This window comes from Ovis aries, chromosome 8 (assembly GCF_016772045.2).
Source record: "Ovis aries strain OAR_USU_Benz2616 breed Rambouillet chromosome 8, ARS-UI_Ramb_v3.0, whole genome shotgun sequence".
Classification (NCBI taxonomy): domain Eukaryota; kingdom Metazoa; phylum Chordata; class Mammalia; order Artiodactyla; family Bovidae; genus Ovis; species Ovis aries.
In genome coordinates this window covers 56,821,588-57,335,975 of record NC_056061.1, presented here as the reverse complement: position 1 = coordinate 57,335,975, position 514,388 = coordinate 56,821,588, and the positions used below count along the sequence as shown (strand labels likewise).

The 514,388-nt window shown below is 39.4% G+C and overlaps 4 protein-coding genes and 1 long non-coding RNA gene across 9 annotated transcripts; 2 read left to right on the top strand and 3 right to left on the bottom strand.

Annotated features, from left to right (window-relative positions):
* Positions 1–38,598: 38,598 nt before the first annotated feature.
* ENPP1 (ectonucleotide pyrophosphatase/phosphodiesterase 1) lies at positions 38,599–112,825 on the bottom strand. The gene is made up of 25 exons (XM_004011326.6): positions 112,569–112,825; positions 77,643–77,715; positions 74,952–75,068; positions 73,748–73,873; positions 72,802–72,862; positions 71,666–71,763; positions 69,742–69,821; positions 68,765–68,884; positions 67,558–67,667; positions 65,183–65,248; positions 64,805–64,877; positions 62,554–62,662; positions 61,215–61,346; positions 59,684–59,715; positions 58,786–58,913; positions 57,747–57,816; positions 56,739–56,826; positions 53,132–53,301; positions 52,267–52,318; positions 50,859–51,010; positions 48,910–49,039; positions 47,800–47,880; positions 46,834–46,966; positions 44,466–44,628; positions 38,599–42,235 (listed from the first exon to the last, which is right to left on the bottom strand). The coding sequence occupies exons 1-25, from the start codon at positions 112,806–112,808 to the stop codon at positions 42,065–42,067; spliced, it is 2,775 nt and encodes a 924-aa protein (XP_004011375.4). The 5' UTR covers positions 112,809–112,825; the 3' UTR covers positions 38,599–42,064.
* A 58,301-nt stretch (positions 112,826–171,126) lies between these two features.
* On the bottom strand, positions 171,127–260,886 carry ENPP3 (ectonucleotide pyrophosphatase/phosphodiesterase 3). The gene is made up of 25 exons (XM_004011325.6): positions 260,724–260,886; positions 254,778–254,853; positions 242,842–242,964; positions 233,192–233,317; positions 229,637–229,697; positions 222,797–222,894; positions 217,007–217,086; positions 215,100–215,219; positions 214,450–214,559; positions 212,921–212,986; positions 212,206–212,278; positions 204,852–204,960; positions 203,392–203,520; positions 202,996–203,027; positions 201,789–201,916; positions 196,812–196,878; positions 195,352–195,439; positions 193,320–193,498; positions 191,633–191,684; positions 189,766–189,920; positions 182,705–182,840; positions 180,706–180,783; positions 179,893–180,025; positions 178,091–178,247; positions 171,127–171,393 (listed from the first exon to the last, which is right to left on the bottom strand). The coding sequence occupies exons 1-25, from the start codon at positions 260,883–260,885 to the stop codon at positions 171,223–171,225; spliced, it is 2,709 nt and encodes a 902-aa protein (XP_004011374.4). The 5' UTR covers position 260,886; the 3' UTR covers positions 171,127–171,222.
* A 23,885-nt stretch (positions 260,887–284,771) lies between these two features.
* On the top strand, positions 284,772–327,226 carry MED23 (mediator complex subunit 23). Of its 5 annotated transcripts, XM_004011322.6 has the most exons (30): positions 284,772–284,988; positions 285,345–285,376; positions 285,535–285,622; positions 287,718–287,842; positions 289,909–290,020; positions 291,442–291,540; positions 292,321–292,422; positions 292,875–292,944; positions 294,110–294,222; positions 295,590–295,685; positions 296,226–296,243; positions 301,441–301,641; positions 303,349–303,492; positions 304,678–304,823; positions 305,883–306,128; positions 308,296–308,438; positions 309,757–309,931; positions 310,572–310,735; positions 312,813–312,937; positions 313,984–314,189; positions 314,278–314,458; positions 315,745–315,915; positions 316,375–316,591; positions 318,276–318,512; positions 319,443–319,608; positions 320,170–320,242; positions 322,743–322,957; positions 323,619–323,739; positions 324,469–324,600; positions 326,162–327,226. In XM_004011322.6, the coding sequence occupies exons 1-30, from the start codon at positions 284,950–284,952 to the stop codon at positions 326,327–326,329; spliced, it is 4,125 nt and encodes a 1,374-aa protein (XP_004011371.1). In that variant the 5' UTR covers positions 284,772–284,949; the 3' UTR covers positions 326,330–327,226. The 5 variants fall into 5 exon arrangements, with proteins under 5 accessions (XP_004011371.1, XP_012038297.1, XP_012038298.1 ...); XM_012182907.5 differs by lacking the exon at positions 296,226–296,243; XM_012182908.4 differs by lacking the exons at positions 323,619–323,739; positions 324,469–324,600; positions 326,162–327,226 and having other exon boundaries at positions 322,723–322,852.
* A 497-nt stretch (positions 327,227–327,723) lies between these two features.
* Positions 327,724–343,042, bottom strand: ARG1 (arginase 1). Its single transcript, XM_027972472.3, has 8 exons — positions 342,920–343,042; positions 337,786–337,858; positions 336,467–336,641; positions 334,237–334,396; positions 332,392–332,486; positions 330,462–330,566; positions 330,108–330,244; positions 327,724–329,877 (listed from the first exon to the last, which is right to left on the bottom strand). The coding sequence occupies exons 1-8, from the start codon at positions 342,974–342,976 to the stop codon at positions 329,711–329,713; spliced, it is 969 nt and encodes a 322-aa protein (XP_027828273.1). The 5' UTR covers positions 342,977–343,042; the 3' UTR covers positions 327,724–329,710.
* Positions 341,971–431,284, top strand: LOC105610729 (uncharacterized). The gene is made up of 4 exons (XR_001435036.4): positions 341,971–342,074; positions 406,572–406,681; positions 409,281–409,398; positions 428,141–431,284. It is a non-coding gene; the product is annotated as an uncharacterized LOC105610729 (long non-coding RNA).
* Positions 431,285–514,388: the final 83,104 nt, after the last annotated feature.

Here is a 514,388-nt window from a genome sequence, read left to right as displayed (position 1 = left end):
GAAAGTCAGCCACTGTTTCCCCACCTATTTGCCATGAAATGATGGGACTAGATGCCATGATCTTAGTTTCCTGAATGTTGGGCTTTAAGCCAACTTTTTCACTCTCCTATTTCACTCTGCCATAAAGGTGATGTCATCTACATATCTGAGGTTATTGATATTTCTCCTGGCAACCTTGATTCCAGCTTGTGTTTCTTCCAGCCCAGCATTTCTCATGATGTACTCTGCATAGAAGTCATATAAGCAGGGTGACAATGTACAGCCTTGACGTACTCCTTTTCCTTTTTGGAACCAGTCTGTTGTTCCATGTCCAGTTCTAACTGTTGCTTCCTGACCTGCATATAGGTTTCTCAAGAGGCAGGTCAGGTGGTCTGGGATTCCCATCTCTTGAAGAATTTTCCACGCTTTATTGTGATCCATACAGTCAAGGTTTTGGCATAGTCAATAAAGCAGAAATAGATGTTTCTCTGGGTCATATCTTTAAAATAAACTAATCAGGTCTAATGTTTATCTGTAGATAATTTTTAAAAATTAAATATCTTTTTAAAGAGTTGATTTTGCATTTAAATCCCAAAGCTACAATGCAAAACAAATCAACCATGAAATGTGCAAATAGCTTATGGAATGGATTGAATTCAGAAGAACGCACTTAAGATTTAGTTTAATTTCTCACCCATCCTCCAACCCCTAGCCATTAGACATTTTTGGAAGGTATCTTTTATCCTATTTCTTTACATTTTGGGTAGATCCCAGAGCTTTGGGGTTATTTTTGTCTATGAGTGATAGTCTCTCAGTCGTTTCTAGTTCTTTGTGATCCCATGGACTGTAGGTCGCCAGGCTCCTCTGTCCATGGAATTCTCCGGACAAGAGTACAGGAGTGGGGAGCCATTCCTTTCTCCACAGGATCATCCCAACCCAGGGATTGAACGTGGGTCTCCTGCATTGCAGGAAGTTTCTTTACCACAGAGCCACCAGGAAAGCATTTTTGTGCGTAACACTATTTTTATACTTAGTATTTTAAAAGTTTACTCCAAAAAATCTTAGTAGTTGCTACTGTTAGGTAGTTAGAATAAGAAAAAGGAGTCTAAAATGGTGGTGGCTAAAAGACAAAGAAGGGAAAAGCCCGGGAAGATGGAACAAAGGAGTGAGGACCTCAGGGTAAACAAACAGCCCTCCTGGCTAGCCCAGTTTACGTAGGGTAGGCTCAGGGGGAGGAGAAAAAAAACAAATAAAAAGAGGAGCCAAAATTGAGTCCGGGGAGGAGGAAGGAGGCATCTCTTCTCTTCACGTCTTTTGGGTCCAGCCAGCCTCATGCCTAGAGGGTGAATTTTTCTTTTCTAAGTAAAACTGAGCTGTAACACTGAGCTGTAACAATGTTCAGTTCAGTCGCTCAGTCGTGTCTGACTCTTTGTGACCCCATGGACTGCAGCACACCAAGCCTCCCTGACCATCATCAATTCCTGGAGTTGACTCAAACTCATGTCCATTGAGATGGTGATGCATCCATCACTTCAAATTTTTGCTGTGGCGAAACAGAACTGAAGAAATTACACACTCCCCCAACACTGCTTTAATTAATGAAAGGTTACGTTCTTCTGAGTCAAGGTACTTTTATTTATCTAGAACTCACAGAAGAAACAACAGATTCACACTACAAAGGAAAAAGTAGTGTGCTATATTAAGCACTTAGGAAATGAGTGGATTTAATTAATGCTGATTTTCTAAGTACAGAAAGAACCTTGCGAAGTATTCCTAACACTAACAAAATTGGCAAGAAAGAATAGTTCACACTTATAACTGAAAAATGTAAAATGCCTACGTCAGTAAATCCCAGAAGATGTCATTAGGGATAACTAAGTAACTTCACTGGTGTTCAAGTATCTCTGTGACTCCACTCCCAAACTCCTCATGTGGACCGTGTGGTGTGCGACATGGGTGGTGCAGGAATTATACCCTTAATGCTAATGTACTAATTCTGTTAAAGTGCTAATTACCATAAGTATGCACAGCATTGTTCTGGGAAGAGTGGAACCTGCTGGCTTTCTTTACTGCTGGTCAATGCAAAAGTCATCTTTTTCAAATTAGATCCATAAAAGATCAAGGAGGACAATGCTCTCACTTGGGGGTGTCTATCTCCTAAATTCCTATATTAATCAGCTTTCCTGTGGTGACAAACAAGTCCCAAATCTCGGTGACTTGTAACAACAAATGTGTATTTCTCCCACAGTCCCATGTTAGCAGCTCCACCGTGGCTGTGGGCTGCGGCTTTGCTCCATGTGCTTTCTCATACCAGGACCCAATCAAGAACAGCAGCCCTTCTCCCGGACACTACAGCATTATTGTGGACAAGGGAAAAGGCTAAAAGGCAGAACCATATCATTCCACTGCCCTTAAAGCTATTATCTGCAAGTGGCATTTGCACTGCATTGGCTGCAACAAGCCACGTGACCAAGCTGACCCGGTGGCCAAGGGTCTTCAGCCTCTAGGGTAGCTCAACAAGTCCCATGACAATGGGTGAGAATGCATAATTATCCTACAGGGAAGGGAATGAGTCACGGGAACAATGATGCAATGACCACAAGAGCCACTTAGCACTATTATCTTAAGTCTCTCTCAAGACTTAAAGCAATGCTGAATTTTGTAAGGTTTGCAGTTATGAAGCCTGTAGTTTTTAACTCCTAAGTTAAGTCCTTGTTCCCGAGTTCAATTTTATCCCACTGTTTCTGTTTGCCTGTAGGACACAGGGATTTAATCCATCTTTTCTCTTTCTAGACTGTCCTACTGACCTACTAGATACTGAGCCCAACTGTCATTTTATGTAATTCTCCCAGAAATCTCTGAATATTCACATAAATGGAAGGTCTGAGAGGCTAAAGAAGTTGTCAGCTTTCTCACTGCTAGAAATTGATGTGTCCAGGATGTGAATTTCACAGACTTTCTGACATGTCATCAGTCAGTTCATTCGCTCAGTCACATCCGACTCTTTGCGACCCGGTGAACACATCATACTACCTGCTATATGGATTTGCCTTATCCAGGAACAGGAAAGGCCAGGAATGGACTGGATGGAGAGGAATTCACAAGATCATTTTAAGGCCTTGATAGATACTGAATTCTTTCACTCCGCATCATATAAAACATATCAAAACAAACCACCATCCCACATCAAATACAATTTTCAGGCAAACAGTTTTTGAAAGGATGCTTATAATTTTACCTTTGAAACCATTTTGCTACAGATAGCACTTGATTTGTAGTTGACTATGGTCTGTCAGGAGACTGGAATGCAAAAGTAGGAAGTCAAGAAACACCTGGGGTAACAGGTAAATTTGGCCTTGGAATGCGGAATGAAGCAGGGCAAAGGCTAATCGAGTTTTGCAAAGAGAACGCACTGGTCATAGCAAACACCCTCTTCCAACAACACAAGAGAAGACTCTACACACGGACATCAACAGGTGGTCAACACCGAAATCAGATTGATTATATTCTTTGCAGCCAAAGATGGAGAAGCTCTATACAGTCAGCAAAAACAAGACCAGGAGCTGACTGCGGCTCAGATCATGAACTCCTTATTACCAAATTCAGACTTAAATTGAAGAAAGTAAGGGAAACCACTAGACCATTCAGGTATGACTTAAATCAAATCCCTTATGATTATACAGTGGAAGTGAGAAATAGATTTCACGGACTAGATATCATAGACAGAGTACCTGATGAACTATGGATGGAGATTCATGACATTGTACAGGAGACAGGGATCAAGACCATCCCCAAGGAAAGAAATGCAGAAAAGCAAAATGGCTGTCTGGGGAGGCCTTATAAATAGCTGTGAAAAGAAGAGAAGTGAAAAACAAAGGAGAAAAGGAAAGATATAAGCATCTGAATGCAGAGTTCCAAAGAATAGCAAGAAGAGATAACAAAGCCTTCCTCAGTGATCAATGCAAAGGAATAGAGGAAAACAACAGAATGGGAAAGACTAGAGATCTCTTCAAGAAAATTAGAGATACCAAGGGAACATTTCATGCAAAGATAGGCTTGATAAAGGACAGAAATGGTTTGGACCTAACAGAAGCAGAAGATATTAAGAAGAGGTGGCAAGAATACACAGAAGAACTGTACAAAAAAGATCTTCATGACCAAGTTAATCACTATGATGTGATCATTCAACTAGAGCCGGACATCCTGGAATGTGAAGTCAAGTGGGCCTTAGAAAGCATCACTATGAACAAAGCTAGTGGAGGTGATGGAATTCTAGTTGAGCTATTTCAAATCCTGGAAGATGATGCTGTGAAAGTGCTGCACTCAATATGCCAGCAAATTTGATAAACTCAGCAGTGGCCACAGGACTGGAAAAGGTCAGTTTTCATTCCAATCCCAAAGAAAGGCAATGCCAAAGAATGCTCAAACTACCGCACAATTGCACTCATCTCACACACTAATAAAGTAATGCTCAAAATTCTCCAAGCAGTACATGAACCATGAACTTCCAGATGTTCAAGCTGGTTTAGAAAAAACAGAGGAAGCCAAGACCAAATTGCCAACTTTACCTGAATCATCGAAAAAGCAAGAGAGTTCCAAAAAAACCCATCTATTTCTGCTTTATTGACTATGCCAAAGCCTTTGACTATATGGATCACAATAAACTGTGGAAAATTCTTCAAGAGATGGGAATCCCAGACCACCTGACCTGCCTCTTGAGAAACCTATATGCAGGTCAGGAAGCAACAGTTAGAACTGGACATGGAACAACAGACTGGTTCCAAATAGGAAAAGGAGTATGTCGAGACTGTATATTGTCACCCTGCTTATTTAACTTCTATGCAGAGTACATCATGAGAAATGCTGGGCTGGAAGAAGCACAAGCTGGAATCAAGATTGCCAGGAGAAATATCAATAGCCTCAGATATGCAGATGACACCACCTTTATGGCAGAAAATGAAGAGGAACTAAAAAGCCTCTTTATAAAAGTGAAAGAGGAGAGTGAAAAAGTTGGCTTAAAGCTCACCATTCAGAAAACTAAGATCATGGCATCTAGTCCCAACACTTCATGGGAAATAGATGGGGAAACAGTGGAAACAGTGTCAGACTTTCTTTTGAGGGGCTCCAAAATCACTGCAGATGGTGACTGCAGCCATGAAATTAAAAGATGCTTACTCCTTGGAAGGAAAGTTATGACCAACCTAGGCAGCATATTAAAAATCAGAGTCATTACTTTGCCAACAAAGGTCTGTCTAGTCAAGGGTATGGTTTTTCCAGTGGTCATGTATGGATGTGAGAGTTGGACTGTGAAGATAGCTGAGCGCCGAAGAATTGGTGCTTTTGAACTGTGGTGTTGGAGAAGATTCTTGAGAGTCCGTTGGACTGCAAAGAGATCCAGCCAGTCCATTGTAAAGGAGATCAGTCCTGGGTGTTCATTGGAAGGACTGATGCTGAAGCTGAAACTCCAGTACTTTGGCCACCTCATGTGAAGAGTTGACTCATTGGAAAATACTCTGATGCTGGGAGGGATTGGGGGCAGGAGGAGAAGGGGACGACAGAGGATGAGGTGGCTGGATGCCATTACCAACTCGATGGACATGAGTTTGAGTAAACTCTGGGAGTTGGTGTTGGACAGGGAGGCCTGGCGTGCTGCGATTCATAGGGTCGCAAAGAGTTGGACACGGCTGAGTGACTGAACTGAACTGATGGTCTGGCAAATATCACCGTGTATACTTAGAGAATATTTTAAAGTAAGAAATTCCAACTTACAAAATTATATTCAAAGGTAGTGGAATTGGTATAAATACTGTATATGAAAATACAACTGATATAGTGTTACATTTGTATTATTTTTAAAATTTATTTATTTCATTGAAATATAACTTCTTTACAATATTGTGTTAATTTCTCTCGTACAAGAATGTAAAGCAGTTATATATATATATACACATATATCTCCTCCCTGTTGGGCCTCCCTCCCATCCTCCATCCCCATCCACCTTCCCTATCCACTCTTCTAGGTCATCACAGAGCACTGAGCTGAGCTCCCTGCACACTTAATACTTTCAATTTTCCAGTCTTCTTATATTATTCGGAGCCATAAGTATTTTTTCCAGGACTAAAACATTTTGCCAGGGTAGGGGGCAGGTAATCTCTAAAATGCTCATAGATTCCAAGATTTGTGCATATGCTACCCAGTGGGTTAAATGCTTTATCCTAAAACTATTCTGGATGAGGAAAAACACAACCTCAGAACGTGGAGTCCAGAGACAGTTTTGAGAAGAAATTAAAAGTCAGATAAGGTCGAAAGATCAAAGAAGAGAATCTATGTGTAAGACAGCAGGACAAAAGCAAGAGCCTTGAGATTAAGCCTGAGGAATAGGACTGAGTGGGAGAAGCATGGAGAGAAATGCCTTCACAGTTTGATGGCTGCAGACACTGGCCTCTGGGGAGATGGGAGCTGCTGAAAAGCTGGCTTTTAAGTTTAGCACATTTTTGTGGTTGACCCAGGGCAAAAATGTGCCTTCAACTTTCCGGCCCCAAATGACTGCCCCCTCCCAGATCCAGAACTCCTGAACTGACACCATTCTCACCCTCTCTGTTTTTCCAAAAGATCTGCAGTTCCCTTTCTGGGCTCCTTTCGAGACCCATTCCCTTCCCTGAATGGTCCCCAGGGTTCCTCCCTTGGGCATTTGGCTGTCCTGTACTTTCAGTGAAGGGTCACTGATTCTTATCCCTGAAAATCCTATTTCCTCTTCTTGATTTAACTTGTCTTGATTCCTCTCGATTTACTTGTCTAATGGAAACTGTCTGTTCAGTTGTTGAGGCAATTTCCTTCAGGGGTAAAGCTGCACTTCTGCTCTCAAGATTCAGTGATTTCCATATCTTACTCTCATTGTATTACTCTGCAACATAAATTCTATTACTCTTAGAGTCATGTGACCTCAATGATGAATGGATTTCTCTGGGACTTTGATGGAGCATCTCAGCCCTCTGATATATTTTATTTCCCACTGAATTCATGTTTCCAGTCTGAAGAAGATATCACTAGGTTTCCACTTGATTTCTTAAGCAAAAATAATTAGTATACAATTAGTAAAATTGTTTCCATGGTTTCTCCTTAATGATAAATCAGGTGATTCTTCCCCTAATTCCAGCAAGAAAACTTCTGGAATCTAGCCACCCCTTCATATATTTATAAAAATGTTTTTTCACCTTCAGTACATTGGTTGATGAGGACCGAGATTATGAGTTTGACTCCCAGGTCTAATCTCATCTCTTCTTCATTATGAAACATAAGGGCAGCCTCAACTGTCCTGGGTTTCAGAACAGGAAGATCATCTTCTGAGTCGGGAAGTGATCATGCAATTTGAGACTTCATGAGAAAACATCACAACCATACCAGCCACTAGCTACATGAGGCCACTGAGCACTTGAAATGAGTCTAGTATAACAGAGGAACTACTTCCTGAACTTTATTTTAATTTTAATAATTTAAGTTTAAAATTGACGTTCACAATTCACTTATTGGAAAACTTTTGTGTATGACTTGTTATATGGACTAATTCGGTATATGAACCTATTTTTAGCTATAAAGTATATGAAATCAAAACACATCAAATATTTCCCCACCCCAAATTTAGTGTCCAAACTGAGATGGGTTGAAAGAGTAAAATAGCAGACTTCAAAGACTATGAAAAAAATGTAAAATCTCTCTACCAATATATAATTTTATATTGATTTCACATGTGTATTTTATTGGTTAAATAAATATATCATCATTACTATATTTTGTTATATAGATTAACATATTGTTAAAATATATTAATGTGTTAAATTAATATATTTAAATATACATTTACTAGATGTTTATATGTGTATATAAAATATATAATTACATAAATATATACATGTACAATGAATATATTTTAGAACAGTTAAAATGTCATTAAATTGGAGAAGGCAATGGCACCCCACTCCAGTACTCTTGCCTGGAAAATCCCATGGACGGAGGAGCCTGGTGAGCTGCAGTCCATGAGGTCGCTAAGAGTCAGACACGACTGAGCGACGTCACTTTCACTTTTCACTTTCATGCATTGGAGAAGGAAATGGCAACCCACTCCAGTGTTCTTGCCTGGAGAATCCCGGGGACGGGGGAGCCTGGTGGGCTGCCATCTATGGGGTTGCACACAGTCTAACACAACTGAAGCGACTTAGCAGCAGCAGCAACAATTCATTTTAGTTTTTTTTACTTTTAAAATGTGATTCTAGAAAATTTTAAATTACAAATGTGACTCATGTTTCTATTGAACAGTGCTTCTCTACTACATATTTATGTGAATCCTTAGATCAAAGGTCCCCAACCATTCGGCATCCAGGTCCAGTTTCATAGAAGACAACTTTTCCATGGACCAGGGTTGCAGGGTTCAGGGGTGGGGTGGCTTCCAGATGAGTCAAGCACTTTACATTCATTGTGTACTTTATTTCTATTATTATTACACAAGCCCCACCTCAGATCATAAGGCATTAGATTCCAGAGGCTAGGGACCCCTGCTCTGGATTGATGAATAAACATAATTTTTAACGATCAAATATTATGTAAACTTTTTAATAATGTTTTTTCCACTTCTCAATGTCAAGAACATTTTGTCATACGAATAGATGTTCATCTGCAATTTCATTGGGACTAAAATAAATGAGATCCTTATTTGCTGGGTGAGCTTATTGCTGAGCAAATTATATGAATTGAATCTCCATTCCTTAATTAGACTTCTTTCTTGAACTATTGATGACAGAGAGCTAGCAGGTGGGGAAGCTCTGAACATTCAATGAGATATGTTTTTTAGGAACCAGAGTAGAGACTTGGATGAAAGGAGTGTTTGTGAGCTAAGCCTTTCATATTATACTTGCCTTGGTCCCAGTAAGAATAACACCATATTGTCTGTCCATTATAGCTATGAGCTATTCTCTTACAACCTTAAAACCAAGCAATAGTACTATTTTTAGGAGATGACTCTGTAGAGCTGACAAATCATGATGTAGCCACAGACTGCCTCTAAGCAACCAATACAAAACAGATTGATGGAACTTGCTGTGTTTAAAGTCTTATAAGAGAATGGGGAGTAATAAAGTCTCAAAATAGACTTTATTATAACAAACTTTCCCCCTAAATGTCGACTTTTAAAGTTCAATTCAAATATAGCAAATATGGACTTCTCGTAAACAATAATTATCTTGTACATATGCCTACATACACTGGCATAGAAAGGCTTAGTTACTTCACAAATTTTCAGATCCTGAAGCAATAATAAATGGCACCCAATGGCACCCCACTCCAGTACTCTTGCTTGGAAAATCCTATGGACGGAGGAGCCTGGAAGGCTGCAGTCCGTGAGGCCGCTAAGAGTCGGACACAACTGAGCAAATTCACTTTCACCTTTCACTTTCATGCATTGGAGAAGGCAATGGCAACCCAGTCCAGTGTTCTTGCCTGGAGAACCCCAGGGACAAGGATGCCTGGTGGGCTGCCATCTATGGGGTCGCACAGAGTCGGACACGACTGAAGTGACTTAGCAGTAGCAGCATATGTCTTGTATAGTAAAAATTGTCCAGAGTTGATATTCACTATTAACACTACTCCTCAGAGAGGTAGCATGCTAGGTGGAAAAATCGTGAGTGTCTAGTGTCTCAAAGATATTTAAATCCTGGATCCACATTTATGGTTGTGCAGCCTTAGAACATAATTTAAACTTCCTATCCAACCAGTCCATCCTAAAGGAGATCAGTCCTGGGTGTTCTTTGGAAGGAATGATGCTAAAGCTGAAACTCCAGTACTGTGGCCACCTCATGCAAAGAGTTGACTCATTGGAAAAGACTCTGAAGCTGGCAGGGATTGGGGACAGGAGGAGAAGGGGACAACAGAGGATGAGATGGTTGAATGGCATCACCGATTCAATGGACATGAGTCTGAGTGAACTCCAGGAGTTGGTGATGGACAGGGAGGCCTGGCGTGCTATGATTCATGGGGTCCCAAAGAGTCGGACATGACTGAGTGACTGAACCAAACTGAAACTTCAGATTTCCCATCTGTTAAAAAGAAACAATAGTCAATGCCATCTTCTTTAATGTGAATACTGAATTTAGTATTGCATTCAGTGAATTCTCCCAATCATTTGTTATGAATGGCACCCCACTCCAGATCTCTTGCCTGGAAAATCCCATGGGCAGAGGAGCCTGGTCGGCTGCAGTCCATGGGGTCGCTAAGAGTCGGACACAACTGAGAGACTTCACTTTCACTTTTCCTTGCATTGGAGAAGAAAATGGCAACCCACTCCAGTGTTCTTGCCTGGAGAATCCCAGGGACGGGGGAGCCTGGTGGGCTGCCGTCTATGGGATCGCACAGAGTCGGACATGACTGAAGTGACTTAGCAGCAGCAGCAGCAGCAGGCACGTAGTAGTTGATATATGGGCTTCCCCCATGGCTCAGTGGTAAAGAAACCACCTACAATGTAGGAGATACAGGAGATGCAGGTTCCATCCCAGGGTTGAAAAGATCCCCCGGAGGCAGAAATGGCAACCCACTCCAGTACTCTTGCCTAGGAAATCCCATGGACAGGGGAGCCTGGTGGGCTATAGTCCATGAGGTTGCAGAGTTGGACATGACTGAGCACGCATGCAACAAAAGCTGATATATGGTAAGCAATCAATAAATATTCCTTTTTTTCCACCTCATGTTACTTAAACATCTCATATCATACATTAGAGAATATACAGGTAAAAGAGCAGAGAGAAGAAGAAAATAGAAATCAAGCATGATACCCTCCCACAACAAACTTTTAGGGCTATATAGTTTGGGTTTTTCTTTTTTTTCTCATTTCATTTGTCTGCAATAATTTAAGAAGCCATTTCAGTGGGAGTTCACTGCAGCATAGTAATTTTATCTTTCCTTTAATTATACCAATATTTGTGGTCATCTGAACATATGTCTGGAAATTGACGATGTCCCTCCTGCATACGTAATGTTCGTCTACAAAGATGCCATATGTGAAATTGAATCTCTACATTCAAGAATTAAACAACAAAACAAGACCAAAGTATGCACCTATTTTGAAGATACACATATATTAAAAGGCACCTACATTCCTAATTAAACATATAAGTAGTTTTAAGAATTCAGGTTTAGTTGACTGACATACTGTTTTGTGTTGTAGATAGTGACCTATTTGTTAATTTTGATTTACAGTTGGGTATTTTCTTTCTGTGACTTGGAGATTAAGCTTAGTTTTTCAAATTGCAAACATTTTTTAAGACCTTCAAAATCTTAGGTGCCTAGTCAAGTGCTGTATCAGTATCTAACAGATAAAAGACTATATGTGTTGTATGACAGGGTTTCCTTTAAGGTAGTGAAAACAGACTGTTGGTCCCCACACCCAGAGTTTTTGACTCAGCATGTCTGGGTGAGATCTCGGAATCTGTTTTTCTGACAAGTACCCTGGTGATGTTGATCCTATTAGTCTAAGGACTGCACTTTGAGAAACATTAGTGTTACGGCTTCCCTTGTGGCTCAGCTGGTAAAGAATCCACCTGCAATGCAGGAGACCTGGGTTCAGTCCCTGGGTTGGGAAGATGCCCTGCAGAAGAGAAAGACTACCCACTCCAGTATTCTGGCCTAGACAGTTTCATGGACTGTATAGGTCACGGGGTCATAGAGAGTCGGACACAACTGAGTGACCTTCACTTTCACTTTGCAACTCCTGCACTAATGGCAATTAAGGACAGTTAGTGAAGGGAACTACACAAGCAGGGCTTCACTGGTAGCTCAGCAGTAAAGAATCCACCTGCAGTGCAGGAGAGGCGGAAGACACGGTTTTGATCCCTGGGTTGAGAAGACTCCCTGGAGGAGGGTGTGGCAACCCACTGCAGTATTCTTGCCTGGAGAATCCCACGGACTGAGGAGCCTGGTGGGCTACAGTCCATAGAGTCAGAGTCTGACATGACTGAAGCGACTTAGCATGCATACTTAAATAAGAAAAGATTTCTGAAGATATACAGGAGTTGCTTGATTTTTACCTCAAACTGCTTACTGTGCAGCAAGAGTTAGTGTCTGAAAGATATGCTATTTGTACAGAGAACAGTGGTGCTCCAGTTTTTCCATTAATTGGTAGAATTCTCTTGGGAAAGTCACGTGTTTTTTTTTTCTCCTGGGTCTCAGTATTACCTATATAAGGTGAGTTTTGAATATTAGTAAATTATGAAATTGTAAATCACCATACTAATAAAATTTGTTTTTTTGTTTTGTTTTGTTTTTGTTTTGTTTTGTTTTTGTTTTTTTTTTTTTAGTATAAGGGAGAAGTGAAAAGAATGGGAACTTAATCACTGTCCTTGAGAAAAATATATACAGTATAAGCACTTACAAAACAGGAGGGCAACAATGAGTGAGATGAGCCATTGGGCACAGCAGTTGGCTGAGGCTCAGGCCCAGCTACTCAGTCACAACTTTAGAAAACAGTTGCTGAAAATCTGGGAATGAACTAAAAGAGTTGTACTGTAACCATGCTGTCCAAATGAGGGTACCAGCAAGGAAGAAACTAGCAGTAAGCAACCGACCCTGGACACAGCAGGAGTCCTGCTCATCAGCGCCACCATGTGTCAAAGACTGACAATAGCTGCGCTGAGGGACTGGGTAGTTCTCTGGCTGGGTCTTAAAGAGGACTGACTCCCTTTGTAGTGAATAATCCCTGCTGCTGCTGCTAAATCGCTTCAGTCGTGTCCGACTCTGTGCGACCCCATAGATGGCAGCCCACCGGGCTCCTCCATCCCTGGGATTCTCCAGGCAAGAACACTGGGATGGGTTGCCATTTCCTTCTCCAATGCACGGAAGTGAAAAGTGAAAGTGATGTCGCTCAGTCCTGTCCGACTCTTAGCGACCCCATGGACTGCAGCCCACCAGGCTCCTCCATCCATGGGATTTTCCAGGCAAGAGTACTGGAGTGGGGTGCCATTGCCTTCTGCGGAATAATCCCTAGGAGTTTTTGAATAATATTCTGAAGAGAGTGAAGCCTTAACAGAGAAACATTAGACTCTTTTCAGAAAAGGCAGTTGGATTTAAAGTTATTCTATAAAAAATAAAGAAATGTGACCGTATTTGTACACTAAAACTTGACTCGATTCATGCCTGAACTATTAATATATTATTTGTTTCTGCCGTAAGGAGTAGAAGACAGGACACAGCCTTCTATATCTAGAACCTGTAGAGGCCAAAATAATCAGACATTGTCACAGGCCCTCCTCTGTCTTCATGTGTGTCTTTGGAGGCTAAGGGTGGCTTGAATGATGTTAGGCATTAAGTGTTTGCTGGATAGTTTCTCTTTCTGGGCAGTAAACAACTTGAACATTCTCTTACCGTATCTAAACCTAGAAATTCTGGGTAACATGTTACCAAAAATCTTAAAAATGCATGGTTGAGCTCTCAAGGTGGTGGTGGGGGGGGATGGAATTCTATAGTGTCTTCAGATAATAAGATATTAAAAACTAAAGCTATAAATACAAAATAACACTGAGGGAGGAGGGTTTCTAGTCCCAGTAACCATAAGTCTGGGGTCTTAGCATCCATGTGAACACAGTGTGAAGCTCTGATACCGAGAGATAGAAATGAAAATAAGATCACCACCCTAAGCTCCCCACCCAGTAAAGCAAGAACACTTGAAAGAATGGTCTAGAAAAAAAAAATCAAGCTACTAGCAAGGATAAATGGTTTTGTCTACCTGGATAGGAAAAAACCTCTCTTTTGACTTTGAAAGTTGTGGGTCTTTCCATAAGTAGTTCGAGGTTTGAAACAGGTTGGAAATTATTTAGTCTGGGAACCCTCAATCTAGGAGATTAACACAAAAGTTAGTCCCAAAATGCTAATATCTTCAGTGTGCCTGACTAAAGCAAACTGGAAAACTTTTTGGAATGGCACATTCCCAAGCCAGGCTGTGGAGAATTTCCATGGATGAAGATAAGTTCACAATTTAAAATTACAAAACCTGAAATAATCTTTCATCAGGGAATGTTAGGGCACAAAAACAGGAATTTTAGACCCATAAGAATTAAAGGAATGGAGGAGCAGAACATCATTTCGGGAGGCAGGCCGAAGTGAAAAGTAGGTCTGTCCCATGCAAATGGCAATGGCTATGAATGGCTTCCCTGGGCTGGTGTGTTGAGAGGACTCTTGAGGCTCAGTGGAAGAGCCAAATTGTCACAGGTAGTGTTCTCTTCCTACTGGAAAATTTTGTCTAACTTAACTCTCTGGATCAGCGATGCCAGGACCTAGCAAGTAGTTTGTGATGAAAAAGCATATGACTGAAAGAGAGAAAAAATAGCAGCAAACTGTTCTAAGTCCTCCATAATGCCTCCTTCAACTTTTTCTTACATGTCTCCGTTGCCCTTTGTACCTCCATTAATTATAACTTATCTAGGGATAATACTAGAAGTTTATGAATCTGCCTCCAGTACTAGGCAGTGAGCTTCTTAAAGAAAAAATAGATGATATTTTATTCAAATATATATTCCTTGGGCCCATCAAAGTATTTAGCACAGGGTATGGGTTTGCTAAAAGTGTACTAAATTGAAATGAAGAAGAGGAGTGAGCTCTAAGAGTCAACAGTCACAAGGTAGGCACTTCCCTGGTGGTCCAATGGGTAAGACTCCATCCTCCCAGTGCAGGGGGCATGAGTTCAATCCCTGGCTTGGGAACTAAGATCCCATATGCCTCACGGTGAGGCCAGAAAAAAAAATCACTAGGTAGAATCATTTTTCAGAGAAGGCAATGGCACCCCACTCCAGTACTCTTGCCTGGAAAATCCCATGGACGGAGGAGCCTGGTGGGCTGCAGTCCATGGAGTCGCGAAGAGTCAGACACAACTAAGCGACTTCACTTTCACTTTTCACTTTCATGCATTGGAGAAGGAAATGGCAACCCACTCCAGTGTTCTTGCCTGGAGAATCCCAGGGATAGTGGAGCCTGGTGGGCTGCCGTCTATGGAGTTGCACAGAGTCCGGCACAACTGAAGTGATTTAGCAGCAGCAGCAGCAGAATCATTTTTAGCATAAGCAACTACTTTATTCTTTATATTGTCTTCCCAGATGAAAACAATTCACTTTATCCAAAGCCCCAAAGGGGAGAAAACAAAACAAAACAAAACAAAATTTGAATCACATGTTTATTTTTGTATCTCTCCTCCTAGCACCTGTCACTGTTCTTGGCAGATACTCTTAGCAGATACTCTTGACAGATACTTGGTATCTGTTCTTAGCAGATACCCAACAAATGCTTGATAAATGATTGGTAAATCAGCTTTTTCAAAACAAAACTTCTTTAACTCTTTGCTAAGCTACCTGTCTTCCTGCAATGTCAGAATCCATGGCCAAAGTAGTGATACCAGCTGGTTAGAAGCACTGAAGACAGCAATCAGCCTTCAGAGGACAGTCCCAGTGGGGCACAGAAAGTCAACTAATGAGAGGATTAGCAGCCCAACTGCCTCATATGCCACCTAAAAGCTACTATTTTTACTCCTCACGAGATATTTTCCACTTCAAAATTGTTGCCTTTTCCCCCTTGATATATCTCTTACTTCCCAATTAAGTTTCAGGCTTGCTTTCTTCCAGTTTCAACCCCAAATTCCCTCCCCAGAGATATCTCTCCAAACATGGTTTTATGAGGAAGGCTAACAGACCTAGCCCGGAGGGTGTTAACAGTCCCTTTGATATGGATGAGAGCACAGATGGTCTTCTCCCCTCCAGGGAGGGCTGCCAAACGGGCAGCCTCTTTAAATAGACAGAACTCAAGTCCTGCCAGCCTTGCCCTCCTCCCCTTCATTATACCCCACATCCGAAATCTCTATCCATCACTCACACTCCTGTTTGGTCTGGACAAGGGAATGACTTTGGCAAGACTCTCAGAATATCCTTCATGAACTCTGGCATTCCCCTGTGCGGTCCAGTCAACCACAGTGGATTAGTTCAGTTTCCCCTTTTCACGGAATTTTAGGAATTAGTGGGCAAATTTGGAGACATGCTGTGGAGAGATCAGATTACTTAGAGTGGCAGAATGGAAAGAATAAGGAGAGAAAAAAGCGCCACAGAAGAAAGGGCATCTGAGTAAAACCTTGAGGGAGATGGGTAAAGACATTCCAGGGGGACAGGGCAGAGCGCACACAAAGATGGGGATGGTGGGAGGTGCCCATGGGGTGCATCATGGGTCCTGGTTTGAGTAAAATGTAACAAATATAATAGGGTGAATGAAGATGAGAAATAAAAAGTGATGTTAATAATTTGGTTGGGGTCAAACGATCAGTGTAAAAGAACTGCCAACTTAATCTGTGGCAATAACCAAAGCCACAGCCATTTGAGTATATACTATGTGCCAAGTTCGACCATAGCCACTGAGGTAACCATGATGTCTCAGACACAAGCTCAAAGTCCCCACCAGAAACCCACAGTGTAATATCTACTCGCTAGACTCCTGAGAAACATATATTATAAAATAAGGGTATTTTACCCTGCAGCATAAACCAAATTAGAATCTTCCAGAGGCTTGGGGTTATGGGGTGCAAAAGCAAGCTCAGTGTCATTGCCGGAGGAGGTGAGTCCTTTTTTTCTGTTTTTAGCTTTTGATCCTATTCACCTATTTCCCCTAGTTCCTAACTCTGGCAACCATCAATCTGTTCTCTTTCTGTAAGTTCAGTTTTTTTTTTTTCTTTTTTAATTCAATATATTAGTGAGATCATGCAGTGTTTGTCTTTTTCTGTCTGAAGTACTTCACTTAACATAATGCCCTCAATGTTCTTCCATGTTGTTTCAAGTGGTACGATTTCCTCCTTTTTTGTGGTCAAATAACAGCAAAGGTCCGTCTAGTCAAGGCTATGGTTTTTCCAGTAGTCATGTATGGATGTGAGAGTTGGACTGTGAAGAAAGCTGAACGCTGAAGAATTGATGCTTTTGAACTGTGGTGTTGGAGAAGACTCTTGAGAGTCCCTTGGACTGCAAGGAGATCCAACCAGTCCATTCTGAAGGAGATCAGTCCTGGGTGTTCTTTGAAAGGAATGATGCTAAAGCTGAAACTCCAATACTTTGGCCACCTCATGCGAAAAGCTGACCCATTGGAAAAGGCTCTGATGCTGGGAAGGATTGGGGGCAGGAGGAAAAGGGGAGGACTGCCAGGGTCCAGCCCTGATGGATCCAGCGTAATTCGAAGCAGGGACAGAGTCGGTGTCTAGAGGAAAATTGTTTAATTAAAGATATGGAGAGAGATTAGAAAAGAATACTGTAGTAGGAAAATTAGTGGAGAAAAGAGGCTGAATAAATTGGTTTATGTGAAGAACCAATAAAACCCCTAGACAAGGGGTTTGCACCATCTACGTAGGCCGCTGGCGCCCACTTGAGTAGCAGAGGGTACCCTGCCTTGGGCTCCCTCTCACGTGGGTCTTAGAAGCCAGGGCAAATAAGTAGACACGGAGAGCCTCCACACTCCAGATGGGAATTCAGTCAGAAAATAAGAGAACGAGAAAAGACCACATGGGGGAAACCAGTCTTTCCAGGAACTGGTCCATTTCTTTATTTTCCAGGTCCACTTTTTTACTTTTTGGTATACATAGAGATAAATGGAAAATACAAAGTCACACGGGGTCAGCAGTCCTGACCCTTACTGAAACCATGCTTTCTTTCTGCATTCCTTCCGATATACAAAGTTCTCAGGTGATTTACATCTTCTTCTGGCCAAGAGGCCTGCTAACATTTTATGACCCTTTCTGATGATGATTAGTCAACCAAAACACTTATTTTCTCCAAAGGTGATTTTTCTTAAGTCAGGCACCACCCTCCGAAGGCACCAGATAAAGTTGCATTCCTACATGGCAAAGGTGCAGTGGGCTATAATCAAGAAAAGAATTTACTTAGCCTAAGGTCTAATGTGATTAATATCAAGGTTAATACTTATTTCTCCTATATGCTAGTTATATCAATTAGTGTATATAAGGGGCAAGGGATATGGAGGCTTAGCAGGAAATATTGGCTCAACAATGAAACCTTCCACCGGTATAATTTCTAACTCGCTAATACTATACTAATAATTTTCTAACTTCTCAAAAGAATCTGTATTTAGAGAGTTTAAAGCATCTCGAGCCTCTCACAGTTGGGAGGCTGTGAACAATCACATGTGGCCAGATAAACCTGTCAGGCAGGCTAGAGAGCCATCAGAGGAGTTTTGGACTGAAACACTCTTGTCACAACCAGGAGATTTATTAACTTGAGCTCTAAGTTAGCTCCTTTTCAGAGAGAGGTGGTGGGGGATAGCCCCCCATAATTTCAGAAGTGTAGGTGAAAGCATAATGCAGTAAGGTAGGCAGACTCTGGTTTTGGGGGTAGATGCTTGAGAATGTCCAGGGGGACCCCTGAGGCCTGATCCCACCTTTGCGTATTGTCAGGCCTCCTTCCTCATGACCTTTGCCATGGGCAGGATTCCTCACGCTGGCTCCCGGCAGACGACAGAGGATGAGATGCCTGGATGGCATCACCGACTCGATGGAAGTGAGTATAAGTGAACTCCGGGAGTTGGTGATGGACAGGGAGGCCTGGCGTGCTGCAATTCATGGGGTCGCAAAGAGTCGGACACAACTGAGCAACTGAATTGAACTGAACATTCTATTGTACATTTACACCACATTATCCATCAATCCACTGGAAAGGCTGTTTCAGTGCTTTGACTATGGTAGATAATGCTGTAACAATCATGAGGATGCAGATAACTCTTCCAGACCGTTGTTTCATTTCGTTTCATACATACCCAGAAGCATGATATCCGAATCATGTGGTAGTTCTATTTTGAGAACTTCCATACTGTTTTCTATAGTGGCTGTACATCATCAACACTTGTTATCTCTTGCCTCTTTCATGATAGCCTTGCTAATTGTGTTTTTGACTTGCATTTCCCTGATAATTAGTGATATTGAGCACCTTCTCATGTACCTGTTGATCATTCAGTTCAGTTCAGTTCAGTTGCTCAGTCGTGTCCGACTCTTTGCAACCCCATGAATTGCAGCATGCCAGGCCTCCCTGTCCATCACCAACTCCCAGAGTTCACTCAGACTCACGCCCATCGAGTCAGTGATGCCATCCAGCCATCTCATCCTCTGTTGTCCCTTCTTCTCCTGCCCCCAATCCCTCCCAGCATCAGAGTCTTTCCCAATGAGTCAACTCTTTGCATGAGGTGGCCAAAGTACTGGAGTTTCAGCTTTAGCATCATTCCTTCCAAAGAAATCCCAGGGCTGATCTTTAGAATGGACTGGTTGGATCTCCTTGCAGTCCAAGGGACTCTCATGAGTCTTCTCCAACACCACAGTTCAAAAGCATCAGTTCCTAAGCACTCAGCCTTCTTCCCAGTCCAACTCTCACATCCATACATGACTACTGGAAAAATCATAGCCTTGACTAGACAGACCTTAGTCGGTAAAGTAATGTCTCTGCTTTTGAATATGCTATCTAGGTTGGTCATAATTTTCCTTCCAAGGAGTAAGCATCTTTTAATTTCATGGCTGCAGTCACCATCTGCAATGATTTTGGAGCCCCTCAAAATAAAGTCTGCCACTGTTTCCACTGTTTGCCCATCTATTTCCCATGAAGTGATGAGACCGGATGCCATGATCTTAGTTTTCTGAATGTTGAGCTTTAAGCCAACTTTTTCACTCTCCTCTTTCACTTTCATCAAGAGGCTTTTTTGTTCCTCTTCACTTTCTGCCATAAGGGTGGTTTCATCTGCATATCTGAGGTGATTGATATTTCTCCCGGCAATCTTGATTCCAGCTTGTGTTTCTTCCAGTCCAGCGTTTCTCATGATGTACTCCGGTTCTCATGATGTACTCTGCATAGAAGTTAAATAATCAGGGTGACAATATACAGCCTTGACATACTCCTTTTCCTATTTGGAACCAGCCTGTTTGTTCCATGTCCAGTTCTAACTGTTGCTTCCTGACCTGCATATGGATTTCTCAAGAGGCAGGTCAGGTGGTGTAGTATTCCCATCTCTTTCAGAATTTTCCACAGTTTATTGTAATCCACACAGTGAAAGTCTTTGGCATAGTCAATAAAGCAGAAATAGATGTTTTTCTGGAACTCTCTTGCTTTTTCCATGATCCAGCAGATGTTGGCAATTGATCTCTGGTCCCTCTGCCTTTTCTAAAACCAGCTTGAACATCAGGGAGTTCATGGTTCATGTATTGCTGAAGCCTGGCTTGGAGAATTTTAAGCGTTACTTTACTAGCATGTGAGATGAGTGTAATTGTGCAGTAGTTCAAGCATTCTTTGGCACTGCCTTTCTTTGGAATTGGAATGAAAACTGACCTTTTCCAGTCCTGTGGCCACTGCTGAGTTTTCCAAATTTGCTGGCATATTGAGTGCTGCCCTTTCATAGCATCATCTTTCAGGATTTGAAATAGTTCAACTGGAATGCCATCACTTCCACTAGCTTTGTTCATAGTGATGCTTTCTAAGGCCCACTTGACTTCACATTCCAGGATGTCTGGCTCTAAATGAGTAATCATACCATCGTGATTATCCAGGTCATGAAGATCTTTTTTGTACAGTTCTTCAGTGTATTCTTGCCACCTCTTTTTAATATCTTCTGCTTCTGTTAGGTCCATACCATTTCTGTCCTTTATCAAGCCCACCTTTGCATGAAATGTTCCCTTGGTATCTCTAATTTTCTTGAAGAGATCTCTGTCTTTCCCATTCTGTTCTTTTCCTCTATTTCTTTGCACTGATCACTGAGGAAGGCTTTCTTATCTCTTCTTGCTGTTCTTTGGAACTCTGCATTCAGATGCTTGTATCTTTCCTTTTCTCTTTTGCTTTTCACAGCTATTTGTAAGGCCTCCTCAGACAGCCATTTTGCTTTTTTGCATTTCTTTTCCATGGGGATGGTCTTGATCCCTGTCTCCTGTACAATGTCACGAACCTCCGTCCATAGTTCATCAGGCACTCTATCTATCAGATCTAGTCCCTTAAATCTATTTCTCACTTCCACTGTATAATCATAAGGGATTTGATTTGGGTCATACCTGAATGGTCTAGTGGTTTTCCCTACTTTCTTCAATTTAAGTCTGAATTTGGCAATAAGGAGTTCATGATCTGAGCCACAGTCCATACACAAAAATAAACTCAAAATAGATTAAAGATCTAAACGTAAGACCAGAAACTATAAAACTCCTAGGACAACATAGGCAAAACACTCTCAGACATAAATCACAGCAGGATCCTCTATAACCCACCTCACAGAATATTGGAAACAAAAGCAAAAATTAAAAAAATGGGACCTAATTAAAATTAAAAGCTTCTGCAAAACAAAGGAAACTATAAGCAAGGTGAAAAGACAGCCTTCAGAATGTGAGGAAATAATAGCACATGAAGCAATCGACAAAGAATTAATCTCAAAAATATACAAGCAACTCCTGCAGCTCAATTCCAGAAAAATAAAGAACCCAATCAAAAAATGGCCCAAAGAACTAAATAGACATTTCTCCAAAGAAGACATACAGATAGGTAACAAACACATGAAAAGATGCTCAACATCACTCATTATCAGAGAAATGCTAATCAAAATCACAATGAGGTACCATTTCAGGCCAGTCAGAATGGCTACGATCCAGAAGTCTACAAGCAATAAATGCTGGAGAGGGTGTGGAGAAAAGGGAACCCTCTTACACTGTTGGTGGGAATGCAAACTAACACAGCCACTATGGAGAATAGTGTGGAGATTCCTTAAAAAACTGGAAATAGAACTGCCTTATGATCCAGCAATCACACTTCTGGGCATACACACTGAGGAAACCAGAATTGAAAGAGACACATGTACCCCAGTGTTCATTACAGCACTGCTTATAATAGCCAGGACATGGAAGCAACCTAGATGTCCATCAGCGGATGAATGGAAAAGAAAGCTGTGGTACATATACACAATGGAGTATTACTCAGCCGTTGAAAAGAATACATTTGAATCAGTTCTAATGAGATGGATGAAACTGGAGCCTATTATACAGAGTGAAGTAAACCAGAAAGAAAAACACCAATACAGTATACTAATGCATATATATATATGGAATTTAGAAAGATGGTAATGATAACCCTGTATGTGAGATAGCAAAAGAGACACAGATGTATAGAAGAGTCTTTTGGACTCTGCGGGAGAGGGAGAGGGTGGGATGATTTGGGAGAATGGCATTGAAACATGTATATTATCATATGTGAAACGAATTGCCCGTCCACTTTTGATGCATGAGACAGGATGCTCGGGGCTGGTGTCCTGGGGTGACCCAGAGGGATGATATGGGGAGGGGGGTAAGAGGGGGGTTCACGATGGAGAACGCATGTACACCCGTGCAGATTCATGTCAATGTATGGCAAAACCAGTACAATATTGTAAAGTAATTACCCTCCAATTAAAATAAACAAATTTATACTAAGAAAAAAGAAAAAAAGAATACAGAAGTGGGTTGCCATTTCCTTCTCCAGGGTATCTTCCCAACCCAGGAATCGAACCTGGATCTCCTACCTTGGCAGGCAGATTCTTTACTACTGAGCCACCAGGATATCAAATTATCACACTGGGTACTTTAAATATATTACAATTTTATTTGGCAATCATACCTCAATAAATCTGAAAAAAACTAAAAAAAAAAAAAAGAATTACTGGTCAGTTGTTCCAATGAGAAACTGAGCCAAAGCAGGGTCTTTGAAGCCCCAAATTCTGCTGTATCTAGGGGAGAGTGGCTTCATGCCCCTCTTCAACTACAGTAGCTCAGCTGAAAATCTGCTTTATGCTTTGAAAGTACAACTTCACTAGTTTAGAGGCACCAAATAAAAATATTTCAGGAGATATTAAAATTAAAAGATAACTTCAGAAAAGCACGATGTCCAATACATCCTTAGAATTACTTTTCCAAACAGCCTAAGGCAAACGTCTAGGTTCTTCAGGGCGATTATAGTATTTCTCATAATCACTTACCGCCACCTGCTGGATGAAGAGAAGCATTGCTGGTGGGCAAATTGTATTTCAAGAACCAAATAAATTTTATGTGGCTATCGTTTCTGGGCTTTGTCCTCTGTTTATCACTGTTGTTGTTAAAGCAAACGCCAGTAGAGAAAAAAAAATACTAGAAACCCGTTCAGAGAAATGTGCCAGTGGAATCCGCAGCCATCCCTGGACGTTCCGAGAGCTTCCACTTGCCTGGGGAAGGTCTCCACTGATTGATCGAGACTTCAGTGACTCTTGTGATACTGGAGAAGGCACGTCTTTAGGATACTCTTGCAAGCAGCTCCTGTGAGAATTGGGAACAAGGTAAGGATACCCATTCACCACTGCTATTCAACATAATACTGTAAGTCCTAGTCAGAGAAATAAAGCAAGAAAGGAAATTTAAAGGAATGTAGGTTGGAAAGGAAGAAATATAACTATTCTCATTTATAGATGGTATGATTATCTACATAAAAATTCTAAGAAATCTATCTGAAAATATCCTAGAACTAGTCAAAGAGTTCAGAAAAACTGCATGATACAAGATCAATATATAAAAATGAATTGTATTTCTATACATTAGCAATGAACATTTGTAGATCAAAATCTTAAATACAATACTATTTACAGATGGTAGAAAAAAAATCTGAGTGTAAATCTAATAAGTAAGTAAGTGTTAGTCACTCAGTTGTGCCCAACTCTTTGCGACCCCATGGATTGCAGCCTACCAGGCTCCTCTGTTCATGAGATTTTCCAGGCAAGGATACTGAAGTGGGTTGCCATTCCCTTCTCCCGGGGATCTTCCCAACCCAGGGATTGAACTGAGGTCTTCAGCACTGCAGGCAGATTCTTTATCAAATGAGCTACAAGGGACATGACGAAAATGAAAATATAAGTAAAAAACAAACAAACAAACAAAAAACAAAAAAACAGAAGATGTAAATAAATGAAGAGGCATATTGTGGTCATGGATTGGAAAATATGTCAATTCTCTCCAAATTGATTTGTGTGTGTGTGTGTGTGTGTGTGTGTGTGTGTGTGTGTGTATGTTCAGTCACCTCCTACTCTTTGTAACCCCATAGACTATAACCCACCAGGCTCCTCTGTCTATAGAATTTTCCAGCCAAGAATGTTGGAGCAGGTGGCCATCTCCTACTCCAGAGGATTGTCCTGACCCAGGAATCGAACCCCCATCTCTTATGTCTCCTGCAGTGGCAGACAGGTTCTTTAACACTAACCCTAACAACCCTAACCCTAATCCTAAAACCCTAACCCCATACGTTCATTGCAATTTCTGTAAAAGTTCCAGAAGATATTTTATTGGTAAGGTCAAGGTTATTTTAAAATTATTTGGAAAAGTAAAGTAATTAGGAGAGTTAAAACAATTTTGAAGAAAAAATATAATCACATGGGGGGACTCACCTTACCTGATTTTAAGTCTTACTGTATAGGTACAGTAAACAGGCTGTGCTGTGTTGATGGAGAGATAGACACCTAGATCAATGGAAGAGAACAGAGAACCCAGAAATAGAGCCATAAAGATCCACCGGATTGGTTTTTGACAAAGGTATGAAGGGAATGCAATGGAAGAAGGATATATTGTTCAACATATAATGCTGGAGCAACTGAATACTTGTAGGCAAAAATAGTAACCCTAACCTAAACTCACATTTTGTACAAAAATTAATTCAAAGTTTTGGATCATAGGTTTATATGTAAAACATGAAATGGTAATGCTTTTTCAAAGAAATTACAGGAGAAAATCTTCACGACCTAAATGTTTAGTGAAGGGGTCTTAGACTTGACACGAAAAGCATGATTCATTAAAAAAAAAAAGTGGGATAAATCAGACTTCATTGAAATTAAAAGCATTTTAATTTTGCTAAGTAAATGCATCAAAATTTCTTAACAAATCCCTGTTAAGAAGTGGGAAAGACAATCTACAGACTGAGAGAAAATATTTCCAAGCCTACATATCTGATGAAGAATTCATATCCAGAATGTTAAAAGAATTCTCAAAAAACAATAGTAAAAAAATAATTAATAAACCATTCAATCAAAAAATAAACAAAAGACATGAAGGATATTGCACTAGAGGACTTACAGGTGGCAAATAAAGACATTAAAACATATTAAACATATTAGCAAATAAGGAAATGCATTGCACATCTGTCAAAACAGGACAAATGAAATAGTAACACCCAGATTGTTGGCAAGGATGAAGGAAAACTGGATCTTTCATACACCGCAGGTGGCAATGTAAAATGGTATGGCCACCCTGGAAAATAGTTTGGCAATTTCTCAAAACAAACAAAAAACCTCTAAACATACACTTACAATATAACTCAATAATTGTCTTCCTGGACATTTATCCCAGAGAAATCAAAACTTATGTCTAAACAAAAACCCACGCATGATTCTTCATAGCAGTTTTACATGTACTAACTAAAAATTGGAAATAACTAAATGTCCTATAATAGATGAGTAATTAGACTCTTGAACATTCATAATAAGAACACCAGTTAACAATTAAAAAGGACAAACTAGTGATTTATGCAGCAACTTGAACAACTTGGATGGACCTCAAGGATATTGTACTGCGTGGGGAGAAAAGTTAACATCAAAAAATTAAGTACTATATGAATTCATTCATAACATTCTTGAAATGACAAAATACCTTAGTATATTTCCTTCATTTGATTTCCATGATTTCCATGTCTGTGTCTTGCTATTAGACATTATGTAGGGGACAGTGCCATCTTTTACAGATTAACAATATCAGGTGTTAGGGATGCGGGAGGAGGTGGGAGTGACTCTCTGAGAATATACTGCACTGGGAGGTCTGTGGTGATGGAATACTTCCTATCTTGATTGCCATGAAATGAAGTCGCTCAGTCATGTTCAACTCTGAAACCCCATGGACTGTAGCCTACCAGGCTCCTCCATCCGTGGGCTTTTCCAGGCAATAGTACTGGAATGGGTTGCCATTTCCTTCTCCAGTGGTGCTTACCAAATCTAAACATATGATAAACTGACACAGAACTACACACACACTTTTTATCATTATCAGCTTTCTGTTGGAGCCACAATCACTGGGAAAACTGGGTGTCAGAGGCAGGGGACTAGCTATACTACTTATGCAACTTCCTGTGATTCTGTAATTATTCTAAATAAAAAATTGTTCTTAAAAAATTGATGTGTGGCAGAACCAATACAATATTTTAAAGTAATTAGCCTCCAATTGAAATAAATAAATTTAAATTTTAAAAATTCAACTAGAGAAAAAATGCAGAATATATTAAAATATATAACTAATGTATCTGTACGATCATATCCCCTCATCTTAGAGAATTCTAAGGATAGGAATCCAATTTACTAATTACACTTCTGCTGAACCTCTTTACTGCCTTCTTTATGTCCTCATTCTTATTCGCTAGTACACAGACCACTTCCATCACATTGATAACACTTTACTGATGCAAACTAAACTGCTTTTTGATGTAAACTTTAACTGTTCTTTAGTGCTGGAATCTAACAAGCGTAGTGGCTGCAGTTTTCTAGGCTCAATGAACATTAAATTTCATTGAATAATTTACACGTCTGTGTTACTCTGCTGCTGCTGCTGCTAAGTCACTTCAGTCGTGTCCGACTCTGTGTGACCCCATAGATGGCAGCCCACCAGGCTCCCCTGTCCCTGGGATTCTCCAGGCAAGAACACTGGAGTGGGTTGCCATTTCCTTCTCCAATGCATGAAAGTGAAAAGTGAAAGTGAAGTCGCTCAGTCGTGTCCGACTCTTTGCAACCCCCTGGACTGCAGCCTACCAGGCTCCTCCATCCATGGGATTTTCAAGGCAACAGTACTGGAGTGGGTGCCATTGCCTTCCCCATATGTTACTCTGTTAGATGCCAAACTTAGATCCGCACCAATGTCATCTTTGAAAACCGTTTAGCACAGCTCCTGGCACCTGTTAGGGTTAAATAAAAGTTGGAGGATGAGTGAGCTATACCCAAATGAACTGTACATTCACTTTAAGAAATGGAAAAATGATAAGTGAATAATTATAGATAATGGCTCTAGGAGTTTAGTGTCTCCGTAGAAAATATTTTGGTAAATAAAAGCACTTAATCTTACATGGAGCTTTCCTGGTGGCTCAGCAGTAAAGAATCCGCCTGCAGTTCAGGAGAAATAAATTCAATCCCTGGGTGGGGAAGATTCCCTGGAAGAGGAAATGGCAATTCACTCCAGTATTCTTGCTGGGAAATCTCATGAACAGAGTAGCCTGGTGGGCTACAGTCCATAGGGTCACAAAAGAGTCAGACCAACTGAACAACAAAACTTACATGCGATGGGTTTATTCCATGACCAGCTTATAGCATGTGCAGCTTATTCCATGACACTACTTTGCCAACAAAGGTCCGTCTAGTCAAAGCTATGGTTTTTCCAGTAGTCCTGGTGAGAGTTGGACTATAAAGCAAGCTGAGAGCCAAAGAATGGATGCTTGTGAACTGTGGTGTTGGAGAAGGCTCCTGAGAGTCCGTTGGACTGCAAGGAGATCCAACCAGTCAATTCTAAAGGAATCAGTCCTGAATATTCATTGGAAGGACTGATGCTAAAGGTGAAACTCCAATATTTGGCCACCTGATGCCAAGAACTGACTCATTTGAAAAGACCCTGATGCTGGGAAAGATTGAAGAGAGAAGAAGGGAGACGTGGACAGCAGAGGATGAGATGTTTGGATGAAATCATCTGCTCAATGGACATGAGTTTGAGCAAACTCTGGAAGATGGTGAAAGACAGGGAAACCTGATGTGCTGCAGACCATGGGGTCGCAGAGAGTCAGACACGACTGCGAGACTGAACCGAACTGAACAGTTCTAATATGGCCAGCAGGGGGCGAACTGCTCTTCAGTTTAGTGTTGGAATCTAAATTGCAGGGGCTGCAGTTTTCTAGGTTCCATTTTATACTATCTAGGTTTGTCATAGCTTTCCTTCCAAGGAGCAAGCGTCTTTTAATTTCTTGGCTGCAGTTACTATCTGCAGTGATTTCGAAACCCAAGAATATAAAATCTGTCACTGCTTCCACTTTCCCCCCTTCTATTTGCCGTTAAGTGATGGGACTGGATGCCAGGATCTTAGTTTTTGAATGTTGAGTTTTAAGTCAGCTTTCTCACTTTCGTCTTTCACCGTCATCAAGAGACTCTTTAGTTCTTCTTCACTTTTTGTCATTAGAGTGGTATTATCGTCTACCTATCTGAGATTATTTCTATTTCTCCCAGCAGTGTTTATTCCAGCTGTGATTCATTCAGCCTGGCATTTCACAACATGCTTCCCTGATAACTCAGTTGGTAAAGAATCTGCCTGCAATGCAGAAGACCCTAGTTCGATTCGTGAGTTGGGAGGATCCCCTGAAGAAGGGATAGGCTACCCACTCCAGTATTCCTGGGCTTCCCTTGTGGCTCAGTTGGTAAAGAATCCACCTAAAATGCAGGAGATCAGGATTCGATCCCTGAGTTGGGAAGATCTCCTGAAGAAGGGAAAGGCTACCCACTCCAGTATTCTGGCCTAGAGAATTCCATGGACTGTATAGTCCATGGGGTCGCAAAGAGCTGGATACTACTGAGCAATTTTCACACACTGCATATAAGTTAAATAAATAGGGAGACAATATACAGCCTTGTCGGTCTCCTTGCCCAATTTTGAACCAGTCAATTGTTCTATGTCTGGTTCTAACTGTTGCTTCTTGAACCACATACAGCTTTCTCTGGAGACAGGTGAGGTGGTCTGGTATTCCCATCTTTTTAAGAATTTCCACAGATGGCTGTGATCCACACGAAGGCTTTAGCATAGTCAATGAAGCCCAAGTAGATGTTTTTCTGGAATTCCCTTTCTTTCTCCAAGATCCAACGAATGTTGGCAACTTAATATCTGGTTCTTCTGCTTTGAAATCCAGCTTGAACATCTGAAAGTTCTTGGTTCACATAGTGCTGAATCCTAGCTTGAAGGATTTTGAGCATAACCTTGCTAGCATGTGAAATGAGTGCAATTGTACCATAGTTTTAACATTCTTGATTGCCCTTCTTTGGTATTGAATGAAAACACGTTTTCCAGTCAGGTGGCCACTGCTGAGTTTTCCAATGATACATTTTTGCATAAAAACCTAAGACATAGTAGCTTAAAATAATGATTTAATATTTCTCATTACTCCTTGGGTGTGCTCAGCTGGATGTTTGTTTGTGTTTGTTGTTGGTTTTGTTTTTTTTTCTTTTTTTTTTTTTTGGATAGTCTCCTTTGGGGCTGTTCATACAGCTGCAGTTATCTGGCAGCTCCACTGGAGTTAGACCACCAGATGGCCTCACATTCTTGTTTGAGCCCTTAGAACAAGGCTGTGAGTTGAGCCTCTCTCCTACGTAGTCTTTCATCACTCAATAGTTAAGCATCGACCTCCTTACACGGTGGCAGGAGCATTTTCAGAGCTGAAACCTTAAGCCGCATGGTGACCACATCAGTGGACAACCTCATTAGTGGAAAAAAGTCACTTCTGCCACATTTGGTTGGTCAAAATAAGTCACAAGTCTAGGATTGAGCAGCAAAGTCATATTGAAAAGAGGTAACCAGAGTGGCAAAAACCAACAATCTACTCCAATGGTTAAATAAGGACACAATAGGAGGAAAACCAGTGAAACAGAGAAAGAAAATTCAGTTGACAGATATATGAAATCTCCCTGGTCTGCACTAAATTGGAGAAATAAGTCAAAGTCCAAAATTATCCAACATAGGATTTTTTAACCAAAGATTAAGTGTACAGTTCTCTGAGACCCAATCTCTGAAGAAGGAAAGATCCCAAATATCATAGAAAGTCTAAGACAACCTCATTCCATCCCTACCCTGCCCTTGAGCTTCAGACAATTGAATAGGATACAAAATTATTCCTCCCTGACACAGTAGTTTAAAGGAAAACACAAACAATTCTCAGATGCAACTAGATGACTGCTTCATCTCAGAATAATATACAATGAGTAATATAAAAAGAAATGGCACTAAACTCAGCAAATTACTGCAGGATGAAAAAGGAGGAAGGATGAATGTGGGGGAGGGGTGGTTAGGGGTAGGAAGGAAGGACTGTAGAAAGGGAGGAAGGGAGGGTTCGTTTCATCTATTTCATCTAGAAGAAAAACACATAGGTCAAAAGAGTGGGAAGAAATGTTTCACATTACAGGACAGGCTAATAGAAATATGAATCCAGAAAATAAAATAAACTTAAGGAAGACATGGTAGAACAATAGAAGGATTTTTAAAACAGGGGATAACAGGTTCAAAGCAGTAATAATATAGAAAAAATAAATTACAAATAAAGAAGAAAAATATTGCTGAAAAAAATGGAATCAGGATCATATAAAGATGCTGGAAATACTCATAATGTTTGAAAATACAAAACAAAAGGATTAACGCAACGATCAAGAAGTTAATAAACTAGAAAGAATGTTATCACTGGGAGCCTGCATCGATGAGTGCTATTTTCCTCTTTATATTTTACAATATATTTTTAAATTTCCAAAATTAAAATAAAATCTATCAATTAGGAAAATTTATTTAAAATTTTTTCGATATGGACTATTTTAAAATTCTTTATTGAATTTGTTACAATATTGCTTCTGTTTCATGTTTTGGTTTTTTGGCCATGACATAGGAGGCATCTTAACTCCCCCACCAGGGACTGAACCCACACCCCCTGCATTGGACCACCAGTGAGTCCCAGGAATTATTACATTTTTAAGAGAGGTTATAAGAAGTAGGGAAGTTTGGGGAGGTGATCTGAAACCGGAGTTTCAAACAAAGGAGAGAGATTGGTGAAGAAATAAGGTCAGGAAATAAAAACCAGTTACTTTTTTGTTCTCTCCCATAGTGAGAGAAGATTGTGAGGGTGTCAGAGGGGGCAAACCCAGCAGGGTTAATACTTTAGTCAAATAGAAGGACACACACATAGTCAAAGCAGAGACATGGGATCATTCAGAGGTAGGAATCAGAGATGTGTGTGAGAAAGAAGGGTTAATCATTAAGAAAACAAAGTCCTCCAGGCAGTGAGGAGTCAGGTCTGGGGAAGAAAAGAGCCACACTTCCTCTCTGATACATTAGAAGGAAGTTGGCTCAGGTGTGTGTGCATGCAGAAAATGGAAAGGAAGTTGATCAAAGACAAATGTCTTGTGCAGTATGGCAGAATTCAAGTCAGAATGTGCCTTTTGGAATTATGTTAGCATTCCCATGGCAACCAGCAGGGTAATGAGTGAATGGCATATATAAACTGTTAATCTGTATCTAGTCAATATCCCTCGGTATTGGGTACTTTCTGCTCTTTGGACTTTTTACCACCTATATAGATATGGGGAAAGACACTTCAGGTACTTTATGAATTTTTAAAATATCTTTTGCCTAACTGAATTTTACTGTTTCTTTTCAGATTATGAAATTAATGCATTATAGAAGAATAAGAAAGTGAAGATCATTCCAAATGCCGCCACTCAGATATAATTACTGTTAATGTTTTAAGGTGTTTACTTCCTGTGGGAACAATAGAGAGAAGGAAAAAGAGGGGAAAGAGGAAGAAAAGGGATTTTCTTTTCCCTTTCACCAAAATGGATACATTATCACATGCCATTTTAGAAGCTGTCATTTTCAATTCCTATTGAAATTGAAAGTGAAGTTTTCTACTTTAATAAATTTAGATAAGCATCACATTTTAAGAGTGTATTATATTATATGAATATACTATATCATTACTGTTTCTCTAATAATAGCCAACCATTTAGATCGAATATTACTTTGTATCTTCTGACAGTTGGATAATGGCTTCTTTAGAACAAATCTGAAGAACTGAAAGTTCTTCAAACTGAAGACTGAAGTGTTTATGGACAATTTTTAGATTTCAGAACACAATCATCAGATCACTGTCAGAGATGTCAGAGTATCTTGCCTTGTGATGCCCTTCTCAAGGTCTCACTGCCTATTAACTTTGAAACAGTGGAAATTTGCATCTTTTTAATCTTTTCCCCATATGGTAAGCACAAAAATGTTAATTCACAAAGAAAAACATTTGTATGCACTTAGATTTGCTCTTTGCATTTTTTTCTTACAAATGCCTTAATCCAAACTGTTGCCCATTCTTCAACAGAGGGTTTATGTATCTTGGTTATGTTTTTAAAAGGCTTTTTGAAAAATTGGTGAGATGTCCTACTATTAATATTTACACTATTAATAAATGTATTTCAAGAACTGTTTTAGAGTTCAGTTACTGATGAAGTAGAACTTGATGACTTGAACATTTTCCAGGTGTTTATGAAGAAGGCAACGTGATATACTCCTTAAACATATGAACTTTTCCAGGATCTGAGTTCAAGTCCCTGCCAGGGATAACCCACTAGTCACAGTTAGATGGTTATTTTCATATTACAGGATTGTTTAGAAAATATATATAAACCATCTAGCGCAATGTCTGGAACAAGATAAGCATCCAGTAATGGGTAGTTATTATAATTATCGTCATATTTGATATCATCTCAAAGACTTTTGTTGTTATAATAATATTATTGATGCACTGGTTATTAAGTTTAGTCATTTGTCAACCTTCCATCAGAGAGGGATGGGGTGACTTAACCCATCTCTAACACTTCTTAGTTTGCTACCATCATAGGCAATGCTAGATTCCATTGCCCTAAATTTCAAAAATAGGAGGAAGAGTTAGGAAAGAGGAAAATCTCTCTTCTTTAGTAAAGGGAAGTCACCTGAAATCTATTTGTTCCAGGTGCTCCAGGGTGGTTGTTACCACCTACTTATTTCCTTCCAGGCTGATCTGTTTCCCCCCCCCCCCCTGCAGAACGTGTTACTGGAGTTGATGAACATGAGAACTAGATCAGATGTGAGGGCCCCTCTTGGGGCCCTACGTGAACTGAACTCCCTTCACTTCCATTCCCATCCTGAGCTTAGTCAGGAGGTTCATTCTCGCTCAGGTTTGCACTGCCAATAATGAAACAGTTTGGAGCAAGCAAGATAGACTTATACTAAGCCAGAGAATAGAGAAGAGGCGCTTGAGCACCAAAAGCGACAGTTCCCCAGAGGAAGGGAGTAAGGGAATTTTAAAGATCGAGAGGCAGACAGGTCAGCAGGGCTCCAGGAAAGGGGTGGGGATTTCAAGGGGCAGCCCAGGAACGTGCAGTCTTCCAAGCTCCTTTGCACACAGCATAGTGCCAAGCATAGTGCCAGTCAGTTCAGTTCAGTCGCTCAATCATGTCTGACTCTTCGCGACCGCATGATAGTGCAAATCCCTCCTTGTGGGGAGATCTTAGCCTGGTGATAAAGCAGAGGTAACTCTACACTCCCCCAGGTTTCATCTGTGCAAGCATGTTCTGTGGTCAAGTAAGAGCCCAGTTGGGGGCAGCTGATTGCTGTGTCTCTCTCAAAGTATGCGTCCCTCTCAGTACAGCTGCAAAGCATCTCTGCTCAACACCAGGTACTTTTGAAACAAACACAGAAATGAGTCAGGGCCAGCGTCCGTCAGCTTTGAGCGGTTGGTATGGAAACAGAGAGAAATCAAGACACGGAAAGCAGTGACCTTTAGCTTTCTTTGTCCACCGTCTTGGATTAAATCAGTTCAGTTTGATTTTGCCCACGCCTTTGTGGTATCCTGTTGGTAAAACACAAGTAGCTTGTATGGTTAAAAAAGAGAAGAGAAAGTTTTTGCTCCTGGAGTGTGGGCTACAAAGCGTGGTCGACACTGCCATGCATCTGCACCTTTGCCAGCGAATATTTATGACAACTTGTTACTGGAGAAACACTAAGTGCTTTGTGGAGGGGTTTTCACTTGACATGTCAAAACTGGAAAATTCCCTCTTGTGCTTTCACTTCATCAGGCATCATACTTTCCACAGGATATATAGTCAATGAAACAACTGTGAATGGCCCTTCAAAGGCATTCTGGATCTCTTATTATTTAGAAATATATCTATAAATGAACGCTTTAAAAAATATTCTATTGAAATTCCATCTGGAAATTAAAAATAGGGATGCAAAGAATTATTCATTTCAGTGTGATTGTCCTTCAGCTGCATTTCTGTAACCTGTGACGTCTTGGCAATCTTAAATGGATGTTTTGCTAGGATCATCTCACTGGTTTGTATTCGCTTGGTCATTTTTCAAATTGAAAAGCTACTACATGCAAGTGCTGTGCTAGAAACAGAGAATCTAAAGATAATTTCTGTTCTCAGTGAGAAATAACTTTGGAGACAAGACAATAAATACGTGAAAATCATCTATCAATTTAAGAAATACATGCTGAATACCAAATGAGAGTTATGTAAAATGAAATTCATATTTATGGCAAGATAAGAAAATTGTAAACATGAAAGTTCTTCTTTGGCCTCCCCTCTCCCTGCACCTTGCAGTGTGTAGCTGCATTATGAACTGACCCAGCTTCCCCCATCAGCAGGAATACCTATTCAACCATAAACAGCAACATTCTCCTAGTACCAACAGAATAACTCCTTAGAAGATAATATTGCTGATTTTGTAAAGGATCACATGACCCACCATCATGGTACTGAAATCTGGTTTATATAATCAATAATGCATCATTTAACATATAGCCTTCTGCCTCAAGGGCTTCTCTTGTGGTTCAGCTGGTAAAGAATCCAGCTGCAATGCAGGAGACCTGGGTTTGACCCCTGGGTTGGGAAGATCCCCTGGAGAAGGGGAAGGCTACCCACTCCAGTATTCTGACCTGGAGAATTCCATGGACTGTATAGTCTGTGGGGTGGCAAGGAGTCAGACACAACTGAGCGACTTGCACTCTGCCTCAAAAAACTTACATAAACAGTGCCTTGACTTCTAATGGGCGGAACAGTTCTTAGAGCTTTCTGAGATGCTCTTCCTGGATTATAATCCTCGGATTTGACTCGGTTAAAATTTCCCAATCCTTTCTTTGATTAACTAATTTTTTGTTGACAATTCAAACCACAGGGGCAGGGAGGCGGGGAGAGGGGGTAATATCCCACAGTATCGAGTTGTACTCCTGGTGAAACAGTGAATTCAATTTCACTCAACACACATCTTATCAAAATTACAGTATTCTGGAATAAGCTCAAAGGATACAGTCAGCAAAGTTAACAGATGATCACAAGCTGAGAGACATATAGACAACGCAGCTTCTTGGGACTTCTCATTTTCCTTACACAGCTTATGGTAATGTTTTCTCTTTAGGAGACGATCCTGCCAGGTCTTTCCCTAGAAAACCCAGACGGAAGCTAAAAATCCTCTTATACCTATAACCACATTACCCTGAAACTACTTTATTATCTTTTATGGTTGCAGCCTGCCTTTTGCAAGCATGTACTTAGATCTAGCATGGGGGTGGGTTAAGGAGTTTGGGGACAATCTCTTAGGTCTCAATGCCATCTAGCAACATTGTGCCCAGGTCATGGATCACAGGCAGTTGGGACAACTACACAAGAATGTCTAGTCTTGAGGGGAGGTGCTGTCTATACTCTCCAAGGTCTAGGAGGGTATGATCACAAGATCAATCCCTTATGGGAATAGAGAAAAGGACTCATAAGGACATCTGCCTTGGAAGTGAAGTGTTAGTAGCTCAGTCGTGTCTGACTCTTTGTGACCCCATGGATTGTAGCCTCTGTCCATGGAATTATCCAGGCAAGGATACCAGGCATGTGGCTAGCTATTCCTTTCTCCAGGGGATCTTCCTGCCCTAGGGATCGAACCCAGGTCTCCTGCATTACAGAACCACCAGGGAAGCCCCAACATGCCTTGGGCTAGAACTTAAAATAAGTAAGTACCAAGGAAGGGGAAAGGCATCCCATCTGCCCTGTTCCCCAGTTTATCCCTAAAGCCTAATTCCTTAACCGAGTAAGCACAGCTTTGAAACTTATTGTCAGTTTTGCTCTAACTGAGTCTAATCTAGTTGCAGGCTTAAAGTGTGCTACTGAGATAATCAGTGGTGTTACCTTAAGAACAAGATGGTACACAAATAAAAGCCCCATAGATTTACCAGCTTGTTTCTGTTTGGACCTTAACAAAACTGAGTAACTCAAGACAGTGAGATTGTGTCAAGGTATTAGATTTCGTTTGCATTACAGTTTTTAGGATGCTTTTGGAAATAGTGTGACTACTGCATTTTGCAGCATGAATGGTAGTAAATGGTCTTAAGTTCTTAACAACAAATGGGTTTCTCTAAAGAGACCAAAATGGTGACTTATCAGTTTTTCTTATGCCCCTTAAAAAGCGGCTCTGCTTTACCAGATACTTGCCAGTTTTTAACTTATCCATGACTTCTCACCCTACCCCACTCCCATATACCTCCTAACATCAGCTGTCTTGTTTCATCACTTCTTTGGGGTTCAGTGTGCAGTGAGCAATTTTTGTGTCAGAAATCTCCTGTCGTAACAAATAGATTTAACAAACTCAACTTACGTAAAGCTACCTGTGTTCTCTTCATACATCTGTAAAAAGATGTCCCTAATTGATTATGTAGTGTAAGAATAGTTGAAGATAGACCAGAAAGACCATCCGTGAATTAATTATCCTGCCTATGTAGAACAGTAATCACTGAAGAAAACTGATTAGTTGTTACTAGCCAGTTTAACTTATTCAAAGCCTCTGTTATTTTATTGCATACTAAACTAGTGAATTAGTTGGAGAAGGCAATGGCACCCCACTCCAATACTCTTGCCTGGAAAATCCCATGGACGGAGGAGCCTGGTAGGCTTCAGTCCATCGGGTCACTAAGAGTCAGACACGACTGAGTGACGTCACTTTCACTTTTCACTTTCATGCATTGGAGAAGGAAATGGCAACCCACTCCAGTATTCTTGCCTAGAGAATCCCAGGGATGGGGGAGCCTGGTGGGCTGCCGTCTATGGGGTCGCACAGAGTCGGACACAACAGAAGCGACTTAGCAATAGCAGCAGCAGCATAGAATCGTTTATGACAGAGAACTCAAAATTGTAGGTTTTATCTGAGATTTTAATTGTGAAAATTGGAGCAATAAGATCTATTTATTGGACTGAGAATATTTTGTTCTCATTTATTTAAAATCATTTCAAGCTTTCATTAGCTTATAAACTTTCCATTGAGACCCGTTTTTCTTCCTTTATTTAAACCCCAAACTACTGCATTTAAGTGTAGGCAGAAATGATCTTTGATAGTGAAAAATACCTGGACATCATTGGACAAAATTATCAAAAGATGTAAAAATCTCATTTCCTGTATATTTATTAAATTGTATTCTGAGTTTTGAATTTCTAATATATAGTGAAATTGGATATGAGTTTTAAAAATAATGTTAGATATTTTTATAAAAATCCTCAAATCGTTCCTTGAATTGAGTGCTTGGGGGCAAGTATGAAGTTAAATTTAAAACAGTTGCATTGGGGTAGGATTATATTGCTTCCTTTTACCATCCCATAGGTGTAATACCCATTCCTAATAGACTAAATGTATTTTATACATCTATTGTTCCTGGTATAGATATGATTTCTTTTCTCCAGTCACTATATATTATGGAGAAGATAAGTAAGAAAATTTCATGTTGAAAAAATTTATATGTTACAAGTTGGAGTCTTTCCTTCCGGTTTCAGATCATTTTAAATACTGGAAAGATATTTCTATATGCCTTGCATTTATATGTTACTTGTTTTTACTTTGAAGTATAGCTAAATGTAATTAAAATACCAAAAAACAAGAATAATCAGTCACATGTCAGAAATGGCTGTTCACTTTGTGAACCTGAAATGAACTTTGGATCTTGTCTTTCCTTTGGACAACACAGCTGTGGTTAATTGTCTACAACCCTTGTACTCAGTAGCAGTCCCTAGAGACATAGCTCCACCCATTCCCTGCCCCTACACTCCATCCACACACCCACATCCACACAGGAAAGCAGCCAGTCTTCTGGATACACACCTTTTATTTGTAAATCCACATCTCTTAGCTTAGAGACACTTATTCTACAGAATTTTTTTCTATCTTACAATATTTAAACTGGCCAAAAATCAGGGAAAATGTCCTTGAACTATAGACATAAACAAATTTAATTTGTTGCTTATGGAAGCACCTACATACCAAATTCCTGTGCTAGGATTCAGTAGGAAGTGTGATCACATTTAGTTTCAAAGTTCAACAGTTTTAATTATAGATAAACACGTACCCACGGATCCGGGCAGGACAGTTATTGCAGCTAACGGCAGAAAAGAGTCTAGAGGAGGTCAGAGCCTCCTGCAGGACTTGGTGGTTCAGCTCTCTCCCAGTCTGGTCTGTCTTATCTCCTTAAATAGGACCAATCAGGCCAACTGACCTATGGCTCTCCTTATCCCGCTGGAACCTGAACATTCACCTTATTCTCCTTAAGGCTTGACCTCTTTTCTCTGATTCCTGGAAATGTTTTTACCTGATTTTTTGTTCTGCCATCACTAGACTAACCTAGTAGAAAATTTTGCATGAGAGTTACTTACCTCATTTAAGAAGTACTGACTAGAGACAGGGCAGTAAAATTAGGGATAAATAAAAGTTTTGCTGTTCATTTGAAAGAAAAGAATGGCCTTTATTGAGAAAAGTAAATAAAAACATTTCCATACATGATCATGTGAATTTAGCATTCAAACTGGAGACTAATCGTATGTTTCAAGTTTATTAGAGTAAAAGAAAGGGTCTCTTTCAAGAGGGAAAAAAAAAGAATGCTGTATAAGAGCAACTGAAAACTAAGTAGGAACAGATGTGCATGCCTTTCCCTTTAAAGTCAGCACAGAATTTATATTCTGACATTTCCTTTAAGAACAGGAGGTCAACAAAAGAAAAATGAAATAGTTGCATATTGTAAACTGGTCACAGTGACGCTTGTAGAAAATATCAGAAGTAGCAGTAAATGGAAAAATGCCCAAAATGTATGCATCCAAGGGAGGCTAAAATGCCCTTTCCTCACCTATTCACCTAAAGAGCTCAAATTCATCCTTCAGCTTCTAGCCCAGTCATCACCACTCCTGGCAAATCACCTCTCACTGCCAAGCAGCACCCACTGCCTCCTTCGTGCTCCCTGGCACTCCGCCCATGGCTCCATTATAACATTTGCCACACTTTTGGGGATCATTTACACTTCTTCTGTCTCCTCCCTTTCTTCAAGACTAAAAAGACTGTAACTTGCTTTTTCTGTTATTCCTGGTGTCTGGCAAAGGGGAAAGGCGTCTATGCACTTAATTAAGATCTGCTACGATGTTCTATGTAGAGGCAACTGTGTCTGTATGTGTTTTGAAGAACATATAAAAATCAGTAAGATACTTCTATAAAGAAAGAGATATCCTTCTGCAAAGTACAGATAAAAGCTTTGTTATTATACATAAAAGAAACATAAGAAGATTCTAAAAGGTGGAGAGGAGAAGACAGACAGGCTAGGGACCTCAAGACCCAAGGAGCAACACTGCAGTGAGTTTCCCTGGGTTTTCTTTTAGTTCATATATCCCATACTTGTTGCTGAAAAAGTCAGCAACCTGGAAATTCCAACAAGTAAGGACAAAAAGAAGCCCCAAGAAAGGCCTGCTATCTCTCTAGCCAGAGGACCAGAGGAGGAGTGGCCTAGCAGGAAAGAAAACAATAACCACTCCACTCCAGCTAAACATCACCACGTTGGGAAAGACAGGGGCTTGCCAGACTGTGAAGAGTTGCCCCGAGTTCTCTGCCAGAATAGCATCAGAGAAGGCTGAGTAGGAAACTGATAATTTTATTCCCACTAGTGATAAAAAAACAAAACACTTTCCTTGCCTCCCCTGTCCACAGCATCAATGAAGACGACATGCGGGCACTAATGAGGATCCCAGCACATCCAATGGCGCCCACTCCAGTGCTCTTGCCTGGAGAATCCCAGGGACGGGGGAGCCTGGTGGGCTGCAGTCCATGGGGTTGCAAAGAGTCAGACACAACTGAGCGACTTCACTTTCAGTTTTCACTTTCATGCATTGGAGAAGGAAATGGCAACCCACTCCAGTGTTCTTACCTGGAGAATCCCAGGGACAGGGGAGCCTGGTGGGCTGCAGTCCATGGGGTCACACAGGGTCGGACACGACTGAAGTGACTTAGCAGCAGCAGCACATCCCAGACAGGGAGGCAGCAATGGAGATAGAGTAGGATATTGAATTCCCACTCTGTCCAGCAACAAGGATTTCCCCTCACTCCAAGTGTCAATAGAGGGTAAAAAAACCTGGACTCTAACACAACTGGCATTAATAGGATAGTGCCCCCCATTCCCCTGCTAAAGTCAGCTAAAGCAGAAAGTGTAAATGAGATCCACAGTCTCAAACATAACCCCTAGAAATCCAGGTTTTAGCTGAAAATCATTTATTACAAGGGCCAGAAAAAATATTTTTGAATGAAAAAAGATAACAGATGCCAACATAAAGACAACACATGTAGGAATTATCTGACAAGGATTTTAGAACATCCATCATAATGCTTCAATAAGCAATTATGAACATGTTTGAAACAAATGCAAAACTGGAAAGTCTCAGCAAAGAGATAAACATTCTCAGCAAGGAAATAAAAGCTACAAAGAAGAATCAAATGGAAATTTTAGAAACAAAAAATCCACAATAACTGAAATATAAAAATCAATGAATAGGCTCAACAGCAAAATGAAATTAGAGGAAAGAATCTGTGAAGTTGAAGACAGAACAATAGAAACTACCCAATCTGAATAGCAGAGAAAAAAGAAACTGGGGGGGAAAGAAAAAATGTATAGAACTTCAGGGATCTGTGGGACTAAACTAAAATCAATGAAACTTTCTAAATAAGTAAATAATTTACAGATGCAACCTGTATTATTGAAAGGTTTTGGGGCCCCTATGTTATTGAAGAACAAGTGGAATGTGAAGGACAAATACAGACCTTTGGTGTTATTAATAATATAACACTTAAATCAGACTCAAGTAGCCTAAAAAATGGATGTAGCTTTTGAACATTCACAGGTTGGTACTGAAGGGTATATATAGTCTATGAAGTGAAGAAAATCAAGTTCATTTATCATGAGTATTAAGAAGATATAAAATGATGGTAATACATTCTCTTCAAATCAATGGAACTTCAAAATGAACATCTCAGAACAGTACAACTCTGTTGCTAGTAGAATGATTTCTGTGTATAGAAGAAAACATTTCTATTATTTGGATGAAAATGCTATTTTGCATGAGTTGACAAGCCCCATGAAGTTTCACTAAGACACACTTTTAATGTGTAAATAACCATTTACATATGTAATGTGTAAAATAACCATTACTGGAGTTATTTTCAACCTATATTATCAGTGATCAGATTGGGAATATTTTTCTTTTTTGGTACAAATGTAGAATAAAATTTTATAAAGAGTAGATACACTTAGTACAGATGGCCCCTCAAAGTTTAACCTGAAAGAATCATTAAATCTGAAGAAACCCAATTACAACTTAAAAATAGTTAGCTTTTGAGGGGGTGTACAGAAGAGATAAAAATAGGGCTTCAAATATTTCTGCTCCCATTAACTTTTCTGATTAAAATGAAAATAAATGAATATCCAAGTTAAAAAGAATCCAGAATCACTTTTAAATTCCTGTGAATAAACTAATGAAATACGGTCTAGTCCAATCCTATTCATTAGCCTAGTGTTTGTCAGCATCATAGAAATTTATTAATGATAATATGATTCAAACATCTGGTGTCCAGAGAACGTTCACAGCTCCTTCTGCCCTTAAGAGAAGTAGAAGAGCAGTTTTAGGTATGATCTGTCTTTATTCCCAAATCTGAACAATTCTTACACATTCAAACATGTGTGAGACTCAGTAGGAACACTTTCCTACTGTTACACGGAGGCCACAAGTTTCCCTGAGAAGGTCGTGTATCACAGAGGATTCCCAGTTCTAACTCTGGTTGACAGTCTCCAAACAATGCAACAGTGTAAATAGAGGATGTATAAAACAGAAGGCTCTTTCACAAAGATTTACTGCCGTGTTTTTGGAATAAAAAAAGTATCAGTCTTCTTGGTTGAAGGTTGGCAAATGTGTTTTCAACTTTAAAATGTCTGAAATTGGCTCTTTTCTTTCTTGATAGAAGCTGAGTCCGGTGATGTGTTCAACATCTGTGATTCGAGCTCTGTGTAGCTTCAACAATTCTTCAACCCATAAGGATTCACGCTTCCCGTGCTATGAGGGTGGGAAAGGAAGACAAGTCACTGGACAACAGTCAATCCACCTTCCCTAGACTCTCTGCATCTCCCTCATTGTAATCAGTCATGACACCCTGTCTCTTAAATGGCAGATGCCATGAGAATTGTTAGGCATAATCCCTGCTCTTGAGTAGTTCACCATCCAATACATACCATTCACGTTTGTTTAGTAGATGTATCAAATCTGAGGAAAAGTATATGTGGAACAGATGTACCTACATTGCCTTGGTGCAAGAAACACCAAAGTATGGGGTTAAAAATGTTGGAAAACAGAAGTAACATGCCATGGTAGAAAGAATATGGGAATTAGCAGAAAGGAACTTGGAATGATGCCAAAGAACTGATGCCTTCAAACAATGGTGCTGGAAAAGACTCCTAAGAGCCCCTTGGACAGCAAGATCAAACTAGCCAATCTTGAGGGAAATCAACCCTGAATACTGATTGGAAGCACTGATGCTGAAGTTGAAACTCCAGTATTTTGGTCATCTGTTGCGAACAGCACTCATTGGAAAAGTCCCTGATGCTGGGAAAGACTGAGGGCAGAAAAAGAAGAGGGCATCAGAGGATGAGATGGCTGGATGGCATCACTGATGCAGTGGACATGAACTTGGGTAAACTTTGGGAGATGGTGATGGACAGAGAGGCCTGGCATCCTGCAGTCCATGGTGCTGCAAAGAGTCAGAATGACTGGGTGACTGAACAACAACTTGGATTCAAGTTCTACTTCTACCATTATCCTACCAGGGAAACTGAGGGAAGTTATTTAATATCTGAATACTAATTCTCTTACCTGTGCCCTCCTCACAGTGTTGCTCTAAAGATCAAACACAATGATGTGTGCAAATGAGCTATACAAATGCTAGTTCTTATCAGAATCAGTTATCTACACAGTTGCAATGAAGAAAGGGTTAGGGGAAGTGGAAAAACACACTTTCACTTCTGGTGAAGTAGTGAAGTTCTAGCTAATATGAGATCAAAAAAGAATTAAAAGGCTTATGCTCTGGCACATGGAAGCAGAGATGGAAATCATACATCCATATGTTGGTGTAAATTTTTCTGAAAATGACAACTGGAGAAAGTCAGATGAAGAACATATCCACTGGCTGGTGTGCTGTGATTATGCTTTAAAGACATACTTCAATAAAGGTTCATGTGCCCTGATGATATTATTAGTTGCAAAAAATAAATACAGACTTTTCACATAAAAGGGAACAGATCAATAATTTCCATTTTCCATTAGCTTCCAATCATCCACCACCCAGTACTGCTATTATACTCAGTCTCCTCCATTCCAGCAACCCTCACTCTGGCTTTCAAGGGAAGAGCCTGAGTCAGTAGGCTACTTGGTCAGTAGATACTGGCCATCTGTTCCAGCATTTACATGAATAAATAAAAGACATCTGTTCTCTCAGGCCAAAATCCAGCTAATCCTTAGTCACTGTTTCAGACACGACACAGAAGGGGTCAGTAAGTATATGTGCTATGTGCTTAGTGGGTCAGTCATGTCCAACTCTTTGTGACCCCATGGACTGTAGCCCACCAGGCTCCTCTGTCCATGGGGATTCTCTAGGCAAGAATACAGGAGTGGGTTGCCATGCCCTTCTCCAGGGGATCTTCCCAACCCAGGGACCGAACCCAGGTCTCTCTCATTGAAGGTGGATTTGTTACCATCTGAGCCACCAGGGAGGACCAAGTATATCTGATACACCTTCAAATGATTCACTTTCTGGTTCAAGTCCAATATTAAGTGTCTTCTGGTTACACTGCCATTATAGAATTTGTTAAATGCTTACATTTAAAAAAGCTATTATTATCAGTATAATAGCTCTTGGAATGGTACAGATGGAAAAGGAACTTAACACCTAATTCAAGGCACTTAACATCATTTTGGTTAGTGAAATGTAAGCATAAATCTATTGTAGCCCTTTTTTTTCCCCAGGGAGGGCCCAGAATTTATACATGGATTTAGTGGCTAAGCCATATGACGTCAACTAAGTTTTTATGTTTTGATCTTACTGTTAGTGCTTTTAACAGACAAGAATAATCTTCTTTGAATAAACTAAGAGGATCAAGTTTAAAACCATTCTATAATCTCAAACATGTATGTTCTAGTTACGTCTTCTTTTCCCACAGTAATGTCAGACGTAAGACCTGCACAAATATATTTATCTATCAATGCTCAAAGATAAGTTAACGAGGCCACTTACCGCACAGCTTTCACTATTATCAGTCCTGTGAGGCAAAATGAAAGCCATGGTATCTAAATGTTCACACTGTAAGGGAGTCTGGGATGTGTTTTTACAACTTGTTAGCACAATGAAGAAATGAGTTGGAATCAGAACTTCCTGATTACGGATGATTCTGCTGTTTCTGTAAAATATGGTAATACTCACTTTAAGAAAAAAATAACTATTCCCTTTAATGACTATTTCACTAAAGTATATTTTTAATATAATACATCCCCAAATAAAGTTCAGTCAAATAATTAAATATATTGTAAGAAGTTAGTCATCATAATACCTCAACATTTTCTGCCAGATGGAGAAGAAGAAGAATTAGAAGACATAGAAACACAATCCAAATAATGTTACTTTTTATAGAAATTTATTAAAACTTTGTATTTTTTGGTAATTCCACTTTAACAGATTGGAATTGAGACACTAAGGGGAAAAATCATCAATTTTGAATATGTACAACCAAGACTCTAAAGCATTACTGAGAATCTTTTATACTCCAGGCAGTTATGAACAGAGTGAAAGAAATAAAACTGGTTTGAGATTTTTTTCATTCTGGCTCCTTCAGAGAAGGTGTTGTTTTAATTGGATCTTCTTTCCTATTCTATAACTTTTGTTTTTACTTTTTTTTTTTAATTAAAGCATATTCTCAAAGATGTCCCAAGTAACACCTTTACCTCATCTTAATTCTATTTCCTTAGGTCTCAAGATTAGATTTGTTTGGGGAAAAAAAAAAAAAAAAAGTAGATTCATTTGGTTTTTTAGTTATCTTCCAAAATTTAAGGTAGTGGTGGTATCATTAAAAAAAAGAAACCACAATCTTATGTAAAACCACGATACATAAAGCAGATTAAAATGTGTTCCAGTTGAAGCTGTGAATGGGAAAAGTATAAGTTCTCTTCTTTACCCATTCTCCTGCTGCCACCTCTGAGGCATTTACATAGGATCCTTATGCCTTAAAGACTATAATAAAAATATAATTTTACAAATGATGTGGTCACAGGTGTACATGTGTAAACAGTAATCTCTAAGTCAGCCTGAGGGAGTGGTTCTCAGAAAGGGGCTGAATCCCAGTAGATGTTTCTCTCCACTTTTCTCATAGACTGAAGAACCAAAGTTGCTTCCAAAAATTTTGCAACTGTTTTCATAAAGATCAACCGATCTCTAAAATGTTCTTCCTCTTTCCTTTATGAAAGCACCACTGGTGGTTTCTCAAGAAGGTCACTGTATCAGTCTGAGACCAGAAGGGGGCAGGGCACAACCTTTAAAAACATAACATAGCCCAAGGATATGACATAGTCCAAGGACAGGACACAGCCCAAGGACAGGACACAGCCCAAGGACAGGACACAGCCCAAGGACAGGACATAGCCCAAGGACAGGACATAAATTGGTTACAACTAACTAGGTCCAAGGTAGCAGACGATTCAAATTCCACTAGACCTTGGGGGTCAGTATACACTTAAAATAACACATTAGCGTCCTAAATGACACGCTCACAGGCACCATGACAGTTCCAAGGCTGACCATAAAGATCAGAAAGTCGGCAATGCCCAATTTCTGGAAATACCCACCCCTTCCTCAAAAGAGCTGGAATACCCCTCCCACTCATTCGTCTGTGAAATTACCCACCCCTATAAAAACTGACACTCCATACCCTGGTGCCTCTTGCCTTCTGAGATGGCCCACATTCTATCTATGGAGTGTGTAGCTCCCTGAATAAACCTTCTTTCTCTTTACTATGGCTCGCTCTTGAAGGCTTTCCTGTGCAGAGCCAGCAACCCACATTTGGTGGCCATCTCAGGGACTCAGAAGTGATCTGGGACATGGCCATCCTCGTCCACCGTCCTTTCATTCCTGCAACAAATTCCCCTTGCAGCAGAGTTGGATAAAACTGAAAGCTGTGACATTCAACCTACAGCAACACTGCGGCACTATGGCTTTATGTCTTCTTCTTCTTTGACTCAGGATGCCTCCAGCCACACTGTATCATTCTTTATCTTGAAACTGGCAGTTTGCTAGTTAAACAGCATCTTCACAATAGCCACAGAAAGAGATTTTAAACACTGTTGTTATCTTCTTAACAAAAGGCAGAGTTCAGTATTTAATATGAGCTATAGAATTATTAATCTAAGCTGAGTGGGAGATAAACACTACTTTCATCTAAAAAAATATTTTACTGAACATCAAAATTAATCAGCTATTTCAAGGGGCTTCCTGCATAATCAGAAATGTCAGCTACACAAATATGAATAGTTAGATAGAAGAGGTTCTGCTGACTCAACCAGATGGTAGTCCCATTTGAGAGCTGTATTTAAGAGTAAATGAAATATGTTCTTACTGCTTCAGAGTCTCCAAGGAATCATAACGTCCGTCATAATCAGAATCAAACACAGGACCGCTGACAACATTGAGACCATTTCTTTCTTCAGCATACCTCTGCAGTAAGGTGCCATGCAAGTATTGCCATATAACTGAAACAAGAAGGAAGACGTTACAGTGTCAAAAGAACAAGATGACATAAATCAACTATGAATCAAATTATGAATCAAAATTAGCATTTGTCATAATTAGGGATAAAGTGAAGTCTGGACAAAAATCCATTGTTCAGCTTTTGCTCTTGGAAAGACTACCCAACAAATGCTGACTTCAATTCTACTTCAAGCATCCCTAAATATATGTATTATCATGAAGCTGAGATCACATATTATCGTTAAGCATAAAAAAATATAACAACACAAACAAAGGCAAGCTATTCAAATTTATTAACATCTGTATTTTTTCTGAAATATTCTAGAGAATTTTGAACTATTCAAAAGCATTCTAGAGGTAAACTACAATAAAATTTTCCTTGTATGCTCTGTAAGTTACTTAAAGAATAAATGTGTATTTATTCTTAAAAAAGCCAATAGTTGCAATAATTAATAATGATGTAAAATCTATTCATTTTAAATTAAAAACAATTGTCAAGAACTTCCAAATAGTTAAATAAGGCAACAGACTGAAATTTAATATCTATTAGTAGATTACATTAGCTAGATAAGTTAGGAGGAACATTACATTCTTTTCCCTCCAAAAGTGTTTGTAGACACTTAAATATAAAGCATATAATAAATATGGGACTATATCATAATTCAATACTTATAGGATTTTTTTGTGTACTGGTATTTTTTAAGTTAAACAAACTTATAAGAACATATTTGATGTTTAGTCATTTAATTTGGAGGATCAGTCATTACATATAAATCATACCTATAATTTTGGGAAATTCATTTGAAATTATGATATATAAGATTAAAAATTTTACCTTGAAAACTCTGGTACATGGGCACTATATTAGTAGTAAGCAATGCTTCAGAATATACTTGACTTGAACCTTTATGTAATTCTACAAAGACAATAACAAGAACAACTATTTCATTCTTCACAAATCACAGTAAGAATTATACTTTCTCACGGGGGTATTTAAAAAATGGGCTATCATCTTAAACTCCTAACACTTTCCCAGGTACTAGATCAAGGGGGGAAATGCAATGTGATCAGGTCCCTTAAAAAAAAATTGGATCTTTTCTTCAAGATGAAGAAACAAAATCTTTAATACGAAGGGCCTAAATTAAACATATTCAAATTTTACCTCATTTGCCTTATTTTCAACTAAAGTATATTGTGTCAACAATCTTTCCTTGAACTCTTTCACGGAGAAAAGTAAAAATGAGAACATCTGGCTTCAGAACACCTACTAACCAGAAAAAACATCACAAGGGATGTCTGCCTTGAAATGTACAAGGCTTCTTTGTATGGACTTCTGGCTTGGACCTATTTTTATAATGCAAAAGCCAAGTTCTGACTTCAGAAACTTGCTCTGGGGACTGGACTGGATATTGAGCGTATTGACTGGAGTCTTCTGACTTTTTCCTTTTTAGGCTGGCCTCAAAATGTCTTCTCATTAACATACAGATCTGCCACTTGAAAAAAATAGAACACGATTTAAAAAAAAAAGCCATTCCCCAGGGCTCTGTATCAGTGAAAGAGCAAGCAAACTCAGGCTCTTCCTTTACCTCATTCTTTGACAAATCAGAGCTTTCTTTTTAAACAACAAAATGGTATCTCCTTCCTAAGAACCCTGATGCATCCTTTTGACCTGAGTTTCTCAAATTCTGTTTAAAACAAATGTAGAAAAGTGAAGAATGTTCTATCTACAGTGGTTACCCTAAATCCATCACTCTCCAAACAAAAGTAAACAGGTTTCTAAAAATCAACTTTTAGATACTTGAAAAATTTCCCTAATAGTTCTATTTCCCATTCACAGTTTTCACCAATAAGTAAACAAGATGTACACATCCCCATAAGAAAGAAAAGGAAATGGAAGAAAGAAAGAACATAAGGGAAAGGGAACATCAGTGAGGAAGAGACTTACGTGGTGGGGAGAGGAACCCATAGCTCAGTTTAGCGTTATTTTTATAAAATGAACATTTGTGGACAGGACTAAGAGGAATTCGGAGATCCTGGTAAAGACAGTTGGAAAAGTCTTCTGTAAAGAAACTGTCCTGAAGAACAAAATGGAAAGGACAATCAGGGATGAGGCATACAGAACAAAACACTAGAGCTTCATAAATAATTAAAGGTGAACCGCGTCATAAAATCATGCATTTCTGGTTGTCTGTTCATGCCCTGCACCACTTTCCATTTTTCTATTAGTGTATTCATCTTGTTTCTAACCAACGTGCAAAAACTCTTTATAATATTAAAGATATTAATCACTCGTCATATATGTGCCATTTTTTCCTACCATGTTGTGCTACTTTTGTTTATGATATTTTTGTCTGTTCAGTTTCAAACTATCATACAGTAAATTGCTGATTTTTAGATATCAGACTCTTTCATATTACAACACAGCCAAAAGTGGTGGGGGGCAGTAGGGGGAAAGCCATGGAACAGCGATTCATTATGAAAACCTCATGAGTAGTGATGACTCAATTTTTACAGCTTTCATTATATAAGAAAACTGAAAATTCAAACAGAGTCCTAGGACTTTATAATTAAGGTATTAAACTATAATAAATAGGATGGGGACCAACAAAACACTGGGTAAACTGCTATATACTGAGTTGTCCAAAAAGTTCGTTTGGGTTTTTTGAAGATGTTACGGAAAAACACAAGTCAAGTTTTTGGCGAACTCAATACTACAAAGTCAATTAAAAAGTGTTTGAAATGTTTGAAGATGTTCTTCAAAAATTAAAAATCAAATTAAGGTAGAAACTTTATGCACATATGTGAATGTGTGTGTATATTCTCTCTACATACAGATACAAAAATTACATATATATGAACAATCTTAGTGAGTAGTAACAATAACTCTGTTTTTAAAATCTAACTGCTATAGTCAACTAAGCTCTCTCAAATCCCCTTTCTATCCTTTAAGAACATCCTATATCTTACCAGACATTTTCAATTTCTGAAAATCTAGTCAGTCTAGTTTAGACCCTGATGCTGGGAAAGAATGAGGGCAGGAGGAGAAGAGGGCGACAGAGGATGAGATGGTTGATGGCCATCACTGACTCAATGGACATGAGTTTGAATAAACTCCAAGAGATAGTGAAGGACAGGGAAGCCTGGTGTGCCACAGTCCATGGGGTCACAAAGAGTCGGACATGACTTAGGGACTGAACAACTAGTTTAAAACTTTATTTCCAGATAAGATCTATTATCTCATCTCCTGCCCCCATTCTCTTTCTCAAGCTCTATTTCTTTCCTCATTTGTCTTGCTACTACAGCATCCAGGGGGTGAGGGTGAAGGAGAATGGTGGTCTTATTCTGGAATATCTTCCCCTACTCCTTTCAAGGCTGAACTCCTCTAGTCTGGGTGGTGGACAGGACCCCAGGTCTCTCCCTGGTTTGGTCTGGGAGGTCTCCCTATAGGTGGTATATGCAGTGAGGTTACTGAGCTTCAGTGTCCTCCTCCATCCCTGAGGGCCCACGATTTGGGCAGCTGAGGTAAATCCTTGTACTTACACAGCTGTGTATTTAGAAATAATAACTGTAATTAATTGTAAAAGTGATTTCATGAAATTAGAAATTAGCATCATCAAATATTAAAACCAAGGAAAAAAAAAAAACAAAGCATAGGAGATACCTTCACTGCATACCTTCATTTCACAAAGGTTTGCTGTGAATGTCAAAGTCACATAGCTCTAGTCAGTGGCCAAGCTAGAAGTGGGACCTAATTTTTCTGATTTTCGGTTCAGTGATCTAATTTGGGAGCTGGTTACAGAGCCGAGATTGACAGTGAGAAATGATGCTGACAAAGTTTTGCTTAGTAATAGTATAAAATAACCACGCAGAGGTAAAGAGGTGGCAAATACTTGCATTTCTGTCGATGGTGTAGGATGTCCAAAGGGGCATCAGGATATCATGGCTGAAACCACTCACAAACTGGTGCTGGTAAAGCAGACAGACAGTGCTGTTCTGGAGAACTCTGGGTCTTCCATAGGGTAGAGTGCCACGCCTAATGGTCTTCTCTTGGGTCATAGGGGGAAAGTGAAACCACCATTCAAACACACTTAGTGTGCTTTGTATGTTAAGACATAATGATACACACTCACTGATTCTTTTCTCTACTTAATCCTATTGAAAAATTATTTGTAACTGCAAAATAAAACTACTTACAAAGAACAGAACCATAAATAATTTTTTAAAAAAGGGTTCACAACAGTGTGTGCCTATGTAGATTCTGAAATATCAATGTGATATTAAGATATCACAAGAAGATACTACATGAGATTGCAGGACTTATATTACTAAAATTCTTTAATATTATCTTTATTACTTATTTTCCAAGACATAATATCAAAAGAAAGTTTTCTGGATGATGTGTATACTCAGAAAGCAAAAATTTAAAACTGAAATTATGAGACTACCCCAAATGGAATAATAGTACATATACCATTTATTGCCCTTTTCTCAAGCATCAGATGCTTTATAGAATTCTCCATATATACCACTGAATTTAATTCATAATGGACCCCTATAAATTGAGGCTATATACTTATTTTACAAATGAGAGAATAGCAACTTACAGGGAACAAATACTTTGTCCATGGACATACGGTTTCTAAGCTCATATTCGAACCCATATCTACTCAGTTCCAAAGGTGTCATTTTTCACCATGACACTTTGCCACCTTGGGGTCATCTAAAATTTCTCTAATCTGCACATTTATAGAGATTTTATAGAAATAAGTCCAAGTCAAGAGCATGCAGAATTCACTTTTTTATTTCAGCAAGAAAAAACTGTTAGCCAAATAACTTAAGGATCTGAGACTGTGTCAAGGAACATCAAAGGGATACTAACTATCCACACTTTGTCAGTTGTCTGCATATGCTTAATTTTCGTTCAAGAGTTATGAAGAAGTAACTTTAGATAAATCAATTTATACTACCTTATAATTAAGAACTAAGTGAAACAGAAATTTAGGTATTTTAAATGGAATCTGAGGATCTATTATTATAATATAAACCTATAAATATCTTCAAAATCTCAAAATACTCCACTGAGTCCATAAAGAGTGATTCAGCTTCCACTAATTACATTACATACTGCTTCCACTGTAAACACCCCTTCCTTCCTTATGACTAACAGTTTAGACTGTCAAGCCTAAAAGTTTACCCAGCTCATCAGGTGGTCCTCCACTACTACTTTATTTTATTGGATATTCTTAAACAACGACCCCAAACTAATTCTGAGCTTCACATTGTCGAGAAAAAGCCTGCTTACCTTCTGCCATGGTCAGATTCAACTGTGTCTGAAAATCCACAACTGGCAAAATCTAAAAGATTAATGATACAGTTTTTGAGGATTGAAAAATGTGCTTTAATTTTGCAACAAATGACTTTTATAGCTTAAGTATTCCACCATAGAACGAAGATAAAATTATAACCATTCTATACAAGTGAAATCATTTTTTTGAAGAAGAGGATAAAAACATAGGGATAATTGTTGCAAAAAGACAAAATTATTAGTACAGCAGAACACAAGTCATTTAAAATAAGAATATACTACTGTTTATATCTCTACCCTTATGGTCTTTTACAAGTATAAATTAAGCCTAAAACAAAACATAGAGCATAAGATGAGCTACTCAAATGTCTGCTTTTATCAATTTTGTTTATAATTTATCATATATTTTCATCTCCTTACAACAATTACATATTAAGATAGGAGTAAAAATGAAGTGTGATAAATTCCTTTCATCCCTCAAAATATTTCCTTCTTAATTTAAAATAGGTTGGCATATATTTTAGAGAGGGAATACTGAGATTGGTTCATAAAAGACCTCTCTGCTAGGAGGGCAGCCCAGATTCTGAGATTCAGTATATTTCAGAATTCAGCTAGACTTCTCACAGCCTGAAGCCAAATCAAGTCTCAACACAAGGGGATTAAAAATACAGCGAGAGTGTAAAAGCTAAGAGGGGGAAAAATTAAAAATAAAAAGGTTGGCATATGTCACTAGAGTTGAAAATATGTACATTTGCTTCCACTCACAAATTCTAATTTAATCATCATGTATTTCTGCAGCGTATACTATGCAGAAGGTGCTATGAAATCATAGCACTGGGCTATATATCTTCCGAATACTTACTGAGGGATCACACGAGCAGTCGAGGCTCTCCCTGGGGGCTCTTGTGAAGGGGCACTGGACCAGGGAGCGGACTTCTTTGGGATGCTTTGGAGTGTAAACAGGATTGTTTAGAAGGTGATTAAGGCTTCCATGAGTCCCATTATTAGGAGCTGGTGTCAAATTCAGTAAATCTGTATAATTCCAAGAATGGTAAATAAAGATTTACTTAAGAAATGTTTAAAACTAAATAGTAGTTTTACACTGTGAATTTTATTTTTTAAATCCAAATCTATATGAGTCCTTAACTCTTTACCTAAAATAAAACTAAAAATCTTTCTCAGGTTGTAGAATATTTATGATCAGGCTATTCTTGATGGAAATATTGATATGCACATTGTACTTCTCTATAAAAATTTCTAAATTTTAATGTAAACAATAACTACAGTTCAGTTCAGTTCAGTCGCTCAGTCGTGTCCGACTCTGCAACCCCATGAACTGCAGCACGCCAGGCCTCCCTGTCCATCACCAACTCCCGGAGTTCACTCAGACTCACGTCCATCGAGTCACTGATGCCATCCAGCCATCTCATCCTCTGTCGTCCCCTTCTGCTCCTGCCCCCAATCCCTCCCAGCATCAGAGTCTTTTCCAATGAGTTAACTCTTCGCATGAGGTGGCCAAAGTACTGGAGTTTCAGCTTTAGCATCATTCCCTCCAAAGAAATCCCAGGGCTGATCTCCTTCAGAATGGACTGGCTGGATCTCCTTGCAGTCCAAGGGACTCTCAAGATTGAGTCTTCTCCAACACCACAGTTCAAAAGCATCAATTCTTCGGCACTTAGCCTTCTTCACAGACCAACTCTCACATCCATACATGACTACTGGAAATACCATAGCCTTGACTAGACAGACCTTAGTTGGCAAAGTAATGTCTCTGCTTTTCAATATGCTATTTAGGTTGGTCATAACTTTTCTTCCAAGGAGTAAGTATCTTTTAATTTCATGGCTGCAGTCACCATCTGCAGTGATTTTGGAGCCCCCAAAAATAAAGTCTGACACTGTTTCCACTGTTTCCCCATCTATTTCCCATGAAGTGATGGGACCGGATGCCATGATCTTCGTTTTCTGAATGTTGAGCTTTAAGCCAACTTTTTCACTCTCCTCTTTCACTTTCATCAAGAGGCTTTTTAGTTCCTCTTCATTTTCTGCCATAAGTATGGTGTCATCTGCATATCTGAGGTTATTGATATTTCTCCTGGCAGTCTTGATTCCAGCTTGTGTTTCTTCCAGTCCAGCGTTTCTCATGATGTACTCTGCATAGAAGTTAAATAATCAGGGTGACAATATACAGCCTTGACATACTCCTTTTCCTATTTGGAACCAGTCTGTTGTTCCAGGTCTAGTTCTAACTGTTGCTTCCATACAGATTTCTCAAGAGGCAGGTCAAGTAGTCTGGTATTCCCATCTCTCTCAGAATTTTCTGCAATTTATTGTGATCCACACAGTCAAAGGCTTTGGCATAGTCAATAAAGCAGAAATAGATGTTTTTCTGGAACTCTCTTGCTTTTTCCATGATCCAGCAGATATTGGCAATTTGATCTCTGGTTCCTCTGCCTTTTCAAAAACCAGCTTGAACATCTGGAAGTTCATGGTTCACGTATTGCTGAATCCTGGCTTGGAGAATTTTGAGCATTACTTTACTAGCATGTGAGACGAGTGCAATTGTGCAGTTATCCCCTATTCAATACTTATTATATGCCAATCGTGCTAAATATATTTAAGTTGTCAATATTTGGTAGATGAATACAGACAGGTATCATTTCATTGTTATTCAGTCATTAAGTCATGTCTGACTCTTCACAACCCCATGGACTGCAGCACGCCAGGCTTCCCTACCCTTCACTGTCTCCCAGAGTTTGCTCAAATTCATGGCCATTGAGTCGATGGTGCCATCCAACCATTTCATCCTGTCATCCCTTCTCCTTTTGCCCTCAATCTTTCCCAGCATCAGGGTCTTGTCCAGTGAGTTGGCTCTTTGCATCAGGTGGCCAAAGTATTGGAGCTTTAGCATCAGTCCTTCCAGTGAGTATTCAGGGTTGATTTCCTTTAGGATTGATTAGTTTGATCTGCTTGCTGTCCAAGGGACTCTCAAGAGTCTTCTCCAGCACCATAGTTCGAAAGAATCAATTCTTCAGCACTCAACCTTCTTTATGGTCCAACTCTCACATCTGTACATGACTACTGGAAAAACCATAGCTTTCACTTGACGAAACTTTGTTGCCAAAGTGATGTCTCTGCTTTTCAATATGCTGTCTAGATTTGCCATAGCTTTTCTTCCACGGAGTAAGAAAAAAAGTACTTCATTTTATTACACGCCAGAGATTTTTTTTACAGTTGAAGGTCTCTGACAGTCCCACATTGTGAGATGATGCTTAGCATGTTTTAGCGATAAAGTACTTTTTAAAGCATGTACATTTTTCTAAACATAAGCTATTGCACACTTAAACCACAGTATAGTGTAAAAATAGCTTTTATATGCACTGAAAATTAAAAAAATTCATGTACTTGCTTTTTAGAGTATTCACTTTATTGCAATGGTCTAGAACTGAATTTCAATTTCTCCAAGGTGGGCTTCCCAGGTGGCGCTAGTGGTAAAGAACCTACCTGCCAATGCAGGATAATTAGGAGATGTGGGTTCGATCTCTGGGTTGGGAAGATCCCCTGGAGGAGGAAATGGCAACCCACTCCAGTATTCTTGCCTGGAGAATCCCATGGACAGAGGGGCCTGTTGGACTACAGTCCGCAGTGTCTCAAAGAGTTGGACTTGACTGAAGCGACTTGGTACACATGCACGCCTGAAATCAGCATGCTTACTTAGCTCAGTGTCTCAAGCTACTAATATAGTAGACTTAGGATTCAAAATCAGCTCAGTCCAAGTCTAAGACTCATGCAGTTAATAATAACAAGAGCAAACACTTACACAGTGAAGCACTTATTATATGCCAGGCACTGTTTAGATGCTTCAGGATATATTAACTCATTTAAGTATTCAGGCTCCCACTAAAAGAATTATGTCAATATTTAGGACACATTTAAAGTTTTATAAATTCCAGTACTGTTATCAGAAAAAGGAAGCAATATTTAAAATGCAATATTCAACCATAAAAGCTCTAATTTAGAAGGTATGGAGTAAACTAAGAATATAGCCAGTGTGTTCTCTTCCATTTCTGTAACCTGGACATTGCCGTCTGTTCAACTATTATTGCTACTAGAGGATCCACCTGTTTTTTCTACCTTTCACAGCCTCCAAACTCTTTTCTCTGGCTTCCACCCTGATCTGGTTCAGCTGTCATCCCATTAATTCTAGGGCCTAGCAAAGTACCAGGCACTTGGAATTTATAGACCGTCTGCTCTGACTGTTACATTTTACCAATGTGCAGCCTAGTGGAAACATCAGATAGCTATGTTTTGCATATTTTTTCAATGACTCTGGATCAGGAAGAAGAAAGGTGGAAATATGAGGATCTTGCCTTATCATCATTTCCTAAAAGGTGCCCGATATGTGACCTACTTTTGATAATCTATTCCAGCTCTGTGTTCAGAAGGGAGAAGAGCTACCTGTTCACACTTACCACACATTAAGTTATAGACTTCAATATTTTCAAAGGAGTCGACTTCAGTGCTGTGCTTGAATCCAGGTCCGTAGCCAATAAAGAGGGCCTATGTTGGCCAGAAAAGAAACTGGTCACTAAAGAGTTGGTCACTAAAAAGGTATTTTATATCTTTGCCCATTGTACATATACAAACTGGTTATATTAAGATAAGTGGAAAAATACTGTGCCCAGTGGACCTTCTAGAATATTATTTTAATCCCTGTTGCACATTTAATCTAAAGACATCTAGGATATCTTTCTTAACTTTATTACGATTCCTAACCTGACAATCCGAACAAAACGATGATGAAATCTTTTTTAAACTGTGAAACAGGATCTACATCTTACTCTGCCCACCGTATACCATGCTGTAGGGATCAAATTAGATAATGATACCAGTGTATTTTGAAATTTTTACAGTGCTAGGCAAATGGAAGGGATTATCTTTATTTAGAACGTAAGTATATTATCTTTCCACCTATTAATTACTGCCTTTTGTTTACTGTGAATCAACATTCTCAATGAAGTACAAATAGATGAAAAAATAATTATTAGAAATACAGTATGAAATCTGGGCTTCCCAGGTGGCTCAGTGGGAAAGAATCTGCCTGCCAATGCAGCAGACACAGGTTTGATCCCTGGGTTGGGAAGATCTGGAGGAGGAGATGGCAGCCCATTCCAGAGTTCTTGCCTGGAAAATCCCATGGAAAGAGGAGCCTAGTGGGCTACAGTCCATAGCGTCACAAAGAGTTGGACACAACTGAGTGCGCGCGCGCACACACACACACAAAGTATAAGTCAAACATTCATGAAACATAAATTTTTTAAAATTCTATTAATGTTCAAAGTAAAACAGCTATATGAAAGTATGTGCCTCATTAATTCTTTTTAAAGACTCATAAGGACAGTCTATGTCTTTAAGTCTAAAACTTTATATATCAGTTTTTTCTTTAGATATAATTTTTAAAGTAGAATAGGTTTACTCACTTGCATATTCAAAAACGCATTATCAGAGCCATGGAATCCACTTCCACAATATTTCCTTTCTGAAGGATTCCTAATTGTCACATAATACGAATTATTAATGCCAAGTCCACTCATAAAGCAAAACCGACACTCATGACATTATTTCCATTAATAAAGAGTAACTATTTTTTGATATTTAACAATTTATTTGTAAAAATTTTACCATTTAGCCTAAAGAAATGCTCGGAACATAGTAGATGTTCACTAAATATTAGTTCTCTCATGAGGATAAGGACCTTCTCTTTCATATTCTTTTTTCTAAACACTGAAAACACAGTTCTCTAATAAGGGAGAGACTGCAATTCTGTTGACTGAATTCTGGTTTACTGCTTAGGTTTTGCTGGACAGAGGTATGTATTTATCATCTCTGGCTTCCTGGCTTCCAAAAGTTAATGATCAAGTTTGACACATTAACAATATGCACAATCCAAATAATTTGCTGAACATACCAATAAACTGAGGTTTTAGTTTAAAACTAAACTGATGGATTTAGTATAACAAGTATGAAAAAAAAACAGCTCTGTCTAATGAAGACGGTAATTGCTCATTATTATAAAGTAAAGAGCTTTTGCCAATCATTTGTTAGACTTTGAAGGTATTATTAGGCATAACTATAACATGTAGAAGAGACACAATGGCAAGTGGAACATAAGAAATAATCAAGATGGATGCGAGGGGGCAGAGCAGTGGTTCTTAGCTGGAGGTGGCCCCCTCTCCCCAGGGAATTGCAGCAATGCCTGCAGATATTTTTTGTCACCACTAGAGACAGTACTTTTTTATCTAGTGAATAGAAGCCAGGGATGTTTTCAAATATCCCACAACACACAAGCCAGCTCCCCAACACAAAGAATTATCTGATCCCAAATGTCAATAGTCCAAGGCTGAGAGAAATTGGGAAAAAGAGAACCATACTTGAAGTCTTCATATTACATCATCATTGGAAAGGACCCAGTGGTTACCTTGAATGACTAGGTTTACCTGGGAGACTGTCAGAACTTACAATGCAAGTTGCCACTGAGGATCCAAATAGAATGTCAAGGGCTCAATTCTGTCATTTTTGGCAAAATGCAAACGCTTGGGTAAGAAATGTTTCAGGTAAGGTCTGAAGTGCTGGTTTGGTTCCTGGCACTGAAATTGTAAGAGGCAAAGAAAAAGCATTATTTCCACATTTTCTTAAGTGTAAACTGCTCTTAAAATTGCTTCCTAAGTCCACATGAAATTTTTTCTCCCAAACATTTAATCAGTATGCCCAATAAGTCATAGATGCAAAAATAAGTGAGTTTTCACTACTTATATAATGTACAAGTTGCATATTCTCAACTATTGTATATTCTTATTTTATAGGAAATCATAATTATTGCATAAGAGTCCTAGTCCTCAATTTAGTCCTTAGATTGAGTCACTATTTTATATTTGTGCTACTACTGATAATCTATTTTCAAATACTCTTATAATAACTTTAAGAACTTTCTTTAAAATTGTAAGAATTTTCATCAAGTATAAAAATAGGTAAATCAGCACTAGGACAAAAGTTTAAGAAATCAATACCAGAAAAACTGGTAGGAAATATATTATAATGCTAAGTGTTTATGGTAGTATGGCTACAGGCTTTCCCCTCCTACTGTTTTCAATTATTTCTTGTACTGTCATATAAATTTAATAATGCCAATAAATAAATTATTAAAAATTTTAAAACCTACATTATTAAGATATGTCCTTAAAGACCTTTAAAAACTACAGGGCATTTAAATGTTGGCCCAGATACTCAAAAAAAAAAAAGAAAATAGATTAGGTTAAAATCCTACAGCCTCCCAATCAAATACTAAAACTTTCTTCTAAATATATTTTATACAAAACTAGCAACAAAACGGTAATAGGGAAAAAAAAAAGATACTCACAGAAAGGTTTTTGGCAATGCCTTCATAATCAACTGAAGAGAGGAAAAGATAAGAATAGTTGAATGGTATACTACCATTAAAAATAATACACAAATATAGCACGTCAGACACAAATCCATTTAAAACAATCACATACTACTTTAATAATTTTTCTTAAGTACTAATTAAAACTTGTTATTGTACAAGTTAGAGTCTATGCTTTGGGTTACTATCTCAATATATGTGTATAACAATTTTCTTGGAGAGAAATCTACTTCTCCTCATGAATATTCAACCATATCTATTGAAACATATAACACTGCATATACCCAAACCTAATCCAACCCTGATGACTGTCAGAAAAATCTCTTTTCTCTTTCCATTTCAAAGGTAATTATAACAGAATAATAAACAAAACTGCTGTTAGTATTTTAGAATTACCAAGGATGGTAATCGAAAAGAAGGGTATAACAATCAGTTCTTAACCAGACTTGATTTTCAAAAGAATGAATATTTAAAATTTCCTGGCAGTTTGGGTATGACATGTGGTCAAGAGAGAACGGTAAATTTCTTCTTCTCTGCTCACAAAACACATTCTCGTTGTTTTTTGGAATAGTTTAAGAAAGTCATTTCTGAGAACAGAAATTAGTTGCTTATAGAATTAATTATCTCAGCCAGCATTCCTCCTCATAATGGAATATTATCCTATAACATCTATAAGTTATTTTAATGAAATAATATTAATTACAGTTGAATAAATGTGGTTGAAAATTTGAGCTTTTTTCCCTATAAGTAATCTTGAATCCAACACAAGCAAAATATGAAAGCGAAAGTGTTACTCGCTCAGTCGTGTCTTTGAGACTCTTTGCGATGCCATAGACTTTAACCTGCCAGGCTCCTCTGTCCATGGAATTCTCCAGGCAAGAATACTGGAATGGGTTGCCATTCCCTTCTCCAGGAGATCTTCCCAACCCAGGAATCGAACCGAGGTTTCCTGCATTGCAGGCAGATGCTTTACCATCTGAGCCACCAGGGAAGCCCAAGAAAAATATACATGATAACATAAAACTGTACCAAGCTCATCAACTAATATTCTTGGTCATGAATAACAGGTAAGTGGTTAGACTTGTGCCCTCACATCCATCCCCATAAAATCCCTTTGGGTGCAGAAGGCCAGCCCTGGATATTTAATCATGAAAAAGAAATTAATTGATCATCTTTAATTTAAAGATATGATTCAGAGGAATGTATTGTAAATATAGAGCTTTCCCAGGTGGTGCAGTGGTAAAGAATTCACCTGCCAATGCAGGAGACTCAAGAGATGCAGGTTCGATCCCTGGGTCAGGGATCCCCTACTGGGGATCCCCTGCAGGAAGATCCCCTACAGTAGGAAATGGCAACCCACTCCAGTATTCCTTCCTGAAGAATCCTATGGACAGAGGAGCCTGGCAGGCTACAGTCCATGGGGTTACAAAGAGTCAGACACGATTGAGCATGCACACACTAACTGTAAATATAATCATATTCAAAATTAGCACAGAGATATACTTACATGAATAGTATTTATCTGGAACATCAGAGGGTCTCAGTCGAGCTGCAGGTCCATATACAACTTTAACGTCTTTAGTATCTCCCAAGTATTTATTCAGATACACATATTTCTTACAACTGCCTTGTTCCATCCCTAGGAGAAAAAAAAAAATCCCCAAACATGTTGAAACCTTAATAAAAAACTTTTAACATGTAGGACAGAACTTCTTTCACTCTCAGAATTAAAGTCAATAAACATGAGGTCAGCACTCATGATGGGCTTTCCTAGGTGGCGCCAGTGGTAACGAACCTGCCTGCCAGTGCAGAATACTTAAAAGATGTGGGTTCAATCCCTGGGTCAGGAAGATTCCCTGGAGGAGGGCATGGCAACTCGCTCTAGTATTCCTGCTTGGAGAATCCCATGGACAGAGGAGCCTGGTGGGCTACAAGTCCACGGGGTCACAAAGAGTCGGACACGACTGAAGTGACTTGGCACACATCCAACTATCACACTTGTGACAGCTGAACATCTAACAGGTGAGGCTTAGAGTTTCACATACATCTACCGCTTCACTTAAAGCAAATATTTTCCCTTCTCTTCATCCAAAATTAGTTCAGTGTTTCTTATCTATGTATTACAATATTTGTATGTGAATGAGGAAGAATATCAGAGTTTTAGCCTGAATATGAAAGCACAGTTATTTCTCAGAATCAACTAGTATATTAACTAGGAGTATAAAACACTCGTCTCATTTTCAGACTGGAGGCTTCTTCAGAATACATCTTCTTAGGACTGTTTCTAGAAATAGTTTTCAATAATTATTTCTGAAGCAAACAATAATAACAACAAGAACGAACAAAAAAAAGAAGCTTTTTCTGATTTTCCTGTATACACATTGCTTTTACAGTCCCAAGTCTGCATACAAACATGTTCTAAAGGTCACACTAAGAGTTAGATCAAAATACTGCCAAAATTAACATATACTCCCCTTAAAAGTCAGATTTATCATTCTAGAGAAAATAGAAGCAGCACATAATAATCTGTTCAAAGTATGCCAAAAATGTTTAGAGTAGATTTACCAAAATTTAATATTGAAAAAAAAATTGTTTTAATTCTCCAAGTTCCTGATGTAAGTCTTCCCCAAATCAGGAGATAAGCGCATTGTGGTTAATAAGCTCTTGGGTGTCTATGAGTTCTGTGTTTCACTTGTATGTCATATTTAATGCAGTGTTTTCTAAAGGTTCTCCACAAGAAATAATTAGCTATAAAAGTCAGAGGAAATAATAAAACATTAATCAATCAAGTCAACTTCTGGAAGCTCCATTTAACCTGAAGGATAAATGATATAAACCCAGGTTACCATGATCTGAAATAAGGATGAGGTTCAAGCATCTATGCAAGTTCAGCTCCTTCAGACCATCCATCAGCATGCCAACCATGTTGTCAACTCTCTGCAAAGCTCTGATGACCTAAGAAAGGGAAACAATCTCATGTCATGCAGTTAAAAGTATTCACGGAATGCTTCTTAGAGTTCTGCGTACTTAATTTTTTAAAACTAGAACTTCTAGGAAAAAAACTCATTATTTCCAAACAAACTGCATTATTTTCCATACGAATGTCACAAGGACACAGAATGGCATATGGTTTTGGCAAACTGCCTTTGGTATTTCTCTCCTCCTCTCTCCCAGCAAAATCACCCAAGGGAAATTCTTCTGCAGCTTTGCCTATAGCAAACCAGTCTAATCTTTACTTGTAGTCCGTGTATTTTACTTTATTACGAAACACGCTCTTTTGACATGATCTCACATTGACTGAAAGATATCCAAGTAACATGGACTGGAATTTTTAAGTATTAAGATAAAGTAGGTTTTTTAATGAGCCAATAATACTAGCATTTAACCAAATTTAAAAATTAATGAATATGATTTGAAATGCAATGGACTGGACCCTGAATGAAGATGAATCAGAAAAGCAGTTATGTTGGTAAATCTTTCAATTCAGTTCAGTTCAGCTGCTCAGTCGTGTCCAACTCCTTGAGACCCCATGAACCGCAGCATGCCAGGCCTCCCTGTCCATCACCAACTCCCGCAGTTCATCCAAACTCATGTCCATTGAGTCAGTGATGCCATCCAACCATCTCATCCTCTGTCGTCCCCTTCTCCTCCTGCCCTCAATCTTTCCCGGCATCAGGGTCTTTTCAAATGAGTCAGCTCTTTGCATAAGGTGACCAAAATATTGGAGTTTCAGCTTCAACATCAGTCCTTCCAATGAACACCCGGGACTGATCTCCTTTAGGATGGACTGGTTGGATATCCTTGCAGTCCAAGGGACTCTCAAGAGTCTTCTCCAACACAACAGTTCAAAAGCATTAATCCTTCTGTGCTCAGCTTTCTTTATTGTCCAACTCTCACATCCATACATGACCACAGGAAAAACCATAGCCTTGACTAGACAGACCTTGGTTGGCAAAGTAATGTCTCTGCTTTTGAGTATGCTATCTCGGTTGGTCATAACTTTCCTTCCAAGGAGCAAGTGTCTTTTAATTTCATGGCTGCAATCACCATCTGCAGTGATTTTGGAGCCCAGAAAAATAAAGTCAGCCACCGTTTCCACTGTTTCCCCATCTATTTGCCATGAAGTGATGGGACCAGATGCCATAATCTTCGTTTTCTGAATGTTGAGCTTTAAGCCAACCTTTTCACTCTCCTCTTTCACTTTCATCAAGAGGCTTTTTAGTTCCTCTTCGCTTTCTGCCATAAGTGTGGTGTCATCTGCATATCTGAGGTGATTGATAATTCTCCCGGCAATCTTGATTCCAGCTTGTGCTTCTTCCAGCACAGCGTTTCTCATGATGTACTCTGCATATAAGTTAAATAAGCAGGGTGACAATATGCAGACTTGACATATTCCTTTTCCTATTTCAGACCAGTCTGTTGTTCCATGTCCAGTTCTAACTGTTGCTTCCTTACTGGCATACAGGTTTCTCAAGAGGGAAATCTTTAGTGAACAGAAAGGTAATATTGGTCTTAAAATTTATATGATCTGATAATCCATTACAAAATGATCCTTAGAGTTACTTGTAGCCAAACTGTCCTAGAGATGGATCTTGAGTGAAAGAATAAAAATTATATTAGCATCTGGCCAATTGTTTAGACTAACATAAGAGGTACAGGAAACTTTCCTCAGTCTACTGATGACAGGACCACACTGTCAGCCATGCATCTCCCACCTCTAAGAAAGAGCATCTCTGCTGAGCTGATGGACAGAATCAAAGCAAGGCACACAGGGTTGTTAACTACCCTGAAGTCACTGGAGATAGGTTTTGCTGGAAAGAGTACAAAGGGTGGAGTGTGACAGGTCTCATTTGAAATTAAAAATACAGAATTTATCTCATCATTTGTTCAATTCAGCACCGTAGATAGTGTAAAATCAAACAATGCTCCCAGTTCCTTTTGATTAAAGTGCATCTTTTTGGTTTAATAGAAATGTCCTTAATACTCTTTCCAGAAATCATGGATTCTTATAGAAAGATCAAGAAATCTGCTTCAAAGCAAGGTTCAGTTAGATGCTACCAGGTTTAATGGAAAAACCACTAATAAAAATGTACTTACTTCACTGCTGACTGGTCCGTAAGAGTGACCCGAAGAATCTGGTTCTTCTAAATACAGAGTGTAAAAGTGTGGTCTAAATCAAACAGTATCAAAATGTAATATTTTACGAACACATTGTAAAACAGAATAGAAAGAATAATTCAACAAATGATAGTGAATAAAAGTTATTCAGCACTGGGGTAACATTTCTAAAAGTGCTGAGAAATAATTTACATGTTTAGAATTCTTCAAAACGCGGCTGTAATAGTCACTAAAAAGTTCATTTGGATACAAAACCATCATAGCCAACAGCAAAGTTTTCTGTCATCTATTTAAAATATTCAGACATTTGAATAAAACAAATGAGTATTTTATGGTGGAAATTAATCATCTACATACCTTTCATCTTTAGGAAGCTGTAGCCACTTAAGAACGGCTAAAATTCTTTCTTCAAATGGTATTGAACTAAAATGAAAGATAAAATGAAATAAATATGTGACAAGTGTTAGGGTTTAAAATATCAATGTGTGTCTTACTGAAAACTGCATTCAGAGAGATTAAAACAATTCAAGAGATCAAATGTGTTTGAAGCAATATAAGAGTTTCATCTGAAAACTTAAAATTCTTTTCCTGACCTAGCAACAAACATTAAGTTTTTACACATATGAAAGTTGTTGTTGTTGATTATTGTTCAATTACCCAGTCATGTCTGACTCTGCAACACCACAGACTACAGCACACCAAGCCTCCCTGCCCCTCACCATCTCCCAAAGTTTGCCCAAGTTCATGTCTACTGCAACGGTGATGCCATCCAGCCACCTCATCCTCTGATGTCCTCTTTTCCTTCTGCCCTCAATCTTTCCCAGCATCAAGGACGTCAGTGAGTCAGCTATTCACATCAGATGACCAAAATACTGGAGCTTCAGCTTCAGCATCAATCCTTCCAACGAGTATTCAGGATTGATTTCCCTTAAGATTTACTGGTTTGATCTCCTTGCTGTTCAAGGGACTTTCAGGAGTCTTCTCCAGGACCACAGTTTGAAGGCATCAATTCGTTGGCATTCTGCCTTCTTTACAGTCTTGCAATCATACATGACCACTGGGAAGACCATAGCCTTGACTATATTGGACCTTCTTTCGGCAGAGTGATGTCTCTGCTTTTCAACACACTGTCTAGGTTTGTCACAGCTTTCCTGCCAAGAAGCAATCATCTTCTGATTTCATGGCTGCAGTTACCATCTGCAGTGATTTTTAGAGCCCAAGAAGAGGAAATCTGTCACTATTTCCACCACCCTCCTTCTATTTGCCATGAAGTAATGGGGCTAGATGTCATGATCTTAGTGGTTTTTTTTTTTTTTTAATATTTAGTTTTAAGCTGGCTCTTTCACTCTTCTCCTTCACCCTCATCAAGAGGCTCTTTAGTTCCTGTTCACTTTCTGCCACTGGAGTGGTATCATCTGCATATTTGATGTTGTTGTTTTTCCCGTGTATCTTGATTCCAGCTTGTAACTCATCTAGCCCAGCACTTCTCATGATATGCTCAGAGTATAGGTTAAACAAACAGAAAGTTTGTTAAAAAAAAAAAAACAAAAAAACGAAAGTTGTAGTCAGGTCTAAAAATTTGCTTCCCATTTTCTACCTGAGGATTTTATTCTTGTACCTCAGAATAGGAACTGCCATGTCATGAATAACCCACATGTCAATATACTCTTTAAAGGGGACCTCATGAAGATGAACTCACTCACTGATGACTCTCAGTAAAACTGGGAAACGGACATTTGTTGGGCAGACAGTTCTCCAGGCAACAGTTTCTGGGCAGAATGAATGATATCTTCCTCTGGGCACAGAATTTTGTTTACAGGTCTCCATCAGAGTGCTTGCCCATCCCCAAGTACACTAGGTTGTTCCTTGAGAAGGTCTCTATCAGAACTTGAGAGGCCAGAGAATGTGTATCACTACTCTGCAGAATTCTCCAGGTCTAAGACAGTGCCTGGTGCATAGAATCTCAATTACCATCCATGGAATGAAATTAATGGCAAATAACAAGGTGCTCACACGAACCACAAAGAATTAACGGTGGCCTAAGGTTACCAAAGAAAATACGCATTTCCTGTTTGGAATTTATGAACTTTCCCTTTCGTCCCTCAAATACACTACTGTATTGGTTTTATGACATAAATTCCCCAAGTATAAGCAAATTATTTTGCTACTCTCACTAAAATAATCCAAAGGGAGTCTTCCAGAAAAAAGTTGTGGTTTTTTTTTCCCCACAATACCTCATGGATTTTGAATATCACAGGGAGATTACTCTAATCAGTTCCACTATAGATGGAATGTTTAAAAAAGTAATTTGAAAATGCAAATCTAGAGGTGCCATTAATATCTTCTTTCAAATGGTATTTTTGGACACCAAAGGGTCACTCCTACCCATGTCCTTTTAATACTTTCAGCTCCTTCTCCTAGTTCTTTCTTCCTGGAATGAAAATGTTCAGGACCCCTACTTTCACCAGGACTTCAATTCTTATTCCTATCCAAAGATCTGAATGTAAACTCCAACATGTTACCACCAGTGCTCTCTAGAAAACCTCCAGAAAAAAAAAAAAAAAAAAAAAACTCATCCAGTTTTACTGTCTATCTACTATCCATTTAAAACTCTTTGAAATAGAGTTCTCATTTTTCAGATAACATATCATTCAAATGCTAGAACTCAGGCTGTGATAAGAAAATAAACTGTTCTATGCTATAGGTCCCAGAAAAAGTACAGTTATACATACACATTATAGATTTTATAGATGTCTGGGAAAATTCCTTTAATTTTCACATCTGATCCTGGCCAAAAAAATGTGCCTGTCTTCAGGCCTTGATTTTTAGCTGTGAGCCAAATCTGGAGAAGACAGAGAAGGAAAATTAGGAAATTAGGTAAGTACTGATTTCTTAGGAAACTGTGTTCATGCAACTGCCAATGCTTTCCTCTCCCCTCAAATGCTAGAAAGTTTTGATGTCAATAAGCTCTAGCAGTTAGACTACAAAACAACCATGTAATGTGACTTTGAACAGCAGCAAAAAGAAATTAAATAATCAGAAATTAAATTAACTTAAAGAATATAAACAATTGGTAACTCCTGCAACTTTTATAGACTTGCTTCTACTTAATAAGCTTTTGTTAAAAGAAAAAAAATCACGAAAAAAGAAAAATTCACAAATATACATATCTTTAACTTATTGACATATTTTGCTTATGTAACTTAACATTTATTGAGCACTTATTATTGCCAGTTACAGTTCTAAATGGTACTCCTATAAGCAACTTAGATTATTAATTTAAATACTGATCACAATAACTCTATGAGGTGGTTAACAGAATTATTTACAGTACAGAAAACTGAGGCACAGAAAGAATACTTTGCCCAAAAATCACAGTTTTAAATGTCAGAGCTAAAAATCTGAAATTATAACTTGCAAATTAACATCATGCTCTTTTCCTTCTAAGAGGGATATCAAGACTATTCAAATAGACCTTATAGAATTGTTGTGGCAATTTTAAAAAATTAAAAAGGAGAACACATCTAAATCACAATCAGAGAGAATCTTCTAAGTCAGCAAATGCAAACAATGTCATAGTTTACTCCTGAAGAAACAATTAGCTTTGTGTAGATCAAAGTATTACCCCCAGATTACTGCTCTTTGCTACTAGGACAAAAAGGTATTATTAAGCAGAAAAGAAAACTGGCTCAGAATAACCTGAACCCTACTCTGGAATAAAACATACAAAGATATAAGCTAAAAAAAAAAAAAAAAAAAAAACAAAGATATAAGCTATATTAAGAGTTATCTGCATTTACCTCTATTTGCATAAGGATTGCACAAACACAGTAGATTAAATAGGTTCTTAAAAACTCCAGAGGATCTGTCATTTTACTCTGATAGAAACAGATGAAAATAATAAAAAATAATTTTAATAGCTAAATTAAATAAACTCACTGGTTCTCCTTTGTACCACTCTGGGTTAAATTTCTCTTTGCTTTTAAGTGCAAAGTAAGCGTTCATTTGGGGATCATACATTTTATTGTCAATGATGCCATGGGATTCTGGATAAAGTCCCTAAAAAATATAAAATACAAGTTTTATGTAAGTTGTGAGTTTTTAATGTTAAGGTTACAGAGAGAAATATACAGCTGAAGCTACAAGGAACTTAACCTAGCTTAAGGAGAGAAGAACAAAACACTGCCTATTATCAAAATACAACCACTGCTTAAGGTTTTATGTAGTACTGGTGTTTTAATCTATGTAACAGGAGAAAATAAATTAGGAATGGTAGCAGCCTCTTAAGTTTGAAAAAAGTACTGAGCTGTCCTTTTGGATTGCTCAGTGAAAAATTTCTGCATAACAAAATCCTTTTTGATTGGGTCCAATAATAGCTTGTACCAATATAAGTCAAAGTATTAATTCTCTGGCTTCAACCTTGAGGCCTAATGAATTCTACATCTTTTTTTTTCTGGATCCAAATTAAATCTGAAAGTGAAACAAAAAGAGAGCTGTAATCACATCTAGAGTCAGGCAAAGTGGTTTGCTTAGCCTCATACATTGAAATGATTGGAAAGACGGCTGAGGACCCATGAGTGCAGACAATCTGGTGCTCAAATAAAGTAAGCTAAAAACTAATCAGAAAGAACAGAACCTAAGAATCTTAAACTGAAAGGGAATTAAGAAATCATTTCTTGGGGTCTTCAATCACCTCTTTTCACATATGGGAAATGGAGACCCAGAAGGTGAAGTGACTTTCCCAAAGTCACAACAGGTTAGTAGAAGAATAAGAACCAGAACCTCAGTTTTCCTGCTTAACTACACAATGAAAAAGAAGTTATTTTTTTCTGATCTGAAATCTGATTATTCTCTTGAAAAATGTTATATTTACATCTCACTTTTGTGAACATAAAAAATTGAAATGCAGAGCTTACTGTGACAATGCTGTAGTGATTGGGGAAAGTTTTTGTTGGATATACTGGTCTCATGTTTTTAGTATATGTCCCACAGGTTTCTACAAGAGGAAAAAAAGATTGTTATTAAATACAACTGACAATCTGTTTCCTTCACATAGCGTTGGTACCACAGACTTCTGAGTAGTACTAAAACATGAATCCAGAAGGGATTTATAACTATATAAAAATTCAGGGTGAATTACAAAGCAACATTGTGGATTCAAACTCAATTCTGAGAGCCAGTTTTTCTTCTTAGTTAAAAAAAAATTAAAATAATTAAGCCAATGGAATCTTTATCCCATACTTACTAATAACATTAAGTTCCAGATGGACCATAATGATGCTTGCTAGATCTTTGCTATTACTTGGTGGTAACATATCTAAATACAAGATGTAGTTTAAAAAAAAAAAAAGAAACAGCCAAAACAAAACTACAAACATCCCTAGTAGCTAACTCAGCAAAATGAAAACAAGAATGAAGCAGTAGCTAGGAGGACAGTGTCCCACCCCAGAGTCCAAACCAGTTAACTCTAGACAAATTCAACACTGCTTTAATGACTAAAGGCATCTTCTGGCTTCAGGTATTAATTCAAGAAGGACAGAAGTCAAACTGTTCCTGATTTAGCCCTAGTGTCACATTCCTCTTCTGCCTCTACCACTGAAGGAACATATAACTAATGATTCTAGCATTTCGATATCTCATACCTGAAAATATTCCTCAGGCTGGTACATGTCTATCTATCTCACTGCATTCCAAACAGTTCCGAATTACAGGCTACACTTCCTAATTACCCAAAGCAAGGACTTAAGTTAACTATGTATTGAGTTCCTTTCAGCTTCACATATAGGTACCTAAGGCTCCTTAATTCTGAACTCAGGATATTGTATTTGATGCTATGGAAACAAACTTTCCTCCTGATGATAACAAAGAGCCAGATGCAAGCTTCAAAGCCCGTGAGCCTGGCTGATAAAAAAGTCTTTCTTGTCCATGTAAGCTCTTTCCTAGAGACTTTTATGTCAAATGATTATTTATAAACACTACTTTCTTCCAAGTAGAAATTGAAAACTGAAATTTTTAGAATTTCTCCAAATAACATTTTCTTACAAAAGAAGTATAATAAATGTACCTATGTGATTATGGAGAGTAATTTTGACATTTAAATATCCAAGTCCAGTAAATAATGTCTCAGAACTCCAGAAGAACACCAAAATAATGAATTTACTTATTTCCATTTCAGTCCAGTATTACACTGTGGCTATTTATATATTGATCACTGATAACAAGTAATGTTCTTCAGCTTTTATACCCATATTTAATTTTTTATTTTTTCAATAACAATGATACAAGTGGTACCCATATTACTGGTGGTTAATGTGATTTAAAACTTTTGCATTCATACTAAGAAAAGACTATTCTACTACTGCATTATTAACTTATAAAATAATCATTTAATTAAGGCTTTAATTGAGATAAAGAAATTGAAAGGATGCCTCATGATACCAAAGGATAAATAACAAGTAAATATTCTATGTCTGCACTACTAGATTCATATAAGAAATAGCTTCAGTTTTTGAAATTCTACTTTAAGATATAGTCATATTAGATAAATAAGTATTTAATAGTTTGTCCACAAAATGAATCCAAAAGTCTAGGAAAAAAAAAAAGTATGCCTTATCCTTAACATTTGTAACCAAGGAATAAAAATCCCAAGATAATCATTATTATCTTAGGGTTATTTAAAAGGCAGTTTTAGAACAATTATAATATTAAAGACTAGGGTTTAACTCTTTTACAACAGAAAAGTTTGGTAAAACAGATTCTGCCATATTTTTCCAGAAAGAGACTGCCTCCTCAGTCTACTGACACTGTGGCACTCCAATAGTATACTCTGAAGTTACTCACTCAGCTTGCTAATAACAGGAAGAAGTCCACCCCAAGTGTGCAAATATTCTGCCCTGAAACCATCCAAAGAAAATAAGAGGGTAGGAGGTGTTTCGAACCTGGGTAATGAGAAAGAAAGAAAAAAATGTGTAAAGAAGGAAGACACAGATCCGGTGAACATTTTCCACTGAGGTAAGGATGTAATCTAGGGTAAACTAACAAGCTCAACAAGCATCTTTATAAAGAATATTTTAGAAGTGTCTATATTCATATATATGAATTTGTATGTCATCATATACATTATCAAATAGTACTGACTGAGCACTCACACCATTTTGAGGCACCATACAGAGACCATCATTTATGGTCCCTGCTAGTCCAAAAGCTAGATGAAATGCAACCAAAATGCAATAATATTTCTCCAATTTGCAAGAGAATAAATATTAACAAACAGCATATTCTAAATTGTGTTCTTGTTTCTACTAGGACAGCTTTATAATGTTTAACAGTTTGGAAAAATCATTATTTTAAACACATATTTCTGAAGATTAATAATTCAAATTATATAGATCTCAAGTGGAACAAAGATAAACATGTCTAACACTGTCATCAATTTTCCACTTTTCGAATTCTACACAAACCTTTCCTGATGACCTTATAAACATAAGGTATTGTATAAAATACTTTAGACAAAAAGTAGAAAGTACAAATTATAAAAATTATGTAACATCTTCTCATAGACATGTTATCCTGAAAATGTATAAGTGAAACAAAAAAATTATTTTTTAAGTTATAAAATAATTTGTTATTAAGTTCAACTTGAAAAACTTCAAATGAAAGTAAAATCATTTTTTCCTAAGAAGGAAAACACAAATTCTTCCACCCAACACTCATGAACATTAAATATTCATAACCTCTCTTTTTTTTTTCCAGTTTCTAGACCAGGAGTGGGAAGTCGGGGGTGAAAGCTGGGGGGTCAGGGGAGAGGGTCATGCCATAATTACTTCTATACCACCAACGCCAAAAGAAGGCCTAACTAAAAATAATATTTATTGAACCAATGAATAATTATTACTATTTTTATCTTTTCAATTTGGAAAGAGAAAGAATGATACTCCTATAAAAGAAAACATCAGTATCTCAGAGTATAATCTTACCCTGCTGGGCACTGTGGTTCATCAATGCTGTCACATTCTTCTTCTGCCCAACTTTTCTCCCCTAAAATATTTTCAAGAAGTACAGTGAGTTGAACACATTCAACAGAAACAATGGTCATGATGTTTGTGAAACACATTAGGACAGGTTCAAAAAAAAAAAAAAAAACAAAGTTAACAGATACATAGATCATGTGGGGTGTGATTCTCAGGGAATAGAACAAATAGAGAGTTTATCTACTTCAAAATAAGAGTCAGTTGATATCAAGAATTAAAGAATGAATTTATAATTGCAAGACTAAAACATACTGCTGTATTTGTGAAAACTTGAAGGTACATTTTCCATTTTCAAATTGTCATTAATAATATTTTCAGCCAAAATTTATAACCCTACTTCTATCCACCCAACAGAATCTTCTGCCTTAGTTCCTCTCATATAGTCAAGTTCTGCCAAAGAATTTCAAGGAACCCTGCAACACCTAGGCAAGACATCATAGTAACACCAGCTTACACAGAATCTTAGGCACTAACTTCTCTCAAAGTCAGGCAGACACTGTCCTTGTTTACTATGAGAGAACCTGCTACATAGTCAGCCAAGACTGTGAAGTGATTGTTCCACAAATACAGCATTAAATATGCAGCTAATATCAAAATAACATGAGGGTGTAGTAGCAGCAGAGTGTATGACTATAGATAAAAAAGACTAGCCGTGCATAGACAATCATGATTATTAGGCTGGGTGATACAAGCTTTATTACATAGTCTCTCTATTCAGGTGTATATGTTTGAAACTTTCTTTAATAGAATGCTTTTAAAATATTTTTTCAGCCAATATGGCTTGTCAATAACTATGACTTCTACTGTAAAATATACACCCATGCTAACCCCCTCTGAGACCCAGGAAGATGTCAGCCTATGTCTGAACCTGGTGAGGGCACAACCTCCTGACCTCGGCACACAGATCCGTGGTTGATACAACAGTCTCCCTTGTCCTTGCAGTCATCTGAACAGGAGCAAAGGCTTCGGGACAACCTTTTCTCACCACACCTGAATTTGCTGCAAGTCCATATCCGTTCTAGAAACAAATGTCAACATAACACATTTTATGGTTTAAATTCAACATGTCCAAAATGAACACAGAATTGTCTTCTAGAATGTGATCTATGAGGATGATGGACCATTTCCTAACCCTCAGTGACTCATAGAACTTTCCACCACAGTGGTCAATGTGAACTAACAGAAAATATGCAGGCAACAATTATTATTTCACTACAAATCCAGAGTCTCATCATTTTAAAATGTAAACACTGAATGAGAAGCAAGTCCAAAAGAGAGGGACTATATGTATTAATATACATATGGTTGATCATTTTGCTGTAAGGTAGAAACTAACAAAACACTGTAAAGCAACTATACTCTAATAAAAATTAATTAAGAAAATAAAAAATAAAACGTAAACAGACATAACTTTTATTATACAATTCCCATGGCAATCTTGGCTTATTCCACCAGTCATTGCCAGAGTTCTCCAAATTTATCTAAATCCGGTTCACTCTCATTTAAATGTTATTATTGCATGGGCTTCCCTGTTGGTTCAGACGGTGAAGAATCTGCCTGCAATGCAGGAAACCTGGATTCAATCCCTGGGTCAGGAAGATCCCCTGGAGAAGGGAATGGCAACCCACTCCAGTATTCTTGCCTGGAAAATTCCATGGACCGAGAAGCCTGGCAGGTTAAAGTCCAAAGTGTTGGATACGACTGAGTAACAAACACTTTCACTTTCATAGGTAAAGAATATTAAATCAAACTTTTCACAGTCTGGTAGTTTTATTTTAAAGTTTAAGTGGACATCTTAAGAACTCTTGCTTTAATAAGCCCATAACAGAAAGAGTCATATATTTTTAATCAGCCTTTTTGAACTTAGGTGAAATGCAAATTAGACTATATAGGTTGTCAGTAAACACTGAAAACCAGCACAGTGCTGCCATCCATAAAATTTTTAACAAAGGCAAGATATGTAAATTTTGTCTGTGTCAGGAAATATAAAGGACAAATTTTTAAAAATCTCAAATGGGTTTGGTATATCACATACCTAAAAGATGCAGAACTTTCCTTTGCTCTTTTACCCCATCTTTTCACCTGCATATTTTTACCTGGTTCTATACACGTCTCCTGGTAATCTAGACAGCAGTTTCCAAGGTCAACACAAGCAACATCACATCGGCAGTTTCCAAATGTTCTCTCAAAACAGCGACCTTTGCAACTTTTAACTGAAAATATCGAATGAGTTAGATGTTTCTAATCATTATATAATTACAAAGCAAACATCAACTAATATACCCTAAGTTTGGTATTGGGTAGGTTGAAATATTCTTTTAGAAAGCACAGATGGGATGGGCAAAAAGTTAACCAACAATCTTTTCACAAATACCTGTAGAAAGTGATGCAAACAGAAGGCAGTAACCTTATGTATCGAGTTTGCAATTTTATCTGTTGCCATAGAAACAAAAGATAATTTTTTTCTTTTATATAGTATAAACCCTACAGGGGCTAATGAAACTTACATACATATAGAATACTAAATAAAGGAAAAATAAGAATAGCTTGTTCTGAATATTTTATGTGGGGTTCTCTGAAAACTGATAATCTCTGAAAACTTCATGAAGAAAAAGAATACCTGACTTAGGTCACCCTCAGTCTGGTGTAAAGAAGTAATGTGTTTGTGCAGAACATGTTCTGCAAGACTCATCTCCCACCACAGCTGATTTGTCCATTGAACCTTCAGCCTGGCTCCCTCTGAGAAGCTTTCCCAAACTCCCCAGTCTAGATGCTTTTTCCATTTTTTAAAGTTTACATGAAACCTTATCCTCCCTTTCAGTCACTTAATTTCATTTGTAACTAGATCATCTGGTTAATAACCCAGTCTCAACCTGGACCACAAACTTCTTAGGAACACAGGCCACACCTGGATGCTGCCCAGCACACTGTACCCCGGGTATCCAGCAAGAGCCTTGACTACAGTTGGTACTAATAAGTTTTGTTAAATGGACAAATGTCAGACGTGGAAGGAAAACACTTTGCACTAAAAACAACTTTACAAGACAAGGAGAATGAACGTATGGACACCAAGACGGGGAGGAGGGGTGAGATGAATTGGGAGATTAGGACTGACACACACTATTAACTATGAATGAAATAGATAACTAATGAGAACCTACTGTATAGCTCAGGGAACTCTACTGAGTCTGTGGTGACCTAAATGGAAAGGAAACCCAAAAAAGAAGGGGTATATGTGTAGCTGACTTACTTTGCTGTACAGCAGAAACTAACACGACGCTGCAAAGCAACTATACGCCAATAAAAATTAATTTTAAAAATTTACACTGTAACTCTTTACCAGCTATCAAGAACAATCTAGATTTCATAAAAAATTAATCAGGATGGTAAGAAAAACAATCTACTTGTAGAATAATGGAAGTCCAAAAGAAAAAAAAAAAAAAGGAATAATCCTTGCTCTTGGTTGTAATGGTCCTCTGACCCAAGAAGACACTGTCACAGAATTTAACTCATTTGATACCAGGAAAGGAAGCAATTTTCAAAACATGAAATGACAATAATAATTTCTAGGGTCAAAAACACGAACTTTCCTGATGCCAGGAGGGAAAACTATTATAGCAATAGCTATTACTTGCAGATCATTAGTATGCTTCCATTAACTTAAAAAAGAAAATGTATTTCACCTTGAGTTTAGATTAAAATTGCTGTTTTCAAACACTCAGTTTTCTTTTTATGTGCCAAACTAAACTCAAGGTGAATTACTTACTGCTTAAAGGCTTCATAGGTGAACACTAAAATATGTAGCTCCTTAATTTTACTAAACGCCGATATACTTGCTCTGAATTGTTGCTGACTAAATACATAAAATTACTACATTTCATTCATTTTAAAAATAAATGACAGCCTAACAATCACTAAATTTTATCAAAAAATGACTAATCATATAATTATAGAATAGTTGAATAGAAGGATCTGTTCAGTTTTCAAAACTGAATTCCTTAGGAATTCACCAGTGATTTAAAGGGAAGACCATCAATGATTTAAAAGGAGCAAAAATAAAAAACTACTTCAAATCCAAAATATGACTGCTACAATGCATTATGGTTGAAAGTTTTATTATTTATAGTGTTCTTTCCATGCTGGCGAGACTTCTGAACTTCATAAAATGAAAAGTGTAAGTAACAGCTTAAAAATATCACTATTGCTTTGAAATGACTGCACTTCTAAAAGACTTACAAGCATATAAGGATGTTTCCAGCTGCCTAGGCATGCTGTTTACCTAGTAACATCAGGGCTGCTCCAGCACCTAATTCCTTAGGGAGAAAAAGTAGGAGTCCCTGGATGAAGTCAGGGAGAGAGGCTCGCAGAGCCCAGCACAAGACCCTGTCATCCACATCTGCTTGTTTGTATCTTTGTTCTTTTTTGATGTTTTGAGGTTTTTCACTGTTTGGGTTTTTTTTTTGGTCATACCCCCTCTTTGTTGTTTTGGGATGAAGTTTTGCAAGTAGATAGTATACAGCATTCAAGAAGAATGCTCAAACTGGCATCAAATTTGCAATATCTATGGAGTACTCACCTCTAGAAGTAGAAATGGCAACCCACTCCAGCATTCTTGCCAGGAAAATCCCATGGACAGAGGAGCTTGGTGAGCTACAGTCCATGGGATCACCAAAGAGTTGGACACAACATAACTATTGTCTCAATCACATTCTTAAGAAGGCTATTACCCCCACCCGTGCAGGGCACATACATACACTCATGCACACATGAATTAGTATACTACTTACTTTCTTTGGCACAGCTTGGTTTCAACCCAAATATGCAACCAAGGATTGTTGTTAACACACAGACTGACAATACCTGTCAGGAGAAAAAAGAAAATGATGTAGTTTCAAAGTGCTTTTATTTCTTCAAATGTTTCATTTCTTTAAATGCTTCTTGACTGTGTGGATCACAATAAACTGTGGAAAATTCTGAAAGAGATGGGAATACCAGACCACCTGACCTGCCTCTTGAGAAATCTGTATGCAGGTCAGGAAGCAACAGTTAGAACTGGACATGGAACAACAGACTGGTCCGATTAGGAAAAGGAGTACGTCAAGGCTGTATATTGTCACCCTGCTTATTTAACTTATATGCAGAGTACATCATGAGAAACGCTGGATTGGAGAAGCACAAGCTGGAATCAAGATTTCCAGGAGAAATATCAATAACCTCAGATATGCAGATGATACCACCCTTATGGCAGAAAGTGAAGAGGAACTAAAAGGCCTCTTGATGAAAGTGAAAGAGGAGAGTGAAAAAGTTGGCTTAAAGCTCAACATTCAGAAAACGAAGATCATGGCATCCAGTCCTATCACTTCATGGGAAATAGATGGGGAAACAGTGGAAACAGTATCAGACCTTTTTTTTTTGGGGGGGGGGGACTCCCAAATCACTGCAGATGGTGATTGCAGCCATGAAATTAAAAGACACTTACTCCTTGGAAGGAAAGTTATGACCAACCTAGATAGCATATTGAAAAGCAGAGACATTACTTTGCCAACAAAGGTCCATCTAGTCAAGGCTATGGTTTTTCCAGTGGTCATGTATGGATGTGAGAGTTGGACTGCGAAGAAAGCTGAGCACCGAAGAATTGATGCTTTTGAACTGTGGTGTTGGAGAAGACTCTTGAGAGTCCCGTGGACTGCAAGGAGATCCAACCAGTCCATTCTGAAGGAGATCAGCCCTGGGACTTCTTTGGAAGGAATGATGCTAAAGCTGAAGCTCCAGTACTTTGGCCACCTCATGCAAAGAGTTGACTCATTGGAAAAGACTCTGATGCTGGGAGGGATTGGGGGGCAGGAGGAGAAGGGGGCGACAGAGGATGAGATGGCTGGATGGCATCACTGACTCGATGGGCATGAGTCTGAGTGAACTCCGGGAGTTAGTGATGGACAGGGAGGCCTGGCGTGCTGTGATTCATGGCATCGCAAAGAGTCAGACACGACTGAGCGACTGAACTGAAACATGTCGGTGTTGCCATGTTTCCTGATCTGGGTGTTGGTCACACGACGTGTACACTTTGTAAAAACTGAAACTGCATGTTTACACTTCATGTACTTTTCTGTATGTATGTTCTACTTCAACCAGAAGTTTACTTAAAGATTAGCAAACAAATCAATGCCCTCCTAGGTTAATGTAGTCAGAAATTTCCCAGTTGATGCAAGTGAATCCAGTCCAAAAACTTATAATTAAAGAAGAGGAAAGGAAAACCTAATAAGAGATTCAATTTTCTACTTTTTAATCCATAAAAGGTAATATGATAATATCAGATGCCTCTTTTAACAGTTTTGTTACACAAACCTAAACAGTCCTCACGTGCACTGTGACAGCTTGTGAGAATGAGCAACAGACAGGGTTGAAAGATTACATCCAAGACCCAAATGTTACCATAAACTAACTATGTATAGATTGGGCCAGGTCACTTTAACATTCCAGACACCAATTTATTCACTTATAAAATTAAAGGGCTGGACTCCCTGGATCCCTAAAAATCTTTCCAGTTCTAATATTTCACCACCTTCTCATTCTCCAATACTCTGGACTTTGACATCTTAATATAAATGGCTACACCATATAACTCCCAAGAACAATGACAGAAGTTTGTGACTTAGGAAAAAAAAGGGAGAAAAATCTACAAAATTCTCTTCAATATTTCTAGACAATCCAACAAAATATGCACTGAGCGCCAACTGCATGTAAAGATTATGTTATGCATTGAAAAAAAACAGTAAGAGATACCCCAGGGAGCTTCTGCTTTTTGGGAAAAAGCAAAATCACAAATGGCTCGTATTTGGTTGCAGAATTCTATAGTGTTTAAAGAAGAAAGGCTAAGGTGTTTAGTGAGAAGGAGATCAGAAAAGGTTTCACCAAAGAAGCCTCTCAGCTGGGCTCTGCAAGGGGGAAATGGTGTGTTACTGCCAGGCAGAGCTGATGGAAGGAAAGAGAGGACAGAGCAGAGGAACCCAGCATAAACCAAGGCCTCCAGGATGGAAGGTATATGGGAGGCAGCCGATGAATAATGAGTAGCCTGCTTTTGCAGGAACAAGAATATGAAAAGGGGAAGAGATGTAGTATAGAAAGGTGGTGTGGCATTTCCCAAAAACCAAAATGAAGAGCTAACAGAGCCAGGAGGAATGGGTGAATGGTGCAGGGTGGATGGTGGGTAAAGGCTTTTATGTTTTCTGAACTCATTCCCTCAAATAAAATATACTGTGTATTGACCATATGCTGGTCTGTAGACTAAGTACTGGGTACTTAGAAAAAGGAGACATGACCTCTGTCCTCAGGATGCCTGCTGTCAAGGGCCTGCAGAACTAAAGAGAAATGGAGTGGCAAGAAAACTAAGGAAGCAGGTGTAACTCATTTCAAAAGAAAACGAGGGTGAAGGAAAGAAGAGTAAAAGCACAGTAGGCCTAAAATGCAACAGGGTTTAGGTCAGTTTCCTTTTCGGGAAATCAAAAAGCTAAATGTATATATGTCCATTAAAAGAAACAGCCATCAGAAGAAGAGCCTGAACAAACAAGTAAAGAACAGCAAACAGAACAAGGTATCAACAGAGAATGCTAGTAAGTTTTCTTAAGCCTTGATGCTATAAAGTGACACAAACTTATGGAAGGGTGATTCTAAAGGATCTATCAAAAACAACAAAAACTCTCTTACTGTCAACATTAAATATACAGGGAAATGAAAAAATAGTCAAACTAATCTATATTTAGCATCCTGTAATAAAATCCCACGGACAGAAGAGCCTGGAGGGCTGTAGTTCATGGGGTTGCAAAAGAGTCAGACATAACAACTAAACAATAACAACTTAAACCATGAAAATTGAAGTTGTATTTCTTTGTAATAAACCTATCAAAAATGGTTTAAACAATGCCGTATCTACATTTTATGTTAAAAATCATGAAGCTTGGAGACATATAAGAAAAGTTGTTGGAATGTTTTACCTCTATGTTAGAAGAATATTCATTTGGAGTTTCCTGCTTGTTTAGAGGATCTGAATTATTTCTTGGATATTTATTGAACCAAGATAGGTTCAAAGAAATCAATCCATCTTTTTTTTGTTCTCACCAATCTCAAATACAGTGGTATTAACATAATACATATTATTCTCTTTATCAAGTGCTCATCTAAATATGTGGCTACAGGGTGAAATCCTTTTGCTAAAGGCCAGAGATGCAAATGAAAGCAATTCCTATCCTGCCAGAGAAACAAAGCATGTGCACATTAAAATGAATGATTACAATACAACTGGACGAGAGCTACAGTAGAAATATGTTTAAAAAAAAAAAAAGAAAGAAAGCAAGCTGTGGTACATATACAGAATGGAGTATTACTCAGCCATTAAAAAGAATACATTTGAATCCATTCTAATGAGGTGGATGAAACTGGAGCATATTATACAGAGTGAAGTAAACCAGAAAGAAGAATACCAATACAGTATACTAATGCATATATATGGAATTTAGAAAGATGGTAATGATAACCCTGTATGCAAGATAGCAAAAGAGACACAGATGTACAGAACAGTCTTTTGGACTCTGTGGGAGAGGAAGAGGGTGGGATGATAAGGGAGAATGGCATTGAAACATGTATGATTTCATATGTGAAAGGAATCACCAGTCCAGGTTTGATGCAGGATACAGGATGCTCAGGGCTGGTGCATTGGGATGACCTAGAGGGATGGTATGAGGAGGGAGGTGGAAGGGGGGTTCAGGATGGGGAACACGTGTACACCCATGGCGGATTCATGTTGATGTATGGCAAAACCAATACAATATTGTAAAGTAATTAGCCTCTAATTAAAATAAATAAATTTATATTAAAAAATGTTAACATGCTAACAGTACAGTGGAGAGAACTGTTATAAAAAGACATCACAAAGAGAAAGCGGGACAAAAAAGGATTTCCCCTTCAATCAATAAACAATGTCTGAGTGCCTGAAATATGCATTGGATTTCAAGTCTGTGGAGAAGTACAAAATTAAAACAAAAAAGAATTTGTGGTAAAATCTCTAATCTGAGTTGATAATCTACTCAGGGCAACAACTCTAAAATTTGTTGATGATAAAGACATGAGATAGTGAAAGGCAACCTAAGAATTAATGTACATAGCGACAATGTGTCACCCATGCAAAGGTGCAGAAACTATTTTTTAACTGTACAGGCTAGTTGTGGTTTAGCAACATGATGCCACAAAGCCCTGCAGCAAAACTAGACTGAACCAGCCAACTCCAAGTTGGCAGATAAAGTAGGATAAATGTCACCACTTTCCATGCCTTGATTAATCTGTGTTTCCATACCCTTGAGAGCTGGACACTGGCCTTGACTCATCTCTGTGTTTCAAAAGCACCCGGTGTTGGGCAGATGTTTTGAAGTTTTACTGAGAGAGATATGTGCTTTGAGAGACACACAGTGGTCAACCGCTCTGAACTGGCCCTGACTTGACCACAGGATCTCGACTGTGCAGATGAAACCTGGAGATGTCCAAGAGTTACCTTTGCTTCATCACCATGCTTCATCTCTATGTGGGGGGAAGAGGGGAATTTGTACTCTGCTAGAAAACAAAGATCATGGCATCCAGTCCCATCACTTCATGGGAAATAGATGGGAAAACAGTGTCAGACTTTATTTTAGGGGGCTCCAAAATCACTGCAGATGGTGACTGCAAGCCATGAAATTAAAAGACGCTTATTCCTTGGAAGAAAAGTTATGACCAACCTGGATAGCATATTCAAAAGCAGAGACATTACTTTGCCAACAAAGGTCTGTCTAGTCAAGGCTATGGTTTCTCCAGTGGTCATGTATGGATGTGAGAGTTGGACTGTGAAGAAAGCTGAGCACCAAAGAATTGATGCTTTTGAACTGTGGTGTTGGAGAAGACTCTTAAGAGTCCCTTGGACTGCAGGGAGATCCAACCAGTCCATTCTGAAGGAGATCAGCCCTGGGATTTCTTTGGAAGGAATGATGCTAAAGCTGAAACTCCAGTACTTTGGCCACCTCATGCAAAGAGTTGACTCATTGGAAAAGACTCTGATGCTGGGAGGGATTGGGGGCAGGAGGAGAAGGGGACGACAGAGGATGAGATGGCTGGATGGCATCACGGACTCGATGGACGTGAGTCTGAGTGAACTCCGGGAGTTGGTGATGGACAGGGAGGCCTGGCGTGCTGCAATTCATGGGGTCACAAAGAGTCAGACATGACTGAGCAACTGAACTGACTGACTGACTGAGGCACAATTGGTGCCGTGTGCAAAGGAATATGGAAAACTGTGTATGCCCCTGCTGCCCCAGAAGTCTCCACCCTTTTCCTAGAGCCCTGATGTCCTGTCTGCCTCCTGACCCTTAAAATTCCCTTACTCCCCTCCCTTCGGGGAGAACATACCTTTAGAGCATGAACACCCTTTCTCAATTCTCTGGTCATTGAGTAAAAGCCTATTTTGCCTGCATCAAACTCAGTCTCATTATTAGAAGCACACACCTGAGTGGGAAAGAGCTCCTTGAGCAATCGGGGTATGGGGAGAGCTTTGGTTCAGCTAGGGCCCCAACAGAGAGGCCTGGTGTCTAATTTGGTAACAGATCTGTGCAATGGTGCTTTGTGCGATGCCAGGGAAGGAAATCATACCGGTCTGGGAAAGTGGAAACAATAATGGCAGTAAGCGCCATCACTTGTACAGAGCAGCAGTAATCATCCCTTCTGTGGTACTTACTACGTGCTAGGCGCTATTCTAAGAGTTTTGTATCAAATCATTTAATCCTGACAGTAACACTGAGACACAAATGATTGTGTTTACTGAGTTTAAAGAAATAGCTGCAGAGAGGTTAGCAACTTGCCAAGGATCACAGCTCATAAGTGACAGGAGCAAGATTCGAACTTAAGCAGTCAGGTTGTAAAGGAGTGGGCAGTTGGCGGTGAGGGGAGGGCCAACGGAGTGGCTGAAAGGTGGTCTTTGGGGCAGTGAGAAGCTGTTGAGGCATTCGAACATGGAAGTAACATGACTGGATTTATAAATTCTAGAAAGATCTTCTGGCGACACTGTGGAAGTCTGTGCTGTAAGTCACTCATCAGCCTGCTTTCTCTCAGGAGATGCTCTGTCCTCCTCCGGTCCCTTCCTCACTCCCAGTTACTGCAACCTGACCATGCTCTGAGAGATCTGTTTATCTGTCTGCCTCTCACTGGACTGTGAGATCCAGGAAGGCATGGATTTATTTACTCATCTTGGTATTTTCCAGGCCTAGCACAGGGCCTAACACACAGACGTTCAATAACTGCTGACCTTAAAAATCAGCAAACTAATTAAACACAACTTGGAGGAAAACTATAAACCTCCCCACTTTTCTTCATGTGAGTTGACAAAGTCAGTCAGTTTGTTAAGTGCCTTTGTGTCTGCTTTATATACAGGGCGCCTATAATGAATAAAGGCAAAAAGCAATTTTTTAAGGAGATGGAAGATGGCTGGATTTGGTATTCAAATGTGACAGACCTCCCCCCTCAACTTGAAGATGAATTAATTATCTGACCACATTGCCTATCAGTCTTCTCACCTCTGACCAAAGCTGCATACTTCTGGAAAACACACTGAAAGAACTCCGACTAAGACACTGCTGGAGTCTTCAGGGGATTTCCTTTCCTAGAGGATGAGGATTAGATCCTAATGCAAAAAATCTGGTGCCAAGAAACACCCACTGGAGACTCAAAGATATGAGAGGCTCAAAGATAACGTCTTGTTCTTGAAGAACTTTCCTGTGTTCAGTTCAGTTCAGTCACTCAGTCGTGCCCAACTCTTTGGGACCCCATGAATCACAGCATGCCAGGCCTCCCTGTCCATCACAAACTCCCAGAGTTCACTCAGACTCACGTCCATTGAGTCAGTGATGCCATCCAGCCATCTCATCCTCTGTCGTCCCCTTCTCCTGCCCCCAATCCCTCCCAGCATCAGAGTCTTTTCCAATGAGTCAACTCTTCGCATGAGGTGGCCAAAGTACTGGAGTTTCAGCTTTAGCATCATTCCTTCCAAAGAAATCCCAGGGCTGATCTCCTTCAGAATGGACTGGTTGGATCTCCTTGCAGTCCAAGGGACTCTCAAGAGTCTTCTCCGACACCACAGTTCAAAAGCATCAATTCTTCAGTGCTCAGCCTTCTTCGCAGTCCAACTCTCACATCCATACATGACTACTGGAAAAACCACAGCCTTGACTAGATGGACCTTAGTTGTTACAAAGTTCAATACAAAAGTTAGAACTGCTTGAGTGGATGGAGGAGCTTTCTAAAGACAAAGTTCTAACTTTGGTATAGCCTCTTACACACAGCATCATTTTAGTTACCTTTGACCTCAATGAAGATTCCCCCAGATGGCAGTGAGATCTTATATAACCGGTCAAATGAAAATGGGGAAAGAAGACTTAACTAAGGCCGGGCAAGCACATCACTTAGGGGCAAACCTCATACCCAACCACTCAGTGAAACCTATAACTCTGAAGAAGCTGACATCTGCCTGGCAGAAAGGGGTTCAGTTTCAAAATGGCAAGGGCTCAAAGATTCCACAACAAACCCATATACGTTTAGGATCAGTATACTGGAGAACCCAGAAGCTAGCATGGATATTAGCGATCCAGAGTAAAGTTTACCTCCTGGCATTTTAGGGATCTTCAGCATAACAGGAAGCTCCTCCCTGCCGATTTACTCTAAGCAAGCTCTAATCAACAAATTCTGCCTCCATTCAACCTACCTAATCCCTCAATCCTAAACATCAATGAACCACCATGATTCACCCATCATTTGAGGTAAACTTACAATATAAAATGAACAAAAAGAAAAGACCTAAGATAGACAACAAAGGAAAAAAAAGGAAGAAGAGGAAAAAAATATTTAAAACAAACCCATCTAAATAGTATTGTTAATGGCATTTAAGAAGATATGAACAAATCTTGACATCAAAAGGTCCTAATATCAAGCATCCATAATAATAAATCAAAGGCTCGTACTTAATCACATCACTGTAAAATACCAGGACACTAACAACAGAAAGATCTTAAAGTAAAAGGCCACGCCAACTTCATAAAGTAAGCAGTAAAGATGTGTAAGATCTGAGTTAGTTCTTCCTTGGAGGATAGATCTAATGGGGAGGTCTGGACCTAGAAACATCTGGGTAAACTTGTTGATTTCCAGTTCAGTCTCTTCATGGGTTACAGAATTATTTAGATTTTCTAATTTTTCTTGACTCAGTTTTGATAAAGTGCCTTTTCTTGGAATTTTTCATTTTATCTACATTTTTGAATATATTGATATAAATGATTTACAATAACAAATTGTTATCTTTTCAGTATCTGTAGCATTGAATTTGTGTTCCTTTTTTTCATTCCTGATATAATTTGTGCTTTCTCTTTTTTTGCTTAAGCAGGTTCACTAGGGGTAATATTACTTTTTCAAAGAAACTGTCTTTTACTTTGTCAGTCTCTTTAATATGTTTATTTATTTTACTGATTTCTGGTCTTATTCTTATTTTTTTTCTTCCATATCCCAGGTCTAATTTTCTGGGTTTTCCTTTTTTATATATTAGTGGGTTTTCTTTTACTAAGTTGTTGATATGGATGTTTAGGTTATAGCTTTGTAGACTTCCTTCTCTTTTAATATTACTTTTATTCTAACTTTTAAACCCCTATTGCTGCTGCTAAGTCACTTCAGTCATGTCCAACTCTGTGCGACCCCATAGACGGCAGCCCACCAGGCTCCCCAGTCCCTGGGATCCTCCAGGCAAGAACACTGGAGTGGGTTGCCATTTCCTTCTCCAATGCGTGAAAGTGAAGTCGCTCAGTCGGGCCCGACTCCTCGAGACCCCATGGACTGCAGCCCACCAGGCTCCTCTGTCCATGGGATTCTCTAGGCAAGAGTACTGGAGTGGGGTGCCATCACCATAACCCCTAAGACCTTGTTATTTTATAAGTTTATTCAGGCATACCCAAATATTTACAACTTTATGCATTTTAATGCATTTTTTTTCCTTTACACCTTTCATCTGGGGAATCAGTTACCTTCTGCTTAAAAAAATCTTCTAAAATTTTCCTGATGGCAGAGTCTGTCAGTAATTTTTGCATAAACATGTCTTTATTTTGTTCTGATTCTTGAAAGATATTTTTGCAGGGATACACAATTCTAGCCTGGCAACTATTTTCTTTTGGCACAGTGAAGATCTCATCTCTTTATACTATTTCATGTTTTTCATCGTTGCTATTGAGAGTTCAGTTGTTGTCACACTGAAAAAAATCTGATATTTTTCTTCTATACCTTCAATGATTTTAATTTTGACCTTTATATTCTGCCATGTTATTCTGTTTGTTTTTTGGTGTATAGTTCTCTTAAGGATTAGGTCTTTCATTGGTTTGAGAAAATTATCGTTTCTTCAGATAGTGCCCCAAATGAAAGGAAAATGGCTAATGTTATCAGAAATCAATAAACCTACAAAGTTTTTTTTTAAAGAACCAAATAAAATTTCTAGGAATAATATGAAAAACAAAGTGAACAAAATTAAGGGGTTAGGCTTCGCATTAGAAGAGAGGCAGAGTAGTGGTGGGCTGCTGTCTATGGGGTCGCACAGAGTCGGACACGACTGAAGCGACTTAGCAGCAGCAGCAGAGTAGTGGAAGACAGAATTTGTGAGCTGAAAGGTAGTTCAGAAGACATTAACTAGTATGTATCACAAAGAGAGATCACAAGAAACTCTAATTCAATTCCCTATTATTTCTCCCATATTTTCTTTAAAAGATGGTCAAGAATTTTATCATCTGAGTCTGATAATACCATCATCTGAAGTTGTTGCTTGTCGTCTTCTGCTGTGTGATGTTTCTGCGGGGTTTTGCTGTCGGTGTGTGCTTGATTGTTCCTAAATGTATTCTGTTCACTTATGTTAAAAATTTCCAGGATTCTTTGAAGCCTAGGATGAAGGTGTTTTCCTCAAGAAAGCATTTATGTTTGCTTCTGCCAAAAACATCGGAGAAATATCAAGTTTGACATCATCTTCACAACTTAAAGTGGATAAAGTGAGATTAAGTGAAGTGAAAGTGAAAGTCACTCAGTCATGTTCAACTCTTTGTGACCCCATGGACTATACAGTCCATGGAATTCAGGCCAGAATACTGGAGTGGGTAGCTATTCCCTTCTCAAGGGGATCTTCCCAACCCAGGGATCGAACCCAGGTCACCCTCATTGCAGGCGGATTCTTCACCAGAGAAGCCCAAGTGAGATTAACTTGTATGTATCTTTACATATGGGAAATACACCACAAATTATACAATAGCTATGGTCCTTCAGAGGATGTTCTAACTTTAATACAACATAATATAATGTATTTATAATATAATACACAGCATATAAGATATATAAGCAGGCAGAATTTCTTTATAAAATTAAGTTTATGACTTCAAAATTGTATTTCAATTTCTGATAGCTTCCCAAAACATATATTTTATATCTCTGTCTCTCTGACCCATGTTCAATCTAATCAAAATCAATTTAAGAAATATTAGCATCTGCCAGTACTATACAAGGGAACATCTCATATATTAAACTGAATGTCCTTTACCCTCACCATTATGCCAGCTTTGGCAATTATGGAGACAATGACAGTATTTATTCTCTCATTGACATGTCTCAATTAGAAGTCATAGAACTCATTATTACGATATCTATCAGCTTATGACTAGCATAGGCTGAAGATTACGATGACAGAGAAGAGGTGCTAAAATAAAAGCATAATGGAGAATTATTTTATGAAGTTCCAAGCAATAACTTGTAATTTCTTAAACTATACTACACACACACACACACACACACACAAAGACAGCAAAACCCCAAACATATCTTGGAGATCAAGGCCACCAAACCACTGCTTATAAGAATAACCAGAAGGACAAATCAGAAGGCTAATGAGAGTGTAACAGAAAGGAACACCATGGTAGGCTCCTTTGACTCTGCACAGATCCTTGCATGTGGGGTAACCACCTGCTCACACCCAGAATGTGGATAGGATATGTCATTACCTCTACAAACCCAGCTGCTAAAGCATGTCTAAGACCTCTGTATGAGTTACAAGCAATCTAAGATCACCAGCCATAGCAGTTCCCTCAGAGAGACTCTTACTTTTATGGATGGAAAGAATCTCTACTCGGTGGATACCAGTAATTACCACAAACATAGAAGGGAAAATATTGCCTTTAAAATGAGAGATGCTAAGATAGGAGTTCACAAAAACAAGCTTCAGTGACACATCACAGAGATTTTTGGTTGACTGTCCAAGAATCTACCATCAATGCATTTTTTTTTTTTACAATAAGGATTAATAGAATTGCTGGATGTATACCATGATTCCCAACAGCACTCACTTCTAATTTATTCAGAAATATTACTATGAAATCTGGTACATTTCTTAAAATACTATTTTTCTTCTTTTTTTAAAATTATTTTTCATATTTAGTGAATAAGGGAAATCAGTAGCACGCTGAGTACAACCGATTTTTACCAAAGTCAATTCTAGTCATGAGTAAAGAAATAATATTTACATCAAAAAGCTACACACTCTTCTTTGGGATTCTTCTTTCTCATACCCCTTTAAAAAAGAATAAAGGAAAAATAAAGTCAGAAGGTGATAGATATTTAATTAAATATTAGATATTTGTTTAATTAAATATTAGAGTTATTAATTAAATATTAAATTAATATTTAAATATTTATGTAATATTTATATTATTATGAAATACTGACTTTTAATGGCTCCCCCTCCATGTTTACTCTGAGCTTTTAACTGTTTTCCTAAGTGAGAAAGAAAGACAACAGCAGACAGATATGTTTTAACATTCAGATATGACCCTATATACATGAGAGAGAAGATGATACCCACAGTCTGTTAAGAGTTACTGATAATAGGAAGCACACTTCAAAGCAATTATTTTTGAATAAGCACAGTACTCACTTGGTTTCGTTAGTCTCTTGGGCAGATAAAAATGTGAGAGTCTTGTCTAAACTAGAATAGTCTAAAAAAGGATTTTACAATCCTTTGATATTTAAGCAAATAGTTATTTAATCATTTTCCTAATTTTCAACGAATTATGCCTGTAAAATAAGCATTTGAAGAAACATTTCAAGGAAAGTTCAAATCAGTAGCTTACAAGAGCTCATAATGATGACTGAAAAATATTTTTTTTAGGAGAACATGTTAAGATGAAATATCAAATGAGAATCCTAGCTTAAGAAAACAGAAACAAGGTTAGAATGGTACCATACCATAAAATATAGGGAAATTATTTTTAAAACTGTATCCATTTTCAGTTAAACACGTAACAAAACTGCAGCCTTTGGGAGTTTTTCGACATTGAGAAAATCATGTCATCTACAGTCCCTTTATTGGTTTGCATTGTATATTTTCTATGCTCCCTAATAAATATATAATATCTATGAGTCTACTTTCCTTTGGCATTTGATCGTATCTTTATTTGGATTACCCCAACCCCATATCCTATACCGTCCTCTCTTATGGACTACTACTCCAAATCCATACATATATTAAGATTTCTTCCTGAATGCAGGCCATTGGGATAAACTCCTAGGCCTGTCATGAGAAGTACCTGAAACAGTATCCCTGAAGCCTTACTTCCCCAGATGAAGCAGAAGAGGAGTCAGACACTCACCTGAGCCGTATTCTTCATATTGGAAATTTTTCCTGGGACCCTGCAAGGTTTCCAGAGAACTGATTTATCTAGGCTGGTAATTCTCCTTTCCTATCATGTTCACTGATTTCTTTCCCCAGTTTTATTAAAAAATAACTGACATACATCACTATGTATGTTTCAGGCATACAGTACGATGGTTTGATTTGCATACGTGGTGAAATGATTACAATAGGCTCACCTAACATCCATCCTATCACATAGATACAATAAAAAGAAAAACATGATCATTTATTTTAGTTTCTAAAAGTAGCAAGCATTTTCAAGGGAAAATAATATCCCCCTACTTTTTAAACTTCTGCCTGAGTGAGAAAATCACTTCTCCCAGATTTCAGGGATAGCTTTCATAGACTATTTCCCTCTGAAGTTAAAGGTCAAAGCATAAAATGTCCATCTGGTGTATAAAGTAATGGTCTCAGCCGAGATTCAGCTTTGATGGCCACCTTTGCTCCATGACTGCTATACCCTCACTGAATCTTGAGATGTAAGCACCTAATCAACAAGATTAGTAACAGGAAACACCTCAAAACAAAGCAGGATCCTCTTAAACACCTGGCAGGTAACCAGAGTTTCTATTTACATCCAAGAGTGGGTAATGCCCACATGGAATCACAAAATTATTAAATATCAACACTGATTTTGGTCTATGGCTTATTTAACTGTCTTCTGCTTTCAGTGTTGAAAAATACACTTTTGTGGCCTCTCTTTAGTCTTCAGAATTACTGCAGCTTCTTAAGAAAAGTGGCTTTCCTGATAGCTCACTTGGTAAAGAATCTGCTTGCAATGCAGGAGACCCCAGTTCGATTCCTGGGTCGGGAAGATCTGCTGGAGAAGGGATAGGCTACCCACTCCAGTATTCTTGGGCTTCCCTTGTGGTTCAGCTGATAAAGAATCCACCTACAACGTAGGAGTCCTGGGTTCGATCCCTGGGTTGGGAAGAACCCCGGGAGAAGGAAAAGGCTACCCACTCCGATATTCTGGCCTGGAGAATTCCATGAACTATACAGTCCATGGTGTCACAAAGAGTCAGACACCACTGAATGACTGAACTGACTGACTGACTCTTACAATTTCAAATCTCTTAATTTATCTGACAGAATGGTTCACATTAGCAGATAAGGATTTGCATAGGTATTTGTTTACCATAGCATTATTTGTAACAGCAAAGATATGCAAATAACATAAATTTCTGTTAATAAACAATTGAGTTAATATAATACATTAGCTGAAATGCCAATACTTTGGCTACCTGATGCAAAGAACTGACTCATTTGAAAAGACCCTGATGTTGGGTAAGATTGAAGGTGGGAGGAGAAGGGGATGACAGGGGATGAGATGGGTGGATGGCATCACTGACTTGATGGACAGAAGTTTGAGCAAGCTCTGGGAGTTGGTGATAGACAGGGAAGCCTGGCGTGCTACAGTCGGGGGGTCACAAAGAGTTGGACGTGACTGAGTAACTGAACTGAACTGAACTGAAACCCAAATAATATAAAACACTATCTAATTACCTTAAAATTATGTAAATCTATCTCTGAAATACTTACTCTTAAAGCCATCAGCCCCAGTGCAAGCATTATACTCCGAGATTATCCGGCTGTAAGCCCAGACTATCTCAGCACAGAGACCAGTTGGGAGGTTCTGAGATTACCTGAAGTGGGAGACAGATGCCTGGCCAACATCAAGGTACTCCATTCCTTACTGTTGAAACTGACTGCAAATAGGTGGCTATGAGCCACACCTGCCGAGCCAGGCCTTTCCTGAATCCTTGACCCATCAAAAACCATGAGGTGCTTTTGAGTCTATAGAGCTGGTGGCCAGATGCTGACCAGAGATGAATTTATCAAAGTTGGTGAAAGTGAACTCGCTCAGTCGTGTCCAACTCTGTGTGACCCCATAAATAGCAGCCCACCAGGCTCCCTCGTCCCTGGGATTCTCCAGGCAAGAACCCTGGAGTGGATTGCCATAACCAATATGGTTTCCTGACCATCTGAGGGAACATGCTTGCTTTTCTTTCCCCCAGATTTTATGCCTAAATTCCCACAATAAAATGGTCAGTGAAGGAATCTAAGAGCTGACTCTGCCAAAAGTACACAACTAGCCAGCTTCATTCAGAAGTAATGACCTGGGTCTTCACCACTTCGCAGAGGAAGAGAAATGTCTACAAACTACTCCACAGAGTGATATGGAGATGTGAGTGGTGTGATGTGTACTTTTCTTCCTTTGGTAAATGCACAGAGAGCTCAGGTATACACAGTTACACAAGTCCACTTTTAATTTTCAGGTGAAGAAGAGGGTTATATTCATGAGTTTTAGAATATCAAGAGATTAGTAAACATTTAGGGGAAAAAAATAGGACAAGAGGAGACTAAAACTCAGACTCTTGTACCAGAAGTAAGGGAAGGCTACACACACACACACACATATACAATCATTGGATATGACAAAAGGTATAAACTTCCATTTCTAAAATAAGTAATAAGTGCTGGAAAAGTACAGTATCATGACCATAACTGATAATACTAAAATGTATATTTGAAAGTTGCTAAGAGAGTCAGTCTTGAAAATTCTCATCACAAGAAAAAAACTGTAACTATGTGTGATCAAGTTTCAGACTTTTAGACTCATCTTTTAGCACCAGAAAGAAAGGGAGTACTAAAAACACACACACATAACCATGTGTGTGTGTCAAAGGGACATGGAAGCCAACTCTCAAAGGCCAAAGCTGGAACAATTTGAGCAAAAATATAAACACTGTATTATTAGGTTATCATACAAAGTATAAAATAAATATTAATGAGTTCATACTTATACAGATAAATGATTGAATAGATAAATATGTGGGGAAGAATAAACAAATCTCCAGTATAGAAGAATTCCAAACAATTTATGCAGATACTCCACCCTGAGAGTGAAATCTAACTCTCTTACTCTTTAAGTGTGGGCTGGGCATAGTGACTTCCTTCCAAAGAGTACAGAATGGAAAGGCACAAGAGAGTATTTGTGAGGTGGCAAACTCTCATAAACACTACCTCAGTCGGGTAATTAAAGTTAACATCATCAACGATGAAGTCATATTAATAGCATAGAATCTTGATATGATGTGTTCAGAACGACACTTCACCTCTGTGGTCTGCCTCCCAAAAGCACATAATCCCAATCTCATCATGAGAAAAACATCAGACATTCCACAAAATACATGACCAGTTCTCCTTGAAACTGTCCAGGTCATCAAAAACAAAGAAAGTCTGAGAATGTCTGAGAAACCTCGCCAAAAGGAACCTAACTAGACATAACATCGAAACATAACCTGGTATTCCTGGATAGGACACCGGAACAGCAAACAAGGACATCACAGAAAAGCTAAGGAAATATGAACAAAGTTTGTACTTTAGTTAATAGGGCCACATCCACGTTAGTTCAGTAGTTGTGACAAATGTACTATACTAATATAAGATGTTAAAGACAGGGAAACTGGTGTGTGACATACGAAAACTCTGTACTAGCTTTGCAACTGTTCAGTAAATCCAAAACTATTCTAAAAATAAAAAGTTTATTGAAAAAAGAAATAGGCAAGAATCCATATTATTCCACTACAAAATTTCCACTACTTAAAAACATTGGTCTATTTTCCTTTACTTTTTAAAAAATGCACTTATATATGCATATATATATGCATTTTTACACATGCATATATATATGCATATATTATATATATGCACACACAAATGTATATATTTATATACTTGAGAAATTATTCTATATTTTTTTCAATTGAAAAGTCACTTTATATATAATTTTGTTTCTTTTCACATGTAATACTATTTGATAAGCATTTCTTATTTTATCAATAAATCTTTAAAGTATATTTTTTTAATAGAGTGATAGGTTGGGACATGGAAATATTTAAACAGTATATGATATTGTTAAGTGAGAAAGCTGTACTTCCACTTCACACATTTCAGTACCATATGATTTTAAAAGATAAACAATGTGCAAACACGGTTTCATATCTGCCCCTGTCAGTAGCAGAGACTGTGATAAGCTGCCTGGATTCCCCTTCAAATAAGAAGAAATTACTTCTCTGGGTGCTGGGGATACCACGGGAAAAGAACTGACTCAGCTAAAGAGAGCATTTACCCAAGGCCACACCCCTCCCCCAGGAGAGACTGCTCCCTCTTCAATGGCTCTAAGGGTTCAGGCCACAAAGAACTGCCTCCATGGAGAGACCCCATCACAGCTCACCTCACCTTCCCCACAGTCCCTTCCCTTCCCCAGAAGCTGATCTCAAGAGCAAACCCGATGGAACCCCTGGTGTGCAGCCTCCATCTCTTTCCTGAGAAACCCAAACTCCGACACTGCCTTTTTTCTGTGCTTCTACCTCAGAGGAAGGACCTCTTAACTGATTCTATTATCTGGGCTCCCTAACTCCAGCATCACACCAGGGAAACCGACAGAAGTTGTGGGGTGCAGGGGAGAGGGGTGGTTGGAAATACAGTCAGAATACATCTTCCCTGTTCTCCTTGCCTCAGACAGGACCCCTCGGCAGAGGCTTCATGTCTCCAGGATTCCAGCTTCTCTCCTGGATGCCAGTTCCATGTTTCATCAGCTTTTCCCTTTGTCTTTCCAATCTTCAAGGTAGTATAATCTTCCTTGTGTTACTCTCCCGTGGGTTGCCTCATTGCCATACCATCCTGCTCGGCTTTCAGCTCTTCCAACACCTCTGTAACTGGTTTCTTATACTAAATTCTCTAGATTCAATTACCAAGTATGGATTTTATTTTTCTAATTGGACCCTAGCTGCATAGCAAATAATTAGACATCAGATACACACATACACACACCCCAAGGCATAAAAAAAGTTACATTTAATACAGGAAAAGAACTTTCCATTTTGAGAGTTCACTTGTTTTTCTCAGTTTCCTAGATGCAGGACAGATTTTAATTAGATCTTGCTTCAGCTGGATTCAAGGAGGCAGGGGGAGAAAAGCATTGTCAAAATAATCCTGAAAATGATTTGTTTCTTTAGAACTTACAATCAAGAAAGACATGACTCACTAAATAAAAGTAGTATTAAGTGATTTTAGTGTTGTTAAGTTCATGAGACAGAAAAGAGAACAAACTAGCTTATTAATGGTACAGGACAGCCCCTCCCACCCTTAGGCAGAGGATGAAACAGATGGACTAAGAGATAAAGTGCTGTGCTGCTGCTGCTGCTGAGTCGCTGCAGTCGTGTCCAACCCTGTGCGACCCTATAGACGGCAGCCCACCAGGCTCTCCCATCCCTGGGATTCTCCAGGCAAGAACACTGGAGTGGGTTGCCATTTCCTTCTCCAATGCATGAAAGTGAAAAGTGAAAGTGAAGTCGCTTAGTCGTGTCGGACTCTTCACGACCCCATGATACTGCAGCCCGCCAGGCTCCTTCATCCATGGGATTTTCCAGGCAAGAGTACTGGAGTTGGGTGCCATCGCCTAGGAAGGAACCTGCCTATTCAAGTGGTGGGTCAGAGATGAAATAAAATAGACAGAACATCATGTTCAGTTTATGTGATTTATTTCTAGTTTTTTTAGGAACTATTTTTTGGAACAACTAGCATTCCCTACATTTATTCTTGAAAAATGAGCAGTGGAAACAGATAACAAAAAGATAACTTCCAGAAGATTTTTGGTCATTCCTCCTGAGGACAGAGAATGCGATTAACAGGGAGCTTAAAAATGACCCCTTACTTTCTGTAAAGACCCAGTGGTACTCAATCACAATAACACTCTATCACAATTACACTCAATCACAATTACAGTGACAAATTAAAGACAGAACTTAAAATCTGGTAATGGATACATGGGTTTATAATTTAGGAGGCAACCATAATTTCAGAGAGGTCACCTTTTAATATGTATATCCTGGCTTAAGTCAACTCAATTACATGCATTCATTGGATAAGGAGTCTTAAAATTATACTTGTAAGAACATTCACAACTTACCCCTCTTAAGCAATTAACTTTGTTCTAACAAACATTTCTTCAGCAAAGAACATTTGTTCTATGTATATTACTTCCTGGGAAAAGACCATAAAAGTGAAAAAAAAAAAATCACCTATGCTATCACAATCGTCAGCATTATGCAATACAATTTTTTAAGATGATAAAGTGTTCCCTTTGTTTGTGCTGACCTTCAGGGTGGTGCCCGCACATCACTGCTAGCACTTGAAAAGTGGCCAGTGTGATGAGGAATTGAATTATTTTTTATGCTATTTAACTTTAATTTGTGCAAATTTTAATTTGCATAGCCACATGTAAAACTTAAAAATCCAGTAGGAAAGAGAAAGTAAATAGATATGAAATAGCCAAGTAAAAAAAGAAGATAGTGCCCTTTCTACATGCAACATATTCACTTTAATTTGTTCCTGCCACTAAAGCTAAAATGACCTTTCCAAAACATAAATGAGACTTTGTTACTATGAGCAAAAATAGAAACAAAACCAAACAGAAAAAAACATTTTGGTGATTCCCAATTGCTCTTAAAAGCAAAACTCCAAAGCCCTGAGATGGTTTGCAAGGCCCTGCCTAGACCTGGCCCCTGACTACCCTTCCTGTCTCTTTACCCACCACCTATCTTTCTGTCTACCAGCAACCTGGTCAGCTCCCAATTCTGGGTCACACCACATCCTTGCTACTCCAGGCCCTTTGTACATGCTGCCACTGTCCCTCAGAATCCTTTGCTGTTTGCCCATCACTTCCTCCTGGACACCTTACATCTCTCTGACTAAACCAACTCCCTCTCACCATCTCTTCTCACAGGCCTGCATATCCTAGGCAGCACCAGTCATAGGTGCAGTGAGAAACAATCCTGGAAGATTCTTTGATAAACATCCAGTCCTATGGGGATGGACCCTGAGAACAAGGAGTATGTCTCTCCTCTCCCCTCACTACCAATTAGCTCCTAGCCTCTTAACCATTACTGCTCACACAATAGGAACTCTAAATATTTGTTGAATAAGTTACTAGCTATCATCATCATCATCATAATAATCCCTAATCTAGCATCTACTATCTTTCAGGCACTTTTCTAACTAGTTTACATAGGCTAATTCACTTAATCCTCAAAACAAATCTTCAAGGTAACTACAATTACTATTTCCAATTTACAGGTGAGGTGACTAAAGCACAGAGAAGTTAAGGGACTGTGCCCAAGGATGCGTGTGTCTGTGCTAAGTCATTTCAATCATGTCTGACTCTTTGCAACCCTATGGGCTGTACCCTGCCAGGCTCCTCTAACCATGGGATTCTCCAGGCAAGAATACTGAAGTGGGTTGCCATTTCCTCCTCCAGGGGATCTTCCCAACCCAGAGACTGAACCCGTGTTTCTTACGTTTCTTGCACTAGCAGGCAGATTCTTTACCACTAGCGCCATATGGGAAGCCCTATGCCGAAGGATACACAGCAGTTATGGACAGAGAAATGATTCAACTCCAGCAGTCTGGGCCTTAACCACTAAGCTCTATGGCCCTCTGAACGATTAAGTGGAAATTGAGTCATTCAGGGACAAGGGACACAGGCCAAAGAGCAGTAAAGGAGTGTTTCCTTTGGGAAGATGAGTTGGATTCCAGGGGGTGCCTGGTGTTGGATGAGAAAAAAGCGGGTGAAAGGCCACTCCTGGGGTGAAAAACAGAAATGATCTCTACAAAGTGTATCTGGAGAACAGTACAAGTCTGAGCTGTAATGTAGGTTTCTGGGTTTGTGTTTTTTTCAACAGAGCTGGACATTTATAAAATAGGCATCTTGAGGCCCTTTATGACTCTTTAAAATTGGTAAAATACCACCAGAGCAGAAGCTGAAAAATAACCTGAATCCTTTGAACCTCTAAATCCAAGCTATGCATATAAGAATGTGCGAGTCCCCTATAACGTATGGGACACAGAGTCCCTTGAGATGTGAGTCCCAGACTAGGCTTGCTCACCAGTCAACACATTTGCTCCCTCCTGCCTTACACAACTACGCCAAGTAAGGAGACAAAGGGCTTAACCTAGGGTTGGAGAAAGAGTAAACTCAGTAAAGTCAAGCAGGAATTCAACAAACACATACCACTTACCATGTGATGAGTCTGATCTGCACACTTGACAAACGTTGACTGGTAAATGGCTACATACATTTGTCCCAGGTCTGTACAGGACTGCTCTGAATGCATGAAGGTATAAGTGCTAACCCTTGAGTGGTAACACTGTTACTGGAGTAATGAAAAATAAGGCTAAAAAGACCACCACGCATTTAGGAGCACACATTTTCCCACCTGTGCTGTGGCAGTACCTGGGAAATTCAGAGTGGAAATACAGTTCAGGGGAGTCATTATTTTCAGAAAACTAATAATCAGACCATAAGAAGAAACAAAGAAAATGGAGATGGATTTGAGGGATGAATTAAACAAAAACTGTGTTCTCGTGTACCCCAATGTTCACTGCAGCACTGTTTATAAGAGCTAGGACGTGAAAGCAACCTAGATGTCCACTGACAGAGGAATGGATAAGAAACTTGTAGTACATATACACAATGGAATATTATTCAGCTATTAAAAAGAATGCATTTGAATCCGTTCGAATGAGGTGGATGAAACTGGAGCCTATTTTACAGAGTGAAGTAAGTCAGAAAGAAAAACACCAATGCAGTATATTAATGCATATATATGGAATTTAGAAAGATGGTAATAATGACCCAATATGCAAGACAGCAAAAGAGACACAGATATAACGAACAGACTTTTGGACTTTGTGGGAGAAGGCAAGGGTGGGATGATTTGAGAGAATAGCATTGAAACATGTATATTACCATATGTGAAACAGATGACCAGTCCAAGTTCAATGCATGAAACAGGGCACTCAAAGCCAGCACACTGGGACAACCCAGAGGGATGGGATGGGGAGGGAGAGGAGAAGGGGGTTCAGGATGGGGGACACGTGTGCACCCATGGCTGATTCATGTCAAAGTATGGCAAAACCCACTACAATATTATAAAGTAATTAGCCTCCAACTAAATAAAATTGATTAAAAAGAAAAAAACTGTGTCCTAAAAAATATTTAAATTCTTGCAGAATGATTATGTCTGAGGTATGAGCAGAGATACTTTCAAAGATTACCCCATGAACTAAAGTTGATAAAATTCTCAAAATTCCACTCATGAAAGGTACAGTAAAAAGCTGTCTAGCAATGGGAAAATCTCATAAGGGAAATACAAGCTTAGAACACATATAGGACAGTCTATGCAGTAGCATGATTCCATTTTTGTTTAAAAAAAATTATACATACACAGAAAAGTTCTGAGGGAACAAAATATTTAACAGCACATACACAATTTTTATTTTCTCCTTTATACTTTTTTGTACTTTCTGAACTTTCTGCAATATGTAGTATCCTTACAACAAAAGGAAAATATTATAAGTTGTCCATATAAAGATTTTTAAACCTAGAAGAAACCCACCTAATCCAAAACACTCAGGCTATGGTCAGAGAGAGCAAAACAACTGCTCAAAGGTCACACAGCAAATTATTCTTGTGACTCCAAGTCTAGGACTCTTTACATGACGCCTGTCTCTCGAGATCTTTGACTGTCTTCCCAGAAAAATCAATGTTCTCTTTTTCTTTGAAAGTTTCCCCAAAATGACACAGGCATAATTACACTTTCCTCTGTCAACATTCTTCACATTTATTTCCTGTGAGCTGATCAGTAAGGTATTTAAATAAATACTGTACAAACAGAGTTGTTCTGTACTTATTTCTGTAGTTAATCCAAAAACAGATAAGATCAACACAGTCTATTTACAATGCTCTTAATCCACACCCTTTCCACCTTCCCACCTGAATATACTTCATTCACCTGTTTCTCCTGGTCTCCAAAAGATTCTAATCTAAATGGTGTTGGGTGGCATTTTATAAAAAGCATATGTGTTTGAAAGATGAAGTATTATGGAATAAACTCTGTGCCAAGGATGCTGAACCTGATTCAACACCACCTGAAAAAGCCCTGATCTAAGATTCCTTTGTTTTGGTATTGTGTCAAGTATATTGTGGACTGTTGAGAAGGCACTGCAGTGGAAACTTTGAATTGAAGAGTTCTATTCATGGAGCAACGTAGAGTGAAATCTACTTGATATTCTGATAGATGAAGGGCTGAACTGGAAAGAACATGGGCATGTTATCAGATCACAGCAAAGCCAGAAGACTGGTAGCTTAGAGAATTAAAGCACAATTAAAGGACAAGCCCAGGGTACAGTAAGGAAACACAATTAAAGAAACCAAGAGGTAGACTCCTAGGAGAGAGAAAACACGCACAGGAAGGAGAGCAGAGATCATGCATGCAGTGTTCTGTACACGTGACAAGCAACAGGACAACTTTAATCAATGTGCCTCTTAACTTCAAAAAAGGAAAGGAACAAATGTCACCAGCAGCAACACCACTTCCACCCAAAGCCAACACAGTTGAGGTCATGAAAGAACATTTAGTTGTTTTCTAATCAGAACATTATGTGTGAAGTCAATGGCAGGACAAGGGTTGATTGGAACCCCCAGCTAAAGAAATTCAGGTTGGTATACCTATGGAGTGCAGCCCCTCAAACTTCAACGTGCAGAGAGACCCCTGGGGGTTGTGAAAATGCAGATTCTAGTATGGCAAGTCTAGGGTGGGGCCCAAGATTCTGCATTTTGTCCAAGTTCCAAGGAGATGACTCTGATATGCTAGTCTGCAGACCACACTTGCAAAGATGTAAGTATCTTCTGAGTAAGAAAAAAAAAAAAAGTAATACTGCAGCTTTCAATAATAACATGAAAAATGACTATTTATTCAAGTCACACTATGTGCCACTTTGTAAACTGTTTCTAACTTAATTCTCCTAACACCTAACGGAGTTTTATGAAGTCTACCTAATGACTATGGAAGCTGATATTCAGGAAATTTAACTTATTTCCATACCTTCAAACAGCTAATAACAATACTTTAAATCCAATTTTGTCTAACTTCATTTGTCAATAAGATACAGCAATGAGATTAACAGAATTATTAGTTTTGTGATCTTGGAAAGCTCCCCAGACTTTCTCTAAGTATGATCTTTTTCATCTCTAACATGAAGATAATGACATAGCTGTGGTTTGGACCAAACTAGGTAGTAGATGAAAAAGTATCAATATTTTGAAATCAATAAAGGACCTTACCTAAATAAAGATAAAATTATTGTAAATAGCTGATTCTTTTTATATGTCTTAATTTCCTTTCCCTCTTTCCCTAGTTCTTAAAATAGTACTGAACATACACCTTTCCTTAAAGTAAATATTCTCAAAACTTTTGATCTCAGAATCACTTTATATTCTTACAAATTACTGAGGACCCTAAAAAGCCTTCTCAGATAAATTGTACACATCCTTCTTTAAAAGGGCACCAAAATTTTATGGGCTGTAATTTCTTGTTTTTGAATATATTTGTTTTTATTGGAGGATAATTGCTTTACAATATTGTGTTTCTTTCTGCCACACATCAACACGAATCAGCCACAGGCATACATACGTCCCCTCCCTCCTGAATTCCTTTCCCATCTAGGCTGTCACAGAGCACTGAGTTGAGCTCCCTGGGTCACAAGCAAATTCCCACCTCCTATCTATTTTGCATGTGGCAATGTATATTTCCATGCTATTCTCTCAATTCATCTCACCCCCTCCTACTCGTCTGTGTCCACAGTCTATTCTCCATGTTTGCGTCTCCACTACTGCCCTACAAACAGCTTCATCAGTACCATCTTTCTAGATTCTAGAGTCCATATGCATGTATTAATATACAATATCTGTCATTCTCTTTCTGACTTACTACACTCTGTATAATAGGCTCTAGGTTGATCTACCTAATTAGGACTGACTCAAATGTGTTCTTTTTTATAGCTGAGTAATATTCCATTTTACATATGTACCACAATTTCTGTATCCATTCATCTATTGAAAGGCTGTAATTTCTTAAAGGAAAAATGCAACATCAAACTTGAATCAATATTGTTACATTAAAACCCATTATTCTATCTTGTGCTTTGATTAGAACTTATACCCATACATGTTTTTGTAAATCATCCATTGGTCCTTTGGAAAATATTGGTCCACTGAGCTATATATTCTTCCAAACATTGACACATATCATTATAGTCTATGAAAAAAGTCATATCCCTTACTATCTCCATCGATTTCATCAGAAAAAGTCTTTAAGGATTGAGATGCTGTCAGACTTAAAATGGCAGAACCAAATTCCCCAAAATTTCAATTGTTACCTAAAAGGTTGGATTTTATTACAGGTAGCAGGTACCTTACTTTGTTTCCCTGGAAGTGACAAGCTGACACTATTCGTTTTTGAGAAAATGTGGGCCAAATACCCAAGTCTGAATAACCAGTTTGTCAGTTGCTCTTTCAAATAAAAATGGTATTTCCCTCTCGTCAAAAAAGGCAGCTGGTTCAGCTCACAACTCAAATAACAACAAGACTGCTTTTCCTGCAGAAACGACAGTACTTCAGCCTGCAGCAGACGTGCTAATGGCAGACTTCCAATTGCGTCAAACAGAATACTAACAAGGCAGGTAATTTAGGTTGATATAATGAACCTGCTCTATCAAGGACATTTTTACTGCTTCATTATATGAAACTGGCTTTTCTGGTTTTAGTTGCAAATGCAGGAGGACATGTACAATTGGTGCCACTGCCCCCATTCCCACTTGAGGTGCAAGCAGTTTTCACGCAGTGTAAACGGCAGCACAGTGCAAAGGGCAAATAATGTCTGCACTTAGTCGCTCAGTCGTGTCCGACTCTGCAACCCCATGGACAGGCTCCTCTGTCCATGGGAATTCTCCAGGCAATAGTACTTGGGTGGCCAAGCCCTCCTCTGGGGATCTTCCCGACCCAGGGATTAAACCCAGGTCTCCTATATCGCAGGCAGATTCTTTACCATTTGAGCCACCAGGGAAGCCCAAATAATGTCCATCATTGTTCAAATGGTTTAGACACACAGGCCCTTTGAAAGACTCTCAGGGGCCCCTCAGAGATCTACAGACCACACTTTGAGAACTGCTGCTTGAAATATTTTGGCTGAAACTGTTCTACCTGTGTGGCCTTTTTCCTCGAAATTTTATCCAAAATCACTGACAGATAATCTGGAATAATATGAAACTATTTGGGAAAAAAAGTCTCATAATGATGGTTAAATTTATTTTATTATATCACAGCGTCATTTACAAAGCTGTTGAGTTTTTCAGCTCTCCCTCTATCTATCAGAAGGCTCCAGATGTTTGTTAATGCCAAAAAGTGTATCAGAGGAAGATACCGGCTCTGAGAACAAGCTACTTTCTCAGGACTACTTCCTGAAAACCAAGATAGAATGATCTCTAAAGGACTCAAACCACAGCGGTAGGATATTTGTACCTAAATTTGTGTCAAGTCCTAAGAAATGGTGAGAAAATGATTGACCCACAAATGAGATATGCTAGCGATAATTCACTCACTCCAAAATGACTACCATGACTCTGTTTTCCTGTTCTAGCACATCTAAAGATGAATTAAGAAGGAAATTCAAGTTAAGAAGAGGAAAGTCTCTTTCCCCAAAATCGGTATCCATTGGAAGCTCACAATAACATGATCATTGACTTCCCACTGATAAAAGGAAAATGAATGGAGGAGAGGGGGTGTGGCATTAGTCCAGCATAAAAATCTGCAGTTAAACATCCTTTCAGTTACCATAGCCCTCTACTCACAAATGATGTGACTTTTGCCTGTAAATTTAACCCACTGACTGTTTCTATAAGTGGAGTAAATGAACCAACTACATCCGAATAACTTGAGGTACTTGTCTAAAAGATTTTTTGAGTCCCTTGCTATCTTAATCTGCTCAAATTGCTAAAATAAAGTGCCGCAGGTTGGGTGCCTTAAATAACAGAAATGCACGTCTCACAGCTGTAGAGGCTCAGAAGTCCAAGATTAAGGAACTGAGAGATTCGTTTCCTGGTGGGGCTATTTTCCCGGCTTGCGGATGGTTGCCTTCTCACTGGGTCTTCACACGGTCTTTCCTCTATGGATGGGCATGTTTGCTCAGATCTCCTCTCTCTCTCTCCCTTTTAACAAGGCCACCAATCCCATCATCAGAGTTTCATCCTCATGACCTCATAAAAATCTAATTCCCTCTAAAAGGCCCCACTTCCATAAACATACATGGCTGGGTGGGCACTTCAACATACGAATTTGGATGAGACAAAAGCCTCCAATCCACAACAATTTCATATCTTCTAAATCACAATGTCTGGGACTGCAGCCCAGGAGTCTGTGGTCCTAACACCTCCCGGCCGGAAGCCATGCACCCTAATGAAGAATTCATTCACTTCTGCGAGCCTCAGTTTCCTTATTTGTAATCATACTTTCCTATTTCAGAGTGGCTGATACGACAAGGGTCAATTAAAAAGAAACGAGAAAATGCTTCTGAAAGTGCAAGGTGCTATGTGAACATAATCATCCGAACTTTCACCACCTACTCTTCCACCAAACATTACGCCCAAAGTGGGAGGATAAAATGAAAAGTACTATTGATGTTATCTTAATTCTTGTCACAGAATCTGAAATAACTAAAATACCCAGGAAACAGAACGTTCTAGCTAAAATTTATCAGAGCATTCTGGTCATTCTTTTGAAAAGCTCTTTTAAATATATTATTATAAAAGATGGAAAAGCTCTATACAGTCAGCAAAAACAAGACTGGGAGCTGACTGTGACTCAGATCAGGAACTCATTATTGCCAAATTCAGACTTAAATTGAAGAAAATAGGGAAAACCACTAGACTATTCAGGTATGACCTAAATCAAATCCCTTAGGATTATACAGTGGAAGTGAGAAATAGAATCAAGAGATTAGATCTGATAGACAGAGTGTCTGAAGAACTATGGACAGAGGTTCATGACATTGTACAGGAGGCAGGGATCAAGACTATCCCCAAGAAAAAAAAAGGCAAAAAAGAAAAATGGCTGTCTGAGGAGGGCTTGCAAAAGCCGTGAGGAGAAAAGAAGCAAAAGGCAAAGGAGAAAAGGAAAGATATATCCATCTGAATGCAGAGTTCCAAAGAAAAGCAAGGAGAAATAAGAGAGCCTTCCTCAGTGATCAGTGCAAAGAAATAGAGGAAAACAATAGAATGAGAAAGACTAGAGATCTCTTCAAGAAAATTAGAGATACCAAGGAACATTTCATGCAAAGACGGGCTCAATAAAGGACAGAAATGGTCTGGACCTAACAGAAGCAGAAGATATTAAGAAGAGGTGGCAAGAATACATGGAAGAACTGTACAAAAAAGATCTTCACGACCAGGATAATCACGATGGTGTGATTACTCACCTAGAGCCAGACATCCTGGAATGCAAAGAGAAGTGGGCCTTAGGAGGCATCACAATGAACAAAGCTAGTGGAGGTGATGGAATTACAGTTGAGCTATTTCAAATCCTAAAAGATGATGCTGTGAAAATGCTGCACTCAACATGCCAGCAAATTGGAAAACTCAGCAGTGGTGACAGGACTGCAAAAGGTCAGTTTTCATTCCAATCCCAAAGAAAGGCAATGCCAAAGAACGCTCAAACTACCGCACAATTGCACTCATCTCACACGCTAGTAAAGTAATGCTCAAAATTCTCCAAGCCAGGCTTCAATAGTACATGAACTGTGAACGTCCCAATGTTCAAGCTGGATTTAGAAAAGGCAGAGGAACCAGAGATCAAATCGCCAACATCTGCTGGATCATGGAAAAAGCAAAAGAGTTCCAGAAAAACATCCATTTCTGCTTTATTGACTATGCCAAAGCCTTTGACTGTGAGGATCACAATAAACTCTGGAAAATTCTTCAAGAGATGGGAATACCAGACCACTTGACCTGCCTCTTGAGAAACCTATATGCAGGTCAGGAAGCAAGTTGTAACTAGACAGGGAACAACAGACAGGTTCCAAACAGGAAAAGGAGTACATCAAGGCTGTATATTGTCACCTTGCTTATTTAACTTAAATGCAGAGTACATCATGAGAAACATTGGGCTGGATGAAGCAAAAGCTGGAATCAAGATTGCCGGGAGAAATTTCAATAACCTCAGATATGCAGATGACACCACCCTTATTACAGAAAGTGAAGAGGAGCTAAAAAGCCTCTTGATGAAAGTGAAAGAGGAGAGTGAAAAAGTTGGCTTAAAACTCAACATTCAGAAAACGAAGATTATGGCATCTGGTCCCATCACTTCATGGCAAATAGATGGGGAAACAGTGGAAACAGTGACAGACTTACTTTTTTGGACTCCAAAATAACTGCAGATGGTGATGCAGCTATGAAATTAAAAGATGCTTACTCCTTGGAAGAAAAGTTATGACCAACCTAGACAACATTTTAAAAAGCAGAGATATTACTTTGCCAACAAAGATCCATCTAGTGAAAGCTATGGTTTTTCCAGTAGTCATATATGGATGTGAGAGCTGGACTATAAAGAAAGCTGAGCACCAAAGAATTGATGCTTTTGAACTGTGGTGTTGGAGAAGACAATTGAGAGTCCCTTGCACTCCAAGGAGATTCATTGGAAGCTGGATGTTGAAGCTGAAACTCCAATACTTTGGCCATCTGATGTTAAGAACCTACTCAGAAAGATTGAAGGCGGGTGGATAAGGGGACGACAGAGGATGAGATAGCTGGATGGCATCACCAACTCAATGGACATGAGTTTGAGTAAACCCCAGGAGTTGGTGATGGACAGGGAGGACTGGGGTGCTGCAGTCCATTGGGTTGCAGAGAGTCAGATCCAACTGAGCAATTGAACTGAACTGATGCTTTCTTTCCTTGGTAAATACATAACTTACCTCTTGTTTGATGTCAAAGGGTTTTCATATTGGGTCAGCCTTCTGAATATCAGTTCTTGTTGCACAGAGCTTAGACTAACAAGGGTAATCTATGTTCTGCTTGGTCTCATTTGCTAAAAGGTTTCTTGTTTATTTTTTGTTGTTTGGGGTATAGTTCATGGTTGATGGAGGCATGTTTATCTTAACCACAGGCAGATCTCTAATTACAAGCTGTATTTCAAAAGGTTTTTCTTCCTAACTTGTTTGAAAGTTGAAGTGGCTTTCCCCCTTCCCTCCACTCCAAAAAGCCATGAATCATGAATAAGTTCTTTGGCTTCTCCATAATGTCCCTTATATAGCTGAAATACATTTTCTGTGTCTTAACAGTGACACAGATAGTTGGCAATGAAATTTATCAGACTCAAAAACAAAGCTGAATTTAAAACTACTTTCATTTGCCTTTAATACTTAAATCTGAGAAGAAGAAAAAAGAATTACCTGGAGGAAGATAAGAAGCTGATAAAAAAAATCTGTAAATATTCTAAAAAGGTTATTGGTTCCCAGTTCTTTATTATAGAAAATGCATGAGGTTTCTCAATATGGTTCCAGAGATTCTCTTCAGAGTCATGATTAGGATGTGATGCAGCAGGAGATGGCAAAACTGAGAGCCTAGAGGTAACAAAAGAGTGGAGGGAATAGATTGGAAAAACACAAAAAGGTTGGAAGGGCACCTGTGTATTCCTAAGAGGACACATGAAGTAGAAACAGCTGAAATATAAATGGTGAGAGAGAGTAAGACTAGAATCTGACTCAAATCAGAAGGAAAGGAAGTCATAGAAAGCAATGCTGAAGATAACAGATCCCTAAAAGAACCACACAAAAATAGACTTTGGGATGTGACAGCAAAGTCACAGAAGAGGCCTTGGTATAAGCAAAGGAGATTCATTTGTACCTGAAGGATGACCTTACTTGTGCTTGTGGAGCACCACACCTGGGCTGTTTCTTTCTAAGGGCATGGCCAGTGGCTAGATCTTGATTCTGAATCCAAGTTATCATGAAGGCCCTCTGGCCTCTTAGGTATGCTGACTTTAGTTGGGAACTTTTGTTTGGGGTTCATTCACTGCCTCTTCCATCTTGCTATGTGCTAAATAAATGACATTCCCATTTTGACACTATCCCTGAATTGATACAAGTTTCATCTCTATTGCGTGCTTATTGCATGCTTAGTCACTCAGTCTGGACAAGGCAATGGCACCCCACTCCAGTACTCTTGCCTGGAAAATCGCATGGACGGAGGAGCCTGGTAGGCTGCAGTCCATAGGGTCGCTAAGAGTCAGACACGACTGAGCAACTTCACTTTCACTTTTCACTTTCATGCTTTGGAGAAGGAAATGGCAACCCACTCCAGTGTTCTTGCCTGGAGAATCCCAGGGACAGGGGAGCCTGGTGGGCTGCACAGAGTCAGACACAACTGAAGCCACTTAGCAGCAGCAGTCACTTAGTCATGTCCGATTCTTTGTAACCCCACAGATGGCAGCCCGCCAGGCTCCTCTGTCCATGACATTCTCTAGGCAAGAATACTGGACTGGGTAGTTATTTCCTTCTCCAGGGGATGTTCCTAACCCAGAGATCAAACCCAGGTCTCCTGTATTGCAGGCAGACTGTATACCATCTGAGCCACCATGGAAGCCCAATTAGTGCATTTATATTTGGATTCCTGACTTTCAATTGACTATATGAGTACATAGTTGTGTGTTCAGTCTTCCTAGCTTACTCTCTTCCAAGTCAAAGTGTTACTCAGTCTAAGTAAAAACGTACTGCATTCATTCAACCAAAAGCTGACACTGACAGTGAGGTACCGTAGGCCCAGGAGTAAACACAACTGTCTTGCTGAGTTCCTAGAAACCTTGAGTACATTTTATTAGAACATGTGAGACAAAACACCATAAAGGGAAAACAGGAGACATTTCTAGACCCTAAGATGTGCTGGTCATTTTTGAAATAAAATGCTCAACTATGGCTGGGCAGATATAAAATTTTACAAACCAAAAAGCAATGTCAATTTCAAGTTGGATTAACAGCAGAGCTCTTCTCCAGGTGGTAGTCTGGAAATAAGATGATGTGTTACAAGAAGGGAGAGAGAAGCTAACAGAATTAATAACTTTCACACTCAAATTTCTGATAAACAAGGGAAACTTCGGCCACTTACAAAGAACTCTTTCATCGAAAGGTGAAAGCTGTCTTCACTCACCACCACCCACACACAAGGCCACCTACGAACACACACAGGTATATGTATTCATAAGGACAGCAAAAGGTCACAAACACAAAATGATGCTGTGGAAGAGCTAACTGAAGAATAGAGAAGTGTATTGCAATGTGGTTTAAAACCCTGCCAGGAAAAGGAAAGCTATTTCAAATTAATGTCCAGGAACAACCTTAGTGGAAGCAGACATTTCAGTTCAGAACTTAATGTGGAACCTGGAAAAGCATTCAGGTCTAACGTATCTACTGAAGCATATATTTGTTTGACCTCCTGGAGTTTCCCACAGCCTGGCTCAGTGCCTGGGCATGAGGACATCCACAGACCAGGGCCAGCGTCTCCAGAGCAGAGCCTGTGGTCTGCCTAGGGATCATATGGGGAGAAGCCACTGTGCCTTCTGCATTCACTCCCACTTCCCTCCAGTATTTAAGTGTATCTGAAGCACTTTCAGAAAAAACGCGACAGTCCTGTGGCCCCTGTTTATCTCTCCGGAAGGTAACTCTTATGTTAATCCTGCTAGATGAAAACCGAAGACCCCTTCAGCCGTTGGGCTTTGGTAATCCCAACCTCAGATGCAATTGGTCAACCCATTTCTTCAGCTTTATGAAAAGTGTGCAGATGTTCCACTTGATAGAATTGCAGCTTCTCTCTAGAAGACGTGCCCCAGAGCTCTTTGGTGACAGCTGTCAAGCTCCTTTTGGAGATTTTTCCCTTTAGAAGTGCATCATTTGGGAAAGTCTAGAGGAAGAAGAATATGGAAGTAGGGGAGGGAAAGAATGGATGCATGCGGTGTGTATGCCAAGTCACTTCAGTCGTGTCTGACTCTTTGCGACCCTACGGACTGGAGCCCTCCAGGCTCTTCCGTCTGTGGGATTTCCTAGGCAAGAATACTGGAGTGCGTTGCCATATGCCCTCCTCCAGGGGATCCTCCCAACCCAGGAATCAAACACCCGCCTCCTGCACTGGCAGGTGGATTCTTTACCACTGAGCCACCTGGGTTTCATTTTCACCTGAAACTATTAATTAAGAGTTTCAAAAACACATCAGTGAGTTTGGGTATATATTAATGGCCCATTGTATTTCACCAAAAGACATGAAGTAGGAATTCCTTTCAATTCAACATGTGTTACAACAAAAGACTCCACCTAATGGTATTAAAAATTCTCATGATTGTCCTACTTGTAGCAATATTAAAGACATTTCCACGTCAAAGCCCAGAGTTGTATCAACAGAGTAAAATGAAATGCTGTTTCACAAGCTGATTGCAGGTGTCAAAGACTGAAATTCATGTTCCAAAGGTAGACGTCTGCTGATACCTACTGTGGATTTATAGGTAAATGAATAGGAAAGATTCTAAAACTGAATTTAGCAACTGACAAATTTAGTAAACTTTTAAGACTGCAGATAGGCACATAGAAGTAATTTCACATGGGAGTTACATATAGATTCAATGTACAATTATTGAATGCCTGAGCCAAACTGAAAAATATTAAGTAACAGTGTTGCAAAAGCTAAGGTTTCCCTCTGACAAAAACAAAAATGGTGACTCAAAAGACTAAGCTCTCCTAAGTATTAGGTGTTCTTAAATAGATATGATGCAAAATATATCTTGAGATACAAACATTATGTGGTTTGGACACTTACTCTTTGAATCTTAGACTTATTTTTAGGTACTAATTATATGACAGCATATCTTTAGGAAAGTTGGTTCCTCAAAGCACTGTATCATCTCCATGACACCCAAAACACAGTGAAAAAGGAAAGTTTATGAAAGGTAAGATTTCAAATATCAGAAAAGATGTCCTCCACACTGCATTGTCCAATCATTAAACGTTAAGTGACAATATAGTTTAAGGCACACTCTACATGGAATGTCACTTCCACATAATACAATAAAACCACTACATCTCCTTGTGGTTTTCAAATTTACTTCCTCACATACATTGTTCCACCTGACCTTCACAATAACCCTATGTGATGCACATGGAGATGATGTCCTCATTTTAACACTGAAGAAACTGAGGTTTGGGGAAAGTTATAGGAGGCCCCAGCAATTAATAAAGGCCATGAAAGCAAGAACCCAGAATTCTGGGTCCAGTACTTCCTGCCATAGATGTAGAAGGGAAAACCACCCCCACATTTCCTGAAATTGATTGTGGATCCTGCAACTGTACCAGCAAAGTGGCAGAGGACGAGTGGGTACTTTTGTAACAATAAAAAATGTGGTTGGAAGAATGGACGACGAATCATAAACACTTCTTCACATTCACATAACATGAATATTGATGGGGTTTCTGAACAGCTGCAAAGAAATTCCTAAGCAAAGCCAAGAGAAAAAGTACTTTCTAAAGTTCCTGATACAACTTTAAGAGCTCTGTTACATCTTTCAAGTGGAATCGGTTAATACAAGGAAAGGATCTCCCTAAAGAGGTAAAAAAATTAAACTGAAATTTTAAATTAAAACAAACACCTTGTCGATCATCCTAAAACCAACAACTTTCAGGTTGGTCATTTTTCCCCACGAACGACCTTGTACTCTCTGGGGGAAAGCGGTGGGATTTCCAAAGATCACGATTTTTAACAGCATGGTTTCATAAACAGGTTCCTTTGGAGCATCAGTAATAACAGCGAGAGTGAGCTATTTCCCCGAGAGGAAGAGAAGGCTCGGTGGTGATGAGCACAGATAAAAACCCGCAGAGGAGAGCCAAAAGGCAGCGAAGCGCGGCACACAACTTGTCTCTCTCCGGGCCCCGGGTGCTGACCGCACGCTCGCAGCGCAGGAGCGGGCGCCGCCCTCCCCACCCTCCCGCGCGCTGGGCCAGCGGGGACCTACCAGCGAGAGCACTTTATAGGTGTTGGGGTCCTTGGCCGGGCGGGCGCGCGCTGCCTTCTCCAGCGGCTCCTCCCCCAGGTCCATGGGGGCCAGCAGCGACGCGGCCGCCTGCGGCTCCCCGGACGCTTCGGCGGCGCGGCCCGGACCCGGGTCTCGGCCGTTCCCCGCCAGGCCCTCTCGGGGGCTGCGCCCGCCCTCGCCGCTGCGGCTCCCGCCCCCAGCGCAACCGTCCCGCTCCATCGTGGCCCCGGGCGCTCGGGCCCCGCCGCCCCGCCGCGCCTTTAATAGGCTCCGCGCCGGCCCCGCCCCATCCCGCCCGCCGCCGCACCCGCCCCTCGCCGCCAGACCCTTGGCTGGGCGCCTGCCCAGCGCTGCGAGTGAGGGGAAAGCAACTCAACGCCCCGGATTATTTGGCTTCCTGTCTGATTTCGGGCACTCAGCGTGTCGGTTATTTTGGGTCCTTTACGTGGGCGTGTCTTTAACCTCCCCCTCCAAGCCTTGCCTACCTCGCGCCTCAGGCAGCGTCCGAACACTTGCAGGAATCGCCTCGCGTAGCCTCGCGGCGCGGGCTGGTCTGGAATTGCAGAGTGTGGTCTGCAGAGGGCATGAGATCATGGGGCCCCAAAATAGAGCGGGTGGACAGAGAGGATGCGGCCCGCCTGTGCGGCTTCTCAAAGGCGGGAGAGTGGAGTCGGGACTGACCTCTGTGTTTCTGGATGGACAACAAGCAGAGAGACTATAGGGTACAGCGCGGGGGGTGGGAAGCGACACTTCTACGTAGAAACACTCAAGAATTCCCTGAATACTTAACGCTGCTCAGGACTATCCAACCTGAAAACACCTGATTTTACAAATGCAACAACATATAAGAGATTTAATTTTCTGGGATTTTGGGTGTTGGGGGTGGGGCTGCTGCTCTTGTGAAATATTTATTAGTAACTTTCTACATCGAAAGCTTTAAAGTGTCGGCGCTGCGCTATCCTGAGGTTGCTGGTGCTACCAAAAAAGTTAACATCTGAAATACTTTGATACTTTGTTTCAAACTAGGACACGAGCAGTAGGCTATAACTCTTGGTGGATTTTTATTCACCTTTGATTCTACAGTTTTTACACTTCCTTGCTCATCAGTTAGGGAAACCACAAGTGTGCAGTCACGGGAGTTTTGCTTGTCAAGTGGAAAACAGTGACTTTCAATACCGGAGCTGACGTTAGTGAACAAGGAAAGTCATACAATCCAATATCAACTAATTTTTCAATTCATTTTGATTTCAGGAATATATGCGAATATATTTTTAAATAAGAATGGATGCTACGTTATAAACTGTTTCTTGTCCCCTTTAAAATAATTATCTTGGGATGCTTTCCATTCAGGTCCTTTGATTCATTCATTCATTCAATAATGAATCCTTCAGTTCAGTCTCTTGGCTTTCAACAGTGCCAATGGCCTCCAAGATCAAAGATGAACAAAAGTATATCTTTCCCAAGTGGCTCCCAGTCTGATCCAAGAGGCTGCTGCTGCAGCTGCTAAGTGGCTTCAGTCATGTCTGATTCTGTGCGACCCAATAGATGGCAGCTCACCAGGCTCCCCTGTCCCTGGGATTCTCAAGGTAAGAACACTGGAGTGGGTTGCCATTTCCTTCTCCAATGCATGAAAGCAAAAAGTGAAAGTGAAGTTGCTCAGTCATATCCAACTCTTTGCAACCCCATGGACTGCAGCCTACAAGGCTCCTCCGACCATGGGATTTTCCAGGCAAGAGTACTGGAGTGGGGTGCCATTGCCTTCTCTGGATCCAAGAGGAGAGGGCAGTAAACAAAAAACTAAAACCCGAATCATAGATGCATAATAGGAACACACATAGGATATTATGACAGCTCAGTGGAAAGGGTAACGGACATCTGGAAGAAGTAAAGGCCTCAAAGCATGATTGAGCTCTTTTTTTCCCTTAATTACCTTTGAGTCAGCTTACAAACCAAACCACCCAAGAGAAACAGGTTTCACTATTACATGGTCGCACATATTTTTCACCCCAAACTTGGCTCTAAATTTTCCTTTGACTGCTCCCAAAAGTCAGATTCAAGGTCAAAGATTTACTCCATGGAGACTGGTCAAATGAGTCTCAGAGCTTCTAAAAGCACCACAACAGAAACATTCCCAATAGCTTTGAACTTAGGAAAACAAATGCAGTAGGTGTATTGTCTGCATCCCAAGTCAACAAATTATCTTAAAGACTCAGCCCATTGGTGGAGGGGACTGTATGGTCATGGACTCAAACATCCAGGACCAGCAGGAACATAAAAGAGTGAGGCAGCCCCCTGAATGTGAGTTTGTACCCTGTCAAAGGTGGTGGCATTTACTCAGCAGGCTAGTGTGCCCACTGTGGCCAGATAGTCAGATTTTTCAGGAGAAACAGGAAATTTAGATGTTTATGTGAATTCTCCAGATTGCAAAATTTTGTCTATGAAATTCAGAAAAACAATTTCTTTAAACCACTTTCAAGGCCAAACAAAATGTAAAAACACATCTGCAGGGTGGGCCTGGCACACAGGCCACCAGGATGTGGCCTTTGCCTTATGCTTAGGCCTCGCCTAATGCCAACTGGGACTTTTATGGGTAACTATAAAAAATCCAATTGAAACTCTAAAATCAGAATAAAACTGGATTGAGCAGGCCACTCATGTTGTTTAGCCACAAACTGAGTGATAGACAAGTCTTGCCTCCATCTTGCTTATATGCAACATGATATGAGGGATAGCCTCAGACACCAAAGTGCAATAAGGTCAAGAGACATAAAACTGCAACAAAACGCCTCCAGTTAGTGTAAAAGTGAACTAGCAATATGTCATCCTTAGTCCTAAACTCTAATCTAGGATGGCAGTAAGGATGAGAGGATAAAATATGATGATTCCTCAGGTTGTACTATACAAAAATATGTGAACACTCCGCACGCCCGAAGTACAATAAGGTCAAGAGACAAAACTGTAACAAAACTTCTCAGTTAGTGTAAAGGTGGGCAATCAATGTGTCGTCCTTAGTCCTAAACCATTCTGCCTTGAATGACTGAGGATTCTAGTCTATGATGACAGTAAAGATGAGAGGGTAAGATTTGATGATTCCTTAGGTTGTATTGTACAAAAATATGTGAACACTCCCCTGGGTGCCTGGAACTCTGGGGTGTAAATAAGACCAGAACACCTAGCGCAGCCAACTTGTTATCTGTGTTTGGAACTAAGGCCTCTCGAAATTGAGAAACAACTTTTCTCAGTTTTTAAAAATGAAATATATGATAGGGTAATTATTTTAGCAGCTGCTCCAAAGCTTCTCCAGCTGAAATCCCTCCAGTTCTCCAGTGAAACACGGAAGACATCTAGGCCAGTCGAAAATGAAAAAAACCACAAGTCTCTTTCATCTTTATGAGATGTTGAAAAAAATTTTTTCCATGACATTAATTCATTTTTAAAGCTTTGTATGACATCCTGGTTTCTCTTCCTTTTTTGTAAACGTGAAAATATTCCCCCTGGAAGAAGCCTGTATAACAATATGACTTTGTACAGAGTACAAGAACTCTCTATGCCTTGGTTTCCTCACTTATAAACTGGAGTTACAAATAATACATAAAATCACACTATCTCTAAATGTCAATAAAATAGTTTACATTTCTCTAACTTTACATAAAAATTTAAATGGATCCTTTCCATATTTAAATCACCCAATCCCTACCCCTGTAAAAGAGAGAATTAAATGCTTTAATTTTACATAAATTATCCATGATTAAAATACTTAAATATGATTTAACTACAAATGATTTAAATATAATCTAAGCATAATTTCTGGGAAGATTTGAGAGCCCCTACTGGATATGCATCTATGAAGGGAGAACCCAGGTTATCAGGAACAGATACTGACTCCTCTGGGATGGAGGAAAAACACCTCATTGTCAGTCAGGTAACAAAATCAGAAAGTGAATGCAATTAAGTCATAGAAACTGTGGGAAAATGGCAAGTGCAGACCCCATCTAAAAGGAACTGCAGTACAGTCTTCACTTTCTTGTTGTCTATGGTCTCTGCTACCCCTGTTCCCCACTCCATTGTCTCTTTTGTACCTCATTTTGAACAAAACCTGGGGTTGCCAAATAATCTGAATTCAAGTCTGCCACTCCAGTGTTCTTGCCTGGAGAATCCCAGGGACGGCGGAGCCTGGTGGGCTGCCATCTATGGGGTCACATAGAGTCGGACACGACTGAAGCGACTTAACAGCAGCAGCAGTCTGCTACTTGTTTTCTCTATGCCCGATATCATTTTTGTCTTTCTGTTTCTTCTTCACTTCTTTAAACTTCTGTTTGAAATGTGCTTTATTATACCATGGTAATTCTTCTGTTGAATTTTATCTTTTCTAAAGTTATTTTCTTGGTAGTTGCCCTAGGGGGGCCTGCCAGGTGGCTCAGTGGGTAAAGAATCTGCCTGCAATGCAGGAGATGCAGGTTCGATCTCTGAGTCAGGAAGATCCCCTGAAGGAGGGCGTGGCAACCCACTCCAGTATTCTTGCCTGGGAAATCCCATGGACAGAGGAGCCTGGTGGGCTACAGTCCACGGGGTCACAAAGAGTCGGACATGACTGACGGAAGCAACTGAGCAGGCACGCAGTTGCTCTAGTGGTTATAATAGACTGCGGCTTTAGAGTGCGGTTGGTAAATGCCTGACTCATCTTCTTGCTCCAACAAGGCTCAGGAGACCTTCAGAGTTGATAAATTCCACCTCAACTCATGGTAGGGCTGCAACCACTTCTGAGTACAGCCACATCTTCCATCTAAACATGGTGTAAACAGTTGGCTCTCTGAGCTGGGGTCATCTTATCTCTGACTAGGGCTTCCCAGGTGGCTCAGTGGTAATTAATCCACCTGCCAACACAGGAGACACAGCTTCAATCCCTGGGTCGGAAAGGTCCCCTAGAGAAGAAAATGGCAACCCACTCCAGTATTCTTGCCTGAAAAATCTCATGATCAGAGGAGCCTGGTGGACCACAGTCCATGGGGTCGCAAAGAGTCAGATACAACTGAACGAGTGAGCAGTAGTGACAAGTAAGTATCCTTGACTGTAACACCCACTGGATAACTCTACCGGCTCTCAACTGAGGTAACTTCGGCATCCCCAGAAGGCAATGAGACGTCCACTATTGCTCCTTTCCTACAGGAGAGCCAGTGAAGGCTCAGAGTGCTACCTCAGATTCTGACTGGCCACGATGTTTTTCATTTGGAAGAAGCCCTTTCCACGTGGATGAGGGGAACATTCTGCCAACAGAGGCCCAATCAGAAAGTAGGGCGGAAGCATTTCTGCTTCAGGCATTCTGCTCAGCCTACCTAATGTTTATCTTCCCATCCAGGATTTCAGCTCACAAAAGGTCAAAATGTCATAAAGGTGTCTACCAGGGCACTTCCCTCTCCCACTTCTGTTTCCACACTTCACAGAATCCGAGTCAACTTTGTCTCACTGCAGTGTAGCAGGGACTTTTTATGCATCATCTGCTGAGTTCTATATTCCCCTGGTTTACAGTACACTGAACTTTCAATTCTTTCAGGCCTCATTCTTAATTTGTTTGTGGGAACTTAAATTTAGAAATTGTTTTCTCTCTTAACAATATCTGTCTTTAAAATAGGTTTTACAATATATATCTTTGAAGTAGGTGTTATAACTATATTTTTGCAATTGAAAACTGATAAATCCTTTATCTTTGTATATTATTTGTATAAAATATGTATATATTTGTATATTAAGGCATAATAAAGCCAAGGCTGCCTGGCTTGGCTTTATCTTCCTCTCCCATCTCTGAGGCAGGTGGAGAACTTTAGTGGCCAGGTATCCAATCCTTCAGAGAAGAAAAAAAAATCATTTAATTCATCATTCTTTTGACAGTTATTATCCATTTTTACACCTACAAGTCATATAATCACATATAACATGTATGTAGGAAAGATACTGACTTTTTTTTATTCATTAATATAGGGTATCTCATTTTTTCTGTTGATGTGGTCAGCAAAGCTGCTTATTTAAGTGTGATCGTGGAAAACAGAGGACCAAGTCTGAGACAAAGACTTGGCCTTCCTTCTCTTTCATCTGAGAGAACATTTGCTACAAATATACAACTGTTGCAGGATAGGCTAAAATCTGGGAGACAGGAGGAATGTTGTAGCTGTGGACCCCAAAGAATAAGAATGTCCTCTTCCTCACTGTGCTGGTGGCATCAACGAGTTTGTCAGATGCATAGGTCTGGACCAGTGTAGGAAAGATCTGTTAACTCTGTCTCACTCTTGTGATTGAGACAGAGAGAGAGAAAAGCTTTTCCTCCTTATACCTTAAGATAACTGAAACAAAATATTTTTAAAAACTGTATAAAAAGAGAGCATTTTATTTCATCCCAATATAAACTTCTAAAAGATAAAAATGTAAACATACACGCATGTATCAGTTCAGTTCAGTTCATTTCAGTCACTCAGTCATGTCTGACTCTTTGCAACCCAATGAATCGCAGCACGCCAGGCCTCCCTGTCCATCACCATCTCCCGGAGTTCACTCAGACTCATGTCCATCGAGTCAGTGATGCCATCCAGCCATCTCATGCTCTGTCGTCCCCTTTTCCTCCTGCCCCCAATCCCTCCCAGCATCAGAGTCTTTTACAATGAGTCAACTCTTCTCATGAGGTGGCCAAGGTACTGGAGTTTCAGCTTTAGCATCATTCCTTCCAAAGAATACCCAGGGCTGATGTCCTTTAGAATGGACTGGTTGGATCTCCTTGCAGTTCAAGGGACTCTCAAGAGTCTTCTACAACACCACAGTTCAAAAGCATCAATTCTTCAGCGCTCAGCTTTCTTCACAGTCCAACTCTCACATCCATACATGACCACTGGAAAAACCATAGCCTTGACTAGATGGACCTTTGTTGGCAAAATAATGTCTCTGCTTTTGAATATGTTATCTAGGTTGATCATAACTTTCCTTCCAAGGAGTAAGTGTCTTTTAATTTCATGGCTGCAATTACCATCTGCAGTGATTTTGGAGCCCCCAAAAATAAAGTCTGACACTGTTTCCCATCTATTTCCCATGAAGTGATGGGACCAGATGCCATGATCTTCGTTTTCTGAATGTTGAGCTTTAAGCCAACTTTTTCACTCTCCTCTTTCACTCTCATTAAGAGGCTTTTCAGTTCCTCTTCACTTTCTGCCATAATGGTGGCGTCATCTGCATATCTGAGGTTATTGATATTTCTCCCGGCAGTCTTGATTCCAGCTTGTGCTTCTTCCAGTCCAGCTTTTCTCACAATGTACTCTGCATAGAAGTTAAATAAGCAGGGTGACAATATACAGCCTTGATGTACTCCTTTTCCTATTTGGAACCAGTCTGTTGTTCCATGTCCAGTTCAAACTGTTACTTTCTGACCTGCATATAGGTTTCTCAAGAGGCATGTCAGGTGGTCTGGTATTTCCATCTCTTTCAGAATTCTCCACAGTGTATTGTGATCCACACAGTCAAAGGCTTTGGCATAGTCAATAAAGCAGAAATAGATGTTTTTCTGGAACTCTCTTGCTTTTTCGATGATCCAGCAAAAACCCTCATAAATACATATGAAAAAATATAGGTGATTGTAAGAAATTACCTCATAGCTCCTGGTCATTCAAACAAACATTTTTTAGAAGATTGAATAAATGAGAGATAAAGTATCATCTTTCTTAATTTGTAAGAAACTTTATAATCATTTAAAGTTAATGATATTTTGAAAATTGCAGACAATTAAAAAATGACAACTCAATTCTTTCTATTAAAAAAAAAAAGTTACCAGCTACTTACCAGAGATGAAAAACCATATTACCAAGAAAACATTCAAAGCAATGTCCTAACTAATAACAGGAGAACTGGCAATCAAAGGAATCTTATATTACCAATATAATAAAATTAGACAAAACATATTAAAAGTGTTTCTTCATCATATTAATAACAGGCAGCTGAGGACTGTTATAAGTAAGAGAAACAAAGTGAAGAATAAAAATTAATGAAATCAAAAACAGAAATAAATGAAGAATTTCAATGATACCAGAAGATATCTCTTTGAAAAGCTTAATAAAATTGATAAGCCTCTAGTTAGACTTATCAGAAAGAAAAAGAGAAAAGTCACAAATTCCCAATATTGTGAAGCAGATGACACAAATACTACAGATTCTACAAGTATCAAAATGATAAGAGAATATTATAAACAGTTTTATGGAAATTCTAGAAGGGCTAAACTGTAGTGACAGAAAGCAGGTCTGTGTCTGCCAGGATCAGGATGGGAGGAGGAAACTGACCCTAACCAGGCACACAGGGACTCTCTGAAGTGATAGAAGTGCTCTGCATCATGATTTTTGTGCTTATATGACTGCAAATATCTATCAAAACTCCTTGAATAACAGACCTAATATCAAAGCATTCTACTGTATGAACTGTCCCTCAATAAAGCTGATATCTAAAATTTTTTTTAAAAAAAGAAATAATGCAAACAGGGATATCTGGAAAAAGATGACAGGTCAAACATACACATTTACTTCCACTTTTCTCCTGAAACTACACTAAGCCAAAAGAGCATTTTTTGTTTGTTTGTTTTTTAAGGCATAAATCCTCAGGGACAAAAAAAATTTGGCAAGACATGACTAGAATTAAACAATAATTGGATGGAAACACAGATGGACACTTGATAAATGCTTTAGCAGACCAAAGAAAATTTAAACCAGAAGTAAAGAAAACCAAGATGTAACCAGACTTATACATAAAATTGGCTACACCAGGTACTTCTGATAGAGGACGTGAAGGGAGGACTGAAAAAATGGACGAATTGGTTCAAAGTCTGTCTGAGAAATAGTTAGAGGGCCAGATCCTCTCCCCAGTTCAGGCAATGGTGACTATCTCTTTCCACTTTGTCAGCATAAAACCGGAGGTTTATTCTGTGGAGAAAATAAAACATAGCCTTTGGACTCTAGGACTCCAGAACAAAAAGGCATGAAATTACCATATTAACATATTTGGTTAATTACTAATCACAAAAAAATATATTTAGTATGAAAAATAGATCGCCACTGTGCACTGTTGTTGCTGCTCACTTGCTTCAGTTCAGTTCAGTTCAGTTTAGTTCAGTTGCTCAGTCGGGTCCGACTCTTTGCAACCCCGTGAATCGCAGCACACCAGGCCTCCCTGTCCATCACCAGCTCCCAGAGTCCACCCAAACCCATGTCCATCGAGTTGGTGATGCCATCCAGCCATCTCATCCTCTGTCGTCCCCTTCTCCTCCTGCCCCCAATCCCTCCCAGCATCAGAGTCTTTTCCAATGAGTCAACTCTTCGCATGAGGTGGCCAAAGTACTGGAGTTTCAGCTTTAGCATCATTCCTTCCAATGAACACCAGGACTGATCTCCTTTAGAATGGACTGGTTGGATCTCCTTGCAGTCCAAGGGACTCGCAAGAGTCTTCTCCAACACCACAGTTCAAAAGCATCAATTCTTCGGTGCTCAGCTTCCTTCACAGTCCAGCTCTCACATCCATACGTGACTGCTGGAAAAACCATAGCCTTGACTAGTTGTGTCCAGCTCTTCATGACCCCATGGAATGCAGCATCCCAGGCCTCCGTATCCTTCACTATCTCCCAGAGTTTGCTCAAACTCATGTTCATTGAGTCAGTTGATGCCATCCAACCATTTCATCCTCTGTTGTCTCCTTCTCCTCCTGTTTTCAATCTTTCCCAGCATCAGGGTCTTTTCCAATAAGTCAGCTGTTCCCATCAGGTGGCCAAAGTACTGGAGCAACTGTGCATACTGAATGCTAATCCATCAACCCCCTGGAACACACGTTTATTGATTACTTACTGTATACTAAGGACTGTACTAGAAGCATTGGATAAAGAAGAAAAACAAGAATGGTCCATCCTCATGAGAAGCTCCTAGCCAAGTGTGGAAGCCAGAAGTATTCACTAACTGTAACTGTAATATAGTATGTTGAGAGCTACCAAAGGGTGGCATAATGTGCTGGGAGCCCATAGAAAGGTGCCAATCCCAAATTGGAGGGTTATAGTCCTACTGATTATTATTGCTTATACATCCTGTAGTCCACTTTAGAAAACCTGTTCACCTGAAAGCCACTAGAAAGTACAGCCCCACACAGCCTGGAAGATGGCCCGGCTCTTGCGGTCACAACTGATTTGACCAGATGCCTCACAGAAATCCAGCCTGTCCATTCACCCTGCTGCGACTGGGGTTTTCTCCATCTTGAGCGCTGAGGTTTGTTATCACTTGAGAATTTTGCAATCAGAGCTGAAAAGTCATCATGCTGAAAGAGCAGCTGACAGCAACCACACTGAACACTGGGCAAGGTGAGTCAGCAGAGGACTGTGGTAGAGACAGAGAGGGAAGCATGGAGTGGGCACTTGGAAAGAAGCAGAGTCAGGAGAACCATGAAGTGACTTCCTTATTTTCGGCACCTCCTCCCACGACCTCTGTGACCCTGCTTTACTTTACATATTGTCTTTGGATCTTACCTGTGGCTCTGTTCTCAAGAATGCCCCTGATTTGGGCCATAATCTGATTTTAGTGGGTTCTTCTACTTTCATACGTAAAGGCTAGAACAGGGATCATGGAAACTTCTTTTATTAGTCTATAACATCCAAGGAAAGAGTTAGTCAGACAAAGAATGAGAAGGATGATATTTCAGAATTAAGGAGCCGTTCGCATGAAACCCACAGGCACAATGCAATGCAAGCTCTGGAGTATGTACTGAAGCCCATGGCAGTGAAAGAGAAAGAGACCAGGGATGTGCAGCTGGCTTCTAGGAACTGAATAAACAAAGTGATGGGGTGAAATAAAAGTCCAACCATATCTTCAAATTGTATTTCTGCAACTCAAAGAAAGCTAAATAAGTTTACTGGAAAGTTTAACAAGCCAATTAAAAGACAGAATGAGCTGTGACATTATGGTTCCAATAGAAAAATTTATAAAAGTATTGCTGTGTGTAAATATTCTGTTTAGAAAATTATTTCAATGGGGAAAAGGTGCTTTCAAAATCTTCATTGTCTAAATTCATTTTAAGAAATTAAATGTAACAATGGAATGGTATTCGATCACAAATCTCAAACTTTCTATGTGGATCTAATATCAAGTAATTCTGAGTCCTTGCTGTTACCAAATTGAGAATCAAAATGGAAATCAACTTTACTCTAGCAGAAAAATAATTATCAGAGATCCCCATATTATAGAGAGTATCATACTTTATTCTAAAGAAAAACAAAAGTCTTGAACTTGTCATTTCTATTAAAGTGTTCAAATTAAAAAGAACAAAATCAAACTTTTCCCAAAAAATGTATGAATAATTAACTTTGCTTACTTCTATTCATATATTCTTGATTTTGGAAATCCTGATAAGAATTGGTAAAATTTATACTAAAATTTTATTAATAAAATGAAATCAAACTGAATATATGCTTAATATGCATGATTACTAACTAGAAAGATTCTTCACATATTTTTGCATCTGAAAATGTGTTGATTTATTCTTTATTGATACACATTCACATGTCCACATACAGACATGTATCTTTATATCTCTGCATATTTGTATATTGTACTACTATAGGCAAGAATTCAACTATAAGAAGGAACATATTTGAAGGAGTGCATAACTTTTAGTTTCTGAAGTCACAATCAAGTTTGCAACAAACTGGAAATAATCAGCAAATAGATCTGCTCTGGAATGGAAACCAGCAATAATAATATTAACTATCATTTTATTAAATGCCGTCATATACTGGTCACAGTTCTGGGGACTTTAGTCGTTCATTCACTTTTTTACCTATTTATGCATTTACCCACAGAATATTTGTTGAATCTCTCTGAGCCAAGAGTTATTCTAGGGCTCAGGATATATGGGGAAGAGTCTATCAGTCTCTAGACTCAAAGAATTTGAGTCTAGAGAAGGGAGACAGATATTAATCAAGTTAGTGCTGAGAACTGGAAGAAAAAAATGATAATGAACACTATGGTAAAATAGAATAGTATAAGAGGCCAGAATATATGACTGGAATGTCTGACTCAGTCTGTAGGAGGAGTGGATCAATCTGTAGCAGCAAGTGGTCAGCAAAGGATTCCCTGAGGAAGAAATGCTTGCACCAAGGTTTGAAAGATAAGGAAGAGGTATTAATAGAAAGCAGACCACAGATCCAGATGACTTTGAAACATGGCTTTTGTTGGTTGTGTAAGATCTGTGTATAGGAAAAAATGAGATAGATTGACTATGAGTCATAAACTGGAAACTATTTGGACATCAGTTCCTAATCCACCAGTTTTGTGGATTCACTTCTATACATGAGAATAAGCCAAGATCCCCCAATATTGCCAGAAACCTTTTGGAAAGCACTGGAACTGACAAGGTTAAAAAAAAAAAAAAAAAGCTTAAAAGGGATAAAAACAATCAGGTATGTACATTTTGAACATAAGAAATGGTAAACTAGGAAATAGATTCAAATGTATTTTTTGAAAATAAGGGACATCCCAGTATATATGAAGGAATACATCTGAAAGGAGAGCCAAGAAGAAAGCAAATCACAGAATGATGCTGAGGAAGGATATTTTTTGTTTTAAGTTCTGAGACACTGTAAATAGCAAGTGATCTATAATAGGTTATGAATGTCATGTCTTTTCTCCTCAGTCATATACAGTTACACTTGGAAAGACATTTCGTCAGAATGCAAGTTGACAAAATGAAAACATACTGCATAAATGTTCATCCAATTTCTTCAGAGTAGAGATATTTGAGCCTTTTAAGTCACAAATTATAAAATGTATCATAATTTTATGTCTGTAAATGTTATGTCTTTCAAGACAGGGTACGAGGACTCTGTGGGTCATAAGTTTAGCCTTGGTCTGTCTGTCCACAGGGAAGCTTGGAGCAGAGGCTGCCATGTGAGCAGAATGGATGGCCCTGCGCTCTAGCAGGTGCTGTCCTGGAAACATGGGATAGTACTCGCGAGCAGAGATGAAAAGAACTTTAAGGATTCACTCAAGCATGCTCTCCCGCTCCCTGGCTGTAAGCCATGACTGGGACTGGCTGGGAAACAGCTGCTGGTAACAGACCTGTCCGGCAAACAGTTGAGAGATGCTTTTTTTGAGCAAAAGCTTCAAGCCACTGATATCTCTAATAGACATTGATACAAGTCCAGTTTTATTTGCTCAGTTGTGTCCAACTCTTTGTGATCTCATGGACTGTAGCCCACCAGGTTCCTCTGTCCATGGAATTCTCTGGGCAAGAATACCAGAGTGGGTAGCCATTCCCTTCTCCAGGGGATTTTCCCAACCCAGGGATCAGACCCAGGTCTCCTGCATTGCAGGTAGATTCTTTACCATCTGGTACACCAGGGAAGCTCTTTAGTTTCTAAAGATCCTGGCAAACGGCCTTTTACCTGGAGTAAATGAATTTGCTCTGACTTAAGCAGTGCATAAGTGTTCCAGTTCCCAACCCTAACCTCTCAATTTAACAGTAATAATAGCCTACTATAATTCTAGACACTGTTACAAATGGCTTACATACATTAAATCACTTAATCCTCACAAACCATAAGTGATAAGTATGATTGTTATCATCACCATTTTATAGATAAGGAAACTGAAGCAGGCAAAAATTGACAAATTTGCCCAAGGTCAGTCAGTCAGCTTTGATTTCCAGGACCCATACTTTTAATTCCCACATTTCATGATTCAGGTTTTCTTATGCCTGTCTGTTGGGTGAAAAGGGGTACCTCATTGTAGTGTTTGTTTGCATTTCTCAGATAATGAGTAAGATTGACATTCTTTATATAAGAGTTTTCAGTTCTTCTTTTCTGCAAATTGGCTATTCTTTTCATTAGTCCCCTTTTCTACTGGGTTGTTGATCTTTTCCTTACTGACCCATCATATAGTCAAGATCGTTTGACTTTACTTATGACTCTTGATTGTGATTTTTTCCCAAGCAACATATTATTTTATGTAGTCATATTTATTGATCTTTCATAATTTCAGAATTTTATATCACACTTCAACAAATCTTCCTTCTAAGCTTTCTTTTTTTTAATTCTCCAGGGGTATCCTAGTAAGGTTTTCATTTAAGTTTTTGCATTTCGCTTTTTGACCCATCTGAAATTTATTTTGGTATGAGATATGGATTCTACTTTTCAAATGTCTACCTACTTTTTTCCAGAACCATTTATTGAATACTCTGTTTTCCCCCTATCTATTCTAGGTACCATTGCTGCTTAATAAACCACCCCTAAATTAGTAGTGTAACTAAAAAGCTGCTATATTGTGCTCACAGATTCTTTGGGTTAAGAAATGTCAGAGCAAGAAAGGCTAATCTTTGCTCCATAATGTTTGAGGCCTCAGCTGGAAGGATGCGAGGGCTGGGGTGACTAGACAGCTGGGGCCTGGAATCATCTGAAAGTACTCTCACACATCAGTTATTAGCTGGCCATTAGCTGGGACATCAGCTGAGCTACTGGCCAAAATGCCTGTTTGTACTCTCTCCACGTGGGGACCTGGGCTTCTTCAGAATATTGTGGCTGAGTTCTGAGAACAAACTTCCTGGAAAAGCCAACTGGCAGTTACTGAATTTTATGACCTGGCTTCTAAATCATGTAATGTCACTTCCACATTAGGCACAAAGCCTACTCCATGTACTGCCTGAGAAGTTAATACAAAGTTGCCCCTCTGTCTAATACAAAAGGTGTATTCCTAGAGGAAATAACCCCCAAATGAAACAGGGAGTGGCAAAAACAGACCTTTGTAAAACTATCAGTGTTCAAAAGCAGAATGAATGAAATCTAATGGATAATTTAAAAAAAAAAATAGGTTCAAGGAACAGAAACACAGACTTCACCTCAGAAGTAAGGTGTCAATCACATTACACACACACACACACACACACACACACGTCTGCTCCTAGTGCCTAGTGATAAGAGCACTAAGAGTATCTCTTGTTGTTTTAATACTTGGTCTTTGATCCTGGGCCAGAGACAAGGTTCCCAAAACCCTAGTAAATTCCAAAGGGATAAGAATACTAGGAGCGTCTTTTGTTCTAAACAGTTAACTCTGAGTAAGCTCCTGGATGGGGGCTTATCATCAGAAAGACCAAGCTGTGATTAGAAGCTTGAAATTTTCAGCCCTCCCCTCCTCACTTCTTCAGAAGGGAGAAGAGCTAGAAATGAAGTTAATAATTGATCATGGCTAATGTGAGGAAGCTGCCATAAAAATCCCAACAGTACAAAGTTTAGGGAGCTTCTAGGTTAGTGAACTTATCCATTTTTCAGATGGCACCCCACCTCTATGGGGACAGAAATGCTCAGGATCCTCTCAGACCTCACCTTATGTATCGCTTCATCTGGTTGGCCATCTGTATCTTTTATCCTATTTTTGACTAACCGGAAAACCTAAGTAAATGTTTTCCCAAGTTCTGTGAATTGATGTAGCAAATTAATCTAACCCGAGGAGGGGGCCATGGAATCTCCAGTTCATAGCTAAGTCAGACAGAGTTTGTGGATAACCTGGGGACCAATTACTTGCAACTGACATCAAAAGTTGGGTGGATTGAGTCTTGTGGGACTGAGTCCTTTCCCTGTGGGACCTGACACAGTCTCCAAATAGATAATGTCAAAAGTTAGCTAAATTGTAAGAGACCCAGCTGGTGTCACAGAATTGTATGATACAAGAAAAGCCCATATACAACTGGTGTCATAAGTCTTGTAAGTGCAGTAGTAGTGTGAATGTAGAGGAAAAACCTAGAAGGAGAAAGTGAAAGTGAAAGCGCTCAGTCGTGTCCGACTCTTTGCCACCAGGCTCCTCCGTCCATGGGATTCTCCAGGCAAGAATACTGGAGTGGGTTGCCATTTCCTTCTCCAGGGGAATCTTCCCAACCCAATGATCGAACCTGGGTCTCCCGCATTGCAGGCAGACGCTTTAACCTCTGAGCTACCAGGGAAGCCCAACCTAGGAGGGTGAGTGTAGGCTTTTCCTACATGAATGTACAGCAGAGAAGAAGACACAGAGGGGAGACCATCATGAAAAGATGGAGGTTGGGGTTACACAACTGGAAGCCAGGGGACACCAACGATTGCCAGGAGCCACCAGAAGCTTGGAAGAGGCAAGGGGCATTCTCCTCTAGAGCTTTCAAAGAGAGCATAGCGCTACTGACACTGATTGCAGACTTCTAGACTCCCAGAACCGCAAGAGAGCACATTCTTATTGTTTTACATGCCAAGTAGCTTCAGTAGTCATGTCCAACTCTTTGAAACCCCGTGGACTATAACCTGTCAGGCCCCTCTGTCCACTGGATTCTCCAGGCAAAGAATACTGGAGTGGGTTACCATTCCCTTCTCCAGATCTTCCAACCCAGGGATTGATCCCACATCTCTTATGTCTCCTGCATTGGCAGGTGGTATTCTTTACCACTAGCACCACCTGGGAAGTCTCCCAAGCCGTCTAGTTTATGGAACTTTGTTACAGCAGCCCAGGAAACAAACACAGCAGTTTAGACCCTCTATCTAGGTTTCTGAGCATTAAAGCTCACAACATCAGAGAAAAGATACAATCATTCACCCACCACCTTCAACTTTAGCTGGATCCTTAACATCAGTCAATGTATTTGAAGACATCTCTGGTGTATCAACTCCCTGCAGACCTCCTAAAGCAGCCCTCACTGTTCACTACCACATATAAACAGCAGCTGCAGTTGCAGTTATATAGTTATGAATTGGTGATGTTTGCAGTTGCCCAACGTCATCTGCCAGGCTCTTTCTGGCTTATGTAGGGGCCATCCTTTTAATTGGTCAGTAAATTAAATGTAGGCATGATAGAGACCACTACCTAGGAATCCTGCATGTCTTTAAGGGTCACACAAATTTCTGCCATTTCTCCAGCGATGTGAAGTTTAAAGTTCACTGTTTTGGCCAGCAGAGGCACTTTTAGAGGCTTGGACTTAGCGTTCCCACTATGCAATAGCTCTTACCAACCAGCCAAGGAATCCAAAGGAGCATTCAGACAAATGCCAAATCTGTCCACTCCAATTATACTTTCAGGGCCTGAGGAGCTAAGCACTTTGTCAATCCAGAGGCCCCACACGAGACAGGCATGAGCCAGAACTCTGTTTACTGCTGGGCCAACACGTGCCCCTAATTTAACTAGAGAGATCAGCATGAGGCCTCAGGTCTTTGACTTCAATATCAAGTCAGGTATTAGATTCAACAGTTCTCAGAATGTCTGGGTGTATCCTTTTTCCCAGAGTATAATTACCTAGTAAATGGCTATAGACCCCTTTTGGAAAAGAACTGGAAAGAATCATCAATGCCTCTACCTGCTGTGGTATGGCAGTGGTCCATCCTCATGAGGACACAGCCTGCCCTTGACTGAGTACAGGTCTGAAAACCAGCTCAGTTCTAGAAACTAGGCTAAGGATTGTGACATTTTACTTGGCTGTTGGCCCTCACCCTCCTAATTATCTATCCTGATTTTTTTTTGTAGGTTATGTCGGACAATGCCCTTGTTGTCTGCCCAGCTATCTTCCCCTAGGAACATCATGCTCCATTAACCTTCTTCATAGCTCTTGATGGATCAGGCTCTTCTACTTGCTACTCCTACAGTGCTCTTCATTATGATAATCACATCTCCTTCGCTTCAGAAGGTTAAATTCCATCACCTGGCTTCTGTTCTCTCCACGACTTTCAGGGAGTCTAGTTCTGTAGAGCTACTCCTAACCTCTAGCCCCGGCCTTCAGAAGACAACATCATGGAACCCCACAAAAACACTGGTGCCCCCTCATCTGTGCACCTATTGTGGGCTTGGTAAACTGCATTCTTTTGGGCTCTCCCACGGCTGGTAGGCTTTCTGGCCTTATATAGCATATCCATTCTGGCACGCCCTCTTCTGTGAGCCTCTTGACCCCCTGCTCAACCATTTACCAGGGAGTTTTGGAATTTCTGCTTCAATAAGAGTGAGCCATTATTTCCCCAAGTTTCTGAAGTCAATCCAGCAATATATTAGCATCATCTTCAGTGGACCCTCCATTCAGTTCCGTTCAGTTCAGTCGCTCAGTCGTGTCCGACTTTTTGTGACCCCATGAATCGCAGTACGCCAGGCCTCCCTGTCCATCACCAACTCCCGGAGTTCACTCAGACTCATGTCCATCGAGTCTGTGATGCCATCCAGCCATCTCATCCTTGTCGTCCCCTTTTCCTCCTGCCACCAATCCCTCCCAGCATCAGAGTCTTTTCCAATGAGTCAACTCTTTGCATGAGGTGGCCAAAATACTGGAATTTCAGCTTTAGCATCAGTCCTTCCAAAGAACACCCAGGACTGATCTCCCTTAGGATGGACTGGTTGGATCTCCTTGCAGTGCAAGGGACTCTCAAGAGTCTTCTCCAACACCACAGTTCAAAAGCATCAATTCTTTGGGGCTCAGCTTTCTTCACAGTCCAACTCTCACATCCATACATGACCACTGGAAAAATCATAGCCTTGTCTAGACGGACCTTTGTTGGCAAAGTCATGTCTCTGCTTTTGAATATGCTATTTAGGTTGGTCATAACTTTCCTTCCAAGAAGTAAGTGTCTTTTAATTTCATGGCTGCAATCACCATCTGCAGTGATTTTGGACCAGCGTTAAATCCTGTGTCAAGAGAGGGGGATCTCTGTATTGATAAACATATTTTATTATACCAAATATCATGCATTATATTCCATTTCACTTGATCTGGCACACTCCCAACAGTTCTCTCTTAGAGACTGCCTGCATGCATTGACTAGATTCTATATCTCATCTGTTCAGTCCCTGTCCTTCCCTAGTGGGTCCAGCACCACCCCAGCTGGATATCATGTCCCCAGGTTATGACTAGTTATTGGTCTCGCAGGCAGATAGCAGAGGAAGTGACTTCCTGGGGTGGACTTGTGTTTTCTCTCAAGGCCCTGATCAGCATCATCCTCAAGGTGGGAGTACTAGCCTTTAAAAAGAAAGAGTAAGGCGAATGTGATAGGGAGTTTGGGAAGGTCATGTGCACACTGCTATATTTTAAATGGATAACTAACAAGGACCTACTGGATAGCACATGGGACTCTACTCAATGTTATGTGCCAGCCTGGATGGATGTAAGGTTTGGGGGATAATGGATTCATGTATATGTATGGCCAAGTCACTTCCCTGTTCACCTGAAACTATCACATTGTTAACTGGCTATACCCCAATACAAAATAAAAAGTCCAAGGTTTGCAAAAAAAAAAAAAAAAAAGGAAGAGTGAGATCATTCTGTAGTCCTGTTTTCCATCAGAGAACAAGTAGTTTTGAAAGGTAGAAAGATAAATTCTTTTGGAGTGGCAGGCATGGACCCAAAGCAGAATGTAGACATATCATGTCAAAAAATTGTTATTTAATCATTCTGATTATCTCTGGGAAGAGCATGAAGCTACAGTTATCACATTTTGAAGAAACAGAAGGAAAAGTCATTGCTGAGTCAGGATGCTTGTACTGTTGTCTAATTGCTAAGTCCCCTTAGCTGTTGTCTGACTTTTTCAACCCCATGGACAGCCCAGCAGGCTCCTCTGTCTATGGAATTTTCCAAGCAAGAATACTGGAGTGGGTTGCCATTTCCTTCTCCAGTGGATCTTCCTGATCTTCCTGAACACTGGTCTCCTGCTTTGGCTTTACCACTGAGTCACCAGGAAAGCCCAGGCCTGTATTCCTGCTTCAGTATTGCACATAGTTCTTCATGATACCATTTCTACAATGTGCTAAAGACATGCTAAGTACTTAGATGTCCATCTGTTTATGTGGAGCCCAGAGTAGTCACACAAGCTATTAAAAATAGTTGTTTCTCAGGATTTAACCTGTTTGGAAAATCTGCTTCCAAGATATATTTACTCATACAACTTCCTCTGTTAGTTGCAGATATCTTATTAGAAGATTTTTGTCTAGAGAAAGGGAAGGGGACATGTATGATTAGATTGTGCCCAATATCCATGGATCCCAAGCAGACTGCACTCAAATATGATTGTTTTGAAGGGTCTGCAGCTGTTTTTAAAGGTGGTTCACATCATTTCGTGGTGAGAAAAGGCTTTGGAATCAGAATACCTTTGTTGAAGTCCTCATTTCTCTAGTTAATGACTGGATGACCCTAGCGAAGTTATTTAACTTCTATCTGTTCTGGCTTCCACATTTTAAGAATAAGGGTAATAATACTATCTGATAATCTCAAAAAATGCTGTTTGAAATATTAATTAACATTCTGAACCTGAAACACTTTGTAAATTTTTAAATATAAATTTATTTATTTTATTTGGAGGTTAATTACTTTACAATATTGTATTGGTTTTGCCATATATCAACATGAATCCACCACAGGTATACATGTGTTCCCCATCCTGAGCCTCCAACACTTTGTAAGTTTTAACGGACCTCTAGGGCTGGTGATACTGTTCCTGTTGTAATTACTATGGAGTAGTTACAAACCAAAGGTGAACTGTTTACTCCTAAAGGGTGAATTTGTCTCTTTAGGGTTGGCAGTTTGTATCCTCTAAAATTCCTAGGATTTTACTTTTTTAGTTTCAAACTAAATAAGTACTGGCAAACATAACTTGTAAATATTGTATGTTTTAAATCAATGTTCATTTCTAATTTCATACCATGACTGTTTGAAAACAGGCTTTTTTACTCTGAAAAAATATCTACGGGTTATAACCCCAGAGAAGGCAAACTGGTTTTTCTTAATTGTTTCAAAGGACATTCTATCCAGAGGTGATAAAGTGTAAATTTGTAGACATGTTTGAGGATCCAAAGTAAATTTCTAAATATATAGAACTGTATGCAAAAAAAATATGTCCTTTTATTTCAAAGTAAAATTTGAGTTTAAATGTAAAAGTCACTGTGATTTAAAAAAAAATAAGGTCTGTGGTGAGATAAATAGACATGCCTTTCCTCTGCCCTCCCCCAACTATGAAGAAGTTCGCTTCTAAAGAAATCTCATAAGACTTGTTTGCTGCTTAATATTACTTCTTTTTGACCCATCGTGGACTATTCTTACTCCCTTGAGTCTGTAATTCCAAGATGACATCAGTTTTCAGGTAATAAGCAACATGCAAATATCCTTTCACAAGGAAAATTATGGATATTCCCTGATCCTCTTTTCCCTAACTTGATATCCCCTATTGCCTTCTTTCCAAGGATGTTTTGTTATTTTGTGATATATACATATATATAATTAGACATAATAATACAAAGATATTATTATCATGAATACCTAAAGATTTTGCTGACTTTCAGCTATTCTTTGGCTGAAAGAAGTAGTAGAAAGAAGTCTCTGAAAGCTATCATCCTGTTAAAGAAACAGCATTTTGAAATGATTCTTCTACATGTATAATCAGCTTACAATGGGAAATAAGCTCATTAAAAAATAATCACCTGGCTTGCAAAGCTTTCTGTGTTTCTAAATTTTCCACCAGTATTAGAACCGATCTATGCACAAGCTTCAAACTTGGAAACCATCCACTTTATTCCATAAATAGCAGGCAAACTAGAATGGAAGAAAGAAAATATGCTTATCAAATGGAATTATTCCAGTTGACTGTTCCCCTTAATCAAGTCACTGGGATAACTGCCAAATTCATTCCCTTGGATGGATCCCACACACTCCTAGTAGAACCAAAATGTCAGGAGGTTTTATAAAGTTGAACCCTCTGTAGAGAAGGAAAGTGGGCAATTCCAGTAAGTCTCTACCTGCCAATCCCCACCTCCAAGCCTCAAGATAACCCCTGGCAAAATCACCCATACTTCAGACCAGAAATCTTCCATGGATTATATAAGACTACTTAGATATAATTTTACACTTGGAAAATCAAATAAAAATGATTATTCTGAAATTTTAAGTTATGTTTTATTCATTGGAAGGACTGATGCTGAAGCTGAAGCTCCAGTACTTTGGCCGCCTGATGTGAACAAATTCATTGGAAAAGACCCTGATGCTAGGAAAGATTGAAGGCAGAAGGAGAAGGGAATGACAGAGGATGAGCTGGTTGGATGGCATCACCGACTCAATGGACATGAATTTGAGCAAACTCCGGGAGATGGTGATGGACAGGGAAGCCTGGTGTGCTGTAGTCCATGGGGTCTCAAAGAGTCAGACACGACTAAGTGACTGAACAACAACAATTGTTTACTTAAGGGTTTCCCTGGTGTCTCAGTGGTAAAGTATCTGCCTGCCAATAAATGCAAGAGATGCATGTTCGATCCCTGGAGAAGGAAATGGCAATGCACTCCAGTATACTTGACTTGGAAATTCCATGGATGGAGAAGCCTGGCAGGCTACAGTCCATGGAGTCACATAAGAGTCAGACCACTTAGCAACTAAACAACAACAACTTTGTTCATTTGTTTTTCAAGAGGGACACAAATTTTAAAATGTTGAAACACTGTCCAGACTTTTTCCTCTTTTCTGCTGTTTGTGAAGATTTGCATGACTCTCATGCCAGAGCCAAGATTTGTACTGACAGTAGGTGTCAAGGTGACCACTAGCTTCCCAGAGGGCAAGAAAGAGAAATCCAGCCTCTATCACTGCCCTAGCCCCAGGCACAAATGCCTGTGTCTGTCCCCAGCCTTCCCTTCCCCAGTCAGCCTTCCTGTAGAAACTGCAAACCCAATCACACATGAAGCTTGAGTCGTGTGCCTGGAGAGTGAGCTGATGGAGCTCTGCGTGAGAGTTTGAACACAAGGAAGGTTGCTATCCCAGGTAGAGCAATTTTCTCTACACCAGTCTCCTGGGAGAGAAGTAGGATAGAAGAGGAGGAGGGGAAGCCTGCCCCACATTTATCAATATAGGCTTGCTTATTGCTTTTTGCTAAGTAACCAAAGAAACCAGACTTCATTACTACAACTGGAAAGTATTTTTCATGATTAATGCTTGTTAGTCTCCAACTCTTGGAATACAGCTCTGCTGGTGAGAGTGCACTAATAGTTCTCAGAAAAGCCATGAGCAAATTTGAAATCACATGTGCTGGAACAATCAAGAAATGTTAACATATACAAGTTGTGATGCTGACCTTTTCTTATGGAGAAATGAAGGTGAAAGTCAGTTTACCACACAGAGTAACCAGTGGGAACAGGCCCCCAAAATGATGAATTGGCTAGCTTTCTATACCTAAGATTTACTGAATATTTACATTTCTTCTTGATCAGTGGTGATTCTAGAAGAGTGGAATCTCAAGATTTTATGATCTCTATAGTCTCTAATTAAAAGTGAAATACCTACTCTACATGGATCAATCTTTCCAGGACCCTGAAGGTCCTCAGCCTTAGGAAGCAAAGACCCGGAGGTGTAAGCAAGGCTGACTGCATCTCATCTTTGCGTTCATTGACGAAGACTCTGATTTCAGAAATCAAAGCCTCCAGGTGCCAGTATCCACTACCAACCAGAAATGCTGAAATTACATATTGTGTTAGGAATGCCTTTGATTGGCTTTTATTTACCTATGTGTGTGCATGCATACATGCATAGTCGCTTCAGCCATATCCAACTCTTTGCGACACTATGAACTGTACCCTGTCAGGCTCCTCTGTCCATGGAATTTTCCAAGCAAGAATACTGGGATGTGTTGCCATGCCCTCCTCCAGGGGATCTTACCAACCCAGGGATCAAACTTGAACCTCCCGTGTCTCCTATATTCCAGTTCAGCTCAGTTCAGTTCAGTTGCTCAGTCATGTCCGACTCTGCGACCCCATGAACCAGGAAGTCCTTATTTACCTATATCTGTACTTTATTTATCAAAATGAAAATATGATTGAGAAGGATAACAGAATATGTTTTATTAACTTTTATATATTAATGGAGAAAGATTTATGACACTTCAGGAACTGGTTCTGATAGAAAAGGAAGCAAAAGAAGATGAGAGCTGCTGCCGCTAAGTCGCTTCAGTCGTGTCTGACTGTGCGACCCCATGGACTGCAGCCTACCAGGCTCCTCTGTCCATGGGCTTTTCCAGGCAAGAGTACTGGAGTGGGGTGCCATTGCGTTCTCCAAGATGAGGGCACTGAGTGTCTAAAATGACTGTGGCAAATGAGGGTGCATGCAGAGGACACTATGGACTCTGAAATCAGCTTGTGTATTTATTTGCAAGCCTCATTCTATTGAACCTATCCTTGCCAGCATTCTCCCTTCAGGATAGCATTATCCTAGATTTCCAGATATTATCTGGATAAAAAAAAGACAGAGATTAGTGAGTTAGATAAACCAAATTCCTGCATCTGATGAGGCAAGTGGAACAATTTCAAACATCCCTTGGTCAACAGGAACAAAAACCTCCAGTGTAAGTAGCCAGGCACACCTGGAAAAGGTGTTATGGAATGCACACGTGGAAAAGCTCTAGGAACACACACAGCCTTGGCTTAAAATGATGATTATAGTACCAAAGTATGCAGGTTGCCCTGGTTTCTGCTGCCTTTTAGTGTTCTCTTTGCTCTCCATAGGGCTTCCCTGGTGGCTCAGACGGTAAAGCATCTGTCCGCAGTGCAGGAGACCCGGGTTCGATCCCTGGGTTGGGAAGATCCCCTGGAGAAGGAAATGGCACCCCACTCCAGTATTCTTGCCTGGAAAATCTCACGGATGGCACAGCTTGGTAGACTACTGTCCATGGGGTCGCAAAGAGTTGGACACGACTGAACAACTTCACTTCACTTCTGCTCTCCTACCATCCTAGGTTATCATGTCCACACTCTGACAGCCTGTCATATCCTCCAACTCCATGACCCTTGGGTTCTTGCATTGTTTTCAGGGTTCTGTTTGCAAAAAACTGTTCTCTTACTCAATATCAGTGACAAATTAGCCCAGGAGCTGTCACTAGACATCTAATCTACTTCTAATGTAGAATTAGGAGGTCAGAAATGTATTTAATCTCACCAGGCCCATCAGACCATCTCAGTCCCTTATTCTTCCCACCTCATGGTCAATCTTCCCACTTTGCTACCTATTTGAATCTCTCTGAATCTCTACTTTTACCATCACCACCACCATCAAGATCCTTACACTTTTTTATGGACACCCATCCATGTATTCCCTGGTGGCTCAGAGGCTAAAGCATCTGCCTGCAATGCAGGAGACCTGGGTTCGATCCCTGGGTTGGGAAGATCCCCTGGAGAAGGAAATGGCAGCCCACTCCAGTATTCTTGCCTGGAGAATCCCATGGATGGAGGAGCCTAGTGGGCTACAGTCCATGGGGTTGCAAACAGTCGGACACAACTGAGTGACTTCACTTTCACTACCCATGTATCAGACAAAGAGATATTGGGGGCTTGCTACATGGCTGGCACTGGGAATGCAGCAGTGACTGAAAGTGAGACAAATCCCTGCCTTCCTGTCACTCACAGTTTCATGGGGGGAGGCAGGCAGCACAGAAAATAAACACAATATCTAGTATATTAGTAAGTGGTCAAAACTATAGATTAAAATAAGCAAGGAGAGAGATGTGGCTGCAGTTTTAACCATAGTGGCCAGGAAAGTCCTCACAGAGAAGGTGACAATTCAGTAAAGACTGGAAGGAGGAGAGGAAGAATTCTTGAGAATGATTGTTGCAGGAAGTAACACGGCTACAGAAGTTGGTGGGGATTTGTTTGCTGTGGAGTTTTTAGTCAATTAATTCAAGATCAAAGGAAGTATACTGGAGGGCTCACAATCAGAGGCAGAGGCATTTTTCAGCCGTGTCACTAAGAATATTGAGGGGAGATAATGACCCACAGAATATGGGAAAGGCAATGATGAATTCTAAAAGGACACAACTGGCTCACATCCACTGCTAGGTGTCCCCAGTGTCTAAATCACATCTCAATAATATTGCATACAATTTCTCTGTACTAAAAGCAACTATTTAGAGTACTTATTCTTTATGAGATGCTGTGACAAGTATATGTTCCTTATATGTATTACTCCATAAACATTTCTGATATAATCTAGTGTTATGCCATTTTGTAGATGAAAAAATTGATGCTTAGAAAGTTTCACTGTGTTGCTATGTGTCACTGCCAAAGGCACAGAGTTTTACTCACTCTGCAGAGGAAAGCATGGAGAACTAGTAAAATATACTCAAATCTTAGGAAGCAACATGTAGACTAGTGTCATGAGATCTATCTGTGATATTTAATCTAGTTTAGTCCCTGATAGATATCTCTGATAGATGAGGGATATACTCCTTTAAGAGCTGGGTGTAGGTCAGGGAAACTGTAGGAAATCTTGGCCTGTTCAGATTTTACAGCCCCACCAATTGGCCTGAAACCCTTGTAAAAATAGATACAGACAGGCTATCTCACTTTTTCCATATTTGAGTCCAGTTTCAACCAAGAATGTCAAAATGGTGTGCTCCAGGAAAAATCATGGAAATAAGCTAAATGAACTGGGATACTCCCAGGTACCCCCATTGTCCTGCCGGAGCTCACGCAGCCCTGCTCTTCTGGGATTTAACTTCATCTTCCTCATCTCAGGATGAGAAATTCAGAAAGGTCTCCAAGAGATGGGGCAACAAGGAGAAATTCCTTTCTGCAGCCTCATCAGAAAGAAGAGTGGCTCTGAGACTCCAGAAAAACCTCCCCTGAGGATACTGGTGAATCCAAGGACACGTTGTTTACTTTCCTCATGGCTGGGTCCCTCAGGAGCACACAGAGTGCCAAGTATCCAAACTCCTATGGGTTTTGCATAAAGATTCTCCACCTATTTCTCCCCCACTGTTTCCCTATTCTCTTATTTCACTGCCAACTACTTGAATCCATCACATTTAAATAAAGTAAATCTTTACAAGCTTGTACAACCTAGAATAGTTCTGATTTACTTATTTGCAATTTCTATGAATCTTATTAATGTTTTTTGCTTGGATACACTGTCATTTCAGACATGTCATCTCGCTTGAAGAGAACAACTTGATCATATACATGTATTTTTTAAATTATATACTTAGATATGCAAGCATTTAATATTCATGTATTATTGTATAAGCTATACTAATAGCCACATAGCCTGATGCCTCAAGCTGTTTGAAATCTCACATTTAAGACAAATACAGTTTCAGATAAGATTATTTTTTTAAACTTGAATGAAAGTTGTGGATACAGTTGGTAAAATAGCACAGTAGTAAGATTTGAAAAATTTTTAAAAATGTCTTTTCTTTTATTTCCAAATATTTGCAGATCAAAATCTCTCTTCTAAATTCATTCTTTTAACAAATATCAATTCATTCAGCAAATACTTACCAGGTGGTTAAAATTTGCCTTGAAACCTATCACCTGCTGGGCACTAGGCTAAGCTATGGAAATAGCATGACCAAATGAGCACCAACAAAGGTGATACCTGTCCTCCTGGAGTTTAGAGTCTAATGAAGGTGCTAATCAATTAATCACACCAATGGCATAAGTAACAGCACATAAAGATTATGAGGGAAAGATATCCAGAGTTCACCAACAATTCAAATCATTTATATGGTAAATAACTTTTATCAATGAACTGTGCTATGATGTATATAAAGTGACTGAGAAGTACCCAAAGGGTTACTCGACTACTGGCTTTAGCTGTCTAATTAACATCTGAAACTCAAGGTCAAAACTAAGCTCCTTGTCTTCTCCCTAACCTTTTCTGTTTTAGAATGTCAACTTTATCCTTTCAGTTGCTTGGGACAAATACTTTGGTGTCATCTTGACTTTTCTTTCTACTTCAATCCTTGTATCTAACCCTTTAGCAGATCTGTGCCTCTATTTTCAGAATATTAATACACGCAGAATCTAACCACATATTCCCTCAACTGATCCCACTGACATCCAGACTGTCAGAATACAAGTGATAGTAAATCAAGCAATACCTCCTAAATGGCCTGCCTTCTACATTTTCCCCATAAACAGTCTATTCTCAATATGGATGATGTAATGACCCTGATCAAAGTTAAGGCAGAATGTACCCTGCTTCTGCTTAAAACATTCAAGTGCCTCCTACACTCGCCCATTAAATTCACAGCCCTACATGGATCCTTGTCTCCCCTCTGACCTAACCTCCTGTGCCTCTGCTCCTCACTCCCTACACTTGAACATCCTGACCTCCTCGCCAGTCCTCAGATGACCAGACACATCCCTCTTCTCTCACTGCTCCCCCTGCTTGGATATCCTCTCCTTGGAGATTTGCATGGCTCCCTCATCCCTCAGCTTCCAATCTTGGCTCAGATGCCACATTTCCAGTGAGATTCACTCTCTATTCACTCTCTGTTTTACCTGGCAGCCTGCCCTGGCCCACAATGCCTGTAATTCCTGATTCCTCTGAATCTGCCTCCTTTTTTGCATCCCAGAACTTAGCACTTGTTAACATGGATATAACTTTATTTGAAATTATACTGTTTCTTTTGTCTGTCTTTCCCATTGGAATCTAAAACTCAAAAGGGAAGGAAGTTTTGTCTTTATTCACTGATATATCCTGAGTGGGGCTTCCCAGGTAAGCTCAGTGGTAAAGAAAGAAACCTCTAATGCACAAGACTTGAGAGACATGGGTTCAATCCTGGGTCAGGAAGATCCCCTGGAGGAGGGCATGGCAACTCGCTCCAGTATTCTTGCCTGGAGAATCCCATGGACGGAGGAGCCTGGAAGGCTACAGTCCCTAGGGTCGCAAAAGTTGAATGCGACTGAGTGACTGAGCATACACATATCCTAAGTATTTAGAACTGTGCCTGGCATCCGGTACATACACTCAATAAATATTTTTCAAATAGATAAATGGAAGTCAGTAGGCAGGGTCATGTAGTTGAAGAGTGGAGGCACTGAGGAAGCAAATCTGAGTTCTAATGCTGACTGCATTTTCTGATTAAATGAGTTACTACTTACTCTGAAGTTTCGGTTCCTCTTACTATAATAATGTAAAAATAGTGTCAATATAAAAATTATGCATGAAGCACTCAGTGTGGCCTGGGTTTTATAGGTGTAGTAATGACCCAGATGTTCAAGCTGGATTTAGAAAAGGCAGAGGAACCAGAGATCAAATTGCCAACATCTGTTGGATCTTTGAAAAAGCAAGAGAGTTCTAGAAAAATATCTACTTCTGCTTTATTGACTAAGCCAAAGCCTTTGACTGTGTGGATCACAACAAACTGTGGAAAATTGTTAAAGAGATGAGAATATAGATCACCTGACCTGTCTCTTGAGAAATCTGTATGCAGGTCAGGAAGCAACAGTTAGAACTGGACATGGAACAACAGAATGTTCAACACTCTGTTCAACAGACAACAGGTTCCAAACAACAACATGTTCCAAACAGGGAAAGGAGTACATCAAGGCTGTATATTGTCACCCTGCTTATTTAACTTATATGCAGAGAACATCATGAGAACGCTGGGCTGGATGAAGCACAAACTGGAATCAAGATTGCTGGGAGAAATATCAATAACCTCAGACATGCAGATGACACCACCCTTACAGCAGAAAGTGAAGAACTAGAGAGCCTCTTAATGAAAGAGGAGAGTGAAAAAGTTGGCGTAACTCAACATTCAGAAAACTAAGATCATGGCATCTGGCCCCATCCCTTTATGGCAAATAGATGGGGAAACAGTGGAAACAGTGTCAGACTTTATTTTGGGGAGCTTCAAAATCACTGCAGATGGTGACTGCTGCCATGAAATTAAAAGACACTTACTCCTTGGAAGAAAAGTTATGACCAACCTAGATAATACATTAAAAAGCAGAGACATTACTTTGCCAACAAAGGTCCATCTAGTCAAAGCTATGGTTTTCCTAGTAGTCATATATGGATGTGAGAGTTGGACTATAAAGAAAGCAGAGCACCAAAAAATGGATGCTTTTGAACTGTGGTGTTGGAGAAGACTCTTGAGAGTCCCTTGCACTGCAAGGAGATCCAACCAGTCCATCCTAAAGGAAATCAGTCCTGAATATTCACTGGAAAGACTGATGTTGAAGCTGAAACTCCAATACTTTGGCCACCTCATGCGAAGAGCTGACTAATTTGCAAAGACCCTGATGCTGGGAAAAATTGAAGGCAGGAGGGGAAGGTGATGCCAGAGGATGAGATGGTTGGATGGCATCACTGACTCGATGGACATGAGTTTAAGTAAACTCTGGGAGTTGGTGATGCACAGGGAGGCCCGGGGTGCTGCAGTCCATGAGGCAGCAAAGAGTTGGACACAACTGAGTGACTGAACTGACTGAATGAATGAATGACTGATTACAATATTTTTATTTGAAAACAATCAAGGCCCAAAAGACTTAGGAAAAAACTCTGACTTTCCCCAAACTGCCTAATGTTGCCAGAGGACCTATTCCAGGAAGGGGGTTGTCACCATACCATACTGTAGTCTGAACCAGATGTGGCAGACAGGGAAGATGTAGCAAAGCCTGTTTGTTAAATCTCTGTGGCTCACTGTCTCTGTAGGCCCTGCAAACATTTGTTTACCAAACATTTACTTCTCTATCTGCATGTGAATTCTCTTCTTCCCCTTTAAGGCCCCAAAACACTATCCCAGTATCCTCTTTTGTCCTTAGCTGAAGGCTTTCCTGGTGGCTCAGATGGTAAAGAATCTACCTATAATGCAGAAGACCTGAGTTCAATGCCTGGGTTGGGAAGATCTCTTGGAGAAGGAAGTGGCAACCCACTCCAGTATTCTTACCTGGAGAATTCCATGGACAGAGGAGCCTGATGGGTTACAGTCCATGGGGTCACAAAGAGTTGGACACAACTGAGCAACTAACACACACACATTTATTACAGGGCTCTACCATTCTGGCAAACAAATTTGGTGGGGTTTTTTTTTTTTTTTTTGGTCTGTCTCTCCCAATATGCGTTATTAAACTTTTGTTTGATTTTCTCCTGTTAATCTGTCTCATATCAATTTAATTCTTAGAACAGCCAGAAGAAATTAGAAGAGTAAAGTTTTTTCTATCCCAACCTAGGTAACAATAGCAGAAAGACACACAGCGTTTCTTAAGCCATAGACACCTAAGGACAATATAAGAGTCTCATGAATAGTATTCAAAGTTAAAAAACTAGAGAAAACACACCTGTTTCTCATGGCACATAGTGAAATGTTAACGAATTATAGAGAGAAAGCAGGAACAAAAATTTGTTTGATTTTGTTTTTTGGCCTTTTTTTTTTTAGGAAAGAATGAACTTCAGACCAAATTGTGGAACAGTGAGAAGACATAGACGCCTAAGACATGTGAGATTGTGAAATAAAAAGGAATGGTTCCCTGAGCCAGTTTATCCCCAAAGTAAAGTTTCTCTAGGGAAACTGCTTTCAAGATTTCTGAGCCACTTCAAACAAGTTGAAACATATTTTCTGAGAGACAGAAGAGGACAGTAAAGCTGCTTTAGTTGTGTGTGTGCTCAGTTGCTCTGTTGTGTCTGAATTTGTAACCCCTTGGCCTATAGCCTGCCGGGCTCCTCCGTCCATGGGATTCTCCAGGCAAGAATACTGGAGTGGGTTGCCATTTCCTTCTCCAGGGGATCTTCCCAATCCAGGAATTAAACCCGTGTCTCCTGCACTGGCAGGCAAATTCTTTACCACTGTGCCACCTGGGAGTAAATCGCGTAAGTAAAATTATATAAGTTTGACTTGAAAACATATATGTTAAAAATCAGTCTGAAGGAGTAACATAAGCCAAAATAATTCATGAACTACAAATTCATTCATTCATTCACTCTAAAGTCACTTACTGAGTGTTTACCATGGTCTGGGCACTCAATAAATGTCTTTTCAATGAAAAAAGGAAAAATCCCCACCCTCATAATAAAACAACACTATTCTTTTTTGGAAGCTGCTGAATAAAGGCAATGCCATAATCAGAGCACAGCTAGATCTCCAAAAAGCATTTGACAGAGTCTTCCATAGGACACTAACAGTGGACTGAGGGTGGAGTGTGTAGGGAGCCTCTGGGACATGATGCAGTTCAGTGGCGCACTGAGTGAGCCGGGAAACTGACTTTGATCTGTCTTGTGAGAGAAATCGTGCTCAGAAGGCATAAAAAGGCCACCTCCTGTGGCAGTCACCTCAGCTGGGTACTGAGTTCATTTTCAGCCACCACAACTGAAATGGAAGGAAATTCTTAATCCAAGGAAACTACAAAGATACTGAGGTGGGGGTATGTGTGCTGTGCTTAGTCACTCAGTCACGTTCAACTCTTTGAGACCCCATGGACTATAGCCTGCCAGGCTCCTTTGTCCATGCGGATTCTCCAAGCAAGAATACTGGAGTGGATTACCACGCCCTCCTCCAGGGGATCTTCCCAAGCCAGGGATCTAACCCAGGTTTCCTGCATTTCAGGCAGATTCTTTACTGTCTGAGCCACCAGGAAAGCCCCAAAATACTGGAGTGCGTAGCCTGTCCCTTCTCCAGGGGAACTTCCTGACCCAGGAATTCAACCGGGGCCTCCTGCTTTGCAGGTGGATTCTTTACCAGCTGAGCAACCAGAGCACAACAACTGATATCTATAGGAGCAACTGAAAAGAAAATTTCAGGTGTTTGCCCTGAGAGAAAAGAGTATTCAGGCACACATAATAGCTGCTTCTGTCTTAGAGAGGGTGCTGCAGGGTGAATGGAATTGGAGGGGAAAGCAGAACATTTGTAGCCCATCTCTGAGTCAGGCATTTCCCCAGGGCCTTATTCACTTAATCTTCATATTTAGCATGAAAGTGCCTGATCCCTGAGGCACACACTCAACTAGCATCTCTTCCCAAGCATGTTGGGAACACGGAAAGTCATCACTTCTGTACATCCAGTCTCATCTTCCAGGGCTTTGAGTTACTGCTTTTGTAGTAACAGATTCTCTTCGTCTGTGAAAGTTCCAAGCAGCTAAAGTCAGTGAAGATTCTAAACAGGGAACAATAAAAAAAGTAAGCAAAAATAGCATTTTAGCCTGAAGGGCAAATGCTTAACCGAGAAGAACTTCCCTGGTGGCTCAGTGGTAAAGAATCTGCTTGCCATTGCAGGAGACCTAGGTGTGATCCCCAGGTGGGGCAGATCCCCTGGAGTAGGTAACAGCAACCCACTCCAGTATTTTTGCCTGGGAAATCCCATGGACAGAGGAGCTTAGTGGGCTACAGTCCATGGGGTAGCAAAGAATTGGACATGACTGAGCTATTAAACAAAACCAGCAAAGGTAGAGAAACCACTCTAGCCATCAGAAGCGACTTTAGAATCTGAAAGGACAGAGGTTTTGTGTGCAGCTTAAAACATAATGGTAGCAGCCCAATCTCACAGAAAACTATAGACAGGTAGCCATGAGCATGTGTCCAGGGAACTGTTGGCAGATTTCCTAAATGGGACTTTAAAATATGGAATCTGATTTGAAAATGAGCAAAATCAGTATGCCTGGATGGGAAAATCAGCTGAATTTCTCCCCCGTTCAATAAACATTTTTCTGAATCAGGCTTCTATTCCTTTAAAAACCTTGCTTACCTTCAAATTCATTTTTGTTTATAGAAACCCTCCTAAATAGCAATGTTCACAGAGAAAGGAATCCTTTCAGGGAAAGCTCAGAAAATATATGAAAAGGTTCTTTGAAAGCTATCATATTTTGAAACTGACTTGCAATGAACTGCTGCCAGCTGCAGCGATCAGGTTAAGTAAATTCAATGCTTTTTTTTCATTTTTAGTATTTAATAGTTCATTTTCCCCTGCTATCTCAAATAACCTAAATATTCTGAGCTCTCTGGTATTCCCTTTACCAGGAAACTGACAGCATTAGAAGAAATATTCTTTTTCCCTGGTAATGTTCCCAGCAGATTTCTGCACCTCTGAAGTTCTGTGGTTAAAGAACATAGATTTATAAGCATAAATTTTAAGAACTACTCAAGAAAACAGACATCCAAAACATCACCTTCAGGCAACAGTAGTGCTGTTTGAAAGAGGATGGTTTGGGGTTTGGGAATAGAAAGAAGTACTTTTACCTGAAGAAATAACTGCCTAGAAGGCTCCACTGGAGGAGGTGGGATGGTCACGTTCCCCAGCGAGAAGGATTCTGGTCATAAACTCACTCCAGTCTGACCTTCTATCACCTCTCAAACCAGAATCAGGACAATCCTGAACTCCCTCACAACTGCTCTTTGCTAATGCTGAGTTTATTAAATCCTCATATGCCAGGCATTTAAGGACACAATTGAATTTAACCCTCTTGTTCTTCCCTGGTGGCTCAGATGGTAAAGAATCTGTCTGCTTTGCAGGGGACCCTGAATTCCTGGATCAGGAAGATCCCCTGAAGAAGGGATAGTCTACCCACTCCAGTATTCTTGGGCTTCCCTGGTGGTTCAGATGGTAAAGAATTTGCCTGCAATGTGGAAGACTTGGGTTCGATCCCTGGGTTGGGAAGATCCCCTGGAGAAGGGCATGGCAACTCACTCCAGTATTCTTGCCTGGAGAATCCCCGTGGACAGAGGAGCCTGGAGGGTTCGACAGTACATGGGGTCAGAAAGAGTCAGACACAACTGAGTGACTAAGTACAGCACAGTTACCTCTTGAAATAAGTTTTGTTTTTACTCCCATTTCAGAGAATGAGGCTTAGAAACTTTGCTTAAACAACTGGCTGATCAGTGGTTAACAGGCTCAGAACCCTAGTCCTTGACTGTTACCCTAAAATGCCTCTCTCTGACTAGTTTCTTCCATGTACGCTGGGTCTTTAGATGCCTGAATCTAATCAGCAGTGTTCTAATGAAAAGGAAAATCCCAGCCAGACAGTGAGTTAGTGGAGCCTAGAATCTCAGGCCATTAGAATCAAAAAGAACCCCTTGGCAAGAGTACCAGAGAATATCACATGTATGATCAGTTATTCCAGTGGGTTCACCCCCAGCCTTGGCTTGGGAGAAGAGTTCCAGGATGGCTGCCTAAGGCCGGAGAAAAAGAATCAAGTCTTCTTCTGTTCATTTTTATTTTTACTTTTTTAGGTTTCTAGGCTTTGGGAATCTGCCAGAAAAAGCCTGTGAACAGCCTTAGGAGACCTGTTTGTAGCCCCCCTGGGAGTTGTTAGCCAAGTTTCCAAATCTGCTCCTCATCAGTGAGACCTGTCCATTGGGAGTAGCTCAAAGATACTCTTTCAACCAAGATAATTAGCTTAGCAAAAGGGAGGCATTGTGGCTTGGAAAGCTCACCATTGATTACAGGTTGAGATAAAGATTGTTCTCTCCTTTTTCCCCCCTGAGACCTTGGATGGTAAAGCACTTTTGACCTTGTGCAATAGAAATCATCTTTCCCATTGAGAATACTGTGGGGAGGAATGAGAGGGAGGTAGGGAGAAGTATGTGTCCATTGTACCACTTCTTGGCTCTCCTGTTTTCCCCATCAGCCTTCACATAACCCACAGGCATGTGGCCCTCAACAGTCTCATCAGGGGAAAAATATGGCCTTCCTAAGGCCAATGACGACCCTGAAGGGGTTCAGAATATGCCACCTCAAGGCATGCCTCTTTGACAGACTGATGATTTTGAGTCAAAAGTACTTGAGAAGCAGCAGGTACAGATGAGGCCCTCTGATCTTCTCTTTCTGTCTAAAAGTACAGCATAAAATTTCCCGTGATGGAGGTGCCCACCCTGCACCAGGAAGAGAACAGGCTCATCATCAGAGACTGGTATATCAACCAAACCTACTGAATTACCCTTTAGCTTCCATTCGCTCCCCCATATATTTTCTATTACAGGCTTCCTTGGTGGCTCAGACAGCAAAGAACCTGCCTGCAGTACAGGAGACCCAGGTATGACGTCTGGGTCAGGAAGATCCCCTGGAGGAGGAAATGGCGACTTTACTCCAGTAGTATTGCCTGGAGAATCCCATGGACAGAAGAGCCTAGTGGGCTACAGTCCATAGGGTCACAAAGAGTCAGGCACAACTGTGCGAATAACCCTTTCACTTCCATATTTTCTAGCAGTCTCACAATTTAATGCCCTCCCTCAAATCCCTTTGTCTTATCCCATTCCCACAATTTATCATTATTTATTTATTTATTTGGCCACACCCCAAAGCATGAAACATTTTTCTTCCCTGATCAGGGATTAAACCTGCATCTCCTGCTGTAGAAGTGCAGAGTCTTAACTGCTGGACTGCCGGGGAAGTCCCTGACATTTTCCTTTTGAAGACACTCATGAACACATAAAAATACTAAATAAAAATTTTCTGCTTTTCTCCTGTGACTCTGTCTGTTATCAGTTTCAGTCCACAGACCCTAGGATGATAGAATAAAGCTTTTCTTCCCCTATAGCCCCCATGGAATGCATGGAAACGTTTTCCCCCAAATAATTTGATGATATAAGCTAATCAAAGTGATAAAATGCCTCTTTGAAGTATTTTTTATCCTTTTCTGCCTTTATGCATTCTATTCATGATCACTGAAGAAAGTTTAGATATATAGGTCAACAAAAAGAAAATAAGTAAAGTCACTCAAAATACCACTATCCAGAGATAATTATCATTAATAATTTTGTGCTGATTCTTCCAAGTCTTTTCTATTCAATATAGACATATACGTTAACTTTTTAAGAAAAATGAGTCAAATTCTGCACATGATTTTGTAACTTGCTTTTAATTTAGCAACAGATCATTTCATATAAAAACTAAAATTTATCTCATTTTACCATCCTCCATGTAGTTGAATAGACTTCCCAGGTGGCTCAGTGGTAAAGAATCCACCTGCCAGTGCAAGAGACTCAGGAGACACAGGTTTGATCCCTGAGTTGGGAAGAACCCCTGGAGGAGGAAATACTCCAGTATTCTTGCCTGGAGAATCCCATGGACAGAGGAACCTGGTGGGCTACAGTCCATGGAGTCGCAAAGAGTCAGATGTGACTAAGCGACTAACACTTTCACACTTCACAGTCCCAAGACAACCGCTTAGGAAGGTGCTGAGGCTTAGGAAGGCTAAGTGGCTTTTTGTGGGTACTCAGCCAGATAAACAGCAGGGGCAGGGCATAGTGCGTGGCTTCTGCTTTCCTCCTCCACCCTAGCCACGTGCCCCCAGACACTGGCAGCAGACTCTGAGTCTAAGGAAGATGTAAGGGAGTGTGCTGCTATGTTAAAAGTTACAGATTGCTGTATAGATAGATAAACATTTAGACCCACACAAACACAGGCTCATACCACGATATTTAATGTATTTTGAATTCAACCGTCTGATGAACTCAGCTTTGAAACTCAAAACCTGCCTCCCTATGTGTCTATCTATCCATTTATTTGGTCTCTACCACTCAGATCTATTTCTTAAATTTCACTGCATCACAAATCTTCTGGCTTCTTTTCTCTCTGTAGTCGACAGCGAAAGCTAAGGCCACCTTTCATTCATTTGTATGTATATTCGCCTATGTAAGTGAACCCGCTTCATGCCTTCTGCATGACTGACCAGAACACCCTCAGTCTCAGCAGAAACACGCACACACATAGGAGCACATGTGCATACACACACACCCCTGCACTCTGAGATCTTTTTCATTTCCTCTGGCTTCTCCAGCTTACAGATGATATCTCACTTTTTTCACTTATTCACTAACACATTATATTAAGACATTTCAAGCATACACCAGGCCCCATATCCTAACCACCTAGCGTTGACAAATCTTAACAACTTTTCCTTATTTTTTTTCACTTTATTAAAGAAGACAACACTAAAAATATCATGGAAGCTCTCACGTATCTCTCCTTGACCCTTTCTCTCTCCTTCACTAGAAGTAACCAATAACATGGACTACATTAAATGTGGATTACTGCTTTTATTACTTATATCAATGCTCTTTAATCTTTTGTATGCTTAAATTTCCTTTAAATGGAATTCTGGAGTATTATTCTGAAGCATTCTTTGTTCTTTCAACATTGCTTTTGAGATTTTTCTATGCTGATCCGTGTAGTCATACCTCACTGTAACTGCATTTTAGTAGGATACTGTTGTATTATACACATGTTACTATTTGTTTATACTTGCCTTTTTATGAATATCTATGTCATTCAAAAAAATTTTAATTATAAGATCTCATCTCCTGCTCCTTCAGGAAAGCTGAGCCCCTTACCCTAAGATGGGTAAACACCCCCAGGGCTGCTGCAGCACCAGCTCACACCCTCACCACTCAGGTGTTGAGTTGTCTCTTATGTTTGGGCCCTGGGGATACATCTCTTAATTTTTGCAAGTTTGGCTACATACTTAAAGCATGTTTAGGGAATTTCCTGGCAATCCAGTGGCTAGGATTCCATGCTTTCACTGCTGAGAGCCAAGGTCTAAAACAAAGCATGTTTGTTGTAACTTATTCAACACATATAGGTGTTAGTTAGCAATGATATTGTCTGGTTAGCTTGTCCTTCTTATTGCCTAAAAGGAGAAGTCACATCTTTTCTCTCCAAAGTTCCCTTTTCTTTGATTCTCCACATTCTATTGCCTGTCTTCCTCTCTGCTCCTCTTCCCCTTAAACATTCTGACCCCTTTATCACTCTAATGCATGATCATTTCCACAGATAAAACTGAAAACAATGGGCTGATGACTCAGAAATCAGGAACCCAAAGTTCTCTTCTTGAGTTCCAGATCTTTCTATCCATTTTGGCTCTGTTCACTCACTCAGTCGTGTCCAACTCTTTGCAACCCCATGGACTGCAGCACGCCAAGCTTCCCTATCCATGGAATTCCGTGTCTCATGTACATTTTGTAAAGAAACGCTTCAAGTACGGTTGTGTGTGTTAGTTGCTCAGTCATGTCTGATTCTGTTTGCCACCCCATAGACTGTAGCCCACCAGGCTTCTCTGTCCATGGAATTCTCCAGGCCATAATACTGGAGTGGAGTGAGTAGTCATTCCCTTCTTCTGTAGGGGATCTTCCTGACGCAGGGATCAAATTCATTCCTGCATTGCAGGCAGATTCTTAACTGTCTGAGAGACCAGGGAAGCCCTTCAGGTATGGTTAAGTGGTTTTAAACAGTGCTTCTTAAAGGCAAACTTCCAGGCACTTGAAAAAAAAAATTAGCTACATAAAAAGATTCAGCCCCCCAGTGATCCCATTGCTTTTTGATAACCTCCATCTCAAAGTAAATCACCACAGATCATAGAGCAGAAATAAAAAAAAGCAAAAGATTTTAAAAAGTGGGTGAAAATACCAAGAATATATATTCAGAGGAGAAACCCATATGTGTAAAATAAGACCCATTCTACTCTTTAACTATTATTCTTGCTCTTAGCTTCTCTTCTTTGCCGCCCACCTTCTAGAATATCTGCTTGAAGATTCACATCCTGGAAGAGTGAATCACCACATGCACAGAAACCCAGGATTGTCAGTTTCTTGGAAGTCTGGCAGGTGACTCATATTTCATAGACTTTGCTTTAACAATTTCATTTGGAAAAAAGTTTTCATGTTTCCCCAATGTACAGACTGTTATGAAATTTAAACATAGGAAAAGAATGCATTGCTTGCTAAAGCTAAAAAGTGTCATATACTTTTTGTAGCATGAGATATTTTCCCATCATCATGTTGTCTTTATATTCATCATCAAGTTGTCACTATATTCATTTCTTAACGGTAACTACCTCAGCCATAACGATTGCATTGATTATGGCAATGCTGTTTTAACAAATATCTCAAAACATATACAAGGTTCAAACACACCCACCTGAGTGTTTGGGATGGCTAAGCTCCTCCTTTGGAAATTCTAACACTTTCATATTTGGAAATGAATCAAGTATGAAGCAAGGAGAGATAAGAAAGCCTTTCTCAGTGATCAGTGCAAAGAAATAGAGGAAAACAACAGAATGGAAAAGACTAGAGATCTCTTCAAGAAAATTAGAGATACCAAGGGAACATTTCATGCAAAGATGGACTCAATAAAGGACAGAAATGGTAGGGACCTAACAGAAGCAGGAGATATTAAGAAGAGGTGGCAAGAATACACAGAAGAACTGCATGAAAAAGATCTTCACAACCCAGATAATCATGATGGGGTGATCACTCACCTAGAGCCAGACATCCTGGAATATGAAATCAAGTGGGTCTTAGGAAGCATCACTACAAAAAACCTAGTGGAGGTGATGGAATTCCAGTTGATCTATTTCAAATACTCAAAGATGATGCTGTGAAAGTGCTGCACTCAATATGCCAGCAAGTTTGGAAAACTCAGCAGTGGCCACAGGAATGGAAAAGGTCAGTTTTCATTCCAATCCCAAAGAAAGGCAATGCCAAAGAATGCTCAAACTACCGCACAATTGCACTCATTTCACACGCTAGCAAAGTAATGCTCAAAATTCTCCAAGCCAGGCTTCAGCAATATGTAAACCGTGAACTTTCAGATGTTCAAGCTGGTTTTAGAAAAGGCAGAGGATCCAGAGATCAAATGGCCAACATTCACTGGATCATCAAAAAATCAAGAGAGTTCCAGAAAAACATCTATTTCTGCTTTATTGACTATGCCAAAGCCTTTGACTGTGTGGATCACGATAAACTGGAAAATTCTGAGAGAGATGGGAATACCAGACCACCTGACCTGCCTCTTGAGAAATCTGTATGCAAGTCAAGAAGCAATAGTTAGAACTGGACATGGAACAACAGACTTGTTCCAAATAGGAAAAGGAGTACATCAAGGCTGTATATTGTCACCCTGCTTATTTAACTTCTATGCAGAGTACATCATGAGAAATGCTGGGGTGGAGGGAGCACAAGCTGGAATCAAGATTGCCGAGAGAAATATCAATAACCTCAGATATGCAGATGACACCACCCTCATGGCAGAAAGTGAAGAAGAACTACAGAGCCTCTTGATGAAAGTGAAAGAGGAGAGTGAAAAAGTTGGCTTAAAACTCAACATTCAGAAAACAAAGATCATGGCATCTGGTCCCATCATTTCATGGGAAATAGATGGGGAAACAGTGGAAACAGTATCACTTTTTTTTTTTTTTTTTGGCTCCAAAATCACTGCAGATGGTGATTGCAGCCATGAAATTAAAAGACACTTACTCCTTGGAAGGAAAGCTATGACCAACCTAAACAGCATATTGAAAGGCAGAGACATTACTTTGCCAGCAAAGGTCCATCTAGTCAAGGCTATGGTTTTTCCAGTGGTCATGTATGGATGTGAGAGTTGGACTATAAAGAAAGCTGAGCACTGAGGAATTGATGTTTTTGAACTGTGGTGTTGGAGAAGACTCTTGAGAGTCCCTTGGACTGCAGGGAGATCCAACCAGTCCATCCTAAAGGAAATCAGTCCTGGGTGTTCATTGGTAAGACTGATGTTGAAGCTGAAACTCCAATATTTTGGCCACCTGATGTGAAGAGTAGACTCATTTGAAAAGACCCTGATGCTGGGAAAGATTGAGAGCAGGAGGAGAAGGAGATGACAGAGGATGAGATGGTTAGATGGCATCACCGAGTCAATGGCCATGGGTTTGGGTGGACTCTGGGAGTTGGTGATGGGCAGGGAGGCCTGGCATGCTACAGTTCATGGGGTCACAAAGAGTTGGACACAATTGAGCGACTGAACTGAATGAAGATATTATTATATATTACAGTCCCAATTAACAAAGAGAGAATTCTTTGTATGTTGAATACTCCTGAATTCTCAGTGAATTAGGAGGTTTGGTTTTGTCTGAATTTCTGTGTATTCCTGATGTCTCCTAGTAGAATTCTTTGACTTAGGCCGTTTTCTGGGCGGTGAGGATATGGTGAGCACTACAACACAGTGACAAGTAAGCTTACCTGTTTAATGTGCCAGAGGCCATAAACAATTAGACTGCTCTTGGAAAACTTCCAAAGGGGTTGCTTTCTACCCCTTAGAAGAGTCAAATGTTTCCACTTGTGTAAAATCATGTTTATTTCATAGTATAGAAAGAGAAGTAATAAAACATTGTATGTAGAGCACTCAGCTCACATACAATAGGAGACAAATAATAATCAATACACAGAATAGAGCCTAATACAAGCAGCACTAGAAGGATAGGCAACCAGATATTAGCAGCCGTTTGCTCTGCTTGGTAAAATTGCATGTATTATCTCTTCTACCTTACTTATTTCGTATTGGAATATAGCTGATTGACAATGTTGTGATAGTTTCGGGTGAACAGCAAAAGGACTCAGCCATACATATACGTGGATCCATTCTCCCCCAAACTTCCCTCCCATCCAAGCTGCCACATAACACTGAGCAGAGTTCCCTGTGCTATACGTAGGTTCTTGTTGGTTGTCTTTTCTAAATGGAGCAGTATCGTGCATTATTTCTTTTGCTTGTCTGTATTTCTTTGTTTACAGTAAGCATTTATAGATTTATAACAAGTAAAATTGAAGTCATTTTTAGTTTTTAAGATAATATTTTAAACTCAGTGAAAGTGTTTATTAATTCATCTCTCTTTACACCTGGGGTCACACAGAGTCGGACACAACTGAAATGACGTAGCAGCAGTAGCTTTACACCTGAAGTTTTCCCTGTTAACTGGATGGTCCAAAATACCCATTTGCAAAATGGCTTCTAATTCTCCACTCAGAGTTTAACAAGTGTTTAAATTTTTATTAGTGACATGCAGATAGATTCATAAAGCATATATGAAAGAATATACTTTCTCACCTAAGAAAGTAGTCCTTCTTTGCTTCAACATTCTAAGTTGAAGGAAAAGTATTAATAGCAGATAACCTAATAGTCATAATAACATTTTCAATTAAGGGATGAATCACTGCCTGAAAGTCTAAGTAACCCAGATATGCCTCAAATTCTGTGGGGGCTTCTGTTCTCACCCTGGGCCTACTCTGAAACTAACTCAACTCTTTACTGCATTCCCCCAAAAATGCAACACTAAATTTCAATCATAAGTAATGTTAATTTTACTGAAGGTTTCTAGGGGAAATGAAGAAAGGAAATTACATTCACATATCATTAAAAAAAATCTTCACTGTTTGCCCCCAACACTCCCTTTGGTTGTTGGTCAATCAAAAAAATCCACTCTACTGTCTTAAATCCAGCTTTTGGGTTGTTCCAAACAATACCCTCCACCAACAATAGCCCTTCGCGCTGCAATAAAAAAAAACAGAGCAATAATTACTTAGCACCAGTTAAGTCCAGTTTGTGAGTGTTTTATGTTCCATTTTAGGCAGTTTATCAAAATATTCACCCAATAAACAGGTACGAGTGCATATGAGAACTGGTGAAATCTGAGTAAGGAATGCATGTCTAGTGGTGGTGAAGGCAGTGAAATTTTGTAGCTAAGAGAATATTTCTACCAGATGGATAAATATACAAAATCTTCATATATTCATAAGCATAATGAATAAATATACAATATGAAAGTCAATTCTGCTCTCAGCCTGTCCTTGTCCCAGGCTTTGGTTTCTGACAAGAAAGAGCCAGCCAACCCTGGAGCCCTTGGTGACAGGACAGGGGCCCCTTGACTTAAGTTCCCTCTACGTGGGAGCCTTCTGTGTACCCTCTCAGAAAGCACATTTCAGTGGTTTCTGAGAACACATGGAGTCTCCCAATGTGAAGTGTTTTGTAAGAAAACTTTTTTAGAAACCTAAAAAAGTTTTTTGTCTACACTTGTATAACACACTTGGCTAATCAAGATGCATTTTTAATTGGAAACACACAGCACACTTTGACTTTCCTTTGACATTCACGTATCCTATTAGTGTATAAGCTATATAGAACATGAAGTTAGGCCGACATACCTTGATAGCTGTCATAAATCCAAATTCAAACTTTTTCCAACTATTTACACCATCACTCAGCAACCATTTAGTAATCGCCCGGTGACTGTTTCCAAGTATGTGGGCTCTGGCTTATAAAGTCAGAGTGGGGAAAGAGGAAAACGCAGCCTACGAAGTTTCCATCAAAGAAGTCTAAACTCCAGACACGTCTTGAGTCACTCTGACTCTACTTGGTTAATGAAATTCTATGGAAACTTTTTCTACTCGCTGGCAATACTAAAACCTCCAGACCACTGGTTTCCAGCCTTATGGTATGCTATGCTGTTTTTCCCTAATTGCTTTTTGAAACATTAGCTTATAATTCTTCCACTTACATCCTGCTGTTTTGGGTGGTTTCAAGTTTTATGCTCACATATTATGTAAGTTATTCTTATTTTCAAATAAAAACAATTACAATTTTAGGTTTTAATAGCTGACTTTATCATTTGCTGCTGAGTCTCAAAATCTGTGTTACCCACCCTGTCTGTGGTGGCCACAGCCCATGGTCACTCCAGTCATACCTAATGAATACAGCTTTCCTGTAACATATCTATGAAGGAGGAGAGCATCTTAGCCCTGGATAGCCCCCAACTCCCCCTTTGCTTGTCCTCCCCCGCATCCCTGTTATCATCAGCATCTTATCCTCCAAACTTTAACCACATCTCAATCATCTATCATTTCTTGAGATACTAGAAAAAAATTTTAAAATGAGTGAGCTAATCTCCTAGGAATACAAACAATTCAAAAGGGGCACAAAGATTTCAGGTGAATTTAGCAAATCTCTGATTGGACTAGTTCAGATTCCAGAAGGAAAACATTTCTGGGCAGGGCCCTTAAAACCAGTTGGTTTCATCCTGTTGGCTACCATATGCTCTTCCGAGGGGACATCACACTGGACTGAGGGCAGCACTCTAAATTCTCTGAACCTCACTTGCTTCATCTGTACCTTCTTTCAGGGTTAAATAGAAGAATAGGATTGTGTAAATATAAATAAGTAATGTTTTATGAGTGCATGTGAGAACTGGTGAAATCTGAATAAGATCAGTGGGCTAGTTAACAGTATCATACAGTGGCATTTCCTGGTTTTGATATTTCACCCTAGTTGTATAAGATGTTACCACTGGGGGAAGCTGGGTAAAGAATATACTGGACTCCTGTACTATCTTTTGAACTTCTTGTGAGTCTATAATTATTTCAAAATTAGAGTTTTTTTGTGTGAAAAAAGTGAGAAAGGATTTTAAAGTCTTCCTAGAAAGGTACAATATATTCAAGGAATATTTAACTTTTCCTTGTCTCATTTCTAGTATCTTTTATGTCCCTAAGTGCTGTGTGCATCATTTTAAAGTAGTAAGTACCTCCCCCATAAAACTCATTTAGCAAGAAATGTCTTTAATTCCCGCCCCCAATTTTTTTTTAACAAGCATTAATGTGATTTTTCTCTTTTGCTTATTCTGAGCACAAGCCATGATCTTGATTTGCCCAAATGTGGATACAGATGAAGTGGAGAAATTAATGTTTTGCATTCTTTTATCAAATACCAAAAGAAAGACTGGCATTTTGATGTTCAAATATAGGACTTTGCACAAAGACAACTAGACTTTTACCACAGGTTATTATTTGAGGAAACAATTACCTAAATTCCTTGATCTCCCCTTTAACATATTCAGGGATTGGCTTGACTGCCAAAACATAGAGTTTTCACCGGGGAAGTTTTAAAAGGAGAGAAGATGCTCCTTCTTGGTCTCAGTGGAATGCAGAAAGGAGGAGAAAAAGAGTAGAAAGAGCAGATGTATCAGTTTTTATATCTCTGGCAGCGCAAAACATATTAGGTTCATGAGGAAATAACATGGGGTAAAGGCATGGTCTTGCGTTTTGAACTTGGGGAGGAAACTTTCCTGAGCCAATGTAGGGCTCAGTATAGACACTGAGCAGAGTGGTAGGCAGATGGAACCCCTGAAGTTAGCTTTTCGGAACTACTCAGTTTCCCTGTGGCCTGAATCCTGAGCTCAGGGCTAACCATGTGGGAGAGGAGATCCCACAATGGCGTAGAAGATGATTTCAAGGCCAGCCAGATAGAAGGAGGGTGTGGTGAGAGACTCAGAGGCTGAGGTGTCTAAGCCAAATTAATGGACCTTGAGTTCACCACTGATAGATTCCCAGTTTGGAGACCAATAGGTCAGTTTCATGAAAGGCAGAAAGGAATTTACTGCCAAAGCCAGAAGTTGCCAGCCAGCACACTCTTACAGAAATAGGAGGTCAGGGATCTCTTCCCACAAGGTCACAAACTCCACTTCTTCTTTTAAACCTGGACATCAACCAAGAGAGAAAAAGAGAGAAGATGCTGTATGAGAGCTAAATATTTTCATCCTAAAGTGTCTGAACCCTGGGTTTCCCAGGTGGGCCTAGTGGTGAAGAATCTGCCTGCCAATGCAGGAGACACAAGGGTCATAGTTTCGATCTCTGGGTAGGAAGATCCCTTGGAGTAGGAAAAGGCTACCTACTCCAGTATTTTTGTCTGGAAATTTTCATGGACAGAGGAGCCTGGCAGATTCCAGTCCATGGGACTGCAAAGAGCTGGACTCTACTGAGCACACAGGCTTTAAGCAGGATTAGACTTTGGGTTAATTATTTTTTCCCTATCAGCCAGCATATGATGACTCATCTGCACACCTGAATATAATATAGTTAGTTGTGAATTAAATTTTTGTAGTCTACTGTCCTTGTGTCTTGTAAACTATAGACACTTTACAGGGTACCTGGGAAGCTAGAGAAAAGAAGAAAGATTAAAAGTGAGCAGAATTTGTTCTCTCTCAGATTCAAATATATGGCAGGACAAATCATATTACTATACCCTTACTTCTAAAGTCTAAGCGTAGTTTAGTGTAGCCAAAGCTCTTAGTATTTTTCTAGCACAAGTTTAAAAGGGCCAGAGAAGTTTAACTTAGCATTGATTGAGCCCTTATCAATCAAACACGTTGGTTGTTACTGGTACAAAGATGAGTAAGATTCATTTTCTTAAATTGCTAACAAGCATATAAGTAAATCATTGTGATAAATATATACACTAAAATTGCTTTAAAGACGATGCCAACAGAAGTTTTGAAGTTAAGATCTATCAGAACAGAGCAAAGATCCTTTAGTCAGTCTTTCACCAACACTCTAGTTGACAATGTAACTGAATCTTAATAATGTGTTTAATACTACTATCTATAGTGGTTAAAAGAATTATGTTTTCAAACTTGCCATTGTTTTTCATGGTCATTAAAATGCATTTTTTCCTACAGTCTCATTTTTAAGACTAAATTCTTTCACATTGGGATCCATAGGCTTGCTATAATTTTCAGAGCAAATGTCAACCTATAAAATAATCACTTTTCTAAGCATATTTCATGTGTTATATCATTTAATCCTTACAACAGGCATTAAATTATCCCATGCTATCAATAAAAATGAAGCACACAGAGTTCTCACAATATGATACAAGAGTCCACCTTTAATGACTTTTTCTTCCCTGTTCTTTTCCTAAAGCACTTGGCAGGTGTTTCCATGTAGTACCAGTTAATACTAATTGTCTTTGTTGTTCCACATTTACCAAAGCATGTTCTTTAAAACACTAGAACTATGTGCATAGGCTGCTGGTACTTTTTATTTTAATTACAGTTAAAGTTTCTGTTTTAAATAAGACAAATCCTTGGAGCTTTGGTGTACTAATGTGAACTGTATATATTTCCAATGGACATAGCAGCGTTTAGTGCTTTCTAAACATACAAACCATGTTATAATGGAACTTCCCAGGTCTATTAGTTTTCTCTAGAGAAATAGAACTAATGAGATATAAAAATATCTATAATATATTTGAAACATATATAATAAGGTTTATTGATTTTAAGGAATCGGGTCACACAATTACAGAGGCTGGCAAGTCTAAAATCTGCAGAATGAGCCAACACCTGTGGAAGAACCAATATACAGTTCAAGTCTGAAGAGCTGATATTGTGGATGAAGTCTTAAGGCAGCTTCTAAACTCCCTCTTGCTTGAGGACATTTTGTACTATTCAGTCCATCAACTGATTGGATGAGGCCCACCACATTATGAAGAGTAGTCTGCTGTTCTCAAAGTCCATTGATTTAAATGAGTCAAAAACACCTTTACAGAAATACCCAGAATAGACTCAGGAATGCTAATGCATAAAACTAACTGTCACCCTTGCAGATTAGGATTCCACAGAAGTCACTTTAGAAAACATTGTCCTGGCTGGATTATCAACTCCTTAAAGGTGAGACGTGGGTCTTTAAATTTTTATATCTTTCAATTTCTTAATTAATTGATAGCAAAAGATTGTAACAATGGTAAACAGAATGAACACTGTGCTTAGAATCAAAAAACACGGAGTCCAGTCTGGCTCAGCATTCTAGTAACTGTGGTCTGGAGGAAACAATTCAACTTCTGCTCCCATCAGGCTTGTTATATGTGAACTGGGAGTAAGCATAACTGTTTAAAATTACATGAGAAGATATGTGAAAGTGTTTGGAACATATACTTATGAATTTTAAAATGTTTCATAAATTAAACAATTAAAACTCCATGACAAATGATAACTACATGACAATATCAAGTTATATCTCTGAAAATCAATATACTTCATGGGTTTTTTGTTATTAATATTTATTCATCTTTCTTTTTAGCCAAAAATTAAACACTTCATGTTATTTTAGTGTTACCAAAAGGGGTGTGGGTTAAAACATATAAAATTGTCAATGTTTAGCAGTTTTTGAGTAAAAGAATGGCAATTTCCTTTGGCTTTTTCTAGTACTCAGGTGGGCTTCCCAGGTGGCGCTAGTGGTAAAGAACTGCCTGCCAGTGTAGGAGACATACATCTTCCTGGGTTGGGAAGATCCCCTGGAAGAGGAAATGGCAATCCACTGCAGTATTCTTGCCTGGAAGAATTTCATGCACAAAGGAGCCTGGTGGGCTACTGTCCATGGGGTCGCAGTGAGTTGGACACCACTGAGCAACTCAGTGTAGCACAGCACAATACTGTAATATGAATAGGTGGTAAAATGCAGGTTATATGTGAGGTTTTGGCTCACAGACTTGTTACTGCTAACTGGAACTTGATAGACCCCATTCATTATTGTCTCTGCTTGCAAGGTTTTGTTCTGAGGCAGAATGACTCAGATTATCAAAAAGAACCACAAGAAAAAAATTTTGATCACGTTTTTGAATTGGCTGCAACTTTTAAAAAAATCTCCTTTATCTAGTTTTTTATTCTTTTGTGTATCTCAGAAAACAGTTTGAGAGGCCTGAGGGGACAAGATATTTTTTTTAATAGTCATGCTGGCTCCCCATTGTTAATTGAAAAAAAAAAATTATTGGAGTATAGTTGCTTTATAATGTTGTGTTACCTACTGCTCCTTGAACACACCAGGCACATGACTTCACAGCTTCCCCCATCTATCTGCCTGCCTAATACCTCATCTCCCCCAAGTCTCTATCAGACCTCACTTTCTCAAGGAGGCTTACCCTTTCCACCCTATTTATTACTTTTAGCAAACTATCCTCCACATTTTCCAACACATTGTCCTGGTCCTTTTTTATTCTGCTTTATTTTTTTCTTATCTATAGCATTTATCTAACATATAATTTAATTTTCTTATTTGTTGTATCTATTTTTTTATTGTTTTTCTTTCTCTCTATAAGCTTCTCAAGAGTAGGAATTTGTCGATTTTGTTCACTGATTATCCAAAGCCATAGAACAATGTCTGGAACCTAGCAGGAGCTCAATAAACATTAGTTAAATAAGTAGGTTTCATGAGAAGACCCGAAATAGGCAAGACGTGGTTTAATGACTAGGAAAAAGGAGTTGTTTCCAGAATCAAGGGACAACAAGAGAGGCAGACATTTAGTATCAAAGTCATTGAATAAAGATTTGATTCTAAATTTCTGTTCTTAATTTCTGGAAAACTCTTACATGCTATAAGAGCATGAAGTCACAATCTGAGGGGATAATTGATGATGAAATCATCAGAATAAGCCCATTTTCTGAGATGAGATCCAGACAGATCAGGAGGTAATATATGAATCTATTGCCAAAGTCAGGTGACTGGAGTCACTGTGGACAATATTTCCGGCTTTTTCTGTACCCTAGAGTAACAGGATTAACCGTGCCATCTTCCTTTTCTTTTGCCCTTAAATTGCTAATGTGGCCATAACTTATAAAAATATTCTTGGACCTAACCAGTGAATAAGGACTGTAATAGAGGCAGACCAAATTTAAAGATCAGGGCAACCACAAACCATGATAGAGATGCTATGAATGTGACTAACTCATTCTGGCAGAAAATATGAGAGTCAGCCCTCCAAATCACAGGATAAAGGTCAACCTGGACACCAATTCAAAAAATTTGAGTCATTGAAATTGTACCCAAGCCTAGGTGAAGCAGAAGCAATTGCCTGGTTCATTCAAAAAGAGTGTTTTCTGTACAATTGAGAGAAGGTGATGCTACCATGATACAGCCTCTGTTGCACGTATTCTAAATATGGAAAGATATTAAACCCCTACAATGGCTATGAGGTAGGTACTAAAAACTCCCTTTTTACAGAAGAGAAAACTAAGACAGCTTTTCTTGGTTTAAGAAAGTTGTAGGTTTAAGAAAGCTGCTCCAGGTCACACAGCTGGGAAACCAAAATTTAAATTTTGATGTCTGTAAATTAGGAATGCATAGTCTGTTATCAACTTGATACCACCTCATAACACAACAGAGAAGAGATTATTCCTTGGAAGACTATTATAAACAAACTTTGTAATAACACATTAAATAGACAAGACACTGCAAACCATTAGGCAAAATATCTTAATTTTAGAACTAGGAAAAGTGGTTTAAGGTCTTTGTTTATTCCTTAGAGATACAGAACATTACTTTTTATTGGGTCCCTGGTGGTTCAGACAGTAAGGAATCTGCCTGCAACGCAGGAGACTCAGGTTCAATCCCTGGAGAAGGGAATGGCTACCCACTCCAGTATTCTTGCCTGGAGAACCCCATGGACAGAGGAGCCTGGTGGGCTAAAGTCCATGGGGTCACAAAAAGTCAGACATGACTAGCAAAGCACACACATTCTTGAGTGGAGTGAGCCATGTAAGATGGACTAGCTGGCCTCTTTAGATTTCTTCTACACCTATAACATCTTTAATTTTACACACTGAGAAACATAGTATCTTAGAATAACTGAACCAGCCTAAGTCTGGTGTGGTAATTTACTAGTTGTTATTCAGCTGTGTTTATAATGTGGATTTGGGACAATTCAGAATTACACAAATCTGTCATTGGAAGGCTGAGGTTTGTTCCTGTCTGGAAGTTTGTACGAGCGTGAGTCCACTGATTGAGGGAGTGATTGTGGTCTGCCAAGAGTCCTGTGTAAAAAGGAAGTAGTTTCTTCTAACAGCCTTGTTTGTGTTTTTGAAAACTGTTTCAGTTTATGTCCTGTCTCCATTCCCAGGCCCAGCCCTCTCAAAGTAAACAGATGACAAGCCGTGGTGGTAGAGTCGTGGTGATGCAGGGGTGGGGATGGAGGTGGAGGAAGGAAAGAGATTTCCCTAGGGCAAGAAGATTTTAAAGGAACCCATATATAGTTGGGAAATAACCTCAAGTGCCAAAACCAGACGGGATTTATAAAATCAAGATCAGTCAAATCTATAAGTGTAAATATAGGCTGCTAGAAACTTCATGTATTTATTCTAAATGATCAAACACTGGATATTCTTATACTAAACTCTAGCTAAATTAATGGCTAAAGATGAATTCTTGGCACATACATAGGTGCACCACCTCATCCTGTTTATCTCCACCCCTCTGTTTCTACTTGCCCAGAAAACTCACTTGTTTCTGATGCTTTATGGAAGAATAGACCCTGAGCTCCTTTAATTCAAACTGTGTCACTAAAAACCCTGAGAGGTTACAAAGAAGGAAAGAAAGAGAGAGGAAGGGAGAAGGAAAGAAAGAAAAATTAGGAGGAAGAGAGAAAAGCATTGAGAAAATAAATGTCCAGAATCCTAACTAAATCTGGAAAATAAGCCAAACTTTAAAATTTCCCTTCTTTCCAAGTCTGCTCCCAAGACCTTAGCTGACCCCACTTGAGTTAGAATGTTCTCTTCTGCAAACAAGAATTAATTGCAATACTTGATTCAGTAACATTGGAACTCACAAAAAGGTCCCTCTTATATGCCTGTCTACCAAAATACATATAATTTAAAATAGCAGCAATATGAGGTTCCTCTATTTAAAAGCAAGCAATTCTGTAGTATTAAGGTATCAATTATATACAAAGGACTTGTCAAAAATTGAGTTGTTCACGTTTCCATGTCAGTAGAATAAAAAGGAAAGACAATTGCATCACCTGGGAGATGATATAGCTCTATTGTGCAAAAGTCAAAAAATAACTGGAAGACTTGGGGTGATGATTGGTCATGAATACTAACATGGATCATGACTATACCCACCTCCTGCTGCTGCTGCTAAGTTGCCTCAGTCATGTCCGACTCTGTGCAACCCCATAGACGGCAGCCCACCAGGCTTTCACATCCCTGGGATTCTCCAGGCAAGAACACTGGAATGGGTTGCCATTCCCTTCTCCAGTGCATGAAAGTGAAAAGTGAAAGTGAAGTCGTTCAGTCGTGTCCAACTCTTAGCGACCCTGTGCACTGCAGCCTACCAGGTTCCTCTGTCCGTGGATTTTCCAGGCAAGAGTACTGTAATGGGGTGCCATTGCTTTCTCCACCTAAGGTTCCATTAATTCTCAGCTACACATTGTGGGTATCAATTTGTAAAATGTCAAGAGATTTATTGAAATACGAAGTAGCCATTTCCTGACTTACTCCAATAAGTTAAACTTTCTGTAGAAAGTTTTAAAATCCTTAAAACATAAGTATTTACCTGAAAGCTTTGAAATTCCCCTGAGAAAAAAAATCTGATTCTGAACCAAAGTAATGTGGATTGACATTTCCCCAAATGCCATGTTCAAATACTACAAAGGAAAGCTATCTCCAGGTGTCATGAATTAATAGAATTTGTTATAATCATTTGTTGATGTGACTATGTGTGATTTTAATATATTTATAATATAGTTTATATGTAAAATAGTTATATATGTAGTTAAATAGATGGGGAAACAGTGGAAACAGAGTCAGATTTTATTTTTGGGGCTCCAAAATCACTGCAGATGGTGATTACAGCCATGAAATTAAAAGATGCTTACTCCTTGGAAGAAAACTTATGAGCAACCTAGGTAGCATATTGAAAAGCAGAGACATTACTCTGCCGACTGAGGTCTGTCTAGTCAAGGCTATGGTTTTTCCAGTGGTCACGTATGGATGTGAGACTTGGACTGTGAAGAAAGCTGAGTGCCAAAGAATTGATGCTTTTGAACTGTGGTGTTGGAGAAGACTCTTGAGAGACCCTTGGACTGCAAGGAGATCCAACCAGTCCATTCTGAAGGAGATCAACCCTGGGATTTCTTTGGAAGGAATGATGCTAAAGCTGAAACTCCAGTACTTTGGCCACCTCTTGTGAAGAGTTGACTCATTGGAGATTACTTTGATGCTGGGAGGGATTGTGGTCAGGAGAAGAAGGGGACGACCGAGGATGAGATGGCTGGATGGCATCACTGACTTGATGGACACGACTCTGAGTAAACTCTGGGAGTTGGTGATGGACAGAGAGGCCTGGCGTGCTACGATTCATGGGGTCGCAAAGAGTCAGACACGACTGAGTGACTGAAATGAACTGAACTGAACTGAACTGAAATAGTATACATATGTGCATGTAGTTTGGATAGTGCTACAATGAGTATGTACTTTTTATGATTTAGAAAAAATAAATCTTTGCTTTTCTGATGGAGGAAAACTACATCTCTAAGTTCAGATTTTGATTACCAATTTAGAAATTAAAGTTGTGGCAATATAGTACTTCTATTTAAAAAAAAAAAAAAGCTGCCATATATATGCTTACCAACTTCTAGAAATTTTTACAGAAGATACACTTTGAACAAAATTACACGTGGATTCCCTGATGGCTCCCCTGGTGGCTCAGGTGGTTAAGAACCTGCCTGCCATGCAAGAGACCCAGATTCAATCCCTGGGTCCATAAGATCCCCTGGAGAATGGAATGGCAACCCACTCCAGTATTCTTGCCTAGAGAATCCCATGGACAGAGGAGCCTGGCAGGCCACAGTCCAGAGGGTCGCAAACAGTCAGACACTAACATATAACACATAACACATATACATGTGGATTAAGTTATTCACCGCAGTATATTTGTAACTACAAAATATTGGAAACAATTAAAGGCTCTCACATAGGGGATTGACTTAATTAACTATTGGTAGTCAACTGATCTTTGACAAAGGAGAGAAGGCAATACAATGGAGCAAAGGTAGTCTTTTCAACAAATGGTGCTAGAACAAGTGGACATCCAAGTGCAAAGAAAAAAACAATTAATCTAGACAGAGACCTTACATCTTTCACAAAATCAGCTCCAAATAGATCATAGACATAAATGTAAAATACAAAATTATAAACTCCTAGCACAGAGCATAGCAGAAAACCTAGATGACCTTGGGTGTGGTGTTCAGATACAACACCGAAGGCACGATCCGTGAAAGAATAATGTATCTATACTGAAGGGGGAAAAATTAATCTGAGTCATTTTGGGACACAGAATCTGATTATAAATTCTAAGTCTAGAGACACAAAGAACCGAAAACATTTCTTAATTCTACTTGGTAGATTTTTTTCTCTCAATGGTATTGTTTAGCAATTCCTTCATTCCTTGTATTGTAAGATTGAGCAATGAATAAAAATATTGATAATGTTGGGAGACAAGTTTCTCACTATTGGAGAAGGAAGATACTATTACGAAATGAGGAGTTAGAAAGGACCATAACCTTACTGAATGGTCACTGAACTCATTGCATTTTATATGTGTAATTATAAACATAAATGGAGAGACACAGACAGAGATGTAGCTATAGATCATACTTCTGTTGACTAAAGGAGCCTAGATACAGTGATGCTCAAAAATTAATTAAGACACCAGCACTGAATAAATAGAACCAGAGCTCCTTGGAGAAATGGCTGATTTCAGAGTTAGTACAGGTCATACAAGATGAGCCTAAAACATTTATTTTTACTAAAAAGTAAGAAAGTTCTTAAAAAAATAATGACATGTCAAAAGGACATAAGAGCCTACTTATAGGCGCTTACACAGGTCAAGTCTGAGGGCGATTTGAGTACCAAAATAAACAATGATTCAGTGTATTTTAATCAGTTGGAGTAAGAAAGAATCCATGAGTCTCTACAGATTAAAAAAAAAAAAAACAAATAAAAAATAAGAAGGGAACTCTTTTCCTTACAGTAGAAAGCCAATAAATATAGGGGGAATAATGGCAGTTTTTAAAATCACCCTTTGGAACTGTCATAGTAAAAATTGAATCAAGGAAGAATTATTATTGGATACTAAAAACAGGTAAAATTTTGAGAAACAGGATACTTCTGGTTCTCAACTATCTCACCACAAATAACTCCCAATTTATAAGGAGTAAACACTCTCTTTGTAGAAGGAAAACCTACTGAACACCAATGTAACCATGGGACCAAATTTGGCCTCAGCAGTAATGGTAAAGTTGAACATCTTGTGCTCCCAGAAATGAAGCATTGAACATGCTATCACTGATGTAAAAAAAGTGAAAGTTACTCAGTCGTGTCCAACTCTTTGTAACCCCATACAGTCCATGGAATTCTCCAGGCCAGAATGCTAGAGTGGGTAGTCGTTCCCTTTTCCAGGGGATCGTCCCAATCCAGGGATCAAACCCAGATCCAGGTCTCCCACATTGCAGGCAGATTCTTTACCAGGGAAGCCCACCGCTGATGTAGCATTTGCCAAAAATACAAAACATTATGAGGAAATATAGACAAACTCAAACTGAGGAATAGCCTACAAAATAAATAAACTCTTCAAAATGTTAACATTACTTGGTAGGGGCTGAGGAAATGTTGTACCAAAGAGGAAAGAAAACAATGCAATGCATGATTCTGTTTGGGGGCCGGGGCGGGGGGTGGTCACAGAAAATAAAATATTTTAAAGGACATAACTGAAGATGAGAAAAAAACTAGATTTGATCTGGAAATTAAAAAATGATATTGTGTCATCATTAAACTTCCTGACTGTGGTTGTACGAATGTCCTTGATCTTAGGAGATACACCCTGAACTTTTGCTGCATAAATGGGCATGATGACTCCAATGTACTCTCAGAAAGTTCAGGGGAAAAATTAAAGCTATCCATAAATATACATAATGAGAATATTAACAATTAGTAAAGATGGGTGGAGGTTATACAGAGTGCTTTATGCTATTCTTACAACCTTTCTGTGTCTTTCAAATTCTTTCTAAATAAATATTTCTTTTAATGCAACTAGCTGTATGTTTTACATTTTTACAAACAAGTTCATTATAAAAACTAGACTACATACTGAAAGTTATAAATTAGCAATTGTAAATCTCCTGTAATTACATAAATTTTTAACTCAGTGTCTTTCCGTCAGAATGATTTTACACATACATATATCTTTTTAATGAGATAATGATACCAAAAAAAGTACATTGCACAATCTCTGTGCAAAAATATGTGATTTTAATGTTTCTCTTTGTGAAATTTTTATTTCTGTGTTGAGCACCCATTTAATCTGATACCGAAAACAATTTAGTTACTTTAACAGAAATTCAGAAGTAATGAGGGCATCCGGAGTTTAAATGCAGTTCAGCACTAAACCATCCTTCACTGTCTTGCCACAAAGTGGGGTCTAAATTCCAGGTGGTCTTATCTGGTTTATAGGCCACGGTGGGGCAGGGGACCACTGATTGGAGGAATTCTGTGTATATACAGGGCATCAACATTGACTGACACTTAGCTGGAAATAATTTCCATCTTTTTTCTCATCTTTCAGCCTCTCCCTATTGTACATTTTAAATCCAATTCTTTATGTGGTGTTAATAAAAATCCAATGACCCTAAGCTAACATTTAACTTTTAGCTATAATTAATTCAGTTGAAGTCATAATAGTAATAGTCTGACTTTTTGAAGTTCAGGCCACAAGATTTTTTGTCACTAACAAAGCCTGTGTCCCTTGGATGAACTGGTGTATATATATCAGAAAGGAGTCTGGAACATTGCCAGTCTGCAAATCTTAAAATCTGACCAATACTATTACCTACCAAATGAATACTGGTATCTCTTTGCTTAATAACCACATTTAACAGCAAAATTCTGTAAAGTAATTATCCTTCAATAAAAAACAAATAAATTTTAAAAAATCAAATTTTGAAAAATTAAAGAGATACATATGTATAAAGTAAGTTTTTTAAAAAAAAATTTTGGCAATGTCAAAAGGCGCAAAATAAAAATTGTATCTCCATCTCTCAGTATTAATTTGTGCCACCCTGGCTTAAGACATAAATCAAGGGTTGACAAATTGCAGTCCATGGATCAATTCTAGCCCCCATCTGTTTTTGTAAATAAAGTTTTAATGAAACACAGTTACTCCAATTCCTTTTATGTATCATCTATGACCACTTCCTTGATGTATTAACAGAATTGAGTAGTTGCAACATTCTGTATGGCCTAAAAACTTTTATTATCCAGCTCTTAAAGAGATTGGCTTAGATGGTAAAGAATATGCCTGTAATGCAGGAGACACAAGTTCAACCCCTGGGTTGGGGAGATCCCCTGGAGAAGGAAATGGCAATCCACTCCAGTATTCTTGCCTGAAGAATCCCACGGACAGAGGAGCCTGGTGGGCTATAGTTCATGGAATCGCAAAGAGTTGACACACCCAAGAGACTAACACTTTCACTTAGAAGTTTTGCCCGTCCCTTAAAAATGATAGCATACTATACATGCTATTCTACCACTCTTTGCCCTGCATTTAACAATAGCCATACCATCATCAATATATAGACCAACTTCTTTGTTTATAGCAGTGGAATCACATTCCACTGTTTGTTTAAATAAACTCCATAATTTGCTCACCTGGGCTTACCATTAGCTCACATGGTATTAATGGTGAAATAAAGAACTCGCCTGTCAATGCAGGAAACATGAGATACGAGTTCATTCCCTGGGTTGGGAAGATCCCCTGGAGTAGCAAATGGCAATCCACTCCAGGATTCTTGCCTGGAGAATCCCATGGACAGAGGAGCCTGATGGGCTAGTCTATAGTGTCACAAACAGTTGGACACAATTGAAGCAACTTAGCATGCATGAACATAATTTGCTCAACAAGACTTTTAGGTTATTTTCTGGTCTTTGTATGGAGAAGGAAATGGCAAGCCACTCCAGTATTTTTGCTTGGGAAATCTCATGGACATAGGAGCCAAGCGGGCTACTGTCCATGAGGTCACAAGAGTTGGACATGACTTAACAACTTAACCATCACTACCACTTGGTCTTCATAAAAGATGATACTTTCATGCATTTGTGCAAAGTATATCTGTTGGCACCACTTTTACAAATGAAATTATTGAATAAAGGCAATGTGTATTTTTTTTATTTTAATACATATTTCCTGATTGCTAAGTGTAAAAAGTTTTATAACAAAACTGATGTAGAATTGATTCGGTTCAAAAGTGAGACCTACTTCTTGTACTCTGCTTTCTATTTAGATAATGTTGGGAAGAAAAAGATAGCCAAGGATTATAAATGAGATATTAAGGAAGGAATAACAGCACAGTCTGTGCAAACTGTGTAACTTTAAAACATTATAGTTTTATAGAAATGAAAAAGAGAAAGGAATAATTAAAATTACACAATACAGCTTTTAGTGGAGTTAAGGAAAATAGAAAATTTTATTTTATGGTCTTCAACAGGAAAAAAATCATTCACAATTTGCCAAAGTTGTTTTATATATTAAGTTAAATAACGGTTTCAAATACAGGCAAATATGTCTTTAGTTGCAAAATTTCAGAGACAGGCTGTGCTTTTTCTTGATAAAAGTCAAGTCCAGTAAGAAGTTCCACATCACGCACGCGGGCAGTATGTGCATTGAATCTTTCTTCAACCCAAAGAGATTCTGGTTTATTTTCCTGAAACAGAAAAGCAAAAGATTATTTCCCCTGGAGCATGGTTTTTCATTAACAGAAAATTCTTTTATTACTTAGAAGTTGTCCCTTTTTCCCATGGTTTTTTTGTTTGCTTGTTTTTTTCTCAGGTATATTGACATAGAACATTAAATTAGCTTAAAATATCCAACTCATTGACTTGACATTTGTCCTTATGGTTTTTACTGCCTTAAATCTTAATTTGATAGAGCTAAATTTTGCTGTATGTTAACATAAAAAGAAAGATGCAAGTACAAACTATACAATAGCAAATACAGACTGCCATAAAGTAGAGCCACTTTTATATTTACTTCAGATATAACTTTTTTAAAGAAATGAAACATTAAAGATGAAGTCAGGCCTTACTCAGAGGAAATCATTGTCATGAGTCAGTGTGAATCCAGTCTGTGTGTTTTTTTAACTTTTACTGAACATCAATATAAAATATATAGCATTGATTTACGTTTTCAAACTTATATAAATGATATAAATGAGATTCTATACTTTTTCATTCAATTTTATGTTTGTAATCTATTCATAGTGAAATATCTAAAGCTAGTTAAATCATCTGTTTTTAGCTATGGTTTGTGGCAGCTGAGTTTATATTTTCATTGACATATTGATAGTATTTTTGGCATTATAAATAATAGTGTCATGAATAAATTGGCAAATGTCTTCTATGTTTAAGAACATGAGCTTCAAAAAAAAAAAAAGAACATGAGTTTCTAGAATATATAAACATAGAGTATATGCAACTTTAATTTTACTAAATAGTAAACCTAACACTCCTCAAAGAGTCGGACATGACTGAGCGACTGAACTGAACACTCTTCAAAGTGTATACAACAATCTACACTTCCACTGACAGTGGAGGATAATCCCCATTTCCCCACATCCTTGCCAAACCATGTTGCGAAATAGTGCTTTATCCATGTTTAAAGTTTATTACTCTGAGTATTATTGAGTGTCTTTTCAGATATTTCTTGGCCATTTGACTTTCAGTAGGTTTTTAACTAAATATAAAAAATAGTATATTGAAAAAAATATAAATAGCATAGTAAAAAAACTTTACCATAAACATTATACACACACATATATATATATGGGTTAGTTCAATAATTTGGAGCCATGGATTGCTATGAAATTCCTTATTCTTTATTTTTGACTTTTCTGACAGTCATATGAAGTTGCTGAATTTCTAGCTATTTTTTAAAGTAAGAACGTTTACAAGTTCGTTAATTAGATGAGTCTGCATGGATAACTTTCAATTAACTTTAGCATACTTGTTCACTTGTTTTTTAAATATGCAAGTTTAAAATAGGCAGCTAATATTTGAGCCAGAGGAAGTATAAGAGGAAATCACTGTTTCAAACCTCTAAAGTATTTTTCCAGGTAAGATTCATGAGGTAAGTTATTGTTTGTTAAATAAATATGTGATGTGCTAATTTTAACTCATATTTCCAATGGGAATCAAATTCAGTCTTTTCTTCCTGCCTTCACTCTTTAGGGCTTCCCCCATAGCTCAATTTGTAAAGAATCTGCCTGTAATGCAGGAGACCCTGGTTTGATTCCTGGATCAGGAAGATCCCCTGGAGAAGCGAAAGGCTACCCACTCCAGTATTCTGGCCTAGAGAATTCCATGGACTGTATAATCCATGGGGTGGCAAAGAATTGGACATGACTGAATGACTTTCATTTCACTTTTTCACATTTTATCAACATTGAATGGTTTTGATCACTTTTCCCATAAAGTTTTCTCCCATTTGGCTTTTATTATTCTGTTTTCTCCTGGCTTATTTGGTATCCATCTAACTGAATGTTTAGTGCACACCTGACAATCTTTTGTAAAACTGCAAAGAAATGATCTTAAAGAACAACATAATTATACCTAGGCACGGGTAATACTCAAGCTATTTCATATCAGAAATGAAATGGTTGGTTCACCAGCACCAACCAATCTGAACAGCATTCAGCTATAGACAACTGCTCTAGTGTACCAATGCATCCCAAAAGAATAGAAGCCTTGTGTATATTGAGTTTCTATGAACCACATTTAAATATATGCTTTTGATCATTTACATAATCTATTTATTAATCTATATGTATTATACCTACTACATAAAATTGTATACACCCCAAATAAAACTCAATTTGTAAGTTTTTTGAGGTGATATCAGTTTCAGTGTTTTTTCCTCCTAACTACTTCCTTATTCACTTATATATAGTCTGGTCATTGCTGGCATCACACTAATGAAACCATCTAGACGAGGATCGCCTAACTTAGTGGGATTTTTGTAGCCCTTTCGCTTAGCTGTTTTGAAAGTTCCTTCTTTATCTTTCATAGCTCTGCTCTCTTATTCAATGACACCTTCTGTTTCCTCAGCTTACTTCAGTTTTTTGCCGTCTTGGAAGAACAGACATCTGATCTTTGGGCCTTCTCTCTCTACTTTCTTCTGTTCGGCAATTTCATTTCACTCCTGTGATTTAATACAAAATCTATCTCTATAATTCTGATCTCCTCTAAATTCCATACTTGTATTGTCTTATCCCCAATTCTATTTACAATACAATTGTATGCCCCCAATTACATTTCCAGGCTTCCCTGGTGGCTCAGATGGTAAAGAATCTGCCTACAATGCAGGAGACCTTGGTTCAATCCCTGGGTCGGAAAGATCCCTGAGAGAAGGGAATGGCAACCCACTCCAGTATTTGGCCTGGAGAATTCCATGGACAGAGAAGCCTGGCTGGCTACAGTCCATAGGATTGCAAAGAGCTGGACACGAGTGAACTACCAAGCATACACACAATTACATTTCCAACATATACTAAGTTAAAACACAGATAGTCACGTGGACTTACAGCAACATTCTCCTTTATCTGACAGGAATTTAATAATACAAAGTTAAGGGAAAAAAGAAAAAGGAGGAAGAGGGAAGAAATGATGGAAGAACAAAGGAAGAAAGAAAATAAGAATCAAGTTCTCTACATCAAGTGTGCGGTGGAATTGTGAATCTACCATTTCTACAAATGGTGTCAGTTGCCTCAGACCTCTTGTAGTGTGAGTACTTCCACAGACTCAGTGATTAGAATATTTAAAAATGCAGAATTTTCATATAGTATGACCCTTAAAGCAAGCTAACTATTTCACAATTTCACAATTAAAGCACAATTTCTTGTTCTAATACTAGTGGAAGTGTTGGCAGATTCTACATCACTCAAACAGTGAAGAATCTGTCTGCAATTCAGGAGACCCAGGTTCTATCCCTGGGGCAGGAAGATCCCCTGGAGAAGAGAATGGCAACCCACTCCAGTATTCTTGCCTGAAGAATTCCATGGACAGATGAGCCTGGTGGGCAACAGTCTATAGGGTTACAAAGAGTCAGACATAACTGAGTGACTAACACTTTAACTTTCTTTTCAAGGTATAGCTTGTGTAGGTACTGTACTTTCTTGGTGATTTGATTCTATGTGATTTTATCTGTATATAAGATTTCACTTTATATTGACTTTAGAATGTAACTCCTTCATGAAATGTGATTTTTTTATAATGACCGCCACTTGCTTACTGTTTATCGAGAATTTTTAGGAATCTATATGAAATATTTAATTTTCACAACAACATCATTAGGGGGTGAATTGTTTCACACATTTGAGGAAAGTGACACTCAGCTGTTTCCCCAAAGAGGCCAGATCAGTAAATGAACTCAGATTTTCAACTCCAAAACCCATGCATTTGCATCCTATTCTCTACTGTAGCCTCTTAGGTATTCAACTAGTTTCTCAATTGAAGGACCACGAACAACAAATTTATCTTTCACAAAACAACGGATCATTTTCTGTATTTCTTGGCCAGTCACACCTAAATTTTCAATTACCTGACTTTATTGTCCTGTCTTTCCCTCCTTCATATCAAATTGACAGTCACATGTATCAATGTCACAGCCTCTCTTATAATCATAGCTTGTTTCATATTCAACATATTATGTCTCATGGTTCTGTTTATCCAGTGTCATGCCCTGATTACTATCCTGTCAATTCTTTAAAGTCTTGGAGTATGTCCAGCTTATTGGTCTTCATGTCTTAGTCAATAGAAATGATGCCTTATTAATTTTGAGATCATCTCCACTGTGGATGCAGAGGAAAAGCTTTGTACCATTTGTGCTTTACCTTGACGTGTAGGTGGAATTTTTAACAGATTGAGGAGAAAGCTATTCTAGAAGAGAGAAGCTCATGAGCAAGGACATGGAGGTAGGGAAAACCAAGAGCTGGTCAAGTAATTTCAGGAACTTCAGTTGGCCTGGAAGTTGGGTCTGCAAAGTCAACTGAGGGTAAATTGTGAAAAGCCTTAAGTACAGGCTGGGAGATTTTTGTTGTTTTGGTACAGTACTTTTATTCAGGCTTCCCTGGTGGCTTAGAGGTTAAAGCATCCACCTGGAATGTGGGAGACCTGGGTTTGATCCCTGGGTCGGGAAGATCCCCTGGAGAAGGAAAATGGCAACTCACTCCAGTGCTCTTGCCTGGAGAATCCCATGGAGGGAGGAGCCTGGTAGGCTACAGTCCATGGGGTCGCAAAGAGTCAGACACGACTGAGCGACTTCACTTTCACTTTACTCAGGGTATATAGATAATCAAAGTTTGCAGATGAGAAAATACTCGTAATGAAAAGCTAAATTTTAAGATGAGGAACCTAGTCATGATATACAGAGGTAAAGGTGAAAAGGACAGGAGACAATGAAACTACTTAAAATTCATTTTTAAAAGTCCTAATAGAAGGTAATAAGGGCCTAAACTAGGGATAGGAAATAGTTTCTTCTTTGCACACCCATTATGAGTGGCTACCTAGAACCTCTATGATAAAGAACTATTTATTCCTGATTGAGGGGAAAAGAGTATCATACCAAGAGTATCAGTCACAGAAGTCTGCCACTAGAAGAGGAAGTGCATAATTGCTTCCCCTTGTCTCAACTAAATAAACTTCTGACAAGACAAATAGGAAGAGTGTCAACTATACAACATCTCCTGATAGCTTCTTGTTTGGAAACTCTTCATGGTTCTAGGACTGTGAGTGATCCATTGCTTAGCCTCTGACCTTTGCGCTCCATTTCTAGTCAGTGAAAGCAACCATCAAACACTCAAGCTCAAACCCTATCTTCAAGACTCAGCTAGAGTGTTGCTTTCCTTACCAGAAAGTATTTCTCCTTTGAAATACCTGTCCCTCTTTGTGCCACTTATTTTTCTTTTCTCTATTTGACTAGGCTTCTCAGTGCTAGACTATGAGCCTTTTTTTTTTTGCTATAATTCATATCTGATTTATTTGTGTATTGCCCAGAGTACATAGCATGGTGAAGGCAGTTACATGTTCAATACCTGAAAGAATAGAGAAGAATCTCAACCTGGCCTAGAACTTAAGCTTTAATCCATCGCTAATAGCCTATGGGATTTTCCATGTGAATGCCCATTTCTACAAATCAGATGTGCCTACTCTTAATTATCCTACCTACCTGCCAAAATAGTTCTCATTCCTAACTTCCCTTTCTTTTTCCTAATTGTCTACATTTAAAATCTCTGATTCAGCTTTGACTCTCCATTTTCCTTTGGCTCTTGCATCCAGGCAGTTACCAAGTCCTTCCCTTCATTATCTCCATGGAAAAGTCTTTCTAATCTTTTCACTCCGTTCAAATGATGCCCATCTTTTAGGGCCTTACTTCCACCTCAGTTTATATAACCATTATTGATTATCCCAGCTAGATGTGTTTTGAATTTGAAACAGTATATCCTTATAACAGTATTTGGCAATGAATCCCAACTTTGTAGTGTCTTTTACTTTCTAATTTTTAAAATAATTCTTATATGATCAACTAACCCATTAGTGTGTGTGCATCACATTTACATATATAATTTACATATCAAAGTTATATATGAACTCCTTGAGGGCAGAGACAATATATTCTTCCCTGGTGCATTCTAAAAAGTATCTGTCATGATACTGTACAGTTACAAGGTATTCAATATATTTGTTGAGTGACTTCAGTAAAGACCAATTACCAGGATGCATATTTTTTCTATGAAGAACATATATGAAATCAAAGTAAATATTTACATGTAATTTGCCTTGATCCACAAGATTTTGAAGTGGCCTAGTACATGATATTAAACAAGGAATGTCATTTGAACCAACTTATTTTGTAAATATATGTATATATTTAGGAAAATATACATATATACATAATATATATATATTTTCAGACCTCACGTTTCAAGTTGATGGGATTTTTATATTTATGTATTCATTTAAGAAGCATTAATTTCGTGCCAACATTGGGACAGAACCTTAAGGTATGCATTCAGAATAAAAGATTAATAAGCTACAACCCTTCCCTTATTAGTGAATGTGAGTAAATACATCTAAACAAAATATGTATGACAAGCATATATAAACACATGTTCATGTAAGCATATGCATGTTTACATTAATATTTAAATATGCATGTTTAAATTAATGTTAATTACATAGAGATCAGTAGTCTAAGGGAAAGTTCAAAAATGAGGTCACATTTAGTACGACTCTAACCTAGGAAACACCTAAAATATGTACTGTAGTCAGAACCACCTTATGAAAGCCCAGATGAGCTCTGATGAATCATTTTCTCTGGGCCCAGGGCCTCTCTGGGGGCATACTCACAGGACAACTTTCCACATTGGTAGGTCGATGAGGGATGACAAAGGGTAAGACGTCCAACCAGCCAGTGCAGGCATCAGGGGTTTGGCTCTGATTTTTACAACTAGTCAACACCACGAAGTAGTGCGTTGGAATGGGAACACTGGTATTGACTGCATAGCTAAAAGCATAATTGAAAACATTTGATGTTATTGTACTTTTGCTTCTGAAGATTATGTGTCTATATATATAGATTTTTTAAAGAAACACCAAGGTAAAATTATAGCTAAAGAAAGTAAATAAATAGAAAATATAAAATCTTATCACACATTTTTAAACCTTATTGAGCCAGAATCAAGATTTACAGAAGTCCAAGCTTGGTCATTCTACCATGGAAAATATTAGAATACAAAGAAAAGCAGAGCATGATATTCTGCCTCCCAGTTTTGTTGACTTTATACTTTCTAGTGACATTTCCTAATAGAGCAGGGGCTGGGAATGAAGGATCTGGGATTCCAAGACTAGCTGCACACTTCTACTAGGCATTGGATGTGTACTAATCCTCTAATATTCTATGACTTTCTAAGTTTCCTCAGCTTTAACATGGAGGTGATCCGGTGGTACCATTTTCACAGCATAGACAGGGATAAATTCATACAACTGATCTGACAGCCCTTTAGTCTCAGATAACAAACATAAAAGTGCCTTTAAAAGTTTCAAGTACCAAATAAAGGTAAGCTATTAGTGCGAGTCCACTAACAGGAAAATGAACTGGTATAAGTATGGTATAACTGGTATAACTATGTTACTGTGATTTAGAATCAGAGCTAGACTGCCTGGGTTCTGGCTTTACTACTTAGCTATGGAACTTACACAAGTTTCTTAACCTCTCTGTGCTTCAGTTTCTTATTCTAAATGGGAGCTAATGGAATCTAACATGAGGATCTTTCTCAGATTAAATAAAGTATCTGTAAATGCTTAGAAGCATACCTAGGATGGAGTAAAGTGCTATCACAGCATTTGCTAGAATTATTAAATGGAGAAAGACAGGATCAATAAACACTGACATAAGGACAAGGCAAACAAAATTTAAAAGGTGACAAGCTTAATTAGTGGTCATAAATGTTATCTTATCAGAAGGTATAAGTAGAGATCATTGTTTTACATGGTCTAGGCTTAGACATTACCATAGTTTAGTACAGTCTGTTTTGATAATATAAAAATCATGGATGACACTTCAACTCTCTGTTCCTGTGACCTGGATTCAGGAGTAATTCTTAGAAATCTATAAGACTAGGTTTAGTACAAAAATATACAGCTTAGTTTACAAAGACAGTTGTAAATATAAATTTTATAAAGATAAACAGGACTAGTTTTCTACAGGACACTATAATCTCTCCTGGGAGATACTTTCATGAATCATCCACTATTTGAAATATTGGGCAATATTTTGAATAGTCACTTCTTGATTTTTTTTATTTATTGCTGAACTGGTTCTCTACTTTCTGATAGCACAGTGGGCATTCCCTGCTTCCTTAGCTGCAACAAAACTATGTTTTCCTTTCTCATTAGTTTAGAAATTTTCCAAATAAAAAATTTGCTAAACCTTTCCTGGATATTCTTTTCTTTGCCTGTTGGTTTAAATCTTTACCATATAAAATTTTTGTGAATTCTTTTGATAGACTAGTTGAAAATAGTCAACAATTATATCTCTACATAAATATGTTATATAATAGAATACTGAGTTTTAATTTAAAATATTTAGGTTTCCTCTTATGATACCCTATTGCTAAATCAAAATGTCCATTTGGTTTCAAATTACTTACGCTGCAATTTCATCTGGAGCATCAAAATGGCCATCATAATCATAATCAAATATTGGTCCACTAACCACATTGACTCCATTTCTTTCCGTGGCATATTTTACAAGGAGAACACTATGGAAGTAATTCCACATGGCTAAAAATAAAGGAATAAAGTGTTTAAAATATCTACCTTTATTGAACATGGAAATATTTTCTATTATAAACAAGTACATTTAAATAGCATCCAATTCTACTTCAATACTTGTCAGTGGTCATTGAGGAATTCTGCAAAACAGTCTAAGCAGCAAAACTAAATAGCCACATCCATGGTAGATATTGTTGTTGATGTAGTTGTAGTCTTGAAATTATAGTTAAATATGTCTCCGAAGGCCTTCTGAGGGCTGAATTGCTTTGGAGACAGTATTAAACAATGAGCAGAACATACATGCTGCCTTTTTAATTATGACTCGGGATGAACACATTTCATTTACTTATGGAGAGTGTCAGAAAAATTTTATTTTGTATGGAAATAATACATTTGCATTATTATATACAATTGTATATATAAATACAAATGTGTACAATTTTTTAAAGTTTTATTTTGTGATTATCTCTTTACAGTAAAATTAGGATTAAAATATTATCAAATTTCTAGCAACAAGTCACCCAAAGTTCAAGTAAGGTGAAAAGAATTTATGTTAAATATCCTTCCTGTTTCAATATTTAAAACATAAGAACAAAATGACTAGTAACATAAACAAATTTCAGTTAAGGATGTGTCTAGTTCAGAAATTCAAAGAGTCACCAAAATTAATAATCTAAGTATATACTTACTTTTGAATGCTTCATACATAGGGACCAAATTACTTGTAATTAAAGCATCATATTGACTATTGGAAGTTCTATTGTTTGCTGCAAAACAAATAAATCTTATTAACTCTAGCTACAAAAGAATATATAGCATTCTATATAATAGGCCTATTACTATTACATATTAATGTAAATTTATTAACACACAAAACACAGAGTCACAAAGCACTCTCTGGTAGACGTCATTCATAATTCAGGCAGTCTTATGCATCTGATACCTTGCAGATGGTTGGTGACCCTCAAGAAGATATGTCCATGTCTTATCGTCCCATCACCTCAGAAGGTGATAGGTAGGAAAATAGTGTCTTCACAAATGTAATTAAATTAAGGCTTCAAGATAAGATTATACTGAATTTACTAAGAAAGTGAATGTTTTAGTTGCTCAGTTGTGCCCAACTCTTAATGCAGCCCACCAGGCTCCTCTGTCCATGGAATTCCCTAGGCTTTGTAATTGGCTATGAAGACTCAGGGACATGACGTCTAGCAGAGTGTGTGCTGGGTGTGTGTACTCTGGACCCAGAATCCTGGGGTTGGAATCCCAGCTCTGCTGCCCACCAGCTGACCCACTTGGGCAATATGCCATGTCCCTCTGTGCTTCATTTGTCTCATAGCATCTCTCGCTGAAATATTGAGAGGATTTAAATTCCTGCAAGCCTATGAGTGTTTCTTATAACACTATTTTTATTTAAACTGCACTTGGCTACCTTAACTAATACTCTATTGAAAGGCCAATGTATGGGCACCGAAAGGCAAAGAGAAGCAAGATTTTTTGGCTTTTTTCTTTGAGATTTCAGATGCTGTTCACAGTCCTCAGACCCTCTATAACTTTTCTACTTTTTAAATTAAACTCTGAAAGTTGGAAAGTCAATAAACATTATCTTCTTTTCAGAGAAAAATAAGAATTTGCCCAGAATGGAATTGCTAACAGAATTTGTAATGAAAAATTAGAAGGGAGTTTCATTCTAGCCTTGATATTTTTTGAGACAAGCTGTTTAGCTTTTAATTTCATTTCCTTATCAAGGCAAACATTTATAAATCAACCAATATCTTAAGGCTTAACAGACACTATTTTATGGGTCAATTTAAAAATTTTTGTGTATCAAATGTTGCAACTATTTCAGATTTGTCCTAGGGTTTACATACATTTGATGGAGCTCTAATTGTCTCTAGAGATTATAGTAAGATACATCAGTTTATTATCCTAATTCTGTTAGGAATTTTGCATCAATGTAATACTTGCTTTCATTGAGCCTTTTCTCTCCCACTGTAAGCCTCAGAATCTCTGAATTATAAATCTCTAAAGTGACCTCTTTGGTTATGGCTTCCAGAAAACTGAAGCCAAATATCTGGAGAAAACCCTTTCCCAGAAGTTAAAATTGTTGAAAATCTCTTGAGTAAATTAAGGAAATGACAACCCTTGCTGAACAGAGAAGAGATTTAAGTTTTAGAAAAATCATACCGGCTTTTGCACATTCCCAAGAGAAAAACTTTCTGAAAAAATATTTCAAGTTCATTCAGCTGCTTAATCCGCAGTTTAAAGCTGTTGGGTATACAGCGTGAGCAAAAGGCCCAAATTCCAGGCTAATTTGTCTTCATACTCACAGCTGCATTCTCCATGCAAGCCTTAGCTTTGGTCAGTCAGCAGGAAAAAAAAATTGTTTTTTTAAACGCTTGTGTCCTTCTCCAAAGAGACTTCAGTTTTAAAATTAAACTTAAACCTGCCGAACTCTCTGAACATCTGGGCCAGATCAGAGCTGATGTGTGGTTCCCAGTGCAAAATTTATTAGTTTTTATTATAGCTGTTGCACTGCTCCAGGCTGGCCCACAACCACTGGAAACCTCCTGGGCAGTTAGTTTAGCCCAAGCAGGTAGTTTTGGTGGGGAGCATATGTTTAAGGCACATGCCCACATCCAGCTGATGAGGGCTTTCTAAGCTGCTGCTCTAAAAAAGAGTTATACAAACCAGGAGGATAGAGGAAGCCGTGGGTGATATTCTTGTCTGCTAAAGAGAAGGAACAATTCTGGCTCTCAGAAGGAGCCACCCTGACATCAGCCCGCAGACAGTCTGGGACAGTGGGAGGAAGAGGCGATGTGTCTCCCTGTTGAAAGAGAGAAGAGAAGAAAAAAATGACGCCCACGTGTGGCTCACCCGTCCCCTTATATGGTTTGTAACTTCCCTAGAATGTTTTTCACTTAACCTTTTCCTATTTTCTTAGTGAATCAGGTCTACGCAAGCGATGGAAATGGATGTCTTCAGCAATGTTTTCTTCTGTGGTTCCCTTCTGGTTAGGGACACAGGGAGGGCAAATCAAATACACTTTGGAAAGGATTATTTGCAGAATAAAACCTGAACTGAGTACAGAGAAGTAATGAGAGCTACTGCTAAACATCCAAATCCTTTTCGGAATCTAACTTTTAGGTGGTAATTTATATTGTGCTTGCAATTAAAAATTTAAAATAAATATAAACAATTTATTTTTAAAATATAGATAGAATTAAGAATAGTATTCTTCAATTGAACAAGAATTTCTAGTGTTACCTAAGATTAACTTAAAGAAGCTATAGTTGTATGAATTTACTTAATTGGGAACTTTAATAAATTTGTAGCTATGCTTTATTGATTATGAAATATAAGAATTTTTTAATTTTCTTTGCAACTTTAAAGAATGACACAATAATTTATTTACTAGCTGGTGTCCTATAAATGTGCCACCTAAGTACTTAAGGTGATATAGTATTATATAATCATATTTTGATTAGCATATGAGTATATAAACATTTTGCTATTCATTTAAAATTTTCAGAGATTTTGATTCATAAGCTCTCTATTGCCCACTGCGTACTTATTTTTTTTAAATTATTTCACAATTTATAAAAGAGAAGATTAAATTAAATTAGAATGTTCTTCCTCTATTCACTATATTGTGTTAAAAGCAAAAATTAGCTATGATGTCTAATAAGGGGGTTGCAAGAGTTGGACTCAACTCAGTGACTAAATCATGACTACCTCTAAAACATATGTGGTGATTATTTTATTAATATAGGCATATATCAAGTCATCACATTATACACATTTTATGTCAATTATATCTCAATAAAGTTGGGGAAAAATAAATAAAATGCACAAGATCAGTTAACAAAGGAAAAGGCAAGTTACACTGTGTGTTATCCCCAAGATGAGATATAGAACAGATGGGAGATGATGAGGGGAAGGACAAGTAGAGAAAGTACCCCTAACATACTGCAGTACTCCGGTTGGAAAAAACTATACAGAAGTTGAGTAAATTTCTCAACTTGATTGTACACAAACATTTATCTTTGCTTCCTTCTGAAATCCTACTAAAAGAACAGTAATAATAAAGACACATAAGAGATGATAAAAATTTTTCAGAAACAGGAAGTTTAAGAAACGTATTTGTTTACTACTGTAACCTTGACTTGGTAAGCCAGTGAACATGGACAAGCAACAGCCTGTGGTTGGGGAAAGCCCAAAGAAGCTGATTCTTACTGTAGGACACCAGAGGCATAGAACTTGGGAGTCTCCTAACGACAGGGGATGTGTGTAAAGTTGGAAAGAAGAGGATAGGTTGAAAGTCTGTAAAAGAGGCCAGACAGAATGTTTGCTCACTGGAGAGGCTGAACCAGAAGGACAACCAGGCTAAAGCACACGTCCACAGCAATGGAATTAAATTTAAAAATCTATGTACTGAATGGTAAGATTCCCTCCTGTCTCATCGTCCCTGTGTATGTTGATTCAGATTAGAAGTGTCCTTTCTTTGGAAAACAAACCAGCCTGAAAAGAAAATTAGATACAATTGAGAATCTCCAACGAGATGTCTGGTCCTCCTAATTCATCTATAATGGAGCCTATAGCTTAGTGTTTCACCCTTAAAACATGAGCTGACAGCCAGGGACCATCAGATATATTCGTTGGGGTTGGGAAGAGGAACCAAGAAGAAAAACAGACAATGCAGAGAGTGGAAGAAAACTCTCTTCTTAGCTAGATGAGTGTACATATGGTATCATAAAGAAAGAGCAGAAAGCATTTTTAAAGGAAGGAGATAAGAGAAAGTGCTCTTGGGATTTAAAAATATGACACTAAAATTAATTATCTACTACCTAGTATTTTGAAACTGTTCCTATTTCCTGGCCTCGTAATACCAGTTCAAGGAATCTATCTCAAGGAAACAATCAAAGATGCAAAGATTTACAAAGAATTGTATCACAGGATTATTTAAAATGGTGAAAATTTTAAAACAACCTCAATGTTCAGCAATAGTCCAAAGAAATACTGCCTCAACAAACTATTACACAAATTTTTAAAAAATGCTTCTGAAGAACATTTAGGGAAAAGGGGAAATGATCATGTTCTAATATTAGGTGATAAAAAACAGAATATGTAATCCTATAAAAAGCAGTGTGTTACATTTGTATGTATGAAGTGTATACCATAAGGCTGTGTAATAATGCATATACATCCACATCCAATAAAGAAATTATTAGTTCTGAAAAAAAATAAAAATAAAAATATGACAGCAGAAATAAAATTTTCAATAAGCTCTAGAAAATGAAATTGCAGCTGTTTCTCAAAAAGTGAATTAAAAACAAGAGATAGAAAAAAGGGAGAAGCATATACAAACATTAGAAGTCTAATATAATATTAATTTTGAAGAAAACACATTTCTAAAATTCTAAAGCTATTCCATAATTATGCATATTATTTAGAATAAAAACATTTTGAGATGCACATTTGAGATGAAGTCTCAAATATATATCTTCCCTTCTTCCTTTCTTAGGAAGCTCCTCAGTGATAAAGCCACCAAAACAAGGAGTAGATTAAGAAATATGAAGGTATTTGTTTTAGATACAGTATATCCACTCTCACCATTTATTTCATTGTCCTGTTGGTGATGGACACTAGAATGCTAAAAGCATTTGTTCATATTCTTTCAAAAACATAAATTGAATAATTCTGAATGACCAGGTTCCTTTGCTTGGTAGAAAGGGGCACATAAAGATGTTGCAGGGACTTCCCTGGTGGTTCAATGGTTAAGACTTCATGCTTCCATTGCAGAGGGCAGGGGTTCAGTTTCTGGTGAAGGAGGTTCTGCATGCCACTAGGTACGGCCAAAAAAAGATGCTGCAAAGTGAGAGAACCAGGGAGACTTACAGCTAACCCAGTAAACCATACGGACACCCAGAATATTGAGTTGATGTTTCATCCTGCCATCTTTTCTGAGTTCCTTAGAGTTTTTTTAAGTCAGAGGATAGAAAGTCAGGAAAACAATAAATAGAACTCAGACACTCAGATGAAATCTGAACTCTCTAGCTCTCAAAATTCTTCAAGGGAAGTAGATGATGAACACAGACAGGAAAGTGAGATACTTTCTGGTTGGGCATGAAGACAAAGCAGAACTTAAAAAGGGATAAAATTATTTTTATTGAAATTATAAACTCTCCTTATCTGTAGGCTGAATGTCAAAGCTAAAACATATTTATAGGAAGATGGAAGAACTGCTGTCTTGCTTTATGGTAAGAATAACAATTATACACGTTTTAAAATTATTTTTCTGGTCATATCATTTTTTTTTCTATAGGGAAAAATATTTATTATAGTTCAAAAAAATCTTTTGCAATACACAACAATGTCCCTAGTTTTTAAAGACTCACAAAACATATTTGGGTCATAATTTATAATATCACTGCTAACAAGCTTTAGAAACAAAAAAGGCTTTGTAAAAATTCCATCATTTGAAATTTATACATATGTATACACGTGTATATATATGTATATATATATCCTTCTCCCTATATATAGGCAGAGGGAGATATCTTTCAAAGTGTCCTTGATTTTCTACTCTGAAAAAGCCCTTTGACTTCATAGTCAATTTCTGAATTGTATATGCTAAATAACAATTGTAATTTTTGCTATTATTTTAAATTTTCTACCTAGCAACAACAACAACAAAAACAAACACTTTACATCTTCCTGCTGAGGAAGCACAAAAGCAAAATCCTTATACAGTCTGATCAACCTTAAACGGTTTTGAAGCAATTGCTCTAGGACCTTGATTTCAAATCACAACTACTTCCCCAAAACTCTTCTGAGATAATAACAACAACAATTAGAAAACCCACCAAAGCCACAGAAAAACAAAAGCTCCATAAAACTTAAAAACACAAGCCAATTGGGTCCACGCTCCAAAAAGTGCTTATTTAAAGTCTGATTTTTCAAACACAGAGCTGATTTACAACATTTTTTATGTGAATCTCAAAACATCCTTGTATGTAATTTTCTTGAACCACAACATACTAACAGAGTAATTTCTGAATTAGAAAGCAGAAAATTGCTAGAATTCCATCCTGTCACATGGAGGGAGAAATACACAAGCAGTTCTGTGGGACCAGTGAAAGGACAGGAACTTTGGGTAACAAAGACGCTCGTTTTAAAACAATAACAAAAAAAGAATTGTACTAAACTCCTAGTCTGAGCCCACTTAAAATCTCTCTGCCTCTGGTTTCCGCTAAAGCTCATATAAATTCAGGAATGCAAGACAGCAGGGGAAAGTATTAGAAACATAAACATTCCCCTTACCAGCACATAATCCCAGGTACCTAGATTTTTCAAAAGAGAATTGACTAATAAAACTGGCCATGAACATACTGCCCCTCTCAAAATCAAAAACAAACAGAAATTAGTTTTAAGGAATGAATAACTTCATATTTGTTTCATAATATGCTTCACAGTATGTTCACTGTATGAAAATCACAAATAACTGAACACTGTGCCTATTAAGAAATTGATGTCGCCATTAACCATACATATGAACTCAGGTAACTTTGTAAAATATTTGCCAACACTGGAAAACAACATGAGTGCTTGTCTACCACTGGCCACAATTAAACCATTGTCAGCAGGAGAGTTGGCTTTGAGAACAAATAAAGCCTTAATTAGTTGTGGGAAAACATGCTTATTTTTCTCCAAAACTCTTGAATTGGAATAAGAAGAGTAAATAAACTGGATACCACCGGTTACTTCCTTTCCATAAAAAGAGATGGAATATCTGTATCCTTAGCAAAGAACAGTAATAAGTAGGGGTTTGTCATCAGAATCTTTGTATCTAAAATACCAATTTTCTCTACAAAAAATAGCTTCCTGATTATTTACCTTTGTGGTTGGGAGTACTGCTTTCTCTTTAGCTCTTTAAAAATAACGGTTGGGATTAATTTATCCAGTGTATTCACTTAGTAAACATTTATGGTCCTGGGGAATGCCTTAAATAAAACCATTCCTGCCATGAATGAGTGCTTGGGTTGATTTTTGGCAGATTGATTTTTGCTTTTATTTATTTTTCCCTAATTGTTAATGAGGTTCAATTGCTTGGTCCATATCTTTTGCCCATTTATTAAGTAAGATGCTTGTGATTCTCTTGTTTATAGGCAGAAATTTACAGCCTGTTCTGGATCCTAAGTACTATTCTGTATACTCATCACTTATGGTGGTGCCTTAGTCACTAAGCAGGTCCAAGTGCTTGTGACCCCATGGACTGTGGCCTGCCAGGCTCCTCTGTCCATGGGATTTCCTAGGCAAGAATACTGGAGTGGGCTGCCATTTCCTTCTCCTGTATACTCATCATTTGCTTCTTATATGAAACGCAAATCCATCCATAACTTAGTTTTTTGCCACACATTAATGTAAATTAATCAATTTCCTTTGAATTATTTTAGTTTTTGTTGTTGTTCTATGTACTAAGAATTCCTTCCTTATCCTAAGGCCATAGAGATATACACAAGAGAAAATATGGGTTTGCTGTTCACATCTGGGTCTATAATTTCACCAGTAATTTAATTTTGTATATGATGTCAAGTAAGGAGATGAGATCTTTTTTTTCTTATGGAAGCCAATTGTCCCAGTGACATTAATTGAAAAGGAGTTTGCCAAATAGTAGAAAAGAACAGAGGATTGAAACAATTGGATTCTCAACTTCAATCTGGAGAGACCTGACCCCTATTATACGCATATAAGTCTAGCCTGACTTCTTAGAGTGCTAAACCCTATAGGAGAAAATTACCTCTTATTCACGTTATGTTTATTGTACCTACCATGGTATACAACAGATAGTATAGTATTTTAAAGTAATCAAATAAATAACAAAACCTTTTATAAATAAATTACCATCACCTCTTAGGTGCACCCACCAATACTTGGGAAATACCAAATGAAACATGTGCCTCTGTACTTCCTGTTGCTTCTCTTTGAAATCTTTTTTCTGCCTGCCACACCAGTTGGCCAACTGGCCTGTAAACACTCTACTTTCTTCAAGCAAAACACCAAGTATCCCTCTTTTGCACTCATGTAGCACCTGCAAGTATTTGCAAGTAAAACCTGGGACACTGTCTTACAAGCCACAGGCCCAGTGGGCTCCTTTTGGTATCTCTACTGGAAATCAAAATTCCACATTTAAAATGTCAAAGAACTACAAATTGGGTCATTTGTAGTGATGTGGATGAACCTAGAGTCTGTCAAACATGGTAAAGTAAGTTAGAAAGAGAAAAATGAATACCAGATCTTAACCCATATGTGGAATCTAGAAGAATGAAACTGATGAACCTATCTGCAGGGCAGGAATAGAGAGAGACGCAGATGTAGAGAACAGCTTGTGGACCCAGCAGGGGAAGGAGAGGGTGGCATGAATTGAGAAGGCAGCACTGATACATACACACTAGCATGTGTGAGACAGGCAGCTAGTTGGTAGCTGCTGCACAGCAGAGGGAGCTCAGCTCAGTGCGCTCCGATGAGAGAAGGGTGGGATGTGGGGGCTGGGCGGGAGGTTCAAGAAGGAGGGATGTATGCACACATATGGCTGATTCACACTGTTGTACAGCAGAAACTGATACAACATTCTAAAGCAATTATAGTCCAAGTTTAAAAATGAATTAAAAAATAGTATCACTCCGAAAGAAAAACCAAACAAACTACAATTTCTTTCCAGCCTCTGTGGACCAATGAACGTGGTAACTTACTGGTTTAGGGACCGTATACGAGCTCCAAAGCGGCATCCTGAGAGTTTTGTCAAATCCACTGACATATTCCTTGTGATAAAGGAGACAGGGCTCCTTGTTCTTCTGTATAAGCCTGGGCCTCCCAAATGGCAAATTTAGTTTCTCTGTTGCTGTTACTAAAATAAAAATAACATAAAATAAAAATGTGAAATTAGCAAATGTTTCTATTGCACAGCCTGGCTCTGAGCTCTTGGCTCAGATGGTAAAGAATCTGCCTGCAATGCAGGAAACTCAGGTTTAACATCTGGGTCAGGAAGATACCCAGGAGAAGGGAATGGCAACCCATTGCAGTAAATAATTGTTGCCTGGAGAATTCCATGGACAGAGGAGCCTGGCAGTCTACAGTCCATGGGGTCTATGCATAGAAACCACCCATCTCTGATGGATTACTATTTTCCAGGTACTCTGGATACGACTGAGTGACTTCACTTTCACTTTTCACTTTCAAGCATTGGAGAAGGAAATGGCAACCCACTCCAGTGTTCTTGCCTGGAGAATCCCAGGGACGGGGGAGCCTGGTGGGCTGCTGTCTATGGGGTCGCACAGAGTCAGACACGACTGAAGTGACTTAGCAGCAGCAGCTGGTAACTCTTTTTCTTATTTAACGTCTTTGAGTCTAACAACAACCCTATGAGGTAGGTGTTATTATTCCATTCTACAAATTATGAAACTAACTTAGATAAATTACTTAGCTAAACAGCTAACAGTTCACAAGACATACTTGAAGAAATAAAACCTTAAAATTAAAAGCATATACTTATAACAAAGATTAATCACTTTACTTATTGTCCTAGGAAAGAAATTGGAATTTTATTAAAAGTATGTCCTAATATATTTATTCTTTTTTGTTTGCCATTACAACCTAGATTTCATCAAGCACTGATGGCTAAAAGTCCTGCAAAGTATTTATGCCATGGAATAACAGTAGATTATAAGATTATCAAAATAGCCAACATATTTCCTGAACTTTTACTGTGTGAAAAGCACTATTCTAAGTACAGACATATGTTAACTCATTTAATCTTCATAACAGGCCTAAAAATAGGTATTTCCAATTTACAAATGACAAAACAGGCCTAGAGAGTTTGGTACAAGAATACTTAAAAGACAACATGTTGACAATAGTTAAGAATACAGTATTTCGCATTTGAAACTGACCGAAAGCAGACTTTTAAAACCCTCATTACAAGAAAAACAAGTATAACTGTGTATGGGGACAGATGTTAAATAGACTTATTGTGATGGTCATTTCACAATAAATACAAATATCAAATCATTATATTGTATACCTGAAACTACTATAATGTTATATATCAGTTATATCACAATTAAAAAAATTTTAAGTAAAAAATAAAAGAGATAACAGGTAATAATTACATTACTTCAGACCAGACACTTCTAAATTCTTTCTACCCATCTGCTCTTTTAATCTTTACAGTTACATGAGATGAGTACTATTGTTATAGATGAGAAGTCTGAGATACAGAGAGGTTAAGTAATCTGGCTCAGGTTACACAGCTGGCAAGCAGTAGACACAGGACTTAAACGCAGGCAATTTGTCTTTTCACATCTGAAAAAAGTGAATAGAGGACTATAGGTGATGCATAGCCGTTTCAAGGAGTCTGTCCCATCCTTGGAACCATTGTAACTACTGCGTGCTTGTGATGTTATGATTAGATCTGCGGCATTTTCCCCTCCTGTGTGTTGACAATAAAATCTTCATGGTCAGAAGAGACTGTAAGCTTATTTCAGAGAAGCCCCCAAAAGACAATATGGTGTTTTGTTAGGGCTAAACAACAAAGATTTAATATAGTTTCTATTGACTTACTTTCATCTTGGGTGAGATTTAGCATTTGATTCACACGTTCAAGGTCAGAATTCTGCAAGATAATGTGGGAGATGGGGAAGAAGTGAATCAAAGTAACAACATATGTTTTACAAGGTACCAAGATTATTTCTGTAGTAATCGCATAAATGTTTTACTACTGAACAAAAAAGTCAGATTAACTTGAGTTTAAATACCAGTTATTTCACTAACTTAAAGATATGGAGATATTACTATTCGCAGGAATACATTTTTTGTGTGGGAAGTTGCAAAGAAAAAATTGATAAGGCTGATCATTTTGACTGTGATTGGAATCAACTACTAAGCTGGGATGACAACATCCCAGGGCTTCTCACGTTTTAATATATGTGCATGCAACTCCTTTGAGGGTCTTGCTTCAACGCGAATTTTGGTTCGGTGTATGCCTGAGCTCAGTAGGGCCTGAGATTCTGAATCTCCAGTCAGCTTGCAAGTGATGCAGATGTTGATCCTGGGACCACACTTTGAGCAGGAAGGGACCTTCCTTGCAGAGAACTTGTGTTTTCCAGCCAGATAGACTGAGCTTCTGAGACATTGGACAATTCATCTAACTTTTCAGAGTCCTCTTTATCTCTAAAGAGGGGAATAAAACACCTGCTTCATGACATTTATTTTCATTACTTTAAATAGTGGTTCTACTGAGGTTATCTGGAGCAGTAGGAAACCCACACCTTTACTCTGATCTTCAGTGTAGATTAGATTTTTTGCAGGAAGCTTAGATTTTTGTTCCTTTAAATCGTTTTTGGTTGGTAATTTATTTATGCCCTTATTTCTGTGATATAATGTTATTTTGAGGATTAGAGAATGGAAAGTCTTCCCTGTCCCCTGAATGTAAGAAACAATTCTTACCTGAGGCAGCAACTGATTACTTAGCTTTACAACCACCCTTGGAACTTGGCATCAAGTGTACCTTGACATTAGTTTGAGCTTGATAGACTCCTGATAACTGCACTCCAACTCCATTCTGAAATCCCAGCCCCACCCATGTGCTCCAATTCATGCAGAGGTGTAGGGGCTTTCTCCTTGTATTTTGAGTTCCTGTTCTGATTACTAGCCTTTGGGAAACCCCTCTTAGTACTGGAATCTCACCTTGTTGAGAGTCTCCAGGAATCTGAAATCCTACTCCTGAACTAGTTTTGGCACTTGACCACGAAAAAGACCTTCCCAGCGCTGACTGTCAACCAGTGTCCAAGCATTGATCAAATACCTCCCACTGAAAATGCTAGACTTCCTGCTGATCAGACTCGACACCACCTACTCTAGTGGGCGTGTCTGATACTAGATCTCAGTCCTTGGCCCCTCTAGGTATTATTGTTCTGAAATAAGCAAGTTTGACCATATGATTCTTGAGCTGTAGGAGAGGTATTTTATGACGGAAATCAAAGAGAGCCCCAGGATTCCACTGTTTTGAATGATCAGGGACAGTTAGCCCACCATAGAGTAACAATTGCCAAATAGTGCTTTCCAGTTTACCAAACATACTCAAAAACTTAATCTTGCAATGTATTTTTTATTTCCAGATAAGGTTCAGAGAAACCACATACTCATTTAGTAAACATCTGAGCTAAATTAGAAACCTGGTTGTTAGCTACCCTGGTTATGGATGAGCTTGCCCTTTACACTCTTATGGATCCATAAAGTTATTACTTACATTTTGTAGTCTGGGGCATGAACATGCTAGAGTATCTGTGGGCAATGGAGCAGTGAAGCCACAAACAGAAAACCTTGACAATTCCTCTGCGTGGGATGGTTCATAAAAAGGCACCTTCAGAAGATGGTTTAAACTACCATGGGTACCATTGTTTGGTGCTGGTTGAATGTGTAGCAGATCTGTTTAAAAAATAAATTCAAAGGAGTTTTAAATGAGAAGGCAGCAACATCTATGCAGAAGATGATAGAAAGCAAACACCTGCTATTTACTTCTTTAATAAATTCTGCTGTATATGCCATTTGGTTTACCAGCTTTCCCTTTCCTTCCCAATTTACCTACCTCATCTTTCTAGAAAATAGGAACCAAAAAAAAAAGAAAAAAAGAAAATAGGAACAGTTGCTCTAAATGAGCCACAGGAATATTCATGAACTGTTTCTGTTCCTCCAGAGAAAAGTATCTTTGCTTAAATGGTCACTTTATGCCTTAAGCATATCCTGGATTTCTAGCATAAAAAGCTCTGAGAAGGCAATGGCACCCCACCCACTCCAGTACTCTTGCCTGGAGAATCCCAGGGATGGGGGAACCTGGTGGGCTGCCGTCTATGGGATTGCACAGAGTCAGACACGACTGAAGCGACTTAGCAGCAGCATAAAAAGCTATACTTTTGGTAAGAAAAATTTTGTATGCTTAGTCGCTCAGTTGCGTCCAACTCTTTGCGACCGCATGGATGGCAGCCCATCAGGCTCCTCTGTCCATGAGATTCTCCAGGCAAGAATACTGGAGTGAGTTGCCATTTCCTTCTCCAGGGGATGTTCCTGACCCAGGGATTGAACCCAGATTGAATCTTCATTGCAGCGGATTCCTTAACTTCTGAGCCACCCTTTCAGTAAAAACAAGTTTAAAGAAGTTAAATAATTTATAATATTACCTGTAGTATATTTACTTAGTTATAGGAAAGTCCTCTAAGTACAGATACTTTTAGAGTAATAAACTGGTGAACTCTGCTTAAAATAAGTTTTCCTATAAAAACAGAACATACAAAGCTTGCACCAACATACCCTTGTTGTACGTGGCTCCTGCTGAGGCCCCCAAAGAGATCTCTCCTAGAACTGCCATCCTCTCTTTTTCCTTTTAAACCCTCCCTGAAAAGGGCTGGCAGCCCTGACCACAAACTCAGCCTTGGGAACCAAGAATTTAAGTTGTTAAGGCTACAACACATTCTTTTTAAATGGATAGTCTTTGGTATCTAAGTCATATTCAATTACCACAGGCCAGTGGCAAGATTAAGAGTGACAATTGGGAGCAAATTTATGTTAACAAATTCCTAAAGTGAAAGGTGAAATTGCAGCTTATTCATTGTCTTGCTAAGTGATGTGTGGTCTGAGGTAAGCATATCAGCAGGAAGGTGGGTTAGATTCCCCAAAACTCCAGTTCTTTAAGGTTTTTAACACTGAGTGTAATAAGTGCTGATCCAAACAGGACTTTTTTTTTTTTAACCTCCTTTTATTCCAGAAGCTTTCTGTCTGTAATCACAAGAAAATACTTCTGTTTTTAGGTGTGTTATTCATGTTTTGAGAAGTTGGAAGTGTAATTTTATTTACCTAAGTTCTATTAAATTTTCATATAGTAACTAACAGAAAAGCTGGTCTCCCAAGGTCTGGTGTTGTTTAGTTACTCAATCATGTCTGACTCTTGTGATCTCATGGACTGTAGCCCGCCAGGCTCCTCTGTCCATGGGATTCTCCAGGCAAGAATACTGGAGCCATTTCCTTCCAAATATTTTCGCCATTTCCTTCTCCTCTCCCAAGGTTTAGTGTCTATCATTACTTAAAAAAACCTCACACTTATAGCTGAATAATTCTGATTAATAAATATTTCTCCCTTGTCTTTTTCTACTTTCTATCTTCCTAAGGCAGAGCATCTACTTCCAGGATATCACCTAGAAGTGATATCAGCATATCACCAACTTCAAAATTCATATTTTTGAAACTCAATTCACATTTGATTGTTGAATATATATGGCTATACTTACCACATAATAGGTTATAGACTTCAATATTGTCAAATGGTTCAACTTCGATCTTCTGTTTAAAACTGGGTCCATGTGCCAAAAAGATAGCCTAGGCATTAAAAGTCCAGTTACTAAATGCCATGTAAACTCAAAAACAGGTAAGAGACATGATTTAACAACTCTTCTATTCATATCTTATTCCTCTGTAAGGAATGCTTTCCATAATTTATTTTTTTTGCTGTATGTTTTTTTTATTATTAAAGTATAGTTGTTGTACAATATTATATGTTACAGGTGTACAATGGAGTGACTACAATTTTCAATATTCCATTTATAGTTATCATAAATATTGGCTGCTTTCCAGATTTGAAAATGATTTTTGCATCATTTCTACCTATGATATTGTACTAAGTGTGATCAGGTATAATCTATACTGTGTTTACTTCTAAATCCACCTACTTCCATAGCATCTCCTATGTCAACAGACCAGGAGAATACAAGTAATAGTGGACAATCAATGCCAGCACAGTTCTACAATATCTGGATAATATAAATTAGAAATTCATCACACAAATCATAGGAGAAGGCAATGGCACCCCACTCCAGTACTCCTGCCTGGAAAATCCCATGGACGGAGGAGCCTGGTAGGCTGTAGGTCGGACACGACTGAGCGACTTCACTTTTGACTTTTCACTTTCGTGCATTGGAGAAGGAAATGGCAACCCACTCCAGTGTTCTTGCCTGGAGAATCCCAGGGACGGGGGAGCCTGGTGGGCTGCCGTCTATGGGGTTGCACAGAGTCGGGCACAACTGAAGTGACTTAGCAGCAGCACACAAATCATATATTCTTTTTATATTCCTTTCATATCATCATTCATATATATTACTACTACATGACAAAAAATGTTGAAATTTCTAAGCATTGAATTTTTGTACAACTTATATTTGCTCACTGATTTCTCAAATACATCTCTCATTTACTTTTAGGATAAAGAGACCTAAACATTTTTATTTATGTTTAGCTGATTTTGTGTGTTAGTCACTCAGTCATGTCCATCTCTTTGCGACCCCGTGGATTGTAGCCTGCCAGGCTCCTCTGTCCATGGGATTCTCCAGGCAAGAATATGGGAGTGGGTTGCCATTTCCTGCTCTAATTAAAGGCAACTTAATTACATGATGTCTAACAGGTCTAATTGTTTTAGAATATAAATAACTAGAAGAACAGAATCAAACATGGGTAAGCAAGTATTTTCAGGTGACAGGAATACAAATATACACATATATACCTTCCCAAGATAATCAGCAAAGCATATTGCTTTGTTATACCAGTTCTCTATATCCACCTGTTAGAATGAAAACTTCACGAGGGCAGAGGTCTTTATCTGTGTTGTTCACAAATGTATTCAAGAGTCCTGAACATTGTCTGCCACAAAGTAGGTGCTCAATAAATATTTGCTTTAAAAAAGGCAATAAGTTGTTACCTCCATGCTCTTAAACTCATTGTCATAACCATGGTTGCCTCCTCCACAGTATGAATATGCTCTATTCCTATAAAAAAAATATTATTACACTGTGATCAGTCTATTTTGATATGAGACCTTATTGCAAACTGAGCTTTCTAGGTTTTGATGTGGTTTCTGCTTTTATATAAGTAAAATTTTCTGTCAACAATAGCATAGATATATTTATTTTCATGCTCAAATTCACAGCCACAGAAGAACAAAGAGAATGGTAGGAGAGAAGGAAGGAGAATTCCAGCATCTATAAATAGAATTAAAAAATGTTTGACTCCTAAACATTAAGGGAAAGATAAACAAAGTCACATATTTTTTAAAAAATTGTCATAGTAAAACTTGTTTTAAAAAAATGTTTTATTTATTTATTTATTTCAATGTTTTATTGAATAGATATTTGGTTTTCCTAAGATTATTGGAACTATTTGATTGAGGTGAATTCAGTTTTAAATTCTGTGTGGCAAGTTAGAGTATTCATTAACGAAAGAAAGAAAAGGTCTTTTGAACCAAGTAATTGATAAAATTCTCTAAAATTGATCCTTTATTTATTTTTCTGTTTTCAGAAAAAAAAAAATCTAGTTTTTGTTTGTTTTTATAGTTCCAGCTCCTAATCCAACTCCATTAGAAAAACATTAGTATTACAAAACTGCATTTGGAAGCAAAAGACAAAAATAGTGTTTGAAAAACTCTATTTTCTATGGTTTTCCAAATGAAAACTTTAGAAATTTGTTCTCCTAATTACTCATGTTCAAGTGTTCCGAACACTAATTTGGCTCTGGAAATTATATATGGAAAAACGGAAGCTGGCACTTGGAAAAGATGAAATGATTTTATCTTTCAAAATTTAGCTCAAATTCCAAGTACTATCTAAAACCTCTTGGAGCAAATTCTCTTTTCTCTTCTCTGTGTTTAATTAATTAATAAAGTCAAAATCAAGGCCCCATTTCTCTGCCACAGCTGGATAACGACAAAGATGGGCGATGAGCAAGACCTCTCCTGATACCCGATTAGTTACCAAGTCCTATCTTTCTCTGCCATATCGGTCACTTTTCCTTCGCTTTTCTCTTCTACTCCCACTGCTCTGTGCTATGATGGATCTGACCTTAACTGGTTATCCTGACTCTGAACTTCAGAATCTTCCATGTAACACACACATACACACACACCCTCAAATGTATTTAACACTATATATCCCTCCTGGAAATGGAAACACGTGTTTTAATGAGTACAAATGTGAGACAGAATAAAAGGAGCCAGTAACTTTCTGGAAAATCTAAGTCATGAGTTCACCATACATATTTGCCCAGTCGTGTGCTAACTGACTAGTTTTACCACCCCCCATGGCTCCAAGGTTCCCTTGGGGATGTCATCATGCTAAAGAATGGGTTATGACCTGTGATGGCTCAGGTAGTAAAGCATTTGCCTGCAATGCGAGAGACTTTGGTAGGGTCTCTGGGTCAGGAAGATCCTCTGGAGAAGGGAATGGCTACCCACTCCAGTTTTCTTGCCTGGAGAATTCCATGGACAGAGGAGCCTGGTGGGCTACAGTCCATGGGGTCAAAAAGAGTCAGACACGACAGAGCTACTAACACTTTTTCACTTTTCTAACTGGCCTCCGTGCTACTCACTTGACCATCCTCTTCCTTAGGGCAGCTGGAGTGAGTGCTCTGAAATGCAAATCCCAACCTTTTCACCCTGAGCCACCTTCTATCTCTGAGTGCTCTGCTCTCCTACTTTCTTTACAAAGTCACATTCCTTAGTCGTGACAAATAAGGCCCTTTGTGCAGAGGTCAGCTTTACTCACTAGGCGCTAATAGCAATATGGATCTACTTTCAGCTGATGGAGTCTGATCCTTCTGCCTGGAAACCTGACACTATCTTTCCACCTTCCTTTGCCCCAGAGTTCCTACTGGCTTAAAAAAAAAATAATAAAGGACTCCACTGCTCTGAGCTGAGCAATCAGAGAAAGAAGCACCTCTGAGAAGTTACAAGCTGCCAGTGCTCAAGGCTTGGCAAGCAGATGAGTGCCTTCCAGCAAGGAAACTAGGTCCATCTCCTCCTGTAAACACAGCCTGTCAAGGCTTGTTGAGCTGAGCAAGGGTTAGATTTCCTCTCTCACTCATCTTCTGGGCTGAGTGTCTCTGTACAATGGCTCAGAATGACAACTGCCTGGGCAGACCTGCTATGTCACAGCATGTAGCCTAACCCATCCTGAGTCTTTAAAACCTAGAGCAGAAGTCAGGCCCTCCAGAAAGTGTTCTCTGACATTCTCTGGCATTTGCACCCACAGTGTGAAATCACTCTTTTTGTTTCCTTGTGCCTTGTCCTTGATCCCACTGCAACAGCTGCTACACCTGATTAGAATTGTTGCCATCCTCTCTGCCTGGGTGACTATCTTCAGTGGGGACTGTGTCTATCTCCACTGTGAGAAAGGTGCCTGGACTTACTTATTATTTGTCAGTTTCCATTCATAAAATAAAAAGCTATTATTCATGTTATTTAAAAGGAAACTTTAACATTACTTCAACTAGTTTCAAATAACTGGGTTCCTCCAAACTAGTAAAATCTAACACATTTTTAAAAGGGCAAAACAAGGAGGAGAAGGAGGAAAATAGATTATATTAAATGATAAAATTTGCTGTAATTTTCAACAATGGAATCTAATCTACTTATCAAATAATTAACATTATAACTAAAGATGATGTATTTTAACTTAGAAAACAGGTAGCCTGAGCTTCATGTGTTAAGAGCTGGAGATAGAATAACCCCAAGATCTAATCAGGTGAGACTTTCCTGTTGCTCTGGTTGGGGCTGTGGTCAACAATTCCTCTGATGTAAGTTAGTTTACTTTGTGTTCACATAGCAAGAGAATAGTAAAACCAGGTTCATGATATGTTGCAGCTGAGAAAATGAAGCCTTGAAATATTAATATGCCCAAGTTCTCACAACCTGAACTTTGGGGCTGCTGCCCTGTTTACATCTCACTGCTCAAGAAGGAAATGACAACCCACTCCAGTGTTTTTGCAAGAAAAGTTATGACCAACCTAGATAGCATTATCAAAAGCAGAGACATTACTTTGCCGACTAAGGTCCATCTAGTCAAGGCTATGGTTTTTCCTGTGGTCATGTATGGATGTGAGACTTGGACTGTGAAGAAGGCTGAGCGCCGAAGAATTGATGCTTTTGAACTGTGGTGTTGGAGAAGACTCTTGAGAGTCCCTTGGACTGCAAGGAGATCCAACCAGTCCATTCTAAAGGAGATCAGCCCTGGAATTTCTTTGGAAGGAATGATGCTAACACTGAAACTCCAGTACTTTGGCCACCTCATGAGAAGAGTTGACTCATTGGAAAAAACTCTGATGCTGGGAGGGATTGGGGGCAGGAGGAGAAGGGGACAACAGAGGATGAGATGGCTGGATGGCATCACTGACTGGATGGACGTGAGTCTGAGTGAACTCCGGGAGATAGTGATGGATGGGGAGGCCTGGCGTGCTGCGATTCATGGGGTCGCAAAGAGTCGGACACGACTGAGAGACTGAACTGAACTGAACTGAATAAAGACTGAAACCCAGAGGTATTACTGTGGCTGGACTCTCCTTCCAGAGCCCATAGTCCATGCTGTCAAACCCATGGGCACTTTCTCATGTTGTACTATTAGCCTCCTAATTCATATCCTTATACCATTTGATCTCATATCCTTAACAGTAAATATCTGGAGAACTCACATTTATATATTACAAACCCACACGGCTAAAAACTTATAATCTAACAGAAGTAAAGCTTAATCATGTTCATATATTTTAATCTTTTTCTTAGAGAATGCTGTCCTAAGGCACAGGACAGCCCACTGAGCCGAAGGGGCTCAGACTTCAAGAAGAAAGGCTAGTGCCATCTAGTGGCACTATGTTAAACTGCACTCTCTCTGGCCGAGTGGTGCTCTGCTTGGCTTTCCTGTTACCTCAGAAAATACTCTAGTGCATCTTCAGTTCCTCATTCTGTACACATTTATATTAGAGCCCAGCTTCTTCTCTTCCTTCATCGCCTCTTCCTTTATTAAACATATCTTTCAGCTACTGTGCCTTTATTTTCCTCTGTATTATGTAACATACAAATAAGATAGGCCAGAAAACATAATATGAACCTGATTTCACTTATATCCACTTACACATATGAAAAAAAATACTGTAATAAAATACAAGAAATAGGGACTGTGAGATAGGGAATGTAAAAGGGAATGTAAACTACCAGATAGGGTGTATTTATTTGTGTACTGGCTTATTATCAGACTTCTCCACTTGATGAGGAGGGCAGGAATTATTTCTGTATCCCAAAAACCTAGAACAAGGTTTGGTACACACGGAGAAAGCACAGATAAAATTTTGCCGAATCAATGAATTAATTTGTTATTTGGGGATGGAATTATGGATTATATTTTCTGAAAACAGACATATTTTGCAGATGCTCAATGATCAATGTGAATCACAATTGTAACTAGAAAAAAAAAGTTATAACTAATTGGTTAGCTTGGCCTTACAGACATAAGCATGCTCTTTCAGAGAAACCACAAAGATGACAAAGATCTTATAGAGCCATCTAATCAGTTACTCATTACCAGCCTGTGAGACAACTAAAATCATTTTTATATCCTGTCTGCCACCTAACGGAGACCAGAGTGGAGACTGAGAACGTGCTGGTACCAATAATCTCTGTAACAATTGATAAATAGTCAGCCTTCTTCCTCATTCTTATCTACATTGTGAATGCTAAGGCTGGCAACTTAGTAACAGTCATTTCATATACAGAAGTGCTAGATAACATATAAAAGATCAAGAAATTGTCATGCTCAGGAAGATTCATGTGATCATAATAACAGGATAAGGTCAAGGAAATTTATTATGAAAGATGATTGTTAAAAGTATTACAAGAAACATTAGACACACAAACCTCACAGCTAGCCACTGTCGATCCACCAAAAGATTGACTTTGTCAATTCTGACATGTTTGGCAAAATGTAGGCGTTTTGGCAAATCAGGACTCAAATAGGGCTTGAAATGCTGATCAGGTTTTCGGCACTGAAAAAGAGGTAAATTATTGCTTCCTGACATCTATAAAATGAGCAAACTCTGCACAAATGTAATGGATTTCCAAAGCCTGTGTTATCAAATCCCTTTGCACCTCTGGGATTATTAGGCATTTGCCCTTCCTCAACTCACCAACAGACTTAAGGGAAAACAACGTGTGGATTTAGAGTCTGTATATTAAAAATTCACTACACTGCCCCTCCATCAGCATGGGTACACTACATGTAAACCCTCGCTAGCAGGGGTAAAATGACCCCTCATGCTTATTCAAGATCAGGATATTAGGCGCAAGAGAAAAAAGGAGTGATTAACATGAAGGCCTTTCTGCTTAAGCACTCATTCCTACTTCAAATTTGCAGTGTGTCCCAGGTTATAGTAACTATTCTTTCCCTAGTGTTTCTTTATCTTCAGTCACTCACATTTTATTCTGCTTTTACTATAATTGCATATTACCTATATGTAAATAAATCTAGCCCCACCCTAAGCAATGGTTAACCTATGAATCCATGTAAATAGATATATATTTGCAAATATACTTTAAACACAGAATTATTAAAACCACTACACACTCTCCAGAAGTGGTGAACTTCACCTTGAAAAATCCCAATTGCTTTGAGCTATCTAGATTTGCCCTGCTTTTACAACCTGAGATGCAAGAGCCGATTAAAAGCAGTTTCAATTACACTTAAAGAAATGACTGCTCTTAACTGTATAAAAAGATCTATAAAATCCATGATTTGCTATTTCTGATATTAAATCATACAAAAATGTGAAAAATGATGTTGCCCAAAACTCACTAGCCTAGATCCTTTGAATGAAACATTAGCCCACTCAATTTAGAAGTCAGTGAAACTGGTACCAAAACAAATTTCCTATAGTGGTGTCAATTTCAAAATAAAAACAGCTAAAATAAAAGCAACTGACAGGAATATAAAAAAAATTGTGACTGAGGTTTAAGAAATAAATTATAAATGGTTTGGACTGGATAATACAGAATACAATTTTCTTGAAACCCAGATTAAAGACACTATATTAATCTAGATATATGTATTAGGAGACAGTATACTTACACTGAGGTTCCTAACAATTTCTTCAGAATTAACTGTTGGAAAAGAAAAACAAGTCATATTATAATTGAAACTTCACAACTATAAAATTTAAATAATTCAGGTGAATTGACATAGCTTATTAATGACTATGATCTGGTACAATTAAATAAAAAGTATTTTAAGCAAAGAATTATTTTAGTATTTAAGAATGGAGTGGAATATATTTTAACCTAACAATGTTAGATATTACCATAGACTTTATCAACAGAGTGTACTTAAACTTATTTACTTCTGTGTGGTCTTCCCAAGAAGTCAGAAGAGGGGGCCTGCTAATGCCTGAATTCTCAGAATTAGGGGCCTATATTATTTGCTTTTAGTTTTACCATTATTTTTCTAATTGGGCATCTTCATACTCACAGGTAAAAAAATCATCAGGTATGTTACGAGTCCTGATGCGGGGGGCAGGTCCTTCAAACATGTAGAAGTTTATACTGGAAAAATAATCAGTCATATATTCCAGTTTGTCGCAATAGGTCTGATCCATTCCTGAATTTAAAAAAAAAAAATGTCCACTGAATGTATAAGATGGTAACAATTGGTTGTCTCTGATCAGGTCAAACAGCAGATATTTTATGTTACATATATCAAACCAAGTTTTTGAGAAGCTTTACAGTTTACCCAATTACTTCATTCTAAATGGCAGGCTTTGAAAGTCTTGTTAGTAGAAGAGAAGAATCAGGTTTATAAGAAAGAATGGATAAGAATTATAAACAGATCATCTGTTCAATGTAGATCAGTTAATTTTGAAAAAGAATGTTCTCTATAGAGAGCTAATCTGTAAAATTTGATTTGTACATAAGGCAAGATGAAATACTTTCAAATCCCAAAGATAGCATGCATTTTTATAAAACAATAAAATAAGTAGGAGAACAAAGTTTAAAGAATATTTATTTTTCATAAGGGTCTTATTTAAATTTATATGAGCAGCATATGTTCCTAAAAAGATTTGGTAGTTAACTCTTTTTTTTTATTTGAAGATTTTTCAGACTCAGTCCAAACTTTTATTTGTATTATTTTTATTTACTTCATTATTTTTATGTTTTATAATTTCTTGTAACAAGATATGTATTAAAACATTTCCCTTAACTTTAGAACAATTAGAAACTCTTTAATTACTGTTTCACATCATCTTGATGTCCTAAGATATATACAGAAGTTCTACAGACACGCTCCTTTTCATCTTCTTGTCCCTCTAGGCCACCCCATCTAGAAAAGGTCCACCTCTCCTTTATGTACTTCCTCACACACCACATCGAGGAAACTGCTCGGCATTGAGTTAGCACTTTAAAAATATCTGCTGAATGAATGAGTACTTTAAAAATGAGGTTGCAGAGGGCGTGGCAGCATCTCACTTCCTTAAACATTCAAGTTAACTGAAATGGAGAGCTAACCTCAAGTAGAGAAATGTGGAGTGCTAGGACTTTAGAGAAGTCTATTCACATGATTTAGAAAAATACGCAGAACATCGTAAAGTTAGTCAACACAGTCGATTGAAGGCAATCTAAATGAAAGAATCATTTACTGGAAAAAAGGGCACTTTTTGTGATTGAATAACAGCCCAACTCTATCCCTGGATAGTTCTCATTCCATTTTTACAGAAAATGAAATGTATGGATAAATTTTTCAGAATGACTGTTAGAATAATTAAACTTAAAGTACAAATTTTGGTCCTCTAGTCATCACAGCCTATCATTCTTAATGTATTCAATAGCTTTTAGGTCTAGAAATACAGACTCTAAAATTCCTTATTATATTTGTGTGCTCCCCGAAGGGATAAGATAGAATCAATGATAAAAAATGATTTTAAAAAAGCATACCATGGTCAGCCAAAAGGATTATATTGACACAATTGACTAAGTTTCTCTGCTTTAGGCCTTCCATTAACAATCCAAAAGTATTATCTACCAACTGTAAGGCTTGAATTACCTAAGGACAAAAAATTGGAGTTAAGATCATCTTCATAAGTTAAGGCTTAGTTACTCAAGTTATTATCTAACAGAGTAAGAATTAAATACATTTCCTTCTCCAAAATTGTTGGATTTTGAATAGGATATCAGAGCCCAGCACCCATGCTACATGTACAAAAGACCAATTCCTTATATTCCTATAGACAAAAAAATATTAAAGCATTTTCCATAAGACAGAAGACTGGTCAATAAATATCTGAGAAAAAGTGTTCAACATCAACAAACATTATTCAACTGCAAATACTTTCCTGATAGTGTCCAATGCTGGGTAGAAGAGTCCGTAGACACTTCCGTAGGAGCCCAAATGGCTACACACGTTCTAGAAGACTGTATGACAATGTGTAGCCAAGGAGTTAGAGAGGGGTGTAAGCTGTAACCTAATAATACTGTGCCTGGGTGTTTATCTGAAGTAAACAGAGTGCAAACGGAGATTTACATGCAAGGCCAGTCATCACATTATTTATTTACAATTTAAATACAAGGAAAAAATTATGCCACATCCTTCAGTGGGCATGCTCAATAGCCACTAAAATATATACATATATATTTTAAAAATACCATAGGAAAACAATCACAATACAATGGTACATAGAAAATGTTAAAATCAAACTGTATACACACTCATACATATTGCATAATGCAATTTTGTTTTCAAACATGTTTAGCATTTCATAGTAAAAACACACAAACAGAAAACCAAGATAAAATACATCAAGGTACTGTTAACAGTGGTTGTCTCTGAATAGTGAATTGGAGTTCATTTTTATTTTGTTTGTATTCTTTCATGATTTTAGATTTTTCTATACTTTATCAATATAGTACATTGAATTGACTTAAGATTTAAGTGAATAAATTTGTAACTAACATGACTTCATTTTTTTTTCAGTAAATAGAATGTATAATAGCAATGGATTGGGAAACTGATTGCTTTTTATTTTTGAATTTTACAAGCCAATTACTATTAGCGCACTATCTAATGAAATCTAATTCTCTCAGTAAATATTCATGGATGGTGCTATTGGAATTTCCAGTTATAGAGACCAGGAAACTTGAGGTTTAACTTAAAGATCTAGAACAAAGTAATGTTTCTTCATCTGTTTTGCCTCTTCTTCAATTTCACGTGAGGCTTAGTCTTAATCCTTCTGTTCTCCTGCTTCACTCTTTCTTTCTTTAGGACATCTCCACTTCTATGACTGTCTATATGCTGCCAAGCAGTCTGATCTTCATCTCCTTTGAGCTCTAAATCCACATTCAGTTGCCTTCTGGACATCTCCATTTAGACATCACAGGCATCCTAATTACAAAATAATGTCTTCTAAGAAGATCCCCTTCAGCGGCCTTACTGGAATGAACCTGCCTGCTTATGCTAGAAATCCGAAACTCTCCTACCCCATCACCTGTCTCACACAAAGTCATATTAAGTCTATCTCTTAATCTCAAACACATCTTCTATCCACAATGGCTGTCACTATCATAGTCCAAGTCACTACCATCTCTTTCCTGAAATGTTGCAAAGTCTAACTCATCTCTCCCTACTTTCCCTTGCTTCCTCTAACCCATTCCTCTTACACAGTAAAAGTGGTATTTAAATTCACATAGATCTGATCAGATCCTTCCCTGATTAAAATTCCTCAATATTTTCATTGCACATTTTATGGCCTAGAAGAACTTGCAAGATTTGGTGCCTGCCTCCTGTTATAGGTTTTCCCTTAGCCCCCTCCCCTAGTTCATAGTGCTCAGACATTAGTGAGAGATGGTTCTCCTTCAGCAATCCACACGGCACCTGGCATAAAGCAGTACACGGTAGGAGGTAGCTGCTATTATTATTTTTACCATCATCATATTGTCTATGTGTCTAGCCACCTATCCATTTGTCTGTCCATCCATTGCTCATTTTATGTGTTCTTCTAACGTGCTCAGCTCTTAATCAGGCCATTTGTAAACTTTTTTTCCCTTTTGTTATTTGGAGAACTTTCTAACCAGCCTTAACCCAGGCTACGTTAACCCCTCAAGATCTCTCAGGAAATCCTGATCTGTTCCTTTGAAGCACTTGTCCAAATTATACTCAAAATTTATCTGGATACTGAACTAGAGCACTGTAAGAAAGAAAAAGATATGGTGCCTAATGTCAGCCATAGGGATCAGACAAATGCAGATTAGAGCTGTTGTTTAGTCGCTAAGTCATTCTGACTCTTTGTGACCCCATGGACTGTAGCCCACCAGGCTTCTCAGTCCATGGAATTTTCCAGGGAAGAATACTGGAATGGGTTGCCATTCCCTACTCCAGGGGATCTTCCTGACTCAGGGATAGAACCCAGGCCTCTTGCGTTGTCAGGTGGGTTCTTTACCACTGAGCCACCTTGGAAGCCTCAGATTAGTGTATTCCCTCTCAAATAAAATCAAACATGGATAACAATTAAAATGGAAAAGAAGAAATGGTGAATATGTTTTAGATAGTTACTAAGCCTCTTAGAGAGCACAAACAGAACCTTGTGCTCACCAGGACCCAGGAGAAAGGAGCAGTGACCCCACAAGAGACTGACCCAGACTTGCCCGTGAGTGTCCAGGAGACTCCAGCAGAGGTGTGGGTCAGTGGTGGCCCGATGCAGGGTTGGGGGCACTGAGTGTAGCAGTGCCTGCATGGGACCTTTTGAAGGAGGTCACCATTATCTTCATTACCTCCACCGTAGTTTGGCCCCAGGTAAATAAGAGGGAGGGGAAACAGCCCCATCCATCAACAGAAAATTTGATTAAAGATTTACTGAGTATGGCCCTGCACATCAGAACAACAACAAATTTCCCCTTCAATCAGTCTCTCCCATCAGGAAGCTTCCATAAGCCTCTTTCCTTCTCCATCAGAAGGCAGACAGACTGAAAACCACAATCACAGAAAACTAACCCATCTGATCACATGGACCACAGCTTTGTCTAACTCAGTGAAACTAGGAGTCATGCCGTGTAGGGTCACCCAAGACAAATGGGTTATGATGGAGTGTTCTGACAAAACGTGGTCCACTGGAGAAAGGAATGGCAAACCACTTCAGAATTCTTGTCTTGTGAACCCCATGAACAGTATGAAAAGGCAAAAAGATAGGACACTGAAAGATGAACTCCCCAGGTCGGTAGGTGCCCAATATGGTACTGGAGATCAGTGGAGAAATAACTCCAGAAAGAATGAAGAGACAGAGCCAAAGCAAAAACAACACCCAGTTGTGGATGTGACTGTTGATGGAAGTAAAGTCTGATGCTGTAAAGAGCAATATTTCATAGACACCTGGAATGTTAGGTCCATGAATCAAGGCAAATTGGAAGTGGTCAAATAGGAGATGACAAGAGTAACATCAATATTTTAGGAATCAGTGAACTAAAATGGACTGGAATGGGTGAATTTAACTCAGATGACCATTATATCTACTACTGTGGGCAAGAATCCCTTAGAAGAAATAAAGTAGCCATCATAGTCAACAAGAGAGTCCAAAATGCAGTACTTGGATGCAATCTCAAAAATGACAGAATGATCTCTGTTAGTTTCCAAGGCAAACCATTCAATATCACCATAATCCAAGCCTATGCCCTGACCAGTAACGCTGAAGAAGCTGAATTTGAATGGTTCTATGAGGACTTACAAGACCTTCTAGAACTAACAACCAAAAGAGATGTCCTTTTCATTATAGGGGACTGGAATGCAAAAGTAGGAAGTCAAGAATACCTGGAGTAACAGGCAAATTTGGCCTTGGAATACTGAATGAAGCAGGGCAAAGGCTAATAGAGTTTTGCCAAGAGAACACACTGATCATAGCAAACACCCTTTTCCAACAACAACAAGAGAAGACTACACATGGACATCACCAGATGGTCAACACCAAAATCAGATTGATTATATTCTCTGCAGCCAAAGATGGAGAAGCTCTATACAGTCAATGAAAACAAGACCAGGAGCTGACTGTGGCCCAGATCATGAACTCCTTATTGCCAAATTCAGACTGAAATTGAAGAAAGTAGGGAAAACCAATAGACCATTCAGGTATGACCTAAATCAAATCCCTTATGATTATATAGTGGAAATGAGAAATAGATTCCAGGGATTAGATCTGGTAGAGAGCCTGAAGAAATATGGACAGATGTTTGTAACACTGTACAGGAGGCAGGGATCAAGACCATCCCCAAGGAAAAGAAATGCAAAAAGGCAAAATGGTTGTCTGAGGAGGCCTTACAAATAGCTGTGAAAAGAAGAGAAGTGAAAGGCAAAAGAGAAAAGGAAAGATATGCCCATTTGAATGTAGAGTTCCAAAGAATAGCATGGAGAGATAAGAAAGCCTTCCTCAGTGATCAGTGCAAAGAAATAAAGGAAAACAATAGAATGGGAAAGACTAGACATCGCTTTAAGAAAATTAGAGACTCCAAGGGAACATTTCCTACAAAGATGGGCACAATAAAGGACAGAAATGGTATGGACCTAACAGAAGCAGAAGATATTAAGAAGAGGTGGTAAGAATACACAGAAGAACTATACAAAAAAAGATCTTCATGACCCAGATAATCATGATGGTGTGATCACTCACCTAGAGCGAGACATCCTGGAATGTGAAGTCAAATGGGCCTTAGGAAGCATCACTACAAACAAAGCTAGTGGAAGTGATGGAATTCCAGTTGAGCTATTTCAAATCCTAAAAGACGATCCTGTGAAAGTGCTACACTCAATATGTCAGCAAATGTGGAAAACTCAGCAGTGGCCACAGGACTAGAAAAGATCAGTTTTCATTTCAATCCCAAAGAAAGGCAATGCCAAAGAATCCTCAAACTAGCGCACAATTGAACTCATCTTACACGCTAATAAACTAATGTACTTCAACAGTACATGAACTGTGAACATCCTGATGTTCAAGCTGGATTTAGAAAAGGCAGAGGAACCAGAGATCAAATTGCCAACATATGTTGGATCATTGAAAAAGCAAGAGAGTTCCAGAAAAACATTTTCTTCTGCTTTATTGACTACGCTAAAGCCTTTGACTGTGTGGATCACAATAAACTGTGGAAAACTCTTCAAGAGATGGGAATACAGACCACCTGACCTGCCTCTTGAGAAACCTATATGCAGGTCAGGAAGCAACAGTTAGAACTGGACATGGAACAACAGACTGGTTCCAAATAGGAAAAGGAGTACATCAAGGCTGTACATTGTCACCCTGCTTATTTAACTTCCATGCAGAGTACATCATGAAAAATGCTTGGCTGGATGAAGCACAAGCTGGAATCAAGATTTCAGAAGAAATATCAATAACCTCAGATATGCAGATGACACCACCCTTATGGCAGAAAGCGAGGAAGAACTAGAAAGCCTTTTGAGGAAAGTGAAAGAGGAGAGTGAAAAAGTTGTCTTAAAACTCAACATTCAGAAAACTAAGATCATGGCATCCGGTCCCATCACTTCATGGCAAATAGATGGGGAAACAACGGAAACAGTGTCAGACTTTATTTTTTTGGGCTCCAAGATCACTGCTGATGGTACTGCACCCATGAATTTAAAAGACGCTTACTCCTTGGAAGAAAAGTTATGACCAACCTAGATAACATATTCAAAAGCAGAGACATTACTTTGCCAACAAAGGTCTGTCTAATTTAAGCTATGCTTTTTCCAGTAGTCATGTATGGATGTGAGAGTTGGACTATCAGGAAAGCTGAATGCTGAAGAATCAATGCTTTTGAGCTGTGGTATTGGAGAAGACTCTTGAAAGTCCCTTGGACTTCAAGGAGATCCAACCAATCCATCCTAAGGGAAATCAGTTCTGAATATTCTTTGGAAGGACTGATGTCAAAACTGAAACTCCAATACTTTGGCTACCTGATGTGAAGAACTGAGTCATTTGAAAAGACCCTGATGCTGAGAAAGATTGAAGGCGGGAAGAGAAGGGGACACCAGAGGATGAGATGGTTGGATGGCATCGTTGACTCAATGGACATGAGCTTGAGTAAACTCCTGGAGTTCATGATGGACAGGGAAGCCTGGTGTGCTGCAGTCCATGGGGTCACAAAGAGTCAGACTTGACTGAGGGACTGAACTGAACTGAAGTGAAGCCATTCACTCTTAGAATAACTTGATTAGGTTTTGAATTCTGTGAGTCAAGGGTGGTGTAGAAATATAAAAGAGGACTAATGGGTTCCATGGGCTTTCCTGGTGGCTCAGCGGTAAAGAATCTATCAGGTGAGGTAGGAGATGCAACAAATGTGGATTCAACCCCTGGGTCAGGAAGAGACCCTCGAATAAGAAGTGGCAACCCACTCTACTCTTCTTGCCTGGGAAATCCCATGGACAGAGGAGCCTGGAGAGCTACAGTCCATGGGGTCGCAAAAGAGTCAGACACAGCTGAGCAACTAAAAAAATCAACGGGTTCAAAGTAGTCAGACTTGAGTGCGGCTTGTATTAGAAATCATTTTGACTTAATGAGAAGGAAAAAGAAGGTTATTTCTAACCAGCAGCTAAGTCACACTAGCAGAATAAACACACTTGCATTCCAACTGAGGACAACCATGATGTGATTCTCCATGGCGGTGGGGGGGAGTGGGGGAGCGCGGGGCGGGGAGACACCATACTCACGGGACCTTTGCACCTTTACATTGTGTCTAAGACAATGCAGGCTCGAGTGGGTTTTAGAAGAGAATCAGCTTGTTTAAAAAATCATACCTAAGGACTATATTTCTGTAGTAAATACAAAATGGTTGAGATAATGAAGAGACAAGTATTGAAGAGTCTACTTGAATTGTAATGGGGGTTTAGACAGAGAATAACTCTGCCTGATCAGTAATATATCATCTAATTATAATGAATTCTTAGGGAACTGTGCTTTGATAGACAGCTGGATAGTTCACAATGGACTTTCAGGTGACATGGCTTGAAATGGGGTATATTAACATATTGACACACAGGATCTAGCCTTGATGTTCTTCTTACATGAAGTAACAACACAGCATCTAAGTACTCAATAAATGTTATCAAATTAATCAAGATATGGTTAATAAGAGATATTCTTTTCAGACTTTTAACTATTTTATGGCTGATTAAGCAGATTATTTTTTATATTTTTAACTATTTATGTCTTCTTATATACATCACATACACTTGTATTCAGTGGAAATTAAAGAATAGCATTTCATGCTGTGGGTGAAGGTCAGATGATTTACTTTTGTTTAAAAAAGAAAAACTTACTCCGGCACTGACTGGCCCATAATTGTGTCCTGCAGAATCAGGTTGTTCCACGTATACGGTGTAAAAATCCGGTCTAGGGGTAAAATCGAAACAGAGAGAGACGTTATTCATTTGGAATAAAGGTACATGTTGGATCTGGCAGACTTGTGGATCTGGAACTTTGTGGCAGCTTCCTCCTCTTTTCCTCTAGTCTTTCCTTGTCTTCCTGGAGAAGGCAATGGCTACCCACTCCAGTAGTCTGGCCTGGAGAATTCCATGGACTGTATAGTCCATGGGGTCACAAAGAGTTGGACACAATGGAGTGACTTTCACTTTCACCTCCTTCTCTTCATCCAGGCCCAGTGGTTCCACTTGGCCTTGGCAAGAACAGTGGTCCAGCAGGAAGTAAACAAGACCTTCCAGGATATAAGCACTGGTTTGACTCAGTTCTGAACAATCTGTCTTGTTCTTGCGGTTAAGGCCTCTCTTGATGTGCTTCAGCCCTTTGTGTTTCCTGGTTTATGACTTTTTACTGACCCTTTGTTCTGCCACACAAGTTCTTTCTTTAAATGCCTAGTATTAGGAACCATTCTTGAAAAATGCCCATAAAAAGGAAATGCCAAGTTTTGTTTTGTTTTTTTTTTCCCCAAAATAGTCATTTAAAGTAAAGAAATACTTTCACTTTATTCCCACAGATAACCCGCTGAGCCAGCACTTCCCTGACACTAAGTATTACCTTTCAGCTTTGGGTAGGTCCAGCCACTGTAACAATGTAAATATCCTCTCTTCATATGTGACACTTCTGAAATGAAAAGTAAAAATAACTTTAAAAAATTCACCAACTCAAGGAGAACTTCGTTATATCCCTACTCAAGGAGACAGATTGATATTTTCGGATGTTTCTTTGGTGTTCATATACTATAAGAACACTGAAAGGGATTTAATTACTCGAAGAGATTCCTGTTTTCAACACCTATACAAAGATACTTGTGCCTTGATATAAATTGTGTATTGCTGTCTTTCCTTCTCATTCATCTCTCCTTCACTGTTACTCCAATTAAAATAAAACTGTTTTACATTAGTTACTATTCATCCATTCAATTTGCTTATTTTTGTTCACTTCATTCATTTGTGCAGTTATGTGTACTATCTATTGTCAGCCATAATTTTGTTCCTTTTAAATGGAATTTATCAGTGAGAAAACCAAAGATGCCTTCCTTCCTAGAGGTCATATTAGAGTCAAGGAAGACAAACAATAAATAGGCCTTTTGTTGTCCTTCAGTTGCTAAGTTGTGCCAGACTCTTTGTGACCCCATGAACACCAGGCTTTGCGACCCCATGAACACAGGGAAGCACACCAGGCTTCCCTGTCCTTCACTGTCTCCCTAGGTTTGCTCAGACTCATGTCCTTTGAGTCAGTGATGCCCATAAATAAATTACATAGTGTATTAAAAGGTGATAAATGCTATGGGGGAAAAAAAGGAAGATGGGAACCAGAATAAGGGGCACTGGAGAAACTCAAGTGGGAGAATTTGAATTTGATATCTTACTGTGATCAGGCTAAGACAATATTGAGAAGGTAATTTTTGAGCAACAGCCAGAAGGAGGTGAAGGAGAGGGCTATGCAGATAAATGGAGTCAGATTATATCGGGCAGAGGAATAGCCTTTGCAGAGGCCCTGCAGTGGAAGCAAGCTTGGTGTCCTGGTGTACTGGGGCCACCAAAAATGTCAGTATGGCTTGAGAAGGGTGAGAGAACCCAGAGAAATGTTAGGAAAGGAGTCTAAGAGGCAAGGGGATAGCAGGGCCGCTACCAACCAGGGCTTGTTGGCTTTATTCTGTATAAAACTGAGAGCCTTGAAAGTGAGGGGTGCAAAACAGTGTCGTATTCAGACTTGTTTTTTTTTTTAATAATTATTCTGGCTGATGAATTGAGAATAGATTACAAGAAACAGACATAGAAAGAGGGAGATGTGTTAAAAGGCAACTGAGGTAACACAGGCAAAGAGGATGACAGCTCAAACCAGTGTTGGTGCTGGAAGTAATCAAAAATTCTCAGACTGCATATATCTTGAATTAGAGGCATAAGCATTTACTGACAAACTGGATAAGAGATGTAAGAGGGAGGAATCAACATTGACTTCAAGATTTTTGGCCCAAATAACTGGAAAAATAAAATTACCATTATGATTAAGACCAAACAAACAAACAAAAAATTCAAATCATTCCTGCCTAGATAGGATTACATTTGCAGGTGTTTTCCTACCCGTTGTATCTCTTATATTTGGAAGGAAAGGTGTCATTTATAGCCACATCTGATCCTGGCCAAAAGTAAGTACCAGCTTTTAAACCTTGATACATTGCTGTCAGCCAGATCTATAAGAAGAGAAAATTTTAAATAAGTGGAGGTCAAGAAAATAATCAGTTTGAGTAGAAATGGCGCTAATTATGAGAAACTGAACAATATTAAACCATTGCAAAATTATTTAATTATTAAAAGGTGTTGAAATTATTTTGAATTTGTCCTTGCAGCAGTTTTAAAAAGTTATTACCTAGGTATCCATTTCAAAAATCGAAAAACATAGGAAAGCAATAAGAAAGATCATTTTTCAAATTAGTAAAATTGTACAGTTCTTCTCTCCCTTTTAAAAATTTATAAAATAGAATGAGTTAGAAGTTAACAGATAATCTTTCTGAGTAACTTCCAGGTTGATATATTTATAATTCAACATCAAAGTCTCAAGGCAAATTAGGTGAACAATTATATACATTGAAAAGATTCAAATCATAATTATAAATAGTGCTTAAGCACCTTCCCACTCTTAGCTCTGAGAAATTAAAAAGACAACGTAAAACTCAGAGTGGAGAGAGAACAGTGATCCATTGTCATGTGGGGAAATGGAGAATGACACGTACTGGTTGCCCCTGCCACCAAGCTGCATTATCTTTCTCCTTCGAAGAAAGTGAAAAATTCTTGTTGAGGTTTACATCATACATATTATTGTCAATGATGCCATGTGATTCTGGATATAACCCCTAAAATGATAATTTCAGAAAAAAAAGATTTAAGATAAAGTAATACATTAACAAAACATGCATTTAAATTGAAATAGTATAAGACCTATAATTTTTATTTGAAAAGAAGTCATATACCTTTCAATATAAAACCCCTAGATCTGAACCCAAATACCAAATACATGTATTATTATTACATATATACCAGTTCCACCATGGTCCATAGCTGCAAATGAATGATGTTAGGAAGATGATTTGTGTTGATGGTTTTAATGTAACTCTTAAATAACTTCTAATTATAGATTCTATATTACAATAATGATTAGGAATTGGTTTATCGGCCATAAGAGCAAGATATTTGTTACATAGAAGCTATTAAGTATCAGATGTTGGCCAATGGGTTAAAATGTGTTATCAGCACTCTAGAAGGAAGCTTGTCAAGTCTCTGTGCTTCTCCCTATCATTCATCCATCAATCCACTCATTCATTCATTCCAGTCACAAAGACTCATTTAATCATTCCACACATTTTCACTGAATGTCTATGAAACCATAGGCAATTATAACTACATTTAGATAGACTTTTAGGGTCATTATTTCAGAATATTACTATATATATATGAATATGGATACATGCACATATATAGAATAGTAATAGCACTTATACATAATCCCTTATTTATATAGACATATGGAGGTGCTAGCGGAAAAAAAATTCCACCTGCCAATGCAAAAGATATAAGAGATGTGGGTTCAATCCTGAGTGAGGAAGATCCCCTGGAGTAGGAAATGGCAACCCACTCTAGTATTCTTGCCTGGAAAATTCCACAGATAGAGGAGCCTGGCAGGCTGCAGTCCATGGTGTAGCAAGAGTTGGACATGACTTGGCGACTAAACAACAACATACATATATGTATGAGCACAACACATATATGTATTATATATTATGTATGTAGACTTACACGTGTGTGTGTGTGTGCGTGCGGGTGCGTGCGCTAAGTTGCTCAGTCATGAGACCTGGGTTTGATCCCTGGGCCAAGAAGATCCTCTGGAGAAGGGAATGGCAACCCACTCCAGTATTCTTGCTTGGGAAATCCCATGGACAGAGGAGCCAGGGGGTCTACAGTCCATGGGGTTGCAAAGAGTCAGACACGATTGAGCAACTAACACACAGTAATAAAAAACTAAATGCAAAGTAGTAAAAATATAATATTCTTTGGCAAGAAAGGTTGAGGCAGAGGACTCCTTAAGATGTGCCCTGAATCTATAAATATTAAAAAACTCAATCTTCCTTTGAGTTCATTTTGATCATTTCATGTACATCTTCTCATACACTGAAGAGAATTCATTGCTCTATTTGCTTTATTTAAAGAGATATAGCCAGTTTGAATTCAACTATGAAATAAGAGACTTCACCAAATTAAATATAATTTTTAAAACTAGATAAAAAAGAGATTCTGCACATCAAAGTGGCTGTCTGCATACATAGCCTACCATTCCCACAGACCTTCAGATAAATGGGGGCTAATCAAAAGATCAGAGTAGAAGGTATTTCCCATTTCCTAGAGGCTATCTTGGCCTGTCACAGAGATAAATAAGCTGAACACTGGGACACTCATTCATAGATAACATCTCATAGCCCTGGACTGGCCTCATACTCAGACATTCCTTCCCAGCCTGAATTAAGCTGTGATCGCTACCACACATGATCCTGAATCTGTGGCTTGGCCAGCTCCTGCCTCAGCACGTCTGGTGTGGTCAGTTGCCCATCGGGGCTCTGTCAGTCTTGCCACTGGACCAAGCACTTACCGTGACAATGGTATAATGATTTGGGAAGGTTTTGGTTGGAAAGGCAGGTCTCAGGTATTGTGAATGAACTCCACATGTTTCTGCAACAAAGGACAGTGAGAAATTAAGACGTTGTTTCTTCCTCAGAAGTTGTTTGAATAACTAAAATTATGAACATGAAAGTTTCCCAGAGAAATAGAAAACTAACTGGGGGGTGAATTGCAGATAGAAAGAGGTTAAAATTCTGATGCTTAAAATTCCTCTGTTTCAAGGAGTGACAGTTTTCAGGAGAGGAGAGTGCTAAGTCAAGTATCAGGAAAATTTTTCTGTGAAGAGCCAGATAATAAATAAATAGGCTTTGAGCAAATGGCATGGCTCTATTATAACAAAACTTTATTTGTAGACATCAAGACAAAGAAATTTCATGTAATTTCTTTTGCGTGGCACAAGGTGTTCTTTTTTTCCCCAACCATTTAAGAACGAAAACAGTTCTTAGCATTAGCAGACCATAGGGATAAGCAGAGTGGGCCAGATTTGGCCCAAAGGCCCAGACTGCTGACACCTGAGCTAAAAAGACCCTAAAACTTTCAACACAGTGCCAGTTGTATTTGCTTTTGCTGTTCCACTCTTTCTGACCTGGCTCATTAAAGTAAAATTTTCTATATAATCTTTGCTTCCCAATATAACAAAAGCCAACACAACTATCTAGAAAACCGAAAAGGAATTGGACTTGTGTGAATGCACAAGCCCACGCCACGTAGCAACGTTTACAAAATTAACTTTCCGCCTTATTGTTTTCAGTACAGTTTCCATTTGATCGGCGAAGTTTCCTGTGCTCTGTTTTCCACAAAGCAGGGCATTAATTTTGCTTTCAGTTATTTTGTTGTTTTCATCTGTGCAATAACCTTGCTGAAGAAGGTCAGAACCACTAAGGTACATTCCTATTTCTTCTGCAAGGGTGAAGTATGAGACATTTTCTGTACCAAAATCCTATCACCTCTAATTCTACAAGAGAACTTCACCACTCGAGATTCTATTTAGGTTAAACCAAAAGGTGCAAATGATTGTTGTCCAGAAAGCAACAAACTTTGTATCTGCAAATAATAAAGTTTTTCTCAAATAGGCTTGGAGTTGGTCTCCTTCCCAGCCAGGAAACCAGTATTTCCAATATGATCCAGGAATTTCCTCCTTCAGAATCTTCTTGGATCCAATATCAAGTCTACTAAATAGGAATCTGGTGGGGATAGTGAGGGTTGAAAGGTGGAGGGAAAGGAGCTTAAAAAAAAAAAAAACTACATTTCTAGCAAGTGCCTGAAGTGGTTCTGATGTACTTGAACCTAAAGCTTGCTCTAGGTCATAATGTATAATCAAAGATTAAAATAACCATTTTTTGTTTGTTTTTTTTTTAGTCAGTACCACCAACAAATAAACCTTGTCCTCAAATAGACAAAGATATATTTAATATTGTTACGAAATCATATGATAAGAAATATAAAATGAGATCTAATCTACTGACATAATTAGAAGAATTTAAGTGGAGAAGACAATCATACAATAAAGAGAGATATAAGATTTCTGCTTTTACTTCCCTGAAGCATGTATAATGTGTTCAAATTCTTAAATGTGTCTAAAGGCACAGAGCATAAAATAAAAAGCAAACTAAGTTACCAGTGATGTGAAAACATGACACTTTCCTAGTCTTAAACAGGACATATCTGTGGACTATCTACAGATTCAAGCTACCATTTTTAACCACCTGCCTTTGAACAAGAGCTATTAGAGAACAGTTCATCATAAGCAAGACCTACCATCATTTCTTCCTGATCTTAATCACTTAAATTATGACTGAACAGAATAATTTTGGAAGGATGCAGAATAAATAGAATAAAAATAATAAAGAATAGTTGCTCCTGTAGAGAAAAAGTAGGAAGATCAGGAAAGAATCTGTTGTAACTTTCAATATCATTTTTTAAGTTTATTATTTGCATATTTTGTTCCTTAAAAAACATCTTATTAAAAAGAAAATAAACCAAACATTTGAAAACATATATGGAATAAATATATACCCATAGTAACTATAAACTGTAAGAAGGAATAGAAGACTGAATGGATGAGCAGATAAAATAGCTGAAGAATGTACAGATGCAGCAAAAACACTTCAAGGAAAGGAGTTCATAGCAGTAAACATCTACATTAAATAAAGAAGAAATTTCAAGCAAACAACCTAACTTTATACCTTAAGGAACTAGAAAAAGAACAAGCAAACTCCAAAGTCAGCAAAAAAGAAAAAAACAATAAAGATTATAGCAGAAATAAGTGAAACAGAGAAGAGAAAAGCAATTTTAAAAATCAGCAAAATTAAAGTAGGTTTTTTGAAAAGATAAAATTGACAAAACTTTAGCTACATTAGGAAAAAGAGAAGACTCAAATCAGTAAAGTCAGAAGCCAACACTACAGAAATAAAAAGGATTATAAGAGACTATTATGAACAAATGTAAAGAGTCTCCCCACGATACAGAAGCCCTGGGTTCAATCCCTAGATCAGGAAGATTCCCTGGAGAAGGAAACAGTAACCCATTCCAGTATTTGCCTGGAAAATTCCATGGACCCAGGAGCCTGGTGGGCTGCACAGTTGATAGGGCCACAAAGAGTTGGACATGACTGAGTGACTAACACTTCTAATGCTTCTCTAGTCTGAATTATGAAGAAATAGAAAATCTGAACCGACCAATAACAAGTAATGGAAAACTTCCTAACAGAAAAGCCCAAGATGGCTTCCCAGGTTAATTTTACCTAATATTTAAAGAAGCCTATCCTTTCTGAAGAGGATCTTCTTGACCCAGGAATTGAACTGGGGCCTCCTGTATTTCAGGCAGATTCTTTACCAACTGAGCTGTCAGGAAAGCCCTTTAAAGATGGATTAATGCCAATATTTAAAGAAGGAAAGTGAAAAGTGAGAGTGAAATTTGCTCAGTCATATCTGACTATTTGCCACCTCGTGGGCTATACAATCCATGGAATTCTCCAGGCCAAAATACTGGAGAGGGTAGCCTTTCCAGGGGATCTTCCCAACTCAAGAATTGAATTCAGGTCTTCCACATTGCAGGTGGATTCTTTACCAACTGAGCCACCAGGGAAGCCCAAGAATACTAGAGTGGGTAGCCTATCCTTTCTTTGGGGGGTCTTCCTGGCACAGGAATCAAACCGGGGTCTCCTGCATCACAGGCAGATTCTTTACCAGCTGAGCTATCAGGGATGCCCTTTAAAGAAGGGTTAATGCCAGTTCTCAAACTTTGCAAAAAAAAAAAAAACAAAACAAAGAGGAGAGAATATGCTAAGATTCATTTTATGAGATTAACATTACACTGATACCAAAGCCAGATAACGATACTAAAGAAAAAGAAAATTACAGGCCAATACCTTCATGAATTTAGATCAAAAAAATTCAACAAAATACTAGTAAGACAAATTCAACAGCACATTATCAGGATCATACACCAAAGTCAAGTGCGATTTTTCCCTGGGATACAAGGATGCTTACTACTAGTCTTCTCATAACCCCAGTTTCACATCTAACTTTCCAAGTAATCTGACGTCCAGTTCAAGACAAATTACTTCTATCTCACTTGACAGTTTGCTGATCCTGGACCTTCTTTTGTCTGTTCTCATCCACAATGAGACAAGAGAATGTTCTCACTAGAGTCCATGACCCCTTGGTAGTCACTGGTATATCTCATGGCACTGTGGTATTAGAATATGCTCAGTCTCCAGGCAGTTTGATGGGACACTGGAGATGAAGTCCTAGACTTCCTTAAAGTGATGCCTTCTGTCACATACGTCATCTCAAGCCTACCATTCTCTGGACGTCCTAATCCTAACTCTTTTACCACATCTACTCTTAATTGGGCCTCCTAGAAATGAAGAGCCCATTTTGCCTTGGTGATATCTTCACACATTAAAGAGACTATTAAACCATTAGAAAATAGTATAAATCTTCAAAAGGGAAGACTCGCAATGGCCCAATATTTCACTGGTGTCCTTTGCAAGTTTCTGTGGGATGAAAAAATCAAATAATTCCACTTCTAAAGGGGTTCGGTTCAGCCTGGCTAGATAAATTCCCTTTGGGACCCAGGTTTTGCTATCTAGACTACTAGAGGAAATGCAGATAAGGAAATAGAAACTGAGTGTTGTGAATTACTTTCCAGGACACAGTGACTCAGCAGCAGTTGACAAATCCTGAATTTGGAGCCAGTTCTGTCAGAGACCAACCTCTTAATCTGTTAGCTTAAGATCTGCCTCAAAGAGTGAGGGGGAGGCTGAAGAGTCAAAGCCCTTTGTGTTGCAGGGGGAAGTAATTTACCTTTCTACAGTCAAGGAATGTTAGGGCTGGAATTAGCAGTAGAAATAATTAGGTCTAATCCTCTTATTTTCATACTGTAAAATTTTCATACTGCTCCGGGAGTTGGTGATGGACAGGGAGGCCTGGCATGCTGCAGTCCCTGGGGTCGAAAAGAGTCAGACATAACTGAGCAACTGAACGGAATCCTCTCATTTTACAAATGATGAATCTAAGGTCCAGGAAAGGTGATCAGCTTAGAGTCAAACAGCTTTAAAAAAAAATAATTTGGAGGAAAATAAAACTGTCATAAAATTTGAGGACCATGGCTGTAAAAGAGGGCCTAACAAAAGGAGGAAGTAAGAGAGGAACTGCAGAGCACTGAACAGCGTGGGCCCTGGAGCCAACCCTCTGATATTTCTCAGCTTTATGGCCTTGGCTATTCTATTCCTCATTTTTTTAAATTTTTATTTCATAATGGAGTATAGTTTATTTACAACATTATGTTAGTTTCAAGTGTACAGTAAAGTGATTCAGTTGCACGTGTATCTATTCCCTTTCAGATTTTTTTCCCAAATATAGGTTATTACTCCACTCCTCTCTATTACTAACTTTATAAAATTATGCCCTAGCACAAAAATACAACGTCATGATAAAGATGACAATAAAAATGACAATTATAGTAATAACTTAAACCCATACAAGGTCCACTATGTATATAGTCTCGTGGTATTTTTATTAGGTGGGAAGTGAACATTTTACAGATGTAGAGACTGGGGCACCAACAGGGGAAGCAAACTTGCAGAGGTGGAGCCAGGTTCCAGGCATCTTGATCGCAGAGCTGGACAGAGATACTGGACTTTTCACCTGTGGTTGTTGTTGTTTAGTTGCTAAGTTGTGTCCAGCTCTTTGTGACCCCATGACTGTAGTCTACCAGGTTCCTCTGCCAATGGGATTTCCCAAGCAAGAATACTGGAGTGGAATGCCATTGCCTTCTCCAGGGGATCTTCCCAAACCAGGGTTCAAACTCGCATCTCTTGCATTGGCAGGCAAATTCTTTACTACTGAGCCACAAGGGAAGCCCCTTCACCTATGGGAGCCTTGGTATATGCTGTTCTGTCTGGTCTCCTCAGGTTCCTTCAGGTTCCTGTTCTTACTTGTCATATCCACCTTGCTAAAACCTAGAACCTAGATATGATAAGCACCATTTTTGAGACATTATCTAGGAACAGATTTTCACAGAGCAGAAGTTATATTCAATCACAAAATAAACAAAAAGATGAGCATGCTGCAAAAAAAGAAGGAGGAGCCAACAAGTATAAAATAGTATCAATAGTAAAGTCATCAAAACTCTTGAGAGGAGCTGGGCTGAGACAAATCACTAACATTAAAGGTCAAAAAGAAAGCTGAACTATTTAGAGATTAACTAACTAGTTAATCTGTCATCCATACACATCTGATAGTAGGAGGCTTACTCAGTTTATTGATGTTAGGTATTAGAGTACTCCATGTCTGTAAATATTCAGCTCTAAATCCATCCATGGAAAACAAAATAACTGGTGGCAGGTCAAATCTGAAAGTGGAAAACAAAAATTTAGACAGGTATTTTGATTTTTTCAAAAAGACTCTTTTCTATACTACTTACAATTCTCTAAATTTGAGAATGCTAAGAAAGTACGTCAGAAATAGTTCTAAGTTTCCCTTTTTCTTTTTAAATATTATTTCCCTTTATAATCAGTGTTTCCAGTACATTGTTAACCCATATAAAAATGCACAATTTTTTAAAATATGGATACATTCTTTTTTAAATTTAATTTTTTATTATTATTATTTTAAATGTACAAGTTTTTTTAAAGGTGTTACATAAATTATCTGGGTCTTTCAACTTGGGAATCTACCTTCTTTTGAGTTCTAGAGTTTAAACAGTTTTGGCCAACTTTATTTCCATTTGCTCCTTGTCACTGGCTATCTGTGACACTCAAGTATACCATGTAAGAAATTTGTCTAGCCCTGAGTGTTTACAATGAACAGGCAGTGAGCTGTGGAGAAAAATCAGGGGCTTCAGCCTCAGAAAGACTTGAAATCTATTCTCTTCACTAACAAAACATTAACAGAAATGGAATTCTATATTGTAGACCTTTCATAATTCTGGCTTTGGCTAAATATCCAAAAGCAATGATTCCTGAGTTCAATGCTCACACTCAAAATTATATGTTACAATTATTCTACCACTTTTTGGATACAACTATTGTTATTGTGTTATGGAATTCATGAACTCTGAAATTTATGTTTTATTATTGTGAAGTTCTACATTTTTGAACTTTCAGCATATTAGTATTAACTTCCAAAGCATTACAATCTCATTTTAGATGAGTATGTAAGTTACAATAATGAAAGGTAACTTTGGCTACCCATAAAAGGTAACTTTTATAGCCAGTGACTATCTTTTTTTCCCATCTAATATTTTTTTCACTTCTAAAATTGTATTTGTATTTTATACACACATAATTAAAGATGTATAGCTTCATAATTCTTTTCTATACTGAGCGCCACTGTGTAGCCATCACCGAGATCACAAAACAGAGTATTACTTAGAATCTTTCCCTCATGCTCTCATCTAGTCAAAAACTTATGCAAACCACACCTCACTAAGATGATCAATGTCTTGACTTCTAACAGCATAGATTAGCTGTGTCTATTTTTGTACTTAGATTTGTATGCAACAGAATCATACAGTGTGTATTCCACCGTGTCTAGCTGCTTTTACTTAACATTATGCTTGAGGTCCATCCATAATTTTGCATATGGTTGTAGATCATTCATTCTCATGGCTGTCTAGAAGTCCAGTGAATGAGTAAACTACAATTGATTCATCCTGTTGGTGGGCATTTGGATACTTTCCAGTTTAGGGCTATTATGAATAACAGCTATGAACACAGTAACTTTGTTTTGAATTTTAAACATAGTGCATGCAAATAAGAATGGCAAAGAAATTTTCAACTCTGTGCTCAAGCAGTTTATCTATACTGTTGAATAAGAATATGTGTTTCCAAGGAATTTGGTTAGAATACGTCTTTAAAAATTCTGACAAATGTGCAGTATTATCATAAAGAAAATTTTAAATGCTGTTATCAGCTAAAAACAAAAATAATTTCATTTCTCTCAATATGTTTGAGCAGAGCTAAAAAAATATTAGCATAGCCATCTATTTGCACATTATAAAGGAAATTGTGAGGAGAGTCTGGACAATGTCCATTTGATTTCCCAGAATATGCATTTACTGAAGAGTAACCCATTTGACAACAGACTGGTTCCAAATAGGAAAAGGAGTATGTCAAGGCTGTATATTGTCACCCTGCTTATTTAACTTCTATGCAGAGTACATCATGAGAAACGCTGGGCTGGAAGAAGCACAAGCTGGAATCAAGATTGCCAGGAGAAATATCAATAACCTCAGATATGCAGATGACACCACCCTTATGGCAGAAAGTGAAGAGGAACTAAAAGCCTCTTGATGAAAGTGAAAGAGGAGAGCGAAAAAGTTGGCTTAAAGCTCAACATTCAGAAAACGAAGATCATGGCATCTGGTCCCATCACTTCATGGGAAATAGATGTGGAAACAGTGGAAATAGTGGCAGACTTTATTTTTGGGGGCTCCAAAATCACTACAGATGGTGACTGCAGCCATGAAATTAAAAGACACTTACTCCTTGGAAGAAAAGTTATGATCAACCTAGATAGCATATTGAAAAGCAGAGACATTACTTTGCCAACAAAGGTCCATCTAGTCAAGGCTATGGTTTTTCCAGTGGTCACGTGTGGATGTGAGAGTTGGACTGTGAAGAAAGCTGAGCGCCAAAGAATTGATGCTTTTGAACTGTGGTGTTGGAGAAGACTCTTGAGAGTCCCTTGAACTGCAAGGAGATCCAACCAGTCCATTCTGAAGGAGATCAGCCCTGGAATTTCTTTGAAGGGAATGATGCTGAAGCTGAAACTCCAGTACTTTGGCCACCTCATGAGAAGAGTTGACTCATTGGAAAAAACTCTGATGCTGGGAAGGATTGGGGGCAGGAGGAGAAGGGGACGACAGAGGATGAGATGGCTGGATGGTATCACGGACTCGATGGACTTGAATCTGAGTGAACTCTGGGAGTTGGTGATGGACAGGGAGGCCTGGCATGCTGCAATTCATGGGGTTGCAAAGAGTTGGACAAGACTGAGTGACTGAACTGAACTGAACTGAAGCCATTTAACAAGTACTTGAGATGGACTTTGCGTTAGATGGGCTTCCCAGATAGCTCAGCTGGTAAAGTATCCACCTGCCATGTGGGAGACCTGAGTTCAATCCCTGGGGTGAGACGATCCCTTGGAGAAGGGAAAGGCTACCCACTCCAGTGTTCTAGACTGGAGAATTCAAGGACTGTATAGTGCATGGTGTCGTAAAGAGTCAGACACGACTGAGCAAATTTCACTTCATTTCACTTGTGCTAAAAAAGTGAAAGTGAAAGTTAAGTCACTCAGTCCTGTCCAACTCTTTTGCAACCCCATGGACTAGAGCCCACCAGGCTCCCCCATCCATGGGATTTTCCAGACAAGAGTACTGGAGTGGGTTGCCATTTCCTTCTCCAGGGGATCTTCCCAACCCAGGGATTGAACCCAGGTCTCCTGGATTGCAAGCAGAGGCTTTACTGTCTGAGTCACCAGGGAACTTGTCACCTGTTCTAGATACTGAGAATAAAGGCATTAAGGAAGTATAGCCTTTAACTGTGTGTGTGTGCTTAGTCGCTCAGTTGTGTCTGACTCTTTGAGACCCCATGGACTGTAGCACACCAGTCTCCTCTGTCTGGATTCTCCAGGCAAAAATACTGGCATGGGTTGCCATTCCCTTCTCTAGGGGATCTTCTCGACCCAGGGATCAAATCCAGTCTCCTGCACTACAGGCAGATTCTTTATCATCTGAGCCACCAGGGAAGTCCCACAGCCCTTATCTAGGGGATGAAATTAAGAAGTAAACAGAAGTGATTAAGGACTAGATGTAGGTACAGGATGCTATTCAAGTATATAGATTCAGTCTTGGTAAGGTGAGAGCAGGCTCTCCAGGGGGTATGATGTGTGAACTGACCTATAAAGAACAAACTGAAATGATATGAAAAGAGAAAGGGACGAATGTTTCACTCAGGGAAAACACACTGTGCAAAAGCCCAGGTGAGATAAACAATGCATGCAATAACATTTATGAGTCTCAGAAACACTGGGTTAAGCAAACAATAAAAGAAAACAAACAAACAAAAAAGAAAACAAAAGACAGACTTAAAAGGATATATGGTATGAGTGCATTTACATAAAATTCTAAACCATGAATCTATGGTGATGAACAATATGAAAAGATATGACACTGAAAGATGAACTCCCCAGGTTGGTAGGTGCCCAATATGTTACTGGAGAACAGTGGAGAAATAACTCCAGAAAGAATGAAGAGACAGAGCTAAAGTGGAAACAATACCCAGTTGTGGATTTCCGATGCTGTAAAGACCAATATTGCATAGGAACCTAGTCTATGAATCAAGGTAAATTGAAAGTAGTCAAACAGGAGATGGCAAGAGTGAATATCGACATTTTAGGAATCAGTGAACTAAAACAGACTGGAATGGGTGAACTTAACTCAGATGACCATTATTTCTACTACTGTGGACAAGAATCCCTTAGAAGAAATGGAATAGCCTTCATAGTCAACATAAGAGTCCAAAATGTAGTACTTGGATGCAATCTCAAAAACGACAGAATGATCTCTGTTAGTGTCCAAGGCAAACCATTCAATATCACAATAATCCAAGTCTATGCCCCAACCAGTAATGCTAAAGGAGCTGAAGTTGAATGGTTCTATGAAGACGTACAAAACCTTCTAGAACTAACACCCAAAAGAGATGTTCTTTTCATTTCAGGGGTCTGGAATGCAAAAGTAGAAGTCAAGAGATACCTGGAGTAACAGGCAAGTTTGACCTTGGAGTACAGAATGAAGCAGGGCAAAGGCTAACAGCGTTTTGCCAAGAGAATGCACTGATTATAGAAAACACCCTCTTCCAACAACACAGGGATGACTCTACACATGGACATCACCAGATGGTCAATACCAAAATCAGACTGATTATAGTCTCTGCAGCCAAAGATGGAGAAGCTCTATACAATCAGCAAAAACTGTGGTGCTGGAGAAGACTCTTAAGAGTCCCTTGGATTGTAAGATCAAACCAGTCAATCATAAAGGAAATCAGTCCTGAATATTCATTGGAAGGACTGATGCTGAAGCTGAAGCTCCAATACTTTGGCTACCTGATCTGAAGAGCTGACTCATTGGAAAAACTCCTGATGCTGGGAAAGACTGAAGGCAGAAGGAGAAGGGGACAACAGAGTGTGAGATGGTGGGATGGCATCACTGACTCGATGGACATGAATTTGAGCAGGCTCCAGGAGTTGGTAATGGACAAGGAAGCCTGGTGTGCTGCAGTCCATGGGGTCGTCAAGAGTCAGACACGACTGAGCAACTGAACTGAACTGATGGTGATGAAAATCAGAACAGACACATCTTTCTGGGGACATGGAAATATTCTATATATTGGAAATATTCTATATCTGTGGGTTATATAGGTTTCTGAATTTCTAAAAATTGTACTGAAGTGTGAACACTTCAATGCACAAGAACTACATCTCAAAAAATAAAAACAGAAAATTTGGACTGTTTACAGTGTGTAGAAAACAATCATCCAGGAATTTAAGTGACATATTGCAATTTGTGTTCAGTTCAGTTCAGTTGCTCAGTTGTGTCTGACTCTTTGTGACTCCATGGACTGCAGCATGCCAGGCCTCCCTGTCCATCACCAACTCCTGGAGTTTAGTCAGTCTCATATCTATTGAGTCAGTGATACCATCCAACCATCTCATCCTCTGTCATCCCCTTCTCCTTCTGCCTTCAATCTTTCCCAGCAACAGGGTCTTTTCCAATGAGTCAGTTCTTCGCATCAGGTAGCCAAAGTATTGGAGTTTCAGCTTCAGCATTAGTCCTTCCAATGAATATTCAGGACTGATTTCCTTCAGAATGGACTGGTTGGATCTCCTTGCAGTCCAAGGGACTCTCAAGAGTCTTCTCCAACACCACAGTTCAAAAGCATCAATTCTGTGGTGCTCAGCTTTCTTTATAGTCCAACTCTCAAAGTCATTAGCACAATTCCGATTTTAAAATTTATGTTAATAAATATGGCTTCAAAATAATCTTGCAGCTTAAAAACAGGGTCATACATCTATGCAATCAGGATGTTGATTTTCTTCTCACATGAAGTCTTCTGAACTTGGCACTATTATTATTGCTATTATTATTATTATTACTATTATTCTGATTTCACAGATAAAGTTTAAGGAAGTTACTAAGGCAAAGTCCTAAGGAAATCAGGACCCAAACTCGTCTTTTTTTTTTTTTTAATTCTAAATTCTTTACTCTTCTAACTAGAAACTTCTGAAAAGGATAGCTGGATCTGGTATAAACCAAAGTAACATGATATACAAATAGACACATTATCCACACACATTTTTTTTAATGAAGTAATATTATCTAAAAATGTCTCCATCAATTCTTTCTATAGCCTGATAGTATTTTCTCTTTCTTTTGTCTCATTATCATGTTCCCACTCACTGCTTGGGCCAGAAGAGTGAAGCAGATGAAGGGCAGAAAGGAATACCAGAGGCAAAGGGGAAATCCACCTTGACTGCGAGGGGACATGGGGCATACTTCCGGGGCTGGACCAAGTCCAGGAGCAGCCATCATAAACATGTGAAGGAGTTCATGGGAAGGTGGGGTGAGATGTGATGCCTCACGTGTTTGTCACCCATGCCCACCTGACAGAGTTTTCCTCATCCATTCTCCAAGGTCCACCTTGCACAGTGAGGCCTTCCATGGACAATTCTCTTCCCTTTCCCTCAGTGAGAATAAATCTGAGGGGCCAGGATGACAATGGAAAAAGAGTTTGGGCTAACGTCATTTAGATCTAAATTCTAGTTCTGATTTTTATAGGACCTTGGGATGTGACTACAGATACTTCAACCATTTTTTAAGTCATTGTTGTAAGATAATAACTTAATACAAGTTGCTTTGTAAACAATAAAGCAAACCAAAGTATGTTGTGAGTTGGAAGCTACAAGGAAGCTAATCTTTTGTTAATTGTTTTGTTTTCAAGTGTAAACATGGTGGAGGAAATTTCGTCCTGCCTTAACTACATTTCCACGTTCCATCTATTAAAGGAGGATAAACAGGGCCGTGTCCGTCTCACCCTTCTGGGCACTGAGGCTGCTGGGCTGTGCTGCACTCTTCTTGCACCCATGGGGTTTCTCCTGAAAAGCATGAGATCAACATCTTTAGACAAGAGAAGAGAAACCAACATTCAATGGATTCGATCTTTCCAAATGACTTCATTCATGCTACTCCAATGACGAAATTCATACAGAAGGTGTTAAATGCTAGCTCACAGGTTGGCAAGGTCAGTGCCTGTAGAAATTTGCACAGATCAGTAATCTATACTAACAATATCAAGAAGCCCATCTTTACAAGAAAACAAAGGGAATTCTTTTAGCTGGAAAGGGACAATTGCTTCTTTCTTTTTTTTTTCCCTCGAAGACAATGCTTTCCCAACCACTAGGAAAAAATGAGCTCAATAAATGAAAGTGTTAATCACTCAGTTGTGTCTGGCTCTTTGCAACCCCGTGGACTGTAGTCCACCAGGTTCCTCTGTCCATGGGGTTTCGCAGGAAAGAATATGGGAATGAACTGCCACTCCCTTCTCCAGGGGATCCTCCTGACCCAGGGATCAAACCTGGGTTTCCTGAACTGCAGGCAAATTCTTCACCAACTGAGCTACCAGGGGCCCTTTAATTTACATAGGTATATAGTCTAAAGGAAAATGAAAAGAAAGCAAGAATAAAGGAGAAATAACCAAGGAGAATAATTGATATTGATATTAAATGGGAAAAGTTGAACAAATTTTTAATATCATAACTTAAAAAATTCTCACTCCACAGATGTTTCTATTTATAGAACATTTCAGCTCATTAATGAAGTAGAAATGATATAGTATGAATGCCATCGTTTGCAACTCCTAATGGACTATAGTCCATGGGTCACAAAGAGTTGGACACAACTTAGCAACTCAGCACACATGCAATGGAGCCATGCAATCATCATACATGCCTAACATGACCAAAATAACCCCAAACAGACAGATATGGCTCTTGATGGAAGTAACACCACTACTTGTGAAGAATGCATGATAGATAGATAGATAGGTAGGTAGACACTTGAATCTGAACAGTCCTCTAATTCTAACTACCAGTTTGCAGGAAATATGGGAGAAGACAAAATGCTTAAGTCACAGAAGATCCAATCTACAAATCCCAGACTGGAAAATTCTACAGAATAAATGACTCCTTTATCCAACATGTGAATTGCAGGAGAGGAACTAAAGTAAGGGAGAACCTACTTTTAAGGGACTTGAAATATATCAGCCAATTGAAATGTCTGAAATCTCTTTGGACCCTACTTGAAACAAATATTTTTTAATATCATGAAACAGAAAAATCTGAACACAGATAATAAATATTATAATTTCTGAAGACATTTTTAGATATATTGATGTATTCTAATTTTGTTAAATGTTCATCTTTTTAAGATATATTCTAGAGATATTTATAGATGAATGATATTAACATTAGGATTTCCTTTGATGTAATCTAAAAGTTTGAAAGCTAGGTTGGGGGTATTTTATTAAGAAAAAACTCCAAAACTTGAAAATGAGCAAAAGGAGAACTGATAATTAGACTTCATTTTAATGTCATGCTGCTAATTATTATAATCTTAAAAACCACTCTCTGGATTGTCTAATTGCCTAGAAGTATATACCTTTATCTAGCTTATCTTTTAGTATTTATTTTACACCTTAGTAAGGATAGCATTTTGGAGGAGGAAATGGCAACCCACTCCAGTGTGCTTGCTGAGAAAATCCTATGGACAGCGGAGCCTAGTGGCACCTGGTGGGCTAAAGTTCGTGGGGTCACAAAGAGTCGGACAGGACTGAGTGACTGAGTATACACACAAGGATTCATTTAATCAGTAGAAAACTAATAACAGTGTAACTGATTCTTGTCTGATAGCAGGTAAATTGTCCTGTAACACAGCAAATCGTTTGTGTCCCACCAAAAATTATATCTTTAGTGATTTCGTTTCAACACGCTTTCAGTTCTATGTATACTTAGTTTCTGAGCCTCTGAACCAGCTTAAGACTCCAGTCGGCTATCTCCTTAAAGAGTTAATGACTCTTTGATATATTTGCTTTGTATTTATTAGAGTCATATTTTTATCTTTTTGAAAATTTCACTGTGTCAGCATGAGACAAGACTGGTCATGAGCTGATCATTGCTGAAGAAAGGTGACGGACCTATGGTAAAAACATACTGTTCTCTTCCATCTATACATTAGAAATTAATCTTTTTTTTTTTTTTCAAAATTCTAAACTTATAAAAGTAACTAGCTGGTTTCTTACACAAGAAATTATTCAAATTCCCTCCAACTCCTGCCTGGAGACACAATTTTGGCAAGAATCATTTACCTCTGTGAAGTGTTGAATTCTTAGAGTAAGAAAACACCTTTGTTTAAAAAATAAAACTGAAGTGATTCAGGGAACACTATCAAAGTAATTAATTAGTGGTAATGGTAAACTTCAACATTGCCTGTAACAATCGCTTTTGTTTTTGCTAAATTCAAGAAACACTGTGCAATGAATTCAGTGAGAAAATTTACCACATGACCAGAGAATCACTACTGAGATAAAAAATTAAGAGTCATAAAATTAGGGTAGAAGGCAGGAGACTACAAAGGTCAGAGGCAGTATGGTCAGTGAACTTATTAGAGAAACAAGCAAACTGGAAACTATACTTGCTTTGTGAATTTAGATGGATTTTTAATGACACAATATTCACTGTTAAGTACCAATTATTATTTAAAAACAGACTTACCATTTGGAGCTTTTACTTTCCTTTCTGATTGCCTTTCTTAGCTGATGTTCAATTATATTTTGCATAAAAACTGATTTGTCTATTAATGCAAAACCCATTTTCTACTAAGGGATAATAATGTTTCTACTATAACATTTTCTTCCTATTTAAAAAAAATCAAAATTCAATTTAATCTCTTTTTTGTCTAAAGATGTTACACATGTTGATTATGAGAAAAGGGTTGACAGCAATTGCTTCAGCAAAACTTGAAGCAATTTTGTTGCTAAATGTATGTGTGCATTTTTCTTAAATCTCATCAGATATTTAGAGAGATTGGTGATTTTTTTAAATCTGCACCCCTAAAGTAGCAAAGCAAGTGAAATCAGGCATTGATAAACCTGGATTCTCATCTTGGCTCTGCATGACTTCTCGCCAGTCCTAAATCAGCCATTAAACCAACCACTCAGGACATAGTTGTTTCAACAATCCTATTGGTTTAACCAACTGCTATTTGGGCCAGAGAATCTTGTTTGCGATGTTTTAACTTTAGGATCTGCCATCCCATGTCTCAAACCATAAGGATGTCTATGATAGTCATTGGACTGAAAAAGATCTTGCTCTACAGACAACATGGAACGTTGAGTTTTTTCTTCTATAACATCTACGCTATGAGCTCATTTTCTCTATCATACACAAAACACATTTCTTCTCACAGTAAACACATTGTGTCTTTTCTTCCACACAGAGTGGCTAAAAATTCTTTAACTGGTTTTAATATTTGCAGCCTAGGCCAGCTCTAAGGTCACTGAACTCATGGAGGCAAAGGGGCAACACCTGCTTACCTTGGCAAACACTCTTATAGTCAGCACAGCAGTCTTTCCTCTGTAAACAGTCATCTGAACAAGAGCAAAGGCTGGATTCCAATCTGGTTTCCCCACAGCGAAATTTATTGCACGTCCATATTTGAGCTGAAGAATTACACATTTCAGTTTTGAGCATACAACTTCTTTTAAGCATCCAATACCAAAAATATAAACTTCATGCATTTCTTCTTGTATTACCATACAGTCAAATGCTTAGTTTATCTGCATCCACCAATGAAAATACATAACACAAATAAGGGGCAATCCACCACTTTTCCTCTTTTGGCATGGGTGGCAGAGAGGAATGTAGCTTTATAAGCTGTGTTTCTGGTCTACCTATCAGGTACACCTCTGAGTTTGGAGAAACTGAACACCTGTCCTATTCCCACCCAAGGATAAAAGAACTACCAGCCTTGAGTGACCATCTCCACCCAAAAGCAGCCTGCCCAGCCTGATCTAAGGACCAACATCAAGGAAGAGGCAGGGACAACAGGAGTAACAGGAACATGGTCAGGTCTGTAAGCACATAGGCAGCCAGGGTACATTCCAGCTGACAGTAAAGAATGGTAGATCAGCTCCCCAACGTGCCTCTGGTATTTTTCCAAGATAAGCACTTAATGTGAGATCAGTTTCAGTAAATCTAGAGGAGATTGTTTCCTAAAGGGCCACCTGCCAGGAAATGGTGACTGGCATTAATGTCAGCCCTATGATCAGACAAACGCATTGGCTAGGTGACAGCTGTAAGTTTCAGTCATGCAGTGCTCTTCATTCTTCATTATATATTATGTACTTAGAAAGAAAAGATTTTTAATAATGAATCAAAGGGAATACAGAGCTTATGCATACTGGGTTATCTCCTCTACCTCAAGCCCTTTTCAGAATAATGTAAGGAGCTCTACTCTTCTAATCTTCATTATCATTAAACCACTAGACACACCACCACCACTTCCCTTGACTTCCTAGAAAATTAGATATTGCAAACTAAGCTGTCTCTTCCACCTCAAGAACAATGTTTCTCCCAATTAAAATAAATAAATTTTTTTAGGAGAACAGCATAAAGATGGCAGAGGAATAGGACGGGAAGACCACTTTCTCCCTCACAAATTCCTCAAAAGAACATTTCAACGCCGAGCAAACTCCACAAAACAACTTCTGTAGGACATCAGGCAACCAGAAAGGCAGACCACTGTCTTCAAAAACAGGTAGAAAAAAATATAAAAGATGAAAAAGGAGACAAAGGAGGTGGGGAGGGAGCTCGGTCCCGGGAAGGGAAGCCCATCCCGGGAAGGGAATTTTAAGAAGAGAGGTCTCCAAACACCAGGAAACACTCTCCCTGCCGAGTCTGTGGCGAGCCTTGGAAACGCACAGGGCAACATAACGGGAAGGAAAAATAAAGAAATAATTAAAACCAAGAGATTACAAGCCCAACAGTAACTCCCCCAGCGGAAAAGCAGCACAGACGCCTGCATCCGCCATTGGGAAGTGGGGGCAGGGCAGGGACGCGCGGGAGGCGCGGGCTGCAGAGCTTTGTAAGAATCGGGCAGGAACGCCCCATGCGCAACCAGAACGATCTAACTTGGGCTAGCAAACCAGACTGTGGGATAGCTACCACGCAAAAAGCTCGAACATAAGACACCGCCAGGACCGAGCACAGAACAAAGGACGGAACGGAAAAAGCCGGCTGCAGACCATCCCCCGCCGGGGACAGGCAGCCAGAGCCGTAAGGACTGGAAAGGGGCAATTGCAGACCCGGAGAGACTTTATTCACCTAACTGCAAGCAGGCTTCTTTGCTAAGACTTCTGGGGGTGCTGGACAGTCACCATCTGCCTCATGGGGGGCGCCAGCAGTCCACCCAGAAAGCTGAGCAGCAGTGGCAGAAAAGGTGACAAGCCGCAGTGATTGCGCTCGGCAAACTCCTGAGCTACTCAGACCTGGGAAGGGCACAAAGCGCAGTCCCAGCCAAATCTGTGCCTCTGAGGGCTGCCTGAGCGCCGAACCTGAGCGGCTTGGACTGGGGAAGTGCACGCAGCCTAGGGCCGGCCCCAGACGGTTCCCGGCTGAGCATCGTAGAGCTGGAGCGGTTTGTGCGCCGCAAGAAGGGACAGGTCGAGCGGGGCTGAGACACTGTGTGCACACGACAGTGCTATTTGTTTGCAGCATCCCCCCCTCCCCACAGCACGACTGAACTAGTGAGCCTAAAAAACCAGCAAACAGAAGAAGTTAAACAGAGGGAACCACCTTGGAAGTGATCCCACACAGCCCACAACATCAGAGAAGGGCCAGAAATATTTTTACTATTTTTAAAATCATTCTTTTTTTTTCTTTTTTCTTTTTTTTTCTAACTTTTTTTAAAATTGTTAAGTCTTCTATTTCTCCTCTAATTTTTATTTCTATAACCTACCATTACTATTTTTTAAAAAAAAGACTTTTTTTTTTTTTTAAGGCAAACACCATATATAGTCTTTGGATGGTTGTTGGTGGTTTTTTGTTTTTTTGTTGTTGTTGTTGTTTTTTGTTTGTTTGTTTTTTTAATAATTCTTGTGTTTTTTTTCTTTCTTCCTTTTTGCTTCTGCTTCTTTTCTTTAATATTGTATTTTTGAGAATCCAACCTCTACTCTAGATTTTTAATCTTTGCTCTTAGGTTTTTGTTGTCAATTTTGTACATTTAAAAACCCAAACTTCACTACCCAAGTTTACCTGAGAGGGAGATTACTGGCTTGACCACTCTCTCCTCCTTTGGACTCTCCTTTTTCTCCACCAGGTGGCCTCTGTCTCTTTTCTCCCCCATCTCTTCTCTATCCAACTCTGTGAATCTCTGTGTGTTCCAGATGGTGGAGAACACCTAAGGAACTGGTTACTGGCAGGATTTGTCTCTCTCCTTCTCATTCCTCTCTCTTATCCTCCTGGTCACCTCTGTCTACTTCCTCCCTCTCCTCTTCCCCGTATAACTCCGTAAATACCTCTGAGTGGTCCAGACTATAGAGCGCACATAAGGAAGTGACTACTGGCTAGCTTGCTCTCTCCTCTTTTGACCTCACCGCATCTCATTCCAGTTACCTCTAACTACCCCCTCCATCTTCTTTTCTCCTTGTAACTCAGTGAACCTCTCTGAGTGTCCCTCAATGTGGAGAAACTTTTCATCTTTAACCTAGATGTTTTATCATCAGTGCTGTATAGATGGAGAAGTCTAGAGACTATTGTAAAAATAAAACTGAAAACCAGAAGCAGGAGGCTTAAATCCAAAGCCTGAAAACATTAGAGAACTCTTGAATTCAGGGAACATTAAGCAATAGGAGCTCATCAAATGCCTTCATACCTACACTGAAACCAAGCTCCACCCAAGGGCCAACAAGTTCCAAAACAAGACATACCACTCAAATTCTCCAGCAACACAGGAACACTCCCCTGAGCTTCAATATACAGGCAGCTCAAAATTATTCCAAAACCTTTGATGTCTCATAACCCATTACTGGTCACTCCACTGCACTCCAGACAGAAGAAACCCAGCTCCACCCACTAGAACTCCAACACAAGCCTCCCTAACCAGGAAACCTTGACAAGCCACTGATACAACCCCACCCACAGTGAGAAAGCTCCATAATAAAGAGAACTCCACAAATTACCAGAATATAAAAAGGCCACCCCAAACGCAGCAATATAACCAAGATGAAGAGACAGAGGAATACTCAGCAGGGAAAGGAAGAGGAAAGTTGCCCACCAAACCAAACAAAAGAGGAAGAAGTAGGAAATCTACCGGAGAAGGAATTCTGAATATTGATAGTGAAAATGATCCAAAATCTTGAAATCAAAAAGGAATCACAGAAAAATAGCCTAGAGACAAGGATTGAGAAGATGCAAGAAAGGTTTAACAAGGACCTAGAAGAAATAAAAAAGAGTCAAAATATAATGAATAATGCAATAAATGAGATCAGAAACACTCTGGAGGCAACAAATAGTAGAATAACGGAGGCAGAAGATAGGGTTAGTGAAATAGAAGATAGAATGGTAGAAATAAATGAATCAGAGAGGAAACAAGAAAAACGAATTAAAAGAAATGAGGACAATCTCAGAGACCTCCAGGACAATATGAAACGCTCCAACATTCGAATTATAGGAGTCCCAGAAGAAGAAGACAGAAAGAAAGATCATGAGAAAATCCTTGAGGAGATAATAGTTGAAAACTTCCCTAAAATGGGGAAGGAAATAATCACCCAAGTCCAAGAAACACAGAGAGTTCCAAATAGGATAAACCCAAGGCGAAACACCCCAAGACACATATTAATCAAATTAACAAAGATCAAACACAAAGAACAAATATTAAAAGCAGCAAGGGAAAAACAAAAAATAACACACAAGGGGATTCCCATAAGGATAACAGCTGATCTTTCAATAGAAACTCTTCAGGCCAGGAGGGAATGGCAAGACATACTTAAAGTGATGAAAGACAATAACCTACAGCCCAGATTACTGTACCCAGCAAGGATCTCATTCAAATACGAAGGAGAAATCAAAAGCTTTACAGATAAGCAAAAGCTGAGAGAATTCAGCACCACCAAACCAGCTCTCCAACAAATGCTAAAGGATATTCTCTAGACAGGAAACACGAAAGGGTGTATAAACCCAAACCCAAAACAATAAAGTAAATGACAATGGGATCATACTTATCAATAATTACCTTAAACGTAAATGGGTTGAACGCCCCAACCAAAAGGCAAAGACTGGCCGAATGGATACAAAAACAAGACCCCTCTATATGCTGCTTACAAGAGACCCACCTCAAAACAAGGGACACATACAGACTGAAAGTGAAGGGCTGGAAAAAGATATACCACGCAAATAGAGACCAAAAGAAAGCAGGAGTGGCAATACTCATATCCGATAAAATAGACTTTAAAACAAAGGCTGTGAAAAGAGACAAAGAAGGCCACTACATAATGATCAAAGGATCAATCCAAGAAGAAGATATAACAATTATAAATATATATGCACCCAATATAGGAGCACCGCAACATGTAAGACAAATGCTAACAAGTATGAAAGGGAAAATCAACAATAACACAATAATAGTGGGAGACTTTAATACCCCACTCACACCTATGGACAGATCAACTGAACAGAAAATTAACAAAGAAACGCAAACTTTAAATGATACATTAGATCAGTTAGACCTAATTGATATCTATAGGACATTTCACCCCAAAACAATGAATTTCACCTTTTTGTCAAGTGCTCATGGAACCTTCTCCAGGATAGATCACATCCTGGGCCATAAATCTAAACTTGATAAATTCAAAAAAATCTAAATCATTCCAAGCATCTTTTCTGACCATAATGCATTAAGATTAGATCTCAATTACAGGAGAAAAACTATTAAAAATTCCAACATATGGAGGTTGAACAACACACTTCTGAATAACCAACAAATCATAGAAGAAATCAAAAAAGAAATCAAAATATGCATAGAAACTAATGAAAATGAAAACACAACAACCCCAAAACCTGTGGGACACTATAAAAGCAGTGCTAAGAGGAAAGTTCATAGCAATACAGGCATACCTCAAGAAACAAGAAAAAAGTCAAATAAATAACCTAACTCTACAACTAAAGCAACTAGAAAAGGAAGAATTGGAGAACCCCAGAGTTAGTAGAAGGAAAGAAATCTTAAAAATTAGGGCAGAAATAAATGCAAAAGAAACAAAAGAGACCATAGCAAAAATCAACAAAGCCAAAAGCTGGTTCTTTGAAAGGATAAATAAAATTGACAAACCATTAGCCAGACTCATCAAGAAGCAAAGAGAGAAAAATCAAATCAATAAAATTAGAAATGAAAATGGAGAGATCACAACAGACAACACAGAAATACAAAGGATCATAAGAGACTACTATCAGTAGTTGTATGCCAATAAAATGGACAACGTGGAAGAAATGGACAAATTCTTAGAAAAGTACAATTTTCCAAAACTGAACCAGGAAGAAATCGAAAATCTTAACAGACCCATCACAAGCACGGAAATTGAAACTGTAATCAGAAATATTCCAGCAAACAAAAGCCCAGGTCCAGACGGCTTCACAGCTGAATTCTACCAAAAATTTCGAGAAGAGCTAACACCTATCCTCCTCAAACTCTTCCAGAAAATTGCAGAGGAAGGGAAACTTCCAAACTCATTCTATGAGGCCACCATCACCCTAATACCAAAACCTGACAAAGATGTCACAAAAAAAGAAAACTACAGGCCAATATCACTGATGAACATAGATGCAAAAATCCTCAACAAAATTCTAGCAATCAGAATCCAACAACACATTAAAAAGATCATACACCATGACCAAGTGGGCTTTATTCCAGGGATGCAAGGATTCTTCAATATCAGCAGATCAATCAATGTAATTCACCACATTAACAAATTGAAAAATAAAAACCATATGATTATCTCAATAGATGCAGAGAAGGCCTTTGACAAAATTCAACATCCATTTATGATAAAAACTCTCCAGAAAGCAGGAATAGAAGGAACATACCTCAACATAATAAAAGCTATCTATGACAAACCCACAGCAAACATTATCCTCAGTGGTGAAAAATTGAAAGCATTTCCCCTAAAGGCAGGAACAAGACAAGGGTGTCCACTTTCACCGCTACTATTCAACATAGTTCTGGAAGTTTTGGCCACAGCAATCAGAGCAGAAAAAGAAATAAAAGGAATCCAAATTGGAAAAGGAGAAGTAAAACTCTCACTGTTTGCAGATAACATGATCCTCTACATGGAAAACCCTGAAGACTCCACCAGAAAATTACTAGAGCTCATCAATGAATATAGTAAAGTTGCAGGATATAAAATCAACACACAGAAATCCCTTGCATTCCTATACACTAATAATGAGAAAGTAGAAAAAGACATTAAGGAAACAATTCCATTCACCATTGCAACGAAAAGAATAAAATACTTAGGAATATATCTACCTAAAGAAACTAAAGACCTATATATAGAAAACTATAAAACACTGATGAAAGAAATCAAAGAGGACACTAATAGATGGAGAAATATACCATGGTCATGGATTGGAAGAATCAATATAGTGAAAATGAGTATACTACCCAAAGCAATTTACAAATTCAATGCAATCCCTATCAAGCTACCAGCCATATTTTTCACAGAACTAGAACAAATAATTTCAAGATTTGTATGGAAATACAAAAAACCTCGAAATGCCAAAGCAATCTTGAGAAATAAGAATGGAACGGGAGGAATCAACTTGCCTGACTTCAGGCTCTACTACAAAGCCACAGTCATCAAGACAGTATGGTACTGGCACAAAGACAGACATATAGATCAATGGAACAAAATAGAAAGCCCAGAGATAAATCCACACACATATGGACACCTTATCTTTGACAAAGGAGGCAAGAATATACAATGGAGTAAAGACAATCTCTTTAACAAGTGGTGCTGGGAAAACTGGTCAACCACTTGTAAAAGAATGAAACTAGATCACTTTCTAACACCGCACACAAAAATAAACTCAAAATGGATTAAAGATCTAAATGTAAGACCAGAAACTATAAAACTCCTAGAGGAGAACATAGGCAAAACACTCTGACATAAATCACAGCAGGATCCTCTATGATCCACCTCCCAGAATTCTGGAAATAAAAGCAAAAATAAACAAATGGGATCTAATTAAAATAAAAAGCTTCTTCACAACAAAGGAAACTATAAGCAAGGTGAAAAGACAGCCTTCTGAATGGGAGAAAATAATAGCAAATGAAGCAACTGACAAACAACTAATCTCAAAAATATACAAGCAACTTATGCAGCTCAATTCCAGAAAAATAAACGACCCAATCAAAAAAATGGGCCAAAGAACTAAATAGACATTTCTCCAGAGAAGACATAGGGATGGCTAACAAACACATGAAAAGATGCTCAACATCACTCATTATTAGAGAAATGCAAATCAAAATCACAATGAGATACCAATTCACACCAGTCAGAATGGCTGTGATCCAAAAATCTGCAAGCAATAAATGCTGGAGAGGGTGTGGAGAAAAGGGAAGATTCCTACACTGTTGGTGGGAATGCAAACTAGTACAGCCACTATGGAGAACAGTGTGGAGATTCCTTAAAAAATTGCAAATAGAACTACCTTACAACCCAGCAATCCCACTGCTGGGCATACACACCAAGGAAACCAGAATTGAAAGAGACACATGTACCCCAATGTTCATCGCAGCACTGTTTATAATAGCCAGGACATGGAAACAACCTAGATGTCCATCAGCAGATGAATGGATAAGAAAGCTGTGGTACATATACACAATGGAGTATTACTCAGCCGTTAAAAAGAATTCATTTGAATCAGTTCTGGTGAGATGGATGAAACTGGAGCCGATTATACAGAGTGAAGTAAGCCAGAAAAAAAAAACACCAATACAGTATACTAACACATATATATGGAATTTAGGAAGATGGCAATGACGACCCTGTATGCAAGATAGGAAAAAAGACACAGCTGTGTATAACAGACTTTTGGACTCAGAGGGAGAGGGAGAGGGTGGGATGATTTGGGAGAATGGCATTCTATCATGTATACTATCATGTAAGAATTGAATCACCAGTCTATGTCTGACGCAGGATACAGCATGCTTGGGGCTGGTGCATGGGGATGACTCAGAGAGATGTTATGGGGAGGGAGGTGGGCGGGGGGTTCATGTTTGGGAACACATGTAAGAATTAAAGATTTTAAAATTAAAAAAATAAAAAACTAAAAAAAATAATAAAAATAAAATAAATAATTTTTTTAAAAAAGAACAATGTTTCTCAAGGTGTGTTCTATGGAGCACTGGCATCAGAATCACCAAGAATCACCAGCTTTCTATAGGAGTCATGCTCTCCAAGAATCACTAAAAATGAAATTAAATAAGATGACAAGCCATTGGAAAACTTGCCTTTGAAATGCGTATAATTTGACAGTATTTTATCTGCTGGAAACTTATTCCTCAACCTCAACTAAACAAAGTGTGAATTCTATCTTTAGAATACCGAAAAAGAGGACAGGCTAATACTAGATCCTGAATACAAGGTATTATGGGCTGAATTGTGTCCCTTCCCAAAAATACTGAAGTCTTAACTCTCTTCCCCCATTACTACGAATGTGACCTTATTTAGAAAAGATTCTTTGCAGACAAATTAAAATGAGGTCATTAGCATGGGTCCCAACCCAGTGTGACTGGTATTCTTCTTGTAACAAGAGGAAATTTGGACATGAACACATGCAGAGGGAAGACTGTGAAGAAACGGGGAGAAGGTCATCTGAAGATAAGGGCAGATTTTTCAGTTTTGCTGCTACAAGCCAAGGAACACCAAGGATGGCCAGCAACCTACCAAAACCTAGAAAAGAGGCAGGGAATGGATTCTCCCTCACAATTTTGGAATGAACCAACCCTGCCAACACTTAGAACTTGGACTTCTAGTTTCCAGAACTTCTGTGGCTTAAGCCACTCAGTATGTGGGACTTTGTTACGTCAGTCCAAGCAAACTATTAACACACAAGTGTCTGGCGAACATTTGCACATGCATTAATGATCACACAACCAACATGCTAATAAATTTGCTCTCAGAGTTCATACTTGATTGCACACAGGTGTCTTCAAAGTCCCAGCAGCAGTCGCCTCGGCCTTTACATCCTGCATCACAGCGGCAGCCCTCCAGTCCTTTATGTGAGGCATCAAAGCATTTTTTTCTGCAGCTGCCTGTAGGGAGAAGGGATTAGGCAATCAGTGCTCAGCAGTTATCCAATGTCTCAAAGTTTGATGGTGGAAGCACAAGAAGCACCCAGCACAGATTAGGACAGAAAAATAGATAAGTTTTATTGCATTACCTGACTCATGAGTGCAAAGTGATAAATAATGAGTAATACATAATAACTGGTTTTTCCCCAGGACTCCAGAGAAGTCTCAGACTCAAAGACACCAGGGGCCATTAGGAGAGGGTAGGAGGGACAAACAGAGGCTAAATGTAGTGAAATTGGTTGAAAGTCTGGACCCCACCTCCCACTTCAGAATAGAAGGCTCATAATTTGGAAGAAAGTGGGAGGAGTTGCTTTCATCACAGAGGCAGCAGACATGGAGGACAGCCATAATGAGAAAAAAGAATGAACAAGTCTTACTCTTCAATGGAACAGATGGTCACCAGACTTTTGAGTATAGCAGGATAGCATCCAACATGAAGGATCAGGACAAACAAGAGAAAAAGGGAAAACTTTTGAAGAGGAAATAATGCAAGGAGTAGAAGAGTTAAACACACACACACACGCAATTGATTGAGATGCTCAGAAAAGATATCACATTCATGAAATAAGAAGTAAACTAATTTAAAAAAGGCAAATCATATTCAGGGTGCTCTTGGAAATAAAAAGCGTGAGAGCAGTATTGAAAAATTCAGTGGAGGGGTGTGGTAGGCAGAATTATGGCTCTCAGGAAGGTTCCCTCCCCTAATCCTCGAGTCTATGAATATATTGCCTTACATGGTAAAGGGGCTTTGCAGATGTAATTGAGTCTACTACTTAGCTGACCCTGAAACAGGGAGGTGGTACTGAAAAGTGAAAACAAAGAAAATAAAAATGATATTGTTAAAGAAATCATAATAAAATTTCCCAGAATTGAAGAGCAAACATTATTACATCAAAATTGTTCACCAAATTTTCACAGCAAAACTCATACCAAGGTATCAGCAGGGTTAGAGAGATCTGGGAAGCTCCCAGAGAAAGAGCAGAAGAAATATATAAAGGATCTTAAGTCAGAATGATATCAGAAAAGCAACACTGGGAGAGGGCATAGGTCAAATGACATGTTGGATACATGCAATAAGTAGATAGGTGCATAAGAATAGGTGCATGCATAGCAATTAGATAGCAACAAAGTTTAGTGAGAAAGTAAGGGGAAAGGTTAATATACCATTTACATAAAATGTCTTTACATTTTTACTTTCATTCTGCTCCTTTGAAACATTTTCTGCACTTGGCTTTCAGGACACAGCAATCACCTGGCTTCCCTCCCACATTCTTGTCCACTCTTTCCTAGTCTTCTTCCTTCATCTTCCAATCCTTTAAGGCTAGCATACCCTGGTCACATTGCTTTAAATCCCACATATGATGCTGGTATTCACCGTGTTTTATGTGCAGTCAGAACTTCCTTGAATGCCAGCCTTATATATCCAACTACTTTTTGACTTTTCTACTTGGACATCTAGTAGATACTTCAAATTTCACGTATCCAAAACTGAGTTCCTGATTATTCCTCCCAAACCAACTCCTTCTACAGTCTTATCTAATCTCAATTATGGAAATTCCATATCAGGAGTTCATGTTGAAATCCTGAGGTCATTCTTGACTATTCTATTTCTTACTCCATATTCAACCTGTTGATACAGTCTATCTATTACATCAAAAGATCTCCAGATCCAAATACTTCTTCCCAGTTACAATGCTACCACCCTGGTCCAAGACGTATGGCTCTTCTATATCATTGCAATAATTTTCTAACTTGTCTCTCTACTTCTAGTATCACTTGGGCATTTATTCAGCAGCCTGAGTGATCACATAGAAAAGCAAAGAGGGGGCGGTCCTAAGATGGCGGAGGAATAGGACAGGGAGACCACTTTCTCCCCCACAAATTCATCAAAAGAACATTTGAACGCTGAGTAAATTCCACAAAACAACTTCTGAATGCCTGCAGAGGACATCAGGCACCCAGAAAAGCAGCCCATTGTCTTCAAAAGGAGGTAGGAAAAAATATAAAAGATAAAAAGAGAGACAAAGAGGTAGGGATGGAGCTCCATCCTGGGAAGGGACTCAAAAAAGAGAGAAGTTTCCAAACGCTAGGAAACACTCTCACTGCTGAGTCTGTGGTGAGCCTTGGAACCAGAGGGTAACATAACTGAGAGGAAAAATAAATAAATAACTAAAACCCACAGATTACGTGCCCAACAGTAACTCCCCCAGCGGAGAAGCAGCGCAGATGCCTGCATTTGCCCCTAGCAAGTAGGGGCTGGGCAGGGAGGCGCAGGCTGCATTGCTTAGAGTAAGGATCGGGCCTGAATGCCCCGAGGGCAATCTGAGGAAACTAACTTGGGATAGCAAACCAGACTGTGGGATAGCTACCACGCAAAAAGCCCTAGCCTAAGACAATGCCAGGCCCGCTCACAGAACAAAGGACTGAGCAGACCTAGCCCAGCCCAGCCTCCTGCCTGGTGACAGGCAGGCGAGGGCAGCCAGAGCTGGAAGGGGGCAATCGCAGCCCCAGAGAGGCATTATCTACCAAAATGCAAGCAGGCTTAGTTGCTAACCAAAACTTCTTGGGATTTTGGATGGTCAACATCCGCCTGAGAAGGTGCACCAGTTGTACACCCAGAAAACCAAGCAGCAGGGATGGGGAAGGTGATAAGTCACAGCAATCGCGCTCACCAAACACCTGGCCACCTGAGCTGCTCGGACCTGGGAAGGGCACAAAACGCAGGCCCAACCGAATCTGCACCTCTGAGGACAACCCGAGTACCTGAACCTGAGCAGCTTAGACCTGGGAAGTGCATGCAACCCAGGGCCAGTCTCAGATAGTTCCTGGCAGAGCAACCTAGAGCCTAAACAGTGTAGACAGGGAAAGCACACACGCCGTGAGCAGGGGCAAACCCAGTGTGGCCAAGACACTGTGAGCAAGCACCAGTGTTATTTGTTTGCAGTGTCCTCCCTCCACAGCACGACTGAACGCGTGAGCCTAAAAAAGTGTCCACCACCGCCTCCTGTGTCAGGGTGGGAATTAGACACTGATGAGACCAGCAAACAGAAGAAGCTAAAACAGAGGGAACCTCCTTGGAAGTGACAGGTGCAATAGATTAAAACCCTGTAGTTAGTACCAACTACACTGGAAGGGGCCTATAGATCTTGAGAAATATAAGCCGGATCAAGGAACTATCCAAAAATGAACTGACCTCACACTGCCCACAACAATGCCAGAGAAAGTCCTAGATGTATTTTTACTATTTTTACTATCATTCTTTAATTTTTCTTTATTTTTTTATTTTAAGTCCTCTATTACTCCTTTAATTTTCATTTTTATAACCTATTATTACTTTTCAAAAAAAGAGACTCTATTTTTTAAAGCAAACTTCATATATATATATATATATTTTATAATTCTTGCGACTTTATTTTCTTTTTTTCTTTAATATTGCATTTTTGAAAATCCAACCTCTACTCTAGATTTTTAATCTTTGCTTTATAGTATTTGTTATCAATTTTGTACCTTTAAGAACCCAATCTTCATTACCCGTTTTTACTTGGGAGCGAGATCACTGGCCTGATTGCTCTCTCCCCCTTTGGACTCTCCTTTTTCTCCACCAGGTCGCCTCTATCTGCTCCCTCCCCCTTCTGTTCTCTACCCAACTCTGTGAATCTCTGTATGTTCCTGACTGTGGAGAACACTTAGGGAACTGATCACTGGCTGGATCTGTCTCTCTCCTTTTGATTCCCCCCTTTTATCTTCCTGGCCACCTCAGTCTCCTTCCTTCCTCTTCTCTTCTCTTCTCTGTGTAACTCCGTGAACATCACTGAGAGATCCAGACTGTGGAGAGCACATAGGGAAGTGATTACTGACTAGCTTTCTCTCTCCTCTTTTGATTCCACCTCATCTCATCCTGGTCACCTCTATCTCCCTCCTCCCTCTTCTCTTCTCCATGTAACTCTGTGTACCTCTCTGGGTGTCTCTCACTGTGGAGAAACTTTTCATCATTAATCTAGATGTTTTATCATTGGTGCTGTATAGATGGAGAAGTCTTGAGACTACTGTAAAAATAAGACTGAAAACCAGAAGCAGGAGGCTTAAGTCCAAATCCTGAGAACAACAGAGAACTCCTGACTCTAGGGAACATTAATCTACAGGAGCTCATCAAACGCCTCCATACCTACACTGAAACCAAGCACCACCCAAGGGCCAACAAGTTCCAGAGCAAGACATACCACACAAATTCTCCAGCAACACAGGAACATAGCCCTGAGCTTCAATATACAGGCTGCCCAAAGTCACTCCAAACCCACTGACAACTCGTAACTCATTACTGGATACTTCATTGCACTCCAGAGAGAAGAAACCCAGCTCCACCCACCATAACACAAGCTTCTCTAACCAGGAAACCTTGACAAGCCACCCATAGAACCCCACCCACAGTGAGGAAACTCCACAATAAAGAGAACTCCACAAACTGCCAGAATACAGGAAGGCCACCCCAAAAACAGCAATATAAACAAGATGAAGAGACAGAGGAATACCCAGCAGGTAAAGGAACAGGATAAATGCCCACCAAACCAAACAAAAGAGGAAGAGATAGGGAATCTACCTGATAAAGAATTCCAAATAATGATAATAGTGAAAATGATCCAAAATCTTGAAAACAAAATAATCACAGATTAAACAGCCTGGAGACAAGGATTGAGAAAATGCAAGAAAGTTTTAACAAGGACCTAGAAGAAATAAAAAAGAGTCAATATATAATGAATAATGCAATAAATGAGATCAAAAACACTGGAGGGAACCAACAGTAGAATAATGGAGGCAGAAGATAGGATTAGTGAGGTAGAAGATAGACTGGTAGAAATAAATGAATCAGAGGAAAAAAGAAAAAACAAATTAAAAGAAATGAGGACAATCTCAGAGACCTCTGGGACAATGTTAAATGCCTCAACATTCAAATCATAGGAGTCCCAGAAGAAGAAGACAAAAAGAAAGATCATGAGAAAATATTTGAGGAGATAATAGTTGATAACTTCCCTAAAGTGGGGAAGGAAATAATCACCCAACTCCAAGAAACCCAGAGAGTCCCAAACAGGATAAACCCAAGGCGAAACACCCCAAGACACATATTAATCACATTAACAAAGATCAAACACAAAGAATAAATATTAAAAGTAGCAAGGGAAAAATGACAAATAACACACAAAGGGATTCCCATAAGGATAACAGCTGATCTTTCAATAGAATCTCTTCAGACCAGGAGGGAATGTCAGGACATATTGAAAGTGATGAAAGAAAATAACCTACAGCCCAGATTACTGTACCCAGCAAGGATCTCATTCAAATATGAAGGAGAAATCAAAAGCTTTACAGACAAGCAAAAGCTGAGAGAATTCAGCACCACCAAACCAGCTCTCCAACAAATGCTAAAGGATCTTCTCTAGACAGGAAACACAAAAAGGGTATATAAACTCAAACCCAAAACAATAAAGTAAATGACAATGGGATCATACTTGTCAATAATTACCTTGAACATAAATGGGTTGAATGCCCCAACCAAAAGGGAAAGACTGGCTGAATGGATACAAAATCAAAACCCCTATATATGTTGTCTACAGGAGACCCACTTCAAAACAAGGGACACATACAGACTGAAAGTGAAAGGCTGGAAAAAGATATTCCACGCAAATAGAGACCAAAAGAAAGCAGGAGTAGCAATACTCATATCTGATAAAATAGACTTTAAAACAAAGGCTGTGAAATAGACAAATAAGGACACTACATAATGATCAAAGGATCAATCCAAGAAGAAGATACAAGAATTATAAATATATATGCACCCAACATAGGAGCACCACAATATGTAAGACAAATGCTAACAAGTAGGAAAGGGGAGATTAACAAAAACACAATAATAGCGGGAGAATTTAATACCCCACTCACACCTATGGATAGATCAACTAAACAGAAAATTAACAAGGAAACACAAACTTTAAATGATACAATAGACCAGTTAGACCTAACTGATATTGATAGGACATTTCACCCCAAAACAATGAATTTCACCTTTTTCTCAAGTGCACATGGAACCTTCTGCAGGATAGATCACACCCTGGGCCATAAATCTAGCTTTTGTAAATTCAAAAAAATTGAAATCAACCCAAGCATCTTTTATGACCACAATGCAATAAGAGCAGATGTCAATTACAGAAGAAAAACTATTAAAAATTCCAATATTTGGAGGCTGAACAACACGCTGCTGAATAACCAACAAATCACAGAAGAAATCAAAAAGGAAATCAAAATATGCATAGAAATGAATGAAAATGAAAACACAACAACCCAAAACCTGTGGGACACTGTAAAAGCAGTGCTAAGGGGAAGGTTCATAGCAATACAGGCACACCTCCAGAAACAAGAAAAAAGTCAAATAAATAACCTAACTCTACACCTAAAGCAACTAGAAAAGGAAGAAATGAAGAACCCCAGGGTTAGTAGAAGGAAAGAAATCTTAAAAATTAGGGCAGAAATAAATGCAAAAGAAACAAAAGAGACCATAGCAAAAATCAACAAAGCCAAAAGCTGGTTCTTTCAGAGGATAAATAAAATTGACAAACCATTAACCAGACTCATCAAGAAACAAAAGGAGAAAAATAAAATCAATAAAATTAGAAATGAAAATGGAGAGATCACAACAGACAACACAGAAATACAAAGGATCATAAGAGACTACTATCAGCAATTATCAACTGATATTACTATCAGCCAATAAAATGGACAACTTGGAAGAAATGGACAAATTGTTAGATAAGTACAACTTTCCAAAACTGAATCAGGAAGAAATAGAAAATCTTAACAGACCCATCACAAGCACGGAAATTGAAACTGTAATCAGAAATCTTCCAGCAAACAAAAGTCCAGGTCCAGATGGCTTCACAGCTGAATTCTACCAAAAATGTTGAGAAGAGCTAAAACCTATCCTACTGAAACTCTTCCAGAAAATTGCAGAGGAAGGGAAACTTCCAAACTCATTCTATGAGGCCACCATCACCCTAATACCAAAACCTGACAAAGATACTACAAAAAAAGAAAACTACAGGCCAATATCACTGATGAACATAGATGCAAAAATCCTCAACAAAATTCTAGCAATCAGAATCCAACAACACATTAAAAAGATCATACACCATGACCAAGTGGGCTTTATTCCAGGGATACAAGGATTCTTCAATATCCACAAATCAATCAATGTAATTCACCACATTAACAAATTGAAAAATAAAAACCATATGATTATCTCAATAGATGCAGAGAAGGCCTTTGACAAAATTCAACATCCATTTATGATAAAACTCTCCAGAAAGCAGGAATAGAAGGAACATACCTCAACATAATAAAAGCTATCTATGACAAACCCACAGCAAACATTATCCTCAATGGTGAAAAATTGAAAGCATTTCCCCTAAAGTCAGGAACAATACAAGGGTGCCTACTCTCACCATTACTATTCAACATAGTTTTGGAAGTTTTGGCCACAGCAATCGGAGCAGAAAAATAAATAAAAGGAATCCAGATTGGAAAAGAAGAAGTAAAACTCTCACTGTTTGCTGATGACATGATCCTCTACATAGAAAGCCCTAAAGACAGTATGATACTGGCACAAAGACAGAAATATAGATCAATGGAACAAAATAGAAAGCCCAGAGATAAATCCACGCACCTATGGGCACCTTATCTTTGACAAAGGAGGCAAGAATATACAATGGAGTAAAGACAATCTCTTTAACAAGTGGTGCTGGGAAAACTGGTCAACCATTTGTAAAAGAATGAAACTAGAACACTTTCTAACATCATACACAAAAATAAACTCAAAATGGATTAAAGATCTAAACATAAGACCAGAAACTATAAAACTCCTAGAGGAGAATATAGGGACAACACTCTCTCTAACATACATCACAGCAGGATCCTCTATGACCCACCTCCCAGAATATTGGAAATAAAAGCAAAAATAAACAAATGGGACCTAATTAAAATCAAAAGCTTCTGCACAACAAAGGAAACTATAAGCAAGGTGAAAAGACAGCCTTCAGAATGGGAGAAAATAATAGCAAATGAAACAACTGACAAAGAACTAATCTCAAATATATACAAGCAATTCCTGCAGCTCAATTTCAGAAAAATAAACGACCCAATCAAAAAATGGGCCAAAGAACTAAACAGACATTTCTCCAAAGAAGACATACAGATGGCTAATGAACACATGAAAAGATGCTCAACATCACTCATTATCAGAGAAATGCAAATCAAAATCACAATGACGTACCATTTCACGCCAGTCAGAATGGCTGCGATCCAAAAGTCTACAAGCAATAGATACTGGAGAGGGTGTGGAGAAAAGGGAACCCTCTTACACTGTTGGTAGGAATGCAAACTAGTACAGCCACTATGGAGAACAGTGTGGAGATTCCTTAAAAAGCTGGAAATAGAACTGCCTTATGACCCAGAAATCCCACTGCTGGGCATACACACCAAGGAAACCAGAATTGAAAGAGACACGTGTACCCCAATGTTCATTGCAGCACTGTTTATAATAGCCAGGACATGGAAGCAACCTAGATGTCCATCAGCAGATGAATGGATAAGAAAGCTGTGGTACATATACACAATGGAGTATTATTCAGCCATTAAAAAGAATACATTTGAATCAGTTTTAGTGAGGTGGATGAAACTGGAGCCTATTATACAGAGTGAAGTAAGCCAGAAAGAAAGACACCAATACAGTATACTAATGCATATATGTGGTATTTAGAAAGATCGTAACGATAACCCTGTATGCAAAACAGCAAAAGAGACACAGATGTATACAAGAGTCTTTTGGACTCTGTGGGAGAGGGAGAGGGTGGGATGATTTGAGAGAATGGCATTGAAACATGTATAATATCGTATGTGAAACAAAAATAATAAAAGAAAAACTACAAACCTTTTAAAACTAAAAAGAAAAAAAAAAGAAATGCAAACACCGCCGTGTCATTCTTTTACTCAAAACCTCCAATCAATCCCCATCACTCTCAATGAAAGCTGAAGCCCATATTTTGACCTACCATCCCCTCTATGATCTGACTCTGGTTGATCTCATTTTATGACTACCCTCCCTCTGGTCCTTTTAGTTCTAGCTCACTGATCTCCTGTTATTCTTTAAATAGAACATGCCAGGCAAGAATAGCACTTGCTATTTTCTCATGCCTAAAACGTTCTTTGCCAAAATATCCCTGTTTCTTCCCCACTTCCTTTAGCTCTTTACTCAAAAGTTATTATATACTTCTTACCTTCCCTGATTCTATATTTCATGTTCCCCTTTTCAGTTTTATTTATTGCTTAGCACTTTCTCTATCATAATATATATAATATATATTGCATATTTTTTTCCTGTCTGTATTCCATGCTAGAATGTAAACTCTTTGAAGGATTTTTGTCTGTTTCTTGTATCACTATATCCCCAGTAATTAGAATAGCACTGAGTACAGAGTCAGTGCTTATTTGTTGAAAACAAGTAAAAAAAGGATGTGCACAAAAAAATGATAAAATTGTCATTCAAACTAGAAAAAAACTAGTTTAAAAACTTGCACTTGAAAAAAAAATACTGCCTATGAAAAGTAGGTCAATTAGAGCAGAAAATGGTGAAAATGATCAAGAGTTGGGGATTATAAAACAAGACTTGTGGTGGAAGAATGAGGGGGTGACTATGTTAAGGAAGCTGGCAAAGAGGGATCAGTGTTAAATGCCAATCCCCTGGGCAAGAGGGTGAGGGGAAAGATGGCATGTAAGCCCTGAGGGACCAACATGAAAGGAAGAGAATGAGGAACAATGACTCTGGGGAGCCTGTCAATAGCTGTACTAACATAAGGAAGGGATGGAAAGAGCTGGATTAATTGGAGATTTTGTTCAGAGATTACTATTGCCTTTTGCAATTAAGTTATGTGATTTGCGGGAGGAAATAACCAAGAATTGATGCCCACTTGTATGCACTAACATCAGAATACCACCACCAAAATGGCCTGCCAACATTTGCTAGATCTAGGACTGGTACTGCAGCTCAGAAACATAGCAGCAAAATGACCAGAAAAGATGGGCATTTTCTAGTCAATGCCCATCTCTCAGTTCCACTGCATTCCCATGTGACACGGGGGGAGCTGTGTGTCTGTAAATTAACTGAAAACATGTTGAAAAATTGCCAGTTAACATCACCAAGGATCTCCCAATGAAGAAGCAATAAGACTTTCTCCACTGGAGTCACATTAGAAGCTGATCAACCAAATGAAAAAGGAGAATAAATTCTCTAACATTTGACCTCATACTGAGAGAGTCATTTTCTAAGCAGGTTGATAAAAAGTCTAGACGTCCCCAAGGAGAGAGGGGTCTGGAGTGTTCAAGGAGGAATAAAGGACAAACTTCTTTCCTCTCTACATTCCTTAGGATTACATAACAATAATGTATCCTGCTTGAGGACAGTCGCTGGAAAAAACTTTCTGGCTAATCCTATTATCTTAAAATGTAAATTATGGGAGTAGGTCTAGTGAGGTCTTAACAACCTCCAGACATTCTTTGGATTCAAAGAGTTGACTCATTGGAAAAGACTGTGATGCTGGGAGGGATTGGGGGCAGGAGGAGAAGGGGACGACAGAGGATGAGATGGCTGGATGGCATCACTGACTCGATGGACGTGAGTCTGAATGAACTCCGGAAGTTGGTGACGGACAGGGAGGCCTGGAGTACTGCGATTCATGGGGTCGCAAAGAGTTGGACACGACTGAGCTAATGAACTAAACTGAACTGAACTGAACTGAACTGAACTGAATAACTAATTAGAGAGTATATAATTCCATTGCTAACACTAGCAAGGGAGGTACTCTTTCTGCCCCCTTCTGATGTCTATGTCAGAAGCTTTCTCTATCTCCTTTATACTTTAATAAAACTTTATTACACAAAGCTCTGAGTGATCAAGCCTCGTCTCTGGCCCTGATTGAATTCTTCTCCTCCAGAGGCCAAGAATCCCAGCATCTTTTCGTGTGTCAGCAACAACCTTTCAATACTTTCCCTGAGTAAAAGTGTCTAAACAACACATAGCAAGATTATAGTAAATACACATAAAGTGCATTTATAGAGTCACTTATAAATGCTTTATTTACTCTTACATACTAATAGGATATGGCAAAAGACATGTGAGGTGTTTTGATGTTTTGAGCCATGAATTTATTTTTTCTTTGCTTCTTATGACAAAAATAATAATAATAATTGTGAAGCTCTTATTGTGCACTCTATTTCAAGAAAGTGGCACTGCTTAACCAAGAAATAACTAGATTTCAAGGATAGGGTAATATTAACGTGATGTCAAGTACAAATGTGGTGGCTAGAGGTCCTGGGAGTGAAGCAACTAAGACTTTCAAGGCCGAGTTTATCATCTGGTATTAATGATACAGTAGGAGTAGGGAGAGAAGGAACCTTTGATCCAGTTACCAAAGTCCTCTAGAAAGGTGATGAAAAGTTAGTGGGGAAAAACTGGAATGATATGAACCTCAAATAAGAAGGGAGATGAGGTCAAAGGGGAAAGTCCAGAAGTGGCAATGGATAGCGCTAACCACAGAAAAATGGGGTATGGGAGAAAGAGGAGCCTAGCAGGGGGAGAGCTACATGCAGGAGAGAGGGGGCAAGTCCAAGTTCTAATAGTGAAGGTGAGGAGAAAGAAGGAAAAAAACATTCTGCGGAAATGCTGAGGGGTGTACCTTGCTCTTCTGGTCGTCTGAGTCCAGCCACCAGGCCTAATGCAAGTGACACAGCCACCAACAAAATGAGAAGGACCTGTCATAAAATTTTTAAAAATGTGACCTTTACAATTTCATTAAAATATACAAAAATCCAGATACCCCGTCTCTCCCAGTGATTGTTAAGGGAGCACAGTGTGCTAGCTTTTCATAATACCAGAATTTTAAAATACCATTGATTACGGATTTTAAATTCAAATACATTAATCCCAGTTGGTTTAACCCCAAATTGAGTTAAAGTAAAAACGAAACCAAGGGGGCCAATTATCTTTGCACACTTTCCTTTCTTAACTAGATACATGTTTGGAGATCATTTATTTAAATGATTAATTTATTTTAGTCACTCAGTCCTGTCCAACTCTTTGCAATCCCATGGACTGTAGCCTACCAGGCTCCTCTTTCCAAGGAATTCTACAAGCAAGAATACTGGAGTAGGTTGCCATTCCCTTCTCCAGAGGATTTTCCCAACTCAAGGATCAAACCTTGGTCTCCTGCATTGTAGGCAGATTCTTTACCTTCTGAGCCACAAAGGAAGCCTTATTTATTTAAAAGTATCCCAAAACTCTGAAATCATGAACTACCTCATTTCCAGGAAACAGAGTTTCTGATCATGAGAAAATAGTGAAGATATTTCAGTTCAGTTCGGTTCAGTCGCTCAGTCGTGTCCAACTCTTTGCAACCCCATGAACCACAGCATGCCAGGCCTCCCTGTCCACCACCAACTCCCAAGTCCACCCAAATCCATGTCAACTAAGTCAGTGATACCATCCAACCATCTTATCCTCTGTCGTCCCCTTCTCCTCCTGCCCTCAATCTTTCCCAGCATCAGGGTATTTTCCAGTGAGTTAGCTCTTTGCATCAGATGACTAAAGTATTGGAGTTTCAGCTTCAACATCAGTCCTTCCAATGAACACCTAGGACTGATCTCCTTTAAGATGGACTGGTTGGATCTCCTTACAGTCCAAGGGACTCTCAAGAGTCTTCTCCAACACCACAGTTCAAAAGCATCAATTCTTCAGCACGCAGCTTTCTTTATAGTCCAACTCTCACATCTGTACATGACCACTGGAAAAACCATAGCCTTGACTAGATAGACCTTTGTTGACAAAGTAATGTCTCTGCTTTTTAATATGCTCTCTAGGTTGGTCATAACTTTCCTTCCAAGGAGTAAGCGTCTTTTAATTTCATGGCTGCCATCACCATCTGCAGTGATTTTGGAGCCCAGAAAAATAAGGTCAGCCACTGCTTCCACTGTTTCCCCTGCTTCCCCATCTATTTCCCATGAAGTGAGGAATTGGGGGCAGGAGGAGAAGGGGACGACAGAGGATGAGATAGCTGGATGGCATCATCGACTCGATGGACATGAATTTCAGTGAACTCCGGGAGTTGGTGATGGACAGCGAGGCCTGGAGTGCTGCAGTTCATGGGGTTGCAAAGCATCGGACACGACTGAGCGACTGAACTGAACTGAACTGAACTGATGGGACCGGATGCCATGATCTTAGTTTTCTGAACGTTGAGCTTTAAGCCAACTTTTTCACTCTCCTCTGAATATATTTAACATATAAAAATATAATCTCCAAACTATTAACTAGCAAGTTACCTGCTTTGATCTATATAGCAAACAAATGTTTTAGGGTAATCTGGAAGTCATTGACAAAAGATTGTGTATATAATTGTTATCACCATGCTGACAAAGCTCTTCAGTGTAATGGACTTCATACTATGACTGAAATTAAACTGTGATATAAATTAAAGAGAATTCTTTTCACTGACCTCTTTCCCCATCAAGTCCAATGATAAGTATCCTGGATGATAGAGCGTGAATACACAGTTTACTTAAGTAATTAATTAGGTACACAGATTACTTATATCAACTACAAAATAGCGTCCCTGGTGGCTCAGACAATAAAGAATCTGCCTGCAACGTGGGAGACCCAGGTTTGATCCCTGGATTGGGAAGATTCCCCTGGAGAAGGAAATAGCAGCCCACTCCAGCATTCTGGCCTGGAGAATTTCATGGACAGAGGAGCCTGATGGGCTACAGTCCACAGGAATCACAAAGACTGAGCAACCAACACTTACACTTTCACAAACTGGCACTTGCCAAGAGCATTGCCAGCGAGTGAACGACGAGGGCATGTGCCATCTGACTCTGTGGGAGGGTGAACCCTGTGCTGCTGCAGCTGTTGACCTTTAACACTCCCTGAGGGAGTTCAGGGCGGAGTGAGGCACTCCGTGCTCCAGAGAATCTGGTGGAGCAGGTCTTTAGATACCTAGCTATTTTCAGAAACTGATTTCAGGATTCTAATCCCTGCATCTCTTCATATTTAGATGAGTTCCTTATGACTAACAGAAAATCTTTTGTAAAATGAGTGCTTAATAGCACTGAACTTCTCCTTCCATTCATGAAGGTGAAAGAGGAGAGTGAAAAAGCTGGCTTAAACTCAACATTCAAAAAACTAGGATCATGACATCTGGCCCCATCACTTCATGGCAAATGGGGAAAAAAGTGGAAATAGTGAGAGATTTTATTTTCTTGGGCTCCAAAATCACTGCAGATGGTGACTGCAGCCATGAGACTAAAGGACATTTAGAAGAAAAGCTATGACAAATCTAGACAGCATATTAAAAAGCAGAGACATTACATTGCTGACAAAAGCCCACATAGTCAAAGCTATGTTTTTTCCAGTAGTCATACTGCTTGGAAGAAAAGCTGTGATAAACTTAGCATATTCAAAAGCAGAGACATCACTTTGCTAACAAAGGTCCATAAGTCAAATCTATGTCATGTATGGATGTGAGAGCTGGACCATAAAGAAGGCTGAGTGCTCAAAAATTGATGCTATCAAACAGTGATGCTGGAGAAGACTCTTGAAGAATCCCTTGGACAGCAAGGAAATCAAACCAGTCAATCCTAAAGGAAATCAGCCCTAAATATTCACTGGAAGGACTGTTGCTGAAGCTGAAGCTCCAATACCTTGGCCATCTGATGCAAAGCGCAGACTCATTGGAAAAGACCCTGATGCTGGGAAAGACAGGAGAAGGGGGCAACAAAGGATGAGATGGTGGATGGTATCACCAACTCAAACTCAGACATAAGTTTAAGAAAACTCAGAGAGATGTAGAAGAACAGGAAAGCCTGGCATGCTGCAGTACATGGGGTAGCAAAGAATTGAACTTGACTGAGCGACTGAATAACAACAACCCCCTTCACCCCACTGCCTCTTTGGAGCTATCTCTCAGAACTATCTGAGGTTCTTTCTACTGGGCTGCAGCCCTCATTTTGTACCAAATAAAACTCACCTTGCAACTCTCAAGTTGTGTATTTTCTTAGTTGAAATTAGGAAAGTATTTTATGAAATTTGTTATTTTTTTTAAAAATCACTTTAATGAAAGAAAAAAACCAGTATCAAAATTTGCTTTTGATAATAAAGACCCTACATAAGGTATAGATTTGTTTGTTTGTTTGCCTTTTGGAAATCAACTAAAAATTAACACATCTAACTTTTAAAATGGAAATGAATTCAAGGATGGGGAAGCATGTTAAATACTATGAAAACAATTCCCATATGAAGTTTCAAAGTTAGCCCAAGGTCAGTGACCTCCTACAGGTGTTTATTCAGTAGAGAAGATGAAGAAGAAAAGTGAACATAAAGAGTTATTAAATAACACCATTAGCACTTTCCCCCTTATTTTCATTCTCAAAAGCCACAGATTTAGATTAAGCCTAAAATGTTACAAAGCAAAAATGCACTGGGACACTTTCCGATGATGAACCTCAGGAGTCAGAGTCAGCTACATTTCAGTTTACACCTTATTTTTGGTTCTTTTACCATTCGAACTTGCTGGAAAAATAAGCGACGTCTAGAGACTCCACTTTCACTTTTCACGTTCATGCATTGGAGAAGGAAATGGCAACCCACTCCAGTGTTCTTGTCTGGAGAATCCCAGGGACAGGAGAGCCTGATGGGCTGCCATCTCTGGGGTCGCACAGAGTCGGACACGACTGAAGCGACTTAGCAGCAGCAGCAGCTGTCTTTTGTTGTTGCTGTAGCTGTCGTTAAAACTATCAGTCATGTCTGACTCTTTGTGACCCCGTGGACCTGTAGCCTGCCAGGCTCCTCTGTCAATGAGATTCTCCAGGCAACAATACTGGAGTGGGTTGCCATTTCCTCTTCTCGACACAGGGATCGAACCCAAGTCTGCTGTATCTCCTGTACTGGCAGGTGAATTCTTTACCACTGAGCCACCTGGGAAGCCTCAAGGGTAAGAAGGTTCATTCTCAATCTTGTATAATCATGACTCTAACTATGTAACTCTGAACAAGTTTCTTGATATTAAGGTGCAAATATATCTTAAACTATCTTATGCTATCTACAAATTGTAGAGGGGAGTACTCTGAACTCCAAAAATTACTGAGAAACCAACATTTGATTTTAGCTTGACTGAATACAGAATGCTAGAAACACAGGTACATTTTAAATTTCTTAATACAACTTTTACTAAAATCTAGAAATAGTACGGTTGAAACTATGATTTTAAAATATTGATCTTCTATTTATGTGTACTGATAAACCATTAAAAGGATACAAGGAAGGGAAATATATGACGAACAAGATTTGCTCTCAAGGAATTGATAATTCCCTGAATTTATAAGATAGGATAAGTATGATAAATGGCATAAGAGCTAAAAGTTCCCAGAATAAAAAATGTCAAAATTCCCAGAAAAAAAAAGGGATATCTTGAGAGTTCCCTTAGTTACAGTTTTTGAGCTCAATACTTACACACATTGTTTCACTCACACTTCCAAACAATGCTTGCATGAAAGAGAAAATGGTGATGGCATTAAGTAAAATTGGGAATCTAGGAGAAAACTGCCGTGGAATAGTTGTGAGAAAATCATGCAAATAATTTTGACTGTAAGGTAGATGCTGGAGGAAGGGCAAGAAGGTACTTGCTAACTTAGGACTGAAACTCAGTCAGAGGTGAGAACTAGTGGCTTATGCGGAATTCTTGGTGGAGAATACACTCTTAAATCTTAAATGAATAAGGTTAGAGTCCCCAAGGAAAAGATCTTCACACAGTGTTTGGTGAAATGCCCAAAGAGAAGAAAGATAAATAAACAAATAATTTAGATAAGGAGAAAAGTGATAAAAACAGGAATTTCAATGTCATCATGAAAGCAAGGGGAGAGAATTCAAAATGAGAAATTACTCCACAATATCTGTGTACTGTTGTTATGGAGACTTAGCAGGGAGAAGGACAGGGGAGAAGAAATAATGACTTTTGAGGAGGCAACTTCAGTGCAGAAAAAAAAAACAGCCCTGAAACTAGAGAATAAAAAACGCTTGGCTGGTGAGAAAACTGAGGCAATGAAGAGAGTTGGAGCTCGATGGTAAAAAGAAAAGACAATGTAATAAAATCAAGGACAGTTTTTGTTTTAGGACAGGGGAGATCTTACGGAAAAAAAGAACTAGAAAGAGAAAACAGGCGAAAGAGACCATCCCTAGGAGTGAAGTTAAATGGCACAAAATCAAGAACTGGAAAAGAATTGAAGACACTGATTTTCATTCCTCACCCTCTGGTCTTAACATACTGAGGCACAAAGGTGACTTGGGAGAGAATTATAATTATAATCATGGTAAAATCAGTGCTGCTAAGTATTTTGCTACAGATCCCAGTTTTTTAGACTGACCAAATATTAATTTGTTGCTATGCAAATTTCTTATTTGCAAACTGTGATTTAAATCCTTCACTTGGCTTTAGAGTTGTCGTCAGGGATAAACTGAACACAGTTACTCAAAACTTCTTATTTAAATTGCAACACAAACAAATACAATCCTAGAGTCATACCCGTACCTTTTGCCACAAACTACAAAGGTGAAAATATTAAAATGTACTTACAATACAAATTATTTTGTACTTCTTAACAGTCTTTCTCTTAACAGTTTCTTCCGTTGTTAAACTCAGTGTAGATTGCATTGTTCTGTTAGCTAAATAAACCTGTTCCACCAGAAGACAGCAGACTGATTTTCCTTTTTCTAGTCGGGCAAAGAGAAACTGCATGAATTACATCACTGTGACTGGCTTTTAAATGTTTGGAAAGAGCGCAGCTCTTTAATGATTGGATAGTTAAGACAGTGAAAAAAAAAAGCTGTAATAACAATAGTGTCATGAGATGAAAGTTCATTTTCTGTACACTGTAGACAACTGTCGGAGAAGGCAACCCACTCCAGTACTCTTGCCTGGAAAATCCCGTGGATGGAGGAGCCTGGTGGGCTGCAGTCCATGGGGTCGCTAGGAGTCGGACATGACTGAGCAACTTCCCTTTCACTTTTCACTTTCATGCATTGGAGAAGGAAATGTCAACTCACTCCAGTGTTCTTGCCTGGAGAATCCCACGGAAGGGGGAGCCTGGTGAGCTGCCGTCTAAGGGGTCACACTGAGTCGGACACGACTGACGTGACTTAGCAGCAGCAGCAGTAGACAACTGTTCTTTTTGTCCTTTGAAAAAATCTAATTCAGGGTCTTGTGGAGTTCTTTCCATGGACCACAATGAACCACCAGGTCTTTAGAAATTCAGAAATGCGCAAAACCATATTTGAATATCTTTGGCAAATGGTACTGGGTAAACTTCGAATTGCCCAAAGTAGCTCTTTCATTTTAATTTTTAAGTTATGAAGCCCAGGCTCCACATTGATTGAATTAAAATCTTCTGGAGTTTTGACAAAGGAAGCAGTATATTTAAATATCCTTCCTAGTGATTTTTTTTTAATGTAGTCAAGATTAGTCTAAAAACACTTTGCTTTGAGTCCTATATGCACTTTTGAATTCTCTCCTGAAAACATTCACTCTGGATTCTAATCAAACTTGCCAATTGTACATGTGTGTGTGCTAAGTCGCTTCAGTTGTGTCCGATTCTGTGCAACCCTATGGACCATAGCCCTCCAGGCTCCTCTGTCCCTGCGATTCTCCAGGCAAGAATACTAGAGTGGTTGCCATGCCTTTCTCCAGGGGATCTTCCTGACCCAGGTATAGAACCCCTGTCTCTTATGTCTCCTGCATTGGCAGGCGGGTTCTTTACAACTGATGCCACCTGGGAATCCCCTACAGATAAAGCTAACAGACCTGAGGGACTTGGTCATCTGCTCAGACCACCTTGGTGAGTGGTCTCTCAGAAGTAGGTTTCTGACAGGTTCTCAGATTCCCACAGCAAGGTATTTTGTCGTTATTGTTTCGCTATGACATACTTATTATATTAAAAAAAGATTAAGCCTACATCACAATTTGTCTCAAAAGCAAGATATTCCTAGGACTATAAATCCTATTCCTAGGACTTAGGTACTCACCTAGTAATTATAAGCTTTTTTTTTTTTTTTTTCCTGGATTTCTGGGGCTTCCCTGGTGGCTTAATAGGTAAAGAATCTGCCTGCAATGCAGGAGACCTGAGTTCGATCCCTGGGTTGGGAAGATTCCCTGGAGGAGGGCATAGTAAGCCATAGTAACTATTCTTGCCTGGGAAATGCCATGGACAGAGGAACCTGGCAGGCTGCAGTCCATGGTGTCACAAGGAGTTGGACACGACTGAGTGACTAAGCATATTTGCACTTAAGACCATCTAGTCTCTTTGAGTCTGGTTCTCAGTGCTCCCACCTTTATCTTCCTCTCTGTTATAGTTTGCTTTGTATGTCAGCTTGGCGAGGCTATGGTAACCAGTTGTTTAATCTCCCACACTGCCAGAACACCCATTCTCCCTTCTTTCTCTCTTGTTTCTCAAGCCCTTTCAACCTTGAGAACACAAGAAAAGACCAGACAAGGAAGTCAGGAGACCTCTGGTAAAGTCTTACATCTGTTTCAAAATAAAAGACTCGGCATTGGATTCTTCATTTTGTAAGTTGATCTCAGATTATCTCCATGCCTATAACTGTCAGATGTTATAATAGAGAAATATCTTAGGTCTTCAGAGCTTGACAGAAGTAAGCCTCAGAGAATCTACCTGGGGCATGCACAAATGTGTACAGTAGAGATATTGGCATTGCCTAACCTCCAGTCATATTTTCTGCTATAACATTTCTCCTAACTGAATCTTAAGCTCCAACCTCTTTTGAGTCTCTCGAGTCCTGGAAACTTCCTAACAGTTCTCCTAAGCACTGGACATCAGCCAGATCCACATCTTCATGCAGTTTAGACTTTGGACTAGACTGCCTATGTCATCTGAACCTGCACTAACTTACTTGAATCTTGTATGCGTGCATGCGTGCCTGCTTAGTCGTATCTGACTCTTTGCACCCCATGGACTGTAGCCCACCAGGCTTCTCTGTCCATGGAACTGGAAGTCTCACTATTCTTTCTCCCTTCATTTTAGAATAATCTCCACCTTCTGGATTATGAAAACTTCACTCTGTATGTTCTAATGCTTAGAATCCTCATATTCTAGAAGGCAGCTACCACTACATCCCCCACCAATCATAAATAATTTTTAAATTTTACAAGGTCCCTGCATGCACAGAATTCTGGGAATTTTCTAAAATCACAGTAAGCACCCTGGTTAATGTGTTGGGAAAGCCCCAGGGGCCTGCCAACATCAACTGCCCTTCCTGGTTCTCCCACCTGAGCTTGGGTGGCAGTTGGACAAACAGGACTGGGAAGGTTCAGAGAAACTAGGTACACTGAGTGTGGTGGAGGTGAGGCTTATGTTAGACTCAGGTCCAACAACAGGAAAAGGTCCATCAAGATAGGGAGACTTCAAATAAAATAATAGCAGGGATGGATGGGCAGGTGGCCAAATTCAAGGAGGGCTTATTATGAAAAAATGCAGGAAAAGGCTAACCATATAGACAAATGGGTTTAGGAAGCACAGATGCTAGCTTGCCCTTGGCAAGTGGAGTTCTCAAACTGGAGCTGAATCTAGAACAAGCTGTCCAGGTGGGAGTGGTGCTAGCAATGCCAAGCCAGGGCTAAGAGACAGCAGCATATAGGAAGGGACAACGTAAAATCTCACCATGGACTATAGGACCCAAGTTCTCAAAACGGAAATATTAATATAGTGACTGGGTTACTAGATCTCCAAAAAATGACTGAAAAAGTAGAATCCATACTCGTGGACTGATAGTATTTTGCATACCTATGTGTATGATAGGAGAAGGCAATGGCAACCCACTCCAGTGCTCTTGCCTGGAAAATCCCATGGGCAGAGGAGCCTAGTAGGCTGCAGTCCACGTGGTCGCTACAAGTAGGACACAACTGAGTGAGTTCACTGTTTTCACTTTCATGCACTGGAAAAGGAAATGGCAACCCACTCCAGTGTTCTTGCCTGGAGAATCCCAGGGATGGGGGAGCCTGGTGGGCTGCCGTCTATGGAGTCGCACAGAGTCGGACACGACTGAAGTGACTTAGCAGCATGTGTGTGATAAATTGCTTTTCAAGATGAAATACATAAAATCTCATGAAGAGTCAGCACAGATGAATACTGGAGATGAGAGTGAAAGTGTACTTGCTTAGTTGTGTCCAGCTGTGACCCCACAGACTGTAGCCCGTAGGCTCTTCTGTCCATGGAACTCTCCAGGCAAGAGTATTGGAGTGGGTATCCAATCTCTTCTCCCGGGAATCTTCCTGACCCAGGGATTGAACCCAGGTACCCTGCATGGTATGCAGATTCTTTACCATCTGAGTGACCAGGTAGAACAATTCTGAACCTCAATTAAATAAAATATTATCCTCCAACCCAAGAGGAGAAAAGCTTTATTTTATTTTCAATTTTATCAATAAAAATTTGTGAACTTTGTTTCCTCTTTTACTATATAAGTGCACACATCTTTGATTTCATGCATATACCTGCATAATACCTTTGGTTATGCATCTTGGACCACAAAGCTTAAAATATTCACTAACTGGTCCTCTGCAGTTCCAAAGTCTGGCACTAATGTACTTATAGAAACCGATCACTTGAACAATTATATTCATAGTCTTATCAATTGACTTACAGTGAATAACTAAAAAACTAAAGTTTTAAATTCTGGACAACACAATAAACACTCTCGGTCTGAGTTAAAGTACCATTTGAATCAAAGCCTCTATAAACAGATAAAATGATCCAGGACATGAGAATAGGCTATAAGGATAAGAATTCTTCCATCTGTAAAATCTATGTGGTATGATTAAAAGAATAATAAATTTGGAGTCAAAAATTAGTTTGTGGCAAAAGAAAGAAGAAATGAAAAGGTTGAATTGGAAAAATTGAAATGTGAGTCTTTTGGAAATGAAATTCCAAAGCTGGATTTGGAGGCAGAGAGTAATAGGATAAAAAATTTACTTTGGGAATATTTTCCTGGTTCTAGAGAATGGACCAGAGTGAGGAAAGATGAAGCCAGAAAAGGCCAGGTAGGTAGAGCTGTCACAGACCCAGTGCGATGAAGTCAGAGGAAGGCTATGGAAATGAATATGAGCTGGGTTTGAAAAATATGAAGGCTGAGCTTGGGGACTGATTCTAAACCCAGATCACCCCAAAGAAGAGTGGGATGATGAGCAGATAGAGGGCTATCAGGACAGCAGGCTAGTTCTCTGGAAAGATGACAAGCTAGGTTTTAGACCTAACAAAGTTGTGTTATTTATAGAACACATATTGAAATCTTCAGCATCAAAAGTAAAGAAAAAATATCTTTTAATAAAAAGAAGGGTAAGACTGTCTCTACTGTATTTTTTTAAAATATTGCTTTATAATAAATAGTGTGTGCATGCTCAGTCACTCAGTTGTGTCCAACTCTGTGAGCCCATGGATTGCTGCTCACTGGGTTCTTCTGTCCATGGAATCTTCCAAGCAAGAATACTGGAGTGGGTTGCCATTTCCTTCTCCAGGGGATCTTCACCTGCATTAACCCAGGGATTAAACCTGCATCTCCTGCATTGACAGGCAGATTCTTTACGACTGAGCCATCTGGGAAGCCCAGTATAGTAAATATTATAACACAAATAATCTCTGCCAGATAGCCAATATTGATACTTAGGATACATATAAGTTTTCTGTGGCTTTGTAGCAAACTAGGCCACATAATTTGCTAGCAAATTTTAGGCCACAGTATCATAAACTTAGTGGCCTAAAACAGCACAGATTTATTATTTTACAGTCCTCTTGGTTTAAAGTTCAAATGGGCTAAGTTCAAGATGTCAGATGGGCTGGATTCCTTTCTGGAGCCTCCAGGGGACAACCTGTTCTATTGCCTTTTCTAGCTTTCAGGAGCCGCCTACACTCCTTGGGTCCCCTTTCTCCACTTTCTAGTCCAAAAACTTTGCATCTTCCTGACCATTCTTCCTTGGTTATATTTCCTATTGACTCTTCTCTTCAATTTATCTGTTCTGCTGTGAAGGGCCCTTGGATTATACTGGTCCTGCCCAGATAATCCAGGATAGCCTCCTTATTTGAGGGTTTGCAGATTAGCAATCTTAATTCCACCTATAAATTTCATTTCTCTTTGCTATGTAATTTAACATATCTTCAAGGGCTGGGCATTAGGACATTGACATTCTGCCTACCATAGGCAAAAATACTTTTATACTTTGATGAAATAAAATGTATATTTTAAGGCAGCACAAGGAAAAAGTAAATCTAAAATTCTCTCTCTGTGCTTTTTTGGACCTCCTCCTTCCCTAATGTGCAGTGTTTATCTGCATACATATCAACAGAGCTCCTTAAAGAGGGGGAATCCCTGCTCAAATGTGAAGGTCAATTGTGTTTTTTTTTTTTAATTTTTTCCTTTATTTTGATGCTAGCACTGTAACTTCTTAAAGAATAACCTTCTTTCTCAGCTCTGTAGGGGTCATTGTGAATTCCTGCTCACTATGTATCCTTGGTGAACATTCTGATGTTTTACAGTCTCTCAGTCATATCCAACTGATTGCAACCCCATGGTCTGCAGCACGCCAGGCTTCTCTGTCCTTCACCATCTCCCAGAGTTTGTTCAAAATCATGTCCATTGAGTCTGTGATACCATCGAACCATATCATCTCTGTCATCCTTCTCCTCCTACCCTCAAACTTTCCCAGCATCAGGGTCTTTTCCAATGAGTCAACTCTTCCCATTAGATGGCCAAAGTATTAGAGCTTCGTCTTCAGCATCCGTCTTTCCAATGAATATTCAGAGTTGATTTCCTTTAGAATTGACTGGTTTGATCTCCTTGCAGTCCAAGGAACTCTCAAGTGTCTTCTCCAGCACCACATTTTGATGTATGATCCTTTGTCTTGAAAATGTACATGGCTGTGTCTTTACTTTCTAACAGGCAGAACAGTTCTCAGAGCTGTCCAGCTTATAATCCTGAGTTTGGCTCAAATAAAATTCCCTTTTTTTTACTTTCTTTACTTGATAGGTAATTGCATTTTTGTCAACACTTTCTTGGCATAGTTGGCAGAACATCAAAAATACCCACAGAGGACACCTGGAGTCCACCCTGAACCAGTGCTTGGTCCCAGCATGGGCCATTTGAGTCCTACCCTCTTCTTGGTATTCCTCAAGTGCTGTGGTGAGTTCTTCTGATATCTGAACATCATTGCTTTAAATGTCCTGAATTGTACTCTAGCTGTTCTTCTTGGAATTTGGAGTCTAAGAGGCTGCCAGTACATTTCCTAGGCAGGGACCTAGGGGGATCTTTGGAGTGAACTGGCTGACTGCCCTTTGATATAATTTGTTTTAGGGGTTACATTGAATTTAGGTGCGATGGGGTGGGAGGTAGGAGGGAGATTCAAGAGGAAGGGGACATATGATTACCTATGGTTGATTCATGTTGATATAGGGCAGAAACATATATAATGTTGTAAAGTAATTATCCTCCAATTAAAAATAAATTTAAATGCATAAATAATGAATGAGTTTTCATTTTAAAGGTGAAATGATGTAAAACTGCAACTTGGTTTACTTTTCTGTTGAGAAGACAAAGTTTTCTTGAAATATTCATCTGCTTTTGGTAACAGATTTATAAAGCCTCTTTACCAGTAACTTTTCTCACTTGCCCTTGAAATCTTATTGTCATTTTGTTTGTATGAATAAGCATGGCTTCACACTGACATGGTTCTACTTGGCCAAATGTTTAAAACCTTTTGTTCTCCTGGCAATCTTTCTAAAATCAAGTTCATGAAATCCTTTTGACCTCCAGCTAACTTCAGGATGCTTCAGAGGGCTCTTGTATATCCCAAAGAAAGACATTAAGCTAATTAAACTTATCTGGTATATAAAATTACATGGGGAACACTGCCAAATGAGTAATAATACATTTTCTTAAGTTGTATAGGTAAATATTATTAATATAAAGCCTCTAGAAATCGTATGAAGTTGCTAAAATTTGAAGGGTTCTGGAATATTGTCAGTGTTAATACTAGCTATTATATTAAAATATTGTATGTCACAGAAATTGCCAATTTCCTTAATAATTGCCTTGTAGTCAGGTCTTTAACCATGCTTTTTAAGTCTTTTTCATTTATAGACAGTTACTGTCTTATTCTGATGCTTGTGGATGACTGGTTTTCATGCTCCAAAACTAAATTAGACTTCGTAGCAGGTATGAGGGATATTTCAGATGGAATACTAAAGAAATAAGAACAGGGTTTCCTTTAACCGATTATATCTTACACTCAGTTGAGTCTCTTCTAAACTCTACTACGTTCAGCACAATTCTCTAAGCCAACAAACTTCTCATGAACTACTGTTGCTTTCTGCCCTTCATATCACCTTGGTTGGATGTAATAACATTAATTTGCAAATCTGCTTCCAGCATCACAAGAAGCAAATGACTGTGGCTCCAATTTGTTAACCGATTATCTTGTTGCTCCAGGAATGATTTACAAGAAACTCCTATTGATAAGGCTGATCTAACCAGATCTACAGATGGGTCTTACTTAATTGACACGCAAGGTCATTGAAAAGCTGCAAATGCAATAATATCCACAAGGAATGTAATTACAAACTTTTATTTACCAGAAACAAAGTCAGTAGAACAAGTCACATGAATTGTCTTTACTCTAGCTTGTCAACTAAAGGTCGGGTGAAGTGAAGTGAAGTGAAAGTCGTTCAGTCATGTTTGACTCTTAGTGACCCCAAGGACTATACAGTCCATGGAATTCTTCAGTCCAAAATACTTGAGTGCATAGCCATACCCTTTTCCAGGGGATCTTGTTAACCCAGGGATCGAACCCAGGTCTCCCACATCACAGGCAGGTTCTTTACCAGCTGAGCCACCTGGGAAAGTGAAAGTGAAGTCACTCAGTCCTGTCTGGCTCTGCAACCCCACGGACTGTATCCCACCAGGCTCCTCCATTCATGGGATTCTCCAGGCAAGAGTACTGGAGTGGGTTGCCATTTTTCTCCAGGGGAATCTTCCCGACCAAGGAATCAAATTGTGGTCTCCTGCTTTGCAGGCAGATTCTTTACCAGCTGTGCTAACATGAAAACGCCTGGTAAGGTAACAAGGTCATGTAACAAGAATTTATAATGAGGTCAGTATACTTTTGAAGTGCTAACAAAACAATGAGGTTTTTAACCTCTTCAGGACAATCTATTTTTAAAAATAGGTTGCACAGTTATTAATTGTTATACAATTGCCAAAACACTTAACAATTATTAAAACAACAGGGCATTCCAAGCCTGACACTGGGGAAACTAAAAGAAAGAGCTTGCTGATGCTGCAGCCCAACAGCAGCTTTAAATATTCATCCTGTACAGCCTTGAGAATGTCCACTGCTCTCCAGTAGCCTTGTTAACTCAATAAAAGATTCCTTTCCTATGGACTCAAGAAATTGCCACCATAGAAGGGAAACAGATATGGCAACAAAAGCAGAGAATTTTGACCCCATGACTAAACTAAACTAAACTAAACTAAAAGTGGTTTAGGAGGTTTTTTGTTTTGTTTTAATCACTAAGTCATGTCCAACTCTTTTGTGACCCCATGGACTATATGCCACCAGGCTCCTCTGTCCATGGGATTTCCAAGGCAAGAATACTGAAGTGGGTTACCATTTCCTTCCCCGGGGGATGATTTAAATAGAACAAAACAAATTTATAGTGTCTACTGGAGCCCAACTGCCACTACACCAGTACATCTTTCAACCCAATGAGCATCTGAAAAAATTGGTTATGAGGGAAAAGCAGTATTTTGGAAACTTTCACCCGCAATGGTGCAAAAGGAAGTATATTATATTATTGACAGGGTCTCACAGAGACACTTTAAAAATTGATAATGACTTTTCCAGAAAGCTCTCAGGAGATGAAAAGGATCATGAATTTCAACCTGGAGATTTTGTTTACTGGAATGGGCATCAAATAAAAGATTGTTTACAATCAGAATGGGAAGAACCTTAACAGATATCATTGTTAATAACTAATCCATGCACAGCCAGACTGAAAGACAATGATTCATGGATTCACATCTCTCATTTTAGAAAGGCTCCTCCACTTGAATGGTCTTTGACCCCTGTTTCTACACCTGACTTCAACTAAGACAAGCATCAGCAAGCTAGGGCAAGAAAACAACAACAGTAGCTAACCAACCCATCCACTCCCAGCCTCCAAAGATTCTAAGCTGTTTCATCTCCATCCTCAACTTCTAGGGTTTCCAGGTTTCCATTAGAATTGCTATACCCTATTCCTTAGATAGGTAGGTACACTCCCTAATCTTCAAACCTAAGACAGTATTTCTTCAAAACCAAATGGTTCTGTTTTATATTGTTGCATTTTGGGTTTTTTTTGGAGGGGTCCAGGAAGGTTTCTGTCTTCCTCAAAGTTCACTCCTTTATTCATACACCCAAAATGATGGTCTCAATAGCTGCTGACTCAAACTACCCATCCTGGCTTTCAGAGCTCTCCAATTCTGAGAGGTACGACTCTGGACTCACTCTCCAGGCAGACCCAACTATTTGTCTGAAGGCCAGCTCTAACAGTGATCTGGCCTTCTTTCCAAAGACACCCTAGGTGATCTCACTTTGTCCAAGTCCTACTGGTCACCAGAATCTCCTTTTCTGCCTTTGCTTGTTTCCTGAACTTTTGATGCATTTCCTGTTCCCAGTGCCAAGCCTCTGCTTTGAACCAATTTAATCACATTGGTTTGACCACTAACACACTTCCTTGAGTACACGTTCATGTTCACCCTTTTGCTCCATCTGCTTTGGTCAGCTCCACATAATTTTTCTTTTTGCTAAAAAAGAAGAAAGCCTCTCTTTTCTTCTCAACCTCTCAACCTCACCACTATCTCTTCCCATGCTTGGATGGCCATGTCATTCCAGTCAAGTACCTACAAACTCTGCTGAGCCGACCCCCATCCACAACCTGGAGGACAGAGCATCACACCAAAAGCCTCACAATCTAAAGGAAATTGCCCAGCTACATTTCAGAGTTGCTTGGAACTTGTGACCCCTTGATTTCTTTCAATTTTCCCCTTTGGACATGGGGATGTATATCCTAGGCTTGTCCTACCGTTATGCTTTGGAAGCAGATAACTTGTTACCTGGTTTCACAGGTTTGCTGTTGTTGCTGTTCAGCTGCTCAGTCATGTCCAGCTCTTTGCAACCCCATGGAATGCAGCATGCCAGGCTTCCCTGTCCTTCACTATCTCATGGAGTTTGCTGAAACTCATGTCCATTGAGTTGATGATGCCATCCAACCATCTCAAGTCTGTCACTCTCTTCTCCTCCTGCCTCAAGCTTTCCCAGCACCAGGGGCTTTTCCAATGAGTCGACTCTGCATCAGATGGCCAAAGTATTGGAGCTTCATCTTTAGCATCAGTCCTTCCAATGATTGTTCAGCATAGATTTCCTCAGGATTGACTGGTTTGATCTCCTTGCAGTACAAAAACCTCTCAAGTGTCTTCTCCAGCACCACACCATTTGATGTATGATCCTTTGTCTTGAAAATGTACATGGCTGTTCTTTCAGCTTCTTCCGGCAGAAGAGTTCTCAGAGCTGTCCAGCTTATAATCCTCAGTTTGGCTGATAAAATTCCATTCTTTTTAATTTGATAGATAGCTGCATTATTGTCAACACTTTCTTGGCATAGTCAGCATAATGCCAAGGATACCCTCAGAGGACACTAGGAGCCTACCCTAAACCTGTGCTTGGTGCCAGCATGGGCCATTTGAGTCCTACCCTTTCCTTGGTATTCCTCAAGTGCTTTGGTGAGTTCTTCTGATATCTGAATATCATTGCTTTAAATGTCCTGAATTGTACTCTAGCTGTTTTTCTTGGGATTTGGAGTCTTAAGAGGCTGCCAGTACATTTCCTAGGCAGGGACCTAGGGGGATCCTTGGAGTGAACTGGCTGACTGCCCTTTGATATAATTTGTTTTAGGGGTTACACTGAATTTAGGTACAATGGGGTGGGAGGTAGGAGGGAGGTTCAAGAGGAAGGGGACATATGATTACCTATGGTTGATTCATGTTGATATAGGGCAGAAACATACATAATGTTGTAAAGTAATTATTCTCCAATAACAAATAAATTTAAATACATAAATAATGAATGAGTTTTATTTTTAAAAGTGAAAAGAGGTAAAACTGTAACTTGGTTTACTTTTCTGCTGAGAAGACAAAATTTTCTTGAAATATTGTTTTGTTTTTGATAACAGATTTGTAAAGCTTCTTTACCAGTAACTCTTCTCAACTTGCCTTTCAAATCTTATCTTCATTTTGCTTGTATGAATAAGCATGGCTTCACACTGAGATGACCCACCTTGGCCAAATGTTTAAAAGCTTTTGCTGTCTTGACAATCTTTCTAAAATCATCTTCATGAAGTCCTTTTGACCTCCCGCTAAATTCAGGATGCTTCAAAGAGCTCTTGAATACCCCAGAGAAAAATATGCTAACTAAACTTATCTAGTATATTGAATTACATGGGGAACATTGCCAAATGAGTAATAATACATTTTTAAGTTGTATAGGTAAATATTAATATGGAAGCTTTAGAAATCATAAGAAGTTGCTAAAATTGGAAGAGCTCCACTATTTTGTCAGTGTTAATTCTAGTTATCATCTTAAAATGTTATATGTTACAGAAATTGCCAAATTTCCTTAATAATAGCACTGTAATCAGGTCTTTAACCATGCTTTTTAAGTCTTTTTCATTTATAGACAGTTATTGTCTCAGTCTGATTTGAATTCAGAGTTCCAAAAATAGTAGGGAGAGATAAGAAAGCCTTCCTCAGTGATCATTGCAAAGAAATAGAGGAAAACAATACAATGGGAAAGACTAGCGATATCTTCGAGAAAATTAGAGATACCAAGGGAATATTTCATGCAAAGATGGGCTTGATAAAGGACAGAAATGCTATGGCCCTAATAGAGGCAGAAGATATTAAGAAGAGGTGGCATGAATACACAGAAGAACTATATATAAAAGATCTTCACGACCCAGATAATCACGATGGAGTGATCACTCACCTAGAGCCAGACTTCCTGGAATGTGAAGTCAAGTTGGCCTTAGGATGCATCACTACAAACAAAGCTAGTGGAGGTGATGGAATTCCAATTGAGCTATTTCAAATCCTGAAATATGATGCTGTGAAAGTGCTGCACTCAATATGCCAGCAAATGTGAAAAACTCAGCAGTGGCCACAGGACTGGAAAAGGTCAGTTTTCATTCCAATTCCAAAGAAAGGCAATGCCAAAGAATCCTCAAACTACTGCACAATTGCATTCATCTCACACGCTAGTAAAGTAATGCTCAAAATTCTCCAAGCCAGGCTTCAGCAATATGTGAACCATGAACTTCCAGATGTTCAAGCTGGTTTTAGAACAGGCAGAGGAACCAAAGATCAAATTGCCAACATCTGTTGGATCATCGAAAAAGTGAGAGAGTTCCAGAAAAGTATCTACTTCTGTTTTATTGACTACACCAAAGCCTTTCACTGTGTGGGTCGCAACAAACTGTGGAAAATTCTGAAAGAGATGGGAATACCAGACCACCTGACCTGTCTCTTGAGAAATCTGTATGCAGGTCAGGAAGCAACAGTTAGAACTGGACATGGAACAACAGACTGGTTCCAAATAGGAAAAGGAGTATGTCAAGGCTATATATTGTCACCTTGCTTATTTGACTTATACTCAGAGTACATAATGAGAAATGCTGGGCTGGAAGAAACCCAAGCTGGAATCAAGATTGCTGGGAGAAATATCAATAACCTCAGATATGCAGATGACACCACTATTATGGCAGAAAGTGAAGAAGAACTAAAGAGCCTCTTGATGAAAGTGAAAGAGGAGAGAGCAAAAGTTGCCTTAAAATTCAGCATTCAGAAAACTAAGATCATGGCATCTGGTCCTATCACTTCATGGCAAATAGATGGGAAACAGTGGAAACAGTGACAGACTTTATTTTTGGGGACTCCAAAATGACTGCAGATGATGACTGTAGCCATGAAATTAAAAGATGCTTGATCCTTGGAAGAAAAGTTATAGACAGTGTGTTAAAAAGCAGAGACATTACTTTGCCAACAAAGGTCCATCTAGTCAAGGCTATGGTTTTCCAGCAGTCATGTATGGATGGGAGAGTTGGACCATAAAGAAAGCTGAGCACCAAAGAATTGATGCTTAGACTGCATAGTCTTAGTCCCTTAGACTGCAAGGAGATCCAACCAGTCCACGCTAAAGGAAATCAGTCCTGGGTGTTCATTAGAAGGACTGATGTTTAAGCTGAAACTCCAATACTTTGGCTACCCATGAGAAAAACTGACTTATTTTAAAAGTCCCTGATGCTGGGAAAGATTGAAGACGGGAGGAGAAGGCGATGATGGAGGATAAGATGCTTGAATGGCATCACAGATTCAATGGACACGAGTCTGAGTAAACTCTGGGAGTTAGTGGTGGACAGGGAGGCCTGGCGTGCTGCAGTCATGGGGTCACAAAGAGTTGGACAAGACTAAGCAACTGAACTGAACTAACGCTTTTATGAAAATGCTTGTAGATGACATGCCTTAATGCTCCAAAACTAAATTAGACTTGGTAGCAAGTACGAGGGTTATTTCAGAAGGAATACTAAAGAAATAAGAACAGGGTTTCCTTTAACTACTTATATCCCACACTCAGTCGTGAGCTTCTAAACTCTACCACATTCAGCACAATTCTGTAAGCCAACAAAGTTCCCATGAACTATGGTTGCTTTCTGCCCTTAATATCAGCTTGTGGATGTAATGACATTATTCTTGCAACTTTGCTATCAGCATCACAAGAAAAAAACAACTGTGACTGCACTTTGTTAATCAATTATCTTCTTGCTCCCAGGAATGATTCACAAGAAACCCTATTCATAAAGCTGATCTAACCAGATTTACAGATGGGTCCTATTAATTGATAAGCAGAGTCATTACAGAGCTGCAAATGCAATAATGTCCACACTGCATGCAATTAAAAACTTATTTGCCAGAAACAAAGTCAGCAGAACAAGTCACATGGATTGTCTTTACTCTAGCTTGTCAATTAGCTAAAGGTCAGGTGAAGTGAAGGGAAATGAAAGTCACTCAGTCACGTCTGACTCTTTGCAATCCCATGGACTATATAGTCCAGAATACTAGAGTGGGTAGCCATTCCCTTCTCCTGGGGGACTTCCCAACCCAGGGATGGAACCCAGGTCTCCCACACTGCAGGCAGATTATTTACCAGCTGAGCTACCAGGGAGGCCCAAGAATACTGGATTGGGTAGTCTATCCCTTCTCCAGGGGAGTCTTCCCGACCAAGGAATCAAACTGCGGTCTCCAGCAATGCAAGAGATTCTTTACCAGCTGTGCTACCAGGGTAACCCCTGGTAAGGTAACAAGGTCATGTAACAAGAATTTATAATGAGGTCAGTATACTTTTGAAGTGACATAACAACTTTGGAGTGCTAAGAAAACAATGAGGTTTTTAACCTCTTCAGGACAATCTATTTTTAAAAATAGGTTGCACAGTTATTAACTGTTATACAATTACCAAAACACTTAACAATTATTAAATAACAGGGCATTCCAAGCCTGACACTGGGGAAACTAAAGGAAACAGCTTGCTGATGCTGCAGCCCAACAGCAGCTTTAAATATTCATCCTGTGCAGCCTTGAGAATGTCCACTGCTCTCCAGTAGCCCTGTTAACCCAATAAAAGATTCCTTTCCTATGGACTCAAGAAATTGCCACCATAGAAGGGAAACAGATATGGCAACAAAAGCAGAGAATTTTGACCCCATGACTAAACTAAACTAAACTAAACTAAAAGTGGTTTAGGAGGTTTTTTTTGTTTTGTTTTAATCACTAAGTCATGTCCAACTCTTTTGTGACCCCATGGACTATATGCCACCAGGCTCCTCTGTCCATGGGATTTCCAAGGCAAGAATACTGAAGTGGGTTACCATTTCCTTCCCCGGGGGATGATTTAGATAGAACAAAACAAATTTATAGTGTCTACTGGAGCCCAACTACCACTACACCAGCACATCTTTCAACCCAATGAGCATCTGAAAAAATTGGTTATGAGGGAAAAGCAGTATTTTGGAAACTTTCACCCGCAATGGTGCAAAAGGAAGCATATTATATTATTGACAGGGTCTCACAGAGACACTAAAAATTGATAATGACTTTTCCAGAAAGCTCTCAGGAGATTAAAAGGATCATGAATTTCAACCTGGAGATTTTGTTTACTGGAACAGGCATCAAATAAAAGATTGTTTACAATCAGAATGGGAAGAACCTTAACAGGTATCATTGTTAATAACTAATCCATGCACAGCCAGACTGAAAGACAATGATTCATGGATTCACATCTCTCATTTTAGAAAGGCTCCTCCACTTGAATGGTCTTTGACCCCTGTTTCTACACCTGACTTCAACTAAGACAAGCATCAGCAAGCTAGGGCAAGAAGACAACAACAGTAGCTAACCAACCCATCCACTCCCAGCCTCCAAAGATTCTAAGCTGTTTCATCTCCATCCTCAACTTCTAGGGTTTCCAGCTTTCCATTAGAATTGCTATACCCTATTCCTTAGATAGGTAGGTACACTCCCTAATCTTCAAACCTAAGACAGTATTTCTTCAAAACCAAATGGTTCTGTTTTATATTGTTGCATTTTGGGTTTTTTTTTTTGGGGGGGGGGGGTCCGGGAAGGTTTCTGTCTTCCCCAAAGTTCACTCCTTTATTCATACACCCAAAATGATGGTCTCAATAGCTGCTGACTCAAACTACCCATCCTGGCTTTCAGAGCTCTCCAATTCTGAGAGGTACGACTCTGGACTCATTCTCCAGGCAGACCCAACTATTTGTCTGAAGGCCAGCTCTAACAGTGATCTGGCCTTCTTTCCAAAGACACCCTAGGTGATCTCACTTTGTCCAAGTCCTACTGGTCACCAGAATCTCCTTTTCTGCCTTTGCTTGTTTCCTGAACTTTTGATGCATTTCCTGTTCCCAGTGCCAAGCCTCTGCTTTGAACCAATTTAATCACATTGGTTTGACCACTAACACACTTCCTTGAGTACACGTTCATGTTCACCCTTTTGCTCCATCTGCTTTGGTCAGCTCCACATAATTTTTCTTTTTGCTAAAAAAGAAGAAAGCCCCTCTTTTCTTCTCAACCTCTCAACCTCACCACTATCTCTTCCCATGCTTGGATGGCCATGTCATTCCAGTCAAGTACCTACAAACTCTGCTGAGCCGACCCCCATCCACAACCTGGAGGACAGAGCATCACACCAAAAGCCTCACAATCTAAAGGAAATTGCCCAGCTACATTTCAGAGTTGCTTGGAACTTGTGACCCCTTGATTTCTTTCAATTTTCCCCTTTGGACATGGGGATGTATATCCTAGGCTTGTCCTACCGTTATGCTTTGGAAGCAGATAACTTGTTACCTGGTTTCACAGGTTTGCTGTTGTTGCTGTTCAGCTGCTCAGTCATGTCCAGCTCTTTGCAACCCCATGGAATGCAGCATGCCAGGCTTCCCTGTCTTTCACTATCTCATGGAGTTTGCTGAAACTCATGTCCATTGAGTTGATGATGCCATCCAACCATCTCAAGTTCTGTCACTCTCTTCTCCTCCTGCCTCAAACTTTTCCAGCATCAGGGTCTTTCCCAGTGAGTTTGCTCTTTGCATCAGATGGCCAAAGTATTGGAGCTTCAACTTTAGCATCAGTCCTTCCAATGAATATTGAGGGTAGGTTTCCTTTAGGATTAACTGGTTTGATCTTGCTGTCTAAGGGTCTCTCAAGAGTTTCCTCTACCACCACAGTTCAAAAGCATCAATTCTGCAGCACTCAGCTTTCTTTATAGTCCAACTGTCACATCCCTACATGACTCCTGGAAATACCTTAGCTTTGACTAGACAGACCTTTGTCAAAAAAGTCATGTCTCTGCTTTTAACACACTGTCTATGTTTGTCATAGCTTTTCTTCCAAGGTGCAAGCTTCTTTTAGTTTTATGGCTTTTTAATTTCACAGATTCATAGTTGGAAGGGAATATTGCCTCAGGATGCCTCACACCTCAATTCTGACCTATACCTGATTTAGATATTTAGACAAAATTTTGTCTAAACTTGGAGTTGATGCTAAAATGGCTAAGATTTGTGAGCTATTGTGATGGGTGAAATGTATTTTGCATAGTTCAAGGACAAGCATTTGGTGGCCCAGAGGAAATAGTTTTAGGCTGAATTGTATGCCCCTCAAATACACACCTTCAAAACAATTTTATTTGGACATGGGGTCTTTAAAGAGGTAATTAAGTTAAAATAAGGTCATTGTGGTGGGCCCTGACCCAGTATGACTGGTGTACTTGTAAGAAGAGACGTTAGCCACAGACACGAGTGGGGGAGGAGCATGCGAAGGCACAGGTAAGAGACAGCCGCTCACAAGCCAAGGAGAGAGGCCTCCAAAGAAACCAACCAACTGATATACCTATGAATTGTAAATATTTCTGATATGTTTGTAAATATAAATAATGATATTAACGGATTTTGACTTACTGAGAAAAATAGGAAATTTTGATCTCAAATTTTTACCAACTTGATCTCGGACTTCTAACCTCCAGAACTGTGAGAAAGCACCATTTTGTTTTTTAAGCCACCTATTTCCGTTGCTATGGCAGCAAACTAATACACTCAGGATAACTCTTGAAGTTAGTCTCCAGCAGAAAATTTGAATTCTTTATATTAGGATTTTAGAAGTTCTTCAGTGCAGTTCAGTCCAGTCGCTCAGTCATGACCGACTCTTCATGACCCCATGGACTGCAGCATGCCAGGCCTCCCTGTCTATCACCAACTCCCGGAGTTTACTCAGACATCTGTCTATTGAGTCAGTGATGTCATCCAACCATCTCATCCTCTGTCATCCCCCTCTCCTCCTGCCTACAATCTTTCCCAGCATCAGGGTCTTCTCAGATGAGTCAGTTCTTCGCATCAGGTGGCCAAAGTATTGGAGTTTCAGCTTCAGCATCAGTCCTTCCAATGAATATTCAGGATTGATTTCCTTTAGGGTGGACTGGTTGGATCTCCTTACAGTCCAAGGGGCTCTCAAGAGTCTTCTCCAATGCCACAGTTCAAAAGCATCAATTCTTCGGCACCCAGCTTTCTTTATAGTCCAACTCTCACATCCATACGTGACTACTGGAAAAATCATAGCTTTGACTAGATGGACATTTGTTGGCAAAATAATGTCTCTGCTTTTTAATATGCTGTCTAGGTTGGTCATAACTTTTCTCCCAAGGAGTAAGCGTCTTTTAATTTCATGGCTGCAGTCACCATCTGCAGTGATTTTGGAGCCCAAAAAAATAAAGTCTGACACTATTTCCACTGTTTCCAATCTATTTGCCATGAAGTGATGGGACCGGATGACATGATCTTTGTTTTCTGAATGTTGAGCTTTAAGTAAGCTTTTTCACTCTCCTTTTTCACTTTCAACAAAAGGCTCTCTAGTTCTCCTCTTTCACTTTCAACAAGAGGCTCTCTAGTTCTTCTTCACTTTCTGCCATAAGGGTGGTATCATCTGCATATCTGAGTTTATTGATATTTCTCCTGGCAATCTTGATTCCAGCTTGTGCTTAATCCAGCCCAGAATTTCTCATGATGTACTCTGCATAGAAGTTAAATAAGCAGGGTGACAATATACAGCCTTGACGCACTCCTTTCCCTACTTGGAACCAGTCTGTTGTTCCATGCCCACTTACAACTGTTGCTTCCTGACCTGCATACACATTTCTCAGGAGGCAGGTCAGGTGGTCTGGTATTCCCATCTCTTTCAGAATTGACCAGTTTGTTGTGACCCACACAGTGAAAGGCTTTGATATAGTCAATAAAGCAGAAGCAGATGTTTTTCTGGAACTCTCTTGCTTTTTCAATGTTCCAACGGATGTTGGCAATTTGATCTCTGGTTCCTCTGCCTTTTTAAAACCAGCCTGAACATGTGGAAGTTCACAGTTCACATTGCTGAAGCCTGGCTTGGAGAATTTTGAGCATTACTTTACTAGCGTGTGAGATGAGTGCAATTGTGCAGTAGTTTGAGGATTCTTTGGCATTGCCTTTCTTTGGAATTTGAATGAAAACTGACTTTTTCCAGTCCTGTGGCCACTGCTGAGTTTTCCACATTTGCTGGCATACTGAGTGTAGCACTTTCACAGCATCATCTTTTAGGATTTGAAATAGCTCAATTGGAATTCCATCGCCTCCACTAGCTTTGTTCGTAATGATGCTTCCCAAGGCCCACTTGACTTCACATTCCAGAATGTCTGGCTCTAGGTGAGTGATCACCCCATTGTGATTATCTAGGTCATGAACATCTTCTTTATATAGTTCTTCTGTGTATTCTTACCACCTCTTCTTAATATCTCCTGCTTCTGTTAGGTCCATACCATTTCTGTCCTTTAGTGAGCTCATCTTTGCATGAAATGTTCCCTTGGTATCTTTAATTTTCTTGAAGACATCTCTAGTCTTTCTCATTGTATTGTTTCCTCTGTTTCTTTGCACTGATCCCTGAAGAATGCTTTCTTATCTCTCTGTGTTATTCTTTGGAATTCTGCATTCAAATGGGTATATCTTTCCTTTTTTCTTTTGCTTTCTGCTTCTCTTCTTTTCACAGCTATTTGTAAGACCTCTTCAGACAGCCATTTTGCTTTTTTGCATTTCTTTTTCTTGGGATGGTCTTACTCCTTGTCTCCTGTACAATGTCACTAACCTCTGTCCATAGTTCATCAGGCACTCTGTCTATCAGATCTAGTCCCTTAAAGATATTTCTCACTTCCACTGTATAATCGTTAGAAGTTCTTACATAGTAAAAATGGCATTGCTCTTGTTTAGCCACTAAGAACTGTCCAACTGTACTGCGACCCCATGGACTATAGCCTGCCAGGCTCCTCTGTCCATGGGATTTCCCAGGCAAAAAATCTGGAGTGGGTTGCCATTTCCTACTCCAGGGGATCTTTCCTACTCGGAGACTGAGTTCTTATCTCCTGCATAGCAGGTGGATTTTTTTTTTAAACCACTGAATCACTGAGGACCCCCAACAGTGGCATACGGTGTTGCATATACATACCAAATGTTGGGAACTATGTATCTTCCAGGTCAAATATTTGTATAGCAAAGCCACAACAGGAGAATTATTAGCTCAAAATTTAGCAAGTGAGGAGCATGAGTTCGAGCTGTATGAGGTATTCCACAACCTTCAAAAAAAAGTTAAAGGTCATTTGGACCCCTATGATACCCAGGAGTTTTTTCACTAGTTAAAGCTGATCATCAAAAAAAAAAAAAAAAAAAGACATGTTTTATTAGGAGTTGGTGATGATAGTGGCGTATGAAAAAAAATACAATCTCAATAAAATAGTAACAGAATTCAGAAATATAAAAGTGATAACATATTATAACTGAGTAGCATGTATCCCATGGAAGCAAAGTTGGTTTAGCACTGATTCAGGGCAGGCTGCCCCCAAATGTGCCACTCTGGAATGCTGAAAAGATTCAGGAAGAATCTTTGAACTTCCCACCACTTATTAACTAAAAGAATTTAAGATATAAGACCTGTTTGAGGAAGGAGCTCACACCATAAATAGTATAGTGAAATATGAACTAGGCGTGATAGACAAAGAGGAACTTACCAAACTGGTTAGATCAAAGTCTTATCTATGTTCTATTGTTTAGATGGCCTGGCATATATTTGCTCACCAAACGTTAACTCTTTTCATCCTGCTGTGAATACCTTACTTCCTTTTGAAGCCCAGACCCCACCTTCTTGTTCCAGGCAAAAATACTGGAGTGTGTTGCCATTTAATTATACATCAATTTAAAAAATGACTTGGGGGAAAACACATTAAGAAGGTCTAAAAATGGATGGCCAACTTTTATTTAATAAATGGAGCATCAGTGAGCATAAGATAAAAATTAATTGCATTTGGCTATGACAAATAATTCTTACAGACCATCTTGATGATGATGCAATGTCGCTTCGGTCTTGTCTGACTCATTGCAACCCTATGGACCGTAGCCCACCAGGCTTCTCTGTCCATGGGATTTCTCAGGCAAGAATACTGGAGTGTGTTGCCATTTCCTTCTCCAGGGGATCTTCCCAACCCAAGGATGGAACCCACATCTCTTAGTCCCCTGCATTGGCAGGCAGGTTCATTACTACTACAGCCACCTGGGAAGTCCACTGACCATCTTATCTACTTAACTGTACAAGCCCTGGCCAATATCAAGAACAGCTGGCATTTGCTGAGAATACAATGATTTGGAACACAGAGCAGAAATGTGGAAATCTGCTAGATAGTAAGTGAAAGCTGTCTTAGAAGTGAATCTGATGAAAGATAATCCACAATAAAACAATCTGTTTAGCATTCAACAAAAAAGTAGATCCCTAAGGTACTTGGATTTTAATAATTCTGACTCTCTCACCCTTCTAGCTTGGACATTCTGCAAAATATACTCTTCAATACAGTTCATTAAATACCTAGTACTGAAGGAACAGTGGATAAATACTCCATAAATGAAATTCTCTAGTACTTCTGCACAAAAGTGTTGTATGAGGCTAAAGAAGAGACCCCTAAATCAGCTTGAAGAATAAGACCAAGTTTCCACAAATATGTCAAACTGATGCTTGAAAGAATAAAGCTCTGGCATACTCCGACCAGGCCAGTGGGCCAATCCTCTTTGCCACCCTTTTCCACCCCGATCCTTACCAAAGTTTCGAGGTATTCAGTAATTGACAAATATTATTGCTTTTAGATTATCATAACTGAAAATAGTAGATTTTATTCAATTGTTTTAATTAAAACAATTAAAAACCAATTATGATGCATTCATTCATTTTAAAAAACTTCATTGACAGCCTGCTGTGTTCTGGCACTGTGCAAGGCAGTGAGGTTACCAAGTAGAGAAGACATGGTCCCTGTTGTCAAGAAAAGTGCAGTTTCAACTCCTGGCTCTAGGCAGCTGATAGAGCCCCAGAAAGTCAGCAGCTCACAGACATCAAGTCGACCCAAGTTGCAGGAGGGGCATTTCCCGCAGGCTGCAGCCCCTAGGCCTCAAGTATTTTTTTTTAAATTCCTGAGATATAAAAGCATTAGCACCAAGTAGGAAGCAATTCCCGCTTCAGCTGGGAAGTGGTGGCCTGCAGCCAACCTCGCCCCACAGTGCCTTCAGTTCAGTAGCTCAGTTGTGTCCAACTCTTTGCAGCCCCATGGACTGCAACACACCAGGCTTCCTTGTCCATCACCAACTCACAGAGCTTGTTCAAACTCATGTCCATTGAGTTGGTGATGCCATCCAACCATCTCATCTTCTGTCAGCCCCTTCTCCTCCTGCCTTCAATCTTTCCCAACATCAGGGTCTTTGCTAATGAGTCAGTTCTTCCAATCAGGTGGCCAAAGCATTGGAGCTTCAGCTTCAGCATCAGTCCTTCCAATGAATATTCAGGACTGATTTCCTTTAGGATTGACTGATTTAATCTCCTTGCAGTCCAGCGGATTCTCAGGAGTCTTCTCCAACACCACAGTTCAAAAGCACCAATTCTTCAGTGCTCAGCTTTCCTTATGGTCCAACTCTAACATCCATATATGATTACCGGAAAAACCATAGGTTTGACTAGATGTATCTTTTGTCGGTAATGTCTCTGCTTTTTAATATGCTGTCTAGGTTGGTCATAGCTTTTCTTCCAAGGAGTAAGTATCTTTTAATTTCATGGCTGCAGTCACCATCTGTAGTCATTTTGGAACCCAAGAAAATAAAATCTCTCACTGTTTCCATTGTTCCCCCATCTATTTGCCATGAGGTGATGGGACCAGATACCACGATCTTAGTTTTCTGAATGTTGAGTTTTAAGCCAGTTTTTTCACTCTCATCTTTCACTTTCATCAAGAGATTCTTTAGTTCTTCACTTTCTGCCATGAGGGTGGTGTCATCTGCATATCTAAGGTTATAGATATTTCTCCTGGCAATCTTGATTCCAGCTTGTGCTTCAGCTAGCCTGGCATTTCTCATGATGTACTCTGCATAGATGTTAAATAAGCAGAGTGACAATATACAGGCTTGATGTACTCCTTTCCTAATTTGATGGGCTTCCCTGGTGGCTCAGACAGTAAAACGTCTGCCTGTAATGTGGGAGACCAGGGTTCAATCCCTGGGTCGGGAAGCTCCCTCGAGAAGGAAATGGTAACCCACTCCAATATTCTCGCCTGGAAAATTCATGGATTGAGGAGCCTGGTGGGTTATACACTCCACGGAGTCGCAAAGAGTCGGACACGACTTCGCGCCTTCGCTTTCGCTTTTCCCAATTTGGAACCAGTCCGTTGTTCTGTGTCCGGGTCTGTTGCTTCTTGACCTGCATACAGATTTCTGAGGCGGCGGTGCCTTAGGCTGGAAGTTTCACTTGGGGGCGCTCGCATCTGGCTCGTGGATCGCGCTTCCCCACAGGCGGAACCATCTGGCTGGGTCTCTTGTTTCTGTGCGTGCCGTAGTCAGCGCACACCCAGCGCTCAGGCTTCCGTGCGGGTTCCGGCTGATTGCTGGGCCCGGGAGGGGATAGTGCCGGCTTGGCGCCCAAGGAAGAAGTTGACACCGACGAGTTGAAGTTACCTGCAGGCGTCTCCGGCCCTCTGCCCATCCATTGCCGGAGCTCGGGCCTGACCCGTGCCGCACTCCTGGCCTCCAAAGAAGGCGAGGGTGACGGTCCAGATGGAGACGCAACTACAGAGCATTTTTGAGGAGGTGGTGGTGAGTGGAACTGCCAGGGATCCTGGGCGATATCTGGGTGAGGGGGTGGCTAGGGGACAGCGGCTCAAGAAATCTGGCCCACGCAACCTCTCCCCACCTCTTCTTGTTGTGACATCGAGTATGTGTGCAAGGGTTGGGCGATTCTCAAACTGCTGTCAAATTCAGTTTCATTTGAAATCCACAACACCCTTTGTTACAGACCAAGCAGGTGGGTATTGTTTGTTTCTGCTCGTTGCTAATTAAGGTGATTTGCCCTATGTTGCACTATATTATTTTGCTCGGGGAGGCCCCTTTCCCTCCCTTAAAATTAAAAAAAAAAAAAATCATACTGTTTACTTTTTTTTTTTTTTTAACAGAAAACGGAGATTATAGAAGAGGCTTTCCCTGGGTAAGTGTATACATGGCAGATCTTTGTGTTTTTACCTGATTGTATCTTTGTAAGATTTTCTTTAGATCTGTCTTGGAGGTTTATAAGATCTACTATTCTGCTTATGTTGAATCACATTTTTAAAACTAGTGGCAAATAATTCGATTTTTGTTTTTTAGCATGTTTATGGACACCCCTGAAGATGAAAAAACAAAACTTATTAGCTGTTTAGGGGCCTTCAGACAATTTTGGGCTGGTCTTTCTCAGGTGAGCACTGCATTTTTAATACACTCAGCTGACGATTTTTGGCCCTTTATTTTTTTACACTTACTTTGATGTTGCTGTTAAGATTTTTCTGGAAAAGGAGAAATAAAATTGTCATCATCTTTCATTTGTCTATTCTGGCTTCCGTTCATTTCATCTTGTATTCTTCCAGTAGAGAATCTGTATTGAAAAATCAGGTTGACCATAGCACAGTGTGAGTTGTTTTTATAAATCTCTCCCAAGTTAGATTATATAAAACCATTTTCATCCTATTCTGATTTATTTAGTGCACTTCAGAACAACTGTGTTAGGAGTTGTAACGGATAAAAACTTCATTCATTTAATCAGCAAAGGAACTGGTCCAGCATTGATACAAAGATATTATAATAAAGATACCATAGTAAAGATACAAAGATGCCGCAGTAAGGATCCAAAGATACTTTAACAAAATTGAGGCAAGTACAGTAAAACTTAATAACAAAGAGCATTCACCAGAAGTTGCAGCCTTGTAAAAGATAAAATGTTTGAACCTTAAAGAACTCATGATCCAGTAGTACATTATTACCTTCTTATGATGTCTTATAAGTAGGAAATTGAGAACTGTTTACAGTTGAGCTGCTAGTGACTAAGACTCACTACTCAGAAATGAATCGCATAGTTGCAGTGCATTCGTTCTTTTACATTTCTTTTACTTTTGATTATTTTCTAATATATTCATACGATACAAAATGCAAAGAGGTGCGAAAAGTTCCACCCAATGAGTAAGATTATCTACCTTCTGCTTCTCTTAGCTTAGTCATTTGTTTCTTTTTCTGTCTGCAATCAGTGTTTCCAGTTTATGTTTCCTTCTGGAGTGTTTAATGCATAGAATCATTGTTATAGAATGTCTGTATGCCATGTACATTATTCATTAGCACTTTGCTTTTTCCCTCTTAAATTCTCAAATTGATGTAATTTTATATCAATCCATTTAAAGTTACTTCTGTCCTCTTTCTTTCTTAGAGCAGCATTATATCCTATTATATGGCTGCACCATCCTTTGTTTAACCAGTCCCCCACAATGTGATAGGTTGCTTCTTACCTTTTTCTCTTTAAATAATACTATAATGAATAGTTTTAGGCAGGGGACACAGAATATATTATTGCTGGGTCAGAGGATAGTTCTATGTGTAGTTTTTCTAAAAATAATCTAATAGCTTCCATAAGGGTTTTACCAATTTATCCTCCCACCAGCAATATATCAGTGGGATATATATTGCTATTCCCTCAAGCCTCACAGTAGCATGTTATTGAGCTTTTTGATCTTTACCAGTCGAAAGCATGAGAAATTTTATCTCAGTGTAGTTTTATTTTACATTTCTGTGAGTGATATTGAACATCTTATATCTTTCTAACATTTTAACGTTTTAATAATTGATTAAACACTGTATGAGTTAAGATAAAACCCTTGTCTTCAAGAATTTTGTGTTCTGACAGAGGATCCAGGAAGAAAATAAGTATTTCTAAACCAGTACTATTTATTCAGCAATAGAAGTGTGTATGAAGGACAGTGGTAGCACAGAGCAGGACATCTTGAGGATATTCTGGAAGGTAATCTTTGATTTGGGCACCACATTTTGGTATCAGACTTAAAGTTTTGCAGGTCTGGAAAATGGATATGTCATTAGCTCATAACTGATTTGGCTCTTAGGGATTAGATTCACTAAATTCTCATGAGGCTGATGTACTAATTCATAGTGGATTTTTTCCTCCAGTGACAGAGATATTTATATCTGCCATTAAGGGCACTGCTTACAGTGCCTTTGCTAGACTTTTTTGTTGATCATGAATATGTTAATAAAATCATACTCTTTCTGGAGGTCCCATATAGTAAAAATGGTGGAAGTTTTAATCTATATAATTGTGTGATTTTAAGCTTAAAATAACTCAGCTACTAAATCTGAATTTTTCCAGTTCTTTTAAAATTGTTTTCATCCATTAATTTATAATGAAGTATCTCACTCATAGTCTTCATATATACTCCCAGATGCTATTAGCTATTTGTTACTTATAAAATATAAGTTTAGACCTAAAATGTGATCATTTTCCAATTTTCCAGGAATCTCATGAACAGTGCATCCAGTGGATTGTTAAATTCATTCATGGCCAGCATAGTCCTAAAAGAATTTCTTTTCTTTATGACTGCTTAGCAATGGCAGTCGAGACTGGTCTCCTTCCACCCAGGTATGGTTAATGATGAATATGAACAATCTGAAATATTTTCTTTTTTTTTAATTAACGTTTAGAAATTGGTTGAGGTGATTGTTGTAAAAGGATAAGAGAATAAAGAAGGCAGTTACAGTCAACAAAAAGTGCTTCGTAGTATCTCAGTTTTAATTTCGAGGATGCAGTATTCTTAAAATTGTATACTTCAGGTGCTCAAAACCAGGCAGGCTTTGCCTTTTAGCCCAGGGATTAAAATCACTCACTTTGACAAGCTTTTCTAGGTAGTGTTTGTTGTATTTGTTATAGTCACTTGTTTGTTGAATTTTTTAGATTCCACATATAAGTGATGTCATATAGTATTTGTTGTTCTCTGTCTGACTTATTTTACTTAGCATAATACTCTAATAGTCTGTCCATGTTATTGCAAATGGCAAAATTTCATTCTTTTTTTATGGATGAGTAGTACACTGTGCGGAGAAGGCAATGGCACCCCACTCCAGTACTCTTGCCTGGAAAATCCCATGGATGGAGGAGCCTGGTAGGCTGCAGTCCATGGGGTCGCTAAGAGTCGAACACGACTGAGCGACTTCACTTTGACTTTTCACTTCCATGCATTGGAGAAGGAAATGTCAACCCACTCCAGTGTTCTTGCCTGGAGGATCCCAGGGACGGGGGAGCCTGGTGGGCTGCCGTCTATGGGGTAGCACAGAGTCAGACACGGCTGAAGTGACTTAGCAGTAGCAGCAGTAGCAGTATACTGTGTGTGTGTGTGAGATTGAGAGGGACATCTTTATCCATTCATCTGTTGAGGGACACTTAGGTTGCTTTCTTATCTTGGCAATTATAAATAATGCTGCTATGACCATTGGGATGTGTGTATCTTTTCAGATTAGTGTTTTTGTATTTTTTAGTTATATACCCAGGAGTGAAATTCCTGGGTCAGTTCCAGTTAACTTTTGCTGCATGATGAATTGCCTCAATACTTCATGGCTTAAAACAGTAATAATCCTTTTATTATTAACATTCACAATTACAGTGCTTGCTTGGACAAGGAGTAGGAAGGATTTTCTCAGGTTTTGTGTTTGCAATCGGATGGTGGCTATGACTGGAGTCATGACAAAGATTTCCCCATTCATATGCCTAACTGTCACCTGAGAGACATCAGCTGGCACTATTGGCCAGAACCTGCATATGCCTTCTCTGTGTGACCTTGACTTTCTCACAGTGTAGTGGAGTCTAGGAGCAACCATTCATAAGAGGGCTAGGCAGAAGCTGTATCACTTTGCCTTGAAAGCCTTTCCATTTGCCAGTCTTGGACCTGCCCAAACTGAGGGATAGATTTTTGTTTCTACCCTTTTGACATTGATACTCTTCCTGGGAGGAGCATCAATATCACATTTTAGAAGAGCACGTGGGGTCGAAAGTCTTATTGCAGCCATCTTGGAAAAACACAGTTTGCCACTAATTGGTTAATGATACACATTTAACCAATAGCTTTTGGTACATTTCTTTCTAGCAAAAATATAACATAATTAATATTAGTTCTACTTTGGAGAAGGCAATGGCACCCGATTCCAGTACTCTTGCCTGGAAAATCTCATGGACGGAGGAGCCTGGTAGGCTGCAGTCCATGGGGTTGCGAAGAGTCAGACACGACTGAGCGACTTCCCTTTCACTTTCATGCATTGGAGAAGGAAATGGCAACCCACTCCAGTGTTCTTGCCTGGAGAATCCCAGGGACGGGGAAGCCTGGTGGGCTGCCGTCTATGGGGTCGCACAGAGTCGGGCACGACTGAAGCGTCTTAGCAGCAGCAGCAGTTCTACTTTAGGACTTCCCTGGTGGCTCAAGACGGTAAGGAGTCTGCTTTGGGTTTAGTCCTACTCTGGGTTAAGTCTTTCATATAAATAAAAAATATAAAATGCTTTATGTAATTTTTTGAAAGTGTGCTTGAGTAATGTACCTTTATGACAATTATTAGCACTTACTGTGACAAATATAATATCCAGAGTTTGTGGACCTTGGCTATTAGAGAACTTACAAAACTCCTGTCTTGTAACTGGAATGGGTATTCCTTTTTTTCTAGGATGGTTTGTGAATCCCTGATAAACTCTGACACACTTGAATGGGAAAGAACACAGCTTTGGGCCTTAACATTTAAACTGGTTCGGAAAATAATTGGAGGGGTGGATTACAAGGTATTGTTTTTTCTGATTATAAAAAGTAATCGCTGTCAGATACTAATTTTTCAGGGTCTATTAATTTCACAGAAGAGAAATGAAGTGGAAGCATTTATAAAATCTGTCTCTTTTTTGTTGTATTTCCTGAAAGAGTTTAAAATTGCCCAGTGTTTCCCACAGCTCTCTGCTCCTCTCCCAACAGTCTTAAAAGTGCAGGTGGCTGGTAAACTTCTGTGACAAATAGGGAGTCACCAGGCAGACTCGGTTCTCTCATGCCACAGATCTTATGATCGTGGGGCCCCTGTCCAGTGGAAAGGCAAAGAGCAGGGAGGTGTGGAACTGAGAAGGGATGCAGGCATCAGCTGACAAAGGGAGCAAGTCCTGCTTCACCTTGGCCACCTTGGGCACTGTCATTCCTTAACTGGTATCTTCAGCACTCTGCTCTTGACCAAAACCAATAGCACACACACTCTAATTGTGTCTCATAACACAGCTCAGGAGCTCCACAGCTGCAGAAGCTTCTGCTTCATTCAAGCCACTTTGGTTATTGTCTCTTGAAAGACTTGTGGATACCTGACCCTGTGCATTATATCTGTATTTTCACTGATCTCAAATGGTTTAACTGATAATTATTGGCCAGAGTCATGATATCGTACAAAATTAGTTCTAAGAAGCCTTTTCTGATTATTTTCTATTTACTTGTACTTCGCTTTCCTTAGCAGGTTAATATGTAGTTTTGTACAAATAAGCACCTTATTTGTATGGTGCTTCATAATTGTTTCTTTCATGTATATGTTCTGTCTTTTACAAGACTGATCACATAGTTTATACTATGGAATGAAATGTCTTCCCTGTGTATTAGATTCTGCTTTGAAATCATGCAACTGGTAATAGATCTGAATAGATGACCAGTTAGCAGAATAGCCTTATTGGCTAAGTTTGAGGGGTTAAAATATGTGATGGATGATGAGAAAGAGGGAATGAAGTTAGAATATATACCAAAAGGAAGGTGCAGAAAAGGTTGTCTGCCAAAAAGTTGAATATTTATTGTCCATGTTTTTCAGAGTATTTTCAAGTTCTTCCAAATATATTTTTGTCTGTTAAGCTCAAACTAAACTTTTTGGTCCCTCATAATAATAGAAACTTTTCTAATGTTATAAAGCTGAACGGAATGTGGAAAGTTTAATTTTTATCTATAAGTGATTTCCTTTGTTCATTCATATGGCAAGCCATTCTTTAGATAGAATTCTGCTTTGGAACATGACACTTCTCTTGGGTTAATGTTAGGGGTTTGAATGTTAGCTTTGGTTCAGAAAAATTAAAAGTGTGACTTTGAGGGTTACATATTTTTCTAAGTATATAATCTTGAAAGCTTTAGCCATTTTAACCAGCACCCAGGACTTTAAAAAAATTTAATCTATGACTTTTTGTTGTATCAGGGTGTTCGAGATCTGTTAAAAGTGATTTTGGAGAAAATCTTGACAATTCCCAATACAGTGAGCTCAGCTGTTGTACAGCAGCTTCTGGCAGCAAGAGAGGTAATTTAAACTTGCCTGCAATTCATTGATCATCTCCTAAAGATGTCTAGTTTTATAGTTCCATGCTTTTAAAATTTACAGTAGTTTATAAAATGTTCCATTTCTTTACTTCTACAAAAATCATATTTTAAAGGTATTATTTCACTTCCACTGTATTTCAAAAGGAAATTTTACATTTTAATTCATAGTTTTTAATTATGAAAACAACAATATTGATATTATTATATCTACAACCATTATAAGATGTTGTCCTATGGGCCACTTTAAAGATCTTTGTGCTTTGTACCTAATGTTGCAGGAATTGTTTAGTGTGTTGCCTTCCAGTTGGTGTTAGTCACTCAGTCGTTTCTGACTCTTTGTGACCCTATGGACTATAACCTGCCAGGCTCCCCTGTCCATAGGATTCTCTAGGCAAGAATACTGGAGTGGGTTACCATTCTCTTCTCTAGGGAATCTTCCCGACCCAGGGATCGAACTTTGGTCTCCTGCATTTCAGGTGGATTCTTTACCACCTGATCCAACAGGGAAGTCTACCAATATCTAATGCGTGTTCAATGTTACTTACTATCAGGAATCTGGTCTGTTATTTACTATCAGCAATCATTGTATTAATCTTCATTTTTAGATATTCACATTTAAATGAATTCTTATGCTATATTTAAGCCAACTGAATGCATGAAATAATATCTCTACTTTTTAAATATCATTGTTGTTGGATTTAAAGGGCACATCTGTGGGACTATTCAAAATAATAACATAGCCCCCTTTTTTTTCCCCTAGGTTATAGCATATATCTTGGAAAGAAATGCTTGTTTACTACCAGCATATTTTGCAGTCACAGAGATCAGGAAACTATATCCTGAGGGAAAACTTCCACATTGGGTAAATTTGATGTTTTGTTAAATTTTTAAATAGAAATTTGTATTAAAAATTATTATATTAATTGATTTTTTGTGTGCTTATTTTTTTTTTTTTTTATTTTTTAATGGTCACTTGATCCTTAGATAATATGTGATATTTTTTTTTTATGATGCATTTCTTTCATTTCTCTGCTGTCCTGTTGAGATAGTTTATATATATCATTTCGTAAAATACACACAGCTTCATCAAATAGCTAAGGACATGGTGGTATGACCTGGCTTAATTCAGGGATAAATGTACTGGTAAGTAATTGTTTAGGAGGAAGTGAAAGAGGACTAACTTTGAGTAGTTTTATGTGCCAGGAATTGTACTAAATCTTTATATATTATCTCATTTTATGTAAATGATTCTCATATTCAGAGCATCTTGATTTTATTTTTCTACTTACTTGTTTTCATTTTATTTTGTTTTAGTTACTTGGAAACCTGGTATCAGACTTTGTGGATACCTTCAGGCCAACAGCAAGGATAAACTCCATTTGTGGTAGGATTATAATTTAAAATGTTTTAAATATTTTTTAGTGAGCTGACTACTGAACCAAGTTGACGGATGAAATCTTATACACGTCGTGGTGACTTGCCATTTTAGTATAACCTAGGAGCTTTTATACTCTATAGATAAAACTCTACTCCCCAGGCACCCAGAAGTCTCAGTAGATCTGTCTCTCTGACTTTAGTACACCACATTGTCTGACTCCCAGCCCATTCCAGGCCACACCTTTGCTCTGTATATAATTTATTTTGTTTTCCACTTGTTTCATGTTTATTAAAGTCTCTGAATTTCCTTTTAAAAATAATCACATGATTTACAGTTTTTACAGTTCTCATATGTATGTTCCTGAATTACTTATAGAAATCATGGTAGCCTCAGAACAGCCTGGGATTATAGACCCTTATTTAATCAGTGACCAAGTTTTAGCACTTTCTGTGAGTCAAGTGCTATTCTGGGCACTGGAAATACAAAAAAGAAATGAAAAGGACACTAGACTGATAATTCTTAGGCTTTTAGCTTTCATAACTGAGAGGATATTAACATCATTTGATGAATTATGGAAAGTGGTGCAGATTTGAGAAGAGTGAGGATGAATTTAGTTTATGTTATATTGAACTTAAGGTGCCTGCAGGACATCCCAGTGACAGTATTTATCAGGCATTTGGATACATGAACTGACTAATGGTCATATACTACTTCTAAGGCCTCTAGGAACATCCTGTTTAAAGTTACTTAGTTTGACCTGAGATTAAAGGTCTGTAAACTTTTTCTATAAATGGTGACACGACAGATATTTTGGCATTGTGGGCTATGCATTCTTACAGCTACTCAACTCTGCCATTAGAGAGCAAAAGGAATAGCGTTCCAGTAAAACTTAACGAGAGCAGGTGGATTTGGTTCATGGCTTGTAGCTTGCTGAACTCTGTCCCTGGACAAATGCAAAATCTGTGAGTTTGGAAGTTTTGTACAAATTGGTCTTTAACCAGCTGGGCTAAAAATATTCAAAGAAAATTCCCAGACTTCTAGCTAATTAAAATATATTTTTAACCAGTGCCTGGTTCAGCATGATAGTCATTAACTATTTGTAGAGTGAATGAAGGACTAGGCATTGCTATGTTCACATTTATTTAGAAAGCATTTTTTGTAATACCTACAGGCCGTTGCAGCCTTCTACCAGTTGTAAATAATTCAGGAGCCATTTGTAATTCATGGAAATTGGACCCTGCAACTCTCCGTTTTCCTTTGAAAGGCCTTTTGCCATATGATAAGGTATGTTGTTCAATATAATGATGCTTTTGATCCATCAGTCTTCATCCAAGATTATATATTGTGTGATGCTAAATTGTCTCTTCATAGACTGAAAAAGTAAGTATTCAATGAAAGATAGTTTATAACCATAAACTATGGTTTTTGTCATATGATTTCAGGATCCAAGTTTAGCCTGTTGTTTGTGATATTGCAGGTGTTAATGTTCCAGCGGTCCACTTCTGGCCAAGTACTTGGTGTTAGAAAATTGAATTTTTAAATTGATTCCTTGTTTTCACTCTTCCTTTACAAAGCAAGGACCAAACATGAATTTGCAGTGTCCCTAAAACTTGAAGAGTGAGCCTCCTTATTGGTTGTATTTTTTTCAGAAGGGGAGAGGTGGGGAAGGACAAAAGTAGAGTAGAAATTTCTCAAGGAGAAAAATCCACATATATCCATAATATGAAATATGAGATATAGACATAAAGCTATGATGAAACACATATGGCAGATTTGTCTTACTATCTTGGGGTTTGGAGGGAATGACAGAGCAGGTTATAGGGAGGGCCGAATAGTTTTCTGTAAATGTTTCATGTCAAAAATGATGTAGAGAGTGATTGGGAAACTTATCCCAAAATGAAGGAGGGTAAAATAGTACAACTAAGGTGATAATTCACAGCTCTCTGGGATATTAGTCAGCAAAACTTTGAAAGATGAAAAAGTGATAAACTAAATGGAATTTACAATCATATCAGTAATAAAAACAGATAAACTTATTGTGTACTTCCTATATGCCAGGCACAGTTTTAAGAACTTTTACTTCATAACAACTTTTATTCTTAGCTATCATCTTAATATTTCCGTTATCCAGGTGATGAAACTGAGACACAGAGTGGGGTGTTAACTTTAGCAAGCAGTATGGTCAGGATTTGAACTCAGATAATCTGATTCGGAATAATCTACACTGTAAATCCCTGTGCTGTCAAGTCATTTGTCCTCCCGAATCTGGATGGAAATGATGTTTACATTTATACTCACAGAAGAATGGTTAGAAACGGCCTCCTTTCCTCTTTGATTAGATTTCTGGGCAGAAAATCCTTTCCTTACAGTGATGCTTAAGACTTTGACATGACTGTGGCCGAAGCCGTTCCTAAGGTTTTCTCTATGACCATGAGCAAGTCCCTTCAACTCAGTTACATCATTTATCAAATGAAGGGTGGGAGCAGACTAATTGTAAACACTAAAATCCTTTGATTTTTTCCCACTAGATACTGCCTACTGTGTGAAGGTAACAAGAGCCTTTAGAGGATTTTTTTAATCCCAATTTCAAATTTTTTGAATGAACATTAACTCTGATCTTGAAGCAATGATTTTCTTTATTTTCTTTAAAGGATCTGTTTGAACCACAGACTGCTTTGTTGAGATATGTTTTGGAGCAGCCTTATTCCAGGGATATGGTCTGCAATATGCTAGGTTTAAATAAGCAGGTACTGTACTGTGCTGGAAACCTAGTAAATTCTGCATAGAATCTGCACTATTCTTTTCTCTTTTCTTTGCTATAGCTAACTGAGCAAAACAGTTAAGAACTATTTGATGATTTTTTTTTAATATATGGTTTATTAAGTATTATATTGTTTCTATCATTTATATATTGCTTTAAGAATGTTTAAATTAAAAAGGAGATATTTTAAAAGTTGGTTTATTTTGCATTGCTTTTTTTTCTATAAGGCCAGTTTCAAGTATACCTTTTGCCAGAGAAACCTACACATGACTTAACCATAATTTTTGACTTTTTTTTTTGTTTGGGTGTCTGTTTTTATAACCCTTGGTATCTTCAGCATGGCCTCAATTGCTGGTTTTTTTTTTTCTTTTTGGTGTATGTTTTTGGTGGTTTAACATGTGGGCGGGTTTGTGCTGACTCTGGGTTCCTTGAGGCTGGCCTCATAGTCACTGTTTTGTCTTTTCTTTTTTTCTTCCTTTATTTTTGTTCTGTCCTGTCTTGTCCTGCCCATCCTCCAATGCTCTAGACCTTGAACATTGCTCAGGTATGTTCACAACCTTACTGTTGTATTGTGACTAACGATACGCTGGCCGCTTTGTAGCCACTGATTCCATTTAGAGAATATATGTATGGTCGGGGCTTGAAATTGGCAGGACCATGCTGAGACCAAGGCCACTAAAATGAATTTCTTCTTGGGATATGAGAGTTGTTTTTGGTGGATTGTTTTTGGTTTTGGTTTTTGGTGTTTGTTTGTTTTTTGTTTTTTTAATATTCTTTTTTTTTTTTTTTAAATCAAGAGACAACACCTGGCATTTGATAAAGCCTGTCACTTTTTGATGAGTTGTTTTTCCTTCCCACTCCATTTTGCTGTTTTTCCTACTTTAGGGCTAAAGCTAGCCTGGTGGAATTTTCAGAGATGGAAAGATTTGTGGTGGCCTTTATCTTTCCAGATAATTAAAACATAAACAACAACATCAATAAAAATACCTGCCTTGCTTTGCCTAAAAACAAAACAAATTAAAAACAAAACAAAAAAAGAGAAAAAAAAACAGTTTAACAGAGATATGTTACTTTTACAAGTTGGAGTGGTAAGCGTTACATGGGGAAGTTTTTTTGGAAACGTGGAGATTGACTAAGAAATGTCACACTCTTAGGTGACCCCACACCTGCTTGACAAACACCCTTCTTTGTCAGTCTTTGCCGGAAGTGACCCCCTCCTGGAGTGAGCGCCTCTCAGTGGAAGCCCACCTGTGGCAGGAGGAACACGAAATGGCCAGACTTTATAAAACGAACTCTTATACATTCCCAAGTCTGTTCCAGGACTTTTCACCTTTGAGATTTTAAGCAAAATAGTGATTCTAATTATTTTTGTTAAAAATTTTTGAGCCCAGCATATTAAAATAGACCAGCTTTTTGATTTTAATAAGATGTTCTTGTCCAAGTTATATAAAATAGCGTTGCTGTTTGCAATACTATAGTGAAGGTTGTGCCAGTGCTTCCATTTATAAAGCCCTATTTTTAAGGACATATAGCTTGGCCATAAAACTTGCTCAGTGTTGAAACTTTGCATGCCAAACCTCACCCTAGTAGCAGTATCTCTTTTATTATTTTAAGTTTTTTCTTCTGAAAAATTTACCAAGTCTCCTTGTTTGGACAAGCCTTTGTTCATGTGAAACTGAAACTGCTTCACACCACAGTATCTGACAGTTACCTCATATAACCTGTCAATGTAACATCTTAAACACCAACTCATTAACTCTGATGAGCTTTCACTTGAGTTAGAGGTAAGTATTCAGTTAACCTTGAAAGAATGCTTTCATGCTATGTCTTAAACCTAATTTTTGCAATGAACTTTAAGGCATACTTGACTCAGTTTTTTTGCAGTTTGGTGAATAAACATACCCATGGTCATTTGAATCCCGCCCCCCAGATATCCTTAGCCATCCTTAACTTTTTGCTTTTGGAGGGCAGCTCTTCTCAAACGAGAAATTGATGAAATTTAGAGAAGGGTATTTCTGATCTGATCCTTTTAATAACAAGTTTCAACCTAAAAAAAGTTTATGACTAAGACATAAATCCATAAAAAATAAAGTTTATAATGGAAATGCTGACAGAACATTATTAGTATTGATCCCACTGTAGTGTAAACATTGTCAAAAGTTCACAATTCATCAGTAATTGTTTTGGTAGAAAACACTGTAGTGAGTGGATTTGTAATTGACATATTATTTTACCACCTATTATTTTTCCACCTAGGGTGGAAAATGAGAGCACATTGTATAAGAAGCATATGATTAAAACTTAACAAGTTATCACATCTTTTATCATTACAAAAGTATATCCAGCACTATACTTTCTTATCCTTTCTCTAGCAATGTAATAATTTACTTAAAGCTTTGAAACCTTTTAAGAACTGTCCATATTGTATTTTCCAGTAGGAATTGGGCTATGGTACTTTATCCTAAAATTGGTTGCATCAGAAGGTCATAAATAGCCCAGTTCTGTGACCAGTAGGGTTGAGTGTTCACAGTGGAAGAATCCTGTTTTGTGTGTTTGCACAACAGTTTGTATTCCTTCTACTGAAAAAGAGCATTACAAAACAGATTCATTCCTCAAGCTCTTAGATGTGGTGGTGTATGAACTCTGACTATGCCAAGATAGTGAAGTACTAGACTGATCATTCAGTTTATCCTTAAAAGGCACCATTGAAAGTGGTATTAACTGGCAGGGGACTCCCGTTCTGGTTGGTAGAGAATATGATAAATGAAATACAAAGGGATTTTTCTTCCCAAGTTGTCCTGAATAAATACTGCTTTAAAATTAATTTCTATCTCTGAAATAATGGTTTTTAACTTAACCAATGCCTACCTAAGTGCATGGGCTTCCAAAGAACCCACCTGCCAGCACAGGAGACAAGAAACACAGGTTCGATCCTTGGGTTGGGAAGATTCCCTGGAAGAGGGTATGGCAACCCACTACAATATTCTTGACTAGAGAATCCCGTGGACAGAGGAGCCTCGTGGGCTACAGTCCATGGAGTCTCAAAGAGTTGGACACAACTGAAGCAACTTAGAATGCACACACCTAATTATAATATGTTAAAATTGTACCACATAAGCAGTACCAAAACCATTACATGGAAATATCAGGGGCCACTTAATATAGGATATGGTTACTAAGACTGAAGGCATTATCATTTGCCATTTTAAATAGTGGTGGGAAAAAAATCAAGGGCATGGGTGGGGATTAATATTCATGTTTCCATTAATGCCTTGTGCCTGATTTTCAGATTGAAAATCTAAAATAAGTTTCCAATACAGTTTGACCATTATGCAGAAATTAAAATGCTAAATTTAGATTCTTACTGCTAAAAAGAGGCTTTAACTAAACATTCATATATGTATGATGTCAGCTAATTCAACTTATATACCTACATCTTGAAGGCTTAAATTTATGAAAGCTTTCAGCAGCTTGTGAATAATCATAGACATAGCATCCATTGGCTACCAGTCTATTGATTGATAATTAAATCATTAAACTGATTTACAGATTTGTTCCACTTTATAAAATAATTTATGTGGTAGAGAGTCTTAATTTTAATGAACTTATCTTTTAGCAGTTGAAAACTAAACACGTACTCTAAAGTAGTTGGCAGCACAGCTCATTTTATAATCCATACTTCTCTCTCTCTCTCTCTCTTTTTTTGGTATTATTAAAATTGGCAAGTAAAAGAGGAACATAGGTTTAAGCTATCCCTAAGCTTAGTTTGAGAACTATCCTTGGATTTAACCAAAAACACCTGGGAAATACAGAGTTAATTTTGACAGATGTTCTTCTACCCTCAGACTATGTAACTACATTTGCTGCCCTAGATATACCTGACTGATTTAACTATTAGCAGAAAATTTGGGGGTAGTCTTGAGTCTTAATACATATTGAATGATTGTCAGCTTTGACTATAAATTTCCTAGTTTCTTAATTTGCCAAAATCTTGGTATTTTTGGTTTTCTTCTGAATCATGAGCTCTTTGACCATAAATCACTGCACTTCTAAAAATATGTAGTTAAAATTCAGTTCTTTAAAACAAATAGCTAGTAGTAACATGGAAAACTCAAAAAAATGACCCAGGTGCTAAAAACCAACTTTGTTTAGTTTATTCTTTTTTCCTGAAGCAGACTGATGGAAGATTGTCATGGGTGGAGGAGTAGATGACAAATTGGTTAGTTTCCAAACTAGAGCCAAATTCCCATCACTAACGACAAATTCCTACTGGAAATCCTGGCTTTACTTCTTTTCACAAATTTTTCTGACTCTTGTATACTTTGAATGATCTCACTCTAAATTTGTGTTGTCTGACACATTTCTTAGGTTGTTGGTGGTTGGCAGAACTAGTGAATTTCAAGCCCTGTACACAGTAGTTTTGCATGCTGATTTAAGAAATAGTTTGTAGTGTTGTCTGTTGCACTTTGCTCTGCTTCATAATGATAATTACATTTGGAGGAAAAGTACTGTAGTCCCAACTGGTGGTGTTAATATTGCTCTTCGTAAAACTGTAATGTGGTTGAACTGTGATCATGGCATTGTGTTTTTGGAAAAATTATGAAACAACCATTGATGCTTACTGTTTTGGATAGATGTTTGTTTTATTTGCATGCTTTAAGGAAGTGCAGCTATATTGGAGCTTTACAAGTTTGGAGCTGGCAGAAAGCATGCAAAAGAGGGGATGCTATTCATTATGTTTTGTTTTTTTCCAAATTCGTCCCCATTTTGCATTTTTCCCCTAAATTTAAAGAAATCATATCCCTTTTTCATGGCAAAAGACTAATCTAAAGTTTATAGGGAATGCATCTATATTAGTATTGTATTCATTAGTAAGGCTTCCAACTGCCTGGCTATTAAGTCATATAACATATTTTATTAAAATATGAAAATGGCTTAAAATATGGCTTAACATTTCTTTTGATAAAAGCTTTTGAATCACTTTAAAAAGCATAAACCTTTTTGCCTCTAGAAAGGGAAGTTGCATTTTCATTTTTAGTGTTTAAACTCAATTCTTTTTCTTGTTTTAGATTTTAAAATAATCTAATTTAAAATTAAAGCTGCATAATGTTTGACTTCTAAGAGGGAAGAACATAGCTTTAACTTTGAGGTCTCCTTTTTTTTTATAATGGAGGAAGTTTCCATTTCAGTATCAAATAAGTACCACACATTGAAAAACAGACATTGAATATTTAGATATACCTCTGTATTTAGAGCTAATATAAACCAGTGTGACTACTTTTAAGTAAATAGATCACACATTGCTTTGTTCACTCTCTTGTCATAATATGTGATTCCTGGAAATCCAGGGTTTTCATATTTTGAATTAGATTGCAAAATTAATACTGTTATCACCATTTCATATATCTTTAAAATGATCTTTGTTCAAGAAATAAATAATAGAATTTTCTACTGTGTAGTTCCCTCTGTCATTCTGGAACAATGATATCTGGAGTAAAAGTCAAAAGTTAATAGGAAGCCTGTTTTAGGTGAGACCTGAAAACTAATTTTTTATGAATCTCATCCTCTGTGATATTATAACGTGATGCAGCTTTAATGGACTAAACCTAGCCTTAACTTTCTAAGTTCAACTTCATTCCATGCTTCTTGGCCTCTTTGTTACAATGAATACCCATTAACTGGTAACTTCTGAAACTAACTGGGAGGCTTTTGGAATACTGTATTTAATCTCTGCCCTACAGCACAAGCAGCGCTGCCCTGTGCTGGAGGACCAGTTGGTGGATCTGGTGGTTTATGCCATGGAGCGATCTGAGACCGAGGAGAAGTTTGACGATGGGGGAACAAGCCAACTCCTCTGGCAGCATCTCTCGAGTCAGCTCATTTTCTTTGTGCTTTTCCAGTTTGCAAGTTTCCCACATATGGTCCTTTCTCTTCATCAGAAGGTAAGTACACACCCTTTTTCAGAGCCACTTCACCTGTTGATTAGTATATTTTAGACGGGCGTATCTAGTGAGCAGAAGTTCTGAGCTCTGATCTCTCTTCTGTTCAGTGCTTTTATGGTTTCTTCACTTTTCACTTTCTTGTCACTGTAAAAACTTGATTCAGTTATTTATTGCACGTATTTACAGTGCCAGGACCAGGAGATACAAAATGAAAAGGCACTAATGTAGTACCCTCAAAGAGCTCCTTACTGGTGAGAAGATGTAGGTATAAACAATTGGATTATAATAATAATGGAAGCATGTTACCTTGCAATAGAAATGAAAGAGAAAAGTCCGTGTTAAAGACACCCAAGAATGGCTTTATCAAAGGGGGCTTGAAACTATTAGTTGAAAGACAAGTAGAAATTTGCCAAGGGGAAAAAGATAGGAAAGTGTTTCCATGGCAATAAAATGATCATTTAGAAAGAGGCAGAAATGTGTGAAAACATGAAAGAAAACCATAGAAGGGAAAGTGTTGGTGAGATGAAGAAAGCAGGAAAGTAAGATCAGACATGGAGACCTTTATATGCCCCTGTGTTTGTTCTAAGGATTTAAATTTACTTTGGGAAGTAAATGAGGAACGGAAAGACATCATCAGATACAAGCTGGAAAAATTACTGCTAAGCGTCACATATGGGAAGACAGTGATGTAGAGATGAATGAAGCCAAAATCAGAGGCCAAGAAACTAGTAAGGGAGCTGTTGCAGTGGTCTGAGTGAGAGAGGCTGAGGGCCTAAACCAGAAAAGAGGAGGAGCCAGGAACCAGGTAGGCTGGGAAGTATATTAATAGGACTTGACGGCAATAGGTGACAGAGAGAGTAACAGGAATCAAGGATCACTCGCTGGTTTCTGCTTTGGCAGTGAATGAAAGAGGAGGACAGTGAATCCAGAATAGAGAATACGAGTGGAAGAGCAAGTGTGTGGGAAGGGTTGGCTTTAGGCATAGGGCTTTATCCGCATTGAGTGGGAGTGGGAATAAAATAAGTGTTGTTATGTCTGTAACATCTTGATAGCCTGGATTATCTTGGGGAAATTTTTCATAAGAGTTGTTAAAATCCTTTTGACCACCACGTACTTACCACCCCTATCACCACCACTGGTTTCTGTTACAATCTATAGGAAAATACCAGGAAAAGTATTTTTGATAACCAGTCCTTGAAGAGTTAAAAATAAATTTAACCTTTTTGTTATAATAATAACAAACTCTGGTATTTTTTTTTTAATTTATCTATTTTTAATTGGAGGATGATTGCTTTGCAATGTTGTGTTGGTTTCTGCCATATATCAACATGAAGCAGCCATAGGTGTACGTATGTTTCCTCCCTCGTGAACCTCCCTCCCAGCTCCCACCCCAGACTCCTTGTGTTTTTGATGCAGTATTTTTAGTAATATTCCCATATTAAACTTGATTCTCTTGCACACATACTCGACTTTATGTCTAAAACATTTCATTTTTGATAAGCATAGTTGTTTTGGAGATCAGGGAGAAGCAATATTAATTTTAAAAGCTTTGCTGGGTGTGCCTCGAGTAGAGACAAAGTAATCAATAAATGCCAAAGTTAGATGCTAACTTTCTAAGAACAAGATTTCTCTCTCTTTTTTTCTTTTCTTTAAACTTTATATATCTGTTTCTTTGACTGTAGATGTGCATTTAAATACCTTTTACAGTTGGCAGGGCGAGGACTGATTAAAGGCAGAGATCATCTTATGTGGGTTCTCTTGCAATTCATCTCTGGAAGTATTCAGAAAAATGCGCTAGCTGATTTTCTTCCTGTCATGAAGCTCTTTGACCTTCTGTACCCAGAAAAAGAAGTAAGTTTGGCTAGTGTGATTAGAATTATGTCTAGTTTATGTTTAAGAATGTTAGTGTAATTTTGTGAAAAGAGCACTGGACTTGAAAAATGGAAACATGGTTCTTTTCCCAGTTTTTGTAATAGCTGTAACCATGGGATGGACATTCAGTCTCTCCTGACATTAGTTCATTTCTATGTAAAATGAAGAAATTTAACTAGATTGTTTCTGAAGTTTATCTTTCATCACAGTCAGATCACAGTCGAACATCTAGTATAGCAAACTTTTTCTCTATATTTTAAAAAGGTTTACAATTTTTTAAGAGCGTGAAACTGTTTTAATATATACACATTTAAGGACCAAATAACATCAGTATCTGTTAATTTTTTTTTTTTTTTGGTTGTTTGCTAATTGAGTATGTCACACTAGTAAAGTCGCTGTCATGTCTGACTCTTTGTGACCCCATGAGGTTCCTTCATCCACGGAATTTTCCAAGCAAGAATACTGGAGTGGGTTGCCATTTCCTTCTCCAGTGTCACACTAGTGCTTATTATATAAGATGTTTGAAATATGGTATGTATTGATGATTGCCATTTTTTAGGAACATTTTATTATGGAAATTTTAAAATGCACCAAAAATGTAGAGTAAATTAAAAAAAGAAACTCTTCTGTACCCATCACCAAGAAATATTCTTATTTCATCTTTCCTTCTCATCTTGTTTTTCCTAATGCTGGATAATTCTAAAGCGAATTCCAGACATCTGTGTCATTTCACCATCAATTTACAGTATGTCTGATGCTGCTCATTTAGATTGCTTATCTCTTACATGTTGTTGAAAAGCATACATGTGACTCTTAGAAATTCTCTATTCATATTTATCACAGTAAAATAATGATGCAATTAATTTTTTCATATGATGTGTTTAAATTTTAAAGAATAAAAATTTAATGATTGTAAATGCTCTGTGTCAATGGGAAAAGCTTGACTAAGCACCTGTGAATTTCTCTTATTTTCTTGGAAAGTAAAAGCAATCTTTTGTTTCAATATTTGATAGCTATTAGATCTTCTGATTTGTATTATTGAACAAAGGATGACTGGAGCTAAATTAATACAGGATATTTTAAAAAGTATAGCAGAAATGGATTACTATAATATATATAATTAGTTCATTCTACTCTTAAGATATGCAAATTGTTCTTTTTTAGTTTATCCCAGTTCCTGACATTAACAAACCCCAGTCAACTCATGCCTTTGCCATGACCTGCATTTGGATTCACCTCAACAGAAAAGCCCAAAATGACAACTCCAAACTACAGATTCCAATACCTCACTCCCTAAAGCTTCACCATGAGTAAGTTGTTTGTAGCTTGACAGTTCATTTTTTTAACTTAATAGTGGGTTGAAGGCTAATGATAATTGTCTCAGTATTTATATGATGTATGAAAATCTTCCAACATCCACTGGAGATAAGGATAAATATTTAATGTGTACATTATAACTAAGAGAACCTAATCAATACCTGAGGCAGAAAGCAATTAGATTAACCAATCCTCTTTATATGTATGGGGATATATATATATATATTTTTTAATTTTCAGGTCTATTTTTGCTTTTATGTATTTTATCTTAGTTAAAATACTTAATTTCCAAAAATATGTAAAAATGTTTCAGAATATCTTAGATTTGGTCCTGATTAAGATATCACTCACTCCCTGGACTGCCAGGATTGACTGAACTGATCTGGCTGGCATGTTCCCTTACATCATTTCCAAAGCTGTGATTACCCAAAAGGACACACTTTTTTAGATGGGACTGGGCTTCCATCAAGGATGTTAATTCCCACCTAGACCTTCTGAAAAAGACTGTCAGATCTCTTCATAGGAGACTTTAGGGTTGTCAGATTTCACATTTCATTTGACTTTCATTGTATGATACCCCTTAACCATTTTTCCTTAGTGACATCTGTAATGAAGGCATTTAAATGTACTTAAGCAAGTAGATAATAGATGGCAGCCTAGTTCATGAATCTGTGACTTATTTCTTCATTATCTGAATCTTAGTGCAGTATATGTGGTACCTATTTAACAAATAACCATTCATTGTTCACTTTTAACTGCTAACATTCTTTCTGAAATACTTCTTAAACCTTTTGTGTGTCAGCACTCATTTGGCAGAAACTATGATATCTATAGGAATAAAGATAGTATATTTGTTCAGTCGCTCAGTCACGTCCAACTCTTGGTGACCCCATAGACAACGGCCCGCCAGGCTTCCCTGTCCTTTACCATCTCCCAGAGCTTGCTCAAACTCTTGCATGAAGTTAAACTTTTATTTAAAAAAAAAACAATGCAGATTACCTTTCTGGAATTTATTTTCATTTTTTTCTATTTAATGGAACTTGAAATTTTAGGTTCCTGCAGCAGAGTCTTAGAAATAAGAGTTTACAAATGAATGACTATAAGATCGCCCTGCTATGTAATGCATACTCTACAAATTCAGAATGTTTTACATTACCTATGGGAGCTCTGGTGGAAACTATTTATGGAAATGGAATTATGAGGATACCACTTCCTGGAACGAGCTGTTTGGCTTCAGGATCTATTACGCCCTTACCAATGAACCTCCTGGATTCACTGACGGTTCATGCCAAAATGAGGTATATTCTTTTTATTTGTTTGGTTTTATGTCAGGGAATTGATATCAGTGTAGTAAAGATGATTTCACGATTAGGTGTATATATTTGATGGTCAGATATATTTTAAAAAACCTTTAGGTTTATTCTATAACAAAAATGGTATTGTTTATTATAGGAATTTGAGAATACACATATAAGCCCAAAGAAAATGAAAATAATTGCTATAATCCCTCCTTGAAAAATAAGCATTGTAAAATTACATTTATTACATATATATGTAATGTAATGTATATGTATTATACATATATATGTATTCTGAGTCCTTTTTCTGTGTGTATATATATGAATTTATAGGGGTTTTTTTGGTTTTTTTCAAAATGTGCTCTTAACTACAGTACTATTTATGGCCACCTTTTTCTCATTGCTGTTCAGTTGCTAAGTTGTATCCAACTTTATTAAATACCTGTTTATTTTCATTTTTTAATTAAACATCTTTTTAGGGCTAGTGCTCTTCAGAACCATCTGTTTTAATTGCTACATAGACGTCTTTTTTTAGGTCTATATTGCATATTGTTGGATACTGAAATTATTTGCAGTGTCTTAGTGTTATAAAAAAGGCTATGAAGATGATCTTTTTGGCTGTCTTTGCACCTACCCATAATTCCATTTTTATTAAATAATTTGCTAGAAATAGTATTACTGCATCCAGGGATGCAAAACCTGTAATACCTTTCTCGTATTGACTATATCTATAGGGGTGCTTTTAGAATTGACATTTATGGTTTCTAAAAGACAGAAAAGGCCCCAGGTGCCCCCAGGAGCTAAGCTGATGATGTGACTGAGTGGTGCCTGGTGCTGCATGCAGGCAAGTCAGGTAACAGTGTGCCAGGAAGCTTGTGTATAGAGAGGGATTGTGAATGACTGGAGTGTGTGGGGCTCAACTCACAGTACTGCCACGTGGGCTAATTTCCATTATGTTAAACTGCATACTAATGTAGTTAGTTCTTCTAAATGTTTTTTGTAAAGGGCTAGAAATCCAGATTTTTATTTGTAGACTTTCAACCATTAAATATTGACTCAAGCTTCAAACACTGCATAGGTCAAAGAGAATGTGTGTGTGGGCCTGCAGGGGGGGAGAGCATTGGTTCTAGAAAAGCCACTCTGTTTTTCAGACGGTAAATGTGCTAGAATCATACATGCACTTTACTGGCATATGGATGGAGTTGAATATAGCCCTATTAATACCTTATGTTAATAGGTAATCCTGTTAATTAATATTTGGATTTTGCAGCTATTTGTTAAGTGGTTCTGTAACAAAAAATAATTTCTTAAATGGTTTTAGTTACATATTTGGGAAAGAAAAACAGCCTAAAACCATTCAAACGTAGTATTTTTTTAAAAGATTTATTTTTTAATCAGAGGATAATTGCTTTACAGAATTCTGTTGTTTTCTGTCAAATATCAGCATGAATCAGCCATTGGTATACATATGTCACCTCTGTCTTGAACCTTCCTCCCATTTCCTTCCCCATCCTACGCCTCTGAGTTGATACAGAGTCCCTGTTTGAATTCCCCGAGTCATACAGCAAATTCTCATTGGCTGTCCCTTTTACATATGGTGATGTAAGTTTCCATGTTACCCTCTCCATACATCTCACTCTCTCCTTCCCCTGCCCTGTGTCCATAAGTCTGTTCTCTATATCTCTTTCTCCATTGCTACCCTGCCAATCAATTCATTGGTGCCATCTTTCTAGATTCCATACATATACACTACGATATTTGTCTTTCTCTTTCTGACTTACTTCACTCTGCATAATAGGTTCTAGGTTCATCCACCTCATTAGAACTGACCCAAATGTGTTCCCTTTTATGGATGAGGAATATTCCATTGTATATATGTATCACAGCTTCTTTATTCCATTATGAGTTGTACCCAAATTTTGCTGTTTGGTGAACAGAGAGACCCTGATGCAGGTTGAAAGCAACATGGAAACCAGAGTCAGTCTCAGGTTATACAATGCATCACTACCATATGTCCTGCATAACCTAAATGACCAAAAAAAGCTGATTCATTTCAGCTGAAAGTTCAGATTTATACCAAGTTCCCTATAAGTAGAATAATCCCTGTATTTATGTTAAAAATCTGGATTTTTATTTTGTTTTATTTTATGTTGTTGTTTCTCCTCAGCCTTATCCACAGCATTGCTACCAGAGTGATAAAACTTGCTCATGCAAAGTCCAGTGTGGCCTTGGCTCCAGCCCTAGTGGAAACTTACAGCCGTTTACTGGTCTATATGGAAATAGAATCTTTGGGCATCAAAGGATTTATCAGTAAGACAAGACTTTCTTGTGTTTTATAACCATTAACCTTTTTTGTTCATTCAACATACACTTTTCTAGTTTCTAGGAATATAGAAGTGTGCAGAAGTCACTCTCATCGTAGAGATCACCTGCTAATGAGGAAAATGACAAAAAGTATATGTAACTGAAACATAAAATAAATAAATCTTAGAGAAAAATAGAGCAAAAAAGAGGGATAAGACCCTCATAGAGGGTCAAGGGAATGGGATACATTTTTTAAAAGTTGTGGTTAAAAAGTGAGGGTCGGGGGTGGGGCATGCAGTTGTACTAGGTGCTTGGGATGTAGTAAACAGGACAGGACAGACCTGTCTGTAATCATAAAAACCCATGACCCCATTTGGCTGGCTTACTGGTTTGCCCCCGGACAGCAGTAAGTTCCAGGTCTGACTGGCAATATGGAAGGCATGTTCCTGCATTGCATTACAATTCAGTGCAATTCAATGTAATAACAATTCAATTGCATTACAATTCAATTCCTGCATTATAATGTCTGTTAGTTATTATGCAGTTCTAAATAATAAACACTTTCTAATATGAAAGTGTTTTTCTGATTTGCAGTAATTCTAATTTTTTACCAATGCGGTATCATTTTAACCATGGTTGCTCTTCTTTCCAGATAATTGAAAGTCAAATTAAGCTTTCTTAGCAAAAAGGAATGGGTTATGATATAATTTGTATATTAAAAAATGATCCTCATGCTTTGAAAGGTTGGGAACATTAACTTTATTAAAATAATTTAAACGATAACTAAATAAAAATAAATGAAGACATGAGGAAGGCTAGAGCAATTTTTTCCCATTTCCTGGCTCTTTACTTTCACAGATGAACTTGACTATCATTTTTCAAATTCCAAAGAAAAATGCAAACTTGGTGTTACAATAAGAATCTGAATTTTCTTCCTTACAAAGTGAAAATGAAAGTCGCTCAGTTGTGTCCAACTCTTTGTGACCCCATGGACTATACAGTCCATGGAATTCTCCAGGCCAGAAGTGGGTAGCCATCCCCTTCTCCAGGGGATCTTCCCTTCTCCAGGGGATCAAAGCCAGGTCTCCTGCATTGCAGGCGGATTCTTTACCAGCTAAGCCACCAAGGAAGTCCTCTTCCTTATAATTAAAGTACAAATTATGGAGAAAATTGGGGATATATATGTGTGTATCTGTGTGTTTGCATGTGTGTGTGTTCATGATCAAAATCTTTGCATAGATTTTACTCGATGTGACTTTTCTTTAATTATTTTTTAATTCATAGCTTTTACTGATTGGTGTCTTAAATTTTCTTCTTCTTCAAGGTCAGCTTCTGCCAACTGTTTTTAAATCTCACGCCTGGGGTATCTTGCACACTCTTCTTGAGATGTTCAGCTACCGGATGCACCACATTCAGCCCCATTACAGAGTTCAGCTCCTAAGTCATCTTCATACTTTGGCTGCAGTTGCACAAACAAACCAGAACCAGCTCCATCTCTGGTGAGCTCACTGGAGACTGTCTTTCCTTGGATTTGTTAGAAAATTTGTTTGAGATGGCCAACTTAATCCATTACCTTATAACATTCACTGTCATAAAATTCCTCTGCTTCTGGAGTGTTTTATTTCCAGTATAGAAAAAGTAGAGTTCAACTTCTTAAATAGAAACCTACTAAGATAGTTGAATCATTGCTTGGGGAATTTGGACTGAGAACAAGTACTTCCACGACTTTGACATTGTGTTTTAACTTAGTGCTTATTTAGATTATGGTTAAAGTATCATGTTATTTTGATTTTGCTCTAATTGAAAATATATTCCAAATTTTTTGAGATGTCATTTTTGAAACGCTGTGTATCCTGGTGAGATTTTTTTTTTTAGTCCTTAAAGCTACACGCTGTCTTTTTCAAATGGGTAAAAATGCCGGATGATTTTTACTATTAAATTTGACACCTCAGATTTTTAAAAACAAGTTAAGCAAAGCTTGTTTTCACACAAAAGAGTTTGCTTTTACTCGAAGAAGAGAAATTTATAGTTTGCATGTTTCCCCATTGTGATTAACCTAGAATCACATTTAATTCTAGAGTTCTGAGTTTATATGCAGCTTAACTTCTTCATGATTGTGTTTGTTCTCCCACTTTGCAGTGTTGAGAGCACTGCACTCAGGCTTATAACAGCACTGGGTAGCTCAGAAGTACAGCCGCAGTTTACACGCTTCCTCAGTGATCCCAAGACAGTGCTCTCAGCGGAATCCGAAGAACTGAACCGTGCCTTGATACTGACCTTAGCTAGAGCAACTCACGTAACAGGTACAGTGACCATGCAGCCACCAGCCCCAGAAACAGATGTGTCAGAGGGTGCTGTGTCTCCTGACTGCTGGCCTGGGGGTGGGGGTAACACATGAGAAGATTCTCCTCACTTGTATCCAGAAAAACCAGTTGTTGTTTGGTTATCGTTACCATTTCAGTCATTAAAGCAAGTTCTTCTGTACTACCATTTTAACTTGGTTAAACATCAGTTTTTAGTCGTCTGACATCATTTTAAAGTCATGGTTCCTGAGCTTTTTGAAAGTCTCAGGGACCACATTATACTCAAAAATAATAATAATAATGATTAAAATTCCAAACATTTTCTGTTTATATGGATCATATCTATGATATTTGCTTTTTTAGGTATTACAGTAGGACTTTTTAAGATCTGACTCATTTTAAAATAACAATAAAAAGCCTATTACATGTAAACATAAATAGTGTAATTTTTGGTGTAAAGGAATATAGCTGAATTTAATGTCTGGTATAAAGGAACATAGCTGAATTCTCTTACATTCCACCTATTATAGATGTTATTTTAGAAGAAGTAAGTGAAAAAAAAGAAAACACTATGGTTTCACATAGATATGAGGTTGGGAAGGGAAAGAGTATTTCAAATAGCTTTTTTAGCTAATTATGAATCTGCTTTAATGTTACACAAAATTGAATAATTGGTCATTTCTTAAATTTTCATTGCAATATAGAATCCAAAGTCCTATCAGGAACTCTGTACTCTGTCACATTATAATCCAATTATCTATTTTGTACATTTACTGGATTTTGTGTTCATGCATATTTTAACTTTATGGGTTGGTTTTTTGGAAAACATTGATTTACTGGATTATGTAGGTAGATTTATAAATGTTGACACATTTCATTATACAGTATCAGAAAATTATATTTTTTTAACCTTGCTACAAATTTCATTAGGAAAAGTCTTTAAGTTTTAGAAAGCTATTAGGCTTGTGATAGTGGATACAAGTTATCCAAAATTCAGATTTTCGCTTGAAAGGTCAAATTTTATCATTGGTGAAAGATACAATTATTTGTTCTTCTTAAAGTTAGAGGCTCCCTTTATTAATTTTCAAGAAAAATATCTGCCTAATGCCCAAATCTGAAAAACTATATGTTCTTTCAAGTAAAATTGGGATTCCATGACAAAAGAGCTAATTTGACTCAATATTCAATCACAAGGTATTTTTCCTCAAGATAACCTTCATACTTTAATATGTAGCTGGAACACCTTATGCATGCTTCCATTTTATCACACAAGATGTTACAAACAGATGTACTTAAGGGCTGAGACATAATCTTTTTTACAATTTTATCAGAGGTAGTCTTAAGTGAAACTGGCAGTTTTTTTCCTGCTAAGAGTATGCTGTGGTGAAGATTACAGTGGCTGTGAGTATAATTTGGTACCACTGTTTGATTTGTTCCAGCGGCCAGCAGTGTTACCCAACCATTGCTTTTGCACCATCAGTGCACATTTCAACATGGGAAAAAGGCCAATGGTATCTTAGTATTATTATTATTATTATTTTATTAGTGTTGACCTCATCAAATTCTTGAAAGATATTGGGGACCCACAAAGTCTGCAGACCACACTTTGAGAATGGCTATTTTAGAGAAATAGTTACTGAATTTAGCAACCTCAAATACATTTGTGTATACTGTCTTATTTTACATAAATAAACCTCTTTGATTTAGAGGATTATAGACTATAGGTGTTTCAATCACCAGAAAAGATATCTGCTATACTTTAACAGTTCTATTTCCTTGGCTCAGTAAAGTGATAATACCTCACTGTCAGGAGTGAATTAAATGAGCAGCCGTGGTGGGCCTGTATCACTGTTACATCATTGATGTTCTGTAATCTTAAAAAAAAAAGGTACCAAATGTCTTTCATATTTTTTTCACTAGTTATTTTCATTATTTACTGATGTGATTACTAGTTAAGTGTGAATGCTCTGCAGTGAAATTCTCTGACTGTACAAACTTGTGACTTTTTCTGTGATATCATCTATGAATTATGGACATGATCTTTTATATCTGGGTTACATTTATTTGTTTGTGTTAGATTTTTTTACAGGCTCTGATTCAATTCAGGGAACTTGGTGTAAAGACATACTTCAGACCATCATGAGTTTTACTCCTCATAATTGGGCTTCACATACTCTTAGTTGTTTTCCAGGCCCACTACAGGTAATTTTGTTTTGAATTATATATTGAATGTATAGTATATGAAATCAGTCTTCCCATTTATTGTGTTATTCTGGAGAGTTTTGATGACATCCAAAGAAAATTAGCTTTTATTTCTTTTTTTGTAAATCTTTGCTATTACTCCCAAAATCTCTTGAGTTGTTCCTTGTCCTATTAAAGGACCGGATGTGTCTCTAAAACTGTAATTGTTATGGCTTCATCTTATTAGTTAACAGTTTTAGAATCTTGTGAGATGTAACACATGACCTAAACAATTCTTTCTTTCTCATTGAACAGTAATGGGGAGAAACACAATGTAGTGGGGCTTCACAGAAGGCACACATGTACATTTGACAGGTTTTGTTTTTTTAATCACACAAGAGAGAAGAGCTATAAACTTGGCTATTATAATATGGAGAAAGGAAAACCTCATCTGTCTTCTAATTTTCAGAGAAAATTTTAAGCATAGTAAACATCTGTTTTCTATAACTTCTAATAGGACTGGAACAGTAGGTCTCAAACTTATCAGAATCCCCTAGAGAGGTGGTTTAGCTAGACTCCTAGACTCCAGCTGCAGAGCTTCTGATTCATTAAGTCTGAGATGGGACCCAAGAATTCATATTTCTTACAGGTCTGAGGTCATGCTAATACTGATGGTCTGGGGACCATACTCTGAGAACCACCTGACTAGTGTAATGGATTTTCCTCATAGAGATATTAAAATATGTAATGGAAGAGTACATACGTATCTTTTTCTTTTTCTCTTTTTTCAAAGATGAGCAGAAGTATCAACAGATGACTGAAGAAAGTTTGAATTCAGGTTTGCTTGGAATTTCTGTTTAGAAAATCTAGGAAAGGAATCTTACAGATAATCCAATCAAAGCCTTTGTATTTTCCCAATATAGAAATTTAGGCCTTGATTACTGAGTCACTTGAGGACACATGGAATTTATTAGTGTTAGAGTCAAGCCTGAAACTGGTTTCTTGATTCTGCAGCTAGTACCCTTTTCACTATAGCCATTGAAATAAACTTCTGATCTTCCTTGTAGGCATTCTTTAAACAAAATAATGTACCTCAGGAGAGTCGTTTTAATCTGAAAAAAAATGTGGAGGAGGAGTATAGGAAGTGGAAGTCAATGACCAACGAAAATGACATCATCACCCACTTTTCTGCACAACGTTCTCCTCCTCTCTTCCTTTGTCTGCTCTGGAAAATGCTCCTGGAAACAGATCATATTAATCAGATTGGCTTTAGGTAAGTCAAAAACCTAGATGTGCATTCCATTTGTCAGTCCATTATACTTTAAAGCAGTGTAATTTATTTTTTACTCTCTGCTTTCCAGAGTACTGGAGAGAATTGGAGCCAGGGCCTTAGTAGTCCATGTGAGAACATTTGCAGATTTCCTGGTATACGAGTTCTCTACGTCAGCTGGAGGTCAGCAACTCAACAAATGCATTGAAATTCTTAATGATATGGTATGGAAGTACAACATTGTTACACTGGACAGATTAATTCTCTGCCTGGTAAGAATACACTTACTTAAGAACAGATTTCTAAGCAGTCTCATTCTCTTTGGATCAGTGTTAATGACTAATGGATCTTGTGCTGATCTGCTCTGTGTTGTTCCTAGTAAAGTAAAAGTTGCTCAGTCATGTCTGACACTTTGCGATCCCGTGGACTATACAGTCCGTGGAATTCTCCAGGCCAGAATACTGGAATGGGTAGCCTTTCCCTTCCCCAGGGGATCTTCTTAACTTAGGGATCAAACCCAAGTCTCCTGCATTGCAGGCAGATTCTTTACTATCTGAGCCACCAGGGAAGCCCAAGAATACTAGAGTAGGTAGCCTATTCCTTCTCCAGGGGATCTTCCTGACCCAGAAATAAAACTGGGGTCTCCTTCATTGCAGGTGGATTCTTTACCAGCTGAGCTACCAGGGAAGCCCCATATTGTTTTTAAAGATTTAATGAATTTGTACTGTATATCATGCATTGCTATCAGTTCCCTAAGGAATTAAAGATTCCCCAGTTTCTTTATTCATCCATTCAGTAAGCGTGTATTGAATATCTACTATGTTGTATGTACAGAAGGTATAGAAGTAAGAAAGACACATGTGGTCCTGGCTTTGCAATGCTCTGAAATGATTCTCAAAAACTCCTAGAAGAGGCAGGAAGTAGTGAAAAAAGAAAAGTCATTGAGTTTTTTTTCAGAGTGCTGATAATCATTTATGTATACTTTGGTAGCCATAATATATGAGAAACTGAATGCTTCTTATAGTCACCCAGTATTTTCCAAGTGTTTTTTTTTCTTCTGACTTTGATGTCTATTTCAGGCCAAATTTTAAGAAAAATCACTGAATCAGGCTGGAAACTGCTACATGTTTTAATACTGTAGTAATAATATTTGAAGGCGTTAAGTGCTTAACATTCACCTCTCAGCTCTAGAGCATAGATATAAAGATGGTTAGAGTCTAGTAAGGGAAATAAGTCTATGAATCAGTAAATAAAAGAGTAAGTTAGAGGTGTAGGGAAAGTATTACCAGGCAGCACTGAAAGATCATATCTACTTAGGTGATGGGTATTGAAGAGAGGGCTAAATTTCAAAACATAAAGATGGATATTCCAGTTGAGAGCCAAAACTAGGCAAAAAGGGGTCAGGCATGTTTGGGGAATGCTGAACAATTATTTTGGGGTGGATTGTACAATAAAGTTCTAATTGTGAGATTTTACTATTTTCAAATTTAGGCTCTTTGGAGCCTTGCTTTTGCATAGGTTGGTCATTTTCATTTAATTGTTCTGTTTTTCTCCAAAGGCCATGCGTAGCCACGAAGGGAATGAAGCCCAGGTTTGTTATTTCATAATTCAGTTGCTGTTACTCAAGCCAAATGATTTTAGAAATCGAGTAAGTGACTTTGTGAAGGAAAATTCCCCAGAACACTGGCTACAGAATGACTGGCACACCAAGCACATGAATTATCACAAGGTATTAATTAAAATTAGTGCTTCGCTTCATCCTTTTTAAGGCCAGACTTTAGGTCTGGCTGATTGACTCAGCTGCTTTCTCTGCAGGTCTGTCCTTTTCTCTCCAGTCTGTGTAGACGTGACTTAGCTGCCTCAACTTTCTCAAGGTTCTAGAGTCTCTCTAATGTTAAGAACAAATTGAAACTACAGTTTCAGTGGATGTCGGTACTTACAATAGAAAATGAAGAGTTTAAACCCAGTCCTTTCATATATAAATTTCTTTTGGTATATCTTTAGGAGAATAGAAATTTTTGTTAAGGACTCTAGATTTCATTGCATTGCCGGAGCAAACACGGTTTTATATTGTTTGAAAAATGACAGGTTTATTTAGTTGGTTTTTTTTTGTTTTTTTTGTTTTTTTTTTTTTTTAAGAAAATTTAAAAAGATGTCCTAAACATTTACCATTTCCTCACTTCCACAGAAATACCCGGAGAAGCTCTATTTTGAGGGCCTGGCGGAGCAGGTTGATCCTCCTGTGCCGATACAGTCTCCATATCTGCCCATCTATTTTGGAAATGTGTGTCTCCGATTCCTCCCAGTGTTTGATATAGTAATCCACAGGTTTTTAGAGTTGCTCCCGGTATCCAAATCATTGGAGACTCTACTAGATCACCTGGGAGGCTTATATAAATTTCATGGTGAGCTTTTTCAAATTTTAATTCCATCTAAGCTCTCTATAGACAGAAGTAGACTGAACATGATCATATGGATAATAATAGTTATAAAGGTTTTATTTTAATAATTTTTAATAAAAGCATTTTCAGGAAAAGTGCTATGTGATGGTACCCTGATGTATGAAATAGACAAGATAAAAATATCAATAGGTAAATTATAGCAAAAATACGTGATATGCCTTATTTTATGTTTCATGTGATTAATTATCAGATCAGTACAGAAAGAGAGAAGTATTAGTTCAGAACAGATGGATACTTCTGTGAACTAAATGGGTCTTGGCAAGCTTCTTGGATGGGTAGGGTTTGAACTATAATGTATGTGATTTTTATAAACAAAGGAGAAGAGAGCAAAATAGGCAGGAGAAATCTTTTGGAAAAATCATGGAGGAATTAAAAACAAGGCATTTTTTTCTAAAACAATTGCCTCATTGGGCTAAATTGTACCTGGCAATTCATCACTGTAAATGCCAGGCTGAGAAGTTCTGGTATTATAATCTACAGATAATGGAAAATTAACTAGAAGTTCCTGAGTAAAGTCATGGTATGGAAAGCATTATTTTAGAAAGATGAGTCCAGTTCTAGTAGCAGCATGTCTTGGAAGGAGGAAGCCGTTTCAAAGACTTGTGTCAGTTAGCATCTAAACAAGTATGGTGACACCAAAAATGAGAAGGAAGGGAGAGAGAGTCAAGAGTAGGAATTGAGCTTGGTTGACCAGTTATGGGGAGAATATCGAAAGAAAGAAATCAAGGACAACTCTAAAGTTTTGAGCCTGGTAACCGAGAACAGTGAAGTCAGCGACAGAACATGGAAGTCCTGGAGCAGCCACGGTAGGGGGATAGAGAGTATTTATCTGGCGGGGTGATGGGGGTTGGTGGGGAGGCAGTTCTTAGTGCTTGATCTAAGATATCTCCTTTATCTAAGATATCTCCCTTCATAGCAGAAATCTGAGTTGCATTTTAGGACTGCAGAGTAGATATGAAGTTCAAGGGAGCTTTCCTTTAAAAACACTCTTCTTTTTGGATTGGGTAATATATGTGCCTGATGCAGTGAGTGGTCCTCTAGCTTATTCTAGTATCCCCTTCCTTTCTTTCCCTGTAGGCAGTCACTGTTACCAGTTTCTTGTGTATCCTACCTTAAATATTCTGGGGTTGGTAGTTTTTTGTTTTTTGGTTTTGTTTTTTGTTTTTTGTTTTTTTTTCACAAATATACGCATTATTTTTTATTAACCTTTATAAGGTTTTACAGTTGATTATTTTGTATCGGATCATACAAAGCTGCTTCATACATGCCATGATTAACTCAACCAGTCCCCTGTTTTCATTATGTAGGCTATTCTAATCTTTTGCTAGTATAAACAGGCTGCAGCTACATTGCTTACACATACATCATTTTTGCAGGCAAATTTCCAGGAGTGGAATTGCTACATCTAAATGTGATGCATAAGCGTCAGTAGAAGCTGAAGCTGTATGTTGTTAGAAGCCTTCTGCCTTGTCCTAAAATAAAAATAGCCATTGTATGGAATTGCCTAACATGTGTAATAGTTTTATAATCTTCTGAGATATTTTTTGGCAATCTTGAGAATAGATCAGTTTTTCACAGTTGTCAGTAACCAGGAAAACATTGTAGTGATCTGTTTTCTTCTTGGCAGATCGTCCAGTGACTTATTTGTACAATACTCTGCATTATTATGAAATGCACCTGAGAAATCGTGAAAGTCTCAAACGAAAACTTGTCCATGCAATCATTGGGTCGCTCAAGGATAACCGACCACAGGGCTGGTGTCTAAGTGACACTTACCTGAAAAATGCTATGAATGCACGAGAAGACAATCCCTGGGTCCCAGATGACTCTTACTACTGCAAATTGATTGGCAGACTAGTAGATAATATCCTTTTTATTGTGATTTTCCAGACTCTTCAGAAATAACTGTATGTTGATTTGTGTGAACATATATTGTCATTTTAAATATTCCAAAGTTTTTATATATTCTAAGACTTCAGTTTTTTAGAACATTTTATTTTTTAATTTTTATTTCTGTAACAGTTTTAAAGTCTTAAATCAGCAGCATAATGCCAGATAGGCAGAAATTTAAAAAAAAAAAAAAAAAAAAACCTTAGAGAAGAGATTTGTTTCAAAGAAAAACATTCCTAAATAAATATACTATGTATTTGTTCTATGGAGAACATAGAACTTTGTTGCTTTAAATAAATCCCTGAATAATTTTTAAAACATTAGTAGATAATAGTAAAACATTTTTTTTGTAGTGAAAAAGATTCTATATTGGTGTTTTCTTTCTTTACTTCTGTTTTAAATTATTAACCCACTATACTTAATATATCTATACACTATGCCACTCTATTTTCTTAATAGAGCAGTTTTACATATATAGGCCTGATTTAATTTTCCTACATGGGAATTCCTTCCTGAGGTAAAAGAGCTACTCATGAGAAAGTAATGTTCTTATTAACTTTCCTACAACTAAAAGAAAACAGGTTGATAAAGCCTTCAGATACCTTGGTTGCATCTACAGCTGTCGTGTCACAGTAATAAGAACCCACTTATAGAAGACCAGTCATTGATACCTGTGGCTGATCACATGGTTGCTATCAACACATGTCAGATTTATTTGTATTCAGTTTGTATTATTTGCCTCTTAAGCTCTCCAATAAATCACTTATTGAGGGCTCATAATCAGATATATTGATAATCAAATGAAATATTTACATATTGAACCTTTGAAAACTATAAAGCACTATACAAACAGGAGCCTTTAATCTCAGAATTATCAACCAGTTATTGCTTTAATCGTCTGCACCGATGGCTGGCAAATCTCCTGGTCCATTCCCAAACTGTGACTGGAGGTTCAATGAGTTTCCCAACCCCGCTGCCCACGCACTGCATGTTACTTGTGTGGAACTCATGGCCTTGGCTGTTTCTGGCCAGGATGTTGGAAATGCTCTTCTAAATGTTGTCCTGAAGAGGTGTGTATCCTGTTTCATGCCATAAGATTCAGTGTTTAAGAGAATGATATTTTATTTGGAGCTATGAGACACACCCATTGCCCCAAGGCCAGGGCACATTGAATAGTGAGTATCTTTAGGTTCCAGATCTTGTCTTAGTGATAAAGGTGACATGGAATGAGCCCTGAACAGCCAGAAAACCTGGATTTGTTCTACTCTACTCTTTATTAGCTGTTTGACATTTAACTTAGGAATAATGTTAACTTCTCCCTAAAGACAGTCTTTCAAGATTTTCTTCTTAAAGGCCAGTATAAAGTAGGGGATAATGATTGGAGAATAAATGTAAAGTAGTGAAATAGTCTTTCAGCTCAGCAACCATTGTTAAAGAAGAAAATTGAAAAAATTGAGAAGCCTTATTTAGCTTTTATTTATATTTTTACTCACTAAAAACCCATTGTAGTTTTACTGAAACAGATCAGTTGTCAGCCCCCAAATTATATATATTCTCAAAGTAAGATACAGTGGCAACCATATAAAATGTTTTTATAATTTCACCTTTTTGTTCTTTTTCCCAACTAATAGTCAGCCTTTAGTGCCAAGAGAGAACATTACAGCATGGATGAATGCCATTGGATTGATCATCACTGCGCTACCAGTAAGTTAATCATTGTGATTTAAACAAGGTCATCATGCAACTAATGAATGTTTCTTTTTTTTCACTTTATTATTACTTCTGAAATCTACAGTGCCTCTTTTGCATCAGATCTAAATAAACCTACCTGACTATGGGTCCCTACATCCCTTGGTCCCACTCCTATCCAACCTTAGTTTTCCAATTAAAATCTGATCTATTTTTGACCCCTTAACATATTATGTATCTAGATCCTTTCAGTTCAGTTCAGTTCACTCGCTCAGTCATGTCCAACTCTTTGCGACCCCATGGACTGCAGCATGCCAGGCCTGCCTATCCATCACCGACTTCTGGAGTTTACTCAAATCTCATCCTCTGGCATCCCCTTCTCCTCCTGCCTTCAATCTTTCCCAGCATCAGGGTCTTTTCAAATGAGTCAGCTCTTCGCATCAGGTGGCCAAAGTATTGGAGTTTCAGCTTCAGCATCAGTCCTTCCAATGAATATTCAGGACTAATTTCCTTTAGGATGAACTGGATGGATCTCCTTGCAGTCCAAGGGACTCTCAAGAGTCCCTTGCACCACAGTTCAAAAGCATCAATTCTTTGGTGCTCAGCTTTCTTCACACACCAACTCTCACATCCATACATGACTAATGGAAAACCATAGCCTTGACTAGATTGACCTTTGTTGGCAAAGTAATGTCTCTGTTTTTTAATATGCTGTCTAGGTTGGTCATAACTTTTCTTCCAAGGAGTAAGCATCTTTTAATTTCATGACTGCAGTAACCATCTGCGGTGATTTTGGAGTCCCAAAAAATAAAGTCAGCCACTGTTTCCACTGTTTCTCCATCTGTTTGCCATGAAGTGATGGGACCAGATGACATGATCTTTGTGTTCTGAATGTTGAGCTTTAAGCCAGCTTTTTCACTCTCCTCTTGCACTTTCATCAAGAAGCTCTTAGTTCTTCTTTACTTTCTGCCATAAGGGTGGTGTCATCTGCCTATCTGAGGTTGTTGATATTTCTCCTGGCAATCTTGATTCCAACTTATGCTTCATCCAGCCCAGTGTTTCTCATGATGTACTCTGCATATAAGCTGAATAAGCACGCTAACAATATACAGCCTTGACGTACTCCTTTTCCTATTTGGAACCAGTCTGTTGTTCCAGGTCTTTTACTAACTGTTGCTTCCTGACCTGCATACAGATTTCTCAAGAGGCAGGTCAGGTGGTCTGGTATTCCCATCTTTTTGAGAATTTTCCACAGTTTATTGTGATCCACATAGTCAAAGGCTTTGGCATAGTCAATAAAGCAGAAGTTGATGTTTTTCTCGAACTCTCTTGATTTTCGATGATCCAGCAGATGTTGGCAGTTTGATCTCCGGTTCACATATTGTTGAAGCCTGGCTTGGAGAATTTTGAGCATTACTTTTCTAGCATGTGAGATGAGTGCAATTGTGCAGTAGTTTGAGCAGTCTTTGGCATTTCCTTTCTTTGGGATTGGAATGAAAACTGACCTTTTCCAGTCCTGTGGCCACTGCTGAGTTTTCCAAATTGCTAGCATATTGAGTGAAGCACTTTAACAGCATCATCTTTTAGGATTCGAAATAGCTCAACTGGAATTCCATCACCTCCACTAGCTTTGTTCGTAATGATGCTTCCTAAGGCCCACTTGACTTCCCATTCCAGGATGTCTGGCTCTAGGTGAGTGATCACCCCATCGTGATTATCTGGGTTGTGAAGATATTTTTGGTACAGTTCTTCCGTGTATTCTTGCCATCTCTTCTTAATATCTCCTGCTTTTGTTAGGTCCATACCATTTCTGTCCTTTATTGAGATCATCTTTGCATGAAATGTTCCCTTGGTATCTCTAATTTATCCTTTCCTCCTGCAAATGATGCTTGTTGAGACATTTTTCTGGTACTTCTGCCATCTAAGAGAATATACCAGGATGCTTTTCCTTCTGTTACCTTCCCTAAAGCATACTCATTCTTTGCTAACTTAGGGCTTGCTTTTTCAGCGAAGCCTTCTATACCTTCTCCACTCATGCCGTGTCTCCCTCTGTGACCTCCACACATATCTAGTCAGTACCACACAGATGTCTGACATCTTTGAGTGTCAGTAATATTGTCTAAAGCTGTGCTTTCCAAACTTGTTTATTATGCATCTTTATGAATCACTTTTTCCTTACACTCCTCCAAAATATTTACATATTTGTGAATTGTAATTGTGTACCAGCATTACCTGTATAGTAAGTATAGATAAAGTCAATTTACCATGTAGTAAATATCAGCTATTAAGTTAACTAGACAGACTCATGTCTGGAGCACTCTTAACTCACAGACACTTCTCCCCAGGTTGTTATTGACTTAATTTGACTCATTGTGAAGCCACCAAGCTGGATAAATAGAAAACATTAAAGAATGAGAAAGTGCTATTATTTTAGGCTTTTGAAGTAGAATACTGGATATGGAGTGGATTACTAGAGAAATGGTGTTTTTCTTCAGGCTTTTTCTTGGTTTTAAAGGAGCCATATTGGATTGTCCTTCACGATCGAATAGTGAGTGTTATCAGCAGTCCCAGCTTGACGTCTGAGACAGAGTGGGTCGGCTATCCGTTCCGGCTCTTCGATTTCACCGCTTGTCATCAGTCCTACTCTGAGATGAGCTGTAGCTACACGTTAGCTCTGGCACATGCAGTGTGGCACCACTCCAGCATCGGGCAGCTTTCTCTCATTCCCAAGTAGGTATTATGATTGCCTAAAAACATTTGACTTATTTTGTTTTTGCTTTTTAATCTCTTGTACACCTGGGGTATATACCTGATTCAGTGGAACAGCTTACACAGTAAAAGTCTTAAGTAGTTTCTGGGTATCAGAAAGCCTCCTTTATGTCAGAATTAATTGAAGAAAATTAATTTGTATGTATAAGTAATAATCTGGTATTCAGTTTTCCTTTACCATTTCAATGGGCTTAATCAAATGCATGATTTTTCCAGAATATATCGCAAAATTTGCCTTTTGCACTACATACCTGATACTAGCCTATCTTCTGATTATTATTTTTGACTGTATAATTGTATTAGTTAGATTTAAATTTCTTGAGAATGGCCTTTATATTAGTTGATTATTCTCTTTTTATTTCAAATAATTCACATTCCATCATTCAGTAATTGTACTATTAGGAATAACTTCTAAATCTGAAGTAAATTGTTTCAATAATCAAATGAAAATAAGAGCTAGTGGGAGGTGTGAGATTAATTAGAAATGTTACCAGAATTAAAATAAACTTTAAAAAAAATTACAGATTTTGCAAATACTTGGATAGGCTATATTAACAAAATTCAAACAATTTCACTGATTTAAAATCACAAGAAATTTTTTATTTTGATCTTTAAATTTTAGATTTCTCACTGAAGTACTTCTTCCTATAGTGAAGACTGAGTTCCAGTTGCTTTATGTGTACCACCTTGTGGGACCATTTTTACAAAGATTTCAGCAAGAGAGAACTCGATGTATGATAGAGGTAAAATTTAATCTGGGTTTTTGATGGTAAGATTAAGTTCTAAAAAGTATATTAAGGTTTCTTTCCTAGTGTTTTTTAAACTATATCATTACCGTTAGTAGGAAAATCAGTTTAGCAGGATCTAAGAGCAATGCTTAAGGCCTTAGCGTCTGCATAACTTAGTATGGCTATGAGTTTGGTGTGGGATGTGCTGAACTGGAGATGCAGGGGAAAATACTCATCATCACGGCTGAGAAGAAAGCTAAAGATGGAGAAGTGCATTTGAGCATGTGCACTATAGTACAGAGGAATTCGTCAAAGTCATGGGAATGACTAAAGTTGATCCCCTATAACAGAAGTGTAGAGAAAAGAGAATGCACCAAAGATAGAACCTTGAAGTGTGAGACTCCCAATGGAACTAAGAAGGTACAGTATATAGGCTCCCTGAGACTGCCAAGTATCCCAGAAATTGAGAAATGGTTTCCAGAAAAGAGGTTCTCTATCTCTTAATTTTAAATTTTAAATTAGGGAGAGAAAGTGTATTTAATCCCTATTTGGGGTCAGTTGGTAGCACTCTGAATTCCATTATAAATGCAAGCAGTTTCGTATCACTCATGTACATAGAGGTTTGTGTGATAGTGACAGTTCCTCAGCAAGGATGTTACCCTCTCTGCTGTTCTTGTCATGGGGACCAGCTGCATCATGACTGAACCATTTTTGACCATTTAAATAATTTTATTTGTTAAACAGATTGGTGTAGCATTTTATGACATGTTGCTGAATGTAGACCAGTGTAGCACCCACTTAAACTACATGGATCCCATCTGTGACTTCCTGTATCATATGAAGTATATGTTTACTGGTGACAGTGTAAAAGAACAAGTAAGTTCACTTTAATTATTTTTCAGTGATGTTTAGTTTTGAAAACTTACACATGAGGGGACATACGTATACTTATAGTTGATTCACCTTGTATGGCAGAAACCAACACAACACTGTAAAGCAATCGTCTGCCAATTAAAAAAAAAAACCTACTATAATTTCTCGCACTTTCCCTTCTTGACATTTGCAACGAAACATCTGAAAATGACCTGAGGAGTTATTAATAGTAAACTCATCAGCGTGGCTACTGAAAAGATCAGAGAGGCCTTGTGTTGTGAGTGAAGCAGAGCCTGTTTTTCCCCACAGTGATTAGGGTACAGTGTGAGGACATAAGACAAATTGCAGCATGACTACAAGATTAAAACCAGGAGGGTCGGGAGAATAACTAACGAAGTGTATTTAAAAACTGAGGGTGCTGAACTTGAATTTTTTTAACGTCCTAGGGGATTAATTATATCCTAACTGTTTGAGTGGTAGGGGGTTGCCATTTGGCATAGGTATTAAATTTGTTCTGTGCCACTTTAAAAGGCATGCACACTTGTGAAGTTGAAGTTAAGTTGTGACTCAGCATATAAAGAGCCACTCCCTGGGAGGGCTGTCTCCAAGTGGAAAGAACCCCCTTAAATACCTCTTTAAATCCTGAGCTTCCTGTCTGTGGTAACTAGAATCTCAGCTCTTTTAGAAGAGTGGAGAGAGGGCAAATAGGTGAAGTGAAGTGACCTCCTCTCCATACTTTAATGTTATTTCTCTCTAATGGGAAAGGAATATACATTGATACACGTAAGCATGTAAGTCCTCATCTTCAGGATTCACTCTCTGAAGCTGGTGACATGGAGTAGGGAGGGTGTTGACTCCTTTACACCTCCGCAGGATTGTCAAGTGGAAACCAATACAGAAATGTTTTCTTTAGCTTATTCCTTATTTTTGAGCCTAAGAAACTTTGACACAAGAGAATACAGAAATAAAGGATTTTTAATGGACTGATCTTTCCTGGTAAGATCCAAGAATATATAAGTAAAGCTAAGAAAGCTATGGAACTACTTGATCTTTTTATTTCTTTGAAGCATTTTACGTAAGAGTAAGTCTAATATGCTTTAGTTTGAATTCCAGGTGTAAATCAAAACCAAAAAAAGTTAACTGTATAGATAAATGTTTTGAACCTGAGTTATTCAAAGATCTTTGAAATATAATGGTGCTTTGTGTAAAGATGGCATTTTAAAAGGATGAGTCCCTTGGTGGATGTGTAGAACCCCCAGTGTAAACTCTACCAGCTTTTGGCAGGAGGGTGTATGTTTCTGTTAAGTGTATGCATATATAGATAGATACACATACACAAATGTACATATATATAATATGTGTGTGAGGGACAACACGTGCTTTTTTCAGGTAAGAAAGAAAGAGTTTTATCTGCTTCTGTTAAAACACAAAATAGGAGAGAAACTTCGCATCCACCTGTTCTACCCCCTGGTTTATTGTCTCAGGAAATGTGTAAGTCATCTCTTTAAAAGTGGGAAATTGAACTTCTCTGGTGAAAATGTTTTAATGTGCTTTTGTGTTTTAGGTTGAAAAGATTATCTGTAATTTAAAACCGGCGTTAAAACTCCGTCTTCGATTCATCACTCACATTAGCAAGATGGAACCGGCTGCCGTGCCCCCGCAAGCGGTCAGCAGCGGGTCTCCAGCACCTCAGTCTACTCAGGTGCCGGGGTCCCTGCCAGTGACTCAGTGAAGTAGAGTGTGCTGTGTTGGAAGTAGACTCGAGTCTGTTAAATCTGAACCTGACGGTGCTACATTGTGGTGGGGTAGAGGCAGCGGTGTTCAGATTGTTTCATTTTGATTCATATGGTGAATCTGTTGACTTCCAACTCCTGTCTTCCCTTTGCGTTGTCTCTAAGAGATTAAGTAAACTACACGTTCATGTCCACAACAAGGTATTGGAGCTACCTAGGAATACTGACATATCTGATCAAACAACTTTTACCAGGCACTCTCAATCTTTCCTGTTTTGGCCATTGTTTTTGTTTTTATTTTTTAGTATTAATAACTTACTTAGTCTTCAAATCCAGTTTTAAAGGTACCACACATGTAAAATAGTTATTACAAATTCTTTTATACATAAATCTCTCTTGGTATTTCTTTTCAACAAGAGATTTTTGTCAAGTGAAGGATTCTAGATTTCATTGCATTATAGGAGCAAACACAATTTCATATTCTTTTTAAAATGGCTTAAACTTTTTATCGTAGATTTCCAAGTAAACAGGCTAATATTTCTATTGAGATAGATTGGCAAGTTTTTGCCTTTGCTGTGGACTTGAACTTACTATATGAAATGAGTTGGAAGCCACGTAAGAAAATAACATAACTTAAGAAAATCAACTTTCTTAAGACCTGTTTTTAAAAATAAATCAATTACTTTTCCAGGTTGACACACTTACCTGGCAGATGATGTGATTCTTTGAATTTTTATAGTCTTAAATTTTTTAAGTATTTATATTTTTAAATATCATATACATTTTGGTTCTTTAGAGTTTATTAGATTTTGAGAGACATACTGTTATTTTGGGAGGTGGCATTAAGATTGTAAAAGACTTGGAAAATAATTAGTAAAATCTGTTGAATGAATAAATTGTCTGATTAATTACTTAGTTTGAATGAGCGTCTGCTGGGTGCCAGGCAATGTACTGGCTGGGTTAGAAGAGAGAACTGAGCCACCTCCATGGATTGTACACTATAGTCAGTGACTGACATTAACCTAGGAATTAAGAGGTGCTGATTTTTTTTTTAAAGAATTAGTGAAGTTTAACTGTGAACTTCTGTTTCCAAACCATTCCTCCTAGACCTTTATCTTCTCCATGACTCATATTTTTATAATCATTGGATCTTTATTTGCCATGCAAAGACAGCTTAAAATTTGTATAATGGTATAAATAATTTTTCTAAGCTAATGATATTCTTAAAATTCTCCAGAAATTTTATACTAGAAATGATTTCAAGTATTACTCTTAACCTAGTCTCCATATATTCTTGCTGCCTCAAGGAATATATTACTTTGAGATCCCAGAATAGAAATAATTGTAACAATAGTATTATACAAATAGAATAAAGAGAAAAATTCCATGTCAGTTTCTTAAGGACTTACACATTCCAGTTAATTTTATTAAAAATTCAGTTTTTCCTCTCTAGCTTAAAAAAAGGGAATATGATTTCCCCAAATAGGGTTTTAAGAGGTTAGTATTAATCAGAGACATTAATAGAAGACAGAAGCTTAATTTGTGTTTAGAATACAGCTGAGAAAAAAATACTCATATCCATTACATCCTAAAATTTTTCTTTTTGAAAACTAATGATAACTTTAGAGTGGCTGTGTTCACTAGGCGTTTCTGCAGTGTAGAAATAGTCATATTTGTGCTGTGCGGTTCAATAGTTAGTAGCTCCATGTGCCTGTTAAGCACTTACAGTGTGCAACTGAATATTTTATTAAGCTTTAATTAATGTAACTGCCTGTGACTGCTGTACTGGATAAGGTTCTCTAGAGTAAGATCCATTATAATTGCTCTTATCTAAAAGTTATTCAGTAAAACACTTATTCTACAAAGTCCATAGTGTCAACAGGTTTAAAATTCTGTATTGCAGGTAAACAATCAGATGGTAGAGGCTCTTTAACATATAAAGCTGTTATAACAAGAATAACAAAAGGGAGGGGATATATATGTATATACCTATGGCTGATTCATGTTGAGGTTTGACAGGAAACAGCAAAATTCTGTAAAGCAATTATCTTTCAATAAAAAAAAATAAATTAACTTTTTTAAAAAAGAAAAACAGTAAAAATTCTTTCATGGAGCCTGCTTCATTACAGACTCCACTTTGAGTTCCATGTAAGTTGGAGGAAAGGGAAAGAGTTCACTTCCCTTATTTTGATTCTAGTTTATTTTCACTTACTTTTCCACTTCCTTCACTATATAATAGAGCTGAGATGAGTTTCTAGGATGTTCAGGAGTTCAGCCAGTGAGTACACTCTTAACTGCAATGAATGAAAGGTGGGGCATTTGGAAACTTGGGAAAGTGTTAGTTGCTCAGTTGTGTCTGACTCTTTGGAACCCCTTGGACTGTAGCCTGCCAGGCTTCTCTATCCATGGAATTCTCCAGGCAAGAATACTAGAGTGGGTTGTCATTCTCTTCTCCAGGGGCTCTTCCTGACCCAGGGATCAAAGCCAGGTCTCCTGTATTGCAGGCAGGTTCTTTACCAACTGAAATAAGTGAAAGGTGGAGCATTCGGAAGCCACAGATAATTTTCAGTGAAATCGCAACCTAAATTAGCATATCTTAGAAACAAAAATATTTATTTCTTTCCTCTGTTTCCCAAAAGACTATCTGAATAGCAGCCATGCTTAACATGATATTAACCAATATCATGCTTGAGGTTTAAAAAATGTGAAACATGGTCATCTAACATCAGTGAACTTAGAGATTGCCCAAACCCTATAATAATCCATTTTACAGATGAGGGAACCAGAGCAAAAAAGTGTAAATAACTTAACCAAGGTCTTACAGTGTTTTGGAGATAATAATTTCACAGTGGTTTTTAAAGTATTTATGGTAGTCTTAAGCAGGGTGTGTGTGTGTCAGTATCTGTGTGTTGCCTGTATTTAGAAACTTGTATAGGGATGACAGAATCTTACAAAGAGATAGAGGAGAGCAGTTTCTAGGCATTACAGCTTTGAACAGCATGGAAATATGGTCCCTTTTCAGGTTGGGTAGCTTTATCTCCTGATATCAGGAGTCCCACTATACATGTGGGGGCTGATAAAAGTTTATTTTTAATGCCAGCAAATTTTTATTTCGATATGAATGTATGTTTCTTTAAGAATAAGTCTTCTGCCAAAATGGGAATATAAACTTTTTAATTTCACAAAAGTTAACATTTCCATATCTTGAATTTCACACCAAGAGGGAATAGATACAGTTTATACTAATTGTACTAATATTTACCAAGGCAAAAGATTTTCCTGAAAGACCAAATCTTTGGGATGATAACTGTAACTTTAAACTATTAGATTTGCTAATTATGTCATTTAGCTGTGAGTTTTTTTATATGATGATTCCGTGTTTACTTTGGTGGTCTAAGGTAATCAATAGGTTTGTGGTTACCCTCTCGAGCAACCCCAAAGCAAGCCATGGTTATTGCTACTGTTGTGTTCACTGTTCGAGTCACTTCTTCTGGTGTCTTCCCCAGAGATGGATTCACTTCCATTATATCTAATCCTGAGAGTAAACCTATAACAACAAATGGAAATAATGTAATTTATTTCATAGCTGACATTTATAATTTAGTACAGACTGACTTAAAGTATTATCCAGGAGTGCAAAGAGGTAGTAACAACTGGTATTATGCAGTGGGCATTCAGAAAGTGTCAAGTTGGGGCTTTGTTTTCAGATCAGGGAGGTATCAATATATATTGGCCAGATGTACACTTTCTCTTGTATTCACTCAGAGTTTTGCTCACCTGTTTTGTAAATTTCTTCTGTGATGTAGAGACCTTCTCTGTAAGTCAGACCTCCCTGGACTGGTGTGCCAGTAGCTGGCGTGAAAGACGGGTCCAGTCCATCAACATCAAAGCTCAAATGAATTGGCCTTTTCTTTCTTTTAAAGGGTGGGAAAGGAATTCAGGTTAAAGTTGGTGGTTTAATATTTAGTAGAAAAATACAGTTCTCACTTTGTTTTACAAAAAGTAACAACCCTGTGAACTTTCATGATTATACTTGCAGGCTTTGTTAATAACTTACGTTGACTAGTGTTAGTAGCAAGTCATTTTAATAATATTTATGTTTATACACACACACACACAGAGGCATCATACCTTCCTAGTAGATAGCTGAATGTTTCTTCCATCACCTTGCCAATTCCCAGTTTATCCACTTCAGTCATTGAAAAGTATTTAATTCCCAGAGTTTTCAAAATATAGCTATGAAAGAGAAGATATTAAGATAATCTACAGTTTATAAGGAGGCTGACCCTCTTGTTGCCTTTTAGAGAAAAGATCAGTGTGGTAAGATTCAAAAATTATTTAGGGGGCTTCCCTCGTGGTCCACTGGTTAATAATCCACCTTGCAACGCAACAGACATGGGTTTGATCCCTGGTTTGAAAAGATAGCACGTGCTGCAGAGTGACTAAGCTAGTGTGCCACAACTACACACTGGCACACCAGCGTTCCAGAGCCCATGAGCCATGACTACTGAGCCCGCACGCTGCAACTACTGAAGCCCCCATGCTCTAGAGCCCATGCCCCACAGCAATAGAAACCACATTGAGAAGCCCAAGCACCACAACAGAGTAGCCCCCACTCGCCGCAACTGGAGAAAGGCCATTACTCAGCCATTAAAAAGGATACATTTGAGCCAGTTCTAATGAGATGGATGAAACTGGAGCCGATTATACAGAGTAAAGTAAGCCAGAAAGAAAAACACCAATACAGTATACTAACACATATATACGGAATTTAGAAAGATGGTAATGATAACCCTGTATGTGAGACAAACAAAGAGACACATGTATAGAATGGACTTTTGGACTCTGAGGGAGAGGGAGAGGGTGGGATGATTTGGGAGAATGGCACTGAAACATTTATAATATCATGTAAGAAATGAATTGCCAGTCTATGTTCGATGCAGGATACAGAATGCTTGGGGCTGGTGCACGGGGATGATCCAGAGAGATGATATGGGGTGAGAGGTGAGAGGGGGGTTCAGGATTGGGAACTCAAGTACACCCGTGGCAGATTCATGTCAGTGTATGGCAAAAACAATACAGTATTGTAAAGTAAAAATAAAAATTAAAAAAATTTAAAAAAAGAAAAAAATATATATTTAAGTTTGGTGAACTGTATGTATATATCAATAATTTTTAAACAGCAAGTCAAGGTAAAAATCACCTAAATACATACATATATATCTATATTGTTGCTGTTTAGTTCGTAAGTCTTGTCTGACTCTGCAACCCTATTAACTGTAGCCCACCAGGCTCCTCTGTCCACGGGATTTTCCCAGGCAAGAATACTGCAGTAGGTTGCCATTTCCTTCTCCAGGGGATCTTCCCAACCCAGAAATCAGACCCACGTCTTCTGCATTGGCAGGCAGATTCTTTACTGCTGAGCCACCCGGGAAGCTTATATATGTATATACATGTGTATATAGATACAGGTCTAGATACAGATGGGTTTCCTAGGTGGCTCAGCAATAAAGAATCCACCTGCCAATGCAGGAGACATAAGAGACGGGTTCGATCCCTGGGTTGGAAAGATCCCCTGGAGGAGGGTATGGCAACCCACTCCAGTATTCTTGCCTGGAGAATCCCACAGAAAGAGAAGCCTGGAGGGCTACAGTCCATAAGGTTTCAAAGAGTCAGACATGACTGAAGTGACATAGCATGCACTTAGATACAGATATAGATATATGGGGTTTCCTAGGTGGTGCTAGTGGTACAGAATCTGCCTGCCAATGCAGGAGACTTAAGAGACTATATTCTCTTATCTCTATCCCTGGGTGGGGAAGATCCCCCGGAGGAGGAAATGTGAATCCACTCCAGTATTCTTGCTGGGAGAATCCCATGAACAGAGGAGCCTGGCAGGCATGGGGTCGCAAAGAGTCGGGCACAACTGAGCGTCTGAGCACACAAATATAGATATATAGAGTTGGTGCTGAAAATAATATTTTCTCGTTGACTTGACCAGCACGCCTAACATGAGAAAGGACAAAAAAGGAAGGTAAACCACATCAAGGAGTAAACTTACTGTTCCCCAGGGTCCACATCTCTCAGACCAATATACACAATGTCTTTGGCAGATATGCAGGGAGCCAACCAGTGGAATCCTGGGACCTCGGGCATCTAGAATTGCAATGGTTCCATTGGGTTATATATGCTTCTCTTGAGCAAATCTTACATTGAAAGCTAAGGACACATGTTAGATTGCATGTATCTTATATTCAGAACATAATATTCAAGGAAATCATTAAAATATAGTAGAAAATTAGGAAGAGAATTTCTGTCCTCCTGTGCTACCCTTGGTTGCTTTGGCCTTACCCAGCCTCGCCTGGTAGCCCAGATCTAACCTGAACCATTTGTCAGCATTTACCTGCTCTACACTCCTTTTCCACTGGGCCCTGTTTTCCTGGAACTCTTCTATAAAGAAATCAGTGTGCTTTCGTAGCTTCCTTCTTTTCTTCTCTTTCTCAAGAAAGACTTTATCCAGAGGATGGTTTAGAGTGGCTGATGAAAATTTTCAATCAGACCTTTGGTTTGACTATGTCTTCAAATGTCCTAGAGCCTAGCTTGGCTGTTCTCATGAGCTAACAATGCATTTGCAGGTGTATAAACCAATCATGTTGCTCATCTGTTTGGAAAATATTGCTGCTGACATTTAACATAAGGAGGTTTGGATCCCCAAGTATCATCACATTGTCCAATTTACTACAATTGTATCAGTAAAAATTGTTTTATTGGTAGCATATCAATACAGTGTTAAATCTTATTCTGAAATTTCATCTTACATTTTTTAGAAAAGAAGTTTCCAGGGAGCAAGGAGATAGTTCTCCCTCTTCTGGTTTAGACATGTGTTTCTCATAGCAAAGATGTTAAATAATAAGCCACCATAATCTGCATTTAAAATCTCCATGTTTGAAAAGGCCCTGTATTGTGAAGGGGACACTTGGTTAGGATGAGAGGCTGTGGGTTGTGTAACAGAAAGAGGAGGCACCAGGAGCAAAGTTATGGTCCTTGCCTTTCTCCACATTTGGTGTGTGTGTGTTACTCTGAACCTTGCTCGCTTGGTCATAAAGGATGCCTCTCTGCCCCACCTAAGAATCAAAAGGATGGGGACGCTGAGGACTGAGGGCTCTTGCCCACCCAGCGAGGAGCAAGCACACCGTCTATGGCCTCCCTCCCTCCACAGTCACCCGCTAGTCTGCCTCGCCCCGACCTTGTGCTGCCTTCCCTTTCTAGAAGGATTATGTATCTGAGACAGCAGGCTGTGCCCTAAACCCTGTCCCCTCTGTCACCAACCCTTAGAACTTCTTCACTTAAGGTCTTCATCTCTCTAAATCTAAAGATGTAAGGGGCCAAATCTCATGCTCAGATGACTGTAGGAACAGAGACAGCACCCATGGAAGAAGTCTGGAGAGCACCGTGGTCCTGGGAACACAGGCCTTGCCAAGAATTCATACTGCCTTAGGGGAAGGCTCTAAACTGTAAGCAACCATATTCTCCACTTAGGAGTGGAGAATTGTGTTCCACCTTTCTGAGAGCAGAGAATCTACATAAACTATTTGGAATTCTGAGAGGAAAAAAAAAAAATAATCAAAAGGGAAGCTACTCCTGAAGTCAGTTTGCAAATTATTAAAAACGTAGAGATACAGAGTCTAACTCTGTATCTGAGTCTAACTCTGTCCACCTCCCCCCGACCACCCCACCCCCGCCCCCATCACCACCCCCCACCCCCACCATTGCTTATCAGCTGCTGAGAAAATGGTTTGAAAATTAATGAAGAATAAAATGGCACAGGGGTTCTTACTTCCTTTCTGGCTTCTGAACTTCTGCTGAAGATAATTCTTTTGTAACAAAATACCAACCAGCTGTTTACCTTTTCCTTTAGTTCCTTCAGAAGGAAAGACACAGGTTGTCCATGCAAGTTCCCACTTGCGGTTGTCAGTGGAGTGTTGATGTCAGTGTGAGCATCCACCCAAATGACACAGAGATCTGGGTGGACCCTGGCATGGCCAAAGATGCTACCAATCGCCAAACTTTAAAGGAAAAGAAGTTTGTGTGAACATCAGGTTTGCAGTCATCAGCATGTTTATCATATCATTTACACAATATTGTTGCCTGATTTTCCTTTAAGTCAAAGTGGCTAATATTTCTGAGAGATTTTAAACTGAAGATCACAATTAAACAATCACAATAGAGAAAGTATACATAACACAATATTTACTAACAAGTTATATTTATTCACTGTAACGGCGTTACTAAAAAAACTTTCATTTTTCTTCAAAACCACCTTCTAATAAAATTGCAAATTCTAGTTTCACTAAAAATTAAATGTGTGAAAAGACAGTAGCCACACAAGAAGTTTTTCAGCATGAGCTATCACTCAGTTCTCAGGGTTAAAACAGGCTCATTTTCTGTACTCTCATCTCTCTTGGTAAATACTTAATTCTCCCAAGTGAATTATGACAGAGTCCTCCCATTTTTCTTAAAATCCAATTATTTTACAATTGGGGAACATAACTCAGAACCCTAACATCTACTTCAGCCAGTGTACCCTGGATGCTCACTCTATTCAACGTTCAGATCCTCTGCTGGAACTTTCGAGTCTCCTGCTATGTATTTAAGGACTCATTCTTAGGCGGGTCCAGAACCCTCAAAATCCATCTCAAACACTCCAAGCTCCAGGAGACTTGCCAGAATGGCAAAGCTAAGTAGTATCTTACACAAAAGTTAAAAGACCAGGATTTGCCATACATTGTCTGCATTCTCCCACTCGTGAATGCTCAGGAACCCTCCAGAGAACCGTGAACTTTCAGACTCAGTCCTTGGGGTTCAGGTATTGATGATTCAGCCTGCTGTTTGTCTTTCCCTTCAGGTTTGTTTTCCTTTGTCCATGTGCCACTCTTAAAATTTCCACTTACAAATTTTTTTACTTAAAGAGAGCTCCGGTTACTCAATGTGAGTTTTGTCGCAGAAGTCTTGAAAACACTTTGGCTTTCAAGGAAAATATGGAGGGGGCTGAAGTAATTGACTCCTGCATTAAGAAGCATTGTAATCTTTGTACTTTTGATCTAATTGTACTTCTGATTGCATGTCCTGGATTCCTTGAGAGTAAACATGGGAAGACTCACGCACAAACATTATCTTTGCCACATTATTCATAATGGTGAAATTTGAAAATAACCTGAATATCTGACAACATGGATATATATATATATATATATATATATATATATATATACACACATACATATATATAGAGAGAGAGATCATACCTAGATGAAATATCAAGCAACAGTAAAAAATTATGTTCGTGTGTATTGTGAGGTATTAATAACATAAGGAAATCTGTAGTGTAGATGAAGAACAAAACAGGATAACACATACAATTGTTCAAATTATATACAAGGGAAAAATTATGGCAGGAAGGAAATATAACAGATTTTCAAAATTCTAATAGAAATGGTTTTTAGAGAACTACAATTGCCACTGTTTTTTTCTTTTATACAGCGACTCTTTGCGACCCGTGGACTGTAGCCCACCAAGCTCCTCCGTCCATGGGATTCTCCAGGCAAAATACTGGAGTGGGTTGCCATTTCCTTCTCCATGGGATCTTCCCGACCCAGGGATCAAACCCAGGTCTCCTGCATTGGACAAAGACGCTTTAACCTCTGCGCCACCAGGGAAGCCCCAATGCATGTGTATTTCAAAAATTCGATAATTATTACTTTGATAGTGGGAAACATGCTTTAATTGTTGATGTAAATAAGTTATTTCTGTTATCACTAATTAAGTACAATAGGCTGACTTAATTTCCTCAGTACTTATTTATTTAGGAATGTAAGCTTGAGTATTTTGCTGAAATCCATTCACATACCATGTATTTTCTGCTGTCATAGAAAAAGGTCATAACAGACTTCAAATGGAGGGAAGTTTTTGTTTCCAAAATAAAGTAGTAATCAATAAAATTAAACAAGGCAGAAAATGTGGTATAAAGTATTGACCAACACTTTCCTTTCCTATTTTCTCTCTTCTCATGGTTTTGGTTATACTTCCTTCACCGTATTTATACCAGACTCCCATAGAGATAAACATTAAAAAAAGACCTGTGGTCTCCGCCCAGGACAAGGCTGATCCTTCCAGTCTTCTTGACTTCCGCCACCACATCAGCCAGCTTTTCATTTGCTTTTCCCACACACCTTGGATTCTTCACCATTTGAAAGGGACTGTCATCAAGGTTATCGGCAAAGGACAGGTCCCCGTAATCTTTCACATCACACTCTATAATTAAAAGTTTTAGGTTACTAAAGGAGATTATAAAACAGACTGTAGGATGATTCCAACTTTACCAAATAGCTGTTATTCGAAAAAAAGAACCCGGAATGGCTATAAAACCTACTGAAAGTAAAACCATATGCACTATTACCTGACATCATCATCCCAACCTCACTGCACACCGGTGCCTGCTGTATCCTGGGTTCTACACCGCTGTCTGCTATATACTGGGTTCTCTGCAAATTCTTCTTGACTCAAGTCAGTTAGGTTAGCCATGAAAATGTAACAGTGATAAGCTGGTTTGGCCTTGACACATGGCGACACTGTCTTGGGTTCTGTTTGTGTGCTGTTCACTTTTCTATGATGTTTGTTTTGTGTAGGTAATAAAAGGCTGCTTTTTAAAAATATATTTATACATATATGTATATATATGGCTTCCCAGGTGGCTCAGTGGTGAAATGTCCACCTGCCAAGTAGAAGACCTGGCTTTGATCTCTGGGTTGGGAAGATCCCCTGGAGAAGGAAATGACAACCCCTTCCAGTATTCTTGCCTGGAGAATCACATGGACAGAGGAGCCTGACCAGCTTCAGTCCAAGGGGTCACAAAAGAGTTGGACACAACTTAGCAACTGAAGAGCAACAATATATATTTATGCCCAGAAAAAAAAGACACTGATATTTTCTCAACTTCCTTATACTATATTAAGAGCCCTTGGTTTCATCCCAAGCTGTTATCCAACTGAAGCCACTCAGCTTCCTACTCTACCTGCCCATTGTACCTGCCTCGTAATGAGATTGTCTGAATTAAATAAGAATATATGATTAGCTTAATGCTTCCATGAGGTCAGGAAATAAAGGCTCTATTTTCATACTTTTTAAATAAAGAAATTACAGGTAACCTAAAGATTCTAAAGACCTAGACTATAGACCTAGACTATATAGTAGAGGGTTGAGAGGTACAAACTATTACAAATAAAATAAGCTACAAGGATATAATGTACAACATAGGAAATACAGCCAACATTTTACAATAACTGTAAGTGGAGTATAACCTTCAAAATTATGAATCACTATATTGTATAAATATGTAACATATAATATTGTACATCAACTATACTTTAATTAAAAAATTGATTAAGTAAACAGTTACCTAATTCTTTAAGTTTCTCAAGCAGACCAGCCTTTCTCAGTACTGTAGGGCCTTCTTCCACCCCTCCTCGTGGCTGAACAATGAAAACATAGAGTAATTCAGACATTATCATATCATCAAACCCCCACAATAGAAACCTTTTTCATTAATCAGTTGAAGAGTAACTATCACTTTTTGAGTACCTACAGGGTCAGGAATTTACATGATCTCACTGTCATCACAGCGAGGTAGATTGAATTACTTCTATGTCAAATATGAAAATATAGAATCAAAACTTTCCTACAGGCACACAGAGAACAAGTGGCAGAGCCTTAGTTCACATCCAGGTGGTTTGGATCACAAAACTTGCAGGTTCTCTTCTCCATCACATTATGTTACCAACACAGTGGACACAGTTTGTACAAAAGCACTCTGAGAGATAGAGATACAATGATCCAAAAGAGAGGGCTTTTGTGTTTGAGTGACTCACAAGTGAATAGGGGATTTGGATATTTATTAATAATTCCAATTATAATACTTAGAGATTTGCATCAACACAGTTACAAGATATTGTAACCACAAAAACAGGATGTTCCTAACCCTGTCAGGGGTGGAGAAGTTTCGGAGAAGTCTGCAGGGAACAGGCTGACACTTCTGCTGAGTCCTGCAACATGAGTATGTCATTCAGGAAAATAGTTGGGGTGACGAAGAAACTTTGCAAACCTGGAGAACAGCTTGAGTCAAAACATAAAGTGAATAAAAAGAGCATGACATCAGACAGACCTACGTGCAGGTCCGCATGGTAGTAAGTTAGGGCTCTTGCGGAGAAAGGAGGCAGCAGGGAAAATCATCACTTGGGAGATGAACTCACAAAGACCAACCCACTATTTCAAGTTTTGACCTGTTTAAGCATGGTTGGCACAATTCTACCTTTGCTCTTTTTACACTGGGGAAGCTACCACGCTTCTTCCTTGCAGTAAGTCTTCTCCAGCCTCCTGGCAGATAAGCCATCTAAAGAAATAGTTCTTTTATGTGTCTCTCTGATTCCAATTTCCAACAAGGCTTTTCAATAGAGAAAGTTACTCTGCGCTGTTAGGTGGGAGTGAAAAAGTGAAAGTGTTAGTCACTCAGTCGTGTCCCACACTTTGCGACCTCATGGACTATAGCCCACCAGGCTCCTCTGTCCATGAAATTCTCCAGGCCAGAATATTGGAGAGGGGCTGTCCTTCTGGATTCCCTTCTCCAGGGGATCTTCCCAAACCATGAACGCACCCTTGCTTCTTATGCCTCCTGCGCCTCACCACTAGTGCCGCCTGGGAAGCCTGCCATCATGCGGGAAGATGTGCCAACAGACACCTGTGCCTATCCTCAGGGTTGCACTGTGGCACCAAACTAAGTGGAAATTCCTCCCACCTCAAATACCAGATGACTTGCCCTGACTACCAGGCAAATCCTCCATGTCAAGTTCCTGTCCCTGGCAGCAAGGGTCTCCCCCCCAACACCATGCTCAGCCAGACACATTTGCTCCTTCACTTCACTGCCTTTTTTTGTTTGTTTGTTTAATATATATATTTTATTGAAGTGTAGTTGACTTAACAGTGCTTCAGGTTCACAGCAAAGTGATTCAGTTATACATATACACAAATATTATTTTTGAAATTTTCCATTATAGGTTATTACAAGATATTGACTATAGTTCCCTGTGCTATACAGTAAACCTTTGTTGCTTGTTGCATATCTTTTTTTTTACTAGAAATCTAGCATTCTATTCATATTAAGTCAAACAAGTGGAATCAAAATGTTATAAATTTTTTAGTTAGGCTACAATTTGTAAGTTTTCTGATATATATTATACATACTATTTACAAGTATACAAAAACTCTGCCTGATAAAGGCTTGAGAAAGAAAAAAAGATGGAGAAATTGGAAAACAAGCTAAATGAAATGAGAGCACTGAATATGAAATAGAAAAAGTGAAATGAGCTAGATAAAAGATCATCATATAGTCTAGTTGTTTTTAAATATGGCTGCTCATTGGAAACATATCTGGAGCTTTGGAGAAACAAAAAATACCTGGACATTTGTATTTTTTCAAAAAAATTTCAAGATAATTCAGATACACTTCTGTATTTTAAAAAGTGATTACATGTTTTCCTATTAAATGGTAGTTTTGATGATATAGACTTCTATTATTTGTCCAATGACAAATCATAATATAATGTACTAAGTGAGTAACAGGTACATAATCAGAATAGTAAAAGATGCTTATCAGTTTTCACAATCAATAGCCAGACAGAAAATAAAAGATAATTACAACCGCAAGCCATAATAGGACTGCCTTTTTTTATGACTCCCGCCTTTACGCCCTCAACAAGTAGGTACAATTTCTTCTTCTTTAAACTCCAATACAGCGCTACTTGGCTGAAATTTTGCCTTGATTTTGAGTTATTTGTCATTGTTTTCTCTCCTTTATTAGATTTCTGTCCAATTTTCTCTACACTTCCAGCACTGTATTTTTTAGTATACAGCTGATACTTAGTAGATGTCCAAAAATTGTCAGTTTCATAAAACTCCCTGACTTTTGCCCTCTCCCTTTCAAATTTTGAAACAAATCTTAAATACTCCTGACAAATAAACTTATTTACAAAACAACATAGGCTGACAAACATAGAAAGCAAACTTATGGCTACCAAAGGGGAGATAGAGATGAGGGGATAAATTAGGAGTTTGGGATTAAAATATGCACACTATTATATACAAAATAGATAACCAGAGAGGACCTACTGTAGGGCACAGAGAACTATATTCAATATCTTGTAATAACCTTCAATGGAAAAAAATTAAGATTATATATATATATAACTAAATCAAAAATAAGACCACTCTGAACTTTCAGAATTATTTAAGAAAAAAAAGAAGAAATCTTATACAACCCCTTAACTGATACTAAAATTCCTCCTCCGGATCTGTATAGGATTGACCAGGACAACCTCCCCTCCCCCACACAGATGCTCAAGTGCCTTACATTAAATGACAGTAAAGACATTCCCACAGATATGGAGGGCTGGCTGTATATTTACAATAGCACAGTTGTTCAGCTTCCCAGAGTGACACTTTCTAGCTTTTATCCTCTATCTGATTTAAAATGCTTCTCATGTTCGGTCTTTCCTCATTGTTCTTTGTTAGCACTGCTGACTTTGAGACTAGGCTCCAATCCCTAATTGACCACAACTCCAAGATCCGCTGTAGAACTAAAGATGTAACGGCTCAGGTCAGGAGCACAGGCTTTGGTATCAGTGTCTGGAATTACACAGTCAAAGCGGCGTGACCTTGAACACATTGCCATAGCCCTCTGAGCCTTAGCTAACACAATGGGACAATAGATAAAATACGTACTTCATTTTCGGTCCCCACCCCCTCCCCTCAACCACTGCCCTGCAAGGGCGTGGGGCTGACGATGGAGTTCTTTCTCAGACTCAACCTTCTAGTCATCTGCCCTTTAATCCTCTCCTTTGCTTGTTTATCCAAATTTTACGTCCCTTGACTGAAGACAGAAATTTATATGTTGGCTGATTTTTCCCTTCTATGCTATGGCGTAGAGTAGAAAAATCTCTTAAGACAAAGCTTCATTCTTGTGTTGTGTGTGTGTGTGTGTGTGTGTGTGTGTGTATGGGTCGGAAGTGTCTTACTCTTGCATGGCGCCATGTTTTAATAAGGAGGGGCTGTAGAGGCGGGAGGAAGAATCATGGAGAAAGGAAAATGCACCAGGCTATGTTTCAAAATGTTATCCCCTAGAGGGGCTGTTATCATCAGCACGTGGCCTTCTGCTGGGGTCCAGGGATCAGAGCATGTCTAGCCATTTCCTCCCTCCCTCTCTCCCTTTCTTTCTCCCTTTCTCCCTCTCCCCACCTCTTTTCTTTTTCTTTTTCTTTTTCTTTTTTAATCAGTTATTTTATTGTGATTTTTGTTAGAACCTGTCATTATAGGTGAGCACATTGTGGAATTTGTGATTAAGCCCAGCATTACAAGAAATACCTCTTTGTCAGCAAAACTTCCCTGTGTTTCGGGAGAGAATTTTGAAAGATTTCCAAGGGAAGTGAAGCAGTTTTGACTGACATTTCAAATGCAGTTTGCATCTCTAACCTCTGACCTGTCCCAATTTGTTTTGTAATAAAAAAAAAAGTCACAGAGTGCAAAGCAAGAGTTCAGAACTAAGAGAAGCAATACACTGCTCAGTTGGGCAAACAGAAAGTTCTAAGAAACCCGAGAAACCTCATTTAAAACAACCACAACCTCAAAAAAATCTGCATGGTGAGTTTTAATTCACACTTTATCTTATTTGCTTTTGTTTCATTCTTCCCCCACCCCTTTAGCACAGACACTTGGAGGAGCTGAAGATATCTGTAATCTCATTAGATTTACCAGAATGAGTGTGCCTGGGCAAGAAAAAAAAAAAAAGACAGTATATTAAGTGTTGCTTGCATGTTTTAGAACTTGGGAGTTTGATAAATCCAATAGTCTTTTCAATGTGATCAATCTGTAGGTGGGTTTCCTTTTCCGCTTTTCTTTTTTCATCCCTCAAAAAGAGGTACGCAAAGAACTCCACCTAATCCATGAATCAACACTTTTATAGAATCATTAAAGCTCTAAAATAATATAAATAACTCAAAATGTTGATAAATCAATAATATTTAGTTTATTCACATTTTTAAAATTTACCACCCATCTATGAATTTTTCTAGGTATTAATTACATAACTAAAAAATATATTTTCTTAAAATTCTATCTCCTTCTACATATACCCAGTAACACCAATAGCGATAAGAGCATGGGAATCTAAATGAGTAGCTACAAGGCAGAAATAGTCTATTTCCACTCAAATAAAATTATTTTCTCAAAAAATGAGGAAAAGTTCGGCAGATTTAAATAAAACTGGCTGTGGCTGGGATTAGGTGTTATAGTTATAAATCTAATGTTATGAGTGGATATGTGACCATAATTATACAATGATGTAAAATGATGAAAAGACTTTAATATAAATTTCAGGTCAGGTTGTATCAGGCTGTTTAACTAACCAGACAGTAACACCTTACTAATTTTGAAATTTGTAACTTTTCTCATAAACTGCAATTATTCAAAGCCAGGTTTTGACTCACCTGGCCCTTTGAGAAAGGAGCTCCAATGACCCCTATGGACTGTGGCTTGGAACTCATGCTCCAACACTGCTCACCGCCGCACCCGAGGTCTCCAGGTAGTCGTCAGTCTCTGCAACTCTCAATGGCGGAGGGCACATATTTTTTTCTATTTATAATTGAGTTGAATCTGTTTACTCTAATGAGGAAGAGTGGCTCCACCTACTGAACCAACGCGACAGTCAAGTGAAGTCCAGCACATTCATACTTGGAATAACTTTGAGTCCTCCTGAATCTAGGTCTCTAATTAATTAAGGTCATTCATGGAGCCAGTTCACACCCAGCTCACAAAGGCACCTGGTAACATTAATCTTTCCTAATCATAACCATGATTTCTTAATCATAGTCATCTTTTCCGATCATAATTAATTATAACCACAGAAGAAGTGCCATAGTTCTAGCTGTGCAAACTTAGAGCATGGTACTTTCCTCTTTCAGGCTTTACATCTGCCTGTGTCAAAAAACCGAGGACTGGCAAGATGGAGTCTCACATCTTTTCCAGCCCAACAACTCCGAATTCAGTTTTCACTCTAGGATTAATGGTTAATCTACAAGACACACCTTACACACTAGAGGGGTAGGTCTCAGGAAAGGCATATGACTTCCCTTTCTGATTATTAATTAAAGAAAAAATTAATTGCCTGATTAATAACCAGAAGTGTTACCATACTCATTTTGAAATAGCATATGTCTGTTGTGCTCAGTTGTGTTCAACTTTTTGTGACCCCATGGACTGTAACCTGCCAGACTCCTCTGTCCATAGAATTCTCCAGGCAAGGGATCTTCCTGACCCAGGGATCAAACTCGTGTCTCTTGCATCTCCTGCACTGGTAGGTGGATTCTTTGCCACTAGTGCCACCTGGAAAGCCCCATGATATGCATGGGGAAATAACAATTATTGGACTCAATATCAAAATGAAATGTAGATGTAAAAACAATCATGATTGAATTTTTATTGTATGTCAGATGCTGTTTTGTTTTATATTATCTCATTTAATCCTCATATGAATTGTATGAGCTGTTTCATTATTTGTTATTTTACTGATGAAGAAACTAAACCTCAGAGAGGCTGCCAAATGGCACACAATGGAAAAGTCATGACTCAGTCATAGCAATTCTGGACCCATCTAATTACTGGCCTTTACATTCTAAACACAGATGAAGCGTCAGCTATGTGTGTCAGGCCACTGTGCCCTGGGAATATTATCACAAATGTATGGAATTAGAGGAAATGCACCCTAAAAATTCTTCCAATTTTAAAATGACACAGTTATAATTTTAAAGGAAAATTCATTTAGTAGAAACTAATTTCTTTCTCTTATTGGTAAGAGAGAAGGTTGTGGACTATGTAAATTTCGTAAGGGCAGGAAATTTGTGTGCTGTAACCCTGGTGCCTAGAGCAGTGTTGACATGTGATAGGCACTCAATAAATATTGAATGTTTAAATGAAGAAACCAAGGTCCATTTTAAGAGGAATATTTTCCATGGTCTTCCTATCTTTTACTTGTGGATTTGCTTGCATATCCTAGATATTTACTTCTGGGATTTTGTATAGTTAATTATTAACCTCTTACAGAACTAAAGAGGACCTAAAAAGCCTCTTGATGAGAGTGAAAGAGGGGAGTGAGAAAGCTGGCTGAAAACTCAACTTTCAAAGAACTAAGATCATGGCATCTGATCCCATCACCTTATGGCAAATAGATGGAGGAAAAGTGGAAATGATGGCAGATTTTATTTTCTTCAGCTGTAAAGTCACTGTGGGACAGTGATTGCAGCCATGAAATTAAGAGATGCTTCCTCCTTGGAAGGAAAGCTATGACAAATCTAGACAGTGTATTAAAAAAGAAGAGATGTCACTTTCTTGACAAAGACCTGTATAGTCAAAGCTATGGTTCTTTCAGTAGTCATGTATGGATGTGAGAGTTGGACCATAAAGAAGGCTGAGTGCTGAAGAACTGATGATTTAAAACTGTGGTGTTTTTCTTTCTGGCCTACTTCACTCTGTATAATCAGCTCCAGTTTCATCCATCTCATCAGAACTGATTCAAATGTATTCTTTTTAACGGCTGAGTAATACTCCATTGTGTATATGTACCACAGCTTTCTTATCCATTCATCTGCTGATGGACATCTAGGTTGTTTCCATGTCCTGGCTATTATAAACAGTGCTGCGATGAACATTGGGGTACATGTGTCTCTTTCAATTCTGGTTTCCTTGGTGTGTATGCCCAGCAGTGGGATTGCTGGGTCATAAGGCAGTTCTATTTGCAATTTTTTAAGGAATCTCCACACTGTTCTCCATAGTGGCTGTACTAGTTTGCATTCCCACCAAGAGTGTAGGAGGGTTCCCTTTTCTCCACACCCTCTCCAGCATTTATTGCTTGCAGATTTTTGGATCGCAGACATTCTGACTGGTGTGAAGTGGTACCTCATTGTGGTTTTGATTTGCATTTCTCTAATAATGAGTGATGTTGAGCATCTTTTCATGTGTTTGTTAGCCATCCGTATGTCTTCTTTGGAGAAATATCTATTTAGTTCTTTGGCCCATTTTTTGATTGGGTCGTTTATTTTTCTGGTATTGAGCTGCACAGCAAAAAAGACACAGATGTGTATAACGGACTTTTGGACGCAGAGGGAGAGGGAGAGGGTGGGATGATTTGGGAGAATGGCATTGAAACATGTATACTATCATGTAAGAATTGAATCGCCAGTCTATGTCCGATGCAGTATACAGCATGCCTGGGGCTGGTACACGGTGATGACCCAGAGAGATGTTATGGGGAGGGAGGTGGGAGGGGGGATTCATGTTTGGGAACGCATGTACACCCATGGTGGATTCATGTCAATGTATGGCAAAACCAATACAGTATTGTAAAGTAAAATAAAGTAAAAATAAAAATTAAAAAAAAAAAAACTGTGGTGTTGAAGACTCTTGAGAGTCCCTTGGACAGCAAGGAGATCAACCAGTCAATCCTAAAGGAAATCAACCCTGAGTGTTCATTGGAAGGACTGATGTTGAGGCTGAAACTCCAATACTTTGGCCACCTGATGCAAAAAAACTGACTCACTGGGAAATACCCTGATGCTGGGAGAGACTGAGGGCAGGAAGAGAAGGGGATGACAGAGGATGAGATGGTTGGATGGCATCACTGACTTAATGGTCATGAGTTTGAGCAAACTCTGGGATATAGTGAAAGACAGGGAAACCTTGGTGTGCTGCAGTCCTTGGGACCGCAAAGAGTTGGACATGGCTTAGCCACTGAACAACAACAACCTCTTATGGTTTCATATGGCAAATAACTTTTCCTAAGTTCAGTTCAGGTCAGTTCAGTCACTCAGTCGTGTCCAACTCTTAGTGACCCCATGAACTGCAACATTCCAGGCCTCCCTGTCCATCACCAACTCCCAGAGCCTACCTAAACTCATGTCCATTGAGTCGGTGATGCCATCCAACTATCTCATCTTCTGTCATCCTCTTCTCCTGCCCTCAGTCTTTCCCAGCATCAGGGTCTTTTCAAATGAGTCAGCTCTACACATCAGGTAGCCAAAGTATTGGAGATTCAGCTTCAGCATCAGTCCTTCCAATGAACACCCAGGTCTGTTCTCCTTTAGGATGGACTGGTTGGATCTCCTTGCAGTCCAAGGGACTCTCAAGAGTCTTCTCCAACACCACAGTTCAAAAGCATCAATTCTGAGGGGGGTGGGAGGGGGGTTCATGTTTGGGAGCACATGTACACCTGTGGTGGATTCATGTCAATGTATGGCAAAACCAATACAGTATTGTAAAGTAAAATAAAGTAAAAATAAAAATTTAAAAAAAATAAAGAAAAAAACAAAACAAAACAAAAGCATCAATTCTTCGGCGCTCAGCTTTCTTGATAGACCAACTCTCACATCCACACATGACTGCTGGAAAACCATAGCCTTGACTAGATGGACGTTTGTTGGCAAAGTAATGTCTCTGCTTTTTAATATGCTGTCTAGGTAGGTCATAGCTTTCCTTCCAAGGAGCAATGGTCTTAATTTCATGACTGCAGTCACCATCTGCAGTGATTTTGGAGCCCCCAAAAATAAAGTCAGCCACTGTTTCCACTGTTTCTCCATCTACTTGCATGAAGTGATGGGACCAGATGCCATGATCTTCATTTTCTGAATGTTGAGCTTTAAGCCAACCAACTTTTTTACTCTCCTCTTTCACTTTCATCAAGAGGCTCTTTAGTTCTTCTTCACTTTCTGCCATAAGGGTGGTATCATCTGCATATCTTAGGTTATTGATATTTTTCCCAGCAATCTTGATTCCAGCTTGTGCTTCTTCCAGCCCAGCGTTTCTCATGATGTACTCTGCATAGAAGTTAAATAAGCAGGGTGACAATATACAGCCTTGATGTACTCCTTTTCCTATTTGGAACCAGTCTGTTGTTCCATGTCCAGTTCTAACTGTTGCTTCTTGACCTGCATACAGATTTCTCAAGAGGCGGGTCAGGTGGTCTGGTATACCCATCTCTTTCAGAACTTTCCAGTTTATTGGGATCCACATAGTCAAAGACTTTGGTATAGTCAATAAAGTAGAAATAGGTGTTTTTCTGGAACTCTCTTGGTTTTTCGATGATCCAGTGGATGTTGGCAATTTGATCTCTGGTTCCTTTGCCTTTTCTAAAACCAGCTTGAACATCTGAAAATTCACAGTTAACTCGTCCTAATCTGTAAATAATCTGATAATTTTATATATATCATCATTTGAGATTCTTATTTTTAAAATAGGCAGCTGAAAATTTTTTCCCTTGCACTTTGCATTTTGAAAGTTTCAGCAATACTTTCTACTCAAAAATCACAATTATATATTTCTATACTTTCTCCTATTTGCTTTAGTTGTCTTTCATGCTTAGTTCTTTAATCCATTGATACCCATCTTTGTACATTGTGTAAGTTTTCCAATTCTCTTTTCCTCTGTAGAGTTCATCAGTTTCCTCAGTAACATCCATTGAGCAGTCCATCCATTTTGCCTCATGGATTCAAGTAGTATTTCCTTCATGTACCAGGTTCCCCTAAACATACAGTTGTTTCACTGAGCTCTTTCTTCTAATCTGTTAGCTTATTTACCTATGGCTGCACCAGGTCCACACTGCTTTATTATCATGGCTTTTTGGTATGAAAGTGAAAGTCGCTCAGTCGTGTCTGACTCTTTTGCAACCCCATGGACTTCACAGTCCATGGAATTCTCCAGGCCAGAATACTGGAGTGGGTAGCCTTTCCTTTCTCCAGGGATCTTCCCAACCAAGGGATCAAACCCAGGTCTCCTGCATTGTGGGCCGATTCTTCACCAGCTGAGCCACAAGGGAAGCCCAAGATTACAGGAGTGGGTAGCCTATCCCTTCTCCAGCAGATCTTCCTGACTCAGGAATCGAACCAGAGTCTCCTGCATTGCAGGCGGATTCTTTACCAACTGAGCTGTTAGAGAAGATTTACCAACTGAGTTATGAGCTATTAGGGAAGTTTTATGGTATATCTTACCACTTTTTGGTTGAGAGTAGCACTTTTCTCTTCTTTTTCAAAACTGATTTAGCTATTTATGGATCTCTATTCTACTATATATTTGGAATAAGTTGTTGGATTCCTTTTAAAAACTTCTGCTAGAATTTTTAGTAACTTTATAAATTAGTCCATAGAGAATTGCTGTCTCTCAAATTTCATTGTAGGTATATTATTTTTATTCCAACATCTGAAGTGTGTGTCTTTGCGACTCTATGGACTACAGCCCACCAGGTTCCCCTACCCATGGAATTCTCCAGGCAGGAATACTGAAGTGTGTTGCCATTTCCTTCTCCAGGGGATCTTTCGGACCCAGGGATTGAACTTGCATCTCCTGTATTGGCAGGTGGGGCCTTTACCACTGACCCATCAGAGAAATTCTCTCCTAATAACACAAATCTCTTAACTAATATCTCTCCTCCCTCCTTCTCTTCATCTCCCTCCCCGCATCTCTCACTCTCTGTCTCTCTCTCTCTTTCTGAAATCTTATCTAGCATATCCCTGAAGATGGGACCGCATCTTATTTCACTTTGATCCAGTGCCACTAGAATGAGGTTTGGTACATAGGTCCTTGTGTTAGCTTCCTAGAGCTGCCATAACACACTGTCACAAACTAGACGATTTAAAACAGCAGAAATATTAAGAAAGTATAAACATTAACTGACCCTTAAAAACATTCAGGGCTTTTAAGGGTTACAGTGCATTCCCCAAAAGATATGATGAAGTCCTTATCTCCAGTCCCTCAGAATGTGGTTGTATTTAGAAATAGGATCACTGCATACATGTATCATTAGTTAAATGAGGTCATACTAGAGCAAGGTGGGCCCTACTTCAATACAACCTGTGATCTTTAGGAGACTGTAAGTCTTAATTCAAGGTGTCGCAGAGCCATGCTCCTTCTGAAACAGATATGAGAATCCTTCTTTGCCTCTTCCAAGCTTCCAGTAGTTTTCCAGCATTTCTACCATTCCTTGGCTTTTATGTATCACTCTAATCCTCCATCCTCACATGATATTCTCCCTGTGTCTCTGTATTTTCCCCCATGGCCATCTTCTTATAAGGTCGCAGGTCATATCTCCAGGCAACCACTCAATTTTTTTAGCCTATATACCATAAATTCTCTGGTGAAGGGTAGAGCTCCTCTGACGTATATAAGTGCATATCTTCACTATATGGGTGGTTCAGAACACACATTTCTACTCGGAGAGAGGAAGGCTGATGAAAGCAGAGGGCCCTACCCACCTAGATTTCTTGGTAAGCAATCAATAAATAGGTATTTACTGATAACCATTTTATTTAGTGCTTGCTTCCATGTTTTTTGTTATTTGGGACTAAAGGTGTAATATGTAGACACAGCCTTTAACTGAGGCTGAACCTAGGATCACAGATTGCATGGACTTGTCAGTTTCCCTTAGTCTCCTTCAATCATCAGAGTTCCTCAGTTTTCCTTTGTCTTTCATGAACTTCAGACTTTTAAAGAGTCTCTCAGTTTAGGTTTGTCTGAGGTTTCCTCTGATTATACTCAAGTTTTACATTTTTTCAAGAATGTCACAAAAGTAATATTGCTTACTCTCAACGTGTCACATTGGAGGGCATGTAATGCTGATTTGCCCCATTGCTGTTGAGGTTGACTTAGATCTTTTGGTTAAAGTAGGATTCGCCAGGTCTCACCACCGAAAAGTTACTATTTTCCTTTTTGTAATTAATATTGTATGAGGCTAATTAATCTTATGAATTTATCCTGTTTTTTATTATACTTCAAGCCACTCAGTTTAACGTTCATTGTTTTTGACTAAAACTTGATTATTACTGTGACATTTGCCAAATGATGATCATTTATTCCCATAATTTTTTACATTTATTAGTTAGAATTCTACTCTAAAGAGGAGTTTTTATTCCTTCTCCATTTGTTTATTTATTCAGTTATTCACATCACCATGCATTCCTGGTTTCCTATTTTACTCTATGTGTACTGAGTCATCATATTCTGTTAGGAATGTTGGCATACCCCAACTCCAGATGATAGGGTGAGCCCTTCAGCCTCCATGGCATTTGAAAATAGGAGCCTTTGGGAGGTAATTAAGGTTAGATGAGGTCATGAAGGGGGCTTCTCTGGTGGCTCAGTGGTAAAGTACCTGCCTGCCAATGCCAGAGACACGGGATCAATTCCTGGGTAGGAAAGATCCTCTGGAGAAGGAAATGGCAACCTACTACAGTATTCTTGCCTGGAGAATCCCATGGATAAGGGAGCCTGGCAGGCATCCAAAGAGTTGGACACAACTGAGCACAAAGTCATGGAAGAGGGGACCTCATGATGGGATTATTGCCGTGATAAGAAGGGACACCAGAAAATTGCTGTCCTCGAGAAGGAAATGGAAACCCACTCCAGTGTTCTTATCTGGGAAATCCAATGGACAGAGGAACCTGGAGGGCTGCAGTCTATGGGGTTGCCAAAGGGTCAGACACGACTTAGTGGCTAAACAATAGCAGCAAACATTGATTACATATTAGCCAGCTTTTTTTTAAATCAAATAACTTGCTTCCTGTTTTTGTTCAATGTAAGTCACAGAATGTGGATGAGTAGTATTACTGATCTCATATGTAAGAATAGCCACATGCTATAAGTAGAAAAATTTGACTCATAATTTTATCACATGGGATTTTTTTTACTGGCCTTGGGTATTAATAAAAGGTCTTGCAGACAAACAATTTAACTTTAAATACCACTTGCAATTTATAATTTTATTTTAGCTTTAAATTATTGTCCCATTTCAGTTCTAAGATTTTTCTTCCTAAGAGGCATAATTAACCAATGAAAATTATTTTTTATTAAAAAGTAAATATAAATACAATATTTGCATACAAATGAGAAAATTTAAAATCAATGCATTTAAAAGAAATGATGGTTTTAGATTACTTCCATGAAGAGTAGCTTTATGTATAGAAATTTAGAAAGAAAAAATAAGAATCATTGTTTAAAGGTATATAAAGATATGCAAACAATTTCAACTGTAAAAAAAAAAAAGCTAGCTGTCTTTCTCCATGGACATACAAATAAGAGGTCACATGAGCACACAGAGAGATGGTAGCTGCTTACAAGCCAAAAGAAAGAAACCTTTCTGGCACCTTGATTTTGAACTTTAGAACTGTGAGAAATTTCTGTTGTTTAAGCTACTTGCTACTGCTACTAAGTCGCTTCAGTCGTGTCTGACTCTGTGCGACCCCATAGACGGCAGCCCACCAGGCTCCCCTGTCCCTGGGATTCTCCAGGAAAAAACACTGGAGTGGGTTGCCATTTCCTTCTCCAATGCATGAAAGTGAAAAGCGAAAGTGAAGTCGCTCAATCGTGTCCAACTGTTAGTGGCCCCATGGACTGCAGCCTATCAGGCTCCTCTGTCCATGGGATTTTCCAGGCAAGAGTACTGGAGTGGGGTGCCATTGCCTTCTCTGTTAAGCCACTTAGTCTATCGTATTTTCTTATAGTTGCCTGACCTAAAACATTACCATTTATTATTTTGTTCCCAGATTATCCCAGATTTGGCCAGTGTTTCCAGTTGACTTGTGCATCTTGTTTTAATGACCCCATGTTTATTGAGCACCTCCTTACTTTCTGACACAACTTGTTCTTTCCCTATGATCACCCTGGCTCTAGCCATTTGTCCAAGGAGCCCCAGTTCCTTCTACTTAAGAATGGTAGGTGGAGACCAAGATCTGGGTGTCAGGAGCGCCTATTGATCTTGGGAAATCATTGGCTCTATGCTTTTTTGGCAGACAGAGCTAGGAAATACACACACAAACACACACCCCTGTTCCTGTAACCATCCATCCATCTTGAAATAGTCCCCCTCACAGAACCAGGACCAGACAATCTAGAGATAGTTTGTGGCAGGGGACACATCCACAAGGAGAGAAGGCAAGGAAATTTCCAGGAAAGAGGGGACTTACATGTTTATGTGATGTTTCTCAGCAGTCCAATAGGAAGTCTCTGGGGGCAGAAAACTCTGAAGGGCATCAGTGGCTTAGAGCCTATATAACCACAGGGCTTGTCTTATCTGTGACTAGCAGATGTTGGGTGCTGTTTGATAAAGTGTGCAAAGCAGGCAGTCAGCTCTAAATAGCTAAGAATGTGCTAATTTGGTTTATGCTTAAAACAACTAGTTGTGTAAAAATTTGAATTTGGTGCTGGTAGGCTTTTGGCTTAATTGGTCCCAGTCCTTGACGGTGTTTTTTTCCAGTTTGCTTGAGATATAATTGACATACAACACTATATAAAGTTAAGGTCTACAGTATAGTGATTTGATTTACCTATGGCATGAAATACCCACTCCAGTGTTCTTGTCTGGAGAATCCCAGGGACAGAGGAGCCTAGTGGGCTGCCGTCTATGGGGTCGCACAGAGTCGGACATGACTGAAGCAACTTAGCAGCAGCAGCAGCAGCATGGCATGAAATGATTAACACAATAAGTTTAGTGAGCATCCATCATCTCATATAGATACAAAGTTAAAGAAACAGAAAAAATTATTTTCTTTTGATAGGAACTCTTGGAATCTAATCCCAACAACTTTCATATATAACTTTGTTATTGTTTAGTTACTAAGTCATGTCCAACTCTTTGCAACTCCATAGATTGCAGCCCACCAGGCCCCTCTGTCCATGGGATTTCCCAGGCAAGAATATTGGAGTGGGTTGCCATTTCCTTCTCCAATTATAACTTACAGCAGTGTTAACTATATTTATTATGTTTTACATGGCATCTCACGTATTTATTTATCTTATAATTGAAAGTTTGTACCTTTTAGCTGCTGCTGCTGCTACTGCTGCTGCTAAGTCGCTTCAGTCGTGTGCGACTCTGTGCGACCCTATAGACGGCAGCCCACCAGGCTCCCCCCATCCCTGGGATTCTCCAGGCAAGAATACTGGGGTGGGTTGCCATTTCCTTCTCCAATGCATGAAAGTGAAAAGTGAAAGTGAAGACACTCAGTCGTATCTGACTCTTAGCGACTGCATGAACTGCAGCCCACCAGGCTCCTCCGTCCATGGGATTTTCCAGGCAAGAGTACTGGAGTGGGGTGCCATTGCCTTCTCCTACCTTTAGCCAATGCCTCCTTCCCTCACCCCACACTTCTGGTAAACCACAAATCTGATCTCTTTTTCTATGAGTTTACTTTTGAAGTATAATTGACCCACAACAGTATGTTCATTTCTGTTACACAACATAGTGATTTGGTATTTATAGATGGTTTAAAATGATCGCCATGAGAAGTCTAGTTACAACATGTCACCATGTGTGCATGCTTTGTCGCTTCAGTTGTGTCCGACTCTTTGTGACCCAGTGGACTGTAGCCCACCAAACTCCTCTGTCCATGGGATTCTCCAGGCAAGAACACTGGAGTGGGTTGACACTTTCCTTCTCCAGGGGATCTTCCCAACCCAGCGACCAAACCCACGTCTCTTACGTCTCTTGCATTGGCAGGTGGGTTCTTTACCACTAGTGCCACCTGGGAAGCCCAATATCTCACCATACTACATAATTATTGACTATATAGTCAAATTATTGACTATATTCCACTGTATATATACAGTGGGAATTAGCCACTGTAGATGGCTATATATATGTATATACATATATATATATGATTGTTTGACATTGCTGATCTCTCAAGTACAAACATATTTTAACAACCTTGTATTTTTCCTACCTCCGACCAAGGTTTACTGTTTTTGACATTGTATTTTACATCTTTTTGTCTTGTATATCGTTTAACCACTTCTTTGGATATAGGCGATTTTACTGCTTTTGTCTTTTAACTTTCCTGAAAGCTTTATGCATGGTTGATTTATTATCTTTATTATATATTTGCCTTTAAAAATGAGATTTTCCTTTCATAATTGTCATGTTCTAGCTACGGGCCTTTCCTCTTCTGCTTAAAGTCTCCTTAGCTTTTCTTGTAAAGCTGGTTTGGTGATGCTGAACTCTTAGCTTTTGTTCATGTGTAAAGCTTTTGGTTTCTCTATCAAATCCGGATGAACACCTTTCCCGGTTGAGTATTCTTAGTTATAGTTTTTTCTCTTTCACCACTTTAAATATACCCTGCCACTCCCTTCTGGCCTGAAAAGTTTCTGCTGAATAGTCAGCCAAGAGCCTTATGCGAGTTCCCATGCACATCACTTTTTTCTTTTCCCTTGCTGCTTTAACTATTCTCTCTTTGTCTTTAATTTTTGCCATTTTTAAATACAATTTGTCTTTGTATGGTCCTTTTTCAGTTGATCTTGCTTGGGACTCTCTCTGCTTCCTAGACCTGGATGTTTTTTTCCTTTCTCAGGTTAGACAAGTTTTCAGCTATTACGTCTTCAAAAAAAGTTCTCATCCCTTTTCTCTCTCTCTTTTAATTCTGGTATGCACTATAATGTAAATGCTATGCTTGATGTTGTCTCTTAAACTATCCTCATTTCTTTCTTGTCTTGTTCAGCTTCAGTGATTTCTACTACTCTGTTTTCCAGTTTGCGGATCCATTCCTCTATTAGCTAATTTACTATGGATTCCTTCTATTATTTTTCATCTCAGTTATTGTATTCTTCACCTCTGTTTTGTTCTTCTTTATGTTTCTTAATCCTTTGTTAAAAACTCCTAATTTCTCACCCTGTGCATCCAGTCTTCTCCTGAGTGCTTGGAACATCTTTACAATCATTATCTTATACTCCCCATGAAGTAGATTGCCTAGTTCAACTTCACTGAGTTCTGAGATTTCATCCTGTTCTTTCATTTGGGACATAATCCTCCATTACTTCACTTTGCTAGTTTGCTGTTTTTATGTCTATGCATCTGGTAGGTAGCTTACGTTTCCTAGCCTTGGAGAAGTGGCCTTTGGTAAGAGACTGCCTATGCATCCCAGCAGCTCTGCTGCCAGTGTCCATGTCCCCAGATTGCCTCCTGCCTCTCCAGGAGGCTCTCCAAGACTAGCAAGTAGGTCTGACCCAGGCTCTCTTCAAATTACTGCTTCTGCCCTGGGTTCTGAAGCCTGTGAGGTTTTGTGTGCACCCTTCAAGAGTTGTGTCTCCATTTGCCTCAGTCCTCTGGCTCTTCTGAAAGTGTTACTGGCCTTCAAAGCCACACGTTCTGGAAGTTCACTTTCCTATTGCAGGATCCCCAAGGTGGGGACCCTGATATGGAACTCAGACTATTTGCTCAATGAGAAATGTAATTATCTTCTCATTTATAAGTTACCCACCTGGAGGTACAGAACAATACCATATCTCTGCCTTTCCTAACTGTGTCATGGTTACTTCTTTATTTCTTTAATTGTAGAAGATCTCTTCTGCTGGTCTTCCAGTTTTTCCCCCCAATAGTTGCCCTGTAAACAGTTGTAAGTTTGATGTGCCCACGGGAGGATATGAACCCAGGGTCTTCCCACTCTGCCATCTTGGCCACTCCTGATGTGATTGATCTTACGGTATTTGGCTGGAATGTCCTTCAATCCATGGTACTTTATACCTACATCTATTAATAGACGAGTAATCTCAAGTGAAGTAACTCATCCATTTTGATTTTTTAAGTGTAGTTTTTATTCAGTGTTTGAATCACAGTCTAAGAAAGTGATATCCTTGGCCTTTGTTTTGATTCAATGCATACTGATCTCCCCAGGTTGCTTTTTGGTATCATGAAACTGATCTTTTTGGAAAGACACAATAAAAAGCAACCTTATGACATCTATAACTGTATTTGCAGTGGAGATATTATTGAAGCCATTGTGTGTCATATCTTTAAGTGTTCCCTACATGCAGTCCTCTGAGTAATTTCTTTCAAAACTGAGTTCTATGAAGTGTTGCTTGGCCTTAGATACTGTAAGCTTTCTTTTTTCGGACAATAAATACTATTCAACTAAATTTTGGGGGTGCTATCTTTTTCAGGAAGCTGAAAGCTAAATTTGTGTCCCACCTGTAGCCAATTATGTTGAATATGTGTATGTGTGTGCTCATTTCACTTTCATTTTATCTGATCCTGACTTTTAGTGTATGTTTTTGTTGTTAGGTATTACGTGTTACCTAAAAGCACTCTCAAATTCTCCATAATCTTAAAACACGGGAAGAATATTGGGTTGGCCAAAATGCTCATTTGACTTTTCCATAAAAGTTCTCATGGGAAAACCCAAATGAACTTTTGGCCAACCTAATAAATAAGCAATTGAATAGTAAATTTAAGATGCTTTGATATATTCTTGAAATGACATAGATTTGATTTATTTATATCTGTTGAAAAAGTAGTCCTAAATTGTTCATAAGACAGTGGCAAATAGAGACTGGGAAATGCCAGAGAGCCCTAAGAGTATAAAAATACAGCTTCAGGTAAGGACAAGTGGTTTCTCAATTGGGTGGATCTAGTCATTGCTCTTTTCTTGGATTTAAGAATGTCCATCACTTTCCATTCCCACTGAGGTCTACTTTATGAATATGGTACTTCCAGAGTTGCAAAATTTTTGCCAACAAGGCCATTGAAGGCAAGAATATAAATGGTATTTACTATATAATATCTGTGTGGTTGCCAAACTTTATTACAAATGATCTTCCAGGAAGATTTGTGCTATTGCAGGAAGCTTCTACTGTTTTCAAGACTTTCAGGCAATTGTATGCAAGTTTAATATTTGATGCTCTCTTTTCCATATAGACAAAAAGAAGTTAATGCTCATTAAGACACATGTATTAAATAGTTTTAGTACTGTTTGAATTTATACCTTTGTTTTAAGCATATTTCTACTAATCCTCTAAAAGAAAATTATGATTAAAATACTTATAAGACATGCTCATAAATATATTTGCTGGTTAATTAAAGAAAAAAAATAATCCAAGATTGCAATGGTAAAAGAAAGTTAACAAAAGATGACTGATCTTTTCATGTATTACAAGCTGAGGAATTATCTCCTACCTATTCATTCATTCAACAAATATTTATTAAGAACATATGTTGTACCAAGTACCTTCTACTCTATTTCTAGCATGAAAACCATGAATATATATAAACCAATATTTTATACTACCAAACTCTCAAGGAAAGTGTTAGTAACCTGTGGTTTTTCTATAAAACAGACATAGTTTCAGAAAAGTTTTATATCCAAATCTGAATATCTCTGATGAGACTAATTAGAGACATTTATCATTTCAATTAGGCAACTCAGTTATTCACTGAAAGATATGTCAGATTCCTCACTATTTTTATTTTTCTTACTGATGATAGACCAACATATTTTTATCTTTAAAATGGGTGTGTGCACATAGTAAAATATTCAAAATATCAAAAAAATAAGAATTTACCCACAACCCTGCTTCCCACATATGAATTCTTCTAATATTCTGCTATGCCATTCTAATATTTTATGCATTTACATATGTTGCTCATTGGAAACAGTTTTATACCTCATTTCATTCCCTTAGAGTTATTTGCTGAAAATTTCTTATATCATTAGTGGTTTTTAAAGAATAAAGAAATATCAATGTGCTATCAAATGATCATAGCATAAGTAACCTGAATGATGAATATTTAGATTCACTCCTTACTATTATTGAAATAGACTTTATAAGTTATTCAGCCTACAGGCTCTCAAACAACAGCCAAGGAAATCCAATATTGAATGAGAACATTTTACCAGCTTAAGACAGAAGGAGCTCGTTTTGGGACTAGAAGGGGAATGATGAATCTTATGCAGCTAGTTCCTCAAACATTTTAAATGTTGAGTTGCAAGAGAAGTTTGGAGTTCTGTCATAGGAGTCTTCCCCATGGTAACTGATGAAACATGGTATGAATATTAGGATTCTATATGTCACAATAGGATGGAAGATAATGCAATATTGTGAAAAGTTCATAGATTCTGGAATCAGAAATATCTGGTTTTGAACCTGAGTATCCCACCTTGAATAACATCTACAAAATGGGGAAAATAATAACTTTGAATGATTCTGGTGAAGAATATGTTAACTAATGTATATAATATGTCCAATATTGTATGCATCAAAAATAAATGCCCAATTTATTGTAGATTATGATTATTAATACTGGCTGTTTTTATTATAAAACTATATATAAAACTAAGATCATGGCATCTGATCCCATCTCTACATGGCAAATAGATGGGGAAACAATGTAAACAATGGAGACTTTAATTTTGGGGCTCCAAAATCACAGCAGATGGTGACTACAGCCATAAAATTGAGACACTTGCTCCTTGGAAGAAAAACTATGAGAAACCTAGAGAGCATATTAAAAAGCAGAGACATTACGTTGCCAACAAAGGTCCATCTAGTCAAGGCTATGGTTTTTCCAGTAGTCACGTATGGATGTGAGAGGTGGACCATAAAGAAGGCTGAGTACAAAAGAATTGATGCATTTGAACTGTGGTGTTGGAGAAGACTCTTGAGAGTCACTTGGACTGCAAGGAGATCCAACCAGTCCATCCTAAAGGGAATCAGTCCTGGGTGTTCATTGGAAGGACTGATGCTGAAGCTGAAACTCCAATACTTTGGCCACCTGATGCGAAGAGCTAACTCATTTGAAAAGGCCCTGATACTGGGAAAGATTGAGGGCAGGAGGAGAAGGGGACAACAGAGGATGAGATGGTTGGATGGCATCACTGACTCGGTGGACATGAGTGTGAGCAAGCTCTGGGAATTGGTGATGGACAGGGAGGCCTGGCGTGTGACAGTCCATGGGGCCACGAAGAGTCGGACACGACTGAGCAACTGAACTGATATACGTGTTTGTGTGCTCAGTCACAGATAACTCTTTGTGACCCCATGGACTATAGCCTGCCAGGCTCCTCTGTCCATGAAATTTTCCAGGAAGAATCCTGGAGTGAGTTGTCATTTTCCACTTCAGGGGATCTTCCCAACGCAAGGATCAACATATATATGTGTATTTCATTATTTAATAAAAATTACTCTGTGGGGCAAAGCAGTGTCCTTCATCTGATTCTAGTGACGCCACGCAGATATTCCAGAGCACAGTGACTTGCAAAAATTCCTTCTCATGTGAATCAAAAGCCCACAAGCTCTTCAAAACAACGATTTCTCCATTTGTTGTGAAATAGATGTCTTAACAGAAACTGTTAGCAGAGCGGCTGATCAGTAACAAAAATTGATCTATTTGCCACTAAGGACAGCAATTGGAAGCTAAAAACCTCTACCCCAGGAACGGATTTTCCATCCTCTTCTTGTAGCTCAGTCGTGTCCGACTCTTTGTGACCCCATGGATGGTAGCCTGCCAGGCTCCTCTGTCAATGGAATTATCCAGGCAAGAATTCTGGGAAGGGATGCCATTTCCTACTCCAGGGGATCTTCCCAACTCAAGGATCAAACCCATGTCTCTTGTGTCTTCTGCACTGGCGGGAGAATTATTTTACCATTAGCACCACCTGGGAGTCCTGGGAGCCTTTTTATCTTCTAGTGTCATATAAATCACTCAGAGATTGGGTTTTATCTTTTCCATTAAAACAACTCTAAAAGATAAGTTCAGTTCAGTTCAGTCGCTCAGTCGTGTCCGACTCTTTGCAACCCCATGATAAATTAGTATTTATTAAATAACCTGAAAGTAGGACTTGGGGTGTAGAAGGCAATGGCACCCCACTCCAGTACTCTTGCCTGGAAAATCCCATGGGCGGAGGGGGCCTGGTGGGCTGCAGTCCATGGGGTCGCTAAGAGTTGAATACGACTGAGCAACTTCACGTTCACTTTTCACTTTCTTGCATTGGAGAAGGAAATGGCAACCCACTCCATTGTTCTTGCCTGGAGAATCCCAGGGACGGGGAAGAATGGTGGGCTGCCGTCTATGGGGTCGCACAGAGTCGGACACGACTGAAGTGACTTAGCAGTAGCAGGACTTGAAGCTCCAGTTCTTAAACAATAAATTAATTGGAAGGAGGAAGAGTGCTGAAACATTACCTACAAAGTGCCCTTGTGATTACAGAAGGGCTGCCTAGTCGTACTGGACACATTTAGTCTCCAAGCTAGTGCCACCCTACATGCCAGGAGCCATAGAGACATAGGTGTGGACATCGGATTTTCTCCCTTGGGAGGCTACAGATGGTTATCAGGAACCAGAGAGTACATATCCAACATTTCAACCAGAGACTTAACTCTGCCTGCCAGTAAGAATTTCCTGGAAAGGTTTTAAAAGCATCAATGATTGGACTTCCACACCAGCCCAAATGAATCAGAACCTGTGGGAGACAGGGCTTGAGGATGACATATTTTGGTTTAGGCCAGCAGATATCAAACTTTAGCATGCATCAGAATCACTTCATGAGCTTGTTAAAGCACAGATTGCTACCCCACATCTAATATAGTGCTTTTACATAGTCTAGTAACAAATGGATAAATAGTGCTAGATTTGTATTTGAAAAGAACAAATTTCCAGGACAAGGAAGATTAACTGGTGTCCATGGATGGAATTGGCTTCCCAGGTGGCACTGCTGCTGCTAAGTCGTTTCAGTCGTGTCCGACTCTGTGCGACCCCATAGACGGCAGCCCACCAGGCTCCCCCCATCCCTGGGATTCTCCAGGAAAGAACACTGGAGTAGGTTGCCATTTCCTTCTCCAATGCATGAAAGTGAAAAGTGAAAGTGAAGTCGCTCAGTCGTGTCCGACTCTTCGCGACCCCCTGGACTGCAGTCTACCAGGCTCCTCCATCCATGGGATTTTCCAGGCAAGAGTACTGGAGTGGGGTGCCATCGCCTTCTCCATAGGTGGCACTGGTGGTAAAGAATCCACCTACCAATGCAGGAGACGCCACTGACGCAGATTTGATCCCTGAATCAGGAAACTCCAGTAGAGTAGGAAATGGCAACCCACTCCAGTATTCTTACCTGGAAAATCCCATGGACAGAGGAGCCTGGCGTGCTACAGTCCATGGGGTCACACAGAGTCGGACATGTCTGACCATGCATGTGCACACACATGGATGAAATTGTCTGCAGTACTTCATGGGCCTGGGCATTTGTACACACAGAGACCAGCTCCTCACTTTCATGGGAGTCTTAAGTGGGAGTACAGTTCCATGATCTAGAAATGTTACAAGCCAGTCTTATAGGAATTGAAAGTTTTTTTCTTATAGTCCTTTGTCTTCATAAATAGACTGAATCAAAAGAAGTAATCTTTTATTTTCCCCCCAAAACAAATTTCAGTATTAACAAGCACAAAAATAGGAATTTTGTCTTATTAAAAATAATGAACCACTAAAGACACTGACTTCTCCATCCAAGAGCCAGTCTTTCCTCTACTTCTTTCACATAGCAGACGTGGAGAGGAAACAGAAGAGGCAGACATGTTTTGAAGCCTGTCTATTTCATCAGCATTTTGCATTCTCTTGGAACACACTGCACACCTAGTTTTTTCCACGATACTATTCTAGCCTGTACACCCAGTAAATGCTTCTCAACTGGGAGGCTGTAAATGGACTCTCCCAGTGTTTCTCTGTCTGTGGCTACGCATCACCTACCAATGAGTCACCCAGTGGACGAGTCAAGAAGGTAAATTCTTGAGACACTCGCCCCCCCATCTGGTGAGTTAGAATCTGAGTGTAAGAGGAAAGTTTCAAGTGGAGAGGCCCTGGATTCTGACTTTCCTCAAATTTCTCAGATTATTTTGAAGCAGATGAAAAGCCGAAAACCAGTGGACTAGGCTGACAATGGTATTGCCAGTCTTCTTTGAAAGCTCCCTCGAAGGAAAAAGTTTAATACTACTTCCTTGACTGGAGAAGCAAGTTTAAAACAGGAAAACATCTACATCATAGAGTCCTTAGAGATCCATCTTAGAGTGGGCACACTACCCAAGACAGTACATTTCCTGTAATCCATTTCCCAAGAGGGGTTACAGCTTTCTAGTTTTAGGGTTGTGTGGATAATATATTTGGCTGAATAAAATATCACCTGCCATGACTGCTAACAGTCATGCTGAACGTGGGCTGTGCGAAATGTCCCTGTGGAAATAGGAAACTAGGCCAGCCCTTTCTGGGTGACAAAGGTCATGAATAATGCAGAGAGGATGCGGTTTCTTTTCATGTAGTTCTTACTGTGCTAACATTTGTGACTACTCTAGAAAGCAGAAAGTGCAGGGAAAATAGGAGAAGGCATACCTTAAAGTACATATCAAGGAAAAAAGTCCGACAACTTAGACATTGCCTTCTCATATAGTGATATATGATTATGGGAGAGAATGACGAACACAGTGATTTCTTTGCAGATCAGATAGTAAGATTAGCTCACATAAGGAGAGTTTGCTTGGTGTCAAAGCTGTGTTAAGTATTTTACATTTTTGTTTTATGAAACCTCATTAGTTTGCCATTTACTGTAACATCTTTTAATAAAATCAAATACAGAACAAAGTTAAGAAAACAGGAAAAAGTGTTCCAAATACTTGGGGGCAACAGGTGAAGTCAGAAATCCTGGTTTGTCCTCAAGGTTATTAGCTTCAGTTTCTATGAGGTCATCTGTCAGGCAGATTTACTGGACAGGGTTACAGTTTGGTGAGCCACCAAGTGAAATGGCTTAGGGAAGCACTAAGTAGTCCTCTTGGGAAAGAAAAACAAACACATTTGGAACATCCAGTGCTATTTGTTATTTTCACCTGTGACGCTGAGGACAGAGTCACCAGCATTCCTATCAGAATGGAAAGGTCTAGGTGTCAGTCAGTTAACTATTGAAAATTCTCCTCCTTTGCATCAGTTCAGTTCAGTCACTCAGTCGTGTCTGACTCTTTGTGACCCCATGAACCGCAGCACGCTAGGCCTTCCTGTCCATCACCAACTCCTGGAGTCCACCCAAACCCACGTCCATTGAGTCGGTGATGCCATCCAACCATCTCATCCTCTGTCATCCCCTTCTCCTCCCACCTTCAATCTTTCACAGCATCAGGGTCTTTTTAAATGAGTCAGATCTTTGCATCAGGTGGCCAAAGTATTGGAGTTTCAGCTTCAACATCAGTCCTACCAATGAATACCCAGGACTCATGTCCTTTAGGATAGACTGGTTAGATCTCCTTGCAGTTCAAGGGACTCTCAAGAGTTTTCTCCACCACCACAATTCAAAAGCATCAATTCTTCATTGTTCAGCTTTCTTTATAGCTCAGCTCTCACATCCATACATGACCACTGGAAGAACCATAGCCTTGACTAGACGGACCTTTCCTGAAAAAGTAATATCTCTGCTTTTTAATATGCCACCTAGGTTGGTCATAACTTTCTGTTTGCATAGTATATAATATAAGGCATCCTATAGAGGGCAGTTTCCTTGTCTAAAAGAAGTTTGCAATCTATTATGAGGGGAGGAAAATAAATTCTCACTTACTTTTATTTATAAATGTGTGTGTGCTCAGTCATGTCCAATTCTTTGCAGCCCCATGGACTGTAGCCACCAGGCTCCCCTGCCCATGGAATTCTCCAGGCAAGTATACTGGAGTGGATTGCCATTCCCTTCTTCAAGGCATCTTCCCAACACAGGGATCAAACTGTTAACCCTAAAAAGCAGCCTGAGCTTTGCAGATTCATGAGAAGGAATCAAGAAATGAAAAACAAAGTAATGGGGCTCATGGAGACAGGGCCCCTGTCTTTGGAGGGGCCCCAGAGTCCAGGGATGATGAGGCATAAAGAGAGGAGTCCTGGAAAGCATCTAACACCACCTCTGAGCTGGAGAGAGCACAAGGGAAGGGGGAGAAAATGAAGTCCCTGGCTACCAGCCGTGTCCAGGTCACAGTAGGCTTTCCCGGCTTTATCTCTGGGGGTTCTGCCTTGTCTCCTCTCTGCACCACAGGCCTCACAGGACCCCTCATCCTCCCCACTCTTCCTGAGTCTACACAGCCTGACTATAGTGCCTTCAACATCAGAGTCCATCAGAGGCACCAGTGAGGTGTGAGGTTCCTGGCCTCTCAGAACCCAATGTTCTACTTCATCCCCAACTCCACCCTCCCTGGAAGTCTGAGTGTGCCCAAGGCATGGCTACACACCATGTTCTCTCAGAAGTCAGCCAGTCCCTCTTTTCAGTAGCCTATAGTAACTTGATAGTATCTTAATTAAGCACAGGCTTAATTCCAGGGGTGATCAAGTAGTGCTCCAGCTACTATTATTCATAATAATGTGATCACAGCAGGAGAATATTATTACCGAGATCCCATATTCCGGGCAGTGAGCTTGATACTCAACTAGGACTGTGGCATCTGGGGCAAGCAAGGGCCTGTGATGTGGCCACTTCTCTGTGAATACTTGCTGCTGATGTTAATCGTCCCTCTAGCCCCTTAGGGCGTCCCTCATGGCTCAGCAGTAAAGAATCCACCTGCAATGCAAGAGACCCCCATTTGATTCCTGGATCGGGAAGGTCCACTGGAGAAGGGATAGACTACCCACTCCAGTGTTCTTAGGCTTCCCTGGTGGCTCAGCTGGTAAAGAATCTGCCTGCAATGTGGGAGACCTGGGTTCGATCCCTGGGTTGAGAAGAACCCCTGGAGAAGGGAACGGTTCCTCACTCCAGTATTCTGGCCTGGAGAATTCCATGAACTGTATAGTCCATGGGGCCCCAAAGAGTCGGACACGACTGAGCGACTTTCACTTTCACTTTAGTCCATTATTGACTGCTTCTGCTGTGCCCTCTGCTCTTGGGTAGCCAGATCTGCAAAGCTCTCGACTATCTGCCAGCATCATCCCAAGGTATCTCCAGGTCCACTCACCTACTCGGCCACATTTCCTTTAGAAGTGGGAGAAAACCCAAACCTTCCCGTACCATATCCCTCATCCTTCTCAACATGTTTTAGCATAAACATTAGTGAGTTTTCCTGATTTTGTTCTTGATATTCTAAGATAAGACTTTCAGACTTCTAAAAACTAAATAATCCAATTTTGTGGTGCCCTCAAATATTGATACCTAGCTCCTGAAATTAAAAATCACATTTCGAAACACGAACATCTCCCTTACTTCACAAGAATTCACAAGAATCTCCATAGAGACTCAAAAGTCAGCAATTTGACTCTTTTCTCTCATCGTTTCTATCTTGAGAATAGTTCTCCTCAAAGCCATCCTTGCTGCTGGGAAATGGGAAAAAGAATTCTGGCTACTGAAAAATGCTGGCATTGGGAAGATGGCTAAACTGCAATTTACTATCTGCAATTACCATCCTTGTACACAAGGAGGAGGCAAAACAGAATTCCAAAAATAAATGTGAAGAATAAACACATGGACGCTAAGCGGAGAACAGAGGGGAATAGGCTGGGAGACTGGGATTGACATATCCACACTGCTGTGCATAAAACAGATGACTAATGAGAACCTAGATAGCATGTTGAAAAGCAGAGACATTACTTTGCCAACAAAGGTCCGTCTAGTCAAGGCTATGGTTTTCCCTGTGGTCATGTATGGATGTGAGAGTTGGACTGTGAAGAAAGCTGAGCGCTGAAGAATTGATGCTTTTGAACTGTGGTGTTGGAGAAGACTCTTGAGAGTCCCTTGGACTGCAAGGAGATCCAACCCGTCCATTCTGAAGGAGATCAGCCCTGGGATTTCTTTGGAAGGAATGATGCTAAAGCTGAAACTCCAGTACTTTGGCCACCTGATGCGAAGAGTTGACTCATTGGAAAAGACTCTGATGCTGGGAGGGATTGGGGGCAGGAGGAGAATGGGACGACAGAGGATGAGATGGCTGGATGGCATCACGGACTCGATGGACGTGAGTCTGAGTGAACTCCGGGAGTTGGTGATGGACAGGGAGGCCTGGCGTGCTGAGATTCATGGGGTCGCAGAGTCAGACACGACTGAGTGACTGAACTGAACTGAACTGAATAAGAACCTACTGTAAAGCACAGGGGATGGGGGAAGAAGGTGCAGTCTGTTTGTAGGACATGTATTAAGTTAACCTTTAAAATGCATTCCAATATACAGCGGATACCTGCGTGCTAAATCACTTCAGTCGAGTCTGACTCTTTGCGACCCAATGAACTGTAGCCTTCCAGGCTCCTCTGTCCATCAGAAATTCTCCAGGCAAGAATACTGGAGTGGTTTGCCACGTCCTCCTCCAGGGGCTCTTCCCAACCCAGGGATCGAACCCATGTCTCTTGTGTTTCCTGCTTTGGCAGGCAGGTTCTTTACTGCTAGCACCACCTGGGAAGCCCCCAATATACAGTTGGTGAAGACAAGCACTATTTGATTCCATCTACACGACGTACCTAAAATAGCCAATTTCATAGAGTCAGAAAGTACATTGGTAGATGCCAGGGGCCCACAGGAGAGGGGAGGGAGATTGGGGAGTTGGTATTTAATGGAGACAGAGTTTCAGTTTAGGAAGGTGAAAAATTCAGGAGATCGGTGGTGGTAAGTTACACAACAATGTGAATGAGCTTAGTGCCACTAAGTGAAAGTGAAACTGAAAGTTGCTCAGTCGTGTTCGACTCTTTGCGACCCCATGGACTATAGAGTCCATGGAATTCTCCTGGCCAGAATACTGGAGTGGGTGGCCGTTCCCTTCTCCTGGGGATCTCCTCAACTCACGGACAGTTAATTATGATTAAAGTAATATGTTTTATACCGTGACTTTTGCCACAATTGAAAAAAAAAACATTAAAAAATTTGGTTTCCTTTAAAAGCAGAATAATGAGTATGACAGAAACATTGAGAATGGACTGAGAGAGAGTGGGTCAAAGATAATTTATTACAGATGAAGTAAGGACAGATGGCACACTCCTTTTCCCCACTCTCCATATTTAGTCTATTTAATCATTACTTTTTCATAAAGAGTATTTAGGTCAGAGTTCCTAGCTGTAAGCAAGGAAAGCATACTCTGGCCAATTAAGCTGAAAGATGATTTTATGGAAAGGATCCCAGGCTGCTCAGGGAAGTGTTGGGTGGGCTAGAAAACCAGGCTCAAGGTTGTTTCTGGGAACAAGCTCCTGCCCAAGGGCACTCACAATGACAGTTGCCAACAGATAGTACTGTTTGTCCTGATGCCCTTAAGTGGACTCTCTCAAGTCTGCAAATGCCATAGTCATCCTTGACCTTCTGCACCAGGAACTGGTCTTGCAGCTCTGCAGAAGCCTCACCAGCCTACTGACACGCAGGCCATCAAAAGGGATGTCGTGTAGAAATGCCCTTCCCAAGTGCTCACTCTGCCAGTTCAGCCTGACTAGAGGAACCTGGAAAATACAAGAAAATGTCATTTTTCAAGGAGGAAGAGGGGAGGGGGGAAGTGTGAGAATCAATTTTTCTGGGCTCTATCTATCCTTGCGAGGCTACGTAGTCCCCCAAACATAGGAAGACGATTCAGAAGATGCTGAATTAGGAAAATTATTAGATGAAGTTAGAAAAGAGTAGACATAAAGTGCTGTGGAGAGATCACTGAGATATGTGGTTATGTACAAAAAAGGGGAGCATAAAAATGAATAATACACTACCCTTTGTGTAGGAAATGAAGAAAACAAGAAAAAAAATGCCTTAGCAAAAATAAACACTAGATGGCTAAAGAAGACACCATAAAAACCTATTTACCTCCATCTCTTTCCTAATGAGATGGAGTAAGGATGGAAGGAAGAATTCTTATCTAGATCTGTATTCTGAGTCATTACCTGCTAAAGAATGTCATTTTATTGAAACCTCAATGGTTGAAATTGAAAGCCAAGTGAAACAAATTATCTCGGTGGTATATTAAGTTATAAGCGTCACTCCACAGAAGAAAGATGTATGAAGCCCAACTTTAAAACAAAATACCTTTACTGTACATTCTTACTAGGATGCATTTTAGGGGAGAAAAATCTACAAATTTTTTTTCATAGCTGTTTAGTGGTAATATTGATATTATATTTAAAAGCAGTTTCTTTACATTGTAGGATAAAATATAAGGGAAGAAAGACAAAACTATAAAATTAAAGAAATTAAGTAAAAATATAGTAATGACAAATTTTAATTGGAAATACCCATATGAACTACTAAAAATCATAGTAGTCTCCCTGGTATGCTGCATTAAGAACATTGTTTTAAGTTTGTGCCTTCTCCATTGACAAGTGATTCAGAGATTCGATCATCTTTCTCTGTCTGGTACAGAGAGGGGGACCCCCTCAGTAGATACAGGGTTTCAGTTTTATAAGATGAGAAAGTTCTAGAGTTCTAGTGTCCAACAACACGCCTATAGCTAACACCACTGTACTGCACACTTGCAAATGGTTAAGACGGTGAATTTTATGTTATGTGATTTTTACCATGCTTTTTTAAACAGAGCATCCCAAATTGGATTTATTCAGCAGACTTGTGTTTTATTGCAACGTTTCCTATTCTTTTTAATATACTCAATTTTCAAAGGTTATGCACCATTTACGGCTGGAAATATTCACTGTATTTGTGTATTGTGCTGTACAGTGCATCCTTGTAGCCTATCCCACCTCTATATTCCCCGACTCCCATTCTCTCCCCAGTAACTGCTAGTTTGTTCTCTATATCTGTGCCACAGCTTTTTCAAAAGCAAAGGTGGGTTGGCGAGGGGGCGTTGTTTATATTTATTTATGGCTGCGCTAGGTCTTCACTGCTGTGTGTGCGCGGGTTTTCTCTAGTTTCGGCGAGCAGGGGAACTCTTCATTGCAATGCTCAGGTTGCTAACTGCAGTGTCTTCTCTCTCGGGCTCCAGAGCTGTAGTGCACAGGCTTTGTTTCCGAGGCAGCGGGTATCTTCCCAGACTGGGGATTGAATCCATGTCCCCTGCACTAGCAGATGGATTCTTAACCACTGGACCATCAGGGAAGACCCACAATTTTTTTAAAAAGAGAAGTTTGCCGTAACACCATGCTCCATGTGAAGAACTATTAATGCCATTTAGCTTGTGTCATCCCACATGGTGACAGCAGTATTTGCACAGGAAAGAGAAATGCCAACCACATCCTGCCACTCACCAGATCTCATTTTCTTCTTGCCTTAAAACTCCAAGAGTAAGAACTAAACTCTCCTGTTTTACAAAATTATTTTTCCTATTTGGAAATTTTTTTTAAAAAAGAAAGAAAATAATACCACCGTCCAAAGACTATGTTCCTTTAGAAATTAGAAATCAAAATGTAGTATATAAGCCATCCTGCTGCTGCAGCTGCTAAGTCACTTCAGTCATGTCCGACTCTGTGCGACCCCATAGACAGCAGCCCACCAGGCTCCCCCGTCCCTGGGATTCTCCAGGCAAGAGTTCACTCAGACTCATGTCCATCGAGTCCGTGATGCCATCCAGCCATCTCATCCTCTGTCGTCCCCTTCTCCTCCTGCCCCCAATCTCTCCCAGCATCAGAGTCTTTTCCAATGAGTCAACTCTTCGCATCAGGTGGCCAAAGTACTGGAGCTTCAGCTTTAGCATCATTCCTTCCAAAGAAATCCCAGGGCTGATCTCCTTCAGAATGGACGGGCTGGATCTCCTTGCAGTCCAAGGGACTCTCAAGAGTCTTCTCCAACACCACAGTTCAAAAGCATCAATTCTTCGGTGCTCAGCCTTCTTCACAGTCCAACTCTCACATCCATACATGACCACTGGAAAAAACATAGCCTTGTCTAGACGGACCTTAGTAGGCAAAGTAATGTCTCTGCTTTTAATATACTATCTAGGTTAGTCATAACTTTTCTTCCAAGGAGTAAGCGTCTTTTAATTTCATGGCTGCAATCACCATCTGCAGTTATTTTGGAGCCCCCCAAAATAAAGTCTGACACTATTTCCACTGTTTCCCCATCTATTTCCCATGAAGTGATGGGACCGGATGCGATGATCTTCGTTTTCTGAATGTTGAGCTTAGAACCAACTTTTTCACTCTCCAGTTTCAGTTTCATCAAGAGGCTTTTTAGCTCCTATTCACTTTCTGCCATAAGGGTGGCGTCATCTGCATATCTGAGGTTACTGATATTTCTCCCAACAATCTTGATTCCAGCTTGTGTTTCTTCCAGTCCAGCGTTTCTCATGATGTACTCTGCATGTAAGTTAAGTAAGCAGGGTGACAATATACAGCCTTGAAGTACTCTTTTTCCTATTTGAAACCAGTCTGTTGTGCCATGTCCAGTTCTAACTGTTGCTTCCTGACCTGCATACAGGTTTCTCAAGAGGCAGGTCAGGTGGTCTGGTATTCCCATCTCTTTCAGAATTTTCCAGTTTCTTGTGATCCACACAGTCAAAGGCTTTGGTATAGTCAATAAAGCAGAAATAGATGTTTTTCTGGAACTCTCTTGCTTTTTCGATGATCCAGTGGATGTTGGCAATTTGATCTCTGGTTCCTCTGCCTTTTCTAAAACCAGCTTGAACATCTGGAATTCCACGGTTCACATATTGCTGAAGCCTGGCTTGGAGAATTTTGAGCATTACTTTACTAGCATGCGAGATGAGTGCAATTGTGCAGTAGTTTGAGCATTCTTTGGCATAGCCTTTCTTTTTGATTGGAATGAAAACTGATCTTTTCCAGTCCTGTGGCCACTGCTGAGTTTTCCAAATTTGCTGGCATATTGAATGCAGCACTTTCACAGCATCATCTTTCAGGATTTGAAATAGCTCAACTGGAATTCCATCACCTCCACTAGCTTTGTTCATAGTGATGCTTTCTAAGGCCCACTTGACTTCCCATTCCAGGATGTCTGGCTCTAGATGAGTGATCACCCCATCGTGATTATCTGGGTTGTGAAGATCTTTTTTGTACAGTTCAGAAAACACAGTATGTTACATAAAGTGAAAGCGAAAGTGCAAGTTGCTCAGTCGTGTCCAACTCTTTGCAACCCCATGGACTATACAGTCCATGGAATTCTCCCGGCCAGAATACTGGAGTGGGTAGCCTTTCCCTTCTCCAGGTGATTTTCCCAACCCAGGGATGGAACCCAGGTCTTCCACTTTGCAGGGGGATTCTTTACCAGCTGAGCCACAAGGGAAGCCCAAGAATACTGGAGTGGGTAGCCTATCCCTGCTCCAGCAGATCTTCCTGACCCAAGAATCGAACTGGGGTCTCCTGCATTGCAGGCAGATTCTTTACCAACTGAGCTATCAGGGAATTCCCAGTATGTTACATACTGACTCCCAAATTTTACTGATTCCCAAACTTTGTTATTAAAATCTATTACACAAGAGGGCGCTGGATTAACATATAATAGGTTGCCTTGTATAGGAACCAACATTTAAATTAGCTTTAGAATATAATTAAAAATAAATTTAAGCTATGGTTTTCCCACTGCTGAAAATTGTCAATATTCATCAATTGAAGAGTTTTTTCACATTTCATGTGGGAATTAATCTCTTTTTACTTCTGATATTACAAAAGTTTCTTTGAATGAATCCTCTCAATACACACACACACACACACACACACACACACACACACACACGCAAAACAAATGCCTGACAAATCTACACACATCTCTCTCACTTGATCTGAAATAGCAATCAAGTCTCACATTATTAAGCATTTTTCTTACCCATGAAATGTATTAAATTAAGTAATTAGAAGCAGCTGTCAAATAAAGTTAACTCTACTGGTGATGCAGCATGTCCTTAAAAAGGTTTTTCATTGACATGCATTCTGAGTTTAAATCTTAAAGGGAATTATGTGTTATCATGAATCATAGTTCATTCTGGCAGGCTTGCTCCTCCTAACTTTAAACTTCCCCATTCCACAGAGTTATTTATAGGAACTATCAAACCAAATCAGCAAAATTTTCAGGAGTGGGAAGAAATAACCAGATATATTCATGTCTTCATTTCATATTTGCCCAGTAAATGTCCACAATAAAGATTTGAATGTATAGAGAGGGAAAAAATGTCAGCAAGCTCTAATTAAAGTTCAAGGGGAAAAAATGCTCACAATCATAAATCTTATTCTGCTGCTGCTGCTGCTAAGTCACTTCAGTCATGTCCGACTCTGGCGACCCCAGAGACAGCAGCCCACCAGGCTCCCCCATCCCTTGGATTCTCCAGGCAAGAACACTGGAGCGGGGTGCCATTTCCTTCACCAGTGCATGAAAGTGAAAAGTGAAAGGGAAGTCGCTCAGTCATGTCCAACTCTTAGCGACCCCATAGACTGCAGCCTACCAGACTCCTCCATCCATAGGATTTTCTAGGCAAGAGTACTGGGGTGGGGTGCCATTGCCTTCTCGAAATCTTATTTTACAGACTGGGTATTCAACTATGTAAGGACAACCCCAAATTTTATTAAGTCTCCCACTATCCCCATCATACTACTCTAAATTAAAAGCAGTGTGGATTCTGAGCCTCAATTTTCTCCTCTCTAAGACAGGATCAGTATTCTCAGTATATTTGGTGCATTATGATGGCATTTTAAATAAGGTAATGTTTATACATCATTCAGGTCAAACAATGTCTATTAATTTTTAGATATTCTTCTTTCCTTTCCTTTTCTTTTTTCCTCTCTCTTCTCCTTTCTCCCTTCCTAAATTCTCTGATTTCAAAAGATATTAGGCCTCAGAGAAAGGCAAAATTTCTATGTTGCTCTTATAGCCGTGTTAAATATTTGGTTGTTTTTATTTGTCAACTTCTTCTTGCCCCATCCCTGGCTACCCCACCCGCCACATCCATGTACCAAATCTCTCCAGAGACGCTCTTTCAGGCTGTGCTCCAGGCACCTTGCACAGTACCTGGAGCAGCCTAATTCAGCTCTACTGTTTTGAAGGTCATCTTCTTTTCCCATTATTATTCATTTCAGCTCTACTGAGGAGGCAGTAATGCTATGATCGACAGTCTTAGGTAGGGCCTTTATTGTGACATGAAAGAATACACTTCATTAGTGAAATATTTTTTTGAGAGATAGACACAACTCTCAGAATTCTTGGGGTGGTTGCAGAAACCAGTTGAACTTCCAGGAGCTGCTGGTTCTTCCACAATACGCAGCTGTTGAATCAGAAAGCCATAGCTGCCTACACCAATACTCTGCTGGTGCCATGATCTCTATTAGCAAAGTGGATGCCCCAAACCCTGCCTTTCCTTCCACATTCCTCAGAGGGGGAGCCACTTTGCATATTAGAACCTGAGCTACACCTGGAACTTTACAATTAAGAGAGACTGAGGGAATATAACTGTTAGTTTTAAAGCACAGGAAGGCACAACAGAATTGATATTGGGGAGGATTTTAACTGAGTTGGTCCAGAGAATCTCTACATTCTTTGTTTTCTATTTGGTTTATTTTCATATAATTATTAGAGCTTCTAAATCCATTATTGGGTGGCGGATCGGCCCGAGGGAGGCAGGTGGCAATGGTTGGATGACATCACTGAGTCAATGGACATGAGTTTGAGCAAGCTCAGGGAGATAGTTAAGGACAGGGAAGCCTGGTATGCTACTGTTCATGGGGTCACAGAGAGCTGGACATGACTTGGCAACGGAACAACAACGACAAAATTCATTATTAAACACAAGTTTATGTTCTTCTGACATGACTGGTGAGGAAGATGGGATGTACAGAGAGGTTCAGTAATGACTGCCTATTTTAAAACTACATGTCCAGAATATTTTTAAAAGTTACCAAACTCAGTAATATCATATTATCTATTTTTCTAAACAGATATCTGTATCATATCTATATAGATTAAATACAGAATTTTAAACACCAACTAAGAGATTGGTCAGTTTACTATTGTTTTAAGTAATCCCTTTCTCCAGAGGTATTTGCTTAATCCCTGAAAAAGATGGAAAGTTGTAGTCTCTGATACCTGGATTTTTAAATTCACCTGAGATTTCTTTTTATCCTAGAATAATTCAAAATACACTACAAGGAATAATATCATCAAATGAAGGATTGCCATAGTTTTTTTTCACTGGGATGATTATAAAACAATGTTTTGGTTTCAACTTAACCTCTACTGGGCCAATTATGTCCGTCTATGGCCTTTTACAAAGCTATGGAAGGCATTCCAAGATGAGAGAGATCGTCAGCATAACCGAGAAGAAAATTAGAGCAAATGTGGGTTCCTTTTGATATGTTAAGTAATTTTCTGTATCTTTCTTTCCAGGTCTGACTTGTGCTCTATAATTTCCATTGTAATATCACAAATTGGAGGTAATATTGGGTTTGCAGAGCACAGTGAGCTTGAAAATTATTAAAATGGCTCAAATTTTTGTTCTTGAATTCCTTCAAAATGTCCTTTCTTCCTTCCTTTTAAACAAAACAAATGCTAGAGTCCCTTTAAAATGCCTCAAAGCTTTATGGTGGGCTTTTTATATGCATTGCTTATTTAACTCTGATTTGAACATTGCAAGTAGTTTCAATCAATGGCGACAGAGAAAACATCAGAAATAATAATCATTAATTCAGTCATTTAAATCAGGACAATGAATAGATGTTCCACTGAACAGAAGACATACTTGACTTAAAACTCATTCATTTCCATGTTCCGGTTATAGTGGTATGGAATGAACTATTTATTTGTATACATCAGGTTCCCAGGATGAAACACAGACACTCAGACTGAATCGTTTGAGGACAGTTAAGTAAAAGGAAAAGCTGGCTTAAAACTCAACATTCAAAAAACTAGGATCATAGCATCCGGTCCCATCACTTTATGGCAAATAGATGAAGAAACAATGGAAGCAGTTACAGACTTTATTTTCTTGGGCTCCAAAATCACTGCAGATGGTAACTGCAGCCATGAAATTAAAAGATAGTTGCTCCTTGGAAGAAAAGCTGTGATAAACCTAGACAGCATATTAAAAAGCAGAGACACTACTCTGCCAACAAGGTCCGTCTAGTCAAAGCTATGGTTTTTCCAGTAGTCATGTATGGATGTGAGAGTTGAACTATAAAGAAAGCTGAGTGCCAAAGAACTGATGCTTTTGAACTGTGGTGTTCAAGACTCTTGAGAGTCCCTTGGATTCAAGGAGATCCAACCAGTCTATCCTAAAGGAAATTAGTCCTGAATATTCATTGGAAGGACTGATGCTGAAGCTGAAGCTCCAACACTTTGGCCACCTGATGCGAAAAACTGACTCATTTGAAAAGATCTTGATGCTGGGAAAGATTGAGGGCAGGAGGAGAAGGGGATGACAGAGGATGAGATGGTTGGATGGCATCACCGACTCAATGGACATGAGTTTAAACAAGCTCTTGGAGTTGGTGATGGACAGGGAGGCCTGGCATGCTGCATTCCATGGGGTTGCAAAGAGCTGGACATGACTGAGCAACTGAACTGACTGACTGAAGTAAAAGGACCTTTTACAAAGATGTGGCAGAGATTAAGGAAACCAAGGTGAAGAGAGCAGGACTGAGAGTCTGATAATTGCAGATGGGTGTGGAGAGTTGTATCACCTCTGGGCTCAGAGAGGTGGGGCGATGGTGTGCTTGGAAGAATCTGGATGGAGCAGCTCTGGGGAGAAGGCTACATGAAGGGAACTGAGCTCTTCAGTGAAAGGACACAGACAATCTGGTGTGGCCTGCTAAGGAGACAACTGAGGGAAAGAAACACTCCATTCACCCTTTTCCAGTACTTCAATAACCTGCTGCTGCCTCTCAGTAGGAGGTGAACTTAACTTGAAAGTTTACCTAAAATCTACGTTGAGAAACAGAGCCAAAAATATTTAAATCAATTAGGTAAGATCAAGCCGTACCCTACCAAGTATTAAGACTTATGACAAAATTGTAATAATTAACACAATGTGACAAGGAGAGACACTCAGAAGCAAAGAGCCCAGAAGCAGACCTGCACGCATTTGGTTAATGTTTATGTGAAGGAGGTGGCCGTACTGATCAGCGAGGCTCAAGAGTGCTAGGACAATTGGTTATCCATAAGGGAAAACACATTACACCATATACAGAAATCATCTCTAGATGTGTGAAAGACATTAAAAAAATAAAGCTTGAACACTTAATAACAAAATGTCTTCATGACTTTGGGTAAGACAGGTTTTCTTAAATGACACATAAAACGTATATACCATAAAGGAAAGGGCGATTAATTTATCAGCATCAAAATTAGTGATGTTTACAAATGATGTGATTGACAGGCCTTAATTTCCAAGATGCACAAACAGTTCATACAACTCAATACCAACACAGCAACAAAAAACCCAATCAAAAAAATGTGTAAAAGACCTAAATAGACATTTCTCCAAAGAAGACAGGCAGATGGCTGATAGACACATGAAAAGGTGCTCAAATCACTAATCATCAGGTAAATGCAAATCAAAACTATAATGAGGTATCAACTCAAAAGGTCTACAAGTAATAATTGCTGGAAAAGATGTGAAGAAAAAGGAACCCTCCTACCCTGTTGGTGGGGAATGTGAACTGGTGCAGCAACTATGGAAAACAGTATGGAGGTTCCTTAAGAAACTAAAAATAGAGCTGCCATATGCTTCAGCCATCTTAGTCCTGGGCATATATCCAGAGAAAATTCTAATTTGAAAAGAGACATGTACTTAAGTGTTCATAGCAGTACTATTCACAATAGCCAAGACACGGAAACAGCCTAAATGCCTATCAACAGACGAATGGATGAGGAAGACGTGGTGCCTATACACAATGAAATACAACCCTGCCATAAAAAAGAATGAAACGGTGCCATCTGCAGCAACATAGATAGACCCAGATGATCATACTAAGTGAAGTAAGTCAGACAGAGAAAGACAAATTTACCGCTTACATGTGAAATTTTTAAAATGGCACAAATTTTAAATTTATGAAATAGAACCAGGCTCACAGACATAGACAACAAACTTATGGTTACCCAAAGGGGAAGGAGGGAAGGACAAATTATGACTTGGTTTTTAAAAATAACGGTATTAACAACAGTACCCATATCAGGTGGCATGAATCCACTCCATGCCACCCACAGGAAAAGTGCTCAGCAGACAGGCCTCTGGCAAATTTTCCTCCTGTGACTCAGCCACATTGATCTTTCGCAGATTCTTTATTGACTGAGCTACAAGGGAAGCCCTCAGAATGCCTGAAGCTTTCTTTAACTACAGACCTATTTACATGCTAATGCCATGTACTTTACTCCACAGCATTCGTCTGACTGGGTAATTATGCACTTACATGAGCAATAGCTTGATTAATTTCCATCCCATTGCTAGGCTGTTACATTCCACAGAATCAAAGTCAGCATTATTTTGGCTCAGAATCATATCCCCAGGACCTAGTATATTTCCTGGCTCCTTCAGTACTTTCTGGTTGAAAAGTGAATGCATACACACTTAATAGATATTAGCTACGGAAACCACTTTAATGGCAGAAACTGAAGATGAACTAAAGAGCCTCTTGATGAAAGAGGAGAGTGAAAAAGCTGGTTTAAAACAATATTAAAAAAAACTAAGATCATGGCATCTGGCCCCATCACCTCATGGCAAATAGAAGGGGGAAAAGTAGAAGTAGTGACAGATTTCCTCTTCTCAGGTTCTAAAATCACTGCAGATAGTGACTGCAGACGTGAAATTAGAAACAATTGCTTCTTGTCAAGAAAGCTATGACAAACCTAGATAGACAGTGTGTTAAAACGCAAAGACATCACTTTGCCAGCAAAGGTCCATATAGTCAAGGCTATAGTCTCTCTGGTAGTCATGTATGAACATGAGAGCTGGACCATAAGAGGAAGGCAGGAGAATTGATGCTTTTGAACTGTAGTGTTGGAGACGACTCTTGAGAGTCCCTTGGACTGCAAGATCAAACCAGTCAATCTTAAAGGAAATCAACCCTCAATACTCATTGAAAGGACTGATGCTGAAATTAAGCTCCAATACTTTGGCCACCTAATGCAAACAGCTGACTCATTGGAGAAGACCTGAATACTGGGAAAGATTGAGGGCAAGAGGAGAAGGGAGTGACAGAGGATGAAATGGTTGGATGGCATCATCGATTCAATGGACGTAAACTTGGGCAAACACCAGGAGATGATGAGGGACAAGGAAGCCTGGCGTGCTTCTGTCCATGAAATCACAGAGTTGGATATGACTTGGCTACTGAACGACAACAACCACCGTTTGTAAGTATACAGTACAGTTGTGTTAGCTATGTGCATGTTGTTGGATACCAGAATTCTAGAACTTTGGTAAAACTGAAACCCTGAATCCACTGAACTCCCCCTTTCCCTTTCCTGACAGCTTTCTTTTTTCCTCCTCAGGAAATCTCACTTGGCGACTAAACAACAACAACAACAATTGATATGTTATTATTTAGTAACTTGACCAAGCCCATAGAGCTAGTAAGCAAAAGAGTTGGGATTTAAGGCCACCTGATGAAGTCCAGAAGGAGAAAGCAATGGCAATCCACTCCAGTACTCTTACCTGGAAAATTCCATGGACGGAAGAGCCTGGTAGGCTGCAGTCCATGGGATCTCAAAGTGTTAGACACGACTGAGTGACTTTCCTTTCACTTTTCACTTTCATGCATTGGAGGAGGAAATGGCAACCCACTCCAGTGTTCTTGCGTGGAGAGTCCCAGGGACAGAGGAGCCTGGTAGGCTGCCATCTATGGGGACGCACAGGGTCAGACATGACTGAAGTGGCTTAGCAGCAGTAGCAGATGGAATGCAGAAGTCCTTATCCCTGGGCTGACCCTATATATCTGAGTCTCCTAATGAAGTGTCAGCTGGGTCACCAAACATAATAGGAGCTTGGAAAAGGGACATCTAATCCATTGGTTCTCTAAACCACTGGTGATTTTGCTCCACATGGAATACTTGGCAATGTTTTTGATAGTCATGACTGCAGGAGGGGGTAAGTTGCCAGTATCTAGGTGGCACAGATCACGGATGCTGGTAAATACTCCACAATGCACACGACAGTCCCACAACAAAAAACACCTGGCCCTAATGTCAGTGGTGCTGAGGCTAAGAAAAACTGGTCTGGGCCATCCAAACATTCATTTTGGAATCAGAACCATATTTTAACCATCCCTGGAAGACAAGAATCTTGCAGAGCAGCCGTTTTTGTTTCTGTTTTCCCTCAGTCACTGTAGATTTGAGTGATTAGGCAGCTCCGTAGCGAAGTCGCAGAATTCTGGATGTGCATCTAAGTTGCTTTCAGGTTTTCAGCACTTTGAAAGTTTATCCATTAACTCTGAAATCTTACAAAGCTTTGTTTTGTCTTTCTTTCCTTATATTCTGATTTTTCTTCTTGGACCACTTACAGGACTCTGGGTGAAATCTAATTCTTTCCATTAACTTTCAGGTTTTAGTATCAGTGATTTTTCCCTTCTATTTTCAACATTAAGAAATATTTCTCAGTCACAGAAAGATGAGGATAAAATGTTTTAACTAAGACTTTTACAGCGTGGAGCCTCGAAGGGAACAATAACAATGCCTTTCCCAGTTATACTCCCATTCCTTTTTGTTGCCTCTGTGTACAGTATAGATTTTTATTTCACCCCAAAGTGAGAGTTGTTTCCTCTTCCACCCACAACAGTGCTGACTGCTAATGATATAGTAACTAAGGTGGGTTGCGTCATCGCCACCCAGAGTCATTAACATGTGCTCTGAGTCAAGGATGCAAAACCGGGCTCCCAGAGAAGAAGGCGGAGGAAGATCCAAATGGAAACATTAACATCACAATGACCTCAGGGCTAGTGCTCTGGATCCGGAGTCTAGCTGAAGATGTGTTAGTATTATAGAGTGACAGGATGTAGGTTTTGCTCATAGCAAGAGAGACATTCATAACCTTAGATATATTGTAAAGGAATAGAAATGTCTTTACTTAAAATATTCCTTCGTAGTAAAAGATCTGCTGCAAATAGTCTGACAGTTACCTTGAGAACAGATGAAGTAGGACCTTTTCATTAATGAAGATGAGTACCAAGAAGATTCAAAATTTCCTTCCCCTCACCTTCACTATTTAGGAGCTCAACAAATTACCTAATCTCTTTAAGCCCCAGATTTCTCATTTTGTAAATGGGGCTGATGATGGTACATATTTCACCAGATTATGATAAGGATTAAATGAAGTAACGAGTATAAATAGGCAGACCACTATGCCTAACACATAGAATAGCTACTATTATCATTGTTATTACCAACCCCGGTTAGTTCTGCACATTTTCCTATCCCTATAAAAATCCAAAAGATAATCATTAAAACTGAAAATAAAATACAATTAAATAGGGAGAAATGTATTTTATTTTCTGAAAATTTTCCCAGAGTATATTTTATTAACTGAGGTAAAGGAAACTGCTTCTCTACCAAATGTATTTTAAAATAAGACAAGAAGGCAACCCACTGATTGGAATTAATGTGCTGTCTCTTCTTTTGCTAATTTGACTGTCTTGTTATTTTTCAAGTTATAAACCCTTCAGCATTAGGATAATTTGCGACTCTCAGAGTAAAATGTAAAACAAACTGCAAATATGAGAGCATCAATAGTCATTGTATTTGTGTTAGACGAAATGAGGGAAACACTATCTGACCATATTATGTCTAATTTTAAATTTACAGATTCACGCATCATACACATGAATAAATTATGTGTTGTGTTGTAAGTGTCCCCAGGGAAGGAAAGGCATTTTTGTTTATCTTTTTGTTTCTGACACCTAATTTTACACCTACCAGATAAAAGTTTCTTGCTACTTGTCACAAGAGCCAAATAAATAGTTTCTAAATGTTAAATGCTCATCACAAGTCTCATATGACCTGTGTGAACTATTAAATCAAAACCTCATGAGAGCACCATAGCCTGAGCTTTAAAGCAAAAACATAGTACATTGTTTAGTAACCCTGGCCTTATCACAAAAAAAGTTAAGGCAAAATTGTATCGAATGAAACTGAATATTCTATTTATAAAGTATGTCTAATGGTCGGAATGGGACTAAGGACAGTACGTTGTCATGGTGACAGTATGTGGGTTTGTTAAGCACAACGACAGTGTCAGTGTGTGAAAGGAGACTATTTGGAGAAATATTCAATCATTCTTTTCTTATTCAAGGGTCCTAACAACGGTCATCCAAGAATGATGATACTGTAGCAAAGTAGCCAGGGATTTAAATTTGAGTCTGTGCTCTCTGAACTTCAATGTAACAATCGTAGAAGACCCAGTCGTTCACTCAATATGCATTTAATGAGTGCTCCTGTGTGCCAGGTGCTTTGAGGTTGGGGACCAAAGAGCTAGGATTCTCCACCAATGTACACCTACTGGTATTGATAAGGGGATGTCTTATTCCAGTTGGGCTGCAGACTGGGTAGCATACAAATAAGAGAAATTTATTCCTCACAGTTTTAGAGGCTGAAAACCCAAGATCAATGTTCTAGCATAGTTGGATGAGGGCCCTTTTCTAGAAGGCAGATTTCTCATTCTGCCCTCACATGGCAGAAGAAGGAGCAAAGAATCTCTCTGGAGTCTCTTTTATAGGGGCACTCACCTCATTTATACCCACTCCAATGTTCTTGCCTGGAGAATCCCAGGGACAGGGGAGCCTGGTGGGCTGCTGTCTATGGGGTCACACAGAGTCGGACACGACTGACGCGACTTAGCAGCAGCAGCAGCATCTCATTTATGGGCTTCCCTGGTGGCTCGGCTGGTAAAGAATCCGCCTGCAATGCAGGAGACCTGGGTTTGATCCCTGGGTAGGAAAGATCCCCTGGAGAAGGAATGGCTACCCACTCCAGTATTCTGGCCTGGAGAATTCCATGGACTGTATGTCCATGGGGTCACAGAGTCAGACACGACTGAATGACTTTCACTTTTATCCCATTTATGAGGGCACCACTTTCATGACCTAATTACCCCCCAAAGCCATCACTTCCTAAGAGCATCATCTTCTGGTTTAAGATATCAACATATTAGGTGTACACAAGCATTCAGGGGATAGCAGGGGGTAACGTTAGAAAATTACTTCATTTCTTTGAACCTCAGTTTCCTCTCTAGTTCTATCATTATACCCACAGAGGATATTGTTAGAATCCAAATGGAGGTGGTTGATCTAAAGCAAAGAGTTCTCCAAAATGGACTATGTTTGTATTTCTGCATTCTGACCCCTTCGTATTTTGACTCTCTCTTCTTTCTTCTTGCTCTTATTCCTTTAATAAACTTTTTATTTAAAAATAATTGTCAACTTACAGAAAAGTTGCAAAGATGGTACAGAGAGTTTTCACACACCTGTATTAGCCTGCTAGGGCTGACACAGTGAGGTACCATGGTCCAGGTGGAAAACATTTGCTTTCTCTCAGCTCTGGAGACTAGAAGTCTGAAATCAAGGTGCCATCAGACTTGGTTTCTGGTGAGGCCTCTCTTCTTGGTTTCTAGACAGTAGCCTTCTTGTTGTGTCCTTCATGGCCATTTTGTGTGCGCAGAAAGGGAGAGAGAGATCTGGTGTGTCTTCCTCCTCTAACAGGGCTTCCCAGGTGGTGCTCGTGGTAAAGAACCTGCCTGCCAATGAAAGAGACATAAGAGACACAGATTCGATCCCTGGGTGGGGAAGATCCCCTGGAGGCGGGCACGGTAATCCACTCTAGTATTCTTGCCTGAAGAATCCCACGGACAGAGGAGCCTGGTGGGCTGTATAGTCCATAGTGTCACAGAGTCAGATACAATTGAAGCGACTTAGCACATCTCTTCTAATAATGCTACCAGTCCCATCAGATTAGAGTACCACCCTTATGACCTCATTTCACCTTAATGGTCTCCCTAAAACCCTATCTCCAAATACAGTAATACTGGGGGTAGAAGACATAATTCATAGTCCATGATAATACTCTGTACCCAGTTTTCTGCTGTTCTTGCTGGCAGGCTATAGCTCATTGGCTCACAATCTCTCTTTGGGGAAGGTGGACAAAGAAAGGGTAGAAGAAAATCCTACACACTCCCTTTTATTGAAAAGTTATGTGCTCAGCTTAAAATCAAGATTTTCTCATTAGAGAAAGTTCAGTTCAGTTCAGTTCAGTCGCTCAGCCATGTCTGACTCTTTGCGACCCCATGAATTGCAGCACGCCAGGCCTCCCTGTCCATCATCAACTCTTGGAGCTCACCCAAACTCATGTCCATCGAGTTGGTGATGCCATCCAGCCAACTCATCCTCTGTCATCCCCTTTTCCTCCTGCCCCCAATCCCTCCCAGCATTAGAGTCTTTTTCAATGAGTCAACTCTTCGCATGAGGTTCCCAAAGTATTGGAATTTCAGCTTTAGCATCAGTCCTAATGAACACCCAGGACTGATCTCCTTTAGGATGGACTGGTTGGATCTCCTTGCAGTCCAAGGGACTCTCAAGAGTCTTCTCCAACACCACAGTTCAAAAGCATCAGTCCTTCAGTGCTCAGCTTTCTTCACAGTCCAACTCTCACATCCATACATGACCACTGGAAAAACCATAGCCTTGACTAGATGGACCTTTGTTGGCAAAGTAATGTCTCTGTTTTTGAATATGCTATCTAGGTTGGTCATAACTGTCCTTCCAAGGACTAAACGTCTTTTAATTTCATGGTTGCAATCACCATCTGCAGTGATTTTGGAGCCCCCCAAAATAAAGTCTGACACTATTTCCACTGTTTCCCCATCTATTTCCCATGGAGTGATGGGACCAGATGCCATGATCTTCGTTTTCTGAATGTTGAGCTTTAGAGCCAACTTTCACTCTCCTCTTTCACTCCCATCAGGAGGCTTTTTAGCTTCTCTTCACTTTCTGCCATTAGGGTGGTGTCATCTGCATATCTGAGGTTATTGACATTTCTCCCAGCAATCTTGATTCCAGCTTGTGCTTCTTCCAGCCCAGCGTTTCTCATGATGTACTCTGCATATAAGTTAAATAAGCAGGGTGACAATATATCGCCTTGACATACCCCTTTTCCTATTTGGAACCAGTCTGTTGTTCCATGTCCAGTTCTAACTGTTGCTTCCTGACCTGCATACAGGTTTCTCAAGAGGCAGGTCAGGTGGTCTGGTATTCCTATCTCTTTCAGAATTTTCCACAGTTTACTGTGATCCACACAGTCAAAGGCTTTGGCATAGTCAATAAAGCAGAAATAGATGTTTTCTGGAACTCTCTTGCTATTTCAATGATCCAGCAGATGTTGGCAATTTGATCTCTGGTTCCTCTACCTTTTCTAAAACCAGCTTGAACGTCTGGAAGTTCATGGTTCACATATTGCTGAAGCCTGGCTTGGAGAATTTTGAGCATTATTTTACTAGCGTGTGAGATGAGTGCAATTGTGCAGTAGTTTGAGCATTCTTTGGCATTGCCTTCCTCTGGGATTGGAATGAAATCTGATCTTTTCCAGTCCTGTGGCCACTGCTGAGTTTTCAAAATTTGCTGGCATATTGAGTGTAGCACTTTCACAGCATCATCTTTCAGGATTTGAAATAGCTCAACTGGAATTCTATCACCTTCACTAGCTTTGTTTGTAAAGGGGAGAGTAAATATTATTAGATAGCCAGTGTCTGACACAAGGTCTAATATAGTATGGTATTTGGTGACTCCTAGTTCTTCTGACTTTGAAAGCAAGAATACATATGAACGACATGAGTATCAGTTCAGTTCAGTCTCTCGGTCATGTCCGACTCTTTACAACCCCCTGAATTGCAGCACGCCAGGCCTCCCTGTCCATTACCACCTCCCAGAGTTCACTCAAACTCACGTCCATCGAGTCAGTGATGCCATCCAGCCATCTCATCCTCTGTCGTCCCCTTTTCCTCCTGCCCTCAATCCCTCCCAGCATCAGAGTCTTTTCCAAAGAGTCTACTCTTTGCATCAGGTGGCCAAAGTACTGGAGTTTCAGCTTTAGCATCATTCCTTCCAAAGAAAACCTAAGACTGATCTCCTTTAGAATGGACTGGTTGGATCTCCTTGCAGTCCAAGGGACTCTCAAGAGTCTTCTCCAACACCACAGTTCAAAAGCATCAATTCTTTGGCGCTCAGCCTTCTTCACAGTCCAACTCTCACATCCATACATGACCACTGGAAAACCATAGCCTTGACTAGATGGACCTTTGTTGGCAAAGTAATGTCTCTGCTTTTCAATATGCTTTCTAGGTTGGTCATAACTTTTCTTCCAAGGAGTAAGTTTCTTTTATAGATGAATTTAAAAACCACTGAAGATTGAATTGTTTATGAGTGGTTAATTGTAAGGGGAAAGTGAATTTGGGGAAAAAATTCAAAGATGGTTGAGTTCAGAGTAAGCAAAACTAGGAAGTTTAGAGATCCATGAGGAGATAATAATAGGATGGAAGAGAATAATGTGACAATTTTCAGTTTAAGAGGTCTGTGGGGTCCAGACTCTTGGGTCCAGGGAATGAAAGATGGTGGAGGTAACCAAAACTGTTGGGTGTGGCTGAGATCAGTACATATAGATGCTTCATTTTCTGGTTGGCATGAAATGTTGGGACATGTTTTACATGCTCTGCATTCAAATTCAGCAAGACAGACGTCTGATCCCAGAGGAATCTGAATTCAAGGAATTGCTTCTCTGTAGTAGCCTATTAACTGTTGAAGCCTGAGACAGGGCCCTCCATTCCTAATTCAATCTCAGTTATTATCCATAAGTTATCAAAATGGCAGAAGGATAGATTGTTTCCCCAGTGACATAAAAACCTCTTTCTGTTCATGAGGAATCTGCCTTTGTTTCAAGAAGGGAGAGGTTAGACATTGTGATGTGGGAAGTTCATAGCTCTGGATGGAAGAAAAGGTATCACTGAATAAGAAGATCTTTCATAAATTCAAATTTAGAAGTATAATCTTCTGAATAATTATTTTCCTAGAAATCATGAAGCTCTTGATTACTGTAAAACAACTTGATGGCAGTTAAAGCAGAGTAGGTCTACCTAAGCACCATTAAATATGCTGGTTTTATTTCCTTTCTGTCCTTTATGCTCTACTTACTCTAAACATCTTTAAATTATTCATTGCACTGCAGGGAAATCTCTCAAAATGACTGTCTTTATGTTATCACTCATACTAAATGAAAGTGGTCCCTCCTCTCCTAACTTTGTTTACTAACCATTCAGAAGTCCCTACTGTATCCAACAGCCTCACTCTCCACCACATGCCTTGCCACCAATTTGGACATCTTTCCTACGTATGTTGAAAATTTACCCTCAGTTATCTTGGGTTCTGGATCTTATCAATAAATTGAGAGCACTCCACAGAGCCAAAGAAGTTAATAAATTAGAAAGCAAACAGAAAAGTAGAATTAATAAGTAGAATCAGAGCTTTTTCTTCTAAAAAGACAGTAAAAAGAAAAAGGACTGTTAAGATTAACCAAGAGAAGAGATAAAACAAATAACAAAAAATTATCAATGAGAAAAACCACAAATAAGGATACATTTGAAAGATCATAATGAAGTATCACATGTAGCCTTTTGCCAACAAATTTGAAGCTTGGGTGGAACTGCAGATATTTCAGAAAAATAATTTTTATAATTGATTCAAGAATAAATAGAAAATCAGAATAGACCAATCGTCACTGAAAAAATATTTAACTTATCAAAGATCTGCTTCTAAAAATGTGTCTTAGTCAAAGAACAGATGGCTTGTCTTTTGCTGAACATGCAAAGATAGAAATCTTTTGCATTTTGGAAAACTAGCATGTCTCATAAACTAAGTCTGATATAGATAGACAGCACAAGAAGTAAAACATAGGTCAATTTCATTTATGAATATGGTGATTTCTTTTTCTTTTTTCTTTCTTTTTTTTTTTTTTTTGGTGTGCTTTCTTAAACAATGAAGTGTTGGATTGAATTTCTGTGCCAATAACTCCAGCTTTCTTCCGCTTTCCTCATAAATCCTCTATTCCCATGCTGGGGTATGATGGAAGGTTAAAGGAATAGAGAGTGGAATTTGGAACTCCAGGAAAGACAAAGGCAGACCTCAAAATGTAGTTTAAATAAATTCTGAGGTGTTTACAGATGACTTGGAAGTTATTACAGCCATGCTTTCAAATCTATAAGCTTGTGATTGATTAGCTCACAAAGCTGTACTGATGATTAGCAGTTTGTCTAGATTCTGAAGCAGAGGCTGATAATCTGAGAGAGAGCTGATGTAATAATAATAGAAATAAATTGCACAATAAAGCAATGTGCCTAAATCATCCAGAAACAAACCCCCGCCCCTCCTCAATCCATGCGAAAACAGTCTTCTTTGAAGCTGGTCTCTGGTGCCAAAACAGTTGGTTACTGCTGCTGGAGGTTGCAACCAAGAGACTCGGGTCTCCCAGGAGCAAACACCTTCTGCTTCAGCTCATGCAATCTGCATGTGATGAATTTCTACGTGTGATTCTCAATCTCAGGATCAACACATCACAGTAATCGGGTCAGTGACTGCTTCTTGGCTTGACCTAAGGCAACTCTTTTTTTCTGGATCATGTTCAGAAAATATGATCCAGGGAAGAGTAGATGGTAATATGAACACAGAAGTATTTCTTAACAGCTGGCTCTAAAGTGAAAGAGGAAGACTGTCAAATTCAGGTGGGAAAGTATTAGACAGACACACACACATTCTCTCTCCAAATCACGCCATGGCTAAGATGCTCTAAACAGAGGTTAGTAGCCCACTAGGTTGCTGCAACAACCCCTCCCAGCCTACATGCTCTCTTGTAATATAACCTGGTCATTCCCTCATCAAAAGGTGGAGTCTGTTTTCTCTCCTTTTAAATCTGAGCTAATCCCATGACTTATTTGTTTGTAAACTTTTATTTTAAAATAATCTCAATTTGTAGAATTATAAACATACTACAGTGGGTTCCTGTGTACCTACTTCACCCAGCTTCCCATGATGTTAACATCTTACATAAGCAGGATACATTTCTCTGATATATTTTGATCAGAAACCATTTGGAATTCAATGGTTTGTGTGTACTTTCTTAGACTAGGTTTGAAATTTCTTAGAGCCCAACATCCACTAAGAGAAAAGCCAGGTATCCATGTGAGAGAAGAACCAAGGCTTCAGCCAGTAATTCCAACTCAACTCCTGGCTGGCCCCTGGCACCAACAGCAACTTGAGAGAGGCCGTTATGGGCCCTTCCAGCCATCCCAGTGCTCAGCTGACACACCAGAATGCAGGAGAGCCATCTGGTCAACTCACAGCATTGTGAAACAAAATAAATTGCTGTTGCTTTAAGCCTCTAAGTTTGGAGGTAATTTATTATGCACCAGTACATAACTGAAACACCAACTTTAGCTAGTTTGACATTTGTACTGAGAACTAAATAAAGCTACGCAGGCAAGCTGGGTCCAAGAAAGAAGAGGAAATGATACAAATAAAAACCAGTTTGGATAAGCAATATTCTATCCCTCTAATTCAAGCATTCTAGTCATTCTTATTATTAGACTAAATATAAAGTCAAGGTGTTTTTAAGCGATAAACCTCAGCCTCGGTGATGGGAGACTCAAAGATCAACACAACTACTGGGGAAAGGCTGATAAGAAAGCCTTTTAAATTCTGATTTGAATTAAATAATGTATATGTTTACCTCTTCAAAAATTATATTTATAAAAAGAATCTGCAGACACCTGAACTAATTTGGTTAGTCACACATTTCTTCTAAGTTTAGCAGTGAAATTAGCAGTTACAAAAATGGCAAAGAAACAGGACCCTTTGAGAATTTTCTTTCAATTTCTTAGATCAGGAGCCAGAAAACTTCTTCTGTCAAGTATCAGACAGTTCAGGGTTTGCAGGCCAAGAGACAAAATCAATAGTATTATATAGAAACTTGTACAAAAAGAGATTTTTTATTAGTAAAAGTCGAGGTCTACATGGTTTGGTGGCAAAGAACCCACCTTCTAATGCAGGAGACGCGGGTTCAATCCCTAGATCAAGAAGATCCCCTGGAGTAGGAAATGGCAACCCGCTCCAGTATTCTTGCCTGGAGAATCCTATGGACAGAGGAGCCTGGCAGGCCACAGTCCATGGGGTCACAAAGAGTTGGACATGACTGAGAACGCGCGCACACACGTGCAAGGTATCACCAGGAAATGTTTTCTTTGTAATATAGGCCTATTAATGAGAAAGGTAGAACTGTTTTTTGTGGGGTGTAGTGACTTCCTTTTTTGGGTTCACATGTAAAAACCACCCTTAGCTCATGGATCATGCAAAAGCAGGTAGCAGCCAGATTTCATGCAGTATGTAGCTTGTCACCCTCTGCTCCTTTGCGGGAAGCAATTTTGCCATGGGTCCTGAGCGGTCCTGCACATCCTTGCTTGGTATGTCAAGACTGCAAGACCCTGACTGATATTTCCTGGGCCATTTTCAGGATGGTGTTTGCAGGAAGTGATCTTGAAGAATGAGATACATCTCCCCATGACTAAGAGTACAGTCACCCTAAAAGTGGGAGATTCCCCAAGATCCATGCTCTCCTGTAATGCCACTCAATGTGTCTACAGGCGTCAATCAAGGGCTCTTTGCATAGCCCCCAGGCTTGAAAGTTATGGGAAACTGATACAAATGAACCTGAGAGTCTCTCTGCTGCTTTTGTTGTAATATCTCTCATCTCAGAGTCTCATGTTTTCTGTCATAATCCATGATAACTTCTTAGTTTTTATTAGGATTAAAGTCTCAGACCCTTCATGATTCTTGTTATGAATCCTAAATATAAATTAAATAAACAACAAGAACCTACTGTATAGCACAGGGAACTATATTCAGTATCTTGTGATAATATGCAACAGAAAATATCTGAAAAAATATGTGTACATATGTGTGTGTATAAATATATCATTGAATCACTTCGCTGTACACCTAAAACACTATAAATTGACTATACTTCAATTTTTTAAAAAAAGAGCTAAGATTTTAAAGACACAATCAATTCCACACTGGCTGAAATAAGAAAGCAGAGAAGACACTGACCGAAGGGCTTTATGCCATATCAGGGTCATAATGGAGAGCTGTGGAGGTGATATTTGGTGGAGCAGAAGGCCACAGTGAAGATGGCCAAGATGTCTACATTACACACCCTCCATCTCCCATCCCCAAGCACAACTTTCCCAGGTGCTGGTTACAGGTCCTCTTCCCCAGCTTCTGCTCAGCCCTATTCACCTGTCTCCCTGCCTCGCATACATGCTTTCCCTTGACCTACATCCTGGTCAGCTAACGCCAGCTTCAACCCCTTTCCCTTGACATCTTTCAGCCACAATATAGTCCTGACCAACAAGTGGAGGTGTGTTGAGTGGGTCATCTAGAAAAGTTTGCTAACATAATAAAAAAGCACAGGCTCAGTTGATACAACCCATTCACCCCTTCCTGCAGTTTTGGCGTCGATTTTGTGGAGCAGTTGGCAAATTTAGTATTCAATTCAGTCGCTAAGTTGTGTCTGACTCTTTGCAACCCCATGAACTGCAGCATGCCAGGCCTACCTGTCCATCACTAATTCCCGGAGTCCACCCAAACCCAGGTCCATTGAGTCAGTGATGCCATCCACCCATCTCATCCTCTGTTGTCCCCTTCTCCTCCTGCCCTCTATCTTTCCCAGCATCAGGGTCTTTTTAAATGAGTCAGCTCTTCGCATCAGGTGGCCAAGGTACTGGAGTTTCAGCTTCAACATCAATCCTACCAATGAACACCCAGGACTGATCTCCTTTAGGATGGACTGGTTGGATCACCTTTGCAGTCCAAGGGACTCTCAAGAGTCTTCTCCGACACCACAGTTCAAAAGCATCAATTCTTCAGTGCTCAGCTTTCTTTATAGTCCAACTCTCACATTCATACATGACCAGTGGAAAAACCATAGCCTTGATTAGATGGACATTTGTTGACAAAGTAATGTCTCTACTTTTTAATATGCTGTCTAGGTTCGTCATAACTTTCCTTCCAAAAATTTAGTTTAAAGAGTACTTATTCTTCAGATGAGCACACTGTTAACCCTAGTGTACTTTTGGTGAGAATGCAAGTTGGTACGGTCACTATGGAAAGTGTGAAGTTTCCTTGGTAGGTTGGAGATAATGAACATAAAGTACCTGCCACAGTCCTTGGCACTGTAGTGTTTGCTGAGTAGATTAGTTACTATGGGCATTATTATTTTTCACCTTGCGAGTGGGTGATGGACAGGGAAGCCTGGCATGCTGCAGTCCATGGGGTTGCAAAGAGTTGGATACAACTGAAGGACTGAACGGAACTGATAGCATGTGGGATCTTAGTTCCTTGACTAGAGATCAAACCCATGCCCCTTGTAGTGGAAGCACAGAGCCTCAACCACTGGACCACAAGGGAAGTCCCTGTAAATCATTTATTGTTTCATGATTTAAGTTAGATAGTCCAGAAAATTTAAATCTATTGATCCTGAAGAACTGGCACAACACAGGGAAAAGACAATGTTTTTCTTTGTGTGTATTAAAATGCATCTATGTTTTGGTTATTTAGTGTATGCACACTGGTGATTGGCGCTGGAAATTTCTTACTTCTTCCTATGTTGTAATTATAAGTTGGGTGTTGCTGGATTAAGAGGTCATGTAACAATATAGTGTAGGAGCATCTGTGCTGGCAGCTTCTCAAGACTTGAAGAGGAACTTCAGAAAAATTAATCAGTGTCAACTGCAGGGTGGAGAGGAGAAATAACTTAGCAGTTCTCCAGGGAAGTGATATAAATGTCAGGCCAAACTATCCCACCTACATTAGTAAGGTAAAGCTGGTCATGTTCAGCCTGCAAACACTATCTGATAAGAGTCTAAAAATTTTGGTGAAATTGTGCCTTTCTTTTACAGGATTTTTGTGTGCGTTAATCTTTTTTTTTTTTCTTTTTTGCAAGAGAAGACAATATTATACCCAGGAAAGCAGTGGTAGGAAAACATGTGGGACTGTGACACCTGGAAATAGGTGGAACCCTAGAAAAATACTCCTCTTAATGGGCTGGTATGCTATTAAGGAAGGGAACTAGCAATTTTTATGTTAAAATGCAGTGTTTTTATTCTAATTTCAAGTGGACAGTTTAGAAAAAATATTAAACTTAGTGCTATTATTCACTATTGCATACATTTTTCCAACTCATGAATATTTCATGTTCTTTTACATAAACTTTATTCTTTGAGAGAAAACAGATACATATTCATTTTGTGTAGTAAATTCAACCATAGAAAAGTACAAATGTTACTCTCGCAGTTGTGTCCAACTCTTTGTGACCCCATGAACTATAGCTAATCAGCCTCCTCTGTCCATGAAATTCTCTGGGCAAGAATACTGGAGTGGGGTGCCATTTCCTTATCCAGGAGAGTTTCCTGACCCAGCGACCGAACCCAAGTCTCTCACAACTCCTGAACTGGTGGGCGGATTCAACACTGAGCCACTGGAGCTGGATCCAGGGTGATTCGAAGGTGGGGACGGAGTCGGCATTCTGGAAAAAACTTATTTAATTACAGATATAGAGGGAGATTAGAAACAGATAGTGTAGTAGGAAAACTAGTGGAGAAAAGAGGCTGAATAACTGGTTTACCTGGAATCCCAATCACCACCTACGTAGGCCACAGGCATCTTTCCATTTTCCCAAAGGAGAGGAGGCACTGAGGCCTCCCTGGTCCGATCTCAGAAGCCCAGGCAGAATTAGCAGGCTTGGTGAGTACCACATTTCAGATGGTAATTCAGCCAGGAAAGCGGAGAGCAAGAAAGAAACGACACGGGGGAATCAGTCTTTCCAGAAACTGATCCGATTTCTTTATTTTTCAGGTTTGTTTATATACCTTTTTGTTATACATAGGGATGAATACAGAGTCACGCGGGGGGTCAGCAGACCTGACCCTTGTCACAATCAGGTGCTTCATATAAAATTATACAAAGGTCTTATGAGTTTCATCATCTTTCAGCCATGAGGTCTGCTGACATTTTATGGCCCTTTCTGATACCAGTCAGTTAACCAGAAAATTTATTTTTCCAGGGGTGATTTTTTTCTTAAATCAGGCGCCACCCTCCAAATAAAGTTGCATTCCTATAGGGTGAGGGTGTAGTGAGTTACAATCAAGAAAGGAATTTACTTAACCTAAGGTTTAACATGATTAATCTTAAAGGTTAATACTTATTTTTCCTATATGCTAGTTATATTCATTATAAGGGCAGGAATATGAAGTTTTAGCAGCAAATATTGGCTCAACAAATGTAAACCCTTCACCAATGTTCCCCTTAAGATCTATTTTGTTTTAAGATAGTGATAAAGTCACATTTTTGCATAGCAAGGACACAGTGATTTATAGTGATTTATAACAAAGTACAGTGATCTATAACAAAAGAGAAGATTCATTAACTCAAAAAGTCTAGTATTGCTAACATCAAAAAACTACTATATTTCCTTTTCTATATTCCAAATACATTGATTAATATATTCCCAGGTGCCTAAGGATATGGAGGCCTGATGGCAATCATTGACTCATCAGTGAAAAAAGCCCTATGCTAATACTCCAAACTCTCTGTGCTGTTTATGGCTGAGAGGCTGTCATACAAGCTAGTCTGTCAGCAGAGAGGTTTGACCTGAGACATCCTTGTCACACCCAGGGCAGGGGATTAGCAGTAATTATTGGCAGGACAAATGGAAAAACCCTTCACCAATATAATTCCTAATCAACCTACTAATGCTATACTAATAATCTTCTAACTTCTCAAAAGAGTCTGTATTTAGAAAGTTTTAAAACATCCCGTGCCTCTCACAGTTGGGAGGCTGTAAACAATCACATGCGGCCGGACGAGCCTTATCAGGCAGGCCAGAGAACCTCCAGAGTTCATAAGTTGAAACACTCTTGTCATGCCCAGGAATTTTTATTAACTGGAGCTGCAAGTTAACTCCTTCTCTGAGAGAAATGGTTATGGGGAGAGCTCCCCATAAAGTACTCTGGTTTTGGGGGTAGATGCTCGGGAACAGGGGGTTTCCTGAGGCTTGATCACGCCTTTGTGTATGCCAAGCTTCCTTCCTCATGGCTTTTGCCATGGGCGGAGTTCCTCACGCTGGCTCCCAACAGTAAAGTACACCCTAATTTGTTTAACTAGCTTCCTGTACCTAGATATATAGGTTGTTCCCAATTTTTCGCTATGGTAAACAAATGTTCAATTCAGTTCAGTCTCTCAGCTGTGTATGACTATTTGAGGCCCCATGAATTGCAGCACACCAGGCTTCCCTGTCCATCACCAATTCCTAGAGCTTGCTCAAACTCATGTCTGTCAAGTCTGTGATGCTATTCAACCATCTCATCCTCTGTCATTCCCTTAGTAAACTTGTGAAAATATACTTTCACATGTGCTGTGACTGTGCTTAGTCACTAAGTTTTGTCCAACTCTTTTGTGACTCCATAGACTGTAGCCTGCCAGGCTCCTCTGTCCATGGGATTTCCCATGCAAGAATACCGGAGTGGGTTGCCATGCCCTCCTCTAGGGGATCTTTCCAACCCGTGGCTCGAATCCAGGTCTCTAGCCTTGCAAATAGATTCTTTATCATTGTAGCCACCAAGGAAGCCCAAGAATACTGGAGTAGGTAGCCTACTCCTTTGGAGAAGGCAATGGCACCCCACTCCAGTACTCTTGCCTGGAAAATCACATGGACAGAGGAGCCTGGTAGGCTGCAGTCCATGGGGTCGCTAAGAGTCGGGCACGACTGAGCGACTTCACTTTGGCTTTTCACTTTCCTGCATTGGAGAAGGAAATAACAACCCACTCCAGTGTTCTTGCCTGGAGAATCCCAGGGATGAGGGAGCCTGGTGGGCTGCCATCTATGGGGTCGCACAGAGTTGGACACGACTGAAATGACTTAGCAGCAGCAGCAGCAGCAGCCTACTCCTTCTGTCAGGGGTTCTCCCCTGAGACAGGAATTGAACCAGGGGCTCCTGCATTGCAGGCAGATTCTTTACCAGCTGAGCTACCATAGAAGTCCTAGAGAAGTCCTAATTTCATGTGAGTAAAAATGTACTTCTAAGTTCAATTCCTATAAGTAGAATTGCTTGATGAAAAAAGATGCCACATGATCCTTCATAAAAGTTGTACCAATTAGATAACCATTAATAAGCATTGGGAAGGTAAACTATCTACTGCTATCATGTATTGGAATAATAATACCATTTCTCCACACTTGCCAGCATAGTGTGTTATCAAATGTTTTTGTCTTTGCCATCTGATGGAAGAAAAATAGTATAAAATAGTATAATTTTCACTTCCATTTACCTTAATATGAGTGAAGCTAAGCCTCTTTTATATTTGAGATCTATTTTTATTTCCTTTTCTGTGAATTGTGGGTTTGTGGAATTTGCTTAACTTTCTACTTGCTTGTTATTTTCTTATTGATTTGAAGACCTTCTTACTTATTAGGAAAGTAGCCCTTTGTGATATGAATGATAAACAATTGTTTTTTAAACAACCAAAAAATGTTCAATCTAACAAGGTATGCAAAGATCAATGTGGGTTTATTTTGTTCTGATTCAACAGTACAGATGAAATATTTACTGGAATTTAAGGATTAAAGCTGACTGGGTGTGACTCTAGGCTTGCTGTACTCATATGCAAACTAGTTTAAGGAAGAAAAAAAGAAAAGGTTATATTATGTAAGAAGAATCCTAGAGAAGGGCAGTTTCAGAAGTAACTCATCCTCATCAAGACCTAGGTTCTTTCTGTCCATCTAATATTCTTTTCCATACATCATAATAAAGCTGGTTCCTTTTGCAGTTGTGAGGTGGCCACCAGTAGTGACCATGGCTATGTGCCTCCCAGCTCAAGCCCACTGGGAGAGTGAGACTTGCTTTTAAAACAAATTAACATTTTTCTCTAAAGGTTCCATTAAGCATCACCTAATTTCTCAATGGCCAGAACTGGGTCATTAACCCATTAAATCAAACACTGGAAAGAGGGATTGAATTACCTTTGATTCAAATAGATTTACCACTTTGTCCAAAGCCAGTTCCCCAAGATCATTCCTCTACACTTTGGGGAGGTAAAGCAGATATTAGATAGATGGTCTTTGCATTGGTCAAGTCACACAATTTCTCTGTGCCTTGTTTTCATCCTTCATTCAGTGAGAATAGTTCAGTTCAGTTCAGTCACTCGGTCATGTCGGACTCTGCGAACCTGTAAATCACAGCATGCCAAGCCTCCCTGTCCATCACCAACTCCCGGAGTCCACCCAAACTCATGTGCATCTAGTTGGTGATGCCATCCAGCCATCTCATCCTCTGTCGTCCCCTTTTCCTCCTGCCCCCCAGTACTTTCCAGCATCAGAGTCTTTTTCAATGAGTCAACTCGTCGCATGAAGTGGCCAAAGTACTGGAGTTTCAGGCTCAGCATCAGTCCTTCCAATGAACACCCAGGACTGATCTCCTTTAGGATGGACTAATTGGATCTCCTTGCAGTCCAGGGGACTCTCAAGAGTCTTCTCCAACACCACAGTTCAAAAGCATCAGTTCTTCTGCACTCAGCTTTCTTCACAGTCCAACTCTCACATCCATACACGACCACTGGAAAACCATAGCCTTGACTAGACGGACCTTTGTTGGCAGAGTAATGTCCCTGCTTTTGAATATGCTGTCTCGGTTGGTCATAACTTTCCTTCCAAGGAGTAAGTGTCTTTTATTTTTTTTTATTTTTTTATTTTGTTTGTGTAATAAAGTTTTATTAAAGTATAAAGGAGATAGAGAAAGCTTCTGACATAGGCATCAGAAGGGGGTAGAAAGAGTACCCGCTTGTCAGTGTTAGCAATGAAGTTATACACTCTCCAGTAAATCCAAAGAATGTCTGGATGTTGTAAAGACCTCACCAGACCTACTCCCATAATTTGCATTTTATGATAACAGAATTAGCCAGAAAGTTTAATCCAGAGACTGTCCTCAGACAGAATACATTGTTGTTATATAATCCTTGTAAAGAGCAGGTCTCCTCCCATAATTTACAGAATTAGCCAGAAGGTTTAATCCAGAGACTGTCCTCAGGCAGAATACATTGTTGTTATATAATCCCAAGGAATGTAGAGAAGGAAAAAGTTTGTCCTTTCTTCCTCCTTGAGAATTCCAGAGCCCTCTCTCCTTGGGGACCCCTAGACTTCTTATCAACCTGCCTAGGAAATGACTCTCTCATTCCCCCCTTTTCTTTTAGGAGAATTATGTTGCCTAGGGAAAGGGGCGTCATTCTCGTTCCATAACTGCTTCCGAGCTGAGAAGGGGCGTTGTCCCTAAATTGGCGAGGCAACATATTCACCTAATCCTATTGAGGATATCTGATCCAGGGGCCCCAAATAGTAGTTGGAGGAAGGTGCAGCAGTAGCAGGAGTTTGAGCAACCTTTTAACTTAAAAACTTCCATGTGGCTAGAAACAAATTTAGTTACACAGTTACAGATGTAAGGCAACATAGTCATTAAAACAAGTTAAAATCAAAATTAAAAGACACATTAATTCCATAGTTAAAGTGCAACGTATTGCACCAGTCCATTTTAGGGTTGGTAGATATCATCAGATGAAGAAGAGGCATCGCATGTGATTGCTGTTGAAGGTATTCACAGACTTAGAGAAAGTCCTTTCCTTGAAGTGGAGATGTCCACCACCGGAAGCCTTCCATTGATGAAGAGAATCTTTATAACCTCCTTAGCCTGTTCACTACGACAGAGAAAAGCCTCAATCCATCCAATAAAAGTATCTACCCAAACTTGTAAGCAAGAATATCCATTAGCTTTTGGCATATGAGTAAAATCAGTTTCCCAGTCCTCTCCAGGATACTTCCCACTTCGTTGTAATCCAGATGGGGAGAGATTTTGCTTCCAAAACCTGTTCAGCAGTCGCCACGGCATAACCTGCTTTACGCTTTCCATTCTTGTCCTGAAGTATCCTGGATGAGCCCCCAAGATGAAAGGTTGTTGTTGAATCACAATGCTGGGATTCTTGGCCCCCGGAGGAGAAGAATTCAATCCGGGGCCAGAGACGAGGCTTGATCACTCAGAGCTTTTGTGTAATAAAGTTTTATTAAAGTATAAAGGAGATAGAGAAAGCTTCTGACACAGGCATCAGAAGGGGGTAGAAAGAGTACCCCAGTAAGTGTCTTTTAATTTCATGGCTGCAATCACTATCTACAGTGATTTTAGAGCCCCCCCAAAATAAAGTCTGACACTGTTTCCCCATCTATTTGCCATGAAGTGATGGGACCAGATGCCATGATCTTAATTTTCTGAGTGTTGAGCTTTAAGCCAACTTTTTGCTCTCTTCTTTCACTTTCATCAAGAGGCTTTTTAGTTCTTCTTCACTTTCTGCCATAAGGGTGGTGTCATCTGCATATCTGAGGTTATTGATATTTCTCCCGGCAATCTTGATTCCAGCCTGTGTTTCTTCCAGTCCGGCATTTCTCATCATGTACTCTGCATATCAGTTAAATAAGCAGGGTGACAATATACAGCCTTGACGTACTCCTTTTCCTATTTGGAACCAGTCGGTTGTTCCATGTCCAGTTTTAACTGTTGCTTCCTGCTTGACCTGCATATAGGTTTCTCAGGAGGCAGGTCAGGTAGTCTGGTATTCCCAACTCTTTCAGAATTTTCCACAGTTTATTGTGATCCACACAGTCAAAGGCTTTGGCATAGTCAATAAAGCAGAAATAGATGTTTTTCTGGAAATTTATTGCTGTTTCAATGATCCAGTGGATGTTGGCAATTTGATCTCTGGTTCCTCTGCCTTTTCTAAAACCAGCTTGAACATCTGGAAGTTCACGGTTTACATATTGCTGAAGCCTGGCTTGGAGAATTTTGAGCATTACTTTATAGCGTGTGAGATGAGTGCAATTGTGTGGGAGTTTGAGCATTCTTTGGCATTGCCTTCTTTTGGGACTGGAATGAAAACTGACCTTTCCCAGTCCTGTGACCTCTGCTGAGTTTTCCAAATTCGCTGGCATATTGAGTGCAGCACTTTCACAGCGTCATCTTTCAGGATTTGAAATAGCTCAACTGGAATGCCATCACCTCCACTAGCTTCGTTCATAGTGATGCTTTCTAAGGCCCACTTGACTTCGCATTCCAGGATGTCTGGCTCTAGGTGAGTGATCACCCCATCGTGATTATCTGGGTCATGAAAATCTTTTTTGTACAGTTCTTCTGTGTATTCTTGCCACCTCTTCTTAATATCTTCTGCTTCTGTTAGGGCCATACCATTTCAGTCCTTTATCAAGCTCATCTTTGCATGAAATGTTCCCTTGGTATCTCTAATTTTCTTGAAGAGATATCTAGTCTTTCCTGTTCTGTTGCTTTCTTCTATTTCTTTGCATTGATCGCTGAGGAAGGCTTTCTTATCTCTTCTTGCTATTCTTTGGAACTCTGCATTCAAATGGAAATATCTTTCCTTTTCTCCTTTGCTTTTCACTTCTCTTCTTTTCACAGCTATTTGTAAGGCCTCCTCAGAGAACCATTTTGGTTTTTTGCAATTTCTTTTCCATGAGGATGATCTTGATCCCTGTCTCCTGTACAATGTCATAAACCTCTGTCCATAGTTCATCAGGCACTCTATCAGATCTAGTCCCTTAAATCTATTTCTCCTTTCCACTATATAATCATAAGGGATTTTATTTAGGTCATACCTGAATGGTCTAGTGGTTTTCCCACTTTCTTCAATTTAAGTCTAAATTTGGCTATAAGGAGTTCATGATCGGAGTCACAGTCAGCTCCTGGTCTTGTTTTTGCTGACTGTATAGAGCTTCTCCATCTTTGGCTGCAATGAATATAATTAATCTGATTTTGGTGTTGACCATCTGGTGATGTCCATGTGTAGAGTCTTCTTTTCTGTTGTTGGAAGAGGGTGTTTGCTATGGCCAGTGCGTTCTCTTGGCAAAAATTTGCCCATTACTCCGGGTGTTTCTTGACTTCCTACTTTTGCATTCCAGCCCCCTATAATGAAAAGGACTTCTTTTTTGGAGTGTTAACTCTAAAAGGTCTTGTAGGTCTTCATAGAACCATTCAGCTTCTTCAGCATTACTGGTTGGGGCATAGGCTTGAATCACCGTGATATTGAATGGTTTGCCTTGGAAATGAATAGAGATCATTCTGTCGTTTTTGAGAAGGCATCCAAGTACTGCATTTCGGACTCTTTTGTTGACCATGATGGCTACTCCATTTCTTCTGAGGAATTCCTGCCCATAGTAGCAGATATAATGGTCATCTGAGTTAAATTCACCCATTCCAGTCCATTTTAGTTTGCTGATTCTGAGAATGTCGACATTCACTCTTGTCATCTCCTGTCTGACCACTTCCAGTTTGCCTTGATTCATGGACCTAACATTCCAGGTTCCTATGCAATATTGCTCTTTATAGCATCGGGCCTTGCTTCTATCACCAGCCACATCCACAATTGAGTATTGTTTTGCTTTGGCTCCATCCCTTCATTCTTTCTGGAGTTATTTCTCCACTGATCTCCAGTAGCATATTGGCCACCTACCAACCTGGGGAGTTCCCTTTTCAGTATCCTATCATTTTGCCATTTCATACTGTTCACGGGGTTCTCAAGGCAAGAATACTGAAGTGGTTTGCCATTCCCTTCTCCACTGGACCACATTCTGTCAGATCTCTCCACCATGACCCATCTGTCTTGGGTGGCCCCACACGGCATGGCTTAGTTTCATTGAATTAGACAGGGCTGTGGTCGGTGTGATCAGACTGGCTACTTTTCTGTGATTATGGTTTCAGTGTGTCTGCCCTCTGATGCCCTCTTGCAACACCTACTGTCTTGCTTGGGTTTCTCTTACCTTAGACATGGGGTGTCTCTCCTTGGTTGCTCCAGCAAAGCACAGCTGCTGCTCCTTACCTTAGAAAAGGTCGCCCCACCTGACCTTGAATGTGGAGGAGCTCCTCTCGGCCCTCCTGCACTGGTGCAGCCGCCACTGTTCAGATGTGGGGTTGTTCCTCTCAGCCGCTGCCCCTGACCTTGGACATAGGGTAGCTCCTCTTGGCCACCGCCAGAGAATAGTAATAGAACTTAATTCAGAAAGATTTAGTGCAGTTCCTTGCACTAAGTAAACACCCAAGTAAACACCCAATAAAAGCTTGCCCTATTCTCTCTGGCTTCCTCTCCTGCCTAGCATTACTATTGTTTTTGTCATTATTATTACTTACTGAATAGCTGTCAAAAGAGCATAGTTTTGGAGAAAAGTAGTTGGAAACTTCTTTTAGAAGATATATTCATATTATTGTTGTTGCCAGAACATACTCATTCTGTTTCTGACTGACCAGTTCTGTCTGTACTGATTGCCCATCATGTTAGTACCTGATGGCATCAGTAAAAAACCCTGTCATTCACAGTCAGTTCTTGCAGATTTACTAGCAAAGTGAGCTTTTTTTAATCCAAAACTTACTACAGGGAATATTCAACCTTGACAATTAAAAAGTATTTTTCCATCCCAATATCCTTGTCCTTAAGGTTAGATTTAGGTCATGCTTTTGGGGGGAAATAAAAGATATTATGGTCTTCCCAAAGTATCATATCTAGAGGCATGTGATGTTTATTTCCCCTTCGTGGCAATGTTGAGGACTTGGACAATGTGTTGCCTTTCTCCACTTCCAAAGTTACTATTTCTGGCGAATTTTTTTAGATAATGTAAATATCATTTTTGTCATCAAATTGTCTCTCCACTACACTAAATGCTACCATAGATTATTTAAATTACTCTTATCTATGTTTCTTCAGTTAAGTTCAGTTCAGTTATGTTGCTCAGTCGTGTCCAACTCTGCGACCCCATGAATTGCAGCACGCCAGGCCTCCCTGTCCATCACCAACTCCCGGAGTTCATTCAAACTCACACCCATCGATTTGCCATCCAGCCATCTCATCCTCTGTCGTCCCCTTATCCTCTTTCCCCCAATCCTTCTCAGCATCAGAGTCTTTTCCAATGAGTCAACTCTTCACATGAGGTGGCCAAAATATTGGAGTTTCAGCTTTAGCATCATTCCTTCCAAAGAACATCCAGGACTGATCTCCTTTAGAATGGACTGGTTGAATCTCCTTGCAGTCCAAAGGACTCTCAAGAGTCTTCTCCAACACCACAGTTCAAAAGCATCAATTCTTTGGTGCTCAGCTTTCTTCACAGTCCAACTCTCACATCCATACATGACCACTGGAGAAACCATAGCCTTGACTAGACAGACCTTTGTTAGCAAAGTTTGAATATGCTATCTAGGTTGGTCATAACTTTCCTTCCAAGGAGTAAGTGTCTCTTAATTTCTTACCTGAATCCATTTATAATATGATGTTCTAAAGGATTATATATATATATACACACACACACACACACACACACACACACACATATATATATATATATACATATATATATATATATATATAGGCTGCATCAGTTAGCTACAGCACACAGCCTCTCTTAGCTGAGGTGCATGGACTCAATAGTTGCATCACATGGACTTAGTTGTCCCACGGTCTGTGGGTCTTAGTTCCCTGACCAAGGATCGAACCTGTATCCTCTGCATTGCAAGGCAGTTTCTTGACCGTGGGACCACCAGGGAAGTCCTTAAAGGATGATTTTTGCTATTATTTACTCTTATTCTACTATAAGAGCCCTCCCCCACACACCTTCTTTCTCTCCTTCCTGCTTTCCTTCCTTCCTTCTTAGAATCTTTGTACATGAAAACTTATTTTACTGATTTTTTGAAAAATAATTTAGGCACACGAGATCAGCAATCCACATTTCTCAAACTTGGTTTTTCAGGGGGAAAAAACCCCTTCCCTCTACAAATATTATTAACTGAAAATCTCAGATTCTAGGAAATAAAAGACAGCAGAGACCCTGGGGTCTCTCAAATGGCCATACCTAGTTTGCCTTAGTGTTGAAATGCTATTTATTCATATGAATGAATTATCATTGTAGAGCTTCTGCTATTCTCTGCCCATTTTCATTTCTTGTTGTCATTAATTTCTAGCCTCCTAAAATTAGTTAATAAATCAAAAATAGCTAGAGGCCTTCCTACCAGGAACCCTTTTGTTTTTTAAATGGTAGCAAAACACTGACACCACAGTCACTTAGCTGCAACAGCATAAGGAGGAAACACATGCACGGGCCCATGTCACACTCCCCTTGAATGGTTCCCTACCGTGACACAGCCCAGCCTACCAGAGTTGAGGACTATGAAAGTCATTTCACATTTCATTCCAATCTTCTCTATTACTCCCTTCAGATTCTTGAAACCAGGAAGCCTGCCACAACTGATTCCATTCTGAACATTTTTTTTCCAAGCATGTACACTTGTATGTAGAGGGCGTTTGAAAATTGAAATTATCACCCTAAATCACAGTAATCGCTTTCCCTCTTGGGCCCCCTTAACTGTGGTAGGTTATTTTCAAGAGCTGCACAAAGCAATGAGAATGCGGTATTTGGAGTGGAAAGAGGGTATTAATGTGGAGGTGGTATGAACTGATAAAAGGTAGGGCAACCCTCAACTATATCAGAGGCAGATCAAGCAAATCTCTCTCCAGACCCATATTATAGGACAGCTAAATGGGATCAAAACAGCTGAATGTAGGGGATGGCGACTTTGCAATATTAACACACACCAAACATTGTGCATTCTTCAGGGCATTTCACTGGACCCAAACAAGCTTCTATTCCTGAGGGTATTTACTGAAAAATGCTCATGATAGTTTGTATGTCAGTGAGCTCGCTTTGAATTCTTAGAGTCCTAATTCTCTATTACCTTATTTAGGTAGAAAAACCAGTTGGAAAGCAATACAGTATATGCCTCTTTATCTGGAATCAAAACACCCAGGAAAGCAAAATGAGTTGAGTGGCAAAAACAATGATAGCTGATTGTTTACAACGATGCCCGATGGCACTAGTGAGAATGTAAAATGCTTTCTGATCCTTGAAAAATTACGAGCAGTATAATTTTAGTGTGAAGAGCTGACTTCGAATATTCAAATTCTTTGAAATTAGACATTCATTTGCTCAGTCAACAAATATTTTTTCAGCATCTACCAATTCTTGTTTCAATGCGGAGCAATGGACAGAATCAGCCAAAAAGCAGGATCCAGATTAAGATCCCTATAGGAGTTAACCAGACAGAGTAGTGCTACTGCTGCTGTCTCTTCAGTCGTGTCTGACTCTGTGTGACCCTGTGGACCATAACCCACCAGGCTCCTCTGTCCATGCGATTCTCCCGGCAAGAATACTGGAGTGGGTTCTCATGCCCTCCTCTAGGGGATCTTCCCCACCCAGGGATTGAACCTGCATCTTCCTCATTGCAGATGAATTCTTCACAGCTGAGCCATGGGGAAGCCTAACCAGATAGAGTAAGATAAGACAAACAAAAAGAACCTGGTCCCCAAACCTGACGGAACAAAGAAGGTTGCAGACCTGCTAGCATTTTTTCTTAACAAACTACTCTAAAAAGTGTCTTCTCTCTATTGCTTATCTTGTCCCATGCATTTTGAATGACTTCCAAGCCATCTACACCAGAGAAAATCCAAACCTTTGTTAAAATGCACTTCACTTAAAGAATGTACTCATTCTGTATTTGTTGAATTGAGTATAGAAGAACATAAAATATTCTTCATAGCATATCTGTTAGAAAATTTCAAAAAAATCATTAATGTAAGACCAGGACATTTCACCTTTGAGTTCAAGAGATGGGATCTGTGGCTCATTAGCAAATAAAGTACAGAACTATTCTTATACATAATTTCATCAAGTAGAATAATCTTCCAAGGTTGTTTTATCAAATAATATGATCTTTCAAAGTCATGAACAGATTGTGAGACAATGCCATGCAGTATACCTAGAATTTAATCAGATGTTGTTTTAATACCACATGTTTATACAGGAAATACGTGAAAATAATGCACATCAAGTCAAAGACCTTTGGAGTTAAATGGAAAAGACCTTTAATTATGCTAATAGCTTTGTGGCAGGCTTAAAATATGGTCACATATTGGTTGACATTTCTGCCGTAGAAAGGGGGGTGTCTATGTGTGCTTTTCTTGAATATGGATGGGGTTTGTGACTCTTCAACCACTCAAGTCCAGTGGCAAGTACAGTCTTTGGGACTTCTGAGGTTAGATCACAAAAGCTCAGGCAGCTTCCATCTTGCTCACAGGAGCACTTGCTTTTAGTGCCCTTAGGGTCCACGTAAGAAGTCTGACTACCCTGAGGTCACATTGCTAGAGACCCCACATGGATACACTCCAACTGACAGTGCCTGCTAAGCCCAGCCTTCTAGCCATTCTCCCAAAGTTTGAGACATGGCAATGAAACCACTTTGGACTTTTCAGACCATTTTATTAGATTCAGTTTTGTGCATCAGGAATGCTATAGGGTTCAGCTGGATAATCCTTCTCTTCCATGTGATGTTAATGGAGGTCACCTGATAGAAGAATGAACCAGCTGATTCCTGCCCAAATTTCTGACCCATAAAAATTGCGAGATATAATAAAATAGAGTTTTCTTAGTGCCACTAAGTTTTGAAGTAGTTTATCATGTAGAAATAGGTAGCTGGTATAAGATTCCTCAGCCAGAACCCCTTGGAAGAAAAAAAAAGGATTTAAGAGAATAATTTATATACTGCTGAATGGGAGTCTCATACTACATGATTAGATAAAAGAATTAGATAATATACAACCTAATCATAGGAATAAGGCCCACAAGTACCATCAGATCACCCTATTTAGAGGGTCTTGATAAAAAAAAGTGCCATCAATGTCATCCACAACAATCTTATCAGTGTTACTGCTGAAATCTTCCATTCTTACAGAATTTCAACAAGCAGAGAAGAGATCCTTCAAAATTGCTTGCAAAGTCATAATTATTTAACTGACAGTTAAACATTCTTTCAATTCTGTAAAGATTTAGAATTAAATATAGACATATACAAGTAAATAAAACCATAGTATTAATATTTGTCTTAATGAAACTGTGTATTTTTATTATTTTGTACTCATTAGGCTTATAAGACTTTAGACAATTAAAGTAACAGATCAACCTTGTAATTTCAGTTTAAAATGAATAATTGGATAATTAATTTATACTTGTGATTTCAAAATGAAATCTTAATAAATTTACATACAGTTTGTGGACATTTAAGAAAATTCAAGTTTCTCTAATATTGTAGCTTTAATTTTTTTAATTTTTTTACAGTACTCAGGAAGGTTTACTTAAGGGAGCCCAAAATATTTGAAGACATTTCATTAAGTTTCCAAAATCGGACAAACACTATTTAACATTAATGTATTTCCTAATTTAAACTTCTTTATAAAAGAATTTCGTCTTGTGATGGATTTGCTGAGAGCTATTCTTATCCTTTCTCTCCTAGGAATTTCACTAAGCTGTCAAAGAAGTAGACTGGTCACTGCTGAGAGCAAAAAAAGGGTAGTTCCCCCTGAACAAGGGTGAAGAAGAGCCTGTTAATTACCAGGAACAGAGGTGAGCTCAGCAATTTCTGAACAAAGAAAGCTCTGCCTTGAGAACACCCATCCCCTGTGAGTGCTCTGAGCTCTGGGCTCAGGGTGATTTCCCTATCTCTCTGCTGCATCCAGATAAGGAGATGAGCACCTGTAAATGAGAAACACCACAAACAGCACTCTCGGAGACTACCTGAATTGGGAAAGGGACCTGTTAGCGGGTCTACCCTGTTAAGTGACAATAGTAATGTAAATCTTTGTTTCTAGAAGCCTTCTTTTCATTCCACCTCCAGAAACAAAGAACAAAAGAAGTGAAATATATATGAAAGAATTAGAATAAGGAAACAAATGTACTCTTAAAATCATCAAGTCTCACTATTAGACTTAGCTTAAAAGGAAACGGCAACCCACTCCAGTATTCTTGCCTATAGAATCTCATGGACAGAGGAGCCTGGTAGGCTACAGTCAATGGGGTTGCAAGAGTCAGACACGATTTAGTGACTAAACCACCAACACCAACACCCTTCCCATATGGGGGCTTCCCAGATGGCTCAGTGGATAAAGAATCCGCCTGCAATGCAGGAGACTGGGGTTCGATCCTTAGGTGGGGAAGATCCCCTGGAGGAGGACATGGCAACCCACTCCAGTATTCTTGCTTGGACAGAGGAGCCTTGTGGGCTACAGTCCATGGGGTCAAAAAGAGTCAGACACGACTGAGCCACCAAGCACAGCAGCACAGCACACTCTCCATGTGTTTCTAGAAACGTGAACATATACTTTTGTGGGCCACAGCCTGATCTCTGGCATTTGTCTAAGCTATGCCTCTTTCCTTATATCTTTCCTAGGTTATTCAACACATTTTTCGCTGTGCTTCAGCTCTCAGTATTTAGCTCAGGAAACATTGTCCTAATGACACATTTGGATCTGGTCTGTTTTCTTTGGCATAGAAAACCAGAGATACTCACTCTCAGGTTTGCTGGCCATTGCTACTTTCAGATGCAGAGATTCACATTGCCTGGGCAAAGGAGGTAAAAACATTTTCCTCACCCATCATAACAATAGATGACCCTTATCTTATCAGCCTACTTTCTCCGTGTGTATCTTAAATATTAATTTCCTTATAACTCTTTTGACTTTATAAAAACCACTATCAGTGTGGTGGGTCCCCTTCCTGTTCCTGAGAAATCACCCAAACCCCATTGTGAGTCTATAGGAGGATTAGCCTCTTTTTAACCCAGTCACCTTGGCCCTATCTGACTGGCTCAAGGATAGTGGCCAATGTCCAGTTGGGCCATTAGAGTCATTTTCTAGTTTTCTAACTGTACGTGAGAAAAAATAATAATAATCCCTGTTACGGATTGACTTCTACTAAGAGTATATTCTTTAATTTCCTCAAATTTGTGAATTTTCCAGTTTTCCTTCTGTTACTGACTTCTAGTTTTATTCCATTGTGATCAGAGAAGATACTTTGGATGATTTAAAACTTTAAAAATTTACTGAGACTTGTACTATAACATATGGTATATCCTGGAAACTGTTCCAAATGTACTTGAGAAAAACATGTATTCTGCTTTTGGGGGGATGTTTTATATTTGCCTCCCAGGTCTACCTTGTTTATGCTGTTGTTGTTTAGTCGCTGAGTCACATTCAACTCTTTTGTGACCCCATGGACTGTAGCCCTCCAGGCTCCTCTGTCCATGGGATTTCCCAGACAAGAATACTGAAGGGGGTTTCCATTTCCTTCTGCAGGGGATCTTTCCAACCTAGGTATCAAACCCATGTCTCCTGCACTGGCAGGTGGATTATTTACCACTGAGCCACCAGGGAAACCTCCTAGTTTATTTACAGTGCTGTCCAAATCCTTAATTTCTTTATTGTCTTGTGTTTAGTTGTTTAGTCCATTATAGAAAGTAGGGCATGGAAAACACTCAACTATTACTGTAGAACTATTTCTCCCTTTAATTCTGTCAATTTTTGTTTCATACACTGTGGGTCTCTGTTGTCAGGTGTGTATATGTTTATAATGGTTATGTCTTCTTCCTCATGAAATCTATCAATACTCATTCAGAAACTTAAAGAAAAATGATAACTTTTTCTTCAAGATGCCCAGGAAATTTAATAATAGATTGGGTAGCTCTATTTTTGCAGCTTAACATTTAACATAATATTTGAGATACATATATATTAGTTGTCATAATTCAAGGTCTAGAAACTTTTGTATAGATAATTAATTCACATAAGGAGTTTTTTAAACAGTAAAAGAAAAAGATTAAGACAATGAAATGGATTTCTAATCAAATTTGAAATGGAAAGCAATTATAGAAATGCCTGCAGAATTTCTTCCTTTGTGAAAATGCTATCTTATGCAATTTATACATATGCAGAAGCTTTTATATATATACAAAAGATTTTTTGTAAGGCACCACTCACAGTAGATGAGATTTATGTCTGTAAATGCCTGTCATGATGTTCTTAGTAATTTTGTAATCCAAAAAGCGAATCTTCTATAAAGTATTTTTAAATGCATCTTCTAGCTCTCCATCATAAAAAAGTAATTTGCTCTAGTTCTAGGCAATGAAAAGAAAAAAGTTCTTCTCTGTTCCTTTGCTGCTTTTTTATAGTGTCCTCCTATGAATTGATCCCAGAGCCTGGATGTGAGGGCTGCTGTTTCTTCAAAAATTTAAAGAATTGGAAAATTAGTTCCCTATGCTTTTGATCCCTGTCAGAAAATTTCAACAGGTGAGTTAAGAAGCCTGAATGAATCAGAGAATGTTAACTTATGGACTGTATTCTGGTGCTCCAAATAGGTGGAATAATCCCCAGACTCACAAAGGTCATAGATGATCCCTAAAGATATACTGGTGCGAGCTACTTTTCCTTAAAATCTGCTCAGTCCATAATTCTTCCATTTGGAAATGCACTGTCCTCTCCCTGGAACACAAGGGGAAAAGAGAGTGCCGACATAGTAGCCTAATTCTTCCTTTGTCTGTCACCACTTCTCTCAACACACACACACACACACACACACACACACACACACACACACACACACACACACAATCACACACATCATTTTTAGTTAGCCCTTATGGGAGACAGAAATTGCTCCAGAAATGAGCTGGGGCAGGGCCAAGGCTTCCATCACCAGATCTGAGGCTGAGTAGGGACTAAGAGTGGGCTTCTCTGCAAAGGAACAAATGAGTCAATCTGAAGAGGGGATAGGTGGCCTGAATCTTCCAGGGCCCTCCTGAGCTACAGCTGACCCACACTGCCAAAAAGCAGCTGGACAAAGAGATTGAGATCAGACAGAGCACCAGCTGAGATGGTCTGATGGAGAAAAAAAGAGGCGGGGACTGGCCAAGCCTGTGTGGGCAACATGGACATTTACGTAACACTTTACAGTTGATGAGTGTTTTTCATCTTCACTGTGCCTTTTTTTTTAAGCCACTGAATTACATAAGCAGCGGATAATATTATTATTCCCAGATAATAGAAGTATCCCTGTTTACTTTCGTGAATGCAGAAATTGAGGCTTGCCCAATATCACAATTTTAGTATGGGCAGAGCTATAACTCAAATCTATATTAGTTCATGACTCTTTAACTTGTGTTGTTTGGACCTTTCCCCAGTAGACCTACTAGGTCAGCTGTGGATCAAAACACAATGCAGTAATTCAAATCTTCCAATATGAAGTTTGCTATGGAGGTGGATGGTAAGCGGCCAGGTTTGGCTCATAGGCTGTTTTCAAGAACTTGTAATTTATTCTAAAGGCAATGGGAAGAACATATTAAGACTCCAATTCAAGTGAGTATGAGGATGTCTGAGACTCTAGCCTGATGGGAGAGACTCTAGGAGCATCTTCACATGAGAGTGATGGGAGCAAGATGGGAAATACATCTTAAGGGACAAGAGAATCACTGTATTGACATATTCATTATTGATAAAGTTCATCAATAGTATTTCACCAAACTCACTGTGAGGCAATGAACACAAGGTATCAGCATCTTTGGCACTAAGAGTTACAATCTTATTTAGGGGCAAGCATTGTTCCATATCCTTGTCCTACATTTAATGCCAGCAAACTTCAGAAGGCATTTGTTCCTCTTTCACAGTTGGAGAAACAGGCTTGAGATACTGACTTTCCTAAGAACACACAGCACCAAGTTCCACATTGGTAAAGCCAAAACTATCCTAGATACCTCTCTAATGATAGAATTATATTGATAGAAGTATATTATCAGTCTACAAATTCAGGTGTACGAGAAATTCTTAAAGATTTCTTTAACTCGGTTCAATTTCTATTTTAAGCCTCGTCTTGAAACTTCTATAACTATTAACCTGGGCCATACAAGATTTCACCCCTCTCATTGTACCCTGAGTTAACGACAATGTTTAGGGGCTGATGTGGCATCAAGGCATTGGGTGTGCCTTCAGCCTTAGCAATCTGCCCCACAGTAAGTAATATCAACACAGTCATTATTCCATTCAATGTGGCTCCTGGACTGTGGGCCAAAACTTGTCAAGTAAAACAGATTGGTTTCTTTTGTGCTCATAGAGAAGGGGACGACAGAGGATGAGATGGTTGTATGGCATCCCCAACTCGGTGGACATGAGTTTGAGTAAGCTCCAGGAGTTGGTGATGGACAAGGAAGCCTGGCATGCTGCAGTCCATGGGGTCGCAAAGAGTCAGACACGACAGAGCATTTGAACTTAACTGGACTGAGAATTAGATTGCCTTTGGACAGGACACGTCCTCTAGAGTACGAGCCTCACTAGTCTCCCACTCAGCTTCCCAGGTGGCACTAGTGGTAAAGAAACTGCCTGCCAATGAAGGAGACATAGGAGACACAGGTTCTATCCCTGGGTCAGTAAGATTCTCTGGAGGAGGACATAGGAACCCACTCCAGTATTCTTCCCTGGAGAATCCCATGGACAGAGGAGCCTGGTGGGCTGCAGTCCATAGGGGTCACAAAGAGTTGGATGCTCTGAAACGACTTAGCATGCCCACACAGTCTTCCATTCACATCACTTCCAATCCTCACATGTATGTTACCCATCAGGAACCTGAACACATTGAGTTTATGAGCCTGGTTAGAGAACCCACAACACCTTGGTCTCCTTGGTCTTGCTTGCCTTAGTCCCTTCTGCTTGTGAGACTCAAGACCTTCTCTGCTAGTAAAACCAGAACGTTGGGCATGAACTCACCCATCTCTTTCTTCACAGCCCTGGGCTCTGGGGAATATATCTCATCTGGTGGAACATTTACTCACCATGCTTATTAAGGTCACTTTCTCTGGGCCCACAGATTTTATCCTCCCTCGAGGGCTTAGGATTTGGAAAATAAAAGCCAGGATTTCCAAGTTTATCCAGCCCCTTCCTCTCTGGAGGTGGCCGGGACAGCGGCTGGGAGTAGGGGTTGGGGAGCGGGGGCGGGGGGTGGGGGTGGTGGGTGGTGGTGGTGGGTGGTGGTGGAGACTTGTAAGCTTGGTGGCTCAGAGGTTAAAGCGTCTGCCTCCAGTGCGGGAGACTCGGGTTTGATCCCAGGGTTGGAAAGATTCCCTGGAGAAGGAAATGGTAACCCACTCCAGTATTCTTGCCTGGAGAATCCCAAGGACAGAGGAGCCTGGCAGGCTACAGTCCACAGGGTCACAAAGAGTCGGATACAACTGAGCGACTTCACTTCACTTCAACAAAGAAAATACAGGGAAGGAAAAATACAATAGTCCAGGGTAAAATAATACCAAAATAGTACATTGTCACTTGGGGTTCTTTGGAAGAGAAATGTCACTTAACTGTAAGGAACAAAGTATAGAATAAAGGTCTTAGGATGATTTGGATGAGGGTTCCATTAATTTTTCTTCTGGCACCAACCCAGTAACCACACAGAGGGCAAAATTTGCAAAATACAGCACAGTGCCTTTAGTATTCAAGATTAGAAGCTGAAGAAGCTGGGCTCTCACAGAAGAGCAGCTTTACAAACCTCTTCCGGCACAAATTCACAAGCATTGTCAGAGCACGGCAAAGCGCTCTTGGGTGGCATGAGTTCACAGGGCACTGACACCATTTCATTCATTGTCCCATTTCTAGTATGTGCTGTATCAGGGCTCTCATAAATGGAGTCAGCTTCCTTTTAAATTACAGGTCAATTTTCTGCATCCTCTTTGCTTTTCTATTTTTCCCAAGGTGGCAGCTGGGAAAAAAAGGTATTAAAAAGTGATGAAGGACCAAATACAGGAGTAATGTAGTCTGGCATCTGTAGGTTTTTGTCTACTTTTACCTAAGTATAGCTCTTCAAGGAGTCTCATGTGTCTATTATCAAGTCCTTTATATGAGATGTTTTCCCTAAAACAAAACAAAAAAGTGATCATTTTTATTTCTTCTGCAATCTGGCACTCTAAAAGCCCAGATCAACTTTCAGCTCAAGACATTGCTCTCTGTACCAAATCATATATGAAAATATATCCCAGGCCTATTGCCTAGGTTCAGAAGCATAGAATGTAGAGATTTTAAAAACTCCTTGAGCAACTGACGTGGAGGTTGGGGCAGGTAGGGGTACGGCAGGTAAAAGACGAGACAGAGAGACAGTGAGGGTCTGGGTGGACAGGTTGAGTTTAGCATCCTGGAAGTGCAGCTTTAGGGACCTGAGAGGATATGGAAGCACTGAACATTGAGAACTTCCTTAGGCAATAAATGGCAATGACACAGGAGGCAGAAACCACCCCAGCAACGGAAAACCTAGATGTTAGTCATGGGGTTGAGGCCTCTGAGCAATGGAGAAAGAATAATGGGCAACCAGACCTCACAGTGTTGTTGATTTAACCTTGCACAACCATTCTGAGTAAGCATTTTCCCTGTGTGCTGAAATGAGGGAAGTAAATGTCAAAAGGGAGTTAAATGAATTGCCTGGTCATAGATTTAATGAGGTGATTCAGACTAGAGTGCACCCCAAGACCTTTCAAATCCACTCAAAAGCCTGAACGTTTTTCAACTTTACCAAGACTGACAGGGTACAGACCTGAGGACCTCTCAGGCAGGATTCTGTTCTAGTGGTTCTGGAGCTTGTAGAATTTCTCAAAACATGATCTGTGAACTCTGCCCCCAGTAAGAGTCACGCTAGCCACTTGTGAAAAATAGTACTTTATGGGACTGTTCCCCAGACATTCTGATTCAGAAGGTCTGGAGTGAATTTCAAGAATTTTAACTTTCTTGGAGATCCAGATATAGGATATCCAATGCTCCATTATCCTGATCACTGAAACAAATTATGGTTGGGCATAAGACCTAAGCAGAACCAACTGGTGTCTTCTCTTGGTGGACTATAGCCCAAGGGGTTGCAAAGAGTCAGATATGACTGAGCGTGCATGCACACACACACTAAGATTTATATATATAATGTATATGTATATATACACACAAATTTGAGAGTAATATTCTTTCTATTGATACTGCTAAGCTTTGAGGTTGTAAGCTGGGTTGACTGGGGTTCCTCTTGTCTACCATGTAGAAACAGAGTCTCTATAGATATTCACAAATCAGAAATAAGCTTTTGAGTCCCTTGGATGCCACGATATCTAAAGTCTACCTTGGATCTCCTACTTTTTGAGCCCAACCTCCTTTTTTTTCCCTTCTTAAACTAGTTTGAGTTGGGTTTCTGCCACTTATAACGAGGTGGCCTCACTAGAGTGTGTATGAAAGACACCAAAAGGTTTATATGAATGCAATATGAGTCATCAGTATAATGGGACTTCTAAATTCACCAAGGTTATCCTTGGGCTTAAAAGCAAATGGCCTAAGTCACATGTTTTTCTTGTACTTCTTGATCCTCACACTGCCCTTGACTGATACTGTCCACTTCGGTGCCTTCAATTATAATGATTCAGAAACAAATATCTCCATCTACATCGTTGATCTTTGGTTGTGATTCAAAGTCTGCTGAACATTTCCACTTGGCTGTCCCCAGGCACCACAAATTCAATGGGTACAAACACGCATTAATGATATTTTCCCCCCTCAAGATTTGATTACTCTCTTGCTCTTGTCTCTGTGAAAAGCACAGTCATCCTCCCAGGTTGAAAGCCAGAAGCCTAGGCACTCTACTTACACCTCCCTTCTCATCACCATCCCAACGCTTTTACTATTATGTCCAGTTTGTTTTGCCATCTAAACTCTAAATGCACATCTAAATACCCAAATACAGCTCACGAAGCTGTTCATAATTTGGCTGTTGCTTACCTGGATTGTTCCATTTTTTGTCTTCCTTTCCTTTTGAATTTTTTGTGCTAGCCATTTTAAACCTTGAAAGACCATCCCATACTCTTTTGTCTCTGGGTCTTCATATAAATTGACCAAGTTGCCTGCAAGTCTCTTCCCTCATTTTTCTCTTTGCCCAGTGAACTCCTCTTCATTCCGTAAGGCCTAACTAGGATGTCATGTTTGGAAAGACTTGTCTCTAATCCTGAATATGCCTTAAGTTCCACTGTTGTAAGTTCTCACAGTGCCCCAATAATTCCTCTTTGCAGCAATACTCAGTATGTTTGTCTATCTCACTATTCAATTTTTTAAGAGATAGAAAATTTACATAAGTGGAAAGAAGTGTATGTCAAACATGGAAAACTAAATCATTTCTTCTCAAATTAATTTTTAAGCTTAACCCAATATGATCATCCACAGTTGGATTTCTTAATTGATAAAATTATCCTAAACTTCATCTAGTTGTATAACTGGGCAAAAAAGAGCTTACAAATTTCAATAAACAAACAAAAAAATAAATAAAGGAAAAATAAATAACTGAAGATCAGCCTTATCAAGTATCTGAACCTGTTAAACACATAAATGTTTGAACACTGCTTAAATTTACTCAATGACTTTTTATTTCATTAATAAAACTGCTTAGCAAGGGCCTGAGTTGCATTTATTTGGTGGGGCCTAATTTCTGTCCAGGCTCCTATCTACAAGACTGTCTGGGAAGTATAGTGTTAGCTTTCCAGGCTGTGCAGAAAAGGGAGACAAGCTAGAAGGAGGGGAGGATTGGAGGCTGAGTTCTAATAAGCTGTATCCACCCCAAGAATTCTTCTCCCGGTTCTGAGTTCATTCCTGGTCCCAGTCTCAAGTCTATCATTGTAAACTATCTTCTTGGGAGGGAGATCTTCTCCATGCACTTCTTCCATTCCCAAGCGCAAGCTTTTAAGGCCAAGAATTATGTCTATGTTGTTCATTATTATATCCAAAGTGATAATCATTAAATTTGATTTTGATTAAAATGTAAATAAAAGAGGCCTGACTGAGCCTTGAACTATTAGACCCACTGCTTCAGGCAGTGATCCTTTTTGAAGACATCTTAAGGGAAAGAAAAACAAGCTGGGCTGAATTACAAGAAGATGGTATTGATGATGAGAAGCTACTAGTACCTGGTCATACAAGGAGTGGAGAAGGAAATATTTTACCTGGAGACAGACATGCAAGAAAAATGGGAGTCCTGACTTCAATAATTTGAGAGTCTGTTACATGCAAGAAGAAATAGACAGGGTTTTGCTGCTTCAGAGAGTAGGACTAGAACCAACAGAAGGATGTTACAAGGAATCAGAATTCAACTCAGTATCAGAAAGAATTTCTGCCTGTTATATTCACCCAGGAGATGGTGACTGTCTTCCCACAGGAAATGGCCCTACTCAGGGATGTGGTTCCTAAGGATGTGGGCTGAATGATTTCTGAGGCCTCTAGGATCTTCAGAGAAACTAAAAGTGCATGTGTGGGTGTGTGCATGCTAAGGCGCGTGAGTCGTATTGGACTCTTTGTGACCTTATGGATTGTAGCCCTCCAAGCTTCTCTGTCCATGGGATTCTCCAGGCATGAATACTGGAATCAGTTGCCATGCCCTCCTCCAGGGGATCTTCCCACACCTCTTATATCTCTTGCATTGACAGGTGGGTTCTTTACCACTAGCACCACCTGGGAAGCCCAAAATGAAAGTAGACATATCTTTTCCAAAATCTCATTGAAACACCTGATTATGCAAGTTGCTAATGTGCTATTTCTTCAGAACTAAAACAAGTTCTTCATGCCCTTAGACCATGACAAACATTCAAAGGATTCCAAGCTAAGCATGGCTGAACTGTAGGTCTGGAAATACACCAGGCTACTTGTCATCCTTCCACCATCTTACATCCAGTCGGTTTTATCATTCCACATGGCTCTTCACACAGTATCAGCAAGGCAATATCAATTATATGCATTTGCTATTCAACCACATACTCCTTTGGTGGGAGGCCAATATTATTCTCCTCACCTTAAAAGCTAGTAAAGGTACAGACATATGAAGTAATTTTCACAAGGTCACTGAAAATTAGATGAAGGCCCCAGGAGCTGATCCCGGTGCTTAATTTCCTGAGTCACACAGCCCCCACTGCTCCTCAGCAGGAGGTCTGGGCTGAGAGCTCAGGAAAACATGGCAGTGCATTTATTTCTGCTTTTTCACTCATGCTTTTTAATAGTAATTCAATCATTGTGTTTTTCCAAAACAAATTTCTTTTTTCAGAATTAAAGAAACTCAGAACCAGGAGTAGAATTCTTTGACAGGAAGCTTCCATTGCAGTGCAATACCTGAATTCTGATTAGTCTGTTCTTGTTTTAGAGGATTCCAGAGAATAGAGCTTGGCTAGTAGGTGTTTTAACAAATACCTCATACACATAGTATTTTAGTGGAGAAGTGATCTTCTTCTTCCTCCCAAGAACTGCCTTAACTGTGATGGAACTGGCTAGGGAGTGTTTAACAAAACAGTGCTTATACGAAGGGACACTCAGTTTGTAGCTATATGTGTCCTTCCATCTGCCCATTTGTGAATTATTCAACCAACATGAAACAGCACTGTTTGAGGGTGGGTTTTTTTTTTCTCTAACTGGTGGAATTTAAATAAGCTCTATTCCCCAAAATAACTTAAGAAAAAAACCCCTACATCAGCACCTCCAACACTCCAACACAGGCAAAGCTGGCCAAGGGCTGTATTTATCATCACAAGCTCTGCAGGGTTTTTAATTTTTTCCAAGAAAATTGAAAGAGGTTGGTTTTCAAAGAAAAAAGGACAGTTTAAAAAATCCATTCAATTCTTAACTGCATTATCCAACATTCATATCTTGATTTTGAGGTCATTCTCCTTGGAGGAAGATAAATGATGGATTTGTTCCTTGTAGATGTTTCCCTTAGTCAGAAAGTTCCCTCTTTTTGACTATGCTAATGACTCTAGAGAGAGTCCCACATGGAGAGAGCATTAAGGAAAGGAAAAGTTAGTACCAGACCTCACCCTGCCTGTAGGAGGCATGACCTGAGAGCAACATCAACCATGCCAGGAGACTTGCCTCTAATCTCAAAAGCGAAAGTAAAGCTGTCAGTCACTCAGTGGTGTCCAACTCCTCACAAGTCCATGGACTATGGCCCACAAGACTCCTCGGTCCATGGAATTCTCCAGGCAAGAATACTGGAGTGGGTAGCTGTTCCCTTCTCCAGAGAATCTTCCCGACACAGGGATCAAACTGGGTCTCCTGTATTGCAGGCTGACTCTTTACCATCTGAGCCACTGGAAGCCCAAAATACATTTAAATGTTTTAGGGTCAAGTGTGCATGTTACACAAAGGTGAAAACCTTTCTGGAAAAACCCCAATTTGAAAAATCAGTATAGTATATCTTTAGAGCCACTCAAAATGCAATCCAGTTTCTGCTACTACTTTTTTCAAAGACTCAATGACAAAATTTCGTAATGTGCAATATCTAACTGCTCAGAGTGTTGAAAACACTTTGTAAGATTAAGAACATCAGAATTCAATCACAAGTATCCACATGTTGAAGGGCAGTTTAATAAGATATTGTGGCATTTTTTGTTTTCTTTGCTGCTCTTGCTTGCTTTCTATTTTACTACTTGTTTGCCTATGGAAGAATGAGAAAGAGTGAGGAGTATTTGTCCTTCCCCCACAATCTCGACCTTGATGACGAACAAGGATTGAAGTCCAGAAGACCCAAGGCTTCCTTTGCTTATGGAAAATATTTGCCTTTTGGAAGTAGTGGATGAGGAAGGGTGGGTGGTTTATGGGTTGGGAATGGGGGTGCAGGGGACTGCCTACACTGGAAGAGCTTGCTCTGACCAGGAAAGCAGATGGGGGCCTATGGAAGGGGCAGGGACCCTTCACACCTAGGTGGGTGGCATTGGGCAATGGGAGGACAGAGAGAAGAGCTACAGGGAAGATGGCAGTTCCCCATGGGGTGGGAACGTCTGTCTGCAGCATCTAGAGGGCCCCTCCCTGAGAAGGAAAACTCAGTACTTGGCAAAGATCTCTCTGCCTCTCCCCTCAGTTGATAAACCAGTGGAACCAACTGTTCTCTATGTGTTGCCATCACAATCAGCAATGACCATGAAAACTAAAGACCAAAGGGCCCTTCACATAAGACCTGGCCTGAATAAGACACTTTGGACCTTTCAATAACCCTGGTGAAACTGGGGGAGAAGAATCTGGTAATGAATGAGATTGAATTTTCCGTCATTACAGCAAGATGGAGGTTTGGAAATATTACATTTTATTTAAATGATGACAGAAAATTATTTAGTTTGCATCCTGAAATTAAGGTATTTGGTGGTGTGTGTATGTTTATATTTTTTTCTTCCAAATTATCAGGAAATTGCAAACCAAAAGTCAATTCTAATAATATTTCAATAGTTTGGAACTATGAAGATAGTTATCCATGAAACTATGTTTATACATAGAAAACAGATCACCAGACAGCCTTAAAGATTTCATTTCATTTAAAATTAAAATCATTTCATTTAAAATGCTATGTATCTAAACTGGAAAATATTATTCCTATATGGTAATTAAATAAAAGAAGGAAAAGCTGGGCAAACTTTTGATTATTCTTTACTGTGAATGTTGGCACTTGAGGAAAAGCAGATTGTTGGGAGTTAGGTTTTGTTCTATCTAATTTGCTCAAGAAAGCAGGAACAACTTTGAGCTTAGATGGTTAGGGCCCTAGTCGCCAGATGGTGACATTGACCCATCACTGTTTGGTTGCCACTTCAGGAAGGTCGTGGAAACATCGTCCGTGGGGAGTATGGCAGAGCACCGGTCTCAGGGGCAAGAGGCAACCATTACCAGGTGTCCTGCAGAAGGCAAGTCGGACACGCACTCCTCTCAGGAACTTCGTATGACCCTTTTTGCTCCACTCGCTGTTGGACCATCACAGTCTGCACACAGTGCTTCACTTCCATTGTGCTGAGCTTTCTGGATAGCTTTATACAAAGACAGTGTGGGCAGCCATTCTTCTGTGTGATTTGAGACACGTTAGGCCAGGAAAAAAAATTTTTTTTGGCCACATTGCCAAAAAAACAAAAAACACCCTCACCAACCCTGCAGCGTATAAGGTAGAGGTATTAATGTCTTTGGATCAGGGTCCCTGATAAAATGCACATATCTTCTGGGAAGGTAATCCCTTTTCTAAGAATTTGTATTAGTATCTTACTTTCACATAGAATGGAAATAGGAAAACATGCATTTGTTAGATGATTAAATATTAACAATGGTTATTTTATAGGGAAACTTTTCTTCTCAGTTAAAAATAGAATAAAAATTACTAATTACACTTCATGCAGACATCTTTTTCCATCTAAACAATGTTAAAATGGTGAGGACAACTCATAACAGTACCAGTCACTGAGAAGGACCTTCCTCAGCTAACAGCATGGGCAGCCTTTGAATGTTCCAGCACAGGGGCCAGCCTGTTGCAGCATCTTAGGAATACCAGTGGTTCTTCTGCTTTCTGCATGCTACACCTGCAGGAGCAAAGATGGAGCCCTGTTGGGAGTCTAGGGGTGTGCCAATAGATAAGGGAAAAAGTCATATTTTCATAATTCAAAAATTTATGAGATAATTACTCCAGACTTAGCCCAGGGTTCAATTATTCTCACAACAGGATTCCTGTCTTCTTAACTTATCTTATATCTTAAACCATTTTAAATAATTATGCAGGTTTTATATGAATTAACATATTCACTGGCCAGTTTGAGATTATATAAATAAGCCCTTATCTTGAACTATTATTACACATGCATTCACTTGCCTCAAATTTTGAAATAATTCTCCTAAAGCCTTCAAACAAATGATTAGCCTTTCATTGTATTATTTTAAGTCTCACCAAAGAACTGACCCAGATGGAAACCCAGGTAGCCACTAGGAGGGCAGTATCAGGAGAACAGGGAATTCTGTGTGCTTAAGGAAGGGGGATGGTCGAGGTCAGGGCTTATGTTAATTTTCTAGGGAAGCCATAACAAAGTATCGGAGACTAGGTGGCTGAAAACAACAGACATTTATTGTCTCACAGTTCTGCAGGCCGGAAGTCTGAAATTAAGTTTTGGCAGGGCCATGAAACTGATGGGGAAGAGTCCTTCCTTGCCTCTTCCTAGCTCACAAAAGTTGCCAGCAATCCTTGGCATTTCTCGGCTTATCCATGGATCACTCCAGTCCTCCATCTTCACACGTCTGTCTTTCCTCTGTACCTGATTGTCTCTGTGTCTAAATTTCCCCTTTTTATACAGACACTAGACAGATTGAGTGAGGGTTCATCCTGATAATCTCATTTTAACTTGATTACCTCTGTAAAGATTCTATTTCCAAATATGATGACAGTCTGATACTGTGGGTTAGGACTTTTGATATATTTTGGGGGCAGGGTGAAGGAGTATGGCCCTGCTGACATCTTGATTTTGAACTTCTTGCCTCCAAAACTGTGAGGAAATACATTTCTGTTGTTTTAAGCCACCAGTGCTGTGCTTACCACTCAGTCATGTCTGACTCTTTGCGACCCCATGGACTGCAGCCTGCCTGGCTCCTCTGTCCATCGGGATTCTCCAGGCAAGAAAACTGGAGTGGGTTGTTGTGCCCTCCTCTGGGGGATCTTCCCAACTCAGGGATTGAACCCAGGTCTCCCACATTGCAGGCGGATTCTATACCATCTGAGCCACCAGGGAAGCCCTTAAGCCACCTACTTTGTGTAGTTTACTACGGCAGCCGCAGGACACTAATATACAGTCATTTCCTTATGTAGTTTTGGACAAAGCCAGAGGCTCCATTCTTGTAGTGTCAGTTTTGATGGTCCAAGTTTGAGTTACAAGGCTTTCCAATCTAGCTTGTAAGTCACACTCAGACTTCTGTGCGCATATGAGAGACTTGATGAAAACAAACAAAAATGAAAACAAGTAGGATAATCCTTATTAATTCAAGAAATATTTATGGAACACTTACTAAGTCTTCGAGGTACTGGAAACAGCCACAGATAAAGCCTCTGCCCTCATGAAGCTTACTCTCAAGGGAAGGATCCAGAAAATATGTAAACAGATAAAAATGAATGCAAAGAGACACAGATGTAAAGAACAGTCTTTTGGACTCTGTGGGAGAAGGCGAGGGTGGGATGATTTGAGAGGATAGCATTGAAACATGTGTGTTATCATATGTGAGACATCGCCAGTCCAGGTTTGATGCATGAGACAGGGTGCTCAAGACTGGTGCACTGGGATGACCCTGAGGGATGGGATGCGGAGGGAGGTGGGGGTGGTGGTTCAGGATGGGGAACACATGTACACCCATGGCTGATTCATGTCGATATATGGCAAAAACCACTACAATATTATAAAGTAATTAGCCTCCAACTAAAATAAATAAATAAAATTTTTTAAAAAAGAATGCATCAGACAGGGACTGGTGCATTGCAGTACAACAAGATGAAGGAATACAGTGACTAGATTAGGAGGCTGGGAGCTTTTTAAAGTAAAATGGTTAACAAAGTCTCCTTTGAAGAAGAAATGGTTGTTAGAGCAGAGATATGGAAGAAGTGAGAGTGAGCCACGCACAGGTCTGTGGAAAGTCATTTCTAGATAGAAAGAAAAGCAATGTACATTGGAATACATGTATCTTTTTGAGTTATGGTTTTCTCAGGATATATGCCCAGAAGTCGGATTGCTAAGTCATATGGTTATTTTTAGTTATTTTTAGTGTTTTAAGGAACCTAAATGCCTATCAACAGAGGAATGGTAAAGAAGATTTGTGGTGTATATGTACACACACATACTGGAATATTACTCAGTCATAAAAAGGAATGAAAATGTGCCATTTGCAGAGATATGGATGGACCTAGAGACTGTCATACAGACTGAAACAGGTCAGAAAGAGAAAAACAAATAACATACAGTAATGCACACATGTGGAGTCTAGGAAAGCAGTATAGATGATTTTATTTGCAAAGCAGAAATAGAGAAACACACATAAGGAACAAACATATGGACACCAAGGGGGAAGGGGGGGATGAATTGGGAGACTGGGTTTGACATATATACTACGTATAAAATAGATAACTAATGAGAACCTGCTGTATAGCACAGGCAACCGTACTTGGTGCTCTGCGGTGACCTAAATGGGAAGAAACTACAAAAAAGAGGGGATATATATAAGCATTCACTTTGCTGTAAATCAGAAACTAACACAACATCGTAAAGCAACTGTGCTTCACTAAAAATGTTTAAAAAAAAAAAAAAGATGAAAAGAAAAAGAAAAGCAGGTGATGAGGCTGAGCTGCTTTGTTTGAATAACACCAAGAAGCCCAGTGTGGCTGGAGTGGCCCCACCCAGGGAAGGGATTGAGGTGACGATGATATGAACCTTTAGACGAAGTAAGGACTTCGGCTCTGTTCTCAGCGTGGTGGGTATGGGATCAGCTCTGCCCCTCCAGCAGGAGAGCCGTTTGTGGGTAACAACCGCTGCTCGTTGCCCAGCAGCTCACCTCCTCCCAACTGTGGAGACAGCAGTTAGTTACCATGCCTGGTTCCCCTGACTGTGTGTCTCTGCTTCACCCACCCCAGATGTGGTGTCCCTGGATCCCATGCCTTGGAATCCTTCCAAGGCCTGATTTCTTTACAGCAGGGGTCTGAAGCAGCCTGATTGTTAAGTGAAACTTCCCTTTTACCTAACTGATTGGAGGGTTATTTAGCAGCTGGGAGCCAGAACAAAAATGTTGAGTCAGGCTTTGAATCCATTTTCTCAGAACCTAAAATGCCCCCAAATGAATGGATTATGAATTCAGGAGAGAGTAAGAGATAAAGCAAGTTGCTTCTAGGACAAGAAGCTACGATGTTCACAAGTTTGGCACTGTTGAGTCTAGAAACAGGGGCATGGAAAAGGCTACTGCAGGCCTCAGTGGTAGTCTTTTGGATTTTCTGTATCAATGCCTAATAATCATGGCTACCACCTAGTCTAATTCACTTAGATATATCAACTAATTTGGTCCTCAGGACAACCTCTGCTGCTGCTGCTGCTGCTAAGTTGCTTCAGTCGTATCCAACTCTGTGCAACCCCATAGACGACAGCCCACCAGGCTCCCCCGTCCCTGGGATTCTCCAGGCAAGAACACTGGAGTGAGTTGCCATTTCCTTCTCCAATGCATGAAAGTGAAAAGTGAAAGTGAAGTCGCTCAGTTGTGTCCGACTCTTAGCGACCCCATGGACTGCAGCCTACCAGGCTCCTCTGTCCATGGGATTTTCCAGGTAAGAGTCCTGGAGTGGGGTCGCCATTGCCTTCTCCGTGAAGTAATAATTATTGGGTTACTTTATTATACAAGTATAGGTATGTTCATATGGGTCCACTCATTCTTCTCAGTGGGAAAGGTGGCAATGGTATGTCACACAAAAAGCTTATTCCTCAGTGACTTTCCTTATTCATTATGCAGTCTGTTTATTTTTCTTTCCTACTGACTCACCTCTACTGAGGAAGCATTTAAATTTTCACAGAAACAACTCTCTTTTTTTGAACTCAACTGTCATTAGTTTATATAATATTTAACTAAACTTTATATTATTAAATGACAAGTACAATAGGCTTAGTTTCAGGTTAGTAGTAAATACACCTGAATTATAATCACATGGCCAGACAAATGGAAGATGTGTGATTTTACCAGCTGAGTGTTTCAATTCTGTGGGCATCCATCAGAAGGCTGAAGACAGCGCATGTTACATCCAGAGGGTTGCAGTTCATCAAGCAAGTCAGTTTAGACAAATTCATTGCAGTCATTTTTTTGTTTTTAATGTTATTGCCCTTTTACTATTCTCTCTCCATGTTTGGCCTACCTACGGGTCAGCTTCCTGAAACACTCCATCCCTCCAAGAATTTCACAGTATCTCTGGGGGGATAGTTTATGTATTTTAATGAATGTCTTATCAGTTAACACACATATGTAACAAAATACAAATCATGTATGTACAGCTTAATGGGTTATTATAAAATGAACACTTTGTGTAACCATATAAAAGGAAAAGAACATCACCAGACACCCTGTACCCCACATCACGACCCTTCTCTCCCCCCATCAGGTAGGCATTATCCTTGTCAGCTTGTTTAATATAATACTGAATCTATGTAATGATCTCTTAAGTAGTGTTTTTAAAATTTTGACTTCACAATTTCCTTTTGATTTTTTAAAATATAGTCTTCTGGTCCTCTACTGAAATTCTCCGCCATATCATGTAATTTCTTGAACTTATTGATCACAGCTATTTTTCATTCTGTGTCTGTAAACTCCATAATCCAGACCTTCTATGGGTCATTTCATGTTTTCTGTTTTTCTTCTTGGCATTTAGTCATTTCATCTTATTTCCTATATGCCCGATAACTTTTAAAATTTAATGTCAGATATTGGGTATGGGAAAAACCTGAGTACAATGCAAGTTTCTCCATGGTGATTTTCTTTCTGGAAAACAATTAGGGTAAAGATGGAGCACCTTAATCTAATCATAAATTGAGTGAGTTTCAGTCATTGTTGGGGCTTCTCCATCTCCAGTTTCTCCTGCTCCCAGTGCATAGCATTTCTAACATCCCATCTGAAATCTAGTCCTCCTCAGTAGATTCAGAATCTATTTTTTTTTAACTCCCATCTCTTAAGACTGGTAGAAGTTCCCAGTTTCACAGCTTCACAGTGCTGCTGATGAATTGGCAAATGCTGTAAGTGGTAAAGCTGGACTGAATGTTGGACTCAGACTATTGTGCTTTTCTTCTCTCTGAAATATAGGACCCCCTAAACTAAGATCATGGCATCTGGTCCCATCACTTCATGGCAAATAGATAGGAAAACAGTGCAAAATCCAAAATCACTGCAGATGGTGACTGCAGCCATGAAATTAAAAGATGCTTACTCCTTGGAAAGAAAGTTATGACCAATCTAGATAGCATATTAAAAAGCAGAGACATTACTTTATCAACAAAGGTCCATCTAGTCAAGGCTGTAGTTTTTCCAGTGGTCATGCATGGATGTGAGAGTTGGACTGGAGAACTGATGCTTTTGAACTGTGGTGTTGGAGAAGACTCTTGAGAGTCCATTGGACTGCAAAGAGATCCAACCAGTCCATTCTAAAGGAGATCAGTCCTGGGTGTTCATTGGAAAGACTGATGCTAAAGCTGAAACTCCAATACTTTGGCCACGTCATGCGAAGAGTTGAGTCATTGGAAAATACCCTGATGCTGGGACTGATTGGGGGCAGGAGGAGAAGGGGATGACAGAGGATGAGATGCCTTGATGGCATCACCGATTCAATGGATATGAGCTTGGGTAAACTCCAGGAGCTGGTGATGGACAGAGAGGCCTGGAGTGCTGCGATTCATGGGGTTGTAAAGAGTTGGACACGACTGAGCGACTGAACTGAACCGAACTGAACTGAAGCCAAAGCCACCTTGGTAGGTCTCTAACACTTTCAAGGAGGTATTTTGTGATATTTCATCCAGTGTTTCTAGTTGTTCTTAGGAAAAAGACAGAACAATAAAAATAAGAATAAAAATAAGCCTCAATGATCTCCAAAAATTTTCTCAAAATCCAAGTTTTCTAGTGTTTAAAAACAGTTTTGTGTAGTAAGTTATACTTACATTGAACCCTGATCATCACATTGTGGTTCTGTCTTCACTGGATTTGTTTTTTTTTAAAATCAGCAAATACTCTATTATTGATAGCAGAAAACTTTATTTGGGAATTATTGTTCATTTCTCATAGTGGAATTCATTTCTAAATTGCTTATTTCAGTGTAATGGCTGCAAAATGGATAGATTTAAGTGTTAAAGGAATAGCAGGCATCAGGATCTACTCAGTCTCCCAATAAGCATGTGGAGTCCAGTCATTCCTTGTGCTTTTGCTGTTTTCCATTACAAGCTTTACTAATATACTCTCTTGTGTGGGCCTTCAAGTGCTTTACTAGCTATGCCAGAACTTTAAACCAGGCATTAGGAATGGCCTTGAATTGATCAAGTTCAAAGCAAAAAAATACTACCTCATTCATAAATAACAAACTGTCAGGAAAGTGCCTCACTGACCATATTTTTCCTGTGCTTTGCTTTTTCCTTTTTTTTGTGCTTCTTATCTCTGTCAGCCAACTTTCTTTTAATTATTTGTTCCCACCAAAGTGGCAGAATTGGGTTATTCCAAATTCTATGCAGCCGATAAAAAAACTCTTGTGCAAGCCTGAGAAGGAAAAGCCTTTGGATTCCAGGTGCTTTCAAGAGAACACAATTAACATTCAGGACTGTACTGAACAAGACAGTGTGCCTCTTTCAGTGAGCAGAAAAATTAGGGCATTTATTTATAGCTCTTTGAAAAGAGCAGTGTCCATTTTTGCCAAAAAAGTTTCTCTATCCAACTTGAAGTTCTTTTCTTTTAGACCAGCACTCTTTTTAAATCACTATTGACTGCCAGTTAAGGCACACATGTAAACTCAAATGTCAAATGATACGACAAAATTATTTTATGTAGCAATGAAGTAGAAGGATGATCTGTTTTATTTTATTCAGCATACTTTTACTGAGTCCCTGTAATATTCAAGTCACTTCTCTAGAAGGGTCTGAAGGTTGCAAACATACATAAAACAGTTCTTCATCTCAAAGAGCTTATAGTACAATTATAAGAGATATAATTGAAACAATGTGTAGAAGCAAAGGGTTACTGTACACAGTGGAAATAGATATTTTTGTTTGGTAACAGAAATCAAGGATATAGGAAACAGAATTTGAGCTGGATTTAAAGAGTAAGTAGGATTGGGCCTTGAGGACTCTTGAGAGTCCCTTGGACTGCAAGGAGATCCAACCAGACCATTCTGAAGGAGATCAACCCTGGAATTTCTTTGGAAGGAATGATGCTAAAGCTGAAACTCCTGTACTTTGGCCACCTCATGAGAAGAGTTGACTCATTGGAAAAGACTCTGATGCTGGGAGGGATTGGGGGCAGGAGGAGAAGGGGATGACAGAGGATGAGATGGCTTGATGGCATCACCGACTCAGTGGATGTGAGTCTGAGTGAACTCCGGGAGTTGGTGATGGACAGGGAGGCCTGGCGTGCTGCAGTTCATGGGTTGCAAAGAGTCGGACACAACTGAGCGACTGAACTGAATTGAACTGATTCTTTTTTGAAATTTTTCCCCATTTAGGTTATTCCAGAATGTTGAGCCGGAGAAAGCAGTGGCACCCCACTCCAGGACTCTTACCTGGAAAATCCCACAGACAGAGGAGCCTGGTAGGCTGCAGTCCATGGAGTCTCGAAGAGTCGGACACGACTGAGCGACTTCACTTTCACTTTTCACTTTCATGCATTGGAGAAGGAAATGACAACCCACTCCAGTGTTCTTGCCTGGAGAATCCCAGGGACAGGTGAGCCTGGTGGGATGCCGTCTATGGGGTTGCGCAGAGTCTGACATGACTGATGTGACTTAGCAGCAGCAGCAGAATATTGAGCAGAGTTCCCTATACAACAGGTCCTTGTTGATTAATTATTCAGAGTCACTTTTCCATGAAGCAGTCTCTAATGCGTACCTGAGGTACAATATTTGACCTGCCTTCACACACACGCGCGCGCGCGCGCACATACACACACACACTTCCTTTATCTTCCTTTATGCTCTACTCATCACTGAATATATTGTCTACTCTTAGGACCTATAGTTTGTATCATCTAACTATATTATAAGCTTCTTAAGGGATCTCCAGACCCTGACAAGGACTAGGACTATTCCAGCCCAGAATAAATATTCATAAACATCTGCTTAATTAACTAATTACCTGATTAGTTAGTTATTAGAGAGATTAAAAAGAGAGGAAAATACAGATTCTAGTTTCATAGTTTTTTCCCAGGTTGGGACCCCCAGAAAGCAGATTGCGATCGCACATGGAATTCACCTGGGAAGTTTTTGTAAAAAAAACAAACAAACAAACATATTTTATTAAGGAAAATTTCAAACATTTGCAAAGCAGACCAAATGGTAGAATGGATGTCCTTGTACTAATTACCCAGTTTCAACTGCTGCAGGAATACTGCAAAAGGGCATTCCTCAAATGTAGTTTTGCATTTTTATAGTTTTCTTTTTAAAGTATGAGTGAACAGGTATTTATTGAGCATGTATTATGTGGAAATTTTAATTAAGTTTTCTGCTTCTCAATTTTTGAAAATTATTAAAATTTCTTATGAGTCTTGCATGACTGCTTAAGTGTTTCAGCAATATTATGGCTTTGGTATCTTATCAGATTCAAGGATAAAGAACTCAATTTTCATTTTGTTATTTCATTCATACTCTCAAGCAGCAAGAAGATAAAAAACAGAGCCATATGATGAACAACACAAAAAGCTAGATGATTTACACTCTACAGCTGTATCATAGACTAGTATAAAGCTTTAAATCTGTAAGGTTCTGAGAAATTTTAAATATTCTTGAAAATGGCAAATTTTTTCAACCCAAACATCATTGCATAATTTATACCCCAAGGGTTTTGAAACCTTTAGGTGAAAATAGTTTGATGACAGATATTCCATTAGGGTGTGAAGCATTTTTTGGTGCAAATCCTTCTGTTTTGAAATGCTGTCAATAATACTATTATCTGCTTCACATGAAGGTGGTTTTAGATCTAAGAAAACAACTAAGGTGGGGGAGGTGAAGGGTACAGAGAGGCAGATGTACTACTTTTATCTCCCTTTTCAAAGCTGAAAGCGGATGAAAATATCAGTTAAAAGGTGACTTCTTTAGAATCTACAGTTAACTGAGGAAAATAATGGCTTGAAATAAGAATTGATTATCCTCAAGTCACCATCAACTGTAGAGTAGAAGATAAAGTAGTATAAAGAGTAGAGAACCAAGTAAAATATAAAGGAATCTCTCTTGGATCACATCTTATAAGCTTAGTCAGTGAACTACTTTTTCAAATTAGAAGAAAAGAGATTGCATGGGTGCAGGGATGGCTTCACTGGAAGGTTAATGAAACTTACACGGCAGCATCCCTCACTTGGTGAGCTCTTTCCAGCATCCTGGGGTAGACCTTAGCAAAGTATTAATTAGACATATGCTTTGCAACATTAAGCTACTTTAATTATAGTTGCTTCAGATTAAATTATCTCTTTCCATTCTGATATCCCCTTTGTTTTTAAATTCACCAATAGTACTTACTAGTAGGATGTCATTTACAAGCTCAAGAGATCAAGATCAGAACTTGATATATTTTTGCTGGGCATTATTCAACCTACTAACATTATCCATGATGGTTTGATAATCAAGTGTTTTGATAATCAGCCTTCGCTAGTTAAGGTGTCAGTAAGGCTTGAAATGGGAAATGAATGTAAGGTATGCGAGGCATGGACATGTCGTCGCTGTTGAGGGACCCTGTGTACCTGTGAGGCGGAGGTGCCTCCTGTCTTTACCAGGTGACTGACTCCTTCAGGGGCTCAGACTTGTCTCTGTCCTCTGTCCTCCATTTAGTGGCCCTAGAAATACTTTGCCTGGAATGAAGCTTCAAGGTCTTCCCAAGAAGTTACTGTCTCTAATTCCTATGACATACATTCTTATGCATGCGTGCTAGGTTGCTTCAGTCGTGTCTGACTCTTTGTGACCCCATGGACTGCAGCCCTTCAAGCTCCTCTCCATGGGATTCTCCAGGCAAGAATACTGGAGTGGGTTGCCATTTCCTTCTTCAGAGAACATTCTTATAACACCTGCCAAAAGAATAAGATCATGCACTGTTATTTTTAGTTCTAATTGTAGGATTTCATTATCAGCATCGAATATGAAAGTATACATATATGTTTTTTGTTTGTATGTTTGTGACAGAGTATTTGTTTCTTACTTTCTTGTTCAGTGTTCATTGAATGAAGTTCAATTTGCAAAACTTTTCAGCAGCCTAAAGGTATACTGTGTGCTTATAATTGGTTTAGAAATCGTATTGACAGATGGCTAATATAATATTGCAGTTATGTTTGTCTATCCTAGAAAAATATTAGGAATCATCTGTGTTTATACAAAGCTATTACAGTTTAAAGTCATATAAGCACCTCACAAGTGCCCTGTAAATGTCTGTGTACAGTCATTATCGATTATTTACTTTGTGTGGGTCATGGAGAAAATGTTTAAAACTCAGCCAGTTTCCTTTGGCACAGGATTTTTATTAAATCATTCTCCATGAAAAGAAGGATGCTAAGGACAATTTTGATATTAGCCTAAGAGAGGATGCAAATAAAATATGAAACAGTCTTTCGGGGCTTTACAGTTCAACATAACTTATTTGAAAGCAATAAATAAATACTTTGCAACATTTCTCAAAGTGTTTCTTGAAAGATTAATTTTATCGTTGGTAACATGTAGAATGTGGAAACAGAGTTCTGTGATCTAGTACAAATGGAACTTTAGTACCTTGTACTAAATTAGACAACCTTCTTGGTAAGGGTTTCATCTCAGACTTGATACACGTTGTGAGTCTCCAGCAAGGTAATGGCAGAGCATGAAGTAGTGCCCCCAAATTGTATAAAAGTGAACTTCTCAGTGAACTAGTGTGCCACAGAATACACTGGGAAATGCTGGCATTTTTACCAGTCAGCTAATCAAGATTCCCCCATTGAAGCTGGAGATGGTTCATTTCCTGAACTTGCTGTCCTCCGGTGCTTTGCTAGGGAGGAGGATGTGAAGAACAGCCTCTGAGAACATCCTCTAAGATGCAGCCAGCAACTCCCATTTCCCAGATGATTAACTGGGGCTTTTATCCAAGTGTGTTCAGCTCATAAATGGAGGGTCCGTTCCACCCACATCAGTCTGCTTTGAAACTCTTAATTATCCTACCTTCTACTGCTTTTTGAAATGGTAAAAATAGTACCGTTATTATTTACTGTCCTGAAAAATTTCTGGTAGGTTTCAGGGAGAGTTCAAAGTGAATTCTTCAAACTGGAGACTAAAGAATGGAGCTTTCACCATTTTAATAGCATTGGATTGCTTTACAGAAAACAGTTTTCCTTTGATGTTTAAAGAGGCTTTTCTCCTTTTTATTAACAATTAGATATAGATTTTTTAATCAGTCTCATTTTCTTTCCTTCCCTTTCTCTAAGTTATGTTAGCGTTGGCCCTTAATTTCAACCACTGTAAGTGACCAAGCCAAATGTTACTGACAAAATGGCAGAGGGTGGAGGAAAGAGGATATCTGAATGAAGAAAATCTGTTTACAGCAAGAACAGTAAGGAAAAATTAAGCTGTGTTATATCCACAATCATAACTTTTAAGGAACTGGGAAGATCCAAATGTAATGATTAATATTAACAGTGTGGGTAACAATTTCATAGGCTATAAACTGAAGTGCTTAGGAAATGTAACTCTAATTCTTTGTAATTGGACATAACTCTCTTCTTGGCCTCCAGTACTGCTAGATGGTGGAAAACTTAACCTGGTCATTTCTGCATCAGTCAGTTTCAGTTACTTCATAGCAACATGGTAGTTCCCCATCCCTTCATTTACAACAAATGGACAGAACCTTGTCAAAATCAACTTTTAAGAAAGCTCTATGCTGGCCAAAATCTGACACATCTCAGTTTGTGTTCAGTCTCCCAGGGAGCAGTTTTCCACCCTGGTCATCATTTTTGAGGGTTTGAAGCTGAGTCTCCCAGCTGCCCCCACCCCCAGTCACACAGACAGACACACAGAAACCACAAATCCAACAGAAAGTGTCTGGCTCCAGATGACAAGCTCTTTTCTGCTACATTTTGCAACTCTCATCAGCTAGCTCTCTTCTATCCCTCCACCTCCCATTAAAATGAACCTGTCTATATCTCTTTCTTTCCCTAGATTCCAGGGTGTGTTGCCATAGACATAACTAATGGTGTTCTTTGTTTCAAATGAAATATTTCAGTCCACAAGAAACAAGCTTATTTTGAGCCCCTCCATGTACCCAGTTCTAATGTGACATGGTTCTTGACTTTAAATAAAACAGTACATGTAAAACAGTTTTGGCAAATTGTAAAGCAGCTAAAATTACTTGTCTTCACTGAGTTATAGCCATATTTTTCAAGGAATAAATAGTCTATTACAGTATGTGTCAGGATTAAATTTTGTGCAGCAGTTTCCTCCAGCCCTGCCTCTCACTCCACAGTCAAGGAAAGACAATCTCACCCTGTATCACCACTGTAATCTTTACTCTCTGCTCACTACTCTTTGGGTTTCTTCCATTCCCTTGCATGAATCTTGCTAGAGTCTCTGATCTGATGAGCACCCTCCCATCCTTTTTTGAAGAGGGGGGTGGGGTGGAAAGAAAGGTGATATTTTCATTCACTTCCCTTCCCTGCTGTAAGTGAACTCTCATCACTACCATCAATATTTTTACTCGTCCTGAGTCATTTATCTTGTCCATCTCCTCTAGATACTTTTTAGAGCTTTGCCACTTTCTTTAAGCCCTTTGTTGAGTGCTCCCCCAACTTACTGTCATGCTAAGTCGCTTCAGAAATGTCCAACTCTGCGACTCTATGGACCGTAACCCACCAGGCTCCTCTGTCCACGGGCTTCTCCAGGCAAGAGTACTGAAGTGGGTTGCCATGCCCTTCTCCAGGGAATCTTCCCAACCTAGGGATTGAACCCAAGTCTCTTAAGTCTCCTGCATCGGTAGGCGGGTTCTTTACCATTAGCTCCACCGCAGGTGATAACTGAGGCCACTAGGCATGGTCTGTTTCAACATCCTGCCCTTTTAACCTACAAGTGTGTGTACATCTTTAGTTCTTCCATCACCTTGACATCTACTCACTCCCAAATCCTGCCAATTTTACAAATCCCCCCTCCTCTTCCTCCCCACTGCTATCCCCTTAGTTCAGACTCTCATCCTCTATCCTAAATACCATTCTGCCTTCTCTGTTTTCTTTTTCAAGTGCATTCTTGATACAGCAGCCCAATTAATGCATCCAAAAGAGATATAACATCATCACTCTTAAAATAAAAGTTCCTTTCTCACCCACCTCTCCAGACACATTTTTCATTTTTCCTTTGGAACATGGGAATGATCCTAGTTATACACCCTGAGGTACACAAGGCAAACCCTATGACTTTTTCATGTGGTTCCATCTCCTCAAGACATTGTCGCCTGACTTATAACCTGATTAACTTTTAATCCTCCTCTACTTTTAAGCACAGAATCATTTCTGTGAAGAGTTTCTTGAATCTTCAAACTGTCCTGGGTACTCCCTGCTATTCTACATTTCCCTATACAGACCTGGACCCCTATTACTGCTTCACAAGGTTGTATTATAATTACCAGTTTGCCTACCTGATTCCCTCACTTAGACTAAGAGCTCCAAAGAGCAGCAACTGTGTCTGTTTCATCTTTTCCGTTACCCAGCACATTGCTGGAAAATAAATGGATAAGTAGCTGGAAGTTGGGAATCTCACATTCTGTTGCAGGCTGATGAGGAAGCTCTTGGGGGGTGAGGGGAGGTTTCTTAATCCTTCAAATAACACTACACAACCCAGTCTTTGATCCTTCCTACTAAGAACAGATAGTGAACAATTTAATTATATTTTAAGTTATCTCAAAGGCGCAGTATGGAAATGAACACACACTGATAAACTTCTGTTTGGTGATGAACATCTTTTTCTTCAATGAGCATCAAAAACAAAACACCTCTCCCCCTTCTGAATAATAATATTCTGCTCCCTTTAGAAACGCCCTTCTCTTTTAGTAGGGCAGCTTCATTACTAGAACAAGGTCATCCACAACCCAAGGACAGATCCAAAGCATAATTCACAGGAGGGCAGCACAATTCATGCCTACAGGTTGCAGGGAGATGAGATTATACAGAACCAGAGTTTGTTAAAATACGCACACATAGTTTTAATATTCAGAAGACGTAAAATACAATTAGGAAAAATATCCATGTATTGTGTATTCCAAATAAGTATCCTGAAATATTCTGTACTATATAAACATTCTTGAGGAAGAAAAATAACCCTTTGAAGATAAATTGCCTTATCCTAGTATATACCTTATCTTTTATGATCCTCATAGAAATGGATGTTAGTGGCCTACACAAAAGAGTCTGAAAGGGTGGTCCAGAACTGTTCTTTTGGCCAGCATGGTATACTCACTTAATTTTTAACAGTTGTGAGATATATCAAAAGCATCATAAAAATGCATAATACATGGAAACATAGTTCAATGAGTAATCATAAATTACAGACCTCTGCAACCATTTCCCAGGTCAAGAAACAGAACATCAGCATCTCTGTGTCTGTTATAAGTGAAACTATACCCTCCCCAAATTCTTATGTTGAAGCCCTAAGCCCTAGTACTTCATAATGTGAGTGTATTTGGAGATCAGGACTTTAAAGAAATAATTTGGGTTAAAGGAGGTTATTAGGGTGGTGCCCTAACTCAGTATGACTGATGCCCTTATAAGAAGAGAGATTCTGAAGGTACAGAGAGAGCACACACACGCAGGCATAGAGGAAAGGCCATGTGAGGACACGGGGAAAAGACAGTCATCTGCAGCCAAGCAGAGATGCTCCAGAAGAAATCAAACTTGCCAACAACCTCAATCTTGGACTTCCAGCCTCCAGAACTGTGTGAGAATTAATTTCTGCTTCTTAAGCCACCCAATCTGTGGTATTTCTTTATGGTAGTCCAAGGAAGCTAACACAGCACCACCAGAAGGACCCTTGTGACCGTTTCAAATGACAACAGCCTCCCTCTCCTGCTTCAGACATGGTCACTGATTTTTTAAGCTTTTTTTTTTTTATATTGGGGTATTTATATTGGAATATATAGAACTGAGCCATACATATACATGTGATATATATATGTACATATACATACATATATATACATACACATATACACATACATATATATGTACATGTATACATGTGATATGTCCTTAATTTGATTTATCATCATTAGCAAACATGTCATAAATTTTTATTGCAGTTATGCTTGCATCCAAAAAAATCACACCTGTGCTTGTATCCAAAAAATATATATATAGCTTAGCTTTGCTAGTATTTCGATATTTTTTATTAATTTGAATCTGAATGCCCTTAGGCAAAGCATCCACCCACTAATTCACAGCATCCGATACTTCCTCTTTATCTTCCCCTGAGTTGTTCTTGGACATGTGTGTCTCCCACTCCTTGGCCTCATGCCCAGCCACCTGGAATGTATCTCTTTTAATGGCCAATTATCAATTCAGGAATGACAGCGCCAATGATTCTAACAATCACACTCCTTCATTCCCACCTGTTACAAACGCTAAATGTCGAGCTTGAGGTTTTGAGTCACAGCTGAAATCATTTTGAGAATTTCATGGCATCTATTGAAATAAGCAGTGTCCCCGAGTGTCACTATCTGAGACAGAAAATCGCTAGTTCAGCCAGGGCAATCTTTATTTAAAGACACAGCAACACCCAAACCCTTTCTTTACCCATAACACTCAAGGTTCCAAAGGAAAAAAGGTGAACAGTCAAGTGAAACTACGTCAGGAAGACTTTATCTACAAAGAAACTCACTACAAAAGTAGGAGAACCGTGAGGAACAGTGCAGGAGCCTAGGAACAGAGGGCGAGTGATGACGAAGCCAGAAGGTGAGGGACTGTCAGGAAGACGTCCTTGAGAGTGACCTTTGGTAAGAGTCCCAGCCAGCCTGAGGCGACTGCTCAGGAAGGGAGCCAGAGAAGCAACAGCCTGTGCTCTCTTTTCTCCCTCTGACCGCCTTCCTGGCCCCCCATTGACTTCACCAACCCAGGAAAAGAGTCGAACTCAACTGAGTGACTAACACTTTCACTTTTTCTGGAAGTTCACAAAACTGGGATGACCAGATAATAATAACCATAGGGGAAAAAAGGCAGGTCTCTTCAGTATTTAGATCCAGTGTGCCTTTTAGATATCTAGCTACTGATTAGATTGTATGACATTTGAGTTTACTAATTTTAACACTCCAGACACTCCACTGTCAAATGCCAAAAATGATTAGGAGTAGGATAGACAACAACCATCTGGAAGGGCTTATATGCTTTTTAGGAAAGTGAGGGTGACCTGTCCTCGCATTTGGAACCAAAATTAGCTCATCTTAAAGCATATGTCTCTTCTAAAAAAATATACACATACATATCAAATGCCTTTCCTAACAGAATGGCGTAATAGTATCTCATTACAATTAATACAAAGGTCGCCTTTATTTCTGGGTGATTTTTATTACAATGAAATATACATTAAATATTAATTGAATTAAATGTGAAAATATATAATTTATAACATATTATACAGTACTGTAATCCTATTTGTATAATGTAGAATTGGATATGAAAAAGGTCCATCTTGAAATCCAGCCAAAAGGTTTTAGCGATTGAAATACCAGAGTAGTCACCCAATAAACTTGAGGCATAAAATACCAATGCAAGTGATGAATTAATCTCCTATCTGTCCTTAGAGACAGCTGACATTTGTAATCCAATAGAAGAAAAAGAAAAAAATGACACAACAAAAAATGAAATGTGGTACACAGAGTTTAGTTTGTTAACCAATAAACCAAATCCTTGGAAGAGTTGGAGCTGGGTCCCAATTTTATCTTCTTCCTTAAATTAGACTACTTGTAAATAGCTAATGGGTTGTAAAATGGTTCAGCCACTGTGGAAACAGTATGGAAGTTCCTGAAAAAGTTAAACATAGAATTATTACATGACCGTGCAATTCCATTCCTAGAAATATAATCAGAAGAATTGAAAACAGGGATTCCAAAAGATACTTGTAAACAAGTGCTCACAGCAGAATTCTTCATAGTAGCCAACAGGTGGAAACAATCTAAGAGTCTATCAATGGACAGATGGATAAAAAAAGTTAAGCATATACCCACAAGGAAATATTATTCAGGAAGAAAAGGAGTGAAGCGATGATATGTGCTACAACATGCATAAACTTTGAAAACATAATGCTAAGTGAATTAATCCAAATATAAAAGGACAAACATTGTCCTTATATGAAATATCTAGTATAAACAAAGTCATGGAAACAGCAAGTAAATTAGAGGTTACCAAGAGTTAGAGGGAAAGAGATGGGGAGTTATTTACTAGCAGATACAGAGTTTCTGTGTGGGATACCTAAAGGGTTTTAGAAATACATAGTTGTGATGGTCATACAACATGATCAATGCACTAATACCACTAAATTGTACATGTAAAGCGACTAAAATGAAAAATTTTATGTTATATGTATATGGGCAAAATTTTTTCAAAAAATGTTCTCTATATCCTCCCTATATCATTACATTTTAACTGAGGACATCAAATAAGCCTCAGAGATATTTTTATTGTTCAGTAACTCAGTCATGTTCAACTCTTTGCGACCCCATGGACTGCAGCACACGAGGCTTCCCTGTCCATCACCAACTCCCGGAGTTTACCCAAACTCATGTCCGTTGAGTTGGTGATGCCATCTAACTATCTCATCCTCTGTCATCCCCTTCTTTTCCTGTCCTCAACCCTTCCGAACATCAGGGTCTTTTCAAATGAGTTAGCTCTTCACATCAGGTGGCCAAATTATTGGAGTTTCAGCTTCAACATCAGTCCCTCCAATGAACACTCAGGATTGATTTCCTTTAGGATGGACTGGTTGGATCTCCTTGCAGTCCAAGGGACTCTCAAGAGTCTTCTCCAACACCACAGTTCAAAAGCATCAATTCTTCTGCACTCAGCTTTCTTTATAGTCCAACTCTCACATCCATACATGACTACTAGAAAAATCATAACTTTGACTAGACGGGCCTTTGTTGATAAAGTAATGTCTCTACTTTTTAATATGCTGTCTAGTTTGGTCATAACTTTCCTTCCAAGGTGTAAGCATCTTTTAGTTTCACGGCTGCAGTCACCATCTGCAGTGATTCTGGAGCCCCAAAAATAAAGTAAGCCACTGTTTCCACTGTTTCCCCATCTATTTCCCATGAAGTGATGGGACCAGATGCCATGATCTTAGTTTTATGAATGTTGAGCTTTAAGCCAACTTTTTCACTCTCCTCTTTCAATTTCATCAAGAGGTTTTTAGTTCTTCTTCACTTTCTGCCATAAGGGTGGTGTCATCTGCATATCTGAGGTTATTGCTATTTCTCCCAGCAATCTTGATTCCAGCTTGTGCTTCCTCCAGCCCAGCGTTTCTCATGATGTACTCTACATAGAAGTTAAATAAGCAGGGTGACAATATACAGCCTTGACATACTCCTGTTCCTATTTGGAACCAGTCTGTTGTTCCATGTCCAGTTCTAACTGTTGCTTTCTGACCTGCATATGGATTTCTCAAGAGGCAGGTCAGATGGTCTGGTATTCCTATCTCTTTCAGAATTTTCCACAGTTTGTTGTGATCCACACAGTCAAAGGCTTTGGCATAGTCAAGAAAGCAGAAATAGATGTTTTTTCTGGGACTCTCTTGCTCTTTCAATGATCCAGCGAACGTGGGCAGTTTGATCTCTGGTTCCTCTGCCTTTTCTAAAACCAGCTTGAACATCTGGAAGCTAACGGTTCATGTATTGCTGAAGCCTGGCTTGGAGAATTTTGAGCATTACTTTACCAGCATGTGAGATGAGTGCAATTGTGTGGGAGTTTGAACATTCTTTGGCATTGCCTTTCTTTGGAATTGGAATGAAAACTGACCTTTTCCTGTCCTGTGGACACTGCTGAGTTTTCCAAATGTGCTGGCATATTGAGTGTAGCACTTTCACAGCATCATCTTTCAGGATTTGAGATAGCTCAACTGGAATTCCATCACCTCCACTAGCTTTATTTGTAGTGATACTTCCTAAGGCCCACTTGACTTCACATTCCAGGATGTCTGGCTCTAGGTGAGTAATCACATCATCATGATTATCTGGGTCATGAAGATATTTTTTGTGCAGTTCTTCTGTGTATTCTTGCCACCTCTTCTTAATATCTTCTGCTTCTGCTAGGGCCATACCATTTCTGTGCTTTATTGAGCCCATCTTTGCATGAAATGTTCCCTTGGTATCTCTAATTTTCTTGAAGAGATCTCTAGTCTTTCCCATTCTGTTCTTTTCCTCTATTTCTTTACATTGATCGCTGAAGAAGGCTTTCTTATCTCTTCTGACTATTCTTTAGAACTCTGCATTCAGATGCTTATATCTTTCCTTTTCTCCTTTGCTTTTCACCTCTCTTCTTTTCACAGCTATTTGTAAGGCCTCCCCTGACAGCCATTTTTCTTTTTGGCATTTCTTTTCCATGGGGATGGTCTTGATCCCTGTCTCCTGTACAATGTCATGAACCTCATTCCATAGTTCATCAGGCACTCTATCAGATCTAGGCCCTTAAATCTATTTCTCACTTCCGCTGTATAATCATAAGGGATTTGATTTAGGTCCTACCTGAATGGTCTAGTGGTTTTCCTACTTTCTTCAATTTCAGTCTGAATTTGGCAATAAGGAGTTCATGATCTGAGCCACAGTCAGCTCCTGGTCTTGTTTTTGCTGACTGTATAGAGCTTCTCCATCTTTGGCTGCAAAGAATATAATCAATCTGATTTCAGTGTTGACCATCTGGTGATGTCCATGTGTAGGGTCTTCTCTTGTGTTGTTGGAAGAGGGTATTTGCTATGACCAGTGTGTCCTCTTGGCAAAATTCTATTACCCTTTGCCCTCCTTCATTCTGTTCTCCAAGAGCTGCCCTTATGCCTTAGTTATCAATCAGGGGATTTTAATATATCATTAGAACTTTAAAGAGAGTTGATAATTAGATTATTCTTTAGTATTACTAAATTAAATTCTTCCAGCCTTTTCTTGCTAAGACCCTAAAATAAGGGTGTTTTTTAAAGGGCTAAACAGAAGAATAATTTCTGGATTACTGGTACCCAGGTGGGAAATGAGGACAGAGGCCAAGTTGCCTTGTCAGAGGTGATGAAGATTTCCACCCCAATCTGTTTGGAGGAAGCATCACATCCTTCTTTCTCTGGCTGAGCCCTAAATTGGTTTCCCTCTCCCACTCTGCAGTATAATTATCAAGAATCATAGCTTTCATTTTGTTAATAAGCAGACTTTTGTCAAAGGTTTTAAAATAGTAACTACTGACATTTCTAATTTAAAAAATAACACATTTTTATTATAATGATTTTAAAAAAATACAAGTTCAAGGAAGGAAAAATAAATTACCCATAATTTTACCATCCAGATATAATTATGGTAGTAGTATGATGTGTTTGCTTAATGTGAGACTTATTTGATTAATTTAGTCAAAAATCATAGTGCCCAACTTTTCTATATTATGAAACAAAGTTTTGCATTGGAAAAGTACAATATACATAGAGCAATCTTCTCATATGAAAATTGTCCCCATTACCATTTTTATGTGTTCTAACCTAATCAGCCAAAGGCTGCTAACAGAGAAAGTTGTAGTCTGAAAAGTCACATCTATTGACTTTTTTTTTTTTTTTAACAATAAGAGACCTTAAACCACAGGAACCATGGGCGTGTCTCACCGAGGAAAGAAAGAAATGGGGTTATTACAGGATTTAAGAGAAGCAATGCTTTGACAGGCTCAGAGAAAAGCAGAGCTGTGGATTAGAGTCAACATGAAGTCTGGTCTGCAAAGTAGACCCAGAGTCCTTTTTCCTTGAAAACCACGAAGTGAAGATAGATGTGAAATGATGTGTCCAGAAATCCCTTATCTGAAACTGCACACGGGTTGGACGTCAAGGCTGCTTCTCTGGGTCAAAGGACTGAAATCTTTCCAGCTAGAAGAATGGGGCACTTCATTGTCATTCTTAGGATTTCAAAGAGCAAATTTTCTGACTGTCTAGACATTAGAAAGCAAGATTTTTCAGTAAGACAGTAAGTGTCCCTTGAAGAAGGAGCTGTTAAGACATTTATAGCTGCAGCACAGCCTTGGGAGAAACGTATTCTGTTAACTTAGCTGCTCTTTTGATCTTGATTTGTACCTGTCATTCCATTCCACCTGGATGAGTGGCAGTACCTTCTCAGTGAGAGCTCATTTTTGTTTTATCAGGTGTTTTTCTCTGTTGTTTGTTTGTTTTTTTTTAATGCCTGAGTTTTTGTTTCTTTTGGTCTAAATTGTGGCAATTTTGTGTATCCACTTATGGATCAATGATTTTATTCTTAATACTATTTTATTAGGCTTTGTATTTAATTACCTAGTCTTTAATACTCACGATTTTAATAGCTAAATAGCTGGCCCTCTTATAAGTGGACCAAAGATTACTTACCAGATCTAAGTTGGTTATTGCCAATTTTTAGTTAAATCCTCAATTCCTAATTTTATTTCAAGTTATATTGTGACTGACATCTGCATGAATATAACTTGATGCAAGCAATTACTGGGTCTGTTTTTCTAATATTTATTATTTATTTTTTATTGGCTGCACCAGATCTTCATTGCAGTATGCAGGATATCTAGTTGCAGCATGCAAACACTTAGTTCCCTCATGTGGGATCTAGTTCCCTGACCAGGGATAGAACCCCAGGCCCTTTCACTGGGAGTGTGGAGTCTTAGTCACTAGACCACCAGGAAAGTCTCTACTGGGCCTAAATTTAATTTGCATTTTTTATATTATTAGTTAGATTAAAGTTTTCTTATATTGATCACTAATTTCAGCTGACTCTTCTATTTTTTCAGAAACTTTTCCTCAATGAAGTATTAAGGAGCTTAGAATGTTTCTCATCAAACCATATTAACTCTTTACATTGTGAAAATACTATGTATTCACATACTGATTTACTCTGTGGTAATAGATGTTAACTAGACTTATTGTGGTGATCATTTTACAATGTATACAAACACTGAATCATTATGCTATACATCTGAAATTAATATGTCTATATTTCAACTTCTTAAAAGTTAAAATATTGATTCTTTGTCATGTTAGCAGCAATTATTTTGTTTCTTGCATATGGTTTACAACAAGTCTTTGTGAGGCTGTTCTTTTGCTCTTCTGAAATTCTTAACTACCTCAGAACCTAAATCAACCAGAAATCTAGGTCATCAGGGTTCAGTACCTACTGATGGAAATTGGTTTGTCATGATTGATTGCAGAGTCTGACATCTATAATCTGTTACAAATTAGAAATACAGCTTTTGATCATCGTTTCTTTAAAAAATAAATTCTAATAAATTCAAAGTTCTTCTATAATATTGTTCCTCATCTTCGAGCGTTCTTTCTTAAGAGCAATCAATGAGCAGAGTTCCAGTTAAGTCACATGGGGACAGGATATAGCCAGTAAAATCAAAACCACCAAAACCAATGAACGTGGTGACTGTGAAATACTGTAGTGCTTTTCCATATGCAATTCATGTTTTGCCTGTATCTCAGACAAAGAAGGGAAGAAAGACTGAGTTAAATAATAATATATCCTAAGGCTGGATGTCGCTTCAGTCGTGTCCGACTCTTTGCGACCCCATGGACTGTAGCCCACCAGGTATTCTCCAGGCAAGAATACTGGAGTGGGTTGCCATTTCCTCCTCCAGGAGATCTTCCTGACTCAGGAATTGAACCCGCATCTCTTGTCTCCAGTATTGGCACACGGATTCTTTACCACTGTGCCACGTGGGAAGCCGTGCTTTATTCTAGGTGTGGTATAATATCATTCCCACATTGCTCTTGGGGCCACAGTTAATTTGAATAGTTACCTCAGTGATTTCTTTAAAGCCTGTGTCATTGGAGCTGTCACAGTGGTTTTAATTTGTCCTTTCCCCAGATTTCTCTGTTCCCTCCATTCTTATCACTGCTAACTGAATATACAAAGTTCAAGAACTTGAAATATCTCGAACATCTTATCTTCATTTTTTAATGCCCTTGATTCATTTAATCATTTAATAATTGATGGGGTAAAAATGGCCTTGGTTGAAAATTCACTTTGGAAAACCACATGGCTTAATATAGGTGAGGGCTGACTTGTGGAAAGGGCTAAACTTTTGTGCTAAACTTCAATATTTCTCTTATTTCATGCCAAACTTGAGAGCTACACTGTTCAAACAGTGCAGATAAACTGTGTTTGCAGAATGGATGATAACCTTGCAAATCAGGGATCACTGAAAGCATGATAAAGAAACAAATATGATGAGTGTTTGGCTGGGGTGGGCAGGGTAGGCAGTGAGGCTTCTCAGTCTATATCCAGGGACGTATGGGATGTCAAAGCCATTCTTAAGCCCTCCCTCCCAACTTCAACCTTTTTATACAGATGGAAGTAGCTTAATGCAACCATCTGGAGTGGTCTTGAAAAAGGGGGAGAAAAGACATTATGAAGAAACAAAATAAGTAGTTTAAGTCTGTAAAAGATGCATGAGGAAGTTTGTCCTAATCACCTCCTTTGTTGACATCGTGGGATACCACTTGTCCCACCACCTCTGCCTAAGTCTTTCTTCTTGGAACTTCTTCCTGATGATCTGACAGTAAGAAGCCCTAGAAATTACATTTAAATTGCTTTTACAGATTAATTATGTAAGTGGTGGGCTCACTTGCATTGTTTTTCTTTGATTTCCCGGATCTATTTGAAGTCATGGTAATGATGACTACTAGGTATTAGTCAAGAATAATGATAATCTTCTATTTTAAGAAAATTAAAAAGACAGTCACATACAGAATTAAGAACTGTTAGCATTTGCTTATATTTGCTTTTCTTTCTCATCAGAGGAAGAAAATATCACAATGTAGTTGAAATTTCCTTTATACCAACTTCCAGTCTCATTTCCTTTCTCTTCCCCAGAGGCAACTATTACATTTTCATCTCATCTTTATGTATATTAACATCTCTCTATTTTGGAGAGATATTTATATATCTTTGTGTGACAGAGCCTTTCTAATTTACATAAACAGTAATAGATGGATATACCTGGACAAAAACATTAAAAATTTTTTAATGTTATAAATTTTAAAAATTTATCCAAGTCAAAATGAGGTATTTTATTGATATTGTGTATTAAATCTTATCTCTTTTAACTGCTATGTGGTATTCAGTTGTACAAATCTTTAATTTATGTATTTCTCTTTGACGTATTTTGAGTGTCAAATTCTTGTTATTATGAGAAATCCTCAAATAAATATTCTTGTATACGCTTCCTTTGCTTGCATGGAAAAGATATTTCACAGAGTACCCAGGAAGTGAGTTATTAGGTTGTAGATGAATACATTTTCAAATTCACTCAATATAAACAAGTTTAGCTTCATAGGAATTATATCAATTAAGCTCTACTAGTGATTGTAAATTCCTATTTCTCCTCATTTTGGCCAATATTCAATACTGTCATACTTCACAATCTTTGTCAATCTGAGGCACAGTGTATTATTTGAAAGGGCCCTTCCCTACTTGAGCTTCCCTGATAGCTCAGCTGGTAAAGAATCCACTGCAATGCAGGAGACCCCAGTTTGATTCCTAGGTTGGGAAGACCTGCTGGAGAAAGGATAGGCTACCCACTGCAGTATTCTTGGGCTTCCCTGGTGACTCAGCTGGAAAAGAATCTGCCTGCAATTTGGTAGACATGGGCTCGATCCCTGGGTTGGGAAGATCCCCTGGAGAAGGGAAAGGCTACCCACTCCGGTATTCTGGCCTGGAGAATTCCATGGACAACAGTCCATGGGGTCACAATGAGTCAAGCATGACTGAGTGACTTTCACTTTGCTTCCCCACTTATCAGTGCAGTTGGTTATCATCTCATGTTTATTCACCATTCAGGTTTGTTTTTGCTTTCCTTTCTGAAAACTGTCTATTTGCTTCCAAATTTACTTGGAAGGTTTACTGTTTGCACTTAGGAAACAGAGGCTCAGAGAAGCCAAGTGATCTGATCAAACTCATAGAACAAGAGGGAACCTCGAGCAGGATTTAACCTCAGCTTCCCCCTTCAAACCGTTTCTCTTTTCCCAACAGTTCTCCAGACCACAATCAATCCATTTTAATCCTTTTTGTCTCACTGTCCTCAACCCCCTCAGCTGGGATGATTATCTAAGATACTCATGCAGAAAGTGACTTGTCTGTTTTGAGGTTCTGGCAAGTCCTGTCTAGAATAGTGACCAGGCGGTGCCCGGAATCCCTCCAGGATCTAAAAGCTTTTCTATTCCAGTCAAGCTTTCACAACAATCCTTTAAGTTGTGCACTATTATCACTATCCTTTTATGCATGGGCAGTTACACACTCGCTTAATGTGACTAGACCATGAAGGGTAACCAAGAAAAGCATTTGAAGATCTTCTAAGTTAGAGGAAGATTGATCAGATTTGTTTAGGAAAAGCTTTCTGGAGAAGATGAAAGTAAGTGTCAATGACAGTTTTTTTCTGCATTCAACATTCCTCCAGATTCAGCCTTTGTAGAGTCATAGGGCAATGCGACTGGAAAGATCTTTCATAGTATGTTTTAAAATATTTTGTCTCTCTTCTGTAAAGAAGCTGAGATCATTATCTAATCTACAGGAGATACGTAATTACAAGAAAGCACTGGCAGTCACCCTAGCCAGGACTAGGAGGCTAGGATGTATGCGGATCACAGAAGAATATGAACACATTTCAAAGCATGATGAAACTTCATCTTGTGAGCCTTTCAATTGAACTTTTTTTTTAAACAAAGACTCTCAGTTAATAAAGAGCATAGCCCCACTCCAAATCTAGATAAAACAGAGATAATGGTTTAAAGAATCTGTGAGTGAGTGAGTGTGTGTGTGTGCGTGTGTATGTATACATGTGTTTGCAGATCTAATCTTCAGCATACAGTTGTATATCTTTTGATTTCCCAGCACTAAGAATCCACTTTCTCATTCTGATATATATCATCCAATCCTGATACTGTTTTAAAATTGGAGGCTTATCCCCCTCACCTCACCTTCCCCCCAACCTTATAGCTCCAGAGAAAGGAACAGGTTAAGTATGACCAGTGGAAAGTGGAGTATATGATGTAGGAGGGTGTTAAGAAGGACTGAGAGAAGAAAGACCATCCCTTCTGATTCTTATGGCTTGTGAGAAGTAGAAAGGGAAAAAAGCAAGTCCCTAGTAAGACACAATACTGCATCTCCTCTCTGGCTGAAGTCCTGGAAGCAGGGGCAAGAGTGGACTTGAAGAGCAGGACCCTTGCCCCTTTTCATTTGGAAGTGTAGGAGAGGCCATCCTACAGGTGGTCCCCACATCTTGCTGAGACAAGCAGACAGCAGACAGCAGACCTGAGTTTGACTCTCCCAAACCATCCTCAGTGTCTACATGGCATGGATGGGATCCTAGAATCTCCTGAATGTCCCAAAGTGTGTTCTGCAATGAGTCAGCCTTTATCTAGATACCTGATGGATGAAATCACCATCTTTAGCATAAAGAGATCCTGGACCTAGAATGGGAAACACAACAAAAATTTCAAGGGCTGACCGCAAGAACAAGAGCTGAAGAAGAAATGAGTCAATAGGCAGGGCTTACCACACTAGCAAGGGCTTCCAAGGTGGCTGCTGCTGCCGTCGCTAAGTCACTTCAGTCATGCCCGACTCTGTGCAACCCCATAGAGGGCAGCCCACCAGTGGCACCAGTGGTAAAGGATGGTACAGAAACTGCTTGCCAATGCAGGAGACATAAGAGACTCAGATTCATCTCCAGGTTGGGAAGATCCCTTGGAGGAGGGCATGGAAACCCATTCCAGTATTTTTGTCTGGAGAATTCCATGGACAGAGGAGCCTGAGGGCTACAGTCCATAGGGTCACAAAGAGTCAAACACAGCTGAAGTGGCTTAATACGCGCACACAAGGCTAGCTACACAACACAAAAACAGGCCTTGAGCTATGCTGGCTTGTACATTTCAGCAATGGATGCCAGAAGGACACTAGGCTGAGTAAGCCTTTTAAATTCCCAGATACTGTTTTAAAAAGAGGAGTGAGGGGGAAGCAAATCTAAAATATAAAATACTAAGACATTTGTGGAATATGATAACTGTAGTCTCTTTAATAAAGTCATCAGATTACACTGCATTTACTGAATATGTCTAAAACACAATTTTCTCAGTAACCAGGGAAACTCTTAAAGAAAATTAGACCTATTTTCAAGATGAAAAGTATCTGTATTTTCTCTGCTTACCTAATTGTAACATGAGCAATTTTCAATGCAATGACTTCAGCTTACAAGGAAAAGGAAAGAATTGACCCATAACATCCTAGAAATAGCACTTGAAACCATCAGGGAACCCAGGCGTCTGTGTGTTTCTCCTCCACCCTCTCTCCCCCTCCCAGTTTCATGTTCATATAGCTACTTGTTTGGCCAATCAAGAAAACTATCCTTCAGTCTCAATCCTAATCACAAACTCCATAGGTAGTGAGTCAGAGTCACAGAAACTAAATATGGTTATTGAAGGGCATCCCTGTGCAGCTGAGAGCATGATTATTACAGAACTGAGTTCATCATCATGGTTGTCTACTAGTCCTTACCTTTTTTTTCTAACAACATTAAAATTGGCTCATATAATAAACTATTTCATGAAAATATTTTATGCATATGTCCGCATAATTGTTCATTCCCCTCTTGTTGGTTATTTCATTTTTAACCCCAAGTACATTTAGTATTTTATAAATACTACTATGTTGAAATGCTTACACAAATTTTTGTCTTCATATATGATTATTTCCTTAGGACTATTTTATCAAATGAAATGCTAATTCCTAAGGATTTGGAATTTAGTGAAAAAGTTGGCTTAAAGCACAACATTCAGAAAACTAAGATCATGACATCTAGTCCCATCGCTTCATGGGAAATATATGGGGAAACAGTGGAAACAGTGTCAGACTTTATTTTTTTTTTTTGGCTCCAAAATCACTGCAGATGGTGATGTCAGCCTTGAAAGTAAAAGACGCTTACTCCTTGGAAGGAAATTTATGACCAACCTAGATAGCATATTCAAAAGCAGAGACGTTACTTTGCCAACAAAGGTCCGTCTAGTCAAGGATATGGTTTTTCCAATAATCATGTATGGATGTGAGAGTTGGACTGTGAAGAAAGCTGAATGCTGAAGAATTGATGCTTTTGAACTGTGGTGTTGGAGAAGACTCTTGAGAGTCCCTTGGACTGCAAGGAGATCCAACCCGTCCATTCTGAAGGAGATCAGTCCTGGGTGTTCTTTGGAAGGAATGATGCTAAAGCTGAAACTCCAGCACTTTGGCCACCTTATGCGAAGAGTTGACTCTTTGGGAAAGACTCTGATGCTGGGAGGGATTGAGGGCAGGAGAAAAAGGGGACAACCGAGGATGAGATGGCTGGATGGCATCACTGACTCGATGGACGTGAGTTTGAGTGAACTCCAGGACTTGGTGATAGACAGGGAGGCCTGGCGTGTTGTGATTCATGGGGTCGCAAAGAGTCGGACACGACTGAGCAACTGAACTGAAATGAACTGAACTGAGATGAGTGCAATTGTGCAGTAGTTTGAGCTTTCTTGGCATTGCCTTTCTTTGGGATTGGAATGAAAACTGACCTTTTCCAGTCCTGTGGCCACTGCTGAGTTTTCCACATTTGCTGGCATATTGACTGCAGCACTTTCACAGCATCATCTTTCAGGATTTGAAATAGCTCAACTGGAATTACATCACCTCCAGTAGCTTTGTTCATAGTGATGCTTCCTAAGGCCCACTTGACTTCACATTCCAGGATGTCTGGCTCTAGGTGAGTGATCACACCGTTGTGATCATTTGGATCATAAAGATCTTTTCTGTACAGCTCTTCTGTGTATTCTTGCCACCTCTTCTTAATAAATAATGGTAGTAATTTTCCAATATCCAAAATATTCACTCTTATACATACAGTAAAATTATTATATTAATTAGGATTTGTAAATTAGTGTAAATTGGCTTCATTTTCTATTTCAAAATGTAATATTTTAGAGTTGTGATTTTCTTTTGGTCACATAGAATTTATTTTAGTATTGCAAGTGTCAAAAGTTGACACTTTTTATAAACTCAGTAAGTTCTTTTCAATTCAAGACTTTGCTATAAATATCTGCAAGTACCACGCCTCATTAGCCAAGGCCGTGAAGATGCTTAGCTTTGGAGAAAGCATCTCGCAGAGTAAAGCATACCTTGTTTAAACATGAAGGAGTCTGCAGCATCTAAGAGAATAAAAGATACACACATTTGAAAATGTAAACACTTCGAGATCTGTCATAGGCAGATATAAGCCCCAAAAGGAGCATGAAGCATGTTCAGGAGGGAGAGGGCACTGGGCCACTAATAGAATATATATTAATGCATCTCTCATCCAACATCTTCCCTCCCAATTAGACAGGCATCCTGCCTTGTTTATCTACTTATCCTTCGTCTAGAATGAGGATTCAATATGTATTTGCTTTTTAAAGATCTTTTTGATGTGGACCATTTTCAAAGTCTTTACTGAATTTGTTACAACGTTGCTTCTGTTTTATGCTTTACGTTTTGTTTTGGTTTGGTTTTGTTAGTCATGGGGCATGTGGGATCTTAGCTCTCTCACTAGGAATTGAACGCCTGCTTCCTGCACAGGAAAGCGAAGTCCCTTAACATGTGTTTGTTGATGTGCTCTGTAGACCGATGACCAGATGGACAAAGGGATAGTAGTGATTGCTGGGCACCTGAGTCGTGCTCCTTAAGGAGCTGGGTGATGACTATACTTCTCATGGTCAGACGTAGAAAGGAAACCTGCAAGAGAAAGAGGAGGGGTGTTCAGTCTTCTGAACCATTCCTTTGACCTTTATTATCCTTGGAAGGACTCAACCATGGATAGGATGGATAGAGGCTGAATTTTTCCACACCTGTACATCCATTGTCTTGCACTGATTAACATTTTGTATCTGTTCATTTACGGTGAAGAGGCCAGGCTCTGGATCCAGCAAGATCATTATTAACTCCAAAGGCTCTAGACTTCATCTATAAATCAGGGATAATAATAGAATAGACCTCATAGTGATCTGAGGCTTGAAAGAGAGAAGGAAGAATGGTGCTCAGCCTAGAGCCAGGCCCAAGGAAAGCATCAGTCAGCACCAGCCGTCATGACATCCAGAATCAATATGATTCTTGCTCTGTCGCTTTTCACATTTTCAAATTTGTATTTTCAGCTTTTTCCTTTCAGGTCAAAACCCCATGCTGACTCAACTGAGGGAGGTTGATTTAAAATGGAAATGACATTTGATGAATATGTTTATTATCTAAGATTCATGAAATGCTGAAAAACATTTTTAAAAACCTAAGATTTCTTTCCAACTGGATTCAAAAATTCTCCTGAGGTTGTATGAAGACCTCTAGAAAAATAAAGTCTTCTGGAAGCATTTTCAGCCTCCAGACCTTTATTGAGAACGTGAATCTACTCTATAAAATCGTCATTTGCTTGGACATAAAATATAACCTGTGTGCATGTGCTAAGTTGCTCAATCATGTCCGATTCTTTGCAACCCCATGGACTGTAGCCTGCCAGACTCCTCTGTTCATGGGGTTCTCCAGGCACAAATACTGAAGTGGGTTGCCATTACCTCCTCTAGGGGATCTTCACTGTCTGGGGATCAAACCCATATCTCTTGTGTGTCCTGTTTTGCCAGATGGGTTCTTCACCACTAGCACCACTTGGAAATATAATATAACCTACCTTCCTTTTAAAAGATAAAAAGGAAACCTCTATAGCCCTTATATTTTAACCAATAACCCACTGAACATTCCAGGTAACATATGTCTACATCAATTTTCTTCTAAATAAGTTGTAAATCTGGGCTTCTTAAGATAATTGCTGTGGCCATTCTCTTGTTAGTAGCACCTTGGGGAAAAATCTTGCCAGAGAAGTGTGGTTGGTCAAGTTTTGTTGATTTTTCCTCAGCTTTGATGCTGCGGGCTTCTATTAAGTACAAACTAAGTGTGCTGAATTCAAACTATAACTTCAACTATTGATTTTAAGAAGAACTAGCTCCTTATTAGCACAAGTGTCAGGGCCTCTGGAAACATTCTACATATGGGTTTGATAACAATGTTAACTGAGACTATTAGGGGCATGCCTTGCCCCTAGGACCCAAATAACTTGAGATCACTTTTGGATGAGCTGGATGCATCCAGAATAAAACAATAAGCATTCTTCCATGTGCAGGCAATGTGATTGATTGTCACACAACAGTAGTTCTCTTAGCAGAGCCTGGCCCTGCTATGTATAGCCTAATTAGAAACAAGAGCTAAAGCCTGATATTTCCAAAGCAAAAGCTGTAAGTTTCAGAAATTAACTTTTAACTATAGCTCATTCAGTTAACTAACAATACATTTTATAAGTACAGAAAGTATCTAATAAGAACTCATATTAATTGAAAGTTAATCTCTGAGAACACTTGATTGGAGGTTTTTTAATGGTATGAAACAGTGTTGTTGACACTGATTTTGAATTTTTTTAAAAAAGATAAAAATCATAGTCATTCTCTGGGACAGTGTTTCTCTATCTTGGGTTGTATGTAGACCCCTTGCAAATGATTAAATTATGCTGTACATGGTATGTAGAAAATAATATATAAAACAAGAGATGCAAAAGGCAAGGAGAAAAGAAAAGATATATCCATTTGAATGCAGAGTTCCAAAGACTAGCAAGAAGAGATAAGAAAGCCTTCCGCAGTGATCAATACAAAGAAATAGAGGAAACAACAGAATGGGAAAGACTAGAGATCTCTTCAAGACAATTAGAGATACAAAGGGAACATTTCATGCAAAGGTGGGCACAATAAAGGACAGAAATGGTATGGACCTAACAGAAGCAGAAGATATTAAGAAGAGGTGGCAAGAATATACAGAACTGTACAAAAAAGATCTTCATGACCCAAATGATCACAACAGTGTGATCACTCACCTAGAGCCAGACACCCTGGAATGTGAAGTCAAGTGGGCCTTAGGAAGCATCACTACAAATAAAGCTAGTAGAGGTGATGTAATTCCAGTCGAGCTATTTCAAATTCTGAAAGATGATGCTGTGAAAGTGCTGCACTCAATATGCCAGCAAATGTGGAAAACTCAGCAGTGGCCACAGGACTGGAAAAGGTCAGTTTTCATTCCAATCCCAAAGAAAGGCAATGCCAAAGAATGTTCAAACTCCCACACAATTGCACTCATCTCACATGCTAGCAATTAATGCTCAAATATCTCCAAAGCAGGCTTCAACAGTATGTGAACCATGAACTTTCAGATGTTCAAGCTGGATTTAGAAAAGGCAGAGGAACCAGAGATCAAATTGCCCACATTTGTTGGATCATTGAAAAAGCAAGAGAGTTCCAGAAAACTTCTGCTTTATTGACTATGCCAAAGCTTTTGACTGTGTGGATCACAATCAACTGTGGAAAATTCTTAAAGAGATGGGAATACAGACCACCTGACCTGCCTCCTGAGAAATCTGTATGCAGGTCAGGAAGTAACAGTGAGAACTGGACATGAAACAACAGATTGGTTCCAAATTAGGAAAGGAGTACATCAAGGCTGTATATTGTCACCCTGTTTATTTAACTTCTATGCAGAGTACATCATGAGAAATCCTAGGCTGGATGAAGCACAAGCTGGAATCAAAATTGCTGGGATAAACATCAATAACCTCAGATGTGTAGATGACACCACCCTTATGGCAGAAAGTGAAGAACTAAATAACCTCTTGATGAAAGTGGAAGAGGAGAGTGAAGAAGTTGGCTTAAAGCTCAACATTCAGAAAACTAAGATCATGGCATCTGGTTCCATCACTTCATGGCAAATCGATGGGGAAACAGTGAGAGACTTTATTTTCCTGGGTTCCAAAGTCACTGCAGATGGTGAATGCAGCCCTGAAATTAAAAGATGCTTGCTCCTTGGAAGAAAAGCTATAACTAACCTAGACAGCATATTAAAAAAGAAGAGACATTACTTTGCCAATAAAAGTCTGTTTAGCCAAACCTATGGTTTTTCCAGTAGTCATGTATGGATGTGAGAGTTGGACTGTAAAGAAAGCTGAGTGCCAAAGAATTGATGCTTTTGAACTGTGGTATTGGAGAAGACTCTTGAGAGTCCCTTGGACTGCAAGGAAATCCAACCAGTCCACCCTAAAGGAAATCAGTCCTGAATAATCATTGGAAGGACTGATGCTGAAACTGAAACTCCATTACTTTGGCCACCTGATGCAAAGAACTGACTCATTGGAAAAAGACCCTGAAGCTGGAAAAGATTGAAGGCGGGAGGAGAAGGGGATGACAGAGGATGAGATGGTTGGATGGCATCACCAACTCTCTGGACATGATTTTGAGTAAGCTCTGGGAGTTGGTGAGGACAGGGAAGCCTGGTGTGCTGCAGTGCATGGGATCACAAAGAGTCATAGACGATTGAGTAACTGAACTAACTAACTAATGAAGTAAATTGCAAACTATTATTTTTTAATGAAACCATTACCCAACTTAAGAACTCAAACATGACTCCACTATGATGAAGTCCACCTGCAGGCTCCCCACCTTCTACCCAGGGCCTCTGGAAAACCCAGTGTCTGCCAGAATTCTCCCTCCAGGTAATAACAGCTTCATCCACTTCAATCCTAAAGCCAGAAATTCCGGAACATCATTAACTCTCCCCTTTCCCTCAGCCCCTGTGTCCCTCACCCACAGCTCCAGAATTCTTGACTTTGTCTCCCACAGCACGTTGGAATTCAGCTTCATCTTCCTATTGCCGGAGCCCCTGCAGAGGCTAACTACCAATTCTCACTGGATCCTACGAAAGCTGCCTAATTGCCCTTGAGTACATCCTCCTTCCTGCAACCAGAAGAATATTTTTAAATGCAAAGCTACTGTGTTACTTCCCCACTTAAAACTCTTTAGTGTCTTTCCATCACATTTCAGTGAATCTTGGAAGGCCTGTCTTGATCTCAACCCCGCTTACCTCTGGTGCCTCTTCTTGAGCCCCTCTCCACGTCTCGCTAGATTCTCCAGCCATAGCTATACGACACTTACTTCAGTTTTTTAAGCATGTCATGTACCCCATGGCATGTGTGTTCTGCTCAGTCACTCAGTTGTGTGCAACTCTTTGTGACCCCATGGACTGTAGCCCACCAGTCTCCTTTTGTCCATGGAAATCTGCAGGCAAGAATACTGGAGTGGGTGGCCATTTCTTTCTCCAAAGGATCGCCCTGACCCAGAGATCGAACCCATGTCTCCTGCATTGGCAAGCAGATTCTTTACCCATGTGCCACCTAGGCAGACACTCTAAATTGTCCCCAGCATCCACTGTCTTCTTTTTAGTAATAGAACCAACCCCTCTCACCCCTAGAATACGACACGTGACACCCAACTAGTGACTACTTTTGTCAGTCTCCCATGCCATTAGATGTGATGCTGTGGCCAGACTTTTGTGACTGGATTGTGAGAAAGAGCAATATGTGCAACTTTAACTTAGTGGCTCAGATGGTAAAGAATCTGCCTGCAAAGTGGGAGACCCAGTCCATGGGTCAGGAAGATCTCCTGGAGAAGGAAATAGCAACCCACTCCAGTATTCTTGCCTGTAGAATTCCATGGACAGAACAGTCCATGGAGTCACAAGGAGTCAGACACAACGGAGCTACTAACTATAACTTTACTTCCCTAGAAGTAAACTGATTGCCCTTTGTTTCTTCCTTAGGGCTGGAATGCAGAAGTGGAGCCAGAGAATAATCTTTAACCGTGGGGATGAGGATATGGGAAGGCTATCAAATAGAAAGAACCTGTGACTCTGAATGTTCAGGTGCATATGGATATTTGAACAGGTTAAGGTGTGCATTAGCCAGGATAGTTTGGGTGATGCTGTAACAAACAAACAAATTCAAAGCATGGTGGCTTAACATAACAGAGGTTTATTTTTCACTTACGCTCCATGTCCAACCGAAATCAGTAGAGTGGTTCTGCTCAGGGACCCAGCCTAATGGAGGGCTTCATCTAAATATGCTCTTTAATGAACACACAGGAGGCCAACCGTGCGCTGTCTCTTTAAGTTTCCAGCTGGGAATCAACCACATCACTCCACTCAACAGGGCAAGTCACACAGTCTCACCTCATTCAAAGAGGGTTAAGGATGGATAATCCTACTGTGTTCCCATAAGGAAGAGAAACCCAGAATATTTGTGACTAGTCCTAAAGACTATCTTAGCTTCTGGCTTAGTATATCTTCACTTGTGCTCCCCCCAAAAAGGTAAACTCTCTTTCTCTTGCTCAAATGTTTATAGGATATTTTTTGTTTCAAAATGTATATTTTAAAATTTTCACAAGACTATGTCATCCCATTAATTCTTCCCACAATCTTAACCCTTGGGAATCTTAAATTAACTATGTCCTTTGTGTAAAGACTGCCAAATATTTATCTAAGTATCTGATCTCTTTCCAAAGCTCTAGGACTAGGTTTCCAACTGCCTCCTACCTGTCAAATTTGACAAGCTAAAAACAACCGACTGTATTAATTTTATTCTCCTCTTAAATTTGATTCTTCTAACCACATTTATAGTCTTTTTATTTTTAGTTTTATTTCTTTAATCTTTGCAGCCCCAGTCCCTAGAATATTGCCTGGCTTGAGAAGGGGCATTGTATACTTGGTGAACCAATGCATAAATGTATATTATCATGATCTGTCAATGGCTCCCCAAACCTGCAACCACCCCTGACTCCAGTCCCCTCCTTACATGTCTGCAGCATGGCCCTGCTACCTGTCACTTCTGTGTATTTAAATGCCCATCACCTATCAACTAGATTATTACTACAGTTATCATCATCTCCAATTTTTCCATTTTCCCACCCATTTTATGCAGCATTCCCATATTAATTTCCTTGAAGCATGTGTCTATTCTATCACTTATTCTATGATCCTATAAGGAGCATGTATCCTATGCAAGTATCTAAAGATAAAAACAAGTGAAGCAGTCTCCATGCTTGAGCAGCTCATGTTCCAGAGGGAGGGAGGGAGAGATGTGTCTAGAGACGCAGAGCAGCGAGAGCAGGGCCGAGACAGAGGGGCACAGAAGCAAGCGACAGATGTGACAGACGCTGAACCGGTCAAGAAGTCACAGGAGAGAGGACGTTTACGTCACATCCTAACAGACAATTAGACATTTCCAAGCTTGCCATTAGACAGAAATAGGAACTATTCATCATTTGAGTCAGAAGAGAAAAAGGAGAGAAGTATGCCAACCGAGGTTAGTTTAGAAGTGGGGATTAGGGAAGAAAATTGACAGCGATTATATCTGTGGACCTCTGTTTTCTCTCTGACACAGAAGAGGGATGAAGAACGAGTCACTGGGCTGTCATCTTCCAGTGAGGTGTGCTGCCAGCTGGTGAGGATGACTTCCAGTTCCCCACACCTGCTGGAACTCTCTAGCTATTTCCACGACATTCGATTTCTGCTGACAGGTATTGAATTTGGCCACATTAGGAAGCTGCCGTTCCCTGCTTTTCCTTGCACATTCCCACCATTCAGGCTGCAGTCTGGCTTTCCCTTGAATGCTTAGATAGGCATTGCTTTCCAGGGGAGGGAGCCTTTAGTCAAGTAAATTGCTGCATGGGTTTCGTAAATCACAGCAGACCTAATTGCTTGGAAGCCATAGCACTCTTTTTATTTACATAAGCCAGGGGTTTTTTTTTTTTGAGAGAGAGAAAATAGGAGAGTTTTCTTCTGGCAGGGTGGGAGTATGTGGGGAATATTATTTTTGGAATTCCAAGGGCTGATCTTTGAATACAGTGCCAAAGCTTGGAAAATCAAAAGCATAGATTTTATAAATAAGTCACAAAGAACAGAAAGATCACAAAATAACAGTTTTTGCCACATGACGTCATTTCTGCAACATACACACACCATCAAAAAGAATGCTGTCTGACCAGCAGGCAGAAAGAAGTGGAGTTTTATAATTTAAGTGCCTCTTGTATGCAAGGTTCTTGGGGGAAAAGAAAATTAGGGAGAGGGGTGATTCAAGAGGGAGGGGACGTATGTATGCTTATGGCTGATTCACATCATATGGCAGAAACCAACACAATATTGTAAAATAACTATGCTCCAATTAAAAATAACTTAAAAAAAAAAAGGACCATAAAATCCAGTGAGAGTGATGGACAAACCCTCTTCACAGAGACATGTAAAGAGTGTCCTTTGTCTTCATATTGACCTAGACTTTGCTGTGATTCCTGGCTCTGTGCTTCCAGAGAGCATACAGTTTTTGATAAAATCTTCCTGAAATGTTCACAGAACTTCCCCTGATGAATTTTCAGGAGAACTAAAAGTGTAACCAAAATACATAGATCATCCAGATAAACTATCAAACACCAGCAGAAACAAGGGGATGGATTGAGCATAACATCCTCTGTCATTTGATAAATACTTAGAAACAGCGAACTGGAGGCGTTTAAAAGAGAAAACCTAAGCCCTAACAGTTCTCCAAGGTCTATGCTTGAAAAGCCATTGTAGCTCAGTAATAATTATTAGGCAAATTAGTTAAGTTACCTTTACAATCAGAAGTACACTACTCTTTGCTTACTTTAAGAATTATACAGGATTACCTTGAAATCTCCTTGAAATTGGTCTAGAATTGCTTTCTGGCAAAGAAATTCTGAAAGACAGAGGTTTTCCTTTTCTTTATATTCTTTGGTTTGTTTGTTTGGTTGGTTTCTTATTTTGCGGGCAGATCAGTGAGAAAAAAAATGAATGCCATGAAATTTGCTTCTCTTTGGAAGGACTAATACCCACCCTCCACCTTTTTGCAATATAAATTTTACTATTGCTCAAGAAAATATCGACCTGCCAAGGGAGCTTTTTAAAAAAAAAATCCTGTTGATTGAAAGAAAGAAAAGTAACCTAGACAGATGGGAAAATATCACAAAGCCTTTAACCTTAATTAATAATTACTGGAACTGAGAGAAAAGTCTAGAGTGCTGTTCAACTTCCCTCAAGGAAACGTCAATCTCTCATCACTAGAGAAGACCTTTACTCAACACCCAGGACTCCAAGAGAAGGAAGGATATGAGGAATTTCACAAGCTATTTCAGTTACTTGGAATTTTCTTAGGCAAGCCCAGTCAGTTCTGAGCATGCATGTTGTGGGTGCAGCCGGAGTCCCGCCCAGATCCCCATCAGCTGAAGGCAGCACCCACATCCCAGCTGCTTGGAGTGTTTGCCTTGGAGGTAGTAATGGTCTCCCTCTTCCCAAGCACAGCTGTGTCAACTGAGTGACAGTGTCCTGTCAGGAAGGTTGTGCCCCACTCCGGGAGGAAAGATGCAACTGCTGGCAACCAATGACACGGAGACACAAAGGCTGGGCTCTGCCTCACTGTGAGACAGTTGTGGCCCAAAGCATCCGGTGGGGCCAGGCTGAAACTAGTCTGCAGGAGAACTTTTCCTCATGTAGCCTTCCTCACCTGTCTGTTCTTGCTCTCCCAGTTTTCCTTTCTCCTGAGAGCATTCCATCAACAAATCTCTTCCACAAGAATGCTTGTTTCAGGCACTGCTTCTGAGGAAGCCAACCTGAGACAGTGCAACTAAATAAAATCTGAAACACTCTTATGCCATTTTTATAATCCCCTTTCTGCTTCCTTTTCTCTATGCCAACCAATATTCCAGTTTTTTTTAGACTTTCTTTCTTTCTATATTTTTAATCAAGCTCTTCCCTCAGAAAATGATCTGACAGAGTCAGCTTCTTACACTTTTTAAAAAATCTATTTATTTGACTGCACCATATGGGATCTAGTTCCCTGACTAGGGATCAAACCCAGGTCCGCTGCACTGGAAGAGTGGAGTCTTAGCCACTGGACCACCAGGGAAGTCCCAGCTATAAACAATTTTATGATAGCAGGTTTCAGGGTTTCTCTGTCCCTCCTGAGGTATTGCATTATGTTGCATTTTAACAAGATGCAAATAACATGACTGGAATTAAGGGATTCATTGTTAGTAGCTAAAGACTTTTGAGGCAGTGGAGTTAAATTTTCAGCCCCAAAAGCAATACATCACAGGTCTGTACACACTCTACCTAAGCACAAGTTTCACCTTAATTAGAAAGGTTTGGTGTCATTTGTTTTTGTAAATTGATAACCCCTGACATCACTGCAAATACACCGAAGAACCCTTCTGCTTCCCCTACTCTTAGGAAGGCATGGAGGGCGCTCTGAAAGCAGGAGCCAAGGATCCCTCTCTCTTTCCCCCACTCCCATGCTTCCTGGACTCATCCTATCCCAGGAATCACAATGAGCTAATCAGTTCAACATTGTCCCTTGGAGTCTTATCTGCACTGAGGGAGGGGGGTGGGAGTCACAATATCATTAATATACTAAATCCAAAACTACAGAAGTAAAAAATCCTATTTAACTTACTAAATCCGACTTCTTAAACTTAGTTCTAGAATTGGACTTTTATGACTCATAGTTTAGGAAACATCAGTATGATCCAATGTCCTCATTTTACACATAAGAACTTAAGTCTCCTCCCTCCCGCTACCCTAAATGTTCCTTCTCTGTTTTGCCAGCTCCTGGGTGTGGACCAGCCCCATCTCTGAAGGGATGTGTTGCATCCTAGAGGCCGTGCTGTGTCCCTGCTGACCACATGCTCCATGCCCTCACCAGCTGCTGCACCGCTCTCGCTGGTGGACAATGCTGACTGCATGTCCCACCTTCAAAGATGACTTTCCCTGGTTCCCAAGTCAGTGTTTGCAATGTGAGAATCAGGCCTCCTGCTGCATGTGTATGAACAGACAACATTGTCCCAGACCCAAGTTGACTAAACAAGTGACCTGTTTGCTTTTATTGGAGGTGTTGCTGCGGAGCTGAAATGCACCCTCACAGATCTTTTTGGTGGGATTACACCTGTTTGAATTCACAACAATTCTCTGTTCCAGTGACTTTGAGGATTCAAGGTATCTGTTTCTGTCAACATTTTTTTAATGATTCATATTTCTTAAACATTTAGTGATTCTAGATACTTCTCCCTCCTTGTTTAGACTATCAACAATCACTGTTTAATAACAGCTTGACTTTTCGATCAATGAAGTCAAACTGAAAGGCGCTTATTCTATGAAAAAGCAAAGAATTTACATTTAAAATCCTTTGGCTTGTCTTTCAGCTCTAATCATGAGAAAAGGACACAGGGTTCTTCAGAGACATGTCATACTGTCTGCATATTTATAAATACATGAGAGCCATGGGGGTAGAGGGGACATCTTTAGAAATAAACTCTCAGACTTCAAGTTCAGCTAAGGAAACTGTAGCAAAATGCGCCTATGGCTGAAAAGAAAATCAGTCATTTTATACCCTGTTTAGTATTCAGCCTTTTATCTGGAGCTAAGCAGTATTCTTGCCTGGAGAACTCCACGGACAGAGGAGCCTCGTGGGCTACAGTCCATGGTGTTGCACAGACTCGGAAATGACTGAAGCAACTTAGCACGCACACTTGCATGTTTATAAAGAAACCATTAGGACAACTTGCTTTTTCTCCATTCAAATTGTCCCATGGGCAGACAGCAGTGAGGTCTCCCAAGGCCAGTCTATTGCAGACCATGGCCACCTTCACTAAGCACAGCCTCCCTCAAACTTTCACGGAGGGCAACCTCAGTGCTGATAACTATTAGGGCCTGCTGATCTGTTTGGGGCTTCACACCCCTCTTCCCTTCCAACAGCATGAGCAAGAATGATTTCCTAACCAGCCATGCTCCTAATTCATTCTCTCTGCAAATAGGGTGAGGAGAGGAGCAAAGTAAAAGGCATTTACCCACAATTATATGCAGAGATATAATATTTGAAAGTTAAAGGGGACCTTAAACATGGTCTTGAAAAGTACTTTGCTTTTCACCCATGAAAATTCTGCTGTTTCAGGAAGGCATGTCATTATTGTTTCTCTCCATGCACTCCTAAAGCAGGTGTGTTCTGTAGTCATTAGCAATGTAGCCAATGGCACCCCACTCCAGTACTCTTGGCTGGAAAATCCCATGGACGGAGGAGCCTGGTGGGCTGCAGTCCATGGGGTCGCTAAGAGTCAGACACGACTGAGTGACTTCACTTTTACTTTTCACTTTCATGCATTGGAGAAGGAAATGGCAACCCACTCCAGCGTTCTTGGCTGGAGAATCCCAGGGACAGTGGAGCCTGGTGGGCTGCCGTCCATGGGGTCGCACAGAGTCAGACACGACTGAAGCGACTTAGCAGCAGCAGCAGCAGCAGCAGCAGCAGCAGCAATGTAGCCAGCCTCTGCCTTTGTACAACTTCAGTAAGGATTTGAGCCTACACACATGCACACACACACACATTGACCTGGGGAGTGGGAATGAAAGGCAATACGAAATAAAAGGGAAAATGAATGATGTTGATGAATGGAGTTCAGAGTCAGCTGAGCAACTCTTTGGGTCCCATGGAAGATTCCAGAAGCACCAAGTTTAGAGGTTTGATAGGCCACTAGCTAAGGGTGAGGCTCAACAGGCTTCAGCTGGCTCAATCCATCTCCCCAGTGTGCTTCGAATTCCCTTCCTGCTCCAACACACACCTCACTCCTTTTATTTACAACTTCAATTTAAAGTAGTGCACGTGGGTCTTTGAGAAAGTTGTTAAACAGCTGGAAGAACAGATGTTGTAAACTGAAAAGAAAGTGTTCATTTTGCTAAAGTGTATTTGTGTGTGTGCGTGTGTGTGTGTGTGTGTGTGTGTGTGTGTGTGTGTGTCCAGAGCTAATTCTGAGAAGATTTTGCTTTTGACTTCTCCAGGAAAATATTTATTTTCTTTAGAGTGTGGGATTACTGTTCATTCCTGGTGAGAGTTGATTGTTTGCTTATATTAGTTTGCCAGGGCTACCATAACATAGTACTCCGGTCTGGGTGGTTTAAACAACAGAAATTTATTTTCTCCCAGCCTGGAGGCTAGAAATCCAAGATCAAGGTATCCACAGGATTGGTTTCTTCTGAGAAAGAAAATGAATTGTCGTTGACAGTTACCAAATCTGAATTCTCGTGCCGTTAGCTTTCAGGTTAAGCTCAATGGAAAATTTCTTTAGTTTAGGATTCTCCAAGAAGAGGGGAAATCTAAACTATATGATAATCCATAAGGTCATCTTTTTAAGTGCTTTTTCACATTGCAAATGTGTCTTTTCAGGAATGGTTTGCCTTATGTCTATAAAAGGTATTAAGCAGTAATGAATCTCACACTTTATGATTGGTTTTCTCTTGGCCTCACCTTCAGTCTACAACTTAGCATAGTGTATCTACAGTTTCCAATGGAAGATATCAGGGGCATAGTTCTATTGGGGTTGACCATGAAGTTAATAAGCTTTTCCTCATTACCCAACACACCAAAGCTTTATGGAAGAGAACACCATTTGCGACTTGACTCTTAAGCTCAATTATGCTTTATTTTGTTTTCTTCCTCAGGACAAGACCCTTTAAAAAAAAACTACAGCTGAGTTTGGGAAGCAAGTTGAGAAACCTATAATGTGTATTATTGATTAGTTTCCCCATCTCTGCAAAGGCAAAGATACTAAAAATTGTGAAGCCATTTATCACAGCCTCCTCCAAGGCCCTGTGCTGAATTTTGCATTTGTACTTTCCTATTCTTGAAGAGGACTTCCCCACTGTCTAATATGCAGGCATTCTAAAACCTGGATTCATTCTTGAACCTGTGAAAATCAAGCCACACCAGCCTGGGAATAAAGTCAGAGACAAAAGAATTTTTTTTAATTCTACAGCATCTTGTTATGTTTAAAAAAATTAACAGAATTTGGTTTGGTTTGGTTCCTTTTTTTTTTAGTATATTACAAATGTGTAAAAATCTTCCCTCAAATGTTGCTAAAGTGGGCAGCAAGAATCATGAGACATTTATCTTTGTTTTTCTTTCTAAAAATGAGTGAAGAAAAACTGTTGCAAAAAAATTGTGCAACAAAGCTGAATCGTAATGATTCAGCTGCAGCTTAAAAACTTTCGATAATTACAGTGTAATCTTGGGCGTTGGGAAGCCTGTTTGCACCCCTGTATTAGTGTCATATGGCTGTCAGAACAAATCACCACTAACTTGGTGGCTTAAGGCAACAGAAATTTATGCTGTCATGGTTCTGGAGACCAGAAGTCCAAAACTGAGGCATTGGCAAGACTCCCTACAAAGCATCTCGGGAAGAGTCTTTCCTTGTCTCCTCTAGCTTCTGGTACCTTCTGGCCTTCTTTGGCTTGTGGCAGCATAACTTTGCCTTTGTCTTCATGTGGCCTTCTTCTGTGTCTCTCTGTGTCCAAATCTCTTTCACCTTTCTCTTAAAAGACACGTGTCTTTGGATTTAGGCTCACTCTAAATCCAGTGTGATTTCATCTGGAGACCTTAATGAATTCTATCTGCAAAGATGTCATTTCCAGTAAGGTCACATTCTGAGACTCTGGATGGACATGGATTTCAGGAGACAATATTCAACTGTTAACAACTTGTGGGATAATATTATTAGCAACCTGTATTTAATTGACTGTGTTTAAAGCCTTTGACTGTATGGATCACAACAAACTGTGGAAAGTTCTTAATGATATAGGAATATCAGGCCACCCTACTCGACTCCTCAGAAACCCATATGCAGGTCAAGAAGCAACAGCTAGAGACAGATAGGAAAAAACAGCCTGGTTCAAAATTGGGAAAGGAATATGCTAAGACTGTATATTGTCACCCTGCTTATTTAACTTATATGCAGAGTACATCATGCAAAATGCTGGACTGTTTGAAGCACAAGCTGGAATCAAGATTGCCAAGAGAAATATTGATAACCTCAGATATGCAGATCAGGTCAGTTCAGTTGCTCAGTCTGACTCTTTGTGACCCCATGGACTATAGCATGCCAGGCCTCCCTGTCCATCACCAACTCCCAGAGTTTACTCAAACTCATACCCATTGAGTTGGTGATGCCATCCAGGCATCTCATCCTCTGTTGTCCCCTTCTCCTCCCACCTTCAATCTTTCCCAGCAGCAGTGTCTTTTCAAATCCGTCAGTTCTTCCCATCAGGTGGCCAAATATTGGAGTTTTAGCTTCAACATCACTTTTCCAATGAACACTCAGGACTGATCTCCTTTAGGATGGACTGGTTGGATTTCCTTGCAGTCCAAGGGATTCTCTAGCGTCTTCTCCAACACCACAGTTCAAAAGCATCAATTCTTCTGCACTCAGCTTTCTTTATAGTCCAACTCTCACATCCATACATGACCACTGGAAAAACCATAGCCTTGACTAGACGGACTTTTGTTGGCAAATAATTGTCTCTGCTTTTGAATATCCTGTCTAGGTTGGTCATAACTTTCCTTCCAAGGAACACGCATCTTTTAATTTCATGGCTATAGTCACCATCTCCAGTGATTTTTGAGCCCCAAAAGATAAAGTCAGCCACTGTTTCCCCATTTATTTGCCATGAAGTGAAGGGACAAGATGCCGTGATGTTAGTCTTCTGAATGTTGAGCTTTAAGCCGACTTTTTCACCTTCTTTCACTTTCATCAAGAGGCTCTTTAGTTCTTCTTCACTTTCTGCCATAAGGGTGGTGTCATCTGCATATCTAAAGTTATTGATATTTCTCCCAGCAATCCTGATTCCAGCTTGTGCTTCTTCCAGTCCAGCGTTTCTCATGATGTACTCTGCATATAAGTTAAATAAGCAGGATGACAAGATACAGACTTGACGTACTCCTTTCCCTATTTGGAACCAGTCTGTTGTTCCATGTCCAGTTCTAACTGTTGCTTCTTCACCTGCATACACATTTCTCAGGAGGCAGGTCAGGTGGTCTGGTATTCCCATCTCTCTCAGGATTTTCCACAGTTTAATGTGATCCACACAGTCAAAGGCTTTGGCATAGTCAATAAAGCAAAAATAGATGTTTTTCTGGAACTCTCTTGCTTTTTCCATGATCCAGCGGATGTTGACAATTTGATCTCTGGTTCCTCTGCCTTTTCTAAAATGAGCTTGAACATCTGGAAGTTCACAATTCACATATTGTTGAAGCCTGGCTTGGACAATTTTGAGCATTACTTTACTAGCATGTGAGATGAGTGCAACTGTTCAGTAGTTTGAACATTCTTTGGCATTGCCTTTCTTTGAGATTGGACTAAAAACTGACCTTTTCCAGTCCTGTGGCCACTGCTGAGTTTTCCAAACTTGTTGGCATACTGAGTGCAGCACTTCACAGCATCATCCTTTAAGATTTGAAAGAGCTCCACTGGAATTCCATCACCTCCTCTAGCTCTGTTTGTAGTGATGCTTCCTAAGGCCCATTTTACTTCACATTCCAGGATGTCTGGCTCTAGATGAGTGATCATACCATCGTGATTATTTGGGTCATGAAGATCTTTTTTGTAGAGTTCTTCTGTGTATTCTCGCCACCTCTTCTTAATACCTTCTGCTTCTGTTATGTCCATACTATTTCCGTCCTTTATTGAGCCCATCTTTGCATGAAATGTTCCCTTGGTATCTTTAATTTTCTTGAAGAGATTTTGTCTTTCCCGTTCTGTTGTTTTCCTCTATATCTTTGCATTGATCATTGAGGAGGGCTTTCTTATTTCTCCTTGCTGTTCTTTGGAACTCTGCATTCAAATGGGTATATCTTTTTCTCTTCACTTTTTGCGACTCTTCTTTTCAGAGCTATTTCAGGCTTTTCAGGCCTCCTCAGACAGCCATTTTTCTTTTTTGTATTTCTTTTTCTTGGGGATGGTCTTAATCCCTGTCTCCTGTACAATGTCACGAACCTCCGTCCATATTTCTTCAGGCACTCTATCTATCAGATCTAGTCCCTTAAATCTATTTCTCACTTCCACTGTATAATCGTAAGGGATTTGATACAGTGAACATCCAAATTTCAAGCTGGTTTTAGAAAAGGCAGAGGAACCAGAGATCAAATTGCCAACATCTGCTGGATCATCGAAAAAGCAAGATAGTTCCAGAAAAACATCTATTTCTGCTTTATTGACTATGCCAAAGCCTTTGACTGTGTAGATCACAATAAACTGTGGAAAATTCTTCTAGAGATGGGAATACCAGACCACCTGACCTGCCTCTTGAGAAATCTGTATGCAGTTCAGGAAGCAACAGTTAGAACTGGACATGGCACAACAGACTGGTTCCAAATAGGAAAAGGAGTACGTCAAGGTTGTATATTGTCACCCTGCTTATCTAACTTATATGCAGAGTACATCATGAGAAACGCTGGACTGGAAGAAGCACAAGCTGGAATCAAGATTGCTGGAAGAAATATCAATAACCTCAGATATGCAGATGACACCACCCTTATGGCAGAAAGTGAAGAGGAACTCAAAAGCCTCTTGATGAAAGTGAAAGAGGAGAGTGAAAAAGTTGGCTTAAAGCTCAACATTCAGAAAACTAAGATCATAGCATCTGGTCCCATCACTTCATGGGAAATAGACGGGGAAATAGTGGAAACAGTGTCAGACTTTATTTTGGGGGGCTCCAAAATCACTGCAGATGGTGACTGCAGCCATGAAATTAAAAGATGCTTACTCCTTGCAAGGAAAGTTATGACCAACCTAGATAGCATATTCAAAAGTAGAGTCATTACTTTGCCAACAAAGGTCCATCTAGTCAAGGCTATGGTTTTCCAGTGGTCATGTATGCATGTGAGAGTTGGACTGTGAAGAAAGCTGAGAGCCGAAGAATTGATGCTTTTAAACTGTGGTGTTGGAGAAGACTCTTGAGAGTCCCTTGGAGTGGGAGGAGATCCAACCAGTCCATTCTAAAGGAGATCAGTCTTGGGTGTTCTTTGGAAGGAATGATGCTATAGCTGAAACTCCAGTACTTTGGCCACCTCATGCGAAGAGTTGCCTCATTGGAAAAGACCCTGATGCTGGGAGGGATTGAGGGCAGGAGGAGAAGCGGATGACAGAAGATGAGATGGCTGGATGGCATCACCGACTCGATGGATGTGAGTTTGAGTGAACTCTGGGAGTTGGTGAAGGACAGGGAGGCCTGGCGTGCTGTGATTCATGGGGTCACAAAGAGTCAGACTTGACTGAGTGACTGAACTGAACTGAACTGAAGTGATACCTGAATGGTCTAGTGTTTTCCCTACTTTCTTCAGTTTCAGTCTGAATTTGGTAATAAGGAGTTCATGATCTGAGCCACAGTCAGCTCTCAGTCTTGTTTTTCGCTGACTGTATAAAGCTTCTCCATCTTTGGCTGCAAAGAATATAATGAATCTGATTTTGGTGTTGGCCATCTGGTGATGTCCATGTGTAGAGTCTTCTCTTGTGTTGTTGGAAGAGGGTGTTTACTATGACCAGTGCGTTCTCTTGGCAGAACTCTATTAGCCTTCCCCTGCTTCGTTCCAAGTCCAAATTTGCCTGTTACTACAGGTATTTCTTGACTTCCTACTTTTACATTCCAGTCCCCTATAATGAAAAGGACATCTTTTTGGGGTGTTAGTTCTAAAAGGTCCTGGAAGTGTTCATAGGGCCATTCAACTTCAGCTTCTTCAGCATTACTGGTTGGGGCATAGACTTGGATTACTGTGATATTGAATGGTTTGCCTTGGAAATGAACAGAGATCATTCTGTCATTTTTGAAATTGCATCCAAGTACTGCATTTCAAACTCTTTTGTTGACTATGATAGCTACTCCATTTCTTCTAAGGTATTCTTGCCTACAGTAGTAGATACAATGGTCATCTGAGTTAAATTCACCCATTCCAGTGCACTTTGCTGAAATTCCACCCCTTCGCTGATTCCTAAAATGTTGACGTTCACTCTTGCCATCTCCCGTTTGGCCACTTCCAATTTGCCTTGATTCATGGACCTAACACTCCAGGGTCCTATGCAGTATTGCTCCTTATAGCATCAGACCTTGCTTCTATCACCAGTCACATCCACAGCTGGGTGTTGTTTTTGCTTTAGCTCTATCTCTTCATTCTTTCTGGAGCTATTTCTCCACTGATCTCCAGTAGCATATTGGGCACCTATTGACCTGGGGAGTTCATTTTTCAGTGTCCTATCTTTTAGCCTTTTCGTACAGTTCATGAGGTTCTCAAGGCAAGAATACTGAAGTGGTTTACCATTCCATTCTTCAGTGGACCACATTTCGTCAGAACTCTCCACCATGTCCTGTTCATCTTGGATGGCCCTACATGGCATGGCTTAGTTTCACTGAATTAGAAAAGGCTGTGGTCCACGTGACTAAGATATGTAGATAACACCTCCCTAATGGCAGAAAGCAAAGGGAAACTAAAGAGCGTCTTGATGAAGGTGAAAGAGGAGAGTGAGAAAACTGACTTAAAACTCTATATTCAAAAAAGCTAAGATCATGGCATCTGGTTCTATCACTTCATGGCAAATAGAAAGAAGAAAAATGGAAACATTGACAAACTTTATTTTCTTGGTCTCTAAAATCACTGCGGACAGTGACTGAATCAATGAAATTAAAAGACATATGCTCCTTGGAAGAAAAACTATGCTGAACCTAGAGAGCATATTAAATAGCAGAGACTTCAGTTTTCTGACAATGGTCCATCTAATCAAAGCTATGGTTTTTCTGGTAGTCATGTATGGATATGAAACTGACTCATTTGAAAAGACCCTGATGCTGGGAAAGATTGAAGACAAGAGGAGAAGGGGACGATAGAGGATGAGATGGTTGGATAGCATCATCAACTCAATGGCCATGAGTTTGAGTAAACTCTGGGAGTTGGTGATGGACAGGGAGTCCTGGTGTGCTGCAGTCCATGAGGTTGCAAAGAGTCAGACACAACTGAGCAACTGAACTGAACTGAACTGAATTGAACTGATGTATGGATATGAGAGCTGGACCATAACAAAGGCTGAGTGCTGAAGAATTGATGCTTTTGAACTGTGGTGTTGGAGAAGACTCTGGAGAGTCCCTTGAACATCAAGGAGATCAAACCAATCAGTTCTAAAGGAAATCAACCTTGAGTATTCATTTGAAGGACTGATGCTGAAGCTGAAACTAATAATTTGGCCACTTGATATGAATAGCTGACTCATTGGAAAAGATCCTGATATTGGGAAAGATTGAAGGCAGAAAGAGAAGGGGGCAACAGAGGATGAGATAGTTGGGTGACATCACTGACTCAATGGACATGAGTTTGAGCAAATTCCGGCAGATAATGAAGCCCAGGGAAGCCTGACATGCTGCAGTCCATGGGGTCAAAAAGAGTCAGACACAATTGAACCACTGAACAGCAACAACATTTGTATTTAATAAGTACTGCATGTAGAGTACGAAAATGAAAGTGAAAGTCACTCAGTCTTGTCTGACTCTACAGTCCACAGGATTCTCCAGGCCAGAACACTGGAGTGTTCCCTTCTCCAAGGGATCTTCCTAACCCAGATCTCCCACATTACAGGCAGATTCTTTACCAACTGAGCCACCAGGGAAGCCCACATAAACCAAGATGAAAGTAATTTATGTATCTGAATTCATACCTTTAGTTCATTTCATCTGCGGAAGGTGACAAGATGATTTAACACGTTGACTGTCAGTATTTTTTATTTTTTAAAGGACATTATTATCCTAATTTCTCCAAGTCAGACAGGTAAATAATTGGAGCACTAACAATGATACCTTCTGCATCAAACATAAGTTAAACAGCAAGTCCTAAAGTGTACCTGGGTTTCTGTTCATGAGCACAGAGTGAGCTAAAACAAATATGATTGTCTCGCATTCCCATAAGCTCTTTGCTTGTAGCAAAAGACCTGAAACTAAATGTGAGCCTGTGCGGTCTGGTCCCTGGGTCTGGCCAATTCCCTGAATAGGTCTCCCACATTTCCATGCACACCTGTGCTGATACACCTATTTGGATGATTAAATAATATCAATGAGCACAATGAAGGCAGAAACCCAGTCTGGTTTCCATTGTGTCTCCAGCATTCAGCACAGAGTATGTCACATAATCACTATTCAAACTACAGATTCATTGAATGAATTAACAAATGACAAGATCACTATGCCCATTCAAACTTTCTCATCTTGCTTTGTTGGCTGGTGTCCCTAAATACAATCCCAAGTATACCTGCATTGGATCCAAGACAAAAATCCTTTGGTAATCTAAGCAGCCTTGTCCCCACTGAGAAAATGATAAACCTGAACAAAAGCTGAGGCTTGAGAAATCAAACATGGCTTTTGAACAGTCAACAGAGATTTTCACAGTGTGCTATTACTTTTTTCCCTTTTGGAAAATTAGCAATCTGCTATTGCCCAAGTAGGAGGCATGCAATGGAGAGAAATGGCCAGGGACTGAGCAGGGGGCCATGGTGAATAGCAGGGTATAGGATCAACTGACAACTTATAAGCCCATCCTCAGAGTCCCCCCACCAGGTTGGATTTGAATTGGTCACATCTTCCCCAACAGCAGGCATCCACTTTCTGTGCGGGAAACTGATGGAGTCCCATGCTTGCAGCTGCCTGCTAACTCACAGCCAGGCTCTGTTGACCCGGGCACCAGGAAGTCTTAGTTTCTTAAAGGCAAGCAACCCACTGTTTAAACTTATATTGGCCTTCAACTGCCACAAAGGCGATCTGCCGAAAGCTTTCTTTCAAATAGAAATAAAAAGGAAACATCTTAGATGAACCCAGCTGTTTGTTTCAGTTCTCAATTTTTAACTAGTTGAGTCAAGTACATTAATTATCAAGGGGAAATAAATACAAATGTGTACAGCCCAAGGTATTGATTTGGGGAGGGAAATTGAATTAAATAACCAACAAGTCATTTCTGGGTGAGAGTCCCCATCTCTTCAGATTTTTATTGGGAAGTAATGAAGCCCTCCTTCCAGTGGACTGACGAATGAAGAGGAAATGATTTTCCTTCCTCTCTGGAGCAAGTGCTCCCTTAGAAACTAGAGGTCGAGAAAACCCTGGGGGGACTTCTCTTTGTTCATTACTCTCCCGTGGTTTTGATTTTGGTCACTGGACTGTGAAGGAAAGTAAAAATGTCTTTTTTCATACTATAGAAAATTCTAGATCAGCCAGTTTTAAAAAATGCAGATTCCCAGGTCTCTTAACAGGAGATCTTGCTGTAGTAGGTTTAGGATGAGAGCCAGGAACCTGCATTTCCAACACAGTTGGCATTGAGCTCTGAGTGGGAAAGACATCCTTCTAAACAGCCGTCACAGCACTTCCCCATCTTGTTGATGTCGTGGCACATGTTACAGATGAGTCTTTGCACCACACCCTGGAATGGAGAAATGTGGTTTTTGTAAGAGTTAACTAAGGTAACAAGGGGAGGAAACTTTCTGGGTTATCATGGTAATTCTACCATAATTAACTGAATTCTGCAGAGAAGAAGCAAATATGGACTTTTCTAGAAACTGGGACTCTACCCTTTTCCCCACACTGCACCCCCATTACAGGCATCTACACCCATAACCACCTGCTAGCCAAGCTCTCTTGAATTACTGGCTGAAGCTCTACTAAGGCTGAGGCGGGGTTATGGATGGGCGGGGCCCCCCAGCAAAGTCGCTTTAGTTGCATCTGATTCTGTGTGACCCTATGGACCATAGCCTGCAAGGCTCCTCTGTCCATGAAGATTCTCCAGGCAAGAATACTGGAGTGGGTTGCCGTGCCCTCCTCCAGGGGATCTTCCCAACCCAGAGACTGAATCCACGTCTCTTATGCTTCCTGCAGTGGGAAGCGGGTTCTCTACTAGCGCCACCTGGGAAGCCTGAGTGAAGGCCAGAGATGCTATTTACACATCCTACCATGTACACACCAGCTGTCCACAGGAAGACTTATTCAGCCCCAGATGGCCACCTTGATGAGGTTAAGAAACTCTGCCCTCCATGAACATGCACTGAGAGGAGAGATCCTGTTCAAAAGAAGAGCATTTTTTGTCTCTGAATGACAGGGTCTGGCCAGAGGAACCATACTTTGTTAAAGTGATGTCTGGAAAGACACACATATTTAAAATATTGTCTGCTGCTAATTGTTTGGATTTTTGACTTGGTGACTCTGACAATCTAACTACGTACAAAACATTCCCACTAGAACCTGGGCACATCAGCCCTTAGAGCAAAATACAGAGCCATCAGAGCACAGGTAGAAGTGTAAGGACTTTTTTTTTTTTTTTGAAACAGCATCACTGCCTCCCACACAAAGGCACTAAATCACTATAACTGGTTGTAAAGAACATTGTTGTTTTTGTGTTATGTGTTCAGTTGTTTCTGACTTTGCAATCCCACGCACTGCCAGTCCGCCAGGCTTCTCCATCCATGGAATTTTTCAGGCAAGAATACTGGAGTGGGTCACCATTTCTTACTCTAGGGGATCTTCCAGACCCAGGAATCGAATCCACATATTTTGCTTCTCCTGCATTAGCAGGTGGATTCTTTTCCACTGCAGGACCTGGGAAGCCTCATATATTCTTTTCCCCTTTTCCTGTGATATAATTGACACATAACATTGTATTAGCTTACAGACTAGAACACAATGATTTTATATATATATATATATATACATATATATATATATATATATATATATATATTGCAAAATGATCACCACAGTAGGTCTTAGTTAACATTGTCACTTTGTTACCATCAGAAAACCATGTTGTTTTTCCTTGTGATTAGAAGTTTTAAGATCTACTCTCTCAGCCATTTTCAAATATATGATGTGTGTACTTAGTCATTCAGTTATATCCTACTCTTCACAAACCTATGGACTATAGCTGGCCAAGCTCCTCTGCCCATGGGATTCTCCAGGCAATAACACTGAAGTGAGTTGACATTTCCTTCTCCAGGGTCAGGAACCCAGGGATTGAACTCAGGTCTCCGTTGCAGGCAGATTCTTTACCATCTAAGACACCAGGGAAGCCCCCAAATATACCATACAGTTTTATTAATTGTGGTCTCCACATTGTATGTAACATTCTCAGAACTTATTCACTTTGTAACTGGAAGTTTGTGCCTTCAGATACCTTCACGTTTCCCCCTACCTCCCTCTCTTCCCCTCTGGCAACCACCAGTCCTCTGTTTCTGGGAGTCTGGTGTGTTTTAGATTCCACATATAAATGAAATCATACAGTACTAGTCTTAAAAGTGTGTATCTTTTGTCCTGCCTTATAACCTACTATTTATTCCATGCTACAGTGGCTGACTTTATTTTTCTGGGCTCCAAAATCACTGCAGATGGTGATTGCAGCCATGAAATTAAAAGACGCTTACTCCTTGGAAGGAAAGTTATGACCAACCTAGACAGCATGTTAAAAAGAAGAGACATTACTTTGTCAACAAAGGTCTGTCTAGCCAAAGCTATGGTTTTTCCAGTGGTCATGTATGGATGTGAGAGTTGGGCAATAAAGAAAGCTGAGTGCCGAAGAACTGATGCTTTTGAACTGTGGTGTTGGAGAAGACTCTTTAGAGTCCCTTGGACTGAAAGGAGATCCAACCAGTCCCTCCTAAAGGAGATCAGTCCTGGGTGTTCATTGGTAGGACTGATGTTGAAGCTGAAACTCCAATACTTTGGCCACCTGATGCGGAGAGCTGACTCATTTGAGAAGACCCTGATGCTGGGAAAGATTGAGGGCAGGAGGAGAAGGGGACGACAGAGGATGAGAAGGTTGGATGCAATCACCGACTCAATAGACATGGGTTTGGGTGGACTCTGGGAGTTGGTGATGGACAGGGAGGCCTAGCATGCTGCAGTTCATGGGATCACAAAGAGTCAGACATGACTGAGCGACTGAACTGAACTGAGTCAATCCTTCTGAAGGACATTATGGAATGTCTTGTTTTCAGAGTGAAGAAATAATGGCCCCCAAAAGATTTTTTAAAAGAGAAAATTCACTAATAAAAACAGAAATCTATTTTCACAAGGAAAAGCAAACATATTCAATTAGATGTAGAATTTCCAAATCTAAATCTCCACCTCTGACTCCTATGCATCTTTTAGGTACCTCTATCCACCTGGAGTCCTCAGTTTTGGGGAGACTAGTAAAATTCCCAGCCACACATCTTCCCACCATGAGCAGCCTAGGGGCTTTGCCTGACTACATTGTGCACAAGCTTCTTTGATAGGACCACTCAGGACAGGGCTAGACCAGATTTCAGGGGGATTTCCTTCCAGTGTGAAAGTAAATGGAGGCAGACAGAAGACCTTCAGTCCCTGGGCTCACCCACATCCCTTCCACCCTAAGAAGATGGAAGAAGAAAAGGAAAACTTTGCTTCTGACCTTTCCCTCCACTTCCATTTCCCTTTTTAATTCTCAAGCCAGAAGATGCAGGGTACATTTTTACTTCCCTTTCCCATGAAAGATTCTTCCTTTGCTACACCCACACCAGAAGGACAGCCTGTATTCCTTCTTTCCCACTTCCATCTCAAGGCTAAACTTAAGCACATGGAGTTGGGGAAAGAAAACCCACAGAGTACCTCAGATGAGAGATGATTTTTAATATCACACCCATTATGTTAGATATGATTATCACTTTTTTACTTCTGAGAAAAGAAGGGTCAAAAAGACATAGTTACCTAGTTAGTAGGTAGTGAAGGCAGGATTCAAACTCAGTTCTCTTTCATCAGACCTGTTTTCTTCCTGTTACATCTATGGAAAAACACCAATGGGAGGATTCAAGTCCACCTCTCATTAGCTCTGTGACCTCTCTAACCCTCAGTTTTCTTATCTATTAAATGTAAACAATTATAATAATGCCTGCTTCCTGGGAATTTTATAAAGATCAACCGAGTTAATATATGACAAGTGGAAAGCATAATGCCAATGTCAGGAGGAATTATTATTGTGATAAATTCTGGAACTACCACATTGGTGATAAGAGAATTTGCTTTCACTTACAGGTAATGCCGGGGGCTTTTTTTTCTACTGCTTTTAGAAATTATGCTGCCTAATTAAAATCTCCATCAACGGTATTAGTCTTTGGAGTCATTATCTAAAGAGATTTGCTAGCAAAACTCTGCCCTGTAGACTCCAATCTAAGTGTTCGTTAAAAAAAAAAAAAAAAGTATCTTGCTCCTAATAGCTGCAGGTGAACTGGGTTAGTCACTACATACTGCATACGTGTTCAGTCATGTCCTACTGTTTTCAACCCCAGGTACTGTAGCCCTTCAGGCTCCTCTGTCTATGGGATAATCCAGGCAAGAAAACTGGTATGGGTTGCCATTTCCTACTCCAGGGGATCTTCTTGACTCGGGGATTGAACCCAGGTCTCCTGAACTGGCAGTATATTCTTTACCACTTAGTCACCAGGCTCCTCTATCCACAGAATTTTACAGGCAAGAATACTGGAGTGGGTAGCCATTCTCTTCTCCAGCGAATCTTCCCAACTGAGAGATCAAACCTAGTTCTCCTTCACTACAGGCAGATTCTTTACCATCTGAGACACAAGGGAAACCCCTGGTGACTACAACTACCCCTAGAAACATATGTCATAAAATATTGTCTCTGTGAATATAGTGTGAGTTTTCTTAAAAGGAGATTTCCTTTTCCGTTAGACTTCATTAAGTCAATTATTAGGGCTTCCTAGATGGTGGTGGTGGTAAAGAATCTGCCTGCCAAGGCAGGAGATCCAAGAGATATGGGTTCAATCCCTGGGTTGGGAAAATCCGCTGGAGGAGGGCATGTCAACCCACCCCAGTATTCTTGCTTGGAGAATCCCCACGGACAGAGGAGCCTGGAAGGCCACAGTTGATAGCGTTTCAAAGAGCCAGACATGACTGAAGCCACTTAGCACAGCATAGTCTATTATTAACAGAATTTTGTATTACCCTAGAATGGGCTTCCCTGGTGGCTCAGACAGAAAAGAATCTTCCTGCAATATAAGAGACCTGGGTTTGATACCTTGGGTTGGGAAGATCTCCTGGAGAAGAGAATAGCAACCCACTCTAGTATTCTTGCCTGGAGAAGTCCATGGACAGAGGAGCCCGTGACAGTCCATGGGGTCACAAAGAGTCTGACACGACTGAGCAACTCTCACACTTTCAGGGTATATCATCACCTAAGTTCTCTGGGAAAACTGAGTTGGCAGGCTTATTATTATACTTCTCTCTCCTTTTGTATTTATCATCTATATTACATGGCCAGTACTTAGGTCATCGGCCCTACATCCCACAGTGCACACCTTATGAGCACCCTGTCCCCTTTCCCCAGCCATTCTATTAATAGGATACCTCTTTACCAAGGGATATCCTTTTCAGATGGTTAGGAATCTGCGAAGAACCAGATTCTCTTCCAAAAGAGCCTGACTTGGGGATAAGCATATGCAGAGCCTGGAGAATAAGCATCTTTCTTTCCAGGGACTTCCTGCTACAGCTTTCCAAGGAGACATCTCCGAGGAGTTCTTAAACAGTCAGGTATGAGTCTTGATATCTGGAAGCTATCTTATCAAGTACCTGGGGAACACCTGCCCAAGGAATGAAGTCAGGCAGAGACAAGGTGAGACGGAAAGAGGTAACCAGAGCCCTGACAACAGCATCTAGGTTTCTAGAATCTGCCAGTTTTAAAACCTGTGACTTCCCAATTATGTGTCAACAAATTCCTTCCCTCTTTGTTTCGTTATGATTTGAGTTGAGTTTCTGTTGCTTACAACTGAAAGCATCCTAATTCACAGTCCAACTGAATGTTTGATTTTTATTTTTACAAAAGTGATATACATGGATAACATCATGTAGTGTCTGACATCACAGATGTAACTACTATGTGTGCATACTAAGTTGCTTCAGTCATGTCCAGCTCTTTGCGACCCCATGGACTATAGCCAGCCAGGATCCTCTGTCCATGGGATTCTCCAAGCAAGAACACTCGAGTGGGTTGCCAGTGCCCTCCTCCAGGGGATCTTCCCAACCCAGGGATCGAACCTGTGTCTCTGCATCTGCTGAGTTGCAGGAGACTAACTACTATGGTCAATGGGACACAACCAACAATGGTGGTCTCAGTGGTTGAAGGACTCCACAGACTTGTTGCCAACCAAAGAAGGGTCACAGCCCAGGGGATTGTTATTAACGAGCCTCCTCTTCCGTTCTCCCTTTACTCTTCACAGAGGCTGACATGGGTTTCCTCTTAGATTTTCTGTAATACATGGCACTTTTACAGTTCAGTGGAACTGGGAGACCTGGGTCCTTGTTCCTACATCCTTATGTGATATTGGAAAAGTCACTTACTCTCTCAGCTTCATTTTCACCACCTACAAAATTAGAGTGGTGGACTAATCTTAGAAAATCACTATTAACCCTAAGAAATTATTATGATTCTTACCTCCTAGTTGTCCCTTGAATTTGTTTCATCTTCCCACACAAATTACAAACTCTTTATTTGCAGAAATAACATATTAAACTTCTTTTGTTCTTCAGCATGTTTGGTTTTCTGCCACTCAGAATATTTTGGCAGGCCAGAGTAAATGTTTTTTTGAAATAAAATTACTGTTTTATTAATAAAACAATTGACAGTAAAGTGGTGAGAATGTACAGGGATCCTTCATTTCTTTCAGAGAAAGTGGAGTTGAGGAACCCAGAAACTTCTAGTTATTAATACTAGAGTAAAATCTCCCAGACTGGAAGTAATAGTTGATGCAGAAACCCCATCAAAAATATGAAAATGTAAACCACAGAAGAATAATCAAGGCTAATAATTTCTTAGCACAAGTTACTTAAACATTTTTTTAACTGTACTTATTTTTCTTCATTATAGAATTAGGAACAATTTTTTTAAAGTTTGAAATAACATGTTTTAAGAAAAATCTTTTATAACAATTTTATGTAGAAAAAAGTAAACATAATCTGGTCTATTCTTTTCAATCTTTAGGTAAAAATTGACTGTTTTTTTAACCCTCAACTAGGGAGCAAATGGTATGCCTTACCATTTTTTTTTCACTTAAATTTAGGAACAATTTTTCATATCATTAGCCTTTGAAGTCATGATTTTCAATAATTAGAAACATTTTACCATGTAAACAAACCATAATTGAATTTCAGCTCCTACAAAGGAGCATTAAAGTCATTTCTAATTTTACCTTATTATAAATAACACTCCAATGAGCATTCTAATATACAAATTTTTATGTGTATCTTCTGTTATTTCCTTAGTTGATATTAACTTATACTAATGATTATGATCATGATGTATGATGATTAGTTAATTAAATGCATTTACTCAAATAAAAAAAAAACCCTGAGATATTTAATGGCCAAAGTTTGAAACAGGTTTCACAGCCAGTGCAGACACAGTTTCTATGCTGTTTCTTGTAAAGACCCTAATTTAAAGCCAAGTGTAGAACATAAGGAGTTTATTTATTGAGGTGATTTTGAGAGAGACATCAGTGCTACATTCTTTGTCACGTCCTGCAAAATCTGGTAGAAATGTCCTCAGGACTAAATGCTTTAGAGGTTTAGAAGTGTGCTGTCTGTCCAATATTCATTCTCACGAAAGTTTCACCATTTGATTTTTTTTTCATTTCTTTTTTTTTTTAATTTTTATTTTTACTTTATTTTACTTTACAACACTGTATTGGTTTTGCCATACATTGACATGACTCCACCACGGGTGTACATGCGTTCCCAAACATGAACCCCCCTCTCACCTCCCTCCCCATAACATCTCTCTGGGTCATCCCCATGCACCAGCCCCAAGCATCCTGTATCCTGCATCGGACATAGACTGGCGATTCATTTCTCACATGATAGTATGCATGTTTCAGTGCCATTCTCCCAAATCATCCCACCCTCTCCCTCTCCCTCTGAGTCCAAAAGTCCACTCTACACATCTGTGTCTCTTTTGCTGTCTTGCATACAGGGTCATCATTGCCATCTTTCTAAATTCCATATATATGTGTTAGTATACTGTATTGGTGTTTTTCTTTCTGGCTTACTTCACTCTGTATAATCAGCTTCAGTTTCATCCATCTCATTAGAACTGATTCAAATGTATTCTTTTTAATGGCTGAGTAATACTCCATTATGTATATGTACCACAGCTTTCTTATCCATTCATCTGCTGATGGACATCTAGGTTGTTTCCATGTTCTGGCTATTATAAACAGTGCGGCAATGAACACTGGGGTACACGTGTCTCTTTCTATTCTGGTTTCCTCAGTGTGTTTTATCATCATGTGACATGAATAAATATTTCACATGATAACTTGAGGTATAACTTACCAGGCACTTTCACATACACTATTTGATTCCTACATCAACTGTCATAGCAGGAATATTTAATCTCATTTCTAGCTGAAGTAGCTGAGGATCAGCATTATCTTTCAGGAAAGTAAACCTAACTGTGTCAAGCCCTGTCCCCTCGGTCTGAAAGTCTCCGAGATGGGACATTATTATCAGATATATTCGTACCTTCACAATAAAACCCTCCATAGTAAAAGTGCTCTTCTGCATGCAACCTAAGACCTTCCCGCACTGACTCCAAGCTCTCCCTCTCCACCCTTTTCTCCCACCTTATCAACTTCTTGTCTCTCAATCCAGCCATGCTCTATGCATCTCCCTGTGGGCCCTTCCTTATACCCTGAAGGCCTCTCCCTCCCTCACCTGGTGAACTACGCTCATCCTCTTAGACTGTTTCAAGTGGTACTTTGCAAGAAGGCACTCTTGAAGGCATTTATTTTTCATTCAGAGTCAAGGTCCTCTATTCATGTTGGGCCCCTATTACCAAGCTTACTGCATCATCTCTGTAGTATATTTGATTTTATGTGCTTTTCTCCAGCTCAGCAAAGCCCCATTTGCATCAAAAATCACTTCTTATTTATCTCTATAATCCCAGTAGCTAGGACACTGCTTGGTGCTTTGTTGAATGAATGAGTTCAGCAGAAGAGCTCAGGTCCTTCTCACCTATTGATGCAGTCTAAGTATTCAGTGGAATCACTCAAATCATGAGAATAAAAACATTTGGAGTAAAGCAGTGATGGAAAAATATAAACATCTTGATATTTTGATCGTATGTTCCTGCCCTCCACCTAAAGTTTTATAATTTGAAGCAAAGCTGCATTTTATAATAATTCTTGAAGGAATTTTAAGAAAGAAAAGGCTAAATAGACTGAAGAATAGTTTCACATGGCACGTGGTAGAAAAAGCCCTTGTCTGGAAACCATGGTGCTTGGTTTTTGTCTTGTTTTGGCCACTGTCTAGCAATGAATGAATGAACTGACAAACACAGCATCTTTCTAGGCTTGACTTCATCATCTAAGAACAAAGGATTTGGATTAGGTGACTCTTACCCTATTTCACCTCTTTTAATTAACTATGAAAACACTCTGATGTATCCACATAAAATTGATAAGTATATTATTTTATAATTTGTTTTCTCATAATTCTTGGTCACTAAATTTTCACTCAAATTATCTAATATTAAGTCTGTTAAAGGCTTTTCTATATCAGAGGGGAAAAAATGAAGACTTCACAGGGTCTCCTTCTGAATTCTCTAAAGTAGTTCCCTCTGTCCAGGACAGGAACCTAAGGCTTTCAGCTTAGATATGTATGAAATAGATCAGGTATGGCTCAAATTCAGAGGTGCTTCTCCTATCAGAAAGGGCTAATAATCCTTGTGTTTTAGTCAGACTTGCCAAGTGAGTCTGTTACAACAGAGCCAATTATAGTCTGAGTTAGCTTAGGAGCTGCCCAGAACAGTGATCTATTAGTAACATTAAATCATCATAGAATAAAATTAAATATGCAACATAACTGAAGAAATGAAAATTGTCTCCACCGGAATTGAAGTAGACAGTGCATTTATGGAAGGAAAAAGAAAATCACCCATCAAGTATTTTTGCTGCAAATCCAAGAGGCGCACCATCTGTTGGCCTCATCATTGCACTAAGTCAGCAGTAGACAGTTACCTGAGATCAGCAGAGTCAGACAGCTGACATTCTGAAAGATAACAGTACCATCAGCCCTCCAAAGCCTTGGGTTCCACATCCCAGGTTCAACAAACTGTGAATCAAATATATTCCTCCTAAAATTTCAGGAAGTCCCAAAAAGCAAAACTTGATTTTGCTATGTGCAGCAACTATTGATATAGCACTTACAATGTATTAGTCAGTTCAATTCAGTCACTCAGTCATGTCCGACTCTTTGCGACCCCATGAATCACAGCACGCCAGGCCTCCCTGTCCATCACCAACTCCCTGAGTTCACTCAGACTCACGTCCATCAAGTCAGTGATGCCATCCAGCCATTTCATCCTCTGTCGTCCCCTTCTCCTCCTGCCCGCAATCCCTCCCAGAATCAGAGTCTTTTCCAATGAGTCAACTCTTCACATGAGGTGGCCAAAGTATTGGAGTTTCAGCTTTAGCATCATTCCTTCCAAAGAAATCCCAGGGCTGATCTCCTTCAGAATGGACTGGTTGGATCTCCTTGCAGTCCAAGGGACTCTCAAGAGTCTTCTCCAACACCACAGTTCAAAAGCATCCATTCTTTCGCTCTCAGCTTTCTTCACAGTCCAACTCTCACATTCACACATGACCATAGGAAAAACCATAGCCTTGACTAGATGGACCTTTGTTGGCAAAGTAATGTCTCTGCTTTTCAATATGCTGTCTAGATTGGTCATAACTTTTCTTCCAAGGAGTAAGCGTCTTAATTTCATGGCTGCCGTCACCATCCACAGTGATTTTGGAGCCCAAAATAATAAAGTCTGACACTGTTTCCAATGTTTCCCCATCTATTTCCTATGAAGTGATGGGTATTAGGTATCATAATAATCTAGAGGTGATTTAAAGTATATGGGAGGATTGCATAGATTTTAACCAAATCCCATGCCGTTTTATAAAAGGGAATTGAGAATCCACAGATTTTGGTATCCTCAAAGGTCATGGAACAAATTCCCTGTGGATCCCAAGGAGTAACTGTACATGATGTTGCACTCTTTACAGAAATGACTTGTTCATTCTAATATTGCACTTTTGGACAATTTACTATGCTCCCAAGTAGTCATCTAGTTGGAAGAATAGCATGTAATTTTTCACAAACATTAAATAAGGCATATGGCTTGGATAAATGTCAGATTAGTTCCTCCATATGTGACAGTTACTTTTATGTGTTGGTTGATTATGCTATGGTGCCCAGTAGTTTGGTCAAGCACCAGTCTAGATGTTGCTGTGAGGGTATCTTTTAGATGTGATTAACATTTATGACTAACCTAGAAAGCATATTAAAAAACAAACATTACTTTGCAGCTATGGTTTTTCCAGTAGTTATGTATGGATGTGAGAGTTCGACTAAAAAGAAAACTGAACACCGAAGAATTGATGCTTTTGAACTATGGTGCTGGAGAAGACTCTTGAGAGTCCCTTGGACTGCAAGGAGATCAAACCAGTCCATCCTAAAGGAAATCAGTCCTGAATACTCATTGGAAGGAATGATGTTGGAGCTGAAACTCCAATACTTTGGCCACTTGATGTGAAGAACTGACTCATTTGAATAGATTGAAGGCAGAAGGAAAAGAAGATAATGGAGGATGAGATGGTTGGATGGTGCCACTGACTCGATGGACATGAATTTGAGCAAGCTTTGGGTGTTGGTGATGGATAGGGAAGCCTGGTGTGTTGCAGTCCGTGGGGTCACAAAGAATCATACACCACTGAGTGGCTGAACTGAACTGAATGTTATAAAGGGTAGACTTTGAGTGAAAGTGGCTCAGACAGTAAAGAATCTGCCTGCAATACAGGAAACCCAGATTCAATCCCTGGGTTGGGAAGATCTCCTGAAGAAGGGAATGGCAACCCACTCCAGTGTTCTTGCCTGCAGGATTCCATAGACAGAGGCGCCTGGTGGGCTACCATCCATGGTGTTGCAAAGAGTCAGACATGACTGAGCGACTAACACTTCCTTCCTTTGAGTGAAGCAGATTACTCTCCATGACAGGGGTGGGCCTCATTCAATCAAAGGCCTTAAGAGCTAAGACTGAGGTTTCCCAAAGAAGGAAGGAAGGAATTTAACCTTAAGACTGCAACATAGAAACCCTACCTGAGTTTTCAGACTGCAGATTTTATTTATTTATTTATTTATTTTATTTTTTATTTTTATTTTTATTTTTTTTAGTTTTTTATTTTTTAATTTTAAAATCTTTAATTCTTACATGCGTTCCCAAACATGAACCCCCCTTCCACCTCCCTCCCCATAACATCTCTGTGGGTCATCCCCATGCACCAGCCCCAAGCATGATTTTAGACTCAAAACTTCGATGCCAACTCTCTGAATTCCCTACCTACCAACTTGCCCTATAGATTTCACACTTGCCAGCCTTCACATTTGTTGTCATTGTTCAGTTACTCAGTCATGTCCAACTCGTTGCAACCCAGTGGACTGCAGCATGCCGGGCTTCCCTGTCCTTCACCATCTCCTGGAGTTTGCTCAAACTCATGTCCATTGAATTGGTGATGCATAAACCAATTCTTTAAAATTAATCTATCTCTTTCCCTCTACTTCTCCATATGTGGGTGTGTGTACATATATATCCTATTGATTATGTTTCTCTGGAGAACCGTAGTACTCTATACCTCTAACCAAATTCAGTTGGAACTTAAATTCAGTGTCCCCACTTGCTGAGACATTAAACTCTCCACCAATGAAGGAGCATTGGGTGAAGGGTGGAAAGGCAAGATCAGGGGCAGCAACTCTACTTGAGAATCAGGCTCTAAGGCTAATTCTGTGGAGAAGAAGTAGCTCCTAGGTATGATCGGTCCCCAGGTGTTAGGATAATCCATGCATATCTGTCTAACAGATAATTACCATCCCCGATGAGCACTTTCCCTAGGTCAAGCACAATTCCAAGCTCTTTACGAATACTAACTCATTAATCAGGACTGCAGCCCTAAGGCATTAGGAAAACTTGTATCCTGTAACATATTTGAGGAAAGTGAGTCTTAAGGACCCTGAGTAATTTACTGACCTAATTGTGGACCCAGAGCCTAGCCCTAGATTGTCTGACTCCAGAAATTATCCTCTTAACCAGGAGGCTAAAACTGTTTCCACAAAAAGGAAACAAGGTATGCTGAAGGATCAACTGAAGAAAAAAATAACCATTTTAACGGCAAAGAAATTAGAACGTGCAATGAATCTTCTCATAATTGGAATCAGCTTAGCTAGTTTGGTCTGAAGGCTTTGACATTCCAACTTTAGTGCCCTTGGCCTTCTCATTAAGAGAGGTTAGGAGTAGGGAAGGGAAAAGAAAATGACACTTATTGACTGCCTGCTGTGTGACAGTTATTTTACATAAATTTTCTCATTTAATTCTGACAACACTTCTATGGGAGTAAGGGGGGAACATATTATTACCCCATTTTTCAGATGAGAAACCTGAAACACAAAGAGATGCAGTAATTTGGTACAGGATGAGCCTGTTGGTATAGCATATCTGAAGTTCAAAACAGGCCCCCTGATCTTAGTTTATACATTTTTTCAATCACTGCACTGCCAACCTCCTATAAACAAAACGTGCAGAAGAGCACAGTTAGTCATTTACTAGCTGTAGTTAGTAGTCAGAAGTCTAAATGTGGTATGTTTTGGTATAAATGTCTTTGTGCTTACCTTTTCTGGAATTTACTGAGCTTCTAAAATCTAGAGATTTATGGCTTTTTGCCAAATCTGGGGGCTTTTCGACTATTATTTCTTTGAGTACTTTTTCAGTCTCACTCTTTCTCTCCTCTTCTCCCAGACCTCCAAAATAACAAATGTTAAATCTTTTGTTGTAGCCCCATAGATCCCTAGGAATTAGAGCTTTTTCCCAGTCTATTTTCTCTCTATTGCTCACACTGGGAGATTTTTACTGTTCTTTCTTCCAGCTCATTGATTCTTTTCTCTGACTCTTCCATTTTCTGTTGAATCCATGCACTGAGTTTTTAAATTTATTTTATATAAATATTATATATTATATTTTTATTATATTTTTTGCTTACAAAGTTTCCACTTGGTTCTTCTTTACAACTACTCTTGCATTGTTGAGACTTTTATTTCTTTGCTGAGGTTTCATTTTTTATTTGTTTCAAGTGTGTTCATAACTGCTTACTGAAGCATTTTTTGATGGCTGCATTTTTAGTCATTAATTCTAAAATTTCTAACATCTTAATGTTGGCATCTATTATGTGATGATAGCACCTTCCTAAATTTATTTGTTGAAGTCTCAACCTCCAGTACCTCAGAATATAACTGTATTTGGAAATAGGATCTTTAAGGAAGTAATTAATGTTAAATGAGGTCTTATAGGTGACCCTAATCCATGTGACTGTATTTAGAAATAGGTGATTGTCCTGCTCTTTGCAACTCCATGGACTGTAGCCCACCAGGCTCCTCTGTCCATGGAATTTTCCTAGCAAGAAGAATAGTGGAGTGGTTTGCCATTTCCTACTCCAGGGGATCTTCTCAACCCAGGGATGGAACCCAGATCTCCTGCATTTCCTGCATTGGCAGGCAATTCTTTACCACTGTTCCACCTGGGAAAGGCTAATAGAGTGGAGCCCTAATCTAATATGATGGCATCCTTACAAGATGAGGAAGAGACACGAGGGTGTGTGTGCATAAAGTGAAGGCCACGTGAGGATACAACAAGAAGATGGCCATGTGCAAACCAAAGAGAGAGCTGTCAGGAGAAACCAAACCTGCCAACACTTGGATCTTCAACTTCTAGCCTCCAGAATTCTGGGAAATAAATATCTGTTGTTTAAGCCACCCCATCTCTGAGATTTTGTTATGGCAGCCCTAGCAAAATACAATATCTATTTATTGTCTTTTTTCACTGTTTGAGATCTTCCTAGTTCTAGATATAATGAGTGATTATGAATTGAAACCCATTCATTTTGGGTATTACATTATGAGACTCCAGCCCTTATTTTAGCTTTCTGTTTTAGCTGGCTTTCATTGACACCATTCCAGCATAGGAAGGGGAGGCACCTCCTCCAGGTGGGGGAAGAAGTTCAAGGTCCCCACTTGGTCTCCATTAAAGGTGAGGAGCCTCTTCATCACTGGCCACAGCCAGGAGATCCCAGTACCCACCCAGCCTCCATGGATACTTCCCTGGCTGGCAGGGTTGGACTGCTTTGATTCTACTCCCCATGTGGCTTCCACTAACACCACAGGGAAGGGAGTGACCTTGTTACTGCTGGACATTGATGAAAGGTCTGCCTCTCCAGTAAACATTCTCTTCACTGTGGGGCTGGGTAGAAGTCCAGGCCCTCCACTGGCCATTACTGATACTGTGAAGAAGTGGTCTTGCACTAAAGGGGATGAAAGCTCTCGTTCCTTCATCAGCATTCTCTGACACCATCCTAGCAGGGAAATTGACACCTGGGAGAAGGCAATGGCACCCCACTCCAGTACTCCTGCCTGGAAAATCCCATGGACAGAGGAGCCTGGTAGGCTGCAGTCTGCAGGGCCGCTAAGAGTCGGACACAACTGAGCGACTTCACGTTCACTTTCCACTTTCACGCATTGAAGGAGGAACTGGCAACCCACTCCAGTGTTTTTGCCTGGAGAATCCCAGGGATGGCGGAGCCTGGTGGGCTGCCATCTATGGGGTCACACAGAGCTGGACATGACTGAAGCAACTTAGCAGCAGCAGCCTAACAGAGGTAGAGTCTAGACTCCCCACTAAACCTGATGGATGATGAGTGAGTAGAGGTGAGGCTGAAGTAGAATAATTATTGTCTAAAAGTTTTTGTTTTGCTAGGCTGCTGCTCTCCTTATTCTTTGGCTAGAAAGAGCAGACTTTTGTCAGGGATTTTTTTTTGTGTGTGTGTGAGTTAATCTACACTCACGGGCTTTTCTGGGTGATGGTTCTTTCAGCTCCTGGTCTGAGATACATGAAACTAAAAGAAAACCCAAAGAACTCACCATGTGTCTTTCTTTCCTGTGTCCCGAGGTCCCTAGGCAGTCTGCCTTCTTCTTTCCACATTTCAGAGTCTGCTTGTGTTTGCTATAAATATCATGTCCAGGACTTTTAGTTGTACTTTCAAGAGAAATCAGGAGAAATGTGCTTATTTCATCTTTTTAAAAGCAAAAAATTTGACTCATTTTTGAGCATCCGAAAAGCCAATTGTCTAAACATTTTACAAATAACTTTAAGTGAAAGAGTCATCAATTCAGTTCAGTTGCTCAGTCATGTCTGACTCTTTGTCACCCCATGGACTGCAGCATGCCAGGCCTCCCTGTCCATCACCAACTCCAGAAGTTTACTCAAACTCATGTCCATTGAGTCGGTGATGCCATCCAATCATCTCATCATCTGCTGTCCCCTTCTCCTCCCACCTTCAATCTTTCCCAGCATCAGGATCTTTTCAAATGAATCAGTTCTTTGCATCAGCTGGCCAGAGTACTGGAGTTTTAGCTTCAGCATCAGTCCTTCCAATGAATATTCAGGATTGATTTCCTTTAGGATGGACTGGTTGGATCTCCTTGCAGTCCAAGGGACTCAAGAGTCATCTACAACACCACAGTTCAAAAGCATCAATTCTTCAGCACTCAGCTTTCTTTTTAGTCAAACTCTCATATCTATGCATGACTACTGAAAAAACCATAGCTTTGACTAGATGGACCTTTGTAGGCAAAGTAATGTCTCTGCTTTTTAATATGATGTCCAGGTTGGTCATAGGTTTTCTTCCAAGGAGCAAGGTCTTTTAAACTAAGTTCATGGCTGCAGTCACCATCTGCAGTGATTTTAGAGGCCCCCAAAATAAAGTCTGACACTGTTTCCATTGTTTCCCCAACTATTTGCCATGAAGTGATGGGACCAGATGCCATGATCTTCGTTTTCTGAATGTTGAGCTTTAAGCCAACTTTTTCACGCTCCTCTTTCACTTTCATCAAGAGGCTCTTTAGTTCTTCACTTTCTGACATAAGGGTGGTGTCATCCGTATATCTGAGGTTATTGATATTTCTCCTGGCAATCTTGATTCCAGCTTGCGCTTCATCCAGCCCAGCATTTCTCATGATGTACTCTGCGTAGAAGATAAATAAGCAGGGTGACAATATACAGCCTTGATGTACTCCTTTCCCTATTTGGAACCAGTCTGTTATCCCATGTCCAGTTCTAACTATTGCTTCCTGACCTGCATACAGATTTCTCAAGAGGCAGGTCAGGTGGTCTGTATTCCCATCTCTTGAAGAATTTTCCAGAGTTTGTGGTGATCCACATAGCGGGTTGCAAAGAGTCAGACATGACTGAGCAACTGAACTGATTGAACAGACTGAACTGACATAGTCAAAGGCTTTGACATTGTCAATAAAGCAAAAATAGATGTTTTTCTGGAACTGTCTTTCTTTTTAGATAACCCAACAGATGTTGGCAATTTGATCTCTGGTTCCTCTGCCTTTTCTAAAACCAGCTTGAACATCTGGAAGTTCACGGTTCACGTATTGCTGAAACCTGGCTTGGAGAATTTTGAGCATTACTAGCATGTGAGATGAATTCAATTGTATGGTAGAGTCATCACCACAATCTTAAAAACATTTCTCTATCCACTAGTGAGCATTTTCACCTGATTTAGAACCAGCTTACCATGATCTTTCTGGATCTCTCTTTCTCTCCTTTTTCCTTTTATGTTCACTAATCTTCCCCTTTCCATTCAGAGCAAACCAACAAATCATCTTGCCTATCTTTTCCCAAAATTTCAGTGACATTTATTGAGCCTTGAGGCCCAGCTGGTAAAGCATCTGCCTGCAATGCAGGAGTCCTGGGTTTGATCCCTGGGTTGGGAAGATTCCCTGGAGAAGGGAAAGGCTACCCACTCCAGTATTCTGGCCTGGAGAATTCCAGGGACTGTATAGTCCATGGGGTCACAAAGAGTCGGACACAACTGAGGAACACTCACTTTCACTGATAGCCTGCCATGTCCCCAGCAATGCAGAATGTGCTTGGCTAAAATCTTCCTTCAGTCCTGAGCAGAGGGAAAGCTGGTAAGGCATTTCTACCTTATTGTTTAATAAGTGATACTGACTAGTTCCTAAATTAAGTCACTGATAATGATTCTTTTCAGAGTCATTTCATATTATCTTCTAAAATATTTCCATCTTAGAAGAGACCACTGTGTGCTCTAAAAGATCAGTCATTCAAAGTCATCTTTAGAAAAATAGCAACAAAATGAGATTTGGGCTCAGTGCCTTATCTGCTCAAGTGATATGATTGATGTAATGGATTAAGCCAGTCATGCTCAAGACATCCTTCTCCTTTTTTCTCTTCATAGTACTCAGCACCCCCTGGAAAGATTTTCCCTATTTGTTTACATATCCACAGTCTTGCCACCATGCAACGCAGGAGCTAGACTGCTCTCTTGTGAGCAGTCACTTCCCAGGGGTAAGACGGTGCTACACTGAGATTTATGTGCCAAATTCAGTATGCTGACCCAGTAAATCTGTCCACTATGGCACTCCACCCTCTTCCACCACAGACATGGGCTAGCTCATCAGAATCCTCCCCAGAAAGGTGTATCTCACAGTTTGGGGGAAATACTCTTTATACTTTTGTCTTTAAACTGTCTGGGGCTATAGACAGTTAAACAGTTACACAGTCTATAGACAGTTTTACAGTTAAACAGGCTATAGACAGTTTTGTCATTAAACTGTCTGAGGCTATAACATGACTGAGCATCTAAGCACAGGCAGATAACCATCTTGCTTGACAAGTAGAGACCCATTAGGGGGGGAAATGACAGAGAAAAGAAAAAGAAGAAAACAAAAACATTGCTCCGTTGTGTCCAACTCTTTGCAACCTGATGGGCTGTAGCTGGCCAGGCTCCTCTGTCCATGGAATTCTCCCAATCAAGAATACTGGAGTGCGTTGCCATTCCTTTCTCCAGGCACTCTTCCCAACCCAGAGATCAAACCCAGGTCTCTTCCATTACAGGCGGACTCTTTGCTGTCTGAGGCACCAGGGAAGCCCAAGCCCTGGTTTTACCGTTGGAGCACCTGGATTTAGCCATGCCTGAAGCCATGTTCATCCTCAGGAGTCACAGAATTCCTAAGTTGGCATGAGCCAGATTTCAGTCACTGTCAGCCAAAAGCATCTTGACTTTCTTATAAATATTTTCACTGTGATTGTAATACAAAAAAATATCAAGTGGGATTTATGGCTTGGCACGTTCAAAATCTACGAAAAGAAAATTGGATAGGAGACAGCAGAGGAAGGAGATGCTATAGAATTATTCAGTGTGTGTGTCTCATTGACAGGACCAAGCTCTCTGTTCCTGACAGTGGGCTCTGGGTTTTGCACTCTTTTGTATTCTGTATCTTTACAGTCATATCTGCCGTAGGCACTTGATGCATGGGAGTGGGGACCGGGCAATGTCGGGAAAGCAGTGACGCTAGTTGGTCTAGTAGCAAGTGTCAAGCCAGGTTCAGTCACATGTTGAAACCTTACAGACATAATTTTAGTTCCTGGGAACAAGCATGAGAGAGAAGTTCTTTGGAAGATAAGGCAAGGAATATTCTTGGAAGGAATTGGAGACTAATGTAGCTTGATGGAAACAAACAAAAAAGCTCAGTTGGCACTCAAATCAGTTTGAGTTCATCTTTACAAGCAATAGAAACTATATCTAGCTAAATTAGGCAGAAAGAGGATTCATTACAATGGTGTTGGATGACTCACAGAATCTCTGGGTAAGCCAGAGAAGCAGGCTTGGGGCATTGAGACAGGGCCACCTGCCAAATCACAAGGTAAACGTGGTCCAGGGACGATGCCAAGCACTGCTTGTGTCTCAGACACTATCAGCTGCAGATAAAATATGGAGCTGCCACTGTCCCCAGAGTGTGTTAAATATGGTTTCTGCTTCTTTATGTCACTAGCTTCCAAAGCAACATCTGTGTGACTTTAGGGACATTGATGGGGTTGGAAGTAGAGGGCAGGCTGTGGCGTTGGACTGGCAGGGTCAAGTGCATGAGCCATGCCCTAGCTGAAAGGGATATAGGCACTGCCACCTTCTATCACAGCACATGAACTCAGCAAAATAATGCGGAGTATTCTCAGATGCAAGGACATTCAAATGATGGGTGGCCAAGAATAATGGCAAACATACCAGCCACATTAAAGTTCCATGTGGGCAGTGACGAAGGGTGTAGGCTTTGGGATAAAACGGCCTACATTCAAGTTCAGAGTCTGATACTTCCGTGCTCTTTAATTTCTCTAAGCCTCATTTTACTCATCTGAAAACGGAGATAAGAATAGAACCTAGCCCAGAGCTGGTGTCAGGACTGAGAAAGGCAATGCTCACGTGAGGAGGAATTTATCATCCTGAGAATGCCTGGCCGGTCCCCTTCTTCGTCTGCTAAAGGTGATTCCGTTGGTGGCTTCTTAGTTTATTTTGCTCCCATATCTTCCAAGGAATGCGTGTTATTGTCATAGCTGTCCCTAGAGCTTTTGTGATACAGAATTGGGATAGAAGATCAGGAGGAATATAACTAAGATGTGCCTATGCTAGGACAAAGAGAAGAGAAGAAATTTTCAAGAATTTTGGAGAAGAGAAAGACTAGAGATATGGCTATACTAGGAAAGTGGATAGGAGGGAAAGGGGCTTTTAATAGTATTGCCTTTAAAATGATAGATAGGGGACTTGCCAGGTGGCCCAGTGGTTAAGACTTCATACTTCCAATGCATGAGGCATGGAGCTTCATTCCTGGTTGGAGAACTAAGATCCCACATGCCATGTCGTGTGGCCAAAAAAATAAAATAAAAACATAAACAGATGGAAAATCTTATACACGTAATTGTACATATTGGATATAATCTCTTATGGTATTGAGGAAATTCTAGTCATGCGTATGGTAATTTTATAATTGTGATGGCTGGCCATGTTTCTTTTAGGTAACACTGCCTTAAGAGTGAATTAAGTGGACCCTAGAGTCTGTCAGAACTGTATCAAAAAGACAGAGAAAGAGTGACAAGATGCAAGCAGTCACTTGAGCTATTGAACCAGAACTTCATGAAATCCGCTGAGGGAGAACAGGCTTGATGCCAAACCTCGAGGCAATACTGAGCTGAATCTGCTGACAGCCGACTGCAGTGCCTTCATCGATATCTTCCCTCTTCCATCTAGAAAGCAAAGCTCTGTTATGAGCTGAACTGTGCCCCCTGCCCTCTCCCATTCCTATGTTGAAGTCCCAACCCTCAGTACCTCAGAATGTGACTTATTCAAAGCTAGAACCTTCAATGTAGTAATTAAGGTAGCATGAGGAGGTATGTGTGTGTCCTAGTCCAGGAGGTTTGAAGGAAGAGATGATATCACAGAGAGACATAGTAGAGGGTAAATCATGTGAAGCCATCAGAAGACATCTACCTACAAGCCAAAGAAAAAGATCCTCAGAAGAAACCAACCCTGTGGACACCGCGACCTTGAACTTCTAGCCTCTAGAACTGTGAGGAAATAAATTTCTGTTGTTTAAATCATCCATCTGTGGTCCTTGCTATGGCAGCCCTACCAAACAACTACACCTGTAAGTCAGTATCACCCAAGTTCAGAGCATCCTTGGTGAGCCCCATTGTACCAGCCAATGTGCTTAGGAGGCAGGGGGCAGATGCTCAGTAAGTACTGAGGTGTTACCTGGAGGTGTTACCCAGGTTGGTAAATGTCCATCTGGAGAAATAATCCAGAAGCTGTTAAATGGTAGAAATGAATTTGGCAATATTCTCTAATCATCATCATCATCAAGTAAGACAATAAGTTTTTTGTCTTTTTTTTTAAGTCACTAAGTAAAAACTATTAACAGCCAATAGCTATTGAAAGTTTTAGCATACTAGATGCTGTTAATTTGCTATATTAACTGATTTAATGTTTATAACCACCCAATTTATATTCAGATGTTGAAATATTCAGTTTTTGTGAGTATGATCAGAACTATGATTATATTCTGATGTTAAACCCTATGTACAGATGAATAGGCGAGACACAGAGAATTGAGGTAATTTCCCCAAGTTCCCAAAGCAGTGATTGGCAGAGTCTAGCTATGACTCTAGCTCCAATGTCTGCACTCTTTCTTATATTGCCTTACCATACAATATGCTTCTTATAAGATATCTAGAAAATATTAAAAGAAATATAAAGAAAAAGCACCAAGAGTGTCTCCGAGTTTGTATGTGCACTTGGGTGACCTTGTAAACCTAGAAAGTAATCCTCTTGCTTTCTGCTGCTTGAATCCTTGACCTTTCAGAGGTAAATATTGTGAATGATCTTTGGCCTTAATAAATATCAATGTGAGACATTTTAAAAAAATTTAAGCCAAAAGACATTAATGTGACTATTCCTTCAATAACGGTCAATGTTAGAGGAAAAACTATTATTTGCTGAGCTTTCATGATCCTCCCATGTAAACCAATTCTTTCATCATCCTTTCCTTGATATGAACATCCTCATTATTAGTGTGAATAAGATTAGCATTCTAATTATACATTTGCACAAAGACCTCTTTTTCACTTTTTTCCCACCCATGGTTTTCAGAATTTGGCAATCTTGGTGCTGAGAGTCAGAGACTGAAAGCCACTCTGGACCCCCCACCTCCTTTATTCACAACTTCCCACAGTTCCCAGTGGCCATAGATAGGTCCTTAGGCCTTGTCTATCATAGATTTCTTTCTGGAGTGCATGAGGAGTGACCCGGATTTTTTTTAATGCCTACAGTCTCCTTTGAAATCGCAGTTACTTCAAAGCAAGGATTTGTTATGGAGAACACAAACAAACTATTTCATCTGGGAGCTACTCAGAGATTTTATAATTTGCCATTAAATAGGATTCTTAGCACTGGCAAGAGAAGGCATTCTGCCACAGTGAACTGCTTCAAACGATCAGAGTTCATCATCACGTGGACTAAGAAAGTAGAAGTAATCTTACCCTCCATCTAACAAGTAAATCAGACAGAATGTGTTATAATACAACTCAAGCATGCTAAAGCAGGTTGTGATAGAAGATAAGATCTTCGTGATATACTGAAATCACTGCTAATTCTTCCAAGTCATTGGTCAAGTGATTTTTTTCTAGTACTACGTGAGAGCAAAAAAACCTATTTCTAAATTCCTTTTGGAAATGGGATATTAAAAAATATTACCCATCTTATTGGAAATTTTGTCTCTTTCTGGGACACTCTTTGACTTAAAACAGCATAATATACCCTGCAGACAGATCAAATTCAAAGAGTGGGACTTTTTAATCTTCATCTACCCAACTGTGTTGGGAATAGTACCTTGAATTCACTGTGTTTTCAAATTAAATTTAAATCCATAAATTTCTTATGCATGTGGTACAAAACAATCCATGCCATGATATGTATTTGTTAAATATTTGTGCTGTGCTTGCTGGAAATCACAAAAGGCAAGGTTGTTGTTCTTGACTCATACAAAGAGATTTGTTAAGTGAAAAATTAGGGTTTAAAAAGACCAAACAGGGAGAAAATAATTATACCCCATTTGGAACTCAAGCACGTTGTTTGCACACAGACTGCATTAAAATAAAAATCTGAGTCATTGCTAGCTAGTATACACACCTTCAAATTGTATTTAGTATTTTACATTGATTTTAATATTCCTAACAGCTTCATTGTTTTTGCTTTGGCTCCACCCCTTCATTCTTTCTGGAGTTATTTCTCCACTCATCTCCAGTAGCATATTGGGCACCTACCGACCTGAGGAGTTCCTCTTTCAGTATCCTATCATTTTGCCTTTTCATACTGTTCATGGAGTTCTCAAGGCAAGAATACTGAAGTGGTTTGCCATTCCCTTCTCCAGTGGACCACATTCTGTCAGACCTCTCCACCTTGACCTGCCCATCTTGGATGGCCCCACATGGCATGGCTTAGTTTCACTGAGTTAGACAAGGCTGTGGTCATGTAATTAGATTGACTAGTTTTCTGTGATTATGGTTTGTGTGTCTGCCCTCTGATGCCTCTCGCAACACCTACCATCTTACTTGGGTTTCTCTTACCTTGGACGTGGGGTATCTCTTCACAGCTGCTCCAGCAAAGTGCAGCCGCTGCTCCTTACCTTGGATGAGGGGTATCTCCTCACAGCCACCCCTCCTGACATTGAACTTGGAGTAGCTCCTCTCAGCCCTCCTGCACCCATGCAGCCACCGCTCCTTGGATGTGGGGTAGCTCCTCTCGGCTGCTGCCCCTGGCCTCAGATGTGGGATAGCTCCTCTCAGCTGCCACCCAACAAAGGTCCATCTAGTCAAGGCTATGGTTTTTCCAGTGGTCATGTATGGATATGAGATTTGCACTCTGAAAAAGCTGAGCTCTGAAGAACTGATGCTTTTGAACTGTGGTGTTGAAGAAGACTTGAGAGTCGCTTGGACTGCAAGGAGATCCAACCAGTCCATTCTAAAGGAGATCAGTCCTGGGTGTTCATTGGAAGGACTGATGCTAAAGCTGAAACTCCAGTACTTTGGCCACCTCATGTGAAGAGTTGACTCATTGGAAAAGACTCTGATGCTGGGAGGGATTGGGGGCAGGAGGAGAAGGGGACAACAAAGGATGAGATGGCTGGATGGCATCACCAACTCGATGGACATGGGTTTGGGTGAACTCTGGGAGCTGGTGATGGACAGGGAGGCCTGGCGTGCTGCAATTCATGGGGTCACAAAGAGTCAGACACGACTGAGCGATTGAACTGAACTGAACCGAACTGAACTGAACAGCTTCACTGGGGCTTCCCAGGTGGCTCAGGAGTAAGAATCTACCTGCAGTGGAAGAGACATGGATTTGATCCCTGAGTTGGAAAGATCCCCTGGAAAAGGAAATGGCAACCCACTCCAGTATTCTTGCCTGGAGAATCCCACGGACAGAGGAGCATGGAGGGCTACAGTCTATAGGATTGCACAGAGTCAGACACAACTGAAGTAACTCAGCACACACGCACCCATTATTTAGGATACTCTGGTTATTTGCAAGCTGCTAAAGAAGGTAAAAATGTGAATATGGTTGCTTACAAAACTAATTTATTCTAAGGCCCAGCTAGTCAACAAATCCCTGCTCTGGCATGGGCTTGGTAGTGTGGATAATCTCCGGTGTTGCATCATCCACTGTGATGTTGTTACAGAGCCCCTACATCCTTGCCTTTTATCCCTAGAAACACAGCATATTTCCTGGCAAGAGACCATCATCCTAAAAGTTGAGAGGCAAATACAGCCTTTTTTCCTACACTTGATGGCACCTCTTAATCTCCATATCCCCATTACTCTCTATAATTCCTTTTGCTGTACCCAGGAGGAATCAGGAACAGAGAGAACTTTTATGATAATGAAACACTTGCATACTCTCCAGTTTCAAAACACTTCCAATCAACTAAAGAAGCAGCATGGTATAGTGAATTTGAATCTTGACTGTGCTATTTACCAGCTTTTTTATTTTGGAAAACTTCCACATCTTGTATGCAAACTGGGGTTAGTAATAACTGCTTTCAGCCATTTCTGGAATGATGGCCAGTGTAACTGAAGTACCTAGTGGTTCCTGGCCAGAGAAGGCAATGGCACCCCACTCCAGTACTCTTGCCTGGAAAATCCCATGGACAGAGGAGCCTGGTAGGCTGCAGTCCATGGGATCGTGAAGAGTCGGACATGACTGAGCAACTTCCCTTTCACTTTTCACTTTCATGCGTTGGAGAAGGAAATGGCAATCCACTCCAGTGTTCTTGCCTGGAGAATCCCAGGGACAGGGGAACCTGGTGGGCTGCTGTCCATGGGGTCGCACAGGGTCGGACACGACTGAAGTGACCTAGCAGTAGCAGTGGTCCCTGGCACATGAAAAGTACTCAACAAATAGCCACATATTATTTCTAAGGGTATCAGAAAAAGTATAGGACACAAGGTAAATAACAAATAATTTTAAAGTATTTTTAGTATATTGCATGGGGCATAGTTAAATTAACTTCATTTTTATTTGCTAAACTCGACAACCCTAATTATTTCATTTGATCTTTAGGATGGCCATGGAGGTAGGTATTGTTCTCATGTCACAGGTAAGAACACAAACGCAAAAAAATAAGTGATGTAAAATCATCATAAACATAAGTAGTAAGACCTGTTGCATTTTAACACAGGTTTGGGATTTGTTTTTTCTCAAAAAGAATGTTCTTTCGTGTTTTGTGTCTTTTACTTCCCTCTCTCTTTACCCTCAGTTCACCCGCACAAAGCTTACCACAACCACCTAAGCATGGATACTCTATGTATGGACTGTCCACACGGACAGAGAATAAGGGGGAGCATGGGGGACTTCCCTGGAGGTCCAGTGGTTAAGACTCCATGCTTCCACTGCAGGGGGCACAGGTTCAATATCTGGTAGGAGAACTAATATTCTGCATGCCACATGGTGAGGCAGCCCCAAATAAAGGGGGTGGCATGAGACTGAGGTACATGTGGTAGAGTAAGAGCTCAAACAAGATCTCCAAAGAGGAGAACTGTCTTTAAACACAAAGGTTGAGAAACTTTACTTCAATTTAAAAATAAAAGCAAAACACAAGGGTTGAGATGAGATGAATTAAAAAGAAAGTAGATTTTAATTCTATTATTACTTAATATTGATAGTTCTAGTTCAGTAGCACAGTTGTGTCTGACTCTTTGCGACCCCATGGACTGCAGCATGCCAGACTTCCCCGTCCATCACCAACTCCCGAAATTTGCTCAAACTCATGTCCATCGAGTCTGTGATGCCATCCAATGATCTCATCCTCTTTTGTCCCCTTCTCCTCCTGCCTTCAATCTTTCCCAGCATCAGGGTCTTTTCTAATGAATCAGTTCTTCGCATCAGGTGGCCAAAGTATTGGCGCTTCAGCTTCAGCATCAGTCTTTCCAGTGAATATTCAGGACTAATTTCCTTCAGGATTATTCAGGACTGATTTCCTTTAGGATGGACTGGTTGGATCTCCTTGCAGTTCAAGGGACTCTCAAAAGTCTTTTCCAACATCGCAGTTCAAAAGCATCAATTCTTTGGTTCTCAACTTTCTTTATAATCCAACTCACATCCATACATGACTACTGGAAAAACCATAGCTTTGACTAGATGGACTTTTGTTGGCAAAGTAATGTATCTGCTTTTTAATATGCTGTCTAGGTTGGTCATAGCTTTTCTTCCAAGGAGCAAGAGTCTTTTAATTTCATGGTTGCAGTCATTTTAGAGCCCCCGAAAATAAAGTCTGTCACTGTTTCCATTGTTTCTCCATCTAATTGCCGTGAAGTGATGAGACCAGATGCCATTATCTTCATTTTCTGAATGTTGAGTTTTAAGTCAACTTTTTCACTCTCCTCTTTCACTTTCATCAAGAGGTTTTTCAGTTCTTTGCTTTCTGCCATAAGGGTGGTATCATCTTCATACCTGAGGTTATTGATATTTCTCCTGGCAATCTTGATTCTAGCTTGTGCTTCATCCAACCCTGCATTTCACACAATGTACTCTGCATATAAGTTAAATAAGAAGGGTGACAATATACAGCCTTGACATACTCCTTTCCCAATTTGGAACCAGTCTATTAGTAGCTTTCAGGGGCTTCCCTGGTGACTCAGACAGTAAAGAATCTGCCTGCAATGCAGAAAACCTGGGTTTGATCCTTGGATCAAGAAGATCTTGTGGAGAAAGGAATGGCTACTCACTCCTGTATTCTTTCATGGAGAATTCCATGGACAGAAGAGTGGAGTGGGGGGTTACAGTCCGTGGGGTTGCAAAGAGTCAGACACAATTGAGTGACTAACACCAACAAAACATAGTAACTTTCTGGCAATATCTATTAAGGCTTTACTTACTAGAAGGTGCATATGAAGTAGTGAGCTCCCTCAAGGTAGATGTGAAGTTTGGGGTCAGAAGATACCATAGATACCCCATTAAGATCCACAAAGTCAGGAATCAGGATTTGTTGTATCTTACCAACATATATTGCCCACTTGTCTCACTTTTTCTGTGTCTTGTTCCTCGTGGTTTATCAGCAACTTCATCAGTGACTGATGAAGATAAAGCTCAAACTAAGTAATGTCAACTAACACACCATTACAGCTGAGGTTTAGGTTATGGGAGAGATTTCACTAAGCCAGGTCAGAGTTACAATAACCATCAAGAGTTGGCCTTATTGATAATGATATTATAGGAGGTAGGAGAAGAACTTCAAAATCAGCTTTGAATTTCAGGGATGCACCAATTTAAAAACATCCACCATAATGTAGAGGTCAAGAGGGATAAATCTCCTGATCCTCAAGGTAGGGAAGCTCCACATAGTGTCATCTCCATAAAGTATTCTGCCCTTCATTTTTTAAGGTCTCTTGAGAAGAACTTTGATTTGTTTCAGCCAGCACACCAAAGACTTTTTCCTGTTGTGAATATATACTCAGAAAAAATGTAACATACTGATGTTGTGCAAGTGCTGCACTCAATATGCCAGCAAATGTGGAAAACTCAGCAGTGGCCACAGGACTGGAAAAGGTCAGTTTTCATTCTAATCCCAAAGAAAGGCAATGCCAAAGAATGCTCAAACTACCACACAATTGCACTCATCTCACACACTAGTAAAGTAATGCTTAAAATTCTCCAAGCCAGGCTTCAACAATATGTGAACCGTGAACTTCCTGATGTTCAAGCTGGTTTTAGAAAAGGCAGAGGAACCAGAGATCAAAATGCCAACATCCACTGGATCATCAAAAAAGCAAGAGAGTTCCAGAAAAACATCTATTTCTGCTTTATTGACTATGCCAAAGCCTTTGACTGTGTGGATCACAATAAACTGTGGAAAATTCTGAGAGAGATGGGAATACCAGACCACCTGACCTGCCTCTTGAGAAATCTGTATGCAGGTCAGGAAGCAACAGTTAGAACTGGACATGGAATGACAGACTGGTTCCAAATAGGAAGAGGAGTGAGTCAAGGCTGTATATTGTCACCCTGCTTATTTAACTTCTATGCAGAGTACATCATGAGAAACACAAGCTGGAATCAAGATTGCCGGGAGAAATATCAATAACCTCAGATATGCAGATGACACCACCCTTATGGCAGAAAGTGAAGAGGAACTCAAAAGCCTCTTGATGAAAGTGAAAGAGGAGAGTGAAAAAGTTGGCTTAAAGCTCAACATTCAGAAAACAAAGATCATGGCATCCGGTCCCATCACTTCATGGGAAATAAATGGGGAAACAGTGGAAACAGTGTCAGACTTTATTTTGGGGGGCTCTAAAGTCACTGCAGATGGTGCCTGCAGCCATGAAATTAAAAGATGCTTACTCTTTGGAAGAAAAGTTATGGCCAACCTAGATAGCATATTCAAAAGCAGAGACATTACTTTGCCGACTAAGGTCCGTCTAGTCAAGGCTATGGTTTTTCCAGGAGTCATGTATGGATGTGAGAGTTGGACTGTGAAGAAGGCTGAGCACCAAAGAATTGATGCTTTTGAACTGTGGTGTTGGAGAAGACTCTTGAGAGTCCATTGGACTGCAAGGAGATCCAACCAGTCCATTCTGAAGGAGATTAGCCCTGGGATTTCTTTGGAAGGAATGATGCTATAGCTGAAACTCCAGTACTTTGGCCACCTCATGAGAAGAGTTGACTCATTGGAAAAGACTCTGATGCTGGGAGGGATTGGGGGCAGGAGGAGAATGGGATGACAGAGGATGAGATGGCTGGATGGCATCACGGACTCGATGGACGTGAGTCTGAGTGAACTCTGGGAGTTGGTGATGGACAGGGAGGCCTGGCATGCTGCAATTCATGGGGTTGCAAAGAGTCAGACATGACTGAGCGACTGAACTGAACTGAACTGAAGCATTTATATATGGTGTTAATTTGAGTGCCTGAAACATGTACTTACTCATAGAGAGAACCGAGTCCTATATGTCTTCAAATTACCACTGCACCCAGGAGGCCCACACTGCTTTTTCTGGAGTGCATTTTGCTGACATTTTCACAACTATTCCCACTGCCTCTTTTACTGTACAGTGGTATATTTTTCTGTATATTTTAGTTTTTATTTTTATTGATTTACTTGGAGTGCTAGAGAGGCTGAACTTGGGGTATGATTTTTAATCTGTATGAAAATACTTCCCTTTCCATATTTATGAGATTCTTACTTGGCATCTCTGAGAAGGAAATCACTATACAGTGTGGAAAATGCTTTCAGCAACCCAAAGAATGACAGGCCAGTTGGCCCCTAAAACTCTGCTTATTGACAACACCTGCTATCTCAGCTCATGTCTACACACCTGGACTGGAAATAGCCGCCATGAAATTTCAATTGTTTACTCTGCAATAAATCTGCAAACTGCTTAGCTCAAGATCTAGAGTTTTCTCAAAGCAGCGTTTCTCAAACTGTGGACCATGGACCCCCTGCATTACGCCCATCTGAGGTGCTTAGAGAGAAGGCAATTTCTGGGACCCTGCTGCAGACCTCTTACTGAATCAGAATCTGTAGTTGACAACAATGAGTCTTTAAACCCTCACCTTAGGGCACTTCCCTGGCAGTCCAGTAGGTAAGACTCCATGTTCGCAAAGCAGGGAGTTCAGTGGCTGAGTCCTTGTCAGAGAACTAAAACCCCATAAGCGGTAACTAAGCCCTTGCACCACAGTGACCACTGTGCAGGCCTGGGTGCTAAGTCGCTTCAGTGGTGTCCAACTCTGTGTGACTCTATGGCCTGCCAGGCTCTTCTGTCCATGGGATTCTCCAGGTAAGAATATTGGAATGGGGTGCCATGCCTTCCTCCAGGAGATCTTGCCAACTCAGGGAACCTGCACTGGCAGGCGTGTTCTTTACCACTAGTGCCACCTGGGACGCCCACAATGAAGATGAAGTGCAGCCAAAAGAAACTTTGCCTTAGAAATTGTACAAATGTGACCTGAACTGAACTTTATGACTTTTCCTGAGTTGAGCAATCAGTACAGTGTGGCTACTTACTGCCTGTGATTTCATCGTTTCCCTGCCTCCTCTGGCCCACGCCCCTGAGTGGAAGGAGCTATATAGTGATCATGTCTGAGAGGAACACTGAGCAGCTCCGAGGACCCAGGCTGGGTGAGGCCAGCAGTCTGTCAGCTTCATCAAGGCCAGTACTGATGTGCGTGATTCTATTGCATCTCTATACTGGGTTCAGTACCTGTGGGACCATCTGGCTCAGCTGCCTCCACTTACCTTACACCTGTGGAGAGAGACACCCTGTGCGCTCTGTGCTCAAGTCACTCAGACTCTGTGACCCCATGAACTGTAACCTACCAAGCTCCTCAGTCCATGGGATTTTCCAGACAAGAATACTGGAGTGGGTTGCTATGCCCTCCTTCAGGGGATCTTCCTGACCCAGGGATCAAACCTGCATCTCTTGCGTCTCCTGCATTGGCAGATGGTTTCCTTACCACCGCACCACCTGGGAAGCCCATGGAAGGAGACATTAATTCTTCTCACATACATTAATTCTTCTCACAACAACAAGAATTGCAGAAAACTTATTTAAAAAGTAACTTAACAGTGAATATGTATGCCAATTCATTGAAACTACAAATTTAATATCCTGTGGTATTTCTATTAACTTTCAATTCCTCCTCATTGGGAATCAGTAAAATCATTAGTCAGAGATGGTTAAAGGAATTATCTTTTTCCTGGTCTGGTCTGAGTCTTCTTTTTCCCCATTTGTCTGGCACCTGCACGTTGCCCTGATCCTCTTCTATTTTAGGCTAGTCCTGCTGGAATGGTCATTTCCTCATTAGATGACATTTAATGCCAGCATCCCAACATTTCCAGGCTTCCTATAATAGCTCAAAGCCTGGCTCTCAGACACGGCAACTGTTCAATTGAATTTCTGTGGTCTATCTCACTCCCTAATTACACAGAATTAAAGTGGTTCCCTCAGGGTCCCGATCTCTCTGAAAAATGCCTCTCCACAGAGGAAAATAAGCAGTTCACAGTCTACTCCTCAGCTCTGAGCCTCCTGCAGATTGCCTGTCACTGGTTCAGGGAGGCTGTGTGTTCCCTCAGTCTGGCAGGTAAGAAGACCTTCTAAATTGAGCTTCCCTCCCGTGGCCTGGAAAAATTCTCTATCTGCACAAAAACGCTCGCATTGTACCGTATTTTCTGTGACCAAACACTCTCAAAGGCACTTGAGGTGATCCTGCCTCTATCGTGTGGACTATCCCACCAACGTCTGCATAAGCCTCCCAGCCTGTTTACAGGTGGGAGATAAAGGGACTGCTCCCTTCTCAAAGGGCACAGCCATCCTGTCGTGCTCCCAGACGGGACAGGAACGTGGGAATTGGGGGAAGCAGGAGTTCATGGATACATCTTTGTCTAGTAAGTGTTACACCTTCATGGAGCAGCCAGGAGATAAGGCTCAGGGTCTCACATTATCTCCAGAGAAGATCGTGCTCCTGTTTGCCGTGTGAGTGGCGAAGAACTCACCATCCAGGGTATAAGTAATAGGAGCTTTGGATGCTAAGGAAGAGGCCATCGAGGAGGAGGAGCCTCTCCCCTTCTCTCTTGGCAATGAGGACCGTAAATGACCACCTAACTTCAAATAGTGATAATCATGGGTGGGAAGAACTAGAATTTTCATCAAAACTTAAGCCATGATTGTCTTCAGGTGATAAAAATAACAATGAATAGAAACATGGACTCTTACTGGGTACATTGTTAGTATTTGATGGGTTTTGTAATGAAGTCCTCCAAAGCAAGAAGTTGAATTTTAAACTGTTCTTGGATTTTGTTCAAATTCCATTTTCAAAAGGATGCAGTGCTAACTACAAGATTTTAATCACTCCAGAAAACTTGCTCTCAAAAATGGTCTATTCCTAAAGGAAAACATTTTATAATGAAAGGTGATAAAGTGCTGTAATTGCATGAAATGAGAATTTTCTAGTCAATTTGGGCAGAAAAATTGAATCGAGCTGGAAAATCTGTGCTGTAAATCTTCAATCCTCCAACTAAATAAAACAGCAGCAGAGATGTTTACATTTTACTGTTTCTTGTTTGTTACTAGAATTATTTTGATGATACTACATAGGCCTGAATTATCCAAACCTGATTTACTAGAATGACCTTTCTCAGAGAAAGAATAAAAGTATTATCCTTATGATTTTTTAAAAATGGATTTAACTGAAGAAATCTCAGGCTCCCTTGATTCAATATATTCATTTGTTTATTCAATAAATAATTACTTGATCAGGATGTGGGCTAGCCAGCACATATAATGAACATTCCTTTTCTTTAGTCTTTGGATCAAACACCTATACAGGCTTACAGAAACATTTCCAAAGATGAAGATGCTTGTCAAGTAAAATTAAGTTTCTCTCCCATCTCATCTTAAATGGGTGTTAATAACACTTTGTATCCCACTGAAAATTTCAAGTGATTCCTTCTATACTTTATTTAAATAATCATATGTACATGTATTTATCATTTTCTTTATACTATTCATAAGATAAATAACAATATGTATATGCATATTATTCTATAACTTTTTCACTCTTATTATATACTGAATGATATCCAAGACAAGGTACAGAGGATATGCCTTGCTATTTTCCTTTACTACCTGGAATTCAATAGACTAAAATTTCATCATTGAAAAATTCAATCATTGCCTTGTTGACAGGTCTTGGGATTTTTTTTCCAGCTTTTGTAAATAAGAAAACTGCCACAATAAATGTTCTTTAATGTATATATTTATATGCAATTTTTTTCTACTTTATATATTGTCAGAAGTATACACAGCTATGTTAAAGATATATGCATTTTCAATTTTAATAAAAATGCCAGATAACTTTTATACAAATTATGGCAATTTACAGTCATACCAACAATATATCTGAGTTCCTCATACCCTAGCTAACATTTGATATTAATCATTTTTTATTTTGGAATCTAATGGTTAAGCATGATAGCTTGCTTTTTTTTTTTTTTTTGATAGCTTGCTTTTGTTTCAGTTTGTATTTCCCAGATGACAAAGGTCCATATATTTATTGGACATTTTCCCTTTCTTTTCTGTGGACTATCCTTAGGCCATTTTTCTACAGGATTGTTTATAAGCTGCTTGCACATTTGCCAGAAGCTCTTTGAAATACAATCCTTTGCTATGTTTATTGCAAGCATCTTTCCGAGACTGTTGACTTTTGACTTCTTTGATGTTTTCTTTTGCCATACTGAAGCTTTTAATTTCTGTGTAGAAAAACTCTGTCAAATTTTATTATTCTCTTTTCTAAGAAGTTTACCCCCCCCAAACAATCTACACCCCAATAGTACCCAGACCGCCTCTGCATCATGTAGCCTTTACAGCTGCAAGTTCCTATGACATCTTTTGGAACCAGCCTCCAGTTTCGGGCTTTCTTCCCTCAACCTTTTCTGTGTGGTCTCTTGCTCCGCTCTGTTCTCGAAATCACTCTGGGTTTTATGTGCAGGAGGGGTTGTCTCTTTTCCCTGTGTTTTTGTTTTGTCTTTTGTTTACAGACAACGTGTTCTGTCAAAGAAGAACATAATATGGAAATATTCCTGTTAGAATACTTTCAATTTATAAAAGGGTTAGAGAAAGAAAGTGCATAGTGCTAGGAGCAAAAATACAAGTGAACCAGGGTTCCATCACATGTCACCTTCTGCCACACACACTTACTCTTACACGTCAAAGCTTTACAGCACGGGACTTCCCTAGCAGTCCAGAGGTTAGAACTCTGTGATTCCACTGCCAGGTGCTGGGTTCAATCCTTGACTGGGGAAATAAGATCACACAAACTGAGCAGCTCGGCCAAAAATACCCAAACAAACAAAACAGGAAAAAAAAAAAAAAAGAGAGAGAGAGAGAGAAACAAACAAACAAAAAACCACTTTACAGCATTCCTATACATCCTGGGCCCTAAAATCCTTACAATAAAGCACAAGCAGCCGATGGCATTTCTCAAAGAGGACCACAATCATATCTCTCATTTCATGTGTTTCCTAGAACCCTGTTGCTCCCCCACCAAGAGGTGGGATTTAATTCCCCTTCTATTGCATCTAGGCAGATTTGTGACTCACTTGCAACCAACACCACATAGCAGATGCAACTCTGCTGGCCTTCCAAGGTTGAGTCATAAAAGGTGACATAGAATCTGCCTTCTTGGCTGAAACACTCACTCTTGAAGGTGGGATACACATCCTTGAGGTCTTCAATCATTCAGTTGCCCTGAGGCCACCGTGCAGTGAGGAAGGCTTGCAGAAGACCGCGTATATATAAAGAGAGAGATGCTCTGTCCGTCCCCAGTTGCTCCAGACCTCCCCTGACTGATCCACATGAGAGACCCTGAGCCAGACTCAACCAGCTGAGCCCTTCCTGAATGCCTGTTCTACAGACATGAAGAGTCATAAGAAAAAGTTTATTGTTTTCTTAAGTCTCTAGGTGTTGGGATGGTTTGATACACAGTCATAAATAATTAGAATGGCACTCTAGATAGTGGCAACCCTTGGAATGGGGGCGTCCATGAATTGAAATTTATTAAATACCCCTTGCCTAATTATAGGTGAAATTTTAGGCATCTGTAAGTAAGATTTTTTTTAACACAGAACTTTTTATAGGTTCCTTAAGTCACTCAGTGATTGTTTATTTTAATTCTTGGATATGATGCTGGCTCTGCTGCCTTTCCAGAAGAGTATTCCCTACATTATCACCATGTCCTCTCCTCTATTAAAAAAAAAAAAAAAGCATAAGAAATCTGTGGGGTAAAGATCTAGAACTGAGTGCTGGGGCTGCAAGGAACAGTCTATATATTTTCTTCTGGTTCCTTTTAGCCCTTCACTCCAAGTGCCCAGGCAAAAACCCTTTCAGCAAGAGCCTAGGAGTTGTCTGTGCTACATAAGCCCCCTCAAAGGTATGAAGGAGAGTTAATATCTGTACACATCTTTCCGTAATCTTAGAGACATTCAAAACGGTGATGGCATCCATGCCTATTTTTTATTTTTTGGCTCCCATCTGCCTTTCTTCCCTCCTTCCCCTACACAACCCCATCTCCAAGGTAACCCATGGTAGCCACTTACATGTATCCATGTGTCCTATCATTTTTTGTTGTTTCATTTTTGGTCACTTGGCTTGCCAGATCTTAGTTCCCTGACCAGGGATCGAACTCAGGGCTCCAGCAGTGGAAGCACCAAGTCCTAACCACTGGACTGCCAGGGAATTCCCTCCTGCTATATTTTAATCTGAGCTTAATTAGTGTTACACAGCCAGAGGGGCATCACAAGCATTACCATATGGAAAGCTAATGCGTGTAGTCTTGTCGTCAGCTGCCACACAGCCTAGAGCCAGCTCCAGTACCTCCATGCCTTATACTTGGACCCCACTCCCACTGCTTTTCTCTCCCTTCCCACAGAGCTTGTTTCACTTCACATCATTTGAAGCCAAGACATTGCTACTTATGTTTTCATCTCTCCAACCCTTTTTCTTTCCTTCTACCATCTTCTCCCTAGCAATGTTTACTGATGTTCTTTATATTTCTTCTCAAGGAATTTTGGCAGTCACCCAGGTAAAGGTTGGACACATGCAGGAACTCGAGACTAACTGTTGGCAAACGCCCTTATCCTTCTTGATTTGAAACAAAGACGGTGCCTTGCTGGATGGGTTCGCTGACCTCTCCCTTCAGTAAACGCTTTGCTGCTGCTTCTGTGTCCAATGCACATTCCAGAAGGCAAGTTGGAAAAACACTATTAGTTTTCCGGCTATCATTGTTCTATTGTCACCATAGCGACAGATGTTCTGTGAAATCAGCTGCTTTATTGTGAAAACAGTGTAGGTTGAAAGCTGGCCTTGGGGAAGTTGCAAAGAACATGAGATTCAATTCTGATATATTATTTTGTGGATTTTCTTTCCTATATTAGTTTTTCTTTGAAATATACTTTATTGCAAGGCAATAATATAAAAAGTCAAAGGGTCATTTTCTGAATTTCTTCAGTGGTTACTCAATTCCAATAGTATAAGAACAGGTCTTGGTGGACGCCTGAGAACAAAATCAAATATGTGCAAATTCGAAGAACTTCAGAGCAGCCAAAGAAACCATAATGGTTAATGTGTTGTGTACTGAAAGCTGAGGTGATTTCACTCTTCTGAACATTAAAATCTATTCCTGGACCAAAATTAGAAGTGAAAACACATACTTTTGAAATCTGGCACCTTTTGGGTTAACTATTGATAATTAGAATCCTGATTCAGTGTAAATGAGATATTCAGAATCCAAATGGCTGCTGATAAATCAGACTAAATAATGGCACTATCAACCTTTGAATTCACCCAAAGTTACATACATATCCAGGAGACAATAGTACAATGGGGTCAAAAGAGAGGAGTAAGAAACTGATGTTATCATCGCCAGTTTGTGCCAACAGGGAATTCTGGAGGCATGTTACCTACAAAGCATGTGTCTGCAAGTGACTAGAGTGTATCATTTGCTGAATAAGCAATCAAAGTCAGAGGGACTTTAAAGCAGATTTGATTTCTAAGACATGAAAAATTCGTGATCTTTTGCATGAAATTCCCCAGGAAGGAATCAGGTATAAGACAAAGAAAGTTATACCTTCTGGAAACCTTAGGAAGTAGAATCAAATTATTTAATAGTTAGATACAAAGTGTAGTTTCCATGTCCAGTCATGTCATTTCAACCACAAATTAGAATTTAGGTATATTGCCAAGACAAATTTATGAATTCTCAAAAAATTATGGATAGCAAGTAGAGTAGTCATACTATCAGCCTGTTTCCTTGATGCTAAATAGCATCATGTATGGCCATTAGTAAAGACATTTTAAATTAGGAAATTAGAAAACTGTGGAAATCAAAGAATGAGATGTAATGAATCTTGAGGAAAGGCAAGACTACATTTATGTATTTATGAATCTAAATCTGATTAAGGAGACTTTCTGGGTCGATAAGGCACTAGTACCAAAAACCTGAGTTCAAATCTTGAATCTGCTTCCTACTAGCTATGGGGTTGTTTTTATCTATAACATCCACCTCTCAATGCATTGTGAGGATTAAATGGGAGAAGGCATGAAAAGAGCTTAATTCATCTCCTGGGACACAGAACTGTTATTATCACTATTGTTGGCATCCAGCTGTACAGTCCACCCCAAAATTTTAACAGCTTTTTTCAAACCTTAGGAGTTTATAGATAATAATCAATATAGATTTTAAAGCTCACTTTATTAGTGTTTGTTTTGAACTAGTATGAAAGATATACTTATTGTGTTTCACACTAATGCCAAATAAGGCCTGAAATCTATATATCTCATTGTCTGGCATTTCTGGATTAGAAATTGTTGTAGAAAATATTTGAGTTCAATCTGAAAAGAGTTTCCCTAGAGAGGCTGCAGTAATCTGAGAGATATCAGAATAAAATAGACATTGACGCACTAAGAGGAAAAGAAATTTGAAATAAACCCATGTGCATAAAACACTTATTTGCATGATAAATATTAACCCTACATTTGTAGGATCATGTTGAAAGAAGATAAATGTCAATTTATTTGGAGATGAAGTTGCCTAGGATTTAAACCAACAAGTTAATATCACTGGTAAACGCTCCTTCAGCAATCTGAGGCAAAAGAAGAGTAATTGGGAAATAGTGAAGAATTATACAATTATACTACATTTGTCTAATCTAATGAAATTGACAGATAACTACCTCTGAAATTGGTTTCTGAGAAATGAAAAGAACACAGGGAACATGTACAAAAATTAAATTAGCTTTGGTTAAGAGCTTTTCAAAAGGTACTTTTATTCAGAAAGCTCAGATACTTCTATCCTGAGCCTTGTTATTTCAGAACCACAATTTGTATCTGAAGTAACAGGGAAACCACTCAGGATCCTGTGGGGTCCTCTGGGGTAACAAAGCCCCTCTGTGTTTTCCATTTCTTTTTTGTAGAATACCTAGTCTCCTAGGTATTCCCTGAGTTCCAAAGAGCAAATTCAAGGAGTTACTAATTAGGGAAGTGAGGAAAGACGACAAAAGTCCATCTAGTTAAAGCTATGGTTTTCCCAGTGGTCATGTATGGATGTGAGAGTTGGACTATAAAGAAAGCTAAGCACCGAAGATTGATGCTCTTGAACTGTGGCACTGGAGAAGACTTGAGCGTCCATTGGACTGCAAGGAGATCAAACCAGTCAATCTTAAAGGAAATTAGTCCTGAATATTCACTGGAAGGAGTGATACTCAAGCTGAAATTCTAATACTTTAGCCACCTGATGCGAAGAACTGACTCATTAGAAAAGGTCCTGATGCTGGGAAAAATTGAGGAGAAAGTAGGAGGAGAAGGGGGTGACAGAGGATGAGATGATTGTCCATTACTGACGTGATGGACATGAGTGTGAGCAAGCTCCAGGAATTGATGATGGACAGGGAAACCTGGTGTGCTACAGTCCACGGGGTCACAAAGAGTTGGACAAAACTGAGCAACTGAACTGAACTGAAGTGAGGGAAGGCAGAAACAAAGGAAAAGCAATTAAGCAAGAAAAGTAGTAACAGTCCAGCAATAAAACAGAATCCTTGTTCCTCCCCAAGAGATATATTAACAATCTGACGCATGTCTTTGAGTGGTTCTGAAGGAACGAAGACCTTCACCCAGGTGGAGGTTAGTGACTATGTGACCCCAAATTGATTGGAACCAGAAGGTTGATGATTGAGTTTCCTGAAACACCACCCTTTATCTCACCACCAGCTAACCAGAAGAGAGCCATGCACGCCACAGCCCTCACCCTAGATGTTGCCTTTAAAAACCCTTCCCTGGGACTTCCCTAGTGGTCCAGTGACTGAGAATCCACCTTCCAATGCAGGGGACACAGATTCGATTCCTGGTCTGGGAAGATTCTATATGCTGCGGGGCAACTAAGCCCACGTGCCACAACCACTGGGCCCTAGAGTCCGTGCTCTGCAACAAGAGAAGCCACGGCAATGAGAAGCCCAAGCACTACAACCAGAAAGTGGACCCAGCTTGCTGCAACCAGAGAAAGCCCACGCACAGCAACAAAGACCCAGCACAGCCGATAAATAAGTAAATACATTAAAAAAAAAAAAAAAACAAAAAAACCTTCCCCTGAAAGCCATCAGAGAGTTTGGCTCTTTTACCTGTGAGCTGCCTGTTCTTTTTGCTGAGCCCTGCACTAAACACAGTAGTTTCCTTCACCACAACCCAGTGTCAATAAATTGGCTTTGCTGCTCAGCAGGTGGGCAGACCCAAGTTCAGTTGGTAACAACATGATTTGGAAACAATAGACCTCAGACCTTTCAAACATTACTGTTTTCTAAAGACTTCCCTGAATGTCCTCTGGATCATACACCCTACTCATAAGAAAACATCTTTGGCATTTTCTTCTGTCACATCAGATTTGGAAAGACTGAAGGGGAAATATTCAGGGAAGAGCCTGGAGGTGCAGGTCTATCTCTAGTTCTTGTTACCCAAGATGCTTCACTGTCTCCTTGTGTCACTGGACGGGACACTCCCTTCCTGCCAGTACTGACCTGGAGTGTTCTCTGTGACTCCCAAGGACTCTCGACTACACCCTCTGAGCCACAGAAGGTGGCTCTATCTCTTCTCTATCACCCCAACCTAAAAAGTACCACTTAGCTTCCATTTCCCATCCTTCACATGTGTTTCCTCTGTGATAGGCAGTAAAGCGGAAGGCAACCCTGAAATTATGTGATTGTCCAGCTGTCTAGGGTTAGGTTAAATTTGATGTCTGATGTGGAGAAAGCATACTCAGTCACTTGTTTTGATCTCTTTCACAGACACAAATCGTGCTCTTACCTAATCCTAGGACAAATAATTCTATTTCTAACATCCCAGGGTACAAACTCATTATATATGATCCCATTCAGAAAAAGCCTTTAGGAGTCTGGGTTGGCCCAGTATCTCCTCTAAAGCTTCTCTTCATGGGGCTCTCCTCTTCTGTCTCTGGCTGGTACTACAATAGCAATATCCCCAGGGACCCCAGACTGCGGAAGTTCCAGGGTTTCTCTGGGTCCCCAGGGCCTGTCACGCCTGTGGTGTTATCCCTACCCAAGTGCTGGGCTGGAACACTGGGCTGGTCTTAGCGAGTGCAGAAGCAAGGGGTGACACATTAGGCAGATTCCTACGAATGGTGAACTTCAAATAAAACAGATCTCCTCAAGGAAATCAGATAGAGAAGCTTAGAGAAAATCATTGTTCATGGATTCCCCTGATGGTCCAGTGGTTAAGACTGCATTTCTAATGAAGGGATGCAGAGGGTGTGGATTTGATCCCTGGGTGGGGAACTAAGATCCCACATGTTGTGTGGCATGGCCAAAACCCACCTCATTATTCTGTGTTTCCTTTTCTTCAGTTGAAAGGTTTTTCATGGGAATTTAGATATGCAGAGTACTTAGAGTTGGGGAGAGTAAAAATTCTACAGCTCATTGCATGTTTACACACAGACCCCATCTGTTCATTGCATTAAAGCCACACCCAGGTGTCCTAAAACTATATTCTAGAGTAGGCAGAAATCTTGACCCTTTAAACTCTCTTTGTTATTTGAGCTTTACTCTGGATTCAATTTTAATTTCTGACCAGACGTGTATTTTTGTCTTGAAAATGTCTCAGTTTAGAAATAAATCTTTAGTATCCCAGACCTGACGTCTGGCCCTTTAAACAAAGAGGATATTCTTGAACAAATTTGCAAGAAAGCCTTTCTTACAACACCCAAAACCCCTTTGCCAAAGTGGCTTGGCTCATTAGGGAAAATTTCTGGTAAACATCCCCCAACATCTGGATATTCAAGCACTGAGGTTAATGAATTCGGTGACCCTTTGGTTGTTGTTCACCTTAATGGTTATGAAAGCCTGGAATGTATTTAAGAATCAGGAGTTAAGTGCTTTTAGCGGAAATTCAGAAAACACCCCAAAGAAGAATAACATGCAGTTCCTAGAACAGCATAAGAGGGGCATGTTTTTCCAAACACAGGTCTGATATCAGGTTAGGCATTTGGTGAGATGGGAGCACAGCCCCCTGGATTCACTGATTTTTCAGTCATCCCCTGCTTACCTCCTCCTCTTTTCTCTGCCTAGTTCCCACCTCCCTGGGGCAAAAATACTGGGGCAAAGGCTGCCTAGTCTACCATTGGAGGACCTAAGCTACTCCATTTTGTTAACAGAAAAACTCCATTTTGTAAGGTTCCGGGAAAAGAGCCTTTGGAAATCCAAGAGCCTTTGGAAATCCCCTGACCTCACCCCACCGCCCACGAGCCAATCGGACCCCAGACCAAAATCTCCTGACTTAACACTCAGGAACTTGTGGTCTACCTAGACAATAGGGACCAATCAAGAACCAACACACAATCCTTCGAAAGAAAGTAACCAATCAGACGTTCCCTACCTAAAAATCCTTTTTTTCCATGTATACCCCCTATATAAGCAATGTAATCCAAAACCCGGGGCTCCTCCCTATAGCCGCTGCGTCGGTTACAGTGGGAGCCCCAGCTTGAGGTTGGTAATAAAAACTCTCTTGCTTTTGCATCGGATATTGGTTCCCAGGTGGTCGTTGGGAGATTTCGCGACTTGGGCATAACACCATCAGACTCTTAGGTTTGTCCAAGTTTGAGCATTATCAATGAGTTTACACTAATTAATATATATATTTTCATCCCAACTTGAGATCACTCTGGGCCTAAATGAAAATGGAAAGCTATAGGTGTTCAA

Coding starts and splice junctions, on each gene's coding strand:
- ENPP1 (XM_004011326.6), bottom strand. CDS start 112,808: ATGGAGCGGGACGGTTGCGCTGGGGGCGGGAGCCGCAGCGGCGAGGGC. Junction 67,668..68,764: donor AGTGGTACAAAGGAGAACCA/GTGAGTTTATTT, acceptor TGTCTTCTCCAG/ATTTGGCTCACAGCTAAAAA. Junction 44,629..46,833: donor TCCTTGGAGACTCTGAAGCA/GTAAGAACATAT, acceptor CATATTTTACAG/AAACAGCAGAATCATCCGTA.
- ENPP3 (XM_004011325.6), bottom strand. CDS start 260,885: ATGCAGTTTCTCTTTGCCCGACTAGAAAAAGGAAAATCAGTCTGCTGT. Junction 204,961..212,205: donor ATGGGCCAGTCAGTGCCGGA/GTAAGTTTTTCT, acceptor TTTTGTCCTTAG/GTAATTCAAGCCTTACAGTT. Junction 182,841..189,765: donor CGTATACGGTCCCTAAACCA/GTAAGTTACCAC, acceptor CTCTTTCAACAG/GGAGACACATCGCCTCTTCC.
- MED23 (XM_004011322.6), top strand. CDS start 284,950: ATGGAGACGCAACTACAGAGCATTTTTGAGGAGGTGGTG. Junction 314,190..314,277: donor ATTAATCAGATTGGCTTTAG/GTAAGTCAAAAA, acceptor TCTGCTTTCCAG/AGTACTGGAGAGAATTGGAG. Junction 320,243..322,742: donor TGATCATCACTGCGCTACCA/GTAAGTTAATCA, acceptor TTGGTTTTAAAG/GAGCCATATTGGATTGTCCT.
- ARG1 (XM_027972472.3), bottom strand. CDS start 342,976: ATGAGTTCCAAGCCACAGTCCATAGGGGTCATTGGAGCTCCTTTCTCA. Junction 332,487..334,236: donor TGAAGGAACTAAAGGAAAAG/GTAAACAGCTGG, acceptor TTGCAATTCTAG/ATGCCCGAGGTCCCAGGATT. Junction 330,567..332,391: donor GATGTGGACCCTGGGGAACA/GTAAGTTTACTC, acceptor TCTCTTTCATAG/CTATATTTTGAAAACTCTGG.